Source organism: Pan troglodytes, chromosome 4 (genome assembly GCF_028858775.2).
Source record: "Pan troglodytes isolate AG18354 chromosome 4, NHGRI_mPanTro3-v2.0_pri, whole genome shotgun sequence".
Lineage (NCBI taxonomy): Eukaryota > Metazoa > Chordata > Mammalia > Primates > Hominidae > Pan > Pan troglodytes.
The window spans coordinates 156,337,098-156,913,813 of NC_072402.2; the positions used below are offsets into that span (position 1 = coordinate 156,337,098).

The 576,716-nt window shown below is 39.9% G+C and overlaps 2 protein-coding genes and 2 long non-coding RNA genes across 40 annotated transcripts; 2 read left to right on the forward strand and 2 right to left on the reverse strand.

The window, feature by feature from the left end:
- Positions 1 to 52,299: 52,299 nt before the first annotated feature.
- On the reverse strand, positions 52,300 to 454,515 carry EBF1 (EBF transcription factor 1). Of its 31 annotated transcripts, none has more exons than XM_063811625.1 (17): positions 454,152 to 454,515; positions 453,517 to 453,635; positions 451,164 to 451,320; positions 450,533 to 450,596; positions 449,810 to 449,865; positions 438,969 to 439,042; positions 427,668 to 427,736; positions 196,535 to 196,616; positions 179,639 to 179,780; positions 152,776 to 152,906; positions 133,846 to 133,972; positions 87,508 to 87,596; positions 70,527 to 70,592; positions 69,380 to 69,557; positions 68,564 to 68,743; positions 64,388 to 64,582; positions 52,300 to 55,522 (listed from the first exon to the last, which is right to left on the reverse strand). In XM_063811625.1, the coding sequence occupies exons 1-17, from the start codon at positions 454,182 to 454,184 to the stop codon at positions 55,491 to 55,493; spliced, it is 1,794 nt and encodes a 597-aa protein (XP_063667695.1). In that variant the 5' UTR covers positions 454,185 to 454,515; the 3' UTR covers positions 52,300 to 55,490. The 31 variants fall into 31 exon arrangements, with proteins under 31 accessions (XP_063667695.1, XP_063667699.1, XP_063667694.1 ...); XM_063811629.1 differs by having other exon boundaries at positions 179,663 to 179,780; positions 454,152 to 454,495; XM_063811624.1 differs by having other exon boundaries at positions 152,776 to 152,909; positions 454,152 to 454,493.
- Positions 339,087 to 344,615, forward strand: LOC134810122 (uncharacterized). The gene is made up of 2 exons (XR_010157392.1): positions 339,087 to 339,365; positions 344,434 to 344,615. It is a non-coding gene; the product is annotated as an uncharacterized LOC134810122 (long non-coding RNA).
- A 134-nt stretch (positions 454,516 to 454,649) lies between the features above and the next one.
- On the forward strand, positions 454,650 to 463,327 carry LOC134810123 (uncharacterized). The gene is made up of 2 exons (XR_010157393.1): positions 454,650 to 455,005; positions 461,040 to 463,327. It is a non-coding gene; the product is annotated as an uncharacterized LOC134810123 (long non-coding RNA).
- A 50,920-nt stretch (positions 463,328 to 514,247) lies between these two features.
- RNF145 (ring finger protein 145) lies at positions 514,248 to 566,174 on the reverse strand. 7 transcript variants are annotated; one of them, XM_063811651.1, is made up of 11 exons: positions 566,096 to 566,174; positions 559,668 to 559,891; positions 550,942 to 551,050; positions 538,153 to 538,244; positions 532,819 to 533,054; positions 530,171 to 530,346; positions 525,873 to 526,013; positions 525,067 to 525,249; positions 519,451 to 519,598; positions 518,108 to 518,464; positions 514,248 to 515,874 (listed from the first exon to the last, which is right to left on the reverse strand). In XM_063811651.1, exons 2-11 carry the CDS (start codon positions 559,849 to 559,851, stop codon positions 515,509 to 515,511), a joined length of 1,992 nt encoding a protein of 663 aa, XP_063667721.1. In that variant the 5' UTR covers positions 559,852 to 559,891; positions 566,096 to 566,174; the 3' UTR covers positions 514,248 to 515,508. The 7 variants fall into 7 exon arrangements, with proteins under 7 accessions (XP_063667721.1, XP_063667719.1, XP_003339161.1 ...); XM_063811649.1 differs by lacking the exon at positions 566,096 to 566,174 and adding an exon at positions 565,893 to 566,087; XM_003339113.6 differs by lacking the exon at positions 566,096 to 566,174 and adding an exon at positions 565,464 to 565,795.
- Positions 566,175 to 576,716: the final 10,542 nt, after the last annotated feature.

The window sequence follows — 576,716 nt, forward strand, 5'->3', positions numbered from 1 at the left end:
ATGAAATGATTCACAGAGGTCTGTGTATTATTCTGAAGTACAGCTGGCTAATGTAAAAGAATCTTTTTTTCTTAGTCTTTCAGGCCATATATACAATTCCCAGCCATGCCAATTTGTATTTATTTATTGGTAAGGCCTGAATCTGCTTTCTGAGTAGGTGATTGGGAATCTCATTGTCGATTGGGCATTGTAAACAAGAACCTGCAGCGGGGAATGAGCCTATATAAATCTCAGACACATCCTCTCAGCTCCACAGCCCCCACTCCAGCCCAGGTCTTCATCCCCACCAATAGGTAACTTCAATCATCTCCAAAATAGTCTTCCCAGATAATGCCACTACTTCTTTCCAGTTTTACTTCTATGTTCAGCCAGAGCGAATTTTTTAATGCATATCTGATTATGTCAACCACTTGCTTACAATAATACCTTCAAAAAGTTCCCAGTGTAATTATAATATATGCTTCTTACTATGGCCATCTGTCTGGCATGTGGCCCTTTCTACCTCTCATCTGTCTTTCACAGTGTGGCTCATTTCACTCCAGTCATACCCTTCCTCCTGGTTTTCAATTCATGGAAATTGCTTTCTTTTTCTCTGCCTCAGGGCCTTTGTACTGGCTGTTGACTCTGCTGTAAGTGATCTCACTTTTTCTCTTCACTCAGCTATGTTAGATGCATGCTTGTGGTCTTTCCTATCTGAGTTAACGCTTCCTCAGGGAGCTCTTTACCTCAACTCCACCAGACCCCAAAGACTGGCTCACGTTCTTCTGTTATATACTTGGAACATTTCTTGGATGACTTCCACATAAGCATTATCAAAATTGTAAGAAAATAATTGTTAACTTGCCTGTATAATATCTTCTTTCCTGGTAGAATACAAGTTTCTTAAGAGCAAGGACAATGACTGTTCTGTTCACTACTACATTCCCAGCACCTGGTTCAGTATGTAGCATAGAGTGCATTTCCATCAATATCCTCTGAATGACCCAGTGAATAAATCAAGTCTTTATAAGGATTTGGGATTTCTAGAGCAGTTTAAAGGAAGTGAGAGAGACATGTTAGATCTGGGGTGAAGACCATTTCAAGGATAGGAAATCATTTTGGAAAAAGTCAAATTCAGACAAATTTTTAGGTAGGGGACTTTGAAACAGAAACCACAGGATAAAAACTTGTCATTTATGGGTTTTCATACATAAGGCTCTACTGTTGCTATAGCCCATGAGTCATTTTCCAAATGGAAGGGAAAGGCAGATAACCCTAGGACTGTAATACAGAATGCTTCTTTTTACTTCCAGTTGGATACATTGTTAACTGTACTACAGGGCTATAGTAACCCACACAGCATGGTACCGGTACAAAAACAGGCACATAGATTAATGGAACAGAATAGAGAGCCCAGAAATAAGGCAGCACACCTACAAACATCTAATCTTTGACAAAGCTGATGAATGCAAGCAATGGAGAAAGGACTCCCTGTTCAATAAATGGTGCTAGGGTAACTGGCTAGCCATATGCAGAATATTGAAACAGGACCCCTTCCCTATACCATCTAAAAAAAATCAACTCAAGATGGATTAAAGACCTAAACATAAAACCCAAATCTATAAAAACCCAGGGAGACATCCTAGGCAATACCATCCTGGACATAGGAAAGGGCAAAGATTTTATGACAAGGACACCAAAAGCACTCACAACGAAACCAAAAATTGACAAGTGGGATCTAATTAAAGAGCTTCTGCATAGCAAAAGAAACTATCAGAGTAAACAGACAGCCTACAGAATGGGAGAAAACACTTTCAAACTGTGCATCTGCCAACAGTCTAATATCCAGGACTACAAGGAACTTACATTTACAAAAAAAAAAAAAAGCGATTAAAAAGTGGGCATAGGACTTGAACAGACACTTTTCAAAAGAAGATATAGATGCAGCCAACAATCTTATGAAAAAAATCTCTATCACTTGATCATTAGAGAAATGCAAATCAAAACCACAATGAGACCATCTCACATCAGCCAGAATGGCTATTAATAAAAAGTCAAAAAGTAACAGATGGGGAGAGGCGATGAAGAAAAGGGAACGCTTATGCACTGTTGATGGGGGTGTAAATTAGTTCAACCATTGTGGAAAGCAAGGTGGTGATTCCTCAAAGAGCTGAAAACAGAACTAACATTCAAACCAGTAATCCCATTACTGGGAATATACCTAAAGGAATATAAATCATTCTATCTTAAAGATGTATGTGAGTGTTCATTGCAACACTATTTACAGTAGCAAAGACATGGAATCAACCTAAATGCCCATCAATGGTAGATTGGATAAAGAAAACGTGGTACATATACACCATGGAACACTAAACAGCCATAAAAATAACAAGATCATGTCCTTTGCAGAAACATGGATGGAGTTGGAGGCCATTATCTTAAGCAAACTAATGCAGGAACAGAAAACCAAATACTGCATGTTCTCACTTATAAGTGTGAGCTAAACAATGAGACACATAGAGGGAAACAATAGACACTGGGGCTTACCTGAGGGTGGAGGGTGGTAAGAAGATGAAAAGAAATAATAACTATTGGGTACTAGGTTTAGTAACTGGGCAATGAAATAATCTGTACAACAAACCCCTGTGACATGAGTTTACCTATGTAACGAACGTGCACATGTACCCTAGAACCTAAAATAAAAGTTAAAAAAAAAACCTTTATGGTTTATTAAATTAATTTGTTTTCAGAGTTCAGAAGCAAGAGCAATTTCCTCTTGCCATTAGCATCTAAAGGCCTTGATTCCCATAACATTGGCTTTCTAGAAATATTCCCCATAGACAAACCCAAAAATGGAGGCTCTAAGGACCGAGAAAGCTGGATTTGGGGTTAAGGAGTAGGCAATTAATACAATTTATAAAGTGGTTTCTCTTAGGTCTTTTTCAGTGTTTTATCGGGAAGAGTCAGCTGTCTTAGCTATTATTGCAGAGTTGTGCTGACCAGGAGAAATATATAAAGGAAGTCCTCTACTTTCAAATAAAGTTAGTGTCTTGAGCTAAACAAAGTGTCAAGACCACATCTTCTCTCAACACACATGCACACACGTGTGCACACACACACGGAGTACATTGGACCCTGTGTTGCCTGGGACACCAAGACAGCTTCTATCCCACATTCACTGATCACAACATGCCAACATCACACGGTTAGATCTCGGCTTGACTTGCAGATATTCTGAATCCCCTAAGGGATGCTAGGAAGACCTCCTTTTTTTTTTTTTCCTCTCCTCCCAAATATTTGCTACTAATGCCTCGGCTGTCTGAAACTACAATCATATCAAATGAAGTATAAACTAGCCTGCATATGTTCCTAGCAGAGAGCCTAGTATATAGTGGTCATTCAGTAAATGGTAGAAAGAGCACTAGGGCAGTGGTTTTCAACCTTGGCTGTACTTTAGAATCAATGAGGAAGCTTTTCTAAAATACAGATGTCTGGACCCCCTCCGAGATTCTGATTTAATTGTTCTGTAGTGGGGCCTATGCATCAGCATTTTTAGTTTCACCCCAGGTGATCTTTCAAGCAGACAGCACTAGGAGCCACTGTCATTCAGACATGAAGTGGAGTGGTTGAACACATCGTTTCCTACAGCTGACTTGAAGGGCACACTTTGCTTAGGATTGGGCCCATAGCCTCCATAGTTTAAGGGAGGAAAGAGTTCCTCTAATGACCAAGGCCCGAGAGAAAACTAAGACCTCTTCCTGGGTATAAATCAAGACTTCTGCCCTTTCCCTCTACCCTGTCCATGGCTTCCCTGTTTATGACCCAAGGAGAACCAAAATGGTAAAATTATATAAATTATAAAGAGCTCTTTTGTCAAGGTAAATGGCTAAAATTACCCTTAGCAGTTTTAACTTTGAAAAACAGATATAATAGCATCCTTGAAGGGGAAAATCTTCTTTTCTGTTAACTTTTATTCACCTTCATTTAATTTTTAAATATGTAGTAAACATGATTGTAGGGCTTCTAATTAACTGGGGTATCTTACAGTCATAATTTTTGATACACAACATTACTTACCAATTAGCCTGTCTTGTTCGTTTAAATTTCTTTGCTCATATTTTAATGGGAGCTAATGATGCCTTTGCTGACTTATTTAATGTTATGTAAATGTGGCTATAAACTGTGAAGGGTTTAAGCAGAAGCACTATTTTTGCTTACTCTTCAGATTTTGGAGTGTGTAGAATCCCCAGGAAACACACATATCAACACAATGGGTGTAAGCTACTGACGAGACCAAATAACAATAATTTCTAAACCAAGAGGTGAAGGATATTTAGAATATGAAGTTTTTATTTTCCTCTGGGTTAATTGTTTATTTGGGTTTCACAGGAGTTTCAGAGTTAGCTTCACAGAAGTTGTTTTTCTTTTTCTACTCCCATAATTACCCAGCAATAGGCCAGCCTAAGACCATCTTCTAAGCTCAGCTAGGGACAGCTGGGCTTAGCAGTGCCTCTCCTGTTGGGTTTCATGATCCTTGTTCTTAACAGGGTTCTATTCTCTTTCATGGCTGACAGATGTATAATTGAATGAATGAATGAATTAATGAATTAATGAAAACTTTATAATTTCAATGGGTACATAGCTGTTCCTTCTAAGACACTGGCTTCTCAATAATGTCACCTCTGCTCTTCCAACGACCTTGTCCACTTCCCCAGCTCAGCCACTCACTCCCTTGCCATACCTTGGACCTCATTATCAGCAAAAATCAAACACCATTTTATTTTGGTTTTGTGCACCTCCCTTTCTGCTTATCTCCTGATATTCCAACTTCCCCAAGTGCCCCAACTTCAATCATCTTCACCTCCACCAGGAACTCCAATCCATTGATCCTAAATTAAACTTTTCTCTGTCCCTTAACCACTTAAATCCCATCTTTCCTCCCTACCTCACTTCAATTCTTTGGTAAATTATAATAATCACTTAATGATGTATATCCTTGAATCCCTTGCTGCCGTTATCAGGTAAAACCACAACCTTGGTTAAATCCAATTTTCTTTCTCCTTTATACTCGCACCATTCAACTGAACGTTGGTGGAGAAAATGGTCTCCCGTGCTGAATGGACTGACTTTGGAATTATGACCACAAATGTCACATGGCTCTTGGTGCTTCCAGGCAAACACGCTAAACTTCTAGACTATTCTGCTCTCTGTGGCCACTTGTGATAGGTTTGAACTGTGTCGCCCACCAAAATCCATATATTGAAGTCCTTAACCCCAATACCTCAGAATATGACCTTATTTGGGAATAGGGTCCTCGCAGTTGTAATTAATTAAATTAAGGTCAGCAGGGTGAGCCTTAATCTATGACAGCTGGTGTCCTTATAAAAAGGGGAAATTCAGACACAAAGACACACACACCGAGAACACCATGTGAAGATGAAGACAGATAGAGGTGATGCTTCTACAAGCCAAGGAGCACCAAAGGTTGCCAGCAAGCCACCAGCAACTGGGGGAGAGGTCTGGAAAAGATTCTTCCTCACAGCTCCCAGAAGGAACCAGTACTGCCAACCTCTTGATATCAGACTTCTAGATTCCAAAACTGTGAGACAATAAATTTCGGTTAAGCCACCCAGTTTGTGGTATTTTGCTATGCAAACAAATATATTACTCTATCATACCTTCTCTAGTTCCAACCCTCAACATCCCTTCTCCAGCTTCACTCTCAGCTGTTGATCCTGCTTCTTCATCCTTCACTGAGAAAAATAGAAACAAGCAGAAGCCCCTAGCCCTACCTCAACCCAGCTACACAGGCACATGGACTAACTGCCCTCCTTTCTACTGAAAGCCTATCAGGACCATGAGATGCCATCCCCACTCCCTCCTCAGATAACCCCAGCTATTCTCTCCTCTTCCTCTTTATCAGTTTCCCCCTCTCTACTGGATTATTCTGATGGAAATAAAAACATTCTGTTATTTCTCCCATTTTCTTATAAGGAAAGACATTTTTCCAGAAAATATTGAATCTTCACTTAACTTGCCCACCAATACTGTCTCATTTTCTTGCTCCTCTTCACATCAAGGCTCCTTGAAGAATTACTTTTTTCTTTTTTTTTTTTTTTTTTTTTGAGATGGAGTCTTGCTCTGTTACCCAGGCTGGAATGCAGTGGCACGATCTTGGCTCACTGCAATCTCTGCCTCCTGGGCTCACGCCATTCTCCTGCTTCAGCCTCCCAAGTAGCTGGGACTACAGGCGCCTGCCACCACGCCCATCTAATTTTTTGTTGTTGTTTTTGTACTTTTAGTAGAGATGGGGTTTCACCGTGTTAGCCAGGATTGTCTCTATCTCCTGACCTCATGATCCGCCCACCTCGGCCTCCCAAAGTGCTGGGATTACAGGTGTGAGCCACCACACCTGGCCGAAGAGTTACTTCTCTTCACTGTCCTTAATTCCTTTCTTTTCCCTCTCACAAACCTACCCCAGTCAAGCTATCTCCCTTACAAGCCCACAGACATTTCTTTTTCTGGGTCACCAGTGACTTCCATGCTAAATCCAAAGGTCAATTCTTAGTACTCATCTTCCTTGACTTATTGGCAGTATCTGACACAGTTGATCAAACCTTTCATCCTAAAAACAATCTCTTCACTCAGCTTCTAGGAAACAGGAGACACCAGTGTTCCTTCTCAGTCTCTTTTGCTGATTCTTCTACTTCTCCCTGATTTCTCTCTGATGGGTTCCCCAGGGATCAGTCTTTGTTTTCATCCTGTCTCCAATCAGGCTTAGTCTCTTATATCCCTGGTACAGTGCACAGTGCTCTCTTCCCAACATCAGACACCAACATGAGGCTGCTTACCTGACATCTCCATTTGAATGTCTGATATTCTAAACTCAATACATCTAAAATTAAATTGTTGATCCTCCTCTTCAAATCACTTCTACCTGTGGCTTTCTCCATCTTAGATGATTGCAATGATACCCTCTCCTTTGCTCAGGCCAAAAACCTGGGAGTCATCCTTGACGTTACTTTTTCTCTCATCTCCCATTGTCCAATCTATCAAGAAATCCTGTTGGCTTCACCTTCACAGCAGATCCAGAATCTAACCATTTATCACCACTTCCGTGCCTAGTACTCTAGTTTGAACTTGCTGTCATCTCTTGCCTGAATTACTGCAACAGCCTATGTCTATTCTTAGCACAGAAGCCAAAGTGATCCTTTTAAAATATGTCGGGTCACGTCACTTCGTTCAGAACCCAGCAACAGTTCTTCATTTCATGCAGAGAAGAAATCAAAGCTCTTTCAGTGGCCTGCAAGGCTTTCCTGACCTGGCCCTCCCTTTGCTTTGCCTCTCTGACTTCCTCTACACACCCCTGCTCATTCTTCTCCAGCCACACTCTTCTCCACAGTGGTTCCTTACCATGTCTGCACACTCCCACCTCAGGACCTTTGTACTAACTGTCCCCTCTACTGGGAAGCCCTTCTCCAAGGATCTTCATAGCAAATTCCTTTATTGTCTTCAAGTCTTTGCTCAAATTTTCTCTTGCCATTGAAACCTGTGCCAACCCCCCTGTTGAATATTGCAACGCGCCCCCACAACACTCCTGATCATCCTTAGTATTCACTTCCTCGCCTGTTTTCCACACTATTTATTAACTTCTTTTACGAGATGGTTTTGCCTGCTAGGATGAGCATAACGAAATACCAGACCAAGCAGCTTAAATAACAGAAATGTGTTTTCTTGCTGTGCTGGAGGCTGGAAGTCTAAGATGAAGGTTTCTTCCGAAGTTTTTCTTTCCTGGAGTGCAGATGGCTGCCTTCTTGCTGTGTCTTCACATGCTCTTTTTTCTGCGCTCTTGCTCCTGGTGTCCTGTGTCCAAATTTCCTCTTATAAGGACATCAGTCAGATTGGATTAAAGCCCACCCCAATGTATCTCCAAATACAGTCACATTCTACATTACTGAGGGTTAGGGACTCAATATATGAATGGGGTGGGAGGGGGCCACATTTTAGCCCATAACACTAGATCTCTTATTACATTAATTACACTGTCTCAACCATCTAGTCCAAAACTCCCACAGGAAAGTAAGCTCATGACCACAAGAATGTGATCTGTCTTCTTCTCTGCTGAGGCCTCTGTGTAAGGAGCAGTATCTGATATAAGGTAAGCTCTTAATATATATTGAATAAATGAATGGATAGTTGCAAGTCCAGGTTATTGAGAGGAGCAATAAAAAGAGGCTATGTGGGTCACTAGGATTTAGACAATCCAGGCTATAATTCTAGCTACAACACCTTGAGCAAGTAGCTTATTCTTGCAGAGTATCACCTTCCCCATCTGGAAGAATGAGTGTTCTTGCTGACCCATCACACTAGAATACGTGGTTTTAAGGTTTAAATGTAATAATGTACATGCATGAGCTTCAGAGTCCTGGATTCTCATTCAGATAACAGAAATAACAGAATCATTGTGTTCACCTTGCAGCAAATAATAACAATAATAATGACTGCTATCTTCTATAATATTAAGTCCTCACTGCGTGGCAAGCACTGTATTAAGTGCTTGACATTCACTACTTAATATAATCCTCATAGACATCTGTGAGGAAGTTACTACCTTCTCCATTTTTCTAACCAAGAGAACTGGATAGTAGCCATTGAACATTAAAAATATATATTTGCTCTATAATATGTGGCAGAAATTTGACCTTTAGCACTCAAAGAAGCACGTGTTTGTAGGTGTGTGTATATACAGGTTAGTAACAGAAGTCTATCCTTTAGATGATTAACTAGTAAAAATCAAAGATCTATAGGATGATGCTGTTTCTCATGACACTGTACTCTGTGAGGTATTGTAGTGTCCAAGGCATTTCAGAAATGGCAAAATCCCCTTTACTTTTTTAAGCTTTAAGGAAGGCAGTCACTAAACCCAGTGAACTTAGAAGCAGAGCATTCTTCTCTGCCCTTGGTAAATAACCTACTGGTTTTCTTAAGTATGTATTTCTTATTTCTAAATGCCCCATTCTTTTTTGTTTTTCTAGCGTTGTAGCAATTGCTAACGCTCTACCAAGGGGGATTATTGCTAAACCTTGTCAGTGCAAGAACCAGAGTAATTTGTGTACAGTACAGTTAAAATTACACCATTACACTTGAAGCTAACATTATCCTAATGAGTTGAAATGGAGGGAAGGAGCTTGCTTAGAAAAGAATGTAAGTGACTTAGCACTGGTTTCTCACTTCCAGTAATAACGTTCTTCAGAACTGTGTTTTGAACACATTATTATAGATTTAAATATTTTAATATTCATTTATTCTAATTTCCCTCTTGGTAGGTACCATCTCTGTGCTCGCATTTCATCAACTCTGACTAGTGACACCACTCTATTTAATATCTTCCTTGGCCAAATTTCTTGTGAAGTGAGAACTAGATTTTAGCTGCTTATGGAGGTTTCAACAACTCCTTTGTGGTTCAGCATTTAAAACTCTGATTCCTTTAACAAGGAATTATTCAACCAAGGGCTTATATATAGGTATATTGGGATAAAATCTATTGGAGATATTGTCAATATTTGCCCTAAATTACAACCTAGCTCCATTTTCAGTAGTGTTTTGGAATTGAAATAGAGATCTTTTATTCTTCTCAAGTGTGTCAATTTGAAGTATATTCCAGGCAGTCAGTAACTTCTCTACGCTGAAGAAGCCAGCCCAGACAGGGGAAATATAACTACCTATGCTGGATACTTTGAGTGCCGTAAGAGAGACTCGTTTGCTTCAAAATACCTGCTCAGTGGCCACCATGATTCTTGAATTCCCATCATCACTGCCATTCATCTGGAATCAAGTTGCCTCTGGTGTGTCCCTGTGCAATGCTGATGTTATCTCTTAGATATATTAGCAGGTATCAGTTGTGGAGGAAATGGGACACAGGAAAAGCAAGTTTTGATGAAGAAAGAAATGTAAGAAAATCCCAAGCCCAGATGGTTTTGGGAGAAGGATAGGATCATGTAGATGGTCCCAAAGGGACAGAGGTACTGGTTAAAAACACTAGGTTCCTGGGCATGAAGCATTACTGGTGGACACTGGTGGGAGAGAAAGGGAGGAGAGAGAAATTGACGCCCAATTTTGATTGTGCCATAATTTTACAAACGGCAAGCCTTCCTTACACACCCCTCTTACTCAAAAACTTATTCCTTCGTCCCAGATCTACACTTGACTGCCTTTTTCTCAACATTTGGGTCTTAGCTCAAATATCAGCCTTTCACATAGTCCCTCCCACACCATCCAATCTAAAATGGCAGGCCCATGTGTTTCTGTCAATTCAGGCTGCCACAACAAAATGTCACAGACTGGATAGCTTAAACAACAGAAATGAGTTTTCTCACAGATCAGGAGTCTGAAAGCCTGAGATCAGGGTGCTAGCATAGTCAGGTTCTGATGGGAACCCTCTCTTTTCCTTCTTTGCAAATGGCCATGGCAGTATCTTCAAATGATGGAGAGAGAAAGCAAGTTCTGTCTTTTCTTATAAGGTCACTAGTCCCATGGTAAGGGCCCCACCCTCATGACCTCATCTAAATCTCATTACCTCCCAAAGGCCCCACCTCCAAATGCCATCACGTTGTGGGTTAGGGCTTCAACATGTGAATTTGTGGAGCACACAATTCAGTTCATAGCATCATGTTTTATTGCACTCTACTCAGCTTCAGTTTCTTCATAGAACTTATTTTAACTGGAGAGAATCTTGTTTTGCTGATTTGTCTGACTTCTTCTCCAATCAGAATATAAGCTACATGAGAACTTAAGCTTAATCTATCTTCTTCACTGCTATAAGACTCCTTGAACAACACCCAACAGAGAAGGCACTTTATAAATGTATGTAGGATGAATACACAAATGCTAACTATTTTCAGTCCCTCTTGAGCAATTAAGTTGGAGATTATAGAAGCTGGTATCAGAATTGTTCTACTTTACACTGTGGTCTATGGACAGCCTGTCACAAGTCCCTACTTAACTCAATATTGTTTATCCATGCATTTATTCACTCAAAATCTGTTAAACTTCTACTGTATGCCAGGCAATGTGCCAGACTTACAGGTTTAGGTAAGAATAAAAGACACACAGAGAACTCTCAGGCAGATGAAAATGTGCTCTAGAAATAGCACAACAAAATGCTATGGTAGCACAAAGGAGAAGGCAGCCAGCTGTCTCCAGGTGAGTTATGCAAGTGTGCATTCCAGGCAGAGGGAACAGTATGTGCAAAGGCCTTCAAAGTTGAAGTCATGTTCAGAGACTTCCCAGCAACTTTGTATAAAAAGATGACCCATGCATGGGAAAAGGGAGATAGGGAAGAGAAGGTGGTGAGGCCCAAATAGACAGTGGGTCAAATACCGAAGGCCTAATGTGTTTTGTTAACACATTAACAAAACACTGACCTTTGTTCCCTTGGGCAATAGGGAGCCACTGAAAGTTTGATAGGAAAGAAACATAGTCTGCTTTGCCCAGTTTGTTAAGACAGCAGTCCTTCTGATTCTGAGAGTATAGGTTTTCTCTGCAAATTCTCACATGCCTCCCATTTCTGGTGGTACATCTCCCATGTGTTAGCTGTGTGTCTGGGAGCCTTTGGAATGAGAATGCTTTGATAGCTTCACCCATACTATCTCTACTGACTGAAAATAACAGCATCCAATTCAAGAATGCATTTGAGGCTATGGCATGACAATAAAATGAAAATCTGTGCTAAAAGGACGCGCAGCAATAGTTAGAAGAGACATCCTGGATGGTTTTCATGATTTACAATGCTCTTCACCTTTCAATTCAGAGGTGGGTTTGAGAACACATGGGGACTATGGCCACCCCACACCACACAAATGTACACATGTGCATCAGTGACCCTTTATTCTCTGAATCCCAGGTCTAGCACCAGAAAGCCATGTGACTGTGGACAAGTCCTTTGAGAATTGCTTTTCTCATTTCTACAGTGAGTAGTAAAAATTTGTGTCATAAGATGGGGGTAATGAGAGTTAAATGTGCCAATGATTGTTGAGCACTTAATGCAGAGCCTGCATAAGACAAGTGTTCAATATATAATGACTAGTTGTCGTGTTATTGTGGCTGTTTTGGTCACAATGACAATTATACATTCCTCTCTCTTTTTTATCCCCCCAAACTCACTTATCTTTTATCATCTTTAAAATGTGGATGATGATACTTCTAAATTTCCTTTGAATATTAAAGAACGTTTATGTAGCACTATTCTTGGTCTACAGTAGGTGTTCAATAAATGTAGTTTCTTCTTTGTCCCTGTGGATCTTTTAGGGACATGAATATATATCAAAAACACCTGTACCTTTCTAACGAGATGGAGAAGCCAACAAAAATAACAAAATAAGTAAAGGTCAAGCTTTGTTAATGATAAATTGCAAGAAACATGTATTTCTTGATCTTTCTCTTCCTCTTTTATCTTGAAGCCACAAATTGTCATACTAATAATGAGGCTGTTTATTACTTAACAAAATTTCAATAATAATAATAGAAAATTATACTCCACTTTATTCACTTTTAGTTCTGTTTTGACATGTTTTCATGGATCTTTGCATTAAAGTACTATGGTCTTGTTGCTAGAAAATGAACCAGCCAGTGACCAGAATGATCTCCTTGAATTCCTTTGTGATCTTAGGCGTATCTATCATTTCTTCCCTTACTCAGCCCTTCCCCACTCCCCGCAAGATCTAAAATTTAAGGGCTGGTTATAGAAGTAGCAGAAATATTGAGTATAAAAATTCCTCTGAACAATTATTCTACACAACCATATGTTGGACAAGAACTCAAATAGCATCTGATCACTAGTCACATTTGGAAAATGAGTTTGTCATTGTGCCTCTGTCAGAGAGATAGGGGTGTGAGAAGGGAGGCAGAAAAATTAGACTTATGAGGGAGAGGAAAGGAGAGGCAGCTTTTGAGTTCAGTGATTTTCTATTCTCTAGAGCCTCATAACCAAGGGAGTACTCGTGATCACTAAACCTTACTCATTTATTTTCCCTATTCCAAGATCAGATGGCCTTCCCAAGTCCTTCTAACTTGATTGATACATGAGCCAGAAACTTGAATCCAGTACACCCTACCTCCAGTCATAGGATGCTACTCTTGCTTTTCATGGAAGATGTGAATCCAGCTCTATGACCCCCTAAGGTTATAAGTTAAATCAAATGTGTGCATGCCCATGGGTACTTTCCTGGGGTGCAAGTCAATCTTTTACTTCATATTCTTTGAGAAGTATATGACTCCAAGAAAACAGTTTTTTCTAGAATGGGAAGTATGGTTCCATTTCCAACTAGAATGTTTTGAACCCTATACCACTATGTTGAGATGCCATTTTTACTTATTTAGATTTTGCTTTTTGTTTAATTAAAGGTTGGAATGAGATGACCCTTTAAAACAGTCCCATATCTATTATATTACAAAAAATTTATAGCATTCGCTAAGTATGAATTAAATGTTTAAATTTTGTTAGTTGTAAAAAAAAAAAAAAGTATATGACTCCAAAATATCAAGAACTCTAATTTCCTGCATATTTCCATTGAGAGATCTTTCACTCACAAAATTTTAACCATTATCCTTAGATTCATTCTGATATTTACAAGGTGTCTCTATCTGCACCTCAAACTCAGTGAAGCATCTTCTCCATGCTATACCAAGTGTTCCTTATCCCATATAGTATCTCTTAGTTCAGGTTCCACATTTGTCCATCCTTTCTCTGCCATCTCCCTCATTGCAACATCTGGCCAACCACAAAGTCCTAGCAATTCTTTATCAGAAAATTTCCCTGAGGTAGTCTTTTTCGCTCTGCCCTAAAAACCATTTCCCCAGTGCAGGCCTTTAGCGCTTCTCACCCTACTGCTTCTACTTCTGCCTTAAATATGTCTCCCTTGCTGCAGCCAGAGTTTACCATCCAAAACACAGCCTGCTCAAACCACTACCCAGTGCACACAGTTTCCCACAGCTTCATGGAAAAGACATATTTCCCAGATAGGCAAATAAGACCATCTGTGGTCCAGCCACCCTGATAACCTCTTCAGTCCCATTCTAACCCTGTCTCCCTAGTCATGTATCAAACCCCAGTCAAACTGCACAGCTCGCAGTGACCCTTACATACCTCACTGCTTTGTGCCTTTGGAAATCCTGTTCTTCATCCTTAGAATGCTTGACATGCTATTCTTCCTTCTATAGTCGGAGCCTTCATATCTTCCCAAGGGCTTCCCCTAACTCCTCCCCTACCACCTTCCTCACTCACACTCTGCCCAGATGAACCATGCACCTTTGTCTGTGCTGCCAGAGCCCTGTTGTGTATTACTATTACCGAGACCAAACCTAGTACTATATAAGGTTACCTGTTGGCTTCTTATGAGACTGTAAGCTCTTAAAGGTCTCAACCACCTTGCAGTCCAGTGCTGATCACATGGTCTGCTCCTCAACTGATATTAACAGTGCCTACTGAACTGAAGACAGTTAAAGAAGATAACTATACTTGTAAGGAATCCTTGTATTTCTATATTTGGCAGTGCAAAAAAGCAACTAAAAATATTGCTGTCTTATAACTTTATTTTACTCACACTTAAAATGACCTGCAATTTGCTTTTCTTTTTTCCTGTTTCCTAATTCCTGTATTAATATTTTATATATCAATTTTTTAAAAACTCTTTGAGAACAGCAATCACACACATATGTAAGAATCAACGTGATTCCATGACATTGCTGGAGCCACAGTTTGGTCCATTATACTTTACACTCTCCAAAGGAATCTGCTTCCATGATTGATGACGGTCTTCCAGAAATGATGTTCCAGGTTCATCTTTATATGCCAAATTCTGGAGCCAAAGCAGAATTGGAAATTGGTAGGTGGAGAGTTCCAGTCACTCAGTGAGATGTACTGTGTGAGATGGCCAAGACTTTAGTCGCACTACATCAAAGACCCACCATAGAAAGGTTCTCAGTAACGTATGAGCTTTCAGAGAGATCAGAAGCCCCAAGATAAAAATACAGTTTTATCAGTAGGACCATTTCACAAGAGCCCGTAGCTCTTATCATATGCTCAAAAGGGTCTCTGATACCCCAAAGCTTATGAAGTATTTAGGGAAGCTCTAGATTCCTTTTCACATGATATCATTCTTGTTTGAGAGTTAATCCTGGGTGGTGGTGGTGGTAAGTGGGTGGAGGAGTTTCTTCAGAAAACAAGTTGTAGCAATCTGTTCTTCATTGACCAACTTACGGATGGCTCGTAAGTGAGTAATCAACATAATCTAAATCATCTAAAATAAAATTTTCTTTTGGGCTCAAGAAAATGGTTGTTAGGTTGAAACCAATCAGTAGGAAATGACTTGTGTTTGTTAGTGTTTGAGAGGAGAGACCAGACTCATTGCGCATTAGCATTCCAATTAGTGCCAACATAAACCTCCAGACCTCCAAGTTACAGAGTGTGTTATTGTTTTCATATGAGGGAATCTGGGACCACTTGTTAGTCCTTTCTTCATTGCTCACTTGAAAAATGGAGCTCCATGTGTCCACAGACTCTGGTGACAAAAGTAACAAAACAATCCTTCTGGGGATTGAGCACTCAAGAAAGGATATTCTTTCTTAAATTGGTATAGTCCCGGCTATTGTTTTTATATGATCATGGAGTTGGAAGAGAGTGAATGGCACAAACATTTATTTGACAGTCTTTTAAGCTAAAAAGGCTTACTCATGGAATTCAGCTCACACAGCAGGGGGCCCTTCCTGCTGTGAAGGAAGCTCCCCTAGGAAGGACACGGTAGTTTAGGCCTTTTGGCATTTTTCTAAGAGTGCCATAAGATATCATTTTCTAGTATACTGTCTCTTATGTGACACCAATTTTTCAGGGTCTCAGAACATGTTATTTCCGTAGGCAGAATCTTTGGATTTCTGGGCTTTAAGAAGAGAAGTGGTAATATAATCTCTTTTTTATATTTAAATTCATGCCAGTGACTCTTTAAACCCTACTATACTGCCTGAAGTGCCAGATCCCTGGGGAAGAAGGCAAAAGTTTGAAATGTTTGTTTGCTGTCACCTTCCTTTGCTAGTGAGTGTCCTGTTGGATTCAGGCTGTTAAGTTCAATAAACAAGAGTTTGAATCCCAACCCTTCCATTTACTAACTGTACGCCATGCAGATTACTTAATCTCCCAAGTCTTAGCTTCATAATTTGTAAACTCAACTAATTACTATATTGCTCCATAGGATTGTGAAGAGGAATTAAATTTAAAAAGACATATTGAATGGCATTGGTCAAAATGGTAGGGTAAAGGCTTCCAAGATTTTTCTTCCACAAAAGTAATGGAAAAATGGGCAAAACGGGCAAAACTTGTCAGGGTCAATTTTTTAGAAAGGTAGAAATTAAGCAAAGGCTTACAGGAATGCAAAGAGCTCTTAAAAAAAAAAAAAAAAAAAAAAAAAAAGACTGCATCTCAGTAAGAACAATGAGCTTTGTGGCACTTTAGGTTGCCCTACTCCCATATCCCACCCATCTACCCAGCTCTGTGGTAGCCTTGAAAACTAACAGCCCACAATGGGCTGGTAGTCACTGAAGGAAGAATAATAGGGTTGTAGCTATTTCAAAGCCTCATTCCCAGAGAATTATTATTTGCTCTGTCTGGTGATTCTATGGAAGATCCCACTTGGAAGTTTGTCTTTGTTTAACCTGATTGGGTTCTTGGCCATGTGAAAAGTCTTTTACCTGGGGGGCATTTGTCAAAAACAAATAGAAGCAACTGATTAACATCATGACTGCCTGCAGAGTTGAATAAAGTTGGGGCAAACAATAGGCTAACTGAAAAGCTTAAAAGGAAGATCTAGATAATGAGATGTCCGTAAGAGCTTTCAAAAGATCTGACATATTCCTGGGAATCTGAAAGCCTATATGCATGCATAGGGCTTTGTAAGTGTTCAGGAAAGATCTAAGAAGACTCTAATTTCTAATCTCAGACTGACATTGAGGTTCTGTGCAAGTAGAAAGTGAAAACTAAGGCAGAGTTGTCAACTGCTTGCTGAGTGTTGAAGGCATGCTGAACACATACAGAGTTACTTATCTCTATTTAAGAAAATCTGTCTAATTTTTTAGCTTATCACCAGGCTACCTGAGCAGAGACTTCAGTGTTCATGTACAATAAAGAATAGAGACTTCACAGAATTAGTTCAGAAAAGTCATTTAAATAAACAATAATAAACATTAAGCAGGTGAAAGAATATGATTTCCAGAGTTGTTACATTGTATTACTTAAAATGTTTACTTTTCAACCAAAAACTATGAGACATGCAAAGAAATCAGAGAATATGGTCCATTCATAGGAAAAAGGGAATCAATATATATAAACTGTCTCTTAAAAAAAAGCCCAGATATTGCACTTATTAGGCAAGAACTTCTTTTTCTTTCTTTTTTTTTTTTTTTTTTTGCGATAGGGTCTTGCTCTGTCACCCAGGCTGGAATGCAGTGGCATGATCATAACTCACTTCAGCCTCACCTCCTGGGCTCAAGTGATCCTCCCACCTCAGCCCCCCAAGTAGCTGGGACCACAGATGCATGCCACCATGCTGAGCTAATTTTTAAACTATTTACAGAGATGGGATCTTGTCATGTTGCCCAGGCTGGTCTCAAGCTCCCAGGCTCAAGCAATCCTACTACCACCTCAGCCTCCTGAAATGCTGAGATTATAGTCATGAGTCAGCATGCCCAACCTTAGACACATTTTAAATCAGCTATTTCAAATACATTTAAGAAAGAAAGCCACATCTAAATAACTAAAGTATGAAAACAATGTCTTACCAAATAGCATCAGTAAAGAAAAATTATAGTAAAAACACAATATAAATTCTAGAGTTGAAAAACACAATAATCAAAATGAAAATTTTACTAAAGCGCTCAACCACTGATTTGAGCCGGTGAAAGAAAGAATTGGGAAATTTGAACACAGATCAACTCAGATTATCTAGTCTGAAGAACAGAAAGAAAAAATAATAAGCAAAAATAAGTAAAGTGTCAGAAGCCTGAGCGTTACCATCTAGTATACCAACAAATACATAATGGGAATCCCAGAAAGAGAGGAAGCAGAAGAAATATTTAAAGAAATAATGGTCAAAATCTTCTCAATTTGGATGACAAATATTAATGTATACATCCAAGTGGCTCAGCAGACTCCTGCAGGATAAACTCAAAGAGATCCACACCAAGACCAAGACACCATAATCAAACTGTAGAAAGCCCAAGACAATGAGAGAATCTTAAAAGCAGCAAGATAGATATGACTTGTCATGTACAAATAGTTCTAAGTAAGATTAATAATAGCTTTCTTGTCAGAAACTTTGGAGGTCAGAAGACAGTGGGATGACATATTCAAAGTGCTGAAAGAAAAGAAATGTCAACTAAGAATTATATATCCAGCAAAACTTCTTTCAAAATTGAAGGAGAAATAAAGACATTCCAAGATAAACAAAATCTAGTACAATTCATCACTAGCAGACATACTTTACAAGGGCAGTCCTTCAGGCTAAAATAAAAGAACATTAGACAGTAACCTTTATCCACATGAAGAAATAAAGTTCACTGGTAAAGATAATTACATAAGTAAATATAAAAGAAAATATAAGTATATTTTTGTAACTCCTTTTTTTCTTCTATATGACGTAAAAAACAACTCCATCAAGCATAGCTAAAAATTTATATTTACAGATACATAATATATAAACATAAAATTTATATAACAGTAAATGCATAAAGGAGTAGTGCAACAGCTATATAAGAGCAAAGTTTTTATGTAACATTGAAATAAGTTGCTATTAAAACTAGACTGTTATCAGTTAAGATGTTAACTGCAAATCCCAGGGCAACTACTAAGAAAATAACTTTAAAAAATTGTAAACAACAAAGGAATTTTAAAAGATGAATAAGAAAATATCTTTTTAACAGAAAAAAGGCAATAACTGAGGAATGGAATAACCAAAAAAGGCATATAGAAAGCAAACAGCAAAATTTCAGGCATAAATCTTACCAAAAAATACATTGAATATATATTAGTTTATAGCTAAAATGTAAATAAGCTTTAATTAGGAGTAAATGAGGAGGATAGCTATTAAATAAGTTCAGCAACATTGCAATGATACAAGATTAATACACAAAAATCAACTGTATTTCTATTCACTGACAACAGTCTGAAAATAAAATTAAGAAAACAATTTTATTTACAGTAGCATAAAAAATACTTAGGCATACATTTAATATAAGAGGAACAAGTCTCGTATGCTGAAAACTATTAAACATTGTTAAAAGAAGTTAAAGATCTAAATAGATGGTTATATATGTTCATGTTTTGGAAAAGCAACTATTTTTAAGATAGCAATAGCACATAAATTGATCAGTTCAATGCAATCATTATTAAAATCTCAGCTACTTTGCAAAAATTGACAAGCTGATCTAAAATTCATGTGGAAATGCAAATAATCCAGAATAGTCAAAACTATCCTGAAGAAGAACAAAGTTGGAGGATTCACATTTCCCAATTTCAAAACTTACTTCAAATCAATAGTTACTGAGATCGCAGGGTACCAGTTTAAGGATAGACATGTAGAACAGTGGAATGAAACTTCAAATACAGAAATTAATCCTCACATTCATGGTCAATTGATTTTTGACATGGATAACAAAACAATTTAATGGGGAAATAATAGTCTTTTCAATAAATGGATATGTCCTGAGATATAATCTTTCATATACAAAATAATAAATATGGATTCCTACCTTACACTATATTCAAAAATTACTCATAACAGATCATAGACCTAAAGGTAAGCATTAAAAGTACAAAACTCTTAGAAGAAAACAAAGGTATAAATCTTTTTGACCATAGATTAGGCAATGGTGCCTCATATATGACACTTAAAACACAAGTAACAAAAGAAACAATAGCTAAATTGGACCTCGTCAAAATTTAAAACTTTTGTACAGATGATTCTTGACTTATAATGAGATTATATCCTGATAAGACTGTCGTAAGTTGAATATATCTTAAATCAAAAATGCCTTTAATGCTTCAATAAACCCACTGTAAAATTGAAAAATTTTAAGTTGAACCATCATATGTTCAGATTCTCCTTAACTTACAATGGGATTACATCTTGATAAATCTACTGAAAGTAAAAAAATTGTAATCAAACCATCATAAGTCAGAGGTTATCTGTACTTCAAAGGAAACTATCAAGAATTTTAAGACAACTCACAGAACTGGAGAAATATTTGCAAATCCTGTATCTGATAATTGCCTACTATTCATAATATTTAAAAAGTTTTTGCAACTCAACAATAAAAAGACAAAATTAGGCAAATAATCTGCATAGGCATTTCTCCAAAGAATAATACAAATCAGCCAGGTGCAGTGGCTCATGCCTGTAGTCCCAGCATTTTGGGAGCCTGAGGCAGGCAGATCTCTTGAGCTCAAGAGTTCAAGACCAGCCTGGGCAAGGTGGCAAAACCCCATCTCTACAAAAAATGCAAAAATTAGCACTGGGTGTGGTGGCGCATTTCTGTAGTCACAGCTATTCGGGAGGCTGAAGTGGGAAGATTACTTGAATCTGGAAGGTCAAGGTTGCAGTGAGCTATGATTGCACCACTGCACCCCAGCCCAGACAACACGGTGAGATCCTGTCTCCAACAACAACAGGAAAGAATATATACAAATTGCCAATAAGCACATAAAAAGATATTCAATATCATTAGCCATTGGGGAAATGCAAATCGAAACCAAAAAAATGTGATCAAAACCAAACCACAGTACAATAACAAAAATGAGATACCGCCTCGATCGCACTAGGATGACTATGATCAAAAAGACAATAGCAAGTGTTATTGACGTTAGACAGAATTGGAACTGTCACACATTGATGGTGGGAATGTTCAATGGTGCAGAGTTGGAAAACAATTTGGCAGTTCTCAAAAAAATTAAACATAGAATTACTGCATGACATAGCAACTTCACTCCTAGATTTATACCCAAGAGAATTGAAAACATGTCCACACAAAAACTGGTACACCAATGTTCATAGCAGCATTATTTGTAATAGTCAAAAATGGAAATAATGCAAAAAACCATCAACTGATGAGTAGATTAGCAAAATTTGGCATATCCACGCAATGGAATATTCAGTCATAAAAAGAAACAAAATACTTACACGTGGATGAATCTTTAATTTTACTTATGCTAAGTAAAATAATTCAGACATAAAAGGCTGCATATTGGACCATTTTGTTTATATAAAATGTTCAGAATAGTCAAGTTCACAGACAGAAAGTATATTAGTAGTTGCCAGGGGTAAAGAGAGAGGAAGATATGAGGGTCTGCTAATAGATGTGTGTGTATGTGTGATTACACATAAAATTATACATATATATAACATACATATAATTACATAACATGTAATATATGTACATAAATATATATTTATAGGGAAATTTATAATTTTAGATATTTATATTTAGAAAAAATATGTTTGAGACAAATGTTCTAAATTTCTATCCTAGTAAGCTACAGTAAAGAGCAAATTAAATCCAATGTATATAGAAGGAAGTAAATATTAATAATAAAACCAGAAATCAATGAAATAGTAAACAATTACTAGAGAAAATTTTAAAAAGCCAAAAGTTGATTGCTTGAAAAGATTATTGAAATTTATAAAACCCTAGAAAGACTGATCATAAAATAACACAAATTACCAAAACCACAAATGAAAGAGGAGACATCACTACAGGTTATATAGGCATTAAAATAATAATTTGAAAAATTATTGTATACCAATAAATTTGATGATTTAGATTAAGTGGACAACTTCTTAGAAATACACAAATAATAAAAAAAGACACCAGAGGAAACAGGCAATTGGAATACCCCTATGTCTTTAAAAGACATTGAATTCATGTCTCTCAACCAAAAGCAAAGTAACAACAAAAAACACCTGTTGGTCCAGAGGGTTTACCTGGTGTATTCTAGCAAGTGGTAAATCTTATACAAAATTTTTGGGAAAATAGAGAAAGAAGGATTTTATTTATTTTTGGGAAAATAGAGAATAAAGGAATATTTTCAGCCTTATTTTGTAAGGCTAGCATAACCCTGATATTAAAGCCTTACAAGAGTATTATAAGGAAAGAAAAAGATTATGTCATAAATACGGACAGAAAAATAACACATATCAGCAAATAGAATCCAACAATATATAAAATGAGGAATATATCATAATAAAGCAGGGTTTATTACAGGAATGGAAGTTTGATTTAACATTTGAAAAACAATCTGTATAGTTAGCCACAATTACAGAAATAAAGGAGAAGAAACCATAATCATCTCAATAAATGTATAAAAAGCATTTGATATGAATTTAGCAATTTAGTCAGACTCTCCTCACCTAAGGTTATATCCTTCTGGAAAGTCTTCAGTCTTCATTCTTTTTAGGGTATCTGGAATAAGGGATTTCATTATGGCTTAGAGACTCTCACGTAGTAAGCATAGTGTTCTACATGACCACAGATCCACTTCCTCCAAAATAAGTCAATTACTTTAGTTTCTTAGTCTGTGCACTCAACAAATACACATGGGGATAAACTCTATGAAGAAAATAAAAGAGTGATGAGAGGAGTTAATAACAGGAGAAGGTGTTATTTTGAGAGCAATAGGAATTCACTGAAGACTTTATTATGCAGAATGTTATGATGTGATTTGTATTTTTAAATGTTTACTATGACCACTGGTGGAGAATAAATTGAAGGTGGTGTCAGGGTGGGTGGGTAAGCAAACAATGTAGCAGCAGGAAGACCACTTCAGAGGCTTTTTTGGTTGTCCAAGCAAGAGGTGATGGTGACTTGAATTAGAATTGTGCCAGTGAAATACAAAAAGGGTGGGCTGCTCCAAGATTTAGTTTCTAAGAAACAATAGATACTGGTGATAAATTGGAGTGGATTAGAAAATAAATGGAGAAATCAACAATGACTTTGGTTTCAGCTTGAGCATTTCAGAGACTCATAATGCCATTTGCTGTGATTGGGATGACTGAGGAGCCAATTGGCAGGGGGAGGGGGCCATGCATTTTAATTTCTTAGGACATGTTACTTTTTTTTTTAATTTAAAACTTCTGTTTACTAAAAGACACATTAAAAGAAAATTAATAGACAAGCCATAGACTGGAGGTAATATTTATGAAACATATGTCTGACAGAGGACTTGAATCCAAAATATACAAAGAACTCCTACAACTCAATAACAAACAAAACAAACTATTGTAATTTTAAATAAGCAAAAAGTCTTAATCTGTAATAATTCTCTGCTTCACTGATTCAAATAGTTTCAATTTAGTGGAGTAAATGGCTTTTTTTAAAATTTATTATTTTTTATTATTATTATACTTTAAGTTCTAGGGTACATGTGCACAACATGGAGATTTGTTACATATGTATACATGTGCCATGTTGGTGTGCTGCACCCATTAACTCATCATTTACATTAGGCATATCTCCTAATGCTATCCCGCCCCGCCGACGACAGGCCCCGGTGCATGATGTTCCCCTTCCTGGGTAGGGCATGTTACTTTTTAAATGTCTGTGAGATATCCAAGTGGACATACTAAACAGGTAGTTTTTACAAATGTCTAAAATCAGAGACAGAATTTTTGTAGTCACCATAACTTAGATGGTACTTAAAGAATTTAAAATGGATATGATCACGATGGAGGAAATTAATAGAGGACAAAAGAAAACCCTGGACCAAAGGACACTAACATTTAAGAGCGTCAAGTAGAGGAAGCCAGTGAAGTTGAAAGAAAATTAGGAAAATACAGAGAAATAGAAGTTAAGAGACATTCAAAAAAAAGTCCTAGTTGACTAAGATAAATACTTCTAAGAAGTTTTCCTCTTCATGATCCAGAATTTCACAAGATTGCAAAATATAATGGTATTTAGCAAATCATGGGTGTGAGGAACCTAATACATATTGAGTGTCCACTCTGTGCTTTGCATAAATCATTCCTATAGTAATTCCATAGGAAGTGGTTTGAGAATGAGAAACAGACTCCAAGAAGCTATGTAATTTGCTTAGGATCCTACTTTGCTAAGTTTCAGAGAATTCCAACCAAATCCTATCAAGCTAATCCTTTTCTTTAAAACAAAGCATACTGCCCTTCTAAATTGTATTTTACAATGCACTGCTGTCAATTGATTGGTCAATTGTTTCTAGAGAAGGGAATACAGGGATAGATTTTAACATGCAATATAGTTCATTATTTTAATTACAAATTAATGCATACTAGTCAAAGAGAAATGCAAATTACAATCACATTGTAATACCACTACACATTAACTAGAAGAGCTAAAATGAAAACAATAGAGAAGATCAAGTGTTGATAGAGATATAGAGCAACTGGAACTCTCTTAGGCTGATGGTAGAAAAGTACATTGTTATAACCACTTAAGAGAACTATTTCCAGTGTATATTAAAGCTGAATGTCCACATGGTTTATGGCATAGCAATTCCATTCCTACCTATATAACCAACAAATATGAGTACATATATTCACAAAGAAGGGTTCTATAATATTTATAACTACAGTATAACATAATATATTGGATATAACTTATAAATACAATGTTACATAAAAGAAGCTAGGCCCCAAAAATATATACTATATGACATCATTTATTAAATATATTAAAAACAAGCAAAAGCATTCTATACTTTCAGAAATCATAGTAGTGACAGCTCTTGGAAGAATTAGTGTCTGGAAGGAAGAAAAAGAGAAATTCTGGCGTACTGATAATTCTATTTCTTGACCTGAGTGCTGGTTACATAGATTTGATTAATTTCTGAAAATGCATCATGCTGTACACATATGTGTGCTTTTCTGTATATATGTTATGTATGTAGTATGTACTTCATTCAAAATCTTTAAATATAAAAAAGGCAAAGAAAATATGTATTCCCCCTAAGCTGTTAACTCAAAATTATTATGGTCAATATTTTACACTATGCTCTTTTATTCAATATTTATATATATTTGAATACACATTTTTTTCTACAAAAATTGTATTGCACTATAGTCTCCACTTAATCTGATTCTTTCTTAGCAATATACTGTGACTATCTTCCCATGTCTGTATACAATGCTCTATTACTTATCGTTGGAACAATTCAATCTTGTGAATATAATTTACTTAACGAAACCCCTATTGTTGGGCATGAAGGTTGGCTCTAATTTGACCTTTTCTGTGAATTGTTATAATATGAATCATGGTACTCATCTCTACTTTTTTTAAATCTAGGAATGGAATTGCTGGTCAGGAAAAATGCAATTGTAAGCTTTTAAAAATCATCCTCCAAAAATAAAATTGTACCAAAAGTGTACTCCCATCAAATTTGATGGAAGGACCCATTACCCTTGCCAAGATTGGGGATTATGATTCTTGTTCATATTTTCCATTTGACTGGGACAAGTACATTATATATTTATTTTGTGTTTTTTATTACTGCAAGAGTTAAACATTGTTTTCATATGTGCATCAGCCATTTATATTTCTTCTTTTGTGAATTTGATGTTCATATGCTTTATATACATTTAGAATATCAACTCTTTGTCCATTTTATATTTCAGATATGATTTCCCAGTTTATTGTTTGCTTGTTGGTTTCTTCATACCATTTTGAGGATACAGTCAAATCTATCACAATTTTCCTGTAAATCATTTATTTAACTATATTTTCTGAAGTGGTTTTTTTTTTCATTTAAATTGTTATGTCTAGAATTTACCTTGGTATGTAAAGTAAGATTCTTTTTATTTTTCATTAACCATTTTTCTTCATTTAATGAATAATACCTTCTAAGATGAGTGTACTATAAAAAGCATTTGCTTTTTTCAAGGACCAAGGAACAGAAGTTTTAATAAAAGATTTTAGCAAATCCCAAAATTCAAAGAAGTGGGTCTCTATGAAGATTTAATATTTTATTCAACATACTTGAAACAAAATTTTGCTTATCAGCATTCTAAGTTGCTTACACACTTCTTAGTCCCTTTAAAGTCTTTATCTGTTTAGAATGTTAACTCTTTGGCTTCCAAGATATGCATCAAACTGTTTCAGCTGATCTCTGTTTTCCTGTTTGAGAAATAGTAAATGATTGACAACATTGGTTGGATCTGAGTGTAGCTAAATTTGAACATGCCAAAAGCAAATATAAGAAGTCCTGTTGTTCATTTCCTTCACAAGTGGAATATCAGCCATGTGCCAAGTATGGTGCTGAATGTTGGGAATACAGTGCTAAAGAAGGTGTGTTCCATCCTGCCCTCCCTGAGTTTGCACTTAGATAGGCACACTGATACAGTGATTGAGTTTTATTTGTAGCTTTGTTATTACATGAGATCAGGTATATGATGTCCATATATATACGCATATATCTATGAAGTACTTAGAACAAAGTATACAAACTGAATTTATAATGAATTACTTTGTAACATAATTAATATGTTGCCTATGAAACATTAATTGGACTTGGGAATATGTTTGTTTGAGTGTAGCCTTAAAAGTGATTATTATATGCAAAGCTTTTTAATTTGTTGCTTATGAACCGTGGTCACCAGCCCTTTCCTCATATCAATCAACATAACCACTGTTCTAGGCTTGGCTTCTTTATTGTTAGGTTGGTAATGGAGAAGAGGAAGAGGGGGAAGAGAAAAAGGGGAGACCTCATACTGGATGAGCATAAAAGAAGTTTTATTAACTGCTGTAGATGAAAAGTTCATCATGGTCAAACTCATATACTCAAATAATGCCAGGAACCTATCTCTGTAGTTTGTAATCCCTGTTTTCTTTGCTCTTAGCTTTTCTTTCAGAGAAAACCTCACTACATGGTAGCAAAGGTGGCTACCAGCTGCTCCAGGATTGTAGCTTTCTAGTTTAGCCATCTTGCCAGGAAGTAAGAGCACCTCTCTCCTGCTCGCTCTGGGAAATGCCCAGTAGTTTCCCCATCCATCTCCCCGAACTAATCACAATGGCTAGAGAAAAGGAGAATGTTACCCATGGGCAGGTCTGTGTCACATGTCCTTGACAAGGATTGAGAGTGGAAGTGATGATGTTTCTGTTGTCAGTTTCTGTTCCCAGAATGAGGAAGATGTGTGCAAGCAAAACAGATACTCTAGAAAATTCTGAATAGCTGACTTGGGCAATCTTGCTTTCCTGTCTCCCAACAAAAGAATGCTGCCTATGGTCAAAAATAAGAGCTCTCCTATAAAGGAATTTTAGAAAGGGACTTATTTTTAAGTGCTTCTTTTTAAAGAGCACTTCCTCCTTAGCTACTAACATTGGAAAACTTGTAACACTGTTTTCTTGCATTCATTTTGTTTTGCCATCTGCCATTGACTGTCACATTTCACAAGTTAAGAAACACGTTATTTCTTTGTTTATTTTGTCAGTCTTTGGTATTCTCTGGAGAGAAATTATATATCTGTGTTTCAGTGGAATAGATTTAATCTGTTTGTTTTATCTCTAGACTCACCTAACTCCTTGTCTTTCAGTCAAAGGTTTTCTTTTTTCTCACTTGGTGAACAGGTAAATTTATCTCAGATTCTGGAAAATACAGATTTCTAAGCATATCATGGTGAGGGCTGGAAAATACAGATTCTTAAATATACTGTCTTGAGGACTTTCCCATGTAGAAAGAAGTTGGCTTAAAACTTTGTCTCTTGCTCCAATATTTTTTGGAAATTGCTGTCAATACAATTATTCAACAACTCTAAAGGAGCCAAGACTTTACACTTTAGACTTTTCAATCATTCCCATTATCCCTTTTCTGCGGCTCCCTTTGTTAACTCTCCCATATATCAAACATCCACAGTCTTATAAATTATGTCATATATGTATATGTTGTACATCTGAGCTTGAGATTTGAGGCAAATCCTTAAAATGTTTGCCTTCCCTAGTAATTTGCCTGATGTTATGGGTTGCCTTCTGCTCAATAATGGGGATTGACTGAGGTATCCTGGTTATATTACAAAAGAGAAAAGCAGTTAACCAACTGGAAGCTTTACTAGATGTGTCAGTGATGTGTTTTCCCTGAAAACATTTGATTCCTATCATTTAAAGTCTAAGAAATATTTAGGTGCTGTTCATTAGGCTTAAGTTATGCTTATCTTCAAGTTGCCTAATTATTTATTTGCAGGTTATACTCTATGTATTGGACATCCTTCTCAGCCAACTACATATAAACATATTACATGGATATATATTATGTTGAATATATAGCACATCATTAGACAAATTAGCACATACATTTCTTATCACTAATAATTAAATGCATTAGCACTTTTCACTAGCTGTCTTCAAATTATCTGGCTTCTTTCCCCCGTTTTCTTTTCTTCCAAAGCATCATTCTCCAAGTACATTCCATGGAGCACTAGTTCTGGAAGATGCTAATGAGTGTTACCAAAAAGAAGTTGGGGTTTCTCATTCAGTTATATTTGGAAAAGACTGGATGACACACATTAAGCCTTTATTATGTCAAGCACACATTGTTATCCTCCAGACAGGTGACTCTCTGTTTCCCACACCAATGGGAAAGTGAGGCAGGTCTGACAATCTCCTGAGACTAATAATCCACCAAATACAAATTGGAAGGTGCATTTTTGAAGCTATATAACCAATGTCAACATTCCCATGATTTAATCTTTCCATTCTTATCTCTTCTTCTTCTGGAAGGGCTAGGAGCTGCCCCTTCAGGATTCACCAAAGGATATCATGCAGGCTATCAGTGGAGCAAACATTGAGTCCCCTGATTCATAACCTCATAGCTTCTTACCACGAAATTGCCTGTTTGGGTCCTATTAAATTCTCCTGGAATTCATCTAAAAGTACAAAATGATGAGGGCGTACTCTAGTGGGAAAGAATTTATGGGCTCTTTAAACCTCACTACCTATACAATTAGATCTAACAGTAAATTGGAGCACTCTGGAGAAATCCAGTTCTTCTTTGTTTCACTTGTAAGTCATGGTCAAATGGAGTAACAAAATCAGTTATGATGTCTGCCAAAAATATGTAGTTATTAATCTCGTATTATGGTATGAGGTGTTTAGAATATTGGACAGGTGCTCAGAATATTGGATAGGTGCTCATATGCTCTGAGTTGAGACAGGTGTTGGAAAAAAGACAAAAATATGTAAGACAGGATTCCTGTCCTCAGGGGAAGATAAGACTAACACAAACAGTTGCTTGATACATAAGATGGTATATTGTTAACAACAAAACTGAATACAGAGTAGGCTGTTGACATTCAAAAGGGACAAGTTCAGAGACCACTTGATCCCCCAGTATGTACAATTTTATCACAAAATGCATGGGATGAAAACAACAACACTGAGTTGAAATGTGAATGCTGATGAGAAGGTTCAGCTCATTCATCAGGTAAAATATTCATTCACAGGAGCCCTACTGATCTCCAGCTCAAAGTTTCTGCCTTGGTCAAATGGCCAGTACTTCTGAGTTGGACATTTTGGAAAACTAACAAGTGGTTAAACCAGAATGTAAAATACATGAATGCTGTTGAAACGGGAAAAGTTCCCTTGTCCCACTTGCAGGGCATGTGATGACAGCGTGGCTTGCTTCTTCAGTGCCCCGCTGCTGGAACCTCTAGGGGAGCACACAGATGGCCAGGCTGTGGGGCTCCAATCCCACAGCAGTGTCTAGGGGTGAATGTTTACAGCTCCCGAAGCCCCAGTGGGCATGTGTTACAGGGTGGTCTTTTGGTTTGCTGTGTATAGGTGACTTGTGTTAGTCAGCTCCATTAGACCCTCTACCTTGTCACAAGGACATAGAGCTTTCTGTATCCCGGGTTCTTGCCTTGGTGTTCTGGAAGAATCGGATCACGTGTGGGCTTGGAGAATGAGTGCAAGGTTTCATTGAGTGGAAGTAGCTCTCAGCCAATGGGAGAGCCAGAAGGGAGATGGTCTTCCCCTGAAGTTGGACCACTCGCCAGCCCTGGCTCTCCCCTGATGGCCTGGGCCAAACTCCGCTTTGTCCCGCCTGTCGATGACCTGCCGGTGTGACAGTGCCTGTTGGTGTGCTTTTCTTCCAGCATGCCCCTCTGGACTACCAACCACTTGCGTCTTCTTCCACCTATGTGTTTGTTCCTCATGATGTCCAGCCACTTGTGTGTTTGCCTGCTAGGGTGTCGGGTTTTTATAAGCACAGGGTGGGGGTGTGGCAGGCCAGGGTGGTCTTGGGAAATGCAATATTTGGGCAGAAAATGCCTGTCCTCACGTAGGTCCATTGGGGTGGAACCTTAGCCAGGGACCATGCCCTTTTCTACCTAGCACTTCCCTTCCCTGCTTCTGTATTATCTGAAGGGACCACACTCTTCCCTTCCCAGCCACTTCCATATCACCAGCAGTCCACTGCAATCATGGCAATGTGTATCTTATGTACAATAAATATTTTGAATAGCTCAGAATGGGAGATGGTCATTTGAGGGCAGAAGTACCTGGCTTAAATCATGAAGAATTGAAGTCAAAATGGACAATGAAATATTAGTAGAATTAGGAAATCAGAAGAAAGGTATTCTAGAATAGGATTGAAAGAAAGTGGGGCAGGTCTGAGCTCTACCTTCGGCTACAGGCAGTACTTAGGAATGCACCTATGGTATTGCAGTTAATCCATGTCCTCTTAAACTGGAGCCCCTCCTCTGACCTCAGGCCAATTGTATATAGTCTTCTCCCCCATGACAGCTAATCTCCGTATCTTTGTGTCCCATTCATATTCTTCCCCTGGGTACAACGCTACCATATTGTGCAGATTGCATACTGCACAAGTATGTCCTATCTAAGGGAAGACAGTTCACATAATAGATGTCATAGATTGGTTAAATTATGACTTTTCTGCAGGTGGCAGTAAAGTATCCACTCCAAACCAAATCAATGTGTTATAGTCATTTTCTGATCTATGGAAATAAAGTGTCTTGAAAGAAGAGGTGTAATTTTCCAATTTGCACATGGTTACCGTAACGGCAACTGGTAGTCTTCATTATGTTCTTGAATAGTCAGAAATATGGACATGTTAGGGAGGGAAAAGTAGCCTAGACTCTCCAGGCTTGTCAAGGAATATGAAGAAAAGGGAGAATAGCCCTTTGCTTTTATGGATGAGTTAAGACTATTTCCTAATTTTGTGTTTTTAGCAAAAAGGTTAAGAAGGTCAAGCAGCCTGTGTAATCATCTGTGCATAAATTTGTTTTTATATCATAGATAAATATCATGTATTATCTGATCCACTAACATTTTATGTTGTGTAAATTGTGTCCAAATGTGCATCTTTTAAATTTAGTACAACTTTGGAATTCTTCTATTCTTTGCTTAGATGGTATGAAACTTCATAGTGAGACTGGCTTCTGAAGCTCAGCCTCATTTTCTTGCTTGCACACCTTTAAAGGAGCTGTTACTGGTTACCTTTGCCTTATGCTAGTCAACTGTGTTCAGCATGGCACACAGATGCATTACATGTCCACTGAGCGGGGTCTAGGTCAGTTTTTCAAAAGATTTACTCAATGACCAATCTGACCAGTTATCGAGTCACTAAAAACTGCCAGTCAAATACCTTAGCCCAGGTTTACAAGAGCCACAGGCGTTTGGCAAAGCCAGCCAAAGGTCAGCGTAGTCTATGTTGTCCTGTTCCTTGGGGCCTCTGAATTTTCAGAAGAAAACTCCTTTTCTATTCTAAATGAAAGGCAGCGTGTATGTTGTTAGTCTAGGTTTTATAAATATTAGGGTGGGATTCTCTTCCAAAACTTCTTTTGTGTGTAGTTTACTGAGTTTCCAACATCTCTTAGTTTGATAATTTGTCAAGGTAGCTTGATTAAATGTGTATTTTGTGGAGTATCCAAACTTCAAAAGTCTCAACTATTCATGTACAAAATGACACATATGCCTTTTAGGTGCAGATCTATGCTAATTTGCATCTATTTTAAAAATTTTCATGGCCTTGATTTCCAAATGGTGAGTGTATATGCATGCCAATTTCACCCATCTAGGACTTTCCCTAATTGTTGAAACTAAAACTTTGAAAAAACAAATCCTCAAAGACTAGAAATCATCTCATGCAATATGAATTCTGTAAACTTTATAATTTGACAAATTGGTTATTCCAAATTGCTCATTTAGCAAATTGGGGTTTTTTTTTCCCATGAAGAACTTCCCAGAGAATTTTCCAGCCTCTGTGTCTCTATCCCAGAACACACATCCTAGTGCCTTCATATGAAAACAAGGCCCTTCCTGGTAAGAGCACTGCGATGTGAGATTGGAGGGGACAGCCACAACATGGGTCACTCCGTGTTTACTCTGTGGCTCACCACTCATGTGTCCAATGTCCTTGACACAATTCTAGTTTCTTTCCTGTGCTTTCCTTACGTCCCTTCTAGCATCAGCTACTTCCCAGGTGTTTCTCAGTTCTTGACAGTTTGAGGGATCCCTGCAGCAAGTTGCAGCACCTCTAATTCACTTCATAATGAAACAGCTTGTTGTGGTGCTTTGTGTCCATTACAATCCTTTATTGCTGGATGTGCAAGGGCTAAGTTTTCTTTTGACTTTCTTTGTCTACATGGGAGTTTGCAACTGTAACAAAGTAACAAAGGAGTCCCAGCAAGCTTGTCTCAACAGGAGCTAAAGAATTAATATGCAATAAAGACTCTGATGTCTGGTGGTACTGGAGTCATGCTCACTAATCTAGGATTCTGGCTATTTCAGAGTCACCATGACTATTACCTATGGATTATCACTCTTCCAAGGCAGAGAAAACTGTAATTTCTGGTAAAATTAGATTAAATAATTGCACCTTTTATAGTCCAGAACATGTTTCAAGAGTTTATGAGGCTTTCAAGGTCCTTTTTGCCGCCATCGATTTTGAGTTTACCACAGATGTACAGAAATCGTCAAGAGAGAGTTTTTACTAGTAGGATATTGAGTGATAGAGATTTGCAATATGCAATTTTTCTAAAGGTATCTGATTCTTTAAAATCACTGGTCCATTTTGTTTGGGGGAAGGGCAATGATTAAGATAGAAATAGAGTGAAAAGACAGATTTTCTGATTTTTCACAAGAGTATAAACATGATGACAGTTTCAAGGCCTTTGCTTTGCCTTATTGGGTCATGTTCATAAAGGTAGTTATTTTACCTGATAAATTTGGAGGTACTCCTATCTTCTGAAGGTAAAAAACAAACAAACAAACAAAAACAATGCAGTCATCTTTCTGGAAGAAGAGTACATGTTTAAGGAAATACCTGAGATCCTCTGGAAGAAGCCCACACTGGGCAGCTCTTAAAAGTTAGACCTTAGCTGACTTGACTCTTTCTAGAAACTGCACTTTCTCAACCATTGACAGAAACCTGGAGACCATTTCCCCACTCTTTGGGTGCAACTCCAGCAAAGCTCACTGTGCCTGGGTCTCTCAACGGGCATTCTAGGCTATGCTGCTGTCAGAAATGGCTCGCAGGAAGTAGGGGGCGTGATTAGCTTTAAATGAAGTTCTAAGCCACTGGTACATGAAATGAAACTATTTTTTTCTCTCTCTCTCTCTTCTTCCCCTTCTTTAACCTGAGCTGCTGATGTAAGTGGCTCTAATTTACTTTCCCCGAGAAAACAAAGCAAAATAAACCAGGGAAAGGCAAAGAAGATCCGTTTGCGAAGTGTAGTGCTTCTGCTCCTGATAAAAGGGAGCCATTTGCTGCTTTCATGGTGTCAGTATTAATTTCCAAGCTGTCAAAGCCACCGCTAATTTATTTACAGAACAATCTCCTTGCCCAGGAGCTGGGCTGGTGAGGCAGTGGTTTCCAGCCTCCAGCTTTGTTTGTTGACAGGCTGATTTCCCACAAGGCCGTTTCCACCTGTGTTTCTGTTGTTTTTAGTGCGTGTCTCCCTTTCTTCTCCCCCGCCACCGCCTCCCCAATGGCTGTTGAAGGCCCTTCTCATCTCCGGTCTCTCTCATCCACTTCCTCCCTCCTGCCCCAAGGACTCCTGGCAGGCCTTTGCAGTCACGCTGAACTTAGAGTCTCTGCCGGGAAAGTCCCAGGGGGCACTGCATTTCTTTCTTTCTTTTTCTCCCCCCTTTTTTTGTTTCAAGGACAAGATTCAAAAGAGCCTGCTCCACATAGGTTGTAAGGTGCACCTTCAGATGTGTCTTCAAATAGGGGCTGAGCAATTTGAATATTTGTGCTCCTGGAAATCAGTCTGTAAAATCGTCCCCCAATGCCCATTAAATTCTGCAAAATTGCTTAGCTTTGAGGACTTCATGGTGGGGTCCAGTCTGGGGCCCTGGCACCTCACTGCCAAAGCACGCATCCCCAAAGATACTTATAATGGAAATGATGGAGTGGCTGATTTGGCCCTAGCTCCTTGCATATCAAAGGCAGGAGGGCAGGAGGGAAGCAACCATAGAGCAGTCAGGATGCACTCTGCATGCCAGGTAATATATTGAGATGTTTAAAGCACACTGCTCGGCATGCACATGTGTCTGTCTCTCTGCTATTTTATACATTATCTGCAGGGCGGCAGGTACAAGGATAAGGCATGCTTTGAAGTCAGTGGCAGTGCCACCTGGGCATGGAGTGGGAAATAGGCATTATATAGCCTTTTTTCATATGACATATTTGCTATCTCCATGAGGAATACTTTGAGACCAGAAAAGAGATCACTGCAGCTATATAACCCATACCAAATCTTGCCACATTGGACCTATGATGTATTTACTGATTTTAAAAATACCAGAGGTATAATCTTGCCCAGAAAATGTGCCTCCACCCTAACTCCTCAGCCTCTTCATAGTATGTACAAATTGTTTTTCTGCATATTTTTTTAACAAATGTTGTCTGTCTAGATTCAGAGATTTTTATTAGTGTGTTTGTGTTTAAAGTTGCTGGGTTAAAAATACCCCCTCATCGCCAAAGGAAGGCGAAGGGGGAAAAAAAAAACACAGAGCTTTGTCCACTTGGAATTGGAGGGTAATCTGGAAAATTATAAAGAACTACAAGCCTGGCAAAGAGAATTTTGTTCTTTTCAGTGGTTGAAAAGAAGAGTAAAAAGGGTAAGACATGGCCTGTGGTTTCCATCCATCAGTAATGATACAATTAAACTGAAATAAGTTAACTTGGTTAACAGAATCTACTTTACCTCTCCTCCTGTCCACAGACTCCTACATCTTCTCTCTTCTCCCAGTCTCTGAGGTTTGTTTGCTACCAGGGATGTGGGACTCCCGGAGTCTAAAGATGCAACCATTCTTTAGTTCTTGTTCCTGAGCTCTCTGTGACCAAAAACTCCTATTTATTTTGAAAGCGGAAATAATGTTATTTCATTGCCTGCCTGCGTAACTCCAAGATGCCTGAAACAATTCTGCTCAAACTTCCTACCAACTCACCTTTGGGCTGAGACAAAACAGGGAAAGTTTGGGCCCCAAAGGACAATTTTTCAGAGAAGTTGGGAGCAGGTAGAGGCAAAGCCGAGTGATGAAACTCATCTGACAATTGTCATCTGCCCTCTTTGCATCTCTGGCCTCATTCTTCCCTGTCTCTTGGGGATGCCTTACTTTCCTTTCTTCTCTGTAATGTTAGCAGTCCCCCATTCCTTTCCCCTAGACTGCTTGTCCTCTGGGATGAAGAAAAGGCTTTAAACCTGTAAACTGTATACATTTTCTCCAAAATCAACTTGAAACTCAGTCTGAATTGGATGGAGAGGATTCGCTTATGGAAGGAGCAGCTGTGTACCCACACACTGATAGAGACATCCCTGCTCTCGGAGGTGTTATGATTATGTGGGCTAAAAAGCTCAGATGTCTGAAGACTGGAGTTTCTTGTGTATATTTATATGAAGACTGTTCCCCTACAGAACCATGAGGATGTGGAATGAGGCTGTTTTTCATTCCCCACCCAGTGGCTAATGCAGCTCAGAGACTGTATTTGGGAGTTGAGCCTGCATGTAGTGAATCATCAGGAGCCCTGTGGAAATGAGCAAAGCAGGTGCAGTTTAAAGACCACATTCTCAGAGGTGCAAGAAGCTGAGCTTTCCCTCTCTCTAAGCTCAGTTTTGGTTTCAAGACTGATCCCCACTGATGAGGCAGAAACCTAATCTCTGTCAAAATGAGTTGTTTTTCCAATTCCTTTTCCCCAAGGGTGAGCTTTAATTCCAGCAATCCACATGATTCCCAGACCTTTGGAAGATCAGCTCTCTGATCCTCCAGACAACCTTTCCTGAGCCGGATGTGGCCTGGCGATCCTTAGTTGGAATCCACGCTGGCTACTGCTGAGAGATTTCTGATTCCATCTTATCTCTCCAGCACTGGCAATTGACTTGTCTGCTTCTGTACCACCTGAGGGCAGGAGTGCTATTCTGTGACCAGGTTTCTCCCTTGGATATGGATCTCCTGGTTGTCTGTATGAGTGATCTTCCCTCATTCCCTGCTGGCGTTGGGGTACTCCGAGGCTCTGCCCCAGGAAGCAGAGAACAGAGCCCGTCTCTGGGACACTTGGTGTTCCTGCCTCACCACCTCTTCTCCACTCTCTCCTCCTCGAGTCCAGAAGATCTGACTTCCATAGGAAGCCCAACTCTTCCTACGCCTCCTTGTTCTCATCCTGATTCCTTTCCCAAACATTTTGTTATTGCCCACAATCCTCTTTGTTCCCCTAAGGACACACAAGCCTGAAAGGAACTCCTTTTTTCTCAACTTTGCATCCTCTTGCAGCCATTTTAAAAATATGCGACATGGACCACCGTAGGAAATGTTTTGCAGAAGAGAAAATCTGGAAGAAAAAGCATGTACAGATACCATTGAACCAACTATCCATGCTTTTTTGGATTAGTTGCAAAATCCCAGCTTACTTAACTTTTCTTTTGCCTAGAGACTGTTTAAATAACTTTTCTAAAACAGCCAATGAGAACAATGTACATAGTTAATGCTGGCAATTAGTATTTTTTTTACTAAGCAATTCCTTTTAACAGTCTTTTAGATCATGTACACGGGCAGTTATAGTCTTTGAATTAGCACTGTGATTAAAAACACGAGCTTTGGAATCAGACCCAGTTCTGCTCTCACCTAACAGCTCAGTGGCCTTAGACAAATTAAAGAACTTTTCTAAGCTTCCGGGCCCTCATGTGTGAACGGCTTTAGTGTTGTTAGAAAGTGTAGATGAACTAATGTGTGCAAAACACCTAGCACCTAGTAAATATTGTGTTTCCTTTACTTGTCTCTTTGACTTTAGCACTCAGCTTGTATTTCCATGCACTGCCACTAGCACATGTTTCTTCTTATAAGAAGTCTGTAACATTACTGCTCTGAAAATGAAGTAGAATGGACTGAAGTGATAGTTTACAGTCAAAATTAAAAGATGGCAGAGAGAGAAAGTCTTCCTGTCATCTCACTGGGGGAGCAGAACAATTGAGAGAAGAAACAGTAGATACATTTTTTCTTTAAGTTAATTATCATTATTAATATTATTATTATTATTATTTTTGAGATGCAGTCTCGCTCTGTCACCAGGCTGGAGGGCAGTGGCGTGATCTCAGCTCACTGCAACCTCCGCCTCCCGGGTTCAAGAGATTCTCTTGCCTCAGCTTCCTGAGTAGCTGGGACTACAGGCACATACCACCACGCCAAGCTAATTTTTGTATTTTTAGTAAAGAAGGGGTTTCACAATGTTGGCCAGGATGGTCTCGATCTCTTGACCTCCTGATCTGCCCGCCTGGGGCTCCCAAAGTGCTGGGATTACAGGCATGCGCCACCATGCCCTACCTTTTAAGTTAAGTTTTCTATAACTTATATCCAATATATTTTTAAAATTTAAGACAGTTCCCACTATAGCATATTAATATGTGTAGGAAGATAAATAAAATAAAGTTTGGAATTATGAGAATTGACATTGAAGAGGGGATGCTATTTGGTCAAATTTTGTGGTTGAACTTCAGACTTTCTCCTGAGATCCCTAGAGGCCAAAGTAAAAAGGAAAACACAATGTATAGTTTGCATTATTAAAAGGGAGAGGCACATCAAAGAAGGTCAGAATGATATCAGGGAAATGAGAACTTCTTCCTCTTCTTCTTGACCTTATTATTATGTTGTCAATCTGTGGACTGGAGAGACTAAAAGAAATCAGATAGGAAGTGGCATAGAAGACAGACTAGAGAATTAAGTTTCTCTCTCTAAATGAACAAAGACTCCCTCAGAAAAAACTCTCCCTAGATCACTTAAAAGGAAAAGAAAAGAAAGGAAGTTTCTGGCTTGACAGAGCCTCAGAATATCCCCTGAAAGCTCTGGAGGCTCTATCTGGCATTGTGACCTCCATAGCAGCCCTTGCCACTGCCTTTGCATTAGAGGTGCAGCCTCTGGGAAAACCCTGCCAATCACCTTGCTGTACCAGCCAGTCCTGGGAAATTAAATTATAGCTCTTGATCCACTGGGCAAGTGGTAAGTCTCAATTACTCTGTGTAACATAATAATCACAGTCCCTGCTCTTCTCTACTCCTAAAGTAGGTCCTCACACATAGGATCCAGAAGCTTAGAGAAGTCCTTTAATTTGCATAAGGCCACTGAGCCGTCAGGTGGGAGCAGAACCGTGTCTGATTCCAAAGCTCATGGTTTTTGTTTGTTTGTTTGTTTTTTGAGACAGGATCTCACTCTGTCACCAAGGCTGGAGTGCAGTGGCATGATCTTGGCTCACTGCAACCACCATCTCCCAGGTTCAAGTGATTCTCCTGCCTCAGCCTCCCATGTAACTGAGATTACAGGCATTCACCACCACGCCTGTCTAATTTTTTTTTTTTTGTATTTTTAGTAGAGATGGGGTCTCACAATATTGGCCAGGCTGGTCTTGAAACCCTGGCCTCAAGTGATCCACCCATCTTGGCCTCTCAGAGTGCTGGGATTACAGGCATGAGCCACCATGCCCAGCCCAAAGCTCATGTTTTTAATCACAGTGCTAATTTACAGACTATAACTGGCCATGTAAATGATCTAAAAGACTGTTAAAAGGAACTGTTTAGTATGAAAGTACTAATCATCAGTGTCATTATTCCCCCCCAAATACTTCCTAAATGTCTGTGTCATACCAGGCACTGTACTATGCATTGAGGTTATAACTGTGAACAGTACAGACATTGTTTCTGCCTTTATCAGGACCTGAATTCTAGTGGGAAGTACAAATAAACAGAAAAATAAAATTATCAGAGCTAGAGATAAGTACTGGAAGAAAGAAACACAGGGCTTAGGGTAGAGAATATCTGGATCAGGAAAGGATTCCTGTTTGAGAGATTCAGGGATTGTTCATTTGAGAAACTGACATGTGAGCCAAGTCCTGACGGAGAGGTTACCAGACATACAAAGAAAAAGAATAGACCCTTCCAGACAGAGGAAAGAGCATGTACAAAGGTCCTGAAGTGGGAAAGAGCAAGGCATACAGAGGGGACATGAGCAGGTGGGAGAGGGGTATAAGATATGCTTGGAGAGATAAGCAGGGCTCTTATCATGTAAGGCTTTGCGGCTATGAGAAGCAGCAGGTGCTTCATTCTGAGTGTTATGGGAAGCTATTGAAGGAGATGGAGCATTACATAATCTTATTCGTGATTTAGGAAGACTACACTTACTGGTAATAGAGAACAGAACAAGAAGAGATGCAAAGAGGCAGTTAGTAAATGCATCACCATTTGTGTTTGCTGAGATGGAGGTATTTCCCAGCTTCCAAATTCCTCCAGGACATCTCATTTCATCAGATGGGCAGAATGCTAAAAAGAAGGAGCCTAGCTTTGACTGTTTGCTGGTTATTTTCTCCTAATCCCTCCAGAAAATTCCATACATATATTACTAGGTGAACCATTAAGTTGACTTCACAAATGAGGAATTACATGAGTTTTCTTAAAATGACATATGCTAATATTTCTTTGCTATTATTGTAGGTGTACCACGCAATGAGAAGAGGACATTTGCCTTTTTATTCCACTTCTCAACTTTAAAAATTGCCTTTACAGATCTTTATTTTCACTGACCCAGAAACTAGAGAAGTACAGAGAGAGAGAAACAGCCAACTCTTGTGCTGGGAATGGGGATGCTGAGGCTTGTGCAAGCTCTGTTCTTGTTGCGTGATGATAGGCAAGATGCTTCCCCTCCCTGAGTCTGCCTTTTCATCCTGTAAGTGAGGGCATTCGAAAAATAATCTCTAAGCTTACACCTTTATCTTCTAAGAGTCTATAACTCTTTAATGTTGGGTTAGAGCAACGCAGAAGAGGTGGATCATTAGCTGCTGATTTTTCTTAGTGACAGCCTCATAGGAAATAGCATTGGGATCCTTTTACTATGTTTTGTGGTTCCTTTACCTGTAAACGTATTTTTCAGTTTAACATGTGGAAAACTCCATTTGGAAGCAGGCAGTTTTCATCCCCTTCCTCTCCACTCCCAGATGGACCAAGCTGAGGTGTCAGAGGGTGATGGCACAGGCCACAGTCACTGCTTGGATTGCTGCATGGCCTGGCATTCTGAGGCCAAGCATGTGCTGGCTCTCCCCAACACCACATTAGAGTACAGATAACTCTTCAATATACTGATTTCCTTTCTTTTGAATATTTGCCCAGTAGGCGGATTGCTGGGATCATATAGGAGCTCAATTTTTAGATTTTTGAAGAACCTCCAAACTGTTCTCCATAGTGATTGAACTAATTTACATTCCCACCATTCTGTGTGGGTTGCTGGTTTCTCCGTTCTGCTGGATACCTCGTGGATAATGTGATCAGTGGCATGGATTGTCTTGCTGTTCCCACTGCCCACAAATCAAGCTCTTAATAGCCCAATAAAATCATGAGATTCAGGCTAAAAAAGTGATTGCATTGCTCAGATGCTAATGAGACACATATATCTGAAACAACTGATTAAAGACTGTGGAAAGGAGGTCTCAGCACAACATGTGGGGTGGCTAATTTACAAAGGTGAGGAGCATTCCAGATAACAGAATGTCACACACCTTTACTTCCAAGGAGATGTATTTAAAATAGGCTGATTTTTCTTACATATTTTCCCATGAATGATTGGGACACCAATGCGGTGAGTAAAAGCAAGATGGCTGAGTGATTCTCCCATCAGGGTCCTTCTGTCTGCCAGGCTGTAGCCAACAAACGTTCCAACTTGGCAGGTCAAATGTCTCCAATACATTTCCAGAATGTGTTGTGCAGTCGATAATAAATAAATGCTAAGATATGTGATTACATAATGATAGCCACATTCATTGACCTGTCTATCAAAGGAGCCATATTTGAATTTGAGTTCCCTTCCCCTGGGCCCATGGAGTGAAGATGGAGTGTTAGCTTGTCATCTTTAACATTCCTAGCAACCCTGGGCTAAGTGCGCTGGGGTGGAAGGGAGTCCCTTTTGCTTAGTAATCCATTAGCTAATGGGTGTGAGCCCGACAATTTTCTATTTATTCCTTAAACCATTAAGCTTTACCTGCTGTGTGTGAGACTACACTTGACAAAAAAGAGTGATAGTTGAAATAAAATAAATATCAAGCCTTACGAGGTCTGATGAGTATTGCTTACACCATAGCGGGCTTCATGGAAAGGTAAAGGTGAACCAACTCTTACAAGTTGACACATGGCATTCTGGGCAAGAGGAGGTAAACAACTCTGCTGTGTTTCAGTCCAGAGGCATTCACCAGCGGAGGGGTGTTGTTTGAGAACTACTATCCAAGTGCCCTCGATATTTGTCAACAATGCCTTCCTGAGTCTCTTGGAAGCTGGTAGTTTTACTCTCTAGATAAGACTCAAACTCCTGACTGGCCTACACAAGGCTCTGCATAGTCTGAGCCTTGCTGCGTGTCTAGCTTTATCTTTCACCTCTCTTTCCCTTGCTCCACCCACACTGATCTTTTTCAGGTCCTTTGCGTATGATATTCAATCTCCCATTAGTGTTTTTCTTGCCTAAATCATCCTTCAGATCTCAGCTTGAACTCCATTTTCTCCGAGAAAAACATCCTTGGTCGCCCAAGCAGGGTCAGTCTCTAACTCGATGCTCTCTTGGTTTCCTGTCCTCCAAACTAGCCCTCAAAACACCTTAATATACTGTATTTAGTTACATAAATATCTGATCAATGTTTGGCTCTTTCACTAGGTGGAAAGTTCCTTGAGGGCAAAAACCACCTCTGGCTTTGCTTGCCATGGTTTTCCCAGCACTTGCCATAATACCTGTTGAGTGAAGAAAAGAATCAACCCAATCTTGAGAGAGCTTCATGTTGAGAACAAATGTAGAGGGACAATGAGGGCTCCTGAGAACTAAACTTTGGCATTTCTTGGGTTTTGTTCCTTATAGGTGAGGTTTATTGTGTCATATTTCCATGATTATTTACAGTAATTTTTATTTTGCCTGATATGGACAGCCTTATCAACAATGAAAACATTTAAGATAGGTATACTGGAAATAACACTCTAGTAGTCCTGCTCCTCATAACTCAGGCAGAAAGTATTTTCTGTCTCCTGGATTACTTGGTTATTTAGAGTTACTCAGTTACTCCAAGTTACTCAGAGATGGTTCCACTTGCTGATCTTATTCAGATATAATTAATTAGAGCACATATAGGTTTCCCAATGAGTTGTAACTATCCCAGGTCAAGATGCGCTTTACACAAATTATAATCAGTGTTTTGAGGCACTATTGAAGGTGAAAACCAAACGTCTTCATAATATCCCCAGTACAACCTGTGCTTACAAAAATTATAGAATCCTTGAGAGGGAAATCAAAGGGCATCTATTCAGTATTACTATGTGCAAGAAACAGTTCTAGGTGCTCAGATATGGCAATAAATAAGAATGCTTGCAAATAAGCAAATATACACATGAGATAATTCCAGAGAGGGAAAAGGGCTATGAAGAATATAGAAAATGGTGATGTTAGAGAAGGTGACATGAAAGAGGTTGTTTTAATTGGGTGTTCAGAGTCAATTATGTTCAGATGGTCCAAATTCTGTCTGAGAGCAAGAATCAGTATGTCACCTATTACCACAATAATGCTGCCAGACCAAAGCCATATTGAGCAAGCCACATGGCTTCCATTCACAGTGTATCCATTTTCATTCCATTGGTCCAAGCAAGTCACGTGGCTAGCCCGACATCAGTGGAGTGGGGAACTACATGCTTCACCCTAATTCTGCTTCCTTGAAGTGGATCCTTACACAATTGTTTTCCACAGGTCTTGGTTCTGCCCTCTGGGGACCCGTTCTTTTTTATTTTACCCTTAAGTGAAATAAAATTTTAATTTAGGTACCTCAGGCTTCTACGTGATCTTTCTAGGATCCCCTTTGTCCGTTTGGAAGAATCGACTAGGTTCCACTTCAATCCTTTGGGAGGTCTTAACAAAGGGTGTGATGGGTACACTTTTTATTTGGAATATGCTCCTAGGCTATATCTGAAAGGCCATGTCCTTGTTTTGGTCTTTGCCCTTGGGCTGTATTTTCTTTGAGGATATTTCACTGGATGAAAATTCTGGAGATGAGAAACAGTATCATTTTCCAGTGTAGTATGTCCCAGATTTTCTGAGTTCTCTGTGTACTCTCTCAACTGTATTTGTAAACTGGACAGCTCTTTTCTGAGCTCATCTCTTTCATGTAGTACCTTATCAAGTGTGGCTACCTACAGCCAGTTCAGGCTTTTAATATTCCATTTCTAAGTTCAACAGGTACATGTCTTCCTTTCCAGATGATCACAGGTACTACTTTTACTAAATGTTTCACCGTTGCATGACACAGGTCACAATTTTTCTAAACTACTAAACTACTTTTGTTGTTTCCTCAACACTCACCACTGAGTTTGAAAACATCTTTTCAGGTTTTTCTTAACAACCATGCCTACTTCTAGGTTTCTATTTCAGTCTCAGTCAGCTATTGCCACAATCATGGCATTCAACAAGTTACCTCGAAGGTCAAGAATTAACAGCAAGTGTTAATTCTCAAGCTTGCAAATTTGCAGGGCAGTAGATCTGAGGAACGGCTGATATTGCCGGCATGGCTGGGTGATTGCTCCCAGTTGAGGGGCAGCAGAGATTAGCTCCAGGATGTCCCTGTGCTCATACCTGTTTTAGGTGTGGACATTTCAGAACTCAGGTTGGAGTTTCAACAGCTTCCATGGGGAAGCCCTTCTCGTGGCCAATCTCTGGAGTGTAAGAACCAGGACAGACTTCACAGTCGCATCTAAGACCTTTGTCAGTATCTTACCACCTATTCCCCCAGGCTGTAGCAAGCCCATGGCCAATCCCAGCATCAGTAAGATGAAACGTCCAATATCTTGCCAGTTTCTCTCACAGGACTCTTCCCAATGTGTAATTACATGTGAACTTACTAATTTGCTTTTGGTTTTATACTGGGTTATTGTCTACATCCAATGGCTCTCACACCAGCTTCTAGGTCAGCAACTGGCAGATAGTAACCACCTATCTGGGTAAGTAAGTTATTTCATGAGATTTCTCATTCTGAATGAAAATGGGGACTCCTAGCAGTCCAACTTGTAAATGAATTCATCATATCTAAATTACACCTAATCTCATTTCTCTGAAACCTGTTACATTTGTATTTTTTAACTCTGAAGGGGCTTAGTGGGATCTTACTACTAAGTGATGTTGGTGCATAGGAAATATTTCTTTTTTTCTCCTTCCCTGTGCCCCTACATTACCCACCTCTCATCTTTATCCTCTTACCTGACAGCAGTGCTAAGCCTTTGCCCTGCAGATTTATTGCCTAGAATCTGCTTCCTTCAGCACATGACAATATTCAGACTGATTATTTTATTTTATTTTTTGTCTGGAGTTCCCTGGTACCTTCCCTGGTACTATATAATATAGAAATATAATGAAAATAAATGATTTGAAGGAGAACTGTTGTTTTGCTTGTGCTTATGACAAGCATCAGCCACAGACCATCTTTTGGATCCATATGGAAACTATTGGGCAAGTCTCCCATATTAAAGGAGTCTAATCTAATTTTCAGGGTGGCACTGTGAATGCTAGGGATACTATACAGTTAGCTTTCAAGAAGCAGTAAGAATTTGCAAGAGTTTTATTCTTTTAAATCAAGAAGTCCATCATAATGAGTGCAGTATCAAGAAATAAGAGACAACCTAATGTCTATTGGTTTGAGATCAGTTAAATGTATTATGATACACACACACACAACTTGGAATTGTGGAATGGAATAACAATATCTGATATTGACAGAGTGGCTAATATGTCCTGGGCACTGAATCACTCCATATGTGACTTATTTAACATCATCTTCTTAGACACCTTTTAACATAAATACTCTTATTGTCACTTAAAACAATAAGATGAGTAACTGAGAGTTATAGAATTTGAGTGATTTAAGTCATTTCCATAGATACGAATTATTGAAGCAATGCATTCCGTAGATATACTAACTACTGTGTTTATAGGCATTAAATAAATGGCCTTCAAGTTCCATTGGGGATCCTTTGTTCTTATACAGGATTGGTGAGCAATTCTATTTCAGCAGGAGATAATTGCTCCCATATCACATGGCTACTGTGAGAAGTTAACAAACATGTTTCTATAGCTAATAGTATATCAGCTTATCTAAAAGTAGGCCCCCAGCAGGGTGTGGTGGCTCATGCCTGTAATCCCAGCACTTTGGGAAGCTGAGGTGGGAAGATCACTTGAGCCCAGGAGTTTGAGACTAGCCTGGCAATATAGTGAGACTCCGTCTCCACAAAAATTAAAAAAAAAATCGCCCAGATGTGTGGTGCACGCCTGCAATCCCAGCTACTTGGGGAGCTAAGGTTGGAGGATTGATTGAGCCTGAGATGTTGAGGCTGAAGTGAGACATGATTGTATCATTGCCACTTCAGCCTGGGAGACAGAGTAAGACCCTGTCTCAGAAAATAAAATAAATTAACGTGAATAATAATACATAAAAGTAAGCCCTCAACAAGGGATGCCAATTGCCATTAGTATTGATTTCCTGCTTATTTTTACTCTCTTCTTCTGGGCTCCTTAAGTTTGATAAAGTAAATTGGCATTGTACTGGACACAAAAATGTCCTATAATATTCTGTGCTTGTGAAGAATAGGAGGCTCGTTGCTCTTTTCAGTTGGGCACTTTGAGTTGCAGTGGTTTGTAGGGCATGTGATTGGGGGGTAGGAATGTTTTCCTTTGAATTCTAAAGAAGCACATTGGGAGCCCCAACCTTTCCTCTGATTATGGCTGTCTAAAGGGTTGAAGAGAAGATGACTATGTCTCTAAAATTCCATGCAATAGATTTAGGGGTCAGGTAGGCATGGGGAGAAATGGAAGGAGAGGGGCATTGGAAAATCTAGGATGCTGGCTCTTCTTTAAGAGCTACCAGTGAGCGTAATACTCTTCAGCACTGATGCAGAGACAAAGGTGAAGGAAGTCATGATTAAAAGCAGAAAAAAGAAGAAATGAGAGAAGGAAGAAGGAGATGAACTGAGGAGAAGAATTCCCCAGGGGAAAATAGATGGTACCAACCCTCTAGCCTTCTTTCTGTTCTTCCACTGCGCCATGACCTGTCATCTCTATCTGGAATATTTTTCCTCTTCACTCCCAACTCTTCCTTGCTGACTTGCTTCACCTTCTCCAGGTCTTCTCTCAAACATAACCAAATCAATTTATTTGCTATATGTGCTCATGGTTCCCTATGCTTGCCTCTCAAAGTAGAACAGATCCGGGATTATTAGTATTATTTATTTTTAGAAACAGGATCTCATTCTGTTGCCTAGGCTGGAGTGCAGCCTGTTGCCCAGGCTGGAGTGCAGTGGCATGATCATAGCTCACTGCAGCCTCAAACTCCTGGGCTCAAGTGATCCTCCCGCCTCTGCCTCTTGAGTATCAACAAGGGAATGTTTATGGACTTTCCCTCCCACAGCCTGCCAAAAGGAATCATAGTTAACCAGCACCATATCTCCCTTTTTTCCCCTGCTCTGCTAAAGACGAAAGATGTTCTTGCTGGAAAAGAGACTTGCTAATGTTGGAGCACAGAGAGCGATCCCCCAAAGTATGGTGCTTTGGCATGCTGAGCAGAATTTTTAAAACTTGGAAGGCCTTAGAAGCTGCCTCAGAAGCCAAAACTTACTAACCTTATCTATTTGTTCCCCTCCCACCCCACATCCCCTATAAGCACAGGGAGAGATTTTCTCTAGAATTTTCTTATCTGACTAAGGAAACTTCTTTCTGAAAGAAATGCAATTGTCTTAAGACCCACCTCCCTAGGAATCTCATCAAATAACCAGGAAAGATTAACAACCAGAGAAGAGAAGAGGCTAAAAGTCATCACCATGTTCAGGCAGACCTTTATCTCCTCTTCTGAGAGCAGCTCAGAGAGATTACCTGGAAGACCTTATCTGCACAGTAAGACAACTTTGTTCACAATGCAGTTTTGCCCCTCACATTCCTATAAATTGCAGTTTTATAAGACAGTCAGTTACAAGATAATGTCTGCCTCCCCAGTCTATTCATTTTCCCTAAAAAATATGTACTATCCTTGTAAGATTACCTATAGTCCTTCGTTTCCCTCTCCCCTATGAAGAGGGTATTTAAGCTATAGCCATCTGGCCCTTCTTTGAGTCTCATATTTGCAGGGCTCCAGGGTCCTTGTGCAAGTAAATAAGTTTGTATGCCTTTTTCTCCTATTTATCTGTCTATGGTGAGTCATTTCAATGAACCTTCAGAGAGGGTGGAAGAGAAGCCTTCTCTGCCCCTACAGTAAAAAATAAAACAATAAGAGAGATGGACAAAGAGGGAGAAGGCAGGAAGAAAAATCATGGAAATTTAGAATAGAGCAGGGGGTTTTTGGTCAGATGGATTGGAGAAAGTAGTATCTGAATAAGATGAGAAGTGAGGGAAAAGATAATAGAAGAAAGGTCACTTTACTAGATATTGCTGTGGGCTTTATATTTAGATTATTTTAATAGCTTTTGATGGGTCTAGATAAGGAATTTGGTTCCCCTTTAATTAATTTTGGCTGTTGAGCTAGGCTCGACTTTATGCAGAGATAGAGCCACATGCTCACTCAGATATATTAGGGTTACAGAGCATTTTATCACAGTATGTAATTATATGTTTGTGTGATTGTTTGAGTCATGTCTCTGTCCTCCTTAGGCAGTAAACAATGAAGGAAATAGGTCTATTTAAGACATAAATCATATTCCCAGCCCTTAGCACAGCACTTGACACAAAGATGTTCAGTAAGGAGATATTGTGTAAATAAATGCCTCAGAGAAGGCCATGGGTAATGCCTGTTTCTCATTCATTTCTCCTTGCTTTCCTGGCAGAATCCCATCCATATCAATGTTATTGAATGAATCACCCTCAATGGCTCTCCTTCCTTTGTGTTGACATTTCATCAGCGTCTTTGTGGAGTACTAAATTTTCCTTATAAGATAATTCCCAGTGCAGGATATTTCCTACAGAAGGCCAACCATCAGGCCTGTGGTTAACGCCAGGGCCTAGAATGTTTGTTCTTAATATAGAATGTGAAAATTCTACAATCAGTGGGAAAAATGTATGCTAAGTAGATAAAAATCAGTCCCACTGTAGCATAACTCTCCAGAGAGAAGAGATAAAACTGCTTGATGCTTAAGTTAAAAAAAAAAAAAAAAAGTAACAAAGTGTTTCCAGCTCCAGAAACTGAATTTCATTCCTAATGTAAATACAGAAGCCTCTGGAGAAGAGGATCATATTTGGAAGAGGGAAGGAAAGCAAAGGCAATTCGAGGAAGGGGCTTGTTTATTGCACTCCAGAGCAAGGAAACGGCCCAAACAGAGACATCAACCATTTCTTTACCAGCAGTCACAAAACTGAGCTTTATCTTGACTTTTTCATCTCCCTCAATCCCGACATTGAATCAGTCACCAAATCCTGATAGTTCTATTGCCTAAATATTTTTTAATCTTCTCTATTTTCCTCCTTTTTCTTCTCCTAGTCCAAGCTGTTCATTCCTTGCTTGGATGACCGCAATGGCCTCCTAATGTCCTCTATTTTCCCTCTGTCTCCCTCCAATTTGTTCTCTTTGTAGCAACCAAGATGGTACTTCTAAAATATAAATTGAGATCCCTTGTTTACAACATGGAAGACTCTCCACTCTTCAAAATTACAATAAACATATATTGTAATATGAATAATGAGAAAGTATAAATGAAGAAGAGAAGATAGCAGACATAGACAACTCTTTTGAGATTTGCTACTATCAGGAGCAGGAGGACTGTGGCTAGCTTACAAGCAAAGTGAGGTCAAATCTTTTTTTTCCTCAATGAGATCACATTTGTAAGCTGGTCTGAATGTAAATTGAGGAGAGAGAATGTGATGGTGCTGGAGAGGGAGAAGATAATCTCAGGAGCAAAATTCTTGATGATACGATGATTTTGGAGCATGCTAGGGCAGGTGTGGTTTTGAGCATGGTGTGTTGGAAAGGGTCCACTTCACTGAAAGTGTACTTAAAAATGGATTCATTCATAAGGGTCTTTGTGCAAGGCAAACAGAGTTGTTGTTGTTGTTGTTTTTAAAAGCTGACCTATACTTGTGCATTGAATACGGCTACTGCAGAAGACAGAGGATTTTTTTTTCACAAGCACATGATTCCAATTTTCCATATTCCTATTTGGATTTATGGTAATAATGTTTTTTCTCATAAAGTCAGCTGCCAGGGCATTGACCAGTGCCTTCCATTACCTACTTTCCCTTATATGTTTGGAGAACTCTTATCCTATAGAACACCACTGGAGTATCCTCTTCTTTGCAGTCTTCCTTGATCTCCACGGAGAGAACATGTCATTATGACTTTCAAATCAGGCTGTGTGAACATCACCGTTCGTAACTTATCTTTTGGTCAGAAGTCTCAAACTGACACTCTAGGGGATTCTGGACTTAGTTTGGCCAAGAAAGTGTTTTTAAAACACTGTTTTTAGATAAGTTGCCGACATTTTAAAAGTGAAAATTTTATAGCAGATTTTTAAATAATCTAGTAACATCTGGCATTCTTGAGAAATGAAAGATGGGCAACACTGGGTCCACATTCTCACATGGGAGCAATTGCCTGGAGCAAGTGGGATTCTCACTTTGGACAGAGCATGCACTTGCCAGTGGCCCCAGCCCTCCCACTCCCTGTCTGGTTGTTTTTATCCCTAGTTTACCCCCTCATTTTTTGTTTTTCTTGAGATGGAGTCTAGCTCTGTCACCTAGGCTGGAATGCAGTGGCACAATCTCGGCTCACTGCAAGCTCCACCTGCCGGTTCACGCCATTCTCCTGCCTCAGCCTCCCCAGTAGCTGGGACTACAGGCGCCCACCACCATGCCCAGCTAATTTTTTTTGGTATTTTTAGTAGAGACAAGGTTTTACCATGTTAGCCAAGATGGTCTCAATCTCCTGACCTCGTGATCCACCCTCCTCGGCCTCCCTAAGTGCTGGGATTACAGGCGTGAGCCACCGTGCCTGGCCCACCCCGATTTTTTAACCAGCATAGCCCCTATGAACAAATATGGGGCTGTGAGTTTATGAGCCTTGCCATAGGCCCTACAGGCAGGAACTATGGCCCATTTGCTTAGTGTACCTGGCAGCTAGCACAGTACCAGGCACGTGGTAGGTGCTCAGGACATGTTCTGAATTGAACTCCCAAGCCCCACAGTCTCATTGTGCACATCTGCACACTCCACTCACATAGTTTTTCTGTTCCTAAATGTACCTTATGTGCTCCAAAGCTCAGTGTTCTTACACCTCCCTCGTTTCCTCTGCCTAAGGGGCCAGGCCCACCTGGTTAGCTCCTGCTGAGCTTTTATACCTCAGCTCAAATGTTACTTTCTCTGGAGCCTTTCCCAGCACTTCAGGTTAAATCAGATCCTGCTGCAATGTACTTTCAGAGCATTCTAGACATTTTCTTCATTACCATGATTCGTTTGTTACAGGCACTTGAGTGGTTGCTTAACGTTCATTTGCCCCACTCAAGTATGAGCTCCAAGTGGGTATAACATCACCATGGCCCACCGATGTATCACCATGTCTTGCCTAGCACCAGAGGCATAGGAAACGCGCAAAGTTTACAAGCATGAATGAATAAATGAACGATCGAGTGAATGAGCACTTTCAAGAGGTAGCCCTTAAAGATTGTAGGGGCCAGCGTGTCAGAGGTGTGGACGTCAGCTGTGCTCTGTGGAGCATTGTGGCACACCTGTCTCAGCCTGGCCGACCATTCTAGCATAATTTGAATATAAGTGTGTCTTTTCTGAGATGGTGTGCATCCTAAGGAAAGGGGCCTCTTGTTCAATCTTTATCGTCTGCATCTAATACAGGAAACTATATCAAACACAGAATTCAAAAGAAACATATATTGAATCGCCACACTTTTCAGCAAGAGTTCTGTTTCTTTAAAAAGGATGGCAGCTTCTCTAACTTATATATCACTCTCTTTCATTACTCAAATCGGGCTATATTCCAAAGCCAAAACAGTGCCCACCACATGTGACTGTATTGCAGCCATCCTATCACCTCTGGCCATCAAGTTTCTGTTGGCCTACAGCCTATTTGCTGAGTTTTTGAGGCATTTTACAAGTATCATTAACCTCATCATGTTCAATAACTGTAAAAGTAGGAAAATCATTGAGTGTGCATTTAGAAAGACTCATGATCATGATGGAATTTAAAGTGAAACAATTTTACATGAGTAGGTACCTATCTGGTATTTGTGGAATGTTTCACTCCTGTCCAACAGGAAAAGTATCTTATTTATGTGGGGTTAAAAAATATTGATCACAGAAAGCTCAGTTCACACATGCCTCCTCATCAATGAGCCAGGGCACATAATTAGTTGACCAGAAGGCTCGCTGGGATTAATTAGCAGCTGTGTGTGAAAAGCTTGGTTCAGACTTGTAGCACGAAGGATAGGGGTTCTAGAATGGCCACTTCCTGGATTCACAGTTCAATCACGCAGGAGGATCTCAGGGCTTGGCTGCTGAAGTTGCTGGGGGCTCTTGGCTCCTATGTGGACCAGTGTGGGCATGTGCACGTCCAGCTACCGCCGGCAGAGGGCAGCAGTACGCTGCGCGTGTTCAATTTGCATCCCAGATTAGCAAATCCCCAAGGACCTACATAAAAAAGAGGGTGTCCCAGCACTACCCTAATTCCTTTTCACTGGGTATCAAGACTGATCTGAGTCATTGCAAACACAGACCTTTTACATTATGTTGGACTTTGGCTCATCTGAAATAGAGAAATGAATACACAACTAGGAGCTGCCATCACAGACAGGAAGTAACTTTAATTAAATATTGTGAAAATTGAAAAGTTTTTACAGCTTGAATTTTTGCAAAAAAAAAAATTATAACAATCTCTACAGTAGTTAGGTTCTCTAACAATTGAACTGTACAGTGTGTGTCTATTCAAAAAGTTTTGATAAGAAGGTGAAAGGTTAGTAGATTTAGAGATGACTTCATTTAAGCTGCATCCTAGTACAATGTGAGGCCAGGGCAATGTTATGCAATCCAGTCATCCAGAAGCTGTATTTTTCCCCCAACACTGAAATCTTAATTTAATTCTTCATTTCATTTTCTTCTTAAAGCCATATTCTGTATTTAGGGGAACATCTTTTATTTGTAAAACTTTTGTGGAGAAGAAAGAGGATCAGAGGGCCAGAATGTCTTTTCATCTAATCAATAGAAATAGAAGCAACAAAACACAAATTATACACATTTTAAAGGCTCTTTGGACTTTCAAGAAGAGTTCTAACCACTGCACATGGCTGACAGATGGGTAGTGTCTGTTGTCAAGGTCTAAGCCGGACACCTTCCCGGCTGACCGTTCATTCCTTCAGAAACAGTTAAGGGGCTCACCAGACAAAATATGGCTTTAACTTGTGTACATCTTCAGGCCAGCGCTTACCACGCAAATTCAGATAACCTTTCTGAGTACCGAGAAGCAATGCGTCCACCTTGCTTACATTTTCCAGTTTTTTTATTATTATTAGTCATCATTATTATTTCTCACCATGAAAAACAGCTTTCCTCCCTCCCTTACCCTCCCACAACTCCCCTCCCCCACCCACCCCAACCCATAAAAATCGCACTCTTGACAGTCTAGTGAAAACCATTGCAAAATCCATATGGGGGCATGCACAGTTGCAGCATTGTTGTAAATGATTTCTTGCTCTACTAGAAAAAGTTACATTGTCTTAAGGTAACAAAACAGTTCTTTTGTGCTTTTCGATTTCTTTGTTTTTTTTTTTTTTTCTTTTTTTCTTTTTCTTTTTTCTTAGAATGTTAGTGATGACTGACAGTTCTGGTGCACAGTTACAATGTACAAGTGAAATGAATATGATTTGCATTGTTAAGGCATCCAATCTGCTGGTTTATATTTATGTGAAAGACAGAGGAAATATACAAGCAGACTTAAGAAAGAAAGTATGTTCATTGATTTCTATGAAGTTTCTCCCTAGAATTTAATGCACAAAATGCGTCACTCCAAAGGGAGAGATTCCATGCATATTAATAGAGTAAAACAGCATTAGGGTTGTTTTGTAAGCTTCCAAAGCAAAGGATACATTTTTTTTTTAATCTACTGAACTAAATACTACAAGAATAATATGCTACTATTTTTTTTTTTTGCCATATATTGGAAAAAACTTCTTAACTTACAAATAATACAAAAATAGACAATGACTTTTGGGTGGAAATTAAAAAAACTGAAGCATGGTTTATAACAATACTAAAAATAACTATAAATGAAATGTTTAAAAATCACATTGAAACAGCTAATACAAGTGTAGGTGACCAAACAAATACGCACTTTTCACATAGCAAACATACACAATAAAATAAATTGGGGGTGGAAGGAAGAGGAAGAAGGGAAAAGCAATGTACAAATTCGAAAGATAAATACATTATTTATATGGATATTTTACAAAATCCCCTTTAAAACAAAAAGCCTTTTAATTAACTTTGCAAGTATGTGCAAGCTAAAGGTAGTGAGCTTTTTTCCTTTGCAAAATACGCAGTAAAATCTTTTTGTGATATTGAAAAAATGTCTTAAGACATTAAAATGTATAAATAGAACAACAATTTTGGCAAAAAATCACAAAAAAAATCTACAGTATTTATAACTACATACAAAAACACAAGAGCAAAGAAAAAATATCAGGCAAATGCATCCTCAGAGCTTTGCTGCATCTTTGCTATTAATTCTTATTTTTAAGAACACTTCCCAGATAATGAGAGCAAAAATTCCCATAGAACAGAAAACTATGTTTTGGAGGTCTCAACCTTCTTTTCCTTTCCCCACCCCCGGTTCCCTTTAACTCTTAATTCCAAAGCACTTAACCTGTTGTTTCAATCTATTATGTTACAAATGGTAAGGGTCGACGGATAGAGGCAGTATCTTGAATGGGAAAATCGAAAATACCTGCCACGTTGCTTTTATCAACTTTTGGAAGATAGGTATGAAGTCGGCATTTAGGACAAGTAAACTTTAAACTTGCAAATGGGGGAGCGTACGTGAGGTTTTGGCTTGTTAACTGGAGGGCAGAGTGTGGAATTCTGTGCCTGGACCCTGTTCCATGAAGTCTCAAAGGAGATTTCTCACACAGTATGTGTGCCACCAAGCTCTCGAGAGGCCATCGGCTTCAGAAGAAACTGACTTAAGTAAAAGGAGAGAATGAGATCAGATTTAAATATGCAGTTTTAACAATCTGTCTAGAGGCACTGGATTTTCGAGTAGAGGGAAAAATGTGATCACTTACATCGCGTTTTAACTTTCCAGGCTGCATTTATTTACACAGTTACTTAAGACAACAATACAAAAGAGATAAATAAGCTTGCACTGCTAAGGGGTGGCATGTTAAGTTAGATATTGAAAATGCACTGTCTGAGCTAACTACCATTTGATATGCTTTAAGGCGCAAAAGCCGACCCTTAGTTTTTCTAAAAAATCTAACTGGCATTCCTATTCTGTCCCATACAAGCTTTTTTTTTTTTCCTTTTTTTCTTTTTTTTTTTTTTTTTACTTTTTTGTAAATATCACCACTTCATTCTTCCTTTACACAGCTTTAAAAACATCATAAATTAAAACATGGAGTCTTATTTATAGTGTCCCTTGTATAGAGCTTTACGGTTTATAAAAGACAAATGATTGCAGAATTAAGCTTAAAAAAAAAAAAAGAAAAAAAAAGAAAAAGTGGATTTGCTTTTGTCAATACAGAATAAATATATCCCCCAAATACTTGGGAGGTACAACTTTAACCAACACCCTGCACTTGCAGATCCCTCTTCCAATTTCAGTATTTGCACGGTCGGTGATTTTGTTTGTTTAAAAATCTGCAGTTATTGTGATTCCTCTTAAAAAGGCCTGAGTTAAAAGTTCCACTCTGGGACTTGTATCAGATTACTCTCTGTAGCAGAATCCAACCTCTTCATTAATACAATTCTTCAAGGCAATTCTTTCACATAGGAGGAACAATCATGCCAGATATCGCTATGAAAGAGAAGACAGAAGTCAATGGTTTTTTTGCGTTCAAACTTCTCACTGAGAAAAATAATGAAGACTAAAAAAAAAAAAACACCCACACACAACTATGTTGTTCGACTATTAGCCACAAATTTGCTCTCATCTTCTCTGGAATGAATTTTCGTTATAAAATATACATGTGCTTTATTAAAAATTATAATAAATCAGCATGGGTATGTGTCTTTAACAGAACAAAATATCCTAAACATCTCTCCAAATCTGATTTCAATTTTAAGGCATAACTGGAAAGTTGCATAGTTTGAATACCACTGGGAAAGTTGCAGCTTCGAACCTTGCAAAATAGTGAGAATTTTCACTTTGTCACTCTTTTTTCCCTCCCCTTCACATCCAAAATATAAAGAAGTGGTCCATCCAAACTGCAAGCAATTTCTACAAAAAACTTGGCATTCCCTATCCTCTGTATTAGCACAAAAACTAAGCCACAGAGCAGAAATCTTGAGTGCCTTTGCTTAGGTCCTTAAGCTGGGAGAAGGAAATGCCAGCTACAGCAGGCCTTGTTCACTGGGAACATAAAGTTGGGAGAAAGCATAGCTGGGAGGAGAAGACAGGTTTGCATGAAACTGCAGAATGTCTTCCATATCACGGCTTCACTCAACATTTCGGGAATGATCTGACCATATTTCCTAGAAAACTGTAGCCTGGGGAAGCTGGAGTGAGATCCTGGGAAAAAAGAAGCCTGTTTGAGGTAACGAAAAATTGTTGAAAGCATTCAAAGCTAGGAGGTCGCAGATAGTGGTATTTAGAGAACACAGAATCAGATAGGCCTGAGTCCCACCTCTGGCTTTTCTGCTGTGAAGCTCAGCTTCTGTAGCTAGAATCACAGCAACACTTAGGGTTATTGGAGAGGTGAATAAAATGACACATGCAAAGTGCTTAGCCTGGGTTCAGCTCCTAGTGAGGACCTGATAGAGGTTAGCTGCTGGGATTTTTAACCCATCACTTCTGCTACTAAACTAGCTGTGTGACCTTGTGTTAATTGCTTAACTTCTCTGAGTTGTATTTGCTCTTATGTCAAATAGGCACCATCCCATGTGGCACACTTTGTGTGATTGCTGGGAAGGATAAAAGGATAACTAAGAAAATTAAAAAAGGGTGGCAACTTTGAAACATGTCAAGGTGACAGAGATGCTGACATTACAAGCAAGGGGCAGCCGTCTTTGGCTCCCAATGATGGTTGAGTATCTTGTCAGGCAGAGAGAGTCATTGCTTTCTTTTTATGGCAAATCTAAACGTAAATTAGTGTTCTTGTCAGTGATGACTGCGTCTAGGAAGTGGCCCTCTTAGTTTACTATTCTGGAAGAATGTGCCTTAAAAAAAAAAAGTGAACCCCAGTACCACAAATCCTGCAAGTGGACACAGGGAGGCCACCCTGGGCTCTTAGCCCCAAGACCCCCACGTTCCTCCGGCTTCCCCACCCCCACCCCTGGTATTTTAGATTCAATTAAAACGAAACCCAAAAAGTATTTTGCCACTTTTTCCGTTAATTTTTAAACCCATCTGTATTCACAAGGAAATTCAATCCACATGTTTCTGATTCATTTACACGTAAATCATCCAAATGTTGTTTTGCAAGAGCCTTTTTGCAGCCCAAAAGCTCCTGGAGTCCTTTCCGTAAGCCCTCATAAGCCTTTTTTTCTTAGAAACAGGAAGTTGTCTTTTGCCAAATGCAGACCAACTTAAACCCCCAAAGACTTGAGATCAGTTGGAAATGCAGTCCCCCTAAGATTCAAGTGAGCCCTAGGTTTGACTGAAACCAGGAGCTCAGTATTTCAATCCAAGCCTTAACTGGAGAATTCGAGATGCTATCACTCCAAAGGCAAGGAGGCGCAGGGGAGTCTTTGCTGTGTGACAGCCCAGCATGGCTCTGCCTCCCCAAGGATCTTTTCATCCAGGCTGGAGGTGGGTCCAGGCACCTTTATTAAAGACAGCAGGAGTTTTAAGCCTGTGGCAAAAGGTGCAAGTCTACTTTCGCTTTCCACCAAAATCTATTCTGCGTGCCTGGCATTAAAGAGCAGTTCCCTATAGTATAGTCACACAACTCAGGCAGTATCAATATGATTCAAAGCAAAGGAAAAAGCTAATTTGGTTGGTGGGTCCAGCCAACATTTATTAGCTGGTCTGTGAAAACATCCCATTTGAATGGCCAGAATTAAAAAAAAAAAAAATCTAAGCAGGCTTTTGGTACCCAAATAGTGTGTTAGATCAACTAGATTAAGCCTCCACTTAGGGCCACATTAAAAGTTCTAAAGCAAAGCTAACTGATGTACCAGTTCATAGTTAACAGCGCTTTTTATTTTGGACCACTGGGGCTGCAAACTCCAGCATCCCAAGAGCCCAGGCTGCAAACAGCAGTGAGTAAATCCCCTGGGTGGGTAAGTGAGGATGGAGGTGATGATGCCAAGGGCATGTCTGGGCAGTGACTCAGCTCCCACCAAATGCCACTGGGCAGGAATGACTGCTCACAGCCACTGATCTTCTCAAATGTTTCAAGAGAAGCTAGAGATTTAGATTTTGTTTTTTTAAAAAAATGAAATAGCCAAGTTTATACATGATAGCACAAAATTGAAATTAAAAACAAATATATGGGTCTAGGGGGTGGGTTTGGCCCACTCCTACTTTCCTACCTCACCTTCATAAGCCCACAGACTTCTCTGAGAGTCTAATGGGAGCTATGGAACCTCTCTTCAAAAGAGGTTGTGATGTCTTGGCACACAGTGCTGAGTATCCTCATGGGGAATCTTCATGTACCCCACTTGGGCAAGACAGCATGCCACAGCATTTCTGGAACATTCTAAGGCCCATGTTGCCTACACCCAGAATTTTGCATGTAATATCAAAGCATTACTGTTCTCTAAATCCCAATCATGACTTCCTAAACTCCAACGGCAGAACCCTTGCGGTTGAGTAAATTATGGGAAAAGATCCCTGCCTGTGGCCTCTGAGCCTAGACACCTCCAAAGAGGCCCTTTTAATAGAGAAACTCCACTGCAAAACTGCCTGAAGATCTTGAGTTTTAGGAGTTGTTTTTCTTATATCTGTGCTGCAATCTGAAGATTATGTGGGTGAGAGGGATGGGTGTCTGGAGCTTGGAATGTTCCAGAAATGCCATTGGCATGCCAACTTGCCCAAGTGGAGTGCATAAAGATTCCCATGAGGACACCACCCTCTCAGCACCATGTGCCGAGACATCACAAGACCATGGTGGCTCTGCCATTTTCCCCAGCAGCTGGATGATCATGTTCTCTGACAGAAGCTCAGAAAACTATTGCTTTGAGAAGCAATGCATTTTTCATTACCGTTTCCACATTTTTGATAAAAACAAAGACAAAACAAAGTTCTGCAGAGCTGGGAGGGTTTGGAGTGAGAGGGTGGAATGTGGTCGTCCCCAAACCACCACATGTGTAAGAATTATGAGCTAATCACTCGGGAGGCTGAGGCAGGAGAATGGCATGAACCTGGGAGGCAGAGCTTGCAGTGAGCCAAGATCGTGCCACTGCACTCCAGCCTGGGCTACAGAGGGAGACTCCTTCTCAAAAAAAAAAAAAAAAAAAAAAAAAAAAAGAATTATGAGCTAATCAGGAACAGGGGGGTAAGTGAGTGGGTAAATCTTGCACCGACTGAATATGTGCATGGAAAAAATGACGATTCCATAGGATTTGGTCCTGGGCTGCATGATATCTAGGGTTGAGAAGAGCCAGCCTGAGCTTCAGCAAGGTGGAAAAGAAAAAACATCAGTATATGGATACTATTTTTGTGAAATTACTCTGGCCTTTTTGTTTTTAATTTTTCATGCATAGACTGTCCAGGACATGGCTAAGGTTTAGAATCACTACATCAGCGGGGGTTCCAATGGCATGTAACAGCCTTCTTGGGGATGCCTCTGTCTTGAATAAATGAAGTCCTCTGAGGTCTAAATTGCCGGAAACCCAAGCTCTAAGCAGCATAAGCTTCAGGAGAAAGGAGAGGACATCTCCATGGACAAAGACTGAGCATAGTTGGTGACTCAAGTCTTTGGCTCTGGAAAACAGACACAGTTAGGTAGTCTGGGACCAGGATTTATCAATTACTTCACCTGCATAAGAATAGAAAGAGGTATCTCTGCATTTTTCTCTTTAAATCCAAAATATAGTTGCATTTTCCAAAGTTTTTCATATGACATTAAGTGTTCTTAACATGCAGAAAAGGACCCTGTAGGCAAACAAGTTTGCCAAACTAAATGAAATAGTCATTTTTATTTAACTGCAGGATGCCCCAGAGACTTTAATTGTGGATCTCCAAGATAGTGATCCAGGGAGCACCACATTCTAAATGTTTTTGACCACCATATTTTTATTTTTTAACAGGACATTTTGTGAGGCTCCAGAAGTTGAGACTAGAGTTGCTTTTTCAAAAAAAAAAAAAAAAAAAAAAAAAAACCCTCAGATATATGGTAACTTTTCAAACGTTTTATCTACCTGGGAGACAAAGCCAGCTGGAATCATGATAGAATCTGTGAATCCTACTGGTCACTGCATGTTACCCAGGACATGTCTGTCTCTGCTTCTTGGCTAAGGTTGTCCTCAGTCTTTCTGCTGAAAGTGCCCCTTGCCCCCATCTCCCTGGCCCTGAATCCCACTTGTTCCTCCTTGAGCCTGCTCTGAATTCTCCATCTTTCCTTCCTCTGTACTTCCACAGCTGGGTGCCCAGCCTTTCCCAGACAGATCTTCCTTATTTACTTTGGTGTCATGTCTTCCCTAATACAGGGAAAGATTTTGAGGGCAGGATTTTGTAGCCCTCTTGTGCCTAACCTAATGACTTGAATATAGAAATGTAATATAGCATAGGGGCTTAATATGTTAAGTCCAGTCAATCTGTCTGGGCTTAAAGCCCAGGCTTCCTTGTTTGCTAGTTGTGTAAATGGGGACAAGCCACCTTAGCTTCAGTCTCAGTTTCTGCATCTGTATAACAGGGACAATAGACAAGCTACCTTAAGGGTGGTTGGGAGCCAGGCTGGGAATAAGCCCTCCTAGTCAGTGGCTGTGTTCACCATTATCACCACCATGTGACATGGCCGTGCTTAGTTCTTGGGGAATAAACATGCGTGCAGTAACCAGAGGAGACTAAGGGAGTGCTGCTGGGGAAGAGGTCTTTTAGGAGTCGGCTTTAAAAAACAGAACCATGCACAGTTAACAGAGTGGTAGTTGGAGGTAAATAGGCCTTGAAAACACTTAAATGGCCTAAATGTGGCACCTCTAATCTTGTTGACATGGGCAATTTGCTTAACCAAGTCTTCCTAGTCACTTAACCTGTCTTAATGATCACAATTCTGAACTAGGTGGGTCCCAATGAAGTAGGTGCTACTGTAACATTGAAAAGGAAAAAGGTGGAATAGAACACTTCAGGGATCCTTACACCAATTCCATAACCTGCCTACATCCTTTTTTTTTTTTTTTTTTTTTTTTTTTTATGGTAGAAATAGTTTGGAAAGTTAAAGATGAAGTAATTCTCTGAATGTCACCTTTCTCAGGGAAAACTTCTGTGGCTCAAGCAAGAGTGCCCTGAAAAACTGGTGCCCACCTAAGGCTGGGTCCTCTTTGCCCTGCTGGAGATTGTGTGCAGAGGGTAAAGAGGCAAGTCCCAGAGTGTGGGCCCCACCTGCCAGCACAGCACCTGGGGGTGCAGTGGGCAGAAAGAAGAGCTTAAAGTGAGATGTTTACATTAATTTGACTTTAATTTCTCCATTCGTATGTCCATCACTGACATCTCAAAAGTAGGGATATTTGGTATATGACAGTATGAGCAAACCAAAAACCATTTTCTTTCTTTCTGTCTTTCTTTTTGAAATAGTCTTGCTCTGGAGTGCAGTGGCACGATCTCGGCTCACTGCAACCTGTCTCCCAGGTTCAAGTGATTCTCCTCCCTCAGTCACCCTAGTAGCTAGAAGTACAGGCCGCACCACCAGGCCCGGCTAATTTTTGTATTTTTAGTAGAGACAAGGTTTCACCATGTTGGCCAGGCTGGTCTCAAAGACCTGACCTCAGGTGATCCGCCTGCCTCAGCCTCCCAAAGTGCTGAGACTACAGGTGTGAGCCACCATGCCCAGTCCATTCTTTTTATAGTTGTTGTTTTGTCATGCTCAATAGTCAGGGCATGGGATAGGGGAAAATCCAAAAAAGTCTCCTTGACATTTGTTCAATCAGAAGGAAAGGGCAGGGTCGTCCACAACAGTGAATCCAGCACAAGGTGTGTCCCTGAATCAGACCTCAAACCTCCAACACTGTGGCCCTGTGTTAGGAAAGGTGACAGAGAGGCACAGACTCAGCAGTTATTCAGAGAAGTGGGGACAGTCTCTGTACTTTTGGGATCTGTAATTGGGTAAGAATTGAGTTGGAAAATCCCTGGGAGGACAAATGCACAAACTTTGTATATATCCCTGTCCTGAAGCCATTTCATCATTACTTGAACAGGCACATACCCTCATCCAGATCCTGGCTTTCAGGTGATAACCAGATCTCCTGAAACCCAGGAAGTCATAAGATCTGGGCCCAGCCCCTGTTTCCAACCACTTCCTGCTCCTTCCTAGGATCACAGGGCATGAGAAGACATCGGGCATCCTGGGAGCTGCCCACATCTGTCACTGTTGGCCTGTGATAGAGCCACTGACCTTCCGATAGTGGGGGCCTTTTCTTCTCCAGTGCTTCCCCTCAACTGCTGATTATAAACCCCATCATATCTTGTTTCTGATGTCAAATCTATGTTTAGCAAGGGCTGAGATTGGCAGCTCAAGAATGGTAAATTTCTGCTTTCCATATGTATGATCATTATTTAAACCCATTATAAGTTATATTCGCTCAAGCATTATATCCCTAGTTTGCCAGCTGGAGGTGTACTGAGGGTGACAAAGCATTATTTTTAGCTGAAAGAGAATGAGATTTGCAGGAATGGGTGGCTCTACTTTGTGGAGGTGGGCATTTTCTATCATGAGTAATATTGCCTGAAATGCAGTTGCACAGGCACGCTTTTTTTTTTTTTCCTCTTTCCTCTAAGAAGATGGATTTGCCACTGTATGTTAGAGTGGGGAACAGCAGCGTGCTCTGTGGGGCGCTGAGTCTGGGCTGTGCTGGGCAGATTTGCAAGCAGGGTTCTGAGGAGTATTTTGAAGAGTCCTTCTGGAGGCAGAAAGACAAGGTGATCGGGTGCTCAGGCTCTGGGGTCACATGGCTTGGGTTCCAGTTTAGCTGTACTATTTACTAGCCATGTGACCTGGATCAAATTGAGCCTCAAGTTTCCCATCTGTATAATGGGACTAGTGCTGACATCATACGGTCTTTAGGAGAATCACTATATGCTCATCACAATGTAAAGCATCCAGCACACAGTATGTGTAGACAAGTATAAATATGCATGTACTTGTACATAAGAAACAGGGCTGAGATATCCCAGACATGTGCACTGCCTTCCTCACCCCTCCCTGACTTCCAGGTTGACCTCACCCCTCCCTGACTTCCAGGCTGACCTCCATCAGTGAGGTGCCAGCCACCAAGGGAAGACACTGTGGGAACCTTTGTATGGCTGGGCTTAAGGGCACAGACTCTGATGGGGCTTACATTCATCTCCACCGTTTAACCGACTATGTCTGTGGTCAGGTATTTACCCTCTTTAAGCTTCCATTTTATCATTTGCACAATGAAGGCCATAATGGCCCTCATACTTTAGGAAGATGTGAGGATTAAATGGTATAAAATCTGCTCCATGCATAGGACAGCTCCAGGTACACTGTTCAGTGCTCAATAAATGGTGGTTGACTAGTTTACTAATCTTATCTCCCTACCAGCTGCCTTAGGAACCCTGGCTATGTCTCTTTTAGCACCTCTGAGTAATAAAGTATTTAGGAGATGAATGTTTGAGTCTGAGTTTGAAGCCAGCTTCTGCCATGTATCAGCTGTTAAAAGTCAGGCAATTTCATAACCTCTCTAACCTTTAGTTTTCTCATCTGTCAAGTAGGAGATATGAGTACCTACCACACAATCCTGCTGGGGGTAATGAATGAGGTTGTGCAGGTCTCAACATATGACACACAACACAGTGCTGAGCTCATAAGAAAAATGTAAGAAATGGTGTGCTCAGTTTTAAAAGGTGGGTAACCTTTTATTCTTAATGAAAAGGTCATCTCAACTCTTAGCAACTATTTTATTTTCCACATGCAATGGTGGGAAAGCGATTGAACCATTTTAGTATGAATCAGAATACTCTAGTGGTATTCTGGGGTTTCTTAATCCCAGTAGGAAGTCTTTGGCCTTTGGTCTATGATGATCTAACTTCAGGGCTCTGATCAAGTTATGGCTCACCCCCTCCGTGTTATCAGCCCCACACACGTTCACTCTGACACAGGCAACAGGAAGGGAAGGTTGAGTGACCTACTTCAGGAGAAGGCCAGTCCCGGGAGAGACCCTGCACTGGAGAACTTGCTAGAGTCCACAAAAGACTGATCTGATAATGGCGACCACAGGGAGTGAAAGAGGAGAAAAGAGAAATGATGCTGTTAGTCAGTAGAAACAGTATTCCCAAGCAAATCCCGGGCCTGAGCAGAATTGCTGAAGTTGGAAAGAGGACTTCTTGAGCACCTCCAGCAGAGGAGAGATGAGTATGGCCAAGGGCCAAGGGCCAGGGCTGAGGAGAGCAAATACAAAGGAACAGAAGAGATGAGGGCAGAGAGAATCAGGCAGGGCCCAAGGCTGATCCCCTCAGCAATGGTGATGCATCTGCTTCAGGCCCTGGGAGGGTGAAGTCAGGGCATTGAATCTGGATTGGCAGGTGGGGCCTGGGGCTTACCTTGCAGGCTGTTCCCGTTGGTGCTGGTGCAGGTGGGAGGTGGGGAGGTCTGGGGTCTGACAACTGGTGCGAAAGCACTCTTCTGTTTCACGGCTGAGACCATGTTGGCTGGTGAGAAGGAGAAGATGCCCGAGGAGCTGCTGCAGTTGGAGGGGAGGCTTGTGGAGGAGGCCATGGTGGGGCTGGATGGCACTACTGAGAGGGGCAATGAGAAAGGAGAAATCAGTGCCTTTCATGGCATCCTGAAGCAAAGAAGCTCAGATCCATCCCTCACCCAGCCACCTTGCTCTGCCCTGCTCAGACGATGCTTCCAGCACAAACCTTCCCTGAATTCGCAGGCTCTCATCCACTTTCACTATACAGAACATAGCACGTGCTACCTTTCATTACTGGAGATCTTTTATGTGTTTATTGTGGGGCCACTGTGTGTCAGGCAGTGTGCTAGGCACTGGGGTCATCAGCAGCAATTGTCGTTAAGGGAAAATGACCCCTGGTCATCAGCCCAAGGCACTAACCAATCCAAATGCACCGAGTGCCTCTATGGGGCAGAACACAGAGCCACCATCCTCAGAGTATTCCAGGCCAGGAAACAAAAGTGCAACACCCTCTTATGAGGGAGAGGGTAGCACAAAACAGTGAGAAAGGTGAACATAGCCATCTCAGTGGAGGCAGGGAAGGGAAATCAGAGAAGACTTCATAGAAGAGGTATCAGGGGATGCATCCCAGGTAGAGCCTAAACTAAGGTTCTAGGAAAGGGGCTGGGGTAGGGGGAACAGGAAGAAGCCAGCTTGAGAGGATGGCCACCAGACTGCCACATGCAGCATTTGTGAAAAATGCAGAACTCTACAAGTTCCAAATTCTTTATAACCGCCATGGGATATACATGAATGTTTGGGAATTAATAAGCAGTAGGATCAGAGCCTTACATAAATACTCACAGTTTGGTAGTAGTAGGGATGCAGATAACCAATGATGGGAAAACTCTGGCAACTCAGAGAAAACCTAGCAGCTTGGGGATATGAAAGAGCTCGGTAGATGTACATTCTCTACCGACCATGATCCTCTTGGACTGGCCTCTCATCTTTTGTTCCAGGCTAATAATCTCTCGGTTACTTTAGGAGACAGAGATTTCACATACGCTAAGTCAAGACTAATATTTTCATACACTCGCTTTCTATTTCCTCCATTTCCTGCAGGAAAGTATGTATCCTAGATATTTCCTCTATGTTATTATTTTTTCACACAACTTAATAAAACATCAGATATTGTTTTATCATTCACAAGAATCTTCACGTCTTTTTCATCTTGTCATGGGCAATGCAACCTTAAGTCAGGGCCCATCACATATATTTTTTTTTTACAACCGAGGAAGTGAAGCAAGCTGGGACTCAGAAAGTAGTGTAGCAGCTAGCCCAAGGGCCATAGCTAGAATGCGCTGAAGCAAGGAATCACGCCCAAATTTGGAGCTCTTTCTGCTAAGCTACCCTGCAAAGGAAACAGATCTCCAGGGGGAAAAGCCTCGTTCCCATGAGCCCACCAGAGTCGAAGGAGCTGTTTGGGTGGCCTTATCCTTTGCAAAGTGGGAATCCAATTGGTCATAGGCAACAATTGCCATCAGGGGAAAATGACCCCTTCTAATCAGTCCAAGGCACTACCCAATCCACACACACTGAGTGCTTTATGGGGCAGAATGCAGAGCCACCATCCTCAGAATTTTCACAAACATTTTCTAAACTGTACTTTTTCTTTTAATGAGGCCAGCAATTTTATACATCTCTTAGGATTTGTAACTGTGAAAATATGCTCGATAATAACACCCATTTAAATTGCAAAACTCCTGCACTGGAGGTTTGATTTTTAAATATTCGTAGACTTGAAATCCTGCTGGTTCACTGAGGAAGGCAATTAATCTCATTGGCAAACGCGATCATTATGTGTATTTAGAGGTGGGGAGTTTTGGGGTGGGGGGGCCAGTTAACAGAGGTAGAGGTAAAATATAGTCAAGCAGCTCCATTTGTTATAACATTATTAGTTATCAGCCACCACACCAGAAAGTGTGTTCACCAGTGGAATGTCTTTTTTATTCCATCAGAATTTTTCAACATGAGTGCTTTATGAATAATTAAATATTATGGAGGCAAAAATTCAAATCAACTGGGCTTTGTGTTTATTGTTTTATTTGCATTTGTGCAGATAAAACCGTCCCATCTGAGAGCATATTTGAGAATTTAATACTATATTTGTGAGCACTGAGAAAATCAATTAATGGAAATTAAATGTTCAAAGTTTCACAGTCTGACAGATGCAATCTCAGGCTGAAGCGGCTGAGTGTCTGCACAGGCTTGGGGAGGAGAGCATTCCAAGCCCCTAAATTGAATTGCTACCATATAGCAATTAGTTTATTGATTTAATTAAGAATGCCACCTTTTAATTTTCAGGTCATGATCGAAACATTTTCTGATTGAATAAATCGGAGAACACTGAAATTATAGATCTCTATGAGAAACAATCTTTTGATAAATCAAAATCTAATGTGAAACTGATCCTAAACATTGACTTGTGAGTAGACAGACATAATATATGCAGATTATTTGGGGAGTTGTAAATGTTCAACAAACTGCTGATTCCAAACTAAGTTGAAATGTGTAATTTTGTGGACCTTGAGCAGAAAAATTCACCCAGAAAGTAAAAGTCTGTAAGTACATTTTCAGAAATAACTTCTCTTACAGGGCAAGAATGATCTTTCCTCTTTCAAAGAACTAGAACAATCCATACTTTCACTATGAGACAGGGCATCATTTGCTGTATTTTTAGCCAAGACTCCTTAAGAAATCATGAATATTCTTTAATTTAATGGTACACCTATCTATCCTTCCACAAATATCTAAGAGTTTGGCCACATTTTACACATCAGAAGAGTCACTCGCAATGTCCAAGATGAACTTCAAAGTCAGAGCGAGATCAAGAGATTGTGAGGACACAGGTTATGACATTTTATAGATAAGGAGGCCGGTTCTCCAAGGTTCTTTAGAAGCAATATAAATGTACCAAAATTTTTTTGTAGGCAAACTTCTTTAAGGCAGAGACAAGGCACCAAAGAACATTTTTTGTATGTGTATGTGGTTTTCTTTTTCTTTTTTTCTAATCTTGCCAGATTTCTGGAAAAGTGTTTTGATTTGTTGTTGTTTTAAATATACACCAAACACAAACAAAGGGGAAAAATCCAAGCATTAAAAAATAAAGGAATCATATGTGTGTTCACCAGTGGAATGTCTTATTTTTTTTTATTCCATCGGAATTTTTCAACATGAGTGCTTTATGAATAATTATGAAGGGAGAGAAGTTAGGTTTTAGACTATTGTTACTATGTTATACCACCACCACCACCACGTTATTATCTTTGCATCACTATGATTATTAGATTTACTAAATGTGCCTCCATCCATGTGTCCGCCATCAGGACAAGCTCACTGTATGCGTTATCTTCTCTATGTCTCACAACACTGGATGGGGTGGGTGCTAGTTCCTTCCCAATTTTACAGATGAGAAAATTGAGGCTTGGAGAGGAAATGAACTTGCTTCCTTTTATGTAGCTAAAATAATCAGATGAAACAAGGCAAAACTAATAGATGTTTTGGGATTAAGTAGATGACAAATATGGTGTCCTCACTGTTTATGGGGTTTTTTTGTTTGCTTTTTTTTTTTTTCTTTGAGACGGAGTCTTGCTCTGTCACCCAGGCACTGGAGTGCAGTGGCACAATCATGGCTCACTGTAACCTTGAACTCCTGGGCTCAAGCAAACCTCCTGCCTCAGTTTCCTGAGTAGCTGGTGGTAACTGGTAGAAGTGGGAGTTAGTAACTGGGAGAAGCAGGAGTCAACCCATCTTCATCTAACTCCGAGCATGGGTTCCTGAAGCGACTTCATACAGCTGCTTTGGATGGTAGCAACATTCTGACTGTTAGGGAGACTTTGTAAGAATGAAGGTGAGCACTGGAGAGCGGAGATTCCTGCTGGAGACGATGGTGCCTTTAGCACCATCATCCAGGGGAGTGCCTTACAGGAGGGAAAGATGGGGGGGCCTCAGACCGAGAAGCCCTGCCCACTGGGCCACATGGCATGATGCCAAGTTCTTCTAGCGAAACGTTCAGGAACGCAGGATACGCATCTCTACTTACTGGCATAGGGGGAGTTGGCAGCTGAGCCGTTGAGGAAGGTGGGGGAGCCGCCCAAATTGGACATTGCGGCAGAGCCGTATCCGTTCATGCTTGTGGTGACGGAGTTATAGTTGGTCTGCTGGGGAGTGGTGCTCGGCACGTACCCGTGTGGTGATACGCTGCTTGAGTTGCGGGTGAAACCTGAGGGGTGGGGGCAAAACCGGAGGTGAGGGTGGCATTCAGATGGTGGCAATCCTGGAAGACTCGGGGAAAGGAAGGTCTCTGTTTCTGGCCCCGTCGCCGCAACCCAAAGGGAAGGGATTGGGTGATTCATGTGCGTGGGTTGGTGGTGCTAGCTCTGTGATTAAAATGGGAAGCGAGCGAAAGACACATTTCTTAGGAGATCATAAATACTTAGCAGGGCCGTGAGAAATGGCAATGCTGGGCCTATAAATTATCATTTTAGAGCAGAAATAAATCCCGATCTAAGAGATGTACCCTGGAGCTAACAGGTTCCTATTCCCTGGGCAAGAATGATGTGCTTTGGGCCCTCAAAACTTTAATTCCATCCCTCTCTGTGATCTGTCATTCATGGTTTATGGTGAAAAGTCAAACGTAGAGAGATGGCTAAATGCATGCATCCTTTCTAGCCCTCTATATTAGATTACCCGAATGATAGCTAGGACCAACATTGTACAATAATATCTTACACACACAAACTAAGAATCTCCCTTTTGGGATGAAAATAATTTTTTAATGTAAAAATTGTTCATGACCAATAAATGAGGAGATGGGGTGCTTAAGGTTGGGGAGGGAAGAGAAAAGCAAGCTTCTGACCCTGATTGGTGGCTTGTGATGCCTCGGAGACATTCACGGCCAGTTGTCCACTGAACGAATTCACGCCCATCATCCCTGCGTGGACCGAAGTGTTAGCAAGGGCCGGGAGTTGGTTGTGGTTGCGGGGAACACTGTACAGGGCCTCGGCAATGTCGGCCGCTCTCTTCAGAATGATTTCCTGAAAAGTCGAAGGAATATCCCCTTTAGCTGCGCCCAGTCATATTCCCAATAATACCGTTTTTTCAGTGCCAGGTACCGTGCTCAGGGTTTTCAATGGTCAGCTGCATTAACTTCTGTGACCCTCATGACAAACCTGTTATATTAGTCTCACCATCATCATGCCCGTATCCGAAATGGGGAAACTGAGGCTCAGAAAGTCAAAAACCTCACCGAAGTACACTCACCTATTTAAGAACAGAGCTGAGATTCATAAGCCCGTTTGTCTGACTTTGAAAGTCCATTATCTTAACTATACCTTCATACTACCTTACAGTCCATACAGGACAGCACCATGGGGTTTTCCATCCTTCCCAATAACATGTAGGAAGTCTGAGGTTACCCAGGGGGAGAGGAAGAGAGGCTGCAATTCACCTCCCCTATTGATGTTAAGGGAAGGCTGTAGATGACTACCTGCATTCCTGAGTATTAATGGGACTGTGTCCCCCAGACATTGACTCAGGTTACATGAAAAAGGAGTGAATGGTTTGTCAGACTCAGTTTCCTAAGCTATGTGAATCTTATACATGGAGTTCTATGAAACAGAAGCAGACAATACTATTCAGGCCTTGTTATACTTTTTGGAGACAAAATTAAACCCTCTTTCTCTTCCTAAATTTGCTTGAAAACCTGAGAGAAATAAAATAAAGCACCAGTAACTCTCCTCTTCAATTATGAAGTATGTTCCCACTAAAGATTAGTTTTAAATGGAGTACCTTTTCTCATACAGAAAATGATTCAGTGGAAAGGGCAATAAAAGGTTTACAAAAGAGGATTGAATCATCTTGCAACATGTTATATCTGAATTACTTATACTCTTAACTCATGCACATGGCTTTTATATTGTTTGTGCTTTCTCATTACGACGCGGAATCTGAGATCTTTAATTGCATGTGGCAGTCCACACAGGCTAGAAACCCACAGCGCTCACCTGGTTGTTGTGTGGCATCCCATACAGTGCTTCTACCAGATCCGCAGCCCTTTTGAGTATTACTTCCTGTCAAGAGAAAAGCAGATACAATCCTTTGAGTGAAGGCAGGTTGTCGTTATCTTTTGACATGATCACGTTCCAGTCCCTCTGGCCATACTTTGCCAAGGCACTGCTATAAAGGCCGTAGCTTGGGGAACCCCAGAAGGGCGTTAAATCACCAATTTATCCCTGTTCACATACACACTTAATTGAGTCAAAAGGTGAGCATCATTGGTACTGTGACATAAAATACATCACTCAATAGTCTGCCATAGGCATGATAAAGCATTCATATGTTTATTGCTGAATACAATTCCTAGGTCATTTACTAGATTACTATAATCGATGTCATTCAGTGCGTGGTATGAATCCCTAAGATGTGTTTATTTTGCACTTAATTGCTTATTCCAGGAAACATGACCTTATCAGACAGGTCATTTTCGAGGGATTTCCAATCAATCTTCAGCTACTAGAAGCATGTAGTATTAAACTTCTTTTGTTTATCTCTCTTGGATGGCAGAGCCATAATATAAGAGGGTGATGTAGGAAACCCACATACTGAGGCAATGCACTGTTTGTCAAAAACTCTTATGAAAGGACTCTACTGTCCTCAGAAGCCCCCTCTGCACCAATTTTCATTACTGGCAGTATCTATTTCTTTAATAGCAATTATTTGCTATTTCAGTATTGTGTGATTTCCCCCATTTGCTCATTCATTCTCATCCTAGACAGATGCTTGGCTACTCATTTCAGTTGAAGAAAAAATATCTCCCTCTTTTTACTTAGGTGGACTTCCATATTTAGCCTGCATGCTTGGTTCTAATAATAGGGAGTACTCTACAAAGTGAGTGTGGTGCTAATATTTTTGGTTCTAACTAAAAGAAATCCCTCTCTTCATTTTTCCCTAATTTTCTTCAGATTCATTTCCACTAGAATGTGAAAAGAAAAGCAAAGTTAAGCTTGATGCATGTAAAAGGTAGGGGCTTGTCAGAGAACCAAACGTAAGGGTGTGGTAGGATCATCAGAGGTGATTTGCATGAAGATATGTTTACCATTTTTGACTGTGGGTAAAGTTTCAAACAGAAGTGTAACTTTAAATATTTTACACAATAGATTTCTACATGGAGAAGCAGTGCTGTTCAATTTTCACAGACTGCAGTCGCTGATCAGAAAATAGGGAGATAATCGCATTCATTTTGCTGTCACCATAGCCTCTTCAAAAATCCTTGAACAACTCTTGAAATGACAAGCTTTTAGATACATATTAGCATTTTTCAATTTTAAATTCTCTATAATATAAGATAAAGTAGTTGTCATACTACAGTAACTACTTATGACATATCTAATGTCCTAAATTCAAAAATAAGATAGTGGGGTTTTCAGTTCTCAATAAACATTTATGCTTGCCTTAAGCTGATAGACCCCCTTTATAAAACAGTTTAGTTATTTTTCATGTAGGGAGTAAAGAACATTATATAATCAAAGGGGTTTGATCCAATACATCTGAAATCATTTCTTTATTTTTTAATGTAAGCTACAAGCTAATTTACCACTTTTTGTTTGCCGTAGTAGTGTCTGACCACAGCAGTTAATAATTTACTATTGTACGGGCACACTAAACCCTATCCCCAGATCAAATTCAGCCTGTGTTGCCTTCACTAAGACCTCTTGGCTTTATCTGGCTCTTAGGAAAGATGAAAACAAAAAACAGGATCAAGTGAGTTTATTTATGAAGATTAGACTTCTCTAGGCCTATGTTCATTTATTTCTCCAAATAAATATTTATGCCAGTGTTGGGGCTTGGCAGGGAAGGTATTTTCCTTTCTTTCCATTTTAGGGGGGAAAAAAGCAAGTCTCCAGTTTGTCAAAAGCATGATGAGGCACAGAAAGAAACTGCACTTGTGAACTTCACTCTTGTAACACTATAATTGAGGACTTAGAGCAGTGTACCTTATTTTAATTAATTTCACAGAAGCAGGGAGGAGGGAAGTTCAAAATTAAACTCCAAGATCTTTGAAGTTTTCATAAGCCTGAAAACATACCATCTATCAGTATATATTATATATCCTTGGTGATAGAGTTTTTCAATGACAAAATCTACTTTTTTTTTCTCCTTATATTGATATCCAGAGCTCTCATCCCCATTTAATCCTTTGAGAATAAAACACGTGGATCTTGTTTCCTAAAGGAGCGTCCTTCTTTGATCCATGATGCTGCCTTCTTTGATCCACCATGCTGGGGCATGTTTTCCCATTGAGTACATTGCCATAGGTAGGTCATCAGTACAGCATCACTTCAGGCCAGCAGTCTTGGATTTGAGGAGTGTGAACCTGGATTTCTTGTCTTGAAAGGGACACCCTTAAATAATATCTTACCCATTAAAAAATATCCTTCACTGTAGTATCAACTTGTAAGGACTTAAGAAAGACTTGGTTGAGCTTTGCCCATGTGATTTGGCTTCTATTAGTTATTTCTGCAAATGGGAAGGAGAAAGGAAATTTCTGGCTCCTCCATGAGTTAGTGCAATGGACCTGCAAAGGGCTTGGATTTCGGTGACCAGAAAATTGCTCTCACCTCCATGTCATTATGCTCCCAGTGAACTAGCCCCCAAGCGTGTTTGTGTTGGGGATCTAATATATTGCCTTTCAATCAGAGCTGAGAGCCACTGAACACACAGACAGAACATGACGAGCAGGTCAGGAAAGCAATAAAGATTTTACAGAGCTGTCCAAGGTGCTAAATTTACTCAATAATGGGTTTGGCACCATAGTGTTAACCTCTCATTTACTACCAGTTTAAGGGACTAAATTGAAGTAGCTGACTTCATTTACCTTGAAATGTATATTTTATGACATTATGTAAGTAGATTGAAAGGGCACTGCAGTTTTAACAATTTAAAGGCTAAAGCATGTTTAAGATGAAACTTGAATATTTATTGTATATTGCACTTAAAGTATATAGAATGTTAAAATGTATTGATTAAATTTGTAAAAGGCATTATAAAAATGACAGGTAGTATAAAAGATGTATGCCTTTTAAAATCAAATTGATAGTGTATGCCATCTCTTCTGTGGTCACAAGTGTAATTTTTTTGCAGTTTTATATGGTGATTTGAAAAATCTGTAATTTCACATTAGGAAATGATTGAGCCTTGGATGTTAAAAAAAGAAATTTCCCATAAGGGGAAGAGCTGGATGTTTCATATAATCTTTTGTTTCTAAAATTGTTCTCAAATTCTTATTTTTTGTGGCATTAGGCAGGAGCACAGTCTAAGGATCTTTCATTTTAATATGCAATTTTAATATTTCTGAAAAGAAAGAGCACTTGACTAGTACTAATATCTAATGTTTCAAGGCATTTATTTGTCAGGGGAGATTTTCTCTTCTTTTCATAATGTTTAAAACGTCTCCCTGCTTGCAATTTCAAACATAAGAGTGGATATTAGACAATTCCAAGATAATTAATCCTATCCTTGGATTTAAAAAAAAAAAATCCCTTTTGGGATTTTAATTCCCTTTTGGGAATTAAAAAGACAAATACTAGTATCCTAAATATTGAAAAGCCCCAGAGTCTCCTTGTAGAGGTAATGTTTGTTCTCCAATCTACATTCTGAGTCAGACAATTTTTCTGCTCATGGCCTTGGATTTCTTCTCTCTTAAAGATACAGAAAAGCTTTACTCCTTAAAAACAACAACTACTTTTCACGGATTGATTTCATCTCACTATCAAAACGTGGCTTCACCTGTCTTGCTATGACCATAGGTTGATGGTTATGTGAGTGGGGTTCTATGCAGAAAAATGTGGATACATTATTCTTACTCTATTTAGAGTCTACAGAAATGTTAGGGAGACCGAAGGAGGAATGGGGTTCTAAGAAACAGTTCAAATGTAGCTGGCATGGGTTTTACTTATATTTTGGAAGCTTTATAATAAAAATGCTGAATGGGCTACAAATATAAAGGGAAGATTCAGCTTTACTTTCTACTTTGCAACCCAATTAGCAAATATTGTTTGAGCTTCTTGTTGCCCTTGTCTGTCATCATATGTGGATCTTATTCTCCAGCAACTTTCAGGGCACATTATCTTCCCAGCATCGACCTACAAAGTTTGATGAGAGTCGCAAAAGATTGTCGCCATCATTTGGTCCTACCATCTTTGTCCAGTCATCTCTCCCTATGTATTTGAAGAACTGCTCTCTATGCTTGTCCTCCCCAGCCTAGAAGTAAAACATTTGGCTCCTTTCTATCTCCATACCTTCACTCCTTTTGCCTTCCCCTTTTTTTGGAGGGAATGCTGGCTTCAATCTGTGCCCACTGACAATGCCTCTCTCCATCCTCTGAAGCCTCGTACTGAAGGGGATCGTGATGGTATGGTAATGAAGGAGATCATTCTCATTTATTGAAAGTGGAGCAAGAACTCATTCAACCTTCATAGAAAGCCTCTTAAGGTATTCTTTCTATTACTATCTGGCAGATGAGGAAACTGACACTCAGAGAGGTCAGCTAACTTTCCCAAAGTTTCCATCGCTGACTAGTGGCTGAGCATGGATTCAACCCCAGGCCTGTTAGACATCAGAGCCTGGCTCTTGAAAATCACACTGTTCTATCAGAAATAATTCCACCTTCACTGATACCCCAGCTCCTAATATCTCTATTTCCTCTGAAAAAGAGTGCTGACCATCTGTGTCACCCAGCACAGCACAGAAGTACATACTGACAGGTCATTCTGCTCTGATCTGAAGTGTGTTAGTCTTCATTCTCCAAAGCTAGACTGCAGACTTTTTGAGGCCAGTGATAGGTTCTTAATCTCCTTATCTAAGCTCCTACCATAATGTTTAGCAAACCACAAGTCTTGAGAAATTCATGTTGATGTGTTATTCTAAGATACAGTTACTGATTTTTAAAAGTACACACTTAATTTGTATGATGAAATGACAAAGTCATATTCGGCATGGTTTATAAAAGTAGAAGACTTAAATTTGGTGTTCCATTTAGCTACAGACTCTTAAATCCAATATATAAATTCCCAAAGGTCAAGTTTTCATCACTGTGAGTTTTTTTATGTCACTTTTTTATGAATTTGCTCTTTCATTCCTGCTGGCTTGGACTTACATTTTAATTTCGTGATTAATACAATGAATCATGTCTAGTACAGACATTATCTCAAGTTATAGGCTGCTAGCAACATGAGGTTGGTCCTTATGGTCCTCAGCCTTTTATTAGCTGTACTCTTAGGCCCTTGGAAATAGTTAGGTATTTGCACATTCATAGAAAGACACATTGGGAACAAGGCATATCATGACAAATATGCAGACATAGTTAACTCATCTTCTATTTTATGAGTTAAAAATCTTAGGATTATTCACCATCTGTGGGAGTCCTTCTCTTTAGCCTTTGACCTGAAATCTATAGCTAATAAGCTCAAGTTCACTGGCCACATCTAGCCTCCTAGAGTGAAGGGAAAGGTTGTCTAACTGGCCAATACTGGGCCCATTTATAAACCCAGTTCAATGTTTTGGGCAACTCAACCCCAGATGAGCATGGAAGATAGTCTGAACTTTCTTTTGTTCATAGCATGTGTAGGTCAACTCATAAAGCTGATAGATACCCATACACGAACACAACATTAATTTTCATGTTTCAGCATTAGATTTTGAGACTCTGGGAACTCCGCCCATAAAATTAAAGCCCAGGGATGCTTCAGTAATTTCAGAGGATAATCTGTGCTTGGCTTTATGCTTACCCAAGTAGGAAATGTTTTCAGGAATGTAGATTGAAACAGAAAAAAAAAAAAAACTACAAGCATCCATAATCAAAGTCAAGTTGAGTTGGGTGATTTCTGAGAAAGAAGCACAATACTTCTCTGTCACTGCACATTTCCCTGATACCCATTTATCACCAATCTACTTTGCTTTATCAGGGGATTCAAAATGTAGTGGCCAAATATCAGCAACACACAATGAAGTGAAATGAAAAAATCACTCTTGATGTAGAGATGATAAGCACCTATCAATGAAATCAGCATTGATTTCACTGCCTTCCTTCATATAGGGTTTACTGCAGGACCCAGATTTTGATGTGTGCATTCAGCTCCTAGACTTTAAGTCCTGGATCTTTCCCCACTGACTTCTGAAAGCCTGGGTGACATTACTGATTGGAAAGGCCGAATGCTGAGAAATTGATTGGAAGTTTCTTGCAGCCCATTTCCTGCAGAGCTGGATGTACAATGCAATAAGTACTAGTTGTCCTGAGATGTATTTCTTTGGAGGGTAGTTTTATATCCCAACTTCCTTTGTGTTTATTCAGCCAAATGGAAAATTCCACAATGGTAGACTTTGCATTCTAAAAAATCAGTATAATGAGGGCAGTGAGGGAAAGAGAAAAACAAACCAAAATAACACTTGGGCACCGTTTAGTTTCCCATCCTCTGAGACATTCCTCAAATTTTTCATTTTTCTTGTAATATAAACTTCTTGAAATAGAGCTTAGTGCAGATCATTAGAAGCCTTTAGTGTCACACTTTAAACACTCTTTACTTAGAAGACCTATGACTGAGAAGAGTCACTTACATTTAGCATGGATATAATTAAACATGTTTCTGTTGAAAGGGGCATTCTCATTATAGCTAAGGACCACTTTAGAGTAAATTGAAATGGAAAGGAGGAACATAAATGAGGTATAGGTAGCAAGTAGTTATTTGCAGGAAGGCATAAAATGCCAAATGTATAACAATTATATTTTACAACCCCGCATTCTAAAGACTTCATAGTATTTTAGTATATAAGAAGATTCAGCTGAAGCTTCGACTGCCCTACAGAACATTCTAGCTAGCACATACTTTTTGCCCAGAGTCTTTTTAAAAACTGAAATTCAAACCACAGTAAAAATCTCTAGACATTTCCAGAACAAAGGAATTAAATATTTTGAAAGAGTCTACTGCTATTAATACCAAAGGCCAAGGCACCAAAAGCATTCTAGTCTAGAGAAAATGCAGCAGGAGGACCTCTTCTGAACCTCCTCTGATTTTAAAGTTGATTTTATGTTCAGATTAGATGACAGCCCTCTTACTTCTCAAACATATTATTATGAACCAGCATGCGGCGTGGTTGGAGGTAAACCAGAAAGCCTTGCCTTTGTTAAAAACATGGTATAGGAGACTCTGAATCATATGAAATTAAGCTAGCTTGTAAGCTAACGCGGCTATATCAACGTAAGACATACTAACTTACGTGATTGACTTTTACAATGGAAAGAAAAAGGCTGTTTTCAAGCAACTGTTATTGCCTCAATGGAAAAAAAAATCAATGAAAGTGAAATGAACAAGAGATTTTGTCTGAGTTGCAGTTAATACCACTGAGGAGCTATGGATATTAAAAGGTCAACAAATAAATTAGCCAGAGTGTTATGAAATGAATGATTTGGCTCATAATTTTATTGAGTGAAAATTGTTCGCTGCCTATTAGACCAGGTAATTTTTATCTGGTGCCTCAATTACTGTCCCGTAAGCAATAATATAGTTGTAAGAGCTGTTGGTTTGATCGCGTGACCTCTGAGAAGCTGGCTAGGACAGCTGACTTTACTATGATGGATAACTAAGCTTGGGCTCCATGAGGTGCCAAGCTTCCCTTTCCTGCAAGGGGATCTCATAAAAGAAACATTACAGCTTGATTCATTTTACCAAAATGTTTGACTTTTCAAGTGTCAGCAGTTAAGTATAAATTGTGAAACCAGGTATTTCTGAGAAGAGTTATGACAATGGCTTTCCCCTCCTTTTTTTTTTTTATTTGGTCTCCTGGCATTTTCTTCTAAATGGTGTCATGGTAATTGGTGAATGGGAGCCTGGGGTGCTTCCCGCCACAGATACAGTGAAAAATGGTGTCTGCACCCTTGTTGACTATGACCTGCTTGGAGGTACAGAGCTGAACTTGGTAACCTCTGGCGGGATCTTCTTATTCCAATTCATTGTACTGGTTTAAGACCAGCGCTGTGGGTTAGGTCCTGCTGAGTGCCTTGGAAATCGACTTTCTGATCAGGATAAAAGTCTCTGCTTAAAGAGAAAGCTCTGGACAGAGATGCCTTTTTCAGGGGTAGGTTGTAAAGTCAGCACATGAAACAAAAACGGCCTAGAGTCAAAATTACCCTTGAAAATCTTTTAAGTCACCTTTAAGTCGCCAAGGCCTGGGCTTTTAGAAAACACAAAAAGCCAAAAATTAACTACTTCTGTTTCTCTTTGTCTTTTGGCTGTGGCTTCTTTCCCTCAGCCAAGGCTGAATAAATACCGAGCTTAAAAGTAGAGGGACTGCTCAGTAAACAAAGAGATGTATTTGTCATGTACACATACGTGGATGTGTTTTTATGTTTGGTGTGTGTGTATACAAATGCACGTGCATATTTATATTTTTGGATGTATACTATAGGGAAACTTGAGTGACACGTTCCCATACTATACTTTATAGATACATAAGGGAGGCAAAAATATAATTTGCTTTTGCTTCTTCAACTGTTGAGCATGAACATCACCGGTTATTATATGTATCTCCAGACAAACGATATCTGTAAATGATAATTCTCAAGCCTTTACAGATGGTCCTGAGTATAACTGCAATTAAAATCCACTGCTTCAAGACTGTTGGGGCTTGGTACTTATTACTCTAATGCTCCACTGAAGTGTTACTCAGGGCTGAAAATAGTGAGCAAGACTTAAGACCTCCGAGCGTCTCCGTTCCTAAGAGCTTCAGTCTTTACGGGGAGGATGTTGGGTGGCTGGAGGTAGATATGAGTTCGCCTATTGGTTCTCCTGTCACCTACCCTTGAACTAATGAGTAATTATGTTCAATGCCCCTGTATGCAGGGTATGATATGAAGTAAGTTACCCTTAATCCTCCCCATCAAGAACTCAGTCCTAAAAAGGAACTCGAAAGAGTTCCAGCACTGAGCTATTGGATAACGGTTACTGCAAGTCCCTCCCACAATGACTCTGCAGCTAAAGAGGGAAAGCATGGTACCCAGGGTTTGTCTGCATTTACATGTGAATTCTTCCTGCCGCTTCCACCTAGCTCAGCCCTTTGTGAGCTAACCTCAGGCCTAGGCCACCACTTGCCTCCTTCCCTAACCAGGCTGGAAGGGTTTTAAGACTGATTTTGTAAACTGGCTTTTTTTCTTAAAATCTCTTAATTCTGGGAGGCACTGCTTAGGGGATATAGGCTCTGGATCTGGAGTCCAACAGACTTGGCTCAAATCCATGTTCTGCGATGTATTAGCAGCGTAAACACATGCCTCTGTGTCCTCATCTGTAAAACAGAGTTAATACCAATACCTGGTTTAGTAGATTATATTTAGTTAGTGCTTATCAGGCAATAACCAGCAACATTATTAATAATCCCCATTTATTTTCCAAGGAACTCTGGCAAAATATATGCATTCTTACAGTCAATGTGTATTGCGTGCCTTGAGTGCTATGTTTGAGATATAATCCTATTTTCAAAACTCTATAAAAGACTCTAAATGGACTACTGGTTAGGAAGTATGGGAAGTTAGGAAACCTCCACTTACTAGCTGCATAAGCTTGAGAAGGTTACTTGTCCTGTATAAACCTCAATTTCCTCATCTCTAAAATGGGAAGGAAACAATAATGACAAGCAGAAGAATGTGCCACAAAATAAGTCAGCTAAAGATAAATAACTTAAAGAGGTGAGAATTACAACTTTCATGGGGGTCATCGGCCTTTTTAGTGAAGCTACAACTTCTTTCCCCAGATAAATTACATGTGCAGGCATTTGTGTGTGCATGTTCATAACGCACACATGCACGCACACACACACAGGAATTCTAAATGCAATTTCAGGGGTACACAGATCCAGGCTAAACTCCCTGGATAAAAAGAAATATAAGTAGTAGTGGATACGGATACCAAGCCCCTAGACTGAGCATATTATCAAATGGGGAAATGGAATCTGCCTGTAAGTTTTCTGGTAGATACAGGAGAGAGTGGGGGAAATGGACAGCATTCCATAGCTTGTGTTTTTGACAAGAGAATGCAGAGATGTTTCCTGGAATCAAACTCAGGCATATTTTTTCTAAGAGCTGAATATACCATAAGATTTGCCATTTGTTTCTGTGTTTTCGTCTGAGGAGGGTCACTTTCATTTCAGGATATAATGTTAATCGAGTTTCCTCAAATTAAAAAAGTAAATACAGGAGAAAGAGAAAGAGAGATAGTGAGAGTGAGAGAGAGGCTAGTGTCAGTGTGGAAGATGAAGATGTTAAGTCGTTCTTCATCCTTTGCTGAAACCCTTAGTCATCTCCCTTTCTGCTAGGAGGCAACGTGGTTATGCAAAGATTTCTTATTTGTATTTTCACTGATGCAACTGCAGGTTTTGAATTACTGATAGTCTTTGCATAAAGACTAAAACAATAAAAGCATAATTAGAATACATTGTATACAGCCAACTCCAGTTTTATTTTGCCCCAGCTCTGTATTTATGATAAATCACTAAACATGAACGCTCTTTAGGGAGGGTGATTTTAGGTCTCGTCTCTCCACTGAGCGAAAACAGTGCCTGTGACTGGAGTCTGAATTTCAATTTTGCAAGTGTACAGTTGAAGTGAATAATATTTGGCACAATGCAGTGCACAACTGAGCCACTAAATGGCTGATTTACTAAATTATTATTAGATGAGCCCTTGCTGTTCCAAATGAAAGTGCAGTCACTGTCTTCCTTCATGGTGTGTTCAAATTGTTCTGTGTTTAAATATTCAGCATGAGGCTAATGTGAACTGATGAACTGAGACTATAAACATTCACTTTCAATATAGATAGAGCGACAGAGATGCAACATATCATGTGGCCAGCAGAGGTGAAAATGATTTATATTTAAGGATGTTGCTGCCTACTTCCATTACTTTAAGGTACTCTTAATTAGCCTGGTGTTTGAAATGACTAATTCACATGTACAGGGAGAGCCACTTCATAGAGACTGAGATTTTCGAATGCCAGTGAAGGAGAAGCTACCGTGAGGATTTGCTACCTCTGTATTTCCAAGGAAGCCTTGAGTTCCTTCACGGCAGGCTGGCCACACAGCACCACCAGAGTAGCATGTCTGCCAGAGATACTATGGCGCTTGACATTCAATGTGCTTTTGGAGACCCACCAAAAGGGTCCACAACCCCTCCTTCCCACCATCCACCCCACTGGTGTTCACCTCCCTTATAATTCCAACCTACTGCACAGCCAGCCACACTGGTACTTCAATCCCCATGCCACTGACTTCTTTACTGACACCTGCTGGAATGAACAACAACTTTTTGCTCCTTGGACAAATAGAACCCTCCTCTCTCTTCCCCTTTGAGGGCAGTTATAGGCAAGCACTTAAAATACTGTGATCACTTCCAGTAGATTAGAATTTTTTATTGGTGCTGTGTTGCCATAACAACATGAAGACAGCAGATGACTTAAGCTAAGCTTGCAAAGCAAAAGGCTGCTCATCTGGCAGTTAAAATGAATACAGTTCATTTCACAAGTTTCCCATATGGACTCTTAGTGTATGGTAATGAGGAGACCATATGGTGAGAGAAAATGCACTGAGAACAATTGGGTTCCACTGGCTGAGTGGGAAGTTGGGAGAGAAAACCCGGGTGAGAGATTCCGGTGTGCTCTCTGGGTTCAAGGTTTGGCGGAGGTTTGTTTGGGATGGTTGTTTTCCATAGGGGTTTCACGTTTCTTAATCCGTTCCTTAATATGTCGGCTGTGTGAAATGACAAACATCTTGCAAATTTTGCAATATCATTCATCACAAACTGTCAGCAGTGTTTGCAAATCTGACTTGCAAGATCTTTTAAATGTGTTGTTCTTAAAAGGCAACAGTACTAAGTTTTTAGACAAAGTGCAGGAAAATTTAAGCACTTCTGACAAGCAGAAACATTAACGGTAATCATTTTAAAAACACTCGCATCTTTTGCCTGCATGTTTAGCTGTAAATAATGCTCGAATGTATAAAAGCTTTAAAGTAAAAATGTAATAAATACTTTTTTTATGTTTCATAAAGGATAAAAAAATGCTTTGAGCCATGTCTACGTGTTATCTATACCTACCAACATAGAAATGGATAGCTCCCATTCTCCTTACTACTAACCAGATTGGGGACCTAGGAGGACAGCTTGAAAAAGGCTCTGAAGTCAATTCTGTACTATACATGCTTCATAAAAGATGAATATAAATGCATTAGTTAGACACGGTGAGCTAAATTAGAAGGTCAGGCAGGGCTGGGAGGGCTGAAAAATCACACAACCAATGAGTGTAATTACTCTTTTTTAAGTCTATTAAGTGGTGTTGTTTTATCAAGGCTCAGGGGTATAGGACATGAAGAACAAGATAAAGTAATGTGTATTTATTACTCCCACTGGATCAATTTACCAGATATTTTCAGCTCCATAAAGCAAAATACACAAATGCAGCCTTTGTTACTTTTCCCAAACTGCTTTATTTTCTCTAAAAGAGGGGCTGGCTCTTGGAGAAAAGACATTGGCCCTGAGAAGGTCCCCAGGCCAAGCCTTCTCAGTAGGGAAACGAGAGAAAGCTGGTGAGAATCTACATAAGGATGGGGGCCAGGTGTCAGGTGTCTGCAGAGGAGACACCTCAAGGCAGGAGAAGTGGGAACTCAACATAGTGAAGGCAGTGAGGCTACCGACCCTGAGGGCCTGAGTTTGAATGGTAGTTTTCCCGCGTGCTAGCTGTGATGTCGTATCAAGTCACTCAGATCTCTGGGGACTCTAACTTCTCATCTGTAAAATGGGGAACACCCACAGCGCAGGGATTAGTGGCCCCCATTTACTGGAGTCTCGCTAGATGCCAGGGATGCCTCTTGGCATAAATTATCTCATTAACACCTGACAACAATGCCGTGAGGCAGCTGCTTTACAGAGGAGAAACCTGAAGCATGGGAGGTTGAGTCATGTGTACCACGTAGGGGATCATGTTTCCAAAACGCACATCCTTCTGACTTGAGAGCCTACTCTCTTGGCCTCTATGATCTTCGAAAACCTTAATAATGCAGTGCTGGGCTCACAGTAGGCATGAAGTAAACATTCCTTGCTTCCTAGGATTCACAGCTGACACGCCTGACGCCAGCTAAGCTCAGGGCGCACTCTCACTCACTGCCTTAGGGCTAAGGCTCACTGACCACTCACGAAGGCAACTAACAAACTGCAAGGGGGCGGAGACATTTCTGACCTTGAACACAGAGAGCGCTCCTTGCCCAACGTGTCTGGATTGCATCACTGCGGCCATCAGCATCTCAGAATTTCTGATCGACCATGTTCCCCATCCCCTCCACCTCTAAATTATAAGAAAAGTCAACCTTGACCTCAAAGTTGGTCACATGTTCCTCCCTTTCCTGCCAGGATCCAGAGAGAAAGGCGAAACTATGAAACAGAACAGAATGCTGTGATTTAAAAACCTTAGCCTGCCCTTTTCTCCCTGTGTATATGAAAAAGGAAACCAAAAAACATCTGGGGTTAGCATAATCACAGTATTTTAAATTTGTGTGTACAGCAACTATCACTGATGGTGACTTTCAGGGACAAAATAATTTACAGAGCAGGATTCCGCTTGCTCCCGTTTTCCTATTTGGTAAATGGTAAAGATGTCTGCTGCCCCAGCCTCTCTCGCAGGAGAGAGACTCCAATAAAACAAAGCACGTCCAAGTTTTTTTGAAAAAGCACATGCCTGTATACAAAGGCATATTATTATGGAAAGCTGTCTGCTTGGTCTTTGGAGCAGTTTCATTTGACAGAATGTGTGGGTGGTTGTATGAATCTAGCTTTGTCTATTCACAAACACATGGGTTTAATAAAGAGGAGTTTGTTTTTTAAGGTGTGTGGTCCATAGCTCACTGAAACACTCCTGTTTGACAAACACTGACCATGATCCTAAGAAAGGCGCAGCCCATTTTTATCCCCCTAACAATGGACAGCAGGAGTATAAATCTCCCAAGTCCACAGGAATACCTTGTGCTGGCTCCATCCGCCACTTCCTGACCCTGCCCTTGAACTCTCGCTCCACTTTAACATTCAAAGCCAAGAGGACAGCCACTCGGCTCTGAGTCACACTGAGAGCTTCCTGGGGTGGGCTCCGGCCAGCCCTTGCACGATCAAGTGGCTAGATGCAAGCCGTGGAGTGTTTCCTTAACACACAAATCCATTGTGTCCTTGATTACTCTTTCCAAACCCAGGAAAAAAGGGTTGGGAATTTTACCATCAGGGACAAAGTGACACGTGCCTATGCTATTTGTTCAACATTTCTGAACATAACATGCAACCATAAAAGTGTTTTCAAAAGTAAGTACACAAAACTCAACCCTAGATTCCCATTTCTCTCCTTTCCTTTCTAATAAGAAAAAGGACTGTCTGGTTTCCGTAGACCTCAACCATTAAACCAGATTTGTCTTCTATTTTTCTTTGAGACAGGGTCTTCTGGCTCTGTCACCCAGGCTGGAGTGCAATGGTGGGTATGTCTCACTGCAGCCTTGACCACCTAGGCTTAAGCAGCCCTTCCACCTCAGCCTCCCAAGTAGCTTGGACTACGTGCACACACCACCATGCCTAGCTAACTTTTTTTTAGTTTGTAGAGATAGGGTTTTGTGATGGTACCCAGGCTAGTATCCAATTCCTGGCCTTAAGCAATTCCCCCACCTCTGCTTCCCAAATTGCTGGGATTACCAGCATGAGCCACTGCTCGATAAGTATTTTTAAAGTGGCAACTATGGGCCAGATGCTATGCCAAGGGCACCCATGAGATGACCTCTTTATCCTTACATGATCCCCTATGAGTTAGCATGATTAATTATCCCCATTTTATCGATGAAGAAACTGAGGCACAGAGGAGAAATCACATGTTCAACTGCTCACCAGGATTAGGATTTCCTGCTCTGCAGAGATTGGGTGGAAGAGCTCTCAGAAGCAAGGGTCCCATTCTCACTCAACTGGCAAATCATCATAGCTACCTTTTGTTGGCTGCTAAATAAGTCATTGTAATAAAACTCGAAAAGGTACAACATAGCACCATCCACACTTAACGGATGAGGACATTGAGGCACAGAGAGGTAAACAATTTTGACCTAGGTTGCATAGCTAGCAAGTGGCCAATGTCTGAATTCCACCTTGTCCAACCTGACTCCCCTCAATACCTCCAGTGGACTCTAGAGATCAAATGGTAAAGCAAGTGCTAAATATAAAGTGAATACAGTGCCCAAATGTTCCTCACTGGGAACAATGGGAAGAATCTGGCATTGTACCCCTGCCTTTGTTCTAGCACGAAGACAGCTAAGGCACCTACCATTAGTCAGACTCACATCATTTATGTCATCGTGCTATAAAATTACCAGTTGTCCCATAGGAAATGCACGGGACCATGTTCTTGCTAGACAGAGGAACCTAATGGTAAATCTCTCCACAGACCATCTATGCCATGGGTGGAGACTGCTGTTTATTATTATAGTTAGATTATTTAATCTACTAAATAATATTAAATAACCTGTAGATGATTTAATTGCTTACCAAGAATAAATTGGGGTGGAAAAGGAAAGGGAAGGACAGCACTTCAGTGGAAGTGAGGTTGTTCTTGGAAATTGAAGGTTGAAACAGAAGGCATCATCTCTGAAAACTGAAGGTGTTTTTCCCCCAAAGTCAAGATGCAGGACACAGGCCCTTGCTCATCACAGTCCTTCCTCTCCGGAGCAGTTAGCGCTCCTCCTCTCCATGCGCCTCACCTCTGTGTAGTGGCCTGAGGGGTGGATTTCTCCCAGACAGGGCCAGTTCTGACAGGTGGCCCTGCCTACAAGGGCAGCCAGCACACAGGTAGGATTTGATGACGAACTGATACTCCAAGGAGGTTCACCGAGCTAAGAAGGATGGCAACTTCATTTTTGCAAGTGTTTTACAAGGATACATAAACCTAGAAATGGCATATCTCTAGACTTACTGTGGCAAGAAAGAGTCCTTGAAACTACTAATTCAATTTAATGTTAATAGTTTTCACTTGTGTAGTAAATGAAGCTTTTTGCTGTCAGTAAACAGTGAATGCAAGCTCAACGAATTCTGTACTTTGAACTTCCTTCACATTTAACTGCCCTCTCCTCTGAGTCCTCACAGAACGTTGGTTGCACTTTTCTTTAATGTGCTATTATTTTTATGATTAGTCGTGTTTGGGATTCTCTCCCACATAAAGCCCAAGTTCCTCAGGTACAGGGATGGGGATATCCCAAACATTCACAACAGGTATGCAATAGTCAATAAAGGTCAGTTTCCTTCTTTCTGCACTGGCAATTAATGATGTATTGGTGACATATATGACTCTGTCTTGAATTTTTGTTTAATTTATCTCATATTTGTGCCTATTTTCCCAACCAGGTAGAATGCCTTAGGAGAAGAGAGGTTGTCTCTGCCCAATCTCAAGATCCACCAATACATTTTGAGCTCTAACTATTCTCCTCTTGCCAGGACTAAGTACGGATCCTTGTAGACAGAAATTTGGTGCTGCTTTTTCTTTTGAGAATTGGTAAGATGTGGCGATTAAGTAGCCCAGACTCTAGGGCCATGCTGCATAGGTTCAAATCTTGGTTTAGCAATTTACATGCTATGTGACCTTGAGCAAATTATTATTTAATCTCTCTTTGCTTATTTTCTCTTCTAAAATAGGAATGGTAATAGTACCAACATCAGAGCATTGTTGAGAGGATAAAATGGCATAACAGATATAAAAGTAAGCACAGTGTTGCCTGGCACATAAGTGCTTGCTACTTTTATTATTGCTTACCTTACAGCACCAAACACACAAAACACAAAAATATGAGTTGTTTACCTGTGAACTAATTTTTATCAGCAGCAGAGTTTTCTGCAAATCGCTCAAGTCCAAATTTTCAGGAATTACAAAAAGGCAGTATCCTCACCTTTGGCAAACGCTCAGGGTCACCAGGGTGCCGAGGAATGACCTTCTGTAACCTCTGGAAACCATAATCGATGGTGGGTTCGTTGAGCGCTGCAATAAAGAAGTCACACAATTAGTACATTTTCAAGAAATAAAGCTGAACATGGCTTGCAACACTAATGGTGTGGAAATAACCAGGAAGTCCAAAGTTTAACTGACACTTTTGAATTGGATCACAAGATGATTGTGTGAATGATCTCTTGGCTAAACTTTCCACCATCTGCTTTATACCATGGTGGGGAGTGACCTGCCCTAAAGAACATTAGGAGTAGGTCTTGAACAGTGTTCCTTTGGCCAAATTCTACACTCATTACATGATCATAAATAGAAAGTAAAATGGTATTTGATGTGAGGTTTTTAGTATCCACTTTAATTCAGTTGCTCAGGTAAAAACACTCAAGGGCTTGCCTGGTGGTATCTATACATTGTAAACAGCAGGAGAATTAAAAGTATCTGCTTAACTGCAAAATCCCTAGCGGACCTCAGCTGATACAATATCTCAGCACAATTAAGCATGCAAGAGGCTGGTGAGAGTAGAGGAGAGTGAGTAGAAGTGAATCTTCGAGGTATGGAAAGCCAGTGCCACCCTTGAGAGAGTCTGCAAAGGGATGGGTATTGAAAATGCCCTGATTCAAAACTCTCACATCTGAAATGATAGATCCTTTCACCAACATTGATATTATTTGGGACCAGCATCTGTGAAGTACTCGCTTAGAGCAGCCGAGTCTCCAAGAATAATCCTTGAAAACACCAAAAGAAGAGCAAACCTGGAATAACATTTGGAGACAATGGACCTTGCTGTGTGCACATTGACTACACACTCTTTAAAGCATCCTTAAATTAAACACAATATTAAGTGGACTCTGGTCTATCATTTTCAAAATTTCTCCCTGGTATGTGAAATATCTTCAGGCTGTCTCACGTGAAACAGTGGAGATGGAAAACACGGCAGCTCCAGCTCCTATCCATAGCCTCCACATCCCTATATTCTCTAAGTAAGGGGTAGGTGGGTGTTTTTTTTAAATTTCTTTTCTTTTTTTAGTGTAATCAAAGTGCTCAACTATGTATTTTCTCACATGCTGAATAAAAAAGACAGTCTGTGTAGTTCTGACATTTAGCTATACATTAAAAAACAAGTTGCCACACGCTTTACTTAAAATGCATTTCCATTAACCTAAATTTTAAAAGTAAGATTCATACTAGTACTAACTTTAAAAAACTGTATTAAATTCAAATAGGTCCCAAGGCTAATGGAAGCAATTTGTATACCAACCCAAACTGACTGGCCCACTTTTCAAAATACAGGTATGATAATCTTGTGGTTTTAAAAGGACATTTAAATTGAAAGACTGTGAATTTAGTACATAATTATACCAATAGAACTCTTTAACTTGTCAACTTGTAAATCTAAAAGGCTATCAATCATTTCTAAAGAGGAAATAAACCTTAAAATTCCTTGATTGACAGTGCTTACTTTTTATGTAAGGAAAAAAAAAAGGGAAAAAAAGGCTGCATAAAGTGGCCAGAAATCCATTTACAAAAGTACATTGTTTTACATAGGTGAGTAAAAAGCCAATAATTACACCTCCAAAAGACACATAAATCAGAGTAAGTACTTTTTCTTCACTTCTATATTTTAAGTTAGAGTGAACTTTGGGTAACTTTTTATTAGAAAGATTTTTTTCCCCAAATGCAATGCTTATTGAAGTCATTAATAGAGTGGCATTTCATTTAAGATAATGTAATCATTTTTGCAAATATGAGATTTAGTTAGCCCTCTCCCCATTTCCAAACAGTAAACTTTCAACCTGTCTCTTGTGGAAATTAACTAAAATTACACCCAGGTGTACCAAATCTTTCTATCTATACTAGTATATGAGTTAAGGCACAATATTTATTATTCCTTCCATTTTATGAATTACTTTCTAAACCCTTGAGAAGAATTCTTTTTTCAAATTAGACTTGTAGAGAAAATGCCATAGAATTCTTTAGGCAGGGAAGCTGTAACTCGTAAAATCCACGGTATTTAATCAAGAGATGCATGAGAGAGACAGGAATGAGCACCAAGGTTTAAGTTATTTATAATATCCACCCCCACCCATAATGCTAATTGCCAACAAAAATGTTTAACCATAAATAGTAGCTTTAGACAATTAAATGCATCATTTTAATATCTGAAAACATAATTCAGCATCCTGAAAATTCTAATTCTTGATTTTACTTTTCAGTCTAAGATACCAGTAAAATTTGAATTGTTGCCCCACCACTTCAATCATTAGCATAATGAATTCCTATTGTGTCTAGAAATTCATGGTTGTTAATTGAATGACTGTCTGATGTATGGGGGGGAGAGAGATGTTTCTCCGGGTATATGGCCAGCTCACAGAGGAATGACCGACAATATCAGCAATTAAAAGAACCAATTCAAATATCATATGGAACTAATAGCTAAAGAGCTGAGGAGAAGTCATTCTGCTGTCACAGAGTAATTGAATTAGACATATTAAACTCATTATTCAAAGAAAAATAAGGATTTACTCCATGGACGTGTACTATGAGAGAGGAAATATTTAAATAGTAAGGCAAGGGCTTTTAACTTATGTCCCATGCCTTTATGATTTGCTGTCTGTTCATAGTTTTAAACAAGTTAACCTGCCCTCAATACAGGTATTGAATATTACAATGGAATTGTCCAGTGCTGCAGACAAAGCTAACATGAAAGATGCTAGACAAAGCTCACTGTCCTAAATCCAAAGGAACCTGATGATTTATCTGATTGCATTGACTAGAGAAAAAAAGTAAACCAATTACTGAGTGTGGGGGAGCCATCTGACAAAGACTGTTATTTTAACTGCCCCCACAAAAAAATATATCAAACATCTGGGAAGTGGGGGATGGTTAATTTAAGGCACCCGCATGGAATAGAATATGATGCCATCCTCAAAAGCAATGTCATAGGAAAAAATATTTACTGATATATTGCTTGGTTAAAAAGTAGATTACAGGAGCATGTGTACAACATAGTTACTTTTTTTAAACAAACATATATAGAATAAAGAAAATATGTCTGTGTATAAACTGCCAAATAGTAGTTATTTCTAAGTAGTGGGTCTTAAAGTGCTTTTCTTCCTGTTCTTTTTGCTGTGAATTTTCTAAATTTTCCACAATGAACATATATTACTTATATAATCAGAGAAAAAGGTTAAGAGCAAGAGATTGTTGCTGAGATGGAATTTGACCTGCTTGTATAAAGTAATGACATAAGAAACTATGCTTTAAGAGGGGTCTGTATACCCTTTAATAACCTTGCATAGGTTATTACAGACCATAAGAAAAATAAGTAGTATACTTTTGGCCAGTTGTATAAATATGTGACTATTCATAAACTCTCTGAAAATCAACAGAGAGGGTAACAGGGAGGAATCATAAAGAATGGTATATTTATTTCATCAGTGGGAGTAGTCATACCTTAGGGACATACATCTACTCTGCAAGAATGTAATATAAAGTTAATCCTTCAACAAAGTGACCTCATTGTACTCAAGCGCAGGGCTCAGGAGGCACCAGAAGAAATGGGACTAACCAATTTTTTTCCCCTCAAACTTGGGACAATTCCGAGAATCTGGTAGAGCAAGAAAAAAAAAACTTAATTGGACACAATTAACTACAAATAAAGAAGCATGAGCATCTTAGATTGAAAAAAGAAAAACAGATGAAGCTGTAAACTGCAAGAGGAATGGAATGATGAGAACAGCTTGTGTGGCCCTGCTTCCAAATACCCAGTCCACACACTCTGAAAAGGGTTTGAGAGGGTGTCACCCTAAACCAGTTAGGTTTAGAAGAATCCATTATCCCAAATAGAAAAGCCTCAATGTTTATACCATGAGAATAAAATGGGGCCAATGTATGCATTTTAAAAATTCCAAAAGACATTAAATTATCCATTTATTCAGTAATCATTTTTAGTGCTTACCATATGCTCAAGAAGAGGGGGTGGCATTCGTAGGAATGAACTGTTTAGCGTCACAACATCATAAGCCCTTTAAAACAAACTTTCCGAAAGGTACACATAATCCAACCCCCAAAGACAGATGAAATCTTCTACTTGCAGAGCTGGGATGCAGCTCAGCATCTCAGCATCTCACAGCCAGGTCCTCCTTATAGTCACCTCCTCTGCTCCTCTTTCTGACAAAGTCTAGGGTCACAATACACTTAATGGGGATACATTAATTTAAAGAACAATCAGGCTATTGAGGGGCCACAGCAATTGAATTCAAGCTGTCTTCCACTGACCCCTTCAAACTCATTTACTGGTAGAAAGATATTTACTGAACCCGCATAGTAGGACTTCGTGGAGTTGTGTACAGCTTATGGAGGGGTACATCTGAAACGTTCCTGTAAATGCATAAAAAGCAAAATCAAATGCTCCCAAACAGGAGAGCAAGCTTGCAGGGCAAATGTCTCAGCTGAGATTTGAGAAGGATCCCCTCACTCACAGCTATGATGTGATACTGGGGAACGGATATTGGTGGGATGTATCTGTTGTATGCACCAGGATGCCATTTGAACTGCATCAACATTACTACTTTTGAAAAAAAAGTTTATGAAATGGTTAAAAAAATCAAACTGTTTTATTCTGGCTTTATGTTGGGACTGCTTATAGAGGGCTTTAGGTTCCTTCCGGATCTCATCATCTCAGAGTCCCCTAAAGGAAACCAGCAACTTTCTATTCCAACCCATCTCTCAGCCTCTCTCTTTATGGGCTTCAACCCAGGTGGTGGTCAAGACAGAACAGCTCGGTTCTACAAAGCTATAATCTCTAATGTCCAAATGTGCATGCAGCATGAAATGCTATATGCAAAGAAAATCGAGATAACACAACTAGTTTTTATGCACTCATACTAATCACAAGCTTCTAAAATTCAATTGAAAACTCATAATAATGAGTGAATTCTAACCAAATATATATGTGGCCTTTTCATGCCTATAGTCTCTTTTTCTTTTTTAAAGAAATCCACTTCACAAACACATCAAATAAAGGAAATTCTCTGTAAGGGGGTATATTTGCAAATTAAAATCATATAGTCAAGCCAGATGCATTCTCAGTTATGAAAAATGATTTTTCTCTTTTTGGAGTTTCCTTTTAAAGAAGCCACTCCTCCATCCCCCTTAACTTCTTGAATACTTATTCCTGGAAACAATGGAAATGAGAGGCTGCAGAGTTCTGTTCAGAAACACCAGGGGAAAAGTGCTTTGGGTGCCATTCCAACATTGGCTCACAGAATTCCCTGCTTTTATAGCTCAGCGACTCACTGCCGTGCTTTCACATATTTCTGGGGTTTTAATTTCCTTTTTTTAATGGTTGTGTGACATGATGTCATTTTGACTGGAAATAAAAAGAAATGCAGATATTAGGAAGGCAATATTAATATTCTATTGCCATTTAATGTCCAAACAAATATCTAGACTCTATGCCAAGTAATAAATAAAACCTCATAGCAGAGGCAATGATAAAACTAGCACCTGGGTCTCCAAGCTTCCCTGGTGACTACTCTATATTTGAACTAAAGGAGTAACAGCAGAGCATTTCCCTCCAAGGCAGATCCATTCTGGGCATGAGAGTTATTACATATGTGTTAGGCAGAGCCTTTTTGTTCCATAATGGCCCCATTTTTCCCTCAGTCACTAAATTAACAACCAGAGGTAAACAATAAAACAGCAAGTTATCTTCACAAATCTATCTTTAAGACTGAGTTTAAAATATATAAACCGAAAAATCAACCGGAAACCTGAACAAGGCCAGAAATATTGTTCACGAGGAAATTTGTTGCATTTCCAGCCATTTGGATATTTCATTACCTGCCTAGATACTTGATGCACAAACGGCACATCAGGTCACCTCTTCCGTGGGAGCGATACACTTCCTAAGAAACCTAACACCAAATTCCTTGCAAGTGAGCTCCTGCTTTCCCGTGAAATGCTTTTACAGCCTGGTGCCCCTGCCTCGGAGAGAGCGAGGCTCAGGAGGGCTTCAGGGAAGGACTCCTGGAACCACAGAAAGCTGTAACCTTCTGCAACAAGAGGGGTGTCAAGACGAAGCCAACATAGGCAGAATTAACCAATAGAGAAGCCAGAGGAAAATTTCCAAACTGCCTTTGAACATGCCCTGATTTTTTTTTTTTTTTTTTTTTTTTTTTTTTTTTTTTTTTTTTAAGACGGAGTCTCGCTCCGTTGCCCAGGCTGGAGTGCAGTGGCGCGATCTCGGCTCGCTGCAAACTCCGCCTCCCGGGTTCATGCCATTCTCCTGCCTCAGCCTCCCGAGTAGCTGGGACTACAGGCGCCCACCACCACGCCCAGCTAATTTTTTTGTATTTTTAATAGAGACGGGGTTTCACCGTGTTAGACAGGATGGTCTCGATCTCCTGACCTCGTGATCCGCCCGCTTCGGCCTCCCAAAGTGCTGGGATTACAACCGTGAGCCACCGCGTCCGATCACCCTGATGTCTTATTTGTAGTCTTCAGGTCTCTTGATGTGTGACAACAACTTTGAGATTCAAAAATCAAGCAAAGGAAGCAATGCCTCTCTCTACCACAGGCACAATCAGAGGTATTAGGTGCCTTGAGTGGTTACGTCCTTTTTACAAAGAGTGCAGCCAGGGCAACATGCAAAGAAAAGGCTGAAGACAGAAGGTCAACTGAAAAGCAAAGAGCCTAGGAGGATGAAACAAAGCAGGGGCACTCGGAGGAAGACTGATGAGGGAAGATCCTCAGGACTGTAGCTTGGAATGCAAAGAACTTGCATATGTTTGGAAATTAACAATTCTTGGAGAAGTAAAAGCAATCAAGAAGAGGAACAAAGAATTAAGAGACTTGCTTTTGTTTTTCAAAATGAAATCACCTTACTGTTTTTCTAAATCTAAAAGTAATGTTAACATAATTATTATATAAAAAATAGTTTAAAGGCGGAAAACCCCCATAATATCCCCATTCATGTAGAAGCATGATTGATATTTTAGTATGTATGCTTCCAAACATTTTCACAATACTGTTTTATAAAAATACAGATTATATACAAGCTTATACCTATCTCTTTCTTTTTGATGTTTGTAGCTTACCGTATTATACAGATAGACATAATTTATGTAACAAATCCTCTACTAACTGGAATGTAGGGTTTTCTTCCCAAAATTTTCACTGACTTAAGAAGCATTTATAATAAGCACTTCTCAGGATAAAAGAATATGCACATTTCAAGTCTTTCAGTATACATATTTCCTAACTATCCTTCATAAAATTTATGCCAATTTACATTTTGACAGGTTACTTTCAAAGGCATCTGCAAAAGAAAACTAATTTTTAAGATTTTGCATCTTGAACTCAATTATTCTCTAAGTTATAAGGACCTCTGAAGATTGTAGGTGTTAACAGTCACAATGATTCCTTGCAGAGGTGCCATTTTAAACATACCCTGAGGTCATATAAGACTCTTTTTCCAGTAATAACAAAGTGCTTTCTAGAAATTATCTCCTTGGTTCCTACAATATGCCCTTGACGTAAATGTTAAAAATTACTCCTAATTCAAAGGTGGGAAACTGGGGCACAGAAAGAGTTGGTTGCATAAATTAGCACAGAAGCCTCATTGTTTATATTTTTGTAGTCCTTTATTATTCCAAGATGACTATTTTATGTTAATATTGATGAACCTCAATTTGCCACACATTAACAAGTCCTGATACCAAATCAATTAAACTGCTGTTTTTTGTTTTTGTTTTTACTAAATATCCGTGAAACAAAATCCCAGCCCTAACAGGAATCTCTGTGCCTAGGCTCCTGACATTGTACACATGAACAAGCCATTTGGTGGCCTGATTTTTATTATGTAAGGCTCACCATGTCAACTAACACAAACCTTTTGGGGAGGCCACCCTAGTATTTTAAATTTGCCCCCAAATGCTCAAGAAACTGTTTTCTGTCCATCAGGTTCTTCTTATTGGTCTAAGCCTATAAGGAGCTCTCAAATGCTGATTTGACTTTAGAGAGAAAGAGACACAAATGCTGTCTCTGAGATACATTAAACCAATTTATACTACAACCGGTTGGCATTTTCTAGATGTGTAGTGAGAAGTTACTGGCAGAAGTGGAGCATCTCTTCATGAGCAGACCCCTTTCTTGCCCTGGAGGGCTATACTCTGTCTAAAATGGGAAGTAGGTGAACCTCCAATAATTAGGAGAAACTGTATTGCTCTCTAAGTGTACTACAGTTGATGAGAAAAGCTGCCCCTGTTACTGTGTTTAAAGTGCTCTGAACAGCATGGCCGTCCAGGAGCCTTAATTTAGATTCCCAAATTTGATCCAACTTTAAAACTAAAATAAAATCCCTCGAGCAAACAGAAGTTGAATGTACACAATTTTTTTTTTTTTTTGACCTTTCAATCTTTTTCATTTTGGGTGTTTTTTTAATTTGGATCATTCACGATTAGGTTTCAAAGCCAAATTTGCTCCTTTAAATGAGAAGAGAAGAATAATTTCCACTTTGTAATGGATGATGGCATTTAAATATTGGAGACCAACATATTCTGTCTTTCTTAACATTTAAGGATACGTCCATAATTCTCTTCCCTACTGGCATAGTTTCTGATATAACAAGAGTAATATTACTTCTATAATTGTTCTTCAGATTTCTTTCCAAAGAGTTTTGACATTAGCTGTTATCAAGGGGGTAAAATCACCCAGCCTGTCTGATAAACATGTTTTCTTATATCCCCACCCCAGCAAGTGCTGTGACACTATACTTTTATCACCCCGTGTGTGTTCAGAATGAGCTTAGAACAGCAATTGCCGGGAATAGGCAGGCGATAAACCGCATTGATTTAACACATCTTGTTTTCAATCATGCTTGGATTTTCTGAGCACGCATTTTTCCTGTACTCTGGCTTGTAGCTTTTATCTGACGAGCTGATCCCTTTTCACTGGAAAATGAAAAGGTCGCACAATAAGACACGGTTTACTGGAACTTGAACACGCACCAGGGAAAGTATTTTAGATAAATACTGTCAGACATAGTGGAGCTGAATTTCAACAACACAATTGCTAAACAACAATACTTATTACTCTCCTAGAACAAGCCTACCAGTGACTTATGGCTCTCAGCAGGGGACAGCACCGAGTCAGGCTCCAAGGCGAAGAAACCCTTCCCTGAGCCTTGTGCTAACCAAACGCGGAGTTCTGGGCTGAAGTCCTACTTGTGATTGTTAATATCATGGTTTTATGAGACAACTCAGAAAATGACTCCCACTGTTCACAGAGTCGTTTCCTCCAAACCAGTGGACAGGTTTCAGAAGAGTTGTAATGAAGTTATAACAGAGCTCTGCAGACAGTCAGACTGGAAAGGAAAAAACAAATCCCAAGAATGGTGATAAAAAAGTGACTCCAAATCATCCACTAATTCCACTAATAAGACAGGAAAGTACTTGTAACTGGAAGATATTAGAAGATTAAGTGATTATTTGGTAACATTTTAATGGAATTACAGAGAACTTACTTACAACAAGTATGCCATGCAGCGAGCTACAATGGCCTTGCAGATAAGCCTGGAAGTTTTTATCAGCCAAAGCTTCAACTTAAATAGCATCTTGATTTAAAAATAAATGAAGTCAGGCTTCTTCAGTGTTGACCTAACCTAAATGATTATTTTTGCTGAGCATCTTGATCCTAAGAAGTCTCCTCCCCCTGACTATTATACTCTAGAACACTTTTAACACACATTTTGCTTATACATTTATTGTCTACTACTTCAGAGCTCCTCAAACTTTCTCTGTTCACAGTACCCTGAGTATCTCAGCAATCCCTTCAAAGCATCCCTAAGCCAAAAGCAATGCCCAACAATTCTGTTTATTAACTACTTAGATGTGAACAGCTTAAACTTTATGTTCCAGCAACTTAGTAGGACATACATATTTGACAAAAACTATATAAAGAAATGGACAAAAAATATATAACATTTTATTTCATTTTAAAATAATCACAATTTACTAGTGAAACGTGTTCCTGGTGGGCACCACACAACTTTGCACACCTCAGAATCAGACTAAACACAGCCACCTTCATTTTTGATTCCATATTGGTTTTCACGTGGCACTTTTTTTTTAAACCACAGTAAATGCTGAAAACCAGCTTTGCAAAGATATGACACCATCAAAAGGATGCACTGTAAGGCTGGGCACAGTGGCTCACACCTGTAATCCTAGCACATTGGGAGGCTGAGGCAGAAGGATAGCTGCAGCCCAGGAGTTTGAAACCAGCCTGGTCAATATAGTGAGACCTCGTCTCTACAAAAGATTAAAAAATTAGCCAAGCATGGTGGTATATGACTGTGGTTCCAGCTACTCGGGAGGCTGAAGTGGGAGAACAGCTTGAGCTGGGGAGTTCCAAGCCACAGTGAGCCATGATTTCACTACTGCCCTCCAGCCTGGGTGACAGAGCAAGACCCTGTCTTTAAAAAAAAAAAAAAAAAAAAAAAAAAAAGGCAGTATAATGTAATATTGAGTTTTGAACTACCTTAAACTGGTAGTTTATACAGTATCTGATGTATTTGAAGTATCACTGTTTCCCTCAAGTTTGAAATATCTCATAGCATCCCATTAAGTTTGTAGGGACACCTTGGTCGATAAGTTTAGAAAACATGAATTCACTGAGAAGCATAATATTAATTAAATGCTAAGTGCCACAATGAATTACATTCATTCGTGTGTATCTTGTCTTCTTTTAATAATTACAACAGCAGCAACAGCAGCTCACACTTCCTAAGGACTTACTGTGTGCGAGGCACTTTATATGGATTAACCTATCCTTCATAACAACTCTATAAGGAGGTACTATCATTATTCCCATTAGACACAGAAGAAAACGGAGGCTTGGAGAGTTAAGACTTTGCCTAAATCCACCGAGCTAATGAAAGTAGGGGCTGGAATTCAAACCCAGGCAGTCTGCCTCGAGAGCCCTACTCTGAACCTGTTCATTAGAGCAGCAAGTTAGGCCAACCGAGGGCTCCTCAGAGCAGATCTCTAATAATTTTGGCTTCCAGGACTTCTGTGATACTGTTTTTGCTCTTCATGTATCCTTCTATCTACAATCTGTTTTAGTCCTTTCCTTTGTCTCAATTTATATTCCATGAAAACACTCCAGAACCCATTTGACTTCCATTTTCCTAATAACACATTCTTCTTCCCTTTGTCCCAACCGTCCTGGAGTAAGACTCAGCTAGACTGCAGCCAGGCTACATAATTGACAGGATATATGTTCCTTTTGGAAAAGTCACTTACATTCTTTAAGTATTCCTCAACTGTAAAATGAAGATTTAATGTGCTATTATTTGTACCGTGATTAGCACATAGATACTCAATAGGCAGTTGTTATTACTATTAATAGAATATAGGCCATGTGCTAGAAACAGGGGCAGGTGCAATGAATACAGGACTAATTAGACATATTTACATATTCCCCACTCTCAAGGAACTCCAGAGTCTAGAGGGGCAGAAAGACATAAACAGAATTCTAAAACAGTGTGGCAAATACAACAGCAGGAAGATGTGGGGTTCTAGAACAGTGGGTGTGTTACACTTGTCCCTGGGACTCAACCTTCCCCATCTCCTTTATGCTAACTTGGAATTACAGTTCAAAAAATTCTACCACCTCTGGTTCTCAAATATTACCCTGAAAATGAGCTCCATCTGGAGTAGGACACAACCATTTTAAAACAATGTAAGTTCTGTGAACAAAGGAGAAAAAAATAGGAGACACCTAATTAAGACAGGATTCATTTCCAGACTTGGGGTGTTTTATACTGTTTAATTAATTAAATAAAATTGCAGGCTTGCTGTATACAAGGCCCCATGCTTAAGAAGATGAAAAGAAAAAGATGTACAACATGCCAGTCCAGTGCCCTGTGAGTCCCCAGCTGGAAATGATTGATTCCATTTGAAAAACTCTTCTAGGCACTGTGCCATACCCTTGAGAAGAACATGGTCCAGTGGGGAGACAGACCTGTAATTGGCTACCCAAAAATATACAAAACTGTAGCATTATTAATGTACACTGCACAAAAGGAGGAAAAAATTAATTCTCTGTAGTAGAGTCAGGGAAATACTTAGCTCAAATATCTGAGTTGGGTATGGAAAGATAAATAGGATTTTTCTACGGAAAAGGACAGGAAAAGCATTCCAGGCAATAGGAACAGAAAGAGCAAAGGGAGTTATACAAAAGATGTGTTCAAGTAGGGTTGGATGTTCCAGTTTGGGCAGAGTACAGCTTAACATGTTGAGAGTGAGGTGTTAAAGGTTAACCATAAGTAACAGTATTGGCCTTGGTGCCTTGCTAAGAGCAGGTAGAGAGCAAGGAGTCATTTAAGATTTTCCAGATCGTAGGAGCAACACGATGTGATCAACATTTTAAAGAGCCATAGAAGTAAAATGAAGGTTGGCTCTTAAAGGCAGCATTATTGTAATAATCCAAATGGAAAATAAAAGACCAACTAATGATGGGGTGGTCATGGAGGAAAAAGTAGATTTCAGAGTGATATTTTAGAATAAAATCTACATGAATTCAGCAACATGCCAGATGTAAGGCGATACGAAGAATGGGGGATGGCTGACATTTCTAATTTATCTGACTGAGTGGAAACAGTGGCCATTTAGCAGAAAGAAAACTATATACAGGAGGAAAAAAAATCATGAGTTCAATTTCAGACATGCTGGAATTTAGGTGCCAGAAGATCTAGGTAAAAATATTTAGTAGACAGTCGAGAATAAAGAACAGAAGCTCAGACTGGGCACGGTGGCTCATGCCTGCAATCCCAGCCCTTTAGGAGGCTAAGGTGGGTGGATCACTTGAGGCCAGGAGTTCAAGACCAGCCTGGCTAACATGGTGAAACTCCGTCTCTACTAAAAATACAAAAATCAGCCAGGTGTGGTAGTGCATACTTGTAGTCCCAGCTACTTGGGAGGCTGAGGCAGGAGAATCACTTGAATCTGGGAGGTGGAGGTTGCAGTGAGCACTGCAGCCTGGGCGACAAAGTGAGACACTGTCAAAAAAAAAAAAACAGAAGCTTAGGAAAAAGATCAGTGATGGAGTTAATTCTATCAGGAACACCAATATATAGGTAATAGCAAAAACCACATGTGAAAAGAGAACCCAGGACAGACACTACGGGGAACACAAGCAGGTAAGGAATGGTTAGAGAGAGATTGAGAGACAAAACAGGACAAATGCACGTCAAAAAGGTAGAAAGAATACCAGGAGAGAATAGTATCACCGAAACGAGGAACTCGAAATATAAGGTATTATCAACACCATCTAGTGCAGTCAAGCAACTAACCAGGAGAGGTCTAAGGAGAAGTTGTAAATGTAAGCAAATTTGTAAATTAGTATATTAGGAAGTTGTAAATGTTATACTAAGATCATTAGCATAAATGGCACACACAGTTTCAGACAACTTGTGGATGCTTTAATCCTAAAGTTCTGGTTTTCTTCAGTCTCACTCTATAACTCCCAGTAAAAAGATATGAACCTAAATGAGTAAGTGAGGTTAGCAAACTTGTTTGCCCAATTGTAGCTTAGCTTATCATAAGAGCCATACAAGAAAGCGTGGAGGACACTCAGTCCCAGATCAGTCCCCAGTCCTAAAGAAAACTGTAGAACTTCAGGTGCCTCAAGGCAAAAGCTGTCACATTCACTGGAAACAACTATGATGATAAACCTTGAGTTGACTTTTAGATTTGGTTAATTCCTGTTAGTATATTTGGAGCAGTGAAGATGAGGGGATTTCCATGGTTCTTGATGTTTTCTGCTGACACTCTTAATGCCTGTCTTTTAAGAAGTGGATTGAACTAAGTTAATGACTTAAGGTACCCAGTGAAGTTCTACTTCTTCTAATCTACCCTAGATTTGGACTTGTGCTCCGTCTCCTCGCCACAAAATATTGACAAAATATAGTGTATAATAACTAGAATTTAATCTTCCCCTTTGGATGTTGGTGGTCTTAATATTGGTCCCCAGCATCTTACAATCAATAGATGTTTAGTTAAGCAGTTCACTTGTTTTGGAGTAACAGTTATTGTGTGGGCAATGGGTATGTGGCCACTTCCGCAATAACCCCGGGTCTCCTGACAGAGTGAACATTACAATCACATATTTGTTGCTATTAGCTCGTGAGATGGTGGAAACCAATTTTGAAAAGCAAGTAATAAAGCACCACATAAAAAATAATGGTGTAATTACTTCTTGGTCAGGTAATACCTACTGTGACGATAAAAACCAAAGGGAACACCAAGTATCAAAAGTGGGTTTGCTGTAAATTTGACACTGGTTCTGACCTTCAGCAAGGAAAAGGTTTGAACCCACCCACCTAAGCCAGGTACACAGAAGACTCTTTGTGTCGTGTATCTTTACCAAGTCTCCATGTAAAAGCATTTTAGTGAATTTATCTCATTAGTGCCTACATCAGTTATCAAGAGCTGAAGAGACTAGACCAGTTGCTACATTACTGACCCAAAGGCTTTCATAATCTCATTTGAATTTAGGCCCCAAAGAAAGGGGTCTGGTAACCGCATTAGAAAGAAATTGCCATGTGGATATAATTTGTTGTCTAAATGTAGAGGATAAAGAGGGAGGGTGGGGGTTCTAATTGGAATATGGACCATACTGTCCAGGAGAAAGTGAAAATAATGTTGGTTGTTGCTGTTGATCTATAAGCAAACACCCTGGTAATCCACTAACCTAAGTGGAAGAAACCAATCAGCCTCCACCTTCAGGCTCTGATTCTTTCTTTCATGTGCCATCCCAAGTGCTAGAGAGGCTTTCCTAATTCCCATGGAATAATATGGGTGAGTGTAGAGAGTGAAAGAGAGGCTTAGCTAAAGTTATGCCCTGAACTTTTAAGGATAGGATAGCACAGTCCATGTTTCAGGACATCATGGTTAAGTTTTTATTACTACTGCTTTGGGTTATTTCCAGCTTGGGGGAAGACTCATGGTTAATATTTCTGTTTAGCTTGTCTGAGAGCTGCAAATGGTTCTCCTAAGGTACACGCATCATTAGAAGACTTTATGACAGGACGCTGTTAGAGCATAGCATTTGTCACAGCACAAGATGAAGCAAAAGTAGGTTAGCTTTTACTAATAAAAGTGACAATTGGTTAAATTCTTAATAACAGCAACTTTAATGGAGATAATGAGAACTCTTATACCCAGAAGGTTGGTTAGAAATCAGTACAAGCTTTCTGGAGGGCAAACTGGCTATTTTGGGTGGGGAGGATGAAAGAATTTTAAGCTTAGAGACTGGATCTGTATTAAGTTCAGAGGCATCCCCAAAAGTAGGCCCAGTGGCCACATAAACTATTTTTCCAAGTGGGCAAAGGCCTTTAGAAATGCCATCTAGTGTTACCAGAAGCCCTTGTTCTTGCTAAGATTCCTCTGGACCTCTTTTTCCTTCTAACTGGAATTAAGAGACTGAAGTTCCCCAAACTGAATCTTGCATTTCTCTCTATATTGATGGGTGGAATGGACCTGCTTAAAACCAACAAGGAAAAAAAAAGTGACCTTCCTTCTATACTCTCTCTATAATCTTCCTGCTCCTATTGAAGCCTGGTGAATTTAGAGGAAATAAAAATACATATTTAGCTCCATCTGTGGAATTCACTTTGCCTGAGACCAATATGTGAGATATTGTTGCTGGCTTTTTCAGAGGGCTGGGACATATCTACAGGAGCAGAGATCAGCTTGATAAACTGCTGACCTATTCTCAAATGGAAAATTTTTGTGATTATATTGGGACAATAGGTATTGTGACCCTTTAAGGACAAAATCAAATATACTGGATTGCATTTTTCAAAAGCTACCAAAACAACTTTTAGATACAAATACATTCTTCTAAGTCTCCCTTCTAACTCTAGATTTAACAGTGTGATCTTGATGTGGTCAGGTAGAGAGGGGCAAAGGCACATCTACTCAATCAACTTCAGAACTTTATTACTGCAAAAATCTTCCTTCAGCAAACACAACCAGGCTTGGAAAGCCTAAGTGACCAGTGTAAGATCAACAGCTAGTCAACAGCTGAATCACAACTAAAACTCAAATGTTGGAGCCGAACCAACCCCAGGTCCTCTGTATCATTCCTCCATGTAAGCCTGACTTAAAATAAATAGGAACATTTGTTGAGAAGCGGTTCTGAGCATTACACTTTGGCGAACTTATTTTTTTCCTTTGGATACCCCAAAAGGTAGATATTCCTATTTCACAGATGAGAAAACTGTGGCTGCTAGTCTTGGGTGAAGGATTGGTAGGCAAAGAAATGAAATGTGATTGAATTGCACTTATGGAAAAAGACAACATCAAATCTGTCATTCAGATGACATCTTCATATACATGATCTATCTCCTATTACTGCTGGCCATTTCAAAGCCAAATGGACCTGCCACTTTATAAAACAAACGCCAACTAAAAGGAAGACAACAAATGTTCCCAGGACCCTGAAAGTATCATGGACCATGTCTACAAAGCATCCGCATGTTTTAAAGCCATTGCCAAGCTGTCCTTTAAAGGCTGTTTTGCAAAAACCTCCAAGACTAAAAACAACATGCTGTGACTTTACCTACATTCTTGTAATGGAAATGAGATAAGAATAGTAGTTCATAGTAATTGATGCACAATGACTTGTGCCAGCGACTGTGCTAAGCACTCTCTTACAAATCACCAACTCTTTGCTGTCTCTGTGAAGTCTGTACTGTTATCATCACCATTTTACAGGAGAAAGACCCTTAGGACGATAGAGGGGTGACGGATCTTGCCCAAGTTGCACAGCAGTAAGAGCTGAACCAGGGCAGGCTGTCACTATTGTTCACTGGCTTCTCTGTGATGGACTGCCCCTGTGGAAGCATTTAGCTAATACATTGGAAGTAATGGTGTTATATTTCCCTTCAGGACAACACAGGAGAAAACAAATAGTAAAAGATGCCTACAGTAAAAATATCTGTCTTAGACTTGAAAAATATAAATGTATATCCACATATGCTACATAAAGACTTGACTTGGTTAAGACATATGTTTTAAAAGGGAAAGTTGCCAGAATGGATCACACTTAAATACAAAACCAGTTTCTGTGTGGTGTGTGGTGGTGACATCACCCACAAAAAACATGGGAAATGACACACGCGTCTCCATGACCATCGTCCAGCTTGTTTAATCTCAACTGGCAAGTTTCCCCTCATCAAGTAAGTTGAAAATGGTTATGGAATCCAGAGGTAGCTCCGGATAACACGGGTGGAATTCTGGTATGCCTTCTTCATTAACTGCTCATACCCCAGAAATGAGAATAAAGCTGATCTTCCTGGGGAGTCTTTTAACTGAAAAACCAATCTTAATTGAATGCACATATCAGTTAACTATCTTCGGATTCACAAACCATTAATGCCCCATTTTCACAGAGTGTCTTCTTTCTGGCTTGTCTGAAGGCTGGCATTCTCAGGGCTGTGCTTAGAGGAATGTGAGATTCAGCAGGAATACGGAAGGGACAGGAGAGAAAAGAAGAGAGCATATTAAGTGCTCATCTTCACAACCAAATGAGCGTCCTGGGACTGAGCAGTAAGAGCGTCAAATAATGCTGCCCCTGCAAAATTGACGTCCTCCCATCACTGCTCCAAGTCAGTGGCAAAGGAATCACAAATAATGCCATTCTGCCCTCTGAATACCAGTTAAGCAGGCTTCAAATGTGCCTACTGAGGGAAGACGAGGCTTGTAAATAGAGCCTGGCAGATGTAAAAGGATGGTATAATGATCAAAGGAGGGGGGAAGAAAACTAATTGCAGATTTCTCTCTTGAAATATTTGGCCTGTTTGAAAGTCCCACTTTGTCTCTCCAGAGCAGAAAAACCTCAGCAGGAGTTTGAGGTGTGTCCCCAAGGCAATCTTGTCAAGTTGTGGCCCACAGCATGGCAATTCCCTGTGAAAGAGGGCCTAGATTGACTGCCCTTCTATGCCAGGAGAAGCAAGCTCCTTGAGGAAGCACATAACTCTTCCCGAGTATGTGGCCTCTTAAAGTGACAAGGGTGCAAGAGTATGTATCTCTGCTAATAAAGACATCATTTACAATTGGACTTTGTGAAAGACAGAAGCGTATTTAAGTTCTTTCTGAATTTGGAACTACTCGGGTCCTATCAAAAACAATTTTCTAATTGTCATTAAAATACTGGAAACCATGAAGAAGATCCACCTCCCAAAATATGCAATGCCATCTCTTTAGATTTCCTGCTTTTGCTTTGGAAATAAACTCAGAATCTAATAGTCTTCCCCTTGGCCAAGATTCTAAAACCAACAGTGACCATAATCCTGTAAACACAGAAAGAGATTCCTAACTCACTATATTCCTGGACTTGAAACTTTGGTGTGGAAGGCACCACCAAATCAGGTCACTTGAGTCTAGGATGAACCACGCTACAGTGAAGCCAACACTTGGTAGAAAACTGTGAAAGTGGGCTCTAGTATACCTCCTAGCAATGCCATTAGTCGTGACATAAGTCAATAAGTTCCTATAGAGTTTAGGATTTGGGGAAAACAGGTAATACTTTTGTATTACACGAGGGAGGTGAATATACACTGAATAATAGCAGTGATGAGTTTCTTTTACATGGCAGGAATATTTTCTTGGCTGTTGGATTTAGCATATCAACAAGGGAGGCTGGACATACCTTTTCTCAGAGTTTCATTAGCCTGCTAGAATATTTAGAGGTCTGGGCAAGGTAAACTAACTCTCCCATGTTTGTGCTGAAGTAGAGGTACAGGTCCCACTCTGAGTATTGAATTATCTTTTCTCATGATGACATCAACATTGAAACTACAGAGAGCCTCTTTTGTAGTCAACAGTATGGGACACTGGATTTTTATCTCCCTTTGGACAATGAGATTGTGGTTAGCATAACACTGGTAAATCTAACATTAATGCTCTGTCAAAAATTGTTTTATGAAGGCTAGAAAGAGGTTGGAGAGAAAGGAGGTGCACCCAGGAATAGATAGAAAAACATTGAAAGAGAAACTGAAATCAATTCTGTAAACAGCAGAAGTCAAAGCATCGTAGTTGTCATTAAGCACCTACCATTATAATATTCAAACAATAAGATATTTCCTGAAATATCAGATCAATTCTTAAAGGAGAGCTGTTCCCAGTGGGGTTTACTTGTGGTCCTCTGTCTGACATCCATTAGACAGGGTCCCTGTCTTTAGTAGCATGGGTTCAAACAAATGATAAGAGAGGAAATAGATTCCATTCTCTCTGTTTACTTTATTACTATTGATTTATGAATTCCCTCTGATCTATTTCCTAACTGGGCAGATAATATACATTTAGTACCAAAGGTAATTATCCAAAATGAATCTAGTTTGCAACTGGGTGATAAAAAAGAGAGAGGACACTGATAGATTAAATACTTATCATTAAAAAGTATGGCTGATTGTATTAATATAGATACAAGAGCTTTAATATTCTCACTTTACGGCTAGATATAATTTCCTAGACTAATCGTGAGTTCATGTGGACACTTGGGCATATTTTATTTCTACTCTATATTTTATAGCATCATTTTATAGTGCAAATAATAAAAGCATTATATGAAAAAATTATTTCAAAAGTTTTTTAAAAAATCTACCACTTGCAAAAAAAAATCATTTAGGGCATTTAAAAAAATCTTCATAAAGGGATAGAACATTTAGTTACCACAAATTACTATGGTTTTTAAAGCATCAAAGTTAGAGAAAAGAGCAAAGATTGTATCATTGTATAAGTATAAATAAAACAACTTAAATTTCTAGCAATAGTGAATGGATAAATAAATATAGTAAATCCACACTGTGGGAGATGATGCAGCCTATTAACATGTTTATGAAGAAATTTTAATGCGTGGGAAAATGCTTATTAGGCTATGTGAAAAAAACAGGATATAAAACTGTGTGTGTGTAAACACATATACAGTATAACCACAAATACGAAGAAAATGTTCATATATATTTGTTATGTATAGAAAAATATGAAAGAAATATACAAAAATCTTTTTAGTGGTTAACTCTGGGTGATGGCTATTGGATGATTTTAACTCCTTAAATTCTATCCTGTTTTTCTCTAAATTTTCTAAATTAGCACATATTATTTTTATATCTAAGCAAGTATTAGAGAGATGGGCGAATGAACAACTTAGAATGAATGGAAGGTAGGACATATGTTGTGTTTGCCCCTGGCTCATAATGACCTGAGGGCCATCACATGCCAGGGACTCCTTTACTGATGCCTCTTTGGAACCTCTCCACTTACAGGCAGAGTAAGCTGTCTGCAGAATCCTACCAGATGTGTCCAAGCGTCATACACTCAGGGATCATCACACTTTTAAAAGACATACATAGTTATAGAAATACCAAAGTACTGAGGAAAGAGTACAGTGGAGCAGTTAAGAGGATGAATTCTGGAGTCAGACGGTCTGGCTAGGTTCCTCCACTCGAGTAACTCTGGCAAATGCTTAATCTATGTCTCAGTCTCCTTACCTGTTGAATCAGGACAGTCAAGTGCCTTCCCTATAGAGATGTTCAGGGATTCAATGGGCTAAATATTTGTAAGACACTTAGAAGACTATGTTATACAATAAGTACTTATCCATTAAATGAATACATCTTTAAAATTCTGATAATATTGATCAGAATCAACTTACAAATAAAGAAATGGACATGGCCAAAATATTTATAAAACATTTGAGCATTTGTAAGTTGCTGAGGCAAGAGTACAATTTCAGTTGAGCTTAAGTCGAGACTCAGGATTGTAGTGGTTTTAGATGGTTTTTTTGTACTGCCAAAGATCTGTACATCCATACATTTTTATCTAGAATGATGTTGATGATGCTAAGGTTCAAGGGAATAATTACTATGTGCAGTACTATTTGTAGTGCTTTGTTCCCCACTCTATATTTAGATTCTAACAGAAGATGTGAAACTAAATAGATACTCAATAAATGTTTACTGAATGAAAACACAAATGAATGACTTCACCACAGCTGCATCAAGTTGTCTAAATATGATTATATTTCCACAAAGGAGCCATTGTTAAATGAACTTTCCCTCTATTAAGAATTAGGATTGAAGTATCAAATTTCTTAGAATCTAAAACTTTTTACTATTATAACTTAGAAACAATTAGATGGCAAGATTAAAAGGGGGAAAAGTATTTATTCAAAAAAAAAAAAAAAAAGCACAGCTTAGGACTTGAATATCTTCAAGGATCCATTTCTTAGGAAATCTATAAAGATGCAGAAAGCTTTAGAAGTGGAGATACCAAGACAGCAATGGCAGCACCAATAAACAGAAATAGACGGTTCATCTCACTAGTTCTGTGGTTTTCTCCTACCCAGTAGAGCGTGACAAGAGAATGTTAAAGTAACTGAAATCAAGAACAATACTGGAAATAAGAACAGTCTACAATGGCAAATTTTTACTGTAATACATTTCGTTACTAAGTGAGGGTGGAAAACAACTGTTTTTAGATACTGTCCATTGTTTTCTATACATTTCAAAGCTCCTCTTCACACATGTAACTTTCAAACTGACAGTGGTAACTTTCAGCATTTTGTGGAGATCTTGGCTCCAATGCAGCAAATAAGAAGTGAAATGTCCCACGGTTGTAAAATCTTGATAAGTTATCCGTGTCACATTTTTCAAATGTGGAACTGCTCACACCACACAGATAATTATAGATGACCAGATTGTAACTGTTTTATTGCTTCTTTTTCCCCATAAATTTTAATTTTGGAAAGTTAAGTGAAAAATGTGGTTTCAATTTCCTACAAATTGCACACAATTTGGTTTTAACAAGAAAATAGAAAGAAAGGGTATGTTCTTTAAAGTGAATTATGAACTAGAGTTTGTTTTCGCTCGCTCAACACCGCAAAAATAATAAAGCACAAAATTTAGAAAAGATGCCTTACAAAATGGAAATCATGAACTATAGTAAGAAAGCAGAAAGTAATTTTTTTTTATCTAAACATGATTTAAGCAATCTAACAGGATGATATAATTGAGCTAGTCTTTCTCCCTCTGGTGAAGCAAGCTAGAAGGAAAGGAAACAGGAGTAGAAGCCGACAATCTTAATACATGTATAACAGGAAATCTGTTAATAAGAAAAGGCTTTGTGTATCTCCATCTTACTCTCTCAACAACTGTAAAGAACTATTAAAAGCAATCAATTTTGAAACCATTTAAACATATACCTAGAAACACAACAAAACACAAGAATTTATAAAGGAACTTTTAGTGGAAAGAAATTCTAGCCCTCTGATGGGTTCTGGCTATAATCTTAGAGTTAGACCAACTTGATTCAAGTTGGTCAATGCTTTCTTGATTCAAGGTAGTGGTCTGCTACAACTAGCATAACTAAAGGCAGGAACCCCATGAAGTGTCTCGACCACACCAAAACCACCAGCTGGAAAGCAAATAAGGAAATCAATCAACCAGATATTTTTTCTCCTTTCTGCCAAAAACTTTGAGTGAATGCACTTTTCTTCATTAAATTGACCACTGCTTTCACCTTTTTAGCAATGTAGACTGTTAGGCAAAATAAATTATTCATTATTCAGGTAAAAACTATTTCATCAAAGTTGTTGATCTTCATTGACCAAATTCTCCATGGCCTATGTTACTAAATAGCACCACCATAGCTTTCTCAAATTTCTACTTCCAAAAATGTTTACTTTCAGACATATTGTGACGACCACAAAACTTACCTGCATGAGTATTCTATAAACAAAGTTGTTGTAGACCAAATGTTAACATGAGTCCCTGGTAAAATGTTGTAGCCCTAGATTTTTTTTTTCTGGCTAAAATATAGTATTTGCTAATTTTTTTTCTAACTAGGGTTTAAAGTTGCAAGTCTAGAGTGCTTCTGACTGTTAGAACATGAGGCTGGCTTATGAAGGTCCAGTTATAAGCTGGGACTTGGCAAACTTGAAGTATTACCCATTGACTAATACTTCTATTAGTCAAAACTGTAAACTTCTGGTCAACTACATATTTTACATATTACTGCATGAAGCTCTAGCAGAAGTTCACCATCCTAAATAGCCTTTAAAGGCTTCACAATTAACAAGAGATGATTTACTCTCTTGAAATATAAAAGCTGACTTTTCCCACCCAAAAGCCAATAAATCTTTGGTGTTGGTGAAAGGCCATTCTCTACCTGTAGCAATCAAGTTATGCAACCCTCAGGCAATGACTTTTCATTGAACTCAGACCTGACTGACCACAGCATTCACAAACATCTCAGTCCCCAGTGCTCAACTGACAGTGCAGCCTGATCGCCACAATGTTGCAATAGAAGGAAAGAATTTCCTAGCAAAATGCTCCAAAGCTTCAATAACATAAGAATCCACACAAGGTCATCTTGAGAAGGAAGCAAGTGATATGGTTTACTCTTAAATCCAGGCTGGAGTATTCTTCATTAATTCATTTATTTATTCTGTCAATAACTTTTCCAAAAGAGCCTCCTCAACCTATGCCACTCACCAGCCTTGATTCCAAATCTATGATATCAGATTGGATTTTTTTCTAGTTAGAAAAAGTATTAGCAAATACTACATTTTGACCAGATGAAAAACACCATCCTGACCTGACAAAGACCCCCAAATATTTGACTCATTGTAATAAGCACCTTATTTTGCTCTAAACAAAAGTATTTAGATGACAATGGATGAATATTGGAAACTCTACTCAATTCAATGCAAACAATTTTAATTGCAAGGAATTTTTCTTACTTAAAATTGAATTCAGTTGAGTGCTCAGGCTTTTCCATAGCATGATAAAGAAAATGAAAATACCCTAAGTAACCTCAAATCTCTCATGAGAGGTCGGGGAGATAAGGTATTAAGAGGACAGAGTGGGACAATCACAACAATGAGTTTGGGACATCATTTGTATAAGGTCCTGGACTATTGTAGAACATATTATGGCTGAGAAGTAAAATTAAAAGGGGATAGATGATGATGGTGTAGAGTTTTTCTTATAATTTCTTATAAACTAATGTTTATTGTTTTGTTTGTTTTTTTTCACATATAAAGACTGCCCATTGCCCAATTTTAAGAAGATGGAGCTCAGTAATTAGGAAAAAAGTAGAAAACACACATTTAAAGTAATCTTTCCTACCCTGAGCCCCCTGGCCATATCCCCTCCCCACTTCTCTAGTTCCCTGGACTCCCAGGTTAGGCTGTCTTCTCCCTAGCCATTTACCCAGATTTCTACCAGAGCATTTTGTCACTTTGATTTGCATCATATGCCAGCACAGCCTGCCTCCTGTTCATCCTTGCTCTGCACCTGTCTCCTATTTTATCTTAGTGCTTTGTACCACACTTTGCACATAGTTGACATTCAATAAAAGGCAGAGAATGAAATTCAAGAGACCAATAGACTTCTACTTTAGGAAGTTCATTTTATTTTCAAGCTCCTAAATCTTTATTGGGATTAACTAGCTGAAGGCCTAAAAGTGGAAAGAAATACAGGGATTGGGAAGGCATTTTGAGATATTTGATGGACTTGGAACTCCCACAGAATTTTAAAAAAGAAAACAAAGGCTGAGGCCTGCAAGGGCCTTGGTACAATGCCCTTGGAGGGAGAGGGGCTTCATGGAAAATGGTTGCCATGATAGGATTTGGGGAGAACCTCTATGTTTGAGGGAGTTTGGGTCAGGACCTATCCGTGGAAGCAAAAACTAGTGCCCAAATATTCAAAACATAGTTTGGTGAAAGATCACCTATGATTCTGAACGAAATAGTGTAGATAAAGACATCTGGAAGTTTTCCTATTGAAAAAAAGAAAGTGTGAAATCAGATATTTTTGTTTTTAAGGCTCTCTTTCTAAAATTTCCTAACTTGGCCAAAATGACAGTGGTACTTTAGCAGCTTAAAGAGCTCAGCAGCAAACCTTACTAAGTTCTGTAGTTGGCCCTGGCTGCTAACTTGCTGAATGTGTTGGGCTGTTGAGATGAGTTCTACTGGAGTCTTGGTTGAGCCCCCCAGATTCCAGGCTCTCATTCTGGCAGGCTGTTTCCCTCTGGCCAAATCTCAACCACAGATCAACTTTCCCAGCCTCTGGAGATGAAGTGTTTTGGCTGCCTTCTGACCAAGTGTGAGAATTTTTTTTTTTTTTTTTTCTGTTTATGAGATAGTCTATAGCGCGTTTCCCAGGGTAATCAGTCATCTTGACCTGTGATCACAGGAAAAGGCAGACAAAACTGGGAGAGTCTAGATCAATGGATTTGTTTTGTAAAATCACTGAACTCTGTTGGGACAAATTTGATTTTTTCTTTTGCCCCCTTTATTTTTTTAAATTGAGTAACTTACTCATTCTTCAAAAATTACTTAGAATATTTTACTTGAATCCATTCCTGATTAAAAATAACCTCTTGAAGTATAAATGTAATGGTTTTTGAATTCCTTTTTTATTCCTTCATCAATCCACTTATCTGACAACTATTACAGGACTTTAACTCTCTGCCAGTCATTGTGCTTGTGGTGCCTAACATGCAAACTCTATCCTTGCAGCTGCCTTTTTTTTTTTAATTCCCCAGTAAACATTTAATAAAGAAATAGATGAATGAATGAAAGAATGAACAAATTAATTAACTAAATAATGAAGAGGGCAAATTCAAACTGGAGAGACAAGCAGAGCAGTGTGAAATTTATGCATGTGCCACGGTTTGTGTGTGCCTATGGATTTAGGACATTCTACCACAGATTTAAAATGTGGACACATGGGCACTAATTCCTGTAGCCTTGAAGTTGAGGCACTGGACATAAAAGACAAAGTTAGTGGAGCCTTTCTGTAAAATAACATGACTTCTCACCCTCATGCTGGAAAAAAAAAAAAGAAAAAGAAAGTGGGCTCATTCCAAATACCCCATCACCCTTCACAGGCTGAGCCAGGAGCTTGCCTCCTTGTGGCTAAATTGGAACAATGCTTTGCTCAGTTTGGACCCAGATGTCAGTGTGGTGGTACGGATGGCAAGACCACACATCTGCTTACAAAATTTGAGAGGAGAAAAGGGCTTCAGTGGCATCCAGGGCTTCAAAAGGCATGCTACATGCATACATCCTAAAGGGAAGGCGGGCTGTCTGCTGGGTAACCCATAATGATCAGTACAATACCACCCTAACTGTTTCCCTTGTAGGCTTACCCCTGCACTCTCCTTCCTGCAAATGTTTATAGCCTCCCTTCTACTGCATCAAGTCGGACTTTAACTGTCTCTCATTACAAGAGTCACTGAGGAAAGTATGGAACAAACTGAAACTTGAGGAAATCAGACTTGTTAGACTATAATTTCTATGAGGGCAGGGATTATGCACATCTTTGCACATTATGTACGTGGTATCTCCGGTAACTAACATACTGAGGATGATTAATAAATATTTGTTGAATGAATAAATGGGGCACAGTGCAACATTTCCATTACCTTTGTGTCTATATACTGAAGATCATGTTATACGCACAAGAGCCTGGACTCTGAAGCCAGTCTGCCAGTGTAAAAGTCCTGCCTTTGCCACTTTCTAGTTGCATAACCTTCAGCAAATGCTGAACACCTCTTTGACTCAGTTTCTTCATTTGTAATACAGCGATAATAATACTACCTGTCTTGTAGTGTTTTTAAGATTAGATGTCTAAAAATATGTTGAGTGCTTAAAACTGTGTGGTAGAGTAAGTGCTTTGTGAGTGTTAGCAGCAGTAGCTGTTTGTTATTTATTAATAAGAATCGGGGGCTTTGTTCATTCAGCAAGCACTTTTTGAGCATCTTCTAGACAAGGCATAGTATGAGGCACTGGAAATACACTTGTAAACCAAATGGAAGTAAACTCTGAGATAATCACAGATTGAGAACCACTTAAAGTCTTTAATAATAACTACCATTTTTTGAGTTCTTCATGTGCACCTTTTATCATGTGCCAAGTACTTTACTCGTATTATTTCAATTGTCACAACAAACTAGTGAAGAAGATATGCTTATTTATTTTCTCCATTATTGAGGTAAGAAAATAGAGGTTTAAATGATAATGTAATCTCTCTATGGCCAGAGGGCAAGGTCTTGATTCTTGATCCATTCATTTACTTAACATCTACTGGGTACTGCTGAATACAAAGCTCTGGGCTGATGAGAGAGGACTTATACACGTAAGAAAATAACAGTGACAGTCACAAGTTTGTATTTCAATAATCAGCCTGTCTCAAAAGAAGCACACAACAGAGAAGGATTACAATAGATTAGCTAGGATATGACATTTATCTTCCTGAATTTGAGACTACACTATGAAACAACCAGCAGAATGGCCAACAGTTGACTTTTGACAATCTGTTTGCCCACAAGGGAAAAACTAGTGTTTTAGGACAATTCAAATGCACCTGCCCTTTATAAAACATCAATGACTTTTTTAAAAAAACATATGAGCTATTAGAAAAGTAATCTTAATATTCTTTTTAATTCAGGCACCAAGAAGCTAAGTAATCATTGTTGCAATTAATTGCTTTCATGTTGCTTGCCACTTTCTTTTCATTATGAGAAATTAAAAGACAGAAGCAAATTATACAATATATATTTATTCAAACTGAGATGACGTGACATCATTTACTGTATTTGTACTTCCCAAACATGGCGTGGTTATTCTTTTAAAACTAAAATTCCTCTAGCTCCAAACTGACTTAGCATACTCCCTGCAGTGATACACTTGATAATCATGACTCAAAAATGTGGAGCTTGAAAAGGCTGAGATAATATGTTGTCACTCCCATATTTATCACCACATTTCCTGAATCATCCAGCTTCATAATGATGATTTCTTTTCATTCTTTGCACTGTTTGGCAACTACATGTTTTGTGAATACCTAAAACACTTATAAATATTCTCTTCCCTTGGAACCAATAAATCTTGAAAATTAAAAGACAAAGTTAAAATGACTTGTGCACTTCACCAACGTCTCCACTAAATGTACCATACATCTCACAATTTCAATATTCACAGTTTAAGACTCAGTGACGACTTTCAATCTTACTATGTGGATAAAGAAGGAGCAGTGTGCTTTGCAGTTTATTGAAAGCTATTTTGGGAGTTAGTCTTGATAGTTAGATGTCTTATTCTTTCTGCTTCTCCATCCTTCCCCCTCTATTCGCCTTTATTGACACCAGGCATAAGCCTCTTGTTCCATGGACCTATTTTTTTAGAGTCAGAAAGGGAGAGACAGATATTACAGAAACAACAGTTTCAAGGATCTCCTACAATGACATGAATCAATGCTTATTGAAATTTCAGGAAGCTTGATCTACTGAGAACATAGTCAGCTGGTACGGCTCATATTTCTAGATAATGATCACAGAGTGGCTGGGGGATGGGGATAGGGAGAGTGAATCTTCTGGGCAAATGATAGCATAGCGTAAGCACTGGGGAAAGTCCACAGATGCTTGGAAATAAAAATAAGTGTACCTGGGTGATGCTGTGAGGGCTTACAGTGCTATCCATTTGTATACTGTACAAATTCTAAGGTACACATGGCTGTCTAAAGAAGTCCTCTAGCTCCCCTCATTGCACTGTACCAGATCATCCTCCCTATTTCTTTCTTAACACTTTTGCCAATCTGATTATTATCTTCTCTGCCTCCTTGTGTATTGCCTGCCTTCTTTCACTGGAATACAGGTGTCTTGGGGGCAAGAACCTCACCTTTCTGGGTTACAGAACATAGAAAATGCCTGGAACATAATAGCTATTCAAAATGTTTTAATTAAATTGGAATTTGAATATTATTTCACCCTCCCCTCCAAAAAAAAATAATGTGACAACAAAATATTCATGTTTCCTCAATACTACTTGTAAGATCATCTTAAAGTCTGAAAAGAACCTAGAATTCTTCAGGAATGAAATACAGTCTGCCATTTTAAGGCCTCACTGTGATGATAGTACATTGCCAAGTAGATTTGTCCTTTAAGACTTTAGAAATTCTAGGTGAATTAATAAATTCACGGTTATCACAAATCAGAAATTCATGACTTACGAACTTGAATTTCAAAGTTTCAGGCCAAATTTATTTAAAGATTTTGCTCAGGAACCATCATAGTCCTGCTGAGTCCAAAAATTGTCTTAAAATGTAAAACAATGCCCCATTAAAGCAAAAGCCAACATTTTCCATGGCCCAACGTGGCATAAGTGTATTGTTTTCAATTTAGTGACTTAACAAGAAATACAACAGCCAAGACAGGAATTCCTTCCAAACATGAGAACCCATCATATAAGATGAAGATCTGTTCGGCCCCTAAATGAACCACACAACATAGGAATTGTCATTAGCTACTATAAGGCAATGAAGAACTTATAAAACCAGAGCCAATGTGTTATTAAGACCAGGCATGGTGGCTTTAAGGCAATATAGATTTCTGAGCTATTTATTTATTTATTATTATTATTGCAGGTCCCACTCTCCCAGCCGCAACTATTCCAACTCTGCAGGACCCATGTAACAAGGCGATAGTATCTAAGAAATAATGAGCGAAGGAATGCTGTTCTTTCTTTCAGAGCAATCTCAGGTGCGATCTTATACCGTAAAGGACTGGATCAATACTCCCAGCAGCAAGCCGCTCGATACCCCCTGAATTATTGCTTCATTTTTCTTCTTATTATAGATGAGTTGTGTTATTATTTTCCTCAAATCGATATTTTACAACCTTTTTTATCCGCTTCTCCATAAATTTTGTGATTACTTTAAACTGGGAATTCCGGTACACTAAATAAGATGCAGTATCTGAAAGGGACAGAATGTACTGACATGTTTTTTGTTTTTGTTTTTGTTTTACTCTTTTAGACACAATGCCTTGTTTAAAGCACGTCATAATCAATAGCCAAAGAAAAGTTTAACATAACCCTGTGCTTGCAAAATAAAAGTGCAAATCCTTTAAAATAGCAACAGCCCAAACAGCACAAAGCTGAAAAACACAAAAAGAGGCAGGATTGATCAGCACTTTGCATCTGAAATTTCATTCCTAATGCTTTTTCTCCGCTCAGTTAAAGGGCCAATGCAATTCCCTTAAATTGTTTCTCACAAAGGAGATAACTCTATGCACCTTGGAGAGATTTAATTGGCTTCTATAGCTGTCTCCTGCTAAGTGTTTAAAACATCAGCAAATCAAATCATGTAAACTCATATCCTGTTCTGCTGTCGGTTTGCTCCAAGCTTGATTATTTCGATGTTAACATTAGCAGCGCCTACACTCAACGAAAGAGATCAGGAATATACTCTCTCCCCGAGTTCCGGGATGACTTGAGTTAATTCTATGCTTCCTATGAAATAATGTGTGTTATTTGGCAGAGAATGCTCAGTGGTAACTAAATAATCATTACAGTGCAGCCAGTGGTAATTACATGGTAATTCACATTAACTTCATAATAAGCACTGTATTTTTCACTATATCCATCTGAGAATGAGGCAGAATCATAGTCTTTCATTTCTTTTTAATGCCACCCAAAATAAAAATAAAGTAAAATCATTTGAAGGGCAGGAGGACAAGGAATATAATCCTGGTGAGTTAAGCTAGAGATTTCATTAAAGAAATACTTAAATCCATTAAGTCTAATTAGACATGACATCCCAGGATTCACAAACAGTAGTTCTAATAAACTCATTAAAAATTTTTGGTGATTTCTTTAGAAAATGGGAGAATATTATATTATAGGCTGTTTTATTACATTAAGGTTTTATAATTTTATATGGGCTCTTCTCTTTTTATGTAAAAGCCTATGGAACTTTATAAGAATAGTTCTACTTAAATCAATGAGTCTTAAACAACAATGTGCTTCTTGTAACATGTACTTAATAATGCAATAAACTATTCTAAGTAGTATAGAATAAAATGGGGAGTACTTTATTCTGGTTGGCTAAAAGATAGCAGGATATAGGGGCTCAATTCCTTATAGCATTGCAGTGCACAATTTATACCCCAACCCCCATTTACATACATATTATTTAATTTGGGCAATTATGAAGTCCTGAAAGCACTTTTCTATTACCACCTGGATCCTTAGAAGGATTCACACCATAAATGCATCATATATAAATGTATAAAGCAGCCTTCTGAGAAGAAAGCAGCGGGAACAACTTTAATTGAATACTTATATTAGAGATTAAATTAGGTCTGTTTTTAAATGAGCTACCCTTAATTAGCTGCAGTTGGAAAAGGGGAATAGATATATTTTACTTTTTACTCTACTCATTACCTGTAGCATCAATGGACAACTGGCCCTTTTTGGCTTTTCACCAATAATTGAGTGCCTTTTTAGGAAGGCCTGGAAACAAAATCTTTTCTTTGAATCCTAACACAAGCCCCAAATAAGGTTTAGAACAGAAATCCCTTATATAATACAATCTTGATTTTTTGTTTTGTTCTGTTTTGTTTTTGGGACTGAGTCTTGCTCTGTCACCCAGGCTGGAGTGCAGTGGCACAATCTCAGCTCACTACAAGCTCCACCTCCTGGGTTCACACTATTCTCCTGCCTCAGCCTCCCAAGTAGCTGGGACTACAGGCATCAGCCACCACGCCCGGCTAATTTATGTATTTTTTCGTAGAGACGGGGTTTCACCATGTTAGCCAGGATGGTCTCGATCTCCTGACCTCGTGATCCGCCTGCCTTGGCCTCCCAAAGTGCTGGGATTACAAGCGTGAGCCACTGCACCCAGCTAATTTTTTTATGAATTGGGATATGCCATGGAAAAATTGAATGATACCCTCCTCACCTCTAACCGCAGTATAATCCTAACAACACTTTCTGGACTCATTCATTGTTAGCCAGTCAACCTTCCTGTCGGGGATCAAACAAACAGTAACTTCACTGGGCCAGGAACACAGCACAGATCTCTTCTCAGGCAGGTTTTAATCTTATCCCTGATGACCATCATCTTGCAAGTATTTCTCTCTCATTGGCCCTTAATGATTTGCCTCTAAACCCACTAAGCAGAAGATCACCGAATAAAGGCATTTACATCTTATCTCCTCAAGGACCACCAGGGGACTGAGGCACAAAGGAGGGTCCACAGACATTTTGTGGCCAAGAGGGAATTTCACCAAAAGTCTCCACTGGGCATTAAATTACAAGAGTGCAGCAGGGGACAGTATATTTGGGTGGACCCCACTAAGTCCCTCCCCAAATGGACCCAGGGAATATGATCCACCAGTTCCAATGAGGTCTTCCAACAATGTGCTGGTGTCTGACATGCCCTGCTCTTACAGTGGGCTCCCACAAAAAGATGAGATAAAGGACATGCCTTTAAATTGCGTAACTCCACTTCACCCACAGTGAAAATGGCACTTGGCTTTTCTGCGGGGCTTTGATTTACTCAGAGGTCAAGAAAACCCCCTTCTTTTTTGTCAACAGACAGAAAAGCATGTAAACAAATCAGAATAATGATGTCCATGACACCCTTTTTGTAAACATATCACATATTGGAAGGTCCAAGGAATTAAGCGTCTATACCACCTCACCCTTTCCTTGAGAGTTTACTGAAAGATTCATGAAATTAGAGAAATAAAGAGAGTTTATCAAATGACCATGGTGATGTTTGTTGATTGATTTTCATATACATTCAAAAATTTTATGTTTTTATATATTTGCATACTTGGGAATCTATTCACAAATAATTAGTAAATCCATTTATATGTGATCTGCTCTGGTTTTGTAAGCAAATACATCCTGTGTTGGTTTGGGAAAGACCCTTCCCTTATCTGAGCCTCAGCTGCCTCCTCTACAAAATGTTAGGATTGGTCCAGGCTATCTCTGAGGACCTTTCCAACTCTAAAACTCAAAATTACAGGCAACTGTTCTCTTGGATGCTCTTTTGATAAGATCCACCATTAATCAGGCACTTACTGTATGCCATGCACTGTACTAAGCTTTTTATATGCATGACCTTATCAAATCCTCACAGCAGTCCTGTGATACATTCTCATTCCCATTTTGCAGATGAGAAAAATGGAGTCTCAGAGTGGTTAAGAAACTGGCAAGAATTTGGGCCAGGATTCAAACTGGGATCTGTCATGATTCTAGAGCTCTATAGTCACACAGTTTCTTTATAACTAGGTGAGCCTAAGGAAAATATATGTAGTGTGGAGACAAGCTCTTGGCTGATAGGTGGAAGAAAAGGAATCTGGTGTAAATATCTACCACTAACTGACAGACTTTAGCCAAGTCTTTAAAACTCTGTAAGCCTTGTTTTCACCATCTATAAAGACATCAACAACTTGGACAACTAGATTATCTTGAAGACTCACATCCCATATATTTAAGGTCAGATTTGTCAGTCATTCCTTCACACATTTTTTAATGCATTGATTTGACTAATATTTATTGCATCTCACTCCGTGCTGGGCACTGTGAATACACTGGTTGAGAAAGACAAGGACACAGCCTTCAGGAAGCTTATAATCTAGTGAGAGACACAGGCTACACACAAGGAAGCAAAGAAATAATTCAGATTGTATCAGCTGGTGATAGCGCTGTCAATAAAAGAACTACATGTACTCAAAGTGTCAATGCTGGGGAGGCAGCTTGAGGTTCTAGAAGCCCCCAGTCTAACTAGTGAATTATGTTCATAGAAAACTAAAAAGTGGAGTAAAACTGGGATAAGTCCATTTGGTAGGTATAAAAATCTAAGATATTGAAAGGTATAATCAACTAGTTGGAGGATACAGATCTGATATCAGACCCATCACTGGATGGCTAAAATGACCATAAGTGAACCGCTTCACTTCTTTCTACACCTCATTTTTACACCTGAAAATGGGGCTAAAAGTACCTGTCTTTCCTCATAAAGAACAAAAAGGAATTGATGAATGAGAAAGGTTTTGTCAACTATAAAAATGCATTTAAGTACATTTACTTGTTTCTACAAACATTATGATGAAGAAGAGACACATAGTGTCAGTAGTCAGGCCCGTACTTTGACCCCCGATACAGAACATTCCAGTAAGTCACAACAATTTTTTTGCTTTGATGCTAGTAATTTTATTAAGGAAAATTTCTAAACCTTTAGATAACCCTCCTATGTCTTCTGAGCTAACCAATGCAAATGTTTCATTTTTCTAGTCTTAAAAAAGTAGAGAATTATGAGAATTACAAGCTTGCTGAAAACAGATTATTCAGAGGCACTCCTTCATCTAAACCTCGCTACAAGCTCAAAGAGTCATCCTGGCCTCATTGACTATTTTAAAAATCAATTAAAACTAAAAGGAAATGATGAACGTGTGTAGAATGACTGGGAAGGCCATATGTTGTGCAGATATTTAAATGTGAATATATTTTTGGCATTAAACAAAGATCTAAATTAACTCCATAATGACTGGGAGTTGGTGCTTCCTGCAGCTAACCACCGAGGCTGATCCCAGGTGGCTACGCCTAGCAAGTCAGGCCTTCCACCCGTGATGTAAAGAAGTTAACCACAGTTGATGTTAACAGGAAAAAGATGAACAATTACATGTGCCAGGTTCAACAGCAGTGGGTATGAGGGGAAGTCGCTCTTCTGTTGTTGTTTCTGCTCATGATTTAGGGAGTGCCAGTTTCTGTCTACCTCTCACCATTGAGAGATACTGCAGAAAAACTCAGGCCTGATATTAATGGGATGGTTTCCACCTGCACTTTCAGTACCTTGAATAATATGAGGTCCATGTAAAAGGGTGAGCCTACTTTATTCAAGTCAAAAATATCTGACTTGTGGTACAGATAATTCAACTCATACCAAGGATTGCACAGGGCTGAGGCCCAGCAACGGGAAAGAAATATCAGCATGCTGAACTATATATGGGCAGATCCCCTGCCCTCCAAAAAAGTTCTCTCATTAAATATTTGAGTATTTTTAAAGCAAGATGCTTTCTCAATTATGTTACTTTAAATCGGTAGGGGCATGAAATAATCATAATCAATGGTGGTTTAGTAATGCTTACGGAGGTGCAGAAGTCAGTCAAGACAAAAAGGATTAGAAAGTTAATATAAATGTAGTATCTTTTTAAGGAGATTGACCTCTTATCATTACAAATATTCCTCAAAACAAGCCTTTTAAATATCGGTTTTAAAAATATTGCTAATGGTTACTTATGGCTGAGAAAAAAAACTTCCAGTGAAAGCACCATGCATAGATTTAAAAAGAGGTGTATCACAAACAACTTAGAAGAGACTATAATGGGAGAAAAATGGCTCTGGCTTTGATTTTTTTAAAACAACTGATGGAAAAAATGACTTGAAAAAGTTTGATTAAGGGTGGAAACCCAAAATGCAGAAGTTGTATTTGTAAATGTTGTAAATTATGTATGTGATATTAGATATGTACAAGTAACAAAATTTATATGTGAAATATTGTAAGTAGACATTTGATAATGTATTGGTATCTATAAATATGTATATGGTTAACTTGCTCTGGAAGCCCAAAACTTCACTAGAAAAAAGGGAGAACACCATATATTCAGAATCACACTATATTCTGGCATAGCTGATGTTAAAAATTCTAAAAAAAGACAAGATATGGCTGTCCAATGATAGAGGAATGATGAAGCAAATTATGGTGCAGCCATCAGATGGACTATTATACACCCACCAAAATGCATTCAGGGAGAATTTGAACTAACAGAGGAAATGTGTAGTGTATAATATAAACAACAAAGCAGGATGCAAAACTATATAAACCTATTGTGACTTGCTGATAAAAATATAGGAGTATTTTTTAGTACCTTCTTTGAATACCCTTGAATACTTCCAAATAGTTTATTGGCTTTGAAAAGCAAATCATGTTATACCATACTAAAAAGATTAGAGGTTCAAAACTTTACAGTGTTGCATTACATTGGCAAGAATACATATACAGCTCAGTTCCTACTTTTATTGTTAATAGCTTTCTAATCCCTTACCAGAAATTTATAATTTAGAAATGGCAACACATCTTAAAGATTAAAGCCATGTGATAAATAGTTCATGTCCCTTAATAACCAAATCTCATGCCTTAGATTGTGAGAGCTTATCTGTCTCTTCCTTCTATATGGTTTCTATATTAGAAGTAAGTACTCAAAAACATTAACAGTGATTATCCCTGAGGGATGAAATAATGGATAATCATTATTTCATACTTTTTTGTATTTTAAAAATCTTCCATATAAGTATGCATTATGTTCACAATTATATAATTTGGTTAAAATACTTAAGGCTCCAGTTCCTGTCAGAACTCACGTGTCCTAGAAATACCTGCCACTCTCCCATCACCAACAACCTCATTTCAGGGAATCAGGTAATTCCATAAATTAACAAGGTAAAGTAGCATGCCAGGAGGCTTACTCAGTGCAGGCTCTGGTACCCTTCACCAGGGTTCAAGTCCTGGCTCCTCCACTTACTAAATAACCCAGGAAGTCACTTCACCTGAGTTTTTTGGTGTTAAAAATAGGCTAATAATAGGGCTTGTCTTACACAGATTCTCAGGGGTGGCACCAGGGGGTGGGGGTGGGGATTGCTTTACATTTAGTAATTGTAGAGAACAAGAAGACTGGGAGAAAAGATAGAGTTAGTGTGAAAAAAAAGGTGTGGAATAGGAGAGAACAACAGGAGAAAAGTCAACAAATATCAAAAGCCCACTGGAGTGGAAAACCAGAAGAGCAAGGAGAGAAAGGAGGAGCTGAAAGCTCTAGCAAGAAATGCTGCTGGCCTACGGAGGATCAGAGAGGGACCTACATTTACCTATTTTTTGTTACAATTTTGGATTTGATTACATTTCAGATATCGTTAGGGTTTTAGATGAGTTCCATTTTAACTTATGAAAAGTACAGCACGTGGTGGGTCCCGGGAAGCAGGGGAGCATGATTATGGAATTCATTTACCTTGGAGGTTGTTTAGCTTGAAAACAGAAGCAGTGCCACACTATATAGCTAAATGCTTTTGGGAGCCGCTCCCAAGCTCTCAGGACACTGGGTCCTTGGAGCAACACACACCCACTCATTTGGGGATGGCTGATAAATTTCAGATCCTGACCCCAAATAATCCAGGTGTAGGACTTATTGACCCTGTGCTGTGGGTTTTTCAGAAAGAAAAAGAGAGGAGAAACCAAATTCCAGGGGGCTATGCTTTAACATGAAGATAATGATATATCTCAGTATAAGGTTCTGCTGGGGCATAAGATGATTATCAATGACTAAAAATTGTTTTAAATTCATAACTCCCTGATATTTATGTATTTTTAAATGAAAAAAGATAAATAATATGATGTAAGATATAACTATTATGGTAATAAGTCAGATATATGCATAGGAAAAATACTGCAAAATATATATCATTAAACAATATTAATAGCTCACATTTATTGAGTGTTTATGTTACAAGAAACTGGTAGGAATGTAAGCAATTTCAATATTATTTTAATTATGTTTTATTGGTGCTTCCTAAATGATCTGAAATCAATATGCATAACTTTGCAGTAAAGAATGAAAAACAAAAGTGAATGCCCTAGCGGGTCCCACGTCTCTTCGTTAACTTTAACAATGAACAGGACTGGCATCCACATCACTGCAAACACAGATAAGTAAAACGAATAATCCTCCATCAAACATTTGGAATACATCTTAGGAAAAGAGGAAAAGAAATTTAGAGTTCCACTTCCTACTCCTATTCCACAATATTTGAGAAAATTTCAAGATATACAGTCAAAAGCTGAAGGGTTAATTTATCATGATGCTCGGTTTAAAAAAAATGAAAACTTGAATACTTCCAAATAGTTTATTGGCTTTGAAAACCAAATCATGTTATATCATACTAAAAAGATTAGAGGTTCAAAACTTTACAGTGTTGCATTACATTGGCAAGAATACATATACAGCTCAGTTCCTACCTTTATTGTTAATAGCTTTCTAATCCCTTACCAGAAATTTATAGTTTAGAAATGGCAACACATCTTAAGATTAAAGCCATGTGACAAATAGTTCATGTTCCTTAATAACCAAATCTCATGCCTTAGATTGGACCAGCTTATCTGCTTCTTCCTACTGTACGGTTTCATTGGTAGGAAATACTTTATATCCCTATTACATGAATGATGAATGGGACCGTTGGTTATGGTCTGTTATTTGCTTGGCTGTAGTCAATATGTTTTCTTTGGACAGGGATTTCTGTGATTTATCTCTCTCCCGGCCTTATCACTTATTAACTCTGGGTAGACAGGAAAAAGCCAAGGTTGTATATAAGGCCTCGTGGCCATTTAGACCTCTAATGTCAGTGAAAATATCCCTTTTAATGATCCTGTTATACTGGCTACTCAAGTCCTGATTACACTCCACTCCAAATAGGAAATAAAGGTCATATTTCTTGGAAAGTATATATGTAAAATATGCAAAATAATATGCTTCCTTCAGATCAGCTTTATTCTTTGCAGAAATGGCTCTCATTTTATAGCTGTCACGGAAGTACAATGGTTACTTTCAGTGACTTTTGTTGTTGTTGTTGTTCTCATTATGACACCAACAGTATTTAACTGTACAAATGCCAGCAGATTCAGAATCACTGATCACATCAGCGTACATCTGATCAGGGAAAAATCATATGTTGTGGAAAAAAAAAAAGGAGAGGCTTGGGACTTACCCTTTGTATCACAAAAGCAAAAAGAATAAACACTCCCTCTGCCTTGAATTCTTTTCTTTGTGTGTAAATGGTTCATTTGGAGTAATATTTAAGACATGCGGACAGGAGCAGCCTGTGAATTTTTCTTTCTTGTTGGGTCTATTCCAATTAGGACACTGCTAAGGCAGAGCTGCTAGTCAAGTATTCACTACCCAGCCCTCTTTCAGCTGAATCCCTAAGTGAAAACAATCTGACAAAAAAGAAAACACATTCTTGCCTTCCTTTCTCCAATTCTTTCTGAGTTTGCTTAGGCTTGTCTTTATAACAATTAACATATGTATAGAATATTACGTTATGCAAAATATTTTCATGGCCATTTTTTCATTGATATTCACAAGATCCTTGGGATGCACAGAAAAGTGATGGCCCTACCATCCCTTAAGTTGAGGGAGACAAAAATCTAGCAGCTTTAACCCCTCTGTCTCCCTCATCCCCACATCTGACCCATCAAGTCCTTTCCATTTTTCCTCTTAAATTCCTCTTGATTCCTCTCACTCCATTCCATCTCCACTGATTACCACCCAAATCAAAGTCACCAAATCTCTTTCCCAGACTACTGCAATGACCTCCTAAGAGGCCTTCCAAGATACATTCTGGTCTCCTATGCTTCTTGAAGCCAGAGTTAGTTTGTTCCCAAAATGTAAACCTGGTCACGTCCACCTGTCGTTTCAGACACTTCAAAACTGTCCATTGTTCTTAAGATAACAACCAAACTCCTCCCCATGGCTTATAAAGTTTTGCATACCCTTGTCCCTGCCTACTTCTCGCAGCCTTCTGTCTCACAGTTCTCCTCCTCCCTCTTGATTTTCCAGCCTCACTGCAATTCTTACAGCCGTCCAAGGTACCGTGTTTCCTCCCACCCAGGGCCTTCTCATTTGCTCCCTCTGCTGGAAGGCTCATTCCCTAACCCCATGCTACCCCCACCCTTCACTGGTTGTTGGGTTAGCTCTTTGTCATCCTTCAAACTTCAGCTTGTGCAATTTTTCCTGTAGAGAAATATCTCTAACTGACTGGTCAGGGCTCCTTTATTATGTGCTGATCAAAAGCACTGTTTCTTTCTGGACACGTACCAGGTTTGAAATAGTAAACTTATGAATACCCATTTTCCCTCTTAGTCTTTAGAATAAAGAAAACAGGGATTGTGTCTGGTTTTGCTTAACACTGTTTCAGGACTTGGCCTAGAACTGGTTTAGAACATTGCCTAGAATAAGACAGGCAATCCACAAACATTTGTGAGGTGAATGAATGAAGTAACAAAAGGAAGTGGTAAAATCAGAACAGAACACAGGTATTTTTATTCCTATTCTAATGCCTAGAAAGAAACAATGTCTTTACTCATAATCAAAGCTGACACATACATAACATCAAACTCTAATGACAAATTCTTTGGATTTTCAAAAATATATATACCCACTATCTGCTTTTCTCACTTACTTTTGGGGAGCACTCACACTGGACCAGGTACTCTCAGGATTGCATTACATACATTAACCCTTTTACTCCTTAGATGAAGGTACTATTAAAATAGCTCCATTTTACAGATAAGAAAATGAAATTTATAATATAAGCCAAATCTCATTTTTTCATTTAAAGAAACTATGTTCTATGTATGTAAAACTTCAAGTAGAAAGGGACAGATTCTTAATTAACAGCTCTTATTTACATTCCATGTTATCCAGAGGACAAAAATCAATGAAGACCCATTGATCCTGGGCAATATGTCAATGATTAGCACCTATTGCAAGTAAAATGCTGAGCCAAATCCCTTCAACACAGTGTATAAAATAAGATTGAGGAAGAGTTTCTCTTTCTTCATGAAGCTTGTGGACTTTTTATGATTTGTCTACCTATGAACAGAACAAGAGAGCTAAGGACAAAAGGAAGTGAATGATGAATGGGATGGTTTTAGCACCTGGGACAAAAGAGATTCAAGGACAGAGACTCTCCCAGTCAATCAAGATGAGTTACAGGGAGCACCAAAGTCAGTCCGACTGACTCATTTCACAATGAAGAGACTGGAGTCCAGAGCACGTAAGCAACTTGTCTCATAGCTAGCGAGTAGCAAGGCTGGGATACGACGCAAGCCTCATTGCTATCAGCCCAGGGCTCTGTCCACTATACCACAGCGGTCAGAGAACACTTCAGAGAGGTAAGAGTTTGAACTGGTTCCTTCAGGTGAATCACCATGTCCAAAGTAGCTAAAGTGAGCTGGAGGCACAGCAAGGAAACTGGTTTGACTGGAGCATCATAAGCCCTAGCCCCAGAGCACAGTGAGCCAAACATCGGGACTTGGGCTACGTCTTACATACAGTGAGCAAAGAGGGAAGGTTTCTCTGCAGGGTAATGACATGAAAGTGGCTTTTCAGAAGCGTACTGTGACAAAGAATTTATGTAAGAAAAGACTAAAGTGCAGGAGATCCATTAGGTGCAAACTCTCCACTTCTTCCCTAAAACCGATGACTTTGTTCAAGCCTAAGGTGGCAGCCTTTATTTTGTGGAGGAGGTTTCCAAGAATGAGAAACAGAGATTTCTGGTGAAAACTCTGGAAGCTGGAGTTGAAGCTGATTATAATCTAAATATTTTGAAGACAGTTGGTGATAGGCTGTACTCCTGTTGCTAGGACCTCCAGAGGAGGGGCTGAGATGGAAATAAGAGAACAAGCATGTGTTGTTCCCTAAAAAAGTTAACACCAGAGAACTTCACAAATCAGGAGTATCTGATTAAAATATTAGCTGTGTGATGCATTCCTGCAAAAATATTTGTTTTAAGCAAATTATTACATTTACACTTACGCATTTCTTTTTCTTGCTACTTTATTTACACTTTGCTCCTTTTATTTGGAGTTGACAGGTGTTACTTGTTTCTTTAAACTGATGCCTATAGTTGTGTTACTAAAAATCCCAAAAGACATTTCTTAGATTTCTAGGGAGATGACGAGGATGATAAACAATCCATGGAAAATAGTTACTCCTGGTAGGGACTCAGAAACAAAGGAATGAATCATAATGGCCACCATTTATTAATGGAAACTACTAGTATCTAGCCTCATGCTAAATACAGTTCCATGATTCTAAAACTTTACATATGGTTCCCTGATCCTAAAAACAACCCCAGCAAGGTATTATTATTATTTCCTTATAAAGATAAGGTGACTGTGGTTTAGAGGCATCATATTATGTCCCAAAGATAACCTCTCTAGTAAATGGTAGATCTGAGAATTCAATCTATATCCATCATCTTGAACCTAAGCAGTCAATCAGTATGCGAGGTACTATCCCCTTAGGAGGGAGGGAGGAAAGGATGAGGGGAGTAAAGAAAAGAGAGAGGAAGGCGAAAGGGAGATAGGAGAGATGGGAGAGCAAGAAGAAAATAAGAGGGATAGGGAGAAAAAACGGAAAACTGAAAAGTCATAGTAAAAGATGTCAAGTTCCACAGAGCATATGCAGACAAAATAGCCCCTCCTATGTGCAAAGCAATGTGTTATGCATTGGCAAAGGATGTGGAGTTATTCTGGGCACAAGGTACAAACAGGAAGTATTTCCACGAAGAATTCTCATTTCGAAGTTAGTTCACAGGCTAATACACAGGAATGTGGGTTAGTCCTTCCACAGGAACAGGAAATTGGGTGAAAAATGTTTGGAATTGGAAAAGTTAGTGGTAGAAAAGATCTGATAAGTGACCTAACCAGACATCTGAGTTGTTAGATGATCATTCATCAGGGTTTTCACCAACTTTTGGGGGGTCAGGTGGTATACAGCTCTCAGGGTACCCCTAGGCTGCTCAAACCTTGTCCTGGTGTCCCATTCTTTCAGTCATATATTCCCCGAGAATATATGAAAATTCTTACAGAAAATATAACTAGAATGAAGGCAACACATGCATTTGGAATTGGCCGCTTCTTATCAGGAAAACCAACTACAAAAACTTTGAAGAAGCAGCTAAAGGTGCCTAAGAGTCTTTTATTAGCTTCCAAGGCTACTTAGGGCTTAGCAGGAGAGATCACGATTCGAAAAGATCCAAGTCACTTAAAGATGTAACACCTGCAAGAAAACAAGCTGTGAGAATAATAAAGGTATTAGGGAGAGCCCTTACATGGCAGTGAGGTTATAGTGGATTTAATTCCCACTGGACTGACCAGAAACGATAATAGGGCTTTGAAATCAATCCTGTGATTAGATAGTGTTTTTGTTTCCTTCTCTTAGAAAACATTTATTGAAAATTAAAGTCAGCCTTGCCCTACATTTACATAAGAATAACTGGACACAATAAAGTAAGATCTAGAAAGTGCTATTGAGCTTTTCTGCTTCTAATCCAGTCAGGATTCACTTTCCAGAGTCTGTGACTCTGACTGGACAAACACAAGGGCATGGCACATTAGCAGCTATGGATTCCTCGTGCGTCTCTGGTCTGAAGAACCAATGAGGGAGAGATGTATGCTCGCTTACCATCCTTACAAGGGGAGCCAGCTTGCAGGCAATCTGTGCTTGGTCAGATTCTTCCCTCCCCAAAAGGTCTGCCTTTATTAGTATAGATTAGGCCATGCTGTTCCTGCCTTTTTTCTTTTTTTTTAATGTTATGGACTTTTAGAGACATTTACATCTACAAATGCCAACTCTCTCTTGCATACTTTAAAAACAGCAATAAGGCCTTAGTTTGGGGTGTTACTTTTCAGCTCAATAATATTTTTCAAGGGAAAAATTCCAAGTGATATTTCACTAACAAATAAGAGGGTTAGCTCACCCAATCCAGAAAACCAAGCCTCACATCTTGAAATACTATGGATGTTAAAGAAAATGAAGTGTGAACTTCTGTGGGTGGACAAAGGAGGGGTGCTGTACATTTGCAATGATCTGAGCAGTTGTTTGGATACAAAGAACAGAGAGGTTTTATGAGCCATCTCTATACCCTTACTATTAAGTGGTGACAGCAGAGGTAAACTGAGTAAATCACAGAGGCCAGTAGCCCCAGCCATGAACAAGCAACGCATGGTAGAGGCATTTAATGCTAATGATCAAAAGGTCCATGTGTAGGTCACCAATGAACACAGATTCCCTTTCATCAGAAATGATGTGATGTCACAATAACTGTTAACAGCCAAGTAACTATACCAGAGGGGAAATCATTGTGCCAATTTCTTCAGATTTTTATTTTTCTGATATGGGGAGAGGTTAGAACTCTCTCCTAGAATACTTTAAAAAAAAAAAAAAAAAAGGCTTCTTGTCTGGTGCCCACAGTTTGAGGCCAGATCACCAGAAGCATTTTTTCATACCTTAAATTTCCCACAGATGTACACACGTGCATATGCGCCAACTTATTGCTCTTACCCTTAACTACTTTTCTAGACTTGAAAATCCAACACTTTTTTCTTAATTCCAGTGTGATGTAGATTTTCTAAGATGTGATTTCTTAAACTGATGGCAATTTTTTTTTTTAGTGTTTAAAAAAAACTCCAAATAATGATGGATCCCTAGCTCTTTTCTCTTGAGAACTTAAGTAATTTAATGAGGGTGATTTTTTTTTCTAACTTTTATGGCCAGGTGGCTCTAGGGGATATTTTGTTGAAGACTGATTAAAAATAATTTCTTCTAAATGAGACCTGACCACAAAATGGAACCATTAATGGGCAGGGACGTTGTCACCAAAGCGGAAACCATGCCTGATTGCCTCCTGTACCTCCCACCACACAAGCATTTTCTTCTTTTTCTTCTCCTTTTCTTGTTCTTAATAGCTGAGTAAATAAGCAGCCAGCGAGGCCTAATGTTTTCGGCCAAAAACAGAGTCCAAACTTCTCAGAGAAAACATTTGGCCTCTGTGGTTTTGAAATATGTTCCAGAACACCGAGTTCAGTGGGGAACATTGTGAAAAACTCCCATCCATTGGAATGATGCTGGGGAATGTTACAGTATCAGAAGTTTCAATTGGTCCTTTTCCTGCAGCCCCATAATGAGACTTGTAAAACACACACACACACACACACACACACACACACACACTGCTATGTGGAAGTTCTCATGGGAAAAATGAATGGCAAGAAATCCTAGCTTTAAAAGAAACAGCTAATCTGCTAGTTTGATTGTTCTTCAAAACTTACGCTGAACCAATGAGCCTAATTAAAAACACTTGGCCTACTTCTATAAAGCATCATAGCTTTCTCTATGCTTCGTTTGTATACACCACAAAACTCCAGATAGACTATTATTTTTTCAAGTGCTCACTAACAAAGTGCTGACTTTGTTGGGATGGCTGAGCTAATTTCTTGAACTCAGTGTGAAACCTTAGCTAAACAAAATTGTGGTAATTTTCCTTAATTTGTAAAAGTGATTGGAGTGCAAACAAAATTTTCCTCTTGGGTCAATCCTATAATTTTCAATTAACTAAAACTAATCGTCAGGCAGGCACCAAACCTGCATTTTGTTTAAAGGGCTGGGAGGCATTTCCAAGGGTCAGGATGCATTAATTGTTTTTATAATTTCGAGAGAGAGAGAGAGAAACTGGGTGACTAAGAGGTACGTTTGGTTTTACTTCTAATATTGAAATACAAGGGAAAGATGCTCTGAAGTAAAATGTCACAGAAAAATAAAATTCGTCCACTTAATTGTATGGTTATAATTACAATTTGTTAACTGTTATCCCTTCACTGCTCTGTTATCTCTTTGTGTGAAAGCAACTTCCGCTCTGTACTTAATCTGGTCTTGTGGTCTTTTACTGAATGGAAAAGGAAACCTGGGACTAGTTCGTGGAGACAGCTACCACTATCCAAGGATGACTGACACTAAGCAGAGGGCCCAGAACCGCACTCCACCTGTGGTTCTTTGAGCAGCAGCATCAGCCTCACCTGGGATTGCTTAAGAAACAGGATCTCAGGTTCTACCTAGACCTACTGTAGCAGAATGTGAATTGTAAAAGATCCCTGGGTATTTGGTTTGCACTTCACAATCTAGGGATCTCTTAGCGTACACATTGGGCACTCAGCCTTTATACTTGATGTCATTCCACAGAGATGCTGCCTGGTTCTCTCTGTCTGATGGGAGGGAATTCACATTCACTCTGAAACCCTAGCTTCTTGCCGCAAGGCGGATCCATGTGCCAAGGCTGTTTTGGGAGGACAAAAATGCAGCATACTTGGAAAGAAGGCACCAACCCAGAATTAAATATGAAAACTACCAATTGTATGTAATACAAGTGCCGTGAACAGGCTAGAGGAAAGACGTACTGTTCATGAAAGCACAAACCTACTCCATAAAGCCAACAAACCCTAACAAGGTGGCTTAACATCCAGAAACTCAGGACTAGCTACACCTCTTTCCCCTTCTCTTATTTTTCATGTGGCATCTTTAGGTGTCCAACCAGTTATTTCAACAGAACGTGCCATTCAACATGGACACCTAGAAGAATTCTTAATACAATAATAGAAGCACCATGTTTGGTCATACATATGGTAAAATGAAGAAAGAAAGCAGGCTTTAACTAGATTTTAAAATAAAATACATGCTTTTATACAGACAAGATAAGGGGAAAGACCCCACAAGACCACGGCAGTTCTGTGCTCACCATGTGCTGTGGTTCTTACCTGTGTAAATGAATCTGCCTGGTGTTCCTTTGCAGAACTGCTTAGATTTGTAGGACAGTGTGACTTCCACAACACCAGGGATGTGCCGAGGAGGGGTCTGCACACGGATGGCATGAGGAGTGATCAACTGGAGGAGACATTTGGGAGGAAAAATTATCATTGCAATAGTTAAAACTTCACAGTCTTCCTAATAGCTCTCCATAAACAAAGCTTTAAAACACATAATTAACCTGTCTATGTTTAAATCCAATCTTGATGGAACCTGCGTGAAAGACACTGACAACAATATTTACAAATGCTCTGAGTACAGCCATAACAATATTATCTGGGTTTTCCTACATGGCAGGCCCTCTGCTTCCTGGTTTGAACAGGGAACCTGGCCTAATGAAATGATTTATCTACTACAGGATATCCTTTGGAAAATCTCTGAAGCAGACACCCAAATCAGAGCCGAGTTTTGCCATGACTCTCCAGAAGCTGATGGGCCTGGTGTTTGAACTGAGCCTGTCAACATGTGGAAAACACAGAGGTAGGGAAACAGCAGGCCAAGGCACTGTGATTAGCTGCGGAGTGCACGTATGAAGTACTCCTGAAGACCATTTGGTGTATTAACTACCAGAGGCACAATCAAAGAGCTTTACAGGGGAAAGCAAAGAATCTGCCTCCCTGGAATAGCTTATGGATCTGGCAGAACTAAGGACTCTCCATAAAAGGGAAAGGGAAAGGGAAGGCTGGGGAGGCTGCGGAATGATCACTGGTCCATTATGCAATGCCACGTGCACAATGAGAAAGTTCATTTCTGAACTCTGTTGGCAATCAGATTACACCATGAAGCAGAATTTATTTTGTATTACTCTTATCTTTGTTTACATAACTAAAATGTTATTAATGGCCATAAAACTGGCATTATCTGGTTCTTTGAAAAATCCAGCCCTGGTATTTGACTGGTTGACCTCTGATGGTGCTGGATTCTACATGTTCTCTTTCTATGGGATTCTGCAATTGTCTACTCTTTGACTCCTTTCAGATGCAGTTAGCTCAATATTTGTGGTATTGAGTCCACTGCATACAGTGGATAATTTATACAGTATACATGAGTTTAAACTAACATGCTTGTGCTGTTCTCATGGGGATAACTTAGAAAGGGCTCTTATTTCAATGTGCAAACCAGGCCCAGTTTGAGTGTTTTGCCCAGAGAATCACAGATAACACCATGAGAGGCTGGATGCGGCCAATGGGTCCCTGACTGGATAAACTGTTCTAACACCAAGTCCTAGGGAAAATAATTTGAGAAAGTTGTTATTGCTAAAGCCCACAAGTAATTTATATCAAATGTTCCTTCTTGAAACAAGAAAAAGTCATATCTGCATAAAAACCATTTTAACTTAGCAATTACAAATACCCTGTATTATATCTTGTAATATAAAAAAGCCCTAAATGACTGTTGAGGTATGAAGAGCTATTTATCCCTGTACTAAATGGCTCCAGGTTTCTAAGATTTTGAAATTATTTCTCTTTTATTCCGCTTCTTTGTCTTTTTGTTTTCCTGTTGTTCTTAGCACCTTCTAATTTGCTCTTGTAATCTGTGAGCATGGAAATCAGGAAATCGAGTTTAATAATGTAGAGAGAATAAGAAGAAAGAAGCTCTGAAGGGCAGTGAAAGATGATCTTCCCCAAATCAAGAGCATGTTAATTGTTGAGACACTGTTACTGCAATGTTGGGAACTAAAACTTGTAGAGTACCCAGGAGGTATCTACCACATTGCTAGATATTTTACATACAAACACTAATTTGGTCAGAACAATGACTGTATTTTTATGCTTTTTTTTCAGGTGAGAAAACAGAATCTTAAAATTAAGTTGTTGCATAAGCAACTTTACCCTTGTCATAGCAAGTTAGAGCAAAAGGCAACACTGATGCAGTTCAAAAAAGTCACGGGACAAACACTTCCTTTGTAATCATAGAGAAAAAAATTGTTCATATAGAAACTTTTTAAAGGTAGTAACAAACTCAGTTTTTTTCTGATCCAAAGACTTTGTGTGTGTGTTTTCTGTACCTACGCTCTCTCCATTTTTCATTTATTGCCTGGAGCTTTGCCATGCTTTTGGTGGTGAAGGATGTTCCATGTTGTTATATTTCAAATAGAAGGTATGCTTCTAATTTTAACACATACTTGGGATATAGAGTACCATTAACTCACAATAATACTGATAAGAACTTTCAGCCAGTTAGAAAACACTTCACCTGCTCTCCTTGTTCTCAGGGGAAATAAATTTTAAAAGATGGAAAGATATTAGTAAATAGATGGATGAAGATTCTTTTTAAGTATAGGGACTTAATATGTATGAGTTGCTATACCGAGGAACAAAATTCACGGGCTTTATAAATTGATTAGATATGACTGCAATAAAACTACAGACTGAGAGTGAGGCTTTAGCATAAAGCATTAGGCTCAGGAAATGCAAACAAATTTTCATTTACAATTTCATTTTCAATTTTAATTAATTGCCCTAACTAAAGCAGAGATTCCTTCTAAACAACAGTCCTTCACAGATGAGGTAGAATCTGAATCATAATTAGAGAATAAATTTGTTGATGTTTTCCTAGCTGTGAATATTAGTCTGGGAAGAATCTCTAGCATTGACACATGATATTGATGCTTATGGAGGAAAAACATTTTAGCTAACTTTGATCAATTTGAAAGCACAGGCTTATTTACTAATCACTCAAAGAACTGTAGAATTTATTGCTGGAAGGAATGTTAGTGATAGTTTAAAGCTAATCTTCTTATTTTGACAGATAAGGACACAAAAATCTAGAAATGTCTGGTGGCTCCGAAAATTGACCCAACATCCTAGAGGAGGGACAGGGTCTAGATCTAGGGTGTAGAACTCCGGACCCACAAATCACAAAATAAATTTCACACATTGTTCCAGCCTGGTTGAACCCAAGGCAGCCACTCAAAGCAACAGAAGGAGGGAGGGCTAGTCTAAATTTTTCAAACTTTCATCATTGGAATATCACTTTCTTAGTTTTGTCATATCTATATACCACCTATACAATTACATACTTCATAATTTAAAAAGTGATTATCTTTTTATTTAAAAAACTTATTTTAAAAGAAAACTTTATGTCACTACCATAATTGGAAAACTGATATCAACTGCAAAATAAGAAGGTATTGTAGATATTAATCTTGAAGTTAATATAAATTATAGCTAGATATTGTTGACAACCTGAAGGAATTTATTGAAAAGGCTGATTAGCTAGTGTTAAATATTAAAGACTTTTTTGCCCTGAGACTTTATCCCTTCAATAAAAATCATAATTATGGAATAAAACAAAGATTAAAAGAGAAACAAAAGGAGTGATGAAAAGAGAAACCAAAAGGAGACTAACTTTCTCACAGTGTGATTCAGTTCTATTTCATGTCTGTGTCAAATCTAAAAATGTCTCCTGTACTACCAAGGACCCATGCCCCATTACTTTGGTAAATACTGTTCTAAGTGATTAGAGAACAGATTCATTCTTTGACTTAACTTCCTTAAATTACAAGCCAAACAATTTGGGCTAGAAATAAATATTCTTCTGAAACTCTGTAGCATCTGACACTACTCTTTCCCTTCCTTGGAACACTCCATTTTCTTATGAGACAATAATCATAAGACATAAGACTTGCAAAGTGTCTGATGGTTTACCAAAGCACTTTCATGTTCACTAATTTTTTAAAATCATGTTTGTGGTTTATGTATTTCAGATGAGAAAAGTTGATGGTCAGGCAAGTTAATATTATTTGAAACACTTGGATGAAAACCAATCTCTTATACCTATAAAGAAGTATTTTCCAGATATCTTCTCTTATTCATTGATTCCTGATTATTTTGGTTTTCTTCATTTGCTCCACTTTTCTGTCAACTTGTTAATTGTAGAAATATCACAAGTTTTGTCTTCTTTTTTTTTCTCTATTTGCCTAGCACTTCTTGATTTCACTCATTAGCTCAGCCACCTCAGCTAAACTGATTTCCAAATCTACACTTGTAGACTTGATCTCTTTGGCTAAGCATCAAACTTTTATTAGCAACAGAGTAACAGAATCTCCCCAAATAAGTCTTCTTGCCATCTCAATCTCAACATGACCCAAGCTAAATTTATCATCTTACTACCTGTAAATATATTTCTTGTTTCTGTGTCTCCTGTCTCAGTTAAAGGAATGTTAGCCTTTGAATTACCCAAAACAGAAAACTTGAGGTTATCATTATTTCTTTTTCTTCCTTTATTTTTCTTCAGTCATATTGATTCTGCCCCAAACTGGGCCCCACTGGCTCTTCTCTGCTTCTTCTCTTTCTCCTGTTCAGGCTGTCACTGTTTCTTACACTATTACAACAGTAGGAAAAATTGCCTTCTAAATGGTCTCCCTCTACTTCTACTTTTTCCACCATAATTATCTTCTTCAAATACAATCTCATCATATTATGCCCTGCCTCAAACCAAACCCTCAGCTGCCCCCTTTGCCTATTACATAGTTCAAACTCCTTGACAGAATAATATTTAGGGTTCGCCAAGGCCTGATGGCCAGTTTCCCTTCCTAGGCACACTTCCCACTTTGCTTTACCACATATTGGAGTAAAGGGCATGTGGATACACGAAAACACCATTCCCTTGCCCAACAGTTTTGCTTTCTCCATGCCATTCTTTCCTAAACATTCTTCTACTGACATTCTACTTGTTCTTGAAGACCCCAATCATACGTTCCCTCTTCCAGTAAGTTTTACCTGATCCTAAGGGTGAAAGTTGCCTGCATTTTTGAGGAATTTATACTATTATGATATTGATACTATAATACTTAGCAGCCTATTTTGCTTTGTGCCATAAATAGTGTCCTATACATCTTTCTCTCATTAGATATTTCCTGAGATCAGGAACACAGTCTAATTCACATTTGCAACCTCTAAAGTAGTTAACTTGGCCTGGTGTGGTGGCTCACATCTGTAATCTCAACACTTTGGGAGGCTGAGGCAGGAGGATCACTTGAGCCCAGGAATTTGAGACCAGCCTGAGAAACAAAGTAAGACCCTGTCTCTACAAAAAAAAAATTTTAATTAGCCAAGCATGGCAGCATGCGCCTGTAGTCCCAGCTACTTGAGAGGCTGAAGTGGGAGGATTGCTTGAGCCCAGGAAGTCGAGGTTGCAGTGAGTCGTGATTGTGCCACTGCTGTCCAGCCTGGGCAACAGAGCAAGACTGTCTCAGAAAAAATAATAAAATAAAATAAAAAACAAATTAAGTAGTTAATGACTTACATACAAGATATTTTCCAAATATTTCTGGAATAAATATTTACATAAATTAGGCCAGAATTCTACTAAATCATTGACTCCACTGGGTATCGTAATCATTATCCATGAGTCCAGGTGAGTCTACCGTTCTTAACCTGATAATACTCAACTCTTGTTTTCTACCTAAGTTGCTTTTAATGTTAGTTATCTGACTAGCTCGACACTCAGATCTCAATATGAGCTTGAGACCACTGCTTGTATATCATGTAAGTGGTAAAAAAGAAAAGGATGTCTAAACGTCTGTAACTCCAGTGAGAAATGATAAGATGAAATGAAAAAAAAAGGTTTAAAAATTAATACTTAAAAAGTATGCCACAAAAGATCTTTGCTAAATGGTAAGAGTGTTTATTTCTGGACTGATAACATTCAGTGTGATTTGTCTTCTCTGTCTGCCTCTTTCTCCTATGTGTATGTATTTGTGTGTGTGTAAATGTCCCAAACTTGCACTGCATCATGTAAATAATTATGGAATAAACCTATTTGTACATATAAAGCCATTATTTTTATTATGAGAAAAATGTTATTTAAAAAGTAGAATAACATCAGTTTGGGGCAATATGTATTACATGTGATTATATAAGAATTAGATGCGTATTTGCACAGAAGAAAGGAAAAACATCAAAATGTTAATGGAAGTTACCTCTAGATGGTAGAGGTATGGGTAATTTTACTTTCTTCTGTATGCCTCTCTGAATTCTCCAACTGCTCAACAATAAAAATGCATTAATACTATATTCATAAGAAATAATTTTTCTATGTGGCAGTAAGATGAAACACACATAATCTCTGCAGGCCTCCAGGTGAGGCTGTCAGCATGCCAGGGACCTGCCGGCAGCAACACTTCTGCTCCCTCTAAGCTGCCTGTGTGAGCATTTTCTCTTCCCCAGACTCAGACCACAGAACCTGAAGAATCCTGTGGGGGTTAGCCAGGCGAGATATGCCCACTGTGGCCTCTGGGTACAAAGTAAAGCCGCTGTGGCCATGACAAGATGGAGCCAGACATGAAGGTGGTTGAATGGGGCCTCTCCTTGCCAGAAGAGCTGAAATCAGGAGAGAGAATGCATGGTAGTTCATGCAGCTGTGCACGTAGAACTCCAAAGAGGCAGCCTGCAAAGTCTGGAAGCCCAGAAGAGAGGCAGGGAAGAGGACAATCTTCTACATGCGTTTTAGACAGCCTCCCATCATATCAAAAGTATGGCCCACATGGTAGGTAAATGAGAGTATCTAGTGTTTAAAAATATGAGTGGAAGCATGTTGTAGAATTCCGCAGCTTTTATTATCTGTATTGTTCTAGTTCTCACTAAATTGATGATGGTAATGACCTTGATAACGACTTCAACTATAATGACCTTTTGTTGTCTTTTTCCCATATGTCAAGCGCTATGTTAAACTCTTTCAGTGATTTACATCCTGTAGTATTATGGGGTAGGTATGATTATTAGCTGGTTCATAGATGAGAAAAATAAGTTTCAGGAAAGTTAAGAAATATGACCAAGAAACCAACTGGAAGTGGCCAGTCAGCCTGACTAATGACCATCATTATACAACCATGACTATCTGTTCATATGACTGTTCATTGTTTTTCCATAATTCCTGGTACATGTACTTTGCATCTGACCTCTGCCTTTGAAAGCATGGATTGTATCTGCAGCTTTTCCCATACCTTGAAATGAACTGGGAACATAGTGGCCACTCAAAACAACTTTCCTCACTTGTGAAAGGCAAGCTGAGAATGATTCCCGAGGAAAACAAAAAAGCAATTCCAAGATAAGCCTTTATCCATGTTTTCCAACCAATAGGAGTAGGTAAAATAAATGCAAGTTGAAGTTGCAAGCCACAAAGCCAAAAAATAACTGGGGTTACTAGAAAGCACACCAGCGATTTCTCATTACTAGGTTTAGGACCTAATATTTTAACCTTAATCACCTCCAACACTTAAAAGTAAAGAAAAAAAGTCCAAAACAAGCAAAGACTCAAAGAGAAGGCATAAAAGGAAGGAAATGTTTCTTCTCTGGAAAAATAATGAGCATTTGTGGCTAGAAAAAGCCTAAAGTGGGCACTGGCAAGGTGGTTTTTAGATGTTACCCATTGAAGGGTCTGCATTCTAAGGCATGCTAGCCCATTCACTCATTGACACCCTCTGTGCCTCAGTTTACTAATCTTATACTGCACCAGCTCCTATGTGCTCTGTGGAGGTGCTGATAATAATATTATACATGCTTTATGTTTGGGTAGAGCTTCTCTGGGGACCCTAAAGCACTTTCCAGATTAATTTTTTAATTTATGTATTAATAATTCTCACAGCATTCTCCCTTCTCCTCAGTTAGGATAATAATATCCATCTCTTTTGAGATAGGCAGGGGGTACTGAGTGATAGACATGAAGCAGACACTTAAATAAGAAAACTGTAACACAAAAGCATAATTAAAGCTCTAGAACCAAATCAAACTACGGATTTTTAAAGAGATACCAAGGTGTTAGGGAACAAACAGGCAAACTTGTTTTCCCTCCACTACTCTGAAACATGCATCTTTTTGGAGTTAGACACGGCATTTAAAATATATTATTTTCAGGGTTGCTAAAGGAAGCTGAAATATGAAAAGTATATATTCTTGGCGACTGTGCTGGCTGAACCTCCATATTATATCTCTATTTCCCTGAAGTGGCTACCACATAAATCAGGGGATGCCAGCTCTTCTTCTGAGTTCCTTGGTGTGTTTTGGTTTGTTCCCTAATCAGAGTTCTCTGGGTTTCATAACACAGATTCTTTCATTCCCAAGAATTGCCTGTCTCAAAAGCAGTGTATGATTTCTCAGAGAACGTGAGAAAAAGCCAGAGGAGGCATTTACTGTTTCACAAACATTCTGGTTTCCTTTTGTCCTTTCAAGAAAATAACTTTAAACCGATGTTTACCAAAATATGCTGAGTCACATGAATCCTTAAAGATAAACTTTATGTATGAATGTCAAAGGAGACTTTTGAAATTAAAGTCTCAGGAATTGAGTTAAATGGGGGACTTAAAATCTAGCTTTCGAATAGTCAGTCATGTTACTTAACACTGAAATTTCTCTCAATATAGATATCGACATAGACTCAGATGGATGGTAGAGAGATGTAGATGTGCTTTCCTATTCATTGTCCGTGTCCCCCTAAGTAGAATATCAGCCCCATAAGGATATGACCTTGGCCTTCTTTGTTTTTGCTATGTTCCCAGTGTTTAACAAGGCCCTGGAACTAGTAGTCACTCAATAAATACTTGAACATTGAATGAATAAATATCGTGATGCCATTAGCCACCATTAATAATTAAGATAAAGATTCACTAAAGTTTCTTATGAATCTACAAAAAGAAAATTATCAACACCACTCCATTCAGAATTCTTTTTACTAAAAAATTCCCAAACAAACAACAACAACAAAAAAAACTTTTTACTTTCCACCACAAACTTCCTGGTATCCTCATTAAGCATTCACAGAAATATACTGCCCAGTTCTTCTGACCAGGCATCTAACCAGGTCCTGAAATCAATGCAGTTAATTGTACAAAACAAAATGGCAACAAGATCATCTTTCAAATAACAGATTTGGGAGAAAAAAGACTGAAGTAAATACATTATGCTTCCACTACCTCTGGTTTTGTGGGTTATTTATTTATTTATTTTGTAATTTATTTTTTAAATAAACTTTCTCCAGCTCTCTTCCCAGGATGTAGATCTTGTGCCAGTTGGGCCCCATTAAAGACTGGATCCCATCCTGACCATCTGGGAGCTGGAAAAGCAAGGGTGAGTTCCTGAGGCCCAGGGTATTCCAGAAGGAGAGCATCAGACACCAGCAACGCCAGCCCCTGTGGTTTGAGGCTGCACAATGAGCTCTTTCTCAAGGCTTGTTTTTCTAAATTCAGTCAAGAAGGAACATCATTCCCTACTCAGGCCTGGCTCAGTGTCCTATGTTCCTTGCTTGTTTGTTTGAAAATTAAAATATAAAAGGAAAAGGAAATCAGAATGCATTTATGGAAGGGGATGAATGCTTGTTATCAACATTGGCAATTCACATGGCAGAATCTTTGCCTATGGAATTAGTAAAGAAAAATATAAAAGCCAAAAGACTGATAAAGTAGTCAGGGAATAAATTCACTTTCACCAAAAGACTTGTAGAGTCTCTCCAAGCTTAAAAACAAACAAAAAAGATGTCAAAGCTTTATGATACAGAGACTCACTCTAACTTTTTTGTGGTGTTGGTCATATCTAGATATGATATACATTGATACTAGCACATACAACCAGTAATTCCTCACTTAATGTGTTCATTCAGGAACTCAGAGATGTAATAAAAGTAAGCACTACAAAAAACTGAAGCCAAACCCCTTTTAATAATGTGGCTGTACAACTGCTTCTGCTGTAAGTCTTTCAAGGTTGCCTTATATATATCCTGCTGTTTTAAATAGAATATACTAAATATAATTGCCAGCTCTTTTTTGATTACTCAGGGCCACTGTCATTAATGAGCTGCACAGTAATATAGTTCTGTGTTTGCTTTTTAGGCTTTCCATTTCTTCCCTAGACATCAGGCCATCAGCTGTCACTGAGCCTGTATCCAATAGCCTGCCTCCACACATGATCTTCCTCTAGTTTGGGCCTCCTAATTTGCTGTGACCTAGGAAAACAGATAACATAGTTTGTTAAGAAGTATTGTTCTCATTAACCCAAAGCTTTTTATTTTATTTACTTTTTTGGCTTGCTTCTGGTTTCATGCTGAATTTTAGGGAGTTGAGATTATTATAACACATCTCTGGATAAATGAATTTTATTACATTCATATTAGATAGTTAAGAGATAGCTATGGAGTCAGGTGGACTTTGATTCAAATCCAAGCCTTGTCAATAATCAGCTGTGGGACCTTTGGAAAGTCACTCAACCTCTGTGACCTTCAGTTTCCTTATTGGGGAAAGGGGGAGAGAGTAGGATGGGACTTGTTATCTGATAGTTTATTACAAGGATTAATTGACACAATTCCTGTAACAAGTGTAGGAAAAGGCATCACTTGTATCAATCAGTCAACACGTGTTACTTCTATTACTACTCAATCTTCACCATCACCAATAGATTTACATTAAGACATTTATGTGCATACTTATTACACAACAATTATATCTAAATATAAACTACCTACCCATACATGCATTAGCAAAACCTGGACCACAGTCTGTCTAGTACTGACACTTTCAAGCATTGTCAACTACAACAGTTGCTATTAGGGAGCATTTGTTTGAATGAATGAATGAAAGGGGAAATAGTGTCATTCAACAAATTTTCACTAATGCCTCAGATGTGCAAAGCTCTGTGCTGGGCATCACAGAAAATTAAGCTGAATTTATCCTGGGTCCTGCATTCAAGGAAGAGGGAATGCCCTTAAATCAGGATAATTAAAGATGGAAAGGTATAAGGAACACAGTATGGTAGAAATAAGGCAACATAAGAATTTAGACAGAAGAGAAAATATTCTATACCTGGAGTCATATGGGAAGATTCCAGAGAAAAAGGTGGTATTTTACAGGATCTTAAAGGGCAGAGGGATATGGGCACAGAAAGGAGGGAAAAGGATCCCATGGGGAGCAATGGCACCAGCAAGACAGGGAGAAAAGTTACTGCAGGTACAAGGAGCAGCTAACAAGTCAATGGAATAGAACATAAATTAAAATGATTGTTGGTTGAGGATGTTGAAAAGAAAGGTTGGAGTCAAGGTGGTGTGCTTGAATCCCAAACAAAGAAGTTGTGGCTTTAGAAAAGAGAAAGCCAGTAAAAGTTGTATAAGGTAGAAGGCTTTATTTAGTTCAGGGTATCAGGGAGCCATCCTAGCGATCAGCAATCAGCAAGAAAGGAATACAGCACTATGTAGATATACATAAATATTCATTTTCTTCATAAAAGTCACATGACTGCAGCCAGGTGTGAATTCTGTCACTGATTCATATGAAAATTAGAAATTCATCACACTTCTGTGGTTCCTATTTTCAAGTTACAGACACATGTACCTCCTGAACACGCTGTAAATAATGAGCTGAAAATGTCATCTTAAAGTCTTTTTTTAACTATTTCATAATTATCAACATAGAAAATAGATTTCAAGTGCCTCAGTCATCAAAAATAACAATGTAGACTAAGGCTTCTTAGGAATAAAGTGAGCATGGCTGTAACTATGTAACTATATTAAAAAGGCCATTAGACCATTTTTATCTGTTTTTTTTTAATATGCTGGCTCATTTAGAAATGATTTCTCATAAAATTACTTGGGCTTGAAAGTTGTTCTTCAAAGTCATATTCAAAGTTTAATGCAACTAATCCAGACTGCTTTTAAATTTGTTAACAAATAAAGTTTATAATTTTGCACAAAGCAACTTCTATATAATAGATGGTCAATAAGCACAGGTTAAATATAGGACATGAAACATATTTAGAAAAAAATAGGCAACTAGGAGTTATTTTAAATCCACACATTTAATCAACTTTGAATTAAATTTATACATGTACGCCTCAATATATGTAAAATAAATGGACACAACTATTTACATTGTATTACATTTCTATCATGACATTTTGAAAGAGGTAATAATTGACATAATGTCTTTCTCCATCTTAATTTTCTTTTTTATTTTAGTGGAGTTGTATCTCACATAAAAGGTGGTATAGATAAGTCTTCAGAGTGCTAGGGCAATTATGTATAAAATTTAGGAAGGTTTGGTAAATTTCTGGAAGTATGTTAAAAGCCCATGGAAATTTCATGAGAAAATCTGGTATAACCAAAAGCTGAATGGGGGTGAAGCTGGATGTCAAGAGAACTGGGCTCTGAGCCCAGCATTAAGTAGATAATATGCTCCCAGGACAAGCCACCCTACCACTGTGAAGTCTCTTTTTCCTCACAAAATAAGAAACTATACTTGACTGAAAAAAGGTTTCTCAAGGCCCTTAAAATGTGGTGACTCTACATGTGGTTCAGTAAGAGTCAAGGCCGGGCAAAAAGGCCTGGGAAAGTTCCGGTGGAATACATGTATGCATCTTAGTCAACCACTCTTGAATATCATAGAGAAGCCAATCCTCTTGTTTATTGACAATCATTCCTCTGAGCTATGTGTACAAAGGAGAACAGAAAGTAGAGATAGATAGGAAGAAAGAAAGAAATGAAGGACTGCATTTACCACTTGGTTTTCCAATTTTTTGATTTAAGTGGCAAAATTGCTTCTGAGCCCCTAAACCACCATTTACCCAACTATATTCACCCACAGGTCTCCCCCAGAGGTTTCTTTTGACTTCATGCCCCGTGTCTGGGAATGTAGCTGAAGAAAGCATGCATCTGGATAAAGACAACGAGGAGAACCTGTGTGAGACTAATTGCTTCACACACGAGGAAACTTTGGCTTCACCCATCTGAGCTAAGTGGTACTGGCAATCTTTAAATATAGCTGCCCTACAAAATCATATAGCATCTAATGCCAAGTGTGTACTGACTAAAACCAGATGCAAAATATGAGGGAAATTTTGTTCAAAGCCTTGCAGCATTGGAGAATAATGGCTCTAAACATTCCTGGTCTAATCTGAATGATATTCTGCAAATATTTAAGATGGTTTTCTCACATCTATCCCAGTCCAACCACTTTGTGATTGAATTTCATGACTTGGCTCCATTAACATGAAATCAAAATGCACTTCAGCCATCACCAATATATCTCCCTGTAAGGTGATCCTTGGGGAAAAAAAAAAGAGTTCTGCCTTCACAAAAGTTTGGGACATGCTGAATACTGCATCTAAGTATTTGCAGTGCATGCTAGTACCTCAAACGTTGTGCAAAGCCCTAGAAGAAAGACCGGCAGAATTTGTTTGACTCAGCATTTCCCAAACTTACCAGGAAAAATCTCCCTCTCTCATCTCCCAATGGGTATCTATTAATATCCTGAAGAACTAGTCTTCCATGACATTATCTAGAAGACAAATTAGGCCAACACTGTGGCGTAAGTCTCAGATTTATATCAGATACCAGAATCTGAAGCATAGAGAGTAAAAATATTGACTAAAGACCTACCAATAGGGAGATGCAGTTTTGTGGCCAATTAAATTGTTTTGATGAAGTTTAAATAATTCTTTTGCAAATAAACATCACATCTGTGTATTGCAAGTGTGCTCTGAAAGAAAAGAACAATAGTGGAAGAAAAGGAGCAGTTTCCACCTGCCACCACTGTCCCCTTCTGACTGTGGGAGGATTCTCAGGGGAATAAACTCTAAAAGGAATCACTAGGCTGGGTGCAGTCACTCATGCCTGTAATCCAAGCACTTCGGGAGGCTGAGGCGGGCAGATCACGATGTCAGGAGTTTGAGACCAGCCTGGCCAACACGGCAAAAACCCGTCTCTACTAAAAATACAAAGATTAGCTGGGTGTGGTGGCACACACCTGTAGTCCCAGCTACTTGGGAGGCTGAGGCAGGAGAATCGCTTGAACCTGGGAAGTGGAGGTTGCAGTGGGCTGAGACCATGCCACTGCACTCCAGCCTGAGCAACAGAGCAAGATTCCATCTCAAAAAAAAAAAAAAAAAAAAAAAGGAATTGCTAGAATTGTAGCACTGATTTCAAAGAGGATATAGACTAAGTCTTTCATTTTCAGATGAGAAACTGAGGTCCAGCGACCAACAATGACTAAATCTATATCCTCTGATTGGGCAATGGAAGGACAATCAATGCCCAAGTCTCTCAATTGGTTCCTTATCCACTGCTACCCCATGCAATCTCAACCCTTGCCACCTGGAATATTATTCTCTGCTCCCCACGAAACCCACCATTGTACTTTTTTTTTAATTGACAGCTTAAATACTCTAAATTGTATAAATTCTGTGATAAAATAAAAGGGTCATGAGAGCCTAACATACCTAACACAGAGCTACATCCATATGTAAGAGGAACTTGATTGGTCATTCAAACCATCTACTTCTGACTACACCACTCTCTGCTTTCCAGAACTTAGCGTGAATTGTAAACTACCAATTTAATACTAGATTATATAAATATATTATGTAACTCTCTAATTTGCTGCATGGAAGCAAGTTGTCTTTCCAAATAAAACACCAGATCCCACAAAGCCCAACTTTAATTACCCATGGTACCTATCCCAGTGCTAGACACCCAGCAGGCAAGCCAACCAGTGCTCACTCTTTAGAAATTGGAGGAATTCAGAGGAGATATTAAAATAACGATTAGTTCTGCACACCAGAAGCAGGAGCCCCTCCCTGCTCCAAATCACATGTTGGTAGAAAAGCAAAATAACCAAGTGCGGCTCTGGTCAAGAAAAAAAATCTCACCCCACATTAAACATTATCACACATCAACCCTGCTAGTTTTCCTAGATTTGTATATAAAATACTAAAACAATTTTTTAAAAGACTTTTAGAGTAGGACAGGGCAAGGAGCACAAGAATAAGAGTAAAATAATTTACTTTCTAAAAAGAGGGAGAGGAGAAATCGCAAGAAACAATAAAGAAAGAGGAAGGGGGCAAATCAAATTCACAAGAAAGCCATGTGAACTTGGGAGCTCGCAGAAGGCAGAGCTGAGTTAGGAGCAATAAAGTGCCCCTTTCTTCTTCCCACCCCTCAGGGGTTGATCCATGAGCTAAACTGAACTACTCATTGGCAGAAGATTGGGTTGGTAGGGAAAGAGCACAGATTAGAGTCCGTTAAGCCAGCCTGATTTTCTCTGGCTTTTTAAAAAATTCTTTAGCTAAAAAAAGACTCTAAATAATGGCATTAGCTGCTAATCTAAAATGTTATCCACTTGCCCTAGCCTGCCAGCCTGCTTCCTGGGTGTGTTGGGTATAGAGTAAGGAAATGCAGAAGTGATAAAAGTCTACTTAAAATTAGAAGGCCTGGATCTTAGAGATGGCATAAACCTCAAGATCATGTGGTCTGGGGCAAAGACTTTGGATGGACAGGGATCCAGCTCTAGAGATGAGGCTAAACAGGTGAACTGTCTTGCCCTAGTGTAGGCATGTATCCTTACTGCATAAAGATAAATTCTACCTAGAATCCAGTGGTGCCGATCACAAACATATACAACTGGAAGATGAAGGGAAGCCCTCTTACCTCTCTGAGTCTGTACATGCCAATTCTACCTGACCTTGGAAGGTAACAGCAACTGTTAAGGCACCCCCAGCATAAGACATCATGGCAATGTGAGCCTATCACCCTGATCTGATAACACCCTATGATAAAAATGGTGGCACAGGCTAAATTATGAAGGTTAAGAAGGTAAGCCCTGGGGTTGGACTGTTTGGGTTCAAGTCCCATCTCTCTACCACTTGGTAACTGAACCACTTACTTATTTAACTTCCCCAAGCTTCAATTTCCTCATCAGTAAAATGAGAACAACATCATACGCAGTGGTGAGAATCCCACAAGGGCACTACCAAACATTTATCATATTGCCTGGCAGGAACTAAGTGCTCAGTGAATGAATGTTAGCTAATATTAGTCACACTTCTGCATTTTCTGTAGCTTTTTCTTAGATGTCTTCTGATCAAATTCTGATTCTGTACAATGCAAGCCTTGACAAATGGCCTCAAACTGGGTTAATATTTTTCTGCTTCTACAAAAATAAAAGGCACTCATGTAATTTTATTCGATTAAAAACAACCATCATCACTACTACAATTACTATTACTACTTTCTACTACTATACCACCTGGCTTATGAAACCTCTGTTTTTTTTTTCTTTCCTCTTTCTGTCATTCTTCCCTCTCTCAAGATTGCATGTGCTCTCTTATTAACTAGGACTTTTCCTTCCTTTATAAAAAAAAAACACGGTATAGTTCAAATCCAGTCTCTAGTCCTATCTGGCTGTGTAACCTTGGGCAAGCTTTTTAACCTCTCTGAAACTCAGTTTACTCATATGTAAAATTAGAATAACAGGAGTATTGCATACAAGCCTATTGTGAGGCTTAAAGTAATACCCATAAAGTGCCTACACATGATGAACCCTTAGCAAGTCTGAGCTATTTCTCCATTCCCACCATTATACAATGGATTTCTTTATTTGGGGCAGTATCAAATTCTCTCCCTGCATGAAAAGGCAGAGAAAATTGTGTGTGCCAAGTAGCCTGTACGAAAACCTAAATATAGAAATAGTTTAGAATATTACAAAAAAGGGTTCACTTCTACAAGGATCATTCTTCTGAACTTCAGGACAATCATGATGATAACAGCCCAATTTAAAGTCCTACATCCAGGTACCCAACTGCTAATGCAGTTGGATTTGCTTGTTTTAAAAGAAGATCTGCACAAATATTTTGGGAAACAGTTTGCACCAGGACAGGGTCATAGTTGATTTATGACATAGCTACAACCAAGAGCAGCACGAAAGCAGGGGCTGGACAATGAAGGAGCATGCATCCTCCACCCTCAGCTCCTGGCTGGACCCACCCTGACCCCTGGGACAGAGTGAAGAGGGGCTCCTGGCACACAAAAGGCAGTGGCACTGGAGGGACAGAGGAGGGAGGAGGACAAAGATATTACATTAATGGGGTTTCCTTCCTATGACTTTCATCAATTTTGTTATATAGAAACAGATCCTTTAAAGCAATTTGGATAAATCCAAGTTGCATGCTAACCTCCCTTTGCTGTTCCCAAAACAGGTCAAGAAAGTAGGAAAGTGAGAAAAAATGGAGGGACCTTGATTAAGCGTAAGGCAGAGGTGCAAATGCATGATTTCCTGATGTGTCCTTATTCCATATTCAATGGAGTCCACTTGGGTTAAGAAGGCACAAGGTTTTACAGGAAGCTTCAGACTAACCCACCTCCTTCTCAAAGGGTCAGTAATTTTTAATGCCAATTTTGAGCTCCACTTTGACTACAATGACATGAAACAAGGAGTCCGTATTATATTTACTCTTCCCATCTCTCAACTTCCTTGATAAGCAACAGAAAGAAAGATGGAAAAGGTAGAAGATACAGCCCACAAGACCTGGGACAGTCTGTCCTCATGAGGACTGCTGTCTCCAGCAGGAGGAAGACAGCAGGCTGGCAGCAAAACATGCCATGAATTTGATGCTTCTAATTTACAACCCAATAGTTTCAACAAAACATAGAGTACAGTTGGCAAGGGGAAGTTACTCCACCTTTCATACCTGGAATGTTCCATCTTGCCTAAAAATTAGTTGAGTGGGCTGGGAAGCTCATCTCTGTTTGGCTTTATGAGAACTTTCATTCTACGACCAAATGCATACCCCTTGTTTGCTGAGTAGAAAATACCAAGGCAGCAGCAGCACGAGCTAGCAAGGGGCCTGCCTGAGTGGGTTACTGGCAGTAAGCAGTATACACAGAAGGCTTACAAAGAACAGCGTCTGTTCTGGAAAGACAAACATACCCAAGTATCACAGTCTTAACTTTCTGCTCATCTGCATGGCCCCTCTAGAGAGAAAACAACACAAAGAAATAGGCTAAACCAGTGTCACGGGAGCACAGCTAGAAATGGAAATCTTTGTGTGGTCATATACAAATCACTTACATTCTATAGGCTTTGGGCAGCTGCTCTCTGGCTATGTAACTATTTGTCTTGGAGCTTCACTATCCTTATCAAGAAAAGAAATATGCTACGAGTATCTACCTCGTAGTGTAGAAAGAAGGGTGAGATGATCTACCTCAAGGTTTAGCACATTGCCTAGCATATGGTAAGTCTCAGTAAGTTAGGATGACTACATGCTTACAAAGCAAATGGGATGAATGAACCCTATGGTACCTTGTAACCCTAACATTGTTTTTATTCTAAACTTTAGTGAAGTGAAAGAGAGAGTGCTCGGAGCATGCTGGCTAAGAAACTGGGGCTCAGAACTGAGAACACAATGGCAGATTTGCCACGGCGTCTATATAACGGGATGCATGTTTTGTAATCTTGAGCTGATGCTGATGGTTGCCAGACAAGTCAACTGGTAGGTTAAAAGAACAATCACAGTGCTTGGACAGTACTGCACAATTAGAACATAGTCATTTTCATGGGGTTGCAGTCACACACTGAGATGCTTAAGAGCTGTAAATTCCTAGAGCTAGAAAAAGCCCTTTGTGGTTCTAGGTTCTCCCAGCAAATCACTCTCTCTGATGAATAGTCACCGAATAAGTCAAGAACCACCTACACCTGGATTATGCTGCCATTGAATGATGTTCCTTGAAGATCAGGCTACAGTAGACTCTTTCTACAAAATAGTCACAAATTACACCCTTGCTAAAACTTGAATGGGCTTTTTCTATACATCCTGTGACTTTGCATCTCCTCTTCAATTCCCAACATACAATAGGACCTCCACACCATGGCAAGCCCAAGAAGACAAACTGCAAAACAGAAGCTCTCCCATTGCTTATGGGCCAAAGAAAGGAAGTCATTCCAGTAGTAACGGTTGCCTCCTGGTAAACCCAAACCAACTCTTCTAGTTTCCCCAAATTCTGTAGACTGAAGCTGGCCCACCCAGAGCGGCACCACTAGAGTCTACACATTCTATTAGAAATTCAAGTATAGACAGTATCTTCAACTAGATCAAGCTATTAGATATTAATGTTCAGACAACACCTACCTCACTCCAGACCAGCATGGTACCGAATATGACCTGTAACCCATCAAAGAAATTGTCCCCTATGATGATCACAGTCGCACCTCCCGTCGTCCATCCTTCACTCGGGCTGATGGCTTTGATACAGGGAGTAGCTGCTTTTCAACACACATGAAAAAGAGAAGGAGTCTGCTGTTAGAACCAAACTTTAATGATGAAGACTTGAGAAAAAGGAAAAAAAAAAATCTTTTATCTTTTCACTAACAGAAAGTCCCTCAAGATCTCAGCATTTCCTAGCCACATTAGGACCTGAAACTTCAGGGTGCAACTTCAGTTTTTAAAAGCATTCTTTTCATTGTTTCTATTAAGATACATATATTTTACCCAAATCTTTATCAAACCTGAAACTTTATGAAATAAAACACAAAGCAAATTTTAATTTGTGAAATGCTAAGGGTTTTTTTCTTATTAAATATGGGTGACTTTCTGGAATATATTGGAAACCTTACAGAATTGCTTCATAGTTAAATATATCTCCTGAAAAGAAAACTTACGTTTTTTTAGATAAACATTACCATCCAATAGGAAGCTAAGAAAGAGAGGAGCCTGGAGCGGGAAATGATTCTTGCTCCATGCCTTCTGTCTGAAACACTAACATTGCAACATGTCTCATTAAAAATCATTACGATTTTTTTTTTCAAATAAATGTCATAGATCCCATTTTACAGATGTGAAGAATGCAGGTCACTCGGGGTGAATTATGTAACCAAATAGCTGAGTCAGGGCTCAACCACAGAGTTTTCCATGACCTTTGCTTTGCTGTCTTTCCCAGGCATAAAACCCTAGAATTGACTTTTTCAAAATTTCATATCTCTCTTCTTTCCATTATAAATGGCCCTTGGAGATGGGAAATAATTTGCAAATACTGTGATTCCAAATAGACTGGAGGTGGTTTGTTTAATGAGCATGGCATACTTTCAACAGAATTGCTGGGCATAAATGTAATTGTTGGATTGTTTTTAAAATCTCTCAGGGGGCACCTTTGTGCCACTGAGGGTTTTTAACTCTACAGTGTCATGCTTCTGTTCTCATGATTATTTTTATGAACAACAAGAAAGCAACATCCTAAAGGGAGATATTGTTCAAGGAGAGAAAATGGGACCCTCACCTTTAATAAAAAGTTTATTAAGTATCCAAGACTGACTTTCTGAGCATTGAAGCCAATGAGAGCACTAGTTAATTTTAACGGGAAAAAACTGGCAAAAAAATATTTGGACTTTGTCAAATTTGGCAAAATGTCATGCTTTAACTTTTGCAAGAAGGAAAGAAAATATTAAGTCCAGCCCGGTGGGACCATTGCTCACGTGCCACCACACAAACAAATAGAATGGGTTTGATTTTGATTCAAATTAATCTTAAAAATTTGCACAGAGAAATTTGGAAATATCCAAACTAAACATTTCATGTTGGCTGAACTCATAGCAATGCATTTACAACTAAAACTGGGCAGTTCAGATGACTTTTCTCTTCTCTACTTTCTCCCAAAAACAAAATAATTAATCAAGAAGATGTAAATGATTCGTGACTTGACATTTCTTGTCTGATTTTTTAACATACATAGAGGTTGTGATCAGTGTTCCACAACTATAGGGCTTTTTCTTAAACAAAAGTGACCTTTAAAAGTAAAAAATGTTTAAATGCATGATTAAGTACTCCCAAACCAGTGGTACCATATGATGTATGATTTGAAGCAAGTTATAAGAGAAATAAACTATATTTAACAACTACATAAAGTTCTAAAAATATATGCAGTTTGGAAACATTTTGTTGATGTCCCCAAATATCAATTCTTAATTTATAACTCAGTCTACTTAGTTGCTAGAATGGAGTACAAAAGGTGTTATGATATCCCTAGTACTTCTGAGAAGAACAGGTTATTGGTTTAACTGAATTGGTCTTGAGAGTCCTGACTGAGTCAAACTATGGAATCCAATGGGGTCATTAATTGCTCTCCCTGAGATTACCCACACAGATCACAAAATGGTCTTGGTGTTTATTATCAGTTTTAGCTTTGGAATTTCTGTTAATTTTTATTTTTTTAATCACACACACATATTTCTTTAGCTAAATACGGTCTCCTGCAGGCTTTCTCATCATTGCACAAAGGGAGGTGGAAGGGGGTGTTTCTGTGTCTTTGAGAAACCCTCCTACAGGAAAGGCCTTAAAATAGCATGGCCAAGACCTGCTGGTTTTGAACTTGACCCCTTCCCTCTTTTTTCCCACTTGTTATACGTAGGATACAGAAGTCACGTGGGTGTACATGCATGTGTGTGTATGTGCTTTCAAACACTTCCCAAGGGAAGTTGCAATGTTTTCAAATACTGTGAGCAATTTTCCAGAAGCAAAGCTATATGTCAATGCCTCAGAGGCAAGAAAGAGCATCAAGCTTCCAGAGATAACCAGGTGAGGAAACAATATTTGACACCATTGTCTTAGTTTTAGAGAAATAAAGCCTTAAAGGAAGTACCCCAGGAAGAATGACACACCCCTCAGTCCATCCTACCTCTACACTCAGCACCATCCACCATCCCTGCTTCGAGACTATATGCCATTCTTAGAGCAGGTAAGTCATTCAGACCTTTCTAAGTTTAGACCTCTAAGGGTTCCAAAGCTCCTCCTATACATCTGTTATAACATATTAGTCTTGAGGGGAAGCTCTGTGACACCTCCCCACTGGCAAATTTCAAAAATATGTAAAGGAATCATGAGCTATCCCAGAGAGAGAGGATGAGGAGGGGAAGCTAGTAGTATTTAGTAACTGGATGTCAAACTGGGTATAGTGGCTCACACCTGTAAACCCAGCACTTTGGGAGGCCAAGGTGAAAGGATCTCTTGTGGTCAAGAGTTCAAGACTGGCCCAGGCAACACAGTAAGACTCTGTCTCTTGAAAGGTTTTTTAAAAACTAGCCAGGTGCAAGCCTGTCATACTAGCTACTGGGGAGGCTGAGGCAGAAGGATTGCTTTAGCCCAGGAGTTCAAGGCTGCAGTGAGCTATGACTGCACCACTGTACTCCAGACAGAGTGAGACTCTGTCTCTTAAAATAAATAAATAAATTAATTAATTAAATTAAATTAAATAAAAGAATGCTAAGTATCCAACAATGCATGAATGCATGGGATAGTCCCCATAAATGAAGAACCCCAACATGTCAATAATGCAACGTAGAAAACCCTGTGACCAGCAAAAGAGAATCAGGCCCAAGAGCTATTGTTAAGAATTCACAGACCCATGTAGACCAAGGCAAGACATACAAACGAATGCAGCAGCTCAGGCTCTCAGAACAAGCATGAGATTAATGGCCACTGTTTCTCAACATCTGTAATGCAACGGGAAGGTGCTGGTGAATTGCACGTGCCCCAGGGAAAGGTGGCAGCACTGCTCAGCTTCAGCCTTTGGTGACCCCATAAAAATGCAGGCCTAGCATCGTCTGGGTTTCTGGTGATCTTTCCAAAGAAGCCAGGAAGCCACATTTTTATGTCAAATTTTTCAATCTTTCAATGTTGGAAACGAATTCAGTATTTTTTTAATGCGTAGGCCAAACAAAATGTTTGTGGGCTGGCTTTAACTCACAGGCTGCTATTTTACATTTTAACCCTACTCACAACACACCTGCCAGGCTAAAAGAAGACCTGGAAATACTTGCAATTGTGGCTAAAACTATAGGTACCCAAATGTTCATTGCGGTATTGACAGCAAAAAATTCAGATGTCTAGGTGCTCCCAGTAGGGAGTGGTTAAAGAAATTATGGTATATTCACACCATAGAATACTAGGAGTGTCATTAAAATACACAAAACAATTCTATAAACTGATATGGAAAGATTTCAAAATAGGTTAGCAGGTGAAAAAAACAATTTGCAAACTAAAGGACAGTGTAATTAAGTTGATTTTTAAATGATATATATGAACCTGTATATGAACCAGTATGAGTATGCATGCAGTTATATGTGAACAAGTATGATGGACAAAGGCCTGGAAGGAAGGATATGCATAACTGTCCCCAGCAGGTCCTTATAAAAAGAACTAGACTGGGGTTGACAGAAAAGGAGGACTATTAACATTTATTCCCTATATATTTGTATGATTTAAATTTTTTCAATGTGTACAAATAAGGTACTATGTAATAATAATTTAAAAAATTAAGTAGCAGCAGAACATTTAATTCTATGAGAGCAAACAGTTGTACTTTTTAGAGCAAAATTACATTTTAAAAAAGGAAAATAAAACAAACAAAACAGCTGCACTGACCCTGAGCCTCCCCTTCTCTCCTCATTTTGGATATGTTTTCTCTGAGAAAGCTCAGACAACATCCAAAGCAGCCAAGGACTTATTTCTTACATTTGGGATACCCAGAGAGAAACAGAGGGGAGACAGGGAAAAATCACTTTTAATAGTCACAGTGGATGGATTCAGTGGAATTTGACTGTGAAAAGATTTATGAAAGAGTTCAATTCAGCACAGGGATGTGATCATCAATACAAGTCTATCTCCAAGCAAATATTATGGAATGTGGGGGCGGTGTTTGAATACAAAACCACTTTTACCAGCAAATTTTTGATTTAATTAATACAAGATTCTTTCTTCCTCTCCAATGAATTTTCACACTCATAAGTATCCGCAAGGCCAGTGACCCAATTTCTGGTTTTAAATCTCATTAAAAATAAAAGTTTAGGGTTAGGGGGTGGGGTTTGCCTCTTTTTTTAAATCCCTTCCCCCACCCTTCACCAGCCACGAAAGTAGAGGAGATTTTCCTTCCTTCAAACTATGACAATAACATGATTACCCTACCACAGTTTAGCATAATGGCTCTGAAATGCTCATGGCACATTGCAGAGTTAAAGTGGAAATTATTAGGTAGCTCTTCTTTGTTATAATAATGATCACTCCACAAATAAAAGCTCTTCTCCCAAAGGTACTGCAAGGCACAAAATGCTAATTCTGAAGATTATGTGTGTGCTTTTATTAAATATTACTATGCCCTGCCTGTTTGAGGGCTTCTCTGCTCTGATTGTTTTATGAGTACCATGTTAATGTCATTCCCATCTTGCTAGCAGCAGGCACACATTTTAGCGTTTGTATGAGAGTTGATCAAAGGCCACGTGCTGGGGGAATTGCTGAGAAAACACGGACAAGCGATAAAAATCTAACAGATTAATTGGTTTAAATTTCATTTCAGGGTGTTGAACTTTGGCTCAGGACTCTAATACTACACCGTGAGTCAGGGCCTAATTACCAGATTTCCAATTTGCTTCTTGAACAATGGTCATGGTGAGAAGGAAAAGAGAGGGAAGAATAAAAAAAAAAAAAGAAAGAAAGAAAGAAAGAAAGAAAGAAAGAAAGAAAGAAAGAAAGAAAGAAAGAAATCGTTCAGCTCCAGTACGTATTTAACAACTAATGTTCTGTGTGCAGACAACTGCACCAGGGGACATTTGCTATCACCTACTCTATCTCCCGAGCATTTATATTTCCTTTGAACAGCCACAGAAGGCAGAAGAAATCACAGATGCCCTCGGTAGTTTAAAATTTTCTGATTTACAGAATAAGTGTTACATGATTCAAGTGCCTGCACACTCGCACTGGGAGCATCAGTCTCTTTATTAGCAAGGTGAATTTATAAGCTGGAATCGCACTTCAGCCTCCAATAGAAATGATCTATTTCATTGATAGAAAGCAAGGGCCAGGAGAGCCATGTTTACCTCGGGGTTTATGGGTGGCCTTGGGAATAAGGGTTAATTGAGCTCAGAGGTGCCTGCCCATTGAGGTGAATTAGTGGTGTGTGCAGCTATCAGCAGGGCCCTAGGGCTGCTCTTATTTTTCCTTCTGAAATCTCTCTGTGCTGTGATCAATACCTCACTTGTTTGGGGTAGCCATATAGATGACCCAGATTCAGCATTTATCATATCTTATCCCCAAAATGAGGCATTTGTGACAATCAATGTGACATTATGAAAGCCTAATTAGAGATATATTGTTTGGCTTTTTTCTCCATTCCTGTATCTAAATACACTGGAGAAACAACACTCTGTGAGTTGATAAAATGTACAAATTTAGAAATTTTCTAATCTAAATCTAAATCTAAATCTCAAGGTGATATAAGGTTCTTTTCCATTCCCATTACATATGGTGTAGGAAAACGTGCACACTCTCCTTTTCCAGAATTCTATTAACCAGAACTCTCTATTAGTGAGCATTTCTACAAAGCAGACCACTGATGCTTACAGTGGAGGTGAAAATGCTGGCACTAGCCTTTACTGGCTTCTGAGTAAAGACAGAAATATGAAATTATGTTAAGTTGATTTTAACATTTGGAGTATGACTGTATTTGAAAATGGGCAAGAGCTCCAGTTGTTCAAATTCCACATCTAGCACCTAGTGCAACCTCGAAACAGTCTCTTACCTTCTTTAAGTTGTAGTTTCCATAAGGGCACTCACCTCACAGAGTTCCAGCAAAATACACAGAAAATGCCTACTTGTGTTTTGTTGTTTTACTATGCACCATATAGTATGCTAGTTGCTGCTATAATAATTACCATCAGCTCCCCATTAACTAGAGTTTATTTACGAGAATACCCTATACTCTCATCAGTTCAGATTATGTATTTTATTGTAAGACTTTCCTAAGAACTCCCAGTTCAGCTGCTTGCTAACATATCCAACTAAATGTACTGAGTAGGTGGAACTGGCAACAGTCCCTCCAAAGTAGAATGTTTTTTTAAGGATCTCATTTGCCTGGAATGAATATTAATGGGAAACTTTTCAGAAATGAGGAATCGACTTTAATGTTATTGTCCCAAATTTTTGAGAGTTGGCAGAAAACATAAAACCCATGAGCTCAGCTCATTTCTACGGGATACTTGTGACCTCGTAAAACTCATGCTTTTCTCCCTTTTATCTCCTTAATTTTGGTGATGTTGTACTTGGGAGAAACGGAGAGACTATTGAGGGCACAAAATATTCCACTTGGACTCAGCGCACAGATATCTCTTCCTCCTGCTCGATCTGAATGCTTGTTTTTGCTGGTGTTTTTTTTTTTTTTTTTTTTTTTTTCAGTGAATGATGACCTTCCTGCTCACAGCTCCTTAGCACTACAACCTGCCTTCTTTGATCCTGAAACTAGCAGCTACTGGACAGGCAAGAGGACAAACAGAAGGTTTTCTTCCAGCTGGAAGACTGGACCTCTGTATTTTCACCATGCACAGGAGGCAAATCTATTCTTTGTTTATCCATTCTCCAACTGGATGCTTTAGAAACCAGAAGCAATTAGAATGCCTGACCTGAACCATGGTACCAGAGTATGCAAACTTCACTTTCAGAATGCTAACTCCAAATAAACAAATAAACTCAGCCAATAAACAAACAAACAAATTTGACAGTTTCCTCATGCAAGGTGTAGCAGCCTTTATAACACTTATGCTGTTGCTTTAACTTGTATTACTAGGGATTTGTTTCTGCCTTACTTTATTTTCTTCAGTAATTGCATTATGCAGTTAAGCATTTTATTGTTTATTAGGGTTTTTATTTCATTTTGTTATTTGTCTGCATTTATTGTCCTGTCCACTAGCATATCTAGATAATACTTGGCAAAGATTCATGTATTATATATGAAAAAGAGTCGTGTGTGCGTGTGTGTGTGTGTGTGTGTGTGTGTGTGTGTGATGTTTGTCACTTTAAGGAGAAATGTAACCCATGATATAGAGATCTCTCCATACTAGATGCAATTAAACCTATTAAATATTAAATGAGGAGATTGAGAATTTCAAGTGATTTTCATCCTTTATTCCAAAGTGACTTCATTTGGCAAGAATGCCCTTTGCTTTGACAGCATTAATGGCTCTCGCAGAAAAGAAGAAAAGGAAAAATTCACAGGCACTATTTGGAAATGTAGCTCCAATGTCCATCTACATTAAGGCAGTGTTAGCTTAGTGGTGAATATCTAGATGTACCTAAACTTAGCAAAATAGTGTCTAAGTTCCAATTTATGCCATTTGCTAATTATAGACTAAGCCCAAATTATATTCTCTTCCTATTTTGCAGCTTTCTTATTTTATTCTGAATTAGCAAAATTTTTCAACAATCAATGGACATAGCACCTGAGCAAGGGAAGGACAAAAATGCTGGTGCAACAACTGTAATCCAAAACATTCCAGGGCAAGCGCTTTTGGATTCCTGAGTTTGTCTGCCGGAGATCTGGAACTGTGTGCAGGTTCATTACACGGGGTTATTTGACAATTTAGCAGTAAGAAATCTTGACATTTTGATGTACCTGTAACTTCTAAATTGCACTTGAAAGACTTGTTGAAGGCTTTTTGATTTAATGACACACAACATAGCATTGTTTCATAATATGCAAAAATTGTTTGTTAACTACACTGCAGCTCAGAATTTTATAACTCAAGGTGTGACTACACTGTTTTCCACCTCACGTTTGATCTGCCAAATCCAAAATTAAAATGTACAAAATATTAATCCTAGAGCAGCCAAAGGCAAATATTGTCATCAGTTCTTTGGGTTTCTTTCCCACCTCTTATTCTATGACTGTCAGTCACTCCATTGCAAAGCAATGGGGAAAAATTGTCATGGAGGGTAAGAGAATTTTCAAAATGAATTATTCATGGATCCAATTGTGATATTTGTTGCAACAATAGTACATTCACGTGCCTCTGATTATACAATAAGTAAATAACTCTCTTCATCCTGACAAGGAGAACTTTTATGCACAAAATTATTTTTAGTCCAATTCTCCTTATTGTCCTGTTGTAAGAAAAGTTTGGGAAATGAAAGCCAAGGGGAAAAAAGGAAATGAAAATAACCTTCCAAAAATGGACACCCAATATTGTGAAAAGGGGAAACAATTTTCAGGTTAAAAAAATATGCAACTGCTTCTTCAAGGACTATTTAAGTCTTTATTCACAAGCAGTCTTCCTGGGCCTGGAAAATCATAAAGTCAAATATGAGCAAGTCTAGTGGAAAATCTGTGACGCTAATCTTGGCTGGAGTCGTATTTTTAACAGGCCTTGAATGTGTGTGCCGGATTATCCAGATGGCCATACAGGAATCGGCCTGATAGGATTAAACCTTTATGCTGAACTCTGCTCCATCTGTTCGCCAAGGTTTGCCTTTCCTTATCTGAATATGAATTTTTAGCCTCCTTATGTCTGGAGGCAGGACCAAATTCAGCAATAAAAACATAGATGCATGCAGATAATTTAGCATTTCATTAGTTACTCTCAGTTCATATTACCTTGGTCTTTTTCTAGGAAATGTTTTTGCTATGAATTTTGCTAAGAAGAAATTTTAAAACATGTAGAATCTACTTTTTTGTTAGAGGGTTTTGTCTTTCTCTTCCTATTGAATTCTAGGAATCATTCAATTCACTATTGTAATAGGGGTTTACGTTGATGTTTGCCCACAAAGATAAAAAAGACATGGTATCCTCTTAGCAGAATTTGACTGTAAGATTAGATGATGTATAATTCCAATTGGATGAATGATCCAAGCAGAAGATAGTCACGTGTGTTTTCTTCTTTTTTTTTCTATTACAAGAGGATCGGTATTAGTCATCACTTAACAAAATTAGCTACAACACTGTTTCTATCATTTTCATTAAGATTTCTATGTTTTAAGGAGGCATGTTTTTTTTTTTTTTGCTGGGGCAGGGGTATGGGTGTGGGAGCAGAAGCTATAATTTGAGCTTAAACTGGAGTGAAAAAAGCAGACATCTGTTTTGTCCTCCATGTATATATCCCTAGAAGCAGTGAAGTCATTTATTGATCAACTGGAAAAGTTGGCTTATGGCAGGCAGGTTTCAGGAAAAAGGCCAGTGGGTTGCCAATAAGCCAGAGCTTGGTAGATGGCTCTGGGTTTCAACTCTATGACAAAGACAAAGGGAGGGCTCTGACTACCAGGCATGGTGGAGAGGGCCAGTGACAAGTTTCCCAGGCAAACAAGGTGGGAATGAAAGAAACAGTTGCATGAGAGAGGGATCTTTTAGAATCCTACTTGTGGGCTGGTTTATAGCAACATGATCATTAGATGTGCTCAGTGTGTTCACGATGGAAATCTCAAGAGATGGCAGCCTGTGTGCCCTTGGCCCTAAGAAGAGAGGATCCCTCCAGCAGTCTAGCAAGATTCCACAGGCTTCCTTCTCACAGTACCCTCACTCACCCTGGCTCTTGGCTCTATGCTGTCGTGAATGTGGGAGTCAAGCAGCTCATCAAATAATGTAGGCTTTTCCACTCACAAGTACAGTTATTATACTTAAGTAGTACCCTTAACTGAACATTTAGGGGACAGAGAACAGTCAGACTTCCCATTTAAGCTTAAGATGACTTACGCTTATTGCTATGAATGTGCACATAAACATTTTGTAAAACACATGTCTTAGGCTCCTGAAATTGACAAGAAGTCTAGCCAGGTAGTGGTTCCTGCTTTGGAAGTAGATGCCCCTAGGTGATGAAGCCTACTATAAGTCATCTCTTGTAAGATGGGCAAGTTCACACACACAACCCTACTGTCTATCTTCCACATTCTATCCTAAATGAGGACAGCTGACTGGATGTTTGATCCCATTACTCAATCTGCTTTTGCTTTGCCCATTACAGTAGCCACTAGCTACACGCAGCTATTTACACTTAATTTTCAATTAATTAATATGAAATACAAATTATTTCCTCAGTCATACCAGCCACATTTCAAGTAGTCAATAGTTATAGTGGATAGTAGCTATCATATTGGACAGCACAGAGATAGGACACTTCCATCATCACAGGAAGTTCAATTGGATACCGCTGATCTCAGGATCAAGTTTTCATAACTCAGCCTATAACTGATAAAGACTAATCAGAGCTACAATATAGGGGGTGCCCTCTATAGACTAGGAACTGTGCTAGGAACAACGATTAATCTCCAATCCTTCCAACGAGGAGCACAAAATCAAATGCTCACAGGGCTAGGCAGGAAGGTAAGTCAATGAAATGGGATGAGGAGATGCAATGGGATTGGTGGGGATTGTGGCTAAATGTAGAGTATGTGCTTCATCCAAAAGGAAGATGATTTCTGAGTTTTCCCTACCCGTTGCCATTTGAGAATGTGGATCCAGCACTACCAGCTCTTCTGATTATAAAAGACATTAGTAAATCCAGGTTTTCATATAATCTCTCTATCTTCAATTGTCAGCAACTAATACATAATTTCTGAAGGTGCCATGCAACCCAAACATAAGTATGGCTGAAGGCTGGATTCAGTTCATGATCTACCACTGTGCAACTTATATAAATCCTCAGAGGGCTCAGAGTCATCTTTTACTGATTATTAATTTCTGCAATCATTGAACTAATACTGTCACTGACTTACCAAACAATAAACATAATCATGGCCAATTTTGCTCCTGATCTTTACGTCTTCTCCCAAAACACACAGAAGTCCCCCAGTTGGCCTTTCTTTGCTATGCAGAAGATTTTCTATACGCAGTTTGGGAGATGAGCTCCTGTTCCTGAAGGATTTTTATTGTCATCATGCAAGACAGCATAGATAGTGACTTTTTAAGAAAACCATGTTTTGAATGTGAGCAGCATTTTGAAACCAACCTTGCCCAACCTTTAATAATGCACAAGTCCTGCTTTGTGCTTTTCGGAATAGTTCTGCTTGTATTTCTCTCCACAACCGAGGCTGCCATTGCTAACATATTTCAGTGAACTTTCATTATTCAGAGCCTTATCATTTTGAGCCAGTTTCCTCTCCTCCCTGACACATTCAGTGACACTGCAATCCAGCGTTTGTTACAGCACAGATGTTTCCGTGGTGATGATCTGTGATGTCATAAGCACAGGAATATGTATCATTGACTTTGCCCACATAAGCCATGCAAAGAATGAGAAGTCCACTTTCATCTCAACTCTATGATGTACTGACTCAACTTCCTCAAAAATTACTCTTTGGGGTCTGGGCTGTTCTGTCTGGACATCAAAGAGCAAATACTCACACTTGCCTGTTTGTGATTCATTTCTACTACATAATTATTAGTTATATGCAAAGTCCAGTCTACCTATCAAAACCCAGATTAACCTTCCTCAAATACCAGCTTTCAAAACTTAGCCAGCGGGATCAAGTCCACCCTCATGAGTCTGGCCCATTCTCCCTCTCTAGCCTCATTTTCAGCCTCAGCAGCAGTTAAGAGCACCAGCTCTGGATTCAGGGGGCCTCAGCTAGCCCACATTTCAGCTTCACCATTTACCAGCTTGGGCAAATTACTTCACTTTTTGAAAGCCTCAGTTTCTACCACTTTAATTGAGGATAACAATTGTAAGACAGCCCACTCATAGGATTGTTGTAAGGTTTGAATGAGTTAATCTATGTGAAGAGTTCAGTACAGAGTGGGCAAAAATTGTGAGATGATGATGAAGAGGAGGAGGAAGAAGAGAAGTTGCTGTAGGAGAAGGAGAAGGAAAATAGGGAAGAAGAAAAGAAAGATGGTAATGACCAGCTTCCCAAATCCACTGTCTCCAAACATCCTTTGCATGTTCCCAGCATTTTTTTATGAAAGATATACCACTTACTTCCATCACCCAAACAGTTACTTGCCAAAAAGATCCATCTTTTGCATGAAGGTGTCTCTTACTATCCCAGTCTACAAAACACTAACCCTTTAGTGAACTCTTCCTATCTTTCCCATTTATTATTTACTGCACTTTTCCTTGAACTCATCTTGATATATGCATGTGTATATATATATAGCTGGGCATGTATATACATAGGCAAATCACCCCAACTAGTCAATGCATCCCTTGCAGACAGGGACCTCATTCATTTACAAACTGGGTAGACAGTACTCTGCACTCAACCCATACCTGACAATTAACTAGCATTGTTAAGTTTTTAAAGGGCTTTACCATACATTATCTTAATTATTCTTTATATCAACCTTGAGCAGTAGGCAAACAGACCATATTCCTCATTCCACTTTACAAATGACATAGCTGAATCTCAGGGATTCAACTGGACTTGAGACTTTGAGAATCCATGTTGATTGATATAGTCAAATGTTTAAAACACCCAAACTACGCTTCGACTTTGGTGTTTATCTGAAATTTCTGTTCAGTTTGGCTAAAATATTCACTTCAATCATACAAATACAGCCAAAGTCCCATAAAATCTTAAGTTGTGCAATTTCTTATCCCCAAGATAGAGGGTGGATATTTATTAACTTTACAGAATATTACTACTCTATTTCCAAGTAAAGTTATTTTCCCCCTAAGACTCAGACCCGCATATGAATTACAGTAAAATCTCTCTCCACCTTCTTCTATTTCCAAGTTCAGAAAATGGCATCCTAATATAATAGCACAGGTGCCAATTTAAATACAGGAACATTGAAAATACTGCCAAACTTCCAGGCTTAGAAGCTTTTCTATTGTTACATGTTGGGCTGCTAAACACACACTGAGTCTGAACATCTAACACAAACGATAGCAACACTATGAGAAACATTTTTAAAGTATCAGGCAGTTCCTTTTAACTTTCATTTTTAATCTGGACATTGTCCATTCCAATGGTCTTCACTATAGAATGTTGCACGTATCATGAAAATAATAACAATTTACTAACAAATAGACTATTCTAAAATAGTACCTTAATAACACTTTCCCCCAACTCTCTTTTTCTTTTAAACAGCAAAGATTGGATTCCACAGGCCTTTAGCTAACCAAATCAAGGAGAGTTTCTAGGATTCTGCCAAAGTTGAAAGGTAGAGGAATATGAGGTTTGACTTTATAGATTTGTTGCACATAATAGTTACTGGAAAAGCACAGCTGGTTTGATGATTCCGCCAGAAGATTTTGGCAAAGAAAGACCAAAGATATATTTTCTTCCTCTGTCAAGAAATGATCCAATACATTGGAACTGGCTGGGATATATCCCCCTCACCCACCAGCCCACGGATAATACACCCAACAGCATTTGCCTCAGGCCCAGCACATAGTAGGTGCTCAGTATCTGTTGGCTTCTCCAGCTATGTTCAAAAGAGAAACAGATAAAAAAACAATGAAGAATTAAAGATCTCAATTTGTACCAACTACGTTCATTTTAATTATCATTCTTCTAAATAGTAGCCCAAGTACATTGCTCTCTGTTCATATTCAACATTTGCACTATCTTGAAATTTTTATTACTTTGCCCCAAGGTCGATGAAAGAAACTGAAGGGTTGAGAAGAGGCCTCAAATCTGACACTGTCTGTGTCCCTGTTCCCTGGGTCCCCTGCTGCATTTCTCCCCAGGACTGTGGATGAAAAATGTGGGTTTGAACAACTGGTATCCTGCTGATTGCAACTGTCAATTAAATAAGCCAGCAACACAGGAGCATATGTTCGCATATAAAATATTGATTAATTTCACAGATTGGGATAAAAATATATTAGTACTTGGGTTCTGCTTTCATGCTTAGTGTTCAGATATGCACTCAGTCCATTCAGATCTATTTCTGCACCCTGTGGGCTCAAGAGTGTTACTTTTGTGTTTCGCTTTTCTTATCTTTCTCTGGTTGCCCATGTTAGTGCTTCTGTTATAACTGACCAGCAGCATACGTTTAAGCAGGATTTTAATTACTAGGTCATCTCCCAGCCGACTTGCCCACGGCAGGCTGGCAGAAAAGCCACCGTCCTGCAATCCATGCCTCAGATTTTCTCTTGTGTCCCTCCAGGTAAATCTCTTTTTTTTGAGGATGCTAAAATCATGCTGATGGCATCATATTCATCTGATAACAATGATGACCACCTAATTTCTATAAAGTATCATTTCTGTCCACTGAGTATTTCAAGTTGCAGGGCTGGCACAGGGAGTTTGAGATGGGGTGCCTGATAGTGTGACGTGATACCAGGACTTTTTATCTTAACCCAGAAAAGCACCTTCCCATATATCACTGCACATGCCAACTAACTTACCCTTGGGATTTAGCATAGATCTGGCTTTTCAATTTGCCTTTGAGTAATGTCGTCAATTTGTTTCAATTGAAGCAGGTATTATATTACATGCTCAAATAGCAGGAGAATTTCTCTCCACGTCTGAAGTCCAATGTGGAAGGGAGGTTAGCACTGACTAAACAATAAGAAAAAACAGTGGTGAGGACCCCTGTGTCAACTACTTGGAGATTCAAAAGCTGCAGATAAAAACCTAACTTTGGCCACGACCAAATCCTTAAAGGATGGCCTCAGTTTCCCAAATGTGTTTAGTAAAACTAATAATACTAGTGCCCTCCCATGGCTGTTAAGAGCATTAAAAGAGATCATACAAAGTGCTCAGCACTGAACTTGATGCAGAGAAAGTACTTAACAACCGCTATCGTAACAGTAAGGCCATGATCACCCAAAACACTGCTCTAAATGCTACCATTTTATGGACAATGAGTTCTGTTAGCTCATGATTAAGAAACTGTAATGGAACCACATCTCAAAGTCAAAGAGTAAACAACCTATGGAAATTTTCCAAGTTTAGTTTCTCAAAAATGGATCTCAGACCTAACCTACCTTCCCTATTTGCCCTCCCTACAGCTTCTAATGTTTTATCCCCACGTGGAATTTTGAATATGTGTTCCCCTCTCCTGTTCATTCTCATTTAAAATTTTAAAAGTTTCCCTGATTCTTCAGACTTGGCTGAGTCCCCCAGTTCTAAGCTCTCTTAGGAGTCTGTATTTGTACCTTATAGCACTTAACCATCATTGCAGTTTAAATCATTCCGCATGCCATTATTTGTCTAATATCAGCACATAAGTACTTACACTTATGTGACAGTCTACGTCATAATGCTAACAACTGTCCCTGCCTTATCACCTCTGTAGCCCTATTGTCTGATATAATTGGCAGTCAGTCAATAAACATGTGTTAGTGTTAAATAGATGAATGATTGAATGAATAAGCAAATGAACTAAAGAGGAATCACTGGTGTTATTAAGATGTTAAGGAACTAAACAGAGTAGCTGAAAAGTTAAGAATTCTTCCAAAAGTTGTTAACAATTGCCACTACACCCACAATAGGCTTCTTAGGTTGACAACTGGTGGCTACGTGGAGTCCCATTTCCTGGGTCGACCTAGCCCCCATTTCAGCAGCAGGCACTCTATTCTCTTGGGGGTTAAAATTAGCACCAGTAAGCTCCCCCTTTAGTGGGCTCTAATCATGCAAGGACCCAGGTGGATCTTGCTGACAGATGTTAAGGTTAGAAGGAAGGGTAGCAGCCAGATGAGAAAACAGAGCCACCCCCTTCCGGAGGTACCAGGACTTCCTGCCTTTAGGCCTGGTGGTTCCTGCCTGCCTGCCCCTCCCCCATGCATCAGTTTCAACACAGTTGCTGCTCTTTCTGTCATTTGAACTCAAATTCTATCTCAGAAATTGATGGGCGATCCTGCCCTTGACAACACAATGTCAGCCTTGCTCAGTGTCCAGCTGGTTCCGTATATATTATCATAATGCGCTGCCTGGGTGGACCCTGGCTGATTTTCTCTCTTGATGCAAGTCCTCTTTCCAAACTAATTTCTGCTCTCTGACATGCAGACCCTACTTGTTTAAAAACAAAAAGACAGCAGCTTGGGAGTTTTATTTTTTAAAATCCTGTTAGGATATTTAAGTCTATTCTAACGGTAAACTGAGCCTAAAGGACTTTCTTTTAAAAATGATTTGACTCAAAAAAAGAATGTTTCCCAGGGTCCTACACTGTTTCCTGGTGACTTGAAAGAATTATTACTTCCCCCAACCCTTACAGCCCTCTCTAACAGCATTTCCCAAACTTCAGTCCTGATTTTCCTCTATCCCTGTACCACTTACACTATTATTTACTTAATAGTATTTAGCTGCTATGTTTGTTTAGATCAACTTTTTCTTTAACTTTAGTCTTGCCCTAAGCAATAATAGCTGTGAGATCATGATTTTGAAGTTGGAGTTATTGTTTTGTTTATGCATTAACATAAACACACAACCATTAAAAATGTTTAAATGTTTATCCTCCATTTTCTAAAATTATCTCACCTACTGCATGGGAAATGGTGGTCTGAAAGCTCACTGCAAACTATCAAGCCGCTTGTACACAACACCTTCCCAGCTGAAGAAATCCAGGGAGAAGAATGCAGGGTGATAGCTACCTAAGGCACAATGGCTATGTATGCCACATTTCTATGGCTTTTCCAGGCCTCCTAGAACCAACTGTTAACCTCCTGCAGAGATGGCCAAGGTGGAGGGAAATTGGGTCCTTTCACCTGGGCATTTTGGTAGCCACTTTTCCAAGGCTGCAGGTGTGTAGCCCCTCAAGAGATAAAAGAACCTCTCACAGAATTAGCTGGGTTCAAACAACAAATCATCAGAGCTTGAAGGGCTCTTCCAAGACCCACCTTAATTGATGAGGAAACAGAGGCCCAGAGAAATCAAAGTACATACTCAGTCATGTAGTAAGGTAGTGGCACAGCTTGGTTTTAATTTATTTCTGCATATATAACTGAAAATGGTCAAACAAAAATATTTCAAAATCAACCCCTGGCCACTGCTTCTAAATATCTCATCTTAAGAAGGGTTTATGAACAACACATCAAAGCTTCCACTTGCCCATAAACATCATTTGAAGCCTCTGAAATTCTCAAGTGAGGGGAGCTCCTGTGACAGATAAGTATAGAGACAGCTTGGTTTGAAACAATCAATTAGGCAAATCAATGCAATTGGAATTATGATGCTTTTGTAACCAAATATAAGACACAAAAAATTAGGCTTAAAAAAGTTCTGACCAGGCTGGCTCATACCTGTAATGCCAGCACTTTGGGAGACCAAGGGGATGTAATTGCTTAAGCCCGGGCATTCAAGACCAGCCTGAGCAACATAGTGACCCTGTCTCTACAAAACTAAAATAATTAGCCTGATGTGATGGAGTGCACCTGTAGTCCCAGCTACTTGGGAAGCTGAGGTGAGAGGATAGCTTGAGTGCAGGAGTTTGAGGCTAAAGTGAGCTATGATTGCACCACTGCACTTCATAGCCTGGGCAACAGAGCAAGGCCCTGTCTCATAAAAAAAAGTTTTTACATAAAGTCCTGTCATTTCTGGCCAAAATATAAGTAGAAAGCAACAATCTTTCCCCCCCAAATCTCCCCTACAACACACAACACACCACACTTTGTGCTTATTAAAATAAGTAAGGTGTGACTCACTCATTTATTAGCTCAACCAACCAAATACTGGAAATTTCCCACAGTTTACAGGTTTGTCAAGAAATTCATATAAGAAACTAGCCTCCCTATATCCAAATCGGTTTCCCATGTTATTTCTAGCATGAGGTTTACAAACTCTTCCGTATCCTAACGGTTGTTTAACTCATCATCTCATCATTTTCTCATGGACTCCTTCCTCCACACATTGTACACGTGCCAGAGAGCCCATATGGTCAACAAATGATTTCTAGGGAGATGAGTTAGGACATTCTTGCAAATAAATAAAATATTACCAGCATCCTTATTATCTTGCCAGCCCCACAGAAAATATACTAGTCATCGAATAAAATCAGCATTTTTAAAAATTCGACTAGCAGAATGTGTCGCAGCCATGGGAAAAATTTCCTTCAGGTTTCTGAAGGAAAATCAACTATAAAGTAAATATACATGATGTGCCCCATTTTTAAAAAAAGATATGCTCTGGGCTAACTTTTGAAAAGTATGTTGAAGATACCAGCACAATTGCCTTGCTTGTGTTAAGAAAAAAATAAGAACAATAGGATAGGAGATGGAAGGAATTTCTCATACTGTAATGTAACAGAGCAGTAGATGAGAGTGCAGACTTCAGCATCAAGCTTCCTGGATTTGAACCCTGGGTCTACTACTTAATTGCTGTGTGACTTTAGGCTAGTTATTGACCCTCTCTTTAGCCTTGGTTTTCTCCTCTTTACAACAGGGTACCTATAGCACTCTGTGCCTGTCATAGTAGGGCTCAGGGAATGTTTATTGTTATTATTCTTAGCACTGTTATTAGGCAGACCTAAGGTCAAATTCCAGGTCCAATTCTAATTAGTTCTGCAGCTTTGAGTAAGTTATTGACTCTTTCTAAACCTCAGTTTTCTCATCTGTAAAATGGTAATAATAATCATTATATATCATGAGATTTGTTGGAAGACTTGATGAGATGATAAGTAAAATAGTTACCATGGTGCTGGCATATATAGTAAATGATCCATAAATGCTAATAGTTCTAAAAAACAACAATAGTGGTAGTAAATAATAATAGAATAATAAATATTATTACCTGGCCTGGTTACTGTCAAGCATGGCAAAAAAGTCTGAGCACTATTTCTCCTTTGTTATCAGTGCTATTGGTGGTGCCATGGTCAAATGAGCAGAACACAGATCACCTGCTCATGAACTCTTCAGTCTGTCTGATGCTGAGATCCTGCTGGCTACCATATCCCCAGTGTTAGGATTTCTGGTGTTACCTGCTTTATGAATTACTCAGGGAATACACAGGAAATCAGTCTTCACTCACATCTTTGTGCATTATCTTGACCACTTACCACATCCTTTCTATTTCAAGGAAAGACAAAAGGCATCTTCTCAACTGCACAAAGTAAAAGCCCTGATTTGATACCTGAAAATCTGGGGTCTCAGTGCTCTATTTTATGACACAGCTGGGTATTCTTATCCCTAATGTTCTGCTCTTGCACCTGTCTTCTTTTTTCAAGTAGGGAAATCAATTGGTAAATTGTAACATGCCACCCTCAGTCACAAAAGATGACACCAATATTTTTCTATTTAGCCTGGGCCCTTCACCAAGATGATCTTGCCTTAGTGGGCTTGGCTGGGATTCTGCATCAAAACTAGCCACAGAAGGGCTGTTGGCTATGTGGGAAGCTATGCATCATCCATCATCTGCCCTTGAATGTACATTTCTGTCAGGAAGCTGGATTTATTTTACAGACATTCTTCTCAGCATCCTGGGAATCCCAGAAAGACTGGAGGCAAGGCTAGGCCAATATGAAATGTACAGGCATTGGGGTGGACCCCAAATCCTCTGGCATGTTTATCCAGGTGACCAGGAAACTATGCAAACCCTGAAATGCACACGGACAAGTACAAAGAGTGCTGAATGGATTTTGACAGAAACAAGCTATGTTTAAGCTTGAGCAGATTATATCCCCTCTCTGGGTCTCTGTAAAATGAGGAAGAGTGAAAGAAATGACCTTCCATCCTTCACTGACTTCACTCAGTGTGAGCTGTGGCTCAGGCATTGCCCCTGGTGGGAGGGGAGAGAGAAATTTGGGAGGGTATATTTTTCTCTGTTGTTTTAGTTTATTTTCACTCACTAAGTTTTGGTGGGGTAATATACATTTTAATGGGTCAAATAATGCAGCAGTCCTCTACTCTAAAGACCATGAAAAGGTGAGGGTCTCCACAAATTTAAAAAGATGCCAAAAGGTACACCCTTTCTAAGCCACTTATGAAAAACTAAATCAATAATACGAAGCCATCTGAAAAAAAAAGAGGAGAAAGGACTCTTAAAATGTTTGACTTTCTATAAAGAACACATGCACTATTGATACAATAAGGAGTAATTAGGGGGACAGCTCCAAAGCACAGCCAACTCCCTGGTGAGTTTCCAAAGTCCAGCAGCGAAAAGCAAAGTTATAAGCAGGTCTGAGCAATCTTGCCCTGGGCTTTCACGGGATCTGAGGAGCCCATGTAATTGAAACTGAGTTCATCAAAGCCCTGCTTGACCTCCTCCCCACTTCGCAATTGCCACCAAGACCATGGCCTGACCAGCCCACTTTGGCCTGCATGATGTAGCCCTCACAGCCACCCTAGTCTCATCTCCTGCCACTCCTCCCTTGCCTGGGAGCAACAGGAGCCCTCTCGGTCTCCTTTTGTTCCTGGAATTCACCTAAGCAAAACAACCCTTGTGCACAGTTTCCTATACCTGGCAATTTTTTTTTGTCCCCTTTGCCTAGTGCTATGGTTTGAATAGATGAATGGGTCAATGTCCCTACTAAAATTCATATTGAAATGTAATTGCAGTTTCAACAGTATTAAGAGGTAGGACCTTTAAGAAGTGATTAGGTCATGGGGGCTCTACCTTCCTGAACAGACTAATTCCATTATTGTGGGAGTGGGTTAGTTATAAAAGTGAGCTCTCTTCACCCACACTTGCTTGCCTTTCCACCTTTCCACAATAGGATGATGCAGCCTGGAAGCCCTCACCAGTGCTGGCATCATGCCCTTGGACTTCCCAGCCTCCAGAACCGTAAGACATAAACTCCTTTTCCTCAAAAATTACCCAGTCTGTTAAAGCAACAGAAAACAGACTAAGACACCTAGTAAAAACCTACTCATCTCTTCGGTTTTGGCATAAATGAGATTTCCTCAAACAAGGCTTCCCTGACACTTCATTACTCTCCTCTGCTTTTGTGGTCCCCCTTTGACGCACCACTCTAATTTTGCTTAGTACCTCTCCTCTCTATTCACATCATATATTCTGTGAAGACAAGGACTGAGTCTGCATTATCCTACTGCACCTAGCTTAATGTCTGGCATGTAGTGCCTGCTTAGTATGAATGAGCGATTTCAAGTCCACCTTATTGACACCTTATCCCTTGGCTGGAGATCCAGAGGAAGGGTTCTATTAGAAAATGCCAGTGGATTTCTCTGTTCCCAGGAAGCCCTATTTCTCCAAAGTCACCTCCTGCAGAAAGTCACGTGCCAATGGCTTCAGTTCAGAGCACCATAAAATAGTACATGCTAAAAGGAAGCCTACAGAGGACCCCACCTGGCTCTCACTGGACATACAAAACTGAGGCCCACAGAAGCAAAGTGACCTTCCCAGGGCCACTTCAGCCAGAGAGCCTGATCCTCCTTCTATCCTCTTGTTAGGACCATATTATACAGAAGGGAAAAGAGACAGGCTCAATTTGGGGTAGTCTCTCCAAGCTCAAACCATCTTTCTCCACATTTCCGTAAAAACATGAAAACAAACAAAAAAACCAAGCAAATGAAAAACACATTTAAATGCAGCTGGTCTCAGGAAGTCAATGGTGCTGGACACCCAGGGGCAACTGACAGAAGCAAAAACTGCCTCTGTCTGGATCAAACGGATTATAGAAGGTCATATGCTAAAGATCAAGAACACCACCATATTGTCAGGGACAGTTGTAATGTGACACTGCAACCAAAAGGTCAGAATTCACTGGTGGTGGTGAACACCTGACTCTATTTCTCCAAAGCTTTAATTACAGCCAGGAGATGGGCCCAGTGAGTCTATCATCAGTATTTATTCTTCAAAATACTTTGAGTGTGACCAAACTCCACTATTGTTTTTATTTATCTTGAGATCTTGGCACATTTATGTTTTATGTTGCAGTCTTTATTATAACTTTGAAGGGAAATTTAATTGATTTGTATCTGATGCCCACAAAAGCTAAATTTCAATCATTTTCCATTTTTAAAAACTGAGTATGTTTTAAAGAATCTATCTTCAATCTAAAAAAATAAGTAGGACCCCAGGTCAGAGCTCATGAACACTAATATGTTTATATTCTAAAAACTCTTGACTAATAGTTCCATTGTTTTTTTTTCCAAATAAATATGAAGGATGCACATATTCAAAACAATAAAAAAAAAAAAACTAGATCTAAAGAATACCCTATTGGGGACTTAATCCCACTCCTGGAAAGGGCTCCCACTGGTGGGTGAGCTCTAGAACGTGCTCACATTTCTCTAGTCACCATGGAGGAGGCAAGTCCTCCAAAAGCCCAAAAAGGGGAGAAGGGAAAGAAAAAGAAGAGAGGAAAGGAGAAAAACACATGCACACCAAAATAAAAAAATACATATATCCCCTTTAAAAAATGAGCATTTAAACTGCTTGTCAGATGGTTTCCTGACAAAGCCACTAGAGTGTATTCACAGGCATTTGCATAAATGCTGCCGGTGAGTTCACCATAGCTGCAAGCGCTAATGGTACATAAAGTAATTTAGTCACTTCTCCCGGCATTCTATGTCAGAATGATGAGCACGGGCACTTTGCCTTGTTGCATATTAGATCATTAGATAATAAAGTGTTAGCGCATGCAAGCTGACAGGGGCTCTGCACCACAGTGTTGTGAGGGCACCGCATTTTGCCACAGGGGGAAGAAACAGAGAAACTGATGCCACAGTTGGCCTTGAATTCAAGTAAACACAACCTGGAACTCAGGGGAACAACAATGCCAATAGCAACACTCCTCAGGCCCCTCAATGACTCCCCAGAACACAGTCTTCATGAACTTGCCCAAATGACTGGAAGACAAGGCAAGTACACAGGGTAGCGCTGAACATAGCCTTGTGGCAGCCACTCAGCTCCTTTCATCCCGAGCTCATGCTTTTTCAAAAATTGGAACTGAGGGAGCAGTTACATTTTGAGGCTGCCTCTCTCCACAACTGTACATCTTCCATAAAGCTATTGCTTAAAGAAGAAACCTCACTAGGCTAAATGGTCCCATAAATATCCAGCCAAAGAAAATCTTGGTATTTATGAATGAAGAGAAAGTACGGGGGAAGACCATTTTCCACGATCTATAGCATGCCAGGATTCACTATCTTTGGACCATGCAAGAGTCTATGAAATAAATTTGCCTTTGTCAACTCTCATACTTGAATTACAGGGTCATTTATCAGAGCACAGGGGTTTGCGAGTCCATGGGTCACATAAGAAAGCCCATGCATGAATGTAAAGCACGATCTCTGTCTCTACTTATACGCAGAAAGGTGAGCCACAAAAGGAAACTTCCTCCAACGGTCTGACAAGCAGGATATAAATAGAGATTTGCAGAATAGCCCAAAATAATTCAGGCTACCTGTAAATTAGATAGTAAAAAGTCCAGAATGGGGGAGAACGTAGGTTCCCACAGGTCACAAGAGGAGAACATGCTTTGCCGTCTCACCATGTGGTAGCTGTTTGAAGGCGGTGGGGGGTGGGAGCGGAGACACAGAGGGATGAGGGTGTGTGATTCTCAAAGTCTTTTAAACAGAGCATTTTGAAATAGGACTTTTCAACAGCAAAATAAAGTATTACCCTCACATCAACATGAATTAGCATCTAGGTCCACTCCCACACATTACCAATGAAAGAGTTCAATAGTCATCCTTTGCTGAGTAGATATTTATGTGTCAGCCTGAAGTGTCTAAATGAGTGGGTGGTTTTGTGTGGTTGGTTGACTCACTCTGCAGAGAAGCAGATTTCTATGCTATTGTCATTACTAAGAATTTGAACATGTCTACACTTTCTTTCCACTGGAGAGAAGTGAAATAAGGCTTCGGTGAAGGCAAAGCCCCTTGCTGAAGGAAATAGGACATACCTATGTCCCCAAGGATGGCCAACCACTTACACAGTGAAATGTCACCATTTTTTGAAAAATATAGTAATATGGCCATCTGTGGACTCATAAACTGAAGCAGGTGAATAAAATGCTGACTTTAAAACTTAGAATAATATGATACCCCAACTGAAATATTAACACTCTTAGAAGAGGGAATATCTGAGCTGGGAGGAAGCTTAGAGCTGTGTTGATCCAGAGGTCTCAAACTGTTGACCTGTGGCTGCATTCTTCCTAAGTGGCTTTTTTTCCCCTCTCCTCCCTTCAGTGTCCAAAAATTTTGTAATTAGTTACCAACAATTAAAAATTCACTGTTGCCAAACTGGAACATCTGGCCCCACTTGGGCTCTCATTCCCCTTAGCAACAACTGGCTGGGGCCGAGGGGCACCAGAGCGTGTACTTGCCTGTCTTCTCAGCCTCCACCCAGCCCACTTCCCTATCTACATTACCTGCCCCCACCCAAAGCACAGATTTTTTTTTTTTTTAACTCTCTTACAGATCATCACCTTCATTTTAACAAGGAGGAAATCAAGGATCCCAAAAGCTAAAGCGACTTGTCCAAGGTCAAATAGAGGCCAGAGTGAAACTAAATTGAATTTGGGGTTCCTGGTACCTATTTCAAGACCCAGTCCTTTATCATGCTGCAAAATAATGTTACTGATCCTCATTGCCTATAGGGATCCTTTAGAGAAGGCTATATTCTATGTTTGCTTTTGGTTTTTGTTGGAGGGATAATTTGCGTGGTGTCAGGAGCTTTCTCACTGGCTTCCCAAGAGCAGAAATAGGAGCTGGGTATGGCCTGAGCATATTTTGAAAGTGTGAACCCAGATTTCAAACTGACAGTCAAGTCTGTCACCAGACTGGGCAGTACCTATTGCAACTATGCCCACCCACAGTCAAAAACATAACTTCACTCCTTAAGCAGCACTCTCCAAATCATGCCCACTGAGTATTTTCCTAATTTTTTCCTCCTCCTTTCACCTAAACACCTCTAGTCACACAATGCCTTAAGTGACTCCAAGGGTATTATAAAGACAACATTACTGTAAAGTGAGGATCAGAATAATTTTAAGTACAGAAATGGAACTAGGAATGTAATCATGAGCAGGTGTTTGAAATGGCCTCCTGCAAAATGTAATATCCATCCATCTCAGCACTAATGAAACCATAAAGAAGCAGCTTTTGAAAGATGATGGTTTACTTTAAAAAGACTGTAAAACTGGATGTGGTGAAGAATCCCTTCTAAGAGCATTACATCTGGCTAATTAATAAAAAGTACAGTTCGTGTGTTCCATAAGCACAGGAGAAAAAGCCAGGCAAAAATGATGAGAGTGGTGTGTTTATTAAATTGGGATGCTGGCAGAGAAGGGAGTTTTCTACCTTGTAAATTATGGGCAACTCCTGGCCCATGGAAAAAAACAGGCAATCAGGTGATCATTTGCGTGGTAGTGTTCTGAAAAGAATCTTGCTGACCCTAGCAAACTGGAAAGGGAAGTGAGGGAAATGGGTTGAGAGTTTGAGGCAATTGAAGAAAGTCTAATATGGTGACTGGTATCCAGCAGAGCCTCAGTCACTCATTCTTGGATGGATGGATGGATGGATGGATGGATGGTTGGATGGATGGATGGATGGATGGATAGATAGATGAATGGATGGATGGATGAGTGGAGAGGAGGAAGAGTGGATACATTACACACACATGCAGCACTGAAAAATTCAGGCGTGCCCCTAACCCAACCCATGGTTCTTCTGAGTGGCATTAACTTTCCTTGATTCAAATTTTTATCTGGTTTCCTTCAGTCCTCTCAAAGGCACCACTGATTAGCCATAATTCTCGAGACAAATGGGATTTCTCCCTACCAAAGTCTACTTACAGACAGCAAGTTCTATCACATGGTGAAGAGGTGAGAGTTAGGTACAGGGCACAGGAGGGACATTTGGTCTGGGCTTCATATTCAGAAAGCACCTCCAACCTCGACATTGAACCTGATCTCCAAATGAAGTTCAACAGGTGGTCACAGAGATACACCAGGAGGGTGGTAAAGAGGATGGGTTCATTATAAAACCTCAATGGTCAATTATAAACATGTCAAATATATCACAATTTTAGTGATACCAAATTGTGTGGCCTTTCCTTATTTTTCCCTTGGATTGGCCTTTCCTTATTTTGTAATCCAGTGGGAGCTTAGAATAAAGCAATGGTCCAGGCCTCCTTCTTTCTCTCAACCTGAAAGGAGGCAATATCAGCCATTTCCAGAGTAGAGAGTGGTCCCACAAGAAAGGTGGGCCTCAGAGATATTTTCCTGTCTTTAAATATTTGCCACCATATGTTGAAGAGAAAAAACCCTAGAGGACCAATCTTATTCAAAAAGACTTTTGAAATTTGAAACAGAATAGAACATGTGGTGGAGTGGAAGAAAGAAACCAAATATATTCACAGTTAAAGTAGCAATGCCAACCAATGAAAATGATTCGCCTACCATGTTCCAGATAAGAGGGCGTACCTTCCGAGGGGTCAAGCCTCCGAGCCCTCCGCCCATGCTTGGAATTATTATGGACAAACATGTTATCAGAGACTGCCAGGACATGGCCATCCACATTGACTGTCGTAGACACCACGACCTGGAGACATAAGAAAGAAATGAATGAACATTTTAATATAAAAGCGTGGTGGGTAATAAACTCAAGTTAAATAAATAACAGCTGGGAGCTGAAGAAAATTGCATAGCTATTTCACATAATAACTGGTGCTTATGCTGTACAAGTCTAACAAGAGGAGCTATTGATGAGTGGGTCTTTGGCATGGAACGCTTTTGATGCAGTTTTAAGTAAAATTGCACAGTTTATAGTTATACAGCAGAAGGTACACTGTTAACCATAATTTTAACAAGAGGATCTTTATTAGCATATTTTTTTATACAAGGGTGGTTGTGTTTCACCTAAATTACCCTTCAGTTTAGACACTGAAGCAGATATCACAGTTGATCATGCAAATAAAAATCTTTTGAATCTTTAAAATATTTCTCCCCACTGTGTCAGGGTTAAGAGGATAGAGAAATGAAAAAGATTTCAGTAAGAGCAGGGATGCATTTTTCTCTCCTGGATGTCTTTTTGAGATTTCTTGTACGTTTTTCTTTCCACATTAGTTTGGTTCATCAGACCAAAGTCCCCCTCACTACTATCACCATCACCCCACCCCAAAAAATTCCTGCTAATTAAGGGTCTTAGATCTGTTTCAAATTAAAAAAAAAAAAAAAAAAACTGGTGGGACTGGCCCAAGGCATAATTTAGACACTGAAACCATCTCATAAAGTGACTGTGAACCCAGTTTGCCAGAAGAGACACAGGCAAAGATGTTGTCTCAGAGAACTTTGACTAAAACAATGAGAAGAAATGACCTACGCTTCTCCTTATATTAAATGGGGAAAGGGATTAAAACTGAAACCCACAGAGATATGTTTATTCATGCGACCTCTTACAACCAAATATAATAATTGTCTGTAATTGCAGCTTCAGCTCCCACCTCATGCTTTGACACGGGAAACAGCAATCAGCCCGCTCCCGTTTAATCCACCTATTATGTTGACTAATTAACTTTGCTCGACAGTTTATTTCTTCCTCCATTATCAGCCCCTGTCAGCCGCAAGCACCCTGCAGCATAGGGGAAACCTCAGGCTCTTTGATTGATCACCGATAGATTGACATGCAGATTAATTTAATTAGAATCACCTCACTTGAGAAATGAAAGACAATGGCAAGAAGGCTAATAGATCTGCTCTCATAATGAGGCGAGCCTCCAGAGCGAAGGCTGAGGATTTCTGATTTATTTTGCTCAATTCCCCAGTTGCTTGGAAAGACTCTCGCTTTAATTGTTCTTGGTTTTGAGAGGCATTAGCCTCTGAAGAGGTGAACCGCTTTATAAGGGTTGGCACAGATGGAGGCCTCAGTTTCTGAGGAAGCCTTTTCTCCAAGTTGGCTGAAGGGGGCATCGACTTCTGAAGAGTCTTGTGTAACACTCTTTCATCAGCTAAGTTGGGCAGAGGGGAAAACGCCGGGCCCTGGCCTATGCCTGTGAATTGTCAGCTTGGACGCCAGTCCCCACAGTCTTTCCATACTTAAAAGTTCCACTGTCCTCCTCGTTGACCTAAGTGCATCCTGGCAAAATACGATGAATTTCCTTTCCCAGAGCCTCAAAGATGCCCACGAATTGCAGGCTATGAACACATCACCCATGCTAGTAGCATAAGGTTGATTTTGTTTTCTAAATCTACTTAATTAAAATGCATAGGAAACAGTTGAGAGTTCAATCAGGGAATCAGAGTATTCTCCTTAGCCACTGTGAAACCCCAAATTCCATCTAGAACAAATCATTTGGGGGATGACATGTAAGTTTGATGCAGAAGTTTGCAGAGTGGTTCTTCTCTTTATTCATGATTGACCAACCAGATCTGACACAGCCTTATGTGTAAACACAGCTTGTATGTTTACAGGTTAATTTAAAAGAAAGAAGAAGAGAAGAAAACGGTCTACTATTTTGCCTTCAAAAACTATCATATGCAGTGGCAAAGTCAATATTATTTAAGGCAACAGAAATTCACTTTTCTTTTTAGAGAGACGACTTCTTAGGACTTACAATTACATAACAGAGCTGGGTCTTTCAAAGAAATTTTGATTTACTATGAGACCACAATTGAGCGGTCACTGGAGTCGTTAGCTGAAGAAACTATAAAAGGAATCCCAAACCATATCTGTTTTCAGTGTCAGGAAATACAGAAAGTGGTTATTCTAGATGTCTGTCTTAGGAGGAAAAAAAAAAAAAAACAATGACAATTCACCATGCACCTGTAAGACACAAGCTCTACAAACTTAAGGCTTAAAATATTCAGTATGTTTCAAAGACACTGTCATCTAATCCTACATTGAACAAAAATGTCAAAAACGGTTAAGGAAAAAAAAACTATACCCCATATGTTTTTCTTTTCTTGGCAAGAGAAGAACCACCAGGGCCACATGTGTGATAGAATCATTTGGCTGAAATGCCAATCAAAATTGGAAAAAAGATAATACAGAGAATCTTTATACTTTTAATTTCTAGAAAATAAGCAGCTAATATGTTCCTCAAAAACTCACAGCACAACTTCCCTACCACAAAACAATTTCTCCCATTTCAATTTGGAAATATTCAGGATATATTTAAATAAAACATATGCTAAAATTAATCCACAGAGCGACTTGTAAATTAAAAAAAAAAAACACTGTGAGGTGCAAAAGGGGTACTGAAGTGTCCTTTAAAAATAGGCCCATGGTAGGAGGGAAAAGGGCCTTTACAGTTTACCACATGATTAATGAGGTGCTGACACATTCACACAGGCAAGGGGACAGACAAGCCTGCCAAATCTTCAACCTTCCTAAATTTTGTCAATAAAACACAGCCTAAATTTGAGACAGATAAACATTAAAAATGATTTTACCTTTGGACACAACAACCCTTTCCTTCTTTCTCCCCTTTTCCACTCCCCTGCCCAGAGAAACAGATGATGAGAATATGAAGGAAAAGATATGTATGTTTAGAATTTCACGATATCTGTTATAATTACACCTTTACTTTCTAGAACTGCACTGTCCAATACAGAAGCCAAATGCCTGGCTATTTAAATTTAAACTAAATGACATTTTAGATTCCCTTTCTGAGCCTCAATAGCCACACTGAGCGTTTCATAGCCATAGGCGACTATTGCCTACTGCATTGGACACGGTGAACAGGGAATTTTTTTATCATTGCAGAATGTTCTATAGGATGGCACTGCTCTAGAATGGTTTTGAAATAAATTGTGCACTTGATTCTTGAAGATGCCCAAGTTATATCTCCTGAAATAAATATCAGCCTATGTAAACAGGTTTAGATTTATACATATATGCTTTAATCACTATATTTTTGGAATGAAATTTCTATTAGGGGGCTTTGCTTCTTAATGTGGCAATCTAGAGATATGCTGATTAACACTCAGCATGTTCCAGGGTACTTTTCATCTGGGCCTTCCTTTCTAGTTGAGAGTATTCGTTATGAGAGAACGAGAAGGGCAAAAAAGAAGTTTCTAGCTACCCATGGACTTTGGATATTTTACACTGATGTTTTCAATTTCTTGGCTCATATCAGTGGTTCAGAATCTCCTCTGTTATATCCTTTTCTGGATAGATATCCCTAAAAGGTATTATTCCAATCCCCCTCTATTTAGAATTTGAAAGAACTAGACACAAAATTTCATCCTTGGCTCTCAAGCTTTCCTGGTTGATGTGACTTTGGCCAGGTTAACTTCTCTGAGTCCCAGTGTCCCTGACTCTCAATGGGAATAACACCATACTTAACTCATAAGGTAACTGTGAGGCTTAAATTAATTAAAGTGGCCAGCATGGTTCCTGGTTCACATGGAGCACTCAATAAACATTAGTAGCAGTAATAGAGTAGTAGTTGTCAATTTGTGGGTGATGTTAAACAAGAAGTTCAAAAGAATGTGTCGGGTTGATAACCTGAAGTATCTTAATGACCGTAAAGAAGACCCAGCATACACTGTAATTTTAAATAAAAGGATACAGAAAGTGTTTCTTCTATGTCCACTGCTCAACACAAACATACAATTTTAAAGACCTTTGTGCTAGTAACACATTATTATACATTTAGGCCTTGCATGAATTGCGGTTTTCATTGGTTTATATAATGTCACTTTCTAGACCCTATCTGTATCTTAGCCTGTTACATTTGAGGCTTTATTATAACTAAATGAAACCTTACTATTCTGAAAATAGTCTGTAAATGAGATGTCTCATCAGTTCAGTCTAGTTTTCCCAATATTTCCCATCAATGAGGATTTCTCAGGAGTTTTGTTATTGGTGAGTACTTCCTCACCATCACTTCTCAGGCAGCCCCTCTTCCCTTCATGTCAGGCAGGAGACCTTGTATGTCCTAACTCTATTATCTAAGATTCATGAAGCATAACCTCTGTCTCATGAGCAGATTTTCAAAAAGACACAAGCAGCTAAATTCAATCATGAGTGGAAGATCACATTAACAAAAGTAGCAGTTTGTGGGGAAGAAGGGGTTATGACAAAAGCAACGAAACATGTTGAAATTTGTATCTTTAAGCATTTCTCCAACAAACACAGAATCAGAGCAAAGATTAGACCATAAATATATTTTTGAAATTTAAATTTAGAATATTGTGACAGTTAAGTATTTCCTTCCAAAAAATAAACTCTTCCTCACGTTAATTTTGAATGATTATTTAAAAATTCCAAATCTTGGTTTTCAGTGCTGATACATGGTAACTCAGTAAAAGGAAATCAGTGTTAAAGTTAATCTGTTCTATGCTTCCTAACCTCTCTGTTTTTTGCTTGTTGTACTTTTGCATTAATTTAGGGCCCCTAATCACAAAGCTTTAAAAATATTAACTTGAAGTACATTAAATGAAAAGCACTGGGCAGCATTTCATGGAATAATACTCAGCAATAAAAAGGAACAAACTATTGATATCCCAGGGAATTATGTTGAGGGTAAAAAGCCAGTAACCAGGGGATACATACTGCATGTTAAGGGCTGAATCGTTCCTCCCCCAGAAATTCATGCATTGAAGGCCTGATCTCCAGTACCTTAGAACGTAACTGTATTTTCAGATAGGGCTTTGATTACTTTAAAATGAGGCCATTAGAGAGGTCTCTAATCCAATCCTCACAGGAGGAAATTTGGACACACAGAGAAGGTGAGTATGATTACTAAAAAAGGACAAGATGAGGGATCCTTGTGGTGATGAAAATTCCCTATATAAGGACTGTGGTGTTAGACAAAGCTAGACACATGATACAATTTTATAGAACTAAAAATACACCCACACAAGCAAGTACTAGTAAAACAAGGGAAACCTGAATAAGATGGTAGATTACATGAATGTCCATATTCTGGTTGTCATATTGTAAAATAACTTTGCAAAATGTTACTGAGGAAGACTGGGTAATGGGTACATGGGATCTTTCTGTATTACTTCTATAACTGCATGTAAACCTAAAATTATGTGAATAAAAATCTCAACTAAATAAAAGGCATTGGCAACCAAGATGTCCTTCAATGGATGAATGGATAAACAAACTGGTAATCCATATAATAGAATATCATTTTGCAATTTAAGAAAATGAGCTATCAAGCCACAGACAGTCATAGAGGGGTCTTAAATGCATATTACTAAATAAGAAAAAGTGAATCTCAAGAGTCTATATACTGTATGATTCCAACTATATGATATTCTGGAAAAGGCAAAACTATGAAGACAGTGAAAAGATCAGTGGTTGCCAGGAGTCTGGGAGAAGAGAGGGAGGAATGGGTGACGGATAGGGGATTTTTAGAGCAGTGAAACCATTCTGTATAATACTGTAATGATGTGTATGTCCATGCTTTTGTCCAAACCTATAGAATGTACACACAAACAGTGAACTCTAGTGTAAACTTTAAATTGATGTTGATTTTTGAGACAGGGTCCTGCTCTGTCACCCAGACTGGAGGGCAGTGGTGTGATCTCAGCTTACTGCAACCTCTGCCTCCCGGGCTCAACTGGTCCTCCCACCTCAGCTCCTGAGTAGCTGGAACTAGAGGCATGCACCACCACACTCAGCCTTTTTTTTTTTTTTTTTTTTTGTATTTTTTTGTGAAAACAGGGTTTCACCATGTTGCCGAGACTGGTCTCAAACTCCTGGGCTCATGTGATCTACCCATGTCAGTCTCCCAAAGTGCTGGGATTATAGTCATGAGCCACCACACCCGGCCCACAAAACTATGGATTTTAATAACATATTAATATTGGCATATCAATTGTAACATGTATCACACTAATGCAAGATGTTAATAATAGGGGAAACTGGGGGTTAGGGGATGGGGATGGGGTTGAGAGGGTATTATATTTCTGTAAACCTAAAACTGCTCTACAAAATAAACTCTCTATATTTTTTAAAAGGTATTGATCACACTTCTACCCTCAACCCCCTATAGTCTACATTCTACATTCTACCTGTCAGCTGAACTACTTTGCAGACTCGTCAAACGTTAGAGTCACAAGAGACTCCAGAGATCAGCTAATCTAGTGGCTCCTAACTAAGAGTTTTTGACTGTAATAATGGGTGACATTATTGCACAGAGGGAATCATAAAAGCATCCACAGTAAGGCTGCATACTGAAATATTCAGTTAACTTTCCCTTGTCTGGGACCCTATCAACTCCATGTGGAAACTCTGGTTATCTCATCTACATGAGAAGCTCTCAACTAGCAGTTTTACATGGCTTTAAAGAACTCTAAAGAGAACGTGATTCTTAATAAATGCAATTTGATTGAAAAATATGTCATCATAGGAGATTCATAGGAGAAAATGATAAAAGGAGTCCTCAATATAAGTTATGACAGTCCAGATTTGTCCAACACCTCCTTTTACAGCTTGGAAAACTAAGGCCCAGGAGTTTAAAAAAACAACTTCAAGATCATAGGACAAATTAAGAGCAGAGGCAAGCCTGAAGGGAAACCTGTAGACTCACAGTGCAGTTCTCACCCACCCCCAGTTCTGGCCTTTCATTTTTTTTTTTTTTGAGATGGAGTCTTGCTCTGTCACCAGGCCGGACTGCAGGGCGTAATCTCGGCTCACTGCAACCTCTGCCGCCCAGATTCAAGTAATTCTCCTGCCTCAGCCTCCTGACTAGCTGGGACTAGAGGGGCGCACCACCACGCCCAGCTAATTTTTATATTTTTAGTAGAGACGGTGTTTCACCATGTTGGCTAGGATGGTCTCGATCTCTTGACCTCGTGATCCGTCCATCTCGGCCTCCCAAAAGTGCTGGGATTACAGGTGTGAGCCAACACAGTTGGCCTCTGGCCTTTCAGTACACAGTTCTGGCTTACATCCTCTCTCTGGACTCTCCTAATACTTCCAGTACAAATCTATGGTGCCTGTGTGACCGACTACAGTTTGAGTATTATTTACATAAAAATAGTTTGCAGCAGTTAGGTCTTCATTAACTTTGTCCTTTAAAATATCCTTGGCTGATATGAATGCGATATTCTCAGAAATGTTCCTGATTGCTAGCTTCTATCTGGTTGAAAGATTCCAAATAACTCGTTAAAAATTATGGAGGACGCGTGAACCTACAGGATGTCATGGAGTGGAACTGCTGGAGTAAAGGAGTGGTTAATGGAATTACATTCGCACTTTAAGGCTTGAGGCAAAACTAGCTCTTAACAGGAAGACAAGAACAGACACTTCTAAATCCTCAGATACATGTGCTAAGCTAATCTAGACCTTTGGAAACTAGAATTAGCTTCTGTCTCCTGAACGGTGACACATGATAAACATGAAAAGCTCACAAGTCATCTGAACCTCATTCCTCCCTCTGTGGATCAGGATACTTTTGACTACTCTTGAGGGTGTCATTGGTGTTTAACTGGTGCTCTGTGTGTGTGTGTCCTCATTGGCCATTTTAGGTAGGAATGAGACAAACAGGATTGTCATGTGTGCTCTGTAATGATGGGGCTATGGCATACGGACATGGAAATCAGGAGCAAGAAAATGGCATATTGGTCAATGGCTCAGATTCCAGAGTCAGATGATCCTGAATTTGATCCCCAGTCCCATCACTTACTTGCTTGTAATCTTAGATGAGTCACTTAGTCATAGGAATAAGTGGTGAGCCCACTATGTGCCTACCATGTGCCAAACATTATTCTATGCACTGAAGAAGCAACAATGAACAAAACCGATAAAGCATTTACCAAACAGGAGTTTAGTTCTTACTGGGGACAGAGAGGGAGTCAGACAATAAGTAAGCAATAAAAGCAAATTTCAGATTGTGATAAGTTCTAAGAAAAAATAAAATATCTTCCACCTAGATGATTCCTAGGTGGGGGATATTTTTAATTGGGTGATTAGGAAAGGCTTCTTTAAGGAAGTGAAAAAAAAAAAAGAGGAAATTTTATTTTTTGTATTTTTAGAAGAAATGGGGTTTCGCCATATTGGCCAGGCTGGTCTCAAACTCCTGGCCTCAAGTGATCCACCTGCCTCGTACTCCCAAAGTGCTCGACTTACAGGTATGAGCCACCGTGCTCAGCCTGAAATCTGAATAAAAAATATCCAGTCATTCAATGCGTCGGAAGAGTTTTCCAGGGAGACAGAATAGAAAGTGCAAAGATCCTGAGGCAGGAATGAGTTTGGTGTATGTGGGGAAGAAAAATGAAGGAAGGCCAATGTGCTTGACAGGACTAAAGCAAACAAGAGAAAAAGTGGTAGAAAAATAAGTAAGATTATACATGTATAACACTTAGTACATTGTCTGACATATAACTAGAGCTCTACAAGTTACAACTTAAAAAGTGGAAGAATATAAGGATACCTTTTGCTGGTAAATCCCAACAACTATAGGCATCTTCAGAGCCAGCATCCATTGGTAATCACTGATCAAACCAAACACTTTTACATTCATCCTTTAATGTATTTTACATTTCCTTTAAAAGCAGCTGTGCTTAATGTAGAAATACATGTTCTCTAAGTGCAGAGCGACCACTCATCAAATGCTGTTCATAAAGATTACTTCTCAGTGATGCACACTTTCTGCCAAGGCTCAGCATAAGGCTCATGCCAAGATACATATTTGCCCAATAAGCCATAATGGTTTAATCTATCAGGTTGAAAATCCACCATTTGTATTTACCATGTTATGTGACTTAATCCTGTATTCTGAAACTACCATTAGAGCTGCTTTCAGTATAATTAATCAGCATGGAGCCTCTTGAAATTATTCTGTATGAAAAGAGTGATCACAGTTCGGGCCCCTAGCATTCTGTTGGTAGAGAATTTAATTGCAAGATGTGCTATTTGTCAAAACAATATAACAATATAAGTACATCCAAGACAGGGGGTGGGAGTTGGTGGAGGAGAAATAAAGAAGGACATATTCTTATCCCTTTTATGTAAGTGTATTTAAAGCAGACAGAAACTGCAGAGGTCAGGCATGTATTTTAAGAATCCTCTAATCATTCCCTAAAACATACGGATCCAGAGATACCATGGCTTGTTAAACAAACAGCAAAGATTCTCCAAAATTTCTAGAATTTACTTGAAAAGGCAGGGAGTTGCCTTTTAATGTCATAACTCATGTCATCATTTTAAAAAGCAAAACACATTTTTGGTGGGAATTTGGGATGAATAACCCAGTGGTTTCTCCTCTTCTTTACTGTCCAAATGACTAAGATGTGAAGCAAGATTGTTTGCCTCCTTAGATAAACATGAGGTAAACATGAGTTTTGTGTTTGCTATTCCCTTTGCTCAGAACCCTCTCTGGCTCTTCCCAGGATGGTTTATCCTTATTCTTGATCTCTGAACTTGAGCGTCCTCACCTCAGAACGCTTTCCTGGTCACCTACTTTAAGAGAGGTTGTCTCCCTTCTCTACTAAAAAAAAAAATCTAAAAATTAGCCAGGGGTGGTGGTGCGTGACTGTAGTCCCAGCTACTCGGAAGGCTGAGGCAGGAGAATCGCTTGAACCCAGAGGTTGCAGTGAGCCAAGATGGCACCACCACACTCCAGCCTGGCAACAGAGCCAGACTCCATCTCAATAAAAAAAAAAAGAAAAAAAGAGACGTTTTCATCTCCCACCCCACACTGTTTTTCTCTCTCATAATATCCTGTTTAATTTTCTTTATAGCAGCAGTTACAATTTCTAATATTTGTAATTGTTAATTTGTACACATCTTCATTGCAGCAGCTAATGGCAATTATTCTACATACATCCATTTTCTTGTCTTCATGGGCTGCACAGCTAGACCATGCAAGCCTCCCTATGATTGCATATGACCATGTGACTGACTTCTAGCCAATGGAAGTGAGCAAATTTGTAAGCCAAGGCTTTTAAAAAGCACATGGCATCCTTCATGTGTCCTTTTCCCATCAGAGGACGGATAAAGACAGCAGGGTTCTGTAGAATAGGGGAGGCATAAAATAAAAGGAGTCCAGGTCCCCAAATAACCTCAAGGACAACACCTGCTTGTCAACCAGGAACACCTGCCTTGTACCATTATGTGAGCAAGAAATAACCTTCTGCTGCAGGTGAGCCATTCGATATTATATGTTCTATTTGTTACAAGAGCTAGTATCATCGCAAGAAGAATATAAGTTTCATTAGGGCAAAGATCTTATCTTTCTTGTTCATCATGATAGACTCACCAATTAACACTTCAATAAATATTACCGAATGCATGCATTCCTGCATGTGTGCATAACTATGTCTTCTATTTACATTCATATATAGTTATAGATCTAATATTTATATGTGAATGTAGATTTATAGCCAATGGAAAAACTTTATTGAAGAGATAAGATGAATTTGGAAATTTATACTTTACTTCAGTCTCCAGGTATTATGGTATCTATTGCGATGACAGCTTGAACCCGATTCTTGTTCTTCCCTTACCACCCTCATTCTGCCAGTCCCCAAAAGGAAAGCTATTGATAAAAATTTAAATCTTAAGGTTGAATTGTCTGGCTCCTGTCGGTTAAAAATCAGACCGAGGCATGGTTTTAACATAGTCCTTTGACATTAGCATCTTTTTAGTGTCAAGACAAAGAAATAGGCTTGTTTAGTCATAAGTGAATTTCTCCCTGTGTCGTGAGCTATTTCCATCCCCAGCTTGCTCCCCTTCTCTTTCCTCCAGCCTTCCTCATACCCACCAGTCCTTAACAAAGCCTGTATCCACTGTTGTATTTAAGCAAATTTCTTACCCTAACCACAGCCTAGGGATTTCAAAAGAAAGCATCCATTGTAAATAAAAAAAAAAAAAAAAAAAAAAAAAAAAAGATTGTGCCAGATTTTCTACAAGGTGTATTCCATACTGCCTTAAAGTATGAACACAGCCCAGCTCTGCAGAAAGTGATTAATTTCTTGAAAACACTAAGGTCACACTAATTGACACGACCTGTGTAATTAAGCAATCTCTGTTTACACAGCAGAAGCCCAGCCACTGTGAAGCTGAGTTTGCTTGACAGAATGTCTTTCCATGTCAAGAGATCAACAACCTTTCTTATGTCCTCCTCAGTCACCTACACAGGCCCCTGATTGCTGTTCAGAGGAGACACGCTCCGGCGTTGCTATATGAAGATCAGGCTGGCCGGCAAGCATACAAAGTGAGATGGAGGAAAGCAGCGGCAGTGACCACTGCACAGACCCTGCTTAGTAGGCAAGAGAGGGTGTCTTCAGTCAGATGTGCCAGGACTCAGGTTTTCAATATAACTGGTAAAAGCCACATTGACATGTAAGGAAGAGACCAGAGTTTTTTTGTGCCAGAAAGACACTCTTTCACTCACCCTCAGAGGCAACAGAGACATAAAAATATTTGAAACCAGCCTCCCAATTAGTGTGCTATGAGAAAAATGCTAAAAAGTATAGGTCTTATTCATAAGCAATCTTCAACCAATATCATTATGACACACACCTCTGTAGCCAGGACAGCTACAGCAAAGACTAATCCTCTCTGTCTTGGTTCGGTCCTAAGACTTGGGAAATTTAGTAGGATTTCTTAGCAGACTACTCTGAGATGTCTTCGGGGTGCTTTATTCGTGCCCCATCTAGGTGAGGAGTTCTCTTGCCTTGGAGAACTGACCAAACCCTTTACAGGTTAAGTGAAGCTCAGGTTACCTGCTAAATAATAGCTTGTTTTTCTAAAGTCCCTGCAAGTAAAAATTGATCAACACTGTAGCTGTACTCTGGAAAAATGTTCATGTTTCCTCACTTCCACACAACTCTACCCTCTGCATGATGAACTTTGATTGTGTGTCAATGTTCTTCATGCAGATGGCACCTTTAGGCTCTGCTAGGACAAATATCTCTTTTGAAGACCCCTCTCAGGCTTTCCTGGGATTCCAGCCCATATTTGTGGGGGGTCATTAGGGCTCTCAGATGTTACGAGATCTCTTTATAGCCTCACTAAATATCTGCTCACAGACTACGGACAATTTTTTGTTGTTGTTGTTCCAAAACATCAGAAAATATCTGAGTCAGACTGCTTGGATCATACCACTGCCTTACCATTTAGTTGATGTGTGACTTTGGGTAAATTGCTGAACTGTTCTAAAATGTTTCCTCATTTTAAAAATGGGAATAATCCACATTTCCATATTCTTAATAAGGGTATTTTGAAGATAAACATGATAACTCATGTAAAATACTTTGCACAATGTCTCTCACTAAAGAAGCACCAAATAAATGTTAGCTTTATCATCATCATCGCTACCAATATCGATAGAAGCACATAAAGGTAAACACATGGACACATGCATTTATACACGTGAACATGGAACATGCTGAATATAGACACAGTTATCTTCCCAGCATTTAATTTAGTTAGGAATGAACCAAGACAGAGAACCTAAGAAGCTTGGGGTGGAGGCAAAACGAACAAACAGAACAACACCTGAGGATGACAGTGAGTTCAGTTTGGGGCTGACTGAGTTGAAGTTCCTGGAAATATCCAGCAGACATCTGGACAGTTAGATCTAAACCTGGGTGTCAGGTCTCAGAGATTCTGATACCAGAGTTCTCAGTGCATAAATAGTGGTTAAGATGCTGTGACTGGAGAAGATAATGGAGAGAGCCTATAAAATGGGGAAAGATCTGGACTTCAGAAGGAGACCTGGAAAAAAACAATATTTACAGAAGACAAACAAACAGCATCCCTTGTAGGGAGTTCAGAATGAGTGACTGTTGTTATATAATTCAAGAAAAAAAAATGGATTCAAAAAGGGTGTAATGGCTGCCAGCATGAAATAATACAGAGAGAGGTAGGAGTAAATAGTCATGAAAGAGAAAAAGACTGAAGAAGAAAAAATAAAAGGTTGGGTTAGAGAGATTTGAGGTTTTGCTTTAACTCTCGAGGCAATTCATCCATCCTCTAATTACACAAATAGCCATGCACCTGCATGCATGAAACCCAATGTTGGTTGTATGAAAATAATAAAGAAATGTATTAATGTACAGGGATAAAAAATAAAATGTGACAGTGTTCATTCTGCCATGGGTTCCTCCATCCTCTTCTAGGCAGCAAAGAGTGGGTGATGGGAACAAAGCAGGTTAAACCTGAGACCCAATAAGGAATTTGTCATTGTTAATAAAGGAAGACACGGCTCATCCTTAACTCAAAAACTGACTCTATGGTGGCCAAGGTAGCTGCCCCTATTGATCTATTTTAGGACCCATTTGAGAATCACAGGCAAGAGCATTGTCAGTGTCAGAGTTCAGATAAATCATATTTATTTGAAAGACAGTATGGACTTTGTGCTGGGCAGCTCTCACGTTTAATCAAAGTGTGCAATTTTTGGGACAGTGGCACTGTCACCAGTAAGAGCTTGTCAGCGGTTATCAGATATAGGACTAAATCAGTAGTTCTCAGTCAGGGGCCATTTTGCCTCTCCTCTCTCCACCAGGGGACATTTGATAATGTCTGCAGACATTTTTGGGTGTCATGATTGGGAGGTAGATGTTCTCTACTAGCATCTGGAGGGTAGAGGCCAGTGACACTGCTAAACATCCTACAATGCATGGGGGCACCCCCCATGATTGCCCCCAAAAAGGATTATCCAGTCTAAAATGTTAACTGTGCCCAGGTTGAGAAACCCTAGACTGAACTCATGATCCATCTTCAGTTTGTCACATGGATTTTCTCCAAAGGCTTGCATTTGTATTTTATCACTTACAAATTAGCTATACATGCAAAATATTGCTTTCTTTCATATGTAGTGATATAAGCAGAAGTGTCAATTTTCCTCCACTCTACAGTTGAGGAAACTGAAGCTCCAAAGGATTATAAGACTTTCCAGATATCTATGTTGTGCCTCCTCATCTCAGCAGCCTTTCTACTAAACAAAGAATAACTATTTTGTTTGCAAAATAGAAGCTTTGTAGATGTTCTCAAAAATAATAGACTAAATTGGTTTCTCATCTTGTATAACAGGTATATTTCTATAATTCAACCTTTTCAGACATTTTACTAGTAGGTTCCACAAAGAAAAGAGAGCCCCTGGAAGTTCTACACGGATGCTCTTTTAGGTTCCCAGTGTCATCAAAGTCCATCCCAAACTCTGCTGCCCTAAGAGGTACAGCAGAGTTAATCCTGGTATACATTAGGCATTAGACATGTTTATTAGACATACACTGTTTCACGCCCAGCTATACTTTGCTCCTAACTCAAGCTTTGGTCAAAAGAAATATAAGGTTCATGTCAAGACCAAAGCAAGCTACAAAACAGTTTATTCCAAAATTCAGCCTCATGTTGCAAGACCCTAAGCAACACACACTTAGTAGCACCACATGTGTGGTTTTGCCAGCTTAATTGCAAAGTTGACTCAAACGTAACACAAAAAATCCTCTATGGGAATGAGAACACCAAGTTTGAAGTCAGATGACCGGAGGAAACATTTTGCAAGAAACTAGAAACCTCCCCATTCCTGGCCAGGCGCAGTGGCTCACGCCTGTAATTCCAGCACTTTGGGAGGCCGAGACAAGCAGATCACAAGGTCAGGAGATCAAGACCATCCTGGCTAACACAGTGAAACCCCATCTCTACTAAAAATACAAAAAAATTAGCCAGGCGTGGTGGCGGGCGCCTGTAGTCCCAGCTACTCCAGAGGCTGAGGCAGGAGAATGGCATGAACCCGGGAGGCAGAGCTTGCAGTGAACCGAGATCGCGCCACTGCACTCCAGCCTGGGCAACAGAGCAAGACTCCATCTCAAAAAAAAAAAAAAGAAAGAAAAGAAAAAAAGAAACATCCCCATTCGTCTGTGTCAAGCCAAAAGGTGGTGAAGCCAAGATGATTTTAGAGAAATACCTCAGAATCTCAGGAGAGATTACTTTTTTCTACCGCATTTGTTCTTTAGTGAGACTGATAAGTCTCACCTCCTTAAAAGAAATCATCCTGGAGACTAAGAGATATTGACATCTCCAATCAATGCTCAAGATCATCTTTCCTTTTTCCCATCAGAGAATGAAGGTGCAGCTAAAATTTTTCAAGATTCTCTCAGAGATCATACATTTCAATCTACACTTAAAGCTGACTAAATATACTTAAGAGCATACTTTAAACACCATGCTGTTTCATGGACCATATGAGCATACATAAATGGATCGTTGCTCTGACAGGGAAACTAACATTGACCATACAAATAACTTAGCCATGCCATTAGGTGGAGAGCAGCACAAAGGTCTAAAACTTTGCAACTCAAAGTGTGGGCGGTGGCCTTGGCATCATACAGGAGCTTGTTAGGAATGCAGAATTCCAGTCCCACCCCAGACCTCTATTAACATTTTAATAAGATCCTCAGGGGATTTTCAGCACTTTTAAGTCAGAGAAGCACCACGTCTAGACTCAACAACCTTTTCTAAAATCCAAGTACCATTTTGTGTCTTAGAAGTAAATGAATTTGTTTGTGAGTCCTCTTCCTTTAGTAAATGTATAATTAAGGACATTTCTGAAACAGAATTGTTATCCATATCATTTTAGAGATGTTATGCTTCTTAACAGGGCCATTTATAATAGGCAGGTACCACCAACAATTTCCAAAATTGGAAGAGGTGAGCAGAGAGAAGCAAAGGAAGAGAAAGCCATTACTGTAAAGCAGAGCAGTTTTACCAGTTGTACTCTTTACTGTTTTTTGTTTGTTTGTTTGTTTTTGTTTTGTTTTGGTGGGGGGTATAGGATCTTACTCCGTTATCCAGGCTGGAGTGCAGTGGCATGATCTCAGCTGCAACTTCCAACTCCTGGGTTCAAGTGATCTTCCTACCTCAGCCTCCCGAGTAGCTGGGACAACAGGCAAATTCACCACATCCAGCTAATTTTTGTATTTTTCTGTAGGGTTGAAGTTTTACCATGTTGGCCAGGCTGGTCTTGAACTCTTAACCTCAAACAATCTGCCTACCTTAGCCTCCCAAAGTGCTGGGATTACAGGCATGAGCCACTGCGCTCTGCCTCTTTACTCTTATTTACTGGTTTTCTACATACAAAATTTTAGACAAAGGATTAATCATTTCTATGTACTTTACTTAATCTGTGGGGGTTTAGGCAAGTGAGTCCACTCAGGCAGCCAAAACTAGACTCAAAGAACACCATTGTCTCCACCAGTGAGCACAGGTGGTACAGTTCCCACTCTTCTCTAATCTAAACAACTGCTAGATTGCAGATACCTGGGGGACCAAGGGCCTCAGTTGCTCTTCACCTCTGGGAAAACAACTACGTATCTTCTGCCTAAGACTTTTTTATCCTCTCCTGATATTCATGCCATTATTGAGATTCAAGAAAGATAAGTCAGACGCACCTGGAATCTCCGCATGTCACGTGGGTTTCCCGCATTCTTTAGGCAATTTTGGTTACATTTGAGGAAAAATTTCAAGAAGAACCTGCGAAGAAACAAATCATCATGGTTAGCATTTCAGTTTCTGACACGGGAGGGAAAAAAGAGGTAAGTCACCCCTGGGTTGTGCATTCGATTCTCTTTACGTGTTTTCTGAAATATTCAGCATGGTGTTAGAGCCAATATTTCATTTGTGGCTTTAGCCTTTGTTTTGTTTCCACGCTGGACCTTCCTTATGACACAAACACTGTTGGCACTGCCAACAGATCTCACAGAAGAATTAAGCCCCAAGGAAGTATTTTCACTCATACAGAGGGAAAGCTTTCATCATAATTTAAGTTAGGTTCCAATTGGATATAATTGTCTGAGAATTACTCATGGTCCCCAACGACAACATGCAATTTAAGCCCTATAAACTCACAGATGATGAACTGGCAAATACATGCTGGATGAATACAAGGATTTGGTAACCACTTTTTATCTTAGCCTCTCAAGTAAAATGTTTTAATTAGTAGTTCCCATGAGAAATAAGTAAAATTCACAAACTAACTAAACTCTTTGACTTCTCAAATACCTCCTGTTTTTCTTAAACTGTCTGCTGTAGACAAGAGCTAGCTGTGATTGAATAAAGATTTTCCTGCCTCACTGCCACCTTGGTTTCTGAATTGGTTCTGTAGTGAGATTCATGGGTTTTACTTGCTAAGGTGACCAAAGGTCCCAATTTGCCAAGAAAAATCCCAGTTTATACCAGCTGTACTGGTGTATATATTAATAGTACCTACTTTAACTCTCAAAAATGTCTTGGTATGGGTGATAAATTATATGGTCACCCTATAACTTTCTGAGTTATTTCTTATGTAACCATCACAGTTGTTAAAGTCTATCATGGAAAAGCAGCAGCTACTAAAAGTGTCATATTGGGGCATTCATGTCTACCACCTGTAATTAAACCTTCTACCTGCCCAGGTTTGGGAAAAGAAGTATTTACAAAGATACCTAAGTTTTGCAATCTCTTTTACTATTAGGCCTAGATGTGATGTGCCTGTGGATTTCAGGCCTAAATGTTTCCTAAAAATATCAAAATGCATTAAAATGCTGGTCAACTGAATTCTTGTTGTAATTCAATTCTCTTCCCCTTTCTTCCACTTCAAGTCCACGCTGGAGTAAAATCCCCAGCTCAACACAAATAGATTATGAAGAACTATCACCCTATGATGCCTCAGTCTGAATTTGGCTCTGACTGCAATGTCTGTCAATCATGTAACACTGGGATCCTCTATAACAACAGCACTGCACGAAGACATACAGAGTTCAGCCAATTTCTGAATATGAAACTGAGAGAAGTCCCAGATGAATCCCTCTCCTCCTTGGTCTCTTAGAATCTGCCAAGATGGGAGTATGTTGTGGGAATCATTCTTTAGAGACAAACAATGGCCTTTTCAACCAAAAGAGTAACATTTAAAGATGCAAACATCGTCCTAAAATGACTTTTTAACACCACACAACATTTGACTGCCCATCAATGAAAGCAGGCCTCTAAATAATCACTTGCCGCTACTTCCAGATTCTCTCCACAGAAGCCAAAGTTGATCAACCTTTCGTCCAAGACAAATGGCTTACAGAACACCACTGAAGCCCAGCTGTGTGAAACAAAATCCGATTTTGAGCTCTCCTTTCCCGGTACCAAGACCCACACTGTCCTTGCACAGGACAATCAGCCAGTCATTGACTCTTGCCCACTTTCAATATGACAGATTTGGTAAAGGAAGGGGGGTTAAGGGAGTGGCCCAAATCCTAAGTGCCTTTGCACTGTCTTGTTGGTCTGAGCTCCCAGAAGGCAAGTGCTGGGTAGCCCTGCTGATCACACGTGGCTTTCAGAAACCATTTAATACAGTGGAGCTGACTGTTGTGATCCTCGAATCTTGTTAGGGTTCAATCCTATATCCATAGACACTGAAGACATGAAAACTGGCTGCTGCTTTCAAGAACAGTCAGTTAGAAGGGCATATTTCAAAGCTACTTCAAGCCCCAGGAGAGGGCTGATTATCACTAAACTGACAACGAGAGTGGGTGTGATATGGTGAAAGGCCACAGCAATTAGAAACACCCAGAATAATGAGATTCATATCCTGACTCTGACAGGTACTACCTGTGTGACTTTGGATAAGGAGCTGAACTTCTCTGCACCACACTTTCCTTATCTATAAACTGGTGCAATAACAGGCCTTACTGTATAGGGAAACTGTGAAAATTGAGATAAGGCAGAGTAACAGATACACGGTAGGTATGCTGATGGTGGCAGTCATCGTAAGAATGGCTTCCGTGTATTGGGTGCTTACCTTGTGCTCAGTTCAATGCTAAGAACGAATCTGTTTTCTCATACAATCCTCCTAAGTAACCTCTGCTATTAATCCCATTTTATAGATGAGAAAACTGAGATTCAGAGAAGTGAAATTACTTGTCCAAAGCTAGGAAGTGTGAATCTAGAACTCAAATTCAGACAGTGTAGCTCCAGAGACTGTACTCTTAACCACCATGACGTAGTAGTTTTAGTAATGACAGAAGTAGTGCAGTAATGATGTTAATACTAATTGTACTATTGATAGCAATCGTACTGTAACAGCAATTTTGCTAATAACAGTAAATAAGATTAATCGAACTACTAAGAATAATTATTAGTATCATGATTTCCACAACAGCAACATGAACATTATGGAGGTAGACGTCATTGCCATTCTCCCTTAAGAGGGCCCCCTGCTTGCTTCCCCAGGGTTGGTAATATTTGCTGCCCGCATGTGTTTAAGCCATTTGAGCCCAGACCAGACAGCCAGATTCAGGTTGTGCTAGAAGGAGCTGTCAGCACACCCTCTGGCTTCTTCAAGTCAGACAACTGCTAGCCACCATGAGGGGGTCCATCTGGTGCCAAAATGAATGTTGAAAGACAGGCAAACAGGACACCAGCTATGCCAGGGAGAAACAGAATCAAGGGAGCAGGGGATCTTCTGCCTCAAAGATGAGCTGGGGCAGGGCGCCTGTCAGCAGCCCATCGTTAGCACAAAAGCTATGCCGGGCACACACCAGATCCCTGTTACCCTAAGCTGGCCTGTCACTTGGCATGCTGGCAGAGTCCCCCGCCTGCCCCCTCAACAGTGGATCACTTGCTGAAATTGAAAGCTTGACCATCTGTCGTGGGGAAGACACGGCCGTCAACTGGTGCCTGAGGCCTCACACAAGCCCTTATGTGGAAAAGATGCTCTGAAGGGCCAGTTCTTTTGGGGAAAGCCAGCCCTACCCCAGAGGGAGCCTCAGAAATTCTTTCAAAGTTTTCCCCTAAGTAAAAGCCAAGTGCCTGACCCTTTCGGATTACAGTTCCTTAAAGGAACTGAGAGGAGTTAGAAGGAGGAGTTAAAAATATCCCCACTGAGAGACAGACATGGCACACGAATTTGGGGGATGACTTATCAGGCTAAGTTTATAAGGCCTTTGTAAACCGGGGGACACGTGCACGTCTGCTGGCCTACGGAGAAGATCTCAGATTCCGAGGGGGCTTTTAACAAAGCAGAGGTTATTGTAACTCAAAACCTCACTTTTGTCTAATGAATTGCTGCATTTTGTGAGGCGGGTGTGTTTGATAAAGTGTTGTCAGGAGAAAAAGTGTGGCAGCCTTACCCCAACTGTGGGAAACTGACCCACAGCAGGACAAAGCCCCTATTGACCCTACAGAGTTCCAAGGAGTTCCATAAACTCCAGGAAACAGCCTGACCAGGATCAAACTCCTTTTTAACTCAAGTCTTTTTTTTTTTTTTTTTTTTTTTGAGGGGGAAGGAAGGAGGTAACGAGAAACTCGACATCTTTCTGTTAACTTTCAGTACAAATAATAACATCTTGTGTTCATGTAATGCGTTAATTATTCAGAGCACTTATATTCCCAATATCTCACTAAATCCTCACGGAATTTCTATAAATTAGGCGCACCAGGAATTATCAAAGCCATTTGAAAGGCAAGAAAACAAAGACAACAAAATTAAGGGATTTATCTACAGTCAACAACCAATCTCGTAAATTGACCGAAAGGACTAGTCATGGTATGTGTTTTCCATGAACTCTAGGATTTTATAAGTGATCTTAATCATCACTTAGTCTAACCTCCTCATTTTGCCTATGAGAAAAATGAGGTATCAGAAGACATGACAATATTCACATAGTTAGTAATGAATATCAGAGCTGGAATTATAATCCATATGTCCTGATGTCTAGTTATATAATTTTCCCAACATAATATTAGCTTCTCAAGCCAATCCTGTAAGAGCTGAATGCCTGCGCTCTTAAACTGTTTAGTCTACTACCTCAAATGGGAAAGTGACAGTCATAAAACCAAAAGGTGACATCCTATTAAAAGTTTTATTTGGGTTCATCAATCAGGCCAGTGTAGGACATTAGCCCATCACGGAACTAACTGAACCCAACACAAACATTTGTAGAACAAAATTGCTTATTCAATGACATACCTGTATCACCTTTTACCAACCAACAGATATTAGTATCTAGTTTGAGTAGCTTTCATGTGACCAGCACAGTACTCAAGACCAAAAGGTACTTCTGGACTCCCCCAAAAGGAAAATTAATTCAATTAGTCAGCAGGATCTGACTCACCTACATAAGGATATAAAATTTTTTAAAAATCATCCCTGCATGCATAGTGCCCGGCATAAGACCTAGAACCCAGTGGGTTTTCAGTAAATACTTGCTCAACTAAATGGAGTCTAGGGTCTGCAAGGGATAGAAATGAGGGTGTTTTTACAGTAAAGACAGCAGTAGAGTATACTGGGCAAGAGCTTGCATTGGAGCTAAGAGAAGCCTGAGTGAATTTCAACAATTCCCTGAACCTCAGTGGCCTCATTAAAACATGAGAATAATAGTACCTCTCTCCTAGGATCACTGTGCAGCTTTCACCGTAATTTTAGCTTTACTCCTTAATTAATTGGGTGACTTTAGATAAATTATTTAACCTCTCTGTGCCTCAATTTTCTCATCTGTAAGATGGGAGGAACATCGGAACCTACTTTAAAGAGTTAAGAGAATTAAATGAGTTAACATATGTGGAGTGTTGAAATAGTACCTGCCATAGAGGAAGTGATAATTCTTTTCTTCATCATTTATCCCTGGCAACTGCTCACTGCCTAGCACTGAGAGATGTTGAGATTTTCAGATACAAAAAGTATTCTTCACTCTTCAAATGTTAAGGTCAAGAAAAGAAGCAAAGACCTATGTACCCAATGAGAACTATAGGTTTCATTGAATGACCTACAAAAAGAAAAAAAAAAAAAAAAAGAAGAAGAAATAACCACCAAAGAAAGATAATAATGACTACAGCAGCTTTACCCAAAGGCTAAGACACATAAAGGAAAGGGGTAGTGCCTTAAATCGTGGAGAACTCCAGCTAGTCAGAACTGAAGGGCACACACAGTAAAACTGCCCATTAGGCAACAGCTTGTACACCATTAATTATTATGCAAAGCATTGCAATCAATCTGGGCTGAGCAGGTTGAGTTTTTACCTCCCCCAACCCAAATTCTGAAAAATCACATTTGGATTTTTGCAGCTGCTCTCATAATGTCCATGCTAGACAGGAAAAGCATCAAGGCACACCTAAACTGAGACATAAAACCTCCATTTGCAATCTTAAGGCTCCTCGAAAGTTCCTCTTGACTTATGCCTGCAGATGGTTATGTGGCAGATGATCCTTCCCGAAGATATTCGGGACACGGAGACTTGCTCTGGCCCAATGCAGGAAACAGCTGTGTGGAAACAACTCTGGATTCCCTTCTGTGTGAAGTTCAAACTGCTCCCACCCCACACGCACTGGAGGGTAAACAGCAAAATGCCTCATGATTAAAAGGACCTCTTTGGAAAAGTTGTTTCCATAGACGGCACCATCACCTTTGCTTTGAAAAAGAAATGCAGAACCTCCTGCCTCCATGACCAAGCCTACTGCCCAGAAATTAGCCAAGGAAGTCTTTCTAAGAGTCTAAGGATTCTCTCCCAAATTGAAAATATTGAACCAAAAAGCACCTATCCCTACCCAGCCCACCTGAGCTGCCAGGGGCTTTATCCGAAAGGTCATCACTACCTCCTGGTAGCCATCAAAGACACAGAGCTCTGAGAAGAGGTAAACAAGAGTCTCAAGGCCCTGGAAAATGGATCTCCCTTGCAACAGAGCAGGCCAAAACAGTGAGAAGGAGAAAACTCTATTTTCAATGTCAAAGAAAGCGTTTTGGTTCCTAGCACACAGAAGCAGTTGTAGAGTACAGTTCATCCATGTGAAAATCTGATACCCATAAGGCTGCCAAAATCCCAGGATGCCACAAGGGCAGGCTGAGGAGGCTGAACCCATGTAAGGGTAAAGGTTGCTCACTGCCGGGCTGACTTCCTCTCCTTTTCTAATATTAACATGCATTCCTGAGGCAGACCCTCTTTGACTTAAGCACCAATCATTCTGTTTGAGAGGTGGGGTGGGCAGAAAGGGGAGGAATAAGATCCTGGAGGGAATTCTGCACAGATGAAGCAAATTCTCTCCTCTCTCCCTGCAGTGGAGAGTGGAATGGTACTGAGTTGTGGCACTATCTTGGGGATCCCAGGGGGAGAGCATGTGGCTGCCCCTATTCTTGGCCACTGACTTCAAGAAGTTTACCTTTTCCACTGGCCAAGGTCCTTTAGATCTTGGGCATTTCTGGAAAGTGTTCTCAGCCTGAAGGGATGAACATGATCAACCTGAAAAGCATTCATTACCTCAGAGCTCAGAGTATGCCCTTGAGGGAAGGACATCATTAGTGGCAAGAATTTAAAAAAACAAAATGGTTTTGTCATAGCACAGCAGCCAATGAAAGAATTTAAAAATAGTTTTAAGGAAAAGGACCCACTCCACATAAGTCTCCCCATACTAGAAGTCAAATCTGAAAGGCAGGAAAAAGTCTTGAGACAGTGAATAGGTAGAGGACAGGACAACTAACCAGTGGCCAATGGGGAAAGAAAAAATTACAATTTCTTAGAAATGACAGAGAAGGGAGGTTAGAGCAAGGGGGCTGTAGCTTAACACTGACTTCTGGCTATCTGGCCCAACTTGCTCCCCCAGCAATGTCTGACTGGAAATTTGAGAGTGAAAGAATTCTAAGTTCCTGTGTGGTAGAGAAGATGTTTATCCTCAGGGATGCTCTTTTACACAGATTACTCAAATGCCAAGTGTTTCTTGCCAAAACATATTAAGGTGCAAACTCTGGCCCTGGGCGAATATTTGAACTCATCCTAATGATTTGAAATGTGGCAGAAATGAGGCAGATCACAAAACCAAGTGTCCATCTGTCCTTCTTGGAACTGGGGACAGACTGAGGACACATTTGTTTTAAACTGTTTCCATTACAAGGAACCAAATTTCTACTGGGAATCATGGCCACAGAGTTCCTGCAGACCTAGGGACAGGTTTTGAGCAAAGGTATCAGGTCTTGCACTTCTGGGTTACTGGTGCAAATCTTTCCCCAGGCTGAAAAGGATGCACAGGCAGGTGGCAACTTTGCTTCAGTAACAGCGACCCACCCCACAAAGCCAAGCATAAAAAATGAGGCAGAAGGAGCCTCAGCTCCTCAACTTAGCAGTTACTACAGCAAACACAAGAACTGCACCATGTGTAAGGCCCTGTCCTGAGTGCTTTGCATGTATTAATTTACTCTGTACAACAGTCCTATGAGATTCTACTTCTTTTCTCATTTTACAGATAATGCTACCAAGAGGTAAGGTAATTTGCCGAAGGTTTCCCATCTAGTAACAAGTGGAGCTGAGATTTGAACATAGGCAGTTTGACTCCAAAGCCCACATCCATTAAACTATATTCTTTACATGTTATATATATATCGTGGGATCATTGACCATATCTGGTTATATTCTTATTATCATCACCAGATTCATTCAAAATTACAACTGAAGCCAGCATAATCATTTCACTAGAAATGCCAACACTTTCACTAGATTATAGCCAATTATAAATTTTAATATTTTTTGAGTTTGCTCCCAACCACTCTCACCCTATTTGTGATCCCTCAAATGCATTTTAACCATAATGAAAGACGAGTGGGTGATCTGGTAACAGAACCAACCCAAATATGGAGAAGAGTGGCCAAAACAAAACCAATGTAATCTGGGTCTCTTGGGAAGAGTCAATGAACATCATCACAAGGATTAAGTTATACTATATGTAGTTATGATAGTCACCAGTCACTACTTTTGTATGTCTTTCATGCAGACAGAAAGCCAGAGGTTGAAAATGAAAGGCTGTTAATATCTCCTTGTTCAGTACATATGTGTTTAGCATTTTAAAGCAGATTCATTTAGAATCTCACGTTAGAATTTCACTTTTCCCTTCTAAGGACTCAGAAGGTTTCGATATTAACTTCCCCTGTGGAGGTGACAGATGTCAGAGAGAGATCAAGAAGTTCAAGTCCACAGTAACTGAGGCATACAGTTCTGCCTGGATGCTCAACTTATGGTTCTTTTCAAGACTTCAAAAAGTACAAATGTTCGTTGTCACACATTCATTCACTTACTCAACCAACAGACCTTTCCAGAGAGTCCAACATGTAGTGATGCTTCTCATTCAATACCAGTTTTACTAACAGCACCATGATTTTGGTTCAAGTTTTTCTCCAAAAGAAAAATAAAAAAGAAGACAACTCTTTACATTCAAATTCCCAGGAAAACTTTTGACTCTTAGGATGATAGAGTATTCAAGTAATTGCCAAGGAAGATTGAATACTTTTAAAATATTAATCAGTTGTCGGTGTTCTGGCAGGGGCTAGATCAGTGAATCTTTCAAAGTCCCTAATAATGCCAATAATATGCTCTCCTACTCTTCACTTTTCAGCATTCTTTGCTAAGTCACACCGAGCTACATCCTGTGCCCTGAACATGAAATCTCCTTCCTGCCTTCACCATAGGCTGCCTCCCTGGATCTGAAATGCCTCCCTCACTCCCACACCATCTCAGCTTCCCATCATCCCACTTATCCCTCCAGGTGCGGTATAAATGTACTGAGCTCATGAAACCTTCCCAGATACCCAGAGCTAGAATTAATCCCTGCCACCTACACTGTGTTACAGCACTTGTCACACTTGGTCTTCACTGCAAGGCCTGCAGTTGCTTGTATAATGGTCTGCCCCTGCAAGACACCACGGACTTCTGATAGTGCCTTTCCATTCCCGACAGCTCCTTGCACAGCTGTACATGCAAAGCACTGAATACACAGCTGACTTAAACTAGCTGCAAATATTAATGGCAGTTAGCTTTGAATTATAGCACAAAGATTATTTCTTTCTTCTATATTTTCTGACTTTTCTATGAATAGGCACTACTTTAATGAAATAACAAACAACTGCATTGTGAAACTTCAAGTGAATATCATTCAGCACAGAACCTAGGGATGTTGGCCCCATTCTACAAGGAATAAATTAGGAACTAAAGATTACGAGTGGCTTTCTCAAAGTTTCTATGCTCTAAGATTTACCATTTAACTCAAATGTGAACAGTTAAGAGCTATCCATCTCACACTCTGTAAAATGTACATCATTTATTAGTTTCATATTGCATAATTCATACATGAGTATCAACTGGGAAGGCTCCACACCATTAGTGTCCTTAACTTCCTACTTAATATTTTAAACTTTGATGTTGAGAAATTTTTATCTCCAAGTTAAACCTGCCATTGTTTTCCCATCATTCAAGTGTAACCCAAAGGAATAAAAGGCTATGTAACTAAAGTCTGTTCAGTTTCTTCTCCAAAATTCTACAGACCATTCTGTTGACTTTTGTTGAAACCCTTAGTTAAAACTCTTAATGATTTACTATTTCTTCATTCAGCCTATTTTCTTAGGTTATCTATTTATTCATTCAGTCTGTCCTTATTCAATAAGTATTTACTAAGCACCTACTTTGCACCAAACAGAAGGCATACAACAGACAACCCAGTCCCTTCCCTTGTGAAAGTTCATCGAAGTACAGTTCTCATGCTGTCTTCATCAGAATTACCTCAGAAACTTGTCCTGGCAGAGAGAAAGTAGGAACTGTATGCAAATTTCTGTACATACTCTTTCCTGTGGGATGAGTCCACTTGGACCAGAGGGGCATTTGAAGAATTTTGATGCACACTAAAGCTTGAGAATTGATAGCTAGTTGATTCTTAAAATTAATAATACCAATACTATGTGATAAGTGAAATGATACAGCTATATACCAGAAATTGTGAATTGCCTGGGCATCTCATCATGTGCAATTGAAATTCAGCATAAAAACTTAAGTAGGGCCAGGTGCGGTGGTGACTCACGCCTGTAATCTCAGCACTTTGGGAGGCCGAGGAGCGTGGATTGCTTGAGGTCAAGAGTTTGAGACCAGCCTGACCAACATGGTGAAACCCTGTCTCCACTAAAAATTTAAAAATTAGCCAGGCATGGTGGCGGGCGCCTGAAATCCCAGCTATTCTGGAGGCTGAGGCAAGAGAATCACTTGAACCTGGGAGGCAGAAGTTGCAGTGAGCTGAGAGAGGTGCCAGCCTGGGTGACAGAGTGAGACTCCATCTCAAAAAAACAAGTCAAAACACTGCTGAGTAGAAATAAAAATAAAATTTCCCCACCCATCCTCTCTTATCCCAGCACAAGCTGCAGGGAAAGAAAAAGGTTCCTAGCCAGACATGATGGCTCATGCCCATAATCCCAGCAATTTGGGAGGCAGGCGGATCACCTGAGGTCAAGAGTTTGAGACCAGCCTGGCCAACATGGTGAAACCCCGTCTCTACCAAAAATACAAAAATTAGCCAGGCATGGTGGTGCACACCTGTAATTTCAGCTACTCAGGAGACTGAGGCAGGAGAATCACTTGAACCTAGGAGGTAGAAGTTGCAATGAGCTGAGACTGGGTGACAGAGTGAGACTCTGTCAAGAAAGGGAAGAAGGAAAGGGAAGGGAAGGGGAATGGGAGAGGGAGGGGGAGGGGAGGGGAAAGGGAAGGGAAGAAAGAAAAGGAAGAAGGGAAGGAGAGGGAAGGGGAGAAGGGAAGGAGAGAAGGGAAAGGGAGGAAAGAGGAGGGGGGAGAAGGGAAGGGGAGGAAAGGGGAGGGGGGAGAAAGGAGGGGAGGGGAGAGGGGAGGAGAGAGGGGAAGGAAAAAGGGAAGGGGAGGGAAAAAGGGAAGGGGAGGGGAGAAGGGAAGGGAAGGAAAGGGAAGGGAAGAAAGGAAGGGAAGGAAAGGGAAGGGGAGGGGAGGAAGGGAAGGGAAGTAGGGAGGAGAAGTAAAGGGAAGGGAAGGGTAGAAGGGAAGGGAAGAAGGGAAGGGAAGAGAAAGGAAGAGAAGAAAATGGAAGGGAAGGGAAGAGAAAGGAAGGGAAGGAAAGGGAAGGAGGGAAGGGAAGGGAATAGAAAGGAAGGGACGGGAAGGGAAGAAGGAAAGGGAAGGGAAGGGAAGAAGGGAAAGGGAGAAGAGGGGAGGTGAAGGGTGTGGAGGGGTGGAGGGGGTGGGGAGGGGAGGCAGGGGGGAAGGGAAGGGGAGGGCAGGGGAGGGGAAGGCAGGGAAGGGTGGGGAGGAGGGGGAGAAGGGAGGGGAGGGGAAGGGTGGGGAGGGGAGGGGAGGGGAGGGAAGGGGTTCCTGTTTGCGTTAGAAAGCTGATATTTGGAAACTTTATGCTTCAAGGAAAATAAATAAACTCACTTTTCAACCAAAAAAAAAAGTACATATAGACAAAAGGGATCAGCTAAAAAAGCTATTCCCCAAGGTGTGGGGGGTGGGGGACACAGAATCTTGCTAAGGATGAAAAGTATTTTGAAACTATTTTAAATAATCATTACCCTTTTAATATTCACCGCATCTGTCTGTTCACTTTTTCCCATCATACCCTCCCTTGTCCCAATCTCAGCATCTTCATGTGTTGCCTGCCATCCCCCGGCCTCACACATCACTGGGGATAATGAATTTAATTTGAGCAATGGATTTCATTGAAAAAAAATCTCTGCATCCCAACATGCCACACAAGCTGAGCTCAGATAAAAACAAGTGACTCCTTAATTTGGATTTAAACCTCAGGACCAGTCTACAAATAAAAATGACCAGTGAGCATCATGCCCACAGAGCACTGACAATAATCTCCTGTGCTCCAAATTATTCTAGTCTATATTATAGACGATCCAATAAGCCTGTGTGTTCTAGTCCATAAAAATATAAGAAGAAATTTATCATTTTGAAATCATAATGCAAAATAGAGTCTGACACTTTATTAAGCACTATTTCTCATGATATCATAAGGATGCTGATGGAAAATGAAACTAAAGCAGTATCAGAGACGAACAATGACAGCATTTAGACTTTCTGAGGGTGCTTTGTAGCTCACAGGTCACTCGCTTGCCCTCCCCGCATGTCACTTTTGAACAGCTTCAGTTTAAACCTGAAACACTGAAAACATAATTCTGAAAAAAGCTTTCATTTTATCACAAAATTGGTTGATCATTTACAAAAAAAATGCTGGAATGGGATAAGAAATGATCTAATCCAGATATTCTTAACCTACAGTCAGTGGGTGGTCTACATGGCATCCGTGATCACCCCAACATTGTATGCAAACTTTTGTATACTTGTTTTCCTGTGGAATGGGTCCAGAGGCTTCAGACGACAGAAGGAGTCTGAATTGCCTGCCAGAATCCTTTTTATTCTGTTTTGATAACAGTCTGCTATTCTGTTTTTTAGAGAACAACTTCGCCCTCACTCAAGAGTCTTTACATTTCAGCAGCATAAACTCATTCCACACTTGAACCAAAGGAGCACTTGTGATTTAGGCCTGGCCAGTCAGAGTATCATAACCCCCAACTATATACCTGCTTTAGAGACTGGCATGTGACCCAAGTCAAGCCAATCAGGCTCTATCTGAGCTAGTCTCAGGATTTTTGTTTGGGTGGCTTTAAAAAAAGAGATGGAATTTCCATTTATGAGAGTTGAACCCAAAAAGATGTGCAGCTGGGGTTGCTGGAAAATTCAATATATTTGGGATGAATCTATAATAGAATATAATCCATTCATATTCCACCTTGTAGAGATCACTGGAAAAGTGAGCTTTCATAGGTGGGGAGGAGAGAAGGTAAGAAGAGCTTACATCATACAATGCCCTCCAAGAAAGATAAGGAGAAATGAAGAAGGAGGTGTGCTGAGAGGGTGGCAGGAGACGAGACAGTCTCAAAAATGTAAGAGAGAGAATATTCAATAGAGTGCTGGTAACTTTTAGGCTCCACAACTTCAATATTCTTAAGTCTATCACATGCACACACGCACACACACTCACATACACATACATTTATGTATATATTTTTTATTTCTCATACAGAATTGCTATTAACTTTCAAAATGATAGAAGATTTTAAATTCAGAGTCTCAAACGCAGACCCTACAGAGCCCAGGAAGGTCAATCAATGAGTGAACTAGGCTGCATGTAAAACCACAGAGAGTACTGGGAATTATCAGAACTCAAGAGTCAACATCTTGTCTTCAGGGACAGCTTGACTCTTCTCCAGCCGACTGACTCCACAGGGCAATATGGGTACAGTGTTGTCAGACCCTCCTATTTGAAGAGAAGCTGGAAATACATATTGTTAAGTGTGAAATTTGCCAATCTTCCAAACCACAGAAGGGCCAGACAAAACAAATCTGGTAGAGGGATGCAGTTTGCATCTCCTGCCCTAAACTGTAATAACCAAAGTGGCAGCAAGTCATTTGTCTGCAAGACTAGGGCAGGGTCACTTTGTGCCCATTTTAAAATAAAAACAATAACAAAACAAGGACCCCTGTGGCTACACTAAATGGGACTCCTCTCATTAAAAAACAAACATAGTTCTTGCTTTTGAAGCAATGGCATGTTTTGTTTGGTTATTTTTAAGGATCGCGTCACTTGAAATTCAGATGTAGTCAAGCTTGATTTTCTCCCAGACCTTTGGCAGCTGACGGGTTGGGTGAAGGGAGAAGTTGGGAAAAGCATCTGGTCCCAGAAGCAAAAGTGAAGGCAGTGCATATTTACCAGCATGAGGCTGTCCACAGACAGTGAATAGAGACACAGGGAAAACCTCCAATACCCACCTGTTCACAGCTGGATTTCCCAGGGCACTTAATTTAATCAGAAGCAGTAAGTTTTAGTAGCATTTTACAACCAATTAACCATGCAGGAAACAAAACAAGGGATTCGGTGCCTTCCTCCTTGCTTCTAAAGAGCCTGTGGCTCAAAAGTCAGCAATTTGGAACTCTCTGTATGAAAGAAGACGCCATCAAACCCAGCACAAACAAGTTTTTTCCCTTCCTACATTTAATGGGAGGACCCTTGAATCTGGCCAGGCCTTGTTGGCATGGGAATCACTCCCATTTTCACATAAAGAGCTCCCATTTTGGTCAGCACGTGCCAGGCACTGGGCATTTACACATTCATTCCAATGAATTCTTACCACCACCCCTTAATGTTAGGGCCTACTATATTCCCATCTACAGATGAATATACTGAGGCGAGGGGAATTAGTAAAAGAACCCCAGGTCACATATAAATGAAAGAACCAGGATCTGGGCCCAGAAAATATTGTTCATAACAGAGAGCAAAATCTTAGCATAGAACTCACTGATTTCCCCTGCACCGAATTAAAAGTAAAACCACGTGATAAGAGCCAGCTTCTGGTATTAATGAGAATAAACTTCCTTGTATCAAAAACAGGTATTCAAACTTATGCTAAATTCTATAGGCAATAATTTTCCACTAAATCAATAACAATTTTTTAAAAACAGGCTATACCTTTTATACTGTGCATCACTTTAAAAAATCATTTCTAACTTTTCTTTAATTGATCCTCACGAAAATTCTTGAAGTATATGACAGGGAGTGGATAAAGTCACTTCCATTTGACAGATGAGTCTACTGAAGCTCCAAGAAATCAGGTGGCATGGTCAGGGTCACCCAGCTGATTAGTGGCAGCCTCTAGTTCCCATTCGTGAGCACCCCAGCCATGGGGGCTACTTTTCACATCCACAGAATGCCAAGCTCTTCCCCACCCTGGGTCCTGGAGGGATCTGGCCCTAGTTCTCTCCCACCCTTCAGGTCTCTGAGATGTCATCTCCCCAGGAATGTCCTCCTGTATCCTACCTCAGTGATCCCCCTCTCATTCCCCATCATCGTCATACCCAGATCCTATTACGGTGCTTGGCATCTGGCAGTCAAATATTTGCTAAGTGAATGAGTAAGTAAGTAAATGAACGCCTGATGAATTCTCAACTTTCTGAATTTTCTAACTCATAACAGTGACTATGCATCAGGACTTTCTCCCCAGCACCTCTGGTCATCTGTAGCATAACACATGAAAACAAATCCTGCCCCAGCAATACTTAAGGACCCACCCGCTGAAACGAGACCATGGTGGGACACCCCCTGCCCTGCTCCAAACACACACACTTGTTCTTCGATGTCTTTCTCAGTTGACTCCAGGCTAGATTCTTAAGCATGGCAGGAAGAGCCACACAAAGTGGAGGATATAAATAAAAATGTCATAAAACAATAGTTTATTAAAACAAAGTAGAGAGTCTTCAAATTTAAGAAGAGAAGAAGCTACAGGCAGGTATAGCATGCTACAACAGAGATCCTTAATTCTTCTCTGAGTTTTCATCCCTGTCTCTGGGGTTCTTCAGCTGATGGCTACCAGATGTCAGAGAGGGGCCTCTGAGAGAAACCTGACACAATCCCGCACCCCAATTTAAGCCAAGAGGTGTGGTGAGAGAGCACTGGGTCTGCTTGAACCTAGTATGTGTTCCCTCTCAACGAGTCTACTTCCAAAACCATTCCCTGAATGCTGAGAGTGTTTTGAGTGTTATTTTTGATATGGAAGGCTCTTCTCTTACAAAGATAATGATGATAAATTGTTCTCAAAGTGAACAGCCTGGGAAAATATGGGATTTTATGTATGTTTCCTTGAATTATGGAAGCAAGTTTGCCTGCACACTCTAGTGGTGTGGTGATTCTTAGCCAAGATGACTCAGAATACCAATTTCCTTTGGATGATGGTTGATTCTTTCAGAAGGAAAGATTGCTCCAAAGTAGCCTAACTGAATACTTTACCAAGTGCTAGGCTTTAGAAAAATAATAATGAGTTAAGCATAGCTAATGTTTATACTACATTTAGTACATTTTTTTAGTCCTCACAGCAACCCTATGCTCCCCCATCCACTCACCCTGCCTCCATTCCTGTCCCAGGGCACCAGGTAAGAAACCAGCTGAATCACAGGGAGATTAAGTAACTTGCCTGCCAACAGATAGCTCATGGCAGGTATAGACAATATTTGAACGCAAAGTCTCACTAGACAGCTTGTGCTCATAAGAACTGCAACTGGGCTAAGAACCTGGGTTCCCTTTACCACTGTAGGGTACAGCAATATGCCTGCACTGGCAGCTACCATATTTCCCTCAGTCCTTAGATACTGCATGGTAAAATCTGGCAACATGCCTATCTATTTTTTTAAAATGCGAAAAAAACAAAACAAAACAAAACAAAACAAACCTTTCTTCTGCCCTTGAAACAATCACTTCCTTCCTTTGTGATCTGGAACAAAACTATCTTTGCCATCTTCTGCCTCCTACTCTCTGCCACAGAGATTATGTTGATGTGAAGACCAACTGTGTTGGTTAGATCTAACCCTGTTAGATCCTTCTGCATTCCCTCAGCACCCCTTCTGCTTGGCCAACTCAGTAGTTTTGCAAATGCTATGGCTCTCTCCTGGCAAACTTTCTCTTCACCTCTCCCATCCCTTCTCACCTGAACAACACATAATCCCATCCATCAAATATCACATGCACTGGGACACTCCCCTGGCTGTCCCCCAAAATCTCCCCAAACTCTCTCCTCTGTGCTTCTGCTACAATTATTATGTTGCAAAATATCAAGTTTCATATCTCTGTTGCCCCTAAAAACAAGTTCCTACCCATTCACAATGACATAAATGTTTGTAAGATTGAAGTCCCGAAGACCAAATTTCACTCACATTCCAAGTATAATCTTTTTGGTGCTGTTAATCATTGGACTAGAATCCTGCACTGGGCTATTTATACTCTTTGAATTGCTCACATTTCTTCCCTCAAGAACTAAGCACAAAAAAAAAAGTAAGTGTAAGTGCTTTCGTGCCTCAAGTAAGACAGTCCATTCACCAAGAGTTTCATGATGGTGTTGGGTAGCAGTTTTCCATGCTAAAAATGGAGACGGGGAAAAAATCCATTTAACTTTGATTTCTTGCTTTTTTGCTGGAAAGCTTTATAAGTTGCTTCTTAGTCTCACCTAGTAGAAGGGTCACTGCCTTAGCTGGGATTGTGACAAGCCTCTCTAGAATTAGAGTACTTTATTATCACATTAGTACTGGAAAAAGTCACATAATTAACAGAATTTATCCTCATTTACTCTGCAAAATCACTAATATTCAATCTCTCTGCCTCTGTTTAATTACTTTCCTTAACACAACTTTTTTTTCCAAGTTGACCCTTCGTGGGCTTATCTGCAGAAATGTGTTAAAACTTTTTCTCCCTCTCCTCCATTTAAGTGGCTAGACTTTATTCATTTGAATAAGCATAAATGGTGCACCATAAGGTCTGTCATAGTTCACACAATGCCTTTGAATTAGCAGCCGTGACGGTGTCATGCTTTTGCTGGAGATCCTGTGTTCGGAGTAAGTGATGACAGCCACCAGAATTACTGTTAATTGTAATATGACACTGGCATTTCACCGGCTGCATCTAGTGGTAAACTTGCATTAGTTCAGGTTCCTAAGAAATTTAGAAGCTGAGACATGGCAATTCTTCAAAGAGAACAGCAGACCCGCCTGACACATGCTGCCTTCTCAGGTACTGCTTCTTCATACCTGCTTGCTCAAAAGAATGGGAAACACACACACACATGCACAGACACACTTCAAAATAAAGCCACCTCTGGATAACAATGTCATCATTAGATAACAAATCTGGAAGGCACTGGCTTGCTCTGAAGACTGCATTCTCCTCCTTTTAAGCAGCAAAGTATAAAGTAAAGAAACCAAGGCTTAAGGGACAAACATTTAGTAGAAGCTGAATAATCCCATCCATCAAATATCACATGCACTGGGACACTTCCCTGGCTGTCCCCCAAAATCTCCCCAAACTCTCTCCTCTGTGCTTCTGCTGCAATTATTATGTTGCAAAATATCAAGTTTCATATCTCTGTTGCCCCTAAAAACAAGGTCCCTTTTCTGAAACATACATTTTTAAAACGTGCGTCTATATTTCACATCAAGGCAGCCTGCTCCAGAAGATGGGGGCTCAGAGGAAAGGAAGAGGGGCTTGGCTTGAACAGATCTTTTGGTGTGGAAGTAGTTGGTTCACTTTTCAGGGAAGGTAAAGCCCTCCTAATGAGGTCAGGGGTGGGGCCGGGTGAGTGACAGGGAGACAGTGAACAAAATGGGCAGCTGTCTTGGCTCCTTAGGCAGTGAGCTTTAGGAGTAGAGGACTCAGGCAGTCTGCTTCTGCCCGACATCCATGGGTGGTCTAAAAGACTTTCACCGCAATCATTGCCACCCAACAACATGTTTATCTACCAAAAGAAAAATCAGCCCCTCTCCATTTTCCATACAAGAGACGCATCTCAATGTTAATGTGAAAAAAGGGCCAGTAAGAGTTCTTATCTGCCCTCCATTTGAGTCAAGTGATATGCATTTACATTGGTCTTTAACTCAAATTAGAATCACTTTGTGGACTTCATCTATAATATGGCCCATGTTCACTGGAAAATCAGAGCTCTCTCTGACCTCCAAGCTTTAGCTCAACCATTCCTTTTGCCTGTAATGCCTTTCTCTCCCTTCTAAAGACCCCCTATCCTTCCAGGTCTGGTTAAGATTCTCCCTCTCCCCGTAAGACTTCCCAGATTTTCCCATTCGGAGTTGATATCATTTCTCCATACAACTGAGGTGTCCAAAGTCTGTGAGTGTCTTTCTTACAATCCTGAGGTCATTTTATACTTTGGGTATCTGTGCATGAATCTGATGGCTTCATTTGGCTGTGAACACCTAGAAGGGGTCAAGAGGGTTGAGGCTTTGCTGAACCTCACTGACTACACTTGGGACTATTTCTGGCTGAAACTAATTCACTTGTACCTCCAAAGCTGCCCCTCATTTAACCTGTGGTCAAACACTTCATCATTTTGGCCCCGGAAGTTGGCCACTTCCCACCTTCAAGCCTCTGTGCATACTGTTCCCTCTGTCTGGAAAGCTGTCTGTCTATTGCAAGGTAATCGAGCCCACTCCTCAAGCCAACTCCAAATCCACCTTGATCACATTGGCCAGAACAGCATTATCTAAATTCCCAAGGCTTTTGTTGATATCTCATCGGTCACTTATTACCTTGTACTTTGCCTATCTTCATTTACATTTCATATCTGGCCAACCAGATTTTAACCGTCTGTGTGAAGGGAACATATTTTATACAATCCTGTTTCCTCCACAATATTTAGTAGAATCTTGTTTATACATCACCGTTTGGTGAATAAATGAACATTAGTCTAATATTTCACTTTGGGATCTCCAGAAAAATAAGACAAGTATTGATGGATACACTTCCACAGTACTGCCAATAAACTTCTAGTTCCGCACCTACTAATGATGCTATCAACATGATTACAATTATTCTTATTTTTAAAGTTACCATTATTTGAGTGCTTACTATGTGCAAGGTCATTTGCTAAGCACTTTACTAACATCATCTTATTGAATGCTCACAACAACCCTAAGATAGTAACTACTAAGGTAGACACTATCAATAGTCCATCTGCCTGAGATCACAAATCTAGTACTTGCAAGACCCTGGATTCAAATCCAGGTATGACTAAGGCCAATATCTGTGTTCTTGTTCACGACACTATTTGTAGCCACCTGATCATGATTTGGAAGGTATTCACATATGTGTGAAGAACGCCTACTCACCCTGGCTTCTGACATAGGAATGCAGATCTGGGGTATAAGTGACCCCACTCAGAGTGTAGAGACAAGCCACCACCATGTGGACAGGAGCCACCTCTCACGATTTCCACTGAGACAGGACTTGGCTGCCATCTTGGCATGGTTCTCTTCAGTGCCACTGAGCCCTTTTCACTTTTAGAAGGACAAGAAAACCCTCACTGCCTGCTTTTCTGAGCCAACGTGGTCAGCTTGAATTTTAAGAATTGTTGCTTAAGGTTTGGTAAGACAAACAAGTGACATTTTCTGATGGCTCAGACTCTTTTGCTCCTTCTCCCCTTCAGTCCAAGCCCATGGCGCATCTTGCGTCTCTGTCGCATGTGTGTCTCGGCGCATAAATCCCTTTTGCCTCAGAACTCTGATATCGCCATCATGACATCCGCCTCCAGCACCCTGCACAAGGGTGAGCGTGGGCCTCTAACCATCAGCTGTTTTACCATGTCAGTATCACAGGGAGCAGGACACACATTCCAGAGCTGGGTAGATTAACCTCCAAGATGACACTCAGTTTTAGCTTTAGCCTCCCTAAATCCTCAACAAAAGCTTTAACAGCCAGAACTGATTTAGGACCTTAACTGTAAATCTCCTCTCTTCTCATGCACTCACTAAAGGGGTGATGAGTAAAATCAACTGGGACCTTTTCTGGTCACTTGTCCCCTGTGTCCCCTGGAGGATTCAAGGTGATAGCTAAGAACCCGCATTATCAAGAATCTTACTCAAAGGCAGGCTAAAAAAAATAAAGGAACTGGAAGGTGAAGAGAAACATTATTAATGGCGTCTATCAAATGGGGATTTGTGAAAATATCATTCATTTATAAAAATGAAGCCAACCTAGTAGAATGTTAAAAACAGCAGTAACCGAATGTACACTCAATTTTTAGAGACTTGCTGATCAGCAATGGAGCCCTGCCATGAGAACACATCTCCTTTTCACTCAAGCGAGGATCTGCAGGGGCATTTTCAAAAGTAAATAAATGTCCACAAAGAACAAAAAAAGATCAGTAGAGAATTGAGTCTCTCAGGAACATCCCTGACAAAATAAACCCCATGTTTATGTATACTCCCTCCATTGGCCTAAGCCAGAAATGTTCCCTGCAACTTGAAACCAATGGCACAGGAGTTGAGAGAAATGTCCGGAATTAGCTTAGTCAAATGCTGCCTTCGATTAATGCTCCTCTGCTGCTTAACGAGATCCCAGGGCCAAAGCAGTTTAGTTTGACTTTAGCAGTTCCCACTTGTTTTGGCCATGATGCATCACCTTGCCTTTTCTTTGGTTATGTGGCATCTTACATAGAGACACCTCTTTAAAATTCCAAGTGGCATATTTTGAAATAGTGTCTAGATTTTTTTTTTATAAAGGTTGATTTATTGTAAAAAAAAAAAAAAGTTTAAAATCCAAAATTCATAGATAAATAAAAGCCACCTGTATCCCATTTTGTCTCAATCTCTTCAAGTACATACAAATTTAATAACCATATATGGACACTATATCCTTTTTTATGTTATTTCATATCTTCAAAATATTGTTTTACTCCATAACATTTCATCATATACAGTAGACATTCAAATGATCTCCTAATGTTTGATTACTTTCAAATTTTTTTGCTATGATAAATAATCCCTTGGTGAACATCCTTGTATGTAAAATTTTATCTGAATATCCAAGGATTGCCTTAAAATAATTAACAAGAATTTCTGAGTCAAAGGTGGCAGATTGCTGGAGATGGAGGGTAAAATAGTTTCATCTGAAAAAAAAATGTTGGCATAGGTCAAGGTAACTTCAGATTCAGCCAAAGTAGGCTGGGAAAACTTCAAAAAGTGGCCCAATGGTGTAAATGGTTTTGATAAGTTGGGTTCCAGGGACATCCAATGTTTATTAAAAAAAATAAGAACACACAAACAAACAAAAACTCCAGTGAAGCAAGCAGCACATATTGCATATCCATGATCCAACCTGTCTTCACCTGCCATTCTACAATGCATTGAAACCCATGACAGTGTAGTCACCATCTTGGACTAGAAGTAACCACAAATGAAGGCTATCTCAGAGAAGCCCCCTACGTGCCACTATGCTTGTCCCACTGTGCCTGCTACAGGGCTGAGAAAAGGACTCAACTACAGCAAAGCAAGTTAATATTGGATACAGTCAGGTTTTCTACTTGGCCCATGCTACCACCAAGATACCATGTCCAAGAGTAGGGTGAGAGAAAGCTCATTTTTAAAGCGATCTCTGCTTAAAGTCTGAATGAAGTTATATCCTCCCTGAGAAACTGCATCCTTTGCAAAGTGGACACCATATTGTGAACTTAGGCTTTAAGGAAAATTCAAAACAAGTGACCTACAATATGATTATCATTTTCTTAAAATTATACCTGGAAATTGTTCAACAAGAACATCTGCTCAGGAACAGCAGTCCTTCATTAGACTCACATTCTTGAACGATTGAATTCTACAGACCCTGACTTTGATTTTGAAGACTTTTTGTTTTCCTGAGAGGTCAGCCTCAAATACAACTGCTATTGACTCAAATTATATGTGATCTCTTCTCACTGTCACATGGCATAAAGTCCACCATTTACAATTTGGCACCAAAAACCCAGTCAGCTAAATCTCTTGCCCCCTATCCTTTATGTTCCTTTATGCTAAAGGTTTGTAACCTTCATGCTTATGGTTTGGAACTCTAACTCACTTGATGTTTCCTAAACTCTCTGAGCTCTCTTAAGCCTCCCCCCATGTAAGTCCTCACCCCTGCCCATTCCTGGTCTAAAAAATCTCCTATATTTCAAGAATGATCACAACTCCTACCTCTCCCTCTAGGAAGCCTTCCCAAGTTCCTCCCGACAGGAATAGAACATCCCACCTCAGTTTTCCAACGGCACACTCCTCCAGAACCACATCTGTCACATTGCTCCATGACTGCCACTTACCAATCTCCCCGGAATGAGAGAGTAAGATCCTTGAAGATAACAACCATGTATGTTCATCTCTGTATCCTCAGAACCTGAGATAGAGCTTATAAATATCTGCTTAATTCCGGAACAACAAATGATAAAATGCTACCTACGATTAAGAAGTAATTGAGAATCCAAAATAAAGTAACAAAGACCAAGAGCCTGAAGACACTCTAGCTGTAAACCACGTGTGTGTGTGCAGAGTATAATGGCTTATTATAAAAAAAAATATGCTGGAATGTTTGCAAAACCAAATTGTATTAACAAAAAACATCTGCAGCTTTATACTGTGTGACCATAATCTTGATTTTTTTCATAAAATGCAGAATATCATTTATAACAATAAATACAAGCTCTGTAAAGTCTCTTTAATATAACTCAAACCTTTTTCTTTGGTGTGCTCTAAACATATTTTACGTAAATGATGCCAAAGTCTCATGAAAATATACAGAAACCGGAAGCTCAATGGCAGCAGATGCAGAGACTCCTCACAGAGTTACTGAGGGGGTAAATAGAATCTAACTCAGGGGCCAGGTGTGGTGGCTCATGCCTGTAATTCCAGCATTTTGGGAGACTGAGGCAGGTGGATTACCTGAGGTCAGGAGTTTGAGACCAGCCTGGCCAACATGGCGGAAGCCCATCTCTACTAAAAATACAAAAAATTAGCTGGTTTTGGTGGTACACACCAGCTACTAGGGAGGCTGAAGCAGGAGAATCACTTGAACCCGGGAGGCGGAGGTTGCAGTGAGCCAAGATCATGCCACTGCACTCCAGCCTGGGTGACAGAGCAAGACTCTGTCTCAAAAAAAAAAAAAAAAAAAAAAAAATCTAACTCAGGGGCCACCTTAGATATGAAGAGAGTACTGGCTTTTAAACTAACCGAGATCTGGCACTGGATTTACTTAAAATCTCAAATAGTCTTGTCTTTCTTACCTTTCTGCCAAGCCAAAGGGGCAAGGGAAACTGCTGTAAAAATGAGGTGCTCACAGACTACGAGAATGAGGAATAAATTTGTCTAGAGTAGCTTTTCACCCAAAGAAGGGATCCATTCCGCAGTGTCCCTGACAAATGGTTGCCCCAGTAGTTCTATGCCTGTTCTGGTTGCTGGAGTGGAGAAGATAGGAGAGCACTCTCCCTCCAACGACTGACTTTCTAGTGGGGAAAAAAGACAAAAAACAAGTGAAAGACTCACAAGTTAAAAAAAGATAATGTCAGTTACCGACTCCAGCTATTAGAAAAGAATGGATGGCAGATGGAAAGTGATGGTTGCTAGAAAGGGGAGAAGAGAAGATCTTGGAAATTATGATATATTGGCTGGGACTTGAAGGGCAAGAAGGAGCCCAGCCATGCCAAAACCCAGAAAAGCATTCCAGTTAGTGCAAGGGCCAGTGTGGCTGCAGCACAGTGAGCGAGGAGGGAGGTGATGCGACGGCAGTTCCGGGAGAGGCAGGATCATTCCATCTCTAACAGAGAGCAACCCGTCACTGGGAGATGGTCCTTCCCATATGAGCTGGACAGCTCTGCCAGGAGGTGCCCTCTTCCTGAGAACTGAATTCTTCCCTCCTATCATTTACCTTCAGAAACTTCAGTTTTGAGCTCGGGTTCAGATAGCAGCATTACATCTCCTCCTTCCCTGAGACAACCCAAAAATAATTGAAATCAGAGAAACCGGCCACCTTCTCTTCCCAGGACTCTTTTCCAGGATAAACCTATTTTAGTTATCCACCCCTTCAAGATAGGATTCACAAACCCTTCCCATCCTGTTCACCCTTTTCCAAATACTCTCTAATTAGCCAACACCCCTCCTCAATTATGCCAGAACTGAGCAAGCCTCCAAAATGTTAGAGGCAGCACAGCAGGTTGGTTATGACATGAACTTGGTTTAAAAAGGTTCCAGTCTGGGCCCTACCACTTATCAGTTGTGTGATCATAACCAAGTCACTTAACCTTTCTAAGCCTCTGCCTCCTTATCTGTAAAATGAGAACTATAATATCTACCTTGAAGGATTATTGTGAGAAATAAGTAAGAATATATATGAAGTTCCAAGGGCTGTGGATGGCATATAGTAAATGCTCAGTAAGGTTAAGCTAGTACAAATTTGATGATGATGATAATGGTGATAATGGGATCACAATCATTTCCATCTTGATCTAAAATCTGCATTTGTTCAAATTCAAGTTTAAGATATATTTGTTGTGCTGTGTTGTGTTGTGTTTGCTGTAGTAGGGTAGGGGAATAGCAGCCATTTACAGTTCTACTAAAACTTTTTCCCCAGATCTTTTGCATATAATACAATCACTCTAATCTGATCACAGTAACAGAGAAAGATCAATAAAGAACTAAACCATAAAATTGGGTACATCTAGGCTCCAATTACTGCAGGAATATAACCATGTCCATATCACAGAGATAATGCTGCAAATACTTAAAGAATGTCTGCAGATCACCTTCCTGGAGGCAAAAGAAAGGTCTTATTCACCATCGTTGGAGCAAATACGTTAGTCCTCAATAAATACTAGTAAGAGTGGAGAAAGGAGGAAGTGAGTTAGAGGTTGCTCTAGGCTAATGGTATCACATTTGATGATCAAACTCACACAATGTTAGATCTCAAAGGGACCCAAATGAAACATATTATAGGCATGGAAATGGAAGCTCAGAAAGGTGAAGGCACTTGCCCAAGGCCACAAAGCTAACTTGGGTCAGAGCTGGGTCTCTTAATCTCTTCCCAGAGGCCATCCTAGGCAAACCAGTTGCAGACCTGAGTCCCTCTGGACAGGGCCTCTTGATCTCCTTCAAAGCCTTCTTGCAGAAATGTCCTCTGAGACAGGAGAAAGTCAGGTTTCCCCATTTCCATGGTTTGTAACCCTAACTCATCTGAACTCAGAGATCCTTAGGGAGTAGAAAGTCAAGGCTGGCATCTCCAAAGCTGCATAAATCTCTCACCTAAGGAACATCATCATTTTTCTCTTGTCACAACCCTTCCAGCCTAATATTTGACAGCTCTGATCGAGTACTGTCCAAACATTTATTAAAACATTTTAAATGATGAATATATCCAATTATTACTATTAATGTAGCTAATACTGACTAATGAGGGGGAAATGCAGGAGCCAGTGTCCCGCAATTCATTACCCCTGCCTTGTCAACAATTCAAAGCCCGAAACCTAATCATCCATACCGGGCCCTGTTATATTTCACACGTCACTTTTAATAAGTCACTCAGTGCCTATAAATTAATGTAACATGTCGGCGTTTATGAGTGCGGCTTTGTCGCCGTTAACAAATGATGTTCTGGCCCAGTCTACAACAGCTAGGCAGTGACGAATGATGGAAGATGATTTCTTTCCAAACTATAAACTATACACTGGGGACTCCAGTAATATATATATATATATATATATATAGCCACATAGTGCATATGTCTAAGCACATACAGACATACCACACAAACTAACAAAGCATGCCAACATACACAGAGGCACAAACATGGAATAAATATGATGCATAATTTTTCACAAAGAGCTGTGCAATATCCCCTGTACTTTCTTCTCTAAAAGGTTAAACATGCAGCACTAGGAACCATGACAGTCCCATAAATGTGGTCAATGTTAATTTCAAATTTGTTGTAAGTTCTGCTCTATTGCGCCTGGCCAGGTTTCAGGATAGCCTGACATCCCAGCTAATAATGGTGTCAATGAAAGGGGAGGGTTCACATTACGCCTAGAATACCAGTAATTAGAGGAAGGGCCTGAGTTTTTATGACAAAATTGGTGGTTGTTGGGTGTTGGGTTGGAAGAGGTTACTTATTTGCTTCTAAACAGACCTGAATAATCTATATCTTCTTCTAAGCCATGATTTCATATGTCAAAAAATCATTAGTATGTAATTTGGGTGTAACTTTACCTCCGTATTTTCATCTAACTCAAGGTTCAAGATGGGATATAGTGTTTCTTTAACTGGTGACCCTTTTTTTGTTTCTTTGCCCCTGTCAGAGGCAGCTCTGGAACTACAGAGAGACTTTGGGTCTTTGCACACCTGGATTGAACACCATACACAGCGACAAAACTCTAGGGGCAAAGAAGGCCTGAGATTTCCTTGGGAATTAATCTGCATACAAGGTCACAGCTCTGTGGGCTGAGTTCTTAGGGCAGACAATTCTCCTCACCTGCCTTAGTTTGGGGGAAAAAAACACCTCTCCATTTATTGGAGTGTACAAAGACTTCCATATGGTTAGATATTTTATTATTAATATTTTCTTTCTCCCTGTAATCCTATCTTAGCTTCAGAGCTAATTATTACAATGGACATAAAAAGGAACAACATTTGAAAAACTAGATACTTGAAAAGTTTGAAGTGGATTTTCCAGGGTTGCTATTATGGCTCCTCTTTGATGAGCATTCGACCATTCCAGACTCTGCCTTCATTTGTTTTTTCTACTTGCCTACAAAACTCAGAAGATAGCATTACCATGTGACTATACAAATCCTACAAAAGCTTAATTTTTTTTTTCTCTAAAGACTGTATATCTACATCTGGAAATTCTTTATGTAGTTCTGACACAAGGATTTCACTCAAATATCAGGGACGGGATTCAAATCAGAGTTCCCCAAGAAACAAACAACATAAAAAATGGCTCCTATTCATTTTTTTTTTTTTTTTGGCCATATTCTTCATTCTGTCATTGAATTATCATTAAGAAATAATAGCCTTAGGATTTAAATGTCTAGACAAAGATTCCTGTTTTATAAACCCAGAGTTTATAGGTTTAATTTTGTGTGTATATGGCTGAGAGTTTAATTCTTTCAACTTATGTGTTGGAAATGTTAGAGAGCTAAACATGCTGCTTAAAAAAAATCACTCAAAAATTTAAAGGAAATTAAGAAGAGAGCTCCAAACATGTTTTTATTACATGTCTATTAGGAAAGTACTTGCATTGCACTTCATCTGGCAGGGAACATACTGCCCAGTTCAGTTTTTTGGGTTTGTTTGTTTGTTTCTGGGATCTGTGAATGTCTACTTCAAGGACTAACACCCTTCACGTCCCCTAATACATTAGAGAGAAGTTCACAGTGAAGAAAGGGCACTGCTTTTTTGTTATGTGAAAACTGAGCAACGTCTGATGCTCAAGAAAATGGCTTCAAAGTACGGTCCGGAGTCACACGTCACACAGCCACACATGGTGTGCAACAGTACAGACTAGCAGACCAATAAGTCAAGTGATTACATGGTGCCCCTGTCTCTGGGTGTTTGCACAATTTTCATGCAGTGAAGATGCTGAAAATGCTGCACAGTGGTCAAGGGCCATGGCAATGCTTTGCTGGGGACAAAAGGGTGGGAATGTCATAAGCAAAACTTGAAATGATTTCAACATGGTTGATGTTGAAAGCATTAACTTTTAACCTACTCTTGAAAAGATTCAAAATGACTTCATAGAATCAACTAACAGCAATCGAAGGAGGTTTCATGTTCTCTTGACAAAGCGGGACCAAGAAAGAAAAGAAAGATGATATGTACTTTTCCTTTGGAATCATGAAATGTGGCATTCAACTTTTTCTCCGTCCAGGACTGGTGTTTTCTGCAGTGTGTCAGAGGAAAAAGGCACTTGGTTTGGGGTGTGTACGTGTGTGTATGTGTGTAAAAGTAAGGCAAAAATGGAAGACACCAGAACTCTGGCCGCCGTATGGAAGAAAATGCAGAATGCTGTCTGCTCTGGTTGCTCTATAAAGATATCAACCCAGGAGGAGACAGCTGAAAAGTGCTTTTCCCAGCAGAGAGGGCTTCACAAGGCGCAGTGAGATCCCCCTGGGAATAGGAACAATTTGCATAACAATGTGCTGTTGCTTATCCGGGAGGACCCAAAGGATCTGGATACCCTGAGAGAATACACCACACTTTTCAGTCCAGCCCACTAGAGAGAAAGGCATTGCCATTCAGTCTGTGGGGTCACAGGAGGGAATACCCGCCCCCCCCACCTTTTAACATCATTTCATTGCATGAAATCCTTGAGACCCTCCTATTTCCTCTTCTCCAAACATTCTGTTTTGCTATATTAGTAGTGTTCTCTTTTTTTTCCCTAATTGGCCCAGATCCTAATAAACACACACACACACACACACACACACACACACACGTTTTGTTGTTTGTTTTGTTTTGTTTTGATCTTTTGGGACCTACCCAAATCCAAGGTCTCCCCATCCCCTTTTCACTTCACTCTGCCTTTTCATCCAGGCCAGTGACTTGGAATCATGCATGACATATTCACTACTTGATCTTGTGAACACTGGAAAGACTGTCTTTATTCTTTCATGAAGATAATTGGAGAGTCTATTCTCTGTGCTCTAGGGGATACCTATTTTGTTTGCCTTTCTTTTGAATGAGAAAGAGGCATGTCTGAGGGTGACATTTATTCCTGCTGTTTTGTTTTGGGGACCAGGTAGGGAGGCTGTTGAAGAAAGCCAAGAAAACCCAGAGAAGGCAAAACTCTAATTCCACAATATGCCAAATACTCATAAAGAGCAAGATTTCATGCTCCAAAGCTGCCACTGTGTATCAACAAGCAGTGCACTTCATGCCAAAACAAAGATTTTTTGCCAAAGCACATTGGCAAGGACTAGATTTAGAGAGCCCACAACAGAAGTGTGCATGCCCTCCACTTCAACCAAAGGCAAAATAGCATTTGGCCATGTTATTAAAAATACACTGTTCATAATTGAGGTGATGTGAACATTCTGCTCCCCTCCTCCAGAAAGGACTGGGCATTTCTGGAGTTCCACCGTTACTAGATGTCATAATTTAGGACAAGAAAATAAAGTTAGTAATAGGAAGCAATAAAATTTCATTTAGCATCTGCTATAGACTGTGGATGACATTAGGCATTTTCAAATATCATCACCATCTGAAGAATAAGAAATCTGGCCAGGTGCAGTGGCTCAAGCTTGTATTACCAGCACTTTAGGAGGTCAAGGCAGGAAGATCCCTGGAGCTCAGGAGTTCAAGAGCAGCCTGGGCAACATGGCAAAACCCCATCTCTACAAAAAATTAGCTGGGCACTGTGGTACTCACCCATAGTCCCAGCTATTCAGGAGGCTAAGGTAAGAAAATCACCTGAGCCCAAGAGGTCAAGGCTTCAGTGAGCCATGATTGCACCACTGTACTCCAGCCTGGGCAACAGAGTGAGACCCTGTCTCAAAAAGAAAAAGAAAGAAAAAAGAATGAGAAATCTGAGGCTTGCCCACTAGCCCACAACCACATAGCAAGGTCTGAAACCTGAACCAACATCTGGTTGACCTAATGCCCTGGCTCTTTGTACTTGTTTATATTTAACATAGAGTGGACAGGGCATCAGAGGACTCTGCAAGATCATGAGGAGAATATTTGAAGGAATATTTAGTCTGATAGAGAGAAGTCTTGATGAAACAAGATAGCTGTTTCCAAATATTTGAACTATTTACTCTTTGTACGAAGCAGCAAACTTACAATTAAAAAGTCTATAGGACAGACTGGGACCAAAGCATGAAAATTCAGTCAAGAAGGAACACTCTAATACGACAGAAGGAAAAAAATACTCTCTAATAGTGAAGGGGCTGCCTTACAAGATGAATTCCCTATCACAGCACACATTCTAGAAAAGACCAGGCACTACTTGGAAGAAATATCAGATAAGTGAGGTGCTCATCTAGCTGCTACTACTTTCCCTTCAAGCCTTAGGGTCTAAGACCAGCATAAGCTTGGAGAGGTTCAACTTCTGACATGCAGATTGCTGCAGAAGACAAATTAAGACATTAAAACCAAATGCCAGGTAGTTAGAAAAAACAAAGTTCTGCATGAGAACAAATCTGCATGACCATCCCCTCCTGACTTAAAAAATAATAATTAAATAAAGTTCTAGACACATTTGGGCTCCCTTGGAAAAAAATGCCATACAATTGCATTAACACAACTGTTGCTATTAGGAATATTTACCTAATAATAATAATATGTAGAACAATCAAAATAGGGAGGAAATAGCCAGAGAGTCATTCTTGCAGATGGTCACATGTCTAGGGAGGCAGAAATAAGAAATGTTTAACAAGCAGTCTTCTTTAAGTTATGACAAATGATGCTCTGACTTTATAAAACCCCCTGGCCAAGGATCTGAAGTCCATCCCCATAGGTGGAAACAGGAATGACAGAACCATAAAATGTTACAATGGAGAACCTCTAATTCAGTCATGTCTTTCCACAGATGGGGAGATAGAAGCTCAGATAGCTTAGTGGATTTGCTCAATGACACACAGTTCATTCATTGCAGAGTTGGGGCCACAACCTTCCTCAGACCTAGCCTTACGATCCAGGATCTCTTCCTACAGCAATGCACCAAATTCATTTTTCTAGAATTGAACTAAAAACAAAACAAAACAAAAACCCAGACAGCACCAGCTTGGAACAGTCAGGTCCAATGGGATCAAAGCCTAAAAGAAGGCAGGTAGTTACCACAGCAGGTGCAGAGCACTTGGTGGAATTGCAGCCATGGCTTTTCTAAGAATATGGAAAGTCAGTGGAAAGAATTTTACAAAACATACTTCACAACCTAATTCTGTTGCCAAAACAGACACTAATAAGTAGTCAGGAGAGATGCAGTCATCCCAACCCCATGATGGTCTTAAGCTTCCCTCTGCCTTTAGACTGGACTTTCCTATCTACCCAAGTAGAAAACTTTTGGTCTTTTCTTTTTTTTTTTTTTTTCCTTTGAGATGGAGTCTCACTGTGTCACCCAGGCTGGAGTCCAGCGGCATGATCTCAGCTCACTGCAACCTCTGCCTCCTGGGTTCCATCGATTCTCTTGTCTCAGCCTCCCAAGTAGCTGGAACTACAGGTATGCACCACTATGCCCAGCTAATTTGTGTATTTTTAGTAGAGACAGGGTTTTATCATGTTGTCCAGGCTGGTCTCGAACTCCTGACCCCTCGAACTGATCCGCCAGCCTTGGCATCCTGAAGGGCTGGGATTACAGGCGTGAGCCACTGCACCCGGCCCTGTTTTTGGTCTTTTCTGATTTTGGTGATAGAATGGAAGGAAATGAGAATGCAAGACATTCATATCTGAATTTTAATTTTAAAACCTGCTTAGCACACAATTCACTCTTGTCAAGTGAACTGTCGAAAGCTCCTAAGAACTACATAATTTATTCCTGGGCCACCACCCAGTGTACAAACATAGGCATTTACTCTGTGGGATACACTGGTAGATGAAACAATGATCTTATTTCATCTTCAATCATGCTTCACTTTTCTTTTCTGTGTGTACATTTTTGGAGGAACTATTAGTTAATCAGAGCCCTGCTACATACCATTAATTCAGTTCAATACAATGGGTATGTGCTAAGCTCTTACAATATGCCAGGCACTGTCCCTGGGTGTAGACCAGAAATCTCCCAGAGCACATTCCCTTTGAATAACAAAACAAGCTAATATTTTGGCTTTATCAAAAGCCATACCTTTGTCCAGGGCTCTTCAGTCAAGAATGACACTAATTTTTTTTTTTTTTTTTTTTTTTTTTACTGCTAATCAACATTATAAGATCCACAATGGCTTAAAACAACCTGAAAACCTTCATTCATTAATGATGGTCAATTTCTCCCTCGACTCTGACTTACTATAGTGGAAATGGGACTCCTGTGCCATTATAAATGATTTTCATCAATACAAGTGAACCTTCAATTAGAAAAGCCGACTGACCAGAACCCTAGTTAGTGGGGATTTTACTGTCTAAAGACAAAGATAAGTGAATTGCCCAAAAGTGCACGTCTTTACCCTCACTAGCATCTTAGATTCTACATCCTCTTTTTATGCATCACTCAACCCTTCCATTCCCTTTGACTCTATAGAATACACAGCTCTCTAGAGTGATTCGCCACATTTTGGCATTGCCACAGTGTTCCCTGAACTTCAATCACTCATAACAGCACCTTCAGAGTTTTTGCCATTTTTACCTATAATAATATTCACTTAATATTTTATGTATACTGACTCATTTCCTTTTATCCTTAATAAACTTATTTTTGAATGACACTTTCCATTCCTACTATGAATGAAAACCCATACTACTTATCTGAGATAAAAGAAAGCAACATAATTAAAAGTGAATGTAAACAAAATTTTAAAAATTTACTAAATTTTGGCTAGATACTGTTGCCTACCACAGAGTACTCATTGAAAAGCGAGATGAAGCAAATGTGAGGGAGGTGTTAAAGACAGATTCCCACCAAACAAGGACTTTGGCCTCATCAGGAAAACTAAAAGAAATTTTAAATAAGATGATTTCCTTATCACCTAATTCAGTGCTATTTAAAGACACCTACAGGTACCACTTAAAAGCATCCAGCAGTATGTAGGTATACAGTGAGAAGTACCACCACCAGCAGTATGCAGATCAACAGTGAGAAGCTGCGAGTTGGCTAATATAGGTATGGGAAAGCTCACATCACACACATAAGGGAACACAACCTGTATGATGGAAAGAAGGCTAGAGAGAAAATATTGATCAGCCTAAAGAGAGGAGATGGAGGATTGTTTGTTAGTGATTTGTATAGATTTGGAAGTTCCTAGGCCAGAGGAAAATTCATGAGTTTCCACTGGTAGAGGAGAAAACTAGAATATATCAGCAGATTATGAGCTGCCATGAATTTTTCTGTTTTTCCTCTTTAAACATGGATACTGATAACGAAATACCAGAAAAGTACACTCTGTGGTGAATCTGGCTTTTGATATTTATTAACATTAAATGGACTTTTGCAACTAAATAACACCAAAAAAAGAGAGAGGAGATACAACTACAGTATGTTCCTACAGCATGTTCCTACCCTCAAATAAATATCAAGAATATAATCTATGTGGAAGAAAGATCAAGTTGGCAGAAAAGGGAAAGGAGAATTAGGAAAGCAAAATAAATAGGTGCAGAGAAACTGTCACACAAGTGAATTGAGACTCAGTATTTAATTAGGGACAGCAAGCTTGCAAGGCTCTTGGTAAATGTCTACCGAAACCAACCACGTGTTGGTTAACACTGAGACATACAAACTGATCAATAGTACAAAACAAAAGGGCTCAGGTATGCATGTAAAGTCATACATCATTTCAATAAATTACGCTGTGTGTAGACAGGTTTTTTTTAGAACGATCATTCTGAGATCAAGAGCTAAATCATCTCAGCCACATCTTGATTTCTGCAAGACTCGGCAGGAATTATGAGGCTTAACAGCATTCTGACAATTAGCATATTATAAATACAAAAATGATATATTAAAGGGAGAGGAGGAAAAAAAGGCCAGCGTTTTACACCTACAGTAATATAATTCCACTACTTAATGCAAAGTAACAGGCCTCAGAGTGTTTGGGATCCTCTTGTATGGTGTTATCTTCTCTATCAGTAAATGAGACTATGTGAACAGTACAACCTATAAATAATTCAAGGCCTGAGATGGCAATTATAGAACCATGCACAACTAGCATGAATATTTTATGAAGGCTAAAACAGCTCTCAGAATGAATCATGGAGAGATGAACACACACAAGCACACACACATACACACACACACACACACACACACACACCAGGCAGTTTTGGCCAAATTGTATTTCCAAGACAAGGCCTCTCTTTGATCTCTAGAACACCTTTATTTTATGGAAACAGTGATGATAGTTACATATTTTTCTTTTCTTGAATTTATTTCCTAAAATCCAAACAGAGGAATGAAGGTATGAATTTGTCAATAGGGTAGAGGAGCTTGAAACCGAGGAAGAAGGACAATTTTTAACCTGAACTTCTGCAGATAATTCCAAGTGATTTTTTTTAACCTTTCCAAATGGACTCTACAAAAAGTACCAAGTTCCAATGTATCAAAATTGAAACTGAAACCAGTGTCACTTCATGACTCAAGCAAGAGCACTTCCTATCCGAAAACTTCCCTCATATACATAAGCTTTTATTTCTAATTAGTCCTTGAGGAATACCTGTAATCCCTGCTTTCACTACATTCATAAGACAAAACAAATATTACTGAGCCATAAGCCTGAGCAAACAAGCTACTATATTTAAAAGTAGCAGCCCAGATGTCATACTCTATTAGGAAATGAGCAATGCCTAAGTCCTGAGCTGTTTCTGTAACCAAAGGATGTGCACAGCTGAAAAAAATGAAATCATATGAATTCACGTCTTGATTTCCCTGTGCAATGTACTTGTGCTATTTGAATAAGAGTTAATATTCATTTGAATTTTACAGAGATTAGCATTCATCATTTTTACCTGCCTCCTATTTACATATAACCAGATGATATCCATGTGGTTACACAAAACACCATTGTTTTCCTAAAGTCAATTTTAGCATAATTCACTTTCTTAATTACAACCTAAAACTGTAAAGACTTTTCCCAGTCCCTCCACAGAAGAATCTTAAATTTATGACCCTTTTGGTATGAATATGTGTGCTTTTCACTTCATTACAACAACAAGAATGGAACTTTAGGACTCTAGGATCTTAGCACAGGAAGGAACCTTAGATATCTTCTGATCCAACTGCTTCATTTTGTGGATGCGAAAAGTTTAGAGGCCAAAAAACTGTTCCATGGCATATTCGGTATCACATGACTAGTTGAAACACTACGGCCAATAATATAAAATATAATAATATTAGCAGGAACAAAAATCAGTAACAACCTCAAGTATTTACAGTGAGCTTGCAATAAAGCAGGCACTGTACTTTGCAGGCACTGTCTCCTTTAGCCTCCCAATACCTCTAATAGGTAGTATTATTATTGTCTCCATTTAAGGATATGAAAACTGAGGCTTAGAGAGATTCATGTATCTCCTACCCTCAATCCCACGACCCCTTTTCCCTGTAGTGTACTCTTCAGGAAGTTACATCAGAATTCTCTATTTGAGTCTTGGCTAGAAGAAACTTTCATTACATGGACCAGTTATTACTGGAGACTTCCTAGATGGGAGACACACTGATGTTTTCGGTCTCACTGAGCCTGCTGCTTTGTGAGACCTCCGAGGGCATAGAGAGAAAAGGAAGCTCCTACAACCTGTACTGCAAGAACTTCAGGAAAAACAACATCTTTCCATAAAAAGTTTCACGTTGCCCTATTATTCAGTTTAAGAAGTTCAGAGCCACTGTTCCATGGGCCTGCCTTTTGTGTTCAATTTGGAGGCATGAAAATACCTTTAGAATTTGTAAATCTCAAGGCAACCAAGTGAAACGCCACCTACCGCGGCAGCTGGAGGGCAGGCCAGTGTTATGCTTTGATAGCCCCCTTTCGATTGTATTAATACAAAGGAAATTAAAAAATAGCATGATTCTCTCCCTTTCTTCTGCTCATGCCCAGCTTTGGATTTTCATAATAGGAGGGTAACATTTAGAGGTCTTTTTTACATTCGTGCACTAGCCTGGTACAAATAGAAGTAAGCTGTTTGCTGTTTTCTTTTAGGTGCTCCAAAATATGCATGACTTTAGACCACAAAGTCAGAGAAATACCCTGTTTTATTGTAAAAGTGTAAAGAACTGAGCAAGTGAACTGGCTTTTGGCATGTATTTTCTTGAAGCCTCTACCTCCACCAACTCCTTTTCCTACTGCACCCAGATTCACTTCAGTTTTCCCACAGTTCCAAGCCCACAGTTCCAAGCCCAACTCTGAGAAGGTGCTGAGAAGAGGAAATCCAGTAACTGAATAACAGCCACTCTCTGGACTCTTGCCCCTATTCTTTTTGTATCCTCTAGGGAGCTACAGTGTCACTTACTAGGTGCATGCCCCTGAATGGGTTAATCTTTGCTTTTCCTTATTTCGACAGCCATGTTTACCTTTTGAAAAGGCGAGCAGAGGCACAGTATGGCACTGGAGTGCTAACTGCTAACACATGGGCTATGCTACATCTCGGCAAAAATTTCTCTCATACTTGTACCAGCGTCCCAGCCAAGATCAACACCATGAGTTTGATTTTCTTCATCATGAATTGACAGCTTATTTATCTCCATGGAAGAACTTTCTAAGCCCTTTAGGCACCCAGGCAACTTAGAAGGCATTCAGCTGACTGTTCAAAAATATTATTGCTTCATCAAAAATAGAGACTAAATTATTTCATTCCTGTTAGGCTGTTCTCTTTCTAGAGAGACATTTTAGTGACCCTGAGTTATGATAATAGTTTATAACCAAATACCACAAACACACACACACACACCCTTTCCAATTGGTATTATATTTTGAAAACCTTTTTAGACCTAATGTTATGCTGACAGTACTAAGTTTTGTGAGGATGCACCATTTCCATGGCTTCCTTTTCCAATAATGGTTGGGAAGCCTCATTAGAATAATTAGGAACGAAGTCATTTCCGGTCGCCATATATTGCTCTGGAAATAATAGCTTCCAGTGCCTGCAAAACCAGCAAGGAATAGAATGCATATGCCAACTCCTGAGTCACAATGGAAAATAACATAACTCCATGTTGCTGTATGGAACCTAAACCAACTGCAACTCTGTCAGGTGCTCACGTCCAAAGAAAACTTGTCACTGCTCATGGGAGAAGTTTAAATCAATTTGCAAGCAGAAGACAACCCAGAAAACACTAACTAATTGATTATGCAAATGCAGAGTCCAAAAAGTATTTTCCCTAGTAATAAATCACCTATGACTTTGCAACGAACAGCAATGAGAATATTGACCTGCTTTGGAGTGAGGACAGATCTGTATATATAACTATCAGCAGGAAAAAAATGTATATGAGCATGAGAAAGTGGCATGGGAAGAGAGAGAGGAAAGAGAAAGCTTTACTGGTTAGATTGGAGGGACTTGTGACCACAGAGCCTCCCAAATCAAAGCTAGTGCCCATTTCTCTAAAAGTATCTCTTCAATTAAGGTACTGGTTTCTGGTGTTATGACTTCCACATAACAGTAACAAGAGGAAATATTTACTGAATCCTTATTGTGGGCCAGGTGCCCTGCTAAATGCTATGTCTCATTTAATCTCATTATCTCATTTAACCCCTACAACAACACTATGATGTGGGTATATACTAGTACTGCCTTCATTTTTCAACAAGGAAACTGACACTCAGACGAGTAATTGGAGTAATTTCCCCAAGATCACACATTTCTACTTTTAGCCAGCCTTTTTTTTTTTTTTTTTTTTTTCCTGAGACAGAGTCTTGCTCTGTCACCCAGGCTGGAGTGCAGTGGAATGATCTCAGCTCACTGCAACCTCCGCCTCCCGGGTTCAAGTGAGTCTCTTTCCTCAGCCTCCTGAGTAGCTGGGATTACAGGGATGTGCCACGGTGCTCAGCTAATTTTTTTATTTTTAGTAGAGACGGAGTTTCACCATGTTGGCCAGGGTGGTTTCAAACTCCTGACCTCAAGTGTTCCGCCTGCCTTAGCCTCCCAAAGTGCTTGCTGGGAGTACAGCCGTGAGCCACCATGTCTGGCCTAGCCAGCCTAAATTTGTTTACACAGTCCTAAAGCCCAATAAACAGAAAAAAAGAATAGATTCTCTTCATTCCAAATTTGCAACCAAAACTCCCAGGATTTTTTTTCTCCTTTGGTCTATCTACATCCCTATTATTCACTCTGCTGATTCCTGCCATCCACTCTGCCTTATTATCATCCTCTATGCCCCATCTGTTGTCTGAATGTTTTGTTTGTAAACGTCTGGCATAGGATGGTTGGTTCAGTACAGTATGTAACTGGGCACATATATGTGATCAATGATCACAATGGTGAACATAGAAACTGGAGGCATCTTATATGTCTTCAATGTGGCAACATATGATTCTACCATACACAGTGTTTGCAAGCACATACGCTCAAGGAAGAGAGTACATGCGTCAAGATGGGTTTGGCAAAGAGGCTGTCCTGAGAAAGAGGAAAGTTCAAGTGGAAACACTCTTGGGTGTTTCTACCTGAAAGATAATGAATGTGAGAAAAGAAAGGCACAGAGCAAATATTACAGAACCTCACAGGAAGAAGTTATATAGAAAAGAGCATTGTGTGGAAGGCAATGCTGAGAAGAATAAAATCATGTTGAAAAGTTGTAGGCATTGATGGACATTTGGGATGGTTCCAAGTCTTTGCTATTGTGAATAGTGCCGCAATAAACATATGTGTGCATGTCAGCACACCAACATGGCACATGTATACATATGTAAGAAATCTGCACATTCTGCACATGTACCCTAGAACTTAAAGTATAATAATAATAATAAAAAGAAAAGTTGTAGGCAATTTGAGTTTATTAGAGGAGAAAAGAAACGGACAGGAGGGCACCCCAGCCCTGGAGTAGCCCCGATTTTGAATCTGTGTAGTGAATATTAATCACTCCTATGGTTGAAATACTTGAGAGCAGAGATTGGGCCACACGCCTTTCTGTGTCTGTCTCTCTCTCTCCCAAACCAGGCTTTCTGGAACATCAGGGCAGGAAGGGTGTTTAGAGATCGCCCGGTACAATCACCTCATTTTACACACACAGAGATGGAAGTGCAGATGGGTTAAAGGACTAGCCCCAAATCACACAACTAATTAATGGCAAGAAGCCCAGCCAGCACAAGAAAACAGGCTATTGACTTTTTGCCTTGTGCACTTCGCAAATCGCCCCACGGCCTCTTTTGGGAGGCTCTTGATAAACACTCACAAAGCGCTATCAAACTCTGGGTGCTCTGAGAAAGGGAGGACGAGAAGATCCCACAAGTTTCCCACACTCAGCCCCCCGTCTCATGCAGATACTCCATCATGCTTCCTCCACCATCCGTGACTTGCTCACAAGGGTTATAAACTTGATAACCTGAGAAACCGCAGCTTTAGAAACATGGATAAAGATACCATGAGAGAGCTCAACACTAATGACTTTTAAATAAGGGTCAGTTGGAAATGCGGAAGAAAGAAAATTTCAAAAAATTTATTCTCAATCTGGCCATAAAGATTATTAGGTAAGATGCACACTGTCTTATATACACGCTGGTACATTCCCACACTCCTCTGCCCAGCACGGCACTAAACATATGTACATATTTGTTCGATAGAATCCTTCAAAGTCCTCTCCCTTAGAGTCATTTGCAGATATTTCTCAAACATGATGCAGATCAAAATGCAATATACAAAGTCAGGTAATGTCCCCAGCATCAAATTAAAATAGCTAACCGGCCAACAGATGGCAGCTGAAGCAAATTGCTTGCCGATTTAAATAAGAACGGTGTTCGGTTCAGTTGTGCACATTTTTCTAGACAGAAGTTGACTGCTAAATGAAATCAACTTCAGAGCCCAGTTGTTTGTAGTGTGAAGGGGAAATTACAAAAAACAAAAATGCCTTCTTTGTTCCTGGAACCCGGGGTGATTCACAAGCACGGACATCCCCTGGTCTTCTGATTTTAAATCACTAAGGTGGAAATGTCATTCACCCAGGAGGTTATTGATTAAAATAAAGAGCAGGAATGTTTTCTGCATGAACCTCACTTCTGCTGGCAATGTTACATCACTTACAGACTGCAAAGAAGAAGAAGAGGGGGAAAAAAAAAACACAGTAAAGAGAGGAAGGTTCAGAACAGTCACAGACTGGGAATAAATAACACAAAGAAAACTCTGGGGCCTGAGGACAGAAGCAGAGGTTGGCATTATTTTACATTAGAAACACTTCGTATTCAAAACGGTAATTGATAGCAGAGAAGTGTTGGGGGAAAGAGCCACTCGCGTTCAGGCAGGCTGCCCTGCCAATCAAACTCAACCTTTCTTTGAATGAATAAAAGCTTCATTGCCCTATTATGCTGATACAGTCAGACAGGACTAAAGTAGCCTGTTTGTCAAGTTTATGTGAACTGCCCCAAGCTACTTAGATTCTGACGCTTAAATAATCCCCTCAAAATCACCCGTGATTTTGGATACAGTTCTCTTTTTTAGCAACGCAGTGTAAATTTTACCCTGGAGTTGCCTGCCCCTGGCTACAGATGGGCAAGAGGGGGCCACACCTCCTCCTCTGTGTTAGTACAAGGAGGGCATTTGGCTGTCTTTTGTTTACGATCTGCTGCGGTGCTGAAGTGCTCTGCACACAGGTCTGTATGTGCTGCGGGCTGTCTGAAGCCTGCAGACATTCACCAGATTCTATATTCCCAGCTCTACGGGAAGTCAGCATAGAGAAGTCTCCACATCACCTCTCTTGTCATCAGGGATTTGGGCTAAATAGCACCAAACCTTGCTTGCAACCAAGTGATCAACGAAAACTGAAGAGCCTGGGGGATGTTTGCTTCCTTGGTCCCAATCCTTGTCTGCTTCCAGCAGCAAATCAGTGATTTGGGCTCAGGGAGGACTGGAAGGTTACACTGCACCCCAACCAGCAATGCAGGGATTCTCAGGAGTGACTTCAGGCCCTGGGGGCAGGAGGGGCTCAGAAGATCTAAAAATGAATCTGTCCCCCACCTCCCTTCACAGGGCTATGTGCCTTTGACTTCCCTAGTTGCTTCTGCTTAAAAATACATGTGACGAAACTGCTTTGTATTTGCAAAGAAGGAGTTGTGGGTAACAATGAACATGCAATTGGGCTGGAAATAGATTTATCAGGCTTCAAGGATTATTGTTTGCTGAGAGATGGTACACACATTACTATTTCACAGTTCAGCTATGATATTATTAACCTACTGTGCAAGGATTTTATTGCCAGATTGGTCCATTTATCAAAAATAAGAGAAACTCAAAACCCCATAAGGAAGTTAACATTTCAAGCAGGCTTGGCTTTCACTTAACACCATTAATCTATCTATTTACACAAGAGCAAGAAATGTTCATTTAGTAACGTCTCTCCATTTGGTATAAAAGCAGCAAGTCGGTACTGGATGCAAGCATGCGAATGTCATGCTCATTGTCACAGGAAAAATGAGTGTTTTCTCCTCAAAATGAGTTGGCATCCCCAGAGCCTGCCACATATTCTGGGCTGCAATGTGCTAGATGCCAGGTACTCAACCAGCAAAGGGATAATCCAAGTCCTGGAACATTTACAGACCCAAGCTGGAAAGATAGGTGTTGGAGAAAGGTATACAGAAATTAGGAGACTTTCCTAATTATTTTGTGACAATACAAGATAAAAATATGCAAAGTTTCTCGAAGGAAAAATAACTGTGTCCAACCTTATCACAACAATGAGTCCTTAAAATAAAAAAGGATAGGAAAGTAATAGCCAACAACTCAGTAATTCCAAGATGCAAGTGATTTGGGACTAGAAAGATGGTAGTCTTTTAACATATCTTCTCCAATAGGAGGTTTCGATAGCACAGGGATATTCATGGAGCAATACATGTTGCTGTGTTACACACCATCGAGCACCTCGCACTGCAGGTGCACCCCAAGACGGTGCAGAGCCCCGCTGTTCATGTGTGAATCTGCATGACTGTGTTAGGAATTTATTTATCTGTGGGTAAAGACACAGGCCTTGAAAGAAAGAAAAAGGGGGTGAATCATTCCATTTCTATTTGTTAACCTCTCTTGTGTTTCTTCCTTCATTCCTCTTGTTTTACTATTTCTTTATGGAAGAGGAGACAATCCCCAAGCCCATAAAATGTCTGCAGCCATTTTGATCCTATCAGTCTTTTTTCTTCAAAATATGTATGTAATGTTAAAAAAAAAAAAAAGTGAAGGGAAGCTGTCACCAGAGAGAGGTACATTCATTTTTGAAATGTGTGTATCTGTGTCTGTGTGTATATACATGTATGCATAGATACAAATGTTTGTGTATATACACACATAATACACATAAAACATGAATGTCCCTTTTTCTGGCGACAGCTTTTCTTCACTTTACAGGAACATATATATACATACATACATGTAATATATATATACACACACACATATACATGCATATATATATACACATACATACATGTATATATACACATACATACATGTATATATATACATACATACATGTGTGTATATATATACATACATACATGTGTGTATATATATACATTCATACATATATATATACACATACATACACATATCAGTATAAAGAAACGCATACCCAGGTGATGCAGAGCGTTAATAACACATTCAGCATGCCCCACCGTGCACTCCCTACTAAAAGGCACTGTGCTCGCTTGAGTGCTAAGTGCCCCAGAGATGGTAGCCTTGAATCAGCACCAGGAACTATGCTGAGGATATTACAAACATTACCGTCTCCAAGTCTCACAATCCTATGAGAGTAGTTAGCCCCGTTTTACAAGTAGGGAAGTTAAGGCTTTGGCAGGTTACGCAGCTTACTCAATTCACAGCTAATAAGCCACTGGAGCCTGGGTTCCACCAGATGCCAAAGCCTGTGTGTCTCCTTCCCTACTGTTCAAAGCATTTTACTCTGGCACTGTGTGAAGAACCAAGGAAGATACGAAGACAAAAAAGCGGTCCTTGCCCTGGAGGAGCTCACAGTCTAGTATAAGAGCCATATATACTACTAACAAGGCAGAAACTAACAAACCTCCCAGCACAGCAAAAAGTTAGGAAGCACATAGCAAACTCAGCACTGCCTTGGGAACCGAGATGTCTTCAGGGAAGCTGCGCACTCCAACACACACAGCAACTTTTCTCTAGTATGAACCTGTTACAGCAGGTACACAAACACCCTGCACCCTGTAAAGTTTCTGGCACAATACTATTATTTGCTAACATGTTTCTATCCTGACAGCTTAAGTCACTGTTGTCATATTTTCAGAGACTTATTTTGGTTCAAAGAACAGAATAGCTGCTGTGACACTAAATCAAGTGTCATCCATTTCAATTTGATCAGAATCATCTTAGCAAAATACAGTAAGTGAGGCATAGTGGAATAAATGAGGAGTTGAAAGTCAGAGAGATCTCGATTTATTCCTGACTCTAACAAGTACTTGATTATACCCTCTTTTGTAGATGAGAAATATGAATCTAGGGAGTTCTGTGAACACTTTAATACACCTCTCAAATTCTTTTAATCTCACTTTTCTCATCTGTAAAATGAAAATAATACATTCAATAAGCATCTATTTAGCACTAATTACTTGCCAAGCACCATGCTCACTGCTGAAGACATAAAAATGAAAAAAGGTAGGCAAGGTAGCCCTCAGGACAGGGGAAAGTTGAAGAGACAGCTGGAATGCTGTGTGAGAGTGCTTTTAGGTGGAACACAGGGCACAACAGGAAGGTGCAAGAGACACACCCGACTCAGCCTTTGGGGGGTATGTCAGAAAAATCATCATGACAGAGTTTAATCCTGAGTGCAATTCTGAAACAGCAGCAAGAACAATACTGATCATCATTATTATACTACTAATATTAAATTGCTTACTCTATGATAGAAAATATCTTACATAATTTATGTCTCTTCATCCATTTGTGCTTATTGACAGGAAAAGTAGGTAGTATTATCCATAATTTAAAATGAGGAATTGAGACACAGAGAAATTAAAATTTACCCAAAGTCACCCAGCTACTGAGAGGGAGATCCAGGATTCAAATGCAGGTGGCCTAACTCTACATTCATACCCCGAACTTCTGTGCTATTTGTCTCACAAATGGAGAGAAGGGGTGCTCCAGGCAGCAGATGCAGCATGTGCAAAAGCACACCTGCCTGAGGTTAAAGGCCCACTCCTGCAACTGCAGGGAGCTCAGTGTGGTAGGAGGCCAGGTCTATGACTGTTTGGGGATGCAGAGGAAGGAGACATAAGCCCAGGCTGACCACTGAAGACACAGGCAATTTGCTTATGCATCTAAAGTTCATCCAGATGACAATGGGAAGACATGGAAAAGTTTCAGCCAGAAGATGATGTTTTAGAAGCAGCCCTCTGGCTGTCACGTGGAAGACAAATTAAAACGGAGCCACATAAAAGGAAAGGGGAACAGTGAGAAGACAGTCACGGTTGTCAGAGTGGAAAATAAAGAGGACACGAGAAAGAGAAGTGGACTCAGGCAAGAAATGTTAAGTCAGTAATGCGGTCAGGAGTTAATGACAGACTAAATAAGGGTGACACCCTTGCTTTGGGCTGATGGAGCTGCCTGGGTGGTGGTACTATTGGTTCAGTGATATTCAGAGGATCAGTTAATCATGCACACATTGCAGGGGTATTACAAGGAGCAGAAGCAACCCACACAATCATCATCATATCATCAGAGTTTATCGAGCACCTGCTATGGGCCAGGCACTCCACTACCACTTTGTCCACCTCTGCTCATCAAATCCTCAACAATGACTCTGCAGGAAAGATACTGGCTCCATTACAGATGTGGAAACAAGGTCCACAATGTCTGGGCAAGTCATTTAAATGTCATCCTACCAAGTGTCAGAATTAGGCCTCAAACCTGGGTCTGCCAAGCACCGAAGGCTATGTCAACCATTATTCTCTGCCATGATGTTCTCTGTTGTTTTCAGTTTTCTCTTCCTAGCATAGAAAAATGTCAGAAAATATGTGATCAAATGTAGCAGGTATATTCTGCAAAGTACCTGTTGAAATTGCTTCTCTGCCTCTGCCCTCCCTACAACTTCCCCCAAGTCTCACTCCAAGTACAGTTTGAAGGAGGTTGTTCTAAGGCAGGAGGAGGAAAGGAGCCTGGCCTTGCTGGCAGCGCTGGGTGTGAATGGGAAGGTGTGCCACTCCCTTTGCCCAACTCTTCTGTCCTAATCCTTAGAGGAATCCATCAATTCCTACCTTCCAGATTATCTACAAGGATACAGCTATTGTCTATGCAGCCTGTTAGAAGCAAAGTCATAATTCAAGGCATGCCTGTCATCAAAATGTTGCATTGGAAAAGCTGTGTGGACCAGTGGCTAAACCACAAGTTTTACAAACCCAACAGACGTTCCTTGCATTGGCAAATCAAAAGCTGGTCTGAAGCCAGATGCTCAGTGTCTTACAGCAATCCTCATCAATAACTGACACATTCCATGCTATTTCTGAAGTATAACATTCCAAGTTAGATAGATAGGCATTTGCTCTGCACTGGTGTTTTCGAGTCCAAAGGATTCACAAATACATTCTTTAGATTAAAGCATTTCTGTACAGATTTGGGGGTAAAAGAGGGTTTTCACCGCATGGAACTCCAATCCGAAACCCTCTGTCTATCTTAAACTAATATAAAGTAAGTCATGTTTCTGTTTCTCTTTCAAAGATTTACTTCTAGCCAGATATTTACATAAGGTAATGCTGCCTACATACTAGAAGATTAACAACATGTACAGCCAGTTTGAGAAAATGCATACTTATTTTAAATTCAAAACACAGATGGGATGATTATTTTCTTTACAAAAGGAGACTTAGGCTGGGAGTGGTGGCTCATGCCTGTAATCCCAGCACTTAGGGAGGCTGAGGCAGGCAGACCACCTGAGGTCAGGAGTTCGAGACCAGCTTGGCCAACACGGTCTCTACTACAAATACAAAAACTAGTTGGGTGTGGCGGCAGGCACGTGTAATCCCAGCTACTCAGGAAGCTGAGGCAGAAGAATTGCTTGAACCCAGGAGGTGGAGGTTGCAATGAGCCGAGATCGTGCCATTGCACTCCAGCCTGGGCAACAAGAGAGAAATTCCATCTCAAAAAAAAAAGAGAGACTTTATATTAACAGAAGAGGACACCACAGATGTAGAAACCTAGATTCTTCAAAGGCCCCAGTTTCAAATATTCAGTCTTTTTTGGGCACACCAATTGGCAAAAACAAATTGGTACTTAACATTTCTTTTCAATGACTCAGCAAATGAATGGCTTCTGTTCTGTTGTTGTAACTTTTTTAGACATATAAGACCATATGTCTCTATTTTCATTTGAAAAATATGGCCAATAAAACCTAACAGGTACAGAGACATCTGCTGAATTATAACAGCCAAGCCGAAGATACATCTTTTCCTTGTCAATAACTTAGAAATTCTTTGATCCTAAAAATAAACCACAAAGTTTACCATCAACCACCCTAGATTTTAAAAATTGGCTTCAATGTATACGTCCTTTCTTCAGAAACAGCCATTGTAGAAAACAACTGTAATGTTGTTGCAAAATTCCTGGGCCTAGAATTAGTGAGCTTCACGCTAAGGCTCATCTCTGAGATGTCCTGTTTCTCAGAAGCAGTTTTAACTAAATTTCATATTTAATAAATATTAATAATACATACTATTAAATAAAATGTATACATTTTGCCAGACAATTCTTAAGAAAAGCATATGGGCAAGGTACCATTGTGAATGACAACCTTCACGGTCAGGTTCCACCTGCATCCTCAACAAGCTTCTCCGTGATTGGAAGCGTCTTTTATACTCCTCTATTTATTTTCACTTTAACCCAGTATTCTAGAAGTGATTTCTACTCCATTTTCTATTGCCCAGTAAGATTCACTTCAGTGGGAGACTGGGTTATGAAAAAATATATTTAAAGCATTCATGTTTATGATTCAAAGAGTGGGGGGAAAAGCCTTCCCTTGAGCTCTGAAAAGTTTGCCAACACATTTCCAGGGTTTAAGGTGAAGAATGATTTCTGTTTTGCCTCAATATGAATTGCAAAATTCAAATGATTAACCTCACCATGGGGCTCTCTGTTTCCAGGGGAAACAGGAGAAAGGACTGTTTCTCTGCTTAAACCTCTAAATCAGTCTGCTTGGAGTAAAGCTGGCAGGTGAGGGCTCGGCAGAAGTCACATCCTTTTCTCATCAAAACCTTACAAATTATTTATTTGATTAGGAAAGAGACGCCACAAAAGGCAACATATATTGACAGTTACCATCACTAAGTTCTTTTTCCGTTTTTCCTAGTTGGTGAAGAAATGAAAGAGGCTCTTAAAATTCACTCCTCATTTTTTATTCGTCTGTGTGTGTGTGTGTGTGCGCGCACATGCGTGTGTGTGTTTGTTGTGTGTATATTGTGGAATCAATGTCTGACTTAATATCAAAATACCAGAAAGAATACTGACTATGGCTAGCATGTATTATGGCTAATAAAATGTAACTGGGCCAAATTGTTCTCAGAGAAACTTGTGTACATTCCTAAGAGGCAAGAATGTGAACCTAGTATAGAGTCATAAAAGTAATAAATCTACATAGCTACAGAAAGCTTTCACAGCCAATGTGCTAAATTTGTTCAGTGAGTTGTCAAGAAAACATTTTCTATATCTTTTCAATTTAAAATAAATACCTCCACCAGATCCCAGTAAAAATTGACAAATTATATTAAAGACCATGGAACTGGTACTGATACATTTTGAATAGAGGAGAAGTCTGCAGTGGGAAAAACAATAACCAAAAAGGTTTAATTTGTGTCTCGATATGAATTGACTCCTTCATATCTCCACTACTGCCCTATCATCCCTCCCATAATGCAATTCTCCTCCAGCCTCTGCCACTCCAGGAACACTCACCACCACCTCCATCTATGAACCTAGGGTTCTCTTCCTCCTTCTTCCTCTTCATCTTCCCACCAGATTTTCCTCCTGCTATCTTCCCTGTCATAGATGTGTCCTCTCCCAATCAACACAAGCAGAATTTTCTTCCCTTTACTTCTCCCACCAATATGTTGAATAATTCTCTTCCTTTCCTGCTCCCATCCCATCCATGTATTTAGGTATTAAGTTCCCACTGATTACTTTAGGGTTTTTTCCCCACATATGTTCCCCACTGAGAAAGACTTGTAACACTTGTAACACTACCAAAACTACCCTGATTTCCCACAACTTCAAACTCCACCATTTAGAAAGTGGCCAGGATTCTATAATGCTAATTTAAACACCTAATACTGTATGCCTGGCCCATGGTAAGCATTCAACAAGTACTTGTGGAATAAACCACATCTAAATCAATAGATGGGGATGGCAAGTGGTGAGGATGGGGAGACAGTACTTGCAAGTGGGATATGGCAAGAAGGACCCTGGAAAATTCTGCTGAGGACAGTATTTAGCCAGCTTTTCAGTTGGAGCAGCTAAAGGATCCACTTTGTCATTCTACTTAGGTTTCTTGAGGTTAAAATTTTAAAAATAAATTTGTACAAGTCCTAGCAATTCCTCTACTGCTTAATGTTATATACAGGAAAAATTAAGGAAAAAAACCTCAAAGATGATGGCAAAGCTGAGCAGAAAGCTTGAGAATAAGTACATCTAAGGTATTTATGATGCTGAGCTAAGAGAATGGGATTCTAGCCTCTGTTATCCCTAATTCATTAGTGAAACTGGACAACTAAAGGTTTCTAGAATCTAGAGCAGAAAAGCTTCACAAATTATTTGCTCAGATGTTCCATTTTACAGATTAGACCCAGAGGGATTAAGGGAATATGTGTGAAGTCATGGAATGAGCTACCAGCAGAGTCAAAGCCAACATCTAGGTCTTCTCTACTCCTCTTCTGCAGTTGGTCCTCCTTATCTATGGGTTTCACATCCACAGATTCAACCAACCACAAATCAAAGATATTCAAACAATAAACAATGATACAAAAATAAAATAAATGTTTAAAAATACAGTATGGCAACAATTCACACAGCATTTACATTGATTTGGGTATTTTAAGTAATATAGAGATTATTTAAAGTCTACGGGAGAATATGCCTAGGTTATATGCAAATATTATGACATTTTATATAAAGGATTTGAGCATCTGCAGATTTTGTTATCCAAGGGGGCATGCTGGATCCAATCCCCCACAGATACGGAAGGACAACTATAATAATATCCTCCTGTCTAATCCCCTAGGTTGTTGTGAGAATGCATAAAATGAAAATATATATGCTAGATATAAAAAAATTGTGCAAAGCTAAAACTGTCACACAGGGATATTTTAAGAGTTTTTTCCCTAAATGTTACACTTACTTAATTTTTAAAAAATGTTTAATTCCTGCTGTCTGGCCACTAGGCCTTTATTCAATGTGGTAATTATGCTTTCCTACAAGGAATGTCAAAGATGATCCGCATTTGCTTATTCATTTAACAGCCCTTATCCTCATATATTTAATTCCAAAACAAATAGCCACCAGCCACTTCTACGTGCCTCTCAGAACCATGCAAACTTCTCAACGAGCTCCATTAATCTTTTAATTTTATTTTCTAAAGACGCAGACCTTTTTCCTGTCTGAACCATGGGACTCCTATAGCATTATCTTACATACCTCAGTCATTTCTTTCTCATTGTTACAAATGGAGACAAGAACTGAGAGCAGCATTAGAGTAATTTCCTCCAGGTTACTGTATATTCAATACTTCTATTTATACTTTTCATTTTGTCTGCTGCCTTTGTTTTTGGTCCTTCCCCGAAGCCCCCGCCACCCTGCTGCTAAGCCTGGTATCAAATATACAAGAGTTTTATATACTGAAGCTGAGATGATGCCATTTTCCCTTTACTTGGGAATGGATCACTTTTGAAAGTGTAGGTTTTCTATTTAACATTTTAAAATAAAACTCAATCAGCTTTGATGGTATTAGTTCTACCTCCTTTTAGCCAAGTCCTCATGAAATGCTTTACTGCATCCTGGGCTAGTGTCTACCTTATTATGGGCACTATTTGTTTTCTTCCCCTTGCCTGAAACATCAAAGATAAATAAAACAACTTGACTGTTGAGCATAAGACAGATTTTCTGTCCACTCAGGAAGTTAATCCACAAGTGAAACTGGTATGTTACTCTCTCTTCCACAAAAGAATCACAGGTTATCCTGAAGTGAGGAGGTATTGAAGTTCACGATTTCCCACTGTACATAATTTAGTTTTGTGTGTGTTTGCTTGTTTTAGTTTGAGCACAACAATGCTTTCTGATTTGGGAGGTTGGCATTTTTAAAACCCTATGTCTCTCTCTTGCCACTGCCTTCTTTTGGCTTCAAGACATCATTTCTGTATGTAGCCAACTTCTGCAGTTAGAAAACTAAGTGCAGTGGTCTCTGAGCAACGAAAATTGATTTCAGTGGGAACTGTGTCCCTGTAACTGTAGGAAGGAGCTCATCCTTCTCTTATGGTAACAAAATCCTCTTCCGTTTTTATTGATATATATGTGTATTTTTCCCCTAATGCTCACTTCCCTGCAAGCAAAAAATAAATCTCTCCAGCAGCTCTCCCCTGTTATTTCCTTTGGATTCGACGTAGACCCAATGCTAAAGTCTGGCCATTTCCAGAGCCATCACTTTCCCAGGTCTCAACTTTGGGCTAATCTTTATTTCTCTGGTAATTTTCCTTCTTAGAGCCAGCTAGTGTATATGCATATATATGTGTGTGTGTGTATGTCTATGTGTATATATGTGTGTAAATTGTAAATTACATAGGTATGTTTACGCATACGTATGTGTGTGCTGTAGACACACACAATATTTAGCCATTTCTTGGCTCAGTAAAGTCTCCTTGGCAAGGTTTTGAATGTTCAACTCTCTCTTACTCTATAGTTTTCCAGTTCCTATGAACTAGAAATTTCTTTTGGTATTTCAGTTTTTATTCTTCTGGTCTCACTGACAAACAAATGATGCAAAGCTCAATATTGTCTTTATTTTTAAAAAATATTTATTTATTTATTTATTTTTGCCAATGAGTTACCATTCACCTAAGAGCTCCCCTTGTTCTATATGCAGAGTCAACATAGCCTTTATGGATTTCATCCACAATTGCTGTGATTGTGTAACATACCAGGGAATACTATCTTCCAAAGATATTTCCCTTCATTTTATTCCTATATGCACACACACACACATACACACACATATTTATAGTCCTTCCTAAGTTTAATATTCTATTCAACAATATTTTACTCTTCCACCATTATATACAGGTTAAGCATCCCTAATCCAAAAATCTGAGGCCAGGCACGGTGGCTTATGCCTGTAATCCCATCACTTTAGGAGGCTGAGGCAGGCGGATCACTTGAGATCAGGAGTTTGAGACCAGCCTAACCAACATGGTGAAACCCCATCTCTACTAAAAATAACAAAAACTAGCCGGTTGTGGTGGTGCACACCTGTAACCCCAGCTACTCGGGAAGCTGAGGGAGGAGAATTGCTTGAACCCGGGAGGCGGAGGCTTCAGGGAGCCAAGATTGTGCCACTGCATTCCAGCCTGGATGACGAAACAAAAAAACCAAAGATCTCAAATCCAAAATGCTCCAAAATATGAGCTTAAGTGCCGACATGACACAAGTGGAAAATTCCACTCCTGGCCTCATGCGATGGGGTCGCAGTCAAAACATCGTTTCATGCACAAAATTATCTAATATATTGTATAAAATTACCTTTAGGCTATATGTTTAAGACATATATACATAAAATATATTTTGAACTTAGACATGGGTACAATCCCCATGATATCTTTGATGCATAAACAAGCTCTTAAAATTCTCCATCCTGAGCAGACCTCATGATATGACTTTTCCTGGTAAGACATTTTACAAAAAAAGAAAGAAGTGGTGCACTCAATTTCTATTCTTATTTTTTATTATTTTTAATTTCAAGCCATAATGATTTTGCTCACTCAGCACCTACTCGAAGCACCCCTTTTACTTTGATTTTTTTTCTAACCCTTACTTTATACATAAGGTTATTCCTTTGGCTTTATTTCTGCTAGCCTGACACGTTTCTTCTTTGCTGATCTTTTCTAAACAGTTCATGTCCCACAATATTTATCCTTCTCCCTCACACACCATTCATTTCCATTACTCCTCTCTGATTTGGCTATACCCATCATTTCTGAAATAGAGAATGCCTGAACTTCTTTGAAAATCCACATGTCAAAATGTAATAAAAATGTTTTCATTGTTACATTGTTTTAAGAGAAATGAATGGCTTGCTCAACCATCAGTTCCAAATTTATATTCAATTTTGGGAATATATATTATTAAGCCTTTTTTCTCTTCCCCTGGTTATAAAATACTCAACTTGACTCTGTAGTCTTGCATGGCTGGGATTAGGAGTTAAGGCATTCCTTATAAATCAGTGTAATCTTCACAACAGGACATTGCTGTATTGAGAATTCCTCTCTGTATTGTGCATTTTCAATTATGTTACATGTTTCTACTTAGTAAGCCAGCTTAATTCTACGCTATGTCACAATATTAGAACATGTCCAGGTTAGAAAAAGGGGCAATCTTACTTCTCTTGTAAGTTGTTTAGCCTTTGGCACTTATAAATCCCCCCAAAACACAGGGGAAATCCCTTTTCCTTGCTTTTAATATGTCTTTAGATTTATTACATGAAGAATCTGCTCACTTAATCCTTTGCTGAGGCCAAGGCTTGTCAGTCTTCTAATAAAGGTTCCACGAAGAGAAAGGAAGAAAACAAAATCACAAAATAGGTGTTCAAGGGATGCTTCAAACTTAAAACACATTTCCAAGTATATTCTCCACAAGACAGACAAGAAGAGGCAGGAGACTTTAAGTTACTCTGCATAAATCCAGCCCCATTTATCTTCGGCTTTCTTTCTAGACAGTCCAGTCAGGGCAAGCAAGCAGGGCTGAAGGGCTCTTCGGGGACCAAATTACAGTTTCAAAATGGTTCTTGTGTTCCAGGTGTAGGACAATGTTATCTGAGAAATCTTACAAAGATTTGGTGTTCTTTAAAGAGCTCTGTTAAAACATTTAAAATGATCGAAGATTACATCATTAAAAAAGGAGGGAAGTGAGGTTGAGAAGCTTTATTTAAAATATGTTTTAAGCAGTTCTGGCCCAAATACTAAAACTCCTGCAAACGAATGAAGGAAAAAAAGGTCACTAAAATAAAAAATTAACATATCCTTTAAAATGTCACTTCCAAGTTCCCAGCAAACATGGCAGAGTCCACAGAGCATTGATTGCATCATGAAATAATCATTAAATTTCTCTATGCATTTCTGATACCAAAATTTAATACTGGGACAATATTATTCTTTGAATCAAATCTATTTTGGATCTTTTTTCAAGCTTGAGTTAGGGAAGAGGCCATTGAATTTTTTTTCTTTGGTTCTTAAAAATCCTCTCTATGCACAAACATGAGAAAATAAAAAATAGAAGGCAGATAAATAAAAAGTAAAATCTTTTAATGCCTAAATATGTCTTTATCCTTTTCAGGTTTATTTATTTTTCTCCCCCTTTTTTACTCATACTCCTGAAACTACCCTGGGTTAAGTTCCATCAAGTGGCAGATTATTTTCCATGATGCTAAAAAGGTCCCAATTACTTGCGGCATGTAGAGTGACCCATCCTTCAAAACTCAAACCAGATATCACCTCCTCGTTGTTTTACAGGCAAGATTAGTTGCTCTTTCAACATCACAGAGAAGAGCAGGAAGTGTGGCAGAAGAAATATAGGAACTTGGCCATTTACTGTGTCACCTGGACAGGTAATCCAACGTCCCTGTGTTTCCATTTCCTTATCTGTAAAATGGGACTCATGCTTGCCCTGCTGATTTCAATGGGCTTTTACAACAATCAGATGGGCCAGTGCACAGAAAAGCTTTATAAAGTATCAATTCGCCCACATCTCTAAGCCAACAGTCCCTTATCTGGTTTCTTTTAGGAAGCCAGGTATGTTTCAGAATGCAGAACCCTTTAGATTTTAGAAAGTTAATGTTACATGTACTATATATACTGTATATTATGTAACAACCCATCAGTGAAATATATAAATATGAACATTAAATAGGATAAAGATTATAATGAATGCCAAAATCAATTTCAGTCTATAAGAATCTTGTCCAAATTTATTTACCATTGTCCAAATTTATTTACCAGCTGAGGAGAACAGATGATCATTTTCCCTTGTAGGACTATGAACATCAATAGTAAGTCAGATGCCAGGTAGGAAATGTTGGACACCAGCACTATTCATTGAGCATTCATTATGCACAGAGTACTCAGTACAGCACTTCGAAAAAGAATAAAAATGCAGTAAAAAAATAACATTTAGCCAGGTTCAACAGCAGATGGATTGCTTGAGCCTAGGAATTTGAAGCCAGCCTGGCAACATAGCGAGGCCCTGTCTCAAAATAAAATTGTAACGATAATATTTGTTTGGCTATTTTATAATAAAAATCGTGATGAAAATAAAGTTAATACTAATATCAGTGGACATTTACAGAGTACTTACTATACGTCCTAAGCATTCTACATGTATTATCTCATTTAATGGTCACAATAATCGATGCCAAATATTATGCATAATCTACAGACAAGAGGCTGGGCCAGAAAGAAGGAAAGTCATCTGCCCTGCCCAGGTCAGTGACTAAAGACAATGCTATCATTCTACTGGGACACCATCAATAAACAAGATACTTCCTGAGAGGAGAATGGTAAGCAATTCAGATCAGGAGGAGTGACCTGGCCAAAGGAGATTCTGAAGCCTGGTAGCCTGAACTACCTAACCAGTGATCCCTTGAGGCAGAAGTGGAAACTGCTCCCAGCCTGTAAACATATCTGAAGCTTGTTTTCCAACCAGCTGCTGAAATGCAACTCAACTTCCAAGTTCTAAAAATAAAACTCCTGAGATCAGCCAAATCATACTTTTGGAACTATTGACATATACAAACATTTCTTCTCCTGAAATGCATTCTTGATTCAGCACAAAGAGAGAGGCAAAGAAGAGGAGTGGTTAAAAGATGGAAAGGAAAGGAATTCCCAATTACTGTATACAACAGATAACAAGGAAGAGAAAAATTAAAGGCAAAGTCAGGTTGAACAAGGAAAGGTTCTTTAGTTACAAAGTCAATAAAAGAAAGAAATAATAATATGGATTGTTAACCCTTCACAGAAGGCAAGTTTCAAATCACTTTCAATGAAAATAAAATATTCCTTAATCACTTGAGGATAAAGAGCTTTCAAGGACTACGGTACCATTCGATGTGGAGAATGGATCACAGAATTTCCATTTAATTATCCACTGTTGAATGAGATTTGCTATATTGATGGGAAGTTGAGTTTTTTTTTCCTCAACTATTACCTATTAAATTGTAATCTCCAGAGGGCACAAGCTTTGCCCATTTCTTTTCTTGTATCTCCTTTATACACGTTTCTGAAAGATTAAACACTCAATAAATGGTTCATTCAATAATAGTAATCGCTACCATTTCTGAAGACCTGTAATGTACTACATGCTGACTGTTTTTCATAATTCTCTAATTTAATCTTGTTTTAGGGGAATATTATTACCCACAACTTCCTGATGAAAAAAATCAAAGCTTAAGTAACTTGCTCAAGACCACACAGCTAAGTAGCAAAGGCTGGGACTCAAATTGTATGATTTCAAAGTTCTTGTTTCTCTGATGTTGTACATATGTGTTGTGCATATTTACACACATAGGATAAAGTCACATGGGTGGTTGCTTTATTCTCCAGGATCTCACCATCTTCTTTCATTACTCCATTAAAATTGTCTCTGTAGGCCAAATGACTCCAATAGCTCTTTAAAACCTTTTGTAAAATAAATACCCAAAGAATTTCCACTTTTGATATTTCATTTCTCTCCTTGGAAGATCAGAAAAAAAAAACTGGTTGCCCCTACCCCTGCCCACCCACCTATCCTATCCCAGTGGCACAAACAGAGTTTCAGAGTTGTGCCCAGTTCTTATAGCTAAATAGTAATGGAGGTAGAATTTGGGTCCCTTGATTTCAGCCCAAGACACACCGAACACAGAGGCATTTTGAGCAGCCAGTTCATATTTGTTAAGGGTCTATTAGACCCTTAGTATTACTGCAGGGCAACTAAAAATCATTCTTGCTCTCATTCTATTATAAAGACATATATGAATGTGTATGTTCATGCAGCACTATTCGCAATAACAAAGACATGGAATCAACCCAAATGCCCATCAGTGATAGACTGGATAAAGAAAATGTGGTACATACACACCATGGAATACTATGCAGCTATAAAAAGAAAGAGATCATGCCCTTTGCGGGACATGGATGGAGCTGGAGGCCATTATCCTTAGCAAACTAACACAAAACAGAAAACCAAATACTGCATGTTCTCACTTACAAGTGGAAGCTAAATGATGAGAACACATGGACACATAGAGGGAAACAACACACACTAGGGCCTTCTAGAGGGTGGAGGGTTGGAGGAGGGAGAGGATGAGGAAAAATAACTAATGGGTACTAGGCTTAATACCTGGATGATGAAATAATCTGTACAACAAACCCCCATGACATACGTTTACCTATATAACAAACCTGCACATCCTGCACATGTGGCCCTGAACTTAAACGTTAAAAAAAAAAAAGATCATTCTTGCTCTCATCTAGTTGAAAGGGACAGTTAACATGCATATGTGACTAAGAAATGAACTGTGCAGGTTGATGATACTAATTAACCACAAGCAACAGAATTTCATAGAAGCCACCATCCAATGGCAAAAAGAGCCACAAGACTTAGCTTCAAGTTCAAGTTGTGCCACTGCCCCCACAGCTGTTTTGGTGAAGTCACTTTTTCTTCCTCTTATAAGATGATTAGTTTGGAAATGGAGAATTATGTCTTGTCTCCAACAGTGAAGAGTGGTGTGAGCTTTGACAGTGGAAAATGGGGATATTAATAGTACCTCCACTGGACTGCTGTGAGGAGGAAATGAGACAATGCACAAAGGGTACTGGGCGAGGCATCTAGAGGGCTCAACAAATGCTGGCCATCACTATTTGCCATTGAAAGGTCATTGCTGATTCCAAAACTGTGTAAAAGGGAATCTTTTGTTGGAGTTTTGTTCCCCAGAAGACCCTAATCTCTTGCTATTTAAGAACCATGACTTTTAAGTTTACCCTTTGTCTTTAAAACATTTTTTTTAAATATCAAAAGCAGCACTGTTATTATAGTATACATACTTAGCTACTGAAGACCAGAGACATCTATCTTGGGTCTGAATAGCCCCTGGTCTTTTTTGATATCTCCAGGTGCTCTCCTTTTACCAATATTTGCATTGGCAACTGTTCCACATCATTACTAATCATTTGACATCAGACTTAAGAATTTCTGACGCTGACAGAAAAGTTCTTCTCCCTCACTATCCTTTCTCAGAAATTACTCATTGTAGTCAAATGTGCCCAAGTCCCTGAAGCATATCTAATAAACCACCAACCAGAATCGGAAGTTCTTTCCACCTTCAAACATTTGCTCTAACCTTAGAATGGGATCTTTCTTTTTATTTTTGCAATGCAACTTTTATTTTTCCAAACTACCCAGTACCAGAGGTTTTTCTAACTGGGACATTTGTTAGCCTGAGAAATATAGAAAACAATTGTTGAGTATAAATTCACATCACATTTTCATTTCCCTCACTTCTGCTATTTTCAAAACCTCAGACTTTCCACTGGTAGTACTGCACTCAGTGTGGCTGTCATCCACGCACTAAGCGGGGGATTATCTTTTTTGTCTCTCAGGAACCTCGCTTTTTTATTGCAGATGCAACTCTAATAGGCAGAAGTTGCCACACAATCCAACAGTGAAGATTTAGGAAGGATCCACGTTACAGGGCAGTGAAAGCCTGCGTGAGGTGGTGGTCCTACCAGCCCTGCAAAAAGAAATGTGAGAACGAAGCTTAAAACAGCCCTCCCTCCCTACAGTGACAACACAACCTGCTTACAAAGAGCAGCGATAACAAGGTTTCAGCCCAAGATGCCCCAGTCATTCCTCTAATGAATGCAGAGGAACTATCAGCAGCCCAAGATTGTAGACACACAGTATACTGTTCCCCATATTGTTGAATACAAGATGCGTAAGTTATTCAATAATGTATCTGAATAATTATGTGAAAATGAAAATTACATATTAAACTATTCCAACAGTTGCCATTTTAAAATAAAACAGTTTCTGCCTTGCATATGCCTAGAAAATATTGCAATTACTTGTGAGTTAAAGCACGTACACTAGTACAAAAATATACCACCACTGGCACTGAAAACAGGCCATGGCTAAAACCATCCTAGATGTCTAATGATTTAGCATAAAACATATATGATAGTGTAAGAGATAATCCTACTATGTTTACATCTTGCTTGTGTAAGTCTGTCAGTGGGCAATCACGAAGCAGAAAGACATTCCTGAATGGTGGGAATCACAGGAAGCAGTAATCTCATCTGGAATTTAATAGTCTTTTTGTGTGTGTGGTTTTGATCATTTTCCTTTTATGAGTGCCGTATGCACAGACTCTTGATTGTTTCTGCAATGGAAAAAGAAGAGGATGTCCCTCTGAATCCCAATGATCTGCTTTGGCCAAAATCAGACACCAAAGCTGTTAATAGGAAGAACACTTGCAATATAGGAAATCCTATAATGTAACGACCAATGCAATTGGTTAGAAACTCTTAATACACTCCCAAGTTGACAGAAGATGGCAGCTCCCACTGACAACTACACAGCCAAGCCTCTTCATCCATTCTATTTAGACCAAAGGAAAATAAAGAGATATTGAATGGAATATTCTAAAAGTTCTGGGTGGTCAGAGCCATGTGTTTTAGGATGGCCATTTCCATGAGAAAGGTGCGGTTTTGTGGGCAAACTTTTTAACCCTCTTCTCTTCCTCCCACTCCCTACATCACACAATTAAGAACTGTGGGTGGGAGAAGATGGATTGCTTATCGCCCTCCCACTCTGTGGCCCTCTTTTGGATGGCATCATCGAACCCAGATGACAAGCTGGGAGGCAAGAGGCTTCCAGCAGCAGCATCTGGCCCTCTGGCAGATGGTCAGGCCCTCGGGTTCCCGGCTTGGGCTCCCTCCAGATGTGTCTCATGCTTGTCCTGTGTGTGAGCTTCCTCCTACCGCTGCAGGAAATTTTTCACGTGAAGACATTTTGAACCAGAAGAATTGGCACGTTCTTATCTAAGAAGATGTTCTTGTGTTTTTCCCTCTGGGGTTATATTTTACAAAGATGCCTGGATCCAAGAGGCATATGTGAATGTATCTTCGAGGCCATCTCCCTGGAGACCTGGGTGGTGGGAGAGGGGAGTGGAGGGTGCAAAACAAATTATACTGTGTCTCCACTCCTCTATCACTTTTTACTACTTTTTCCTTCCTAATGAAATCAAATTTTGATTAACACTAAAGGTAGCTCAGAAGAGGGAAAAATGATAAAAGAACTGTCATTGGAGATGGAGGAGGGCTCTTTCTCTCTAGGCAGTTCTGATTTGGTAACGACATGGGCATGAGGCCCGGAAATTGATAGCATTTGTACAACTCTGTTTTTTTCAACAAGGCAGCTACCACCTGTTTCCCACTGACCCCTAGCTACTTCCTTGACTTGCTCCCTAGTCACTGCCTCAGCAGGGAGGATCCCCTGAAGCAGAGAACTAAGACAGCTATTCCCAAATTTTGATGCTAATAACAATGATCATAAAAATATCAACTGCAACAGCAACTGCCATTTATTGGGCACCAGGCGTTACACTAGGTACTTTACAAGCCTCAGTTAATGTAATCCTTACCGCGTTCCAAATAAGTCTACCCATTCTACAGAAGAGGACAGTAAAGTGGAAATAAGTAAGGTCCCACAGGTAGTATTAATAATTAGACTTGAAACGTGGTCTCTCTTATCCCAAAGCCTAAGAGATCTCTTCATTAGTCAATTGGAGAATAGCAAATCCTAGAATCTTTACTCTACAAAAAACCTTAGAGATTATCCAAAGCAACCTTACATATTACTCAAGAATGTCCCTCAGATTCTGTTTATGCTCTTCTTTTGATAATGAACTCACTGCCCTCAAGGCAGTCAGTCTACTCCTGGACTATTGAGCCAGAAGTATCTTCATTAGCCAGAGTTAAAATCATCTTCCTTGTTAACTTCTACCACATGGATGTTATTCTTGCTCTTTGGAATAACATAGAACAATTCTTTCTCTCTCTCATACATCTTATCAGACATTTGAACCTACTTTCTCCATTGGGTTGACAGTAGGATAAATAGCATTAGTTCTCTGTAATTGTCCTCATGTTCACCAAGCACCGCTAAAGCTTGCTGTCTGAAAAATTGCCTTAATTGTTTATTTAATTTTCCTATTATTTGTCTGCCTTCTCTGGGCTTGAAGTCCATGACAGCAGGGATAGTGTTTGTCTTGTTCTTGGCTACATCCTCAGCTGCCACTCAATGGGTAGTCAACAATAAATGAATGAATATATCTGTGCCTTCTGGTTCATTCATTCCCTCATTCAATCATTTTTTTCATTCTTCATTCAACATCCAACACTATGTGAGCACTATTTTGCAACAGCAAAAGTATTTGGCGATAAGTTCAGTTAGTCAACAAGCATTTTCCATAATAATAATTATAGCTAACATTTATTAAGAGCTTACCAAGAAATATTTGGGGTATATGCTAGGCATATGTTAGTTATATGAAGTAGGTATTCTTTTAACCCCCGTTTTAGAGATATGAAAAGGGAGGTATAGAGAATGCAGTAACTTCCCCTGGTTTACACAGAGAGTGAGTAGTGAAGAGAAGACTCAAAACCAAGTTTTCGGCCTGGTGTGGTGGCTCACGCCTGTAATACCAGCACTTTGGGAAGCCAAGGCAGGTGGATCACTTGAGGCCAGGAGTTCGAGACCAGCCTGACCAACATGGTGCAACCTTGTCTCTACTAAAAATACAAAAATTAGCTGGGTTTGGTGGCATGCACCTGTAGTCCCAGCTACTCAGGAGGCTGAGGCAGGAGAATCACTTGAACCAGGGGGGCGGAGGTTGCAGTGAGCCAAGATTGCAACACTGCACTCCAGCCTGGGCACGACAGAGCAAGACTCCATCTCAAAAAACAAAAAAACAAACAAACAAAAAAAACAGAAGTTTTCTGATGCTCCTAACTTGACAATATACTGCTTCCCATCTACTGAGAGTAAGAAGTGCTTGTTTATGTATTTTTTTACTGCTGTCGAGAAGGAGAGGAAATTCTTAGGAAGCTAATAACAATGTCTCCCATGAGGCTGTAGAGACACAACCACACAATGCAATCAAAACTCCACCCTCAAAATAATTACCTATCAATTACTGAGCAAGAGTATTGATGAAACTCCATGCCCAAGTCACAAGCTGACTTGATTCATGGCATGATCAAAGTACGATTAGGCCCAAAAGCCTGCTTCTTTTTCTTTTTTTTCTTCTAGAAATAGGATCTTGCTCCGTGTCCCAGGCTGCAATGCAGTTGCAGTGGTGCAATCATAGCTCACTGCAGCCTTGAACTCAGGGATCAAGCAATCTTCCTGCCTCAGCCTCCCAAGTAGCTAGGACTACAGGCATGCACCACCACACCTGAATAATTTTATTATTATTATTATTATTATTATTATTATTATTACAGACAAGGTCTCTCTATGTTGCCCAAGCTGGTCCAAACTCCTGGTCTCAAGGGATCCTCCCATATCAGCCTCTCAAAGTGCTGAGATTACAGGTGTGAGCCACAGAGCCCAGCCCAAAAGGCTTCTCGTATGGGGACAACAGATTTCAGCATGGTGGCCAAGGACACAAAGCTGTGGATAGAAAAGAGCAGGCAAGGGTTCTAACTGGGGGTGTCCAATCCAAGCCCAGAGACAGGAAAGGTTCTTTGACAGGTGCGGTTAGAGACTTTGCTGGGTAGAGCGAAAGGACGGCTCTGGGGAAAGTGGAGAAGGGAAAGCTGGAAAGTTAAGAACAACATCTAGCAGGCACAAAAGATTTTCCTTAAAGTAGATCTTGTAAACTAAAATAACTAGGACCTTCAGTTCACGAAACTTTAGAGGACAAATTAGCACTGCCATTAGGTTGAGACTCCAGTATAAAGGGGGAAAAATTCTGCAAGGCTTTGGCTGTCAATGAGGGGAGAGCTCTTCAGCGAAGAAGCCTGTCGCATTGGATTGTGATTATAATCCACAAAGCTCCCCTTCCCCGGGTCAGCTCATTCATTTATAAATAAGAAGATTACTCACTGCCTACATGCATAAACAGCTTTCTGCATCATTCTTGGGGTATTTTCCATAAATGTTTTCTGCATGCCCCATTTTTTCTTTTTCTCTTCAAATGCTCACCGTGTCTGGGTCAGGAACGTGCCCTTATCAGCCACCTTCAATTAATAGTTCCAAATCAGGTCAGCAATGGCCCCTCTCTCTGGCTTCTCCTAAGGGAAGTCCCTTGATTAGGGGTTACAGAAGGCACCAGCAGTGGGGTGCCCTCATGCTCTGTCCTCCTGTCAAGAGCCTGGCAGACAATGGGCAGGTCTTAGGCTGTTAACTTCTGTTTGGAAGGTAGATTTCTTTATCTGCTGTGTTCTTTTTCACTTAAAAAAAAAACGCAGTCTGCTAATCCAGCCATTGGTGGTGGCTGATTAATTTTCAAAGTGAATTCAGTTTTAGCCACTTCTACAAATAGACACTTTATTGAGTTGAAGAGTCAAGAAGGGATTGCTATTTAATTGTATTTGATCCAAAGACAATCAGTGGCTTTACTATCTCACCTCTCTGTATTCTCTAATTATGAGCAATATTCCTTCTCCTTGTGTTGACAGAGCACTTCACAATTTTCCACACTCTTCTGCTCATATTCCTGAGGTAATCCTTCCCCACCCCGTGAGGTAAAGTGGGCAGGTACTATCATGTCCACTTGATACAAGGAGAAGTAGAGGCTCAGAGTAAAAGACCCGGTAATCTAGGGGGTGGAGGGTACAAAACACTTGATCCAGCAAGAAGTAGAGGCTCAGGGTAAAAGACAAGAAGCAGTGGTGAGCTGCAAAACCAAACCCAAGGCCCTGACTCCAATTCACATTACTTCCTGTGGTGCCTCACCACCAAATCAAGGGGAAGGAGTGGTTGAGTGGTGCCTCAGAGCTCACAGAGCCAATCTGAGTTCAAATTCTGCCTGTGCCTTCTGGAGCCTCAATTTCCACATCTATAAAACAGAGAAGAAATAGTACCTACTCACAGTGCCTGCTTGAGAGGGGGACCTGAAGATCCAATGAGGTGATGCACCTGGAGCTTAGGACAGAGCCCAGCAGACAGCAAGTTCCCAGCCACGAGAGCTGCCGCCTTCGCCTCTGCCTCAGGACTAAATGCCATTCATTACAGCCTACTTGTTTTCTCGTGTTGCAAGCCCAAAACTTCAAAGCACAGTTCACAAACTCTAAGCCCATGACCTTTGTTTTATTTGGGATACAGAGCCTTTCTGGTTTTATTGTCAGCATTTACTACTTGGGAGCATTCACTGAAACATCAAGATATCCCACATTTTGTGAAAATAAAACATCCAGCAACACTAGGTCCACATTCCTGCATAGCAGCTATTAGTTGGGAACCGAAATTAGAAAGGAACTGAATTTGACTTTTTTCGAAAGGTAATATCCATTTATGGGCCCATTTCTAAAGGCCCACTGAGTCTACCTTTACCCCTCTCTCCCTACAGAACCGCCTTCCTCTTATGGTAAAGCTGGGACCTGGTATATTGATGACTTCCCCTTTATACAAGGCACATGCTCGCCGGTTTGCCCCAGTCCCCACCACTCCCTAATACATTTCTCAAATCTCACCTCCTCGGTTCATTTATATTACTGCCTGCTCAGGTGGCATTTCAATTTGTTATTCTCCAGCATTAAGACAACAATGTGCCCTACTACAGGAAGTGTGTTGTAATATCTTCTAGAGCCAGCTGAATGACTTTAAAGAAGGCACTTGCTGGCACTGGGAATTCTCATATTATTCACATCTCACAGCATTCTGTTTATCATCCCAGCTTCTCACAGGCAAATCTGCACCCAGGGAAGAAATACATTCAGCACATTTTGCTAGCAGAAAACTTTAACTGAAATCAAACTGGAATAAGCTCAAGCGAAATGAGGATTATAGAGTTAGGCTAAGAGTGATAGCTTTAACTTTCTGCAAAAACCTCCCCCATTTGCACCTATTCACATAAACATTGCTGCCGTGTAACTCCCAACCATCCTCAAAATGTATTTTGTTACTTGGTAATCAAATTTGCTTATGCCATAAAATGCCCTAGCTCCTATGTGAATGTATTTTTTTTTAAGCCGGAATTGAGGAATATTGACCATTATTGGGAAATTAAAGGGCCTTGCACTCTCTTGATCATGAGATGAGTTTATTAAAGAGGCAGTTTGTTCTCGAGTCTGGACAGTGGCATTTTGGCATTGCGATAGCACTGGATGAGGATTAAGTCATTTCTTAGCTTTCCTTGGCAGAGTCTTTTATTATTTACAGTATTTACTTCAGGGAAATCTTGGCGTGTGTCATATTTATCTTACTGAAAAAATGGGCCCATAAATGCATATTACCTTTCGAACAAAGCCAAATGTTTTGGTACTAATTTGGTTCATGAAGTATGTAATTCAGTTCCTTTGCACAGGGGCAACATTTGTCTTCTGCTTTTATTAAACTACCATAAACCATTTTTTCTTGCTCATTATTGAAATATGCATCACCGAAGCTGGGGCAAAGGAGATTTAATGACTAAAGTTCTAAAGGCAACCCAGTGACACCACTCTGTTCTGCTGCTTGCCACCAGAAAAATTAAGAAAATAGGGGACTTGTAAGGAAAGCCTTGCCCTGGCCCCACTTAGTGGGTAGCAGGAGGGATACAAGGGAATGGAGGAGGGAGCAAAATAAAGCAGTCATTTGTATGAGATTATTTCCATGAAACACATGCCTTCGTTAACAGGAGTTATTTATACATAGCTGCTCATTTATTTTTCATTTCACTCACGTATGCTTTTAGTCTCTTTGAGGTCAGCAGCAGAGAAATGTTGCCACCAATATACCTAGGTCCCAGCTTTACCATGAGGGGAAGGTGGTTCGATAGGGAAAGAGGGATAAAGGTAGACTCAATATATCACACACCTCCCCTCAAAGCTTCTCTCTTTGCCAGTATGAGTGTTGTCTTGTGTTCATTCTCTACAAGAATGTTGTAAGTGACAGTTTCACTATCCCACCTATAACAGATCACTTGCTTGGAAGTAGGCTGCCTGTCTTTCCTTACCCTGGCAATGCAGAAAAAAAAAAAAAAAGCAAAGAGACTCCAGGTAAAATGAATGAGACATTTCGGAACCAATCATACATACAAAAAAAGCATCCTTTTTCCAGGCAAACCATTCTATACAAAAACAACTCAAAATTCAGTTCAATGAGATGTAACAACAAAAAGGTGCTGTCACTTACCTGAACATGCTCAGTGTTTATTATGTGTGGAGAAGGAACAGGCAGGTGCAGGGGAGGAGGAGGAATAGCTTACACACGTCTCATACTCACCACGAAGCAGAGGCTGTGCTCTGTACTTGGTCTTACTGAATTTTGACACCACCTCTGTGAGGCAGGTACTATTATTATTCCCATTTTACACATGATGATAATGGAAAAAGATGACAGAGACATCGAGTAACTTGCCCAACCTCACAGAGCCAGGAAGGAGTAGAGTCTGGGTTTATACCACAGAACAATTTGCTCTTTGGTTCTATTGCATTTAGCTCTTGATTGAATTCTATCTTGAAATGTTTACTAGCGCACTGTGAAAAATTCAAAGAAATGGAGGAGACACAGTCCCTGCTCTCACATCCTTTATTGTTGACCAGGGAGATAAGATGTACATACATGATGCTGACTAATTTCAAATAGAAGCTGAGTTCACTTTTGTCCCACATAACTCTGTAACCTCCTTACAAAGAGGGGTTCATTTACTCAGAAAATATTGATGAGCACCTATATGCCCAGATAGTCTGGGACTGGGGGACATCCTGGGGTTGGAACTCAGTTCTAAAATCAGGAAAGTCCCCAGGCAAATCAGGGCAGTTGGTCAGACTAAAAGTAATTATGGCTAGATACTGGGAGTATGATAGTTTCTGAAACAGACATCATCTCTGCCTTCACGCAGCAGTCACTCTAATGGGGACCCAGACAGAAAAACAGTGGAGCGAAGGTGACAAGGAGGGAAGTATTGTGCACAGCAATACCACATACTCACAGGGTGGCATCAGTATGGTGCTCTTAGCTCTAAAAAGCCACCAGAACAAATAAAATCAGAAACAAAGTTTTTTCAAATAATTGAAAACCTACATTTATGGATGAGGTGGAAAAAAATAAGGCCAAAATTACACCCATGGCTTGCAAATCTGAGAAAATAGGTATGTATCTTAGCATATTGCTAGATACCCAATTAACATCTAGGGTAATTCTATAACACATTAACTCATCACTGAGATGCCCCATATAAAACCACATTAAGCTGGAAAAGCAAAACTTTCAGTTTGGGATGTTAATATGTTACCAAAATCTTCCTATTCTCATGGGTGTCCTGGTCCATGAAATGAATTCCTGAGTTATCAGTTTCATTTGTTATTTTAAATGAATAAGAACAGAATCAGTTCTCCTCTTTCACTACTATCACCACCCAAAACATGTATCTTTGAAGCAATTATTACATTACAGTAGCAATTAATGTCAACAGTATAAAAAAATAACAAATGCTCAAAGGTGTAACCAACCAAAACCAGCACAATCATTCCCTGCATTAGTGTTCTCTCTTTTGTTCTCAGCACATTTATCAAGTATGCAGTAGCTTCTAGAAATCACTTCAATGAAAACTGCTCCCGACACCACTACAATGAGTTAAGCAATCGAGAAATTAGAAGCTGTGTTGACTTTTCAAAAGTGTAACTAATAGCTGTAGAAAAAGGAGTCCAAAAAAAATTAACCAAATGAGATGCTAATCTTCTCCCCAACACCCCACCACCGAGTTTTGGCAGACAAAAATTACTGAGCTGGAGTTTGGCAACTGATGAGCAAGGCATAAATCCTGAAAAGACTTGTCAGTCGAAAGAAACTTTGTGGCTCCTCTCACTATATCCTCATCTTTACTTAAAATACACAGTACCTGCTGTGCTTGACAATTATTTCCCAAACTGTTGGGGAGGGTGTACACACCCATACATGCATTTTTTATCTTTGTGCACAAACTAAATATCTTTGTATACCTTGTCTACATCATCTCTATGTATGTCTACATAGATTTGCACATATCTTTGTTCACAAAAGGTATTGCCACAGATAAATTAACTTAACATGATATCTTGGCTGAGGGGTGTCAATAAGTTGTTATAATTTTTGTTTGTGCTAACAAATCCCTAGGTAAACCCTCCTCTTTTTCCTTTCCCATCTTAGCAAGCTCCTTTGCAAGCAAGGCTCCCATTAACTCCAATCAAGCTTTTTTTCCAGGCCCCTTAAATTAACCACTCTAGGTTTTAGAATAAGCAAACAGCCTCGTCACAATGCATCATGTATTCTGATCAAGTGTGTATTGTTACTTCCACCCTGACAGTTCCCAACTTCATTTTAAATATGGCCAAGAGGCCTCAAGAAATGCAGATTTATAATGGAGGAGATGCGTTTGCACCTCCAAACACAAATTATGTTAATTGGGTGTTCCAACCGGAGCCAGGAAGAGGTGGCGTGATTATTCTCTGGAAACCTCGGTGATTGGCAGCCAACTCATACTGAGAACCAGAACGGGTTGGCTCTTTGGAGCCATGCAGAGCACATGCCTTCCTCCCCTTGAATAAAGGCTGCTCCACACTCTACCTGTCCAGCCGGGCTGTGGTCAAGCTGCTCCGCTTGCCATGCATCAATGCCACTTTGTTCAGACCGACTGGCTCTCAACAGTGCCCCTCCTGCCGTCTGTATTATTTAAAGGAGATTTATGGTTGGGTGTCTTGTGTTGTGAAACACAAGCTGTGACCCCCGGGCTGGGAAGCCAGCAGGGAAAAACATTAATATTACGGCACATGGGAAAATGAAACTCATGGGCAGCAGAAAAAAAAAAAAAAAGAAAACAGAAAGAAAAAGAAAGAAAGAACAGAAATGTGAGATGTGAAATGCACGAAAGTGTTACAAACTGCACTGAGTGTTTGCATTCCTTCTCTGGTGGAACGGCAACATATACTCAGGTTAGGATGGTGGTGCTGGTGGTTTTTGTTGGTTTGTCTGTTTGGATTTTGGTGGGGGTTTTTTGGAGAGGGGTTCTGTTTGGCTGGTTTGGTTTGGTTTGGTTTAGAAGACACAGAAACAAATGCCAAACAATAAGGGCTTATGTTTAAAAATAACCCATGTTAACTAGAGGACCAAGAACCCTGGTCGCATATTAAAGAGGACCAGATAATTGTGTCACCATTAGGATCATTTGAAGTTATACATACTTAATTAAGGGGAATCAAAACTCATGCTGCCAGGCATGACTGATCATTGGTTGGCTCAGGAAGAATTTACCCCTCTTCTAACAGAACACTCTCCAAGACAGGGGCACTGGCCATTATGAGAGTTCTTACAGTTACAGATCAGGTCAAGAAGGAGGGGAGGCCGGGTGTGGTGGCTGACACCTGTAATCCCAGCACTTTGGGAGGCTGAGGCGGGAGGATCACAAGGTCAGGAGATCGAGACCATCCTGGCCAACATAGTAAAACCCTGTCTCTACTAAACATACAAAAATTAGCTGGACGTGGTGGCACAGGCCTTTAATCCCAGCTATTCAGAAGGCTGAGGCAGGAGAATCACTCGAACCAGGGAGGCAGAGGTTGAACCAGGGAAGCGGAGGTTGCAGTGAGCCGAGATTGCGCCACTGCACTCCAGCCTGGTGACAGAACGAAACTCTGTCTATAAAAAAAAAAAAAAAAAAAATGCAGGGGAAAGAACAGAGCTGGAACTAGAAGAGCAGATTTTAGCATTTTTAATACAATCAGATGTATTATTTCCTAATTTCCCAACTGCATACATTTGAAATGAAGACACATTGTCATCCTCATTGAGCTATGGAATTTGTCTGACATTTTTGTTACTGACTCCAATGCTAGCCAAAAATGATTTATTTGTCCTCTGGTCCTCAGTGTCCCAATCTGTAAAATGGAAACTCACTGTTCCTATCAGAAACAGGGTGGCTACCCACCAAGCTGTGGTTCTTCCAAGGATGAAAAAGATGGTACCAGAATCAAATTATTAAAATGCCCTTCTCACAAAAGCATAACTTTCTGTTAATATTTCCCTTAGAGAAAGGCGCATTCAATTTCCATTAATGGTACTTAGAAATTCGTGGAAGTAAACCAGCATATGGATATGCTGAAGAAGGTGGGTCACCATTAAATCCTAAACACACCTCCATCTTTGAAAATGTTTCAGAGAACTGTGAGATTCAATTACTTTGGTGAAATTAGATCCTATACTAAAGAACCAGTATGTTGAATCTCTGTAGCAAAGATGATTTTTTTAAACTACATATTTTATGTAGATGTCATTTTCTTTGCTCAATAAAAAATTAATTGATGTATGCCCTCAGACTAATCTCAGAAATACCTAGTAATTTTTCCCCAATCTTTAAGTATTTCTCAGAACAAATAGGTTTTATGGTTTATGGAAAAACCTGGAGATTGTGAGCCCTGTCTTCTCCAGATGCACACAATAATTGGTGCAGGATCTTGGAAAGTATTAGGACACCCCTTAAACAAAGGCTGGCTGAAGCCTGTTGCAGTGATTCAATAGGAAATTATAAAGTCCAGTTTGTGGCCCCAAAGGGAAACACTGCTGTCCTTGAGTAGTCCACAAAACTCTATTTCCAATTAGCACCTGCTGATTCAGTGTTTCACATTCACAAGAAAAATAAATCCCCTATATTTTAAAGCAGTGTGTGTATGCCTTGCAGGGGAGCAAGGCAGTCAGGGGAGAGTACCGAGAGCCCAGCAGAGAGAATTTCCTTCCCCATGTACCATAGTCTCCTTTCTATCTCTTCAGTCATGGAACACACTTCTGAAATTGCAGCAGCTACTAGAAAACTTCCCTCAACGAGTCGCCTATCTGAACAGGGAACCTCTGCAAATCTCCTTCCTTTCATGAAATCGCTGAATACCAAAACTAAATGTAACACCCATTTTGTACAAAATGCTTAGACCTTCTTGAGTGTACTCTTTCAACATTCAAGGCTTGCTCATTTACCTCTGTGAGCTTTATGCCTAACTCAGTATCACTAACTAAAGCTGTCAGCCCTCAGAGGTCAGAGACATGACCGTTTACTTCTATCTCTAACCAGCCCGGCTGGTTACAGCTAGCTACACTAGCTACAAAGAGACAATTAACAAAAAATGTCTCATGAGGATAGAGGGTTTTTTTTTTTAGTTTTGTTTTGTTTTTAATCATCTATCATCCTCAGGGTGGAGAGGGGAAGAAATGAAGACCCATTTTTCTTTTCCATCTCATCTAAAGCCAAGCTATAATCCATTACCACTGCAAACTGAGACAACAGGGCATTTTCTGCTATGACAGCATACAGTAGGAACAAATCATAACATAATAATCATCATCTCTCTAAAAGCCTTACTCACCCCATTTCACCTTGCTCTGGAATGGGATTCCTTGAGTAGGAGAGTATACCCACCACTCCTGTTATGATCCTTGGCTGGAACCACTGTGAGCTGAGAATCTCAGCACCCACTCCACATGCCCTACTTGGCAGCTAAAATGTAACTATTAAGCCACACTAACATTAGATTAGATGATGCTGTCATCCCATTGTTATCCAATTTATTCTTCTCTGACATGGTATGAAGTGGTTCTGCATCAATAATGATTCATAAATACAGCCATACCTGATCTCTATCACCATTTCCATGTGCTTTCACAGACAAGAAACTTCTCTCTCTTCCATTTCTCCAAGTTCATTTCTTTAGTGGGTGAGTAATGACAGTTTCACCTCCAGAGTCTATTTAACTATAAAGAACATTCACAGAATGACCCAGATATTTGGTTGAAAAGCACCTGCTATTGACTCAGGGCTCATCTAAGTAGTGTGGGCTGCACATGTCTTAGGAAAGTAAGGGACCTTCCTCATGGATCCTCCTGGTGGACACAAAGATTCCCATTTCTGCACAAACATTGCAAATTTCACATAGCCATTAGTTTCACCTACGGATCCCAGGGACTTACCCACCAAAGTTCAAGTTCCAGAATGTAGTGGATGCTTAGAATTCCTATAATCCAGAGCTTTGCCCAATTTAAAACAGAGTGATATGCATAGGTGCAGTCTTGAACTACTTTCTAATTACTTCTTGTGCAAGCCTCTTAACTCCTAAGAGTACTGTATCTTGGAGAGCACTTAACATACGGTGTACCCGTCCCTTCTAAATTTGCTGGATCATAAAAATCACCTGAGAATATTTAAGAATACAGATTCTCAAGCCTCACCCCAGGCCTACTGAACTAGAATCCCTTGGTACAAGGGCCTGGAGATGTGTATTTTAACTACTCTCAGGCGATTCTGACGAACAGGAGAATTTGGAAAACAGATGGGTCTCAGGGGATCTTCACAACAACCCCATGAAGAAGATAGGGCAAATGTTAGCTCCACTTTGCAGATATAATAAATGGGGCTCAGAGAGGTTAGTTCCCTCCACTATGCCTAATTCCACCTCATTAGCTCTGTGCCATGTTTTATACATCACTTGTATTCCTGTCCTTCCTACTCTCTATCAGCCTCAAGAAAAAAAAAAGATGTAGCACATGAAAAAGGTTCTAGTAGTTATTCTTGCAGGTAGTATAGATGCTGACCGCAAAGGCAATTCCTGAGATATTGTCCTCAACATTTCCAGAGGATGCCTGCCTATCCAGGACCACCTTCTATTCCTGGCATCACTTTTGGTGCACATTCTGATATAATCAACATCCATTCAAGACGGCCTTTTTCTGCAGAGGAATTCATCACCAGAAATACTGCACATGAGGATATAATATACAAAATATCTGTACAATACAGCTTCTTAAGCAATTATCCTGTACCGCTGGGTCACATTATGCAACTTAATATTTCCCATAACAAAAATAGAGTTCTGGGATTTTTAAAATGCGTATGTTGTTAAGTTTTACTTTAATCATTTGTGGCATTCTTTTATATTATTTTACTATTGCATGTCAAAGTAATCAGTGACAATTAAATTTTTTAAAACTTGCATTGAAAATTAACTCACATCAGAAATAGGATTAAGACCAGGGCCTCATGGTTCTAAAGCTGAACTAAGTGGAGGAAAAGACGTTCCACAGGGGGACATTTCACTTGACTTAACACACGTCAGTGGGCTTGAATGATTTCTGAGAATTTTCCATCAGTGTTTTCAGAAATAGCCTTTGGTGGTCTGTTTTCTCGATCCTAGTGATTCCAGCAGAAATGGCTGTACCCCAAAAAGGAGAAAGCTGGGTACTGCATGCTCCCACTGAGATTTGGGGAGAGGTTGTGTAAACAACTGAAGCATTAACTGGACTCTGCAGCAGTTGTGATTTACGTATTGCTTGGGAGGAGGGAGGGCAGTGGAAAGGGCCCTCGGTATGGGTTTGGCAAGGCAGGGAGCAGGCCCTCCATCTCTGCCTCTCGGACACCTACCAAGGATACAGTGCCTATTCAGAATTCGAGTTCGTGGAGGCTTTTCAATCAATAACATATGGCCATGAGAGCGCGAGTATTATACCAACAGACTGAAATAAATATGCTCCGCAAATAAAATATCTGTACGTAAAACAACAAAGCCTTTAGTTTAACTGCAGAAAATGAAAAACAAGTCTACTTGAAACCAGGTTAAATGAGCAACCAGTTATTCAGTGTGAGTTTTTGGAGATGAATGAGCTGGCAGATGCTTTCTTCAGATCATTAAGACCAGATATCAATAATTTCTGAGGAGTAGAGGCAAAAGTCATCAGAAACAACCTGATGTGGCGGGGCCACACCCTGTCTTTCTCCACTTGGCCTGGTGTAGGGAGAGCTGGGACGCACCAGCTGTTTAAAAAGCCAAGTGGCTCCTCCCACACCAGCTTGTTAACCTTCATCTTACATGCATTTTTTTTCCTCCCAGATTCATGATCTCAGATTAGGTAGGTGGTGGGGGCAGTGCTAAATATACCTTCCTGTTACCCGAGACCTGGATCAGGGAAGGTGCTTATTAATATCATGGAGATATGATTTTTAATGATCTCTGAAAACAGCCTATATGGGTGTGAATAATGGCACTGTCTCATTGCATGCGTGGTTTGTGCTTTTGTCTCAGACAGGTTCATTTTTCACTGGAGGGGAAAGGTTCATGCCGCACGAGGGGGGTAACCAGTTGATGTTACAAGGCTGACTATTAGGCCCCTTGCTGTTCCACATGTCACAGGGAAGGACTCCAGCCGGCAACCTTAATGCCTACTTCAGCATCTTGAAGAAATTAATGAACACAGCTTCTATGGCAAAACATTTCAATCAACCCTTACCAGCTGTGCCTACATTTAAGAAAAAGAAAAGGAGGGGGGGAAATGCCCAGGTTTATCAAAAAAGTTTCCTCGAAAGATCAACCACGGTTTTGGCTGTGTGTGGGGCGGTAGGAGGTGGGGAAAGGAAAGGCAGAAGGAATAAAGGTAGAAGGATGCCAGTACCGAGTGCCAAAAGATGTGCTCTGGCCCCGGTGTTTGTTGAACAAATTAAGCACGTTCTGGTTTTTCACCTGCTGAAGTAGCAGCAGTGCATATGGCCTAGAAGTTAAAAATAAGGAAATATGCATACATTACCATACTTAATGGACGACCCTCTCCATTTAATATGCAAATTTCCTGAAATATTACTGAATGCCGTCTGTTCTAAATGAATAAATTTGAATTGCAATTAGAATAATCCTTTATAATTAATGAAAACTGTCAATTTTAGTTCATAAGTAATTTGATTAACAGGATGATGGGACACTTATCAAGTTCACTGGACTGCTAGGCTATGAGAAAACTGACAGTGAAAATGGGGCGGGCCAGGCACTCAGGCTCTACCAGAGTATTATCCTAAATTATTGATAACACAAGCTAATGAACTTCAGAAAGTGAACTCTGGGGGCCTCATTTAAAGGGACAGCCTCGGAGGGCGATGGGCAGCCACCAGGATGATGATCTTTCCAAAAGCTTTCTTTGCTGGTACTTTTGGCTTGTAGGAAAATAAATGTTTAGAAATGCCAGGGCAAAGGAAAACATTGGCTCAAAACACAAATTTACCATTTCCAGCTGTTGCTGGAACAAAAGGAAACAATAGTCAGAGGATAAATGTAAGAAGAAACAATGCAAAAACATGTGGAAAGAAGTTGCTGGTAATGCATCACAGAAGTAGGACATGGCCACAGCAGCGGGGCCATCTCCGCTTCCCTTCTTTGTCTCTCCCTTCAGACAGATCATGAACAAGAACTTTTAACTAGCATTAATTGGACATTTATGTAAAGCAATCAGGGGTGGGGGGAATTCCGTGGAGACACACAAGCAACTCTTAGTTATGGCACAAACAGTAAGGAGATCTGTGGCCCTTAAAGAAACAGATGCCTGTTGCCTTTTCACGGAGGGAGACAAGGAGGCAGAGAAGGGGGTTAGTGCTACAAGAGAATTCTGGCACTCTTGGTTGTTGTCGTTAATGAAGATGAAGACATAGTAAGTAAAAACAAGAAAAGAAGTTATAAAATAAGCTTGCTTTATCTTTTCTAGAAACGGATGACAAAACTCAATGCAACAATGCCAGGCATATCAAAAGGGGTCCACATTCAAGGCTTTCACACTTTCTGGCAGGTGAGAAAGTTTATTAAGAACCTTCACGTGTGGGAGTCTCTCAAGAGCAAAGGTCTGGTTTTACTGATTCGCAATGTCCTGACAGACCTTGTCTTTTCATGCCTTCAACACCTGTAGCTCCTGACAAGTGTAGGTGACCTCCTGACCGACAAAGGGGGGTCCAAATTTGGCTGATGTTGGCTGAGTAGACTGCAGTCAGGTCATACATAGTTCTTTACTTCTTCTTAATCCTCCTGTACCTACTGAGAAGTGCCTTTATGCCAAGGATGGAAATTATCTGTCCAAAGACTTCTTGTCCTTGAAACCTTAGTCAGGATTCATGTGGCAGGACAAGTGACCCTGTCATGGATCTCTCAAGATCATTAAGTAATGATCTTTCAAGATTAATATTAGTCATAAGAATGCAGCATTACAGAGGCACACAATGGGCACTTCTGGGAAAATGGCAGAGTCTTAGCAATCTCCTTTCCATCTCTACGGGCCACCTATATACTACTTATCTCATTGGATTTGATAGAACGAGATAAAATCATCATGTAAAAATAGCACGTACAATTTACTAAGATATTATTCTATATGCCAAACATTGTACAAAGTTCTTTAAGTCATGAAATACTTAAGGTGGCCCTGGAAGTATATATTAGATCCATTTAGTAGGTGAATAAACTAAGGCTCAGAAAGATTAAGTACCTAGTCCAAGCAATCACATCCAGGAAGTGGCAGAGACGGGATTTGAACCCAGGTCTGTCTATCTCTGAAGCCAAAGCTGTTAACCTAATATGTACTCTGGGCTGACTTCCATGTTATAACTGTGTGCTTCAATGCTGGCCAAATTTAATCATGCTATAGTTTCTCTCACTTTTCAATTACATTTTTTATTTCCTTACTCTGGACCACCATGACTGCTAGAATTGTCTGCGTGTATTGTCCAAGCCAGCTCAGCGGGTATACATTTGGAGCCATTGTCTCCCCTTCCATGCAATAAGCAGGTCATAAACATTGTCTTTCCTTCTGCAATGTGTGCCGCAAGCAAGACTTCAGCATCCTCTGCCTCCCACAACGTGTCTCTTGAAAACCATTTATTTAGAGCTCAGTTTTCGAAATATACCAAGGACAGGGTAAGGCTCTTTCCTGGCACTCTTCACTAGTGTCCTGCCTTGCCACTGTCCTAACTAGCCAACTTCAGCCCTGGGAGATCTATAATAAAAACTGTTAGCTCTTTGACACTCAATAAAAGAAACAAACAAGAAACCAATGATGTTCTTAGTTATTAAGCTGCCTATTATACCTAAATAAAATCAAGCAGCTGGTGGCCCTATGTCTCTACAAAATTAATATTGAAAGCTGTCTTTGAACCATTTAGATCCTTCGTACATACTCTCCAAGCCTCCAGTTCCCTCATTCTTTCCAGCAATACAAGCAATTCTTGTCCTCCTTACTCCTTTCATTTGCTTATGACACTCAGAGGATTTCTTTGTTTTTCCCTATAACCTACCCCCATCTGTAAACCTCCAAAGTAATAACAACACAGACCTACCTGGATATCAGCTCCACTGAATGGAGCAGGAGGTCTTTAGAGACCATCCGGCTTGATGTTTCTCAAGGGTCATGTGTAAACCACTGATTTTAGGTATACACACTTGTTAGTGGTTATGTATTTATCTTCATGTGTGTTAGGAAAGAAAAACCGTAAGTGGCACATCAAACTTTTAATTTTAGAGAGCATTGCTTAGCTCAAAACCTAAGTGAATATTTAGCTAAGAAACAGTGAATAGAGTTCTTCTATTATAAAGACAAATATGGAGTAAATATTCCAGCTGGTACTCATCTACAGCAAAAGTCACAGCGAGTCTGTGAATGACGGGACATCCAGAAAAACTGATCTAGCCCAAACTCCCTCTTTTTCCTCAAGGGATGCGCTGAAGGTCAGGGAAGTTAAATAAGTTTCCTGAGGCCATGCAGCAAAGAGGAAAGGCTGGAGCTAGAACTCAGATATCCCATGAGGTCGTCTTTCCTGTCACAGGGACCCAGGCCTTCATCGTGGGTCCCTTTGGGAAGAAAGGGGGATGTGTACTCTAGGAACACTGCCCAGAACACTGAGGCCATTGAAGATAGAAGAGAGAGAGAAGGCAAGTGGCAGGGCTCCCTAGGCCTCCCTCTCCTTCAGCCAGGGCAGCTTTTCTTGGGAGAGGTTTTATTTGCAGGCTTTCTCTATTTCATTTGAAGGAAGAATTTTATGGCGATTTTGTTTAAAGAATTCCACTGATACTAGCAATGATTAAAAAGCCCTCAAACTACTGGAAACTCTTTCAGTCTTCTTGTATTTTGCAACCTTGCTTATGGTGAAGGAAGTTGGTCTCCATCAGCATCATCTAGCTTCTCCCAAAACATGGTTTAAGGGCCATTTATACTAGCATCTCCTGGGTTGGGGAGGAGGGTTCTGTTAAAACGCAGAATTCTCAGGCTCACCCAACTTTATAGAAACAGACTCTTGACATCAACTCCAATGAGGTGCACTTTTAACTAGTTTCTTAGGTGATTTCTCTGTGAGCTAAGGCTTGAGAACTGATACTGGGGAAGAATGGATTACCATTAGTGTTACGAGACAGAGAATTAGTAAGAGATAAAGAGATTGAGACTAAGACAGAAAGACTGAGAAACTGAGATTTAATAATTTACTGATCCCTCAGTGGAATACTGTGTGTATAGTTAAGCCACTTTATGATAAGGTTATCTGAGGGCTCATGTAACTAAACCCACCTCTCACCCATCTCTCTCCACTCCCCACACTTACCCTTACTTTACATTGGTTCATCTCTGGAGAGAATGGACTAACACTGAAGTTATTATTTATTTACCAAATACTCAGAGCAGCATCCTGTGTGCTGGGCAAGGCATACCAAAATTAGGGCAAGTTACTGTCCAATAGGAAGCTCCATTCTGGTACAAAGTCAGCCCATGCATTCAGAAATGCATGCTTGCTTTCTTGAAATTTAAGTTAAGGGAGGGCTTGTATATAGAAATTAGCTGCTGACAGAGTTTGAATGGGCTTTCAACTAAGGCATTCATTATCCATGAAGCCAACCCTTCCAATATTCCACGGCCTAGAGTTCTTTGCAAATGGCTGTTAAAAATCACATTTGGTGAAAGAACAGAATTTTCTTCTTGGTAATTCAGCTCTGAACTCACTCCATCTGTTTAGCACTTGTTGGGCCTGCAAGGATGTGCAGACACTCTCCAGTGCTGACATGGGTGGCCACCTCCCAAAGAGCAAGAAACAAACCTGCTTTCATCAGCTGCTGGCATTTATGAGGGTCTTAGGATGAAATTAAGATTTTTTTTTTTTTTTGAAATGGCAGTTTGGAATAATAACAACCTTGTAGGGGGAACATGGTACTCATGTTGCTTGGGTAACATGTGGTCTAAGTAGCCAGAGGAGAAAATCCCTGGAGAGGGTTATCTCATAGATAACACCAATCGTATCTGAGAGGCCAGTGAGAACAATCTTGATGCCTGCGATATTTTAATCTATAACATGGGATGTCGCCAAATAATGTGCTGGAAAACAACAGAGAAACATAAAGACACCAAATGAAAAAGCAGATCTCCCTTCAACTTTGAGAATGAGAAGTTACAAATCATCAATGTCTAGCAAAGACGTATTCCAACAACGGTGCTCATTTTTTTGAATAAATAAACACCAGGGAACTAGCCTGGGAAACCTGAAACAGAACCACATCTTCTCTCAACTAAAGGCTTGTTAACAGCATATGTGGGGACAAAGGATAGGAATATTCTGAGGGCAAGGAGAGTAAAGTTGCATTTATTGATCAAACTCCTACCAAATGCCAAGCACCATATGCATCCATTATCTCATTTAATCCTCGCAAAAAACACGACGGTACATATTATTATCCCAATTTACAGATAGCAATCTGAAGTTTATCAAGATTAAGCAACTTTCCAACTGAACAGGGCTTTAAAGACAGGACTCTAATTTCTAAGCTGTGTTTTTCTGCTATATGCATTGCACATAGCCCCACAAAAGGACAGAAAGAAAAATCTAGAGGAAAAGAATCAGATCTCTGAAAACTGTCTATAAATTCCCCAAAATAAAAATAACAATAACCATGATATCCTAGCACCTCTTTAGGTATATGTGTACATAACTTGCAACATATATATATGAGAAATTACAAATCATCAATATTTATAAAGATGTATTCCAAAAAAGGTGCTTATTATATACATATGTGTGTGTGTGTGTGTGTGTGTATGTGTGTGTATACACACACATATGCTTAATGTAATCTTCTTATCAATCCTATCAGGTATCATGATTGAGGTGAGGACACTGAAGCTGAGTTAGGGACATGCTCAGGTTTACACAGCAACTAAATAACCAAACTGAGATCCAAACCCAGATTTGTCTGGTCCCCAAACCCCTGGACTTCCTATCATATTGTTCTACCTTTTCCATCCCTTTCAACTGGATGTGAAGGTGAACCAGAATCTGAAACTTCAGCTCTAAAGAGGCTGAAAAGAATATGTCGTTCCCTGCCCTCCAATACCTCTGCTTTGTACCTACTGGACACATGGCAGGCCTTGGTGGTCAGTGTCCACAGTAAAAGTTAGTGACTTGAAAGGCATGTGCAGCAGGCAATGCCAAGGGAACTTTTCTTTCTTCTTTTTCTAAAGAAACACGGTCTTGCTCTGTTGCCCAGCCTGGAGTGCAGTGGTGCAATCATAGCTCACTGCAGCCTGCAACTCCTGGGCTCAAATGATCCTCCCTTCTCAGCCTCCCAAGTAGCTGGGATTATAGGCATGAGCCACTGCACTTGGCTCCATTTTTTTTAACAGGAACTCTTGTGAGTCAATCACACCTCATAGATATGCTTGCCCCTTTTCCTTTTAGTGCAGGCTCTGGCACCAGCGTGACTCCCTGAAACCCACTTGGTGGAAGGGATGACAGCACTGGAGAGGATGCCATGAATATGGAAGTCCCTGTGTTTTAATTTGCCTAAAAATCTGCATGTTGTTAAAACAAATGTAGAAATTAGCCATATGGGAACCTAGCTTGGGTACATATCTTCATCTGTCACCACATTTGGGGGTGGAAATAGTACAGGATCATTTGCAGTGCTTAGACTTGTAGAGAGGGAGAAAAGTCCACTTGGAAGCAAGCTAATGCTGCACACGTTTATGCATTTGACCTCACAATATGGTAACTAATGATGGTTCTGCAAATAGACTTAGGAAAATAGATGAATGATTACAGAGGGAAGAACTCAGCAAGGGTGATGAGCTTCGTTTCACCTATGTTAGCCCTTAATCCTTAACAGGACAGCCAGCACAAATTCTATACAGCTTGCCTAAATAGATGAAATCTACACCTTATTCTGAATTCAAATCTTAGACCCAGTGCATATAATACACTGCCTTAATAGCTTTCCAAACTCTCATTTGGCCTCAGTTATACAACCAGCTGACACTGAAAATAATTAATGCCCTTTAGGACTCGCATCTGCTCCTATGGTTCCAAGTCAAGGTTTTTAATTGGGCTATTTTGGCATTTGGAGACAATGGCAAGGTGAAATAACCTTTCTTTAATATTTTTGAGGTCAGCAGATAGTCCTGCCAAAGGTCATCCTTCAGGTTCACAAATGAGTCATTTGTATCACCTAATGCAATCTGTGACTCGCAAATTGCACTGGGCTGTGTTAGCGTGCATTAATTAGTCCATGTGATGAATACTGAATTCATCATTACCAGCCGGAGCTTGTAGAGATGTACCAATACTTGTTTTGGTGGTTTGTGGTTGCTTATTTTTACTTTGCACTCCACTTCCAACCCTGATCTGAGATCTTCAACACCGCAAGCCCAATAATTGGCACAGCAGAGTTAACCCTCTCCCTTATGACATGGCCAGAACCTGGGGAAAGATTCCCTGGCACAAACATATTGCAAAGCACGAAGCAACCACAGTTGCTCTATCTTTGGTTTCTTGAACCTGTAAAACTCAGCATCAAAAGATGATTCCCTTTTGCCTCACGATCCATAGCATTCCTAATCTTCTAAAAGAGAGAGAGAGACAGAGACAGAGAGCGAAAACTCCTGTTTCAAACACCTTGCTCAGAGCAGTGCTCTTAGTTGTGCTGGGTTCTCTCAGCTGCTTGGCAGCTATTGCCTATAATGAAGGCATTATTAATTTCAGTTTCAGGGGATAGAAAATCAGGATGTGGACACTGTATGGCTATACCATCTGTGCCGTTGACATATATTGATTCATACCTTCTTCCCATCTGTCCTTGACATTGTGCAGTAACAGAGGTCACAGTCTTCTCTTTCCTAGAATTCTCCCCAAAAGCAACTTTCTACCCAGTATCCTCTCAGTGATTTGATTTGGTTGCTATTGTGCACTTCTAAGGAAGCTGGTGGCAGAGTGTCTGCATCTGTCATCCCCCAGGTAAGTCCCTTTGACCCAACATAACAATAACCGACCACATCAAAAGGGTGTAGGAAAACAATAGTTCTTCCACTTTGCTGGAAGACAGAGTCAGCAAGGGGCAGACATTTAAAATAGATCTTCCATTTCTCCAGAATTTTGTGGATAACAAAGAGAATTAATGCATCACTCTAGAAATTAGCACATTCATTTTATACAGAAAGGTACAGTAGCCAATTAAATTACACACAGCAGATCTAAGGGTTGGAAAAGTAGATTTACGGAAAGTTAAGAAGCTGAAAAACAGCAGGTGGGTATGTCTTGCTCTACATTATGGACACTAAGAGAAAAATTAAGTCTCCAGTTACTGGGATATATGTGTGTCTTATGTTTAATGTGCATTTTTTGAAAAAAGAACTAACTGTTCAGGTTATTGTCACTTCAGAATTGAGAAAGCCTGAGCCAGATTTCAGGGGGATTTTATTTCAAGGACTATCATTTATTTTATTTTACTCTTTTTTCTAACCACTTTCTGTCCAGGTGGAATGAGACACACAAATAACTGAATTCACAATGGACTTTTTGAGAATTCAAGTGGCCACTTGTATCTGCAAAGTAAGAAGTAAGTGGCTAATTGCAGCCCAAGTGAATGGCTGAGCCTACAATTAGCCAATTAGGTGGTCTATTAGCAGGAGGGGTGATTTGAATGCAGAAAGCCCCTCCGTGGAGCCCGAAGGCCTTGGGGCTTTCCAGCAAAACCCAGGAAGAGTGTTAGCCTCTTCATCAAAGCAAAGCTAGACTGCTCAGAATCAGAGAACTGTCAGTTTATTCCTAAAGTTCTAAAATTCTCCAGGTCCAGGTGATAAGTAACACCCTTCCAATGGGGGTAAAATTTTTTTAAAGATTTTAACAGCTGCCTGAAAAGCTTCCTTTTCAAAGTATATCCCCAACCTTACTTTATCCATAAAAATCATCTCCTCCTCTCTCTTCTTCTCTTAAAATTACAGATTAAAACTTATCTGGCATTCTCATCCCATATTTAATGATGAAAATGAATCCATCTTTCAGTTATTCCTTAGAGAAAATATTGCCACTTTCAAAATATTTTAAGAAATTTTCCCTTATTATGGAGGGTGGGTCTCAGATCGCTCCATCAATTTTATTACAAAACAGGAAATTTAGTTTTGTTGAAGCCATGTAGCTCTGCTGAGCTTCTGCAATATCGGGCAAAGAATGAAAGTGCTGGGTGGCGGGAGGTGGAATTTGAAAAAAGCCACGTTATACCAAAGGGATATACTATTAGCTTCCTTAAGTCTGCTCTAGAGGAAATAGCTTAAATCAAGAAACTGGACAAGTCACGCCTCTTCTGGGTCTCAAATTGTACCCATGTGTAAAACCAGGGCCCAGCCCATTTCACTGTAAGGTCCCTTTCAGATCCAAGTCTCAATGATTCTGAATCAACAAATCTCAAATTTCGTGAACTACTGATGGACCAGTCAAAAGGAAGATTCAAAAGCAACTACCTCTGAGCTCAAAAGCCAAACCTGGGCATTGTTTACTGCCTCTTTCTCTTAGCCTTTTCTGGGTACAGCAACATTTTAATGGTCTTACTTGAAACTACATTCACACAGAGTTGTACTGTTTTAATCACTAGTTTTAAGCCCTTGAGACCTTCTCCGCAGCTCAGATGTGTTATTCACAAAACATTGTCCCTTGTGAGAATGACAAGACAAAGTTTTTAGTCATCTAACTTTTTATCCCCTAGCATTCCACTCCTGGGTTCACCCTGGGGCTCAGGCAGCCCATCTACATCAGCTCTGCCCCATGATGGGTAAACAATTTGCGGAGAAGGCAAATTACTTGGTGGGCTGTTGTTCCATTTCACCTGCAGTCTTTCTGCCTTTTCGCTGTGAAAGCTCACTACCTTCCTCATGCCAGATGCTGCAGAGTGGAAGGAGGTTTTCCATGCAATTCCCTCATGTCTCTGTAACATGCAGGCCCTTTCAGTGTGTTGCAAAAGCCACATCGTAAGGTCCTGGCAGAACACAAATCCCTGGATGCCACTGGACAAAGAAAATCTCCTTCATTTGTTCAACATAGACATAGATGCAGAGGGCAAATCCCTCTCTCCCCACACCAGCCACAGCTGAGTGAGGCAGCATCATAGGTCTGTTTCCTACACCTTTCTCCATGTGGCATTCAGAATGATCTTTTAAAAATGATAAACTGGGCCGGGTGCGGTGGTTCACGCCTATAATCCCAGCAGTTTGGAAGGCCAAGGCGGGAGGATCACGAGGTCAGGAGATCGAGACCATACTGGCTAACACGGTGAAACCCCGTCTCTACTAAAAATACAAAAAAATTAGCCGGGCGTGGTGGCGGGCGCCTGTAGTCCCAGCTACTCCGGAGGCTGAGGCAGGAGAATGGCGTGAACCCAGGAGGCGGAGTTTGCGGTGAGCCGAGATCACGCCACTGCACTCCAGCCTGGGCAACAGAGAGAGACTCTGTTTCAAAAAAAAAAAAAAAAGATAAACTGAATCACGTGCCCATCCTTCCTTTCTGTAGTTTAGCCTCCCCTCTAAATGGTTTTTGCTGCTTTTAGAAGGAAATCCAATCTCTAGCATGGCCCCACTCCTGCCTACTCCTCTACAGCCATCTCATGCCACTTGTGTGCAGCTTTCTTCCTGTTCTTCAAATAAACTACACTCATCCCAATCTCAGGGCCTTTGCACGTGCTGTTCCCACTGCCTGAAATAGTTCTCCTCACACCCAAAATCAATGCATTCACCAGCTGGGTCGCCTTTCTGGAAAGGGAATCTCTCACTGCCCAATCTAAAGTAATCCCTATCGGTGGCCATGAATCACCTCTTTATGAAATCAACCTGCTTTATTTTCCTCACAGCACATATCACTTTTATCTTATTGTCTAGCTCCCTGCTAGGATGCAAGAGCTATCAAAATAGGGGCCTTGTCTGCCTGTTCACCTCTTTATTGCCAGGAATAAAGCAAACACAGAGTGAATATACAATAAATATTTGTTAAGTAAATGAATGGTGCATAACTGGATAGATAAATGGAAGATTTCCTGGCCTCCCTTGTGGCCATGTGACTAATTCTGACCAATGGATGCGTGGAGAAGTGATAAGTGTAACTTCCTCAAAGATCTCCAAAGGGAAAGGGCTCCCTCTTCTTCTCTCCTTCCTCCTTCCACTGGCCACGATGTGCAGGGTAAAGGCTGAAGCTCCAGCAACTGTCTCTGATGGTTAGGTGACCTTGGGAATTGTAGCCATGCACAACAGAAGAAAACAGAAACCAGGGCCCCAACATCACAGAGCCACACCCCACACTGCACCATCTCCAGATTTCCTAAACAGGAAAACAAACAAATAAGCAAGCTTCTGTTACTTAAACTACTGTTATTTGGTAGGAGTGTGGTGGGTGGAGATGAGTGGGAATTAATTACAACCTAACTTAATTCTAATTAATATATCAACTGTTTTTAAACTGAGAAGGTCATGCTCTTGGAAGAGAATCAGTGCGCTAATACATAGGAACAGAAACAGTCCACAATATTATTCCCACTACCCATGTGTCCAGGGACAGTTTGGTGGGCTCTAAAAAGAAAATGAATCAAAATGGTACAAGAGGAATTTCTTTCAATAGCTTCAAAGTTGGAGGTTTACTGCAAGACAAAATTATAAAAGCAAATAGTGCCTGCTTAATACATTTTATTTATACTTCCACCATTGAAATGTGCCTTTAATATAAGGGTTATATTTCTAACCCCCCAAAAATCCTTTCCATAACTATTATTCTATAAAAATAATAAAGCCTAACTCTTCATATCTATGTGTATTTCAACAAGTATACCAAGCACCCTAGCTCATTTCTATTTAGGTCTACTTATAAGCAAATGATAGCGCATTTGTTCTATCTTAATAAATGCATCCCCTGTGATGTCAAAATTTAATATTAACTTTTGCATATTGATTCTGAAGGTAACAATAAGAAACAATGACATCACCATACACATTAGGATTATTAGATGTCAAAATGTTCCAATCCAGTATATTATTAGAAATAACTATCTTATTGGCCGGGCACAGTGGATCATGCCTGTAATCCCAGCACTTTGGGAGGCCAAAGTGGGTGGATCATGAGGTCAGGAGTTCAAGACCAGCCTGGCCAGTATGGTGAAACCCCGTCTCTACTAAAAATACAAAAATTAGCCAGGCATGGTGGCACACACCTGTAATCCCAGCTACTTGGGAGGCTGAGGCAGAAGAATCGCTTGAACCCAGGAGGCAGAGGTGGCAGTGAGCCAAGATTGAGCCACTGCACTCCAGCCTGGGTGACAAAGACAGAGAGACTACATTTCAAAAAAAAAAAAAAAAAAAAAGAAAAGAAAAAAGAAAAAGAAAGAAAGAAAGAACTATCTTATTTAAATTATTGGTCCACAGCAATGAAAATGCCCAGGATTTATTGTACAAATAATAGCCCTCTTAATAAGTTGTCTATACAGACTTTAGTAATGTATTAATTGCAACCGAATCAATACAACCACAAATAAAGGACGTTATTATTTACAAAGCAACGAGCCAGTGGAAAAGCAAGCCTTCCTTGTTGATGCAATGAATGCCAAGAAATAAAAGTAATCCAGGCCTCTTGACCCTACCTGCCTTCACCCATAACTCAAGGCAAATTTAAGGTGGCTTCACCCCATCTATGCAATGTGGATCTGAGGTGAGAAGATGCATAAAAAGATTTGCAGCGGTATTACTGTGGACAAATTACTTCTTTGACGTTCATTTCCGTCAACTATAAGTAGGGATAACACTAGTTCTTATCTGTAGAAATATCGTGAGCATTGAATGTGATAACTTTGCAGAATGGCAAATAGTAAGCACTCATTACATGCCAGTTACCATCATAATCATCATCGATGTTGTCATCATTTTTCTCCGTGCTCTTTCCTTAACTAGATCTTCTATCATGAACTCAAGAGGTGTCCTGAGTTTTGTTTCAGTTCATGAACCACTGCTTTGTTCTTCTTCTTGTGTCCCGGAGCCCCAAACAGTGCCTGAAATTCAGTGCTTTCCTCATATGTACGAGCAGAGCTTGGGCTGGCAAGTAACGCTATATACACCAGCAAGTACACAGCTTATCATTTTCCAAGTTAGCACCATTATTCATTCTAATAATACAGGAATTAAAGTGGCTTCAAAAAAGAAAGGCCTTTTTCACATCAATGCCAGCAGGCACAGCCCATATTATGCTAAATGCTATTCTGGGTACTTCCCAGAAAATATTGGCAGCCAAGTTCCCAGAGGCAGTCTGCACCCAATAGATAAGATGAGGCAAAGAAAACTGACTGGAAGAGATCAATGACCTTGCTGGCTTGTGTTTGGCTATCAATTATCTTTGCTATCACTTACTATGTTCCAGGCACTGTTCTGAACACTTTACACAGATTCTCTCATTTAATCTTTGTAACAAATCATATGAAGAAGCCATCATTAGTACACCCTCTTTACAGTTGAGGAAGCTCAGGCTCAGGGTGTTTAAATAGATTGCCTAAAATCAAACACAGCTAGAAATCTGCAGATCTAGGCTTCACACCCAGGCAGCCTGCCTAAAACCTATTTCTCACAACACCACTCTATAATGTTCTAAAAAGTTGGTTTAAACATTTAAACATTTATGGATCCCACTATCTCCAGCCAGAGGCCTCTGAGGACAACTTGGAGAGAAACCATATGATGGTTAATTATGATCTCAGGGTGTCAGATACATAAGGGTTCAAATCCCTCCCAGGCCTGCCTCTACTAGCCTGATCTCTCTTTGACTCATTTTTCTCATCTGTGAAATGGGGATGACAATAGGACCTGCTCCATAGGCTTGTAAAGATCAAATGATATGTTAGAGTAAAATGCTTAGCACAGTGCCAGGCACATAGTAAGTGTTCAATAAATAAATATGTTCATTCATTGTTCTCCCCTTTCTCAGAAATATATTATCAAAAAAACAAAAATAGGAGCCCTGTTACTTATCACATTCAGCTTTAAAAAGCACCCCTCTGCCCACATCTGGACGATAAAATGTGATTCTTATGAAAAAAAATAATTTTTTGGCACCATGCTCCCTATCTGCAATTACATCAAAATCACATTAATTGAGCTATAACACTGTCAGGCTCAGCAGCTGGAAAGCACATCCATACATTCTAAAGAGAAGGCCATTAATTCAGCTCTCTACAGCACAGCAATGAAATTGGGATGTCCGTTCTTCAGTGTGATTTACTGTCTTTCAAGCCGCTTAAGTGGGAACCTCTACAAAAAGATTTAAGTTAAGTGACTCTTGTGCTGCTCTGAAGCTCATTTATTATTGAATTAAGTTTTCATTTCGTTTAAAGGGAATAAAGAAATATAGTTTTATTTGAAACAAGGTAAAACATTTAAAAGAAATCAGCTATTATGATCCAGGAAGCCAGTTTATATATCTGCAAATGATCTCACTCTACTTATGCTCTGCTGAAAAGCCAAATTTAAACTCAAAAATATTGCTAATATGCATATAATTTGACACTTTTGCATGACAGCTCACCCTTACTTTTTGTATTTTATCATTCCTCTCTTTTAAAAATTTTTAAATCTTTTTTTAAAAATCAAGACAGTTAGACACTGGGCTAGAGAAGAAACCAGGCAGAAATAAACATCCATTTTCGAAAAGTCTAGATTTTCTTTATGACATGAAGGGAAAAGTAGGAGGGAGAGACAGAGGCAGAGAGATACATGTTATAGGTTATCAGTGTGTGGCAGAAAAATCAAGGTATGGCAGACATATAATATTAAAAGATTTAGAGCGTCCTGGTCCACAGATGAATCGCGTGTGGCAAGCAAACAGAGAGTAATTCTCTACTAGTAGAGTATGTACAACTTCAGTGCTAAATTATCAGCCTTTGTATCAGGCATCAGGCGACAAAGCTTCTTTAGAATTAGTGACCCTGTCTGTCCACAGTACAGATAAAAGAAATGGTATATTTCTACATAATGTTTCCTCTTCTAAGCCTCATGCAAAACAGCCAAGAGTAATATTCCCTATACGAAGAAGTCCCTAAAGAACTAAGCACTTCTGAACAAACTATATTTTTAAAAAGTCTGCTAGGACCCCTATAATGGTGTCATTTACACTCCAGTCACATGTGTCTACAGCACAAGACCCTTCATAATTAGGTATATACACTATACCAGCTCACTGCCTAATTAGCAAATTATGTTGAAAATAGCATCCTGCTAATTAACAGTTATTATGGCATTTCTGAAGCTGAGGCTTTAATTATCACCAACCTAATGCTTGTGTACAGAGAAAAAAAGCCCCTCCCCTTTTTAAATGATCAATAAGTGCAAAAGATTATTATAAGGCAAATCTGCTGACAGCTGATTAATTTGTTTGATGCAAAGTTGCTGCGTGTTTCAGATTATTTTATGGGAGTTGCAGGAAAAAGGTACATAATTTGGTTTCATTAGCAACCTCTGCGATTTATCACTAGAAAATGCACCCCCTACACCTTTTTTGTTGTTTGTTCAATTCCCTCTGTGTTTTTGCCTGTACCAGCATCAAAGTCAAGAGCAGGAAGTTTTAATTAAGTGACACTAATGAGGTCGTTGAAAATGATACTTCAGCAATTCAGCATGCTGTTAAATGTGTTTATTCTATAATGTCATCAAAGGTGATTGTTCTCCCTCGTAATAGATAAAATTCATTACCATAAGCATTGTACTTTTGAGTGTTAGAAATACGAAATGCAAGTTAGTCAGGTGTATCTGTTACTTTTTTTTTTCCTTTGGCTGCCAATTCAAATTACTGGACCTAAAACAAAACTTGAGCAAAAAAGGCTCGAGCTGTTTTCTAGTTTTTTCTTTTTTTTTTTTTTTTTTTTTGGTTGTTAAGTCTCCCATGTTTAGTAATTAACAGACCCCGCCAGAGAGGAACAGAACAAAAATGAGCATGCAAATGACTAATCAAGGAAAGCTGGAATCAACAAAATATGGGTAAAAAGATGCTCCTCTGAGCCTGGCCATCATGCGGCAGGTTCTGCGCCTCTGATCACACAGAGCTGCCCACCTTCCCATGCCCTGGAGGTAAAGCTATGTAGTCCTACCCTGGTAGCATAGGCTGTGCCAGTACACAATTCAGCATTTGACTTGAACAAGAATGGGATACTTTGGATACTTTTTTCTTTAAAATGGTTCCAGTCTCCCAAACACAAGTATGGTTGTATGATGCATTTTAGGAATTTATTTATCACACTGTGAATTTCCACACTGCCTTCTTCATAAGAATTCAAAATGCTTGTTCACATTTCTAAGGCATCTAATGGGGGGCAAGTATTAAAATGCCTCCATTTTACAGATAAGGTAAACTGAGCAAAGTAATTTATCCCAGGTCAGAGGCAAAGCAAGTATAAGCCCTGTTCCAATCTCACCAAGTCATACCACCTCTGCAATTCAAAATGGTCTCCTTTAATTTTCTCAGGTTACCCAAAAAAAAAAAAAAAAAAAACACATTTTCATATCTTGCACAAACTAAAAAGCTCTGCAGTGTTTCTATGGCAGCCTGTTTCTTTGCAAATGGGGGGCCAGTGTTAGACATTTACGTTTTTAATTTTTCATTTTTATAAGCAATGCTTTGCTGAACATCTCTGATTTTCTTACGATGGAAATGACGATGCTGTGCACAGCAAACTCTTCATCAAAGCAGCAGGTCCAGTCCCATATCTCACCTGCTTTAGCCAACAGTAATTATTTCCCACTAAGCTGCCCATTTCTAGTTTACTTTTTTTAAATGCCAAAGAAAAGCCATTCTGACCCATCACATTTTATAACTTAAAGCGGTCACTATTTTTCCTATAGCTGTGTTGCTGATTCAGAGTAAGCTCAACATACTCCACACTTATTTACTAACTACCCAGCCACAGATCAGGAAAAAGCAGGTGTTCCGGGGATTTTGTCAATACACTTAACTACTGTGAATGAAAAATGAAAATTGTTTTCCTTCCTCATGGTATTCATGTTTTGGGCTGGTTTGATCCTAGAGCAAGGGGTTGAATTAGATGACCTCGTGGAGTTTTTTAGAACACTCTCAAAGACTGTCTCCATCAAAATTTTTAGTCAGTTCCCTGAAACATCTCAGGAAATGCAAACATCAGTATCATGGAGCAAATCAAACTTTGACTTAATTTGTCATTTTTAAACTAGTTAGCTGCAGAGGAACCTCAAAATGCTCTAATATTATATAAACAGTCACTTGCTTTTTATTGGAGGGTTCAGCATAGGAAAGAAATTAGAAATGGCTCAGAAGTTCTAACAAGGTGGTAAACATTCCAAATCCCTATCTAATGTGCATTAATGCCAGATGAGAATATATAGAGAGAGGCATAGGGGCAGCTAATACTCTAGGAGGCTGTGAAATGTTGACACATCCTCCTAGAAATAGGAGATACTCATCTACAAATTAATGGAAGGATGTTTCTAGAAGAACCAGATGCCTTTACCAATTTTCATTTATTGTCTGGAATTTAAACTTCTGCTTCTCTTCACAGTTTTTTTTTTTTGTTTGCCACCTTACCTTTAGCAACCAGCCATATGCTCTTTAATAAAATGGCAAAGATGTCAAGTAATGATAGCACTCAGCACCAGTATGGATACAGCGGATGAGCACTCTCACCCGTGGGAGGGGAGGGAGCACACATTGGCACAGCCTCTCTGGGAAGCACTTTGGTATTGCATCAAGAATTTGAAAACATTCATATCCTTTGAGCCTGTAATTGCACTTCTAGGAATCTATCATAAGGAAATCAGGGATGCTTATCAAAGCATTATTTATAAAAATGAAAAAATTAAAAACTTAAATGTCTAACAATTGCAGATTGGTTAGATAAATGATGATATATCCACATGATACAATATTATACAGTCATTAAAAAACATGTGTTCTCGGAATGCATATTAATAAAAATAGCAACAAGGAGAGGGCTAAAGATGTAACATCAGGTATAACACATATGTCCTCATATTCATAAATTTCAATGCATCTATTTATGTAAGCAATAAAATAAAAGAGTAGAAAACAGATACCTAAGCATGAACAGTGGTTATTGAGGGAAGATAAAGTGAAAGGCAATTTTAATGTTTATCTTTATACTTTGTAAAAAGTATTCATTTTAAATATGAAAATTATAAAATAATTCAATAATATGTCTTTTTTAGAATATACCCAGATGTTATTAGAAGTTTTATATTATGGTATAATTTATATCATTACATAATTTATAACATAATCAGTCCAAACACACATACTTCCTCTATGAACTTCATAACTATTTAGCCACATTCAAGCCCAGAGATTACTGAAATGCTGGAACTGCTATTATGAGATTTTTAGTAGGGCACTCCCAGAACACTCCTTTAAAAGTATCTCTGTACATCAAACCCATAATAGTTACCTCAGTTTGTATAAAGTTGCCTGTAGATTCACACGAGACAAGAGTGTAACATTTGGAGCCCAGATCATTTCTTAGCATGGTCCAAGATCCTCATGGGTAGATATTTTCCTTGAAGGATTTATTTACTCACTTTAAAGAGTGATAGACACCCTGGTCTCTGATCCCTCAGAACTTCTGAAGCCACTTTTCCTTTCACTGGGCTTAGGATAATTGTAGCCAAGGCTCAGTTCATTTACTCTTTTGTTTTTTTAATTTTTTTCTTCCTAATCAGTGAGAAACTGTCAATACATACATACGGGGTATCACTTAAATTTTGAAAACTAAAAATTCAAAGCAAACTGGGAAAAATATTTTGACATGTAAACTTTTTCCCAGAGACTGTTTTTCAAAAAAAAAAAAAAATGTTTGAAATTGCTTTTTGCTAAAGGAAGCAGGGATAGTTCAGCTGCAGGTAGAAAACTTACCACTATAGGCAACCATCATTCTTATGAAGGATAACATAATTACAACTAAAATGAAGACACCGAAAGAGGTGCACAAAACAAGCCATCTTGTCAGCTGGAGATGAGGGGATCAATAAATTGTATGCTTAACATTTTCCCAATAAAATTCTTAATACAACAGGATTTATGTGGGCTTTGGAGATGCTCAGAAAAATAATATAGATTTTTCCCTACTGGAGAGTAAATAAAATTCAACTACTCATTAAAAGGTTCACTGATTGTTTGTTTGAATCTTTTCAAAGCTATGAGGAGGAAGAAAGACAGCTGAGAACAGAGAGACCAGGACTTGCATCTTTGTCCTGTTGCTTAGTAGTTCTGCCACTTCAGGCAAGTGACTTAACCTCTCTGAGCCAATGGTCACTCACCTTATTTCTCAAAGGGTGAGTAAAAGCTAAGTAACCTAACACAGAGCTGGAGAAATAGTAGGCGTTCAATACAGGTTTCTTTTTCACTTTAAAGTAAGCATACAAAAACAAATAAATTAGATCTGCTCACACCCCAAAACAAAAGAACCCAAATGAATAAATTGAAAGCACAGATCTTTCAGTAAACACAGCACCTCCTCTGCTTTGCACTTCCACAAAGGACAGTCTGCGTTGATGTCACAATGCTTTAATGACTCTTTTTTGTATTTTGCTCTTTTATTGAATTACACAAAAATGAAACTTGCCCTCATTCAGTATCTATCATACTATTGAAAATACAATCTCAAAACCATGATATGGAGCCACAGGCAGATTTCACCATGCCCATTACACACAGGCAAATGAGAATGGTGTGTGTGTGTTGGGTGTAGGAGTGTGTACGTGGTATGATTACCAGGTTAAAGGGATGACACAGACTCTCCTGAATGACTTATGGGAGCCGAATCTCACTTTAGAACCATGTGTCATTTATATGCATATTAGTTCCTTCCTTCATTCATTCATTCAACAACCTCTGCAATGCCAGTGTAGTACAGTGCACTTCATACACATACACATACACACATACACACTGGTACAAGAGCAATCCCACCATCGCCATGCTGGATTGTCTCCTTAAAGTTATCTGGAAGACTGCATGCCATACCACTCTGTAGAGATATGAGGGGAGGTCATTTGAAAGAGAGAGAAATGGAAGCTTCCAGAGTCAAAGATCTTGGGACTGACCTTTTTCTTCCTCTTTCTCCAGCTCTCAAGTTCAAAGGTTTTTCGTAGTTCAAATAACTCATTCAAAATTCAACTCTCAGACAGACCTTGCAATGGGCAGTGTTGAATATTTAGAAAGAGTACAGACTCTGGCACTGTAGAACTTATAATCAGTCCAAACATTTTTCCTCTGTTAATTTCATAACTATTTGAGTTAGAATTCCCACAAGTTATTTAGTCAAATAACTTCAATGTCCTTAGTAGGTTGTTATGAAGATCAAAGGAGACAACATATGTAAAACGTTTAGCACAGTGCCTGGCACATAGTATTCACTAAATGTCCTTGCCAGAAGAAGCAGTAAGTAAAAATTATAGCCTGACCCTGAGCTAAATTCTTTACGTATATGATTGCACTCATTGCAAGTCTACAAGGCAGACATTATCATTATCCCCATTTTACAGAAAAGGAAACAGACTTGTTGAGATTAATTTGCCCAAGATTCAACAAAAATGTGTTAGAGCCAGGGTGCAACCCAGGCAGGCTGGCTCCAGAGCCTAAGATGTAACTGACTACACTACATTTTTAAATCTATTAGATTAAAACACATTTAAGAAAAATTGGCACTAGTGTTTATTCTTGTGAAATGGTGGACCCAGTTTTTGTTTGGCCTCAATGGAGGTGCTCGGGCAGGCAAGTGTTCTTCATCCAGCTCCCCGCCCCTCATCCTATTCCCCTGCCCAAGAGAAGATGAGAACAAGGGGTTTGCCAGAGGCATCTTGGAGGCAGCAGCCAGTCAGAGGCTGTGTTCCGAGGGCACAGTTAAGGTGAACTCAGAGAGCACAGCCCAGAGGCACCAAGGAGCTGAGGACACATTCCGGAGACGCAAATGTGCTGCTGCAGCACAGCCACCCCGCTTGCCCAGCAAGCCTCTGGGGAGCCATGGGCACAGGTGCTGCTGTCCCACTCCCAGATTAGCATAAGTGAACTGGGGCAGGCCAGCTGGTAGAATACCCTATATCCACTGCTGCAGACTCACTGCATGTGCACGCGTGCACACACAGATACATACAAATGATTAGAAAACATATGCAGAAGAAAAACTAGACCCATCTCCCAAAAAAGGCATTTATCAAAAGGATAGCACATAGAAAAAGACAAACTAACATGATTATTTTCTTCCCTTTAGTGACTCTGTTAAAGATGATCACAATTCCCACCACTATAATGAGCCATTTCTTGGCTGGAGCACATTTATACAACTCTCACCCAAAAAAGTGCAAAATGTATCTGAAGTAGGGACCATGTATTCATTTAAACAAATTCATGACAAACACCTACTCTGTGCTGGGTATATGCCAGAAAAAGCCAATATATATGATTCCAAAAATCTGCCAAGAACCCAGAGGTTTTTCAAATAAGTAGATGATTCATATTTCATTTTTATTCAGCTGTCTTTGCACTGGGTGGCCATTGTCTGAGACAGATCCCTCTGCTCCTCAATAGCCCAAGATAGACTGGTTGAATTATGTGATGCTACTGGATTAGAAAATATTTTTTAAAAAAGGAGAGGCTTGGTTTCCCATCCTCTTTCCAAAGCAACCAATGAAATGATAAATAAATATATGTGCATGTTCCCTAGGTGTCTGACAACACAAAATGCCTTGCTACCTCCATTTTTGCTTTTTTGCCAAGACCAGCAAAGGGGAGGTGACATGGGATAACACATGAAAATGGTCTTTGATTAGCTACCTTGTGAACCATATTTCCTGCCTCAGTTTCCCATCTCAGCTGATCATGAATGGATGACCCACATATATATAGCACAGAGCACAGGAGAACAGACACTGCAGGCAAAGGGTCTCAGTTCAAACTCAGCTGCCACCTGCCACCTCTGTGACTTCAGGTTCAGGTTTGTTACTTTGTATCCTAGAGACGTGGTTTCCTCCTTCCTATGTAAAGGTAATAATAGTACCTAAAGTTGTAAAGACTAAATGACATACACATACAAAGTGCTTAGCACATTGCCTGGCACATATGAGTGCACCATACTAACATCAGCATGTGGATGGCACACAGTAGGCTTCGTAGGCATACCCAGATAAATCAGTGACCCTTCCCACATTTGCAAGCTCACAATCCACAACAAGAATGAGAATCTATTGCAAGTCACTCCTATTTCATAGTCATGCAGTTTTCCAGCACATTTCTACTCCAGCATCTGTCTACAGCTAGCACTGGCTTCCTCCTCTGGATGGGAAACTCCTTGAGGGCAAGAATTTTGCCCTGTAACCTTAATCTTGTTGATCTTCCACTTCCCCCAGTATGAGCCATAGTATCACGAACAGAGTAGGCACGAGATAAATGTTTGCTGGATGGGTAAATGAATAAAATGGAGAATAGGAAGTACCACCAAAGCAAGCCCTGCAAAAGTACTGTGGCTAGTCATAGGAAGGAGGGATTGTTTTTATCTGCTTATACCAAAGTAGAGGTTAGGGGAGATCAAAGAGAGGGTCATGGAGGAGGGCAACCGAAAGCTTGGCTTGGAGAATAGGCTGTACTTAGTGCGACTGACTGGGGAGGGTCATTTCAGTCTCTCGGTGGCCTAAATTCATGCTTCCTCTGCCCTCAATAGTACAATGAAGTACAGGTGCATGAATATCAGAAGACTGGGTGGGGGTACTTTTCCTTGCATTCAAACTCATTTTTTTCTGAAGTGTCCAGAGTCCTTATCACAGGGAGTTCACATCAGCTCCGTCTTTCAAAGAGATTTTTATTTTCCACCCAACCTGGTTTAGCATCATTGAGAAGGTCTTCCATATAAAAGATTAATAAATAATATAGTTAGGAAGCCTCGGATTCATTCTGGGCCCTTCAGTACCCCTGAAAGAAATAGGCAAATTGGACAGAAATCAAAGAAGGGAAGCCACGAGGATTAAAGAGAACAGCAGCAGGAGCTACTTATAAGGGTTCCCGCAGCACCAGCCAGGAATAAGCAAAGCTCAGGGATGACAAAAAGAACCGAGGATCAAATACTCTCCCTGAGCAAGGGTGTAGGCACACCGATGAAGGGAAAGAATTGCTCAGGGTCACGCAAAGGGGTAGAGCAGAGCGGAATTGGATGTAATTACAGAAAGGAAAACTTGGGCTGAATATCAGGGCAACCTTCTTAAGAGCGGGCTCTATTCGAGTGCGGAATGGCTTCCCAAGGGAGGCAGTGGAAGCCCCATCGCTTGAGGTGCATAAAGCCACTGGACAAAGAGCTGAGAAAGAGAGTGTGAGGAATAATCTGCCTGGGCAGGGGGTGGGACAGGTGACCTCACGGGGCCACACGGCTCCACACTTCAATGACACGTCAAGGTGTATTTCATCAGGCACCCACTGGTGAGAGCCTGAAGCATTGTCCCCCACACCCACCCCTTGGCCATTGTGCTTTCTCAATAAACCACTCAAGAAATATTCCCATTCACTTCAAGAGCTCTTCCATGGCTCCTGGCTGCCAGTCAGAGCCATGAGAATAATGTCTCGCCGTGGACCTGGCATGTTCACACTATAAGGCAAAATGTACCTTTCTTTGAAGGAGGAATTTTCACTCCGGCTCAAGTGCCTTGGTCTTTGCCCCTGGAATCTTGATATTTTTGTTTTGGTTTTGTTCTTGTTTTGTTTGAGACCCTTTTCAATTCAAAAGAAACTCATTATCCTTACTGCCGGATCCTGAATAACCAACATAAAATTGCGATACTTTAACATAGCCTCTGAATTAATCAATCACCTCCTTTTTGCTCCCAGGGGAGAGTCCAGCATTTCTGACATGAACCCTAGTGCCTTCCAGGCCCTGAACCGGGACAGCCTGTGCAGCTTCACCTTTCACCCCCCTCCTCCCCTCCTCTGCTCCAGCATTATAAGCTATTTAGGGTTTTCCAAACAAGCTATGTTCCCTTCTCCTCCGGGAATTGTCCCAGCTGTTCCCTCTGTCCCAAACACTCTCATGCTCTTCCCATCTTTATTACTGTCTTAGTTGGCTGGGGCTGCCATAACAAAATACCATAGACTGTGTGGCTGATAAACAAAGGAAATGTATTTCTCACAGTTCTGAAGGCTGAGAAGTCCAAGATGAGGGTGCTGCAGATTCAATATCTGCTGAGGGCTCTCTTCCCAGTCTGCAGAGGGCTGCCTTCTTGCTGCAACCTCACATGGCACAAAGAACGAGAGAGAGAGAGCTCTCGTCTCTTTTCCTCTTCTTATGAAGACGGTAATGCCATCATGGCAGGGGAGGGCTATACCTTCCTAACTTTCTCTAAACCTAATTACCTCCCAAAAACCTCACCTCCTAATAATATCACATCGGGGGTTGGAGCTTTGAAATAATGAATATTGGAAAGACACAAACTTTCAGTCTATAACATTTCAAAGCTCAAAGCTCTTCTTTTTTTAGGACCTACCCTTAAATGTTAGCTTAGGGCCCCTCCAAGAGGCATCTATGACATCCTGGATTTAAGTATGGAATCACTGAACATAACGTGTGCTTACTGGTCCAACTTTCCCACCAGTCTCCAGGAGAGCAAGAGCTGTGTCCATATTATTTTCTGCTGTAATTTCAAGACCTGGCACACATGTGCTTTTATGCATCTAAATAAATCAAGAGGAAGCAGCACATTAAACGGAGCCCGTGGGCACTTGGTGCTACTCATTGGCCTCACATGTACCTCAGGGCTTATTATGTGCGGGACAAGGGCTGAGTCTTCTGAAAAACACAAAGATAAACTAGAAACTAACCCTCAAGGACTTATGGCCTAGACAGAGAAAAGATGCACATAGAAATAACCTGTGCTCCAAAGTACAAAGCTGAAAGTGCCAGAAGACATGGACACATGCTATGGAAATTCAGAGGCAAGATGGGTACTTCCAGCTGGCTTAGAGGGAGCTGGAAAGCCTCCTAGAAGAGGCTGGTAGTCAACGTGAAGATGATGACCAGAAAATGGGTATACCAGATCGGCAGACCAGAATAAGCAAGGGCAAGAAAACTGAAAATCTCCAGCACACCTGGCTCAAAACTGGATTTAATTGAAATTTAGTTAAAAGGGAAGCTATTTGGTATCTTGAATGTCAAGTTTGGGCTTCATTATGCACACAGGGGAATGGCATAATCAGACTTTGCTCTGTGGTATGATTTGGTGGAATGTGGACATCTGCACTACAATTGTAGGAAAACCTTTAGTCTGCCACTTTTTAAGCACTCAATCAGCGAATATCAGTAGTCATGGAGGGTTAACCGTGTCTGCTTTCCGGGCGGGGGTGGGGGAGGCTGCGAGGTAGCTCCTACCTCAGAAATCATCTAACAAAATGTCATTATGGAAATCTGTCCTTCTTGGACCCACAGAGCCCAGGATCCCATAGAGGCGCACAACTACCAAGCTAACAAACACCATGGATTAGGAAGTCTGAATATTCCAATTTGGAATTCTGAAACAGTTCTCAAGGAATACACTTAAACCCTCTTACCAGTCTCCTCATTAAAGGCTTCACCCAGGGGCTTTCCTGCTCTCTTTCCAACTGCAGCACCCAGTACTTACTTACCTGGCGGGTAGCTGTAGTGCCTTGCCTCGCCCTGGTGCGTTCTGGGAGAGTTTTCTTGTTCTCACTTCAATTTAGCAGAATCACCAGCTGCAGCCTTTGCTAGTAAGAGAACCACAAAGCAACTAGCCAAGGAGCTGGGTGTGATGGATCCTGCAAACTGCTTCACCTGGAAGAGGACTGAACAACTTGGAGATTGTGTGCAGGACGGTTTCTCAGTCCACACACCTGCTGAAACCAAAGGGCAGGATTTGCCCAAGAATTGGAGGTCCCACATCAGATGGCGACGAGTCCAGGGAGTAGTAATAACTGTGACAACCTCTACTACTGTGTCCAGAACTGTGGTATCCTAGGCCACTTAAATACATCCTCTTTTCTAATGTTCTGAAGGTGAAGTGATTCGTCTGATGGGAAGGATCAGTAAACAAAAGCTTAAAGAGGTCAAATAACTTCCCCAAGGCCAGACAGCTGGCAAGTGGTGAAGCTGGGATTTGAACCTAGGTTTGTCTGACTCTAGAGCCCAGGATCTTAAGCATTTTGCTGTGCTATTTGGCTGCTGTAGTTCTTGGAACGTTCTTGGAACATTCTCAGGGAGACATCAAAGACAGGAAGTTCATACAGGCCACCTTATCCAGCCTTTTACAAGGAGAGAAGATAAAACAGGCTCTTTCCACACAATTAGCCTTCTGACTGCACCCCCTCCACCCCACCGCCCCGCCGCGGGTCAAATGGAGGATGGACTCCAATGGAAAGTGAATCCCCAACAGAGGACACTTCCCGGTGGACTATCTCTGGAATAAAACCACTCCAGATGAAAGGATGGCCTGTGTATGAATTGAAACCAATTATGATTATAATCATTATCTGTGTAACATTTGGGTAGGAGACAGCTCCTGACAGCTTTTTGTGAGAAGTTATGTCTGTCTGACTGAGCAGACTTTAATTGAAAATGTCAACCACCTTGAAGATCATTAGGGCAAAGCTCTTAGCCTCAAGAAAACACAAAACTGAAAACAATCATCTGTTGCTGACTACCACCAGCTGTATTGGGGTGGCCAGAAAATAAAAAAGATGAACATATGGCACCTGGGGCTTTTCTGTAAGCCATTCACGCACCTCAGGTTTGCTGTGAGTGAAAGAGATACTCATTCCAGACACACACATTTGAGGAAGAATGATAATGTGAGGGGTTAGACCCAAACAATGCAGACTGGAGAGGTTGAATCAGGAACATGTACAAATACAGCAAACCTCTCAAGCATAAATTCTTGTAGCAAGAACCCAGCTTTTCAGAGGCAAAGGAACCAATACAACGGAACCATCTATAGTCAGAGCCTAATAACACTGCAAGTTTCGAAGGAAGATATTCGTTCATCCTGTCTCTGTCCTCCTCCTATACACACTCTATAGGGGCACACGCACACACACTCATGCACACATTTATCATCAGGATTTCCACTGAATTATCCAAACTTAACTGCTTCTTCCAAGGATCCAAAGATCCTTGATCCTAGATTTTAAGATCTAGATGCTAGAACCCAAGATCTTAACCATTTTGTTATGCTATTTGGTTGCTATATATCTTGGAACAAAGCCTTGGTATAGTGGGGGTGTGATAGCACCTGCAAACTGCCTCACCTGTGTGCAGGATGCTTTCTCAGTCCACACCCCTGCTGAAACCAAAGGGCAGGATTTGCCCAAAGATTAGGGGTCCCACATCAGATGGTGATGAGTCCAAGGAGTAGTAATAACTGCAACAACCTCTACTACTGTATCCAGAACTGTGGTATCCTAGGCCACTTAAATACATCCTCTTTTCTAATGCTCTGAAGGTGAAGTGTTTCGTCGGATGGGAAGGATCAGTAAACAAAAGCCTTGGTATAGTTGTGAATAGTTTCCCAGCTGATATGTCTTTAGTAGTTTTCTGAGGAAACAAAAGGCATATGACTATTAGAGAAAGATGCATTTTATAAATATGCAATATTCTTTTCACTATAAACACTGAAAATGAGAAAGAAAGGAGTGAGTAAAAATTCAGATATTAATACATATATCATTTAGGGGATTTCTCTGACAAACTGTGCTATATAAAATAAAATATATACACAGTGCTTATTTTAAATACTTTTATCTCATTGTGAAGCAGTGTCCTAAGATATCATCACATTTGGCATTGTGTCCCTGTATATATGAAACCCCTATCTGGTAATATACAAAGAACATCAAATATAATATCATTAACTAATTGTCAAGAGCCCTAGCTCTGAAATCAGACCACCTGCATTCAATCCTAGTTCTATCACTGACTCATCATGTAACCTTGGGCAAGTTACTTCAGCTATTTTAGCTTTAGAAAGTTTATTTATAAATTGGGGATAATAATAGTAGCTGGAACCCCATAGGAAAAAAACATTTAGCACAGTGTTTGACATGTGGTAAGCCCTCAAGAAATGAGAGTCCTTATTAATATTGTATATTGTTTTGCTTCACTGGACATTAGAATTGGATAAGTAGGACTGGATTACTAGTTATCATTAATTCCAAATAGAGACTTTAATTTATATACAAGGAAATAGGGATCCAGTGAAGGTTTTTGAAGGAGGAATGGTCTACTAAAGTGGTCTTTAAGAAAGTTCCAGCCCGTGGGGTTTAATACACTGTAAGGAGAAATGCTGGAATAGAGTGGCCATCTAGAAAGGTTCTACAATGACCCAGGGTTGGTGCCATACATCTCCAGAAGAGAATAGTAGAAATGGCAAAAGCAAGGCAAGTGTTGTTGCAAGAATGTGGTCGAAGGAGGAAGAGGGGGAAGAAGGGAGGGGAGAGGAGAGAAAGAGAAAAGATAGTAGAAGAGGGAGGGGGAAGGAGGGAAGGAGGAAGAGAGGAAGGGAGGAAGGGAGGAAAGGAGGAAGGGAGGGAGGGGGGAAGGGATGAAGGGAGGGAAGTGGGAGGGAGGGAGGGAAAGAAAGAGAAAAGACTTGCAGGTGACTAGAAAGACTGATCATGAGTCACAAATGAATCCAGGGCAGTCATCTGACGAACTGAATCTTCTGTCTTTCAGGAGGTCACATTAATGCAAACAGTGGCCAGAATGACACATAGGCTAGTCATCATTCTAACTAGACAGTCTTCAGGGAATCTTTAGGGCTAACTGCCAGAGTCTAAAAGTGTACTGATAACCATTCATTCACTTCATTTAGCAAGTGTTTATTGGATACACACACACACACACACACATTCCGGAGGCACTGTGCTAGGCTCTGAGGACACAAGAAAGAAAAAAGCAGTGCTCCTTTGGATCTTAAAATCTAGCAAGGTGAAAGGCTATATAATAATTACAGAAAGAAGTAATTAATTCCAGTTGTGATATATATTATACGTGGCATCCATAACTGGATCCAAATCTCCCCAGAAAAGCTTCTAAGCAGAACAGGTCTCTCTTGACATATGCATACAAGACCTCTAACATAACTTCCAGAATCATTCTGGGTTCTAGAATCAGGGAGGCAAGCTGAGCAGATTTTACCTAAGAGCGTGGCAGTGCCTCTTCTAAGCAGAAGTCTGAATTCCTGGGAAAACTGTGAACCATCTCTGAAATCTCAACTGAAATGGGAAACAGAATAGTGGGGAGGGCAGGGGGCGCCAGGGACCCTGAAATGGGAAAGAAGGCATTGAAATATTCTATGCAGCACAACTTCTCCATGTTTGGGTCAATCAAGTGACTTATAATCATTTCTCTCATAATCTGTAGAAAATAAGATTATGCAAAATCAGCAGTTGGAAAGGCCAGACCCTCTTGTGCAGGGAAAGCTTTATCATCACACTGATTTCCACTGAGCCCGGACTGCGCCTTCCTAGACTTCCCATCAAAGCACTCCAAGCAGCCACAAGCAATTGATTTGTGTAAGCAGGAGAGACAAAACTTATTTGAAATTCATCAGTTATTCTTTTTTATTATTATTATACTTTAAGTTCTGGGATACATGTGCAGAACATGCAGGTTTGTTACATAGGTATACATGTGCCATGGTGGTTTGCTGCACCCATCAACCCGTCATCTACATTAGTTTCTCCTAATGCTATCCCTCCCCTTGTCCTCCACCCCACTACAGGCCCCAGCATGTGATGTTCCCCTCCCTGTGCCCATATATTCTCATTGTTCAACTCCCAAGTATGAGTCAGAACATGCAGTGTTTGCTTTTCTGTTCCTGTGTTAGTTTGCTGAGAATGATGGTTTCCAGCTTTATCCATATCCCTGCAAAGGACATGAACTCATCCCTTTTTATGGCTGCATAGTATTCCATGGTGTATATGTGCCACATTTTCTTTATCCAGTCTATCATTGATGGGCATTTGGATTGGTTCCAAGTCTTTGCTATTGTGAATAGTGCTTCAATAAACATACGTATGCATGTGTCTTTATAGTAGAATGATTTATGATCCTTTGGGTATACACCCAGTAACGGGATTGCTGGGTCAAATTATATTTCTGGTTCTAGATCCTTGAGGAATCACCACACTATCTTCCACAGTGGTTGAACTAATTTACATTCCCACCAACAGTGTAAAAGTGTTCCTATTTCTCCACATCCTCTCCACCATCTGTTGTTTCCTGACTTTTGAATGATCACCATTCTAACTGGCGTGAGATGGGATCTCATTGTGGTTTTGATTTGCATTTCTCTAATGACCAGCGATGATGAGCTTATATTCATATGTTTATTGGCCACATAAAAGTCTTCTTTAGAAAAATGACTGTTCATTTCCTTCACCCACTTTTTGATGGGGTTGTTGGTTTTTTTCTCTTGTAAATTTGTTTAAGTTCCATGTAGATTCTGGATATTAGCCCTTTGTCAGATGGATAGATTGCAAAAATTTTCTCCCATTCTGTAGGTTGCCTGTTCACTCTGATAATAGTTTATTTTGCTGTGCAGAAGCTCTTTAGTTTAATTAGATCCCATTTGTCAATGTTGGCTTTTGTTGCAATTGCCTTTAGTATTTTAGTCATGAAGTCTTTGCCCATGCCTATGTCCTAAATGGTATTGCCTAGGTTTTCTTCTAGGGTTTTTATGGTTTTAGGTTTTAGGTTTAAATCTTTAATCCATCTTGAGTTAATTTTTGTATAAGATGTAAGGAAGGGGTCCAGTTTCAGTTTTCTGCGTACGGCTGGACAGTTTTCCCAACGCCATTTATTAACTAGGGGATTCTTTCCCCATTACTTGTTTTTGTCAGGTTTGTCAAAGATCAGACGGTTGTAGATGTGTGGTGTATTTCTGAGGCCTCTGTTCTGTTCCATTGGTCTATATATCTGTTTTGGTACTGGTACTATGAAATTCCGAGTTGAAAATTCTTTAAGAATGTTGAATATTGGCCCCCACTCTCTTCTGGCTTGTAGGGTTTCTGCAGAGAGATCTGCTGTTAGTCTGATGGGCTTCCCTTTGTGGGTAACCCAACCTTTCTCTCTGGCTGTCCTTAACATTTTTTCCTTCATTTCAACCTTGGTGAATCTGACAATTATGTGTCTTGGGGCTGCTCTTCTCAAGGAGTATCTTTGTGGTGTTCTCTGTATTTCCTGAATTTGAATGTTGGCCTGCCTTGCTAGGTTGGGTAAGTTCTCCTGGATGATATCCTGGATGATATTCTGGATGATTTCCAACTTGGTTCCATTCTCCCCGTCACTTTCAGGTACACCAATCAGACATAGATTTGGTCTTTTCACATAGTCTCGTATTTCTTGGAGGCTTTGTTCATTCCTTTTCATTCTTTTTTCTCTAATCTTGTCTTCATGCTTTATTTCATTAAGTTGATCTTCAATCTCTGATATCCTTTCTTCCACTTGATCAATTTGGCTATTGATATTTCTGTATGTTTCGGGAAGTTCTCGTGCTGTGTTTTTCAGCTCCATCAGGTCATTTATATTCTTCTCTAAACTGGTTATTCTAGTTAGCAATTTCTCTAACCTTTTATCAAGGTTCTTAGCTTCCTTGCATTGGGTTAGAACATGCTCCTTTAGCTCAAAGGAGTTTGTTATTACCCACCTTCTGAAGCCTACTTCTGTCAATTCGTCAAACTAATTCTCCATCCTATTTTGTTCCCTTGCTGGCAAGCAGTTGTGATCCTTTGGAGGAGAAGAGGCATCCTGGTTTTTGGCATTTTCAGTGTTTTTCACTGGTTTTTCCTCATCTTCATGGATTTATATACCTTTGGTCTTTGCTATTGGTGACCTCAGATGGAGTTTTTGCTTGGTCGTCCTTCTTTTGATGTTGATACTATTGCATTCTGTTTGTTAGTTTTCCTTCTAACAGTCAGGCCCCTCTTCTGCAGGTCTGCTGGGGTTTGCTGGGGGTCCACTCCAGACCCTGTTTGCCTAGGTATCACCAGCGGAGGCTGCAGAACAGCCAAGACTGCTGCCTGTTCCTTCCTCTGGAAGCTTCATCCCAGAGGGGCACCCACCAAATGCCAGCCAGAGCTCTCCTGTATGAGGTGTCTGTCGACCACTGCTGGGAGGTGTCTCTCCATCAGGAGGCATGGGGGTCAGGGACCCACTTAAGGAGTCAGTCTGTCCCTTATTAGAGCTCCAATACTGTGCTGGGAGATCTGCTGCTCTCTTCAGAGCCAGCAGGCAGGAGCGTTTAAGTCTGCTGAAGCTGCACCCACAGCTGCCCCTTCACCAAGGTGCTCTGTCCCAGGGAGATGGGAGTTTTATCTATAAGCCCCTGACTGGGGCTGCTGCCTTTCTTTCAGAGGTGCCCTGCCCAGAGAGGAGGAATCTAGAGAGACGGTCTGGCTACAGCGGCTCTGTGGCACTGCAGTGAGCTCCCCCTAGCTGGAACTTCCCAGTGGCTTTGTTTACACTGTGAGGGGAAAAACATCTACTCAAGCCTCCGTAATGGTAAATGCCCCTCCCCCCCACCAACCTCAAGCATCCCAGGTCGACTTCAGACTGCTGTGCTGGTAGCAAGAATTTCAGGCCAGTGGATCTTAGCTTGCTGGGCTCCATGGGGGTGGGATCCACTGAGCAAAACCACTTGGCTCCCTGGCTTCAGCATCCTTTCCAGGGGAGTGAGTGGTTCTGTCTCACTGGCATTCCAGGCGCCACCAGGGTATGGAAAAAAAAAACTCCTGTAGCTAGCTCGGTGTCTACCCAAAGGGCCGCCCAGTTTTGTGCTTGAAACCCAGGGCCGTTGTGGTGTTGGCAACTGAGGGAATCTCCTGGTCTGTGGGTTGCGAAAAGCATGAGCAAAGCATAGTATCTGGGCCAGATAGCACCATCCCTCACAGCAGGGTCCCTCACGGATTCCCTTGGCTAGGCGAGGGAGTTTCCTGACTGCTTGTGCTTTCCAGGTGAGGCAGCGCCCCATCCTGCTTCTGCTCGCCCTCCCTGGGCTGCACCCACTGTCTAACCAATCCCAATGAGATGAACTGGGTATCTCAGTTGGAAATGCAGAAATCACCTGCCTTCTGCATTGGTCTCGCTGGGAGCTGCAGACAGGAGCTGTTCCTATTCGGCCATCTTGCCTGGGAACTTCCTTAAGGTTTTCTCTAATCTATGCCATGACAAGCTATAATTCTAGATTCAGGAGGAACACAGAGGGATAGCAGCCAACAGAAATCGTAAAGGAGAAGTAATCATGTCTGAGCAAAGCTAAATACGAAAGTAAAGAGTTGGGATGAAAATCATTTACCTCCTGAGTAGAAATGGAGGTTGAAGGAGAACAGGAGAAATGTGGAGCTGCCTTTTAAAAGTTCCCTCCCTAAATCGCTGAAGCATTCTTACTCCATTAACAACCAGCTTTTGCTTTTAAAGCACTAGCTTTCTTGGTATTTACCTCCAGCACTGCAACAGAAAAAATTTCAGCATATACTGAAGAACTTGTAATGATCTTTTAAGACACGAATCCCCCATTCCTAGAGGGTGAGTGTGCTTCCTAAGAACTATTCTGGAAGCAAAATTGACAGACTGTCACAGGAACAGAGAGATTCCAGTTTTTCCTGCATCGGGGTGGAGGGTACGGGTGCGTATGTCAAAACATCACTACATTCTCCCAGGTTGGAGCCCTTATTCCGTTCTTTGCTGGGGGAGATCTGGGTTCTTCTCACACACATGCTTGTCTCTGTGATGTAGGGGAGGCCCGAGGGCAGGCCAATGGCAGCTGCTGCCCAGCCAAAGGAGAGGAAGCTAGTTTACTACAGGATATAAATAGAGTGACAGAGCCCCTCACAGAGGGATGTACACTGGAATGCTTTAAAAAAAAATCATTGTAGCAGGGGCATTATTCAAGTGTACTGTATAAGGGCCAAAATTGCTTAAAATGGCTTTCAAAAACATAAGTCTGAGATTGCTCCTTGGGTGTGTTATTTTTATCTATTCCACTGGGATTAAGCATGGCCTAGAATCCCAGCTTGAAAGGGGAGAGCCAAATTTGCACTACCTGCTATCTCTCTGTATCATCAGGACTCATCATCAGAAATCTGGACGTGGACACCACTGACACAAAGGAAGCACAATTAAAGCCTGAGAAGAGGCCAGTCTGCACTCTCCCAGAGCCAAATGAACCCTCCCTTGCTTTCTCCAGTCTCCAGCCCTGCTCAGCGACTCTGCCTTTGACTGACATGTGGCATTCTCGTCTTCATGGACAGAGAAGCTGAGCTCTCGATGGTTATCGACATTAGAAAATGTCATGTCTGAATATGCTTCAGCCGGACCTTCCTCCCCTACTTCATTCCCTGCCTCCTGCCCCTCAGTTTATTTTAATTATACAATGAAAACTCTCAAGTATGGAATGGCTGCCTGCTGTATCACACAAGCCCTTAATTGTACTCTGGAGTTGGATCGTGGCATTTTATCACCCTGCAATGGTAAAAGGCACATTTGCAACAGGAGTAGGTCATGGAATATTTTCTGGAAATGCCAATGGATTTCAAGGCCCTTCCTTTTTTATACTAGACATTTGTGATTTTTGTCTGTGCATATAGGAGAATAGTAATTTATATCCCCTTTTATACCTTTTCCTGTTCTCCTTACAATTCTATATAATTCCCCAACTTATTCTTTACATTGATGAATATTAATGACTTGATCCATAATCACTTGTCTCTTATCAATCCACAAAAGCATTTGAGCAGATTTAATTTTTGAATTATCATAGTTTCCACATCTTGATGGCATACCCATTTATCATTCTTCTAGTTCCTTTAAAACGTTTTCATTATGGGCAAGGTGCAGTGGCTCACATCTGTAATCCCAAGCACTTTGGGAGGTAAAGATGGGAGGATTGCTTGAGGCCAGGAGTTTGAGACCAGCCTGGGCAACATAGTGAGACCCCCATCTCTACAAAAACAACTTTTTAAACTTTTTAAAATTAAAAACTAAAAAGAAAATATTTTCTTCAGGAAAAAGAACAGATCACAATAGACAAACTATGTTCAGGCTTTTTCCAAAAGAGGCCACTTCAACAAGTAAGATAATTTCCTAGAAGATAAAAAGGTGACCCACACCCAATCTAGACATGGCTGGCCAATGTGGTACTTTGGTTTAGATGTCTCTATATCTGCCTCTTTCAACAAATACAGGCTTTCCCATTGTATCTATTCAATAAATGTTCACAAAGTAAATCTTCTCAGTCATGAACTTCAAATGTGCGCTAAGCCATACCCACCCTACCTATATTTATCCAAGAATTCCCCTGCTCTAGTTGTCTCATGTTAGATATTCATTCCCTAATTCACACTAGGATAACAAATTCTCTCCTGGTAACCACCGCTCCCTAGCTCAATCCATACTTCCAGGAAGAACTGTGTTCACACAGTTTATAAGTCATGCTCCCACAGCAGTATTTGTCACTTGACAGGTTCACGTTGTATCACTTTTAAGCAATTCCCAGTGGTGTACAGTGGTGCCTGTTCACAGATGTTTCCCTAATATTGCTAAGTAACATCAAAAGTTTCAGGCTGGCTTCCACACAGGCAGTAGGCTAAGGAGACATGGATTACCCATGCTCTTCTATTTCCTGGCCCAAAGGTCTCCAATTAACACTGATGAAATTGGCTTCTCTTGGCACTCCTGCCTACTTCCCTTAGATGTTATTCACTTCAGGACTTGGGCAGAAACAAGGTTTTATGTAACAACATCATTCATTAATCCTAAGTGAATGTACCCAAGAAAAGGTGCTCAAGGTAGGCTAAAGTCCTAGAGTCAGTAGCCGATGAAGAATAGTAACCTGTTCTTCACACTGCCATTTATTTCACAACAAAACTTCAGTCCAGGCAGAGCTTCCACTATAGTAGTCCAAAGCTTTCCATTGACTACTGCTAGAGTCCAGCCCACACAGGACCAGAAATAAGTGGATTTGTGTGAGAAATGCTCCGCCCAGTGTCTAGCACAGAAGAGGGGCTTAATAAAACAAATTCTGAGATCTAAAAAAGAAATACAAGAAGTCTTATGGGTAAAATTGGCCCCGTTCTGAGGACCATGCAGAAAGCCAAAGAAGTACTTCCTCAGTGGCCTGGGAGACAACCTTCTTTATCTCTGACATTTTACTCTGGAAAAGGAAAAGGCTATAAATGAGTGGCGGGAACCATCTGAAATCTCATCATGACTATACCACCGGCATGTGGAGAGTGTATTTGGTGGAGTTTGTCCAAAAGTCATCCTTCCCTGTTCACTCTAACCCATAGTCACTCCTACCTCAAATCTCTATTCCAAAGTAGGAAACTTCCAGGCAGGTGAGGTATTCAAATGAAAAATGCAAGCCCGGGCTACTTAGCTCTGGCCAATTGTTGCCATGTGGGATGGCTGGCAGCCCATGTTGGTAGACCTTCTGACTTTTCAAGAGAAGATGGAAAGTCAGATTTCTATATAAATCTCCCAATTTTTCAATATTAACTCCAACTTAGAATGAAAAAAGTTCAAGCCAAGTAAAATGCATCTGACTCTGGGTTGGTCTGAACACATGGTTTGCCACTTTGCAATCCCTGAACTCTCTAATTCATGTGGCACTAAATCATACATTACTTTTGCATTATTTCACTTTTCACTTTGCAAGCTGTGACTTCCAAATTGACTATAAACACTTTTGACCCTGACACACTTTTGGCTGGGTGGGCCTGTGATGCCATGCGTTTACTAAACAGTGGCTCTATTATATATTGCCATGTTGAACAATGGCTACAGGCAGATGTAGCATTTCCCAAATGAGAGAAGGCAATGGCAAAAGAGGGAACTTGGCGTCAACTTGAGTGAATGCCCCTCCTTCTTTACTCCATTCTTTTTTTCCTGGCAGGTGCACGTTCACAATGGTGATTTCTCATTTAATTGCTAAGTATTTCCACAGCACAGTAAAATCCATCATGAACCAGACATGGAGTATGCTAATTCCCCAATCTCTGATAATGCACAGATTCAATGGGGTCTTCTTCCCGCCAATGTGCATTCATAAATGCCATTAATAGTAATGGCAGTCAAATGCAAAATATGACTAAGTAGGCCCTAGTGCATGAAATATATTCTCAACCACAAGGACAAGCTGCCACACAGCTCACTGCCTTGTACTAAATTAGGGGCTGGTGATTCTCTGATTGGGACCAAGAGGATGATAATGACAAATAAAAAGAAAAAAAGCCAGTCCTCTTCTCTGCTTATCCACTACGAAGACTATCCCTGACTTACAGGTCAGAGACAATGAGGAGCTTTCAGGCTTGGAAACAGAGACAGGACACTGAAAGATGCAAACTCGCTGTCTTGCAGGGAATTAGTGAAACACAGCTAAGCCAGTTCAACACTGTGCCCTTTAGTCATCCCACCCACTAAAAGACACTGTTAAAAACCCGCCAGCTTTTATTAGCAGAAACAAATGAAGTCGACTACCGAGCACTCAGGAGTTTTTCATCCTGAAAGTCCAGGATGGCTTTGGCATAATAAAGGTCATATCTCCTAACCACGGCAATGTTCACACAGCAACCTGAGCTCCAGGCAGGGCCAGGCCAGCCTCTCAGTATTCCCCCTGTAGAAGGTGTTGCCGATTAAACTATCACATTTCAAAGAGCTCCTTACAGTAAATAGGAAAGAAAGGAAAAAAGAGATCCAGGGCCTTTTGTTAGTCAAAAAGCTAGGGAAAGGCGATAATTAACCCATTTTTGTAGAGAAATCATTTGGACAAAAGTCAAGGGATTTACCACCCTGTCAATTGTTAAGTCTAGATAAGGACATTATATTCCACGGCACAAAGGGTGACTGAGATGGTGAATGGAAAGTAGGCCACTACTACTACTTTACCTTGCATCTGAAAAAGGACTTTTTTTTTGTCCTCCTGGTACAGTGATGGACTAAAGAATCTTCTCCCCCTTGCACTAAAAACATAACTTCAGAGCCTGGTTTTTGCATTTTGTTAAATATTCAAAGGTATTGTGCAATTAGCATGTCATTAATGAATAATTAATTACAGCTAAAGCAGCCCTCAGATTTTTGCAGCTAAATTATTTAAACAGCAAATATAACAATACAATGCAATGCTCTCATTTGGTGTTTTGTTATTGCATTATTTGAAGGGAACAGCAATATTACTTTTCATTAGTTGCAAGAATTATGTGCAACAAAAGCTGTTTTCAATTTTTTTCTTACCTAAAAGTTGCTTCGTGTGCCCTAAAAGGGAAAATTAATTCAATTCAGATTAGATTTCCTAAGAATTAATTAGCTGCAAATATCTGAAAACTGCGGCTAGGGACATAAGGCTTAGGTATCTGAACTTAAAAGAAAAAAGTAAGCCTATTTAAACCTGTCCTTTAAAACAACTCCTGCACCAAAGTACCTTTTTTTTAGATATTTGGTTACCACTTTTGAAAGAGGAAACTTGTTTAAAAATCCTTTTTTTTTTTAAGCAAGTGAGCATTACGAAGCTCCCCCTAGTAAACAGTCAAGAGTTAAATAGAAAGTAATTTGTTGCTACTTGCAGACATACATCACTAGTAAGACATGAGTTTATATTTATAAGCTGCACATCTGGGATCAGTTGACTTATCCATCTGCTAACTACACCAGTAAACAGTATGTCTGGGACCGTCAAACCCTTGCATCCATCACAAATTCCTGCTTTAATTGTGTGTTTACATGGCAAACCTCTGCTTAAGTATATTTGAAGACTGTTTTAAGCAGTTGTAATTGCTCCTTTCTTCTTCATATTAACTTTAACACATTTTATTTACCATTATGACAGGCCGTGATTTTGCAAGCCTCATAGATAGATAAATGCCAGAGATCATCATGCTACCCAGGAAAAGGCAGCAGAGGGACAGAAACCGGAGCTGTAACCTGTCCAGTCTGGAGAGTTTGGGCCTCTTTCACAAAATCCAATGACTTGAGTCACAAGTTCAAATCTCAGTAAGGCCAGTTTAATCCTCCACTGTCTTGAACTCAGAAAGTTGACAATCATACACTTTATTTTTGAGAAGGGAGCAGAAGAGAGGGAAGGGAAGATTTAGGGGGAAGAGGCAAATCACAGTTTGGAAAGATAAAATGGTGCCAGGAGTTTTCCATCTTTTTCCTTAATTAATCTGCTGTGTAGGAGAGGTGCATGAAAGCTTGAGAGATTTGTAAGGGTAGAGATTTTTCAAGCCAGTGGCAGAGGGCTGGAAGTTCTCAGGAGCCCCAGAATCAAAGAGGAGTATAGCCTGTGACTTGACTTAATTTTTAACCCTGGTTTTATAATTGAGTTTCATAAGCAAGCTGAAAACACAGGCTCAGAAATGAATGAATTCAGAAGAAATAAAAGGCTACCTTCCATAATTAGGGGGAAAATATGCACCATTCTCTGCACAAAAGCGGGGATTTTACTGTATTTTTCCCAATCTGCCTTTCACATTTATATGAATAGCAAGATGTCAGATTTCACACAATGTTGTTAAACCTTTTCTCAGGTTTAGGGAACTGAAAGTCGTATGTGCCTGTGTAATATTGTGCTGATGCAAATAGTTAAACTTTTCTACACGATTAACCATCATTTTCTCAGAGTATTCTGTTCACAGCTTTCTTCCAGTTTCCTGATACATGTTGAGATCTATGCCCGTGAGGCTGATGGGGTGGCGTGGAGGTTGTAAACTGAAGACCCACCGCGAAGCTAAAGAGTCACTCTGACGCAATCTAGTTAAATGACAGTATGGCAGTAGGCCGTTTACCCAGGCCAAGGAAGCTGTGGCTTGTCAAAGACATTAAAATCCAAATGTGCCAGCAACGGTGCCAAATGTACTCTAGGCCTTGCAAACACATAATCCAGACAAACTGAATTAAATTGCAACCAGTTTATAATTAATTTGCTTTTGAAAGTTGTGCCATGAGAATAAAAGTGCCAACAATTATTTGCAATGAATTGTTCTTAGGGTGCCCCCAACTTAATAATGCCTCTGTGAGCAAGAGAGGGTTTGGTATTGGTTACTTGTATTGGCATTGGCTTCTAACCTAATGAGGGGGTACGGAGAATTTAGAGACAGATTCCAGGAACCTTAACCTTTCTGTCAACCTAATGGAGTCTGCTACCAATGCGGTCAGTAGCGTGGCCCTGTGGCCTCCCCGACCTCAGATGCCAGCCTCACTCTGCCCGAGATGCTAAGATTAGAAACATATTTATCTCGCTGAGGCACTGCCTTTCTGGACACCATTTTGTAAGCACAAATATTCACGGGAAAGGTAAAAACAGTAAGAGACTAAGGCACTAATGCTTCATGTGAATTCATTTCTCATACCATTTTTCTCTAGGACTTACGGAGCCAAGCAAAGTGTGAGCCCTGAGTACATATGAATAAAAAACTAAAATAATGTAAAAAGAAGAAATAATCCTGAAACTTAACATGGAGTGTTATGTGCCAAGCATTTTTTTTCCCCACCAATCCTCAGGGGAAAAAAATTACAGAGAAGTAATTGGGCCGGGCACAGTGGCTCACGCCTGTAATCCCAGCACTTTGGGAGGCCGAGGAGGGTGGATCACGAGGTCAGGAGTTCAAGACCAGCCTGGCCAACATGGTGAAACCCCATCTCTACTAAAAATACAAAAATCAGCTGGGAGTGGTGGCGGGCACCTGTAATCCCAGCTACTTGGGAGTCTGAGGCAAGAGAATCGCTTGAATCCGGGAGGCAGGGGTTGTAGTGAGCCGAGATTGCACCACTGCACTCCAGAATGGGCAACAAGAGCGAAACTCTGTCTAAAAAAAAAAGAGAGAGAGAGAAGTAATTGCAGAGTAGATGTATATTAGAGGCCTCAGGACTTAGAGCTAAAAAACAGCAGAGGCAGGATTCAAACTGAGGGCTAACTCAGCAGCCTGGGACCTCCACCTTCTGCTTTTCATATCAACAATGGCCATATCTCACTGCTCCTCTCTTTCCAGAGCACAGGGGCCAGAGTGAGACCTGGAATGTGACTGACTTTTAGACCAGAGCTGGACATCAAAATGAATTCCATCCCATTCTTAATTGTCACTTTGGAAGACTGCTTGAGAGCATTTGCAGCTCTTCTTTAAAATCCAGGCAGAATGCTATGAGTTCATCTCAATATAGTAGTTCCCTTACAGGGACGCATCATTTCTGATCTAAAATGATCTTTAATCGACTGATGTTTTACACCAGCCTCGGTATCAAATTACTGCTGGCTGTTTCCGAAACTCAGATCAACCCTCAAAGAGTAGAAGTGTGCTACCATTGAGGGGAGTCACAAGAAGATGCTGCAGTTTCAGCCAGCAGCTGAAAGGAAGAGGAGCAAAGAGTTGCTTAGCAATGGCTTACCAAAGGAGGAGTACCTGCAGGCCATTGCTTTGTTTATGCAACAAATACTTATTTCTTACAGTTGTTACTTATTTGTTACAAGCTCCTGCTTGAATATGCCAGATACTGCATTAATTAAATAAATATAAATGTGTGTGTGTGTGTGTGTGTGTCTTTCAGATTTAGAAATTTGCCCAAGGTCACAAAGCTAATAAATGGCAAAGGCAAGATTTGAACCCATGTCAAACTCCAGCAACACACTCCAGTCCACAGTCTTGTAGTACCAAGGAGGCTTCTACTTTGGAGCGACACGGTGTGTCACAGGCTTTTCAGATCAAGTTCTATGCTGCAGTTTCCTTTCACTGAGATGCAGCCTAATGGTCTCTGAATGTTTTTCACCAGGAGGAGAATGAGAGCTGAGAGTAACTTTCTCTGAAAGGACATTTGTAACCATTAAAAGAAAGAGAACTCAAAAAGAAGTTCGAGAGGGTTTTCAAAACTGGACTTTTAACTGGAAGCTTAATTGCAGGATGTACCTTAGAATGCACGCACACATAGACACACACACACACACGCACACACACACACGCACGCACACTTTCAGATATTCCTTCTAAAATAGCTCTTGACAATTTGTTTCAAATAATGAAATCACGACCTTAAGGTCTTCCAAGTTATCTTCAACCATCCAAACAATTAATTCTTTGAGAAAGACATACTTACTAAAAGAAAAAAGAAGTTGAAAATATTATAGAAAGGTTCCAATGGAATTAACCAGAAGAGAAGGTTCTAGATGTTAAGCATGTACTACCACTCCCACTACCTCTGCCACCAACGCTTCTTTTTTTTTTTTTTTTTTTGAGACGGAGTCTCGCTCTGTCACCCAGGCTGGAGTGCAGTGGCGTGATCTGGGCTCACTGCAAACTCCACCTCCCGGGTTCACACCATTCTCCTGCCTCAGCCTCCGGAGTAGCTGGGACTACAGGTGCCTGCCACCACGCCCAGCTAATTTTTTGTATTTTTAGTAGAGACCGGGTTTCACCGTGTTAGCCAGGATGGTCTCGATCTCCTGACCCTGTGATCCACCTGTCTAGGCCTCCCAAAGTGCTGGGATTACAGGCGTGAGCCACACTTCTAATGAAAAATGCTAGCAGCTCCCAATTACTAAGAACTCTGTGCCAAGCTCTCTGCTGAGTGCTTTCTATACATTATACCATTCACTCTTCACAAGCGCCCTGTGAGATAGACATTATTATCCCCATTTTACAGATGAGAAAACTGAGGCTTCATAAATTTAAACATTACTTGAACAGCCAATTAAATGATAGATATTTACCAGACTTTTCTGTAAGGTATTATTAATACAATGGTAAGCACTGTCATGGATGCAAGAAAATACTGGAATTTAAATGACAAAGATCAAGTCACATAAGAAATGAAAATTGATGAGGCAGGTCTAAGCAGGAAGTCCCAAGAGGGCAGGAACCAAATCTGTTTTGTTGCAAATTAGGTCTGGCATAATATCTGGCCTATAGGAGATGCTGAATCAACAGTTGTAGCTAAATGTAGAAAACAATACGTAGCAAGTGAGTATATTAGAACTCTCTGAACATTTTATCTCCAGAGCACTTGGTTAATCAAGGTTCAAGAAAAAAATGGTCCCAACTCTGCCACTACCATTTCAAAGCTCCTTGACCCAGGTTGTTTCAGGTAAGCCATAGTTCCATGGCATGTGCCTCTTCTTTTTATTTGGGTCTGGCACCAGAGGCTGAATCAGAAAATCTCCATTTCCCTTTGTCCCTATTCTGCCATGGACGCTTCCTCTGCCAAACATTTCATAGTTCCTTTATGGCCGCATGATATTTTTCAAGGGAAATGATTGGCAAACAGCCAATACCCCTAATGCAGAAAAGATGCCAACATCACTCCCAGGTTTAAACGCCTTCAAGGAGACCCTCAAATGAAGTAGTCCTTACAACCAATCTGATTTTTTTCACTCTCTTTTTGTGGGAATATCTTTTACACGAGGCTTAGAGGGAAAAAGGAAAAAATAATAAGAAGAAAATGTAAAGAAAAAGAAAACCTGCCTGAAATGAAAAATTCCAATCTTGCCTTTGTAAAAATCCTTCAAGCCCAGTCAGCTGCCCCTCCCCCTTGATCCAAGCCTCTGTGTTTCCCGGCAAAGAGGTTAGAAAGCTGTTGAAAAACATTCTCCTGCTGAATTGAGACTGACATCTGACAGAGCTCGGTGGTGTCCTAACTTGAGTGAATTTAAATGACAAGCTTGGCTTTATAAGTAAGGGATCCTCTTTTACAATAGAACAGCATGATTGCTTCATGGCAGAGGGGGAAAAGAGGGAGAATCAAAGTTTTCTTCAAATCCCCAGTGGTGCCATTGACCTGTCAGAAGGTTGTGACCCACTCCTGTTAATCCATGCAAATCAGATGCCTCCAATTTGCGGTGCTGATTGGAGTACCACACCTTTAAATTCAGGAAGCGGCCTTAGAGTGAGGTTCCGATCACAGAGTTCAGTTCACCTCTCATTTTTTTCTTCTTCAAAAACATGATGACAGCTGACTTCCTTCCCGCCCTGCCCTTACTCAGTCAGGGAAGACTGTCTGATGGTTTCCTGATTAGCATCAAGGCAAAAGCAGCATGTTTTTCATAGGCTATCGCTATTACCTAAATTATAGGCCTGTTGCTCTCAGCATTTTCCCCCCACAGACAGGTTAATATACACATCCCACGGTATTATTACTTTGCTAAGTCACCCAGTCATTTTTATGACATAGAGGGGTGAAGGCCTGGAATTCCCTGGAAGAGGCTTCAGATCCAGATGAGAGACTCTTACACAACCAGAAACGCCGTTTTCTAACCATCCCATTCAAAACTTAACAACACTTCCCACGTTCAATGCCATGTGCCGTGCATATTTTAAACCATGGGTAATTTCAAGCAGAAACATTCAGAAAAAGAAAATGAAAAGGCTGGTATTTTGGATATCAAGAACATGTGATTGCCCACACGATTCGCACATTACTCAAGTTGTCCCCAAGTCATCTTGAATTGGCTACTTAAACAATGTAAGTGACCAGAATTTTTGTGCATCATATCAAGGTAATTCAAAATTCTAGTGAGAGGAGGGATTATTTAAAGGACTTCAGTGAATTTGCATTTTCCGAAGCTTGGAAAATAACTTTCTTAAAGAACCCCTGAACCATTAACATATCTGAGGAATAAATAATTGTAATAACCATTTGCCCATATTTTAGAAAATATACTATTCCTAACACCAAAAAAAGATGCCAAACATAAAACAAATCGAAATAAACTAAAACAAAAATATAAAGAAAAACTCTAGCTCTACTTAAGAATTTTTTTTTTTTTTTTTGAGACGGAGTTTCACTCTCTCACCCTAGCTGGAGTGCAGTGGCTCGATCTCAGCTCACTGCAACCTCTGTCTCCAGCGTTCAAGAGATTCTCTGCCTCAGCCTCCTGAGTAGCTGGGATTACAGGAGTGTGACACCACACCTGGCAGATTTTTGTATTTTTAGTAGAGATGGGGTTTCACCATGTTGACTAAGCTGGTCTGAATCTCCTGACCTCAGGCAATCTGTCTGCCTCGGCCTCCCAAAGTGCTGGGATTACAGGCCTGAGCCACCAAGCCTGGTCAAGAATTTTAAAGACATAAATAATATATAATTCTTTCAAAATAGGAAGACTTTTAAGACAAAAGAATATACGTATATATATATACACACATATATACATGTATATGTATATATATATACTTTCAAGATAGAAAGACTCAATTTAGTAGAGATGTCAACTTCCCCAGTCTTTAATACATTACTCAACTTACTAAAGACATTATTTTAACCAAAAATATGATTCATTCATATACAAGAATAAATAAGCAATAATAGTCATGAAAAGGAGGGATGATTATATAATTAAAACACAGTATACAGCCATAGCATTTAAAATCATGCAGTAAGAGAATCAAACTAGATCGACCAATCAATGGAACAGAACAGAAAGCCATGTGCCTATATATCCTTAGTTAGGGTGGCTATTCAAAATAGCAGAATTGACACCTACATTGTCCCTGGAGCTCCAGTCTGGAAGACACAATACCACACTCACTCCCTTAAATGCACCAGAGAAGCCCCTTTAAATTGATAGAGAAGGGTCTGAACTGAGGGGGAAGGAAAGGAGGGGACACTTAGAGCAGCAGATATTTACCAATCAGCATGGAAGCATTTTAAGATTTTAATAAGGGCTATAGTCAAATTGTAAGTATCAGTGGAATATCTACCCTATATTTACTGATAATAAATGAGCCATTCTAAATCATTAAGAGAAAGTGAGCTTACTCAAAAATTGCCACTTAAATAAATGTTATTCAGAAAAAAATTGCTGTATCTAATTTATTTCTAAAAATAAATTGTAGAAACACTAAAGAGGTTACATGTAAAAAGTGAAATCAACAAAGAACTAAAAGAAAATATAGGTGAAGATTTATCTGACCCTAGAGTAGAGAAGACATTGTTAAGCACAAAGCAAAAGAAAGACTCTAAAAATGGAAATGATTAATAGACTTAAGTACATTAAAATTGTACATCCCTGTAAAAAAAAATTTAAATTGAAGGGCAAACTGGAGGAAAATGTTTGAAAAATGTTTTTAAAAAATAGGTTCTCTAATGGTTTTTAAATATATCCACAAATTCTTCAAGAGGTGGAACTTCGTTTCTCTCTCCTGAATGTGGGCTAGAGTTAGTGACTTGCTCTTAACAAATAGAAGAAGACAAAAAGTGCAATGTGTGACTTCCAAGACTAGGTCAAAAAGGCCTGTCAGTTTCCTGTTTGCTCTCTGTAGGCTCACTCAGTGCGGGAGAAGCTGGCTGCCATGTCATCAGGATACCCAATCAGCCCCGAAGAGGCCTTGTATCAAGAAACTGAGGCCTCAGGCCAATAGCCCTGTGAACGAGCTACCTTGGAAACAGATCTCCCAGCCCCAGTCGAGCCTTCAGATTGCTACATCTGACCTGAAATTCTTGTGAGACAATAAATGTTTATTTTTTGAAACCTAAATAAAAGCCCATAAGGGAAAAAAATAAGGGAGAAAATGAATAGGCAATTCACCAAAATATGCATATAAATGGCCAAAAACACAAAGAAAAATATTCGAGCTCAGTATTCAACCTCAGCAATAATCACAAAATATAAATACTATATTTCAGTTTACCAAGTTGGTACAAGTTTCTAAATGAGGTCCTTTGAGGACACCAGTGAACTTCACTGTCTTAACACATAGTGAAAGTGTAAACAGTATAACCTTTTTGGAGGGCAATTTAGCCACATATACCAGAAGGCTTAAAAATGATCATCTCCTTCAATTCAAAGATTACACTTTGAGGAATTAAGCCTAAAGGAAAAAAAAAAATCATATTCAACCCAAAGATACACAAGGTGGCTCATTGCTGATTTTAACAATTGCAAAAAATTGAAAACTGACTACAGACTCTACAACAGAGTAAATAACTTATAGCCATAGGATGTAACGCTGTGCAACTATGTGTTTAAAAAATTATGAGATACACTAAAATATTCACAATAAAAGAAAAAAGCAAGTCACAAAACAGTATAATCCAATTTTGTAAATACACAGTTCTGATATATACAGAGAAAATATTCTGAAAAAAATACAGATGTCAAAAAGATGATTTTTCCAAATTTTTGGATAAAAGATAATTTTTTCTTTCCAGTCTGTATTCTTTTAAATTCTCTACAGAGAATGTAAGTTACTCTTTTAATTTATTTTCTAAAAAATAAAAATCATTTTAGGAACAAGAGATAAATTATGTGCTTACCACCTACCACTAAGTAAAACTCCCACCAGTGGAGGTCATTTCTATTTTCTCAATAATTATTTCTTTATCTAAGCTTCTGAGGGAAAGAGAGCGAATTTTTTTAGGAAGAGAGAAAAATGAAATTTTGAAATCCTAGAAAGTCTTATTCCAGATGAAACAGGGAAAGCTTGATACTTTTTGTATAAACCTGAGTGGTTAGTGGCACAAATGCAACAACCCCATTTGTTTACACCTTGCATCTGTGCCAACGCACAGGCCGATCAACCATCTTTCCATACAAATGCTGAAGGTTACCAATTGTCACAGATTTGGACTGCTATCGATGGCAGCACAGGACTGTGTTTAAGTGATCTGATAAAGCCGGTGGCAGCTTGAGGGGCGGTATGCTTCCAAAATACGTAAACAACATTGTCAACCACTAGCCCATCCCATAAATGTAGCCCCCTTCTCAGATGTTTTGAAAATAAAATAGGCATCTCTTGCTTACCTTCCTGTAGGCCCCAAACAAAACAAACAATCACATTAAACTCAGAGCTTCCAATTCAAAAGCCTTGGAAACCAAGCCAATAACATAATGAAGTGAAGCTGCCAAGAGGCTGGGGACCGAGGCAAGCAGAGGACCATATACCCCATCTACAAGGCAACAACACCACAATGGCCAAACTAAATGCTTCCCCAAGCTCAATATGATCACAGCTGCCAGTTTGCAACCTTTGACTCTGCACATTCCCTAGGAAGAGTTTCTAGAATCATGAAGTTTCTCAGTGCTATAAACCAGAGTGTCATTATAGAAAGCTTTGTTTTATCAGAGTACAACTTCTTATGTTCTATTCACTTTCCTCAGTTAACTAGCATTGCTTTCTGTACTGGGCTTATAAGAGAATGAAAGTAAATACTTTTTAAAGCCTACAAAGCCCATATAGGTACTTACAGTTTAGGGTGAAGAACAGTATATTAGAAGTCTGAGAGCAAGGTATAAATCTCGCCTGTGGGACTGAAAAGGTATAGGACTTCGAGCCATCTCTGCAGCCTCCCTTTCCACTTCTTTAAGGATGGGGTTTTATCAGATCGTGGGTAAGTTTCATACTGACTCAAAAGGCCCACAATTCTAAAATTTAGGAAAACAACTCAGTGACACACCAGAGTGAGTTCACATCTAGCCCAACCTCCTGTACCTCCTATAACACTGCCCTATAGCCAGACCACTATTTACCAAAAAAGATGATGAAATCCTTTTCCACCAGCAAAGCTGAAAAAGCATAACAGATCACTCCATTTCCCTGGCATTCTGGCCAGTCAAGGTTTTACTACAATCACGTATCTCCTTAACTTCTTCGGTGGCTTATAGCTTATATTTTCACTTACAAACTGTGGAGGTCCAGGAATGAATGATATTCACTAAAGAATACTATCCTCAAATGTCTGTTCCACCACTAGCCAATTATGGTATCCCACCAGATCTGAATTTCTAAAGAAAGGTTCTCTACACACTAGAGTCTTAAAAATGTTCAGAGTTTTACCACAAAAAAAACAAACATTTTCCAACAGATTTGCAATGATACTTTGCTATTAAGTTTTACGGAATGACAGTACAGGTTCTTTGAAGGTTTCATCTCCTACATCGGATGACAGTAAGAACATCTTCAGAACTGACCCCTACGACATGCCACAATTCAAACTTAGAGAATACTCCGAAGTCCATGACAAAGGCTTCTCTCTCCAATGAAAAAACAACTTTCCTACCTCTTCTACCAATTATAGGCCTCTGCCTACACACAAAACATATCACAAAGCATGCAATGTAGAATCACAAATAGAATGACCCCAGGGATCCTGTGCTTTTAAAGGTGCTACTAGGGAAGCTGGTGGTCACCTGATCCCCTTTGTAGCTTGGGTAGGAAAAAAACAAAGATATTAAATCGAAACATTTAAACATGACATAAAAAGGCACCCATCCAACTATTAATGAATGGCAGTATATAATGGAATATCTAACGAAAGAGTGTTGGAACATTTTCTCTGCACAATTTCTAGTGTAAATTCTTGTTGAGGTTTATTGCTTTGTTTCCTTCCTCCCACATTTATTGATTTCATTCTTGGAATCAGACATAGTACTTGGAAACAAAAATAGGAAGACAATAATATCCTGCACCCTGCCCTCAAGGAGCTCGCTGCTGGGGATGGGGGGAGTTACATGGTAAACTGTTACCAGGCAGTGTGAAAAATGCTATGACGGAGAAAGAGTGCACACTTGTACCCTAAGTTGATGGGTCCAAGAAGGCCCCTTTGAGAAGTTAATGCTGAATTTAATCCTAAGGATAAGTCAGACACAGCCAGATGAAAGCTGAGGCAAGGAGAAAGCTAAGAAGAGTATACCAGTTATAGGGGAAAACAGGTGCAAAGACAAAAGCAAGCTCAGAGTTCACGGTGAGTGTGCATCAGTGCAAAGTGGTCCAATGTAAGGAGGGGAGTAGCAAGAAATGAAGCCAGGAAGGACACTGTACATAACTCTTAAAAGCTTGCACATTCATCTCTGGGACAATGAGGAGCCAGGCTGTCCAAGTGGGAGCCACTTTAAAGCAGAAGAGTGATGTCAGAAGCATCAGAAAGATCATTCTAGCTGCCGTGTAGACAGCAAATCCAGTAGGGTTAAGACTGGAGGCCAGGAGATAGCTAAGAAGTTACTCTAGTAATCTGGATGAGAGATAATGGTGAATTCAACTCAGTCAGACAAGCAGAATAAAATGGAAAGGAGAGAACAAACATGGGAGCTGGTTAGAAGGACCCACAGGTATGGAGAAGCTCGAATTGATAATGACAGTCTGTTAGGGTCTCTGTAAGCACAGTATTCTCTACCTAAGGTTTCCCCAATCCCAGAAATATTATATGATCACCAAAGCCCAGGGAAATTCTCTGAGCTTGGAAGGACCCAAAACACCAATATGTAATCCTTTGAGTTCCTTAAACAGGTAGAGGCCCACGTATAACCAAGTGCTCTAATTTTCATTTCTCTTGGTACAGTGTTTACTCCAGAGGAGCAACTTTCCATTTTTTACTTGACACATGATCTGACATCTGCCTACAAGTAAAAAAATAATATGAATTTTCAAGTAGTGGAAATGCAACAAATCATCAAGATGTGTAAGAATATATTTCACATTTGTCAAACAGATCTGACTTCAGTAAACAGAGATAGTTTAACATGTGATGCGTCAAACAAATAATCCAACGTGTCGAGATATTTGGTAACCAGACTAGAGATATCATGTTGTTTGTTGAAAATGGCCCTGAACTATGAGTCAAAAACTTTACTTTTTAGCTCTGGTTGTCACTAACTCGTTATGTAAGTTTTGTGCTCCCTTGCCTGGGAATAAGGGAGATAGAATAAAAGAGCTTCAAGGTTCTTTTCAACCCAGATTCTAGGATCCACCTCCATATTATACGGTGGTTTTCTAACTGTGTGGCCACAGGATCCATGTGGCATAAAAGCTCTTAGGTGGAAATTCAAATCTCCCATCCCCTTTGCTTTGAGCAGTCCCCTTACATCTTTTATACATATTGTTTGTTTAAAGAAAGGTTATTTGGAAAAAAAAAATGCTTGCAAACTTGTGCTCAGTGGATTTGCCCATTTTCTGAAAGATCCCAATTGTACTTTCATTCCTAGGAAGATTAATATCATGCAGAAGTTTAAGCTTTAACAGAGAGTAGAGACTGCTCTGCAGCTTTGGATCTTTGCGATTGTTTTTGAAAATCCATACAGTTAAATCACGGTGATTCACTTATGCAAATTCTGCATTTATCCCAACCTCCAAGCCTTCTGTGGCATTTGAGTTTATAACAGCTTTTGTAAATGTTGATTTAAGATTTGGGATTAAAGAAGGAACACACCACCTGTCTTAAAGTTGACATAAATGTTATAAAATGGGATGCTACACTTTTTCTAATCCTTGTCTCTAACCAGACCCATATGTAAATTTCACATAGTAGTATTTAGTAGCATAATTAATCCCTACTTTATGTTATGAGTAATATTTCCTATTCCCGACCCTGTAACGTCCTTTAAGAAGATCCATGTTCCAATTAGACTAGCCCATCGGCACTCTTTTAATGAGCAGATTAATCATTCAGATGGGTACAACGGTGTCATCACAGGTTTTAAATATGATAATCTACATCCTAATGGTGCTGCAAAACCTTGGCTTAGAGCAAAAAAGGTAGACAAAATTGGTGAGGGTTTCATTTTGTTCTCTATCTGGGACAAGGCAGGACACAGGAAACCTTGAGTAAGGCAGAGGATCTGATTTGGGAAAGTAATCTTAATTCAGTTACACCAATTATTTCTAGAAGAAGTAACATTGGTTGCTTCCCTAAAACACACACTGGTATTTGTGACTCTTGGGAAAATGTTTTATATTTTCTTGTCCAAAGAGCTTTTCTTTTAGAACTTCACACCCAACTTTCCCTTCTAAGAAAGAGTATAGAAAGGGAACTTCCAAGTAACAGCGGTTTTAAAATAAAGTTAATTTTGATTAAGCCTGACCCATATTGACCAAAAGGTTCTGCCACACAGGTATGGAAGGAGAAAAAGAAAAAGTCCTTCCAATTTGATGATCACTTTTTCACATAGGGTTATAAAAAGCTATTTATTTTTCTATGCCTTCATTTCCCCTCTCTACAAAAGCAGCATTACAGTCAAATCTCAGACAGCATCAATTCTCTGGGCAATAGATGGCAAAACCACTGAAAAATAGGCTCACAGAGAGAAATATCAATAAACTGGAATTGGCGATAAATGATTCACCCTGACAAAAAGTACACTCTTAGAAGGCAATTAATAGACCCAAGAAACTCAAACCAAACACATATTCTTTTTCCTATACCTCCTAGGGCTTTATCGTAACTACCCTGAAAGCAAGTTCCTTTTTGAATTCTTACACTGCTATCCAGCTTCCCCCATCTCAGTTAAACTTGTCCCCCCGAAAGACAGCCACCTGGCTTGGTACTGAAAACCAGGTCCAAATCACCTTTTTAGACAAGCAAGTCCTGATTATATTTTTAATACAAATAGCTGAAGGCCAATTCATCTGTATCTACAGCCAAGGGTTAGCTGCCAAGAAATCTCCAAAGAGAACATAGGCTTACTTAAGCAGATAGTGAAGGATAGTAATTTAGGGCAGATGTCAAGTATATGATAAAGGAACATAATGGGATGGTGCTGTTAATATGCTCAGGGTAACCCCAGGTTCATCAGAGGCATCTGTAATAACAACCCAAGTTTCTGGATCTACACAGATAAAAAAGCCTTTTCAGGAAATAAGAGATTTGGGGGAATGTACTTATAAGGGGGGTGGGAAAGGCTGCCCCATAGTGATAACTTCATCCCTTCCATTTAACAAATGCACAGGGAGCCCCCAGGAGTGCTGGGCACTGTACATGCAGTAGTGCAGGAGAGATACAAATCCCCCTCAGATTATTTCATACAGTTCTGCTTCTGTTTTGAATTATAAGGTGAAAAATATTCTTATTTTGGAAAGGCTAAACTAAAATACAAGTTTCATTCTGGAACTATGGACCAGAATCAATACGTATCTTTACTGTAAAATGGAGCCCTTTTCTATGGAACACAAAAGACGTCTTTATTACCATCAAGATGCTTGTTGTAGGATAAATTTTCTCTTTAATGCTACTCCCATACCCACCTTCCAGCCTTTCAATGCTTTCCCTATCAAAACTGGCTCTTGAGATAATCTAAAACTCATCCATATACGTATCGAGTATATGTTTGGAAGAGGGCAGAGAGTTATGTAGTTGCTCAGAAGCCAAAGAATCAATATGGTAGGATTTCAGACAGCAGCAGGATGATGAAGAAAATTTTAGAGAGGGAAAGAACTGCACGAGGTGGTTTTGGGGAATGGGGAAGTGGGGAGGGATTTCCTGTTTCAATATTCTAGATTTATCACTTTGGAAGTTTCTTTAAGGCACATGTTAGCCCTGCTTCTGAACACCCATGAAGTCACCACTGTGAGTAAACATGAATTCAACTAGTTTCCCCCTAGGGCAATGATTCAGCCAAAACTACAAAAGGGCTGAAATTTCCCAAACTCAGAAATTTCAAAAAGTTGTGAATGAATTAGACATAGATGCTATTGAGAACAATGGCTTAGTACCTGTCCACAGGAAACATTTTGTAAATCTAGAAGACCTGTCTTGAAATGTGGGTTAAAATATGCAACTCAAACATGCTTGTCTCCAGTAGGTTTAACTCATTCCCGTTAAGTACCACATCATGGAAAAACACATGTTAACAACTACAAATAATTGCAAAAAAATAATTATAAATTAGTTCTAGATGTCTAAGTCAGTGCGATTCATTTAATGCTTCCACTGAGATCCCAGTCCAAGAAGAGTTAATCAAGCATAGCGGCTTCCTAATCAGAACAGTGAACTAATGATCCTATTTCTGAGTAATACCAGTCAGATAAAGCTCTCAAAAGGTAGTTAACATCACTTTGGTGGAAAGGAATGACAAGTGCAAGTCCTGGTAGGGGTAATGCATCATTCATGCCCCCTCTCATTCTGACATTTTAACGTTATCTTGTTTTACTGTGTCGGCCTAACACTGCCACTGCCGGCAAATTAAACTGTGAACTTACAAAGTGGGTGGCAATAAATACAAATTATGAGAGTTCAAAAGATGTCCCTGGAGGTGCACTGCTAGACACAGAATGTCTCTTGTTTTTCTGTCACATAGCAATAGATGAGAGACAAAGTGGAACAGGCATATTTGGAGACAGGAAAAAAGAGAAAGAATTAACTTGCTGCTGATGAAATATCAGATAAAAATGAAGAGAAAACACATACTTAAAAAATTGATTTGGGAAGAACATACCACTGAAAAAGAGAAGGGGCCTCAAAATGCTGTGTAAACATCAAAGGACTTATGATCAACTTGTCTTTTATGAAAACAACTTCAAAAATCATTTTTGAAATTGAACAGGGTATTTGTAAATTATCAACACTAATAGCTATGTATTCCAAGTAAAATTTACAATGAGAAAATATGCATTGATGCCACAAAAATCTTGTTCCTTGTATAAAGTTGTGAAATGACATCTGAAGTCCCTAGCACCCCTCCCAGCCCAGAAAAAGTAAGAAAAAAAGAAAGGAAATTTGCTTCTTGTAAGTAATTCTGGATGTACCAACCCAGCCTGGATACCACTGAAAATACAAATATCAAGAGTTTCTCAGGATTGGCTGAGCACGGTCGCTCACGCCTGTAATCCCAGCACTTTGGGAGGTTGAGGCAGGCAGATCACTTGAGGTCAGGAGTTCGAGACCAGCCTGGACAACATGGTAAAACCCCGTCTCTACTAAACATACAAAAATTAGCCCAGCATGGTGGTGTGCACCTGTAATCTCAGCTACACAGGAGGTTGAGGCATGAGACTCACTTGAACCTGGGGGGCAGAGGTTTCAGTAAGCCAAAATTGCACCACTGTGCTCCAGCCTTGGGCAACAGAGCAAGACTTGGTCCCCCCAACCCAAAAGAAGTGCTCCTCAGGAAGCATTTGTAGGCTAAGAAAAGAGACTTTCAGGAATCTTAATTTCTGCAGCAATCCCATGTGCCTTCCTGGTCACAGCATCCTCAAGGGTCAATGGGCAAAGTCAAGGAGAAAAGACTAAAAATTAAAATGTCCCTAGAAAGACTGCTAGGGGCCGGGGGCTGTGGCTCATGCCTATAATCCCAGCACTCTGGGAGGCCGAGGCAGGAGGATCACTTGAGCCCAGGAGTTTGAGATCAGCCTAGGCAACATGGTGAAACCCCATCTCTACAAAAAAAAAAAAAAAAAAATGCAAAAATTAGTTGAACATGGTGGCAGGCACCTGTAGTCCCAGCTACTCCAGTGGCTGAGGTGGGAGGATCACTTGAGCCCTGGAGGTTAAGCCTGCAGTGAGCTGTAATCGTGCCACTGCATTCGAGCTTGGGTGATAGAGTGAGACTCTGGAAAGAAAGAAAGAGAAAAAGAAGAAAGAGAGAGAGAGAGAGAAAGGAAAGAAAGACAGAAAAGAAAGAAAGAGAAAGAAAGAAAGAAAGAAAGAGAAAGAGAGAGAGAGAAAGAAAGAAAGAAAGAAAGAAAGAAAGAAAGAAAGAAAGAAAGAAAGAAAGAAAGAGGAAAAAAAGGCTGCTGGAAGTTTTGCAAACTTCAAATGCCTATAACGAAAATTGGAAACACACCCCAAACAAAAGAAATCTGCCCCTTTTTAGGCACATGAAAAATGACAAACCTAACCAGTACTACAGCCAGGGATCAGATTTTTTAATATCACCTAACACTGAGACTTTTTTTGCTCTCAATTTGGTCAAGTTCCACTAATGAATCTTATAAAATATTTTATCTGCCTATTCCATGCCCACAAACCACTCACAGGAGACTTGGAAATCATCATTTCTTCCAGAGTGCAGATATCAGTTGGGCCATATGCAACAACGGTCTGTTTATTTTTCCCATAAACCACCGGTTTCATAGAAACTCATTAGCATCACCTGTGTTAATTACACTAGCAAACCAATCAACAGCTCCTTCTTAATTAGGTTTTCTTTATTAAAGCCGGAAATTGCCAAGGAGACAAAAGTCACCTGGGGAAATTATGTGAAAAGGAGTGTTTATGCCAAATTACACACTAAAATAATAATAAAATAACCCAGTTTGTTTACAGGAAAAGGAAACAATATTAATATTCAAGGTCACTGGCACACTCCTTATTAATTATTCTCATTATATTACATTGTGATCATTTCTGCTTCAAGAGGGTTGGCTTATAGAAAGCCTTTGTACTCAAAGTTGACTCACATCAGATTTTAATGGCTGCGGTCAGCGATTATGACTTTCTTATTCCATAAACACAAGCACCTACGGGTTAAAGTAGTTAAGACTAATTTCATGAGCTCATGTCCCAACTGTAACTCAAAATCCTGTATGTCTGTTAGCAAACCTAGAAAGGCATATAAAAATCTACTATAAAAGGAAAAGATACACATGTGACTCTTGGAATTTGTAATTCTCCTAAAAGAGAAAGGAAAAAAGACTTCCAACCATATTCCTCTCACTTCCAAGTGCCTTTCAGCTGTAGGGAGGAGGAGTCATAGCACTGAGACCACAAAAGTAGCTTTTAGAAGGAGATTCTTTCTCCAAGTTTAGCCTTACAGGGAGGTTCCCCTGGGACATTTAAACCAAGACTGGTCAAAGCACTAGAAAGTAGATTGCAGGAGCTTCTGGTAGCATGGAGGTGAAGAGGGAGGGGCAATACCGGGTAACCTATTAGGCCTTTTCATCTTCAATTTACTATAATGCTAAGTACATTTATCGTGGACTCAAAATCTATCTTCGGAATAATGAAATCTGGCCACGCCCATCTGTAAAGTGGGGATAACAATGCTTAACCTGATTCTTGCAAGAAGAATGAGTTCATATTTAGAAAGCACGTGGATGATGAAAGTCACAGAGCGAGCGAGCATTGATCTGATTTCCATGGGTCTCGGAAAATAGCCTGTCCAGGGAGGCCCATGAATTCTGGCACTGTGTGGCCAGCCCAGTGAGTGATGGTAAAAAGTCAACTAGACTTGGAAGCTGGACCTTGAAGAAAAGCAAATGGGGACTTTAAACAGGCAAACATAAACGAAATAACTTCCCGGCATCAAGGCCCTGGACCCAGCAGTACAGGCTGTCAGGGGACTGCCTTCTTGGAGTCGTGGTTGCTTTTGCTTCGGTTGCAGGACACCTCCCACCCAGGTCAAGGCTGAAGAGGTTCCATGACTTTTCACTAAAAATCAGAGTGTTTGCCCCAAGATACTGAGAACCTCTGTTTTCTAGAATAAATGCCATAGGAGGAAATTGTCAAGGAGATGACCAAAAGACCACAGGAAAAACATCACAAGCAGTCCCAAAGCATGAAGAGGTCTAAATATAAGAAGATTTTTACTGTGGCCTCTAAAAAGCCCACAGAACCAACACGCCCATCCAGCACTGTCTTCAAGAGCTAAGCCTAGGGAGTGCTCTCCCTCACCTCCACCCTGGAAAAGTGCCGAGGACCTAAAGTCCATAACATTGAAATTGCTTCTTAGTGTTCAGAGATTAATATTAAAGATTCATACCAAAGACTATAGCCCTAATGCTAGAAAGGGAACCAGAAGAAGGACACTCATGTATGGGTAACAAAGCATTTGAATGTGAATAATAAACTATTTCTTCCTCTTCATCATTTTGCAAATTGCCACAATGAATTTTAACCTTCCTTTTGGAGAACACACTGGCTTCTCTAGAGAATGAAACTTCAGCTTACACAAAAGCCAAGGTGTCCGTGCTGATTGTCCATGAAGGGCTGATGACCTTTGTGGGAAGGTGCTCATCCTGACAGGCCATTGTCTTTCCTGCCCACCTCAATCTGTGTCCCCAGCTGCTCTTTTTCCCTCCCTGCTCTTCCATCTACCCAGCTGGATACCCTGTCACTCAGCCCTCAGCTGACTTTATTTCAGTCACCTGCCCATATTACCCACGTACTGTCTCGTATATTTAGGTACACAGTTGTCACATAAACATAGATGGTTTCGTGGAAACTCAGTTTGCAATAGGGTTGTCAAAGCAAATAGATGTTTAATAAGTACAATGGATCTGTTCCCAAAATGCATCTTTATGAATAATGATCGGCTTAGCCATCCTGTTAGTGGAACTGACCCAGAAGCCATTCTAAAAACATCAAATCACTAGTTGTAGTGGTCTTAAGGTTTCACTCAGGAAATGTCAGATGACCTGGAATACCCAAAGCCTGTTGTTGGAAACGCTTCCCTTTAGTTTAAGGCTTCTTGGCTTAACGCTAATGACTAGGTGGATATCTTCTTCATTGCTTGGAAACCTTCTTCTCATCTATTTGTCCTCCACTTTCGATGGCTTCCGATCTCACTCAGAGTAAAAGCCCAGGACCTCCATAGCGCCCACGGGGCCCAAGAAATGGCCCCAGGATGCCTTGGGCAGCGCCACCTGCTACTTTCTTGCATGCACGTTCTGCTCCTCCCCACTGGCCTCCATAGCCTTCCTCAAACCTGTCAGGCACACTCCCTGCAGGGCCTCACACTGCCTTTCCTGCCCTGTGTTTGCTTCCCCTAGCTATCCGCAAGGCTCTGTCCCTCTGCTCCTTCAGGTCTTGGCTCAAAAGCCAACCTATCAGTGAGGCTTTTTCTGGTTACTGTATTTAAAATGACAACTTCAGCCCCTCCCCAAATATTTCTTCACCCTATTTCCCAAACTATTTTCCTTGCAGAATTCATCACCATTTGACGTACTGGATATTTTACTGGTTTGTGTGTTGATTGTCTGTCTCCCTGCCCTAGAACGTAAGCTCCATGAGGGCAGGGATTTTTTCACTCTTTTATTTGTGCTAATCCCCATTGCTAAGATCAGTGCCTGGATCTTGAAAGGTACTCAGTAAATACTTGTTGAAAGAAGGGAAGGGGAGGAGAGGGAAGGATATTTCCACCCTCTTGATGCACCTTTTTATTTCTCCTCCTTCTAGCCTTTTCTCTCTTCATCCCCTATTTCCCTCTCTAGAACATTCTTCACACTCTCCTACCCCAATCCCACCCCTTCACCTACATGACTTCCATTCTTCTTTCACCACTTTCTCAGAGGTTTCCCTGACCTTCCTAACCAGCTCAAACCAACACACACACACACACACACCTGCTGCCTTCATTAGATAGGACCAGCAAATCAGCCAGATATTTGGCGTCCTCCCTTTTGTAAACTTATCACATTACAGATTTCACATTCAGGTGTGTGAATTTTAAATTTAATGTCTGAGCTCCAGAACCCCCAACCTCAGTAACTATAAGTTCCATGGGAGCAGGTCCCTATTATCATTATACCCTGAAGTAACTAGCACACAGAAGGCATGCAATAAATATTTCTTGGTTGAATGAGGCAAACATTTATCTTCCGCGGTAAAAATTAATTCATATTCTATTCTTAGCTAAATGTCCCATAAAATCCTCAATAATTCCTAGTAATAGTAGTGGTAGTAGCAGCTGTGGTCATTGTCATTGTTGTTATCACCTGAATGCCATCTTCTGGTTCTCACCACCTCTCCCCACCTGGGCCAGCTCCCTCAGTCTTTTGCCACCACCTTGTACCCTGAGGAAATGCACAGACACCTAGATCTTATGAACAGCAGTTCCGTTCTTATTCCTAAATCATTTTGCTGGTGTTTCGATTCATTCATGCCTCCATTGTAGATTTGCCACAGTGAACGTGTTTGTAGGTCTGCATGCTCCCCAAGGGCATAGATGCAGCTCATCCTCTTAATATCTCTAATTCCTAGCACAATGATACAGTCAGTACGTTTGAATAAACCAACAAGTAGTTGCCCTATTCAGACTGATTTCTAGCCCTCCATGATTGGATGGCAACCTGTGGTTCAGAGAACCCAACATAATCAGAGCCTTCTCTTTTTAAAAACTGCAGGCTTGAGGCAGAAAGTCTGGCAAATTACCTAAACCTTTGGTAACCTATGTTCACAGCCTCAAGGAAGGTAGCCAGTGTTTCTGAGCTTTCAATCCTGAAATTTCTCAGTTGCCACTTGAGAGGCATTGCAAAAATCCTCAACTCTGAACTGTCTCACTTGGATGATCTGTCTAAATTTCAATTGTTTTGCATAATTTTTTCAAGTTTATTGGTGAGAAAAAAATCCTCATTGGAAACATACACGGCTTCGAGATGGAGTTTTCTTTTTGTAGACAATTTCTTGAATACACACACACATTATCTCCCTGATAGGCAATAATGGCTCTTTAAGGCGCTGTCATGATCAATCGTAAAAATACATATTTAGAACATTTTTTAAAATGTGTGTATTATAAAAATGTTTTAAAATGAAAACTATTTACCCAAAAGACTATAATGGTTCCAAAGAGTATTTTGTAAATCCATATTTGAGACTTTAAGGAGAAAAAACAACAACAATTTCTGACCTGGGAGATTACAAAGACTTCACTGAAGCTATTAACATTTATTGTCTTTCAAAAGCTAAAAACGTTGCTGGGGACATGCTTGCAGGTTGAAGAAAAAACACAGCCCATCTTCTAACAAAGGGTCTTCGATGCACCTCTCTGTCCTGCCCCAAAGGCTGACAGACACCAGTCCATTATACTAACTAATGGCACACTTAGAAGAAAATGCCATCCAGAGATGTTAGCCCAGGGACCTTGACTAATGGGTACTGTCTAATGTTCAAAGACCCCATCAGCTCTGGTCACTGATGAGACATTCTAAGAGTAGTGCATTAAGAACCTTGGTAGAGAAAGTCACTGTGGGAAATCTGATAGGATAAATTGAATATTTGAGGGGAAAACCCTCTTTATCCCTTTTGTCCCAAGCCTGATTCAGGAAAAAAGAAATGATTAATGATCTCACATTAAAACCCAGTCTCCTACACCTCCTGTATCTCTTTCCATAGTCCTGACCCCACTCCCCCCAAAAAATATTTGAATAAGACCCCTGAGTCCTAATACTTAGTACGTACCGTATGCTGTGTTTACTGAGACAAGAAAACAAAAGACTTTCTGGTTCACAGGGAAAAAATCCAGGTCTGTTGAATAGCAGAAAAATAGATCAGATCAGTGCTAAAGTTGTGAATGCTGTGTGGTGTCTTCATATATTTTCCAACTTTTTTAAACGAAAGAGTTTTTGGTGTTGTAATAAAAGAAGGAGTTGGGAGTGAAATGAAAGACAGAGAGAGGCAGGAAAAAAAGAGTGAGAGTGAAAGGAAGAAAAGAAGAAAAGAAAAAGAAAGGCTGAAAGATTTCAGGTATCTGTAATATTATATGCTAAGTCCTGGCCTGAAGCAAAATGTCACAAGCAACCTACAAACGGAAGTTTAAAATGGAAAGAGGGAGAAACTTAACCACAGCCACATGAGAAACACTGTTGGACATAAACAACTGGGGGGTCAGAGCTGGAAGGGGCTCACATTGACACATTTTTCACATTTTTATATTGTAGAATTCACAAATCTCTACTGGGCTTCCTCAAAAACTTTACCTGTTGGGACCGAATGACCAGCTGGGTTTGATTAGGACAGCAAGCACGCTCCCATCCTCTCATTGGAGATCTGGGATGATTGGACTCAGCTTTACACCAAAGGAAGTTAAGTCCCTAATAGTTAATGAAACGAGGTGATTTCCTTTCTTGCACCTGAAATAACCTGCCTCCCAGAGCCTGTCCAATAGACTGTCTCCAAAAGCAAATAGACCCGGCAAAGAGTACCTTCAAAGCCAAGCTTTCATTTATTGTCAAGACAGAATGAAATTGGTCCTTTTTATGTAACACATGAGTTAGGCTGACCTAGCCATTCATACATAGCAAAGTAGTGGTTCATTGTGTTGGCTTTTTTCCCCTCTCCTGTAACGTTACAAAAAGAATCTAAATACTCAAGGGCTCCCAAGCCTCTTGATGAGAGTACTTAGCTCACATCAATGGTAATGGGACTTAAACCTAGGCATTTTAGGCAGAATGGATTTCTTTGTTGGGTACTTTTCCTCCTCCCCTCAACCCCCCTCCAGCTTGATTTCACACCAGTTATGTGTGCAAACCCACAATAAATCACTAGGAATGTAAAATACACTACACTTCCCCACCCCCCCCCCAAGTTGGCCTAGGTCATTTATCATTCTGTGGATTTCAAAAAGATGGTAGTGTTTTTATTGCAAAGGCCTTGTCATTACAGAAACTAGAAAAGAAAGTATTGATCACAATTAGATCATATATTAGCAGCCCTGATGCTGGGACTGCTAAGGATTTCAACCCAGATCATTCTGCCCTCTGTTAAAATTCTGGACAGCAATTTCTTTTATGTTAGAATAACTAGTACAAACCCATAAAATGTAACCTAAAAATGTAATTATAATTGCCATGCCAAAAGCAAGCCAGTCAATATCTTTGAGATTCTAATAGTTTCAAGCACTATTACCTTAACGGTCTCACATCACAGTACTGATTAAAGAAACATTTTGTCTTTTTATCTGTATGGAATGGCCAGTGTAATCACTGAGGCATAGAGAGCTAAAATATTTATTAGTGAGTATACATCTTGGTTCAGGCAGTGAATGTCAATTTAGGGTGGAAAGTTACAGCAGAGCTCTCAGTTCAATTCATTTTCAGGTTCTTCTAATGCTCCTGGGGTAGTCATCCCGTGCACAGAAGGAAATCTCAGAATCTGCCCCTACACCCAAATGAACTCCTCCTGCAGATTTTCCAGTAAGAAGCTCTTGTTGGGAAATTTCAAACTGGTCTTAAATGGACAGCGACTATCATGGAACCAGAGCCAACCAATACACCTGAAAGGAGGCAGAGCTGAGTAGATGCAAACCACAAAGTGAGGCCCGCCTGACAGCCAGTTTCCCAATCCACCCTTCTTATCCCTCAAAACAGACAAGCAAGCAAAACTATTCATTCGAACCTTATTGATTTAAAAATAATGTAATCTAAAATATATTAATAAAAACCTATCATTCTCTCACAGAATACATAATCTATGATTTATAGCTTGGAAACTAAATACTAAACTCACAATTAGAAAGTACATGTAAAGGGTTTCTTCAAGTTAGACACTTAATACGGTTTCTTTCAACAAACTATGCAATCTCATGACATGGATTTGGAATGTAAGAAATATAAAAAGGTGTTTAAAAATGAACAGAATATTCCTGATCATTTCTCTGAGAATTAAAAATATACGTTCTCCCAATTAGTAGCACAGGAAGAAAATTTAGCATCCTATCAGTTCAGAAACATCAGCACAGTAGCCAAATAAAATTTCTACCATGGGATATGCACTATTAATTTCACAATTAAACTTATCTGTGTCATGTGCGTTTCCACAGCAAGATATGAAAGGGGTGGTTAAAAATCTGCTTCATTTAGGGAAATATACTCTGTGACTTAGTAAGAATGCCATGGCGCTGACCTCCCAGTGGGCTGCCTGGGAATGCATCCACTTTGACTTTTCACTGGTTCTTAAATAAACAGGGTACCAGGCCTCAACCCACCCTGCCTTAGGAGGAGGGAGGAGAGAGAAAGAGACATACACACACACAAAGGCTAAAGGAAGGGAAAATGGGTGATTCTGACTCAAAAATTAAGTGAAAACGCCAACCCTGTCATCCCGGGATGGCCAGACAAAGGGAAGAGGCTGCCTCACACCCACACGGTCTACCCGTGGGTAAACTGGCATTTCTAATACTTTTCACCTAGTCTGACTTGACAGATGCCTAACCTTAGCTACTGAGTGGAGACAGGCTGATGGGCCTTGGCCATACAGGGGGAAAATTTTTGATGCTTCTCACTTATGACATGATTGATTTTCTTTCAGCGGCCCTTCACTTTGGGAAGTGGCGAGGGCTGGCTCACTGCGCCCCGGTGCGCCCTGACCCCCGACATGCGGCCGCTGTGAGGCTGGAAACCGATGACGGCAGAAACCTAAAAAATCAATAGGCCCTGTCAGTCAGGGGCCAGGCGGATGTCTTTTAAAAACCCAATCACGACATGTATTTGCTGCATGGTGTGGATCTACTGCACACTTGAGAACACACTGAATTTCCCCCTTCCCTTATTTATTTATTTTTTTTGGCTCTGCTTTACACTTCATTTTGCCTCTTTTTAAGGTTGGAAGGGGCAGAAGCCTTAACCTTTAAGGCAGCAAGGGAAAGGGGCAAGCCATGTGGTAAGTTCTGTTCTTCATGATTTTTACAGGAAAAATTCCCTGGAAACTATTTGAATAGTATGAAATAAATAGAGCACCTTGCCGCTGCCAACATAAACAGTGACATCATTTTTTTTTTTTACATTATCTGGAAAGAATTTAGATATAAGATTTTTAAGTCTAAAAACATATGAGGGCAAAGCTGCTTAATAGGCTTGATTAAGGAAAGACTATTGTTTGATTTTTCTTTGGGGGTTTCTTGAAGGTAAAAGAATTGAAGATACACACACACACACATACACACACACACATACACACACACACACACACACAGAGAGAGAGAGAGAGAGAGAGAGAGAGAGAGAGAGTCCACAGTTCTCTTTTGGGAAAGAACAAGCACTAGGAGAATCACTCAGTTTCCAAGCAGGGTCAGTGTAATATTCTCCATTCGGTGTAGAAGAAAAATCAAATATGCATCCTTTCTTTGAGAGACAGACAATGCAAAAGGTGGCATTTAGCTTCTTCCTGATCTGAGGTGGGAAGGATAAATATCAACTATGACAAGCCAAAAAGATAAGAGAAATACCATCAGCTGGAATGTTTCAGCATAAAGAAATCCACACTCACACAAAGAGAAAAAAGAAGAAAGTGAAAAAGGTTTGGAGACTATAGAAAAACAGAGAAGAATGCTATTAGAGACTGTTAAAATGTATAAGATCTATATGAAAGTGGATGTCAGAATTTCTGCGACATGCTTTTCTCCTTTCTTTTCAGAGAAATAGATAGGTATATTACACATTATCTTAAAATTCACTAAGGTAAATATCATACATTAAAAATAAAACAAATAAACAAAATCTGTGCCTGAATTCCCAAACTAAGCCCAATTAAAGGTTTCTTTATGGCTGTAAACCTGACAAGCTACAATTTCCCCCTGTTGCAGTGGGTGTGTGTGTTTTAATGTAATATTAATGAGCCAGGATGGAGGGTCATAAAAAGTGATAGGTTTTTGCGATGGTAAATTATAAATCGGTATTGATTTTTCCCGGCACTAATGCAGCCAGCTTATTGTAAGACACCACAGGCAAAGTGCACTTTATCAGATTAGACTGGGGCCGGTATCAAATATACATGAGAATAAGGATGCATTTGTGAGTTAGACTAGACTTTTCTTCCCTAACAATGCATGAAATTTTTAAGGAAAAAAAAAAAAAAAGCAGACAAGGATACTGGGAAATTCAACTTTTTTTTCTTTTTCTAAAGCAAAAATTTCCAGAATTGTTGCTCTTGAGATAATTTGATTCAAAATGAAGAGAAGGCAGTAATAACGCTAATCAAATTATAAATAGTTTTATTTAAGGCTGTTCTAAGTTTCTCTTATTCATTTGTACTTTAGGTTGGTACCCAAAATGAAAAGGTCATTCTCTGGCCCCTTCCCTGCGTTCACTCTCTGCTTGCAGTATCATTGCTTTCCTCTACCCACAAGTCACTGGGAGTGTTTTGTTTTTTGTTTTTTGTTTGCAAATGACCGAGGTTCTTCTCCGTTGGTATTTTATAGTCAGAAGGACTTCATTAGGCACTTAAGTAGAGATGTTCAGCCATAGAGAGAAAAAGAGAAGGCAAAGAAAGAATAATAACAGGAGGAAGAAAAGAAAATGACTAGACCCCATTTCCTTCAACAAAGATATTATTATTTGTCCTCTCTCCAAACCTGGGTCAGCGTCTGACTCACTTCACGTCTCATATGTCAACAGAGAAGAAAGTCCTCACCCTGAACGTGTGCTTGCCTTTTGTTCTTTGGAGAGACTTCTCCAGCTTTGTTGGGAATGCTAGCAGCCCTGTTTCCAAACACTTCCCGATTTCTTCCTAATAACTGCTGGCACGCTCTCTATCAAAATCTGCCACTTTCCTCCCTGCACAAAAGCTGTGCTTCCACCACGTGACCGCAAGCCGTGCCCAGCTCTGAGGCCAGATCCGCAGCCAAGACTCCTCTCTCTGTCTCCATGGCGTGAACGGGAATTGGAAACCAGCACACTCAACCCCAATATAGTCTTTTTTTAAGAAGTCGAGAGAACATGTGTTTATTGACAGTTCATTAACAAACATCAACCCCCCGCAAGCTGTTTACTAAGGAATGTAGTTAAGTGAAGATGTGTGAATATAAATAACTAACAAAGGAAGAATGGAGAGAAAATATCTCATGGCATTCCCCCTTTGAATGTATTTTGAATCTGTTTTATTTTCTGCTAGAAACATGTTGCTACTGAAGGTGTCTCTATGACACCCAGAACAGTAAAAACAGCAGGTGTTTGTGTGCTGGTATCTAGAACACTTAAATAAAACTCTGAAAAACTGGAGTATGACATGCCTTCTCATTTTTTTCCCCTTGTCTATATCAAGGGATTTAAACAATTATTTTAAAAAGGAAAAAGAAACTAGTAAGTTTCATAATAAGGTTAAGGCTATAATATAATTGCTAATTTCTAAAACATGATGAATATTTAAAACCACTGCAAAAGTTTACAAAAACCAAGCCCAAATCTTGAGGAACATAAAATCTTAGTTGGGGATAAGAGAAACCAGCAAAGAATATATACTATTCAATAAGGTGTTTCTCATTTGTTACACCAATACTCAAAATGGGCCATATTCAGCAAGGGTAGCTAACCATTTCCAAATGTTAAAAAAAAAAAACTGACTATAATATCCTTGCATCAAAATGACTCCAACAATTACAGAAACAAGGGAAAATGTTTCGAGACAAGAACAAATCAGGTAAAACCTAATAAAGTCAAAAGGAAATTAGAAAAATAGAAGGTTGTTTTCATGGGAGTTTAATCTTTTCACTGGAAAGTGATCTTTATTATATGTCAAATCAACATTTTAAGGTGCTTTTTTATAAAGTTATGAAAGTAGAAGCATACATTTTTACCTATTCTAATTTAACTGTATTAGTGGTGCCAAAACCCTCATTTACATTTTTCATAAAATTGTGAAGAGGTTCTCTCTGCTTTAGGGATAGAGCTAATAAACAAACACATAAATTAGTGTATTTTAATTAAACATTATCCCATGAAGTAATATTGTACACCACTGCCTAATACAAGAACAACTTTCTTACTTAAAATCCAGTATAATATTAAAATATTAAAACTCATTAAAAATTAATTTTAAAATACTTTATAAACATTCAAGTACTCTGAGTTCTGTATTTTTAAAGGTTTTATGTTGTTGGTTGTGCACATGATATAATCCACAAGCTCCTAACAAAATGGTGCAAGAAGCTACAGTTACTTTGCAGAACTGCACTGACTGATGTAGAACAATTACTATTGTTTTATTTTAAATATTTCATCAAAACAGTGCTGATAGAATCTTACTAAAAATAAAAAAAAAATTAAAAGTCCAGCGGACACATATAGCAAAACAGCATTGACTAATGACTTCAAATCATTATTATACAGATCTGAGACTTGACTCATGATCTAGCTAGATAAGCCTCCTGATAACATCATTTTAAAATTGCATCCAGTTCACTCAATCAGAACTTGTTTGTGTTCCCACTATGTGCTTAAAATGGGATTTCATTGTCAAATTATGGTTTGGGGAAAAGGATTCAAAATAAGTTACAATGGCCTAGACCAAACTACACACTAACTGAAACTCTGTAAAAAAGGTAGATAGGTTTTAAATATGCCTAAAAATATCTTTAGAAATCCTAGGTCAAATAGATAAATGCCCTGAGACAATGAGCTAATGAATGTAAATCATTTGGCATTTATTAAATAAACATTAGCTGCTACAGTTGTTACTAATAGTATTATTTGCACAGTAAGGCTCAATCAAAGGTGCAGATTTACCAAGGCTTAAAAACACAGATGAAAAGGATGCACTTCGGCATACTTCACATTCAAGTTAACAGTCATTTATTGAGGGACTATTGCATGTCAGCCACTGTGTCAGGCAACGAGGATACAAAGATTAACAAGATTAAATTACCTGAGGGCCATAACTTTTTAGTCTGCCTTACTTAGTGTTATACATCCAGATCCTAGCACAGTGCTTGGCACCTTGAAGATACTTGATAAATATTTGTTGAATAGATGAATTAATAACAAAATAAAAATCCCTGTTGACAAGGCATTCACAGTCTAATTCTTTTTGCTTTACACGGTACTTAAATTTTTCCATCACAAGTCCAGCTTGCTTTTTTTTGGAAAACTCCCTAGCTAAATATAATTTAATAAAGTGTCCATGATCCCTTGATTCCGAGAATATAATCCTGTTGGTATTTAAAGCAAAAGATATATATATATATTGTGGTCTAAAAAGGGTCAAATTCCCATTCAGCATCCTACGTATGAAACTCTTGATTTAACCAGAATTATCTTGGGAGGAAATCCAAAATAACAAATGGTTAGAAACTATGAATCCTTCTGGTCTGCTCCCCTATGAGGAACTGCTTTGTTACCTCATAGGGCAAAGCTGTCCCAGGATCCGCCGCCCCTGGCACCAGGCTCCACCTGCCACACTTTACCTAAGAGACCCTGGATATCCATCTTGGGGGCTCCTGACTCCCTCAGCCCTTACTCTTTCAGCTCTCTAGTAGGTCTCTTGTCAGAAAAATACCAGCTTTTCATTTCAATCAAATTACTGTGATGGCCCAGAAGGTGGTAAAATAGTATAAGGGTTCTCTTTGTCAGGAACCTTGAAAAAGCTATATCTTTTATTCGGTTGAAATTTCTACTAACCTGAAGACATGAAAGAAGAAAGGAACAATAAGTCCCAAGGAAGTATGTAAGGTTTTTTTTCTGTATATAAAGTGTGTTTTGAAGAGGTATATTCACTTATTAAGTTCTCTGAAAGTATGACTGACTTGATATTTCCCATACGACTAATTTACAACACAATTTGAACTCTGCTGCATCCACTCGTGGAGGCAGGAGGCATCTTTTCCCAATATTGGTAGAATGTTGTCTAGAGTAGTATTGATTGCACAGTGATGGGAAACTATAGGACAAACCTGAACTAATTAAGCAATAAGCTCAAAGACTACCTACCTTCAATAGTGTTTGAAGGTACATTTAATTATTGCGTGGATGCAACGACATGAAGAAGAACATGCCATTTAGGGAAATGTATCAAATAGCATTGACCGGGTGACTAAGACTCCCTATTGGCTCTAATGTCTTTGGAAAAATCAAAGGGAATATGAAGCAAGTGTTTCAATTTGGAAAATGAATGCTACCACATGGGTGGGAGTGAGATACGGAGAGAGGGAGAAGGTATGACCAAATCTGAAATAATGTGCTCAACCAAAATCTAGAATAGATTCCAGGCCTAGGATAGTAATTTTTATAAGTACCTGAGAGTATGTTAGTACTTTATCTGGGCAGATTCTCATCCTGCAACTGTGAGTGTGTGTGTGTGTGTGTGTGTGTGTGTGTGTGTGTGTGTAACCAAATAAAGAACATAGAACTATGTCTCTTCCAGTGGAAATTCAATAACAAAAAATAGAATTAAAATGCTGGTTACTGTTATAATATTTGAGTCCTTTAGTTAGGAGCTTATTTGCCATGAATCTTCCAAATCATACCTGGAATCTCAAAAGAAAGAGTAAAACAGAATCTCAAGAAACACTTCTTAAAGTTTCCAGCTCCTCTAAATTCAACTTATTGCTTTAGCTGAGAGCACTACCTACAAGCCTGCTAACAACGATATATCAATGGTGGCCAAAACCATAAATGTTAAGATTCTCACCTGATTTGAAAATTGATTTCTATGGTGCTGTTCATGATTAGTTCATGTTTCTAACTCTATTCTCTAAGTTTCTCAAGTCTCTTGTTCAATGACCTGAGTTTATACTTCATTTTTCCATTTTGTAGATACTGCCCTTTTTTTAGACTACTTTGCTTATTATATAAGCACTACCATCACTTGTTAAGGGAAATAAAACTGTACCAGTAACGTGCTCAGGACAATTCTAATGGTACAAGGATATGAGCATTAAATAATATGGAATCACATAGTAAGAGTGCCGTTTTCAATTTTCTCTTAATTGTTCTGATTACATCAATGAGGGAGTCTCAGTTTGGTGCTAGTATCTGGAACACCTACCACTTACCAATCTCCACGTTTAGCAGAGTCATTGGCAGGCAACAGCGTCCAGCTACAATCTAACGACGCTGCTTTCTTCCTTTTTTTTTTTTTTTTTTTTTTTTTGAGATGGAGTCTCACTCTGTCACCCAGGCTGGAGTGCAGTGGTTTGATCTTAGCTCACTGCAGCCTCTGCCTCCTGGGAAGCGATTCTCCTGCCTCAGCCTCTTGAGTAGCTGGGACTACAGGCGCGTGCCACCACGCCCGGCTAATTTTTTGTATTTTTAGTAGAGATGGGTTTTCACCATGTTAGCCAAAATGGTCTCAATCTCCTGACCTCGTGATCCACCCACCTCGGCCTCCCAAAGTGCTGGGACTACAGGCATGAGCCACCAAACTCAGCCCAATGCTGCTTTCTTTTCATTGAATTTTTCTTGTGGTTACCTCCCATCTACGGCAGGTGAGGCTGAACTGCTACTTACTGCGGCACTATAGTTTCTTTTCAAATAAATTCAAGTTTAAAGAGTAAATTGATGTAAATACATTTGTTTTTTAAAACAGTACAGATGATATAAAGATATGGCCATAGTCATGAAAATGATACGAGAATAGCATTTGCAAGGAAATCTGGTGTAAAATAAACACCTGGGCTGAAAACTGGCAACCTGGATTTCCGGTGGTAGTTCTGCCTAACCAGCTTTGGGACCATGTGAAAGCCACTGAACATCACCTATCTTGACCATAAGGTGAAAAAGTTAGATCAGTGTTTTCAACCTGACTGCACACTACAATCACCTGAGGAACTTTTAGAAAATGCCAGTGTTGGTCTCTACCCCATACCAATTATTTCAGAATCTCTGGAGGCAAAGGCTAGACATCAGTATTTGCTTTAAAGATGGCCAGGAAATTCTAATATAAGTCCAGGGCAGAGAACCAATGGGAGAAATGATCTCTAAAATCTTCTGAGGCTTAATATTGCATTCAAAATACTTTTAAAATGCAAAGATCTCTTTTCTCCCTGCATCTACTTTTTTGTTTGTTTTTAACCTTCCCCTCCTTTTCTTTCAAAGTTCTGGATCCACATATCCTTTTTGAATTTTGCTGATGTGACATCTCCCAAATCACTATTATCCACAAAAGCCATTAATGTGCTATTTGCCTACTTCTCAGATCAGTAATAAAGCCATTAAAGCAGAGGCATCAGAGTCTAAAGTCAGAAAGCCTGGACAGGCAGTCCAGCTTCCTAACTCCCAGCTCAGTGTGTGTGAGAAGGGCAGGAGGAAGAAGGTATGATTCCTTGACTTGGGTGCCAAGAGGACCCATGGAGGTCAGCACTGTGCAACAAAGCTCCTGGAGATGGGGTAAACTGCAGAGGCTGGGAGTGAGCTCTAGGGCACATACCACTTAAGCCCCTTCATCAATAACCACTTACCCCAGCAATGGCACATCAGCAAAGCCATTCCGAGCAACTTGGCTCTCCTGTCCGGCACAGGCCCCGGGTGGAGCGGGGAGTTGTGTGATAAATGCTGAGCCACAAGCCATTCCGCTCCCAGCCCCTGTCTCCTTCCCAGCTTAATTAAGAAACAGCATGATTTCTGTCCTTCTCTCTCTGGTTTTCCCTTTTATCTCCCCCTTCCTTGGTCTACAACAACGGGTGCTGCTCTCTACTTCTTAGTATAATAGGTGGAAGTAAATGCTGATGACAAGTCCTGGATGAAATGGGGAACAGGTACAATTTCAGGACTAGACTTTTTTTAAGATTAAAAAGAGTCGCTTCTATCTCCTCCCCTAGGTTTCCTAGGCTGACTCTGGTGTTTCTCAGGCAGGGGCCTCAAACTCAAATGCCTACAGGAACACACAGAAGTGCTGCATCCCCAGGTAAAGAGAGCAGCTATACTCAGCAACAGCTGGGGATTGCTGGGCAGGCATGTGAGCCCATAATTATACATTCTCCAATTTTATAAAAGCAGCCAGATATATGGATTTGAATGTGAAGCCTGATTTCATGATGTTGGCATCAAATTCAAATTCTTAAAAAATATTCTGCCGACAAAGCCAAATGCATCTGAGGACCAAATTAAGTTAGGAAGCTACCCATTTGTGGACTTTTCTCAGTTGTGAGATTGGGGGAAGGGGAGAGAAAATTCCTAAGAATTTAATCTCTATCATTTCATTGGGCTGGCCAGATTTATGTAATCTTTGCCTGGACCCCAGTTTAGAAATTTAATCACTCATTCAACCAAATACTAGTAACTATTATTACTATTTCTATAACTTTGCATGTGCACTTCCGCTAAAGACACCTATGAATAAGGAACTACTATTGCCACCATTTCACATAAGGAATCTGAGGCTCAGAGAGACTGAATAACTCAACTTCAATCACACAGCTAGGAGGTGTCAGAGACAAATGTGAAGTTGAGGTTGTCTAATTTCAGCTTCCACATTTTTAACCCTACATCTGCTGTGGAGCTTCCAACCCTAGCACTAACAGATCTGAGAAATATGAGGGAGTTAGACAGGGACAGCATTCATTCATCTAGTTGGAGAGATAAAGTAGACATGTATTCATTAAAATCCAGGCTTATGCATATACCAAACCATAAGCCCCTGGGCAAACTATTTTACTTTTCTGAGCCTCAGTTTCTTCATCTGTAAAATGGAGATAGCATCAGTATCTCCTACAGCCACTATTGGGTGGGCATTCCAAGCATAGTGCCTGGAGTATAATAAACCCCAGATAAGTTGCACCACTATTGTTATTTTTCTATTATCTTTACTATAGAGTCATCATTCCTCATGTTAAGCCCTCTAGCCTTCAGCCATAGAATCTTAAGCCCTTGGGGTTTAAGAACACTTTTAATTTTTCAAAGCCTTTTAATACCCATTACTTCATTTGATCCTCCCAACAATACAAGGAGGTAGGCAGGGCAGGGATTACCTTGTATGACAGATGAGAGAATGAAGGCAGGAAAAGGTTCAGAGGATGTCCAAATTCACACAGACATAGGCTCCATAACCCTGTGTTTTCTTGTAGTTACTAGACACTCCAAGGAGGAAGTGGGGGATAGGGAAGACCACTAAAAGTAGAAGCATTACATGTGTCCATGGGTGCCTAGACATTTCATAGGGATCATAACACAACTAACTGCCCAGGAAAAAGATATAAGAACTCTTCTGAAGTAACATAAATGAACTGGAAGTAATATACTGCAAATTATGTAGATAAATACTTATAGGAAAAAATTACTAGAAGCAATTGCAACCAAGACTAGATAGTAAAATATGGAAACTTTCTGAAGGAGGAAAGTCAAAGGCCTAGATCCCCTTCTATGCGTACCCTCCATTTACTAGCATTGGGAATGGCATCCCCCCGGGGCTCACTGGAGCAGCACTGTGGAGAAAACAGGCCACTCTCCCCAGCTCCTCTGTTTCTGAAGCACCGTTTATAACACAGACAACTGGATTATTAAATACTGTATTTTCAGCATCTAGCACATTATCTGGAACATAGTAGGTGCTTAAAATAGGTGGAATGGATGAGTGAATGAATGAATACCTCTGGTCACAAAGATGGAAGAAACTATGAGCCAGCCATCCGCAGTGGACCTGGCCCATTCTGGTGGAAGTCTGTTATTTTTCCTGCCCAGTGCCCCCCCTTCTCTTCGTAATTGTACTTTTCCTTTCGTAAACTGCCCCTGGTCCATTCTTCATGGTCTTAGGGAAACTGATAACCATGTCAGGCCATTCTCACTCTTTCCCTAGACACTGACTCTTGAGAAGAGTGGGACCTAGGGGAGGAAAAAGGAGGAGTCCAGGCCTCTGCCAGGCAGCATCCTGAGCGACTACACCACAGCCCCAGAACTGCCTCACATCCTCATCTTCCCAACACCTCCTTATTCAACTCCTCTCACTTCTAAGCTCTCCAATAAATCCCTTTCCATTTGCTTAAGTTGTCAGGAGTCAGTTTCTATTGCTTGTAAACCAAAGGACTCTGCCTAATACACCCACCACCCTATCTTTGAAGGGAGGAGTTGAGGGGATAGGGTTGCTATTGTATCAGCTGATGTGATTCCAAGATGCTTTAAATAGGCCCATTGTTCTTCTGAGTCTGCTTCCCGAACTTATCAATAATAATATAAATATGACAAGAAGTGCATAGCCTGTTCAGGTTGCCCCTAGCTGATGCGAAGGAGAGATAACTACTTCAAATATTTTGCTCCTTTTCTCTCCATCTGGCTTAGACTTTGCAAAGTGTAGCCAGTGAGATAACACAGAGAGGAGGGAAAAGAATTTTTTAAACCTTCAAAGGGGCCTTCACTCTTTGCCTCATTCAGCAGCTGGTATCTCCAGTTGAATTAGTTCCTGCATAATTCCAACAGAAAACCCTCTGGCAGCCACTGGTCTTGCCCACCGCAGGCTTAGGCCCTCTTCTCTGCCCCAGAGGAACATCGTTGACGTGTCCTTCAGTGTCATGCATGTTTCCAGGCCTCTGGGGCACACCAGGAGATGTGTGTTGACTTCCTGGCTGTCTGATACCCAGCAAATCCTCCCACCCACCTCCAACACCTAATTGAGCGACAACCCTCCATATCACAGCAGCTGGACAGCTACAGTCTGTACCTCTCTTGTTCCAGCATGAAACAGGAAAGAACAAACTGGAGAAGAAGGGCTTTCTGCAAAGCCTCCTCTTCAATCCCCAGGTCAGAGAGCTGTGCTTGGTTTTTAACAAAATGCACAGTCGGGCCTGAATGCAGGCTGCTAGGGTGGGAGATTGCTGCTCCTGAGCCAAATGATGGACAATTTCTTGTCAGACTGGAGAGCAAACACAAACCTCTTCATGTCAAATGATGGATACGAGTGATGGTGAGGCTCTTGGAAAACCTCAGACAAGTGCTTAGTCACAGCCATCAGTGTAATCCACCACCATTTAAAACCAATTGCAGGCATCCCTGTGATCAAGGCAGACAGAAACCTGGCTGGGACACAGCTTTTCTTACTAAAGCCTTCCTCTGTTTGTGTGCAGCTCCAAACCCAGCTCATGGTCAGAAGAGCAGAGTGGCCATGAGGAGAGAGGATCAGCAGTAACGACTTCAAAACTTTCACTCTTACTCCCCTTTCTCAAGTCTGTAAGAGGTCAAGTGCCTATCACAGCCATTCATTCATGTGTTCATTCATTCAAGACATATTAATTTATTATAACAGCATGTCTGACATGCTATAACTCACTCCTTCCCTTATTCCAGACAGTATCCGTTGACTGCCTGACCTCCCCTGCTAAGTGCTATGGAGTGCATTATTTCTATGCAAAACTCTAGATGGTACAGCCCTTCAGGAACTTGCAGTCTTGGCAGGGGGAATAAAACATGGAAAAGACAACGAGAATACAAGATGGAAAATGATGAGTGTTATGAGACATGCAAACAAAACACAACAACACTTCAGAGAAACCATTGGAGGGGGTGATTAAGAGACAGATCAGGAAGCTTCAAAGAGGGAGCGAAACGTGAACCTCCTGCGGCAGGGTGAAAATGATTCTAGACATGGGATTGGGGCACCAAGGGGTTCAGTCAAAGTGCAGGTGGGGCAGCATAAAGAACGCAGAGAAACACCACCCTGATACCAGGATGGCACTCTTCTGCTGGTGATGGAGCACACTGTGGGGACATCCCAGGGAAACCAGCCTCTGGGTTCCTACCAGGAAGGCCTTGGGGCAACATTCAGCAATCCCGGCTCCGTGAAGCCAGCTCAAGCTTCTTCACTGGAGAAAGGCATAACAGAAGAGGCACTTTAAAGAAGGTCTCCCTAGCTGCAGTGTGGAGGAATGGATTAGAGGAGGAGACTATTTTGAGCAGAAAGTCAAGTTAGAAGGCAACTGCAATAAGACAGGCCTTGAACTAAGGTTGTGATACCAAAGAGTAATGACACAAAGACAAGCTCTTATTGTGATGTCACTCATACAATCCCAGAAAATAAGCACCAGGCTTGGCTTTGAAAACTAATGTGATTCCATACAGAACTGGGCTCCAAGTCAGAAAGTCTTGTTTCCAGCCCCAATTCAAGTAAAAACCAGCTGTGTGACCAAGCAAGTCCCTTAGTCTCCCTGTGCCTTGTTGTCCTTGTCTGTTCCTATCCACAGTAACTCTTAATGGGAATTGCATAAATGTGTTTTCACTTTTTTATAAGAACTAAAAAGACAAAGGCTCATAACAGAATTCTACTATTCCTATAATGTGATCTGTCGAGGCTCTTTACTCTCTTAGTTTCTCTGTCAGAGATAATCTCACTCAAGACATGGGCTAATCTCAATTAAACCCATCAATTTCCATTTTTCTCAGCACCCATGGGCCAATTGATAACAAAAGCTGGTATATAAGAACTACACTAATGGATCCCAACACTGAGCTTTAGTCATAGGACCTGCTCAATGTCTCAACGTCCAATAACTGCAGAAAGAGTAACAGATATCTTGGGAAGGGAGGGAATCATAAATCCCTGCTCTGCTATGTACTATCTGTGTGATCTTGAGCAATACACTACTGAACTTTAATTTCTACGTTTGTTAAATAGAGTTAATAATCCCTACCCCTGGCACTAATGAGAGAATTAAAGAAATATGTTCCACAGAGCACAATGCCTGGCACATAGAAAGCACTTGATAAATGGAGGCTATCATTCATTGTTATTTTTATTACTGATGACATCATAGGCCATTGTTTCATGAATTTCAGACTGCAATATTTTTCATATTCATTCTAGCATACCAGATGGTTGCTTAAAAATATCTGAATCACAAAACAGCTTTAGACATTCCATTGAATAAAGCAAATTTATTTTTTAAATTAAAAAGTCTCATATTTTATGTAAGAGATGCCTTTGTAGAGATAGTCTCTTTAAAAACACTACCACATGTTTTGCCACTACTTCTTGACAAAATGTTTTTCAAGAAAAGAAGAAGCTCGCACACACAATTGTTCACTGTCAAGAAAATATATCAAGCCTGAGATGTTAACATTGCCAAAAGATGACAGTATTTGGCAGACCTAAAAGTATTTGTCATCTTAAAAGTATTTATGCAAAAGCAAAAAATAAACAATTCAATATTTTAGTCACTTTAGGTGATTACGGCAAGTCATTAGGTTTTTGTTTAAAATGTTCTTGGAGGAAATGCACCCTTCTCAACCAAGCTAGTTTTATCCTTTTGCATATAAAATTCAAGCCATTTCTTATGTTGTGTCTGTGTTACCTGTGGAGTGTTGGCATTTGCACAACACAAGGGCTGAACAAAGCCCCTCCCTGCCTGCCCATTTCACCCTTCTCCAATGTTTTTGCAACACATTTTAAATTAAAAGCATTTATTAGCTGAAAGACCTTCAGCAACTCACCAATTTCCCAAGACTCAGTCTCCTCCTCTATTAAAAAGTTGAGATGGTGGTAGGGTTGAGGGGAGATAGACTACTAAATCTCACCACACGGGGCTAAGAGAGAATGGATCTGAAAAATCTTTTTGTTAATGGTAAAGCCATTTAAAGGAAAAAAGGAGGTTGGGGAACGTTTAAACCATGAAGCAACAGCTTATTCAACTAAGACTTTCCTCAACGTTTGCCTTCCAGAATCCTTAAATAAATCCTTGTAAGGGGAAAAAAAAAAAAGTATTCCTTTTACCTAAATGCAAGTCACTGTACTGTGCTCATGTAGCAGTGGAGGCCAAAATGCTCTCAATGGCTTTCCCTAATGATTTTTTTTTCATCAGAATTAAAGAAATGTATGCCCTTTTGAAACTATGAATGTGTATCTTGTGAAGTTATAAATACATTTAGATCCATTTCTCTTCCCTTCTTATAAAGACATTGATGTGTTTTTTCTGACATGCCTCATGAACTCAGTCAATCACAAGTCTTTCTTAATGGAAACCACATGTCTGCCCAGAACTGTGTAATTATAATGCTAGGATTCTTGGCACTGCCAGGAAAAGGGGCATTGTCAAACCAATTAAAGTTTATTTACTTACATACCATTTCTGGATCAGAATGTTCTTTCTTTTATGCTGATGCTGAGAAAATATATATCTCATCAAGTTGTTGCAATTGTTTTTTTTGGACAGATTTACGTTTCTTACCAATTATATTCCTGGTTTTCAGTTCCTTTGCATGTAACTAAAAATTTCTTTAAAAAGACATCTGGGAACAGCATCATGAGATGTTCTGTAAATAAGACTTTGCACATTTCACACCAAAATTACTGTGCTTGTCTATTTTGCTGCTGAAGTGTAATTTTATAGGATTTATCTCCACTAAGGGGTATATTAAGAGCCCTGCTGTTTCGTTCTTTTTTTTTTTTTTTTTTTTTGAGACGGAGTCTTGCTCTGTTTCCCAGGCTAGAGTGCAATGGAGCAATCTCGGCTCACTGCAACCTCCGCCTCCTGGGCTCAAGCGATTCTCCTGCCTTAGCCTCCCAAGTAGCCAGGATTACAGGTGCACGCTGCTACACCCAGCTAATTTTTTTGTATTTTAGTAGAGATAGGGTTTCACTGTGTTGCCCAGGCTGGTCTCAAATTCCTGAGCTCAGGCAATCCACCCACCTCAGCCTCCCAAAGTGCTAGGATTACAGGCATGAGCCACCATGCCTGGCCCTGTTTCTTTTAGACTTGTTAGGGATTGAGTGTGACCTACAAAGAGGTCTCTGGTTGGTATCTGGCACAACTACTGAATCGATGGATTATCAAGGGGGAAAAGTTTCTTAAAATCCTAGTGTTTTCCCTCTGAAAACAGGGATAAAAATTCTACTCACAGGCATAGCAATGGTGATGAGAAATACCATGATTAGTAGAGAAAATAGTGGAATAAATATTTGGAGTTAGACATCAACTACTCAAAGGGCAAGTCCTTTCACTACTCTGAGCCTTCTTTTCTTGTCTGTAAAATGGAACTAACAATACTCATCCTATGAGTTCAAGGGATTGCTCCGAATGTAAAATGACATAAGGAGAAAGCATGTGTAAAGATTACCACTGCCACCCTCTCTGGCTATGTCCAGCCTTCCAAGTCTAAGTCGAGAACCAAGATCACAAACCAGCAAAAGCAAAACCAAGGAACAAACTTCATCTCAGATCATGGTCAGACCTAAAGGATTAAACAGACTAGATGGAACATCTCAAATTCCAGTCCAACTGGGGAGGAAAGGGCAAGTCAAAATGTAAGTCTGTCCTAGGTAAATAGGCAGGCAGACAAGGAATTTGCAAATGCCTATGGTTGTCTCTGTCACTTTAAGCATTGTGGATAAATGACCCCAGTTATCATCACAGCAGGTGGGAAGATGGGTGAGTTACTTGGGTTCTCCTATCTCATTCTATGCTGGTTCCTGCACCTCAGCCAAACCCCCTCATGTGGTGGGTTAATCATTCCCCTTCCTGCAGGTGGGTGCGTCTCAGAAGGAGAACAACATGAGCTACATCTCTATCCCACCAACTTAAATAACTGTGAGATTCCTCTTTAACTTCCCCACCCAGGAAAGACAAAGGGGAAACTCCAACAATATGAATAGACCAAAGAACACTCTAATTTTCTATAAGTACAATAAGCGATCTGATTCCAGATATTATTTGGATACTGTGTACAGTGGCTTTGCCCAAACCCAGCAAGCAAGCCAACCTCAGCCTCTTTTAACTCTTGATCTTAGAGTCAAGGGGCCTTTCAACTTACAAAATCCACTAAGTCTAAATGTGTCTTGTTAAAGGGAGCTGTGAAAACACAACATAAGCAAGAGTGACACAACCTGCGGAGCTGTCACCTGACATCATAATCTACTAATGACAACTCTGGAACATCCCTTGCACGCTTTTTGAGTAAAGTATAATATTTCTTGGAACTCTACGCCTAAGATTTTACCTGGCTTTAACACTTATAATCATATTAGCCAGAAGTCTCATAACGAGAGTGACTGATCTTGCATTACCATTTTACATTTTATCATTGGAATGGTTATTTTATCAGAAATTCATTTCAACCTCAAAATCCCAAACATGTCATTACATTAAGAGATCCAGTAGGGCAAAAAACACAGTTTTGCTCGAACTAATTTGGCAGAAAATTCATGGATGACTTTTTGCATTAGGCAAGAATTCTTCACTCTTGACAATGCTAAACAACAAGGTTCTCCAAGTTCATTTTGATTATCAAAAATTTATTCTGAATTTAACACTTCAGAAATGAATCAGTGACATGAGAGTCACACTTTCAGACTCCAGCAATACACAGAGAAAGCACTGATCCCTCTGACGAGTTCTCAGCTATCAATCAAGAGAAGCCAGGGCCTTCTAATTGGTTACCCTCTGCTTTGCCCAATAAGGCATCCACTTATATCCTGGTCAAGCTTTGAGGAAAACTCATCTTCTGTCTCAGAGTTCATTTCCTCCTTGATGGGAGAATTTGGGGAATAGGAGTAAGTAGTAGAAAATTGGAGAAAGAGCATGCCAGGTGCTACCCCAGATTTTCCTTTTTCTACTTCTCCCCAGTAACACATTCTCCTTGGATTCTTACTAGTGGCATAAAATCATCTGAACCTAAGTATTGGTGGTGTCTTCATGATACAGTCATATTTTATTTAACAAGGCACAGTGGTTTCATGTGGAATAGTCACTGCAGGGGAAACTTTTAGGCACAGTAGCAGATCAATGCTAGGGGGACGCTCATATGCTTGGCTTAGAACTGCTGTGAATTCAGCAGCAAATGCACAGGTGTCAGGATTCGGTGACTATATAATCTCCAAGGCTCTTCTGAGTCCTGAGTCTAAAAAGCTAAATAATCTTCCAGTGCAAGAGAGGCTCTTGACACCCCTCATTGTGGTGTTGAGGAAAAAGCCCCAAACAGGGCATCCTGTGGAGAGCAGAATGACTCCAGGATCTGCCATTTGTTAAGCTCTGTGAGCTTGGATATATGCCTTACCCTCTCCGACCTTCTTACAGGGTCATTGTAAGGATTAACTGGATGGTTTAAGAAAGAACCCAGCACCCTGCCTGGCACAGGATCACTGCATGATAAAAATCTCAGTTCCTTCTTTCTTCATATCACAGTGCACTCTGTGCTGCTCCACCTATGGGTAGGGTGGCCCTTGCCTGAAACGATGAGCTAAGAAAGATGATCTCATCTTCAGTCACAGACTCGCAATGCAATTTTATCACATGACGTGCAGAGCCCCCCAAAACATATTAGTGAAACCTACTAGATTCCAGAGGTGCAATAATGGTGTCAAGTGCTGCATGAAGAGGACTTAGACTCCCTGAGGATCTCGGCCCTATTTCTAGCTGTCTGGCCTCCAGCCCAGGAGAATACAAACAGCTATAACAGATTCTGGGCCCCAAATCCAACTTTAATTTACTGGTGACCTCATGGCTTTCAGGAGCATTACACAGGACTTATCTGGAATTCACTCTTTCCAACACCCTTTCTTTTATTAGAGAAATCTGATGATCATGCTGATTTATCGGATCTTTTTATCTAGAAAGGAATTTTTCTGGAAGTACTTAGTGTTGTTTTAACCAGATCAACAAACATGTCCGGGACTTTATAAATAACTTGTAAGCATGTAATGTCTTAATATACTTCCTGGGTAAATTAGTGATGGCTTTGCTACAATTTTCTCTAATTTTTATGAAATTTTTAACTAACTCTCACTTTATAAGTTAACCATAAAGATTGTTGTCTAGATTTGGACAGTTGTGATTTCTGTCTTTTACCCAGAAGTAAGGCGCAAAGGATATTGTTTCACTTTCTTCAAATTTGGTTTCTGAAAGTAACTTTAAAATGTGAGCTTATTCTAAATTACTTAATTCAGTTCTGGGTGTACAGTTCTAAGGTTGTGGGGAGGCCAAAGACATGTAGTATTGGTGGAAAGTGAGGCGAATCTTAACACAATTTCTTGAAAACACTTAATATTTAGTAAAAATCCACTTAAGCAGCCTTACAGGAACTGGACACTTCTACCATTTATTACTGAGTTTCTAGTTTAAAGACAACAAATGCAAGGAATTATGATACTCAAGCCCATTCCTAATAAAAGAAGGCTCACATCTTACGTGTCTAAATATTTAAAAGCTATAAAACAAGCTAGCAAACTTTTAAATGAAATATGTTATACCTCCTGTCTTGACAAATACTTCTTTATAACAACCTGGAAGGCCAACTTCGACTGTAGAATTTTCAGGTTCTTCAATGTTCCTCTCAAGTAGTCAGTGGCATAGGGAGGCCAGCCCCAACTACACCCCATCCTCTTCTCTTTCCACCTCTGGCTCTGATCCAAATCTCAAGGATCAGAACACAGCACACATATGAACACAGCAGTGCTCACATCCAATCTCCCTCCTCATCCTCCACAAAAGCTCTTTGTCTACTCCTCAAGACTCAGGGTGCACACATGAGTACACCCTGCAGAACCAAGCCTTGAAAGTGAACTCAGGGCCTTTGGAGCAGTGAATTCCTGGGTCCCAAGAACGCTGAGCAACATCTTACAAGAGTGGGCAGTTTCCAGGTGGCCCCAGGAGTCTCTCACTCCCTGAGGAGAGCCAGACTGGGACCCTCTAAAGAGCAGAGGCCAGGCGGAGGACCCTTGAACTGGGTCTGTGAGCAGTGCTGGACATTCAGCCCCATTCCGAATAAATACTTCACATTCTACATAGCTAAGTATTAAATATTTTGCAGTTTCCAGTTATCTAAAAATTGCTAATCCACATACGTAGAGTTGTTTATCCTCCATCTACTCCTCAATTCCCCAAAATCCAGATTCTACCCTCAATGCATAAATTAAGCTGCTTTAAATTCACCAATGATGCCCATTCTGCCAAATCCAACTGACTCCCTATAGCTCTTTTCTTCCCATTACTTCTTTCTGGGTCTTGTTGAATCCGTTCCTGATTTTCACTGGTGCTTGTCCTTACGCCATGCAAATTTATTCTCCAAACTAACACAATAGTAGTTAATGAATGAAGCACATGTAACATGTCACCCCTCTCGTAAAACCCTCCAGTGGATCCCTATAGCCCAAAGGAAGAAGTCCAAGCCTCCCAGACACAGGCCTTTGCTAGCTCTACAGCAGGCTCTCCCTCTACTCCTTACCTCAACGCTCATGTTCTTGCAACGTCAAAGCACTCCTCACATCATTTTTGCATTCAACAGGAATTTACCAGATGCCCACTATGTGCCCCCCACAAGGAATGTTTTATACATTTGCATATGCTGTTCTCTCTACTGTAAATGGCCCTGCCCTGCCACCATTTCCTTCCCCTCCCCTGCTACCTCCTCCTCATTCTGAAAGGCTCAATTCAGGACACTGACCTCCTCTAGGAAATCTTCCATGATATTACCTCCCATCAATTAGGACAGCCATTCCTTTCTTCCATGCTCCCAATGTCTCCTCCTTGCATCGCTTTCACTATACTCTATCTTATTAAATTTTAATGAAGTCCTCCACCCCCAAATTATGAGCTTCTTCTGGCCAGTCTTTTCTGTATTTGTTTTCCAGAGCCAAACACCCCATGTGTGATTGCAGAATGAACTAAACCCAATCTGTCTTGCTTTCTGCTCAGATGCAACCTCCTCGACAAGGCTTTCCTCCACTCTTCTCTAAAACTGCCCCCACTCCGCAAGCTCTAGCGCCTAACCCTGCCTTATTTTCCTTTATGACACTAACTACCTGAGATTATAGCATATATTTATTTCTCTTCCACATCGAGGATGAGAGTTCCACAAGGCCAGGGACTTTGTTCCCACTATTGACTGCCTGAATCCACAGAATCTGGAATAGACAGGTATTCGATACATAACGTTGAATAAGCAAATGAATGCACTAAGTGTCTGAACTACTTCAGCTTCCGAAAACTTCAATCATTTGTCTATCATTTTACCAACCCACCTACCGCCCTTATTGTCATTTACTTAATAACTTTTCTTTAAATTGACTAGCTATTTTCAGCAAAATTATTCTAAAAGGAAACTATATGTAGAAAACCACTCAACTGAAGGGAAGCACAAAAGTAGGCATAAAATTATTAAATTCAAAACGCCTGTGTATCTCCTGAAATCATCTCACAGGCCAGCACCGGTGCTTTTACTGGTAGCTTACCACACTTTGGGAAGTGCTGTTGACTTGATCAAACAGATCTTTGATTCCCCAACTGTGCTGGATCACGATGTATATTATGTATGCTTTTCACCTAGTACTGAAAAATACCCACAACCTGAAAAGTTTAGTGCCTACACCCAAAGCATTTCTCTGTCATGGAAGCTTCAAAGGTTCAGTCCGAATACCACACTTCTCAAATTGCAGTGAATGAACCTCAAGCACACACAAGAGTTTTTGTGTTTCATTTTCTCTTTGAAAGAAAAAAAAATCTGACAGAAAAAGAAACAGAATGAAAGCCATATTGATGGCTCTTACCCAGAGATTCCACTCTGGGATGAAGCTATGCTGCAGCCTGCAACACTGGCAATTCCTAAGAGTGTATAATGCCCCAAAAACAGAAAATGTGACCAATAGTCGTTCCAAGCAACGGAGACATAACTTTAAAAGCATTAGTACTTATAATTAGTTTCCATAAAAATCCCAAATTTTCTTCACTTCAACCAAGACAGGTTTCTTCTTTAAGACAAACTACTTTCGAATAAGTTGTTAAGTTTTTTAGAGAACTCCTTACATCCAGTTAAATGATCTGTCTTCAAATCTTTTTCTCTCTCTTGGCTAAGCGGGAACATGAGATGTTTTCAGTTAGAGAACAGAAAGCTTTCCAAGCATTCGTGAGAAATTGGTGGGTTTTGCCTCTTAAAATGCTGTAACTATACACAAATATTTTAAATCTATTCCAAGTGGCAAGTTTTCAGGATTATAAACAGAGAATTGATCAGTATGTTCCAATGTTGACATGGTAAAAATGAAAACTAAGTTCAGCAGTTGCTGATGGTCTCAAAATTATGCTATCCACTGATCCGTAGTGTATTTTTTTCTTTCTTCTTTGAAATGAAGCACAAAGATTCAATAAGAAATAAAAACCTACTGACATTTTAAAGAAGCCTCTATCCACCATTACGGACAGACATAAATATATAAAAATAAGCATTAAAACTTTATTGTAAGAATAATAGTATCCAACTCTTTTCCTACTGTTCACTTTTTCTGCTGTTTTGCTACAGAAAGCTGTTGGTACATCCATCACTGGCATTTTTGAGAGACAGTATTGTGTGGAGCAGCAGTTCTCAAATGTGCTCCTGCAGAAATCTGAATGTCTCTGAGTCTCTTTTATGGGCCATGGGGTGAAAACTATTTTCCTTATAATACTACTGACCTGACATTTGTGCTGAAGGTGCAGAAGCAATGATAGATAAAGCAATTCATGCCTTGTGAAAATCATGGCAATCATGCCAAACCGTACTCACTAATCATTGTATTCTTCTCCATCACACACTTGCAGTAAAAACACACACACACACAAACACAAAGCATCAAAGCCACTTCATTTAAGAATGTTGTTGAAGTAATAAAACTACTAATTTTATTAAACTTTTTTAAATATTAAATTTTATTAAATCTTGACCCTCCTTACATCTTCGTAGTATTCTTTGAGATAAAATGATAAAATGAGTAATACAGATAAAGCTTTTCACTGCATACCAAAAAGTACAATGGTCATGTCCAGATGAAGCATTTGTGCAACTGTCTGAGTTGCAAGCTGAAGTCGTTTTTTTCTGTTTTGTTTTGATTTTTCCATAGAACAGCATTTTTACTTGAAAATACAACTGACAAACTATGGCTTTTCAAATTTGTGTATTGCAAACATTTTCTCAAAAAGTAAGACTGTCACTTCAAAGAAAACTATTGACAGCAGGTGTTGCCAATAATAAAATTCAAGCTTTCAAGTAAAAATTAGAATTTTGGAAAACCTGGGTCCACCACTATGAGATTGGCAGCTCTCCAATACCTTTTCTGATGAGATCAATGGTGATATTAATGAACATAAATCGTTGATATTGTCTAACAAAGTATGTCACATAACTCAATGAACATAACTCAGTGAACCAATATTTTTCAAATGACCAATGAGTGATGTTACAAAATGATGATGGGTAAAAGACCTATTCATAGTGAAAGATATACCAATGTATTTTAATGTAAGGAGTTAAAAAATTCATTGATATTGTTTCAGGTATCACACAACTAACTTTTGAGAAACTTGTTAAGTTTTGGTGTAGTATCAAAGTAAGAATAGTCACAGCTATCTGAAAAATAACAATTAAAATACTCCTCTTTTTTTCCAACTATATATATTTATGAAGCTGGGTTTCCTTCATATACTTTAATCAAAATGACATCCAGGAACAGAATGTAGAAGCAAATATGAGAATACTGTATTCTATTAAAAGTCAGACAATGTAAAAATGTAAAACCATGCCATTCTTCTAACTAAATGTTTTTGTTTCAGAACATGGAGTTATTTTATCATTATAAACTGTGTTTATGTTAACATGTGATGGGGTTGCTATTGTTATTTTTAAATGAGTAAGAAAGAAATTTTTTTTTAATTTCTCATTTTAATTTATAAGACAGTAAATATGGATAGACATAAGCCACATCCACAAAATTTTTTTGGATCTTCAACAATTTTTAAAAGTGTAAAGGAGGCTGAGGCCAAAAGGTTTGAAAAGCACTGGTCTAGCATTGAAGAGACTGGAATCTGTAGTTAAGAAAGATCCACAAATTATGACTCAACCATTCACTGACTGTGTGACCCCTGGTGCAAATCATTTCATCCCTCTGAGCCTCAGTTTGCTTATCTGTAAAAGAAACGATATTCCCCCACCTCACAAGGCTGTTATGAGTCCTTAACACATACTAACCCCCTCTAATAATTACTAGCTTCTGATATTACCTTCATCTTGTCCTTTTTGGCCAACTTATTAAGTTGACACTAAAGTTGTTTAGATTTTTAAGGAGAGGATAAAGTGCCCTCCCCAAAACAGATGAAGGTTCCCCCTCTCAGGGGCTATAGGACCACATAGCTGTTAAGCCTGAGTCACAGTTCACCACAATATTGTTTGACACAGTGATTTCACCAGGGCTTAGCTAATCTCCTCACCAACCTGTTCCTCAGGAGAGTGGGAGCTAAACATGGGAGAAAATTCTATCATTTCCTGAGGCCACCAAAGTATTTTTCATTATCACCCGTGTGTGTGTGTGTGTGTGTGTGTGTGTGTGTGTGTGTGTGCCTGCATGCACGCATGTGTGTATGTGTTTAAGCTATGGTGGGTGCTCAGAGTAGCATAAAACCAATTACTTCTAATTCAATTTTGTAATGGTTGCAGGGTTCCAATACAGTTGTTGTACATAATCTCTGAAACTTTTTGCCATGATCTTAGGGAAAGACAATAGCCCAGTAGAATAAGGTGAGAAATAAAAGAAACCACCCTCCCCCCAGCCTTTTTTTTTTTTTTTCATTTTCCATTTACTCTTCAAGTCCTGTGGGATAGGTACACAAAGTACAAAAATAATCATTTCTCAATTTTCCCCTATTACTTTTTCCATAATTTGAAAACATAAAGCTCTTTCCACTGGCTGCCTTTCTAATTCTCCTTTCTATTCCTATTCCAGTGCAAAAGTATTTTGCCAATGAAAGTGCTATAAACAGCCATGCCCTCACTGAAAAAGGCAATATGCCGTTAGCCTGACATATACCTCGCTTTTCCGCTCATTGTCAACACAGTGATTGATGGTGTAGTTCATTAATGTGAGACGATTGTCAGCTTTTCCTGAATAAATATAAAAAGAAACAAAGAAATCTCCACCCTTTTCAAGCCAGAGTGAATTATTTCCTATTTTCCAGGCTTATGTTTAAAAATCCATAGGGCATTCATCTTACAGTAAATAATGAACATACCCTTTAATGGAAGAAATTTTAGTTTGAGTTCAAGGCTGACATAGTTTTTATATATATAGAAAAGGAGGAAGGAGTGCTATTCAAAGGATGAAGCCATATAGGCACCTAAAATTGTACTTGAAAGCAGTACTTCATCTTTAGTATACATAGTCATGTAAAATGTAAGAAATTATCACCTTTGGAAATCTGTAAAGTAAAAAGGATCTGTCATGTGCTAAACTAAAATGTAACAAGAATCATAAGGAAAGAAAGCAATAGAGTGGATGGAGAGCTAGAGGACTAATTTGCAGCTGTGTAGGAAAGTTGATTAAAATCGGTGCACATCAAAAGGAAGTTTTGTGAAAATAATCAAAACAGATTTTCCTTTCGATCACTCTTTACTCATGATGCAAGTTTGGGATGCTTCTACTGCCAGATACATTTACATATATAAGCTCAAGAAAGGTAAGATCTTGGTTCCATTTGCCCTTTTATCAAGGGTTATTGCTGCTGTGACTTTTCTCTGCACTGGCATCTTTATCTTTCTGTCTGTTTGAACTGCTTTAATTGGCTCTTTGCTAACTCTGTTAGTCACAAGATCAACAAACATCATTGGGTGTGTCTTGCTTTTAGCTTTGGTGTACAAAAAGCAACAGCCGAAACAAAAACATCCCCATACATATGGCACCCACAAGCTGATGAACACGCAGTGTCTCACTCTGGGCATTCTGTTCCTGTACAGATTTTCTTGGGTGGTAATGTGCTAATGACAATAATAATTTATTCTGAAGATGTGCTAAATTTCTTGAGTTGAATTGTGAAGTATTTTGAATACCACTAGAAGGCACAGGAAACAGAACTGCAGGGAAAAAAAAAAACTGGCATTCTGCCACCACTTGAAGATTTAATCTGATTGTAATAGAAGGTGATTATTGAGGACTAACCAGAAGACCTTGGATGATTTCCTCTTAAAATGACAGCTTGCCTGTGTATTGTGCATTCTTAGAGCACATATGCACGGATCTGTTTTCAGAATGTTCTAATTCTTAGCAATATAGGCAGAGGGACTCAAAGCGTGACAACAGCTTACATTCATTGAGGACTGAGCACATGCCCGCAAGCCATGTGCTCCAACTTCATGAATCTCACCTGGTTCAATCCACACTCCAGCTCTAGTAGGTGTGATCTATCACTGCTCCCGTTCTAAAGATGAGGAAGATGGAGCTAAGATTACACAAGTGGCTCCTTTGAGATCATGGATGAGTAAGTGGTGTAGTCAGGGTTCTCACCCAGCCCTGTCTGACTCCAAAGCCAGAACTGTGAGCCACTAAAATGTTGGGAGAATTTCTATCAAGGAAAATGGCAATCATCATTTGGCTTTAAAATGCTTCTCAGTGGGCTGGGCACAGTGCCTCACAGCTGAAATCCCAGCACATTGGGAGGCCAAGGTGGGCGGATCACTTGAAGTTGGAAGTTTGAGACCAGCCTGGGCAACATGGTGAAACCCCATCTCTACTAAAAATACAAAAATTAGCCAGGCATGGTGGCAGGCGCCTGTAATCCCAGCTACTTAGGAGGCTGAGGCAGGAGAATCACTTGAACCCAGAGGCAGAGGTTGCAGTGATCCGAGATCACACCACTGCTCTCCCACCGGGGTGACAAGAGCGAGACTCCATCTCCAAAAAAAAAAAAAAAAAAAAAAACTGCTTCTCAGTGATATCACATTTGAGGTCTCATTTCCTCCTCACTCTGACTATATTAAGTCAGCAAAGCACATAATATTATGTTCCTTTTACAGATAAGAAAAACAAAGTCCAGGGAGGCTACAGGACTATCTTAAGGTTCAACAGCTCTGACTTACAGGACCTGGGACCAGAATTCGGGTCTTTCCAGAACACTATCATTTTGCTATAAAGTAGCAAACCAAAAAGACAGAGAGGTAGTAGGTAGGTAGGTAGGTAGGTAGATAATCAAAGTCTTTCAGAGTCACTGAGTAGAAAGGTAGTTATTGCTGCCATATTTCAATTTACAACTGCTTAGCTTGTTCTATAATGAATTCCATGTTTCCCTACTAGCTGCCAAGTAGGGAACTGTGCTCTGGAAGTCTCTGCATCCACTGAATGTCACATTATCTCAATAGCTTCAGGTGATAAGATCCTGGATTCTTCATGGTGAAGGAAGGCTAAGAGTCTTGATAAGCTTGAGGTGGAAGTGGAAATGCTGCTTGAAATTTACAGCCAGACTTACCATCATGGGAAACTCTTCCTGTAAGAAGCCAGCCAGCAATATATCTGCCCATACTTCTCAAACAGTCATAGCAACACTCCCAGCATGTCACGGAATAATAAAAACCAGTTGTGAGGAATGGAGAATTTTAGAGAGAGAAAAGTGCCCTTCAACAAACTCTAGGCTTTACACGTTACCATGACCCAAAGACTGCAATAGAAAAGTTCCCATGGCTTAACAGCAAATTTAGATGGACAAGCTTTCTGGAATCTGCCGGGGCCAGACCTTGACATTCATCCAGAACATCCCACAAGGGAGGAAACAACCCACAAGAGCAGTAAATTTCTTAATAAAATCTCAAAAGTGCCCCCAATTAATAACACTACTCACTTTTAGGATTTTAATACCAGAGAATGAAGCTCCACCTACTACTGCTTTGACTACAAGAACTCAACTCACAGTACTTCACAAAGTATGTGGTCTTCCCCTAAATATTGTCAGTAAGGGAGAGTGTATGCACTTTTGCTTCTTAAAGATGTGTTGAGTTGTGGGCCAATGAGAATATAATGAACCAACACTGATAATGTACATAGAATGAATTTATTCTGTATTCCAAGGGACTCTTCCTATTTTCTCCCCAGCAAATTGAAAATGATATTTGTAACCTGATTTTAAAGCACTCTGAGTGTGCATTTCTCAGAGCTCTTAACTGAGTTTGGATAGCGTTTTATATTTCTTTCCTGTACGTTTATTATAGGACATCCAGGAGGGGGAAGAAATTAAAGATCATGAAATATCAGAGTTGTACATGCTTTTGTCTTTTCTGCATTAAAAAACCAGAATATCAACTTTTGAAAGAAGACAAAAAATTATGATGATAGAATGCAGTGGTTCCTTAATCTTTTATGGCAGTGGACCCTTCTGAGAATTTGATAAAAGCCTCTCCCTAGGAAACTGCCTATGACTTAACAAAAAATGTTACAGCAATTTTAGAAGTTTCACTGCCCTACCCCTGAAATCTAGTCTTAAATTGCCTATAGGTTAAGCTATAGGTTAAGAATCCCTGAATTATAATATTCCCAACACCATAAAAAATCAGTTCACCTAATTGACTTTTCCTGTGTACTAACAGAATCATAGCTCATGTTTTGCTATGGCAAATGCAGTGGCTATTTAAATTTTACTGGAATCTAAACTTCCTGACCTCTCTCATCCTCTCTTCTTCCTTGGATGCATTACTCAGTTTATGGATAACGGTATAGAGGAGAATTCAATTAGAAACTGTCTAGAAGGCTGTTTTTGCATCTCTGCCACTTAAAACGCAGACCTTCAGAGAGGGGTTTCCCCATCAAGAGAAAACTGCGTGTGTTCCCAGGACAATCAAACTGAAAGAGTTACACTTGCAAAAGATAACTGGGGCTGAAAAGGAAGGCCAGCTCTTTGGGGAGCTGGGTGATATCACAAATAATTAAGTGATAATTTCCACTGGAGTATTTAGTGGGGATGACACCATGAGTCCTTCACCCTTATCCCAGAGTGGTGGCCACTCTGTCCATTTTTACAATCTAATTTTACAATAAGTTAACTCTGGAAAGGCTAAATGGTAAAGAGGCTATAGGGGGCATATGAGTGGAACTGACCAATTTGGTCATTAGTGAGTGTGGCACTTTTATTCCTCTCTTAGAGAAGTCAAGAACCATAATCACCAAATCACAAAGCAACATGGGAATCTGTTTCAGGTAATCCCATCTTTGACACCACCCAGAAATTAGGTTTGTAATTTCACAAACTCATATAACCAATCACAGCCATGTTAAAAAAAAAAAAAAAAGGCTGGGAATCTCTTGGGTTCTCACTAATGATGAAATTTAAACACAGAATTGATTGGTCAGACCACACTTAATTATACCCAACTATACCCAAAAATACTCAAAACATAAAAAGTTTGGTCCATAAATAAAGCAGGAGAACAACTCCAATTTCTATTCTCTGTCAACAGAAGGTTTCTGTCTAACTTGTTCTTTTCCTTATGAAGCCGTAGAAATGAGTCTGGCTTGAAGAATTCTATTTTTAAAAACTCCTCCTATTTACATATGCTTTACTTCTCAAAAGAATGTCACCTTCCTATTAATGCAACACTTAACAAAGGCAATGTCAGAAATGTACCGTTGGTGGGGGCTTTGTTTCTCACTTGCCATTTTTTGATTGGAATCTGTGATAATTCATGTGTCCTCATTGTGAGACAACTAAAAATTATCATTGTCAATACAGTTTCCTAACAATCCCAGAACCCAGGCAATTAGTTATAAATAAGTCATTGTTGGCAAAATAAAGAATGTCATCTAATGTCTCAGATGAATTAAAGGAACAGCTGGAAAAGGAAAGGAAGAAGCACAGAGAGAGAAAAAAAGGGGACACAGACTTCTTTATGGGGTCCCAGTAAAAGGAAAAACTTTATATGCCTAAATAAAGACACCAAAAAAAAAATAAACATGCTTGAGAAGTCATTATCCAATACACTTTTAAGCCAAATCCTAAAAACAGCTTTTCTGGAATGCTTTTGGATGACTGTTTATATGTTAAAATCAACATTTAAATTGTGCTACAAAGCTTATTGTGTACTACATAAGCAGTTCTAAGACCTCTAGAACAACATAGCTTTGGGTCTAATCCACTGAAAACACACTCTGTGCACATGAAAATTTGGTTCGCTCTGGTTGGGAAAAAGTGAGGAATGTGCTTGCCTCCAAATTAGAAGAGGTTCAAGAAAGCATTTAAAAAATATATTCCTCCATGAATGACCAAGTAGCCAGGGCCCCTTCGTGCACCTGAGAGATTTGCCAGCCAAGATGCAGATCAATTCCTGAAAGAAGCATTCATACCTTAAATATGCATTTATTCTCTCCCCCTCCACCAAAATGCACAGTTCCAATTTTTTTTTCAAAAATAGGAGTTCAGAAATGAGGGGTGTTAGAAACACATAAGTTCTATTTGTTTAAACCAAAGTTAAGTATCATGAGATATGAAGGAAAGAAAAATCTTAGCAACCAGATACATCCCAGTCACCCAACAAATGTTAAAATTGATTTTACAAGTTATTTTCTCCAAATTGGAAAGCAGCTTTCTACCATAGCATACCAAGTGAACAATGATCCACTTAATCATGATGTGGGAGATAGATTTTATTTGCTAGCATGTAAGAGCTGCTTCACGTTCACTACTCTTCAATACTATTTCACCTAACAGTCTGAACAACTCATCATGGTTCCATGTGTAAGAATAAGAGATTATTTCTATTGAAACAAGTGGTACCAAACAAAAGTAAAATAAAGTGAGATCACTAGAAGTTTAAGAAGTCAAACTTTTGACCCAGGAATTCCATGTCTAGAAATCTATTCTAAGATTGTAATCAGAGCAACAGTTGAAGATTTATATTCAAAGGTGTTCATCACATGATATTTATAACCATGAAAAACTGGAAATAACTAAAATATCCAATAGCGAGGATCTTTTTAAAAATCACACACACACACTTTAGTTAACAAACAGATGAGGAGACTGATATGAAAGAAAATAAAAGAAAAAGAGAAAATACACCTCAAATGCATTTATCTGGGAGTTGATGTGAATAAATCATTTTGGTCTCCTTTTTAAACATTTTCTTTTCTTTTTCTTTTTTTTTTTTTTAAGACAGAGTCTTGCTCTGTTATGAAGGCAGGCTGGACAGCAGTGGCACAATCTGGACTCACTGCAGCCTCAGCCTCCTGGGCTTCAACGATTCTCCCGCCTCAGCCTCCCAAGTAGTTGGGATTCCAGGTATGCACCACCACGCCCGGCTAATTTTTTTGTTGTTGTTGTATTTTTAGTAGAGACAAGTTTTCACCATGTTGACCAGGCTGGTCTCAAACTCCTGACCTTACGTGATTCGCCCACCTTGGCCTCCCAAAGTGCTGGGATTACAGGTGTGAGCCACCGTGCCCAGCCTAAACATTTTCATATTTTCCAAGTCCTCTATAACAAGTAATATTAGCAAAGGGACACTTTAAAAATGTCAAAATGGCTTTTATCAGTTTAAATTCTAATTAACATCATCTCTTTTAGACTCAAGGAATGTAAGATGCTGGCAGTAGGAGGTGATTTTCACCTTGGCCAAGGGGAAGCTCAGCCAGTGGAAAGCTCTCCCAGCCTCATGTTCTCCTCAACTACAGGAGCTCTGCTTTTATTTACTTTAATTATATTTTTAACTTGATGTCAAGCCAAGCCCTTTTTAATTTATGGAGGAGAAAACCCCCCAGAAAAGTTAAAAGTCTTGCCTAAAGTCACACAGCTTGTTAGTTGAAGATCTCATATTAAAACTCAGATGTCTTCATTCAGATAATCCTGTGTCCACTTTGTGGTTCTGTCTGTCCAACAAAGAGCGCATGTTTTCTGTTAATTGTTTTACAGTGTTAAGAGACCCACACAGAACTACCCAAATTGTCTTGCACAGTATTTCCTCCTTCAAAACCTACCCTCAACCTCGTGATTGTGTGGAACTTGACAAAAGAGCCTCGTTTAACAAATGCCACTAGAAGCCAGTTAACAATAAAATAACACACTTTCTTTACTATGCCAGCCCTGGTCTTAAAATATCTTTGTAAATGATCATGTCTCCTTAAACTTTAGAGTGAGAATTCATACTATGAATACGAAAAAGATGGCTGACCTACTGAGGACAACTTCCTGTTATCCAGGAGATAACTATTTTAGACATCACACAAAAAACAAGCAAAAAAAAATTAGCTGGGCACGGTGGTGCACACCTGTAGTCCCAGCTACTCAGGAGGTTGAGGCAGGAGAGTCCCTTGAGCCAAGGAAGTCCAGGCTGCAGTGAGCTGAGATCTGCACTCCAGCCTGGGCAAGACAGCAAGACCCCATCTCAAAAAAAAAAAAGCAAAAATAAATTAAAGATGATATAGTACGTGATATTAGCATAGCTGACACTTGTTTTTCCATGCAAAAGAAACATGTGGAAAACCTCAAAATTATTTCATTTTATCTCTGCATAATTTGTGGTTAGATTTTGAAAGTGCATCAGAACTTACTCCCTTTGCAATTATGTATGACTTACTCAAAATCTAAAATTCAGGCAATCCTCAAAATATTAACCATTGTACCAAAATACCAAATACAGGCTTGACACTTAAGTACTAAGCTAATGCTGAAATCATATTTGAATGATGATGCCAGGTGAGCATGAAAGTATACAGCCCGAAAGAGTAAAGTCTAATTATTGAAACAAAAGACAGAAGTTATGCCAAGTCATGGGCAAATTTTCAATAAGGTATCTGACCAAAAAAAGTCACAATATCCTCGCAGATGAGATGGAGATGAGTAGGAGGGTGGACAGACACAGACAGAGGAATGTAGTTTGCAGAATTCTGATCTGGATAAATAACCTTACCTACAGAGGGTACCAAAAGCTCTATGGGCAAATGCAAAACCAATTTCTGCTCTTGCAACACCTTCAGTATATTACCTGTCCACTATTTACACAATTGCTTCTTCTGTGTTCTATTGTTCCAAAAATTATTTATCTTTTTGCAAACAAAGAGGAAATGGTCTATGCTAGGTTTAAAACCCCGGAAAATACTCCCCCCAGAAGCATGACTAGTTTGCATCTTTTGGACAGCTAAGATCAAAGTGATTTAAAATGTTTATTTTTAAAGTAAACCATTTATACTGATCTTTGAAAAAGCTCTTTCACCCTTTAAGAACTGTATTTGTCTCCACAACTCTTTTAGAGACATACTAAAGTCACACTACATTCAAGATGGCACCATCAGAATTGTCCTGCCTGATTTATCTGACACCATCTCAATGTCAGCTCCACAGGGAGTAGATCCAAAGGAGGGCAGGGAAACGCATAAGGCTGGACCTGTAGAGCAAGAGCCTCCATGAGCCCCGTAACGAGATGATGTACGCCACAGGGCTCTTTAATTGAAAAAAGCTGCAAAGAAACAATACCAAGGGGAAATCATAAACAGTGTTTTTTGGGATCACTTAAGAAAGTAACCTTCGTGAATCTCCAACTTCTGTTTACAGAGAAGGAAGTTACAACTTAAAGTCCAGTTCCTTGCAAATTATAGACACACACCATAAAACAGTAGATACAAAATGCCACAAAGACTTTGCGGGGAGGGTGAGCCCTGCTCCCTTTCCTTTTCAAATCTGGAGTGTGATTTGAATTGCATCAGGGTCACTGTATCTGGAGGAGTTTTCCCAGCCGCCTAACTTTATTTCACATCTCAAGCACAACGCTTCTTTTATGAAAACCCAGCTTAAATATTAATGCGTGTTTTCTTAAGGAAGTTGAAGGCAAATCAACTTCCTGGTACCCAGGGTATCTGATTTCTAAAATGGTCTAACACTGATTGTCACAGCTCCGCCAGATGTGAGGGGTGAAGCTCTGTAAAAAACGGAAAGGCCAGCTTTCAGGCTCTCTGCTGTGCAGGTCCCACGCCTCCCTGAGCTGCATCCTCTGAGAGTATATTTTTGTTAGCTGGCTGCCGGAAGCCCTCAACTGCCCGAGTTGTTTTGCGATCCTATAAGGACCTTCCCAGCCCTGCTGTCAGCCCTGAAATTAAGAGTGTGTTTGTGTTGGTAAGTTTGGGGGGCTGGTTAAAATAATAAGTATTTTCATCAACATCGCTGTTTCAGCAGAATGGAAGCGGGTGGGGTACCAGAGCAGGGCTCCAAAGTTTGCTAAAAAGCCTATTTTGAGAAAACCTTTGTTCTAAATACTCTTGTTACCTCCTGCATCAAGAAACAATGTCTTTTGTTAGAACCCCCCCTTCTCTGACTGCTGCGTTTGTTTACTGACATTTTCAATACTGGGCAATACAAAGAGCATTTCCTCATATTAACTCCAAATGTCACAAAGAACAAAATCTGGTTCTAAAGAAGCCTGTCTAACCAGATAAGATGGGTTCTGCTAAGAAAAAATATAATGAAAATAAATCTTGCGCTTTAATGTGGCCCACATAGCCTTTGTGGAGCCTTTTCTTTGGCTTTCTTGCTGTGTCATTCGGAAGCCACTTGGCTTTGCATCACTCTAACCAAGAGAGACCTTACTGCAATGACCCTGGTCTCTGCTTAGAAAATGCTGACATGTGGCCGGGTGCGGTGGCTCACGCCTGTAATCCCAGCACTTTGGGAGGCCGAGGCAGGTGGATCACAAGGTCCAGAGTTCAAGACCAACCTGGCCAACATGGTGAAACCCCATCTCTACTAAAAATACAAAAATTAGCTGGGTGTGGTGGCACGCGCCTGTAATCCCAGCTACTCGGGAGGCTGAGGCAGGATAATGGCTTGAACCCAGGAGGCGGAGATTGCAGTGAGCTGAGATTGTGCCACTGCATTCTCACCTGGCAACAGAGAGAGATTCCGTCTCAAAAAAAAAGAAAAAAGAAAAGAAAATGCTGACATGTGATTTGAAGAACATTTGGCTTCCATATTAGTTAAGAGTCTAATCATGGCCACTGCCATGGGCTGAATTGTGTCCCGTTCCACTCCAAAATTCATATGTTGAAGTCCTAACCCCCAGTACCTCAGAATGTGACTGTATTTGGAGAGTCTTTTTTTTTCTTGTCTTTTTTTAGACAGGGTCTCACTCTGTCACCCAGGCTGGATGGAGTGCAGTGGTGAGACTCAGCTCACTGCATCCTCAACCTCCCAGGCTCAAGCAATCCTCTCACTTCAGCCTCCTGAGTAGCTGGGACTACAGGCAAGCCACTATGCTCTGCTAATTTTTGTACTTTTTTTTTTTTTGTAGAGTTTTGTAGAGAAAGGGTTTTGCCATGTTGGCCAGGTTGGTCTCAAACTCCTAGCCTCAGGCAATCCTCCCAACTTGGCAACCCAAAGTGCTGGAATTATAAGCATAAGCCACTGCACCCAGCCTTGGAGACAGGGTCTTTAAAGGGGTCACTAAAATTAAATAAGGTCATTGGGGTGGGCCTTAATCCAATATGACTAGTGTCCTTATAAGAGGAAGACATTAGAACACAAACACGCCCAGGGGAAGACCATGCAAAGGCACTGGAAGAAGATGGCGTCTATGAGCCAAGGAAAGAGGACCTCAGAAGAAACCAACCCTAACAGCACTTTGATCTCAGACCTCTCGCCTCTAGAAGTGTGAGGAAATAGATTTCTGCTGTTTAGGCCACCTGGTCTGTGGTACTTTGTTATGGCAGCCCTGGCAAACCAGTGCGCCCATCATGCAACTGCTAAGCTTTAAATATATATTTATATTAAAGTCCTTTTTGAGCAGCCCTTCTAAGTTACCAGAGGATGATCCATAAGTAATATATGAATTTTCAAATTGGTTTATTCTGCGGATATTTGTGAAGCACCACGGCAAGCACAGGGAACAAGAAGGTCAGCAAAAGCAGACGCAGGCCCTGCCCTCAGTGAGCTTACAGACTAAAGGAGGAGGCAGGCATGAATCACATAGTCTCCTAAGAGGACTCTAGGCATGTCTCTGAAGGACACAGGCCCAGTGTTATAAGAGTGAAAGCAGAGAAGCCTGACAACTCAGGAACTCAGAGAGGCTTTCCTGGAAATAGCATCTGAAGGACGAGGAATACTTGAAGAGGCAGAGAGGCAAGGAAGGCACTCCAGGTAGAGGGGTCCAATTGCAGAAGGACCCCAAGGTACAGGGAGCATGAATGAGGCTGGAGGGCCCACAATGCTGTGCCTGAGATCCAGGCTGAGGCTGGTGAGGCAGAAGATCAGACCACTGGAGCCCTATGGTGGTGCAGTGGAGACTGATCCAGATGGGTTCATCCAGTGGGAAACCAATAAGGACTTTAGCTTAACACCCCCACCGATCCCTATCGGCTGTACTAACACCTTGAGACTGATCCAAACTGAAGGCATAACAATCTCTGTCCCACGCACACCTATCCTTCCAGCTCACACTCCTCCCAAGCAAAGGTGTTCAATTTTAACACCAGTTTTCAGCGCTCCAAAGAAGAGTTCCAACTTCTGGCTGAAAAAGTATGCCTCTCTCCTAAGCCAATCTAAAACAGTGGTAACCTGGATAGATATAAATATAGATCCAGATGTGAAATTTCCCAATTAGCCCACTCCTTTAAAGGGTAAGTTCCAAATTATTTTAAATTATAGTTACATCAACATTGGGCTTCCTAAGCACACAACATAAAATTGAGTTCTACAGAGAAAGGAACCATCTGTGAGAGTATCAACAGAAAGAGAAAGAAAGTCAACATTATCTTTTATTATTTCTTCTTCAAACTTTTAAAAATTCATGATCAGTGAATCTTACCACCTCAGCCTGACAGAAAAATAGATATTAAACTAAAGTTACATGGTAGGCAGAAGATTCCAAAGTATTATTTAATAGTGAAAACAGATTACAAAGGAGAAAATATAGAAAGCAAGCCTGTTTCTCTAGTGACTATGTTACCATGTCCCCAAAATTAACAGAAATATGGAAGGATTTGCCATGTTTTAATTAAAAAGAGCTATGTTTTGAATGATGCCAACTATAGGACATTATGCTAAATGCTTTCCAAAGTCTCACTTACTCCTCATGACACCCCTAACTAGAGTTATCCCAACTCCAGGAGTGTTATGAGGCACAAGTGACAGCAAGTAATCATCATTTTCATTTTATAGATGAAAAAGCAAGAGGAATCTAAGTGACTTGCCCAAAGTCACTATGGTGACCAAAGTCTATTGCTGACCCCAAATATCTCTTTGCTCTTTCATATGAAGTTATAACATCTTCAATGTTTATTTGAGTACATGGCTGCCCATAATAAAAACTGTATTTCTCAAACTTCCTTAAAGCTAGGTAACCATGTGACCAATTCCTGGCCAATGAGATGAAAGCAGGGTGCTATCTGTAATATGCAAGCAGTGTCATTAAGAGGAAGGGTCGGCCCTGCCCCTTTCCTTCCTCCATTCTGCTGCTAGGAATATTGCTGTAATGGCTACAGCTCCATCTTGGAGAACAGGGATGAGACCACCCTCTAGGGATGGCAGAAGAATATGCCAGAGGGAACCTGGCTGGAGGGCTTTGGGGGAAAGAGCTTCCACCTCAGGTCTAGGATGCTTACTTCCAGGCTTAATTTATGTGAGAGTAATAAACTTCTGCCTTATTTAGGCCACTCTTGTTTTGTTTTGGGTAGGGCCAGAGGCTCCCTCACTTGCAGCCGAATCTAACTATGGCTGATGCAGTCACCTAAAGAAAGGCATGGAACACTGAGCAAATGATTTAATCTCTCGCAATTTTCTAATCCGTGAAAGAGGATGAGTAAAACCTACCTCAGAGTATTGCATGAATTAAATGTAATAGGATGTAACTTTAATATGTAGCACAGTCCCTGGCATATCATAAACCCTCAATGTCAGCTACTGCCACTAAGTTCCTCGCACAACAGAACTCATGGTGAACTCCCACTAAATGGATGAATTTCACTGTATTCCCTGTAACAACCAGGAAGCTCCAACATCCAGCTATACTTAAGGTTGAGGGCCTCATAACTGACACTCTTGGAAGCTGCAGGAACTCAGCTTGGAGCTGATCTTGAAGCAACTTCTAGAGATAAGGTGAGCGTGGCTGAAGTGAAGCCAAATACCTGGAGGACCTGAACCTCAGGCTGGGAAGTTGCCTTGGGCCGGGCTGTTCTCTTCAGGATGCCTGTCTGCTGCCACCTCCATTTCCAAAGAATGCCTCCCCATGCCAGGCCAGACCTCTGCTCCTTAACTTCAGGAACACTGAGACTATTTAAACTTCAGTGGGTTTTCTCCCCATCCCACCAAAGCCCACATGAAGAACACACATTATTCTGTAAGCACTGGGGACAGTGGCTATACGGTCCGCATCTTTATGTCCAACCACCTGGAGTTGTGCTCTAAGAACTTTTACACATTTAAAGGAGTTCCATTTAGCCACGAAGTCGGGTCCTAGACTTAGCCTGAAAAGCAAAAATCACGTGTAGTCAAAACCACCCTTGAAAATCACTTAGATTACCCATAAAATACCACACATGTGGATTTGCGTTTACAGCCTACTAAGATTTGAGCACCACTGAGCTGGACCAAAGAAAGGAACAAAAGGAAAATCCATATGCCCATATCTGGGCACTCTAACTATCCTGTCTTTAAGAAAATTATTAAATCCTTAGCATGTCTGGAGGTGGGTAGAGACTGTCAAGTGTTCCTCCTTGCCTCTCTTAAGATTAAGCACATAAAACCTCAGTAGAGGTTACTAGATGTGTTTCATGAGGTGAGAATTAAAAGAGGTGATGTCTGTACAAACATTCCATACAGAACCTAGTTCCTAGAAAGTAAAGCAATAACATTTCCTGGACTTGAATCTAGAGCTTGCTTGATGAGATCTACAAACACACTGTGTTCTCTGAAAAGCTGAAGAGAAGAACTTGGCCAGTGGCTTCCCATCTTTCCAAGTTGTTTTTTTCAGCTATGGCCCCTCTGACTGGTTACCACCCTCTTGCCTCTGGGAATTGCTCTCTCATAAATTAAACTTCTTGAGGTGAGGCTTGAAAGACTTGAATCTATTAAAATGTGGGCCTCAATTTAACTCAAAATGTGAGTTAAAATGTGACTCCAATGATAACGATGATAGGAAATTTTAGGTGCTTGCTCTTTTTTATCTAATAGAAAATAAGATTTTAAGCAAAATGATGGCAAACAAAAGAAGTGTGATTCCCAGGAATTTGCCACGCCTTCTGAAGAACCTAGGCACCAAGGACTCCATGCCTATGACTGCAATGCCAGGTGTCAGGGTCATCATTACTGGCACTTGGGTGAGGACAGCTGGGCACACACTGACTAGCCAATCGAAACCTGAGCTCAAAGCGTGAGATCCATCTTTAGCTCTATCCTTGGATCAAAACTGACCCGGCTGGAGGGCCCCCCAAAAGACAGACCTTTCTTGACCTTAGGTTGGTCTAAGAAGGAAGAAAGAACAAGTAGATAAGTTCATGGTCCTTCACCCACAGAAAATCACAAACACACTTTGAGAGATGACCTTAGAGGAAAAACCCAGCTCAAATTCTCTAGATCAGTGAGTCCACCAGAAATATAATACAAGTCACACATGTAATTCAAAATGTTCTGATTGCCACATTTTAAAAAGAGAAAATAACCAAGTAAAATTAATTTCAGCAATGTTTTATTTAACCCATGATATCTGAAATATTATTTTGACATGTAAGCAATATTAATGATTATTGATGCTTTTCATAATATTCCAACATCAGTGTGTATTTTATATCTAATGCGTATCTCAATCTGTCCTGGCTACTTCTCCAGTGCTCAATAACCACATCTAGCTACCCTGCAGCTATAAAAGAAAGTTGACAAACCAGCAACTCACAGACTAATTTTGTTTTGTTTTGCTTTCATAGTGATTTAAATTTTTGAAAATTAGTTGCCATCACTTAAAATCCGATTTTACAATAAAATACCTTCTGGCTTCTATCAGAAAATCATATCTGATAACCCTGGGTTCAAATTCTCCAACAGCAACGGAGCAGAGAGAACTGAGAATGAGCCTCAGCTCTTCCCATTAGAAGGCACACTTGCTTCCAGCTTGCCATCTCTCTCAACCCCCATTCCTTCAGTACCTTACATTTCCTGCCTGGACATATCCCAGTAGGTCTAATAAATAGCAAAGTCTCAACCTTGTGGAGATAACATCAAAACTATTGCTTGTTTAATGTGATAAATTTTGAAAAAGAAATGTATTTATGCATTTGTACTTTATTTGTTTTCCTACCAGTTACCATTTATGTTACCATGAACTCTGAATTTAAATGGGGTCATACACACAAAGAAGAAACAAATCCTTGCTTACTGATTCAGGAAAAGACGGAAATCAGCCTAGGGAAGGAAGCGATGCTATTTACTTTGTTTTTCAAATAACTGAAGACATAAGACCGAGAAGGCTAAGGAGTATTAGGACACCTTGTTATTCAAATGCATCACTGAAAGGACAGTCTCTAAAAATACTAGTGCCTGTATAAACTTCTTTCTCCCTGTGTTGCTTATTTCTCACATGGGGCTAAGCACCCAGTCGGTCTCTCTGTGGCTCCCATTACTCAGAGGCCCATTTCCTGTCTCCCCCGTCCCTGCCCCAGCCTAAGCCTCCTGGGCAAGGAGCCATGGCCCCTCCCAACACCTCCCATCGCTAACCCCACCCCCTCTTCTCTCTCTCCCTCACACTGGACATTTAAGGATCTTTCACCACTTCTCCCCACTAACTGTTTTCTCTCCTTATCAAAATCATCCAAGGACATCTAGATCTAATCCAAGGTCTCAACTGTAGCTTCCAGTCATTCCATCAGCTACCCTATTTGTTCTTTCACATCAAGCCAATAGTAACACTATCAACACACCAACAACACTGGCTTCAGCTATGATGTGGGAGTTAGTGTCTCAAGTCAGGGTATAAGATAAAAACTTCAGAAAGTCTAAAAAATCTTTGCAAATCCCTGAAACTACACATAGAGTGCAGTATGCATGCGTTTGCAACCTTGAGCATTAACATCTATATACAAAGGTCTGATCACCAGCCTATTTACATTTTGGGCTCACTAGGAGGCAGATACACAGTGAGTGTATGAAGAACATTATTTAAACTATTCTTAGCATTCTTTTCTCTTTTTAAATTTTTTGTTCCAGCACACATAGTTGAAATCAGAAGGATAGTTGCATGCACAGTGAGAATCGACTGTGATGATAATTTTATAACAGATAACACTGGTTAAGCACTTTATAATGTACTGGGCCCTGAACCAAATGCTTAATAAATATTCTATCATTTAATCCTTACAAAAACTCTATGATGTAAGAATTATTCTTTTTGCCTCCATTTTACAGGAACAGGATTGGAGTGGCCAAGTAATTTGCCCCAAATCACGTAGCTAGTAAGTAACAGCGCTAAGAGTTGAACCCAGGTCTGTCACAGAGTACCCCTTTTCAACAACAAAGCCGAAGTCCACAGCTTCACTCCTCCTGTCTTCTGTCTATAAACTGAAAATATGTCTATAATTGCCATCTACTGAGTCTGAGCATTCACTCACCTCCTCCGCAAAGACTATAAGCCGCCCCGGATCTTCGAGCTGTCCTATATTCCCTTTGCTACAAACATGCCTGTGTCTTCTCCAATCATTGTAAGTCCAGTAAGTGTTTACAGATGGCAAATGTTTAGTACCAAAAGTTCAGAAGACACCCAAACCAACCATAATTCCCACGACCAGAGAAAAGTTTTTAAATGTTTATTAAAGTCTACTGGGGGTAAAACTCCTCCCCTTCTCTCCCAAGACTCCATGAGAAAGCCCTTTAGTAAGCCACCACATAATTTACATTTTCTTCTGTAAAAATTCTAAATCTCTGTATAATTTCCCACAACATTTAACAGGAGAATATTTAAACTAAGAAATGTCTTGTGGATATAAATGTCAGGCTCATATAACTAAGTGTGTCACATTATATAACTAAATAATATCCTAGACTTTCTGTGTATACCTGCATAACAGTACTGCAAATATAAATGAAAAATAAGTAATAATTTATGAAAACTGATTTGCATTTCCAAATATAAAATGTGTAAAATCCAACTAATTAGCACGAGTGAGGGCTGAGGTGTTTCTATAGCAACTATAAAAATGCTAAATTATTTTTTCTCCAAAGTGTTTTATATCTGCCTCATTAATGTTTGTTTTTCCCATTTGTTTTGTGGATATTTCCAAAGTGAAAGGTTTCAAAGATTGCAAAGATTCTCTGCTTTATCGCAAAATTCAAGAAGAGGTTTCTCACTAAGAAGTGTCTCATGTGCCAACAGCGATTTGCATTAAAACTGGATTTGATAGAGTTTCTTTCATGCCAGTGGCTCCATCCTTTGTTCTTAGCTTCTTCCTAAATTCTCCTTTTCTCTTACTGCTCCGATTGTTCTCGGTGCATCTCTGATATGGAGACGTTAACGTAGGTCAGTTTTTCATCTTGCACCCTTTGCTGCCACCCTAATAATTCCTGAGAAAGTCAGATCCAAGCAAGAAGTTTCCATTAAGCTAAGGATAAAAAAGAACCCCTAGGAACAACTTGGGGAGCTTGGGCAGTGACCTCAGCCCTGGGATCTCAGTTTCCCCACCTAAGAATGAGGTGGATGGACAATGGCCCATCTCTAACATTCTCTATAGGTCTTTTCAAAGGCCCCCTGTTGCCTCCTATGTCAGTCAAACTCCTTTGCCAGGATTCTAAGTGTCCTTACCTCACCCCTGCAAACCAGCCCACCTTAAACTTATGGCCCACATTCCCATGAGGCAGCAGTTCTTAACCTTGAGCCAAGGGATCAATTGATGGGCTTCAGAGGGACTGAGTTCCTTGAATTCGGTGCAAAAAATTTTTATTCCAGTGGAAAGGCACATAGATTGAGAATGGCCGCAAGAGGCTCTAAGTCCCATGAGGGTAGGACAATGTCTTACCCATTTGTGTCCCCAGAGCCTAACACAGGACTTGGCAGAAACAAGGCTCTGCCTCAACCCAGCAGGCCTTTGCAGTATCCGCCAAAGCCCACTGCTCAGTCCTCTCTGGGACTTCACCCTCAATCAAGCGATGCGTACTCCTCTGCTCTCTTTACCACCTCCTCCCACCTCCTCCTTCCTGCAGTTCTGTGTCCAGCTCAAGTCCCATTTCCTGCACGTTCTGTGGCCAAAATACCTCACCTACTTTGTCTCTTCTTTAAACTTTTATTATACTCATGACTAGTACCATGTAATCTAGCTCTGAACAAGTTTCTCTTTTCTGTTAAAATTGCCTGTTCTTCCCAGCTGGATTGTAAACTCCCTGAGGCAAGAGTCATGTCTGATATGATTCTTCCCCCTCTCCAAAGTGCCTAGTACAGTGGAAGTCATAAAGTAAGTAGATGCTCAGAAAATATATCTGATCTAGGCAAACTATGGGGATAAGTAATAACAATTAATTAGCTACAGTTATTTAATTTATACAATGAAGAGGAGACATAGATAGTATAATAGTTATGAATAATATATGTGAATATACTTAATACGGCAACCTACCTGTTCTTATTTGCAATGAACACCTTCTGACCCTTGACCTCTTCCCGAGAAGACTGGCTCCGGGGTGTGTTTCAGTCTTCTCTCTCTTGCACCCCTGACAATACTGGAGTTATTAATTCATGCCATGTTCATTATTCGAGCTCAGTAGCAACTTTGAATTTATTCTCAGATTTCTCTCTGCAACTTCCTTACTTTAGTAAATTGAAATTGAAGACCCTAGTACTTAATTATTCCCTAAAGCAGTATCCTGTTGTTTGGGCATTGAGGGAGTTAAAATAACTTAACACTTAATAATGCTACCAACCTTGGAGGAAGTTCTGGGAATCTCCCACCAAAAAAAAGGGCAACTGCACTCATAGGAGGAAAAAAAATAGGAGACTAATGTACGCTGAGGATTATGAATCGCTTTTCTTTCTTAAAAACGTGGTTTCCAAACAGAATTCTCTTTGGCATTCTAACACTAATGCCCTAAATTCTGCCAAGTTCCAAACAGAACAATCACCTCGAACAATCCAAGCAACTCTAATTAACTTCTGGGTCCACCTGTGCCTGTGAGGTCAGGCAAAAGTACACAGCCGCATGCAGCGCATGAACACAGGCAATCCCGTGTGTGAGCACACGTGCGTGTGTATATAAAGACAAGGAGGATTTGCCCAAGAACTACTCAGCTCCACTTAACTCTAAGCCAAGTTTAATCAAACCCTAATTCCCAGTCTTTTTGTCGGATGTTATTTACACCTTCAGTAAAGCTCACGGCAGCACGTCTAAACGATCGTGAACAATAAGGATATCCTTAAAGGACTGTACTGTTGACAAAGAGCATATACAACCAACCCAGCTGGAAGGGATTCACTTATAATGCCCTTTTAGCAATAGCCGTAATAATTTAATACCATTAGTCTCAGTCTCAACTGTAAATGGCCTTAATGGACCCTGTGGTGTTCCTCCAGATTATATACTGATATTGGGGCACAGCTTTTATGCCTGCATTACCGCTGCTAATTGTGAAACGCTGTGTTGGATACACTCGAGTGTTGCAATAAGTGTCTTCAGTTAACTTCTTAAGGGCATAGCTTTAAAAGGAACATTTGTCAGCACGATAAAAAAAAAAAAAGGCAAAAGAACATTTCATCTGGTTTCAACATCCAGGGGGATCCTGCAAAATCTGATTGCCTCGCTCCTGACTTCTTTGCAACAAGCACTGTTGCTTCAAAACTTGTTAGCAGCCATCTCCTCAAAGGATTTATTTTGATAGTTCATGAATGTGTTGTCACACAGCATAATTAAAGCTTACAGAACTATTATCAAAACACAGAGGAAATGTGCTCGGGGAGGCTGATGGCTACCCGGCCGCCTGTGTCTGCCGCTTCCCACAGGATGTGCGCTGACTGACCAGCTGGCTTCCAAGTTCTGACACTAGGCATATGGAGGAAAGTCAGGCCTCGGGGTAAAGTGCGCGGGCAGGCTTCAGTGAGCAATCAATTACAAGTAACAGCCAACTCCTCTCAGTGACTGTATATATTCCCACCATCACACACTGCCAGCTTGCCTCTATTTTGAATGCAATAAAACTTGTGGGGAGCCAACGCATGTGCAGCTCTTAAAGATATATGGTAGGGATTAACCATAAAAACACTAATTAAGGATGGGCTAAGGAATTAGGGGACAGGCAAAAGGGCTTTCTGTCTTGCAGTTTGTATATAATGAAGAAGAAAAGGGACTGAAAAAGGAGTCTTTTTTTTGAAAACCAGCCACTGGGATAAGAACACAAGCTATTTAGGCAATGCAACGCCACTTGTTTCTCAAAGTCACTCCTCAACTCAGACATATTCAAAGAGAGACAAACGGACAGATGGACAGAGAGGAAGAAAAAGAAAAAATGCAAGAAGAGCCTTCAATGCAAGAAAATGCAAGAAGAAGTACTCAAAGTTTTCTCTTTGTTAGCATTTGACTTTTTAAAAATTATTGTAAAGTCATCGAGCCAAATGCTAAAAGAAATTATGAAATTAAATGATTATATTAATATTTCCAAATGGCCCTGAATTGAGACCTTGCCTTCCCAGTTCTCCCTTCAACATAGCAAAGATCTTGCGCTTGTTTTTCTGGTTTGGGAATCGTGAAAGCTTGGGGCCATTAACAGTAATAACAGCTGTGCTTCATTGCAGAAAACAGAACTCTTAAGCAGATATTAATTTATTTTCTACATCAGATGCCAGAATTTTCTCACTAAAAAAAAAAAGCTAAGTTTGTGAGACTCATTTTATGCAAATGGCTTCAGAAAAAAGAGAATCAAGAGGCTGTATCAGATTCTATGATCATTACATGATAGATACAGCACTAAAAACCTTATGAAAAACGAATTGTGCCCATTGTAAGATAGGGAAATGAAGTTCAGACTGAACCAAGCAACGCCTTTTGACTGGTGAGGAAAATACAGAAATTTAAACCCAATTCTGTCTGATGCCCACATTATGTTTTTTAAATTAGTCTCCCCATTGTCCCTGTGCCTCATACTGATAGACTTGACCCCGCTGTGTTCCACGGTCTGAAAACACATCTCCAAGGAGTGAAGCCCTTGGAACAGAGGCACCCTTCCTCCACCATAGTGTATTGGCAAAGTTACAAATCTACATGGTTTGTAACATGCAGATAGTGATTGGAAAGGAAGATGTTTGTTTAATTTTTATGTTACTTTGCCTTTTACTCGCAAAAACAAAATTCTAGCAGCTAGTTTTCCATACCACTCACTCTGTTCAGATTTATAGGGAAAGTCTGATGCATCCTAAAAGAATAGTCACAAATGTATTGCTTACCATTAAATGGCATGATATATGACAAAGAAAGCCCCAAAACAATCAGACCTCACTGTGTAAATAAAACTATCCTAAGTTGAATGCGGAGTTGGAGGAAAGGGTGGGAAACAGGAGGAGTGGAAGGTAGGCATATGAGAAACTCACATGTTCTCTTTAACAACTCACAGCTTTATGAGTATGTTTCCTTGGAATAAAAGTTCTTTCTTTAGATTGCTAGTGGGATTATTCAAGCAAGGAAAGAGAAATTGTCAGTGAAAATAGTGTTTGAAGGCCAGAACCTTATCTCCTAAGAAAGGGAAAGCCCATAGTATTCTGATAAAATCTCCATGACTTGGGCCACCCCAGATGCTGAGATCCTGGAACTCTTACACTTCACAAACCAGTTTCTAGAGTTCCAGGAGCTCAACAGATCCAAGCAAAGAAGGCAGCAAGGTCACTTTTCGTAGACTACTAATTCCCTGCTGGAAGACTCTTCCTGAGAATAGAAACTGCACCTTCAAAAACTCATTACCTGCGTGACAGTTGACAAGCTAGGACTATAAAGTGATAGGCTGATGCTTAGTCAACACATCTACCAGAACCTAAGTCTTGGAGAAACTACGTAATTTTTCCAATTTTACGGCCATTGCTTGATATATTTTGGAAAGCCCTTGATAGTCCTATCGAAAACCAAACCAAACAAAAAAAATCAGTGCTTACACTTCATAATCTAATGCAACAAAGAAAAAAAATCACCCAACGTGATCACCTGTTTGACTCCTAATGTTAGGCTCTTTCCAAACACAGATCCCAAGGATGGAGACTTGTCCCTACCAAGGATAGTCAAAGTAATATGCCACAGGCTGGGAGTCAAAATAGGTTTGAAGCAATGGAATAAGCCCTCAACTTCTCAAAAGAGTAATATTGACTTAAATGTGTAAGTGGGGTGTCCTTCTTTAAAAAATAAATACATCATGTGATTCTTTGTACTCGTGCTTTATAGAATTGTCTCTAAGTAAGAGTGACCACTAACCAGAAGCATTCTCCATAGCCATTGAGTCTGGAAGTAGACAAGAAACAATAAAAGTGAGGTCCACAAGTCAGCTGGAATGGCCAGCCATCAACCAGTTAAAACTGAGCTGGAGCCTGGCACTTACACAGCAACATAGGTGCGCAGAGCCACCTTGCCTGCAAGATTTCCATCTAGGGCACAACAGCAAGTGTCTATGGCTGTGAAGGCATTTCAGCTGCAAGGTCATCAAGGCTTTCCGTTACTTACAGGAAATACACAAATGTACAGAATAATCTGCAAAATCCTTTGGCCACCAAAGCCCTGAATTTTCCTGGTCAGCTGGGCAAATACAGCCCACACAAAAGGTATCTATCTGACCTTCCTTTCCAGGGTAGAGGTCAAAGGGGACTGAAAGTGAATCACCTCCTTGGTGTGGTGGTTTATAACTGCCTTTCTTTGACATCAGGTGCTAAGCTACCCTGGCTCTGCTCTTCTTATATTTTACGCAGTCTGATAGATGTTAGAAAATTCTTCTAAAAGGGGAGAGAGTAAATGACTTCCAGAGAGAAAAGGGGGCTGTTGATGTGTCCAAGTAAGCATGTAAGATGCCCAAGGAAAGCATCTGGGATGTCCCACTGAAGAATTCCTGCAACTACTGCCTGAGTACATGAGTTATGATTTTTGTTTTTCCCGCACTGTGTATACATGACATGACATGCTTTATTTATTGAAGCTGATTTATCCACACTGCTTTATTGTTGACCAGCTTTTATTTCTTCTTTAACCTTATTAACCCTTGCTGGTATTTGACAGCTTAACAACCTCCATCACTCTGCAACATTCACTCTGAGAACCGATGTGGAACTAATAGCAGCCTTTTTATTTCCAATCTTTGAGGTCACAAGCAGTTGCCCTAGCCTGAACCCTGTAAGATTTTTCTATAGGAAGCTCTCTTTCAATGGGTCATCTCCTTAATGTATCTCAACAGGTCTGCCTGGATGTTTGAAATGAGATGTGATTCCTGCTAACTACTGTCACCACCAACATACACCTCTGAATAGGAGGAATAAGTTTTACCTTTGGAAAAAAGCCCTGGGCAATTCAAGTGAAGCAACAACTTGGTGATTTTCTTCTTGGGCATTTTATCACCTTTCAAGTTACATCCAAGGAGCATCTATTTGGGGATATGTTTGATTGTCTCAAAAAAATACAACAGCGAAACAAAACTCACAAATGTCTATTACGTGAAGGAAGTGTGAATGAAATAGAGCATGGTGGGAGAGATTTCCTAGCTCCGTTTTTCAGCCTGGATTGATTAACTCTAATAAATTCAGGAAGGTGATTTCAGATGATGCCCGTCAAGCTGGATCTTACGGCCCAGTTGTTTATTATTTCACACTGCCCCGGGCTCAGTCTTTGACATTCACAACCCTAAAAGGTCATGAAGTGAAATTCTACAGCCAGACTTAGTCAGTATTTTGGTGAGTAGGCTCTTGTGTTAATGAAGACTGTTTTTTTTTTTTTAATATAAGTTGGACTTAGGGAAGAAAAATTCCAGGTTAAATACAAATAGCCCCAAATCAGGAAATTCATGCTTTTAAATAGCCAGGTCAGTGTAAGAACATTTAAGACTACAGGAGAAGGAAGAGCATACAGAGGGAAGCCAGTCAGTGCTAACAAACCAAGCAAACATAGGAGTTAAGAACTGTGGGGGCAGAAATAACATTTCCCATTAGCAATGCTGGGAAAACTAGAACTGACGCCAACAGAGTCCTAGGCTGGCCACCATTGCTCTTACCATCCCAACGAAGTCCAGGCCTTTATTCCCCAGCACAGAAAAAAATCCACCCCACATGCTGGACTCACAGTTCTCCAGAACTACAGGCCTTAGAAGGCATGCATGTTCTCAAATCAAATTTTTATTTCCCTAAGCTAAATGCAGCCCTAGACATTGAAATCTACTACATCAGATCAGCAGATAGTTGATCTGGGAAGGACATGGCCCAATACACAAGCAGAGGACCAATGTCGCTTTATTTTCTAATAATCAAACCTTCCTTTTTCTGCTCCTTGCCCTCCCTGTGTCTCTAAGCTAAGAGAAAAAAGTAGGCCTCTGCCTGTAGCACAAACAAATTCCCACTTGGGGGGAATCAAACAAACTGAAAAACGAAGAGAAGAAGAGATACAATCTATTTCGTTTAGTTTGGGCCCTGCCTAATTTCCATTAGCCCCACCCAGTTGGCTTTTCTGGCCTCAGGCATCTATCTGGACCATTAGTGCATATTTTCATGGCTGTCCTGGATCCATTCGTCCCTCCATTAGAAAACAGGAAGAGGGTATGTCCAGCATTTCAGCAGGGGCAGTGCTACTATGCAGCCTGATTTTTTTTAAGAGCAAGAAATTCCTACTTGTACACTCCTCCCATTCCTGATGTTGTAGACACATGGACATTGTGCTAGTTCACACTGATGACTTGAACACTTTTCAGAGAGCTACTAAATTCCTCCTCCTGTTAATCTATCATTTATCCAAGACCAGGCCTCAACCCCATCCCCTCCTAGCTAACCCTTACTCCTCCAAGTTACTAATACAATGTCGCTTCTTCCAGGAGCCTTCTCAGACCACTGTTCATCCCCAGACCAGGTTAGGCTGCCCTAACATACCCTCTCCTAGCACTTTGCTTAACATTCAGCACTCAATCATTATTTTCTGTCTTTCTTTCTCACACTACCACACCAGTGTTCTTCAGACCTTAGAATGCAAAAGAATCTAAGAGGAGCTTGCTGAAAATGCAAATTCCTAGTCACCTGTCCCTAGATATTCTAATTCTGGCTGAGGCTTGGGAATCTTCATTTGACCAGTTGATCTTCAGATCACACTATCCCAAAACGTTAGTTCTTTATCATAGTCACTGCCTGACTTCTCAGCACTGTGTAGCAGCTGGCATCTGAAAAACACTTACTGGATTGAAACGAGGACATGCTGATTCTGGTTCCTACCCCTCTGGCCTGAATTTTCCAGCCTTCCAACGACTGTCACTCAGCAGGGTAGGCCACAGCTGAATTTTGAGTAGATCTTTGCAGCTCCAGGGTTGTACAAAGTACATGCAAGTTTGTCATGCCCAGGGTTCCCCCAGCTCATATGGATCTTTCATTTACTCTCTTTTGGAAAAGTGAACTTTAGCCCATTTATCTTCCAAATAAAGCTTGCAAGGGAAAAAATGACACGGACTTGGTAAATAAGAGTTTCTATTATTAAAAGCAGGTTGAAGTTGGGGCTTTGTGCAACTGCTTCCTACTTTCTGAAGTGTCTCTATTTTAAGTATGTAGACAGTGCTTGAACAATCCCAGCAGGCTCTAGATGAAAGAGCATCCTCCTCATTAACCCTAATGGGAACTGGGCTCATGCACTAAAGGAAAAATACATCCTTTGGATCAAACCTCATGAGTGGCATCATGGCAATAGGAGGACTTGGGGTAAGGATAGAGGAGAGAGGATATTCCCTCATTTCATTCTATCCAGGAACTTGGTGACAAGGAAGAGAGAGTAAACCCAATAAATATACTGCTGGACTAAGAAAATCTAAGCTTCTGAAAAGATGCTATCAACATACCAAGCAATTGTAATGGTACCGTACTAGAGGAGGAGATTGCAGAAGGGGTGGGCTTAGAAATATTTTTCATTCAGCAAATATTTATTTAGAAAGTATTGGGCTGGAATGTAATGGTGAGCAAGAAGGATAAGGTACTCGTTCACACAGAATTGCCATTCTACGGGTGGGGGTGAATGAGTCACACAATTAAAGAAAGAAACAAATAAGAGTAAGATATTCAACATGAAAACAGAGAGACTTCATCTGTTTTGTTCACAGCTGTATCCCCTGCACCAAGCACAGTGCTAGCACGGAGCATGGATTCAACAAACATTTGTTAAAGGATAAATGGAGGACTGGGTGACTGGGTGGCTTGATGGTTGGATGGAAGGTTGGAAGGAAAGGAGGAGCTTCTCTGAGGTGATATTTGAGCTAAAAGACAAGAAAGAGCCAGTCATGGTTATTCTGCAGGAAAAGTTCTTGAAAGAAGGAACAGCAAGTTCCCAAGGGATGAACAGGTTTGGCATTTCAGAAGAAGGCCAGTGAGGCTGGAGTGTGGCAGAGTGGGTACTGGGAATAAAATCACAGTTGTTTGCTTTGCAAACAAAACGGAAGAATCAATCATACGTGTTTCACAACCCTAAAATATATACATTATTTTTGATAGCTATTATCTTTATTCTATAAAGCCTTAAACCAATTGATAAGCAAAATAAGATCTCCATAAAGAATGAATCAAAGGGAATGAAATAGAGAAGTCACCAAAAAAGACATATAAATAAAATATGCACATATGGGAAAATGCCCAACCATACTCATAAGAGAAATACTCATGTAAGTAAAGCCCAATTTGAATCTATTCAGTTAGGTAAAAGTAAATTTAATGATAGATACACGATGTTGGCAAAGATTTGAATAAGTGGTATTCTCACAAATAACCAATAGAATCGTGCACTGGGGACTCAAGTTGTTGGAAAACAATTTGACATTATGCATTGAGAGCCATGAAAATGTTGAAATGTCTGAAGGAGTAATTCTTCTGAGATTTATCCCAAGGCTTTCAAAGTATTTTCTGCAAAGCCCTAGGATTCTGCAGAGGGGCTTCAAGATTTCTGACAGCAAAGTCCAGGGAATGATTATGCAAGGGGAAGAATGCGTGGGGCTATAGGGATTCTACCTCCTGACAACCAGCACAGTTCTGTTGTAGAAATTCAGATTCTGTTTCAAGTTTACTTGAAAAAGAAGTTCTAATAATTTTTTAAAAATCACCCTACTATCTTAAAGAAATGATCCAAATTATAAAAAATAACTAGGCCGGGCACCATGGCTCACGCCTGTAATCCTAACACTTTGGAAGCCCAAGGTGGGTGGATCACTTGAGGTCAGGAATTCAAGACCAGCCTGGCCAACATGTGAAACCCCTTCTCTACTAAAAATACAAAAATGAGCTGGGTATGGTAGCGTGTGCCTGTAGTCCCAGCTACTCAGGAGGCTGAGGCAAGAGTATCATCACTTGAATCTGGGAGGCGGAGGTTGCAGTGAGCCAAGATCACACCATTGCACTCCAGCCTGGGCAACAAAGAGCAAAACTCCTTAAAAAAAAAAAAAAAAAAAAAAAAAAAACTATAAATATGAATATGTTCATCAGTATTATTTGTAAATAATAGTTGAAATTGAAAAAACCTCAATTTTCAACAATAAGAAGGTAATTCATTATCCATTAAACCTAGGCTATGTAGAGACACAGAAAAAAATATATATATACTTTGTTTTACATATATATATATGAATGTAAAACAACACAAAATTGTAGTTGTAATATCATAATTTTTTTAAAATGTAAAAGTGCACATGAATTAAAAGTGCAATAAGATGAGTATAATTGGATTATGGGGTCTTTCCTTTTTTATGTCTTTTCCAAATTTTCTGTAATGCAATTAAATTACTTTTCTAACCTTTTTTTAATGTTTAAAAATAACCCTTGATGGCCAGGGGATGGTATATTATTATTCATCTCTACATCCCAGCATAAGCAAAGGAGCTGGCATAAAAGAAATACTCCACAAATATTTGTTGAGTAAATAGATATACTTTTAATTAAAATCTGATCATGAATGAAGCACTAGAGAGAGGCAGGACAGATTCCCTCCAGAGGAGCTGGAGAAAGCCTCCTGCAGAGGCGAGCCTTTGTGTGGATCCTTACAGGGACAACAGGATCCGATCTGAGCGATCTGAGTGGAGGGCCAGGTGGGAAAGGCAGCCCTGCCGAAGGAGCAAGGGGAGCAAGAAATTGGAGATGAGCAAGTACTGAATGTGTCTGGGAAAGAGGAAGAAGTCTGGGTCGCAGAAGCATGGACACTCCTGAGCACATTAAAGGAATATAAGGCTGAAAAGGTGAATTTAAGCCCACAGGCCAAATAAGTCAAAGGAAGAGGGTTCCAATGGATGTGAGCCACAGTGACATGTTCAGAATGGGACTTTATAGAGACTAGCATGGCTGTAGTGTGCATGATGGGCTGGATGTGGGGCCGTGAAGTATGAAAAGAGTAGCCGGGCATGGTGGTTCATGCCTGTAATCCCAGCACTTTCGGAGCTCGAGGCGGGCGGATTACCTGAGGTTGGGAGTTCAAGACCAGCCTGGCCAATATGGTGAAACCCCATATCTACTAAAAATACAAAAAGTTAGCCAGATGCAGTGGTGCGTGCCTGTAATCCCAGCTACTCTGGAGGCTGAGGCAGGAGAATCGCTTGAACCCGCGAGGCGGAGGTTGTGGTGAGCTGAGATCATGCCACTGCACCCCAACCTGGGCTACAGAGCGATATTTCGTCTCAAAAAAAAAGAAAAGAAAAGAGTACAGCCCAGGGACAGGCTGGGATGTGGAGAAGAGGTCAGGGGCCTAAACAACATTTGGAGCTGTAGGAATTTATAAAAGAGGATCACCAACTAGAAAGGGATCCTGTATGTGGAATTCTTTAACAACATGTCCAGAATCCACTACGACAGATAATCTGTCCTGAAAAAATCTGGACATTTGGGGGAAGCAGTAACCCCCTCCTCACCTCCCATCTCCACCAGGCTTTCTTTAATGCCCAGCATATACATATGCACCTCCAACAACGAAAGCCTCCTCCTTTCTTACACGTATTTACTAGCAGTCCCCAATGTTTCCTGTGCTATATAAAGTCTACATTTGACTTCAACTGGGGAAGTGAAGGGTGGAGCTGGGAGAAGGGGAGGAGGCAAAGTCTGTGGCACAGTCACTAGCACATCTCCAGTTTTAAAATCATGCATTCAGTCTGAAGCCCAAATCGAAAGGTCGCAAACTCACATAAAGCACCGGTGATTTAGAGCTTGCTCCTATACACAGTTCAGCAATGCATGGAATGTAAAAATACATGGAAACCACAACACAGCAGGGCTCTCGCTGCGCTGCTGGCAGAAGTCTCTGTTTCCCACACAGGCCCTAAATCTAACCCAGCAATGAAACTTTTAAAATTTGTAAAAATAGAACAGTTGGAAAATCTTGACCACTTTTAGTTAAAATATAAAACAAAACCCGCCATCTTTTGTGGGTGCAGTTGCAAATCAGCCACACTCCTCCCATCTTCGAAGGAATTTTAATGATAAAAAATAATTTTCAAATGTTGAACTATGTATTTCTTCTAGGTTACTTGGTGAATACATTCTTGGATGCTCTGGTATGTGTAGGTTGTTTTCAGTTTAGCATCTCCACCAAGAAGAGTCTCAAAATGTCCAGTCAATATCAACAGGTGTAACAAATGCCCTGTTTAATTTTCTGAAGAATAACAATAGAACAACTACCACTTATTTATACATTAATTTGTGCCGGAATCATCTCCTGTAATCCTGATTCCTAAATCCTTAGTCCAAAATCCTGTGAGTAGAGGTATGATTATCTCCGTTGTACAAATGTAAAAAACAGAATAATTTACTTAATTTTTTCCAGGTACAAGTGGTAGCCAGGATTCAAACCCAGGGCCATCTGATTTCAAAGACTAGGCCCTTTCCATTATATTTATTGCATAGGAAGGGATTTCCCTCACCCATTCAAAATGGTTATATTTAGAAATCAAGACACGCCACTGGCTCCTCGATCAGCTCTTAGTTTCCTTGGACTATTACATAAAGCTGCATAAAACCGAGTGATTATTTCTAGCCTCTTCAACAGATCTCTTTTCTATACATTATTATTCTTAAACATAGGCAAATACTGTGCCTTATGGCAGATTCCAGGTTACATTATAGAAGAATTCTATGGAAACATAAACCAGAATCTGTCTGTCTCCCTATCTCTCCGAAACCACCCTCTCCCTTCAAAGCATCTCACTAATATTTATTTTGGAATTGCCATGAACAGTATTATGACATTGGCTTCCTTAAAAATTTAACATTCATGATTAGCACTTGAAATGAGTATATCCAAAGAATGTATTTTGCTCAGTGCTTACAACCAAATTATCTCAAGAGGCTATCAAGAGCTCTCAAGTCATTTTGTTAACTATGTTCTCTATTTAAAGGAGCCCCACACAGAGAGAAGGGAGGGGAAGGAAAGCAAGACTTAAAACCTTGCTTAAAAAAAAAATTCAAGTATTCTATTCTGTCTCTCTTTCCCTCCTCTACCTTCTCCACCCTCCCACATCCGCCCCCACCCCCAAACTAAATACAGAGACCAAACACCAAAACCCAAACTTGAAAATTTCCAAAATGGTAATCAACAAATCATGGTAACATGGAACACAGAAATTAAATGTAATGCCCAAATTCACAGGAGCAGCCGCCTGGAAGTGGGGTGCACCTGAGCATGCTTTAGGAAGTTCTGCACACGTTTACCCGCTTTGCAGCCATCTCTTCCTTCCACTCCGCAGCACAGGAAAGGCAGATTCTGAGCATAACTCCAGAGCCCCAGCTTTTCCTACCATTAATCGTAAGATTAGATCCTGGATACAGAAATGCTAAATGATCAACAAACATAGTTAGCTCTGAACTCAAATGAATGTTTTTTTCCTTTCCCTTTCATTGAAGAGAGGGGAAAAAAGGCTTCACATGGCTTCCTTTCCTTGACCTACAACAAATTCCATTAAACCTCAAAAACAATGCTTTGAGATGCTAGAGGATGCAGACAGGAAACTGAAGAAAGACTTTACACAAAAGTTAAAACGTCTTTTTCGGAGGGAGTTAAGGAAGGGTTGTATCTTGACAGTGAGAGCTCATGGCAACTGAGAACATAATTAGATTTGAATGCCATGTAGTTGTGCCTGGGATGCATAGCACATCAAAACAGATTTACTGCTCAGAGTAACAGAAATGTGCAAATGCCATTGGCTGGTAAATAATTAATGATTGCCCCAAAGTTTACAAATGCATAAAATGCCCTACAGATAAAATTCCATCATATTTTCAAGTTACTGAAAATTAGCTTTTTTTCTGGAATAAATATCAGTTATCTGTCCAGGATTGATTCCTCTTTAAGACCAAAAAAGTCTTCATTCTACCCAACGACCTCCTACACCCCTTTGTCTCCTGGGACATCTAATTTATGGGTGTTTAATGTAATAGGGTAAGCTTTCCAAAAATGGTGTAATAAAAATGGGCTTAGATGTCATCACTATTATTACATCTGTTATTATAATATGTAGTGTTTGCAGTGAAAACCAGGCTTGCATCTATATTTCATTGGCATCCATACATTGAGGCCATCTTGAAATTTGACTCAAAGGACTAAAATTCAACATCAAAAAAACTGCTTCAAAGGGATATTCAGCATTGATTTTATTGGGCTTATTTTGGGGAGCACTCAAACTATGCTTTTTTTGACTTGTTGGCCCTAAAATGCAAGAAGGGTTAATCTTGATTGCAAAATCAAGAAACAAAGATACAGGCCTATTGTGCAATAAACAGCCCACATTTCAATGAATAAGTAATATTTCTCACAAACCCAAGTTAGATAGTGGATTTATTTAACCTCTTGGGGTCAGGTAATAAATACTAAGTGAATTATTCAGCCCAATGGCTAATCAATACAATTCCATGATATATTTTTTGTGTTTCATAAAAGGTTGTACACTAAAGGCAGTGAGCAATTATGGAAATTGGGCCAGAGCGCCTCTCAATTCCTCTCTGGCTTGAAACCCCAGCAGGCCACCTTGACAGCAAATCGATTAGTGCTCCAGTGAAGCGGCTCAGTGACCCCTGACCTGCTTCCAGCGAGGCCTGACAGAGGAGAGAGTATTTTATATTTATTTTATTGAATTAACTCCATCTTGCCTGTACCATCGCTTTACACATATTAGGCAGCAAGCTACAAGCTACTTCATTGTCGTTGTTTTCCATTGCTCTTGCTAACCAAGCCCCGCCCCTTGCCCTGCAGATTTCTTTGTCCTGGTTTTCCTTTCACTTTTGGCCTCAATGCAAGATTTCAATCCACCCTGAGACTCATGATGGAGCTCCAGGTAATAAAAACCAAGAGCAAGGCACAAGATCCTGCTGCCTGATGCTTCCTGCCTACCTGGTCCAACCAGGACAGTGCCCTATCCCCATTTTTCCCCTCATGTTGAGAAACAAAGACCAGTCAATAAAAATCTGGCGTCACATGGTGCTCTTTGGAAAATATATGCAAGAGAACATCAAGGATTAGGGGTATTTCCTACTAGAAAATCAAAAAATAAGCCAGAAGCCACTGGTTTTCTCTATTTTTGTGGCCTAATTACATTATTGACTGATTGAAGCCATCAGAAACAGGGGGAAAGAAAGAGAAAGAGAGAGAGAGAGAGAGAGAACGAGAACCAAGGCAGCTGAATTTAGACCACCATTTCATCAGGGGAGCAATAAATCCAAAGGCTCATCAGCCATCACTGACTGAAAGCTTACAAGAAGGGAAACATCTCTAAATCACCAAAAATTTTCTGTTTTACTTCTGCTAAATGGAACATTGGTAAAAATAAAAAATAAATAATAAATTTTAAAAACACCAAAATAAGTGAAAAGTAAATGCCAGGAAGAAACCAAGAGTTTTAAAGTCAGAAAATCTATTTGGCAGCTCTAGATATTAAATGATACCAAAGCTTAAGTTATCAGCAGAAATTTGATGTTATAAATCACAGGATTGAAGGATCTTGGACCATATTTGAAGAAGGCAGTACAGAGTGATGGTTTCATACATAGAGGCTGAAATTAAACTACCTGGATTCAAATCCCAGTTTTTCTACAAACTAGCTGTAGACTTTGTACAATTCATCCAACCTCGCTAAGCTTCAGCTTTCCTCATCTATACATAAGGATGACAACAGTTGTTGTCACATAAGTAATGTTGACTGACATTATCATTTTTATCAGATCCCAAATTATTTTATATGGGTAGGCAAGAAATCACTTTTCAGACTTGTTTTATGAATGGAGAAGCTGAAGAATGTGAGGAAACAGAATTTGCCTTCCAAATTATTGCCCTTCCCAGGGTCATGCATGCACAAAAGTATTGTGATAATCACTCACTCCCTTAAAATCTCCTTTTGGGGTTCGAAGGACCTTGAACTTTAACCATTAAAAGATTCAGTCCTTGGGTTGATCTCCCCAAAGATTTAAAATGGAAGTTCTCCTTTCCTGACCCCCAGTGGTGGGGGACATGAAACTATTTCATTCTATTCATATCACCTTGCCTTTCTCAGGAGAGACTTGGTTCTTAGGGAATATTGGCTTCATGGGTGCAGAGTAAGGGATAAAGTTTGTGATGCAGGATAAAAGACTGAAGACAGTGATTGAGAGATCAGAAGAGAAGAATTTCAGAGTTGCACTTCAACTGCTAAATTGTCGCATCAGGGATGGGTTGGCACTTTTAGATACCTTGCTTCTGATAAGAAGATCAGCTCCTCTCTCAACCCCTCCAAGCTTCCTTATCAATAAGGACCACTGCCACCATCACATTTGCCACATCAGCCATCCTCTGATCTCCTAGGGAAAGAGGACTGGGGTTCAAGTCAATTTGCAGGGACTGTTTCTGCACAAATACCCATACCTAGGTTCGTGTGCAGTGCCAGAGTGGCAAGAGAGACTGGCTGCCAAGGCTATTTTTGAAGAACTCACCACACTTCTCTGGGATACTGTGAAGGAAATGTCTTGATTTTGCCCCATATCTTTCCTTGTCCTTTGCAATCCCAGGGATTCAAGACCATTTCATTTCTTATCTCGGCAGTCCTTTCTCCCTAAACTCACGGCCCACCATCACCATGACAGACAGCAAAGCAATCTCACCTTTCTCTTTAACCTATAAGCTGTATGGCAAAAAGATAAAACACCATGGGAAACAGTGGAGGGAAATGAGGGGGGAAACCCACCCTACTCTGACCTTGCCCTGCCTTCTCCATTCTGCATTTAGGTAACAGCCCAGACATTTTACACTTTTAGAACCAATGAAAGAGACTTTTTATGTATACATTCTCCAGTCGAGATGGACCTACCTACTCATATCAAAGGGAGACATTAAGACTCAGGGTCAAAACAACTTAAAAAAATCAAATGCAGGGTGGCACTAGTATTTCCATACAGGAGGAGAGTATGGGGTGAAAGAAATTAGCAAAGAGGCCATGCCTCACAGCAAGCAAACACACATTAACTTAGACTGCATTTAAGAAGGCCAGTGGGTAGCTGATAGAGACTATGGAGAGTGGGGATCAGACCTCATTCCTAAGCCATTCCTTGGTGTAGTGCTGATCACCTCATAATATTTGCGCTGTTTTGGGCTGCCTGACCTATTAGCAAGACTATCAACAACACTTTGAAAGTTCCCCTTGATCTAGTGTCTGAGCACCTAATTGCTGTGGAAGTCTCAGAAATTCCACCCTAACTCTTCCCAGGAGGGCTAATGGGATGGGGTAGAAAGAGATCCTGGTTCAGATGCCCACTAGCTGTAGGATCTCGGACAAGTAGCCTCTTTCCTGGGCCCCCATCTACAAAATGGAGAGGCGATTTCCTTCCAGGATAAACATATGATTCAAAGCGGTGTTTATCTGAATGCGTGAGAAGCCTGAGATGGAATGTTTACTTCCTTTAGAAAATTGGAATTTAACAGCCAAAAGAGTCCTTTTTCCTCTGAAGGAATAAAAAAGAAATCCATTTACTCAATCTGCTAACCCCAAAACCAAAACAAAGAGTCTGTGGTATAAATGAGTTGGCCAAGACGCCTGCACGTGCTGGCTCACAAGTCAGCCCTCTTCCCTGAGTCATTCTGCAAAATGGCACAGCAGATTCCTCCAGGTCCGTCAGAAAAGAAAGTCTTTTACACTTTTGTATAACTCTATGCATTAAACCATAAATTATTATTCCCCTCTCTTCTACTTTCAGAATCTATACAAAAGTGATTACCTCAGTCATTTTTCAACATTACTTTCATACTTGGAAAATGCATTTTCAAAAAGTTATTTATTTTTCACAGCATGTCAGGTTGTTATATTGTACTAGTTAAAATAAAACTACTATATAAACTACTGTCTACTTTTGCATGCATTACATTTCCCTACAAATGCTGTGAAGTAGGATTTTCACAGGGCCTAAATATATTTATCTGAAATATTACATTATACTTTATTTTAGCACCATTCCAGATTTTAAGAAAGAAAGAAATAGGAAAGCCAGTTGTTAAAGTAACTTCGCTATTAAATAACTTTTTTATTTGGAGTTCCCCATTTCGGAAGAAAAATTATTTAAATATTAAAAGCGGTTTTGTCATGAAACTTAAAACCAACACATACTATTATTCCTTCTCAAGGGCCCTGGGAATAGTTAAAAATGTCCCATTGGATTTGATTCATGCTCACCTAAAAGCAAGACTTGGGCAGGGAGTAAAACAAGTAAGGAATAAAATATTGAATGAGTACAGACCAGCATTTCTAATAATGAGGTCCCCAGACCCTTGATATACACAGCTAGGTTTAAAATATTTTCTGGAGTACCTCTAAAAGGTGACAAAACTAAACAAAAGCTTTGCTTGAGGTAATCCTAAATTTTATGCGTAAAATTGTTTTTTGCTCAAATGTAATATTAACCATTCTCTAAAGCACTGTGAATTTCTTTAAAATGCCACCTCAATTAAAGACTCCACAAACACAAAAGGACGTAGATCCATTTGTAACTGTAATGGTGAGGGTCCTGCAGCTGTGAGTGAGGGGTGCTTGCTTGAGAATCAGCCAAAACAAAGCTGACCCTGGCCAGTAAACCTAAGGAAGGTGCCGCACACCAGCACCGCACTGGGCTTAGAAAATGCTGCTCTCAGGCTCTCTCTGTCGCTGAGTGAGAGGCAGAAAGAGGAAGCGCTTAAATATTTAATAAATGATTCTGCAAAGGCTTTTGAGCCTTGGCATGAAGGGTTTGAAAGCACTATCTACTTTACATCCATTGAGGCCACCACCAAAATGGCTATGATCCAGATTACAAGCGACTCAAGAAACTAGTTTTCCTTCCCTTTTTCTTCTTCTGAAGCTGAGTTGGCAGTGGCCTATCTTGAAATCTTTCAGAATTGCTTTAATCTTTCATTTTAGTTTCGTCTGAAGCCACACTCATGTCCACCCTCAGTGCCCTTGGTGTTGCCAGGCCTTGAGTCCTGGAAACAGGGAAAGCATCCTTGGAGAAATACAGAGAACAAGAATGGAGAAAAGAAAACAAAGATTTTTTATATATGTTTTTAACACAGCCAAATTTAACCAAAGTGTGCTCCCTGGTAGTGCTTTTAACTAACAAGCAGGCAATATATTGCACTGTAAAATGTTTTATTTTAACACCTTACAGGTTTAGCTCTGTGGCTGTTGCAGGTATATCCATTAAAAGCAACACAGACTATAAATCAGAATTCCATACCTTTTCACAGCATATGAATCTATTCTCCTGCTGGTAAGCACATAGCTTTCATTGATGCCGATGGGGGTGACATATACTCATGTAGGGAGAATAGACCACTCTCTACATGTGAATTTATGCTTTTAGACAGGTGGCTGTATGTAGACAAGAGACACCAATAAACAGATTTTATCGTAGCTGTTTAGAAACGGATTCTGTGCTACATATCTACAGAGGAACAGTCATCTTTTCCAAAGGGAAATACAGAGGCAAACCCTTGGCAGACTTACAATCCACAGTTCAGTACACCACAATTTGGCACCCATCGTCACACACATCAATGGTCATTTGAACTGAGCTTGACCAACCCCCAATGCCTTAATAAACTAACAGTATTTCTGAAATTCCAATTATGCTGAATCTAACTCATCCCTGCTATGAAAACATAGCAAACACTGCACGGAAAAGGCAAACGTTAACTTTTTAATGTTCTGTGTCATATACATACCTACCTGAACACAGGGTGCAGATTCTCAGAGGAACAGGTTTTTCATGAAGTAGAAATCTTTTAGATCACTGCTAAAGGGACTCATACATTGGCTTTAAGGGAATATATATACTTCTTACATTTAAAAAAATAAATACTAAAACAGCCTGTCGTGTATGGATTCTGTGTGGTTATTTTATGTATTTCATTTCTTTGAATGATATTTACTTTGATTTTCTTTCTGCATTTTAGTCACTTCTAGAAAGGGATCCCAGGAATAATGCAAATTACAAAAGCAGATGTAGAAAATATTTTTTAAAAGCAGCCTAAATTTCCATAATTTACAATAGATATTCACACCTGCACAGAGGTTGACATTCAGCACATGCATCTAGCTGTGTGTGATGAACACAGAGCTTTTACCAGGATAAAATGTCTATTTCTAGAGAAATCCATAAACTAGAAACAGACCAGCTCCTATATTTAGTTCCTTCCTGTACTTCATTTTAAAGACGCCTCCTAGAAGATATTGGAAGGGTCAGCTCACTGTTATTTACTGCACCAAATATTGCTTATGATTGACACTGTCATGTCCGTGTGTTGCAGAGACTTAAAGGCCATGACGACATTTAACTACTCACTTTTGCTTGCATGGCTGTGGTGGAGGAAACCACAGAATACTGATCTATCCAAAAGAGAAAAAAATTAGAGAGAGTGTCACAGTGGAATTTATGAATGAGAGTGCTTTGGCTGCAAAGCATTCCCATTATAGCCCTCAGCCACCACAAAACTGCCGTGTAATTGGAAGGGAACTTTTTCCCATGCAAAAAAGCTTGCTGTCGGCGCCAACCCATCAAAGCCATGGCATGGAGGGATGCACACCTGCAGGTAGCCTACCTCATTCATGGGGATCCTGGTCCCTGCCTGCATCTTCTGCTCACAAAGGGATCTGGATCTGAGAAGACCAGATCACAGAAGCAGGGAATGAGGACGTGGCAAACCTTGATGTCATTTCATCCACTCAATTCAGAGGTGAGGAAACTGAAGCTCCAAAAAAAGCAAAATAAACAAGTCCCAGGTACATAGCCCATCAAAGGCAAAGCCTGGACCCGAAGCCAGCCTTTCTCTTGCATCCCAGCCCATCCATATGTCTAAAAGCTGACCCTATTTCAGTGTTTATTTACCTAAAACTATGATCAATGAATTCAAATATCCTAAATGTCATTCTGGCTGGGAAACAATAAACTTCCTCCAAACCAGTTTACACATATTACTGTTTTCCCAAAGGAAAAAAAAAAATTCTTTGCCTGTGTGTGTGTGTGTGTGTGTGTGTGTGTGCATGTGTGTGTGTATGTTTTGGCTCCCCAGCAACAAAAACTATATTAAAGCTTAAAATAATTACCTCCTTTTTCAGTTACTTAAAAAAAAATCCGTCTTCTAAAGACAAGTGTACCATAGCCCTCCTACTTATTAATATCTTAAATTTTAAAAAGTCTAAGTTGTTAAGTTCTGTAGAGTGTTCACAAGTTTGGATGACTTTATAGCATGTGTTACATATATTTTATTTTTATTTATCAAACATTCACAGTAAAAAAAAAAATAAAAAGTTAAATAGGATGTCATGACAGGGAGCTACTAGGTAGCTGCTTAAGGTTAGGCTTCAGGAAAGCCCTCTTAAAAAATATCTCTGGAAAGGATAAGGCCTGATTCACATAACTTATATTTTATCATAGGTGAAATAATAATAGTAGCTGATATTTATGAAGCACCTACTGTCTAATTGAATCAGGTACCTATAGAATGTATTGTTTCAACAACACCAAGCAATCCAGCAGGATGGATGTTGCTTTCTCTATTTTGCAGACAAAAACTCCAAGTTCCAAAGAGATGAGGTTACTTTTCCAAGGTCTTATGGCTAGTTAGGAACATTGGAGGCTTGGAACCCTTGTCCATCTGACTCCAGCATGTATGTTTGGACTCTAAGGGGAAAATGCAGGCATAAGAGATTTGCTCAGTTTGATCATCACTTCACTGGGGACACATTTCCAGAACCCTCAATAAGCCAGTTCTTCTCCCTGGCATATCATATCATCCTCCTGCCCTTTCCTTCATAGCACCTAAAACAATTGTAATTTTACCTTTATTTATGTGATTCTTTGAATGACTGTCTCTCCCACTAGACTGTAAAGTCTATGCAAAGTCTACAACAGTCTTCGCTTGGTACATAGTAGGTGTCCACTGAATGAATAAATGACCCACTACTCCAAACTTCAAGCCAGGAGAATTGGTATCACTGTCTTATTATTCTAGCCAGATCTGATAACAACCACAATTTAGATTCAAATTATGTCTTTTATTTAAACATCTCAAAGCAAGATAAAAATAAACAGCTGGAAATAGCTTGCAATAAAAGAGAGAGAGACCAAAATAAGTTTAGGACTCTGCCAAAGGTCTTAATGGTAGCAACAAAACCATAAATGTCTCACGGCACTTCATACGTCATGAGGGCTTGCAGATGGAAATAATATCAGTATCCACTCTCTGCTTCTGCTTCGGCTCACCAAGACACTACTCCAGAAAAAGGTGATGTGATTTATTCTGCATTCTATCATTCTGAATCTTCTATTAACTGGCACTTGTGCAGTCACAGTACAATGATAAATGATAGTCATAATTGTGACCCTAATTCACAGCAAGTCACCAAGGTATCTCTGAATCACAGAAAAATGTCACTAGGTGAGAAGTTCTTTGAGAGATGAGAACACTTTATACAATTCCCCCAGGGACCTTATACAACACCTAATTGTTGAATAAAACTGTATTGATCATAGCTATGTTATTATATCTAAAAATGATGTTCTGTGTATATCATATGAAGAAATTATCTATTAACCAGAATGTTTAACTACATAGAATACCCACTAATGTTTGTTAAGAGAAATTTAATTCATCTTAAGTGTAAGTGATGACAATCTTAGCAGAGGATATTGGGCCCAACCTCCTATTTATTAAGCAACAAATTACATTATTGGAAACACTGGGCTTTTGAAGGACCCCAAGTTAATGCAGGTGTTGTGGGGGTTGTTGCTATTGTTGTTATTTCAATCTACTAAAAACTATTGTCTGAATACTTAAATTTTCATATAATTAAACAAACCAAAACTATAAAGTGTGTTCTGTCTCACAAGTGAATCCTAGCTGGTGTGTAGGAGTGGAGGAAGTGGACTCAGGACAAATAAAAATTCACTGCATTTTTAACATATAAACTAATCATTCCTCTCTCTTCCAGTGTAAGTCACGAGGCAGAAAATACATGTGGAGTATGTACATTGCCACAGAGTATTCATATAACATAAAAATTAAAAGTAAAATTATATTCTTCTAAAGTGCAGGTCCCCAAGATTTTTCTCTCTGAGTCAAATAAGTAGTCTATTACTCACTGTTGTTGTCATTTATTCAATTATACGCAGTGTTAACTAAGTAGTGTAATATTAAGAGTGTAGCTATTATGACAATATTTCCTTATCTCATCTATTTCATATCCCCTTTCTCTCATTCATGTATATTTGTATATTTCTAAAGTAACTTCTTAAGGATCACAAGGGAATTTGTTAATTTCTATAAACAAAACCACAGGAAAAAGAAAATCTTCAATGTACCAGAGCTAAAAACAAAGATTCAAAAGAAGGGGAAAATATTAAATAACCTTAAGACCTTACCAAATACATTTAATCCTTTGAATAACTGTATAAATATTTGAGTGTCTTTTATTTATGTTTTCCTCCTTTTATTATAAAGTAAGATAGGCTTTATGAAGTAGTCCTTTAAGAAAAAAAGGAAAAAAAGAAACTTTGGTTCATTATTTAACTTCCGAAAAGCCAACATCAAAGGTTAGATTTTTGGCATTCAAGATCAGATCATTTGTAATTTCTTCTTTTTTTAATGTTTTTTAAATTTTCATGTGGAGAAGAATCAGAGATCTCAAGAATTCTTATCTGAAGCCCTCTCTTAGCCAAGCTGAGCTGATGGGAACAACTTTTTTGTGCCAAAACGCAGAAGAGAAGTTATACACAGTTCCTCCCTCCCTCCTTTTTTCTCCCCTACGTACACCCACTTTCTGACTCAAAATGAATTTTTTTTTCTCCTTGTATTTAAAAGAAGAAAAAAAAAAAGAATCCTTGTATTGGAAGTGTGACGTTACAATTCATTGCATTAAAAAAAAGATCTGAAACTCCCCAATTTATTTAACAAATCCACAATGTTTATTTAGGACCAGGGTGAGGGGTGCTTCCTATTTGCATATGGTATCCTGTGAATTTACTATATGCATAATTTTTAGGTACTTAATGAATGATTCAAATAGAAACAGAATTAGAATGCAGACAATGACAGTCATGACACTCAGGGACAATGAAGTAGGATGGAAGTCCAAAGCTGTTTGGCTAAATCAAATTGTGCATCCTAAAATCCAATTTCTATTGAAACTGCAGGAGCTTGAGATAAAGTTGTCATAAAGTCTTATCAAGATTAGTCAAGATAACATGAACATTAGGAAGCCATATTTAGATCGTTCCAATTCTCCCATCTTCCCACCACAAAAAGGACTGGAGGAGAAAATGATCCAGACAGTTCACCTTGATTCTCTTCTCCCTCAGCTCCCCATAGCCTATCTGAGCTTTGTTCCCTGCCCACTGCCTTCTAGCTCTGCCACCAGTAATGACCAAGACTTCATTATCTCTGGGCCATTACTATCCCAGTAACTTCCCAAATTGATCTCCTTGCCTCTGGGATCTGTTCCCTATAGCTCTCCGTATATTCCTCCAAGTCTAACTCAAATATCCCTTCTCTCTAGCTTTCCATGACCCCCATACAGAATTAATCAATTCCGATACAGGTGCCCCTGACACTCTGTCCCACCATTTAACCATCTTATCAGTTACTCTTGGTTTGCATATGACTGTGCCTTTCAGTGCACAGACCCTCGAGGGCAGAAAATGTCTGTTTCACTAGCATATGAGCAATAGCATCTCCCACAAAACAGGCTCTCAATAATCTTGTTGAATTGAACCCACTAGGTCTACTGGTGAATTTTAGCTATTCCCATAATTGTGTCGACTTGCGCAATGACAAAAATCCTACTTATTAAAACATTCTACTGTAACATAAGTGGAATGTGTAAGAGCCATGGGCCTAAGTGGAGTGGTGGAAGGGAAGAGACCTCAAATAGGCCAAAGCATCATTTCAAAATCCTTTTCTCAAAGAGCACATTAAGTAGAAGAGACAGCATGCCAGGACTGGAGACTCAAGCTACTAGTGAGCATCTTTCTTTTTTTAAACAGATGCTTATTGAGTTGCACACTCTGCTACAGATTAATGATTCAGAGACTAATAAGATGTGATCTCTGCCCTCCAGAAAACTGGTGACAAAGACATAGTATGGAGGGGTAAATCTGAGAAACCTAAGATTGGATAAGATTCATGACTGGCAGGATCAACAGTGTTCTGAGTAAAGTGGGTGGAGGGAGCCCGGCTCTGTAGTGTTTGCCAATTTCTATGGTGTAAATATCCCCACTATGAATGACTTCAAGCTACCAATGTGATAACACTGAACAGAGCTGGGAAAAGATTCACTCAGCTGGTTCTCATGAGTCCACATAAGCCAGCTACAGCACACCACTGGACAGAATCCGTACCCTCCACAGCCACAAGCTACATTGCTTTTCATCCAATAACTCATTCAATAGATATTACTGCGTACCGAGTGTCTGGCACTGTGTTTATTATTGAGTACTACGTGTCAGAAGGAATAGAATAGTAAACAAACAACCACAGCTCCTGGCTGCATGGGGCTTAGAGCATCCTATGCTGGGAACTGACCCAGCTGGGGAGTGAAGGTGTCTCTGAGAACTGAAGGGAAAGGGGCTAGAATCTGACGGATGAATTGAGCTTCTCAGAGAGAAAGGAATGTCCGTGACAGAAGCAATGGGAACAGCAGATGAGTAAGAAAGTTGGCTTTTATCCTAAGAACAATAAGGAGCTACTGATGAGTTAAAGGCTACGGAATGTCATGATCAGCTTCGAATTCTCAAAAGCTTACTTTGGCTCCTATAAGGAGAGAAGGGTCTCTAGAGAAACCAAAGGATTACAGAGACACCAATCTGGAGTTAAGGCAGGAGTCAGGTGGCAGACTGGGGGTGGCGCAAAGGGGACAGAGCTGAGAGATAACTAGTATGGCTGACAGAGATGGGGGTGGGGCAACAGCAAGGATCATTCCTCGGTTCCTATAACTGGAGGGACAGAGAAATCCATCAGTAATAAGGAGGAAGATGAATTCATGTTTTGACACTGAGTTTTCATCTACATGAATTTTATGTTCCCCTTTGTGTAAAAAGACTCCCTACAAAAGAAAACCCATACCTTTTCTCATGCCCTTCAAGGCCCTTCACACAACAGCCCCAACCCTTTTGTACCCATTGCCACATACCCCATTACTGCTATTTCCCTCCCACAGGGGTATAACCTTTCCAAAACTTTTAGTAAATTCACAGAAGCCTATCTGAACTTTTTCTCTCACATCCCCCATCAAAGTCTACTTTCTGATCCTTGCTTCTTGGAAGGACATGTGTTCAGCATCTTACAGAGCTGCCCAACCCAGAACTGTCTGCATTTCAGACAGAAGACAAACCTCCAATCATGTCTCATTCATCTTTGCATCACCTGGACCTTTCAGGAGATAGGCACTATATTTTCCACATGCTCCATGTGGAAATACCTTATTCTCCAGAGCAAAATCATAACACCTGGTCCAACAGCATGAACACTCTTAGGGAAGAAGACAGAATGGTCTCCAGACATACAATGAGCACTCAACAAACATTTGTGGTATATGAATTTGTGCACTTCTTGATGGACTCAGTGAAGAATCACCAGATGCCTCCTATACCCAAGTACGCAGTAGGTACTCAATAAAGAAAAAAGGATGGACTATCAAGCTTCCCTCCCCATAGGAACTTTACACTCAGCTTCTATAACAGATGCATCTGGTGCCTACCTCACATCCCTGTGTCCCACCTCTGACTTCAGCCACATGTCTGACCCTGACCACAACCTGCTATGTCGTGGCTTCCTTCCACGGCATGCCAACTCTGAAGGAGATGCCCAGCCTGCACACCAGCACCCTGGGACAGCCCTCAACCAAGAGGGGACAGGAGCCAGGAGATAATGCTCTAGCCTCTTGTACTTCTGGAGTCTGGCTCTAGGAGGCACATTTTACTCTGTCCCTTAGAAGATTCCAATGGGACCATGTACCAGCCACAGCAGTGACTCTGATAATACATCACTGCCTTACTTTTTCTTCCTTGCCTTTTTTCCCTCTTCTCTCTCCCTCATTTCCTGCTTCCTAAGATCATGCCCACATAAACTACCTGTATCCAAATCCCTGCTGAAGGTCTAATTTCTGGGGAACTGCAAACTAAGAAAGCCTCTGATCTAAGCCAGCCATTTCAGGATCCACAAGAGACTCTTTCCCTCTGGCTGATGAATTCCACACCAAAAACAGGGTGAGGGCCGTTCAGCAACTTTTCAGTTCTGTTGTTCTCTGAGGACATCTGTGGATGTTTTCAGTGGAAGCAGTACACAGTAAGTGCTAAATACACATGTCTTCCAAATTAAATCCAGGTAAAAATCCAGCTTCTTCACAGGTAGTAAAAAGGAGGTAATGTACACGGCATCCCAAATTATTCATTTTGTCACACCATTCCCCTGCATTCGTCAGGATTTCATTTGGCTCCTTTTTCCAACCTTAGCCCAGCATGCTAGCAGGTATTTATCAATATATTAAATGCTACTTAAACTTCCTAAAATGATCCGAGAACAGTAAAGGGGAAAAAAGCTTCTGATTTAAAGCTAAACATACACAGCTGTCCATTAGCATGACAATGTCTGCATTTTATTTAGACATTGCCATTAATAATGAAATGATGTATGATTTCCACTCCAGCAGCTCTTCCTTCCTTGCACAATCAATTATACATTTAAGAAAATACTTAGTGGATAGAAAGCTCCTCTAATTAAGCATCACTTGAGGGAGCTTGTGAGATTCTTAAAACTAGAAAAGATATCTCAGAGAAGTAGGATGGTGGAGGGAAAAAAATCCACTCAAAATGTTTGAGTCTTGATTAGACAAACTCTCAGGCATTCTGAACCACTATGTAAGGAAAAACTCACACACACATATATTTTAACCCAATAGACTTTGAGGTGAACTAAATATTCTGCAAAATGTAAAAACTTTCTCTTTGTTCCAGCTAAGAAGCCAGGACTAAATTGAAATTAGATATTTTGGTTGAGACCCAGCCCCAGAATTGCTGTCCCTTTTTTGTCTTCCCTGTCAAAATCATTGAGGAGTTAAGATAGTTGGTTCTTCAGAACTCTGGAAATTGTCCAACGTTAGAATCAAATAGAAATAGCATAAGATTTCCCAGAAGGCAAAACAAGGATGGCTTTCCTCACTAAAATTATTACATATCACGTCGTGTTCTTGGGAGGGGTGCTTATCTGGGGATAATCTCCAGAATGATTTTACATCCTGGTTGTCCTACAAAACTAACTCTCCGACACAGCACAGCAAATTCATTCAATTTGGTTGGTCCTAACGCTTTCTCTTTCTCTCCCTCTAGAGGCAGAAAATGAAGCACTAAATAAGGTTTAATTTCACGGCATTAAAAACAAAACCAAGGATAAGCCACTCTGACAGGAACAGAAAGCAGGCCTTGGAAGAAGGCAAGGAGTATGTCAAGAAAGTGGATACAGGAGAACCAGGGGACAGCGGGGAGAGAAGTAAACAAGAGGTTTGTTTCTCTTTCTCTCTCTCTCTCTCTTCTCTCTTCTCTTTTTTCTCTCTCTCCTCTCCTCCCTCTCCCTCTCTGCATTGCTCTTCCTCTGCCCCTGTATCTATGACTCTGTATCCCTGTCTGTCTCTTCCTCTTGTTCTCTCTTGACTTCTACCCCTCCATGCTTCCCCACCAGGACCATCAGTCCTCCCACAAGGGACTGTCTCCCCTCCTGCCCAGGTGGCTTCTCCTACAAGAGGAGACAACAATAAATTTCCAAGACAATGTACGTGGTGTGGGTGTGATAAACATGTCACCAGAGACAGCAGATGTCCCTTGACTTTAGTGACTTGGCCTTCAGAAGCCCCTCCTTTCTCCAGCTCCCCTGGGCCCCTGAGTCTCAGTCATAGCTCTCAGAACTTTGGTCAACTGTGCTAGGCCACCAGTTACTTTCTGCACACAGGCCATAAGCATGTTTGTAACATACTTGTGCATGAACTCACTTATAAGGGTTGACTGACTCCTGCCTCCGTTCATCCTGCTAGCCAGTCTGGCCGGGTTCAGCCAGGAGCCCTCCTTCCCCGCCAAGGCTTAGAAGCAAACTCAGAAGAAACCCAGCGGCAAGCAAGAATCACTCCCAGAGGGAGTAGTGGGGACAAAGCTGGGTGCCTGTGCTCTTTTTAATTCCCCATTCTGGCAAAAAGAAAACCTCAGGTCTGACTTTAGAGCCTTTGACACATAATTGGTAGCCAATTTTCCTAAGTGGTGAGTCAATTTTCTGCTTGTGAAATGTAACTTTACCCTGGTGAACACCAGGCCCCAGGGTTTTCAGTGTGGCTTAACAGCAATTATACCAATGTTAGGAAGGGGGGAAGTGTTAAAGTCCCTACATTTACATTTTTTTTTTATGTTTTTACCTCTTAAAGGGATAGGAGAAGTCTCCTAACCAAGTAACCTATGAAAAACTCACCCAAAGACAGGCACAGGATATCCTGGGAAGGAAAACCATTTTGAAGCCGCACCACAAAGGGTTCCTTTTTTTTTATTTTAATTCTCTCAAATATTCAGACAAGTAGTGAGATGTCACGGAGAGGGCACAACATTTAGAGGTCAAGGCATCCTTTTCCTGGTTCCCCTTGGGCTACTTTCTTTGCTCCCACCCTGTCCCCTCCCTCCCCTCCCCAGCCCCCCAAACAAATCCCCCGGTGAGCGCTAGGCCCCGCCTCGGGCCGCACTCCCTCCCCCTCCCCCCCGCTCCCGCAGCCACCCCCCAACCCCCCTCCCCGGGCGGCTGACGGCTCCCGCTCCACATGTGCGACTCGTGTTTCGGCTTTCGCTGGCGACAAACTGGAGCCGGGGCCTTTCCGCTTAGGAGGAACTCGCTACGTGTCGCTAACAACAACACAAACACCGCCGGCCCGGCTCGGTGCTCCGCTGCCCACAGTGCGCTCGGCACCAGGGCTGGATTTATAGCAAGGAGCCCCGACTGTAAGAAGTAATTCATGAGTCCCCACAATGCCACTACTGAGAGGCATTCAGAAGGGGGGGCAAGACACGGGGTGTTCCTGCTCCGTGGCCTCCATCCCGGCCGATCCCGCTTTGCAGTTGTGCACAATCACAATCGCAGCCAGCACATGCAGTTTGTCCTCATTCATTTTGCACTTTTTTTTAATAGAGTGGGAGAAAGTCATCTCGGCCACCACCACCCTTTTATCACAATTTGTTGAAACCCCAAGAGGCTTAAAATACGTTCTTTTGCCATTTATAGTTGTAACAGTATTACATACAAATGTGTACACAAATCTGCGTGGTGCACACATACGCACAGGCTCATAAGACACACGCAAAAAAATTATTATTATGGGCTCTTCTGGAAGATTTAGTATATTTGTTTCAGAAAGACATAAGAATTTTAATAAAACTAAACCTTATTTGGGAAGTATCTACCATGAACGCAATTTTGGAAAGGTGCAATAGGAACTAAATAACTGCTGTTAAAAATCATTTAGCTGAGAAAAATATGCATGCTAAGAATTCCACCAAAAAAAAAAAGACATTGTATGCCACGTAGGTATATGTGTATATGTGTATTGCTTTGCAGCCACAGAAAACCTCCTATCTCAAATCAAAGAGAAAAACACTACACGTGAAAACTATCCTTTGGACGATTAGACTCCATTCCAAAAGATATAGAAAAAAAAAAAAAACCACAGCAAAAATACACACATGGATCTTTGTACCAGATTCTGTATTAAAAGATTGCTTGTCAGGTCCTATGACTACCTCCCCGAAGTCTGCTCTGTGGTTACAAGGTTTGGTGTTCAGTCCTCTGCAAATCAGTTTGGGGTTTCTCTAAATCTGAGCCACAGCCTGTCAAGATGATCCTTTGCAATACCAGCCTTTTAAATCCCACACCTTTGTTTTTTCTCCCTCGCTCTCAGAGGAATTGTCTTCAAGTTCCTGCCTAGGTCAGCCATTCTAAGCTGGAATTCAGAGACTGGACGGATCCTTTACCATGAGAATTTGGAGCTGCAAACCTTCGGCAGAGCCCTGGGGAGGGATAATTGTTTTAGTGAAGCTCACTGCCTCCTCAGTGGTCCGTGAGACCCTGCTGAGCGTGGCTGCTTACCTTTGGCAGGAACCCAGGGCAGGTTCAGGAAACGGTTCCGTGTTCCTGCCCTTAGCTTTGTGTCAATGAAGCCTGGCACATCTTTTTTGTGGTTGTAATTTAAATGAGACAACCAACTGCACAGCTGTCTCGGTCAAATTATGCAGGGCCATGTGGCCTTTCTTCCATCTTTAAAAAGTCCGGGGCACCTCTGACCATGTTTGAAGGAAGCCCAGGGGAGCAATGACCAACAAAAGGAATAGCGATTACGCCAGCAAAGGATGGAAATTTGCCTAAATGAATATATTAAGGGCTGCGCTTAGAAAATGGAAATGTTAGTTTTTAAATAGAGGCAGAATAGTGTTATGATTAAAACCCTGATCTTTGGGGTCAGACACTGCAAGGTTGGCATCCCAGCTCCACCACTTAATAGCTATGTTGACGTTGGGCAAGTTATTTAACCAACCGAAGCCCCAGTTTCCTCATCTGTAAAATGGGAGAAATAAGAATACTCAGCACACAGAATTGCTGTAAGGATTAAATGAGAGAATACCCAGAATTCAGCTAATATGTGGCTTCATAAATGGTTAGTTATCATCAGTAATTACAGTAATGACAATAACACATAGAACATGCAAAACGCCAATGCCAGTCACTGCCACACCAGTCATCTGTAACCAAGAAAAGACTAATTTTACTCTGCCTCTGGCCCCTTATTTTACATATTACAGGAATTTATTCTTGTAGGCAAAACTAATGTGACTGAAGTTTCTATCATTCAAGTTTTATTTATTCTGTTGATTTGGCATTGGGTATTTTAACCCCTCTCTCCCTCTCTCTCTCTCTCTCTCTCACACACACACACACCCCCCAAACATGGGAATGTGAGTATAAGCATCTGCATAGATGCACACTACACCAATACAAGCCAGCAGATATGCAGACACAAAATGAGTATATGTAGCCCAGAATAAAAGGAACATAATTACCAACTTTATTTTGACAACTCTTTTCAATGATACCCAATTAGGCATTGCATGGCAAAAATAAACTCTTTAAAATACTGAAAGCACAACCCATTGTATCTTTGCTCCTAAGGGCCCTTTAAAAGCTGAGGTTAAATTACAATCAGATGGCAAGAGGATAAGGACCTCGCCTTAGGGCACTTCCTTGGGATAAATGGTCAGTTCTTGTCCCCTTTGGAAGGGGTTGCTGGCCCAAAGCACCATGGGGCCAGTGACCCCTTGCTGGTCATTAATCGTTACCGAATTCCCTAGAACCAAGGTCATTATTGCTAATATAAACTTAAATAAAAATTCCAGAGACATATGGATTTCTTTTAATAGTTAGTCTTATTTCTTTGCTTTTTATAGGGCATTTCTATAGAATTAATGTTCTATACATTAGCTCTGTAGTTGGTTTGTCTTAACACTTGATCCTGCTTAAAGTAAAGGTTTATTGGACCTAAAATAAGAAGCGAAGGAAAGCAAACAAAAAAACAGGAAATCCTGAAAGGGCCTATTCTGTACCTGGAATTCTCAGAAAAATCATTATCCATGGGACTCACAATTTTATTTCTTTGGAAACCTGTCAAAATATTATAATGTTTATATTTAACGGTTAGATAATTTAAAATTTAAAAAATAGAGAGAGAGATCTGGTTCCCATCCTGGACAAAGTTTTCTGTTTCTCAGTCTCTCTCTCGTCTCCTCTGCACATAGAAAAAAATTTTTTTCAAGATTTTATGAAATTCCAATTTCTTCAAGCTTAAGGAATATATACTGTATTGTCACTCACAAGCAAAGGATATTAGCAGAGCATATAATTTCATAGCTTCATTCCAAAGATGCTCAGCATTATTTGCCTTAAAAGGAATTATACACCCTAAAAGTACAGAAACAAAGTGGATATGCAGAAAATGAACAATTATTTAATGAGCATGTACTATGTGCAACTCAGTGTAGATTCTCTGTATATCAACATTAGGCTGCTTCATCTGCAAGACAAGTCTCAACCAGATTAAGAGACAACTTGAGGATGTTGCATAGGTAACCTCTGCCCACAACCTTTTGGGGTTACTATCTCACAGAGACAAATGTGTTGGTCCACATGCCTCACATTTTACAAGCCTACAATTTTCTTTTTACTAGATCCCTTCCCCATCTTGCCCAAGTTATGCTACCAATAAATTTAAATATAACAACTCAATTAGCCTTGTAAGGTGCATCATCTAAAGATCTCACCCACTAGCTTCCTGCCTTAAGGTAGATTTTAGCAATAGACATGGGCTGTACCTGCTGCCTTATCTTCTTATTACCTGGCTAATCCCTTGGATGAGGTAAGGAAGAAGAACTGAAAGTTGATTGAGAATATTGTTGGTTATTCAGTTCTGACCTCTGTGAGGTTGCTATTTACCTTATAGTACATGCTACTTAAGCACATGTTTAATAATAGGTACTGTCCAATGTCAGAGATGAGAGGTAACCAGATTTATAAGGGTAGAGAGGATTAAAGTCATTGAGAGAGGTAACCTTAAAGATCCTAAGTGTTTACTTCTCTCATTTTATAAATGAGAAAGCTGAAATCCAGAGAAGTTAAGAGACACACAGACACAGAGGCTCACATATCTAAATAACAGCAGGGGCAGTACTCAAAACCAGGTCTCCTGTGTCCCAGTTCAGCATTCTACATGAGGTTCCTTCTCATTTCATAATGAATGAGAAGTCCCATATCAGAATGAGCAATTTAACATGTCAAGCCTTTAACAGAACCAAAGCATGCTTTCTCCTTAACAGAAGAATATGCACAAATTTGGGTTCATATTAGAACTATTAGTACCTTGAAGATGAAAATTATTAGCATAGTAGGGAATTAACCTACACTAAATCTGATGAGTAATGAATTACTTTAAATCTCTTTTTGGAGGTGGGACCTTACCCTGGGAATGGCCAGGTAATGGCAGGAGAAAGATGAATGGCAATGGATTTGGTGGTGATTTGGAAAAGAGAAAGAGATTCTACACCAAATCCAATTTCCTTAATAGGTGAGTGCCCTGGGAGGACCATAAAGTGCTTCTGGGGCAGTCCCCAATCTGGGATTGGGGGTACAACTTATTTTATATAGTAGATGCTTCATGAACATTTATTGAATAAATTAACATGCTGGGTCCTTTGTTTCTCCTGTCTGAGGTCAATGAACTCAACAGCTGCTTGTCCTCACCACCTCTGTGAATGTAAACAATGGTTTCTAAAGGAGAGACTAACCCTTCATGAAACCATTTTTTAATAGGCTTAGCATGATTATCCTTTCTGGCTTCTGGTATCAAACTATTTGGGAGCAGAAAGGAATCCAGCCTGTTGAATGATTTATGACAATTTGGGAAGAGAAAAAGAGAAGAAAAGAGTATACATAAATTCAAAATTCCACCTTTTAAAATTAATTTTAGTGGATTGATACTGGGAAGAAAGATTTAGTTGGTTGACTACATTCAGTCATATATTTCTATGGAGACGGAAAAAATTAAATTTTTCCAAATCAGCACAATCTTTTCAGTCAGACCAGATAGTCAAATAATTCAGAGGTGAAATAATTGTCACTTCCTCCTTTGCCCCATACTCTGAAACAGTACAGAAGCTGCCAACTCCCCACCTCTCCCTCTAGCTTACCAGGCGAATGAATGCCCCTTTGCCTTCTGGAATCATTCTCCTGCAGTTCAGCATGAGACTATGCCAGGGGCTAATAATTTCTCTCAGCACCATACCCATGACTTCTGCCCTTCCTTGGCAATTCCAAATGTGTGACAAACCTCTTCGGGCTTAGGCAAAACTGTACACAAAAGTGGTTTGAGTAGGAAGAAATACAGTGTACTTTTTTCCCCTTTCACTACAAATTTTTCAGAATTATATTCTGCAACAATGCCTCACTTCCTTCATTATTATTTTTGGAAAGGGTACTTTCAATTTGTTTAGGTTTAAATATAAGAAAAATTTTATTAAGACTTACTTTGAAAATTGCCAACGTCAATATTTATGTATGTCAGTACCTTCCAGAGAGAGATAATAGTCAGAGACAACTGCTCATGATAAGACATCTGGAATAGAAAGACCTTTTGTAAAATTCCTACTGAAAGATGACTATTGATGAAATACCTCTGGCAAACAAAAACAAAAATTGCAATTTGTCGCACGGTGTTATATGACATAGTATGAACAAGCACAGTTGCAAATAAATGAAATATGTGGGCTTTTAAAAATAAAGTAATATTTTATGATGGGATATTCTGTAGCTTCCTCCTCCCTGTGACTGTTATAATTTCTTTCTTTTCTTTTCTTTTCTTTTTTTTTTTTTGAGATGGAGTCTCACTCTGTCACCCAGGCTGAAATGCAATGGCACCATCTTGGCTCACTGCAACCTCCGCCTCCTGGGTTCAAGTGATTCTCCTGCCTCAGCCTCCTGAGTAGCTAAGATTACAGGCATGTGCCATCATACCAAGCTCATTTTTGTATTTTTAGTAGAGACGAGGTTTTGCCATTTTGGCCAGGCTGGTCTCGAACTCCTAATCTCAGGTGATCCACCTGCCTCAGCCTCCAAAAGTGCTGGGATTACTAAGCATGAGCCACCGCGCCTGACGGACTGTTATAATTTCTGAGAAACAATTTAACTTGTGCTCCGTGCACAATGCTAGGCCTTGTTAGAGATACAGGACTTAGGGGCTTCCTTGGACCCAAACCCAGAAAAGACACGTTGTACCCTTCCCTAAGGTTGATTGCACACAAGGTGAAATGGAGAGCAGAGCAGGACCCAGATCCAGAGTAGTAGTAGAAAAGCCACTGGAACCAGAGCCAGGGACTTGGCTTATGGTCCTGGCTCTGAGACTAATTAGGTCTTTGGGCAACATTGCTGTGCTTCTCTTGGCCTCAGCTTTCTCATCTTTAAAATGAAGGGGCTGAATTGTAATCTCTGAGAGTCCACTCAGCTTAAATGGAATCGTGGTCTCTTCCTACAGGAATCTAGATTTTTTGGAAAACCTGCCTTTGGGATCTAGCTAGGCTATGTATTAGCGTTCTTAAGCTATTCATTCTCCATATTTGTGAAATGATACAAAAAAATCCTGCTTACCTCACTGTGTTGTCATGAAAACTAAAAAGAGCTGAACCCATGTGAGATCTTTATGTCATTCCCTCGAAGAGGTATGTGAATGATAGAATTAAAGTGCTAGCCTTCCCTAAGTTTTGTATGTCTTGGTATACATTGAAGGTTCTTAGCTAAAGGGATGAGATTCTGACAGTAGAATTCCAAGCATCAGCCGGAATTGGGTGGGAAAACCTTTCCTGCATTCTCATGAGCTCTGCAGATAGTCTTTATTGTTTTTAAACCCAGCCGTTTAATCAGACCTCAAGGAGGCTTTTCTATTGGAGCTTACAGACTTGTCCAAACTAAAAAGAATATCTAAACCTGGAGGAGGGGGATGTAGGAGGGAGAATGAGTAAGAAAATGTTTTGTTAATGAATAAAGATCCTGTATTTCATTCCTGAAAGCTCTCACTTTGCTTTAGGACCATCAGCAGAAGCACAGAGCTAGCTTAATAAGCTGTAGGACGTGAAAAAGTCACTGGTAGGTCCAGGGAAGTTCTCAGCTGAAGGGGACCCTGGGGAATTGTCCAGTCCACCCCCAGCCCTACCTTGCAACCAGACAAATGAAGCTGTCTGCTAGAAAATCTGGAGATACCCTTTCACATTTCCACAATGACAAAGTTGTGTGTGGGAGTCCCCAGGAATCATTTATAACTGAAAGAAAAGGAAAAGCCACCTTCAAACTCCAGTTCCAATAGACCTGAGATCTTTCCGGAAACCCAAAGGAACTGCCTCATTTGGTTTTCCCAGAGAATATGAACAACAGATCAAACTAATCCAACCTAGTGGAAGAAGGATCTGTAGAGTTTGGGCTAATTTCTTAGTAATATTCAGCTGCAGCCACTTCCCTTCTGTTTAATTTTCACGTATCTTAGTGCTTGAACTCGTAATTCATACCCTTGTTTTGAATTCCCACTACCAACAGATTCCATAAGGCCATTCATGTCAAACACCCTCCAAACAGTTCCAAGAAAAGGACTGAGCTAGAATTCTTTTCCAAACAGTCAGAGGGGCTATGGACCTGGTTTATATGAGTAGCATGTTCTCATAACCCCCAAATCCTTGACAGACATTCCAGGGACATGGCCACTTCTGCCATGTAGCCACCATTTCAATCAGGCCTCCTCAAACAACTTACTCCTAATTTCTACAATATGTAGGTGGCAACTGTAGCCCAACGGGTGTCCGTAGATACAAACCAAAGCTGGCTAAAACCATGTCTGGAAAGCTGACAAATTTCCAGGCAATCTACCCTGAGCAGCAGACAGAAATAAAAGAGCTGGTAAGAAGAGAAACAGACATATAATATAACAGAGTTTCCTGAAATTCATTATACCAAACTTCCAGGATAGATCAAGGAATTGGACCTAATTCTGCCCTGATTATTTTGGGTTTGTCATTGTCAATGTTGCAGAAACATTTTTAAGCCACTGTCTATCAACAATTTGATGGAAAAAAAAAACTAACATTTCACTAGTAATGTTGAGTGCACAGTGATTTTGAAAGAATCACTATTAGTAAACTAAACAGCACTCTAAATAAAGAAAATGACTGCTGTTAAGACATACTGTCTGAGAATTCTCAGGAAGAACACCACAACGCTAACTCTGCTGTATATAAGAAATTATTCCTGTATGCATTTGAGTAATTCTGCATTTTAATTTAACCCTTTGAAACATTAATCAAACCATGGCTAATTATAGGAATTAAGGAATTAAACGATGGAATCTTCTAAAAGATATTATTTAAAAGGCAGTTTATACAATTACTTGTATAGATGTTTGCTTTAAAGAGGAAAACAGTTCTACTGTAATGAAAAGGGTCTTAGAAAATTAAATTAACAAGGGGGGACCAGGCTGATATGAAACTAAATTAGCATCAAATGCAAATTACAGGGTACTTAATGGTAGAAACAGGTGCAGAGAAGAACCCTAAATGAGATAAATGAATAAAACATCCCTCTCCACAAATGTGGAAGCTGACACAAAGTCAATGATATGAATAATTCAGCAGCCTCCACACTGCTGTTGAGGTCAGCCTGCCTTGACCTTTGAAACAGGAAGTAAAATTCAGTTCAAATTTGAGTGACTAGAAATATAACAGTCATTTGTTTTTTATATTAAAAAATCAACAGAATTTTTTAAAAATACAAATACAGAAAATATAAAATAGAATTAGTTTGAACTAAAGAGACATTATATAATCAAAGTAGTTAGTAAACAAACAAAATAATTTGATAAGATTTTACCCAAACCATATTTCAATATGGAAATCCTAAAAATAAAAATAATTAAAAACATATATACCAGTGCTCAGCTTAATGAAACTCCCTGTGAGAATAAATTTTTAAATCGTTATCCTTTCTTCAAAGTATTTTGTTGAGTTGCTATCAATGTAAAAAAAGCATGTCATAATTTTTAAAAGCCACATATTCTTATTAGTAATGCAAAATAATTTCTCATATTTGAAAGATAAAATTTGGTTAAACTAGATTTTTAAAAATCTATGTAAAGTTGCTATTTTTTAATTCTTCAATTCCTGATTGAATAAATACTGCATCCTCCAAAACTATTCACCTTAGAAAAATGCAACCTAGGTTCTAAAAACAAACTATTCTCATAACTGAATATCTATTGTGGTTTTACGTGTCTTTTATCCTTTTTTTTTCTTTTTGCATGCTTCAAAAGTATTTTGTACAGTCAAATAGTGAAAGTACTCTCCTCATTTCAAATTGAATTTAGTGCTGTTAGAGATTAACAGGGTATGACAACAAACCAATATCTACAAGCTAGAAAGACAGCAAAATATATATGGTATATCACCCTCGTCCTTATTTTACAGGATGGCATAAAAGATGTTTGATAATAGCAGTTATCTCTGCCCTCCAATTGGTTCTATTAAGGGGACCCACAACTTGGCTATCTACCTTTCATCTATCTACTGTGCTTGTCAGATAAAAGATTATGTTGAAAGATGAGCTTAATTTTATTTTCTAGATTTAGAGAGGGTTAAAGCTACATACACACACACACACACACACACACACACACACACCCCTCAGCCATCTATGAGAGAGCAGTGGTAAACTAGGTCTATGATTGTAATTACTGTAGGAAGAAGTTTGAGAAATGTTCCTTCCAAACCGGAGTGTTTAGTTGAGGCAAAATTAAAGATGCAGGGTGTGCTGGGTATTTCTTAATTATTATTATTATTATTATCATATCTGCTAAATCACTCCTCGCTCGACATTTAATACAGGGTGATAGACCAAACACTGCTGATTTGGGGTTTGCCATAATGACTGACCTGAGCAAAGGCTTTGTGTACAAAGTGGCTCCCCATTAAATAAGGGCTCTGTGGAAGCAGCTGGTTCTCATTTTGAAACAACCGGTTTCTCTATCCCCAAGTGCTAAAGAAAATAATCCCTGCCATCTATGACTGCACACTTTCACAGAGGCAGCAACGAGAATTTGATTGTGGAGATAATTAAAGTCATTCCTGGAACTTCCAAGAAAAAAAAAAAAAAGGTGGAAAGAGGTGGGGTAGAAAGAAAGAATAGTCAATGACAGTGTTTAAAATTAAACTATGACAAATCATTTTGAGTGGAGAAGAGGGAGGAGGAGCCCCCGCCCTTTATGGAATTCAGTTGAAACAGCTCTGTTTTCTTCCCCACTCGGCTGCTCCAGAGGGAGGTCCGAGATGCGATTAGTCAGGGCGACAGCCCCCAGTGTCCGGCTCGGAAGCCGAAGAATCGAAACATGGCTCAAGAAGCTACTTGTCACTGATGACACATCACAGTGAGATTTTTTTTTTTTTTTTTTTTTTTTACGTTTCAATCCTAAATAAAATAGCCGCGGAGGAATCTAACTGGACTCTTCAACAAACATTCTTTCCTAGTTGATCTGAAATGCTGAGGTTAGTTTAATATAATATTAAGAAAAAAAAAGAGTGTATCAGACATTCAGAGACACTCATCTTTCAATCTTGAGGAGAGCTTATTCTTTTATTATTTTTTGAATGCTACATTGTTCTACAATAAGAATCCATGCTCAAATAGCCTGAATGACATTCAGCTGAACCTACGTTCCCTGCCTGCCTACATTATTTCATAAGCTTTTGGGAAAAAACTAAAATATGTGTAATCTGTCTGTCTGCGCTATCTGCCTTTAACAGGAAGAAGAGATGGGCTCAATGAGGACAACTCACGGCCTCTCAATTAACCTGATTAGTTCAGCACATTGCTCTCATGAATGACACCTTATCTTAAAATAAGGGAGAACTTCCTTCCTCGAGTAGACACAGGAGCCCCCTAAAGCCACAAAGATGCAGCCTATCAAATGTGAGGGCCTCTGCTTCTCCTCCCTCTTCCCAGCTCGCAGGTCAGAGAGACTGGCAGGCCAAGCGCCTGATTGGATTTTGTGTCCTAAGGACAGAAGGCAAGCTCCCGTCTGCCCAGGTGGCCTTGGAGAAGGCTGGGGAAAGGGATGCCCTGTGGGTAACTTCAAGCCCCTTCTTTCAGAGTCAACCAGGCACATGATGGGATTGGGGGTGGGGGACAGGAAGATTGGGGAGGGGGAGGGAGAGAAAGAGAATTCATTAACCCTTCAATCTCCAGAGTATCAGGTCAATGCTATACCTGCCTGAAAGAAAAACTGGTGAATTCTGAAGTCTTCTAATAGTATATAAAACAAAGGCGCTGCTTGCACAGGGGTCTTTCTAACACTGATTTCGCGTTTGACATAATAGAGGATGGCTGAATTTTTGCCCTGCAAAAATCAAGCCTTCTCCCAAACTCTCTGAAATCTGGTGGTTTGCAAAGGATGCCACATATATATGTTTTTACAAAATAAGAAATTCCCATTATCATGTGTAATACACATAGTTAATAGAATATATTCTTGAAAATATGCTTTGTGAGAATGTCAACAGCAGAGATTTTCACTTGTCTGCTCTGTGATTTACTTGATCAATTAAACAGTTAGGCAATGAGGAGATTTGCATGGTAATCGTGTGAAGATTAACATTTTTAAGTGTAACAAATTTAATATTTTATCTTACATTTTCTGTTCCTCATCATTCTTTAATGGCAGTGCCATTTCACTTTATTGTGTAGTTATAACAAGCTTGTCTTTAGACAGAGAGATGAGACCACCAGATTCAACAACTGCATTTCTAGTTCCCGTCATTCTTTCTTTTCACAAAAACAAGCCCTAAGCATCTAGTACACAGGAGGGAGGCACTGTGCTGAGCATAGTCACTGCCCTCTTAGGCTTACAACCTACCATCCAAAGCGCTCATCTACCTGCCTGTGCTCAGCAATACCACAAACAGCTAAAATTAGAATTCCATAGTTGGAAAGGGTCTTAGAGATCTCTTCCTTCAGTCTTAACCAACATGTAGACTGCCTCAGAAGAGTGCAATAAAGCCGTGGAATTTGCCCAAGTTCGATACCTCTGGGTATGAGCTAAAAGGCGACTTTAACCCGGGGATATTTTTCTTCTGCATCATGATCCCAGTCTAAAATGGCATTCTTCTATTTTTAAAACATATATATCAATATATTCTTTGTTTATACTTGCTATTACTATTCCAACTATTTTTGGGGGACTGGGGGCAGAGATCAACCCTGAGACACTGAGAAAGCTGCATGAAGCCAGGAACTATGTTTGTCTTTTTCACTGTTATACCCCCAACCCTGAAAACAGTGCATGACATATAATAGAGGCTTAATAAATATTTGTGGAAACAAAACAATGAATGAGTCTTTATCTAAGGAGACTTAGCTACCATGATTAACTTCAGTAAGGTAATTGTGCTCAAAAGAAAGTCCCATGGCAACGATCACATTAAGAATGAAGATCCACATGGAATATATGATGCTCAAATTGCAAGAGCTACCTGATTTTAAGCACCTGTTATGTGCCAAGCCCAGTGCTAGGTGTCTCAATCCTCACAACGCTTCTAAATAGAAGTGACTTTTCCCATTTTGAAGATGAGAAAACTGAGCCCCCTGAGGCTCAGCTACTAATAAGTAGCTGTGGAGGAACTGGATCCCTTAGCCAATGCACTCCAAAATCTATGCCTTTGCCATCATACTGTGCCTTCTCCCAGATTTCTGTATGGATTACTGATTTTTTTTTCAAGCAAATACACAATCAAATTAAATGAGGACATAAGAACTCAAACATTGCTCCAGCAATGAGTACAATAAACAGTGTCACATATGTATATATGCATATATGTGTGTGTATATATATGTGTTTATATATATGTGTGTGTATATATACATATAAAATCCTGAAAGTTAATTGTGACATCAACTAAGAAAGCTGGCTTGGTAAATAGGTTTAGAGTAATACATGAAAATGTGCTGTGGATAGCAAGAAAAATGAAATAAAAGAGACATTATGAAATACTGAAAACAGTGTTTTTAGCTGAGCAATTGAGAAAAGGGAAAAAAAATCAGTCTGGGAGATAGGAGATGTGGAGTTTCTAATCACTTGCTTTGTCACCAATAAAGTGGATAGTTCCTTAGGCTGTGTGCCTCAGTTTACAGATCTGTCAAATGGAGTCAATTTGTGCAAAGAGAATTTTCTGAGATGGTATACCCCGACGTGCTCTAAAACGCTGGAAGTGCCATTTAGATGTAAGCTACTATTAAACTCACAGTGATCAGGGGTTTTGCTTGCTTTGTTTTAAGGTGCTCATAGACCAGGATTCAGATGCTGGTCTTTATGAGCCAGATCAGGGCACTCCCATTTCTACAGCTACAGGAAGAACAACTCAGTGTTTAAAACCATATTCTGAGACATATCCCATATATCTAACATTAGAATCTGGCTTTAGGAAAACAACAAGACTGTGTAGAGAAACATGGGTTTTCAACTGTTGGTAACAGCTTCAAAGATAACCAGGTGAACCCTTAACCAACTTTCTTTTCTAAAGAACTTTTTAAAAAATGAAAAAGAGACTGCTCTCTTTTCATCTTTTTTTTTTTTTTTTTTGGTCTCTGTAGAGTATGTGCGTGTGTGTATGTGCGTATGTGTGTGGTGTGTGTAGCTAAACCTGATGCAGGTCCATAGTTCTTCAAATTAACTTTCCATCCTGTGAGGGGGCTTCAGCCAATAGTGCACCCAAGAGTGTTAAAAGTGATATTTTCAGATATTACTAACAGATCAGAATACTTATGAACGATAAGCACATTAAAAACAGGTGGGGAAAATCTCAGTAGTTTACCTCTGGAAAACAATAAATAAATTGCAAGCAGCATGACTGTCTGATATTCAGGTGGAGTAATAAAGAGCTTTAGTCAAATCATGGTTGCTTCAGGAAGGTGGAGGAGGGAACAACCTTTTGACCATTAGAAAAGTTACCCAGCTGGGCTCCTGACTCCTCGGCATGCACCAGCAGAGTCTAAGTCGCGTGCACCACCCGGCAAAGGCGGAGAATTCACGGCACTGGCGGGGAGCAGCACCACATCAAAAAGCAGCAGCTGATGTCATGAAACAAAATACCCTATCATTTTACTTTGATAATTTTCAATTCATCAATTAAAAAAGAAAAGAAAAAAAGTTATTTCAGCCTTGAAGATGTCATGTCCTGAGCCCCAGTGTTCACACCCTACAGAAGGGCTCTTCCTACCCACACATGGTATCAATATTAAGTTAATTGAGCAGCAAATGAGCAAAAAAGTTCTTGAGGGATTCTTGATATTGATTAAAAGGACATTTTAAAAAAACCCACCACAAACTTTACATGAACCAAAATTTGAGAATGTCGCCAAAGCCCCATAAAATATGTATAATAGCGACAGTGTCCAGATTAAAAATGTACATGGGCAGCTTGATTACTATTTTCTGGTTTTTTCCCTGCCCTGGCTCTGAAAGTGTTAAAGAAAACAATAAAAGAACAAGTGAGTGTACAGGGTAGGATTTACTGGCATTTACTTTTAATCTATGGCCCTTCACTCTGTAGCTTATCGGGCCTCTGTCAGTCCTTTTTCCCCCTTTATATTTCATGAGGAGCCCCCCATGCTGCTACTGAGAGACAGAGCCCAAGTGTCTATGAGCTTTTTGTCAGGTAAAAAGAGAAGAAAAAGGAAAGGAACAAGAGGAAAAGCAAAGCTAAGAGGCATCTATTAGATGTCACTAGGCTTTTGTATTCATGTCAATGATTCAGGATTAGAGTATTTGAAATAATCTTATTGAGAGGAATCAAAAGGCCCACCGAGTGAGAGGCTGCTCTGTAGCATATGGCAAAGGCACGAACAATATCTTATTAAAGATGTGTTGGCTAACACCATTACTTTATATTATATTACAAAACTATTGTGCCTCAAACAGTTAGCAGGATGGTATAGTTACCAAGTGCCATTTTGGAGGTTATTGTGTAGGATCAAGCTATATAATTTGCCAGCATGTCTAGCTCAGTCATGACAAGTAGGGTTTAGGGCATGTTTGCAACTGGAACCAAGCACTTCACTTTCAAAAATAGAAATTCCCAAAGCACACAGGAGACCACTCTGTTCCCACTGAAAGTGGAGTACACATTTCATAGATGCAACACCAATGGCCTGTCCTTCCCCAGAATCAGTTTAATTAAGTTTGCATCATTTAACATATGTGACACCCCCTGCCCCACCCATGAAAAATGTAACAAAGATTTTTTTTTTTTTGCATGACTCCCCTCCCTATTAGGAATACATGCACAGACACACACACACACACACACACACACTCAGCTTCACACTTTAGCAGGATTAGGGCAATTAAAATTCTATTATAATAAGTACTGTAATGTTAAAACCTTCTTTTGCTTCTGGACAAAGACTTGTAACTGGAGAAATAGTTTGTAAGGGAGATTTTTCTTCTTCTACCCACACCTTTCAAGGCAGGGAGCAATGAAAGACAAACCTGTACTGTTCACCATATTTCATTGATTGCAATAGGAGTATTGAGGTCACTTTTATATTGTCCTGGATAGTATGTAGTTACGCGGTTTGTAAAGAGAGGAATGGGATGGGGGGCTGTGAGAAGGAAGAATCAGTGGTCGATTTCAGATAACATCTCATGCAAATTAAAGTGACCAAAATACCATCTCTTTACACAGGAACCACTAAATGGACTTTTTTAAATCTGGTCAATTTTTATTAGAGAGTTAACCGGGTGCTGGCAGGAGAGGGAAATGAGGAAATGAGGGGAATTTATCAATGGAGAGTTACACTTGGAGAGAGTTTTTCCCCCCATTCTAAGCAACTTCTTTTAGGAAAGTAAAAGCATGTTTAATATACTCATATATTCTCATTACAAAATGATTGTGCATAGTTACTAATGGGACACACAGAGGACTTCGTACTGCTTTTCTGTATTTTTCCAGAACTGTTACAAAAGCAAAGTTATGATGACATGGGATTAAAAACCTACACCACGGGCTGATACCCGGGCCATGCTACACATACACACTACTGATTCTCTGAAGCTCCGTTAAATACATTTCTTGGAAGTTGCTGCCATTATTTCCTTTACAGGAAAACCACTGTTGTTCATTATACAGTGTCTGCAATAGTATTATACCATGTAAAAGTACTTTGCATTATGATACATTGTCAGTGTATTTGAAATGCATTTTAATGTATCCTGGTTGTGTATTTGGGAATAGCTGATAGCAAATGGAATATAGACTGCTATTAGCTTATTGTATTAGTTATTTTCTTATCACGGTAGCAAACTGCACACAAATGTACGGGGCTCATCTCATATTCAGAATGGTATTATCTGATATGTGATAAAATTTAGAATGATACTCATTCACATAAGTCTCATCGCTAATAATCACATATGAATTCCCACTGAGAAGACAAATGTTTAAACACACTAGGGTTAATAAACAGTCTTAAATTCATGCTCAGTGTCAATGCTGGCTTTTCACTTTTGAAAAAATGCAAACCTCTCAAACCAACCAAAAACACAATAATTATCCTGCCTAGGGCAATTTTAGAGAGTGAATTCCTCCTCCTTTTATTTTAACCAAGCAGTCAAGGTTACAAATCAGGTGGTATAAAAGGTTTATCGGAACGCTGAGAAATGCATTTACGCCTCTGGTTCTTCATGCCCCACACAGCCATTTGTGTATGGTGCAGAATGATTATGCATTGGTGGTGGTTGGTCCTTCTAAAAACTGGATGAAGACCAAAATAAGAAGAGTTGAAAGGGCATTGAAATGAAATCATGAAACTAACTAAAAGCCTCATTTGCAACTTTAATAAAATTATATATTTATGTTCATGTTAATTGAGGACTTTATGTGGATGACAAAAAATAAATAAATATTGGAATTTACCTCTGATTATAAAAGACAGAGGAAAGCCATTGATTTTGAAAGGCCCAGATGCCTTTACAACCCTTGGCAAATACATACCACACCCGACCCAATGGTAAAAAGTATGTGGGTGGATGGATGGATGGATGGATGGATGGATGGATGGTTAGATAGATAGATCTCTCCTAACTCTAAAGTTTTTATATTGTTTTCCTATTATACATATGGGCATATATGTTATATAAATACATTGGGGTCAATTTAATGAAGAAAATTAGCTTGGTGATAAGGCAACACTGCACTTTTCTGAAAAGTCTTACCACAGAATTTACACCTCTTAGAAAAAGAATGAGTCTTCAATAAACTTGTTTATCTGAGCAACCATAACATGGTTAAGCTTTTCCGTTCATATGATGTACATCATATAAAATCAACAGGCAAATGGGCATTCTAATATTTTCATTACTGAACATTCTATTTCAGATAATCATAAAACAAACCCAATTCGTGTTACCTAAATGGAAGTGATCTAGATGTGGAAGATCTTTAGACAAATCTGGAAAAAAGAAATACAGGCATTTTTTTCCTTTATAGGAGACCCTTGCGTAAGTGTGACCTGAAGTAATTCCAAACAGACTAGGTTTTTCATTTTACAAAATTTGTGTATTTTTTTATGTCACATGTCAAGGCCTACATCCCATAGCCATACACATAGATACAGGAATTCTTAAAAATGGGGGAAAAAGGCATGGTAATTCTGTTAATATTACAATAAACAAACTCAAAATTCTTACAGGTACATAAGTTGACAAGCTTTTAACATCCACGTTTTAAATATCGGCTTTGAGGAACCCAAAACTTTTAGGTTGCTGGAGCTACATTATATCCTTTAAAAACTAGGTCTAAATTCACACCAATAGGAGAACATAATTTGAGATGGAATTTCATCCTTTAGTATTTCTATCTACTAAAAAAAAAAAAATCCACTTGTTAACAGATAAGGATTCATTGCACAAGGAATGATGCTCACATTGTCACCCTTACTTAATGGTTCATTTCATCAATTGCACTAATTCTAAATTCAAACAAACAAACAAACAAACATTAAGCTGCCCCCATCCCACCCCACTGCAAATAAGCAACAGAAATCTAGCCAGAAACTTCAGGAGTCTGTGTGAAAAGAAGCCTCCAGCATACTTTGGAGAAAGAAATGTTTTTATAAGACCATCTGTATTCATCTATGTCATTGCTCAAAGATAGTTTAGGAAAATAAAGAGTTTGGGGAAGCAAATTAAGAATGAATGGTCATCCTAACCAGATATGGAATAACAGTCTGCATACTTAATATATTCAGTTCCGACATTTATTACAAAGTTTCCATATAGAAAGTGAAAGATTTTTTAATAGATGCAGAAAAACTGGGTTCCCAATTCAGACTACCTTATGTGACTTTTGTCATTATCATCTTTTCTGATTCTTACAAAGTAAACCTAATTAAGAACCTCCCTCATTAGTCTTCCAGAAAAATTAGCACAGCTTATGCTAATTACTCCTGCAAAATTTAATAAACTCGTTGAAATGGGAATAGTCTAATGAGGTTTTATTTATTGAACTAAGATAACTCCAAGGAAAAAGGTTAGGACACAAGGATATCCAATGTGGTAATAAAACTCCTATTTATTCAATTTCTAAACATGAAGTTTATTGCAAACCTTTTAAATTCAAATATTAGTTACTGTGTGAATATGTTAAATCAATCTCCACCTTAATTCAATAACTGGAAGTCATTTTTTGCTTTTTACTTTAACAATAATTACCACACATAGCCCTTTACCTCAAAAATAATGAAATCTGCTGTTATTAGTTCCTGGTTATTTGCTATTAAACATAACACATTTGACTTTTCCCATGTCTATGCGGCTCAAATATCTGGATCACTGAGTGCAGGCTGGGTTATGTGCTTCTTAATCAAGCTATTTGGCACCACACAGAAATGTAACCTGGCATTCAACTCCAGATGTGCACTTCCTGCATTTACAGCAATTTTTCTATAAACTTTTTTGAAGTGACTTGACAAATTGTCATGATTGTAAAAAGAATTGGGGTCATATTTTTCTCAGTCTGTGCATGCCATAAGGATGAAGTATAATAGAAGCCCCTTTTCTAAATCACAGTTTGCAACTGCTGATTTTGTTAATTCTACTTTTTTGATAGAATATGCCAGGCTGATGTCCCAAAGTCAGTGGCAGCAAATAATACAGCCAAAATTTAACACAGAAATAGCTTGCCCTGCACGATTGCACTATGACCAGAAAGCCTCTTCTCTCTACCCTATAAATAGTTTTCCTGAATAACCACTGCTAAAAGTCTTTTGACTGATAAAAATAGCAGTGTTCTCCCAAATTCCGAAGGACAAGCAAAGAGAGCTAAAAATTATTGGTGCTCAAAAGTTGACTGCGTGTTAAAACCATGCTAAATCCTAACGCAAGGATGGCCTGTACCCTCAGCTCTGTAATTGCATATTGTATGCATCTTTTGAAAACAGTTACTATTGCTACTGAATGCAGGCCTCATAGCCTATTTTCACAAAATATTCAGGGATTTGCATCCATAAATCTGAAAGCAAATCAAACCCTAAGCACGTAACACAGATATTATGCAATCAGTAATATAGAATCAAATTGGAAACTATGAAATTCAAACACGGTTGCCATCATTTTTTCCCCTTTGCAGCAATTTTACGGAATTGAAAAATCTTTTCTATTTTGCCCTTTCTTGCATAAGTTCTTCTCTTGTTGTTATTCTCTTCTCTCGCTGTTAAGAATGGAAGTTTCACATATCAGCACAGACAGGACTGGAGCTTTTAAAACCTTTGGCAGCCTGAAGGACAAATAAATTCTGAAAACTCAGATGCAAATAAAAATAGCTAAATGGGGTTTTGCATATCAACTGGCATCACTGCATGAAAAGATAGTTCATCAGAAACAATGGCAACAGCCAGCAAATAAACATATGCTGTGGGGCTTGTGCACATACACTGAGTTTCAGCTGTTTTTAAAGTACTCCTATCTGAAGAGACCAAGATTGGCTACACACTGTTTTCTACTTTGTCAAACCAAAAGGGGAAAAAAATGAAAAGGATAAATGTCATGAGTAATATCCCCAAAGCCACCAACAGCATAAAGTGCATACTTATTTTGCCTAAATTGTTTGAACTACCCCAGCCAAGAAAAGGTTTTAAGTACCCTTCTGGGACAGATGCAAAGCGGCAACAATAGAAGCCACACTAATGCAATCCAGGTAACACAATCCTGTTTCAAAAACAGGGGCCGGGCTAATTACAGTGCTGCTGAGTCAAGTTTCTTATGCCATCGCAACCCACAGGAACAGGTCAAAATCAAATGTTATTCAAACCACAGTCATATCAACCTTCTATATCAGAGTCACAGCTTCAAACCAAATGAAGAACTTAAAAGCTTAACCCATTCACAAGCGAAAAAAAAAAAAGTCTTTTCATTGAGGGTGGCAAGGTAAGGTTCTTGTCATCATCTAAACCAAAAGGAACTACATGGCAGAACAAAATGCTTATAGTTTCAAAGTTTTGGGGACTATTTGGGCTGGTCCTTTGATCCGTACACTTTCTTTTCAACAGAGGAGGAAGAAAAATGCTTAAAATAACAAATGATATTTTGGAGAGGTAAATTTAAATAAAACAAACCAGCATAAAGGTTAAATTTACTTGTGACCTTATTCATTTGGAGACTTATGTTCAATCACAGAAAAAGCAACTATATGAACAGTATATCTGCTTTTGTAGATAAACATGTTATCCTAATTCTATAGGTAGCACACACATCACCATATGTCAAACTTTCTCATCTTTTAACTTTGAATCAAATATACTAATACTCTTATATGGAGCAAAATATATATATATTTTAGTGAATACTAGTGAGGAATATTTAGTTAAAATATCTGATTGAAATGTAACCTTTATAAAGCTTCTTGGCAATCAATTGGGTTTATGCCTGAAGACTCACATAAGTCAAAATCAACAATCAATCTTTTGGCATAAATTATGATGAAGCGAAGTAAATATCTTGTTTTTTGTTGTTGTCATTGTTAACTGAAAAATGATAAAACAAGCCCAAAAAAGGTAGAAAGAAAGATGGGGTTTTTTTCTTTTGTTGTTGTTGTTGTCAAAAATCAATATTGCTGAAACCCAAAAAGGGACTTGTGTTCAACCGTTGGTTTCCTCAATGAGGGATCGGTCAGTCTTATTGGCAAGACTCTTTTTCCAGCTAGTACAAGATGCTAGCTCTTTTCCTAGCTGACAATTGACAGTATCTATAAACCTTCCAGGCCATTTAACTCTCAATGAGTAATGCTATGTAACAAATGGTTTATCATACATGTTTCCATACAATGAATTTCAATAATTAAAATGTAAAATGAATATTTGGAATGCGACTTTGCATAATGCGTGCACACTGACTCAAAATTACACCGAACAACTAAAACAGATTTATTGTTCTACGGTGATTTACTTGGTCATGTCAGATTAGTAATATGGATCTGTTTAAAAACACAATAATTAAGACAAGCAGGATAAATTAATCAACTTACAATATGGTCTCATACTGCAATCAAATCCGGCAAATAACAGTAGAAAATCTTGGTTCACAGATCTCTTTAAACTGCTTTTATGCATAAATAAAACCTTAAAGTGTAGATGGATTACGTCCAACAGAACTACTGTAGCTAAAAGTGATAATGATTCAAACATTTTTCAAATAAAAGTTAAATATTTATAAGCACCCAACCACATTTCATAAATCACAAACTATTATTATTTTATTTCTGAAGCTTCCTGGCACAGCATGAGGATTGAGCCACAGAAAGTCAGGAAAGAAAAAATATATTCCTTTAGGAGCATGAATCAGACAAAAACCGGAGCAATCCAAGGAACAGGCCTCTAAAAGAACATTCCATATGGCTTTCCCAGGAATCAAAATCGCTCAGCACAGCATAAGTCATGACCAACAGGCAAATTTCAGCCACATGCATTCCTAACCCTCGCCCATGAGCAACACAAGGGCAGGTGTTTCATTATAATGAGGAATAAGAATCCAGTGAAAGAAGAGTGGTCCCTACCTGTCAATTATCACTGGATCTGAGGGAGTCTCATTTCGGTTGCCACAGCTTTTCTTGTCACAACAGCGGCTATGGAGCAAAAGCGAAAGGATTTAGTACAACCATTACAATGTAAAATCATCATTTAGGCAGACAGAAGGCTCAAATTGCTGGGTTGCAAATGCTAGAATTACCACAAAGCCATACCTGGCAATCAACGGATCCCTGGGACAGAAAATTCTATTTGGGTCACCTATGGGTTAATGGCCAGGCTTAACCTCTCCCTGCTCAAAGAAGGAGGTGGGGGAGAGGGGCTCTCCCAGAGCCAAGACTCAGAACCCCAAGATGGGGTCTCCCCATGACTGCCCGCGGTGCTGGCAGAGTTCACTGTGAAGTGCACTGTTATTGCATCTACCCAATGAGAATATTCAAGGTTGTGGGTGGCTCAAACGTTCTTCCCTCAAGATCACACTAATTGTGTGGAACGCATCAATAATGAGGTATGAGTGATTTCTCCCCCTCCAGTCATTTTGTATTAAATGGATTCCGTTTTCTTCTCTTTTCTCCTTTATGGGTAGCATTTCCTTCAACCACAGCCTTTCCAAAAATCCTACAGCTAGGTTTGCTTTTGAACCATTTTCACGAGAATAAAGGTAAAACACAATAATTAAGACAAGGAAGGGGCAAGATAAAAGAAAGTGGAGATTCACATTCCTCTGGCTATAAAAGCCTGTTCTGACCCTCACTTAAGTTTTCTGGGGGCATTATGGACATTGGAAGTAAAGGTTAGCACAGCTCTGTGAGAGGATGCTCTTTATGTTAGAGAAGGAACAGCCTATGGGCTCGAAAAGTACCTATTACTAAAATCTCCCCTGCCAGTTGTGGCTGCCAGTTTTTTAAAAACTGAGATGCCTTCTAAAGGGTGAACATTTTATGTTTTTGAAAAGTACAATGGTCAACAGAAAACGATCCATCTGAAACTTGTTTGCAAATAAAAACAAGATCTGCACCAGGGGCATACTTATAAAAGCAGTGAAGTAGATGGGGAGGGAGGTCCTCCAAAACTTACATTTCACCAAGCACCACAAGCAATATGCACTTCTTGCTCTTACACACACACGTGTACACAGAGAGAGATGCACACATACGCGCACACTTACAACTTAGTGAATCATACAGCCTAAATTTAGAGGGCTGCTGGAGGGGACCAAATATTGAACTTCATCTTCAGGACCCAGAAATATACTCCTGCGTAGGGAGTCCTTCACCAAAATTGGAAAGTCTCTTTTCTTGCCATAACTATGCCTCTGAGAAGAGAATTAGTCTCCACTCTTAAGTGTCTTCTGTTTTTCTTTCATGTCTTCGGAGAGTAAGAGTAAGAACTGTATCTCCTTTGTCAAAGCCTCGGCTAAAACCACTCTGTCTACCTTATAGCCTTTCACCTTCTGATTCAGAGGGAACTATTTCCTCCAGGCCTGAGTTCTGCTATATACTGCTACTTTTGGGATGGAAAAACCAAAGTATCATGATATCTAAGAGACAGATAAAGTAACAAGTAGTTGAAGCAGTGGAAAGTACAAGCAGTTGAAATGCATGCCAGAAAATACATAAAAATATAACTCCTTCATCCCTGAACTCTGATCCCCTATACCTACATTTCATGGGCTTCTCAGAATAGTATAGTGGTTAAGAACACTGGTTCTGAAATCTGACAGAGCTGCCTATGTCAACTTGAGCAAGGTAATCCACCTCACAGGATCTCAGTTTCCTCATCTGTAAAATGGAGCAATTGCAGTATCTACCTCTAAATGCCAGGGAACAGGCTTGAGGCAATAAGGGTATAAAGACTTGGCTTCATGACTGGCCTCACTAAAGCCACAATGAAGCATCATTATCACCCCCTGCACCTACCCTCTTCAGTCCCTTCCTCCTTCAAGTCCAGGCAAATCTGCCCTGTGCTCTGCAGAAGCAGCAGGTCTCCAAAAGCAGCCCATCGACAGAGCCCACGTCTCCTTTACCCATGGAGGAAAACTGCTGGTTGAGAAAAACCTATTTCTCCTTCATTTTCCTTTTCAAAACAGCAAGTAGGCAATGCAAGCTGCCCACAGACCTGCCTGGGAGAAATGTCCTCCAGGAACTCCTCCAACCTGCTTGCTGATAACCATGCACAAGGGTCTGTTTTTCAAGCCTATCTGATTTTCTCCTTCCCCACTACACCATCTCCATCCAAGTCCTTGGACTCTGCAGTGGCTGCCTACTTTTCTGTCTCCACTCTGACCCCCTACAATAGCCAGAGTGAGCTTTTCCAAATGTCAGTGGTACTGTGCCATCTCACTGCCCAAGACCTTTTAATGGCTTCCCACTGCACTTAGAACAAATCCATGACATGACATGATACCAGACCACCTCCCAACCTTCTGCCCCCTTCCTCCAACTTGCCAAGCTCCTACCGCACTGGCCCATTTCAATCCCTCTCACTTGTGCCCTGTTCAATCTGACCTCAGGCCCAGACCCTGGCCGACTCTTGCCTGGCGGGCCTCTCCTCCAACCCTTCCCTAGTTAGCCAATCTTTTCTCACCCTCAGAGCTCAGTCTATAGCTCCTTCCCCAGAGAGGTTTGGCCTGACACCCCACCTTTAATCTAAATTAGGTTTTTCCTGTTTTTTTTTTTTTCCTTTTAAGGCACTTAACTCAATGCAAATTATATTTTTACATATATGTGTGTGTATTTTTTGTTACTGTCTTTCTCCCTCTTCTTATTCTTCTCTTCCTTTAACTCATAGACTTCGTAGAGGAAGAAACTATCAATTTTACTTACCTAATGAGTGGCATAAGGCCTGGGGTAGAATAGAAAAGCTCAAATATTAATTGATTGAATAAATGAATAATTTTATGAATGAATGTTATGTATTGGGGGGCAAATACAATCCAGAAGAATAAAAGGGTGACAGATAAATCCAAGGCATTGTTGATGGAAGGAAGGTGCACCTCATCCCAACCTGTAGAACAAACCACCTCCCCCAAGCATGCCACACCAGGCCTGAGATTTTTCCTTTTCACTTAAGCACGGTCATCATCTAAAAATAAAAATGTCCCTGAGAGCAGCCAGATGAACTGAAGCATTCCTTTCTAAGGGACCCAGGGAAATAGGCAGATGCAAAGAGCAGAAGTGTCGAAGGACATATAGAAATGAAATGGGGAGAATGAAGAAAAGTAGAGAAAAAAGAATAAAGGGCTGGAGTTCACTCACCACTTACAAAAAAAACTTTAGGCCAAGTATGAAAAATAAGCCCAACATGTCTCCTGTTTCTTGGGTCATATCACTGCATCACATAGTCATTATTCCTGAAATGGGCTACTTCAGCTTCTGTTCTGCACCTCAAAATAGTGTCTGCTACAAAATAATGTCTACAGTATGATCCTGTTAAATATATATATACACACACACATACATATGTGTGTACATACATACATATGTGTGTACATATATGGATGTGTGTGTACACATACATGTGTATATGGAATTCTGTGCAGCATTAAAAAGAATGAAGGTAGAGTTAGAAGCACTGGAATGGAAAGAAATGTACAGCATATTGTGACTTGAGAAAACCAAGTTGCAGAATACTATTCAAAGTATGGCCCCATTTCTGGGAGAAAAATGAAAGCATGAAAGAGTGAAAGGGAGAGAGGGAGGGGAAGAGACAGTTTTTACAAGTATGGTTCACTCCCTCACTTCATTCAAGTCTCTGCATAATGTCAATGGCTTTAGAAATGCCTTCCCCTCCGGGCATGGTGGATTACACCTATAATCCCAGCACTTTGGGAGGCCAAGGTGGGTAGATCACCTGAGGTCAGGAGTTCGAGACTAGCCTGGCCAACACAGTGAAACCCCATCTCTAATAAAAATTTTAAAAAAAATTATCTGGGTGTGGTGGTGGGTGCCTGTGATCCCAGCTACTCAGGAGGCTGAGGCAGGAGAATCGGTTGAACCCAGGAAATGGAGGTTGCAGTGACCTGATATCGTGCCATTCCAGCCTGGGTGACAAGAGCAAAACTCCGTCTCAAAAAGAAAAAAGAAAGAAATGACTGCCCTAGAGCACTCTAGCTCCTTATTCTGCTTAACTTTTCTTCATAGTACTCACCATGTTGTATTTTATATTCATTTGTCTTTTATTGTCTCTCTCACCTGAATATAAGCCCCACAAAGACAGTCATAGACTGTTTTGTTCACCCCTATATCCCCAGCAACTAGAACTGAGCCTGGCACACAGTATGCCATCAGGAAATATTTTTTAAATGTAGGAACTTCAAAGAGTTAACCTATAGAGAGTGGAACAGGCAGTGGGGAAGAATGGAAGACATGCATTTTATTTTTATATTTTTGCAGTGGTTTGCTTTTTTTTTTTTTTTTTTTTTGGCACTCCCAGGCTGGAGTGCAGTGGTGTGATCTCAGCTCAGCTCACAGCTGCCTCAACCTCCTGGGGCTCAAGTGATCCTCCCACCTCAGGCCCTTAAGTAGTTGGGACTACAGGCAGATGCCAACACGCCCGGCTAATTTTGTGTATTTTTTGTGGAGACTGAGTCTCACCATGTTGCCCAGGCTGGTCTCAAATTCCCTGGCTCAAGCAATCCACCCAGCTCGACCTCCCAAAGTGCTGGGATTACAGGTGCAAGCCACCACGCCCAGGCTAGTGTTCTGCTTTATATGGCAATATGCTTTTACATTAAAAATTAAAAATCAACCACAAGCAGTGGAAGGAAAGACTTCTTGTAGACTGAGCTGATATCAAGCCCCCTGTGGCTTCCTAGAGCCGAGCAGAGTGAGGACCTCTCCTTTGTTGCCACAATGCTCTTTCCTGCCCATGTGAGTTCTCCCTTTTCAGGTAGAACTGCCCATAGTTCTTTCTGCTAAGCTCAGAAGGACCAAGAGTGAGCACCAACCTCCACTATACACAGGAGGAAACCAGGAAGGAAAAGCTGAAAGGAGAATGAATTCACTTATGTTTAAGGCAGAAGAGGGCTCATACTGAAACAATTCCGTAGATGAAACAGATGCAAAAGCACTTAACGGAAAAAGTGACAGTGTTAATAAAAGAAATCACAATGATAATTAGGTCCTCATTACTGTGTGACTGATGGACCTTCATCCGTTCAAAGCACTATGTTTTAGGCTCCTACGATGTGTGTTGGGCACTGTACCAGGCACAGACTTGGGATTTGCTCTCTCATGCTGGCTTCTTGCAAGGCTTGGAGTTTCCTAATTTGCTTTGTTGCCAGGGTAAGATTTTAAAAGCAGGCCACTGTTTACATCCCTTCCGAACCTGCAACCCCAGTGACAGGAGAACAATGTGGCCAGTCTCAGGCATAGGTAGCCAGCACCTGGTGTGGTACCTACACTACGGACTGAAATCAGCAGCCCTTTCCTCAGCAGGATTGTGTGTCTCCCAAAAAATTCTGCACATCCAGAGAAAAGTGAACTTATGAGTCTCTTTCTTACCAGCCTAACACAGGTGGCGTATTTCTAGAGCTTCATAAACTAGAGCAAGAAACACCTAAATATTCCCAGTCATGGGATCGGCAGATCCTCATCTTAGGGACAAGGAACTTTTTCCTATGAATAGTGTCTTTCTCAACAGGAGGAAAGCATCATTTCAAACTTGTAAAAAACAAGATGCCTTACCTATTTCCCTAAAGTGGCTAGAGACTGAGATCTATGATTTATCTGAATAGTCTTATTAATAGTTATAAAGATGACTTGATTTTAAAGAATCCATTACATAAATAGGCTCTTCTATCTTCTGTCTTCCTCCCATGTCTTAAAGTAAGTGATCCATCCTCATCACACTAACTCAAGTACCTGAGCTCACAGGTCTGTCTCATTCTGCCTTACCTGGGACCAGCCCCATCAAGGACTCCTCTTCTGTTTTGCATTTGCCATTCTTCCCTCCCTGGTTAATTCTTTCCTTCAGTTTGCAAACGTTATCAAGTTTTCCCATTGTCTAAAATTTTAAAAGGATGCTCCTTCTTTTCTCTGAGTTAGTTTCTTCACTGCCGACATCCTTCTTATAAGAGTCCCTGTCACTACTTGCCATTTCAACCACATAATACGGGCATCCAGGCCCTCAGCATGTACTTGAATCTCCTCTTAAAGTTTACCAGTGACTGTCTGGTGCTTTCTCAGCCTTCATGTCCATCTGGATCTCTCTAGCACTTATTATATGACTCCCTCTCTTTGAAACACCCTCCTTTAATCTTTTTTTTTTTTTTTTTTTTTTTTGAGATGGTGTGGAGTCTCGCTCTGTCACCCAGGCTGGAGTGCAGTGGCACAATCTCTGCTCACTGCAACCTCCACCTCCTGGGTTCAAGTGATTCTCGTGCCTCAGCCTCTCGAGTAGCTTGGACCACAGGTTCACACACCACCACACCCAGCTGATTTGTGTATTTTTTGGTAGAGATGGGGTTTCACCATGTTGGCCAGACTGGTCTTGAACTCTTGGCCTCAAGTGATCTGCCCACCTCGGCCTCCCAAAATGCTGGGATTACAGACATGAGCCACCGTACCTGACCTCCTCCTTTTATTTCTATGCTCTGTATGCTCAAGCTTCTTTTTCTGAACTCTCTAACACACCCTGCCTTCTTGCTAAGCGTGATTATTCCCCCCAAGAATATAGCCATGCCTTCTCTGTCTGTTCTCCCTCCCTTGTCAATCCCATCTAAGCCCATAGCTTCAACTCTCACCCTTGGGAAACGACCTCTGAAGTCAGTTATCTTTGACCATAACTTTATTTCCAGATCCAGAACTCAGGACCATCCACCTGCAGGACTCTCCACAGAGAAATTTTGGCTGGACTGAAACAGACGTGCCCAAACACTTCATGCACCCTCTAAAATCCCCCTCCCTATTCCTGCTACCCAACTACAAGTATTTCCTCCCTTCTCTGAATAGACATAGCCCTTTGCCTCAACCTCTCATCACATTCAACCCTTTCTAGAGTGCAGTCTCGTTATCTGCCAACCAATATCATCTCCCAGGCCACACCATAAGCTCCCCTACTACAGAACGAAGTCTTCCCTGGCTCTCCGTTTTTGAGTGTTTTGCACATAGTAGGTGCTAAAAGAATAAATGAAAACATCCTTAACTCCCACAACTAGAATGAACAAAGTGCATGAATGTTTTGGTAGACATTTCACTTTGATTCAAAGTTCTTTTATCCTCATTCACATCAAACAACTGCGCACCAAGTACTTAGCCCCACACTGCAAATATTGCTGTTACTGCTTCTATTAATACAAATACTCCTACTATTAATAATAACAGTAGATATTCAGTACTTAATGTGTGTAAAGCCACTGTGATAAGCATTTGTGGGGATTATTGCATTTAATCTTAATCACCAACTTATGAGATAAGTAATATTATCCTCCATTTCACAAATAGGAAAACTGAAGACAGAGGAACACCCAGTAACTTCCTTGCCTTCAAAAAGCAATCAGTCCAGCAAAGGAAGACAGATTGTGGGCAAAAAGTTACAAATGTGCTGAGTGCTATGAAAGAAAAGCACAGCAGACAGTAGTCCCCCTTATCCATGGTTTTGCTTTCCATGGTTTCAGTTACCTGTGGTCCAGTACATTTTTTTTGTTGTTGTTTTGAGATGGGGTCTCTTTCTGTCACCCAAGCTGGAGTGCAGTGGTGCAATCAGGGCTCACTGCAGCCTGGATCTCCTGGGCTCAAGCTATCCTCCCACCTCAGCCCCCTGAGTAGCTGGGAATACAGGCATGCACCATGCCGGGCTAATTTTTCTTTCAGTTTTTATAGAGATGGGGGGTCTCACTGTGTTGCCCAGGGCAGTCTTGAACTCCTGGGCTCAAACAATCCTCCCACCCTGGCCTCCCAAAGGGCTGGTATTCTGTACAATATTTGGAGAGAGAGATCACATCCACATAGCTTTTAATACAGTTTGTTTTTATGGTTGTTCTATTTTATTACTAATTGTTGTTCATCTCTTATTATGTCTAATTTATAAATTAAACATTATCATAGGCATGCATGTATAGGAAAAATATAGCGTATGTAAGGTTCAGGACTATCTGCAGTTTCAGGCATCCACTGTGGGTCACGCAACACATCCTTCATGGATAAAAGAGGACCACTGTTTACAGGACAACGTAACAATAGGACTTGACTCAGGCTGAGAGCCAGGGATGCTTCCCTGAAGAAGCCATGCTTAAGTGGGAATCTGAAGGATGGAATCAGAATAAGCCAGTAACAGAGAAAGGAAGAAAAGGGAACTCAAGGGAGCCCTGAGAACTCATGGTCCTATAAGAAACCATACACTGATGAGGGAAAGAGGTCTTTCTTAAACAGAGCTCTGGGAACTAGGTTCACTGACCAAGCATAGTTCTTATTTTCCATCCACATTTAAACACAGGATGTCAGGATGCCCTTTAATCAAATCTCTTCTAGAATCGTGCTTTAGAAAATCGTGTGTGGGGCCGTATTATTTTAAGAGCGTAGCCAACAGGTATAGCAAAATGTAATGATGATTGATATGATAGATTCCAATTTACCAAACAGGCAGAGACTCTCTCAGAATTTCACAGAAAGAGCTCCATGTCAAGTCAAAGAGGTTTTGTCTCTGAGTGGTAATAATAATTATAATATAATCCAATGGTGGCCAGTCCCTTAGCCAGCCCAGGCAGTGGGGTCACCTTTCAGACAGAACACAATGGATTTTTAAAATTTGCAACCACCTGAGACACAATTCTCTGGTGTTTCTCATTTTTTCTTTTTTTTTTCCCCTTTGCCTGCAACAAAACAGAATCATACCAAGCCTTGTCTTGTCGATCTAAATTCTCTGTGTCTCCTTCACCATAGCCAACCTACTATAAATATACAGCTTTCACGACATCAACACAAAGTTTTATTGTGCCGTTAGCTTTGATAGAAAGCACTGCAGAAAGTTGTTTAGAAATTAAATATCTAAAACAAGCTATTTTAAAATCCAGGGCCCTCACTATTTCATGTCTGCAATGAAGAAATTTCATCTTGGGGAGAGCAAGCTGTCTTTCACACCATATGGCTAATGGTGGTGCATAGCAATTAGCCAGCCTGATTAATGGGGAACAGACTCTAATTTTATGCTTATAATTGAGCCTGCATTTGCACCCCTGGTGCAAATTCAGCACATCCCAACTTCCACTTAAAACAGGCAAGAAATCAAGAGAAATAGGATGGTGTGGAAAGTGAGAATTTTTTTCCTAAAGCCCCCTAAAGAGCATCAGATTTGCAATTTAAAAGACTGTTAGCCACACAATAGATGACAGGTTTGTGTAATAGGGTCATGGCAGCCTGGTAAACAAACAGTACCCCTTATACATCTATAGGCAGCCAGGAAAACCCGTAATCTGTAACATTAGCAGGATGACATTTTGAATACGGCTTTTCCCTCTTAGCCACGCAGTACAAACATCATCATTTGCCTTCAGTGGCTTCAGAATTTTATTTTTGCTATTTTTATGTTTCTGAAAAATAGAAAGAACATCAGCAGTAAAGCACACCAACCAGCATAATAAAGTACTTTGGACCAGTGAATTTTAAAAACAAGAAAAATATAAACTGCATTAATAGAGGGTAGGCCTGTGTGTGAAAGGCATAATATATCTTTAAATGTTTCAAGAATAGAATGATTTCTAGCATAGTCTAAACATGTGCAGATATGAGATGCAAATCTATGATATATAGATGTTATTTGGCCTATTGGTTGAGATCCATCTTCCTGTCTGTTTCCTATTTTGCTAGAATCACATGTAGTACAACATGGAAAATTCATTCTAATGACATGCTAATTGTAAGAAGCCAGAACAGAGATATGGTCAAAAAGATAGTAAGAAGAAAGAGGTCATGTTTTAACATTTTCTAAAATGAATTTTACTCACAATTCTGAAAGGTGCAACTCAGCTTTATTGTAGAATTGTTATGTACAATATAACATTAATTTTTGCCTAATAATATCTTATAAAGAAATCTATTGCCATATTTTGGGGGTTCTGCTACTGTTTTAAAATTAGAGAAAAACAACCTATTTTCATAATAGTTAACAAGTTTTACAAATCACTGAAATGAAAACTTGTGAAACTCCTATATATTTTAGAATAATATGTTAGAAATATTTTTAAAAGGGAAAAAATGAAAATTGTATATCCATAAGTAACTGTAGACATAGAAGAAGTTGGTATTTGGGATTTCACTCAGAAAGCACATTAAGCCCTTTTTCTTTCCACCTGTAGAGTTTTCCACCTGTGGGGTTGCTTTCCCCCACAAGTCCACGAGCAGCAAATAAAGCCCACCCATGCTGAGGCAGCAGCTGAAGCCCTAAACAGATTGGTCAGTAATAGTCAGCAGCCAGGCCAGCATTGTGCCAGGAAGAGCCTGCATGGTTAACAAAGCAATTAGTAGCCTTTCTCTGATGCACAGTGGCATCTTCATGCTTTATCCAATTATTCAGAATATATTGGGAGCAAACTGCTGGTGTTACTTTATGCAGAATAAGAATGCAAGTTAAAGGGCTGTTCCCTGGCCTACTCCCTCACATGTGGAAAGCCTGGCTGAGGCCATGGAAGTTAATTTGGTCTACTTGCCTGTTTTCAAATGTAGCTTCAGTCTGATTACAGGCAAAAATAAAGACACTCATCTATGGGTCACATGAATTTTATACCTTTTAGGGACTCATCTTTGCCTTTCTTCCAAAAGCTCACTACCTCTGAGAAGTATTGGCTACATTGTCAGAGTTATATATAGGGTAAATAAGAGGTGAGATGCAAGGGGAAGAAAAAAAAAACCCACATGCAATTTAAGAAGAAATGATGCCTAAGTGTGGACGTCATATTTTCAAGTGGGAGAATTAGAAAGGGGAACTATAACTTTCAAGTCTTACCCAAACAGAAGACTCTGCTGACATCAATAGAACTCTTACTCATTTTACTAGCAATGCAGTTGAGCGCATATATTAACACTAAAAGGGTTATATTGTTTTATTTGATTTTAAGAGAGTAGGGGAAGGCAGTGCTTTGTGCCCATTAACAGTGTGATATCAAAATGGAAATGTATGTCTTTCGGGATGAAATCTAATAAATAATTAAGAACTACTGTGATGCCTGACACTTTACTACCAAATACTCACATCTAACAGTTCTTTTTAGATTGTCTATAGAAGCAAGACAAATGTGTACCAAAAAAAAAAAAAAGACCAAAGTTCACCAAGATTTGAAATGCAAATTCATCTTCTCTTTGCTAATTAACGGGAGAGACCAACATATTTCTTACCTGCACATGATCTCATGTGTGAGCAAGACTCGGCACATTTCTGGGTTCTTGTCTTGGCCTTCATACACTATGGCCTAAAAGCAAAAGCACAGTTTTAGCTAAGAATGGAAACGAGTAGCAGGAAAAAAAAAAAAAAGATCACAATTGAGTTCTTAACCACTTCACCACTACTGAAGGCCAAATTAGCTTTGAGGAGCCAAAGACATCACTGGGTTGATTGTCTGAAGGTATGATATTCGGGATTAACCTGAAAGGCATGGAACGAGGTATGTTCCTCTCTGCCCCTTCAACCACCTTGCCATGATGCACATCTCTGGATCAGAGTATGAGATGGGCAAGACAGCCACAATTCTCCTTTTAATACAGAATACAAATAAATCTCATCAATAAGGAGGGAAACCCCAGAAGGCTTAGCAGATTGAGATACTATTTAGCGAAAATACAGAAAAGCATTTGGATTTGATTTTTAAATGATATGTATTTGCCTCCTCACTTTACTACTTCCAGGCTCAACATTTAGTCTTCTAGGGGTGGGTAGTAGAAAACAAGTGTAGGTGAACTAAGGAGTCCATTCACTAACTGTGTCATGTTTGCAATGATTTATCAATCAGGGAAAATCCCTCTTCCCATCAACAGGCTGAGAACATGTGCTCTCACAGGGTGCACACCCACCCAAACAGGAATACTCGCTGGCATATGCTGTGTGTGTGGATTTAAGCCATAGAGTTATCTCCCTAAACTAAGAAGAGTTACAACTGACTCTCAAAATCTGGAGTCCCAAATCACCTCACCAGCCCAAATAGTTTTTTCTATTTTTTGTAATGTGTTTGTAAAACGAACATTTTACTCAAGGACACCAAGAAGATTCCCTGGGACCTCAGCTTTCATGGATCTACATGTTAATACCTGGACCAAAGCAACGCACACAGCTATTAGCAGAGCAGGGCTCTGCAGTGGGCTACATTTAGCTAATTTAACACTGTATCACGGCATAATACTAATATCACACGGCTTCAAATTGTTAACAAAATTACTTTCACACATTCCTATAGCCCTCAATTTCTTGATGACAAAACTACTTAAATTAGCCAGAGACTATCTTTATATAGTACATATATCTTAATATAGTATATATATCTTTATATAGTACATAGAGATGCTACAAGACTAACTTGTAGTTGGCTCTAATGTGCTTTGTTTTTGAACCTGGGACTTTCAGAACCTGTAAATGATGAATATAACTTGCGACCCAGTGTGTATAGATCCTCAGAGAGAACTGTGGTTATGGTATCTGATCCCGTTACAAAATGAACATTGCAGTAAAATAAAAAATGAGAAAATGTACTTGCATGAGGAAAAAATACTTCTCCACCATTGGCCCGTCGAAACCACTTTTTATGGCTAACCTATAATACCTTGTATTTTAAAAATTTTTTTACTTTGACATACATGTACACCTACAGAAAACTTTCAAGAATATGTAAAGAATTCCAAGATACTCTTCATCCAGATTTTACCAGATGACTAAAATGTTTATATTTTATTAAATTTGCTTTATTCTTTTCTCTGTAGTTTTTTTCTGAATCATTTATTAAGTAAATTGCAGACATGCCCTAAATACTTCAGCCTGTACGTCTTCAAAATAAGGAATTCTCTTACATAACCACAGTACAGTTATCTAAATCAGAAAATTAACATTGATACAATAATTTAATCTACAGACCCTACTGAGATTCACCAGTTACCCAATAATGTCCTTTACAGCAAAAGAAAATCCAATGCTGCATCCAGTTATCACGTCTCCTTTAATATGGAACATTTCTGAGTCTTTATATTTCATGACATTGATATTTTTGAAGAACACAAGCCAGTTATTTTGTAGAACATCCCTCAATTTGGGTTTGCCTGCGTTTCCTCAGGCTTGGATTAAAGTTACGTACTTCAGGGCAGGGATAACACAGAGGTGATTTTGAGTTCTTCTCAGTGTATCAAATCATGTTGTTGACTAGTTCCACTATTGGCAACATAAATTCTGACCATTTGGTTAAGGTAGTGCTTGCTATCAGAGATCATCAGCCAGGTTTCCCCAGGGTAAAGTTATTGCTTTACCCTATGCAATTCATAACTATCTTCTGTGGACGTAATCCAGATTGTGTTAATATCTTACTATGTGTCAAATTTTCATCCACTAGTTTCAGCATGCATTGATGATTCTTTGCTGTATTCTTAAAAGACCTTTTCAAAATCCTAAGCAGTTGCATTACTCAAGAAAATGCATTAACTAAAAATGTTTTGAAAACCAAAAATTACATCTGCCTGCTTTATTTCCTGCAATCACTCCTGAAAACATTTTTAAAAACACAGTAAATTACTTATTAGATCTCATACATGATGCTAAAAAACTCTAATGAAGCATTTCTTCTAAATCCTATTAGTACTACATGGTTTGTATGTTCTCTAAATACTCGTAATAATCTCTGTTTCAGCTTTAATATTTGTCATGTTTTGGTTCCACCACTCTTTAAAAAATAATATATTTGTCATGCTAAGCTAAAAGAAGTAAGCTGGTAAATAAATTCACAGATACTGATGGGGCTTTCCCTAATATATATATATATACACACATATATATACACACACATATATATATACATATATATATACACACACATACACACACACACATATATACACACACACATATATATAGAAAAGCTTGGTTTTTGGAGGCAGGGGGAATTATCAGTTACATCAGATCTTTTTATTTCAATTCTTTCTAGATGACGCAAATATTACTTTCACTAAGACTGCTGGTTCCATTGAAATTAGTGGGCCCATGATGATATTCAATGGATGCAATGCTGCAATACAAATACATTCATGGTTTCCCCAAACAGCAGATGATACAGACTTCCAGAAATCCTGTGTCACTTCTTTGGTGACTGAATATCTCTTGTTTAAGGCCCTTTGCCTCCATGATACATCTCTTCACCAAATACCACACTGCCACTATGCTTCCAGCAGCAGAGTCAAAACAGAATCTTTCTCCAAATCAAGCACAGAAAAATGAAACCATCAGTTTGGATTTGCTCAGAAATAGTTAGGAACTCTAGGGAGGAGTGCAAGCATGAAGTTTCTTCTCTCCCTCTCCTTGGGGCCTCTATAGAACAGTATTTTTCAGCACATAAAGGCAGAGAAAGAAGTGCTGCCTCCATGACTTCTGAAATAAAAGCAAGTGAAACTCCACCATGGAGTAGGACTAAAATCCTGTAACTAAAGTAAACTAAAAAGTCAGTGTAATGAGGTTAGCTCTAGAGTGGAATTCAGTCAAAGACAGATCCACCTCTAACCTCATCAAAGCAGTTCTTGTTACTGAAAAGTATTGTTAAACACACATACACACATGTACCCATATCATACAGAAGGTATGGGCACGGAAATCAACATCCTGATTGGATCCAGCATAGGAATATATAATAAATTCATTTTGATGAATGTCTCTGATGCAGAGTGGCAACAATAAGAATTTTCAAAATGCCCTAAAGTTCTCCCTGCAGCTTGCACACCCAACTGATAGCCCTACATCAATTTTACCATCTACATTTAGCATACACATCAACACTGGTCCACAGTTCAGCAAACCCAGACTTTAAGCCCCAAAGGACAGGGATCCTGCTAACACCAACTTCGGGAGAAGTTTCTGCGTTTCTTCCTAATTTAAATATGTGCCTCTGTGGTGTATGAGTAAAGCTGGTTGGGGTTGGATCAGCTGGGAGATCACAGAAGCATATAAACAGCATTGGCTATTTTAAGTGAAACCATTTTAATAGGCAGCTGGTTTAGGGCCCAGACAATGAAACACCAAGAAGAAGGCTTATTTTCATCCTCCATAGTAAATCATGAGTCTGCTCACTATGAGGAAGGTTGTCTGTTGTGAGAGGGACAAAGACAACACTGGTTTAAATAAATCAATGTGTTTATCTGAAGTGAAGATGGGATGCCTGCTATATAGATGGGTGGGAGGGGGAGAAAAATCATATAAAATATATTATTTAAGTAAATCAATTGATAGTGAATCAAGTTGAGGTTTGTAACCTAAGAAACAAAAATGCAATATCAAGTAGAAAACAATGTTTAAATTAATCCTGCCAATGGCAAATAAATCCCTTAAGGTGACAGGAATGCTTGTATAAGAGGAAGAGTTAAATAGTAAACAACATTAACCTCATCTCAACTTTAAAAACCTGGTGAAATTGACAAACAAGCTGTCAAAAGTGGATATATTTGGAACAGATTTATTTTTGTGATATACTAGCCTACCTTTTCTACTGTCATACTCTAATGAGTAGAAAGAAAATATCTCATATTATTTTTTGATACTCTCTTCACTTCAGATTAAGGGGCTTTTAAAGGATATTTAAAATAATTAACTAAAAGAAGAAGAAAACATCGAAATTGTTAAACTTTCATATTCTTATGCAAAAACAGCTCTGGAAATTTCACTGTTATGAATAAAATATCATCAATTCTAAACGCTCAATTATAAAGTAACCTGTAATATCTTTGAAAATCAACCAATCAATCAATATACAAAAACCTGCCTGAGTTGCCACTGTTTTGAAAGACATACTGTGAAGCATAGTTCATTCTAGCTTTTCTTAAATACTGCTAGGTCTTAAAAGTTAATTGAAACTTACTATGGGTAAAGACCACACAGTAAAATGAAAAAATACACAGTGAATGTACACCGGGATCACACTTCAATAGGATGCCAAAGGAAATACAGAGAATTGAACATGGTTTTTCTGTGTTTACTTTTCTAATAGTTTTAACTCTTTGTGTTCCACGACAAAATAAAGGCGGTGAAGAGAATACTTTTGACTTTGATTCAGCAAAATCCAAAGGATTTTTAGAAACAAAATATTTTCATTAGGAACCTTTCTTGATTTATAAGCAAACAAAAGGAAACTTATCATCATTAGTTGAAGAAGAGGAAGAGGAAAAAGAAAAAAGAAAAGAAGAAAGAAAGAAAGAAGAAAGAAAGAAAGAAGAAAAGAAAAGAAAAAGGAAGAAAGGAAAGGAAGGAAAAGAAATTAAGAAAAAGAGAGGAAGGTAGGAAGAAAGGATTGGAGGGAGGGAAAAGAAAGGTTATCAGTAACTAGCAAAGACTTCTAATTTTCTATTTAAATCAAAACTGTACCTTGAAAATATGTTACTCCTTTTTCCCCTTACAAAATAAAAAGCCAAACCTACTTTGTCACCTAAGAGAATAAGTTCATGAATGCACAAAGTACCTGCTGTAACCAAAAGTGAAATGTCTTCTGAATGCAAACTGTCAACAAGCCTTTGGCAGCAAATTACCAAGAATTGAGCTAATCAAAAAATGATATGCACACCTACAATATCAACACACTACAATAATAATCATTACATTCAACCACCAAGTTCTACTGCTTGTCATTAAAAAAAAAGGAAAAAAAAGAAAAAAAAAAGGTGCTAGCTAATCTGGTCTTAGAAATTTCCAGTAGGTGAAGGCACACTAGTTAAAAATTAAACCATGCCAAAGGAAACACTACAAATCTGACATTTCATAAACAACGTGTCAAACGGCAATCCAACATTAGTAGTGGAATAAAATAAAAAAATAATTTTGCTTCAATTAGCAGCTTGGCTACTGGTGAACAAATTACAAAGATGTAATTTCAGCTCAGTAGCTAAGCAGGCCCGTTTTCAGAAGTGAATTAGGAAAGTTGCGAAGGAATGATATCAGATTCAGTGTGCTGTTCAGTTACATCACAGCCCTGAATAAAAAGAGAATGTGTACCAAAAGCAGTTAGCTTTAGAATGCATCTTTTATGTCTCAAAGAGCTAAAACCCCTTATATTATTCAAACACCATAAAAAAACTAAATCACTCTAAAAATCCCATATTGTATTTCTTTTTCTAGCACAAATAAAAGATATTTCACTCCTATGGTAACTACATTTACACCTACATTAGTAAATACAATTGGCTTTGTCAACCCAATGGGGTAATAATAATAATAATAATAATAAAAGCATCTAATTTATTAAGCACTTAATTTGTACCAGTCGCTGTTCTAAGTTCTTAACATGTATGAAGTTATTTAATTCTCACAACGGAGCTTCAAGGTAGGTGCTAACATTATTTCCATTAGTCTGATTCCAAACATTGATGTATTTTAATTGCTCACTAAAACCAGATCATTCTTGCTCAACAACTATGTAGACAATTCACCAATGTCCAAACACTCCTTCATCGCTCTCGGCAATATAAGACAGAGAGAACAGACTATCTGTACAGTCATATGAGTTCAATAAATGCATCTCTACTAATATGTTCGTTTTTAATGCTGTTCAAACATTCACATGGAAACAGCTCTAGCGTAAATATCCCCGAACAAATGGCTGTATATTATCCAGGAGGGAGCAGTTGGCCCGCCAGACTGGGGAAGTACTAGGCCATCTGGCTCCGGCAATCTCTCCAAAACCATCAGCTTTGTTTTCACCCCCAGACTCCAAACAACACATTTTCCACTGTGATGAGTTTACATTTTCCCAAACACAGGTCCTGATCATGCATAAAAATTCCAAACTTCTTCATTCCTCTATGTGCAAGGAAATTTAAATCACCTGCATTTTTGACATGTTACCAAAGGAGAGAGAAAGCTGCTGAAATATGGCCTCTGACTATAAACTTGCTGTGTCCTTTTTTGTTTGTTTATTTCCCCAAATATATGAAAGAACCTCTCTGCTGGCCTAGTGAATTCCTTGGGAACTTATTGATATACTGAAAATGTGTTTATCTACCAATGAAGAACCATGAACTGAAAGGGTTGTTAATCAAATCTATGTAGCCATAGCAGGATATAATGAAACAATCAATAGGAAAAAAATACACTTGCATCAATACCTTAAAGTACAGGGAAGATCAAAACAAATATATCAAGAAGTCTAGCTGGGAAGAGAAACCTGAGAGCATTTCTGATGATTGTACCTTGGACCCCCCACTGTCCTGGGAACCTTTTCACGGTCTCCTCACTACATCACCTACTTTCAAATCCATACATACAAGGATTATGTGACTACGATTTCCTGCTTCTCAAGCAGGCTTTTGTTTAGGGGAAGAGTGTTTTGTTTTGATAACTTAATACAATTTGGTATCTTTTCTTTGAATTATAAAATATCACTCTTTTAAAGCAAGATGGTAAGAGGGGAGATAAGCTAAACTTAAAAAAAACTATTTAAAGATATATAACTCACTATAGCAATCACAGAATGTAATCATATTTCAAATACTACATGAAAATCTGAAAGGATGCCCACTAAACCTCAGACCTCCCCCACTGGATTCATTTGAGCTTCTGCAGTAGATACTGTTTCTGGATGCAGCAGCCATAAACTTCTGGGTCCTACAGGGCATTCTGCATGCTCACTAATGGAATACCAAAAACAGTAATGACACAAAAACAAACTATTTTTAGTCCAGCTAAACTTGGTTTGGAACAACCCTTCCCAAAAGCAAGCCTCTTATTTTCTAGTTGGTGGGTGAATTTTTAAAATATTATATCCTGTGTGCTTTACAATGAAGGCATAGGGATAAGGGATCTCAGATTCTTATATATTCATTTCTAATGAAGCTTCATCTTTCCTGGTAGAGTCCAAAAATTAAGAGTCATTACCCAAAATACTCTAATGAGACACTTTGAAAAGGTGTGAAATACTGTGTCATACCAACACATCTTGGTTGATTGAGTACATTTCTTTTTTATCTCAATGCTGCTAATTCCACCCAAGATCAAGAACAGTTTATGGAAATGTAGAATGCAAAAATAGTTTTAAATTTTGCTTGTCCAAAACTCCTTTTGAGTTTTAACCCCACTTTCTAGTCAAGAATATGACAGCACTCACATAAAGCTGCATCTCTGATAGGAAAAATGTTATAATAAACAGGCAGCTAAGAAAAGACACTTGAACAGTGGCTAGGTATTCCTTCCACAATTGATGATGTTATCAGAACTTATCAGACCGGAAGTGTTTCATTCTGTACTCTAAATAATTATCAAAATCCATAATGTATGAGGAAGAATTTCACAGGAAAAAAAAATGTAATCATTTAATCCATCAGTTTATATCAAGACTTACATCTGATTTAAGGAGCCACTGTATATTAAACTAAAATCAAAGATTCAAGAAATTTTAAATCAGACTTGGTATTTAATTATGATAGAATAATTTCAAGCTAGATGAAAATTCACTGTTTTACTCATTAAGGCTAAATATCAATTATTTTTATGTCACACCTAGGGAAAGTTAAGCTTCTTCACGCTCATCTATCTGCTTTTTGGAGGCCATTGTATTAACCCTGTAGACAAGAAGCTAACCTACTTCCAAAACTCTTGCAGCACATAATCAAAGAACAAGCAATTGGATAATGAGTAGGAACTGCCTTTCAAAGTGAAAGCTACAGAGAGGTGGTTATTTAAACAATTATTATGAAAGCACACAGGTAAGCTTTGAAATATTCCTTTTCCTGATATTTTTTAGACTTAGATAATTATTCAACCTTTTCTCAGGCCACTCCCCACCAAAATATATCATTGCATGCATTTATAATTTTGACTTTTACTGAGATGTCATATTATGGCAAATGACTTTCTCATAAGTGCTATTATCGAAAATAAAACTAATCTTGTTCTTATTCCTCTCTCTCTCTTTCTCTCTCTCTTCCTCCCTCTTTCCTGATAGAATTTATGACACCAAGTGGTCCAAGAATGCCTCAAGCTGCAGTTTTTCTTAAGCTCTATGACCTTGTTAGTAAAATGATATTTGATGTATTGTTTTAAAAATATCAAAAGATGATTCTCCCCCCATTTTTATATGAGTATAAGGTAAGTTCATCCCATAATGGGAAAATCAATTAGTAGTGGCACTTTTTGACTAGAGAGACTTACAATAAAATTTTGAGGAGGTTTAATTCATAGAGCGATTAATCACTTCAAACATGTCTTAATTCTGTGCTTCTTACAATTGTTCATTTCATAGTGCTACCTATAATTTAATATTTCATTGGTCAATGTTGCACAAGCAGACAGGCCTTATGTACTGATTTGTGTATGTGTGCCTTTTATCTTTTAGAAAGTAAATCCTAATAAATACACATAGAGTATGTCTTAGAGTTCCTACTTTCCCCCTCTCCCTCCCAACTTTTTTTTTTTTTTTTTTTTTTCCTGTAATGAGAATGGCAGGAAAGGATATCCAGGGTATGAAAGGCAATTTTTGAAAACAAAACTCCACTTAAGACATTTTTATTTTGACATCGCAAAAGAAAAAAAGTTATTAAAAATCAGGCTTTTGTGTTTCTGCCTTGGAAGGCAAAAAAAAAAAAAAAACGCAGTGTCCAAATGAAAGTGAATTATCCTATGCAATTATTAAATTCATTAAAGAAAATAAAACCAAGACCAAAAATTATAAATGGTGATTTACTCTGAGCAATCAACTGAGAAATAAACAGATTTTTAAGAAAGCCAAATATTTTAGGCAAATAACATGAAATATATTTCAATCAATATTTATTTTTATTTTAAAAACTAGATTTCATACTCTTGCTTTCTACTTGTGTCATATCGAAATATGAAAGTGATCATCAAAAATAGCTGTTAATAAATTGGTTCTTGAAGATTAGATTTTTAAAATGCCCAACAGCTTATTAATGTGACATTTCTACCACATATTTAAGCCGTGGTGTATCTAAAAATAATTTTTAAATATGCATATATACCCTAATTTGAAACTTTCTCAGCCAATATCTATGAAAGAAAATCATTTCTCTTATTTTAAAGGAAACATTCTAAAATCACAATCAAGTAAATAAATTTTAATCCTCTTGCTAAATTGCTGGTTAGTACACAATGGATAACTTTTTTCTTTGTTCTAATTTCTTTCCCCCACCCAATAAAGCTGTCTTCTTTTTTCTGCTACTAACTCCTCCAACTACCTAACCAGCTACTTAATTCTGAAACTAAACTTTTTCTTAAAATTAAGAAGAAGGGGAAAAAGCTCCTGTGCCTCATTAAAACGTCAGGCCTCTTTTCTGACTCGGCTCATAATTGTATCTTTTAAACCATAACTCAACCTTAATGTATACTGCTTGACACCCGCGTGTTGGGAGCTTAAGAAAATGCCGTCTATGTACCTTTAAGACCACAAGCTCACTCATGCTGCCTGGCTTCCTGCCAAACTTGGAGGCAAAAGCAGGAGGGTTTTTGCAAAATATCCTCTAACAATTGTCGCTCCCTCTTTCAACACTACCTTCACCATCATTCCCTTTGAAAACAAATCTGCAGAATGGTCATCTGCGCTCTCAGCCCATCTCATCATTCCTGGGGAAGCCGCCTCTGCCACCCCTCCTCCGCCACCTCAGCCCCTCGCCCCTCTGCTTCCCGGGGAGGCCTGGCTTGCTTGGGTTTCAAAGGTTCAGCCCACTCCGCACCAGGGTCCCTGGGCACCTTTGAGCCCTTCGGGGCTCCCTGGCCGGGTCAGAGGAAATTCAGCCCTTTTTCTCGCCACTCAGCACCCTGCAGTCTTAATTCACAAGGCCCGAGTTCCCTTGGAGGGACGCGCGCGCGTCGAGCCCTCATCCCCACGCGGCGGTGCAAGCGCATGAATGGACACTGGAAGGCCGTGCAAGTTTGGTCTGAGCCGCCCCCGCTGGCTTTTAGAGTTAGAGTCCCAGCCCACCTGCGGTGGAGCAACTAGCTTCTTGACTGCCCTGAATTTTGTGACATAGAGACCCCCGTGGCCCAAAATCAAGAAACTTACTTGTTTTGTCATGGAGTCAATGAGGCGCACGTAGAAATCCTGCTCCGTCCTTATCCCTAGGGTTGGAAATGGGGGAAGGGAGGAGAATTAAGTGAGAGGCGACGGAGGGTGGGTGGACAATAATTAACAACAACAAAAAATAACAACAAAACCCCCACACACATATCACGAAAGGGGCTCCAAGGCTGATTGGAACTCCCACTGTCCTGGAAAATACAGCCACGATCTCCCTTCCCCAGTGTCCAGAGAGGTGCTGCTGGCCTTGCCTTAGCGCTCCTGGAAGCCAGACGCCAAGTTCTGCAGCTGGGACTGGGATGGGGGTACCCCGACTTGTCTGTTCTCACGGCAAGAGTCCCTCTGCTCTCGCACGCAGCCTTCAAGGCCATGACCCTTCAGCCCCTAAGCCCAAGGGGCCATGGGCCTGCAGCCTGGGCCAAGCCAAAGGAACAGGCCTCAGGAAGGGGAGGAAGAATGAAAGTGGCTCAGGGAGGGATGAGGCACTACACCTGGCCCCAGGTAAACGCGAGACCGATAAGGCTCTTGGGCCACTCGGAGCCTCCTCAGGTGAAACCTCCTGGGGCGAAATTTAGGAGAGGCTGGTTCACCTCAAATAAAGCGGATGACTGACCTTCGCTGGAGGATTTCGTCCACCTGGAGCTCCCTGCGCCCCCTGCCCAGACCCGGAGCCCCAGGGTGAGGCCATAGACCCGACCCGGGCCTCACCATTGCTGTAGAGAAGCTGAAGCCGGTAGTGAATTCCGTTATTGGTCTTTTCGCTGTTGGCTTCCTGGGTTGCATCAGGACGCAAAGACACAAGAGATGCAGGAGAGAGGTCTGCGTGAGCGAGTGGACCAACTTTCGAGGCAACTTTCCCCAAGCCGGGACCCCCGCTGGCGAGCCAGGCAGCCACGGTAGCAGCAGAAATTGTGGCCAATTGTGATCCCTCCTCCGCCCCCCGTTCCTGACTGCTCCCTCTCTCCCAAAAGAAAATTCCGTCGGGCGCACACAGGCGATCCTCTTTCCAGGGCCTAGGGGCTCGTGCCCCGGCCACCAGAGGCAGGCGGTGCGTAATCTGGTAGTGGAGGGCGGGTTCATTCCGGGTGCCCATGGCTGTGGATTGTAGAGCCAGGCTTGCCTCTCTCTAGCTCTGGGGGCTCCGTGCGAACTTTTCTGGAGAAGGAGCCAGTGGACCAGGACCCTGGGTTCGTCTGGGATGGGAAGTGGCTTGGGGGACCCCCACATAGAAGTGTGTTATGGATGCTTTGCACTCAAGGAAGGGCGCGCTGCCCAAGGCTCCCGGGCCTGCTCCCGAGCCGAGCCGGGGACGAGGGGCGACAGCGCTGCGCCCACTTACTTTTTCCTTCTCCACGAACCCCACAAACGCTGTCCTCTCGATCTCCACGGGCTGGCCCTGTCTGTCGTAGAGGGCCAGGACGAAGTGGAAGAAGTTGGATTTCCGCAGATTGGAAGGCGGCTGCTTCTCAAAGTGAGCCCGGGCCAGACCCACCCCGCTGCGGCCAAAGACGCAGAGTTAGATGGCTAAACCGGACGCCGACCCGCGCCCCTTGTCACACTGTACACACACTCGAACCCTCAAACACCCACCTCCTCTTCCCCCAAAACATCCAGTGGGCGCTCTTCACGCCCCTTCAGGCGACATAGACCCAGCTGACAACGGGACACACATGTCCCCTCATGTCCTCGTCCTCTCCGCCAAGGACGGGTGCGTCCTCAGAACTCGCTGAAGAGGTGTCAAAGTTTTGTTTGGGTTTTGCGCGCGAGATGAAACTCTATAAGCATTTACTCCTACCTGACACGCACTGCGTGGGGAGGAAGAAAAGTGGCGGTGGATGAAGTGAACCCACCTTCGCGGAGTAGAACCCACAGTTATATTCCGGCACCCCTCGAATCTCACGTCTCAGCTAGCAGGGCAGGTGGGAATGGATGGAAAACACGCTCGGCGTCTCGCCGCAGCAGCCACCCTCCAGGAACCCCTCAAGCTCTGGCCAACTGCGAGTGCCCGGCCTTGGGAAGCCACATCCCCCCACCACCAAAAAGCATGTGGAGAAGGGTCCGAGGGCGGGGCTCAGAACTGTCGCGGGTGGTCGCTGTGAAAAAGGGAAGAGGGGTGTTTTCTTAAAGACCTGTCCTAACAAAGTTTCGCTGTTCCGCAGAAATCCTCACACTCATTCCAGAAATCCTAAAGGCCAGGGCTGCTGGCTCAGTGCGCCGGCCGGCGACGGGAGGCTGGAGCGCCTGGGGCGCCAGGCGGCCACTGACAGCCGGACCTGCCCAACACAAGCGCGCACAGACACACACATACACATAGAAGAACACACACAAGCGCCCCGCGCACACACTTTCACTTCCAGCCCAGTTACCCAATTCACTCTCACTACCACCCACCCCCATCCTAATACTCAGTGGGGATGGGAACAGTGTTGGGGACACTTGTCCCCAGCCCAGGGAAGCTGGAGATGATGTAATTAGTCATCTTCCTTCTTCCCCTTCCGCACTCTGAGTCCGATAGGGCCTGGGGCCACCAGATCTCCCACTGTCCCAAGCTCAGCTGGTGGCTTAATGGGGGGGAAAAGGCCATTTCTCACTTGGGACCAGGAGCCTGGGAAAGGGCCTTGGGTGTGCCCAGGAAAGTTCCCTCACGTCAACCTCCAAGGGCAATGCCTCCAGGCCACACAGTCTAGTGTCTAGGGAGCTGCGAGTGAGAGAAGGGCTGTAAGGGGCCATGGTGACAGGGGATGGAGAAGACTTTTGGGAGATATCAGAATTAAAGTTGGGAGTTGCTATTCTATCGGTAGACTAAGAAAAAACTGAAAGACAGAGAGGGAGGGAAAGAGAACGAGATAGCAGAAATAAGAGAAGACTCAGGGGAGAAATGGGACGAAAAAACAGGAAAGCCAGAGAGGTAAGGAAAGGAGAAAGAGGAGAAAGGAGGGAAGCTGAAGAAAGAAGAGAAAGAAAATGGAGAGAGGAAGGGAGGAAGGAAAAGAGCGAGGGAGAAATTAAGGGAAGGTGGGGGAAAGAAATGAGAGAAGGAAATGAAAGAAAGAAGAAAGAAAAGAAGGCAGGAAGAGAGACAGGAAAGAAGGAAGAACGAAAGAAATGGAAGGAGGGAAGAGGGGAAGAAAGGAAGAGGAAGGAGAAGAGAAGAAAATAAAGGGGGGAAGAAAGGAAAGAAGGAAGAAAGAAAAAAGAAAGGCAGGAAGAGGAAAGAGAAAGAAAAAGGAAAAAGAAAAGAAGGAAAGAAAAAAAGAAAGAAAAAGAAAGGAAGGAAGGAAGAGAAAGAAAGAAAGAAAAAAGAAAAGAGGGAAAGGAAGAGCGAAGGGAAAGAAGAAAAGACAGCCGGCCGGAAAAGAAAGAGCAATCACATAAAAACATAAAACACAGATCTCCAACATGCTGTGTTGAGACGCCTCTTCTGGGTTAAAACAAAATGAAAACAGTCACAGACGAGGCAGGGGAAAGTGCTGGCAAAGGGTGGGCTCCTCGCAGGCAGCTCCAGGTCCTCCGGCCGCAGGCGACGAAGGCAGAGCGGCTGGGGAGCGCGGAGCCCCGGCGGAGAGCGGAGCGCAGCGGCTGCGGACTCACCCCGCCGCCCGGCCCCGCGGCAGCAGCTGCCGCTGCCGCCTCCGCCTCCCGGCTCTCCCGCTCGCGGCTCACCTCGGCCGCGGTCCCCGCGCAGTACCCACCTCTGCGCCGCCGTGTTGGCGTCCAGCACCCCGGCGCCCTGCATCCACGTCCGCACCGCGTTCATGCCGCTGCCCAGCGGCTCTTCCTTCATGCTGCTTCCACTCCGTTGGATGCTTTCCTGAATCCCAAACATGAAAACAACCTTTTCTTGTGGAAAATCTCCTCCCCCTTGAAAAAAATTAAAAAAAAAAAAAAAAAGGAAAGAAAAGAAAGAAAAGAAAAGAAACAAAAACGCCAACCAGAGATTTTTTTTTTTCTCAGACGATGAACTCGCACTTAGAAGATCAAGGCGGGCTGGAAAGCAAATTTTTAAAAAATGTAAACCTCTGCTCAAAACTGAGCGATAACCCGAAAAAAAGAAGAAAGGGAAAATCCAACGAAAAGACCAAAATAATAAAATTAGAGATGTATGCTTGGCTGTTGGGGGTTGTTTGGTTGGTTGATTTTTGGTTTGGGTGCTTTTTTTTTTTTTTTTTGCTTTTTTTTTTTTTTTTTGTAATGATCACAGGCCGGTGGAGGACAGGAGGGGCTGGAGTTTCCTTTTGTAGAGGTACCCTTCACTTGAAGAAGCAGGAAGAAAAAAAAAAAAAAAAAAAAAAACCCTGATGGCAATTTAAGAAACAATAGACTCAACTCGCGCTGCCGGCTTTGCTACTTCAAGTGTCATTTTCCACAACCAGGCAAGTTTTTTCCTCTCTCTCTCTTTTTTTTTTCCTCCTTCTCTCCCAACCAAAGATGTTTCTTTCCTTTGCGTGTAGATGAGGAGGACGCTGGTTGCCGTAGACAGATACACCAGAGAGGGTGGGGGGAAGGGGAGAGAGGGAGAGAGGAAAGGGGGGGAGGGAAAGAGAGATAGAGAGAGAGGAGAGGGAGAAAGAGAGAGGGGTGGACCCTGCTGGATGGAGATTCTGTTTTCTCCTTGCTAAAATAGAAGTGATTTGCAGGCTTTCCCTATGGAATCCAGTTTGACTCTCCCCAGAGCTAAACACAGGCACACTAACCCCAAAGGGAGGAGGCGGGGCCCGCGCATCGAGGCCCCGCCCCTTCATTTGCATAACGTCATCTTTCCGCCCACCGCAGCCAATCGCGGCCCGGGAGCCGGCTCGCTGGCGGCGCCAGGCCACGCTCTCTCATTAACATCCCGCTCCCGGTGGCGCAGGGGAGCCGGCCAAAGTTCCTCGCAAAGTGGCGAGCGAAGGAGCGCTGAGCACTGGCGTCTGGGCTGGGGAGGAGCGGGTCCCAGCGAGGACGGAGAGGGGACAGAGGGAAAGGGAGGCGGGTGTCTTCCTCAGGAATTTGAGCTGGGGATCTGCATCCTGGCCATTGCAGTCCTTTAGCATCCTCGCCGCGCCCTGAGCGCGCTGGAGGCTTGCAGGCTGCGCCCTCCCAGGGCTGATGCCGCGTCCTGCTCCGCCGTTCTGGGACGTCGGGGACAAAAGTGGAGGAGACGGGAGAGCCCGGGCAGAAAAAGCAGGACGCGCGTCCCAGGTGCCCACCTCTTCGCTTTGAGGCGGGGGCGGTGGGATGGAATATGGGTGCGCGAGGTCGGGGCTGGTAACTCTCGGAGGGGCACGGCCTCCACGCTGGGAGGGATGAATGGACCCTGGGCCCCGGCAAATGAGGCGCTGTGGGTCCCCAGGAAGTGGGGTACCAGGCTCTACTCCCACCCCGGCCTCTGAAACGCTTCTCTCTCGGCCGCTAGCCTAGAGGCTGCCAGGGTTGGGCACTGTTCTCACTCACACGCTCACCTCTCTCGGGCAGTCCTCGAGATATGTGAATGGTGGAATGAATGCTCTCACTGGGGCTGTGTCAGGATGCGTTTTTAAATTTTCTCAAATTAAATGCCAACCCCTCATTCCCCACCCCAAGTAGTTGGTTCGTTTGTTTTCAGAGTAACTACCAAAGCAACAGCAATGTTAACCGTCTTTGATTAGCTGGTTATTTGGTGTAGGGTTTTTCTCATCCTCCTTTATTCTTCCTGTTAAAAAGGAGGGCTTGAACAAATCCTTCCTAACTCTGTCTCTGCCATATGAAAAGGGTGGGGGGAGAAGAGAAGGAAGGTGGGGAGAAAGGACAAAAAAGGAAGAAGGGGAAGAGAAAATGGGAAGGAAGGAGATAGAGAGAAAGGAGAGAAGGAGAAGGAACGAATGGAAATGGGAGAGATGGAAGGAAAAAGGGAAAGAAAAAAGGACGAAATTGTCTCCCTCCTCAGGCTTTTCAGCATGTATCTTTGTGGCTGGCAAAGGAAATAGCTAGAAGTTTCTGGGTAATGTGCCCCATCATTTTTTAGCAGGTTGTAACCTCTAATAAGCACATGGTGAACTTCTGTTTCATTGCCCTCAAAGGAACTCCCTGACTGCAGTCAAATCTGCTAAGGACTCCTTCGGGGAAATTATCTGCTAGAAATCCAGGTCCCCTTTCTGCTGGCCTTCCTTGGTCCTTTGATTTAGGAAGCTCATGGGGTCAGTGATGGAAAAGTACACATGCCCATGTTGAATAGAGACAGGCAAGAGTTATGCTTTGTGCTCTTGGCAGAGCAGTGGAGCCACTTCCTGATTCCTAAACTGGATGAAACAGTGTGGTCCTGGCCTGCAGTGCATGGCCACTGTCCTCAAACACTGCTTTATCTCCTGTGCACGAGGCCTGCCCAGCTCTCACACATGTAATCTAGACCTCTTGTGTGCTGAGCACTTTCCCCTGCTACCATAATTAATGCCATCTCTTCCAGGACTTCCCTGAAGGGATTGGTCTGATCTTTGGGGATCCCCATAGCATTTACAGGGGTTCCTAACATAGCGTTCATGTTGAAGAAGAGTATAATGGTGGACAGATTTGAAGGGCTGTAGGTTTTTGGGGATAGGTATGTGAACATTTTCAGTCTCTATAGTATTTAAATGCACAATTGAAACTTGGCCTGCTAAAAACTTTCTAAAGCTCCAAACTTAACCTTATGCTCCAGGTCCAAAGGGGTCCCCAGAGTCAATCCCTCCCCCTGCCTGGGCCATATTCTCCAGCTCAGAGAGGATCCTTGAAGGTAAGGAGATGAGGAAGCAAAGCCCACCCATCCTATCAATGGGTCCCATATAGCCCTGGCAAAAGGCCTAGGCCTCCTTCTCTTTATCTGCCTGAACCTCCATTTTACTCTCCAGTAAACAGTCCTCAACTGCAGGACTCCCAGCTGAGTCTGGAGGGGTGTCTCCAGTGGTGATGGACACAAAATAAGGGCGCAGATCACTGCCAAAGGAAGGTGACAAAAGTGCCAGGGAAAAGAAAAGCATAGACACCCTCAAGTCCAGGATCAGCAAGAGACACACAGCAGATAGATTTCTGGGGTTGAACAGAATCTAGAAGCATCTGCAAAGGATGCGTTTGTTGAGAGCCTGAAGCTGACTCACCCAAATGAGAAAGTGGCACAAAGCAAGAAGTCCTGAGCAGCTCAATTTCTACCCCAGAGCCAGTCTCTCCAGGAACTAAATATGAGGGAGGCAATTTCCATACCTGCCAGGCTAGAGAAGGAAGAACAATAAAAGGGGGCAGAAATATTTTGATAAGACTAATTTCCTTTGGCTGTGCAGAGGCAGCACATACCTCACCTGGGGTGGTGAGTGTGCTTTATTTTAATCAAGCAGAGTGTATTCATAGCTTTTCTTCTTGGTATCCTTGTGCTTTCAATCTGGCTTTCTCATCCTGTAATAAATGTTTAAGTAGGAAGGAGGCTAAAGAGAAGGTGGAAGAGAGACAGAGTGAGTGACAGAAAACTGGAAATGACACACAGGCCAGCAGAGCAGTAGTTTTTTTATGGATTTTCTCTGGTGAATATTGAACCAGCAACTGTAATTTTAAACTTTGAAAAAGAGCCTCTTAAATACTTCTAAATCTTCATGTGAGGGTAGCACTACCTCCAGAGACAAAGCATGTGTGTAGAGGGTGATTGCCATCATACCTGAAAGCAGATACTTCAAGCACTATCCATCACAATTACCTTAGGTATATACTTTATGGTAAAGGTATCCTGTAATGAGATATTCTAGCATGTACAGCATTGCCTAGGCTTTATGGCATATGAGTGATTTGACTTTAGGGTAGTTTATAATAGTAATCCCCAAACTGGGTTCATCAGGCTAATCACATGGGGAAGGGTGCAGGCACTTGTTAGAAATGCAGATTTCCAGGCCTTATCCTGACCCACAGAATCAGAACCTCCTGTGTTGGTGCCTAGGATCTGTATTTAAAGTTATTTGGAAACTCTTGATTTTTGAATATATATCATCTCTGAGAGAAAGAAGGAAGGGAAGGAAGGCGTGAGGAAAAAAGACTTTTGCATGGGGAAAAAATACAGCAGAATGAGTTTACACCTGGAAAGAAAAACTAGAGAGGTTTGGGGTTTCCCCTGGAGCCTAGTTTCCCTGATGAGCTCCTCAAAATTTCTGCAGCTGTCGGAGTTCAGGATACACAGCCCCTCAGATGCTCCCAGCGGTAGGCAGGGCTGTCCAGCTCTCGGGATCTCTTGACCTGGGCCTGGAGGAAGCCCAGGGCAGTGTGCAAGCACTCCCTACCCACCCACTCCCACCCTGACCTTCTGCTCCTTGGCTATCCCAACCCTCTTGAGGCACGGGGAAATCAATTCCCCTTCCTGAAAGGCAACATCTACCAGTAATTTCTGGGGACTCCAGTAGAAACACACCGGTCTCCCCAAAGAGAAGAGACTAGATAAATACAGCCAAACTAAGACCCGTGGAAAGGTCCCAGCGAAAGAGGGAATCGTCTCTGTTCGTCCGCCCCCAGGAGGCCAGACTTGGGACCTGTCACTTGGAAAATTCTCTTGATCTCCATTCCCCTTGTGAGGGCGGGCCCACAGAAGGGCAAACCGTCCCGGGACGTGCCCCCTTCCCTCGCCACCTGCCAGGGACAGCTTCGAACGAGGCAGGAGGACAGATGCCTACTTCACTGTTGGGAAGGGAAAGGGGAAAAGAAAGATGCAAGGACCTAAGCCAAGGCGCAAAGTCCCTCAGATTGCGGCCGCTCCAGAGGAGTCGACCAGCAGCCTGGAGTCGGGGTTGAGGTGGAGAGGAGCAGGGGCCACGGCGTTGCCCGGTGGACGAGAATAGGAGTGGGTGGCGGCCCGGGGCCCTGGGAAAGCCGGAACCTGCGCGAAGGCTCGGCTCTGCGGGGCCCCTGAACTGCACCCGGAAGATGGCGCGAGTGGCCGAACACCGTGACACACCGCCAGCCCTCAAAACCGTGGCTCTTTTCCTCGGTGATCTCCATGCGCAGTCCTCGGGGAACGCGTGGGAGTAGCAGGCCAGGGGTCCACTGGGAATCCGGAATCTGATTTCTGTTTCCGACTCCCTGCGCTCCAGAGAAGGCCTCCTCTGCTGGCCCAGTATGACCGACACTTCCCGGCTCTGGGAGCGCACCTCCACCTCCCACCCCCCATGGTACATACAGGGAAACTGAGGCCTAGAGAAGGACGAAGACACCCACAGACGGCTAGGAGATAGAGACCAAGCAAACAACACCGCGGGGCTCCGTCCCAGGTTGGGAGCGCTTAGTCTGATACGGCCAGAAGCCTGGGGCAAGGGGTTCCTATAGGTCTTTCTGGGGCGAGCCTGCCAACTCTCTTGGGTTTCCCCCCGGGCGGCCCCAGATAATAATAGATCCCATTTGTTGAAGGCTTTACGGGCAGGAACTCACTGAATATCCGCCACAGACCACGGCAGATAAGACCACTCCGGCGTTTTACAGGTGAGCAAACAGAGACCCTGTGAGCGAAGTTGAAAAACTTGTCCACGGCCAACAGCTAATAAAGTCGCCAAGCCAGAATATCGCTAGAGCCTGTCCCCTTAAATATAGAGCCAAACCGTCCACCCAGCTGTGGCGCGAATCTCTTGTCCCCAAACTCTCAAGTGTCCTTTGGCTCTGGAGCTCCTGGGCCCGGGTTCCGCATCCGGGAGGAGAAAGGAGCGAGCGCGCACGGTGCCTCCCGAGGGCAGGGAGCAGAGGAGAGAGAGGAAAGGGGAAGACTGTGAAACGTCCTAACTACTGCGCGTACTGAATGCGCATTCACGTGGTCAGTTACCGATGTGCTTCTCTCTCTCCTGGCCCGCAGGGACAGAGCGCGCCAGGGACGTGCCAGCCCCGGCCCCGGCTCTGCCACATTTACTATGTGACCTCCTGTCAGTCATTCTCTCTCCCAGTCCTAGATGAGATCTTAGAGCTCACGCAAGCTTGCCTGTTGGAACAGACTAAGTATCTGACTTTGCGGGGATGTTCCTGATGCCCATCGAAGGACAGAAATCTGGACACTTGCGGATGTGCTTTAATGGGGGAGATGCTGATTCTGCCCTGGCGTGACCATAGATAGCTAGAAGCTGAAGTCATTCTGAGTCGGGAGAATACAGTTGGGGGCACTGCCGGAAAGGATCTTTAAGTCCGAGGATGCCCTAGGGCGTGATCATATCCCACCCGGTGGCCCTTGCCCACAGTCCCCTAGTCCACGAGATTGGAATCCGATCTGGGAAGGTCCCTGCTCCCTTGGTAGAAGGAGGCTCTGGGATGGGAGAAGGGAGCTTCTTAGAGATTTGAAAATTAGCATCCCTTCAGTAGCGCAAACCTTATGGAAGAAACCTTGGCCTTAAAACATTCTCAGAGGGGAGACTGGGAGGAACAGGCCTGTTTATTCAGGGGAAAGTTGGAGAAGGGAGGGCGAGTTTAGCAGAAAAGCTCGAGATGCCTGGATAACAAAAAGTTTGCGCGCATACTTCCTTCGAGGGACAATTTGCTGAATATTTACACACCTTTGCGTGCTGCGAGGTCTTTGTTGGCTACTGGGATGCGAGATGTGTATGATGTGAATGTGCAAATATGTTTGCATGTGCGAAAAGTGGCTGCACATTTGTGGGCCGGTGCAGTAAGTGTGTGTTTGTGCCGGTGACAGAGAGCACTTGGCTGAATGTGTGCGTGGGTGCGTAAGGCATTGGTGCACACGGGCGTGAGTGCGCATGTGTATAGTGTGTGCACGTGTCATGTGTAGTGTCTGAGTGGGGTGTGCATTTGCAAAAGTCCGTGTGTATTGTGCAAGAGCATCGTAAACGTGTGTGAGCCTGAACTCACACGTGGTTCTGTGTGCACGTGTGCGTATGAAATTCAGCAAAAAAAAAAAAAAAAAAAAAAAAATCCAAAAAAATCTAGGTCTAGGCAGGGTGCGGACCGAGGGCCCAAGGGCAGGCGTGCAGACCGCTACGACTTTGGCTTTAGGGAGACGCCTTCGGGGCGCAGGGCCCGCCCGAAGACGCGGGTTAGCATACAGCTCAGCTCCAGGCAGGCGATGCGGGTTCCCAATGCGGGCCTACAGATTACGCGGACTGAGCTGGGAACGGTCCCTGCTGGACAGTTCCGTGCTCTTAATCCTTCCTCGCCGACGGTCTCTGATTATTGATGCTTGCCGTGTGTCCTAAAAGGGACCGCTTCCGGTTTATTTGCTTATGTATTTATTATCTTTATCAACGTTATTTTTTGGCAGCTGCCGTGAAGATGCCAAACCCACCAAGACTGCGCTGCCCCACCTCTCCGAGGCTGTCCTGGGAGTGCGGGTGACCCGCGAGCTCCAGAATCTTTCCTTAAGGTGGAGCCACAGCGCCACCTCGCGATCCTCCAGCTTCCCTCCCTCATGGCCACGGAAGGCTGGCCCTTTCTGGTCCAAGCCCTCAGGGTCCCACACTTACTGGTTTTCCATGCACTTTCATTATTTCCCTTTCTCTCTCTTCAATGTTCCCTTATCCCGAGTATTGAGGTCCCCAAACACGCCTTTCTACCCCACGTTTGGACATAGCCGGAATGTCTACCTCCTTCTCCATCCGGTGAAGCACTGCTCCCCCTAAAATCACCAGCTCAAAAGTCACCTCTATGAAACCTTTTTAGACTTTTCCAAGGCAGTCATTCGTGCCTTTCCCTGGTTTCCCTACTGCTCGCATCACATTGGACAGGAAATGCTATTTAAACGTTTTTCTCCTGTCCCTAATCAGGGAGCTCCTCTGAGAGGAGCCATGGCTGTCTTTGCTTATTCAACAATAAAACCTAGTATATATCAAGTGCATACTATGGAGCGTTTAATGCACTGTACTGTGCAAAAACATATTGTCTTATTTCATTTTCCCAGCAAAATCATGAGGAAAGCACGGATATTGTTTCCCATTTTGCAGATGAAGAAACTGAGGTTAGAGAAAATAAGTACCCATCCAAGGTAGCATTGCAGAGCCTCATCCAAGTCAGCCTGTCTGATGCCAGAGCCAACTTTTCTTAACCTCTGACTTGCAGACTTATTCAGCTCTATATCCGTGGGCTTTGTGATAGGAAAAGACACAGAATGAGTACTTGTGTGTTTATGAATAAATGTATCTTTTAAATTATTTCTTCTCCTAGAGAGTTGGGTGTGGGAAGGCACTGCAATTATCAGATACTTTGATTGAAATGTCACCACAATTATTTATCTCTAAAGAGTATTCCTCTGCTAAGTAGCTAGGAGACCTTGGTCAAGTCACTTCATCCTCAGTTTCCTAAGTTCTAAAAGTAGGTTTACTGTGGAGGATTAAATGAGGAAAAAAAATGTGAATTACATGATATATAGCATTCTAGTCATTACTCAGTAATTATAATAACTCGAAACTACTGAAACACAAAAAAAAAACCAAAACACAAAATTGACTTACTCTAGTCACACAGAATTCACTGTACCTCTGTATGAAATCATCTTACTGTTATATCTTCATTTTCATCTTAGACATGAATTATATAATAAATATTTTTAGTTTATGGTGGTTAGGGTGTTAATGTTAACCGTGCTCTGTTACAAATATTTAAGGGGTAGTGGGGAGAGATATAAATCAAACAGTAAACCAGCAAACTTTGCCTCTCGTAATTTCCTCCTGCTTTGTAGATCTTTACCAAGAAAGATTTAAAGAAAGGCTATAAAAGTACTTATTGGCCACGCACGGTGTCTCACTCCTGTAATCCCAGCCCTTTGGGAGTCCGAGGCAGGTGGATAACCTGAGGTCAGGAGTTCGAGACCAGCCTGGCCAATATGGTGAAACCCTGTCTCTACTAAAAATACAAAAAGTTAGCCGGGCTTGGTGACGGGTGCCTGCAATCCTAGCTACTTGGGAGGCTGAGGCAGGAGAATCGCTTGAACCCAGGAGGCAGAGGTTGCAGTGAGCCAAGATCGCACCATTGCACTCCACCTGGGCAACAAGAACAAAACTCTGCCTCAAAAAAAAAAAGAAAAAAGAAAAAGAAAAAAATGCTTATTATTCTGGAAAGTACAAAACTCTATTTTTTAATTTAGGGGAGATTCTGAGCTACTTTAAGTGTTTCCCTACTTGAAAACGTCGTTGCTACCAATACATTAAAAGTTTAAAAATATGTGTCTAAGCAAATGATTGTATCCAAATAAAAGAAAACTCAAATAAAATAATGTATTACTACTAATATATTAAAAGTTTAAAAATACATGTCTAAGCAAATGATTGTATCTAAATAAAACAAACAAATGAATGTTGTCTGAACATATTCTAGACCTTAAGACATTTCCCAAAAAGGTTAAGTTTTAAAGATTTAACATCTCTTTCTAGAGTGACCCATTAAACAAACATTCCTATTGTCAATTAGGTGAAAATGAACTTTTTCCCCTGTTACGGCTATAACTTTCCTACTGTCCAATTATTTTGGAAAGACTGTTGACTAGTATTGTCATGTCATAAACACATGATTTCTCCTCTGAGAAATGAGGCTAATAAAATCCACAAAAGGTATAAACGTGCCTCCACATTTTGCTGGCCCACAGTCCATTTCTAGAAACTTCACTCCAGCCCCAGTTTAATTTACTTTATTGTACTTGCTTCCCATTCTATGCAATTCTCTTGTATAGAGATGAAGAAACGGATTCGGGAAACTCTATAATGTGTTAAGATATTTTATTGTACAGCTGATGGATATTTGGGAATTTGATTCATATTGATGGTGTGAGACACTGGCGTTCTGACAAAGTTGGGGTGTGTTCTGTTTTCCTTTTTTATTCCTATTATGGTGGCCATTACAGATGTTCACCAAAATTTTGGGTTTTCTTCTTCCAGGTGCATAGAAGGATGGAAGTATTCTGACCCTTCTGCATTTAGCTGTGATCTTGTGATTTGCCCTGGCAAATAATGAATTAGCAGAAGTGACATGTGTCACTTACAGGCAGAAGCATGAAGAGCCATAGTGCAATTTACCAAATCCCCTTCCCGGTGGCACAGCTGTTGCTGCCCCCACCAGATGGAGTTTCCATCAGCATCCCACCCCTGGCACAGATGTGTGGAGTGGAGACATCTCCTACACCCATAGACATTTAGCAAGAATGAGAAATAATCCTTTGTTACTGTAAATCCCAGAGATTTTTCTGTACTGCAGTATAACCTAGCCTCTCTGGAAGAATACACTTAGAAAGGAAACTCATCTTTTCTTTTCTTTTGGGGGGCAATTTGAAAATTCTTCTCCTAGAGTGAAAAGTAGACTGCCATGTCTAATTAAATAAAATAATCAGAAAATGAAATCATTCAACTAGAAATCTGAATCTCATTTTCTTAGTCTATTCATACATTTTCCCAGGGTCAAAACATCTGGAACCCTCTGAAATAAGGAGAACAACTAAATTTTACAAATACTTAAAAGGAATCTCAAAATTATTGCTAGACCTCGACAAGAATATTCAGTGGGTCCTTAGTCCACTTGCAGATACATCATGAAGTGAGTTACATAGGTTTTGATTAGAAAATACTTTATTAGCAATTGGCCAGGCACAGTGGCTCACGCCTGTAATCCCAGGACTTTGGGAGGCTGAGGTGTGAGGATCATCTGAGGCCAGGAGTTTGAGACCAGCCTGGCCAACATGACGAAACCCTGTCCCTACTAAAAATACAAAAATTAGCTAGGCGTGGTGGCACACGCCTGTAGTCCCAGCTACTCAGGAGGCTGAGGCAGGAGAATCACTTGAACCCAGAAGGCGGAGGTTGCAGTGAGTCAAGATCATACCACTGCACTCCAGCCTGGGTGACAGAGAGAGACCCATTTCAAAAAAAAAAAAAAAAAGAAAAAAGAGAAAAAGAAAAGGCTTTATTAGCAACTGTATGCAAACATAAAGTAACTTTTCTCTCTGCCTCATGTTCAATTCTATATCAGATTGGCGAAAAGGAAAAATATTTGACTAATCAACTAGAATTTAATAACGTGATCTAGGGCAAGTCATTTAAATTTTCCAGACCTTCTTGTCCTCATGTGGTGTGATGGACTCAATGTTTCTGCCTTGCCCCGCTCCTCTGCCCTGCCAAATTCATATATTGAAACCCAAATGCACAATGTGATGGTATTACTTCCCACAGATAATTAGGAGGTAATTAGGTTAAGATGAGGCCATGAGGGTGGGATTAGTGTCCTTAAAAGAAGAGGTAGAGACTAAAGCTAGCGTGCACTCTCCATCTGTCTCTCTCCCTCTCTGTCTCTCCCTGTCATATGAGGACACAACAAGAAGGTAGCTTTCTGCAAGGCAGGAAGAGAACCCTCACCAGAACCTCATCATGTTGGCATCCTGATCTCACACTTCCCAACTTCCAGAATGGTGAGAAATAAATGTTAGTTGCTTAAGCCACCTAGTTTGTGGTATTTTGTTATAGCTGTCTGAGCTGACTAAGACAACTAGAAAATAAGAGTAGACAACATGAACTTCAGTGTACCACTCAGTTCTACTAAGCTAGAATTTTGAGGTATCTGGGTGATAGCAGTTTCAGAGTTGATGCTACAGTATAAAAATCTTCCTGTGTCTCCATCCCCAACACTATTTTGTGAATCTTTTTTCATTTTTTCATACTGATCTCAACTTAAAACAACTGCTTCTTAGGCAAAATAGTACTTCTTTCCTTAAGCCTCAAATCTTTTAAACATGGGAATCTGCTAGAAAAGTGTGCTGTATAGATTTGGGGCCATGTAAAATGCTTTGTCATTTTCTAGCCAAGAGGAGAAATTTGCTTCTATATTGAAGAGCTATTCTCTATAGGTTTCATTATCTGATAACCTAAAGAGTTTTTCTGTGGATTTTCAGGAAACTTTTGTGAGAAAATATTGACTGTGCGATGAGTGCTATAGGGTGAAATCATTACTGTCTATTCTTTATCCTTGGTGTGGCATGATTGACTGCCAAGAATAATATTGTTATAATATTTTCATTTGGATAATAATTTAAATTTGACAAAGAAGTTTCACATGAGTTACTGCCTTGACTTCTCGCAACACACCATGCAACTGACATTTCTGCCCCACTTCACAGGGGAGGAACAGGTTTAGATCTGCCCATACCGTATGGTTAAGAAGCACCAGATTTGGGGTGTAACTCAAAAGCCACAGCTGCCTATGAAATTTAGAAAGCTGTCTGAAGCTTTAGTAGGAAATAGAAAGTGTCAGAACAATGCCATGGAGCACTTTTTTATAAAAAGATGCAGGATGCTTTCTGTTGCAGACATGATCGCTGGTAACAGATGCCTGGTTCACTCTCATCCTGGCCATACCTGAGGACTATGCTCCTCTTGTAGAAGTTCGGTGCAGTCATCTGACTTAATTGATTCAGTGCATTTATCTGCAGGTGAGAGAACCCCCAGAGCGCTCGTTCTCCTCAACCAGAAATATTACTGAGGGTAAATCCATCAGTTTGGGTCCTGCTATGATGATCAGTTTGGGTCCTGATATCCATACAGATATCCAGCCCTGGAAAGTAAAAACAAGCTTCTTTTCTGAGCAGTTCATCATGTACTGTTTTCTTTCTGTGAACAGAAGATTTTAACACTAAGACGATTTTATAGGCAGACACGTAGAAGAAGCTAGCAGAGGTTTCTTAAACCCATTTGTGCCTATAGAGCCAGTTACTCAGGCGTGAAAAATATTAACCACCTTTTTTTTTCTGAACACTTCATCATGTACTGTTTTTGCTCAGTGAATGGAAGGTTTTATCACAAAGAGAAGTTTGTGGGCAAACATTTAGAAGAAACTGGCAGAAGAAGTTTCTTGGACCATATATGCCTATAGGGCCATACAGATGTCCGTCCCTGAAAAGCAAAAACAAGTTTCCTTTCTGAACAGTTTATCATGTGCTGTTTTTGTTCAGTAAATGGAATATTTTAACACCAAGAGGAATTTGTAGGCAGACAGAAGAAGCACCGTGAGCTCTTTACCAATATGCAATGGATTTAATGTAAGCAAGTGGTTTAAGCCACTTGGATTTCTGGCTTGCTTGTTACTGCAGCTGCACTTAGCTTGTCTTCACTGGCACAGTTTCCTAATTCAAATTTAAATCTTTTGTAAAAGAGAACTATCTCTGTAGGGTAGACACTCTTATACTTCAGCCATAGACACATATCTCTCCAGGAGAAAGTATTCTTCTAGACCTCTCATGTTTTTATTTAAATTAATTTTATTATGTAACTTAAATATGTGCAAGCATAAAACTAGAGATCAATTCTTCATGCATAACAATGCTTAAACAATGGTGAAACTAAATTGCAAACTAAATGAAAAAGAAAAACCCCACAAAACCAAAGATTTATAAGTAAACAATAATAAAATATACTGGATGACATTGTTTTGTGGAAACTGAATTGCCTCTCAAATATCAACATTGTTTTGAATTCAGTGGAGTAGATTCTTTTGGATATGGCATGCCTTTATAGTTATGCCATTTGTAATGACTTAATTCTTCCACCACTTTTCTCTTTTTGTGAACTACCACAAAACATTCCTTAGTTCACAGTATGTAGGAAAAGCTTAAAGGAATAATTTCAGTATCAAATAAATTTCAGCCCCTTCTTACCAGCCTATGACAATTCAGAATTACCGCTGGCACCAGTAAACATAAACTAAAATTTAAGCTCAGAAATTTCATGTCAGTCTTCAGTTTAAAGGTATTGCCCAGACGAATCTGTTTAACATTTTAAGATAATCACTGAAATGAAAACCCTAAGTTTTAAATTTCTTATTAACAACTAGGAAACTTCCCACTCTCAAGAACACATTTCAGATGCCACTGAAGTGCACACTTTAAAAATAGTTAGAGGAGTACATGTCATGTTAAGTATTAATATATTTTACCACAATTTAAAAAGATTTTTTCAGAAAGAATAGCACAAGTATGATGAGAATCTTATTGCTACTACAACTACAAATATTTTGATGCTGGGTGACCTTGAGGCAAGTTGCTTAACCTCTCTGAACCTCAGATAACTCATTTGCAAAGCAGTTCTGTCTTTGGTTTTTGTTTGCTTGATTGTTTTTTTAGAGACAAGGTCTATGCTGCCCAAGCTGGAGTGCAGTGGCTGTTAACAGGTGTGATCAAAGATCATAGCAGCCTCAAACTCCTGGGCTCAAGTGATCCTCCTGCCTCAGCCTCCCAAGTTGCTAGGACTATAGGCTCAGGCCACCATGCCCAGCTTAAAGGGTTGTTTTGATGAACAAAAAGGAGAGAGTGAATGGAAGAGTCTAGCACAGTACCAGTCTATGGAGAACTGCTTTGCATTTTCCTTCCAGGCAATAGCAAGGCTGCATTTCCCGGCTTCTGCTGAAGTCAGGCTGAGGTGGGATTGAAGAAAGCCATTTCCATAGTCCATCAATCCTCCTGCATAATCTTCCACTCTTTTTCTCCCCCTTCTGTGGGCTGAATCAGAGAATCTAACACTGGACTCCGATGCCCTCTGGCAAGACTTAGCAAATTTTCTCTGTAACAGGACAGATGGTAAATATTTTAACCTTCATGGGCCATACAGTCTCTGTCACAACTGCTTCTCTCTACCATTGCAACATGAGAGCAGCTACAAAGCACAGATGAAAGGGAAGTGAATAGGTGTGACTGTTCCAATAAAACTTTATTTACAAAAAAAGAATGTTTAAAAACAGTAGGTTGGCAGAGGCAGGTGGATCATGAGGTCAAGAGTTCAAGACTAGCCTGACCAACATGGTGAAACCCCATCTCTACTAAAAATACAAAAATTAGGCGGTTGTGGTGGTGTGCACCTCTAATCCCAGCTACTCAGAAGGCTGAGGCAGGAGAATTACTTGAACCTGGGAGGCGGAGTTTGCAGTAAGCCGAGATCGCACCACTGCACTACAGCCTGGGAGACTCTGTCTCAAAAAAAAAAAAAAAAAAAAAACAGTAGGTAGGTTGGAATTGACCCATGAGCCGCAGTTTGCTGACTCCCACTATAGGGTATCTCAGAGTCACAAAATGGAAGGAGTCTGTGTCCATAAACTACTACATGAGGAAATAGACTTTGTATGAGCAAGACATGAACATCTATTTTGTCAAGTCACTGAAATTTTAGAGCTGTTTGACAATAGACTGCTCTGATATAATACTCAAACACATAGATGGCTTTCTGTAAATACTATACTTCCCTTATCTCCCTACAGTTCCTTTAAAGACAGGGACTGTGGATTATTCAACTGTTTACCCTCTCCAGAGCCTTCCCAATACCCATTAATGAAATAATATAATTCCCATCAGAAAAATAATGATGTGTATGAAGAGATTAATGGATACAGCATCTATAACATTCTAAGTTGTCACTGCCTCCCCCTCCTTCATTCCACTGCCCTATTCCTAGACACATATTTGAGATGTTTTGTGCCCCATCCCAGATAACAAGATACATGTATCTGTGAGATGATTTTCTTTCTTTCTTTCTCTCTTTTTTTTTCTTATCGCCCAGGCTGGAGTACAATAGCACGACATCAGCTCACTGCAACATCTGCCTCCCGGGTTCAAGCAATTCTCCTGCCTCAGCTTCCCGAGTTGCTGGGATTACAGGCACCTGCCACCATGCCCAGCTAATTTTTGTATTTTTAGTAGAGACGGGGTTTCACCATGTTGGTCAGGCTGGTCTTGAACTCCTGACCTCAGGTGATCCACTTGCCTCGGCCTCCCAAAGTGCTGGGATTACAGGTGTGAGCCACCGCACCTGGCCTTTGAGATGGTTTTCTTGGGTAGAATGAAAGAAGCTTGGCTACTGGGTCCATTTTATGTGAACATGTTGCTCCCTATTATAGTCAGTCCCTGGAACCATTGTAAAGTCAGTTCTGGGTTTTTGCTTAGCTACCATGTAGTAACAGTCACAGCCTGTCTCCTGTCACCCTAACACCATCACCATTGCCAGTGGATATTTTTACCCCTAGTTTATAGTTAGGAAGCCTGAGACCCAGAGGGATTAAAGAGCTTTTCCAAAATCATATGGCTGGCAACACTAGTAATCTGGGCTGCCTGAGTCCTAAACATCATTCTACCCCAGCATTGAATTCCGAGGCCTCTAGAATCTTACCTACCTTCCCTGTTTGAAATGTATTTGTGGGGGAACAATTGACCTCAGAATGAGTAATTTGTCACTACTCTGAGAAAGTTTCACCGAGTTTCACATTTTCCCATTACAAAAGGAAAATGAGAAAATATGTCCTAGATACTACAGAGAAAAATACTTCATTGTCTTAATTGCCTTTCTATTTCAATCAAGGAAGGCATTTAATTATTTCTGAACTACATTCAAAACTCTCTCTCAAGAATATTACTCTCCCCAGGTGAGTTAACCAAAGCTGTGCACAACATTTCTCAATCTGAACAATAACATCAAAAAATTTACTGAGCACTTTTTATATGCCAAACTAGTCAATTCTTTCTGTTTATGACCTCATTGATTCCTCATGGCAAGTTTATGAAGTGGAAGCAATCATTCTGTCTTCTAACAAATGAGGAAACTGAGGCACAGAGGGATGAGATAGTTTGTCTAAGATTGTAAGGCATTAGGTGGTGAAGTCAGCATTGGATCCCAGGCCAAGTCCGAGGCCATCACTCCACCATGCTGCCTCTCAAAAGGAAGATTCAGTTTCCCCTTTGAGATATCCATTTATAAGTACATGTGCCAAAGCAATGTGAAGAAACCAACCCAGATGACTTGATTAAGCTACAGAAGGGACATCTGGGGTCTCAAGCCTCTGGAAATCAAGGTGGAGCATGTAGAGGTTATGGGGTCAGGAGAGACAGGGTTTGACTTCTTTGTTTTTTCTTTGAGACCAAGTCTTGCTCTGTTGCCCAGGCTGGAGTGCAGTGGTGTGATCTTGGCTCAATACAACCTCCACCTCCTGGGTTCAAGCGATTCTCCTGCCTCGGGCTACTGAGTAGCTGGGATTACAGGCGCACGCCATCAGGCCGGCTAATTTTTGTATTTTTAGTAGACACGGGGTTTCACCATGTTGGTCAGGCTGGTCTCGAACTCCTGACCTCGTGATCCACCTGCCTCGGCCTCCCAAAGTGCTGGGATTACAGGCATGAGCCACCGTGCCCGGCCTGGGTTTGACTTCTTAAGCAACCTGAGGAATGATGTCCTTGCTGCTGAGCACAGCTGCCCTGGGCCCTGGAAAACCCACATGACACTCACTCAGCACCCAATGCTGGCTTCATCGTGGCTGTTGGAAACCACGTGGAAAAGAAATAGCTTTTTTGTGATCTGTATGTTATGGCTATTATTTTTTTACCTCGCTTAGCTTTTCAAGAGAATGAAGACCAGTCGACTTAGTATTTGTACTCTGAAATCGAATGGCATGAACACATGTGTTGTATAAGTGAGAAGAAGTATTCTCTTGTGTGATGGACTATAGCCTTCAGAAAGCACCTACTATTAAACAGAATAGAGATTGGATTTTGAAATATGTAGGCCACATCAGTAGGAAAGTTGACACTTCAAATTGCTCACAAGGACTTTAAACTCTACAATAGGTAAAATGTGGAGTACCTTATGTTTTCAGACCAAATGATTTTGTAATTTGAATTCAAAATTTTTTTAGTCTTCACAGTAGTCTTAGCATTAAAAGCATAGTTATTTTTAATATTTTGATAAAATATTCTATTTCATTAATTTTGTACAAGGGCATGTGTGAGAAGCATTGATATTTTTAAAATATAAAAATACAGCCTCTTTCTAATAAGCAAGAGCAATTGTTGATTTTTAAATTTTGTGTTTTTGGAGGCTTCCATTCACAAATCTGATTGTTTAAATAAATCTATCTCCAGTAAATATGTTGGCACTTAGACTACGACTTCAGTTTCTTATGTTAAGATTTGTGGACTTCATACTGTCTTGAGATGTGCAAACGATTGTTGTTAAATAAGGACTTGGATAATATTCTTAAATAACTAGAATTAGATAAGAAATCTAAGCAAAGTTAATTTCCCCTTCCTTTTCCTTGATGCTAGTCCATAATCATATGCATAGTACTTCACATGCAGTTAAGCACTCAAATTCCATTATGTTGTGGGGATATCATGCCAACTTGGATATACTTAAGAATGTGAAAGACCAAAAATAGTATCATTGAGCTTCTGGTTTCCAGCCATGGCAGCTAGGTCATTCAAATCAACCCTCTACTACCAACATACACACACACACACACACACACACACACACACACAAGTCAAAATAAGTTTGAACTCTCCTGAAAAGGACTGAAAAGAAAAAAACAACAGTCGGAAGTTCCCAGGACAATTTGAGGGGACAGACTTGTAACCAGAAAAAGGACTGGAATATCAGACACGAAACCACTTAGGCCTGAAAGCATTTCTGGTTATCATTCACTTGGGCTCTGCTCAGGGGCTGTATGGGGAGAGGCAGCAAAGGTCAGGACTCAAAGCCATCCAAGGTGGGAAATTTTTAGGAGACCTCCTCAAATTAAGCTAGGATTTCAATGAGAATCCACAGAACCAACAGAAGGCAGAAACATCTGCACTCCACTCCTGTATTGAAAGTATCATACAGACTGAAATATCACCATAGTTAACCATGTGTAAAGAAGTAAATGGCAAACTCTACAATATCTGCAGGAAACAGAAAAACTATAAAATTTGTCATACCAGATTTGGAAAAAAAAAATTTTATAAATAAAGACTAAAATAATGTTAACAATTCAGTGAATGGATTCAACAGCAGATTGGATAAGAGAGAACTAATGAATGGAAAGATAAATTAAACTATCCAACCGAAACATGGAGAAGGAAAAATAAAAACGAGAGTAAGACACAAGGAGGATATAGTGAGAAATCTAACATTGTGTCCTTGAGAGGAGAGGAAAGAGAAGATGAGGTGCAGGAAATGTTTGGAGAGAAAATGGCTGAGAATTTTCCAGAATCGAAGGAACATGTTAAATCTATAAATTGAGGAGATCCAGAGAACCCCAAGCAAGTAAAATAAAATCTGCAACTAGATGCACTATAGTAAAATTGCAGAAAAACAAAAGTAAAGAGAAAAATATTTAAAATAGCCAGAGGGAAAAAAGATAAGCTACTTTCTTTTTTTTTTTTTTTTTTTGTGAGACGGAGTCTCGCTCTGTCACGCAGGCTGGAGTGTAGTCGCGCAATCTCGGCTCACTGCAAGCTCCGCCACCCAGGTTCACGCCATTCTCCCTCCGAGTAGCTGGGACTGCAGGCGCCCGCCACCACATCCGGCTAATTTTTTTGTATTTTTAGTAGAGACGGGGTTTCACCCTGTTAGCCAGGATGGCCTTGATCTCCTGACCTCGTGATCCTCCCGCCTCCGCCTCCCAAAGTGCTGGTGAGAGGTGACAGCATGCTGGCAGCCCTTGCAGCCCTCGCTCGCTCTCGGCGCCTCCTCGGCCTTGGCACCCACTCTGGCCGCGCTTGAGGAGCCCTTCAGCCCGCCGCTGCTCTGTAGGAGCCCCTTTCTTGGCTGGCCAAGGCCGGAGCCGGCTCCATCAGCTTGCGGAGAGGTGTGGAGGGAGAGGCGCGGGCAGGAACCGGAGCTGCGCGCGGCGCTTGCGGGCCAGTGCGAGTTCCGGGTGGGCGTGGGCTCGGCGGGCCCCGCACTCAGAGCGGCGGGCCGGCCTGCAAGCCCTGGGCAGTGAGGGGCTTAGCACCTGGGCCAGCAGCTGCTGTGCTTGATTTCTCACCTGGCCTTAGCTGCCCCCGCAGGGCAGGGCTCGGGACCTGCAGCCTGCCATGCCTGAGCCTCCCCCCACCTGCCATGGGCTCCTGCGCAGCCCCAGCCTCCTGGAGGAGCACCGCTCCCTGCTCCACGGCACCCAGTCCCATCGACCGCCTAAAGGCTGAGGAGTGCGGGTGCAGGGCGCATGGGACTGGCAGGCAGCTCCACCTGTGGCCCTGGTGCGGGATCCACTGAGTGAAGCCAGCTGGGTTCCTGAGTCTGGTGGGGACTTGGAGAACCTTTATGTCTAGCTAAGGGATAGTAAATACACCAATCAGCACTCTGTATCTAGCTCAAGGTTTGTAAACACACCAATCAGCACCCTGTGTCTAGCTCAGGGTTTGTGAATGCACCAATTGGCACTCTGTATCTAGTTAATCTGGTGGGGACTTGGAGAATCTTTATGTCTAGCTAAGGGATTGTGAATGCACCAATCGGCACTCTGTATCTAGCTCAAGGTTTGCAAATGCACCAATCAGCACTCTGTGTCTAGCTCAGGGTTTGTATGTAAATACACCAATGGACACTCAGTATCTAGCTAATCTAGTGGGGGGACATGGAGAACTTTTGTATCTAGCTCAGGGATTGTAAACCCACCAATCAGCACCCTGTCAAAACAGACCATTCAGCTCTCTGTAAAACAGACCAATCGGCTCTCTGTAAAATGGACCAATCAGCAGGATGTGGGTGGTGCCAGATAAGAGAATAAAAGCAAGCTGCCCAAGCCAGCAGTGGCAAGGGTCTGGAGTCCACTTCCACACTGTGGAAGTGTTGTTCTTTCACTTTTCCCAGTGAATCTTGCTGCTGTTCACGCTTTGGGTCCACACTGCCTTTATGAGCTGTAACACTCACCTCGAAGGTCTGCAGCTTCACTCCTGAGCTAGTGAGACCAGGAACTCACCAGAAGGAAGAAACTCCTAACACATCCGAACATCAGAAGGAAAGCGCTGTATTTAAGAACTATAACACTCACCGCGAGGGTCCGTGGCTTCATCCCTGAAGTGAGACCAAGACCCCGCCAATTCCTGACACACAGATTAGAGGCATGAGCCACCGCGCCCAGCCTGATAAGTAACTTTTTAAAGAATGGCAATTAGAATGATTCCAACGAAGAGCTAGCTCTTCTCTCAGCAGCAGTAATGGTAGAGAGAAGATAGTGAAATGGTGTCTTAAGTGTACCAAAAGAAAATCGTTGCCACATAGAATTCTACACCCAGTGAAAGTGAAACTAAACCTGACAAAATTTGTCGTCAGCAGATTCTCACTACAGAAAATCACTTGCTGTACTTAGGCAGGAAGACAATGACACCAGAAAGAAGATCTGAGATGCATCAAACTTTGTGGAACAAAGCAAGTAGGTAATGTGGGTAAACAAAATAAGCATCGACTGTATAAAATAGCAATGAGAATTTCTAGTGGGGAAAAGGGGGGATTGATTAAAGTACCGGGCAACAAAAGCATATGAGTTTGAAGAAGGGAAATAGAGAAATAATAAAAGGTTCTTCTTTGTGGTTTCCCTGTGTTCCACGTTTGTCCAGGAAGGGAATAACATTCTGATCACTTGTAAACTTTGGTACATTAATTATGGAGGTTGGAATTTCTAGGATTAGTTTCCTACCCTTGCCATAACAGAGTACCACAAACTGGGGGACTTAAACAACAGAAATATATTCTTTCATAGTATCAGAGGCTATAGGTCCAAAATCAAGGTGTTGGCAGGGCTGTGTTCTCTCTGAAGGCTCTTGGGAAGAAGCCCTCTTTGCTTTTTCTAGCCTCTAGTAGTCTCAGGCATTCCTTGGCTTGTGGCAGTATTACTCCAATCTCTGACTCTGTCTTCACTGGGCTATCTTCCCCATATGTCACTGCCATCTCCTCTTACTAGGACGCCAGCCATATTGGATTAGATTGCACCCTGATGACCTCATCTTAATTTGATTACATCTGCAAGACCCTGTTTCAAAATCAGGTTACCGAGTGGAGGTGGGAGGTTAAGTCTTCAGTGTATCTTTTGGAGGGAAACAATTCAATCCATAATATAAGGTAACAACTACACATTATAGAACTAGCGTGTGTTACTTCCAAACGAGTAGGGGAAATTTCAGTAGTCCCTCCTTATCCCAGGTTTCACTTTCCTGCGTTTCAATTACCCAGGGTCAACCATGATCTGAAAATAGGCAAGTATATGTCTCTAAAAGAACCATTGAGTTAAAAAAAAAATTGAAGAAAATAGATGAGTATAGTACAATAAGATATTCTGAGAGAGACCACACTCACATAACTTTCATTACTGTATGTTGTTATAATTGTTCTATTTTATTATTAGCTATTGTTGTTCATCTCTTATTGTGCTTAATTTATAAATTAAACTCTATCATAGGTAAGCATATATAGGAAAAAACATAGTATTGATAGGGTTTGGCACTATTAGCAGTTCCAGTCATCCACTGGGTGTCTTCAAAAGTATGTCCTGTGAATAAGGTGGGACTACTGTAATGGAATAATGATAAATATTCAGGATTAAAAATCATAATGATGCCAGGAACGGTGGCTCACACCTGTAATCCCAGCACTTTGGGAGTCAAAGCAGGCAGATCACTTGAGGTCAGGAGTTCGAGACCAGTCTGGCCAATATGGCGAAACCCTGTCTCTACTGAAAATACAAAAATTATCTGGGCTTGGTGGTGGACACTTGTAATCCCAGCTACTCGGGAGGCTGAGACGGGAGAATCGCTTGCACCTGGGAGGCAGAGGTTGCAGTGAGCCAAGATCGCACTACCACTGTAGTCCAGCTTGGACTACCAAGTGAGACTCTGCCTCAAAAACAGTAATAATAATAATAATAATAATAATAATAATAATGATATCAAAACCTAACAAAAACAGTGTAAGAGAAGAATATAGGTTAATCCTATTCATTAACCTAGATTTTTAAAAATTTAAACAAAATATTAACAAATTGAATTCACAATATACAGGAAGGACAATAGCTCATGAACAAGTAGAATTTATCCTTTGATTTTAAGGTTGATGTAACATAATGAAAAGCAAGTAATTCACCACATTAATAGGTTAAAAGAGGAAAATCTTATTGTCTTCATCACAATAGAAGCAGAAAAAAGTTGTTAATGTAGATAATGTACATACTACTTAGCTTTATTGTGATGATAAAATGAATCTTTATCTAGTAATTAGTGCCTGGCATGTAGTAAACACTCAATAAAATCTTATATATTATCACTATTTATAAACTCTAACAGGCATTTTACACACATGTACAGAAGATACCCAAATGGCTAACCACACATAAGAAGGTACTCAACTGTATTACAATTCAGGCAAATACAAAATAAAACCAGAGTAAGATAGTCTTATACCTATCAAACAGGCAAAAGTTAGGCTGGGTGCGATGGCTCATGCCAGTAATCCCAGCAATTTGGGAATATGAAGTGGGAGGATTGCTTGAGCCCAGGAGTTAGAGACCAGTCTGGGCAACCACGGGGAGACTCCATCTTTACAAAAAAAAATTTTTTTTAATTAGCTGGATGTGGTGGCACATGCCTATGGTCCCAGATCTTCAGGAGACTGAGGCAGGAGGATCACTTGAGCCCAGGAGGCTGAGGCTGCAGTGAGTCTGTCTGGGTCACAGAACAAGACCGTGTTTCAAAAAAAATAGTCAAAAGTTTAAAAGACTGACAATGCAAGTGTTACTTAATACATGTGAGAACTCTCATACACTGTTAATAAGTACAACCACTTTGGAACCAAGTCTGACATTATTTACAAAATATTTTACCCTATAATCTAGAAATTTCACCTCTAGGTATATACTCTACAGAAATGCCATTAAATCACCTAACATGTCAGGGATATATCTTACTTGGTCATAGTGTATAATCCTATTTATATATTGCTAAATTCAAATTTCTAATATTTTGTTGAGAATGTTTGTATCTATGTTCATGAAGGAAATTGGTCTGTAGTTTTCTTTTCCACTGAGGTCATTGTCTGGTTTTGGTAACAGGGTAATAGTGACTTCATCAAGTGAGTTCAGAAGTGTTCCCTCCCCCCTCTATTTTTGGAAAAAGTATTTGAAGGATTGGTATTATTTCTTTAAATATTTGATTGAATTTACCGGTAAAATCATCTGGTTCTGGACTATTCTCTCTGGAAATATTTTTTAATTGCTAATTCAATTTCTTTTAAATTCAAATATTTGAGGTTTACTCAGACTTTTTAAATTGCTAATTCTTCTTTTTATAATGTTTTGGAATGCATTGAGTTTATACAGGTGTAATGATGTGTTGAAATCTTGTGTTCTCCAAGGAAGCTTCTTTTTAAAAAAATTATGGTAAAACTGCATAACATAAAATTTACCATCTGAGTCATTTTTAAGTGTACAGTTCAGTAGTGTTAAGTACAGTCAAACTTGTGCAACCAATCTCCAGAACTATTTTCATCAAACTGAAACTCTATACCACTAAACATCTCCCCATTCTCCCCTCCTCCCGCAACCACCATTCTACTTTCTGTGTCTATAAATTTGACTAATCTAGGCACCTCATACAAGTGGAATCATATAGCGTTTGTCTTTTGTTTTTGAGGCAGAGTACCCCAAAACAAGATTGTGCAATGGCACAATCTTGACTCACTACAACCTCCGTCTTCTGTGTTCAAGTGATTCTCATGCCTCTGCCACCCAAATAGCTGGGATTATATGTACACACCACCACGCCCAGCTAATTTTTTTGTACAGAGTTTCACCATGTTGACCAGGGTGGTCTTGAACCCCTGACCTCAAGTTATCCATCTTCCTCGGCCTCCCCAAATGCTGAGATTACAGGTGCGAGCCACCGCACCCAGCTGTGTTTGTCTTTTTTGTGACTGAAGTAAGTTCAAAGTTTATTTATGTGGTAGCGTGTGTCAGAATTTCCTTCTTTTTCAAGGTTGAACAATATTCCATTACATGTGTACACCACATTTGTTAATTCATTCACTTGTCAATGAATGCTTGGGTTGCTTCTACCTTATGGCTATTGGGAATAATGCTGCTATGAACATGAGTGTTCAATTTCTTCACTTCTAATCTATCCATATTTTCTATTTCTTAGTGTTTGTAATTTACATTTTTCAAGGAATGTTCTCATTTCATCTAAGTTGTCTAATTTGTTGGTATAAAGTTATTTGTAATATTTTCATATAATCCTTTTAATTCCCACAGTGTTGGTAATAACGTCCATTCTTTAATTTCTGATTTTAACAATCTGTATCTTCTATTTTCTTTTCTTTGTCAGACTTGCTAAGAATTTGCCAATTTTCTTAATATTTTCAAAGAACCAACTTTTGGTTTCACTGATTCTCTTTATGGGATCCACTGATTTCTGCTCTAATATTTTTTCTCTCCTTTTGCTTATAGTTTCTTAAGGAGGAAGTTTAGATTACTGATTACCTTTAGATTACTTTTGTTCTTTTCTGATATAGACATTTAGAGCTAAAATTTTCCTTCTAAGTGCTTATTTAATGCAATCCATACATTTTCTATGCTGTGTTTTCATTATCATTTAGTTCAAAGTATATTTTAATTTCCCTTGTGATTTCTTCTTTGACTCATGGGCTATTTAAAAGTGTGTTGTATAATTTCCAAATATTTGAGTTTTACTCAGAATTCTTACTGTTGTGGATCCCTAAACCTAATTTAATTCTGTTGTGATCAGAGAACAAACTTTAGATGATTTCAAACTTTGAAAATTTGTTGAGATTTGTTTATGGATACATTATATGATTTATCCTGGAGAATGTTCCATGTGCACTTGAAAATAATATGTATTCTGCATTTATTGAGTTGTTTGTTCTATAAATATTAGTTAAATTGATTGATAGTGTTGTTCAGGTCTTAGTGTTGTTCAGGTCTTCCATATGCTTCTTGTTTTTCTTTCTATTTGTTGTATCAATTATTGAGGGTGAAATCTTCAACTATTATTGTTAAATTGTTTACATCTCCTTTTAATTCTGTCAAATTTTGCTTTATGTGTTTTGAAGCTCTATTATTTGGTGCATAGAGATTTATAATTGTTATATTTTCTGAATGTATTACCATTTTATTATTATAACATGTCCTTTTGTCTCTGATAATATTTCTTATTTTAAAGATTATTTTGTCTGATAAAAGCCATTCCAACCCTCTTATGGTTAATGTTTACATGGTATATTATTTCCATCCTTTTCTTTTAACCTATTTGTGCCTTTGAACCTAAAACAGATCTCTTATAGATAGCATATCATTGGCTCTTGCTTTTTCATTCAGTCTGACAATCTCTGCCTTTTGAGTGGAGTATTTAGTGAGTGTTTAGTCCAATCATGTTTAATGTAACTGTTGATAATCTTTGCATTTATGTTGGCCATTTTGCTGTGTGTTGTTTGTCTCATGTATTTCCTCTGTTCCTGCTTTACTGCCTCCTTTTGTGTTAAATAAATATTTTTAATGTGTCATTTTTAATTCCGCTGTGTACATTTTACTATATGTCGTTTAGGTGTTTTCTTAGTGGTTGTATTAGGGTTTACAATATGCATTTCAACTTATCACAATCTACTTCAGAATAATACTAAGTCATTTCTGGTAAAATATAGAAACATTGCTCTAATACAGGGGTTTCCAATTTTTTGACTTCCCTGGGCCACATTGGAAGACAAAGTGTCTTGGGCCACACATAAAATCCAATAACACTAATGATAGCTAATGAGCTTTAAAAAAATTCCATGCATAAATCTCATAATGTTTTAAGAAAGCTTACAAATTTGTGTTGGGCCACATTTAAAGCCATCCTGGGCTGTATGTGGCCCACAGACCATGGGGTGGACAAGCTTGCTCTAATATATCTCTTTTTTCCCCCTTCATTAGTGCTATTATGTTGTATAGATTATGTCTCTATATTAACTCTATACAACTAGATTGTTATAAGTATTGCCTTATACAGTCTTGTATCATTTAAATAAATTAAAAGAAAAATGAGAAAAACTTTTTTCTAGAGACTTTTACAATTTCCCACATATTTGTCATTTCTGACATTCTTCGCTTATTCTTTAGGATTACAGCTATTTTCTGTTGTCACTTTTTTTCAGCCTAACAGACCTTTTCTGTATTTTTGTAAAGCAGCTCTGCTAGTGAGGAATTCTTTCAATATTCATTTATTTCCGGAACATCTTTATTTTTGTATTCACTTTTGAAGGATAATTTTGTTTGATGTAGAATTCTAAGTTTGCAGGCTTTTAAAAAATTTTCCTATCAGCACTTTGAATATAGCTTTCTACTGCTTTTCTGGCCTCCATTCTTTCTGATAGGAAATCAGATGTTACTAGGATTCTTGTTCCTCTGTGTTGTGGGGTTTTTTTATGTTTTTGAGATTTTCTCTTTGTATTTATTCTTCAACAGGTTAATTCTGAGGTGTCTAAGGAGGATCTTTTTGTGTATATCCTACTTGAAATTCTTTGAAGTTCTTGGATCTGTACATTAATATATTTTCATCAAATTTGAAATGTTTTTGGCCATGACTTTTAGGTGTTTTTCTATCTCATTTTCCTTTCCATCTCTTTCTGAGACTCCCATTACACCTAGGTTGGTACATTTAATATTATTCCACAGGTCTACAGGATTGTCTATTTCTCTTTCATCTTTTTTCTCCCTATTTTTCAGATTCGGTAATTTTCACTGCTCTCTTTTCAAATTCCTAGTTCTTTCTTTCTTTCTTTTTTCTTTTCTTTTTTTTTTTTTAAGGTCTCACTCACTCTGTCACCCTGGCTGGCGTGCAGTGGTATGATCTCAGCTCACTGCAACCTCTGTCTCTCAGGTTCAAGCAATTCTCCTGCCTCAGCCTCCCGAGTAGCTGAGATTACAGGCGCATGCCACCATGCCTGGCCACTTTTTTTTGTATTTTTAGTAGAGACAGAGTTTCACCATGTTGGCCAGGCTGGTCTTGAACTCCCGGCCCGAAGTGATCTGCCTGTCTCAGCATCCCAAATTGTTAGCATTACGGGCGTGAACCACCACATTCAGCCCTAGTTCTTTCTTTTGCTAGCTCAGAATTACAGTTAAGCTTCTGTAGTAAACTTTTCATTTCAGTTAGAATTTTTAACTTCAGAATTTTCATTTGTTTTAAATAATTTTTGTCTCTTTATTGAGATTCTCTATTCAGTCATTGTTGTCATGTTTTGCTTCAATCTTTAAAAATTGTTTTCTTCAGCTCTTTGAACACATTTATAATAGCTACTTTGAAATTTTTGTCTTCTAAATTCATTATCTGGAAACACTCAGAGACAGTTTCAGTAGACTCAGTTTGGTCATCCTTTTGGTTTCTTTATATGCCTTGTAATTTTATATTGAATATTGAACATCTTAGCTAATACTGCAGCCACTCTGGATTGTGATTTTTTCCTCCTAGAGTTGTTTTATTTGTTTGTTTGTTTGTTTTTTAACTTAGTAATTTGCCTGGGCTAAATCTATAAAGCGTGTGGCCACTGTTGACTTTGATCAGTTTTTATCTTTGTTTACATTTTAAAGCCTGGATGCCTAGGAATTGCCCTTGACAGCTTAGAGTTCAGGTTAAGAATGGTCAGCAACAGCACTCAAACCCCTCAAGCCAGTGAGGCTTTCACTCTTTGCTAATGGGCTATGTGTGGAGTGGGGAGTACATTCAAAACTTAGGAAGTTTTTAAGTCAGGCTTGACTTTTATTTTCTGATGGGCTTTCTTATTTCTCTTCTGTTCATGTGTGCAGGTTCTATTGGCCAGGCATGTGTGAATGGCCTGGGTTCAAGCTTATCTCTGTAGCACATGAGCACAGCCTCTCGTCAACCCAGGATATGTGGGGAGATTATCAAGCCCCTGGGGCTATCTCATATCTGTGCGTCCCTGTTAAATCCCTGGAAGCCTCTCGGTCCACCGCTTGTCCCAAATAGGGCCATAATCTCAGACTAGCAGAGCTGCTGGCTCTCCCTATCCACTTGTTACTAAGATTGCCACTTTAACTGACAACATTCCAAATCAAGGAGCACCTTCTGGCAGCAGCAACAAGGCTGTTGGTCTCCATGACCTGGCCCCCGCTGGTTGAACTACCACCACAGAACTGGCAGGCGGGGAGGGGATGGGAGCAGCCTGGGCAACACCACCACAGACTCATGCTGTTCTTACCCAAACTTCAGGACATTTCATCAGTTTGTGGTATGCTTTTGGTCAACTTCCAGAGCACTGAAATTGTTGGTTTTGAAGTTTTGACCAACTTAATAGTTGCTTTTTGAGGACAGAATTTCTCTGCCTTCTCATTCCATCATGCTGGAAGTTGAAAGTTTAAAATCATTTTTTCTATGTGCTTCTCTGCATGATAATTAGTGAAATAATTATACTAATTATTATTACATAATTATTTCACTAATTATTGTAAAAATAATTATTTATAAACATTTATTTATAAAATAATCATATGTATAATTATATGTACTTATACTAATTATACATATAATTAGTATAATTTTTTAAAAATAATTATTTATAAATAGTTTTATAGGTAATTATATAATTATTTTCACTAATAATTAGTAAAATAATTATGCAGATAAGTACATATAGTATACTAAATATATGTGAAATAATTATTGTAATCAGTATTTCCACTAATATAAATAAATATATACTTATATAATAGATAATAATATTATATAATATAATAATATACTAATTATAATATAATTACATAATAGATTATTTTAAATAATTATATGAAGTAATTATTAGTGAAATAATTATTGTGCAGATAAGTGCATATAATACAATTCCATTTATATCTAGTTCTAAGTGCGACAAAACTAAACTATATGGTTTAGGGATGAGTGTATAGGTGATAATACTATAAAGAAAAGCAAGTAAATGATTATCATGTAAGTGAAGATAGTAGTCACCTCTAGGGGAAGAAGGGGTTTTGATTGGAAATGGATACATGAAGTGCAACGATCGTTTCTTGGATTCCAGTACTATTCTGTTTTTTGACTTGGGTAGTGGTTAACAAATCCTCACTTTAGAGCCATCTCTTCAACCGTGCATATAGTCTAATGCATGTTTCTCCATGCATATTATATATTACACTAAAAAGTTGTATAAAACATGTTAATTTGTTAATTTATTTAATTAATAAATATTTATTGGGCAACTTTAGTCTAAAAGGCACAATTCTAGGCAACAAGTATATACAGTAATACAAAGACAGAGAAGGTCTCTGTTCTCATGGAACTTAAAGCTTAGTTTCATGGGAAAGATAGACAAAAAGTAAACCCCAAAAAAGTAATTTCATATTGCAATAAAGAGTATGCAGGGTGGCAGACAGAGAGAAGCATTGAGTACGAGGGCCTTGAGCTTGATTTGTCCGATTAGGTCTCATCTAGAAGATGAAATTTGAGCTGAGAACTGAAGGGTGAAATAGAATCAGGCATGTAAGGATTTGGGGCAAGTGCAACCCAGCAAAATAAAATAGCTAGTTCAGAGCTCCCAAAAATATCTAGAGAAGGAGAGAGCAACTTGCAAAGAGAGTTTGACTTACAAGCTGACATCAAACATCTGAAAGATGTGCTTTGGATGAGCTCAAGAATGTCTAGCCAGGATCAGTAGAGGAAAGCCATGAAGGGTGTGGGTGGCTGAGCTCTCTTCAAGGAAAGGCAGGATTTGCAACCATCAGATCTTCTCAAGAGGCTACTTGAAGAGTCAGCACAGCCAATATCACTGAAAGTGATTCTCACTCTCTTGGTAAGGTAGTGGCCACATGTTTTTTGGCCATTCTCTTTCCCTTGGGGAACAGCCCTCAATTTTCCCTGTGAAGAATTACCTCTCCTCTATTGTGGCAGCCTTGACTTAAACAGTGACACTGGCCAAAGGATGGTCACACACCTAAGATTGTCCAGATGGACTTTCTTCCCCAAGACTCTCTTCTCTGCAGTGGTTAAGTATGGGGTTGGGAAGACTATGCAAAGCTGACCACCCTCCGTGGTTGTTTCAATGGCAGCCTTATAATTTCTATGTAGAAGGGATGGGGCTGGCAGTCTGTTGAGGGCAGGATTTGGGGGACCACTTTAACCTATCTTCGTATAGCATTTTGCATAAAGGTAAGAAAGCTCAACTTCTCACACAAAGAAGGTAGGATGGAGGGGTTTAAAGTTCCTCCAAATATCCTCAAATATCTCCTTGGAGTCACCACTGGGTGACACCACTGGTCAGTGCCTGTCACCTAGATCCTCAGAATCTTCATGGTTCCTGAGTCGTCCTAGCCTGGTTTTTCAGCTGCCTTTTTATTTCTGGAGACCCCCTTTCAATAACACAAATACCCTTTTTGGTTTAACTTGCCCAGAGTTGGTTTCTATTACTTGTACCACAGAAGGCTGATAGGGGATGGGGACAGACCCAGGCCCTAGATGAGATGAAGGAATTTTTAAAGCCTCTTTCATTGCTGTGGTTTTAAGATAAGCACAAATATAATTAGGCCTCTCTCATAGGAATCAATAGTTATAGATGTACTGGAAAGACAATACTTGGCTCAGTATCTTAAACAGACATGTTGGCTCTACACACTTGCAAACAATGAAATCAAGTATAATTTGCAGCCCTGGGGATATAGTTCCAGAAAGAGTCTCAAAGTACACTTACCAGTGGTATTCAAAAAGCCACGGAAGGGGACTCTGCCAGAACACCATCGTCCGCAGGCTGATGTCAACACATAATAAAACAATAGAGTGAACGTTGGGGGAGGGAGGAATCTGTAACATAAAGAAGATAATGGAATCATCAACACTGATCAGCATCAGGAACAAATGGGGCTGGAGGAAACCTGAAGAATTCTTCAGAAAATCTCAAGTAAGTCTATCAGCAGAAACTAACCATGCCTCACATTTGATTTCCACTGGTATATTTAGTATATTTCATGAAGTTGTGTAATATCTGCCCACCCTGCTTTGAATTTCAGCATAGTTACGGTGATGAAAACTAACAAAAAACAAACAAAAAACCCGCAAGAGATTCTTACTCTGATTTGGGGATGGGGCCTGGGGGGTACAGTATAGTTCAACATAATTTGTTATAGAAAAAAAAGTTTCTATTGATTCATAATCAACCTTTTCAATGATGATTTTTTTGGGGGATGTGATCTCTCTGGACATTTTTTTGGGAAAACATTGTTTCCTGCTAGACAAAGAGCAGTCTGTTTGGAACAGTGAAACTAACCTCTCAGCTTTTGAGTTTCTAATAGCAAATTAAATCTACCTCACCAGGAAAAGAAAATTATGAAAAGGTAACTTTTATAATGCAGGAAATAATTGGTGTATTGATCTTTATGAATTTCCTGATTTCTTTACCTTATAATGGTTTTCCTTAATGGCAACACATGCATTAAGAAAACAAAGCACATTTGATGGGAATTCGTTGTCTTCCCCTTTTTAAATTATTTAGTAACATTGGGCAGCTAAGAAATTGTTTCTGCTTCTATAAAACCCCCTATGCTAATTGTGGCCAGCAAATTAGTAATTATAATAGATTATACAAAGCAGGAAAGGGCTAAACTAACGTTAGGGAGTAAAGAGTGCAATTAGATGGCTCAGCCTAACGCATCTTCACTCTGAATCTCTGTGAAGAAGGAAGAAAAAAGCTCTGCACCAAAATTAAAGGGGACTCGTTTTCTGATTGTGTCCTAGGGGATTTGGAGAAAGCTCAAGCAATTTGAAGGATACCCTCAGGTTGTACTCAGCAGAATTCCTGACCTCTGCCACATCCTATCTATCATGAGCCTTTATCAGGAGGAGATGGCACATCACAAGCCATTTGGTGGCACATAATTGCTTCGACATTGACAGCAGAGGGGTATATATCACCTCCTCTGTTAAAAAGAGAGTGAGTGTTTTAAGTGGAAGAAGACTGAATGTAAAGGCAAATTTAAATAAACATTAAAGGGAAGTTAAACCAATACAAAACTGAAATGGATACCAAAATAAAATGAAAGCTTAAATATATATTGAAGAAAACATTTAATAATGTATGATTTCTAATCATGCCCTTTAGAAATATTGAAGAATCAAGAATAAGAAAAAAAAAGAATCTTATAGCTTAGAACAGCTTATAAAAGCATGAGACTGGTTTTGGACGGTACATGAAGTATTGTGGTTGGTTTTGTAAACTGCACAGAGAGAAAGGTCTTCTCAGTCTCAATTCTTCTGCTGACATTGAAAGGAAAGTCTCGGGGCTGGTCTGTCTTCAACTCCTCTTCAACACTGCCAAATCTCCCTTTTAAAAAAAGGAGGAGAAAAGATTAGACTCATGCTCTGAGCCTTTGGCAAACAATCGCTTGAATTTAATTATATTACGTTGTTTTTATTACATTTATTTTTGTGGTTACCTTTATTTATGGCAAGTGAACTGGTTTCCACTTGTGATGGGCCTATGACATTTTTTTCTTTATTTACATTTTAAAAAGCTGAGTCAACTTAAAAGAAGTACTATATAAATAAAAGCTCTGAGTTTAAAAACAAAACAAAACAGAAAAATCAGTAGTGGGTTCAATGTCGTTGGACAAAAATCTTGTAAGGGGCACTGAAATAATTTTAGTTGAAAAAACATCAGTTTAAAGTCATAGACTACGAAAGCTTGAAGAGACTAAGAGCAGGCAATCCAAGTCTCTTCCACATGTGGAAACCAAGTCCAGAGACAGAGCAGTAACTGCCCGGCTCCCACGGTTTGTAATGGCAGAAACAAGCTTTAAGCCGGCTGCCTCCTTCCCCGTTGCTTTTACCATTATTTAATTTGTAGGCTTCACAAAGGCTATATGTGTTGAAATTGGCTAAATGTGCCCAGTCTAGAAATGAGTCAAAGTCAAGAGGCAGGCCACCAAGGAATTTATAGTCTTTACTGATAAAATTTGTGCAACCTGCAAAACCACAGTGACATCTAGTGGTATTTCTTGAAAATGCAACTTTAAAAATATTTTTACATATTTAGAGGGTACAAGCGCAGGTTTCTTACATGCTTAGTAGTGAAGTCTAGGCTTCACTACTGGGTGCCCATCACCCAGATAGCGAACATTGTACACAACAGGTAGTTCTTCAACCCTCACGACCCTCCCACCCTTTCACCGTTTGTAGTGTCCAATGTCTATTCCACTCTGTATGTTCCTGTGTATCCATTGATCAGTTCCCAATTATAAGGGAGAACATGGGGTATTTGACTTTCTGTTTCTGAATTATTTCACTGAGGATAATGGCCTCCAGTTCCATCCATGTTGCTGCAAAAGACATGATTTTATTCTTTTTTATGGCTAAGTAGTATTCCGTGGTATATCTTTACTTCATTTTCTTTATCCAATCCTCCATTGATGGAGACAGTCAGGTTAACTCCATGTCTTTGCTATTGTGCATAGTGCTCCGATAAGCATATTAGTGCAAATATGTTTTTTTATATAATTGTTTCTTTCCCTTTGGGTTTATACCCAGTAGCAGGATTGCTGGATCAAATGGTAGTCCTATTTTTAGTTCTTTGAGAAATCATACTGTTTTCCATAAAGGTTGTATTAATATGCATTCCCACCAACAGTGTATAAGCATTCTCTTTACTTCACATCCTTGCCAACATCTATTGTTTTTAGACTTTTTAATAATTCCTATTCTGTCTGACTGTTGTAAGATAATATCTCATGGTTTACTTTGTGAAAATGCAACTCTTGATACAACCCTTGACTTAAGCAGGCTTGTCATTAAAAAGGAAACATTGTTTTGTAGAATATCTCTTAGTGTGGGTTTGTCTATTTCCTCATGATTAGATTATTCTTAACAAGAATATCTCAGAGGTGAAGGAGTATCTTCCTTAGTGCATTATGTCAAGAGGTACATGATGAAGGCTTGTTCTATCATTGGCGATGCTGACTTCAGTCACTTGGTTACCGTGTTATCTCCCAGGTTTATCTCCTGTAGAGTTACTGTTCTTCCTTTCTTAATGATTTGAGGGACAATATTTTGAGGCTATATAAACATCATTTTCCTTTTCAAACTTTCATCCACTAGTTTTAGTATCCATGGATAATTCTTGCCTAAATCAATTATTATTATAATAGTTGCAAAATGATAATTTTCTAATTCTGTCATTCCTTTCTCCATTTTATTAGTTAACATTTTATTGAAAGAGGGGCTTTCCCGATTCGCTTATGCATGTTTGCATTTATTTATTAGAATAAACTCATGAATGCTTACACAATCTACAATCTATGGATCTAGAATTCATGAGTCTATCATGAATAGGTTATATAGTAGATATTATATATCTTTAGATATATTATAGAGTACATATGCATGTATAGATTATGTCTAAATCTATAATCTATTGGTATTGTTATGTATTTCTTTTTAAAAATATAAATGTAGAACATCACACACTGGGGCCTGTTGGGGGTTGGGGGCTAGGGGAGGGAAAGCATTAGGAGAAATACCTAATGTAGATGACGGGTTGATGGGTGCAGCAAACCACCATGGCACATGTATACCTATGTAACAAATCTGCACGTTCTGCATATGTATCCCAGAACTTAAAGTATTATAAAATAAATAAATAAAAATATAAATGTTTTGAAAGTCAAAATAGTGTGAAGAATTGTTTCGGATTAAGGAGACCAAAGAGACATGACAACTGAAAACAATGCATAATCCCAGGGTCAATTCTGCAAGGGACCTCAGGGGAGGCGCTGCAAACAACTATGAAGGACATTATTGCGATGATGGGTGAAAGCTAAATAATTCTGTGAAGTAGATACTGCAGATTAAATAATAATACTGTATCTGTGTTACATTGTTTGGTTTTGATCATTTTACTGTAGTTATGTAAGAAAATGTCTTGCCTTAGGAAATACACACTGAAATATTTAGGGTTAAAAGGGCATTACATCTGTGGCTTATGCTCAAGTGGTTCAAAAATAATAGTGTGAGAGTGTATGTGTGTATTGTGAAGAAATACAATCAAATACATCCTATTGTAATAGGATAATCAAATGTTGCAAAATGTTAACAACTGGTGAATCTGGGTGAAGGGTACATAAAAGTTCTAGCAACTTCTGTAAATTTGAAATTAAATCAAAATAAAAGTTACAAAAAAAGGTAAAATAAGATTTTAAAGAATTTTAAATTGTCTTTTTTTTTTAAAAAAAAAAAGAGCAAAATAAACAAGTAAACTTGCACCTAGAAGCTTGAGAATGTCAAAGTCCTGTTAAGTTTCTTTCCACTGCTGCATACAGTTTGAGATAAAGTGCCGCTCTTTTCATTAGGGAATTATCTTACTAGTCAAGGAAATCTATTATAAATTACTAGTTCAAATTCCCTAGATGCCTGAAAAATTCCTCAAAGGTACACACAATTTTATAAAAACTCACACATTTAATGTCATCACATACAGAAAACTGGCTATCCAGGTTGGGTCCTGGCATTGAACCCAACCAACCAACCATCTATGTTTGGACTAGAGGAAGCTGGCGATGAACAAATAAACAAAAGCTCCTCTGAAATATAATTATCCTCATCTTAAAAGGAAAAGAAACTGGAGTGCTGGCGAGGATGCAGTTGTGAGAGTGAGTCACTGGATCTGGAGTCGCTTCTTAAGGTGGTGCACCAGCCCTACCCACGACCTCATGGTTGTGAGTATGTGTCTAGCCTCCTCTCTCATGATTCCCCCTCTCTGCCCTCTTTCCTTAGCCTCTTCCACCCTCTAAAGAAACTGGAGTGCTGGCCAGGATGCAGTTGAGAGAGTGAGTCACTGGATCTGGGGGGGGGAATTTGATGCAAAAGGGAATGAATTGGTCACCAGCAAAACATCAATTGACAGGTAATGTGTATTGCATATCCTTAGGTTGTTCTCCTTCATAATAAGCCTGCTGTATGTATTAATAGGCACACTGCTACATATGCCTTGAAAATAAAGGAAATTGAACAGAACTTGGTACCAGGTGTGAACTGAGCGACACAGCACCCTCCCAGACATGACATTTAGGGTGGTGTGGGGTTAGTTTTCCTTAGATCTCATGACTGTGATGCAGAGACTCTTTCCTGCCCTCCGGGAGCTGCCCTGCCCAGTTCCACTTCACTCTGCCAGGCCTAGAGCTCCTGCTCCTCTGTCTCTGTGTTCCTTGCTGTCTCTTCTAGGAAGCAAACATTGTGTAGAGAAGAAAAGCAACAATAAAAAATATCTGGGCTGGGCGCAGTGGCTCATGCCTGTAATCCAGCACTTTGGGAGGCTGAGGAGGGTGGATCATTTGAGGTCAGGAGTTGGAGACCAGCCTGGCCAACATGGTGAAACCCCGTCTCTACTAAAAAGTACAAAAATTAGCGGGTGTGGTGGTGTGTGCCTGTAATCCCAGCTACTTGGGAGGCTGAGGCAGGAGAATTGCCTGAACCCATGAGGCGGAGGTTGCAGTGGGCTGAGATCACACCACTGCACTCCAGCCAGGGCGACAGAGTAAAACTCCATCTCAAAAAAATAAAATAAAATAAAATTTTATATATATGTATATATATGTGTGTGTGTGTGTATATATATGTGTATATATATGTATACATGTGTATATATATGTATATATGTATATATGTGTATATATGTATATATATGTGTGTGTATATATGTGTATATATGTGTGTATATATATGTGTGTATGTATGTGTGTGTGTATATATATATATAGACTTTGGAGTTACATAGCTGTGTGTTAGAATCACAGTTCTGGAACTTACTAGTTGTGTGGTCTGTGGGGTTAATGTATTTAACCATGCAAACTTCAATTTCCTCGCCTGTAGGATGAGGGCTATTTTGAGTATATATTCTAGACCTGGCACTTATAAGGGATGACTGTACAATAGGTCCTGGGCGAAGCATTGTGGATCATGGAGGATGTCTGGTCCCTGAGCATCCTCCTCTCTTACCTTGACTGCCACAGTCTCTTGACTGATCTCTGGCATCCACTCGCGTCCTCCTTCCTGTCCATTGTCCACCCAATAGCAGTGTGAGTTTACTGAAAGGCAAATCTTCAGCACCAAGTCCAAACTTCTTAAGGTGGTGTACCAACCCACCCATGACCTCATGGTTGTGAGTATGTGTCTAGCCTCCTCTCTCATGATGCCCCCTCTCTGCCCTCTTTCCTTAGCCTCCTCCAGCCTCTAAGCTCTAGTACTGTCCAATAGACTTTTCTGCAATAATGGACATATTCTGTATCTGTAAAGTCCAAAGTCATCACTGATCACGTGTGCCCATTGGGCATGTGAAATGTGGCTAATGGGACTGAAGGACTGAATTTTTAATTTTTGAAACATTTTTAATTCAAATGTAAAAAGCCATATGAGGAGTGGCTGCCATAGCGGACAGAGCAAACATGTAAAACTTCTTCAAGTCTCCAACCAGCTATGTTCTCTCTTGCCTCTGGGTCCTTGCGTCACTGTTCTCACTCACGTAAATACTTCTTCATCCTTTATGTCTCAGCCTACATGTCACATGCTATATGCGTTCATATGATAGGATGAGATGTATATAAGCTCTGCCACTGACAAATTTTCAACCAATAAACATTCATTGGTGCAAGTAAGGCTATGCCTCAGGGAAATAACCCATTAATTGTATCTTTTGCTTTCTACCAACAGACGTGCAGGGTATTTTTCCCTCTGCCCTTGTTTGTTCATTAATCCATGGTAGGGGACACCAATGGATGGTCACAGTTATGATTCCTCCCATCAATGTGTTTTGCTTGGTTTTCATAGCATTTTTAATTATTTATTTTTGGAGACAGAGTCTCATTCTGTCACCCAGGCTGGAGTACAGTGGCGTGATCTCAGCTCACTGCAACCTCCACCTCCTGGGTTTAAGTGATTCTCCTGCCTTAGTCTCCTGAGTAGCAGGGATTACAGGTGCCCACCACCACACCCAGCCAATTTTTGTATTTTTAGTAGAGATGGGGTTTCACCATGTTGGCCAGGCTGGTCTCAAACTCCTGATCTCAAGTGATCCACCTGCCTCAGCCTCCCAAAGTGATGGGATTACAGGGGTGAGCCAACGTGCCTGGCTGGCTTTCATAACATTTTTTTAAATGGAGCCAACATTTTAAATGGAAAAGACTTCCCTAAACATATGGATTGGGTTCCTGGATGATCTGAAAAAAAAAATCAGTACATCTAACCACACTGTACTCATATCCGTTTCTGTTCAGTGATAAGCAGCTGACTCATTCCAATATGGTAGCCACTAGGCACATATAGCTACTTAAATATAAGTTAATAAAAATGAACTAAAATGTAAAATTCTTCAGTCTCACTAGCCACACTCAACTGCTTGATAGTCACATGTGGCTAATGGCTAATGTATTGGACACGATAGATGCAAAACATTTTCTTTTCTTTTTTTTTTTTTTTTTTTGAGATGGAGTTTCACTCTGTTGCCCAGGCTGGAGTACAGTGGCATGATCCATGATCTCGGCTCACTACAACCTCTGCCTCCTGGGTTCAAGTGATTCTCCTGCCTCAGCCTCCCGAGTAGCTGGGATTACAGGCATCCGCCACCACACCCGGCTAATTTCATATTTTTAGTAGAGATGTGCTTTTACCATGTTGGCCAGGTTGGTCTTGAACCCCTGGCCTCAGACAATCAACCCGCCTTGGTCTCCCAAAGTGCTGGGATTACAGGCATGAGCCACCGCACCCAGCTGCAAAACATTTTCATCACAGCAGAATTTCTGTTGATCCGTACCCCTGGAGGGTAGTTGGGGAGGGCTGCTTCCTGCAAGTGAAGCAAGTGCTCTTCAAGTCTCTGTGGTCCTCAGCTGGCCTCCTTTACCCCCTTATGTCATCTACCTGATCCCTGTAGGCATTTGAATTCTAGAACTTGGTCTGCTACATGCTTTTGGGTTTCTGCTTAGTTTTGTGATGTTTGAAAAACACCACTAACCCTATGCCATCTGGAAGCTACGAAAAAAGCACTGGAAGTTATCTGAAAAAATGAATATGAAAGTAAGGATACCAAACCTGGAAAGTAATGTGTGTGTGCATGTGTGTGCACGTGCACATAAATGAGATTGGTGGTTCTATAGTAGAAATTGTTTTGAAGCAAATCATGGTAGGAAAGCACTGTGCATATACAGTCAATATTCAGCAAAAGATAAACAAAAGCAACTACCAGTCCATTCCAAGATGGACGAATAGGAACAGTTCCGGTCTGCAGCTCCCAGCATGATCGATGCAGAAGACGGGTGATTTCTGCATTTCCAACTGAGGTACCTGGTTCATCTCACTGGGACTGGTTGGACAGCGGAGATAGCCCACAGAGGGTAAGCCGAAGCAGGGCGGGGCATCACCTCACCCGGGAAGCGCAAGGGGTTCGGGGATTTCCCTTTCCTAGCCAAGGGAAGCCAAGACACACTGTACCTGGAAAAACGGGGTACTTCCACCCAAATACTGCACTTTTCCCATGGTCTTAGCAACTGGCAGACCAGGAGATTCTCTCCCGTGCCTTGCCCGGCAGGTCCCATGCCCACAGAGTCTTGCTCACTGCTAGTGTAGCAGTCTGAGATCGACCACTGAGGCTGCAGCCTGGCATGGGGAGAGGCGTTGGACATTGCTGAGGTTTGAGTACGTAAACAAAGTGTCTGGGAAGCTCAAACTGGGTGGAGCCCACTGCAGCTCGGCAAGGCCTACAGCCTCTATAGACTCCACCTCTCTAGGCAGGGCATAGCTGAACAAAAGGCAGCAGAAACTTCTGCAGACTTAAACATCCTTGTCTGACACCTCTGAAGAGAGCAGTGGTTTTCCAGCGTCATCTTTGAGCTCTGAGAATGGACGGACTGCCTCCTCAAGTGGGTCCCTGGCCCCCATGTAGCCTAACTGGGAGACACCTCCCAGTAGGGGTTGACAGACACCTCATATAGCTGAGTTCCCCTCTGGGATGATGCTTCCAAAGGAAGGGTCAGGCAGCAATATTTGCTGTTCTGCAATATTTGCTGTTCTGCAGCCTCTGCTGGTGATACCCAGGCAAACAGGGTCTGGAGTGGAACTCCAGCAAACTCCAACAGACCTGCAGCTGAAGGACCTGACTGTTAGAAGGAAAACTAACGAATAGGAATAGCATCAACATCAACAAAAAGGGCACTACACCAAAACCCCATCTGTAGGTCACCAACTTCAAAGACCAAAGGTAGATAAAACCACAATGATGGGGAGAAACCAGAGCAGAAAAGCTGAAAATTCTAAAAACCAGAGTGCCACTTCTCCTCCAAAGGATCACAGCTCCTCGCCAGCAATGGAACAAAGCTGGACAGAGAATGACTTTGAAGAGTTGACAGAAGTAGGCTTCAGAAGGTCGGTAATAACAAACTTCTCTGAGCTAAAGGAGCATGTTCTAACCCATCGCAAGGAAGCTAAAAACCTTGAGAAAAGGTTAGACGAATGGCTAACTAGAATAAACAGTGTAGAGAAGAACTTAAATGACCTGATGGAGCTGAAAACCATGGCACGAGAACTTTGTGACACATGCACAAGCTTCAATAGCTGATTCGATCAAGTGGAAGAAAGAATATCAGTGATTGAAGATCAAATTAATGAAATAAAGTGAGAAGACAAGATTAGAGAAAAAAGAGTAAAAAGAAATGAACAAAGCCTCCAAGAAACATGGGACTATGTGAAAAGGCCAAGTATATGCTTCATTGGTGTACCTGAAAGTGACGAAGAGAATGGAACTAAATTGGAAAACACTCTTCAGGATATTATCCAGGAGAACTTCCCCAGCCTAGCAAGCAGGCCAACATTCAAATTCAGGAAATACAGAGAACACCACAAAGATGCTCCTCCAGAAGAGCAACCCCAAGACGCATAATTGTCAGATTCACCAAGGTTGAAATGAAGGAAAACACGTTAAGGGCAGCCAGAGAGAAAGGTCGGGTTACCCACAAAGGGAAGCCCATCAGACTAACAGCACATCTCTCTGCAGAAACTCTACAAGCCAGAAGAGAGTGGGGGCCAATATTCAACATTCTTAAAGAAAGGAATTTTCAACCCAGAATTTCATATCCAGCCAAACTAAGCTTCATAAGTGAAGGAGAAATAAAATCCTTTACAGACAAGAAAATGCTGAGAGATTTTGTCACCACCAGACCTGCCTTACAAGAGCTCCTGAAGGAAGCACTAAAGGAACAAACAACCAGTACCAGCCACTTCAAAAACATGCCCAATTGTAAAGACCATTGAAGCTAGGAAGAAACTGCATCAACTAATGGGTAAAATAACCCACTAACATCATAATGACAGGATCAAATTCACACATAACAATATTAACCTTAAATGTAAATGTAAATGGGCTAAATGCCCAAATTAAAAGACACAGACTGGCAAATTGGATAAAGAGTCAAGGCCCATCAGTGTGCTGTATTCGTATTCAGGAGACCCATCTCAAGTGCAGAGACACACATAGGCTCAAAATAAAGGAATGGAGGAAGATCTACCAAGCAAATGGAAAGCAAAAACAAGCAGGGGTTGCAATCCTAATCTCTGATAAAACAGACTTTAAACCAACAAAGATCAAAAGAGACAAAGAAGGCCATTACATAATGGTAAAGGGATCAATTCAACAAGAAGAGCTAACTATCCTAAATATATATGCACCCCATACACGAGCACCCAGATTCATAAAGCAAGTGCTTAGAGACCTACAAAGAGACTGAGACTCCCACACAATAATAATAGGAGACTTTAACACCTCACTGTCAATATTAGATCAACGAGACAGAAGGTTAACAAGGATATCCAGGACTTGAACTCAGCTCTGCACCAAGCAGACCTAATAGACATCTACAGAACTCTCCACCCCAAATCAACAGAATATACATTCTTCTCAGCACCACATCACACTTATTCTAAAATTGACCACATAATTGAAAGTAAAACACTCCTCAGCAAATGTAAAATAACAGAAATCACAACAAACTGTCTCTCAGACCACAGTGCAATCAAATTAGAAATCAGGATTAAGAAACTCGCTCAAAACTACCCAACTACCTGGAAACTGAACAAGCTGCTCCTGAATGACTACTGGTTAAATAATGAAATGAAAGCAGAAATATAGATGTTCTTTGAAACCAATGAGAACAAAGACACAACATACCAGAATTGCTGGAACACATTTAAAGCAGTGTGTAGAGGGAAATTTAAATGTCCACAAGAGAAAGCAGGAAAGATCTAAAAACGACACCCTAACATCATAATTAAAAGAGCTAGAGAAGCAAGAGCAAACAAATTCAAAAGCTAGCAGAAGGCAAGAAATAACTAAGATCAGAGAAGAACTGAAGGAGATAGAGACACAAAAAACCCTTCAAAAAATTAATGAATCCAGGAGCTGGTTTTTTGAAAAGACCAACAAAATTGAGAGTCTGCTAGCAAGATTAATAAAGAAGAAAAGAGAGAAGAACCAAATAGATGCAATAAAAAATGATAAAGGGGATATCACCACCGATCCCACAGAAATACAAACTACCATCAGAGAATACTATAAACACCTCTATGCAAACAAACTAGAAAATCTAGAAGAAATGGATAAATTCCTGGACACATACACCCTCCCAAGACTAAACCAGGAAAAAGTTGAATCTCTGAATAGACCAATAACAGACTCTGAAATTGAAGCAATAATTAATAACCTACCAACCAAAAAAAGTTCAGGACCAGACGGATTCACAGCTGAATTCTACCAGAGGTACAAAGAGGAGCTGGTACCATTCCTTCTGAAACTATTCCGATCAATAGAAAAAGAGGGAATCCTCCCTAACTCATTTTATGAGGCCAGCATCATCCTGATACGAAACCCTTGCAGAGACACAACAAAAAAAGAGAATTTTAGACCAATATCCCTGATGAACATCAAAGCGAAAATCCTCAATAAAATATTGGCAAACTGAATCCACCAGCATATCGAAAAGCTTATCCACCATGATCAAGTCGGCTTCATCCCTGGGATGCAAGGCTGGTTCAACACATGCAAATCAATAAATGTAATCCATCACATAAACAGAACCAAGGACAAAAACCACATGGTTATCTCAGTAGATGCAGAAAAGACCTTCAACAAAATTCAACAGCCCTTCATGCTAAAAACTCTCAATAAACTAGGTATTGATGGAAGTTATCTCAAAATAATGAGAGCTATTTATGACAAACCCACAGCCAATAACATACTGAATGGGCAAAAACTGGAAGCATTCCCTTTGAAAACTGGCACAAGACAAGGATGCCCTCTCTCACCACTCCTATTCAACATAGTATTGGAAGTTCTGGCCCGGGCCATCAGGCAAGAGGAAGAAATAAAGGGTATTCAATTAGGAAAAGAGGAAGTCAAATTGTCCCTGTTTGCAGACGAAATGATTGTCTATTTAGAAAACCCCATTGTCTCAGTCCAAAATCTCCTTAAGCCGATAAGAAACTTCAGCAAAGTCTTAGGATACAAAATCAATGTGCAAAAATCACAAGCATTCCTATACACCATTAACAGACACACAGAGAGCCAAATCATGAGTGAACTCCCATTCACAATTGCTACAAAGAGAATAAAATACCTAGGAATCCAAGTTACAAGGTATGTGAAGGACCTCTTCAAGGAGAACTACAAACCACTGCTCAACGAAATAAGAGGACACAAACAAATGGAAGAATATTCCATGCTCATGGATAAGAAGAATCAATATCGTGAAAATGGCCATACTGTCCAAGGTAATTTATAGATTCAATGCCAACCCCATCAAGCTACCTATGACTTTCTTCACAGAATTGGAAAAAACTACTTTAAAGTTCATACGGAACCAAAAAAGAGCCTGCATTGCCAAGTCAGTCCTAAGCAAAAAGGACAAAGCTGGAGGCATCACGCTACCCGACTTCAAACTATATTACAAGGCTGCAGTAACCATAACAGCATGATACTGGTACCAAAACAGAGATATAGACCAATGGAACAGAACAGAGGCCTCAGAAATAACACCACACATCTACAACCATCTGATCTTTGACAAACCTGACAAAAACAAGAAATAAGGAAAGAATTCCCTATTTAATAAATGGTGCTGGGAAAACTGGCTAGCCATATGTAGAAAGCTGAAACTGGATCCCTTCCTTACACCTTATACAAAAATTAGTTCAAGATGGATTAAAGACTTAAATGTTAGACCTAAAACCATAAAAACCCTAGAAGAAAACCTAGGCAATACCATTCAGGACATAGGCATGGGCAAATACTTCATGACTAAAACACCAAAAGCAATGGCAACAAAAGCCAAAATTGACAAATGGGATCTAATTAAACTAAAGAGTTCTGCACAGCAAAAGAAACTACCATCAGAGTAAACAGGCAACCTACAGAATGGGAGAAAATTTTTGCAATCTCCCCATCTGACAAAGGGCTAGCATCCAGAATCTACAAAGAACTTAAACAAATTTACAACAACAACAACAACAACAAAAACAACCCCATCAAAAAGTGGGTGAAGGATATGAACAGACACTTCTCAAAAGAAGACATTTATGCAGCCAACAGACACATGAAAAAATGCTCATCATCACTGGTCATCAGAGAAATGCAAATCAAAACCACGGTGAGATGCCATCTCACGCCAGTTAGAATGGTGATCATTAAAAAGTCAGGAAACAACAGATGCCGGAGAGGATGTGGAGAAATAGGAAGGTTTTTACACTGTTGGTGGGAGGGTAAACTAGTTCAACCATTGTGGAAGACAGTGTGGCAATTCCTGAAGGATCTAGAACTAGAAATACCATTTGACTCAGCCATCCCATTACTGGGTATATACCCAAAGGATTATAAATCATGCTACTATAAAGACACATGCTCATGTATGTTTATTGCAGCACTATTCACAATAGCAAAGACTTGGAACCAACCTAAATGTCCATCAATGATAGACTGGATTAAGAAAATGTGGCACATATACACCATGGAATACTATGCAGCCATAAAAAAGGATGACTTCATGTCCTTTGCAGGGACATGGATGAAGCTGGAAACCATCATTCTCAGCAAACTATCACAAGGACAGAAAACCAAACAGCGCATGTTCTCACTCATAGGTGGGAATTGAACAATGAGAACACTTGGACACAGGGTGGGGGACATCAAACGCCAGGGCCTGTCAGGGGGTGGGTGGCTGGGGGAGGGATAGCATTAGGAGAAATACCTAATGTAAATGACAAGTTGATGGGTGCAGCAAACCAACGTGGCACATGTATACCTATGTATCAAACCTGCACATTGTGCACATATACCCTAAAACTTAAAGTATAATAATAATAAAAAAAAGCAACTACCAAAAAGGAATAATGATCTTCAGGGGTCACGGATAACATAAATGTTGGGATCTGGGTAGGACCTAGTGAACTGGGTGGGTGGGAGGGAGTAAGTGCCTGTTAAAGGGCAGAAGCCCCTGGGCTCCTGCTGAATATTATGGTGGAAATGGGCTGAGACCTTCTAATTTTTCCAGAGAATCCAGGAATCCATACTTTTTGTGTGAAATCTCACCTTTTTAATTTTTTCGAGACAGTGTCTCACTGTGTCACCCAGGGTGGAGTGCAGTGGTGTGATCACAGCTCACTGCGGCCTCCCTCAACGTCGTGGGCTCAAGCAATTCCCTCAGCCTCCCAAGTAGATGGAACCACAGGTGTGCACCACCACACCAGCTAATTTTTGCATTTTTTTACAGAGACCAGGTCTCCCTGTGTGGCCCAGCCTGGTCTTGAACTTCTGGCCTCAAGTGATACTTCCACCTCGGCCTCCCAAAGTGGGAGTTCATACTTAGCATAGTGGTTCATAGAAGTATGAACTACCATACCCAGCCTGATTTTTAAATGTTCAATTTTTTTAGAATCACCATCCAAGCAAAACAAAAGAAGTTTGCCAGTCAGATTCAGCTCACAGATGCCAGTTCGCCAGGTCTGAGCCCCAAAATTAGCAGCAGCATGAAAGTCATTGAACTTGCCTGATGCTGATTTAAGAGAAGATTGGTTGTTGAGAATACCAAGGTTCAGAGTGGAGGAAATCATGCTACAAACCAGGCATACTGTCGCGAGAAGATCTATCTCAGGTGTCAACGGCAACAGAACAGCAAAGTGCTGATCTCTTGGGACACTGTGATTCCCAAGCTTTGGTGCACGCTGGAATCACTAAGGGAGCTTCTAAGAATTCCCATCCCTAGCCCAACAAAATTAGAATGTCTGGGTGTAGGACCCCAGGTGATCTCAATGTGCAGCAAAGTTTGAGAACCACTATGCTAAGGGACTCTCTCTTGAGTCTGAGAACCTGTCTCCACAGTGTTGATAAAGCTGGTTTTGGGGGAGCGGGGGGTATGCCTCACAGAAGGCAAGGCAGTATACTCAGTTGTAAAGATTTGAAGGTTTTCCCACATCTGGTGAAAAGGAATCTGGGAGCGACAAGCTTAAATCCATCCTTAGTGACTGAACTTACGAGCAGTGGACTTTGCCAACAGCCATGGATAGGTAGAAAAGTTTGGTGCTCCTTTAAAAAAATAATCACACTTTATTGTTATCATTTAACTGTGAGTCTTCCAAGTGCCCCATGAGAGTTCTGTGAGGGCAGGGGTGATGTCTGGTGTTAGTCTGCATCTGGTTCCTAAGGGCTACTTACAAATGTGTATTGGTGAGATGCCATGGAGACGTAGGGAAAGCAAGCTACTAGCTGGGAACAGGGAGGGCTTGGGGGTGGGACTCTGGAGAAAATGTCAGGTGTCTATATCAAAGAACAGGGGTGGGAGGTCTTCGGGGTGGGAGTCATCTTGTGGCAGCTACTGAATGAATGAAACTGGTGAAGTCCCCAGCACATAAAAGCATCCAGGAGTTACTTCCTAAGATGCTTTCCCTACTACCGCCTCCAATTTTAAGTGCAAGAATGAAAAATCCGAAAAATACGTGTCTGTGAATAAACACTGTAATGTATTGCTTAAGTGGATTCTGAAGCCAGACTGTGTAGGTGCAAAAAACTTACTGCTGTGGACTTTGAGCAAGACATCAAACTCTGCCTCAGCTTCCTCATCTGGATATGTAGATGATAATGCCTACAGGGGGTTCTAAGGAGTTCATGAATTATTCATAAAGGGATTAGAAGGCCACAGAGTGTGAGCTATTCTTTTCTTGGAGAGTATCAGTAAAAAGGATATAGTTTGCTAATTATCAGATAAATGAAAATCAAAACCACAATGAGAAATCATCTCACACCTGTTATAATAGAATCTCTATTATCAAAAAGACAGAGGCTGGGCACGGTGGCTCATGTCTGTAATCCCAGCACTTTGGGAGGCCGAGGCAGACAGATCACCTGAAGTCAGGAGTTTGAGACCAGCGTGGCCAACACGGTGAAACCCCGTCTCTACTAAAAATACAAATGTTAGCCTGGTGTGGTGGCTAGTGCCTGTAATCCCAGCTACTGGGGAAGCGTAGGGGAGAGAATTGCTTGAACCTGGGAGGCAGAGGTTGCAGTGAGCCGAGATCGCGCCACTGTACTCCAGCCTAGGCAACAAGAGTGAGACTCCGTCTCAAAAAAAAAAAAAAAAAAGTCAGAAGATAACAAGAGTTACCAAGAATATGGAGAAAAGGGAGCCCTTGTAATCCGTTGATGGGAATGTAAACTTGCACAGCCATATGAAAAACAGTATGGAGATTCCTCAAAAAATTAAAAATAGAACTACCACATCATCCAGCAATCCTATCTGGGTATATATCCAAAGGAAATGAGATCAGTAGCCCAAAGAGGTATCTGCATATCTGTGTTTATTGCAGCATTATTCACAATAGCTAAGATATGGAAATAACCTGTCTGTTGATAGATGATTTGATTTAAAAAATGTGGTATGTGTGCATACACATATACACATGATGGAATATTATTCAGCATAAAAAGGAAGGAAATCCTGCCATTTGCAACAACATGGAGGAACCTGAAGGACATTATGCTAAGTGAAATAAGATGCATAAAGACAAATACCACATGATCTCACTTATACATAAAATGCAAAAAAAGTCAAACTCATAGAAACAGAAGGGATTGGGGCTAGGGAAAACGGGGAGATGTTGGTCAAAGGTACAGACTTTCAGTTATGAGATGAATACGTTCTGGAGACCCAATGTGCAGCATGGTGACTGTAGTTAATGATACCGTATAGTATACTTGATATTTGCTTAGAGTGAACCTTAAGTGTTCTCACTACATACGGGAAAAAAAGGGAAACTGTGAGGTGATGGATATGTAAATTAGCTTGATTGTGATATTTTACAATATATACACATATCAAACATCATGTACACCTTAAATATATACAATTGTCATTCATCAATTATACCTCAATAAAACTAGAACAAATAACTAAAATATATATATATAGTATGGTTTTAAAAAAGAAAGTAAAAAGGACATAGTGTTTCTTTTTGATGTATGTGTCAGATGTTTGGATAACATGGACCATTAGCTCAGTTGACCAGAACAGAGAGTAAATAAGGCCTGGGGGATCAAAGCCCAAGGAGGAGAGGAAAGGGAAATAGTTCTCTAGTTTTCAGACTATTTCTCTCTTTAAGTACATGGTAGTAGTCACTGCAAGAATTGGTTAATTCAGTGAGAGTGACTAGGCACACACTGATCTCCTCATCCCCATGCTGGTGGGGGGCAGTTGGCGGGGGACCCTCAAAGTTCATGTCATACAATGATGTGTTACTAATTGTCCTTTTTTTTTTTTTTTCCAAGACAGGGTCTTACTTCATCACCCAGTCTGGAGTGCAGTAACACAATCATGGCTCACTGCAGCTCCGACCTCCCAGGCTCAGGCGATCCTCCGGCTTCAGCTTCCCAAGTAGCTGGGACCACAGCTGGGAGTACAACTGTGCCTCCACACCCAGCTAATTTTTCATATTTTATGTAGAGACACGATTTCGTCATGTTGCCCAGGCTAGTCTCAAATTTCTCAAGAGATCTGCCCGCCTCCCAAAGTGCTGGGGTTACAGGCATGAGCCACCGCGCCTGGCCAAATGGTACTTTCCTACTAGATTCTGAATGTATCACATTGCATCTGAGTTTATTGAATTCCATCCAACCATCTTTTTATAATTTTTATTTTATTTCAATGGTTTTTGGGATACAGGTGGTTTTTAGTTACATGGATAAGTTCTTTAGTGGTGACTTCTGATATTTCAGTGCACCCATCACCTGAGCACCATACACTGTACTCAATATGTAGTCTTTTATTTCTCACCCCCTTCCACCCTTTCCCCCAAGTCCCCAACATGCATCGTATTGTTCTTATGCCTTTGCATGCTCATAGATTAGCCCTCACTTATAAGGGAGAACAAACGATATTTGGTTTTCCATTCCTGAGTTACTTTACTTAGAATAATGGCCTCCAGCTCCATCCAAGTTGCTGCAAAGGCCATTATTTTGTTCCGTTTTATGGCTGAGTAGTATTCCTTGATATATGCCACACTTTCTTTATCCATTCGTTGGCTAATGGGCTTTTGGTTTGGTTCCATATTTTTGCAATTGTGAATTGTGCTGCTATAAACATGAGTTTACATGTGTCATTTTCATATAATGACTTCTTTTCCTTTGGGTAGATACCCAGTAGTGGGATTGCTGGATCTAATGATAGTTCTACCTTTAGTTATTTAAGGAGTCTCCATACTGTTTTCCATAGTCATTGTATTAGTTTACATTCCCTAATATTTTCTCCCATTCTATGGGTTGTCTGTTTACTCTGCTAATTATTTCTTTTGCTGTGCAGAAGCTTTTTAGCTTAATTAGGTCTCATTTATTTATCTTTGTTTTTGTTGCATTTGCTTTTGGGTTCTTGGTCATGAACTCTTTGTCTAGGCCAGTGTCTAGAAGAGTTCTTCCAATATTATCTTCTAGAATTTTCATGGTTTCAGGTCTTAGATTTAAGTCTTTAATCCATCTTGAGTTGATTTTTGTATGAGGTGAGAGATAAGAATCCAGTTTCACTCTTTACATGTGGTTTGCCAGTTTTCCCTGCGTCATTTATTGAATAGGGTGTCCTTTCCCCAGTTGATATTTTTGTACGTTTTGTTGAAGATCAGTTGGCTGTATTCAGCTTTATTTCTGGATTTTCTATTCTGTTTCTTTGGTCTACACGCCTATTTTTATACCAGTACCATGCTGTTTGGATAACTACAGCAGTGTAGTATAATTTGAAGTTAGGTAATGTGATGCCTCCAGATTTGTTCTTTTTGCTTAGTACTGCTTTGGCTATGTGGGCTCTTTTTTGGTTCCACATGAATTTTAGGATTGTTTTTTCTAGTTCTGTGAAGAATGATGATGGCATTTAGATGGGAATTGCATTGAATCTGTAGATTTCTTTGGATAGTATGGTCATTTTCACAACATTGATTCTACCCATCCATGAGCATGGGATGTGTTTCCATTTGTTTGTGTTCTCTCTGATTTCTCTCAGTAGTGTTTTGTAGTTTTCTTTGTAGAGATCTTTCACCTCCTTGGTTATGTATATTCCTAAGTATTTTTTTTGTAGCTGTTGTAAAAGGGATTGAATTCTTGATTTGATTCTCAGCTTGGTTGTTGTTGATGTATAGTGGTGCCCCTGATTTTTGTACATTGATTTTGTATCCTGAGACCTTTACTGTATTCATTTATCATATCTAGGAGCTTTTCAGATGAGGCTTTAGGGTTTTCTAGGTATATGGTCATATCATTGGTGAACAGTGACAGTTTGAATTCCTCTTTTCCAATTTCGATGCCCTTTATTTCTTTCTCTTGCCTGATTGCCTTGGCTGGAACTACCAGTACTACACTGAATAGAAATGGTAAAAATGGGCAGCCTTGTCTTGTTCCAGTTCTCAGGGAAAATGCTTTCAACTTTTCCCAATTCAGTATGATGTTGGCTTTGGGTTTGACATAGATGGCTTTTATTACTTTGAGGTATGTCCCTTCTGTGCCAAGTTTGTTGAGGGCTTTTATCATAAAGGGATGCTGGATTTTCTAAAATGTTCTTTCTGCGTCTATTGAGATGATCATATGATTTTTGTTTTTAATTCTGCTTATGTTATGTATCACATTTATTGACCTGTATATGTTAAACCATCCCTGCATCCCTGGTGTGAAACCTACTTGATCATAATGTATTATCTTTTTGATAGGCTGTTGGATTGGGTTAGCTAGTATTTTGTTGAGGATTTTTGCATCTATGTTTATCAGGGATATTGGGCTGCAGTTTTCTTTTTTTGTTGCATCCACACATCTCATAAGTGGAATGTAATCTATATATACACATACATTTGACTAAGCAAAATGTTTTTATTTGCATGTGTGATTTAAGAAGTATATTTCGGCCCCATATTACATTAAAAATATTCAAGTTCTGGCTGGGCATGGTGGCTCGCCTGTAAGTGAGGTGGGATTACGTCTGTAATCCCAACACTTTGGGAGGCTGAGGTGGGCAGATCAGTCCCAGCTACTAGGGAGGCTGAGGCAGGAGACTCGCTTAAACCCACGAGGCGGAGGTTACAGTGAGCCAAGATCACACCAATGCACTACAGCATGGGCAACAGAGCAAGACTCGGTCTTAAAAATAAATTAATTAATTAAATTAAATATTCAAGTTCTTTTTCTAAGTAGTTAATATTGCATCTCATCTTTTTAAAAAGAAAGTTTTTTTTTTCCTTTCCCTTGAAATAACAAGTACACTTTGGTGGCAAGCATTTCTTTTCCTTTTTTTTTGTTATTATTATTATTATTACTATTATTTTGAGACAGGGTCTCGCTCTGTCACCCTGGCTGGAGTGCAGTGGCATGATCACAGCCACTGCAGCCTAGACCTCCCCAGTTTGGCAATCCTCCCACCTCAGCCTCCCGAGCAGCTAGGATTATAGGCACATGCCACCATGCCTGGCTAATTTTTAATTTTTTGTAGAGACAGGTTCTCCCTATGTTGCCCAGGCTGATCTCAATCTCCCGGGCTCAAAACATCTTCCCTCCTCAGCCTCCCAAAGTGCTGGGATTACAGGTGTGAACCACCTCACCCAGCTGAGCATATTCATTTATCAGGTATCATTTGTTCAAGCTATATTTGCTTTTTTTCTTCTTAAATGTAGAAGAAACTAAAAAACCTAAACCCATAACAGAAGATAAATGGCAATGGCATGGAGGCAGGCTGTAAGCCTGTGAGATACAGGTTGAAAGTCTAAAATGTTATGATACAAGTTAGCTCAGCGAATTGGCTTCCTTCTCTTGTGAACATACTTTTCTAACATACACGGCCTTTCTGATATCAGTCCCCCACCAGCAACAGCACCAGCACCAAAACACATACAGAGGTGACCATCTCGCAAGTTTATTCGTTTGAGTTGCACAATGTAGCTCATAATTACAAAAATAAACATAATGGCCCCCTTAAAACTTGGGCTTTCTTTTTAGGGGTAGGGGATGAGTTTCAAGGTAATTTTGGGAAGACGACTTCAGAAAAGATTTTTTAATCAACTAGAGAAAAAAATGGGAATTTACAATGTTTGTGTCTATCTATCCCTCACATGTGTTTCTTAGGACGATTTAATACTTATCTTGGGAAGGAAGCAGTTTTATATTTTAAAATTTTGTAAACTAAGCCTTGACTCCTGTTTTAAACACAGCCCATCTGTTCCTGCAAATAGTGTGATTACACGGTCTGCACAGATCTGTGGCTTTAACTAATATGCAGAAGGCATTTTTATCTTAAATGGTACGTATTTAATATTAAATGTTGGTATTTTGTAGCCAACAGTTTCCAACTCCAAATATTGATGGGTTGTGGCTTGCCATATACTAAGATTTATTCTACATCCCATATTTTTTTTACTGTTTCTTTTCCCTTTTTACATAATTTGCCAGACGTTTGATCTCAAATTGATAATTTTAAATATTATAATATCTCAGAAATTGTTTCAGATTTTCACCACATCTCCCGTGTAACATCTTTAAAGTTAATGTAAGTTTTATTGAATGCAGCAAAATACACCTGGGTGTTTGGATCTTTTTTGAGGTGAGAAGGTGTAACGGAAAGAGCATTGGACTGGATTCAGGAGACCTGAGCACCCTTCCCCGCTTTGCCATCAATTGTGTGGCCTTGGACACATCGATAATTGGCTCTCTTGTAAAGTAGGACCACTGATCTAGATCTCTGAAGGCTGGTTTGCTTCCAAAATTCTGTGATTCTTTAATTCTATATGCTTGGGAAAGAGGAGGTGGAGGGGGTGCTAACAGCGTTTTACATTCAAATATAAATAGCTTGAGACACTTTTGGGTGGTCAACCAACCAAAAAAGGTTGGTAGATTAGGCCAGATGGCACATGCACACCTGCATAATGTGTCGGCCAGGCTTTGCTGCTTCACTGCAGAAACCCCATCGGTTGTAATGTTTGCTGAAATCCTTAACCACCAATGTTTCCCAGAGGCAAACCTCATGTGTATTTCTTCTCTAAGAATCTTCTTCCATAAAAACGGTAGATCCAAGAACAAGGAGCCCCCCTCACTGAAATAGCAGGAATATTTAAATGAAAGGTACTCACATTTCCATAGAATCAGAATCATCTGAAAAATTGGAAAAGGTAAGATACCAGGCTCCATCCCAAACCTACCCAGTCAGAATCTATGGGACTGGGTCTAGGCATCGTATTTTTCTTTTTCTTTTTTTTTTTTTTTTTTGAGATGGAGTCTCACTCTGTTGCCCAGGCTGGAGTGCAGTGGCACGATCTTGGCTCACTGCAACCTCCGCCTCCCAGGTTCAAGTGATTCTCCTGCCTCAGCCTCCCAAGCAGCTGGGATTATAAGCATGTGCCACCACACCTGGCTAATTTTTGTATTTTTACTAGAGACGGGGTTTCACCATGTTGGTCAGGCTGGTCTTGAACTCCTGACCTCAGGTGATCCACCCGCCTCAGCCTCCCTAAGTGCTAGGATTACAGGCGTGAGGCACTGTGCCCGGCCGGAATTGTATTTTTCACAAGCTTCCCAACCTGCTTCCAACGCCCATCAAAGGTTGAGAAACACTGCTCATGGAACAACTTGGTGATACCAAAATGCAAAATTCTAGCATAGATCCAAATTGAAAATATCTTCAAATAAAACACTTGCTCATTGATTTTTTTTTTCTTTTACTGCACTCCGGTCATTAAACAAACAGGTTCTATACTTCCATAAATGAATGTCAAATTTATACACATTGCTTCTGGTTTTTAATCTTTTCACTTTAATCAATACCGAATATCTGCACTATACATATTCATATAGGATTTGACTGTGATTAAATGAGATGTCGAATTTGCCCAGTGTTCACTTACGGCATCTTCTAAGCAAACAGAAGAGTCTGATGACAGCAATCTAATTTGCTAGAGCAAGCTGTGGTGGAGACAACAGGGGTGAATTAGAAACTCAGCCCATCCCAGCTTATGCTGACTGTTGCCAAGCAAGGATGAGTGGCCTATGCAGCCAGCACCTCCAATTTTTCACAAGAAGATAGAAATTGAGTTTGTCATATACAATCTTGCAATTTTTTAATGGTTGGCAACTGATTCAAATATTTTTTAAAATATCATTTAAAAATGTACCATTGAGGCTGGGCATGGTGGCTCATGCCTGTAATTCCAACACTTTGGGAAGCCGAGGCGGGTGGATCACTTGATGCCAGGAGTTCGAGACCAGTCTGGCCAACCTGGTGAAACTCTGTCTCTATTAAAATACAAAAATTAGCTAGGTGTGGTGGCACATGTCTGTAATCCCAGCTACTCGGGAGACTGAGGCAGGAGAATCACTTGAACCCGGGAAACGGAGGTTGCAGTGAGCTGAGATTGTGACACTGCACTCCAGCCTGGGTGACAGAGCAAGACTCCATCTCAAAAAAATAAATAAAATAAAATAAATGTATCACTGAGGCCAAACAACAAAGCAAAATTTATCAGCCCAGATTTCCCCCAGAAGGCCCCAAATTTGTAATTTCTGCTCTAGAAACTGAGTTCAGGATCTGATCAGTTAAGACGATCAAAACCCACTCACAGAAATTACTTCATTTAGTTGCCATGCAATATTATGCTCTCTGCCTCTGGAAAGAATAGAATTCTCTGCCATTTTTAAACTACAGGGTGGATATGAGGAGCCACCTGCTAAGTTCCTTTGTTCATTCTGTAGATATTTAGAGTGCTCCTGCCCTATACCAGACACTGGGAACACAGTGGTGAACCGAATCTTAGGTAAGTTTAATATGTAGCACAGCATATTAAAAAAAAATATGAAGCATCTGTCTCTAGTTTAAAACTGTTCAAAAATATGAAGCTCATTACTCAGTCAGTGGTGAGGATTAAAAATACAGATGGGCAAAACCTGAAACACAATGACACTTCAGTGATGATTTTTTTTCAGATGAGGCTGATGCCCAGAAAAACAAAAGGCTAACCAAAGATCACAGAGGACTTAGAATTATAATCCAGAGCTCCTGCCCTTAGTGCAAGCCCCTTTTATCCCTCTGTGCTGTCCATTTCCCTAAATCCAAGAGGACTGATAAAGGATTGTCACAGTACTAATTTTGATGGCAAAGTGCATAAGGTGACAGACCTTATTACAAAGTTTTTAAGGGAATATTGATGCGTGAAAATAGGCATGCACTGTCTGAAAACACTGGAAACCATTAAGTAGACAAGAAAAGTGACCTAAAAAGGACTCATAAGGGAACTGATGATTCTCTCAATTTGATCAAGCATAATACAAGAGGAACTGAATCTAATTTTCTCATCTTCTCTTCAGTAGAACAAACCAGGTGGTTAAACTTTGTCTTCTTCCTAAGTCAAAAACTCTGCAGTGAGTTGGAAGCTATTACAAAATAGCTAGATTTTGAATACGGATGGCATTATACAATGCTACTGTCCAGTACATAAGGACAAATAACAAATTAAGTCAGAGGTATATTTGGAACCATTCACAGGTGTGCTCCCAAATTTCAAATAATCTGTAAAATGAAGTTGCTCCACCAGAGTGCTGGTCACTGATATGCTCTCTTTCTAGGACGTGGAAGACAACTTCTGTGCTGTTGTGGCTGGTGGGGCCATATCAGTAGTTCTGGCCAAGGGAGTGAGTGGAAGTGACATGTCCATACCAGGGAGGAACGTGTAATTGCTGGTGTACAGCCTTGCAGTCTTCCCTTTGGCATGACCATCCAGAAAGTTCAATAGTGTCTGCACCAAACAGGATAGTGTCTGCACCAAACAGGATATCCTTGTAATGTACGTGCATGACATAAATCTTTGTGGTTTTAAAGCCACTATAATTTTGAGGTTTTCTGTTACAACCACATAATATATTCCTCCTGACACACAGTGACATTTGTCCAAAAGGCTACTAACACACTCATCTGATTTGGCATGTACAGCTGGGATCTATTTGCTATTAAGAAGTAAAAAGTGGAAGTTGGGACCGACTCATATTCAGAGAAGGACTGTGTGGTAGATAGAGCTCCCTCTCCCCTCTCCCCTCTCCCCTCTCCCCTCTCCCCTCTCCCCTCTCCCCTCCCCCCTCCCCCCTCTCCCCTCTCCCCTCTCCCCTCTTTCCACGGTCTCCCTCTGATGCCGAGCCGAAGCTGGACGGTACTGCTGCCATCTCAGCTCACTGCAACCTCCCTGCCCGATTCTCCTGCCTCAGCCTGCCGAGTGCCTGCGATTGCAGGCGTGCGCCGCCACGCCTGACTGGTTTTCGTATTTTTTTGGTGGAGACGGGGTTTCGATGTGTCGGCTGGGCTGGTCTCCAGCTCCTAACCGCGAGTGATCCGCCAGCCTCGGCCTCCCGAGGTGCCGGGATTGCAGACGGAGTCTCGTTAACTCAGTGCTCAATGGCGCCCAGGCTGGAGTGCAGTGGCGTGATCTCGGCTCGCTACAACCACCTCCCAGCCGCCTGCCTTGGCCTCCCTAAGTGCCGAGATTGCAGCCTCTGCCTGGCAGCCACCCCATCTGGGAAGTGAGGAGCGTCTCCGCCTGACTGCCCATCGTCTGGGATGTGAGGAGCCCCTCTGCCTGGCTGCCCAGTCTGGAAAGTGAGGAGCGTCTCTGCCCGGCCGCCATCCCATCTAGGAAGTGAGGAGCGCCTCTTCCCGGCCGCCATCACATCTGGGAAGTGAGGAGCGTCTCTGCCCGGCCGCCCATCGTCTGAGATGTGGGGAGCACCTCTGCCCTGCCGCCCCGTCCGGGATGTGAGGAGTGTCTCTGCCCGGCCGCCCTGTCTGAGAAGTGAGGAGACCCTCTGCCTGGCAACCGCCCCGTCTGAGAAGTGAGGAGCCCCTCCGCCTGGCAGCCACCCAGTCTGAGAAGTGAGGAGCGTCCTCCCTCCTCGTCTGGGAGGGAGGTGGGGGGGTCAGCCCCCCGCCCGGCCAGCCGCCCCGTCCGGGAGGTGAGGGGCACCTCTGCCCGGCCGCCCCTACCGGGAAGTGAGGAGCCCCTCTGCCCGGCCAGCCGCCTCGTCCGGGAGGGAGGTGGGGGGGTCAGCCCCCCGCCTGGCCAGCCGCCCTGTCCGGGAGGCGAGGGGTGCCTCTGCCCGGCCGCCCCTACTGGGAAGTGAGGAGCCCCTCTGCCCGGCCAGCCGCCCCGTCCGGGAGGGAGGTGGGGGGGTCAGACCCCTCCCGGCCAGCCGCCCCATCCGGGAGGGAGGTGGGGGGGTCAGCCCCCCGCCCGGCCAGCCGCCCCGTCCGGGAGGGAGGTGGGGGGATGGCCAGCCACCCCGTCCGGGAGGGAGGTGGGGGGGATCAGCCCCCTGCCCGGCCAGCCGCCCTGTCCAGGAGGTGGGGGGGGCGCCTCTGCCCGGCCGCCCCTACTGGGAAGTGAGGAGCCCCTCTGCCCGGCCAGCCGCTCTGTCTGGGAGGGAGGTGGGGGGGTCAGCCCCCGGCCCGGCCAGCCGCCCCGTCCGGGAGGGAGGTGGGGGGGTTAGCCCCCCGCCTGGCCAGCCGCCCCATCCGGGAGGTGAGGGGCGCCTCTGCCCGGCCGCCCCTTCTGGGAAGTGAGGAGCTCCTCTGCCCGGCCAGCCGTCCCGTCCGGGAGGGAGGTGGGGGGGTCAGCCCCCCGCCCGGCCAGCCGCCCCGTCCGGGAGGGAGGTGGGGGGTCAGCCCCCCGCCCGGCCAGCCGCCCCGTCCAGGAGGGAGGTGGGGGGGTCAGCCCCCCGCCCGGCCAGCCGCCCCGTCCGGGAGGGAGGTGGGGGGTCAGCCCCCCGCCCGGCCAGCCGCCCCGTCCGGGAGGGAGGTGGGGGGGTCAGCCCCCCGCCCGGCCAGCCGCCCCGTCGGGGAAGTGAGGGGCGCCTCTGCCCGGCCGCCCCTACTGGGAAGTGAGGAGCCCCTCTGCCCGGCCAGCCGCCCCGTCCGGGAGGGAGGTGGGGGGGGGGTCAGCCCCCCGCCCGGCCAGCCGCCCCGTCCGGGAGGTGAGGGGCGCTTCTGCCCGGCCGCCCCTACTGGGAAGTGAGGAGCTCCTCTGCCCGGCCACCACCCCATCTGGGAGGTGTACTCAACAGCTCATTGAGAACGGGCCATGAAGACAATGGCGGTTTTGTGGAATAGAAAGGGGGGAAAGGTGGGGAAAAGATTGAGAAATCGGATGGTTGCTGTGTCTGTGTAGAAAGAGGTAGACATGGGAGACTTTTCATTTTGTTCTGTACTAAGAAAAATTCTTCTGCCTTGGGATCCTGTTGATCTGTGACCTTACCCCCAACCCTGTGCTCTCTGAAACATGTGCTGTATCCACTCAGGGTTGAATGGATTAAGGGCGGTGCAAGATGTGCTTTGTTAAACAGATGCTTGAAGGCAGCATGTTCGTTAAGAGTCATCACCACTCCTTAATCTCAAGTACCCAGGGACACAAACACTGCGGAAGGCCGCAGGGTCCTCTGCCTAGGAAAACCAGAGAACTTTGTACACTTGTTTATCTGCTGACCTTCCCTCCACTATTGTCCTGTGACCCTGCCAAATCCCCCTCTGCGAGAAACACCCAAGAATGATCAATAAAAAAGAAAAAAAAAAAAAAAGAAGTAAAAAGTGTATTATAATGTGGAAAGTAATTCCAAAGAACTCTACTTTTATTAAAATCCCAGATCATTACTGCTAGGTCTTTGGATAGCAGCCTTCCTACCACTAGAGGGAGCTATCTGCTTTGTCTTCTGCCTAACACGGAGCACCAAAAAGATGATAAACTTCCAGCTACACCTGGGGAGAAATGAATTCTAGCCTAGATACTTTTCCCCCGCCAACAAGTCATACTGCCTTAGTGCTAGGCTAGCTGGATAGAAGCTCTGAAATGCTCAGGCACCCCAAAAGGCTGATTCAATCTGAATCAGAAGTAAGGTTCAGAAATGTGTACTTTTTTTAAATAAAAAGCTTCCCAAACACTTCTGAAGCACAGGTAAGTTTGCTAACACTGGGTGTAGAAGATTTCAAAAGAAATGGTCCTTTTCAATCAAAGAGTTTTGCCATCTACAGGGCATTTCTGACAAGGATCAACATGTAAGTCCAACTAAATTAAAAACAGAACCTCCTAAGAACAGAACTTCAAAAAAAGCACTTTATAATGACAACAAACCACAAGAACAAAACATAATTATCTTCAAATTTAAATTTATTAAGACATTCAGCTATGTCTGTCAGTCTACATCCAAATTTGCTACTAAAAATAAAATAAAGTCACATCCCACATTAGGAATACCGAGGTCTGAAAAACACTTTTTGAGCCAAGCCTATTGTATAAATAAATGACTAGTTTCTTTTCATATCAAAATTCCCATAAAAAATTACATTCCCCCCTCCCCAGTTCTACCTGTAGCCATGATGAATGTAAAAATTTAAATATGACACATCCTTGTCAAAGAAAAGGTGCAAAGTCTATTAACAGCTTTAAAAGTGGCATTTGCAGAGTGTGATCATACAGTTATGTACTCATTCCCAAAGTGCAAATATTGCCATAATTTAACACTGTTTTGATTCAGTTGCAAGAATTAAACTTTACACAGGATTGAAAAGTACACCCAGGGCCTCTATCAGTGCCCTAAAGCCCTTCCCACTTTGGTCTCCTTCACTAAAGCAGACTCCAAAGTGTTCATCAGAGTTTTAGTTTACTTCACACAGCCAGCGAAGTATACAACATATTTAACAAAAGTTTCATATACATCAAAATATTGAAGACTCCGTCATAAAGTTCAAGAGTCTCAGATTACATGAATGCACCCGCAAGGCCCAAGTGCCCACCCACCCCTTCCCTAAAGCACATATAAAGTATGAGCGTGCTTCAATCTTTGAATACAATCGATGCTTCTTCATCTTTGATTTCATTTCAGTGCTGTACAAGACTCAATAATCACCTGACTGAGCTCCAATTAACTGAGGAGAAACGGGGTGGAGGAGAGGGCTGGTTGCTGTTCAGACTTGATAATGAGATTGATCTGTCCCATGGAGAGTGAAAGTTCAGTGCCACTTCTGCCTCCTTCTTTCCATGCTGTTCTCATGCTCTTTATCCTCACCTCCTCAGTCCCTTCAACACTCAAAATCTGATTTTATTTCTCTCTCACACATATCAGGGGCAGTTTCTGAAGTTGCTGAGGTTGAATTTTCTTCACAAACCTCTATAAAACATCAGCATAGAACATATAAATACATTTTGATTAGCATACATTGCAAAATTTCTCCCACAATGTCAGGGGATGAAAGCAGGTGGTCCCCACTGAGAGTACTTCCTGGATTAGATCCTTGGAATGTCAGTTTCCTGCCTGATCATCTCATTTTCATTCCTCAAATCAGAACATGAATTCCATCTTGAGTTAACTTCTCCTCCAGAGTATCAAAGCATCATTCCTGCTGCTTCTCCTCTAGGCTGATTCAACAGGATGTGCTTCATCTTTCGCACTGTGAGGATATTCTTTGGGGTCAAAAGCCCCTTCCTGGTTATCTGGTCGTCTGGCAATGTACTCATTATTGTCCCTGGAACCTTCCTGTATCCTGGTCCCTGGAGTATGCTCCCGGCCTGGGGGTTCAGTACCTTCCTGAAACATGACGTTTTGCTCAGCGCCAGCATGAGGCTGTAGAACTGGCTCAGTTCCTAATCCTGGAAGCTGGGAGGAGTTTTTCAGATGGCAGTGGCACAGAGGGCAGGTCTCCTGGACATACAGCCATTTCTTAAGACAGCCTGCATGGAAAAAATGACTGCAAGGCGTGATCACAGCAGATTTCATGTCCTAAAAGAGGGGGAAAAAGATACCTTATAAATGTCTGTTTTCTAGTATCTTTGGTGCTATCCCCAAAGTTCTGGTTCTAACATCTCTTTCCCACAATAGAAAATTTGTAACATAGATCTTAGAATAAAACTTACTTTATATATCAGTAATAATCCTGCTGCCATCACAGATCCCCCTTATACAAATAATGCAAGAACTACTGGCTAAGTACTTTCTAAAAGTGAAGGAAAAACCAAAAATGAGGAAGAAGCTACCTTTATAACTGGGTTTTGCCTGAGTATGAAATGTAAGTGTTACACAATTGTTGCAGTATGATTACTGGGTCTCCACTGGTATGACAAGAGTATAATTACAACCTCAGAAAATCTGATGAAGACAGGACTTTTTCTACAGTTTTGCTTCAACACAGCTGAACAGATTATAATGAAATTATTGGCAAAGAGACAAAATCGGCCATATAATACCAGGGTATTGGCAAGGAAGTGGCACTCTCTCATTACGGACAATGTATATACCCAGTTTTCAAGATTTGGTCTATATAAGCCAGTGTTTCTCAACTTGCATAAGAACCACTTGTTAACACATAGTCTTGGGCCACCCAAGACCTACTGAAGTGGGATATGTAACGATGGGATTCATAAAATCTATAGTTACAAGCCACCTGTGTGACTTTTATACACTCACATTTGATAACCACTGGAATAAGGAGTGGTGTACTTTGCATTAATATTCCTTGCATAAGATATATATGAAGAGAGAAGCCTGAAGACACGAAGTTAAAGTTATAAAGACATAACGTTTCGCGAATCAACCATTAATTTTGTTTAAAGTCCCAAAACAAGCAGGTGTGGATATCCCAGAAATTCCTTGCCAAGAACTGGTAACATCTGGGAGTCAACTTTTAAGCAGAAAGCCATCCAAGGAAAAGCAGCCAGCTGGGAAGCTAAGCAGTTTTACTCTCATTTTCGATGTGATATCAACAGGTAGTTCTAGCACCTCAAAAAAAGTGATGTGACAACAGGAAATACAAACAGGACTCTTGAATCCCCGAGATGGAATATTCAGACATCAGCAGCTGAAGCTGAGGTGCTCCGACTCTGTTTTTGATGTGCTTTGTCCTGAGTACAATGAGGCTACCTAGCACAAAAGAGCTAGGGTTCACTTTAATAATAAACACAACTAAGAGAATGGCTACTTTGAAGGGAGGCAGGAACCCTACATTACTCCTCAGACCCCTCAAATGCAAAACCGCCTGGAGAACATTGTTTAGCTAGGATCAAAAAGTATGTTCTAATCAAAATAAAAAATTGATAGCTGTATTTTACTATCAGAAAAAAATTATTTAAATATGCACAAATTTAAATATACACAAATACATACATACCCCACCTAAACTACAAAAGCAATCCTGAAGTAAGAATATCCCCTGTATATTGTTGACACTGTCTATAGTTTTATTCTACCAGCCTACACTCTTTGAGTGACTTTAAAAATGGGACATAGTTTCTGCTGTTGGCCATCATCTCTGTCCATTATTTCCAACAGTGCAGACTCTTGCATAGGTGATTGATGATTAAACTCTAGGTCTTTTTGTTGTTGTTTTATTTCCAAAGTGATTTAAGTACTACCTTTAATTTGTAATAGAAGACAATCATCAGGCTCTTTATGGTGCATGTGCTAAAGACTATAGGTAGGCCAACTTCAATTTTACATCAGTTTGGTAGCCTTTACCATATTCACCCACTCCCACCAAATGCTTGTACCCTCGGATACTTAGGAACCCACAGGTGGGCACATATTCTCTCTACCTATGTTAGGTACATGAATATTTCTTCCCCACTCTGGAAATACTAGAGGGAAAAGAGTCAGAATTTTGGCACACCACTTTTCAGGAGTTGCTGACCCCTCATGGATAGTATATTCAATAGTCCGTGTGAGTGTGTATTCAGGAGTAAATATAAAATGCACCTGACCTTTTTTTCCTTTATTTATGGGTGAGCAATAATGTTGAAAACAACAATACATTAGAACCCAAGGGACTAAATTTAAAACTTAATTTAGAAATAAAATGGAAATATTTTATCAGGTCTTTAATATAATTTCTGAGGTCCATTTTTTTTAATCCAGAAGATAATTTTGCCTAGAAATTTAAGTTGAATTTGGTTAATATGGTTACAGTCCCAAGGGATACACTGTATGACTTACCCAAACACATTCTTATTGAAGGAGTTACCTGATAACAGATGGCACAAATATCATTGTGTTTCTCAAGCTGCTCTTTCGTAGCAATGGGTAACGATTTAATCTTATTCACAGCATCCCTGCGGAGAAGAAAGCTCTTCCACCCCAGCTGGGCCCGAAGCCACACGTTATAGTAGGAATGAATGAAGATGATCATTGAGCCCATCACTGTCCATTCTCCAAAGATGGTCTCTGAGACGCCATAGGCCACCACACAGAGGGCCACAAGAAACTCCAGCAGGCGGTAAGTGCCATTCACATAGTAGATGACATCATCCATGTTTTCCACTGGCTCTTTTCTGAATTCCTCAACCATAAATAAGACATAAATAAAAAGTGTTCCCAGAACCTGAAAAAAAAATGTACGTATCTTGAAATATGATCACTAAGATACTTTTTTCATAGGCTTTAAACAATAACACATTCCTGATGTTTTTAGGATGCAATATTTCAAATATACTGAAGAGTATCCAGGGGAAAAAAAAGTTTTAATAAATAAAAAATCAACTCTAAAGAGAAGACACTGATAACTAAAATGTGGGTGATCTTAGTAATCCAGGCACAGACAACAAAAAGCCACACCGTCAGACGTGACTTTCCTAAAATGATTCTGATGAGTAATCAATTTTTTGATTCATCTTTTTCCCTTATTCCTTAGGTCACCAAACCTCATCAACTCCATCTTAATTTTCCTCATACCATAGTCATTCCTGTTCTACAACTCGCAAAGAAGTTTTACTTCTGCAAAAAAATAATGAATAACTCTTCACTGTGTTATGTTTTCTTTTACTTAACTTAGGTAGCAAAGCTCTTCCTTTAAGTTACAATAAGCTTATCATTTCTAGGGCAATATTTTGTGTGTGCATGTCTGTGAAACATGTATCATGTCTGTATTGTGTAATACACACACATCATATACATATATATTTATATACATCGTGGAACTATTGGTATTTTTGAGTGGAATTTAATTTAAAAAACACACTCCAAATAAGCTCTAACACAAGCTCTAAAAACTTTTAATATTTTAGTTACTTGTCAATTTAAGATTTATATGACACCTCTGTATCATACCATTTTGAAAAAGAGAAACTGAAAGGCTTAATTACCTTCATAAAAAATACAGTGACATCAATAGGTTTATGTAATATTTTCATAACCTGCCATCTAACTCCTGTGCTCAAATAAATGTAATGTGTTCTAGTAAAGAGAGAGAGAAGTTATCACCTGAATAGTCCACTTATAATCATTCATCTTGAAAAAATTTAATTCCTCCTCTGGGAGGAAAAATAACAAAATTGGTTATTATATAGAGTTAATTAATCATAGGCTTACCTGAAGAGAGGTAAGAATGCTGCTGGAAATAATGATAAGAAGCCAAAAATCCATGTGGAAAAACTGGCAAATCATATAAGCCATATAAGCAGGGAATACCAATAAAAATAAACAAAGGCTTACAGCACGGAAGTGTTTCCACAAGCTCCTGGAGAAAGACAAAATTATTCTTTTTAAGTGCCTGCCACCTAGTAGCACAACCACTCACATCAGCAGCTAACATCTCTGGTGCCATGATCAAATTTCACAAATTCCCACTGAACACCCTTCTCCATGCCAGTCACTGTACTAGAGTTCAGACCAAGTCACACAGGCTTGGCATGTCAAAGCCACCACACTCAGTCAATTGCAAAGTACAGCTGATTTTCTTTTGTTCCTCAATAGTTTGCTTTCAATTGCTACTCCTAGCAATTTCAAATTATTTCAGGCTTTTGTAGCCTTAAACCTTAACAATTCCAATAATTTTTCCTGGTTAAGACAGGGAGGGAGTATTAGAATAATTTGTGGTCTTTTTCAAATCTTATGACACCCTCTTCCCACTGTTTCCACTTGTGATGAGAATCTCTGCTACAGAGAGTGCAGTGTGACTAATAGGAATGACTCTCCAATGAGCAGGTATACTCATCCTCACATCTGTTGTGGTCAGGGTAAGTGGGAGACACGACTGAGAGCAACTGTATTCTAAGATCTACTACCTGGTTTTCCTCCCTCCTCCAGCCCTGATCTATCCAGGACACTGCCAGCCAGACTAATCCTCCTAAAGCTCTACTATCGTAATATTTTCAACACTGTCTCTAAATTGTTGAGCCTGGCATTTGAGGTCCTCCACTCCTAATTTTTCCATCCAAGCTTGTCAAATCTGTTCCTCATAAACCAAGCTGCTTATTAACTAACTGCCCTCTCAGCAAAACACAAGCACTCTTACGTCCCACTAGAAATTCCTCCATCATGCTCTCCATTTCTCTAAACCCTTTAGGCTAGTTCAAGCTAAACAACTTTGGCTTTCAATTGAAATAAAGCTCATGGCTACAAAAAAATTTAAGCTGTTTTAATTAAACATCAACATCTGTGATATGTTCTCAAATCCAAGTAAAGCATCTCAAAGAGACACAAATAACATAAATCATCTCTCCTACCTTTAATTATAATATAGTCAGGAAGTAAAAGTTACCACACACAAGGTCAAATGCTATACAGTGTGGTCCTATCATAATCAGTAATTCAGAGAAGAAAGTTAATTATTATGGTGAAAATTAAAGCTGCATACTTTGGAAAGTGTTTTACATTTTTTCTTGCCAAAAACTAATAATAATAATAATAATCAGAAATTAAGGAACAAATGTAAACTTGTCAGTAGCTTTGCTTTGAGATTCAGCAATTTTAACTTTTTAAAGAAAGGCAGTAGCTGTACTGTGTTAGATGATGAATTATAGATCTAATAGGGCAATCTGCCTTAAAACCTTAAATATATTTTTTAAAAATCAAGCCAGCTATGATTTATATGAAATATGTACATATTTATGAACACACATGCATAGATTTAAGCACACACACAGAAATGTATATACAACAATGTTATGTCAAGAGTTTTACATTTATGCCTAATTTTAATACAGGTGGATATATACACACAAACATATACATAGACACACATATATGTCCTTATCTAAATAGTTAAAATTAAATAAAAGCAAATTTCAAATAAAATATAAAAAGAATAAGGGAAAATTACATTGAAATCTCGTGCAATAGGTTAAGCACTATAAAAATGACAACCCATTTCCTAAAATGTTTGCCTTTTGAAAATTTGCTACATAATTTGAATAAGTAGACCATAGTTCTAATATTCCTTGTTAAAAACTGCAATAAAATTTACAGATAAAATAACCAATTATTTCTATGGCTAAAACTAACTCACACATCCTCCTAAGCTAAACGTGGAAATTACCTACAGTTCAAGCAACTCCAAAGACGTATTTATGAAGATTTTCCCCTTAACAATTATTTCATTAATAGAAAAATTGTTTCATGAACTATTAGTATCATCTCTTAATTGTCCTCTAACTTGAGAATTAGGATGCTTTTCCTTTCCTTTTTTAATTTCCAGTACACTGAATTGAATTCATCACAATCCTTGATTGACGATGTACTGTCATCATTTGTCTGTGCATGTCCCTCCTTTTATTTAGTCAGTAATCTAATTAACTATTGTCAATAATGTAACAAGCATTTATGAACCCACTTCCCACATACAGGTGAAGGCCTGGACAATAAACCACATCTAACGACAGGGGCAGGCCTGCCTATATATACCATGTCCTCGCCCCTCTGCCCCACGAAACCACTATCTTGAATCCTGTGTGCTTCATTCTCTTCCCTGCTTCCCTTTTTATAGTTTGGTTTTATCTATATGTATTTCTAAGTATTACAAATTTTAAAATTTTGTTTTTAACATAAAAATAATATCCTACATTATCATCTTTTTGGATTTACTTTTTTACCTCGTGCTGCTATGATCATTCATACTGATTTGTGGGTCACTATTTTTAACATAGCACTGCGACTATTACCACATTTTATCATCTACTTTCTTGTTGCATTGGCATCTGGGTTGTTCCCAGGATTCTGGTGAGGTGAACTGTTCTACGAACATTCTTCTACATGTCTCCTACTGTACACATGCAAGAGTCTTTGAATATATACCTATGAGGAGATCATGCCAAACTCTCTTCCAAAGTGACTACACCACTTTACACTCTCATCAGTACCATGGGATATCCTGTGGAGCTGCAACTTCCCCCATCATAGGTATTGGCAGATTTTTTCCCTCCCCTTTCTATCTCCTTCCTTTTGATTGCATGTAAAACAGTATCTCACTGTAGCCTTCACATTTCCCTTATCATGAATGATGCTGAACTTCTCTTCATGTTTGCATTTTTCTCTTTTCCTAAATGCCTCATCAAGTTTTTTGTCCATTTCTCCTACTGATGTGTAGGAGCGATTCTTGATCAGGAGTGCATACTAGAAATATTTTCTTCCAGTTTGTAATGACCATTTCTAACTTAAAAACTGCCATTAATTCTAATATTAATCGTTAAATTAATCTTTAATTTAATCGATAAATCTAATATTAATCTTTTCTTTCATAGTCATAGTCAATCTCAGTCTTCCACAGTCAGTTCTGTCAGTTTAAGAAATCTTTTCCTACTCAAAAATATACTAATCTCAGTGGAATTTTAACTTTCTGTTTTTGACATTTAAGTCCCTAACATACGGGAGTTATTTTGTTTATAATGCGAGATAGGAATCCAGTGTTTTTCTAACTTCATTATAGAGTAGCACCTGTCTCCACTCATCTGGCATGCCACTTCTGTCATATACCAGAGTTCCACCCATATGTGGGTCAGTCTGTGGTCTCTATTCCACTGGTCTACCTTAAGCCAACATTACAAATGCCTCGCAATATCTCCTGCCATGAGTGAAATACTTTAAAAATTGTCTGATTTATTTCAATATTGGGATTACGATGGCTTCACAGAGTGAACTTGGGGGGTATTCCTCTTATAGTTTGAAAGTATTTGTTTTAAATAATCTGCCAAGTGTGGTGGTGTGCACATGTGTCCCAGCTCCACAGAAGGCTGAGGCAGGAGGACTGCTTGAGCCCAGGAGTTCGAGTCCAGCCTGGGCAACATAGCGAGATTCCATCTCTAAAAATAAATAAATAAATAAATAAAATAGGGATAACTGTTCTTTGGAATTTGGTAGAACTTGCCTGTAATATCATCTGGCTCAAGAAGTTTGCCAACTGCTTTAATTTCTTTAACTGTTATAGAACTATTCAACTTTTTAGTTCTTGAGTCAGTTGTGGTAAGTGGAATTTTTCTCTTAACTTTATTTCATTTGTTTTAAAAAGTACTGGCATGTAGCTGATGGTTAGTCTCTTATTACTGTAGGCAATGGTGGGAGGGAAGAACAGAATAGAACAGTTCATGTCTATTTTTCCTCCCACAGCCAAGAGGGCAGCCTCTCCTGCCTCAGGTTAATGCAGCCGCAGCCACAAGGAATAACATAGACACCAATTCAAAGTACCCCAGACCCACATACAACACTTCTCAGTTTGCTCCTTTTTCTCTAAATCTCCTCTGCATCTAATTTTGGAGAAAGCCAGTAGTGAGGATAGTTCAGTATCCTGGGAAGACCCACAACTGCCATCTACTGATTCTTATACTAGTGGAACAACATATTTTTTCTCTTTTCTAAATATTAGTTTTATCAATATATACTAAATTAATTAGTGTAATTAATAACAGATGACATTGACAGAGATGACAAAATACTAATTGTACTTAGGTCAAAGAAATCTACTTTTCAGATCTACTAAGTGGCTATTTAATTGCGCTCACCCTTGAGTTCAACATTTTAAATGCTTCAGTCAAGAAACCTTAAACCTCACAAACAAATGTCAAATAACTACCATCAACTATGATGATTAAGAAGATCTGAAACATGTCTAAGAGTTTGAGCTTATTTAAATTGATTTTTCAGCCATCCTACCACTTGAGAAAATTATATAGAATGTTTGGCAATGTGTGTTATGGGGATACAAAGATGAATCTGATGTACATATAATTAAAATGTTAATTTGGAATGTTTTAGAAATCAGCTGATACAATTCTACCTCCCAAGAGATTAGCTGTTCCCTTACTATAAAAGGCTACCGAAGAAGCAATAAATTCAGATGTATTTCTATAATCAATAATCAGAATGCAGATAGAGAACTAGAAAAAAAACAGTGACATCGAATTTTAAGAAATTCCTTACAGAATTTCCTTGTATCAACTACAATAAAAAGACTGTATCTTTAAGGAACTAAATAATAGTTTGGCTTTTATCCCTCACAAAAATTTCTGGATACCTCAATTATCCTGATTTAATCATTATACAATGTATACAGCTCTCAAAATATCACACGAACCTCAAAAATATATACTACTACTATGTATCAATAAAATATAGAGAGTTTAAAATTTTACTGTAATGCAAGATGTACATGAATCCAACTATTAATTTCATTTGGTCCTATAAGTTGTCAAGAATCCTTATAATCCAGTCAGTTGAAATTGTCTAAAACTCCATCAAATAAGGCTGTTTTTCCATAAATGTCTATTTTATGATTACCTGATAGCCTCTATTTTCCTCTCCTTCATTTGCATTTCACTTAATGCTTTCTCTCCTTTAATTAATTTACACAGAATAAAATTAAATATTATTTGTTACATTTATTATGCTAAATTTTATGCTCTATGTTCTTAATTTTAAAATTGGACAAATATAAAAAGTGTTAACTTCATCTGAAGCAGAAAAAGTTAACTTATAATTACATGGCCTTTGATGTCATTTTTAACTAAAAAATCTTGAGAGAAAAAAACAAAAGTCAAGTAAGTCAGACATCTCATATAGGAAAAATAAAAACATTAACTTGTTGAATTAACCTAAGCTAATACCAATTACCCATATCCATTTTCTGTCTCTAAATATTCCCTAAATATTTAGACAACAAATGCATGTAAAGAATATTACATGAGTTAATTTAAAGAATATTAAGAGGTTTCTTACTTGTCTCTAGATGCTCCCAGTGCCAAAACAATAGGATCTGCAATTTCTAACATAGACTGTAGGATAGAAGCTACGACAATGAAAAGGATAATACTGAGCAAGAATGCCCGATGAACAACCTGCAGTTCTATCAGCCCAGTCTGCACTGCCAGGATTAACAGCGTTACTCCTTCTGTCATGCCCCTAAAAAAAGCATACATTTTCAGAAAACATAAAATAATCTGAATCTCATTTAATTCAAAGAGAAAAATAATCCAAAGGCTTAGACTCTTGTTACATATTTTTAAATCTATTCTGACTTAATCCAGACTAAAAACCTGATCAGTATATTAACTTTGTAACATTAATGAAATAGTCATATATATCAGTACATGTGCAAAGGCATAATAGCTATTATTTTACCACACAATGAGGGCAAAAATAATAACTTCTAAGACAAATAGAAGTTTTCCAACCAGATTCTGTAAATGAGCCAGATATTAACATCAAATACTGTATAGAAATCAGATTTTAACAGGGCTAAACTTCAAATGGGAAAAAGCACGCTTCTGAAAATCTCTTAAAGAAATCTAGGGAAGGAAGGTGCCCAATATTCATCATAATGTATTAATACATACAATACAAATACATCTTTAACATGGAAATGTATTTTTTCATAGTATTTTAACCCAAATGTTGCAACCATTCAAAAAAAACCTCTCCAATTCCATTTCTTCTAAAATTCATCAGCCAAAGAAATTCATCATTACTTCCTCAAGTTATCTATAGTATTTACATTTCTAGATATAATCAAGGAAAGAACTTACCGATTCATGGCAGGATCATTCATGAAAGCTCGATAACCCTGCAAGTAAAACTTGCAGAGTGTGAGAACACCCAAGGCAACAAAAGAAACCGTGAAGACCAAACCCAAAAGAGAGTAAGGAGTGCTGCAGCATTCCGCAATACTGGAAAAAAAGAGGGGGAAATTAACAGACATAAACTTTCCATTTGGAGTAAACACATTTGAGGCCTTTAAATAATCACCAAGCTTGATTTGATCCTCATTAATTAAAACATCCTAAACCAAAATTTGAGGAGAAATCACCCAATTATTCCATTAATAATTTAACCATCTTATTCACCTTCAAACCCACATTTTTCTATCTCATCGGCAAATATGCAGTACATAGCACCAGATCTGAAACAAGGTCTTCAAATACAGTAAAAATTCAAAGAGCCTAAATGTTCACATCTTAAGAAATATATAATTAGCATGCTGACAAGTATTCAAAAGAAGCTTGTACAGTTGCCCACTCTTCTTCCTGAAAAATGATGGCTGTTCAAATTGTTCACTGTGCTACATTATAATATGAATACTTGCTGCAACTCCTTATTTGACCAAACTGCTATGGAGCAGGGTGTATCACTCCTCCTACTCCATCAGTATCTTACATACTACTGCTATTTTTAAATTTAGGTTGAGACAAAGGCATTTTTTTAAAAAGGGTTACTTCAAAAGCATGCCCAATAATTTGCTCCAAGACTATTGAAAAGTAATTTTAATATTAATTTTTAACAAAAGTTTGCTATGATACTATTCATAAGGATAACTGGAAGACATTACACTAGAACTTGGAAATATTTTCATTGAACTTCTTAGATATTAACTTATATGTATTTTATAAATACATGTACTATTATGTACTGAGATAGATTTAGCATTTACACAATATCTATCTTATATATACATATATTTATTTGAGACAGGGTCTTGCTCTGTTGCTAGGCTGGAGAGCACTGGTACAATCATAACTCACTGCAGCCTTGAACTTCGGGGCAAAAGCAATCCTCTCACTTCAGCCTCCCAAGTAGCTAAGACCATAAGAGCGTGCCACTGCGCCTGGCTAATTTATTCTTTATACAGACAAGGTCTTGCTATGTTGCCCAAACTGGGCTAAAACTTTCTGCCTCAAGCGATCCTCCCACCTCGGCCTCCCAAAATATTGGGATTACAGGCTTGAGCTAATGCTCCCAGCCCTTATATAGTATCTACATCTTAAGCTTTAATTTTCAAAGAAGAATTTCACTGATATAGATGAGGAATTCATTCAGGCAATCAATGCTTGTCCCTTACTATGCAGCTCCATGCTTCTATATAGTTATCTTTCCTACACAATTGCTTATTAGTTGGTTTTTATGTGAAAGCATCTAATTTTACATGGTACCAATGTACACTATGATGAGAAAAAAAGTCTGGTTTTCTGTTAGGAGCCAAAATATCCACCAATCATGGTGGCTAATAACTAGAAAAAAATAATTAATTTTATGACATTCCTACAAATTTAATTTCTGAAATGTTTGGCATTTTCACACTGAAATCATTAGTAACAATTTTAAACAAATTGTGTACAATTTTACAACATGAGAATCATGGCTGAAAACCAACTAAAATTTTACTTCATTCTTATTGAAAAAGGCTGAAAATTTAACCAAAGGTCCATACTATTTCTCTATTTTTACGGACCTTTCTCCATATTTAGAAAAATTTTTTACACCCACACAATATGATTTAATTACGTATTCAAACAGAGCACTTTCCTTTTCTCTTATTTTAGAAAAAAAAAATGTGGTGCTATTTTTCAAAAGAGAGCATACTAAATACCAAAGATTTCGACCTAGCTTTGGGGAACTGAAAGAGTTTGGAAAATTTATAAAGTTTTTCTTTGCTCTCTCTTCATTCAGTAACTCGTTTTTATTAAATCTTAATTTCTATTTTCTGGCTGCAAAAAAAACCTTTTTTTTGATTTGCAGTTTGATCTGGTGTGCTTTATTGTTGGTTGGTGTGTTTGTTTAGTCAGGGTATTCTGGTAAGCTCCCAATCTCTTTTTCTAAATAAGTTGTTTTTTTGGCAAAGAAACATAAACATTACCAGGCACACAAAAGCATAGATAAGAACAGAGAATAACTCTTACAGAGATATAAATTAACAAAAGAACCAATATGAGAACTTCTCAAAGCAAATTACAACATTCTTATCATGAAAAAAGGCAATCTATCCTGGCGAGGCATAGAAAAAGGAAACAAAAAAATTATGTTAGCAAGATATCTAAACTTCACAGAATATCCGAATATTATTTTCTTACTTTGTAAATAAGTCCAAATGCATTCATGGCTTAGTAAATTGTTAAGCCTACTGCACTATGCTATACCTCATCTTACTGTGCTTTGCAGCGGGTAACAATCTGGTTTAAAGCACCACCAATTCAGTCTCACGCTGAGGTTATTATCCTAACCACAGAACTGTCTCTCTTTCTCTCTACATGCAGTTACTTTTTAGGTCATTTTAAGTCTTCAGGCCGGGCGTGGTGGTTCACACCTGTAATCCCAGGACTTTGAGAGGCTGAGGTGGGTGGATCACCTGAGGTCAGGAGTTCAAGACGAGCCTGGCCAACATGGTCTCTACTAATAATATAAAAATTAGCCAGGTGTGGTGGCGCATGCCTGTAATCCCAACTACTTGGGAGGCTGAGGCAGGAGAATTGCTGGAACCTGGGAGGCGGAGGTTGCAGTGAGCCGAGATTGTGCCACTGTACTCCAGCTGGGCGACAGAGCCAGACTCCGTCTCAAAAAAAAAAAAGCCTGCATAAAACCTCCATAATACTTATATCAAAAACAAATAGCAGTCAAATTTACTTAATACTAGATTAATCGTTAAAATATATTTGAATTTGACATCAACTTACTGCATGTTTATAGAAGCTACTTATAATTGTTATTCATTTTTAGAAAGTTCAAAATCTGATTCAGTACCAGTATAAGTTTATCCCACTTATTTCTTAAAACAGGTTTTTGTCCTGTGTATTTTTAATATTTACATTTGTGTTAATGCTTTCCTAGTAACATGCTCCTTAAGGATAGTAAACTTGTCTTAAATTTCTCATAGCCTACACCACTTAGTACACAGTCTTCCATCATATTGGATGGCTGAGAAACAATGACTATTAACTAGAACTTAAAACTGTTATCTACCTATATTTACTTTATAGGAGGACAGATTTTCATCCCTACTTTTTAAAGTGACAATGAGCGAGGGAACCAAGATGTATATTCATGTACTAGATTCTGAGAATGTGAGATTCAAACTCAAGAGTGGAAAAAATAACAAACATGGATCTAGCAGAAGCTCACAATAAAATGGGAAAATGACTTAAATGACATGAGATTTAAAAAGACAAAACAAAACAAAAACCCCTAAATATTAAAAACTGAGTCTTAGAATTATTTTGGGTTAGTCCAAGCTTGACTAACCTGCAGCCCAGGACAGCTTTGAATGCAGCCCAACAAAAATTTGTAAACTTTCTTAAAACACTATGAGATTTTTTTTTGCAAGTTTTTTTTTAAAGCTCATCAGCTGTCGTTAGTGCTAGTGTATTTTATGTATAGCCCAAGACAATTCTTCTTCCAATGTGGCCCAGGAAAGCCAAAAGATTGAACACCCCTGGGTTAGACAGTAAAGTACTATTATCTACCCATTTCACCAATTACCGGACTCTTTCTCGATACTGAAGGCAACAGGGACAAAGGCAAAGTATACAGAGTAAGTCACAGGCTTCGAACTCAGGTGGGTCTGAGTGCCAGTTCTGCTTCTTTTGGCAGTGTTACCTGGGGCAAGTTATTCCTGGTACAGTTTCTTCAGCTATAAAATGGTAATTATAATAAAGGCACCTATCTCTTAGGGTTGTTGTAAAGATTAATGTGAGCCAAAGTGTTTAATGGTATGGTACATTTTAAATAATAAATGTTATTTTTATAATATACTTTTTTCTGATTGACCCAATAATTTTAACTTGAAATTGAAAAAATACTTTTACGATTTGCTATGTACCTTTCCACAAATCATCTGCTACACTCTGGTCCATAGTGCAGCCAAATAAACCACATTATTATATTAGCACCTCCCTGCATTGCCAAACCTAGGTATCCAGTGAATGAAAATCCTATCTTAACAAAATACGAAGTTGTGTAACATGAACGATAAAAGTAATCTGCAAAACTTACTATTCCTAGATCAAAGTTTTCTCTTTCTAAGGTTATATATAGTATCATAGGCTCTTTTAATTACCTTGTCAGAAAAAGGAAAAGAAGCCTCTCACGTGATGCAGGCTGATCTCGAGTACTGAAATAGGAGTAAATCTGAAGAGCAAATAAGACGAGCCAGAAAACCATGAAAAGAACAGGGACTACCAGTTGATTCCACAGGGACATTCCCAAGGCGAGAAGGCCATATACCTCCACTACCTAAATAAAAACATAAGATAGGAAAACTTCTTGCATCACCATTAATAAACACTTTAAACACTTGAGTCAAATCAGAAGTAAAATATTAAATAGCTTTTCTTTTATTGCAAGACTGTTTCAGCTAAATTCCTTTAAAGTTAGCCTATATAGTTAATAAATAGCATGTTTTTTAAAACTTACTAATTTTGCATTATTATTAACACTTGACACACACTTATCTAATAGCACACTAAATTGCCCTAATAGTTCAGGGATAAGGTCAAAATAAGGTCATATTCAGTACAAAATAACCTTAAAAGGTAGTTTGAGGAGACTTGGTAAACACTCATGTCTAATCAAAATAATCAGGACTAGCATGAATTGATACAACACTGCTTGAGGCACTAGGAAAAAAAATGCAAAAGTAAAAACTTTCAGGGTTTATTCAGAAATGTCACAAATGAGAAACAGTTCAATGGAAGAAGAGTACTTAATCACTGGAAAAAATTTTTGCAGAGCAAAGATAGTTAGCAAGTCTTTTTCTCCCCTACACATCAATTCCTCTTCCTCCTACTGTGTTTTTATCAAGCTATGTTTTTCCATTTGGTTTGCCAAGTGTAAGTAACACTAGGAAAAGGATATATCTTAAAAAAAAAAAGGCTTAATAATCTGCAACTCACTAAATTAGTTTTCCAGTTTATAAAACACTCTTCTTATGAAACTGATTAGGAAAAATCAATCACAGAATCTGATTCAATCTAAGAGCATTGGTGTAACCAAGTTTCTAGAGTTACTATGTCAGGGACCAGACCCTGGTGACACAGCAGGAATTCTGCCGGACAGCTTACAAAACCAATATCTAGCAGTCAGCTGGTCTTGATGGAATCTCTCAATGTGATACCAGAATGTTTCAATAAGGTATAAAGATCTTTAAGTATTAAGTTAAAATAAATTGACTTGCAGATTATTCTAAATTTAAAATTCTTTCATCAGTAAAGCAAAGGCTTTTTCTACAACCCAGTCTATTAACTTCTATTTTCCCCAGTGATAAAAGATTAAAAGAAAAAGGAAACTGCCCAACTAGCTGCAAAATTATTATCAGGTAAACTCATCATTACGAGGCAGAGAATATTTTTCTTCCTTTCCATTCAAGAAACAGACCACTAAAAAAACCTGTCTGTTTCCATTTCTTGCTTATCTGATTCTTTCCTGGTCACACATTTTATAACCTATATTTCCAACAACTACATCTAGTTGATGTATGAATCTTATGGCAACCAACTAAACATGACATTAAAAAATGAAGGCTGAGGTTATTCAATAAATATTTAATATTCAATAAGTATTTACTGAATATTCATTATTTATTACAAACAAAAATAACCCTCATAAGACTGAATTCAAAGAAAAAATATGTATCTTAAATTTGTCATTCTTACCCTGAATACAACTATAACCCTTCCTGCCCTGCTTCCCCATGAAGCCACTCTTCACTGACTGTAGAAATAATCCCTTTTCTGGAAGATCTACTCCTGGGAAAACTGCCCAAGTTAATCACTGTGTAAGACGAAGATAGAATCAGGCTAAGGCCAAAAGCTTAGAGAAAGTATTCTCAAAGATCTGCCCCTGGGGCCACAAGAGAATACCTCACTTAGCTGTTATCAGTTTGTTCTATCTGAGAGCTTCCTGTACCTTAAGGACACAGTTAAGAGGTGGAAGACAGTGACATTTTAACACTCTCTTTTTATACCAATGTCAGGTTAAAATCTATTTTATATATTACAAACTATCAATTAAACCAAACAGAAACATTTATTTCCCAAATGTGTATTGTTTGTATCTGGGAGTAATTTATCTTAGAGCAAAGGCTGAAAAAAGTAGGGCAGAAACTTTTACAAAAAGCATGTTATGTTGGCAAAGTCAATTCAAGTACTATATCTAAATGAAATCTATCATATTATAACCCAGAACTATTTAACTTTTCTGTTTAAATTAGGCACACAAAGGGAAGAAACTATAGTCACAGTAGGACTATAATCAGAAGGAAAAAGCAGGATTTGACTTATAGGTATTCAATTCTTTATTATTTTTGTCTTCATTACAATAGCTAACACATATGGAACATTGTCTGCCTGGTACTAAACTCATTTAAATCTCACAGAACTCTATGAGGAAAGCACAGCTTTCATTATTAGCTCCGTTTTACAGAAAGTAACGCAATTATCACAAGGTTACACAGCTAGTGAACAGCAGCATCAGGGTTCAATCTCAGATAAATCTGCTTTAAGAGAACCACTTCACTTCACTGCCTTCTCAATAGAACATAATCAAGAATCTTTCAGATGCTCCTAATTGGGCTGAAAATAGCAGCTGTTTTGAAACTGCAAAAATGAATGGTACCATAACTGTGAAATAAAAATGAACTATAACTTTAATGTACTTAACATTTATGTAGAATTTTATCTACCTGTTTGTGGTTGTCAGCAGTCTTACCTGAACCAATTCTCTGTATGCAGATTTAGCAAGGTTATAAGGTACCAAAAGATTAGACCCAAGAAAATAGAGAACTTCCAATCCAGTAAAAATCATAGCAAATTTATTGATGATAACAATTGTCTCCAAAGGAACAAGGCAGAGTCGTGCTAGCAGAGGAAGCATGTGAGCTGAAAACAGCCAAATCTGCTTTGTTTTCATGACACAGGAGCATAAAGTACACACCACCAACTGACCTAAAATAGGGAATAGAATACATTTAATTTTGAGTATTTGGCATCCACAAAATAAAAACAAACAAAAAACACTGTTGATAAGGATAATAACACAACTTTTGAAGAAGTCTAACTAAAATCTGGTAGATAATATTTTAAATCAAACAAACTTCATCTGACTATAATTACATATTCAAATGTTCTGTGAATTTTGAATACTAATTCTGTAGGGCTGATCTGGAAAGAGCAGCATAAATCTTCACTGGTCGTCTGTGATGCCATGTGTAATATGAAGAAAACTTTAAACAATGTCTAATTCAGTATTGTGACAATTCAGTTGCTAATGTTTATACATAGCTTCTTTTCCAAAGGTACTCAATATTTAACTGTTCTGGTCTATAGGTGAAAGCATAAAATCCAAGAGATATAATTACTTGTTCAAGATCATACTGCAACAATATTTGTTCTGATAATTTTTTAATCTTTATTTTTGGAGGGCCAAGTAAACTGCCCCAAATAACTAAATCATAAGTTAAAACTAAAAACTAAATAAATTCTTCTCACTGGGGATTACGCATGATCATTATATTAAACACAGAAATACAAAGAACAAAATGGGAAACTCTCAGTCTCTTATAATCCCACAACCCAAAGGTAGCCCTAAGAACACCCTGGGGTACACTGAATGTATGTGACATGATATTTGCATTTAGCCCTTTCCAAATATTCCATAATTATAAAATGCCTTGTATGAATAAGCTTTTACATTATGACATCCTTGTATAAACTACTTGGAACACATTTCCTAATATTCTCTTAGGCTAGGAATTACTGAATCAGAAAAAAACATTTTTAAAGACTTTGACACACTGTCAAGACTGCCCTCCAGCAACAATTTACCAGTGTATAATGTGGCTATTTTTCTATTAACTTGCCATAGTGAGTATAATTTAGAGATGGGAAGAACAGGGAATATTTCCCAAATTTTTTAAATTGGCATTTTGTTGGTTACTAGCAGCACTGAACATTATCAATAAGTATATAAAAACATTTGCAATTATTTGGTGAAATGTTCACATTCTTTGCCCATTTTTCTGCTAGAATACGTATCCTACTGACTGATCGAAATAGTAATCCTTAGTCACATGATTGCATTTTTCTAATATGTCCCTTGTCTTAATATTTTAAATAACTTTACTCTCTTATAAAAGTATGTATTGAAAATAGTCAAACCATTTTTTTTCTTAATGGTACCCACCTTTAGTGCCATGGCTTATTACATGGCTACCCCACTCAAGATTATACAAATAGCTGTATTTTCTTTTAGTAATTTTTAGCTAATTTTTAATTTTAACTTAAAAATTAATACATTTGATTTATTGTGGAATAAGAAAATAAAGATCGAAGTTTGTTTTTTGTACATGTTTACTTGGTTATCTCAAAACTGGCTACTGGAATCATCCATTCCTTTCTCATTAATTTGAAATGCCACTGTAGTAAACTCCAAAATCTTTTACATATTTAGGTCTATATAAGAACTTGTTATTTTTGTTTTCAGTGATCTATTCTAATGATGGTACCACCCTGCTCCATCATACTGATTGGACAAGTCCTCTCTCATTGCTCCTTTCAGAATTTCTTGGAGATTACTGAATGTTATTTTCCAGATTAATTTAGAATAATTAATCATATTCTCTCACTTCTTGTCAATGAAAACCAAAATGAAAATTTGGGACTTGTTTGTATTCTATCCATACACATGTTGAATATTCCTAATCCAAAAATCTAAAATCCAAAATGCCCTAAAATCTAACATTATGCTCCAAGAAAATGCTCATTGGAGTATTTTGGATTTCAGATTTTGGGATTAAGGATTTCCAAACAGTAATATAATGCAGATATTCCAAAATGTAAAAAAATCAGAAATCCAAAACACTTCTGGTGCCAAGCATTTTGAATAAGGAAAATTCAATTTGTGTTAGAAAAATACAAAAATGTCAACCATTTTTACATAAGACCAAACACTTACAACAATCTACTATGTCATAAACACATACGGTATTTTATCTCACAAAGCATTAATTTTGGCCTTTAAAAAACTGATACTAAAGTAATGTGAAAAATAATCATAAAGGCATAAAGAAAAGAAAAACTCCTAATTATATAGAAAACAAGAGGCCACCAAATGATCTGGCTTTCACTGTGTTTAAAGCTATGAAACTTAAATGTCCTTGTTGAGCACAATGTAAACTTCCTCTAAGCTCTGAAAATTCCCTTAAGTCTATGCCAGCACATGTGGTGCTCAGTGCTGGGGTTACAGGCTCCCTTTATCTTCTTTCATAGAAGAATATGACTCATATGGCGTATTTAAGAGAAGACTACTCCTGCTGAGGTAAAAGAAGGAAGGAGTCATATTGTTAGTGGAATTTCCCCTGAAGTTCCCAAAGAATAAGTTGTTTGTCTTCTGATTTGCCTATTTCAACTTTTAACTCTGCATAAACCAAAATCCCAATGTACTCTTTAGATTTCAGGATTCCACTATTAGAAATATCTCCAAGAGGTTGGCAACCCTAAGAAATCATGGCATATTAAAATTACCTAGTTTTTCAAAAAAGTTTGTTACTGAAATGAAGACAAACACCAGAAAATTATTTTAAAATCTAAGTTGGAAGAAAACATGCTCCTTAATAGTTTATGGACTTTGGAAAGTTGAATCTTAGTTAAGTAAACAGAAGACCATGGCCACTGATAAGAAGAGTTTTAAGAAATATGCTTCATATTTATAATACAAGTATAGGCATCATAAACTAAAACTTTACAAGCTTTCTAACTTGGCAAATATCTTCATTATTGAATGTTACCGTTAATAAATATGCCAACTCATAACGATAGTTATAAAGCAACATTATTTTTGTCCTCTGCTGTCTTTTAAAATCCACTCTGTAGAGATTAGTGGTTTTCCTGCCCCTAGATAAAATCCAAGGCAAGTCCCATAACTTTTCTACTCTAGCTTAGGTTACTGTCTCAATTTAATAATAACTGAAACTTTCAAACAGATTTAAAGTTGAGACTTATCCCTTACTCTAGAGTTCAGGCATTCTAGGGAAAGCATTAATTTTGACCTTTATGCTTTAAGATAGAAAACCTGCAATTGGGAGAGAAGGTGGGGAGGTTGTGGCTGGCTTCTTTCTCTTTTTTGACCTAGCACTTCTCCCTCTCTCTCTGACTTACCAAGGATTGAAGTGGGTAGGGAAGAAGGAGAGGGAGGGAAGTAGGCAGGTTCCTACTTAACTGGACTCTTACAATGATGTGGTTGTTACTGGTGCTTCCTAGACTTGAGGTATCTAAAACTGATTTATTTTCCCCTGGACCCTTTTATGGGTTCTTCTGAAACCGTTCCTATCACTGTGGCTCTCTCACCTGCAGCAGTACCCTTGGTGCTTGGTATACACCCTCAACTGGCCATTTTTGGCTCTTTTCTCAGCTCCTGGGAATCTGGAAGGTCAATCCCTGTTGAGGTCTTCTCATCCATCTAGAAGGCCTTCTTGAACAGGACCCAAGAAAATCCTACACAGACTTTCGGGGCCACTGTCTAGTTCACAAGAAACTTACATCCTTTGCTCTACAATTTCCTGTATCAGAAGATACAGGAAAACCCTACAAGGCATTTTCATTCCACAGTCAAAACACTCAACAAGCAACTAGTCTATTGCTAGTCCTTTACATCAGATTAGAATTATAATGTAAGCCAAATATAATTTTAAATTTTCTATTAGTGTCATTTCAAAAAGTAAAAAGAAACAAGTGAAATCAACAATATATTTTATATAACCTAACATATCCTAAACATCATCATATAGACATTCAATCTATATTAAAAGTTAACAAGACGTATTAAAAGTTAACCTGGTTTGTACCAAGTCTTCAAAATTGAGTATGTGCTTCACACGTACAGCACACCTTAATCTCAATTCACCACACTGCAAGTGCTAACCAGCCACATGTGGCTAGTTTTGGACAATGTAGTTTTAGATTTTGCAGGCTGAAAAGGCACAAGAATGATATAGTGGAATTCTGGCCTCCTGGAAAGGTGAGAGGTGGGTGAAGGATAAAAGACTGCACATTGGGTACAGTGTACACTCCTCAGGTGATGGATGCACCAAAATATCAGAAATCACTGCTAAAGAGCTTGTCCATGTAACCAAACACCATGTGTTCCCCCAGAAACCTATTTAAAAAATGTTTTCCCAGCCTGGGCGACAGAGCAAGACTCTGTCTCAAAAAAAAAAAAAAAAAAAAAAAGTTTTTTAATGTAAGAAAATAAAAATAAAAGTGTAACTCAAAAAAAAAGATGTTCCAGGGTGAGTCAGACACCAGTCCACAGCATTCCCCCCTTCACCACACAAGACACATAACTCCCCAAATGGTCCCCCAGTGAATCCTCTAGTGTAAAGGGCTGGGGAAGTATTTCAGAAAAAAAGAGTTCTCTCTGAAGAAATCCTCCTCTAATCTCTAATATTAGGCCTTTTAACACCTTCTACATGGGTGAGTTTCAAAGTCACAAAACAGGTTTTCTCTCACTTCCTTTTTTGCATTTTGGCATGGTACACTCTGGTAGCAGGGGTCTGGTACTTCACTTTAAATTGTATCTATATTGTTTTTAGGCCTTAGCCAACACTTCTGTTTTTAACATTCTGCTACCTGAATATTTCAATCACATCTCAAGTTCTTGATGTTTCCGGACATTCATTTTTGACAATAAGGTCATGGCTTTCAACAGCAATAAGTAAATTTAAGATACTACGTGTTTCATTTTAATCTTTCAAAGTAATAATTAGCTCTATTTAAAAATTAATCTTCTCAAATACTTAAAAAACCCTTAAAAAAACACAAGCAACTGTGCACTATGTACAATATGACTATAAATACATAATCTATACATGGGGAAAAGAAGACTTAAAAAAAAAAAAACCACTAAACAATGGGTATATGTGGGAAAAGTCCCCATGAATCACTTTTGAGAATTCCGTTTTTAAAAAAAAATGAGTATGCATGAATTTTATAAGTTAGTAAGACTGGTCGGTTCCTACCTACACTTTAATTCTTTTATAATACTTACCTATTAAGGCTGTGGTAAACCGATTCATAGAGAGAGGTTCTAAATACATTGGTCCCTCATAGGCAAACTCCAGTTCACTCCGAACATAGTCCCTAAATAAGAAAATTGATTAGAATGTATATATTAGATACATTCCTAGCAGAATCACAATATGCTTATAAAAGCATATTATGTTAATGATACCCCTCTTTCCATATCTAAGGAAAAATTTAGATATGAAGAATTATATATAAATGGCCTTCATCTGTTTTCTGTGCACTAGAAACAGACACAACTTATTGAAATGGAATTTTACCATACAGAGAAAGCTGCCAAAGCTCCACATTATGAAATTTTCTTTCTTTTCATGGCCTTATTAAATATTTTATGCCCAGTAAAAACCCAATTGAGAGCTGATCTCTCTCAACTCTACTACACTAACCAATCATATCTAGTGATATTACACTAAACATCTCTTTTGGCTATCTTCCACCACCATCACCCCACCCTCATCTTATTTCCCCCAAAGTTTTGGCCCCGATTATATTTTATTAGTCCCAAGTAGAACCACAAACTAGTTAGAAAACTGGGGGATAGGAGTACAACCCTTAAAAATTATCATTTTCAACTCTATATGAAATCTAAGATAATTATAATATTTAAGTAGGCTACATATTTACTTTGAAGCAAATTTTAGATCAAACAAAATATTCCTTTTAAAATTTAACTCATTTAACGTGTGACTACTGAGAAATAGTAAGCTTTAAGTAATAACCAGAGCCTTTACACACTCAGAAAACAGGCAGGAAGCACAACCAGAGAGAATTTAGTTTATTATCAGTAAGTTAAATGGGAGTACTGGAAGACAGTTTGTCTAAAGTATTTTTGGCATCAAAGAAGGGAAGTTTGTGTAAAAAAATTCTTCCCTTTTTTTTTTTCAACTTTTAATGCTTTATTCATTGTATTTAAAAGAGAACATTTCATGTATTTCCAAACAAACTCATATGGCTGTATTTACTTTTTCCACGAAATGACTTCCCATTAGGCAATCAAGTGGAATTCCTTTAGCACTGCATAGCCAAACAAGGAAAGACCCTTACACAATCAGCCGGAAGGGTATTTGCAAAAAAGAATCAAAACTTAAAACTAAAAATTGTTAAAAGAATTAAAACAGTTTCTGAGATTATAAAAATGCATGACTAAGTTATATGGGTGATCTAGCAATTCTCCTTTATCACTCTTAGATGATGGTTTCTAACACATAATGTATTAATCGTCTCTTTCTACTGAAAGAGGAAGCCAAATTCTCAGGAAGAATTATTGTAATGCAGTGGTTGTCAACCAAGGGGCAATTTTGCTCCTGAGGGGATATTCTACAACCTCTGGAAACATTTTTGGTTGTCACAATTGGGGAGAGGTATTACTAGCACCTAGTGTGTAAAGGCCAAAGATGCTGCTAAATATTCCTCAATGCAAAGGGTAGCCCCTAGAACAAAAAATCATCCAGTCCAAAATGTCAACTGTGCAATATTGAGTAACCCTGTTTTCATGTAGAAAGACACAAATGCAAATAACACATAAATATCTGATTACTATAGGTAACCATCAATGGAATTATATAGTTAGAAAACTAAAAAATTAAAAGAATTATGAAATTAGAACAAAATGCATATATAAATAGTATTAATACAAAGTATTTTAAAATGCTATTTGAAAAATAAATTTATACCTAAAAGAGATATAACTCTGAGTGTCAGTACTATCCAGACCTTTAAAGCCCAATAATTTCTTTTTGGTCATATCTCTCTCCAATGGATACAGTTTAAACAGGGGCCAGGAAAAATCCATACAGACAAAACACAGATTGGTGGTTGCCAGGGGCTGGGGAGAAGGGGAGATGAGAGTAATGGCTTAATGAGTACTGAGTTTTGTTTTGGGTGACAAAAATGTTTTAGAATTAGATAAAGGTGACAGCTGCACAACATTATGAATGTACTATATGCCACTGAACTGCTCACTTTAAAATGATTAATTTTATGTTATACGAATTTTACATTAGAAAAGGGAGAGAGGTCAGCTCCAAGAGCACTATCCCCAAGGAGAAAGCCACAAAGTGCCCCAGAAGGGCCTCAGTCCCAAGTGTCTCTTTGTGAGGGACAAGAAAAGACAGAAGAATTGAGGTCCCTACCATGTTTTCTTTCCACTGTTTGGTTTTGTCACATATTATTGATATTTTATAATAAAGCTCAGCAAACTAAACATTATGCTAGAATTTGATTGCTGAGACATTTGTTAATTGTTCTGCATTTTTTCATAGCCTACGTTAGTTTATCCTCTTTTTAAAAACTTTGTCTTTCTTTAGAGTTTCTTACCTTAAATTCTAATTTCAAACAACAAAATTTCTAGGGATAACTAACATTCTCTGTTGCTTTTTAACTCAAAAAGAAATTACTGAATACATAAGTGCTGGCACTCTGCTGGACTCCGCTAATACTGCACAGTCCATACTAGCACGCAACTTACAAACAGGGAGGGGAGATAAATACTTAGTCCTATAATTATTTAATTATGATGATGATCAATGCTGTAAGAAAAAATACAGAATGCTGTGAGGATTTTAACATCTTTTTTATTGATACATAAAAAGATTTTAAATTCACAGCATATTTAAAAACTACATCTTTTATTCTCTATTTCTAGGTTCTAACTTTTTCATTTAACTAATAATATTTCTATCTGCCTTTTACTTTTTTATCTTAAATACTACTTATTTTACTTCTCGTATTTCATATGGTTATTATAAAAGGTTTTAACTATTTCCTTTTCTTTTATCCAACCCTATATTTCATTCCTTTTTTAAGCCTTCTCAACTTTGTAATCCTTTCCATTATTTTCTTTTTAATTATTTTTGCTTTCTCTATACTCATTACTTTGCGATTTGCTGTGATTATAGGACCCTAAGGGAGGTCTGCCTTCCAGAAGAATAAATAACCAACCTTTAGGCCACAATGACAGCCCTGATGTTAAGTGGTTTCCTCCCACTCGCTCTCCTTACTTTGTCCTCCTCTAGGATCCCAGGATTAGCTCTCCAATACTGTACTGCCCCCCACATTCCTGTTCAATTTAAGTCTGTATCATTCATCATAGCCTCAAAATTAGTATCATCCCTAGGCCCCTTAGAACGTTTCCCCTTTGCTCGATTCCTCTTTCAATACAGTCCTCCAAAATCCTCCATTTGGCTGACTCACCAAAAAGCCCCACCTCAGTAAAAACAGCCAGGCCTAGAAAGCCTGCAGACTCTCTCTTTAGGCCAGCTCAGCTTAGCATGCCAGAGTCAAGGCAGTGGTTTTGGTGACAGCTAAACTACCTAGTATGCCACACAACCACTATGGAGCTGTCACTTCTAAAAGGAGGATCTGGGCATCCCATCCCAAACTGTAGAGAAGAACTGAAATAAGAATCAGGGTTAACAAAAATCTCTATATCTTACTTATGCACAAATTCCAGGTATCTCATGCTGGCATTGAGAATTCTTGGTAAATCAGTCCTAACAGGGATGGTCATTCACAACATAAGAAAAACAAGACAGTAAGCCTAAATAAGAAGGATCCAAAGTGGGAATTATCCAAAATTCCATGAGTCATTTTAGGTGAAAAATTAGTTCAAGGCAAGAGTCATAAAATTCTAACTTTTAACAACAACATATGATTCTCTTAAGACTCAGGTGAGCTATTCAAGAGAAGCATTACAATTTTTCATTTCAGAAGACTTAAAAGGTAGAATGTTTTAATATCTTCAGAAACAAGAATTCCTGCCAATCTACTTATAACTGAATAAAATATTTTCCTTCTTAAATGTTTTTTCACTTGTGGAAGGCTGATAATCACCCCAAGGCACTAATAAACTGAAAAATCTACTTCCCTAGTCCTGTATAACAGCCTCCCCTCTTTTAACTCAAACTGGGGCCACGAGGAATGTACAAGATCTATGAAAAGGGCCTCCGGGCATGGTAGCTCAAGCCTGTAATCCCAGCACTTTGGGAGGCCGAGGCAGGCGGCTCACTTGAGCCCAGGAGTTCGAGAGCAGCCTGGACAACACGGTGAAACTCCGACTCTACAAAACAAAAAATACAACAATTAGCCAGGCGTGGTAATGCCTATAGTCCCGGCTACTTCGGAGGCTGAGGTGGGAGAATTGTGTGGACCTGGTAGGGGCAGGGGTTGCAGTGAGCCAAGATTGCACCACTGCACTCCAGCCTGGGTCAGAGTGAGACCCTGTCTCAAAAAAAAAAAAAGAAAGAAAGAAAAAGAAAAGGGCCTCAGAGCCTGCAATTAGAAAAATTCTTGCTTATAAAGAGAAGTATACATGTTACAAAAAATAAATGGGTACCAAGAACAAAACCTAGTAGCTTACCACTTCAGCTAATTAAAGACCTTTATTATAAGTCTCTTCAGCAACCTGACTCAGACACTGGACAACCTAGGAACAACTTGTACATTCTGGCTATTTACTTAAAGCTTTCAAACAACCTTAATTCCAAAGAAACCTAACCTGTTTTCACACAAAAGAGGTGTGCCAAGTTATCTTTTGCAATATGGGCAACAAGAAGCACCACTTGGTACAAGAAATCTCAGATGTTCAAATACCTGTATTTCCTTATATGCCTACTAAACACACATACACGCACACAAACATACCTACCATACCCTCAGCACTGAGCTAGCAGTTGAATAATTCATTTACCCAGAGTTTATTTAAACTGTTGACACCCTTTCTTTAGTTTCTTTCTGGCCTCCTAGATATTGAGTGCCTGTATTTGATAATGTTCAAAAGCAGAAAACATGTCAAACAGTGAAACTGGTCAATTTTATTCCTGTCAAAATTAAGTTTAGAATATAAATGGTAATACTCATTTTAACAATCCAAGCTACTTGGGAGGCTGAGGCAGGAGAATCACTTGAGTCCTGGAGGCGGAGGTTGCAGTGAGCCAAGATTGCACCATTGCACTCCAGCCTGGGCAACAGAGCAAGACTCCGTCTCAAAACAAAAACAAAACAGATGGGCGTGGTAGCTCATGCCTGTAATCCCAGCACTTTGGGAGGCCAAGGTGGGCGGATCACCTGAGGTCAGGAGTTCAAGAACAGCCTGGCCAACATGGTGAAAGCCTGTCTATACTAAAAATACAAAAAATTAGCCAGGCATGGTGGTGGGCACCTGTAATCCCAGCTACTTGGGAGGCTGAGGCAGGAGAATCACTTGAACCCAGGAGGTGGAGGTTGCAGTGAGCCAAGATCACGCCATTGCACTCCAGCCTGGGCAACAAGAGCAAAACTCCATCTCAAAAAACAAACAAACAAAAAACAATTTATCTAGTTTTTTTTTTTAAAGAAAAAAAAATTTTTTTTTTGAGATAGTCTCACACTGTTGCCTGGGCTGGAGTGCAATGGCACAATCTCAGCTCACTGCAACCTCTGCCTTCCAGGTTCAAGCGATTCTCCTGCCTCAGTATCCTGAGTAGCTTAGATTATAGGTGCCTGCCACCATGCCTGGCTAATTTTTTGTATTTTTAGTAGATACGGGGTTTCACTATGTTGGCCAGGCTGGAATCGAATGCCTGACCTTGTGATTCACCCACCTCAGCCTCCCAAAGTGCTGGGATTACAGGCGTGTGCCACCGGGCCCGGCCTATCTATAGTAGTTCTTAACTGAGGACAGTTTTGTTCCTCAGAGACAGCATGTGACAATGTCTAGGGACACTTTTTGGTTGTCATATTTGCTAGGAAGAGGGTATCACTGGGGTCTAGTGGGTAGACAGAGTGTTGTCAACATCCTATAATGCACAGGACAGCTTCCGTAGCAATGCATACCCTGCCCAAAATACTAGTATCCCTGAGAAAGAGCAGCCCCAATCTACAACTTTGAATTATGCAAGTCATCATAAAATGGAGAGCTAATTATCCATAGTTTACACGTAAGTCACTCTTGGGGAAATTTTTACATTTGAAACCGTACTTACACACCGAAGAGCCAGAATGAAAACAGTATTACTTCCTTCTTTTGAAAGCCAGTTCTACTGGGCTCTTAATTCAAGTCACAGACACACAAATCCAATATGTTGGTTCATAAATCTAACAATAAAACAAGGAATTTAAGAATACTGGGCCAGGCACAGTGGCTCATGCCTGTAATCCCAGCACTTTGGAAGGCCAAGGCGGGTGGATCACAAGGTCAGAAGATTGAGACCATCCTGGCTAACACGGTGAAACCCCATCTCTACTAAAAAAAAAATACAAAAAATTAGCTGGGCATGGTGGCAGGCGCCTGTAGTCCCAGCTACTCGGGAGGCTGAGGCAGGAGAATGGTGTGAACCCAGGAGGCGGAGCTTGCAGTGAGCCATGAGCTGAGATCGTGCCACTGCACTCCAGCCTGGGCAACAGAGCAAGACTCTGTCTCAAAAAAAAAAAAAAAATACTGGAGTTTAGAAATTTTAGAAAAAACATCCATCTGTGGATGTGACCACACCCTCACAGGAATGACCACGACACTCTCACAGGAATAGTAGTATCAGTGTATGGTTTTTCTTTCTTCCCCCTTAGTTTTGGATAGTCTCAATTTTCTATACGGATTAGCACTAGAAAAATACATTCCCTACATCCCTCAAAACGCCAAGGAAGAGTTTAGTAATTTTAAAAATTTTAAACTGACATTTACCAAATTCTGTTAAGTTCAATTAGAATATCAATATTAAATATTTATATGACATTGACTGAACCCATGAATCTCTGACATTTAATTCTTCCAAACTGCAAGCTATATCCATTCTATAGACATATTCTAAACAAGTTTTTAGTCATTTCAGGATAATAAGTTTCATTATGTAAATACGCATAAAGGAAAACAGAAACCCAACTTTTCAAAAGTTCATGAAATTTTCAACTTAGAAAATTAATATTTGCAAATGTCTTTTTCTATAAGCTAGTTTTTAAATTTTTTTTTCTTGTTTCCAATAAGGCTGGATATAGCCAGTTTTTTAAGTACGAAATTAATTGTTAAAATTATTATAAGTGCTGATTCTCCTTCTCAGGAGCATAATAAACTATGGCTCGATATAACTAGATTGCAGTGAATGGAAGAATATATTTGTAAATTATAGATCTGATAAGAGACTTGTATATATTTGCAAATCATAGATCTGATAAGGGACTTGTATGTATTTGCAAATCATAGATCTGATAAGGGACTTGTATATATTTGCAAATCATAGATCTGATAAGGGACTTGTATATATTTGCAAATCATAGATCTGATAAGGGACTTGTATCTAGAATATATAAAGAATTCCTACAACTTAGCAAGAAAAAGACAAATAACCCAATTAAATACTGAGCAAAGGATGTGAATAAACATTTTTCCAATAGTTACACACGGTCAATGAACACATGTAAAGATGTTCAACTTCATTAGCCATCAGGGAAATGCAAATCTAAGGCACAATGAAATACCTCTTCACACTCCCTGTAATGGCTCCACTAAAAAGGACAACAATGGATGCTGGCAAGAATGTAGACAAATTGGAAGCCTCATACACTGCTGGTAGAAATGTGAAACACTGCAGCCATTTTAACAGTCTGGCAGTTTCTCAAAAGGTTAAATATAGGCACCACATGATTCAGCAATTCCACTCCGAGGTATTTGTCCAAGGAAAATAAAACATTTGTCTACAGAAAACCTGTACATGAATTGTCATAACATTATTCATAATAGCTAAAACATAGAAACAATCCAAGCGTCCATCAAAAGATAATTGGATGTATAAACAAAATGTGACATACATCCATACAATGGAATATGGACAGAAAAAGAAAGTAAGTACGAACACATGCTGCAACATGCATGAATCTTGAAAACATGCTAAGTGAAATTCAGTGCATATAAAATATCCAGAACAGGTCAATAAAAAAAGACAGGTGATAGACTGACAGTTGCCAAGGGCTGGGGGCAGGGAGGGTGGTGGGAAATAGACAATGATTGCTAATGGGTATGAAGTTTCTTTCTGGGGTGATGAAAATCTAAAATAAATTTTGATGATGTTTTGCACAACTCTGTGAATGTACTACAAACCACTGAGCTGTATACATATATACAGCTTGTTCTGTCAAACAGGGTCTTGTTCTGTCACCAGGCTGGAGTGCAGTGGCACAATCCCAGCTCACTGTAGCCTCAACCTCCCAGGCTCAATCGATCCTCCACCTCAGCCTCCGAAGTAGCTGGGACTAAAAGTGCATGCCACCACACCCAGTTAATTTTTTGTAGAGAAGGGGTTTCACCATGTTGCCCAGGCTGGTCTCCAACTCTTGAGCTCAAGCAATCCGCCTGCCTTGGCCTCCCAAAATGCTGGGATTACAAGTGTGAGCCACCATACAAGGCCCTTGAGCTATATACTTTAATCAGGTATGTGACTATCTCGATAAAGTTGTTATTTAAAAAAAAATACCTGGGGCCAGGCACAGTGACTCATACCTGTAATCCCAAAGCTTTGGGAGGCTGAGGCAGGAGGATATCTTGAGGGCAGGAGTTCAAGATCAGTCTGGGCAACACAGCAAGAAACCCATCTCTACAAAAAAATATTTTTTTAATTAGCTAGGCATGGTGGCGTACACCTGTAGTCCCAGCTATTCAAGAGGCTGAGGTGGGAGAAGTGCTTGAGTTCAAGGCTACAGTGAGCAATGACTGCACCACTCCACTGCAACCTTGGTGACACAGTGACAACCATCTCAAAAAAAAAAAAAAAAGATACTTGGTTATGAAGCTCCACAGAAATCTGAACCATTATTTTTTTAAAACTAAAACCTTCAACCTCAATGTCTTACAAATGTTACATATTCAAACATTGGTATTTATTAACTGTGATATGTTATGAATAATTCAAGGATAGCACATCTTTACTAGCCTTTTGTGAGATACTATCATATAGTATAAATTGTACTAAGAGGAAAATATTAATACTAAAATATGCCATATCTTGAAATTCATTCATTTTATATCAAAACAAACTCCATAAGATGGCATTGTCTACAAAGGGGTATCCAATCTTTCGGTTTCCCTGAGCCTAACTGGAAGAAGAAGAACTGTCTTGGGCCACACATAAAACACACAATAGCTGATGAGCAAAAAAAAAAAAAAAGGCAAAAAATATCTCATGTTTTAAGAAAGTTCACGAATTTTTGTTGGGCTGCATTCAAAGCCATCCTGGGCCACACGCAGCCCAGGAGTTGGACAAGCTTAGTCTACAATTTCAAAGAAGTAACTTGCTGAGGTAACATATTTACTAGGTAAGGAAACATTTTGTATCAAGTCTGATTCTAAAGTTAATTTTCCTTTCTACTAACCATGCTGCCTACCTAAGTGGAATGAACTAGATTGTGAAAACATGGATTCAAGTTAAAGTCTGGGATTGCCCTTCCTAGCTGTTTGCCTGCTTCCTTTTTTTCATCTGTAAATCCCAAAGGAACATAAAAAAAATCAAAATGAAATAAGAATGGGAAGTATTTTTGCCTACTATAAAATTTTATTAAAACTTAATAAAATCCTATTATTGAGGCTGGACACGATGGTTCGTGCCTGTAATCTCAGCACTTTGGGAGGCCAAGGTGGGAAGATCACGAGGTCAGGAGTTCAAGACCAGCCTGGCCAACATGGTAAAACCCCATCTCTACTAAAAATACAAAAAATTAGCTGGGCATGGTGGCGCATGCCTGTAGTCCCAGCTACTCAGGAGGCTGAGGCAGGAGAATCACTTGAGCCTGGGAGGCAGAGGTTGCAGTGAGCCGAGATAAAATAAAAATAAATAAAATAAAATTCTATTATTTAAAATAAGCTTTAATTTCCTAGTTATGAAAATAAACTTGAAACATTAGAAAAAGTCATTTTCATAAACTGAAACTAAAAAGCTCAAAAAGCCACAAGGGTGGTCAGAAAAAATCCTTTCTTTACCTCTGAAACTACTTAGGTCCCCTTTTTCCTTATATACCAGAATCCTGACCTCTCTAGAAATGCCTGGATTGGTAATACAGTCAGCCCTCCATATTCACTGGGTTCCACATCTGTGGATTCAACCAACCAAGAATCGAAAATATTCAGAAAAAAAAAAACTGCAATTGGAGTAAACATGTACAGACTTTTTTTTGTCATTTTTCCCTGAAGAATATAGTATAAAAACTATTTACATAGCATTTGCATTGTATTAGGTATTATAATAATCCAGAGATGAATTAAAGTACATGGAAGGGAGTGTGCAAAAGTTGCATGCAAATACTATCAGTATTTGAGCATCCACAGATTTTGGTATCCTCAGGAGGTCCTAGAATCAAACTCTCATGATACCAAGGGAGCATAGCACTATAGATAAAAACAGAACTACATGGGTTTAGCCATCACTACACCACAAATGCAAATGGAAATGGAAAAACCATGAGAAAGGGCAGGCTCACAGTTTTTCACCCAGAATTGTAGCTATAATAAAAGCAACAATATTAAGAGGTCTACCTTCAACCTTGATATTTTCTTAATTAATCAACAAAATCCTATCAACTCTAAAAAGATATTATATAGCTATACATAAAATACCATGTAAAAATCATTTTTTAAAGATTAACAACGAGAAAATGCTCACAAAACATTGCTATGTGATAAAAACAAGACAAAAGAATTCACCAAGTACCTACTATGTCAGAAACTGTGGTAAGAGCTTTATATACCTTATCTTATTTGATCTTACAACAGCCCCTTAAGATATTTTATTACCACTTTAACGTGAAAAAACTAAGGCTTATCCTTCTGGGAAATGACATCCAAGGTTATGGAGCAGTAAATAAAAAACCTGGAATTTGAACCTATCCAAACCATCCATCTATCAAAAAATAAGTGCCTAGGCACTCATTTATAAAACAGAACAGTTACTCCAGAGCTCAGTATACCCTAATGACTGCATTACACTCTATAGATACAATTTTTGTTTACAAAAGAGTAAGCAAAGATGGGAAAGTGTCTCCATCCTCAGCCTGAGCTGAGACTCAGAGGTATCGGGGTAAGGCCACAGGAACAGACTGTGTGAGGTGTGGGGGCTGGTGGTACTAGGATGAGAAACGCATCATGTCTGTATCAGTATTGGTGCTTGGACTCCTAGTTTGGCTCTATGGAGAGGGATGCTACAGGACAAGGTCTAAGTTGTTTTCATGAAGGAGTCTAAGACACAGTGACATACTTCTGTCATGCAAAATGGGGAATGTCACTGTCTCCATTCTTGAAGGGAACACAGCTTGATTTAAACATTGTGAGGATTGCAAGAAATGCAACACTACTCTGCCAGCTCCAGATTTTGCAACTTTGACATCAGAGGACCTACCCTGGGCAGGATGGTGGCAGAAGTTAAAGAGTAAGACACCATCCTCCAGGCACCATTTTGAGCACAGAAAATCAACCAGGAAGGAATAAAGGAGGAAAATGCAAGAAGAGTAAGCTTCTGGGAAATACCCTGGGACTTTGAGAAACAATTAGACAAAACATTAAAGAGAACTGGTGGTCCTGTTTCAACAAGAGGGGTGAAAAACCCAGTGATTTTAGTTATTCTCATCCTTTCATATCCACAGAAGTGGTGAGAATTGAACAGTATTTTAAAAACTGAAAGAAAGTACCAGAATATTAACACATCTATCTCTGGGTGGTATAATTTCAGACGATTATTAAATGCCTTTACATTTTCTGTATTTTCCAAAAATTGTCTATAGTGAGCACCATAATTTTATAATCAGAAAAAGTTAATGTTTTTAAAAACTCAACAATGTAATTCTAATAATGTAAAAATGCTACTTCTAAGATTAAATTTCAACTACCCCAAAATCTGTTTCAGACTCTTATTATGGCTTGTACTATATGCAAGGTCACTCCTCTTAGAATTGGGAATATATTTTAATATGGTAAATGCCTTTCTATCAAAAATCATAAAATTTAAGTTTCAAAAGAAATTATACCTCCAAAATATATTCCAACCCACTACTTCATAGTGTAACTTTTGGTCCACCTATATTTTAACATTCTGTTGCAAAGTAGAAAGCTCATATTCATTGGCAGACCCAAGTCTTAAAATTTAGATCTAGCTGACTTAGGTACACAGACAATATGGCTAAAGAGATAGAAGTTAGCTATACAATCAACCTCACAAGATAATGTATATCAATCATTCACTCCACATGGCTGCATCTTATGCTGATTCTTATACATCATAAATTGATTTCCTAAAGTAATGAAGTCTATAATTGTTAAAATGCTCCTACAGCCTACTTTTAGAAATTCTTTTATCAGGCAATACAGGAAAGTTCAAGGATATCCTCCCGAGTAGATGGGATTACAGGCGCCCGCCACCACGCCCGGCTAATTTTCGTATTTTTAGTAGAGATGAGGTTTCACCATGTTGGCCAGGCTGGTCCCGAACTCCTGACCTGAGGTGATCCACCCGCCTCCCAAAGCGCTGGGATTACAGGTGTGAGCCACCACGCCCAGCCAGTTCAAGGATATCTTTATAAACATAACCTTAAGGCTTGTTTCATGTTAAGCTTGTTTTTAAAAGCAGAAATAAAATGTCAGCATAAACCAGCTATTAATCCTGTGTAAGATTTGGAAAATGAGTATCAAACCAGTTTTGGACCTACCAAAGCCTTAGCTTTACTTAACAGTGTTCATGAAAAGTATTTTATTGGCAAAAGAAAACTTTAAATTCAGTCATACATTTCAAAAATGGCGTCATATTCTTACCTGGAAATTTGATGTCCAGCATAGAGGAGCAGAGCAGTCAAAAAATATAGATAAAGCTGAACCAGGTGCTGCCTGGGCAATGTTAGCAGCACCACACTTAAGATATAACCTGTACCAGAAAGATAAATAAAATACAATTTTAATTTAGTTACCCAATTAATTACAATAAAAGAAAGAGCTTGAGACAAATAATTTTCCAAATAGGTTTCAGTACTTTCTGAGGTTTTTTATTATACTTACCAAAGTAAGTTTAGCATAGTGACACCACTATGGATTTTTTGTTGTTGAAAACGTATTGTGTTTTTCACTTCTTTTGTAGATTTCTCTACCTAATAATCAAATATATCACACAAATGTGTAACACAACTCCTTTCTTCATCTACCTTTCCTTGATATCAACTTACTTGTTTTATGCCAATTCTCTCTTTCTTTCTAGTCCCAGAGGAAAAACTGGGTGTCTTAATGTCTCTTTCCAAGGCTGCCCCTTCCATGTGATTTAAGACCTTATTTCTCCAACCCCTGAAGACTCTCTATCTCCTATACTTTCAGTCGTTCCCCCTGACATCACTCCTTACCTTTGTTTCAAAGAATGTGCAGGGCTTTTACCCATCTTGAGAAAAAAAAATAAACTTCTTTTCACAGCGATTTTTTTCCTATTAACTATTTTTCTCATTCCACTGTCAAATGTTTGAAAAGATCTATACCCAACGCCTCTATTTTCTAAGCATCTGTTCGTCTCTTTACCATCTACAATCCCTTTACAAACCCCCCTAACTTGTTTGCTCTAAAGAAAGTTGGAAGTCAACGATTGCCTACTTATCACATCTAAGACATCCTGCTTATTTTTGATCCCCAATATCCAGGCAACGACCATCAAAACGTTGTTACTCTTTGGCTCTGTTCATATGGATTTCCTCTTACCCTCTAACTTCTCCCCTTCATTTCTTTTCACCCTTTCCAATAAACACTGGAAATTTGGTTCCTAAACAACTGTTTTTCTCTCTATATAAAGTACCTAGTGCAAACAACATATTTTGTAACTTCAAATATCAGCATCTCTTCTAGAAATGTTATCAACAAAGTTACTGATAACTTATTATACAGGCAAAAACATATCATTTCTTAATCTAAGTAGACATCCCATCTCATGACACCTGAGATATATTCCACTTAAATGTTCTCATATTCAACAAGTACAAATTGTGCTCCCCACCTCCTCCCTCAACAAAGTAACTCAGTGACTCAAAACCTGTCATCTTTTCTCTCTTATCGTCAAGTCCTGCTGAGCCTTCCATGATAAATTCCTCTCATGTGTTACCCTTCCATTCCAACCTCTATGTCCCATATCCTAATCTGCTCTGCAATGCACAGTATACTACCATCCTTCTTTCAGTCTCTATTTTTGTATACCCTATATTTCAAGCTTGTCCAACCCGCGGCCCATGGGCTACATGTGGCCCAGGATGGCTTTGAATACAGCCCAACACAAATTCATAAACTTTCTTAAAATATTATGGTTTTTTTTTTTTTTTTTGCAATTTTAAGCTCATCAGCTATCACTAGTGTTAGCATATTTTATGTGTGGCCCAAGACAATTATTTTCCTAATGTGGTCCAGGGAAGCCAAAAGATTGGACGCCCTGATATACTTAATTACCAGGGTAATATTCCTAACACCATCACTTTCACTTGACAATTCTCCTGCTCTAAAAGTTATGAACCTGACATTCTTGGTCTTACACAATCTGGACCCAGTCTACTCTTCTATAACCATCTTCCACTTAATTTACAAATCTTTATTAAGGCACAGGTACTCCTACTTATCCCCTATTGCCTCTCTCATGCTGAATCAATCATGCCAAAAGCTAAGAAAACATGAGCATGCTTGGGACTAAAGAAACAGAACTGAGGATTTCCTACACATCCTAACTGCAAGGACAGTCCATCAAAAGCCAGAGATAAGTATTTTTATTTGCTCTTTATTTCTTAAAATAATTTCCCCAATTTTGTTAACCCCTACCTCAAATGACTTTAGAGGTATTTTAAAGGATATGTAATATAGTTACTAAGCATTTCCACTGATTGTAGCTGAAGGATTTTCTAATGTCTATTACATGAAACTTCTCCTTAAACTCTCTTTTAACGAAACTGTCATTTTCCTTTCCAGAACGGTCTTGTCTTTTCTTTCTCCTATATATCGCATATAAAATCAGCGGCCAAATCTTCTAGATCAAACATATTCATTTCATCCATTCCTTCAATTATCCAGTCATTCAATCAACATTATTATGTGTAAAGTATGACCCACTTGCATTCCTAGACATGGAAGATCCAAAATTAATGTGAATAATAATCTAGTGAAAAGATAAGCATGGACAAAAGTAATTATTAGACAAAATTGATGCTATAATAAATGAACATTGGAAGGGCTATGGTTAAGTGATTAAGCTTGACTTGGATCTCAAAAGGTGAATGGTTCTTTACCAGGCTAAGAAGAAAAGGAAACATTCTAGGAAAAGAGAACAGCAAGCATGAAAACCATAAAAGTGTAATTTTCAGGGGACAGTAAATTCTGTACGTTAGACTAGACTTTGATGTTAACAGAAAGATTGGGAGACGATGCTGAAATAACTAGCAGCTAAAGCCTCAATATAAAGCCTAAATACAATAATCAAGAGTTTAGACTTAGCTAATGGTTCTCAAATTCTTCAATATCTATTTAGGTGAGGTAAGAGAACAGAAACCAAAACAACAAAAGCACCATTGCTCATCTATACCCCATTTTTATATTCCAGTGGAAAAATAACTCTGTGATAACAAAATATTTGTGTAAGAAAACTTTGAGAGACGATGAATACTAACTATGAGAGCAGTATGAATGAACCATCTGAACTACGATGTATATATAATCTAACAATTTAAAAAATGCAAGCCAAAAATACTATTGACACAAACATGCATCACAACTCACTCTACAGCATTAACCAAACAATCCATAACAAACTAAGTTGACAATGGCAAAGCTGTTAGTTTTTAAATTATACACAGTAATTTGTAATTAAAAAGCAAGACCAGTAGCTCTTAAAAATGATGACCTAGGCCAGGTGTAGTGGTGCACACCTATAATCCCAGCTACTCGGGAGGCTGGGGTGGGAGGATCCCTTGAACCCAAGAATTCAAGGTTACAGTGAGGTTATGATTGCCAGTCTGGGTGACAGAGCATGACCCTGTCTCTATAAAAAATAAGGGTTGGATGTGTTGGCTCACATCTGTAATCCCAGAACTTTGGGAGGCCAAAGCAGAAGATCACTTGAGCTTAGGAGTTCGAGACCAGCCTGGGTAACACGGCAAATTCCTGTCTCTACAAAAAAATACAAAAAATTAGCCAGGTGTGGTGGCACACAACTGTGGTCCCACCTACTGAGGAGGCTGAGGTGGGAGGATCACACGAGCCCAGAAGGTTGATGCTGCAGTGAGCTAAGATCGTACCACTGCGCTCCAATCTGGGCGACAGTGAGACTCTATCTCTAAATAAATAAATAAATAAATAAATAAATAAATAAATAAAATAAATAATGACCTACGGGAACAGACTCTGAGAACAGAAAAAATAAAAAATAAATAAAAATGATGACCTGCTTAAAACAACACTGATGAATCTAATAATTTCTGCTATTTAAACATTATGGTAGTTGTAGGGTAAACAGCAGGACCGGAGGTAAGATGAGAGCCTGGATTGTTAACAGTAGCTTTGGGTATGGAGCTGCCAGTCAGCCATGAGATACATATTTAAATAGGTCTTAGTGGTTATCTGTGGGTGACTAGTTGAGAACAAGGAAGTGAAGATCTGATGTTTCTAGCTTGGGTAATCAAGAAGACAGCTTTGCTATTAAGACAGGAAACACAGCAGGAGAAAGACTTCTGAGGTGAGAAAAAGGTGATGAGTTCAGTGATTGACAACAAATTGAAATGTCCATAGGCTATTTAGGTGGAAATGTCTAAGGAGTAATTCAAAATGCATTCATTCAGGGCTGGGCACAGTGGCTAATATCTGTAATCCTAGCACTCTGGGAGGCTGAGGCAGGAGGATCACTTTAGGCCAGGAGTTTGAGACCAGTCTGGGTAACAAAACAAGACCTTGGTATATGCCTGTAGTACCAGCTACTCCAGCAGCTAAGGGTTACTTGAGCCCAGGAGTCTGAGACTGCAGTGAGCCATGATCACACCACTGCACTCCAACCTGCGCAAGAGTGAGACCCTGTCACGTACATACATACATATATATAAAATTCATTCATTATTGGGCACCAGCTAGGTGCTGGGAATACTGAGATAATAAACAACCCCCTTCTTACCTTAAAGGAGCTCACAATCTATTAACAGTTGGGAAAATAGATAAGCATATGGACCCTTAGAATGCAACATAATAATTGCTATGGTAGAGATGTGAACTGGTTCCATGGAATCACAGAGGAAGAACATCAACTCCAGACTACAGTGGTCAAAAAGCAATGTAAAGTGGAGACAGAGATTTGCAGCCCAAACTACGTTGGGTCACCCAAACAACAAAAGATTAAAATTAAACACAAATTGTGGGCAATATCAACACTTGAGAAGTCTAAAGAAAACAAATCAAAAGAATCAGAAGCAATAGTCAGGGAGTTAGGAGAAAAATCAGGAAAAAAAAAACACTTTCAAGAAAGAGGAAGTGGTAAACAGCTCCATAAACATAGAAAAGTCTGTAGAATTAGGACATAAATGAGGGTTGAATTTTACATTTTAAGTCACTAATGATTTTAGTGATGGTAGTTTCAAAAGGATTTTCGCATCCATTTCTTCCTTTCTAATTTCTACCTTGCCAGTTCTGGCTCTCATTATCTCTTGCCTAAAATCCTAACTGGTCTTCTTACCTCCAGTTTCTCCCCTCCCCAATCCATCATCCTATAAAACGCTGCCTAATCAATCTTAAAATGCAGCTCACCTGCTCTAAAATCCTCACTGACCCACCACGACCTATAGAATTAAGCACCATATCTACTGTATGTATTCAGGATTCTTCACAAAAGCCCTATTCTACCTTACCAATATTACTTCTATTCCTCTTTTCATATCCTACACTTCAAAAAACAGTGGGCAGTCACTTCTCTTTCAGCAGAACCCACCCTGGAAAGCTTCTAAGTTTGAAGACACAATTACATTCCATTAAATACAAACTTTATTGCTCCCTCCCTTAATTTTTAAGCTCCTTAATTACAATTAGAAGACATAAAGGGGGAAAAACTCCCACTTACGATAGCAATAAAAAAGATAAAATACCTAGAAACAATAAATGTCAGGAGGCTGCAGCAGGAGGATCACTTGAGCCCAGGAGTTCCAGGCCAGCCTGGGCAACACAGCAAGAACCCATCCTCCCCACCTGCCCCCAAAATTAGTAATAATGCAATCTAAATAAAAAAAAAAATCAAATGGGTTGCTTTGTTTTTGGAATGAGACCTAGACAATTTTGAGACAATTCTTAAATTCACATAGAAAACTAACCATAAAAAAACAGCTCAGAGGAGGAAATAAAGAAAACTGAAGGGACTAACCCTGTCAGACAGTAAAATATAATCTAAACCCTCAACAAATAAGACAGCGTGTTAATAGTTCACAAACAGGCAGACAGACTAAAGGAAGAGAAGTTCAAAAATGAAACAAAATATATGTGAGAATTCAGTATATAATGAGAAAAAAATGGACTAAATAGGTGAGGATGACTGTGTGGTTATCTAGAAAAAATAAAATTATACCTATAACACACTATTCATACAGATAAATGAAGCAAAGATTTAAATGTAAAAATAAACCCACAAAAATAGTAAGATAAAATACAACAGAATTCTTTATAAACTCAAGAATAAAGAAGGCTTTTCTAATTGACTCAAAATACTAAAGCTTAAAAACCTTCTAAATGTCAAAAAATCATAAGCAAAATCACTGAGTTGAAACTGGAAAAACTATTTTCAACTTATCACAAAGGATTAATTTCCCTAATGTATACCAAATTCCCACAAATTGGTAAAAAAAGAATCTCACAGAAAAGTGGGCAGGGTATATAAACTGACAACTCTCAGAAGAGAAAATACAGGTTTTTCTTAAGTATGTGTATGTTCAATTCATTCATAATAGAAATGCAAACTGAAACTACATTGAGTTAAAAAAATCAATTTTTCCACCTATTGGAGTAGCCAAAATATTTGTGGTAACAGGCTGTTTTGATAATATAGGATTGTAGGAACTCTCAACCACGGTTTTTGGAGGTACAAAATAGTAAAACCATATGGAAAGTACTATCTGTCAACACTACAAATATATATAAGTTAACCCTTGAATAACATAGGATGGAACTGTGAGGGTCCACTTACATGTAGATTTTTTACAACCAAACTCTTATGGAAAATACAGTATTTGCAACATGCAAAACCCACGTATACAGAGGGCCAACCTTCTGCATACATAGTTCCACAGGGTCACTTGAGGGACCTGAGTATGCACAGATTTTGGTATACGTGGGCATCCTGGAACCAACTTCCAGCATACACCGACGGACCACTGTACTCTTTAACCCAGCAACTTCGCTTCTAGTAACTTAGCCCCAGGTTATATTTGTACTTGTTGAAATTATAGCTATACAAAGTTATTTAGCACAACGCTGTACAAAATAGCAGAAGGCAGGCTATCTAAAATGTCCACCAATGGAGTAATTAGTTCAATAAATTATGGTATATCCATACGAAGATACTATGCCAATGTAAAATGCAATCGGGAAGAGGAGAAATGAGGCCTCGATATCTACTCAAGAGAGTCTTTAAGATCCGGCAGACTGTCATCATAAGAAAAAGAGCACAAGACTCTATTTCATAAATATCTAAAAGCAGTAGTTATGGCTCCACATACATCACAAACAAAAACCATGATTCAAAACCATGTATACCATGCTAACATCTGTATAAAAAGGGGGGAAATATACATTTTTTATATTTACTTATATATACATAAAAATATCTCTAGAATTATACAGAAAGAAATAAAAGCTACATGGTGTTCAGAGTGAGAACTCAGTGAATGAGTAACAGAGATGGGAGGGAGATACTTTTCATTAAATACTTTTTATGCTTTTTTATTTCTGAATGTAAATACATTATTTTATTAAGGTGAAATTTGATTTGTATGTGAGGGTGAAATTCTGTAAACAGGAGCATTACATAAACACTATGTAATATTTTGACAAAGGTAACTCCAACCAAAACATTGTTCAAGCTGAAAATATCTGTTCATGCAACCACTGAGCTTACTCTACTTTGGCATGGAGTAAGCATATTTAAGATGGCTCAACTAACTTTATAAAATTATAAACCAGATTATGAACTTCAATTGTACTCGAAAACATTCAATTTCTAAAATTAATATTCCTGGTTATCAGGCAGCTGTTTTTACAATAAATATTTCAACCTATTCAGAAACAATATATAAGCACATTTTTAAAACCACAGTATGTATGACTTTGCTGATTAATCTAAAAATCTAAGCCAAGTGCCCAGTTGTTCTACAACTGACGGGAATTACTTTCCATAAATTGGCTAACATACAAAGCCTTTCATAAAAGGCTGAGAATTACAGTGTTTTGAAACATAAAGGAACTTTCCCATTTCAGAGACATTCCCAAGGTAGTGCCATCCACAAAAGATGAGTTTACTGAACCGAAACGTTTTGTTTCTAGTGCACCATCTCTTCTACTACATCATACTTCTTTCCACAACAGCTTACCTCTTAGGGATGTAAGGGGAACGTTCTCAGGGCTAAGTTTTAGAACCCAGAAAGTCCTTTTATAGATAAAAATAAATCTCAGAGAGACAGGACAACTCTTCATGACTTTATGAAAGATTTTGTGACAGGCAACTCTAATAATAAAATATTAGCAAAACCACTATAGTACCATTCAAACCATGCCTGGAACTCTGCAATCACAACATTAATAAAATATATTGCTATATACATTACAAATAAACCAAAACCTAAAAAGTAAGGATCATGATTTTTATTCTAGGTAAATTTTATCTGTTTCATGCTTGTATTTCTTGACTTTAATTTCTTCAGTCTCTTATCATTATTTTTACCACTAACCCCATAGCATATCAATGATAGTTCCATTTTTCTTGAAAGGGGATTCAAGCAAAAAAAAAAAAAAATTATAGTTCCAGGAGTATTTTTTTTATGGAACGAAGTATTATAGTATCATTTCCCAAATTTCATTTAACTGAACACTTTATCTTCAGCTGATGTTAATGTTTTCGTTTGTCTCAGGGAACAATAAAGAATGTTGCATTTTAAAAAGCTTACTTTCCGAATTACTACCAAACCCCAAAACAAGGACAAATTAGAAGGGGCCAAATGTCTCTAAAAGTATTTCTCATTGTTTATATTTCATCATATTAAAATCTAGAATGTTTTCTTCTGCCTTCCTGTTTTATCCAGTAAAATAAATCCAATACTGCTTACTTTCTTGTAGCCTTAATAATTCATGTGCAATGATAAGACAAAACTATCAAGATTCATAAACATTCATCAATAACTATATCACTATCATCTTAATGAAAATGAACTTCATTTTACCCAAATTCAAAAAGATACTAAGACATAAATCAGAATGCTCACTAGAAGATTAGAAAATGTGATGTAGACACTCACCTACATAATGCATATTAAGAGCCAAATACTTATACTGGAAAAGAGGGTTATTACTAAGGCTACTTCTTTGGATCTGCTGGAAAAAGGAGCTGACATCCCATCTGTACAGGACATCCAACAGCATGATGCTTGGCACCCTCAGGGCCACATTTAACACTGCCTCCAGTTTCTCCTTTGCAGCCATGTTGGTTTTTTTTTTTCTTTTTTTTTTTCTTGGAGAAGACCTAAAATTCAGAAGACACAATATATAAAAATAAAAAGTCAACACAAATCGCTTTTAGATACCCTTTCACGAATCTAATAGGTTGTCACACACTGTACAAAACTATGTGAGAACGTATACTACTACTTCTCAGCCACAACTATTTTTAGATATTCATGAAATAACCTCTGTATTGTGTTTTCACATTGACCCATCAGTTCTGTCCAATCTTATAATTCTGATTAAATGTTCTGGCCTCAAAACTAATTTTTTAAAAGGCCACTAACTCCAAATCTAGGAACAAAACACTCTGTAAGACTACTGTAACTTGTATAAAATTAACTTGAAAAATTCACTCACTCCAATAAAACTATGATTTATGTAGCTCATAAGAGGGTGAATTTTGAATATTTACTCTATGAAAAAGCCTAAGCAATTCAATAAAAACTTGATAACTGCACGTTTAGTTTGCAGCATCTTGTACTCTATGCTTTTCCTTATTCACTTACAATCAAAATTGAAGTGCTAAATTTACAATCCAGAGAACTCATGATGTAGATACAGGTAGAGGAAACATTATTTACAATATCATTTCCTTGAATCTTTAAAGTTAAATATGGTCTAAAATTCCCATAATCTGCCTTCAAGTGTTCATCAAATTCTTCCCTTGATACACAGATAAGCAGGCACATGGAAGACGCCAGGCATTGAGTCTGCAGCCCCTGTCTCTGCACAGACCATGATAAGTAGTGGGGGGGCAGGGGGAGGAGGAAATGAAAGGCAGTTATCAGGACAATTTACTATATAAAGAGACAATTCAATGCCATACTGCTTTATATGGTAGAACTTCAAATTAATGCAAAAAAATATAAAATAGGGCAAACAAGGCCGGGCGCAGTGGCGCACGCCTGTAATCCCAGCACTTTGGGAAGCCGAAGCAGGCAGATCATGAGGTCACGAGTTCAAGACCAGCCTAGCCAATATGATGAAACTCCGTCTGTACTAAAAATACAAAAATTAGCCGGGCATGGTGGTGCACACCTGTAGTCCCAGCTACTCGGGAGGCTGGGGCAGAAGAATTGCTTGAACCTGGGATGCAGAGGTTGCAGTGAGCAGAGATCACAATACTGCACTCCAGCCTAGGCAACTGAGCTAGACTCCGTCTCAAAAAAAAAAAAAAAAAAAAGGCAAACAAAAGTGGGTAAAGAACAATTTAAAGAGTAAAGATAATTCTGGATTGTTGGCTCTGACAATATCCTTTTAAGAATTTTGCTGAGAAAGCTAAACACATTTCCAGCTTAAGCAGTAATTTCAGACATTACAGGACAAACGAAAACATTTATTTCTGCAGAAAATTATAGTGACAGATTGCTATGCTATGGTTAAATATTTGTCAGTATTTCCATCTTACCCTCCAATTTTCATAGCTTCCTAGTTCAGATAGTCAAAAAGCTAAAGGCAACCCAACTTGGCACACTATCAATAAAAGCTTTTCAATAATCATATATCAACCATTCCCATAACCCAAATGTTTTATATATATAGCCTGCCAATAACAGAGATTTAACATTTTTATAGATAAGTAATGCAATTCTGATTATTTCACATGAACAAGATCATTTTCATAATTTTCCTACATAAGAAAAAATATTATTGTGAAAAATCAGAACTAAATATCATGTCCTAAGAAGGAAAAATGCACTGAAAAATAAAATCTCTAACCTTTAATATTTATTGCAAACCAACCACTGAGGAATCTAAATTTCTCAAAGCCCATGATATTATTATTTTTTTCTAATCCCAGGAAAAAATACACCAAAACATTCACAGAAATTGTTGGTAAAGAGTTTAATGCATTTTAATGTGTATAAGCCATCTAGATAACTTCAGGAATTACAGTGGAAAGACTTACTTTGGTGAGCAAACTGATAACCCAATACCCTCTTGGGAATTTATTTCAAAGTAATATTGAATAGATTTTCTTACAAACCACCAGCCACCATATTTGAAAATCACCACGTACTGAGATGACAGTATTACTGACAGTCTTTATACTGCCATCGAAAAGTAACTATTTTTCTATATTCTGGAATCCAATATAAATCATTACTCTGTTTTTATAAGTAACAAGAGAGGGAGGAGCTATTACTGATTTAACACTTGTAGCCCATATTTATTTCATTTGATTTGGAACCTTTCTCTTTTTTCAATGCTTTGCTATTTTAAAATGTGCCCATTTTCACCATTTATTGTGGCTCCTAAACGGGTAAAGAAGAAAATTTAAACTAAACAAATAACTAATCCTGCTTTAGAAATCAAGATCTGCTAGGGAAGAAAAACTCCCTAACCCGTACAGAGGATCATCTCTATTACAAAAGTCCATTAGCAGAATGGTACATGTTCCCTCTTTATTTCCACCCACCACTCCTGCCTAACAAATATAATAAGAAACAGAAAACAGGACATATTTCTATTTCTATAAAGAGAAAATGCCGGGTCCCGAAAGCTGTCAATAAAAAACAATATCCAAGATCCCCCTCTACTACATAGTCAACTCGAGACTGAAATGTTTTTAACAAGGACTTTGGATAGAATTAAATATGCCCAAATAAACGAAACTAAATGTTGCATTTATTTCTATACGTGAATGTTATTTTAGCAAGTCAGTGGCAAGCTGGTCATGTATAAAGGCACTGACGAAACAAATTTAATACATGGAAAATCAAAGAGAAAAAAATTTCAAAACCTTATCACTTTGAACCCTTCTAAAGTAAAAGAGCACATGATAGTTATCAATACAAATAGGTACTTTACACTACACTTTAGCACCACACACTAAACCAACATCAGAACAAAACTTTAAAATATTCATCTTCTTTGCAAGTACTTGCAATTACTCACACCTGCCAAATCACTATATCATACAAACACGAAAATGGAGCCTTCTCTCCTGATCTAGAGAATACCTTTATAATGTTGCCTAATTTATCCTGTTTCAGATTTATTGTCAAACAGGGCTAATCAGCATATCCTAAAGTACAGGGGAGCTCAATATTCTCTTGAAAACAAAATAATACCAAATAATCCTAGAAAATAAGCAGGAGAGCTGAAAGCAGAAAAAACCGAAAGGTTTAACACACCCAAAGCCAAATACATAAACTTCCTGTACTGTGTTATCTTCCATGCAAGATTTTAAAATGTCCTCCTTGAACTTTGAAAAGAACTGGGAAAGAAATATCCAACATGATGTGTCTGCAGGTAACATAAACTAAATGTGACTCAAAGATGTTTTACACAGTAAAACAGCTAAAAACAAACCAAAAAAAAAAAAAAAAAGCATTTCTTTCCAAAAACCACAAGAGAGGTGCAACAAATGCTAACCAAAAAGGAGACCTCAATGAGTTCATTAAATGACTTTCTCAGGCTTAGAAGCAGCAATCCGTAATTATGAAAACAGTAATGTCTTGTAGAAGTATAATGCTGTACCGTTTACCATTCAAATTTGTGAGTTAGAAAACACAGGGGGCTTCATTCTACACTTTCCTGAAAATATGGGATTTTAGTTTTGAATATGAAGAAACCAAACAAATCGTCCTGAATAAGAAAAATGTAGGTTTTTAAAGTCACAGCTAATCTCTGAAGAACTATGTCAAATAAGAGAAATGAAAAATGTGATTTTTTATTTCTCTTATTTGAGTTCTTCAAAAATACACCTCCTAAACTTTTTTTAAAAAAGACAAAGAAAAAACAAGAATGACACGTGACCCAACTTAAAACTATTCAGTACAATACTTCTACACCTTCTCCCTAAAAAAGAAAAACAAAAATCATCACTCACCATTATCTCCTTTCTTTCTCCCAACCAGTTAAAAAAAAAAATTCTACCATCAACTGAAACTGATCTTAAGAAAAGTAAATTTTCGGGCTGTCCATCGGTTAGGATGGTAGGCCTCACTGAAAATGTTAAGAGCACAAAGCTAGAGCCTAAAATTCTAAGTAAAAGCCCAGAACTGAGATACCAGGAAAGAGAACGCATTTCTTACATAAGCAATGGCACATGTTTTAAATATAGCTGGTCCTCCCCACTCCCACTCGTTGCTAGCTAACTTTGTATGTACCTGATCTCCACATAAACTACTAGCAATTCTGTGGTTTCTCATCATCTCCCAAACCGCAAAGACAGGGAGTCTACTCTGAATACAAAGGCCATCTTTCAACTTAAGGAACAGAGAGAGGAAATAAAACTGCTACCTCTGCCATCGGCCGCTCAGCCTGGGTCACGACTGCAGCACCGACAGCTCATTCTTTTGGGCATGATTCAAGATTCAGTAAAACTGCACACTCCGTATTTTAAAAAATAAAAAGACACACAGTCCTCTCCTTCCCTTTCAGACTAGTTTCCTGTTTACTGCAGACTGCGACGCAAGGCCATCCATTAATCTTTGATGCCTGCTCACTGCACAGGCCCCTTCCTCTCTCCCCGCACCTCCTCCCACAACGCCTGCTGATCTCAGATGCGTTTGAACTACAGTAACCCCAACCCAGCTCGCGGCAAGCAGGCAGCGCAGCAGCAGTAGCAGCAGCAACCGGGCCGCCGCCGCCGCGGGGCTAAGAGATTACGTTCAGCAAAAACTCTGCCAGGAAAGAGGCTCGGGAGCTCCCCTCCTATCTCGCCAAGGGTGCTGACTCTGTCGCGCCACGCCACGTACCAAAAGGCTCGCGAAGAAAAACGCGGGCGAAGTTCAGCATCCCCGAACAGAAAGGGAACTCATTGCAGAAGGGGGGTTCACGGGTCTGAGGGTCCTTGGGTGGGGAAAGCAGTATTGGAGGGAGAAGACAGAAGGGATGGCAAGACAGAGGAAACCACGGGGACAAAAAGGAACGGATGAGGAGCCCTCTTACTGTAAAAGGGACTGACGGACAGGATGCAGAGCAATGGGCCCCCCTCGAAAAATGGACTGGCAGGCCCTTCCGCACCCCCAAACAACCTCGCACCACCTGAAAGCGGGGAGCTTGAGTTTGGGGCTGCGTAGATCAAAGCAGGGTAAGACGAAGGGAAAGAGGGAGGGGAGCTTGGAAGCAAAGTGAACAAAGAGGCAAAAGAGGCAAAGTTGGAAATGGAAACGAGAAAGGGAGCTGGAAAGGGGCCGCTCTGGAAGGGTCTTGAAAAAGGCCTAGAAATGGGATGCTGGGGAGGCAAAGGGGGACAGCCCCGAGGAAGGGCATCTCAGGAATGTAAGGGAGCGCTCCAGGCCCTGGGAAGAGGAAGGGATGGGAGGGCGGGGAGGCAGCCGAGGCCCGGGAGCTGGAACAGAGGGGGCTTTGCGCGGGGCCCAGGAGGGGAGAGCAGGGTCGGAGGGAGGCGAGCACCGCGGGAGGAGCTAGAGGATGGGAGGGAGGGGTGCTGCGGGTGAAGAGAGGATGTGGACTCCTCCAAGGCTAGGGAGAAGAGGGAGGTGAAGCGAGATAAAAGGAAAGGGGCGAACAGGGAGAAGAGGAAGGAGCCTGCGACGCGATGGGGGAGGGGAGGGAGGCCGTGGGAAGCGGCCCGGGGGCGCGGGGATGGGAAGGGGCCGGGCGGGCGGCGTGGTCACCTCAGGCTGCGGACTCCCTCCCTGGGGAGCGGCGCTGCCGGCGGGCGGGCTCCGCAACTCCCCGGCTCTCTCGCCCGCCCTCCCGTTCTCCTCGGGCGGCGGCGGGGGCCGGTACGGCACGGCTCACAGCGGCGGCTCTTCTGCGCCGAGCCTCGGTTGCTGCTTCTGGGGAGGCGGAGGCAGCGGCAGCGGCAGCGGCCCGGCCCGTACGGTCACCATCGTCCGCGGCAGCAGGCGCTCGCGGGCCGAGCCCCTCAGCAGCCGGCGCCGGCGGCGGCGGCGGCAGCGGCCATTGCCTCCTGCGTTCGCTCCTCCCGCCCCCGGCGCTCTGCGGCGGCCGCGGCCCGACTTCCGCACTCTGCGCCTGCGCGCGGTCCAGCCAGCGCGGCGCGCCCCTCCCCCGCCCCGCGCGCGCCCGCGCTCACTCACAATCGCGCCCGCGGAGTGCTTTCCGCACCGCCTCCGGTGCGTGGGCGGGAGACATAAGCCTCGCCAAGCCGATACAGCCTGGCTCGGGTGGCTATGGAGAGGCGTACTGCAGAGACACCTGGACGCGCACTGTGACAGGCGCCATTCTGACACACGTGCTCTCTCACTCCCAAACACCCGCAAGCGCTCACACCCACACTCACCTGCAGGGACCACGTGGGAGAATTTGAAGGGCTGATCCTGTCCCGGTGCATTCGCAGTAGCAATGATGCGAGAATTCGTTTTAACCTCGTCACTGACTGGACTAGACTGTAAACTCCTTGGCGTCTGGGATGGCTCAGCCGTGCCCAGCACCAAGTGCAGGCACTCAAACCCCTGTGGAGTAAGTGACTGGATGAATGAATGCATTGGAACTGTTCACTGAGTATCTGTAACAATTTTGATCCCATGGTTTGGTACAAAGAATTTTATTGCAGTATGAAATTAAAGGGTGTTTGTGTGTTTGTCTTGTCTTGGCCTAAGGTTCAAAACAGGCTAAGGTTTGTTTTCCCCTCCCCAACGTAGAGGAGTTCCACTTTGTCTCTGTGCCAGTCTCTATCACAGATGCGCAATCCTACCCTAATTTAAATGTCCACACCTTTTAGGGCAGGAACTGTTGCCCAGAATACATAGCCTGAAGCATATTGTGTGTTTACACAACGATAGTCTTCTGGGCTTGGCAAGACTTCTCATTCCCCATTTGTCTACCACTCTGCCTCACCACGACCTTCTGCAACCCCCACTTCTATCTCCCCTGTCTTCCACCATCACCAAAACCCCTCCACTGTTTCTTGCTTTCTCTTTCGTTAGTTCCTGGGGAGCCAGTTGCTATGAGCACCTAGCCTGGCCTTAGATGTTGAAAGGGCCAGTGTACACAGAAGATACACACCCAGTGATGGGTAAGATGTTGCAACTATACTGGGTCATGCTGAAATTGTGAAGCCTCAACTTCTTCATGTGCAAGAGAAATTAATGTACTGTAATCTCGATGTCTGTGTTGAGGACCCTCCTTGTAAATTCAAGTCTCTGGCCTCTGCTCTTTGAATGGTAAACCCCCAATTCTGAACACTCTTGTATCCTGCTGAAATTGTGAAAGCAAGCTCTGTATTTAGAAAATGCAATCCCTGGAGGTATCAGTCAACCAAACTCCGAGTAACTTGCCTTCCATTAGTTTGATAGCTCTGTAGGAATCAAGTGTTTAAAATGTGTGGGAATTGTGTACATAACTCACTATAACCACCTTTCATCCAGGTGCCTCAGACTACTTCACCATAGTCATAAATCCTGTCACATCCCAGGGACGCAGTTCATGAGTCTCTTAATCTAGCCTGGTAAGTAAAAAAATTACAGAGGTCACATGAATAATGACTGGAATAGGAAATGGACCAAGATAGCAAGGCCTTATCTTGATCCCCTCCCTGTTTTAACAACTTTACATCTGACTGAGTCAAGAAAACCTAAGGCCAGAAACAGATTACAAAGAAGTCAAAATGAACGTAACACTAAATTCTAACTTTATTTATTTATTATTCTTGGATAAATGGCAGAATCCTGAAAATGTGATTCTAAAAGGAAGTATCGTTGCTGGATTTGCGTGGTTTTTTTTGTTTGTTTGTTTGTTTGTTTTTTGAGACGGAGTTCACTCTTGTTGCCCAGGCTGGAGTGCAGTGGCGTGATCTTGGCTCATCGCAACCTCTGCCTCCTGGGTTCGAGCAATTCTCCTGCCTCAGCCTCCCAAGTAGCTGGGATTACAGGCATGCACCACCACACCTGGCTAATTTTGTATTTTTAGTAGAGACAGGGTTTCTTCATGTTGGTCAGGCTGGTCTCTAACTGGATTTGTGTTTTAAATGGAGGAGAGGCCTACTTCAGCTCTTACCTTTCCTTTTTTTAAAGTGGAGAAAATGGCTTCAAAGCCCTGTAACCCTCACTGGAAGTATTCTGGACTTGTAAAAGCAGGAAAAAGTCACATGTCTTTTTACCTTTTAACTTAATAGCAGCTGCCTGTAAATGCTGAAGTTCAAAACAAGTAAAGAAAATTACTCTGGTAATGAAAGGGTTACTGCTATTATAGTGCTGCTAATCCAGTTATGGGAAAGCTCCACATTGCCAGAAGCAGGTAATTAAACAGAACTAAAAAGCAACGCAAAAGAAAAAAGAAGTGGGGGTGGGGCGGGTGAATCGAGAGCAGCTCAAATAAAAGAGCTCAATCAAGTGTAGAGGAAGTACTTTCTAGAGGCACCCAAACCCACCCAATCAGGAAAAGCCAGGAGCTAAATTTGTCCTTAAGTACCTGGAAGAAACATAAGGAAATGTCTAAATGCCACAGCTTGGTCATAAAAGGAACTTACCCAGGGTGCTAGAAGGAAAGAAGTGGTATGTTTATGACTGCCCAATGGCAGACCATTCAGGATTCGAAAGGTTATCTTCCTTCCTGTCTAAATGCATCCAACATTGAGGAGGAAGTCAGCACAAAGTTTGAAAGAGTGCATATATGTTCCAGTTCTAGCCATTCCAAAAGACTCGTTCCTGAATTCCTGATAGAGCCAACTATTGCTAATAGTCACATAGAAATAGTCTTGTGTTGCAAATCCGCAGGCAACTGATGGCCACTTTATTATGCACTGCCTTCTAAATCTAGAGAAAATGATATAACAGATTTCACATGTTGGGGCCAAAATCCAAAGAACCTTGGATAGCCAGCATTGGGAATATGAGGGAGAATTTTCATGTCTTCATTTCTTCACACACTTTCTTGTTCCTAATGGTTTGTGGGCACTTTGAGGTTTTCTTTATCCAATTCAAACAACCAGATATTCAAAGATATCCAATTCAATAATCAACTCCCTAATTAGAAGAGTCTAGATAATATATAGAATCCATTCAACCTGGCTACCCTCATGGTTTGATTTTGAGAGCCAACTCTACAAGGAAAACTATAGTTTTGTTAGGCAACATTATTCGGTAAAGGGCGGTTCACTCTTTTTTTCGTATATATATATATATATATATATATATATATATAGCTTAATTGACATATAATCCACCTGTTTTAAAGTGTACAACTCAGTGGTTTTTAGTATATCCTCAGAGTTGTGTAACCATCACCACAATCAATTTCAGAACATTTCATCATAACCTCCCGCCGGGGAAAAAAAAACCCATATCCATTAGCAGTTGCTTACCTTCTCGTCCCAGCCCTCAGCAATCATTAATTGTTCTGCAATCACTAATCTTTCTGTCAAATTTGCATGTTCTGGACATGTCATATAAAGAGAATCATACAATATGTAGCATTTTGTGTCTGGCTTACTTTACTTAACATTTTTGAGGTCCGTGCATGTGTAGCATGTATTGGTACTTAATTTTCTTTTCTTGCCAGATAAAATTCCATTGTGTAGATAGATATACCGTGTTTTGCTTATTCATTCATCAGTTGATGGACACTTGAGTTATTTCCACTTTTTGGCATTTATGAATAGTGCTGTTATGAACATTCATGTACAAGTTGTTGTGTGGACACATTTTCATTTGTCTTGGTAGAATTACTGGGTCATATGGTAACTCTATGGTTTCACTTTTTGAGGAACTGCCAAATAGTCTTCTAAAGTGGCTGCATCATTTTACATTCCCACCAGCAGTATATGAGAGATTTACTCTTCAATTCAGATGCTTCCTATCTGCTAGCTATGGGACCCTGTGCCAAGTGTACGTAACTTAAGAACACCTCCATTTATTGTCTGTAAAATAGGGATAGTGATAATATCTACTTTGCGGGGTTGTTGTGAAAAATAAATGAAGTGATGTGTGCTAATATTCTTGGTACAAAGTCCTCAATAGTTCCCCCTCCTTCTTTTTTTTTTTTTCCTCGAGACAGGGTCAAGCAGTACTCCCACCTCAGCCTCCTGAGCAGCTAGGAATACAGGCATACACCACCACACCAGCTAATTTTTGTGTTGAGACAAGATATTGCCGTGTTGCCCAGGCTGGTCTGGGCTCAAGTGATCCACACGCCTCGGCCTCCCAAAGTGCTGGGATTACAGGCATGAGTCACAGCACCTGGCCTGGTTCCCTTCCTTCTGTCTGTAGTATTTGATTGTCAACTTTTATTCTCTAATAGGGAGACAAAGATGAAATTGTAACTTTATATTAACACTAAGTGATTCATACGCATAGCTGGTGCTGAATAAACACTTTTCGTGGATAATTGAAAACAGCAATAGAACTTATATTGTTTTAACACCAAAATAAATGTATTTCTTTCTCCCTGGTATGGAACTAATACCTGAGACTATAAGAAGAGAAAGCATAGAAATAAGTCAGCTTTTTTGTTTGTTTGGAATTTTCAGATTTTTCTGAAAACATTTTTTATTTCCCCACATTTTAAGAGTTTCAAACATATAGAATTAAAAGAATATTCTAATGATCACCCATATGCATACCATCTAGATTCAACAATTGGTAATTTTTGCATGTTTGCTTTATCTATGTGTGTGTGTCTTTTGCTAAGCTATTTTAGAGAGCTGCAGAGATCAACACACTTCACTCCTGAATACTCCAACCTGCTGCTTCTAAAAATTTTACCAATTACCATTACCGCACCTAAGAAAATGGAGTATAGTTCTCTACATCCTCTACTGCCCAGTCAATACTCAGATTTTTCTCAGTTCACCTCAAAATATCTCTAAAGAAGATCCAATCTGACAAGCCAGCTTTGCTTTTCATCAATCTGAGCACTTGTGACTGTTTAGAATCACTAACATCAGCAGAAAAAAATTGTATTTTTGCTGTTGTTTTCAGATTTTAGCTCAACTGGCACCTCTGTTCTACCCAGCTACTTTCTTTGCCTTGGTTCTGATTAAGCCTGAGGTAGGGAGTAGTGCAAAACTGTGTGTTCTTGTTTATGTGTGATGATATTCAACTAAATAAAATGGACATTGATTGTCATAGACATTCGTTAGCTACCTCCTCGCTATTCTTCTCCTCTTCTTCTTTCTAATACCAACTTGAACCTTGAATAAACAGGTGGTCTGTTGGCCATTGACCAGGAATGGGCTCCACCAGTTTATCCTTTCTGCCTTAATGCTTAGTCCAGGGAAGGACCCGTGAGCCACATTGGGCCAATCAGAGGTGAGACTAAACATCAGAGGTTTTGACTGAGCTATGGGAAAAGCAAAGTTTCTCTTTCCTGCTAGACCTAAAAAAGGAAACCTGTAATCCCAGGAATTTACTGGCAGCTATCTGGGATACAAAAGGAAAGAACCAACTGAAGATTTAGCCAACAGAAGAAACAGAACCTGAGACAAAAAAGAAACCAGGACCTGGTCACAGTGTAAGAGCTCTAAGCCTTATCTGAAGCCAGCATGCCGACCTCCTCACTCTTTAATTTATATTACCCAATAGATTACCTTTTTTGGCTTAAGCCAGTTTGGGTTGTGTTTTCTATTATTTACAGTTAAGAGTCCCAAGGCATTCAATCCTGATAATTTGCTTGTCACTCATCCCTGAGTATAATATGCTGCTATGAACATAAGGAGGTAACTAATAATAATAATGTTAAGTGCATAAAAACACAATTGTACAGCTCCACATACTATTATGAAATACAACCATTTAACCACTATCCAGAAATATAAGCTTGTCCACATCCCAGAAGACCCTCACATGCCCTTTCATTCACAGCTGTCTCACTAGCCACAAAGGTAATCATTTTCCTGACTTTAATGTAGTCACTTTCTTTTCTTTCTTTGACCACCTAACTATGAATTCCTGAAAACTGTAGTCTAGTTCTGCCTGTTCTTGAATGCTATATACATTGCATAAAATAATCAAGTATTAGATTTTTTTTCCTTTTTTTTTTTTTCTTTTTTGAGATAGAGCCTCTCTCTGTCACCCAGGCTTGAGTGCAGTGGCACAATCTCGGCTCACTGCAACCTCTGCCTACTGGGTTCACACGATTCTTCTGCCTCAGCTTCCTGAGTAGCTGGGATTACAGGCATGCACCACCATGCCCAGCTAATTTTTGTATTTTTAGTAGAGACAGGGTTTCACCATTTTGGTGGCCTTGGACCCCTGGCCTCAAATGACCCATCCACCTCAGCCTCCCAAAGTGCTGGGATTACAGGCATGAGCCACCATGCCCAGCCTAGATATTCTTTTGTGACTAGCTTTTTCTCCTTACCATTGTGAGATTCAATTACGTTCTCGTGAGGCTACAGTTATTTCATTTTCATTGCAGTATAGAATTGTCCTATGAATAGAATATGATTTAATCATCCTAGTACTTATGAACATTGAATTTATGAACATTAAAGTTTCAGTTTGGAGCTATAGGTATGGTGAATCATGCTGCTGTCAACATTTTTGCACTTGCCTTCCTGGTCACCACCTGTACACATTTCCCTTGAATTGCTGGGCCACAGGGCTACGTATCTTCAACTTTCTTAGGTAACTCCAAACTGTTTTTCAAGGTGATTGCAGCACCTTACTTGCCTAATAGCAATCTGGGTCCTGTTGCCCTGTCTCCCAGCCTATGATTGGTATTGTCAGACTTTTAATTTTAACCATTCTAGTGCGGTTTTTAACTTGCATTTCCCTAATTGCCAATAAGGTTGAGTACTTTTTCGTATTTTGGGGGCCTTTTTAGATTTCCTTTTTGATGAATTGCTCAAGTCTTTTCCCCAATTTTCCCTTACGTTGTCCTTTGCTTATTGTTTTCTTTTGTAATTCTTTGCATATTATGAATGCAAGTCCTTTGTCAATTATGTGTCAAGCAAAATGTTCTGTTATGTAGCTTCCCTTTTTAGTCTCAAAATGATGTCTTTTGAGGAAGGTAAATTTTTAGTTTAAATTTAATATTTTTTATTTGTAATGCTTGTTTTAAACCTGTTTTTTCTGTGCTCCACAGCACCATCTCTGTCATAAATTGAGTGTGCATATCTGAATAGATCTGTTTCTGAACTTTCTATTCTATCCCACTGGTTTCTTTGTTTATCCTTGTGCTGACACCAGACTGCTCCAGTGACTCTAAGAAGCTGATATGTGGTAAAGCACATCTTCCCACTTGGTTTTCTTTGTTTTGTTTTGTTTTCGGGAGGATCTTGGTTCTTTGCATTTCCATATCAATTTTGGAATCAGCTTGTTGAGTTTCCCAAGATCGTGCTGAGGTTTTTAGTTTCCACGTAGATATTTTACGTATCTCTTGTTACATTAATTCCTCCATGCCTGGTATTTTTTTTATGCGATTGCTAATGGTAATTTACTTTTTTTTTTTTTTTTTTTTTTGAAGAGGAGTCTCCCTCTTTCATCCAGGCTGGAGCTCAGTGGCACAGTCTTGGCTCACCATAACCTCTGCCTCCCAGGTTCAAGCGATTCTCCTGCCTCAGCCTCCCAAGTAGCTGGGATTACAGTTGCCCACTGCCATGTCCAGCTAATTTTTGTATTTTTAGTAGAGATGGGGTTTCACCATGTTATCCAGGCTGGTCTCAAACTCCTGACCTCAAGTAATCCCCCCATCTCAGCCTCCCAAAGTCCTGGGATTACAGGTGTGAGCCACCCCACAGGCCGGAAATTTGCATTTTATTGTATGTTAGGCTTTGAGGATGTAACAGTAAATCTCAAGAGTCTCTGACCCCAAGACCTTCCAATGTCTTAGAGTGGGGGCAGACACATAAATGATGTGGGTTGGTTATCACAGATATGCAAAGTGGTGTGGGTTAGTTGTGATAGAGGTGAGAAAATGTTACCATGAAAATGCAAATAGTGTGAAGTGGGTGGGATTAGCCCATTTGTGGGTTCTTGAGGTGATGGGGAGAGATATTCTGAGTATTGAAAAATGCATAGGAGTCAGCTGACCGGGTGCTGACTCACACCTATAATCCCAGCACTTTGGGATGCCAAGGTGGGTGGATCACCTGAGGTCAGGAGTTCAAGACCAGCCTGACCACCATGGTGAAACCCTGTGTCTACTGAAAATACAAAAATTAGCTGGGCGTGGCCGGGCATGGTGGCTCACGCCTGTAATCCCAGCACTTTGGGAGGCCAAGGTGGGTGGATCACCTGAGGTCAGGAGTTTGAGACCAGCCTGACCAACATGGCGAAACCCCATCTCTACTAAAAAAAAAAAATAAAAATATTAGCCAGACATGGTGGCATGCACCTGTAGTCCCTCCCAACTACTCAGGAGTCTGAGGTGGGACGATGGCTTCAGCCCAGGAGGCGGAGGTTGCAGTGAGCCGAGATCACGCCACTGCATTCCAGCCTGGACAAAAAAGCCAGACCCAGTCTCAAAAAAAGAAAAAAAAAATCTTCAAACAACCCATGGAGAGTCAACAGCTTCTCACAATAGTTGATAAGTTATAAAAAGCCAGCTAGCTTCTACCAGTTAACATCCAGTAACAGTGGTGCCAATTGTTCAGATTATATGAAATTACAACTCCTATGTGTTATATATTCTATAATGTGAAGCAACTTGTGCACCCTGCAAACCAGGGTCCCTTGTAAATCACTGCATGGAGTAGTTTCATGGAGTAATAGGAGAATCAGTGATATTGTGGGTCCTCTGTTATCAATTATGTCACTTACCGCTGCATATCCATATATTCTTTTTAATAAACTGCTATATATCAAAAAAAAAAAAAAAAAGATGTGCACCCAGAAGTGAAAGAATCAAGTTTAGGCACCTGCCAGATGCAGACAACCTGAAGACCACCAGCAACCTGCACTGCCTCAGCTGGCTTCTGCCCAGGTGGGGTCTGATGCAGCTGCTGGTGCCTGGGGAGGATTTAAGTGGGGGAGAGAGAGCATAAGGTGACCACAGGCCCTCACAAGTGCAGAGAACTCTCACTTTTTGAATGGAGATTGAGGCATTTAATTAATATCTTGACACATTTCTAATTACCAAAGCCAGACTGATTTTTTACTTAAAGTGAGTAGGACTGCCCACTAATTAAGAATTCTTGATATCTGTCCAAGTTTCCACTGGAAGGCAGAAAAAAATTACTCCTTCTGAATACTTAAAGGGATAGTGAGTGATAAAATCAGATTGCATTTTGATTGCATCACGAATCTTGCGAGTTACTTCCAGAGTGTAAAGTTCATATAAGAAAGGATACGCAAAACAATTATGATTGGATCTCAGATTTACAGAGGGAATGGGGGAAAAGATGAGGTAAGCTGGGGCCAGTCCAGGAGTTAAGGAGGAACTTTTCATGCCATGCGAAGGAGTTTGGACTTTAACACAGAAATCAGTTAAATGCTGAGGAGTTGACTTAGAAGAGTAACATTTAGGGCATTTACTATGTTTTAGGTCCTGTACTAGGTAGTTTACATGAATTATCACATTTAATTATCATGAAAAACCTATGAAGTAGATAGTATAATTATTGCCATTCTAAAAATGAGAGAACTGAGGCATAGAGAGGTCAAGTAACTTGTCCAGAGTCACACAGCTAGCAGCAGCAGAACTCAGATACAACCCAGACTTGTCAGGGTTCTATGTGTATATCCCCCATTATGCTGCACCTGCTTCCTGTCCCACTGATAATGCCAGGATAGGTGATGAGTTTGTTCACAGAGTGTAGAACTCAAGCCCCACTGGTGTCTCCTTAGTAATGAATGAACGATTATTTTACCTGAAATGACTATATAAACAAAAGACAATAACACTTCAGGAATCTTCCCTGTGAGTTATCTTTGTTTTTGTTTTTTGAGACAAAGGCTCACTTTGTTGCCCATGCTGGAGTGGAGTGCCGTGATCTCGGCTCACTGCAACCTCTGCCTCCTGGGTTCAAGCGATTCTGCCTCAGCCTGCCGAGTAGGTGGAACTACAGTCGTGCGCCACCACTCCCAGCTAATTTTTGTATTTTTAGTAGAGATGGGGTTTCACCATGTTGGCCAGGCTGGTCTTGAACTCCTGACCTCAGGTGATCCACCCACCTTGGCCTCCCAAAGTGTTGGGATTACAGGCGTGGGCCACTGCGCCAGGCCCCTGTGAGTTTTCTTTGATGTCTGATATGGTTTGGCTGTGTCCCCATCCAAATCTCATCTTGAATTGTGGCTCCCATAATTCCCACCTGGGAGGTAATTGAATCATGGGGGCAGGTTTTTCCCATGCTGGTCTCGTGATAGTGAATAAGTCTCACGAGATCTGATGGTTTTATAAAGGGCAGTTCCCCTGTACACCCACTCTTGCCTGCTGCAAAGTGGGACATGCCTTTGCTCCTTCTTCACCTTCCGCCATGATTGTGAGGCTCCCCCAGCCATGTGGAACTGTGAGTCCATTAAACCTGTTTTTCTTTATAAATTACCCAGTCTCAGGTATGTCTTTATTAGCAGCATGAGAACAGACTAATACAATGTCTCCACATTGTTTCACAAAATAAGAACGTTTGCTTTGGGTCATAGACTTCTGAGTAGAGTGTGGCTAATTAATTACTCTTTTTAAATGGGAAATGGAGGTGGCGGCTAGGAGAGTGCAGACTAGAGTTACTCTAACTGGGTTCAAAGCCTGGCTCTGCCTCTTACCAGCTGTGTGACCTTGGCCAAGGTACTCAACTTTTCTTTGCCTAATTTCCTATTTAATAACACCTACCTCACAGGATTTTGTGGTTAGATGTGTCATTATACATATAAAGTACTTAGAACAATGTCTCACACAAGGAAAGCAGCATTGCTATGGTCTGAACGTTTATGTTCCCCCAAAATTCATATGTTAAAATCTATTATTCACTGCAATAGTATTAAGAGATGGGGTTTCTGGGAGGTGATTAGGTCGTGAGGGCTCTG

Bases quoted from the DNA above. Each gene is read 5' to 3' on its own strand.
- EBF1 (XM_063811619.1), bottom strand. From the start codon at position 454,184: ATGACACTTGAAGTAGCAAAGCCGGCAGCGCGA. The intron at 427,737-438,968 runs GTAAGAAATATG...TTTGCTCCATAG, and splicing joins ACACATGAGATCATGTGCAG to CCGCTGTTGTGACAAGAAAA. The intron at 70,593-87,507 runs GTGAGGATACTG...TTCTCTTGACAG, and splicing joins ACCCTGAGCGTTTGCCAAAG to GAAGTAATACTCAAAAGGGC.
- RNF145 (XM_063811651.1), bottom strand. From the start codon at position 559,851: ATGGCTGCAAAGGAGAAACTGGAGGCAGTGTTAAATGTGGCCCTGAGG. The intron at 551,051-559,667 runs GTGAGTGTCTAC...TTTCTGGTACAG, and splicing joins TCTTAATATGCATTATGTAG to GTTATATCTTAAGTGTGGTG. The intron at 519,599-525,066 runs GTAAGAAACCTC...GTCTTTCTCCAG, and splicing joins CTGGGAGCATCTAGAGACAA to GAGCTTGTGGAAACACTTCC.